The 434,965-nt window shown below is 45.6% G+C and overlaps 8 protein-coding genes and 1 non-coding gene across 17 annotated transcripts; 3 read left to right on the forward strand and 6 right to left on the reverse strand.

Annotated features, from left to right (window-relative positions):
* Positions 1 to 83,844: 83,844 nt before the first annotated feature.
* Positions 83,845 to 109,408, reverse strand: MVK (mevalonate kinase). Its single transcript, XM_037817199.1, has 11 exons — positions 109,294 to 109,408; positions 108,227 to 108,318; positions 107,130 to 107,301; positions 104,768 to 104,912; positions 102,821 to 102,976; positions 99,281 to 99,384; positions 98,660 to 98,705; positions 94,604 to 94,694; positions 94,130 to 94,246; positions 88,772 to 88,925; positions 83,845 to 87,559 (listed from the first exon to the last, which is right to left on the reverse strand). The coding sequence occupies exons 2-11, from the start codon at positions 108,302 to 108,304 to the stop codon at positions 87,408 to 87,410; spliced, it is 1,215 nt and encodes a 404-aa protein (XP_037673127.1). The 5' UTR covers positions 108,305 to 108,318; positions 109,294 to 109,408; the 3' UTR covers positions 83,845 to 87,407.
* A 148-nt stretch (positions 109,409 to 109,556) lies between these two features.
* Positions 109,557 to 127,207, forward strand: MMAB (metabolism of cobalamin associated B). 4 transcript variants are annotated; one of them, XR_005214049.1, is made up of 10 exons: positions 109,557 to 109,789; positions 111,339 to 111,400; positions 114,885 to 114,978; positions 116,620 to 116,677; positions 119,473 to 119,545; positions 119,777 to 119,874; positions 120,195 to 120,259; positions 122,625 to 122,684; positions 124,149 to 124,491; positions 124,916 to 127,207. XR_005214049.1 is itself a non-coding variant. In XM_037817313.1 (10 exons), the coding sequence occupies exons 1-9, from the start codon at positions 109,674 to 109,676 to the stop codon at positions 124,228 to 124,230; spliced, it is 708 nt and encodes a 235-aa protein (XP_037673241.1). In that variant the 5' UTR covers positions 109,557 to 109,673; the 3' UTR covers positions 124,231 to 124,259; positions 124,916 to 127,207. The 4 variants fall into 4 exon arrangements, 3 of the variants coding, with proteins under 3 accessions (XP_037673241.1, XP_037673240.1, XP_037673242.1); XM_037817313.1 differs by having other exon boundaries at positions 124,149 to 124,259; XM_037817312.1 differs by lacking the exon at positions 124,916 to 127,207 and having other exon boundaries at positions 124,149 to 124,553.
* An 11,803-nt stretch (positions 127,208 to 139,010) lies between these two features.
* On the reverse strand, positions 139,011 to 241,009 carry UBE3B (ubiquitin protein ligase E3B). Of its 4 annotated transcripts, XR_005214051.1 has the most exons (29): positions 240,632 to 241,009; positions 237,329 to 237,431; positions 235,309 to 235,491; positions 235,025 to 235,145; positions 233,409 to 233,468; positions 232,938 to 233,042; positions 228,189 to 228,285; positions 226,878 to 226,963; positions 225,885 to 225,967; positions 215,794 to 215,899; positions 215,364 to 215,484; positions 204,881 to 205,058; positions 202,025 to 202,188; positions 200,705 to 200,872; positions 166,771 to 166,942; positions 165,053 to 165,171; positions 164,324 to 164,438; positions 163,441 to 163,540; positions 158,655 to 158,774; positions 154,408 to 154,584; positions 154,170 to 154,280; positions 151,354 to 151,491; positions 150,951 to 151,016; positions 149,175 to 149,233; positions 146,320 to 146,502; positions 145,742 to 145,853; positions 142,247 to 142,339; positions 140,883 to 141,268; positions 139,011 to 140,718 (listed from the first exon to the last, which is right to left on the reverse strand). XR_005214051.1 is itself a non-coding variant. In XM_037817321.1 (28 exons), exons 3-28 carry the CDS (start codon positions 235,476 to 235,478, stop codon positions 141,077 to 141,079), a joined length of 3,216 nt encoding a protein of 1,071 aa, XP_037673249.1. In that variant the 5' UTR covers positions 235,479 to 235,491; positions 237,329 to 237,431; positions 240,632 to 241,009; the 3' UTR covers positions 139,011 to 141,076. The 4 variants fall into 4 exon arrangements, 3 of the variants coding, with proteins under 3 accessions (XP_037673249.1, XP_037673251.1, XP_037673250.1); XM_037817321.1 differs by having other exon boundaries at positions 139,011 to 141,268; XM_037817323.1 differs by having other exon boundaries at positions 139,011 to 141,268; positions 237,329 to 237,506.
* Positions 202,791 to 204,842, reverse strand: LOC119519596 (DNA-directed RNA polymerase I subunit RPA12-like). The gene has a single exon (XM_037817330.1). It carries the CDS (start codon positions 204,006 to 204,008, stop codon positions 203,637 to 203,639), a length of 372 nt encoding a protein of 123 aa, XP_037673258.1. The 5' UTR covers positions 204,009 to 204,842; the 3' UTR covers positions 202,791 to 203,636.
* Positions 241,010 to 241,048: 39 nt separating the features above from the next.
* KCTD10 (potassium channel tetramerization domain containing 10) lies at positions 241,049 to 277,865 on the forward strand. Of its 2 annotated transcripts, none has more exons than XM_037817327.1 (7): positions 241,049 to 241,158; positions 253,546 to 253,759; positions 265,679 to 265,848; positions 268,466 to 268,555; positions 268,877 to 268,929; positions 270,324 to 270,519; positions 275,244 to 277,865. In XM_037817327.1, the coding sequence occupies exons 1-7, from the start codon at positions 241,156 to 241,158 to the stop codon at positions 275,460 to 275,462; spliced, it is 945 nt and encodes a 314-aa protein (XP_037673255.1). In that variant the 5' UTR covers positions 241,049 to 241,155; the 3' UTR covers positions 275,463 to 277,865. The 2 variants fall into 2 exon arrangements, with proteins under 2 accessions (XP_037673255.1, XP_037673256.1); XM_037817328.1 differs by having other exon boundaries at positions 268,469 to 268,555.
* Positions 260,562 to 260,694, reverse strand: LOC119519673. The gene has a single exon (XR_005214074.1). It is a non-coding gene; the product is annotated as a small nucleolar RNA SNORA44 (small nucleolar RNA).
* A 560-nt stretch (positions 277,866 to 278,425) lies between the features above and the next one.
* On the reverse strand, positions 278,426 to 403,080 carry MYO1H (myosin IH). The gene is made up of 28 exons (XM_037817331.1): positions 402,914 to 403,080; positions 324,483 to 324,644; positions 321,969 to 322,084; positions 320,561 to 320,759; positions 319,565 to 319,645; positions 317,120 to 317,299; positions 304,579 to 304,646; positions 303,283 to 303,388; positions 302,916 to 302,996; positions 301,561 to 301,652; positions 300,031 to 300,125; positions 297,776 to 297,822; positions 296,582 to 296,662; positions 295,894 to 295,999; positions 295,031 to 295,148; positions 291,891 to 292,004; positions 290,683 to 290,759; positions 289,270 to 289,338; positions 287,462 to 287,546; positions 286,625 to 286,784; positions 285,782 to 285,865; positions 284,904 to 284,997; positions 282,446 to 282,501; positions 281,414 to 281,549; positions 280,986 to 281,053; positions 280,760 to 280,857; positions 279,669 to 279,768; positions 278,426 to 278,587 (listed from the first exon to the last, which is right to left on the reverse strand). Exons 1-28 carry the CDS (start codon positions 402,956 to 402,958, stop codon positions 278,561 to 278,563), a joined length of 2,745 nt encoding a protein of 914 aa, XP_037673259.1. The 5' UTR covers positions 402,959 to 403,080; the 3' UTR covers positions 278,426 to 278,560.
* On the reverse strand, positions 392,805 to 407,533 carry LOC119519594 (protein IMPACT). Of its 2 annotated transcripts, none has more exons than XM_037817325.1 (2): positions 407,528 to 407,533; positions 392,805 to 394,879 (listed from the first exon to the last, which is right to left on the reverse strand). In XM_037817325.1, exon 2 carries the CDS (start codon positions 394,827 to 394,829, stop codon positions 393,873 to 393,875), a length of 957 nt encoding a protein of 318 aa, XP_037673253.1. In that variant the 5' UTR covers positions 394,830 to 394,879; positions 407,528 to 407,533; the 3' UTR covers positions 392,805 to 393,872. The 2 variants fall into 2 exon arrangements, with proteins under 2 accessions (XP_037673253.1, XP_037673254.1); XM_037817326.1 differs by lacking the exon at positions 407,528 to 407,533 and having other exon boundaries at positions 392,805 to 394,664; positions 394,750 to 394,848.
* On the forward strand, positions 405,546 to 428,675 carry FOXN4 (forkhead box N4). Its single transcript, XM_037817324.1, has 10 exons — positions 405,546 to 405,573; positions 406,371 to 406,459; positions 420,793 to 420,938; positions 422,562 to 422,686; positions 422,794 to 422,904; positions 423,230 to 423,357; positions 423,997 to 424,093; positions 425,115 to 425,322; positions 426,899 to 427,291; positions 428,372 to 428,675. The coding sequence occupies exons 2-10, from the start codon at positions 406,374 to 406,376 to the stop codon at positions 428,629 to 428,631; spliced, it is 1,554 nt and encodes a 517-aa protein (XP_037673252.1). The 5' UTR covers positions 405,546 to 405,573; positions 406,371 to 406,373; the 3' UTR covers positions 428,632 to 428,675.
* Positions 428,676 to 434,965: the final 6,290 nt, after the last annotated feature.

The raw sequence follows: 434,965 nt of genomic DNA on the forward strand, positions 1-434,965 counted from the left end.
GCATTAACTGCATTGTGTCATTTAATCTTGAAAACAAGATTTAAAAATAATAACAAAAATCATAATGGTAGCTAACACTTGCAGCATTTAGATGTTTTAGGCACTGTAATTTACCTAAACTTCTTAAACATAAACCTGTGAGGTAGATATTATTATCACCTCCGTTTTACAGATGAGAAAGAACTGATATGGTAGGTACTATTATACTATTATTACAGTGCAAACCAAGGTTGATGTGTGCAAGGACATTCTGTTCTGAGTGTTTGTTCCAAGGCATATTTTTGGCAGGTATGGGTTTTTTGATATCACAACTGAGATCTGTGGAGCACTGACTAGATACACAGCACCATGCTAAGCACTTTGCAAGGGTCACTTCATGGAACCTTCCAAGTCCTGGGAGGCACAAGCATTCTCCCCCATTTAACAGATGGGAAAACTGAGGCACAGAATCACATAGAACTGGGGTCCAGATTTGAACTGGGGTCCAAATTTGAATGCATCAAACTATACTGCATCTTGCCTTTTACTTCCTAAACAGCTTCATAGGTTCTCATTTAGTCTGCCTGATAGCCACGGGTGGGCCATTTAGCAGCCCCATCTTATACAGCTGGGAAAACTGAGTCCTGGGAGGGGCCGTTCCCTCAGTTGCCATGTTTCTGACACACACAAAGTCTAGAGCCAGATTTCTGGGGAAGGACCTCAGGATCTCCACAGAAAAGCAAAGCAGCAGCCAAACCCCTACCCACCTTCCAAGCTGTGTTCACATGACCCCTGGAGTCCAGCGATTCCAGCCCTGTCCTTGCTAGCCATAGGCCTTGGCCATTTACTTCTGGGCTCTGTGTGCGTTAATTCCTGCAAAGGGCTCAGAACACACTGAGTGTTCAATAAATGCCAGCTATGGTCTTCAAGAGGTAGGGGGCTTTAGAGACCCTGATGATTCTCCAAGAGTATCCAGTGGAATGGGCTGATTATAGCTAGCCATAGCCTACTTCCAAGGCCAGCCCAAATAGGCCACCTGCTGCCTTATCTAGGGCAGGAGCTGGCCCTGTTTCAGGCTGCCAAGCGGCCTCTATGCGTGTGGCTCCCAGCAGCTCTGGGCCTCCGCCGTCCTGCTCTATTTCTCTCTGGCCACCACCAGGGAGTTGGGGGGGGGAATGGAGATTTATCTGGAAACTCGATCAGACCGCCAGCTGCTTTCACTCCCAGGCCAGTCGCCAGAACTGACTGTGACATTAGAGCTGGTTGCAGGTGAAGGGGTGGGGTGGGGGAGAACATTCTAGGTGGACCTGCCCAAGAAACAGCCACAACCAAAACCCTGGTAAGAAAGAGAGAGAGGGAAGCGGGGAGAAAGGGACATCAGGTCACACCACAGCCTTTCCAAAGTTTGGGGTTTTTTCCATTTGTGGGTTACTGTAACTTAAACGGCTTCTATGTCGCTACTCAGTGCTATTTATAGCTGTATTTCTATCTTGTTTTACCCTCCCGGCAACCTTTTGAGCTATGTATGATTATTACCCCTATTTTACAGGAGAGAAAGCTGAGGCTCTGAAAGGTCACTTGAATTTCTCAAGGTCACATCAGGACGGAGCCATTATTGCATTATTGCATCATCGCACTGGCCACTAATTCACTGCGTGTGGTCTTGAGGGAAGTTTCTTCTCCTCTCTGGACCTCAGTGTCCTGAGCTATAAAATGAAGGGTGAGGCCAGGCACACCGCAGCCCTACTACTCTGTGGAGGCAGGGCCCCAGGGTCAGTATTTCCAAAGGTCCCCTCCCCACCCCCTGACTCCCAACCTCCATGCAGCCGCCCCTCGCTCTCAGCCGGGTCCAACAGCTCTACATTACGTGAGTGGAGACAGTGTCAGTATGGATTCGCCATCATCTACAGAGTCACCCGACAGGCCAGCCCCTGAACCTCCTCCAGCTGAGGGGACAGAGGAGGACAGAGGGCACCTCATTTTTCACCGTTCCCATATGCCCCTACACTCCAGCCTTCCTGAAATACCTGCACATCCTCCCAAGTGCCACTCTCACCTCCAGGATTTGTCCACCTGGAATGCCCTCACTCCAGGTAGACGACTCTTGCTCCTCCTTCAGATTTCAGTTAGGGTGCCACCTCCTCCGGGAAGCCTTCTCTGAGTACAACCACCACCACCACCACCCCCACTCCAAGAGGGAGCCTTCTGCCTTCACAGCCGTAACCACTCTGTATTATAATGGTCCATTTGTTTGTCAGTCTTTCCCACCAGCCTGAGGGCTCTGTGAGGGCAGGGGCTGTGTGCCCACCACTTTATCCAAAACACAAGGCCTGGTACACAGTCAGTGCTCAATAAAGGTTTGCTGAATTAATCACTGAATCAGTGGAGAAACATGACCCAGATTATGGTTTTGTTTTGTTTATAGGGGGAGCAGGTGGGGGTGGAGGTGGACTAATTGTTTGAATCCTTATTCTACAGGTTGCTAGCCATGTGACTCAGCCTCCCCATGCCTCAATTTCCCCCATCTGTGAATTAGGATTAATCGCCACATAGGCATTCCTTGGGGGGCCTGGAGCAGGGAACTTTTGCCCCCACTCTCCCAGATTCATCACACCTTCACTCACTGAAGGCTCACCATCTCCCCTTTACCTCTGCTAATTAATTTGTTCATTCAACGTTTCCTGGGCTTTCAGAGGTGACCCAGACACTGTCCCTGGCCTCGTGGAACTCATGTTTCATGGGCAGCACAGACCAGGCAATTAAGTTATCATTTAGGGTAATGGAGAGGCCCAGGCTGGGCTGGTGATGGTGGGAAGTCTGATCGGTTGTCCCGTGAGACATGAGTTGGAGGTGGCCCAGGGGAAGGGCGAGAGCACCGTGCTCCTGACAGAGAACACTACCGGTGCAAAGGTCTAGTGTCCAAAGGGCAGGAGCTGTGGAGGTGGGTCAGAGGCTGAGCCAGGCCCTGGCAGAGAGGAGGGGGCAGGGACTCAGCCTTTATCCCGGTGGGGGGAGCAGGCCTGCCCAGCCCCCTCCCAACCCTCCGTTGCCTCACCTGCCCTCATTGCCATAATCTAGGCCAGAGCCTGGAGGGAGCTGAGCCCCCATTGGTGCACACCACGCAGGTTTTTCAGAGATAATTTAATCAGAGCTATTAATAAGCAGAAAAGAAAGAGCTCTCTATGCTCCTCCCGGAGAGAACGGGAGAGAAGGAGCACGTGTAACCTTGTTATCCACCCGGGTTCCCCCTCCCAAAGTACCCAAAGCCCCTCTCTGGGGCAGGCCCAGGGGGAGGGGACAAGGAGGTGGTGCGGGGCTAAGGAGGCCCAAGTGACCTCAGGACCAGGCCTCGGGCCTCGGCCAAGCTCCCAGACCATGCCCCACCCTCATTGCTCCAGCCACCTTGACCTCCTCTGGCTTGCTGGAAAGTGCCCAACTATTTGCCACCTCATTGCACAGCCAGCTCATTCTCATGCTTCAGGTGTCAGCTCACATGTTGGCACCTCTGGGAAGCCCTCCCTGACCGCCTTGTCTGAAGTCATCCTCCCCAGAGCACCTCCCTTTGCTTTCCCCTCCCCAGCACTCATTACTGCAACAACTCTCCAAGCACCTGTAGGGGTTGGGACAGGAAAAAGGAGGTGGTGGGGGTCCCTTCCACCTGGGAGACCCCTCAGAGAATCCGGGAACCATTAACTGGCTCACCAGAGATCAAGAGGCCCAGAGAGGGGAGGACATTTTCCCAAGGTCACACAGTAAGTCTGGGCCAAAGGTAGGACTTGAACCCAGGGCACTTTCAGGGCACAAATTTCCACCTGAGTCTCATCTCAAGCACCAGCTCTGTGTTACGAAGGATTCTGAGGCCTCACCCAGCCTCGGAAGGGAAAGAGTGCTGTGCTGCTGTCAATCAGTGACATCTACCGCTGATCTGGGGCTGGATGTCGGGGAACCAGCATTCTGGGAGCTACTCTCTGAGTGGAGTTTGAGAGATCCCTGGGATGGAAGTTTAGTTCCTTCAATCAGCAGATCCCTGGACAAGCCAGCTGCCCTCCCTGGGCCTCAGTTTCCTTCTCTGAGAATCAGGGCTATCTGCCCCAGTCCTGCCGATCTCAAGGACTATAACGAGAAAATGGGCATGAACATTTCCCCAAACATAATGGCCTTGACAAATTGAATCAAGGGATATTATTATAAAATATATCAACAACATTAACACTAACATCTATCTCTGAGGACACCCAGTGGGGCAGATACCCCGTGCTTCACATACGTGACCTACGATCCCGGCAACAAGCCAAGGAAGAGGACTCCAGAGCCTCATGCTGCAGATGTGGACACCGAGCCTGGGGTCAGCGACCTTGCTCAAGGTCACACCAAGTGAGTGGGGCCAGGATCTGAGCCCTGGCTGGTCTTTCCACGATAGAGGGTTTCCAACTTTGCTGGAGGGAAATGGCCTCTGCAAAGCACCCCAAAGTTGTCTCTGCTCCCGAGGCCAACTGAGTCTCATCTCAAGCACCAGCTCTGTGTTAAGAAGGACTCTGAGGCCTCACCCAGGCTCAGAAGGGAAAGAGTGCTGTGATTTCCAGGGGGTTAACCCCAGCCCACCCCGCCACCCCTCTGACCTAGAAAGGCCAGCAGGCCCTCCCAGGCCCACCTGGCAGCTCTCCTTTGGTACAAAAACTTATTGATTTGTCAAGGTTAAAATACATTCAGCACAGGCCAATAAAACAGGGATACCGCCACATCCTGGCTATCATGTGCAGCCTGGTTTTCATGGCAACAGGCCCTCTTCTGCACATTAAACGGTTCAGTTGTGCAAAGTTCAGGCGTTACATAAACAGGGAGTTAACAACAGTGGCAGAAATCAATGTCTGGCCAGGCATGGCCCGGGGAGATAGCATTGATTGGGCCCTTTGTCGTGTCTGTGCCCTGTCCCTGCTTCCTGCCGCTCTGGGCTCCCTGTGGTGGCCCCAACCCCCTGCTCGGACCCCGAGAGCTCCAGGAAGGTGCCCCCACCCTTGTCCCAGAGCTGCTTTCTGGCTGGGATCCAGCAGGCAGGGGATCTGCTCAGCTGTCCTAAAGCTGTTTTGTAAACCATTACTGCTCAGAGACGACATCCATCCTGTTGCCTTAAAGTATGTACGTGCCATTGTTAATGAAGAAGGCATCTCAGTGCCTTTTAAACCATCCTTGCGACAAGGAACCGTCACTGCCTTTATGTTCAGCTGTAAAAAAGCATGGTGACATCAGGATGTGTCCCAGTGCTGTCAAATGGACCAGGATATGAAACCAAACTGGCTGTGCACTTTGGGTAAGTTACATCACCTCTCTGAGCCTCCGTTTCCTGTTCTCTAAAATGGCAGCACCAAACTGGCTGTAGGGAAGAGGAAATGAGGAGACGCATGTGAAGCCCAAAGCTCGGGGCCTCACAAAGCGTAGCTTGCGTTGGGAAGCTCACCCTCTCTTCTATTGCAGATTCTGGCAGATATCCCAATGGAGCAGAAAAGAGTGAGAAACTAGAAAGTGCTATGTAGGTTCAAATCCCAACTCTGCCACTAGCTGTGTGACCTTAGGCAAGTCACTTCACCACTCTGAGCCTTGATATCACATTATATAAAATGGAGAAAATGCCTGTTGCAAGAACAAGGGAAAGATTAAATGAACTCAACCAGGGAAGATAACAAACAAAGACTGATCAAATCAGGGTCTTTCTCTGATGTCCCAATATCAGATTCACCCACCCTTGCAAAGTGGAAAATCTCATGAGTTTTCTCTCAAGAAAGAGAGGGCTCAAGAGGAAAGACCTGTCTGTTCTATTTATTGGAAGTCCCTTGAAGACAGGAAACTCATCTCATTCAAGCCCAGTACATGTAAGGAGAGCTGGCTAGGCCCCCTCTGATCTGGCATGGGGTCACATGGAGACAGAGGGATGGCTGGGATGATTTGAGATGGTTGGGAGTACTTCCAGCCATACTGGGTATGGTGGAAAGAGCCAAATCACCACTGAAATCTGTGTCCCCTTCCATGGGGTGGAACAGACACTGGAAAGCTGGGGACGAAATTTCCAGCCATGGTTATATGAGTAGCTCTTGCCATCAAAACGTGAGCAAGTGTGATGCTGGAAGGGGGTGTGCCTACTCCCCTGATTTTTTCTTCTGCCCCAGGACAGAGGATTGACCCTTCTAAGGCAGGGCAGGGCTGGGCAGGGCAAAAAGATGGACTGAGCCTAAATCATTTGTGGAGGAAAAGCTGCCCACTTGTCAACCAGCAGCCCACACTTTGAACTGTTACATGAGAAATGAGCAGCCACTGAGTTAAGCCACTAAATGCCGGGGTCTATTTGTTACAGCAGCCGACGTTGCCATCACCAATTAACAGGACTTGCTGGAAAGGATAGCCCTCTCTACTGTGGAATTTTAAGATTGTAAATTTATTTGAGACAGCAAGTACAATAAAATATTAGTGGTCAAATGCATGGGGTGGGTATAAAAGCTCTGTAAATGTCTTTCAACTTTGCTGTTGGTTTGACAATTTTCGTAATAAAATGCTTGAAAAAATATCAAGTCCTGTAGTTTCAAAATCTTTCTAGGAAACTTAGGGTTCTAGGAAGATGCCTCAGGGACCACTAGCTGGTGGTGAGGGTGGACAGAAGGAGCTGGACAAGTCAGGGCTCTGGTGTCCACACTCCAAACCAGAACACATTCAATTTCACCTCTTTTTCATATTGAGGTTCAGCACGAGACTTCATTCGAAAAACAAAAAAAAGTTTGAAAACCATTTGAGTTCAACCCTCTCCTATTGCAAATGAGGAAACTGAGGCCCAGAGAGGGGAAGAGACTTACACAAAGTCACACAGCGAGTCCATGTCTGGGTGGGAATTTATACCTAGGTATCCTGGCTCCCAGGGAAATTTCCCTCAGTGGCTTTCTGCAGGCTTTCTGGGGTCTCTACTGTGGAAGATGCTGGAAGGGAAGGTGTGTGGATGGGACACCAGGCCAAACTCCCCCACTCCAAGCCCCACCTACCAGATCTCTCTGCTTCTGACTGTCTTATATGTTGGGTTCCAAGGTATTTGACCAAAAGGTTCTGTGGGTGGGGGGTAGGGGTTTGGGGGGGGGGAGTGCAGTGATAAAGGCCTACTGAAGAGGGGCCAAGAATTCCCTGGAGAACCCACATCACCCCATCTCTATAACTCTGGTTGGGAAGATGGATGGGGGAAGGCAGGGCTGGGACAGACCACTCAGGAGTGATGGATTTGGGCCTCAACCAGAATCCCCCAGGGTTGTCTGGGGCCATGAAAAGAGGTGAGAGGTTACCCAGCCAGGGCAGGGGTCCGGAGACACAGGGAGCCAGCTGAGGGGTCTGAGGGCTGGCGATGGAGAATGTATGTGCCCTAAGCCTGGAGTCCCTCTAATAATAATTCATTCATTCATTCATTCATTCCACAATTCCAGTGCACCTGGGCTGAGCGCTGGAGCGTCCAGGATAAACGGACTCCGTTCCTGTCCTCAAGGGGCTCACAGGGCAGGCAGGAAGACGGGCAGGTAGGAAAGGAAGAACAGTAGGAGCAATTCGGAGGCAAGGGACCCTAGCAACCAACCAGCCATGTGACCTTCAGCAGGTCTCATCACCCCCCTGTGCCTCAGTTTCCCCATCTGGAAAACGAAGATAATTACAGTTCCAAACTGATAACGTGTGTGACACATTTGGCACAGAGCCTGACATGGAGAAATGGAGGCTCTCTTTCCTCGACTTCTAATTAAAAGGACTGTTTCGGGTAAGAACAGGGGCACAGGTTCAAGTTATTAGTTGTATGACCTGGGGCAAAATTGCTTCCCCTCTCTGGGCCTCTGTGTCCTCCTCTGCAAAAGGAAGATAATAATAGTAACTGCCTTATCCGGTGGTTATGAGTTTTCAGTGAGTCAATATACGAAAGCATTTAGAGCAGTGCCTGGCCCTCAGCTGACACTCATTGAATGTTAGCCTTGGCTATTCCTGCAGTGATGGACTCTGAGTCTACAACATCAGTAAAGAATGTTCCTGGTGAGTATCGGCCTAATGCTGGAGGAGGACTTGGCGATCATCTAAACCCAGTCTGATGCCTGTGTGCCAACTCCGACCCCTTGGCAGGGGAGACCTGGAGCACTGGCTTTGATTGGCTTTGTTATCCCATCAGGGCTGGGTGAGAACAGTGCTGCGATCAATTAGTGATGCCTGCCACAGGCAAGGGAGGGGAAGTATAGGAGGCCTACCATCGATTAACCTTCCTATGTCCCGTCCAAACCCTCTTGCTCTACAGATGGGGAAACTAAGGCTCAGAGAAAGACTGAGACTTGCCCAAGGTCACACAAGCAGTCAGAGACAGGACTCCTGTGCCCGCCTCTCTGACTCCTCACTGGGGGCCCTGGTCTATGTCATTTAATCCTGTAGAGAAAAGTCATGATTTCCCCCATTACATTTCCCAGCCTGTTTTCTGGAAGGGAGTTAATTGATTTAAACTTTTCCAGGATGAGTCTCTCTCCTCCTCCCTTCCCCTGGGCCCCCAATTCTATTATCTGTCTGCCTCACAGAAGCGAGTAGGTGGCATCTGTGAGGGTGAGTGCAGCGGCCTAGAAGGGCCTCGAAGAGGATGTGGACAGTATGGACCTTGCCTGGGGCTGGGTCTTCTGGGGAGTTCATGTTTAATGACATGACTGATTACCACGGAAGCAACTACCACCAGCTGTACTCCATGCTCTAGGCTGGGTGTGGCTAAGAGCGTTCATTGGCTCTTCACATCCACCCAACTTACTGAAGGGGAAACTGAGGCACAGAGAAGGTCCCAGGGCTGGGATTCAAACCCCAGACCACCCAGCCCCAAATTCCTTGTTCTTGACCATTCACGATCACTGTCTCTTCAGCTCTGTCAAAACCTGGTCACCCCAAATGCCCATTCAGATTCTCACACCTGTGAGCTTGGCTGAGGGGTGATTACTTACACCCTGATTGACAGATGAGAGGCCCAGAGCAGGGCAGTGACAGATCCTGAGCCACCCAGCAAGTCAGGCCGGGGCTCTGTCCTTTGTCTGCCCCTTGGGGAAAGAAGCAAGACAAGGGACGCTCAGAGCAGGGCAAGCTGCCACAGCCTTCCTGGCCGATACATCTTCTGAGATGAGATATTTATTTATGCACCCCATTTAATCAGGATATGCCGTAATTAGCAGCAGATTTGTGCCTCCTGCCCGTGGTATTATTTATTTCGGGTTCCAAGCGGCCACTTCCCGTGCTGCGTGTGTGCTGGGTCTGGATTTCAGTCAGATGGGGCCACTGTGGAGCCTTCCCTGGGGACCTCACAGCAGTAGTGCCCCCCCTTGGAATGATTAATGAGCCCACAGACAGCAGACATGCTGCCCAGCTGCTCTGGGGGCTGGTGGGCATGGGGAACAGGGCAGAGGCTGTTCTCACAAATCCCAGGATCCCATAATGCCATAACTCCCCCATCCCCAGTGCCAGGCAATAACCTGGCATTCCCCACCCCCAGGAGGAGACATAGAAGACAGATGACATCTGCAGGCTACACAGCCGTCCCACCTTCTAGAATCCTAAAGCCAGAAAGAACTTGAAAGAGTCACCTGTCCCTCTTTCTGTCTTGGGACAGGTTTATAGCTCAGCATCTCCTGATCTTGAGTGTGTGGGACACCTCCTCTGCTCACAGCTCCTGTGGTTGGGAAGTTCTTTTTGCTGTCTAACTTTAGTCAAGGCAAAAGCATTTGCAACTCTGTCCCCAGGTGGATCCTACTATGTCACTGTCTAGAAGGAGGCAGGGGATACGGGATGGGCAGGGGTTGGCTTTAGGTATTGGATAAAGTGGAACAGAAATGAAAGTCAACCTTTATCGAGGCTGCCTCTGTGCTAAGCCCTTTATAGGTGTTTGGATGTGTTTCTTAACCTCTCAGTGCCTCCGTTTGTTCATCTCTATAATGGGGACATAGCAGGACCTACTTCTGAGATTGCTGTGAGCATTAAAAGAGTCATTACACAGAATCCCGAAAAAGCACCCGACATATATTAAATGCTTAACAGTCGTGCACTATTATCATTATTTGGTGGCTAATTCTTATGCTAACCTGGCAAGTCAGATCCATGCCATTTTACAGATGAGGAAGGAAACCGAGGCTCAGGAAGGGCCAGTGCCTTGCTCGCAGGGTAAGCCCCCGCATCCTCATTTTCCAGACAAGGGAATCAAGGCCTGGGACATCAGGGACCCCTCAAGGGCTGTCTCTAGCATGGGCATGTTCTTGCCCCTCCCTGGGACCCCTCCTCTGGGAAGCAGAGGTGATGGTACTGACCTCACACGTTACTTTGGGAATGAAGTGAAAGCATCTACAAAAGGGACCAGGCTGGGCCTGGCATGCAAAGGGGCTCAGTCCTCTGGCTACCGAGGGACCAGGTCCTGGGGTTGGCTCATAGGAGCCCCTGGTGAGCGATTCACGCATCGTGACATGATCACAGCGAAGCTAGCCCAGCTCCCGGGGCTCCAGCGTCAATTAGGCCAGATGCCCACATGGGAACCCCATTATCCCTGCCCTAGTTGGGATGGGGGTTGTGGCTGTGCCTCCTCCAGGGACCACTGCTTCCAGGACACCTGCCTTAACGAGGTTAGTGGGCTAGAACATGTGGGGAAGGGGTTTAGGGGCCCTTATCCAGGGCTGAGTCAGCCCTCTGGCTCTCATTTTGCAAATGAAGAAACTGAGGTTCAGCAAAGGAGGTGATTTGACTGAGGCACAGGCTGCAAACCCTGGGGGTTCTGGGAGCGCCCCCTGGCTAGCCCAACCTGATGTCCACATCCACCAGGCTGGTCTGGATTCAACTTGCCTTTGCTGTGTGGCTTTGGGTAAGTTACTCAACATCTCTGACCCTCCCTTGCCTCAGGTGCCAAAATGCGAATAAGATCTACCTGGGGCTGGGGGTTGGTGGGCATGTGGATGTGAGGATCACTGAATGCTAGACACACCAGCAACTCAGAAGACTTGAAACAGGACAAAGGAGTGTTGGGGGGTGTGGGGTGTGGGGAGGGCTCCTTCTGTGTCTCTACTGTGTGCCTTCTTACCTTCGCCATGCTGTTCCCTCTGCTGAAATGCCCTTCCCTGCTCCCTTTCACAGGCTTACTTCTACAGGCTCAATTGTTACCTCTGCAAGGAAGCTCTCCCTGGCCCTCCCCCCCAAAATGCGTTGAGTCCTGCCCCTGCCCTGTCCCAGCCTCACCCCGATCTCACTGGATTGTCGTGTGTTGACTCTGTCTACTTGCTGTGAGCTCCACGTGGGCAAGGGCTGCGCTTGTCTGGTTCGCGCTGTGGCCCTGGTGTTCTGCCAAGGGTGTGGCACATGTAGGTGCTAATTCACATCTGTTCAATGACTGACTCACTCACTCAATCACTGAGTGAGCGAATGAACAAATAAACGGATGGAATGCACTGGCCCCTTCTTCCGGCTCCCCCACCCCACCCCGTCCCTTCCCCAGAGAACCAGGAAGCCAGCTGCGTGGGTGGCAGCAGCCACATTTGAATTCCCCTGTCACAGTCGCTGCCCAGATGTCAAGCTGGGTCCTCAGCCCCTGGGAGCTAATTTGCTTTCTCTGGAAAGCTGTGGCTCTGGGCTGCCCACCTCCGGTGTCTACAGGAGCAGCAGAAAAGCTGGGGATCTGGAATCCCCTGGGTTCCAAATCCAGTCCTGTCATTCTCTAGTTGGGTGATCAACCATGGTTAAATGGCTTCACCCTGCTGGGCCATAGTTTTTGTCATCTATGCAATGGACTTGCCACCATCCCCAAGCTGCCACCTGCTCTTAGGGAAGGCTATCTGAAGGGGCAGGGGGTGACATGCAGCTGTAGTCTGTTCGTGTCCTGGTCTCCCCACCCATAGGAGGGCCCACTGTCTGCCAATCCTGTCACTCCTTCCCATTCTGCACCAATGCTCCCTGGAATTTTCCACCACGAGAGGGGCCAAAAGTGTCCGCGGTCATTTACACAGCATCTGTCATGTGCACTGGACATTCCTGCCCTCACTGAATCCCCCTCTACTCCCCCCATTTTACAGACAAAAAGAGTGAGGCTCAGAGAGGGGAAGACAGGGACCCAAGGGCACACAGCTGGGAAAGATTGGCCATGGGACTTGAACTCATGTCTCCTTGACTCTGGAAACAACCTTCCCCTGGGTGATGGCACACAGCCCCTGTGTCGTCACAGAAAACATAAACCCCAAACCCACCTCCCAACCTGGGTCCTGCAGAAGTGAGAGTGGAAGGGGAGGCTACTTTGGGGGTAGTAGGAGCCAGACCCCTCCCCCCCCCAAAAAAAATGAAGCCTCCTTTAGAGAACACCATTATACACTAGTACTGCAATTTAAACCCAGGGTTTGAGCCTTTGCCACATGCTATGCTCCCTGAGGGCTCCTAAGGACCCTGTGAAGACAGGTACGAATTGTATCCCCATTTTACAGATGAGAGACTGAGGCTCAGAGAGTGAGGCAACGTGCTGGAAGTCACCCAGCTGGGAAGCGGCAGAGCTGGGATTCCAACCCGGGCAATGCCCCAAGCTCATGCTCCTTGTCTGAGGGCCTTGAGCCGGGAAGGCATTGGGAAATGTTTGATTGAATGACCGATGGAAAGAATGAATGAGTGAAGCAATGATTTGATGAATGAATGGCCGGCTCTAGGATGCCTGTCGTGGGTGGTGGGGCTGGAGAGGAGCCTCCGACCTCCCACAGGGCCTGCGGCTAGATTTCAACTGGTGGGGTGGTGAGAGGTGGGGGATCAGGGTCACCGGCCAGGCCATCTGGTGGGGCAGAGCCAAGCAAGGGGGCCCGACTGCCCCAGCCTCTCTCCTGGCCCTGAATGCTCACAACTTTGTGACTTATTGTTTAACTTTACAAGCCCCTCGGCTGTTATGAGAGTTATTTATAAAGCTCTGGGCTTTGATCTGCAGCATAAAAAAGCAGACTCCTGTGTCTGGAAATGTCACCGGGGATTAGGGGAGCCTTTGAAGTCCCCTCCTGGCAGGCAGTGCCTGCCCAGCTGCCTCTCCACAGGGCCTCCGTGCCTGGGAGCCTTGATCAGGGCCTGGGGCTGGCAGTGACCCCTGTCCAGGTGAGTGGCAGGCCCCGCCCCCTGTCCTACTGAGCTGGGGGGTGGGGCCTTCCCCCTGCAGGAACGGGGCTCCCCTGGCCTCCAGAAGTGTACAACATCTGTCTCCCCATGTTTACGGACAGCCAGAGGCTGCTATCCTGAGTCCCTGAAGCCAGCAGTGGGGACAATGAGGGTTTAAAAAAACATGGATTATTACTGGTTTATTGAGGGGCAGGGACTGTAAATAGGAAGGTAGAAATCACGGCTCTTTGCAAGCCAGGTGACTGGTTTTTGGAGCTGGTCTACCCTCTTCCTCCCAGCAGGGTGGGGCGGGGTGCAGTGGGGGAGTCTACCCTTCCACCCAGCCCAGGAGGGGGTGCCCCTCATTGTTTTCTTCCCCTACAGGCAGTCAGATCCCAGCTGGAGGGGTTCAGGCTGGCTCAGAGGGGCAGCGGAGCCCCAGTGTTCTCTGCCCCTGCCCAATACCCAGGTGGCCTGAGGCCAGGGGGATGGACAGGATGACCTCATCTGACCCCACTCATCCATTCTCAGTGGCCTCAGAGCTTCCAGGACTTTTTCTCTCTGCTGTCTCTGGACCTCACAGGACCTTCAAGCATCTCATAGTAGACAGCAGGTGAGAAGGTCAAGTGTCAGTTTGCCCACCTCTGAGCTGTGTGACCTTGGGTAAGCCTTCACCCTCTCTGAGCTGCAATTTCTCCACTTCTACAATGGGGAACCTCAGTCCACGGAAGTTGTATGGGGATTAAATGGGGTCAGTTTTGGGAGCATGTAGGACACTTGGTAGCTCTCAAAGGAGCTAGCTGTCTGTCCTGCCCACCCCCCACCCCCAGGCCCAGCTTCCTTCTGGGAGCCCTGGCCAAGGACAAGGATGCAAAGCTGGTGCCCAGGGGGAGCGAGGGCTCAGCCGAAGCTGCCCCTCCACCCAGCTTTCTCCCAGACCCAAGCTCTGGCCTTGAACTAACAGAAGAGGTAGCCACGGTGCCCACCCATAGCACTGGCCTCACTGCCAGCAACCATCACCGAGACCTTTCCACAGCCACCGAGGAGGGCGGAGATTCTTCCCTGTTAGTAGGGCTTTATGGGGGAGAAGAAAATAAGGTGCGAGCTAAGCAAGCAAAGTAGGAGTGTGCAGGGCAGGGGGCTGTGTGTGTGAGGGTGAGGGGGGTGGGGAGGTGTGGTGGGGTGGGGGCACCAGGACTGTGGGAGGCTTTTGGGGGGAGTGAGCATGCAAGCAGGCGTGAGGGGGGGTGAACTGGTGACTGAATAATCAAAGCGTGTCCCATTCATCCCCTGGAGTACTACTCAGCAGTGAAAAGGAACAAACTGCAGACACATACAACAACACGGATGCATCTCGAAAGCATTTTGCTGAAAGAAGTCAGACTCAGAAGATGATATACCGTATGATTTCATTTATATGAAATTCTAGAAAAGGCAAAACTAGAGTGACAGAAAGCAGAGCAGTGGTGGCCGGGGGCCAGGAGGTGGGGGTTGGGAAGTGACAGCAAAGGGGCACAAGGGAGATCTCAAGGGTGATGAAAAATGTTCTAAGTCTCAGTCGTGATGCTGTTTACATGACCGTATGCACTGTCAAAACTCATCACACTGCATACTGAAAATCAGTGAATTTTGTTGAATGTAAATTATACCCTAAAATAAATAAATACAAGTACTAAAACACATGCAACTAGAAAACAATCAAACATGGAAGCAAAGTAAAAAAGTAAAACGCTCCTACCTTTGTTTCCACTCCCCAGAAGCAAGAATGCATTCATTCATTGAATATTGAATATCTACAATGTGCCATGCGTTGCCGAGGCTCCTTTAAAAAAGTGCATACGTACGTGACTTTCCAGAAATATTTTCTGCATGCACTTGTTTTCAGGCAAATGTGGACATACTGTGGTCTCTTCTGACCTTGTGTTTTTTCCACCCAACAGCCCCAGCCTGGAGAGAGTTCCACGTGAGTGTGTTCACATCTCCCTCGTGCTTTATAAAGGCCTTACGGGAGAGAATCCACTGAATGGATGAGCCAAATTTATTAAAGCCACAGGCATTTCGATGTGTTCTGTGTTTCTTTTCTGGTCACATGCAGCGCTGTGGTGAGCATCCTCGTCCATTCAGCTTTGTTTATTGGGTAGGCTTGTTCACATTGCAAATCCCTATGGGTCAACATCTTTGTATTTCACATTTTAATAAAATTTGACATTCCAATATAAGTCAGCCCTCTGCTCCACATTTAGGTGTGCTCCCACTCTTCTCAGAAAATGGACCCAAATCCCCAACAGCCAGACAAACTGTACATCCTGCCCCTTCCTCTTGCTGCTCCAGGCACCCTGAACTCTCCCTCCCCCACAGGGTCCTAGCGCTCCTGGGCCATCTGCCCGCAAAGCTTCCTGCCTCCCTCTACCCTCTTCCCCCAGCTAAACTTCCCATGATCTTTCAGAGTTCAGCCTGCAGCGAGTGCCACCTCCTCCAGGAAGCCTTATGGGATTGCTCCGGCTGGGCATGTCTGTTACAACTTTCAGAGACCCGGTTCCTGAGCCTGCTGCTTTTCTTCAGAGCACTGATCCCCATTTCTAAAGAAACACTTCCCCTGCCCCTGGGATCCTGTGAGCAATGCTTATCTCCCTACTAGACTGTGAGCTCCACGGGGCAGGGATGGGGTGTTGGGTGGAACCCTGAGCTGAGGATTAGTGTGCAAGTAATTATTTAAGGAAGCACTCCCACAGGAGATCAGGGAGTTGGGGAAGCAGAACAAAGAAGGGAGGGAGCAGACAAAGGGGGCAATTTCCGGCAGGGAGGGCAGCTTCCGCCTGACCCCACAGGGGAGCTCTGGAGCCTGTTTCACCTCAGTTATCCCAACCTGAGGCCAGGGAGCTGGGCTTCCACCCTCACTGTCAGTCATTGACTGAGAACTGCGCCAGCCTGGGAGGGACAAAGTGATGTAAACCTCTGGCTCTCTGCATCCAAGGATAGTTCTTTGAAGCAGAATCACAAGTGCAGGACAACTTAGTAAAAGTACACAGAAGCTGGGGTCCGGGTGGAGAGCAATGGTGAAAGGGACCCAGGGGATTTGGGCAGGGGGGCATTGACTCCGCCCACCATTCCTGACAGCTCCCGGCTTCACCACCCCAAGGTCCTAGCGCAGGCTTGGCACAGAGCACGCACAATTAAAGATCTGGTGAACAGGCCAACAAATAAGGCAATGAATGTCAGCGTAGGGAGGGCGTTCCCTCAGAAGGCATGGCAGAAACAAAGGCTCAGAAGTGGGATTAGGCAGGGTGCGTGGGAGCCAGCTCGAATTAGCCCACAAGAGCTAGTTCTTTAACTTTCAGCAATCTTCTGATCCAGTTTTTAAGCACGGTCATTATTAAAATTTAATTTATGGAAAGTTACAGCTAAATAAGTCATATTGTAAACAAAGTTAATAAATCCTCAAAACTCCTCATTCCTTAATTGTTTTACTACCCGTTGCTATTATCTGTGCTTTCGAGGTTACCTCCATCTACCTGGGTCCACAGGGTGGAAATATTAGATAATGGGATCTGGACTTCTCTCCTCAATGCGCATTCAGTGGCATCATATTGGTAGCTTGAAATCGGATTATTTACACCATGGAAATTGGCAAGTGCTACGAATCAGGGCTTAATTTACTGTTTTGTTGATTGTCTAAACTTAGAAAGTAATGGAGAAAATGTTAACATGGATTGAATTTAAAAGTGTGCTGCATCTAGCCATCACATATGAATTGTATGAAAAACTGGGGAAATATTCTTTCAGTATTCAAAGACTTATCATGCAGTTTGGCAAAAAGGTTACATCATTGACGAATGAAGTTCTGACACACATCTTCATTGTTTCACTTTCAGTTTATCCATTAACTCTTAAATGAAAATATCAAGCAATATTCATGCCTGATTTATACTTGTTCATCAGTTGCAACCATAGGTTGCCTCCTGACACAAGAGTTTGGCAAAAATCAGTGAAAGTATTTTATGAGAATCAATCAGCTCTATGGAATTTGTAAGAAAGACTATTGTCTATTTTACTATTATCTGTAAATTATGTGCTACACATCCTTTGTATCAGTAAAGTTTATAATAAACGTATGTCTACATACCACATATAATACACACTTTATTTTTCCAGAGAGCTGGGACTTGGCCACAGCGATTGGGCAGTTTAAATGGAGCAGAAGGAGAGACAGTGTGACTGGGGGGCTAAAGCTGGAGACAAGGCCCAGTTCAGAGAGGGAGACAGCTTGCCCAAGGCCACAGAGCCAGGCAGTGGCAGCGCTGAGTTATCAGAGGGTTGCAGTGGGGCCTTCCCTTCTGTCCTGGTCCCCTGCTCCTCCCAACCCCGGGGGCCCCAGGCTACTTTTCTTAGAGGCAAACTTGGGGTTGGCTGGTGTCAGAAGTTAACCTAAAGCTCAGCCCCAGAATCCCACAAGCAGATCCATTTGTCAGGCGTCTGGGTGCCAATTAGCAGGGCATGAGCCTGATTATTCACTCTGGCACGGCAGATTTGGGGGAATTAATCAGGCTGGAGGGGTGGGGGTGACAGGGAGCTGGGGGACAGGGGAGCATCAGTGCTGAGTGGCTGGTGGACCAGGGCAGTTGGGCCTCCCATGTGGTCGTCAGGCCTGCCGAGGTGGAGCCGTCTTTGCTCCTGGGAGATGCCAGTGGTGATGATGGTGGTGGGAGAATTCCAGGGGGGTTTGCAAGCAACCAGGCGGGGCTTCCCACCCTTCCTTAGAAAGAAAGTTCTGCTCTGTGGCCTGGGAAGTGACCAGAGGCCCTGATGTGTCCACAAATGTGTCCCACCTCCCACACCTGGATTTCAGAGATTAGAGAGGGTGGGAGACTGGGATCAGGTGGGATACAGGAGGGGGCACTCCAGGGGCAGCTGGGCAATGGACAGTATCACAACCGCCACCCCTTCTTGGCCCTGTCTTGCCTGGAAGAATGACGGGAGCTGCTTCCCAGCAGGCTCTTTCCAGCACATGGGCTCCACGGGCCCCACCTCAAAGGTGTTGCCACATCTTAGAATGCTCGGGCAGAGTTTCTCAGCTCATGCCAATGTACTTGCCCTTTAAAATGTGTTGCCACCAGGACTGCAGGGAGCCCATCTGGGGGCTTTGTTGAAATTAGAAAAAGGCCCTCCCAGTGGGTGAAATAATTACTAAAAGGCTACCCTTTCTCTAGGCTGTTGAAACTCCTTGTTGCAAGCCTCGGCTAACAGACCTTGAGCTGAATTTCAGTTGCACTTCACCTCCCAATTCCACTCTCTCAAACAGGTGCTCTGGAGCAGTGCACAACCTGAACAACTGTGCCCTGCAGCCCTGTTCTCACTCTCTGACCTCTAAGGACTTCCCAGGGTCCCTGTGACACCATAGATAGAGCATGGGCCCTGGAGTCAACTAGCACTGGGTCCAAATCCCAGCACTGCCTATAGCTCTGAATGTGCCCTCCTGCTTCCCTCTCTGGGCCTCAGTTTCCTTGTCTCTAGAATGGGATAACAACTCTTCCACCCCAGAGCTCAGGGAAGATTAAAGAAGATGATAGGTGCAGCCTGTGTGGCCCATCATTAAGTACTCTATACACTTTTGGGCCTTTGTTTCTTGCTGCACCCTCCTAAGAGCCAAGTCTGTTCATTTTCCTCCTCATCCTACCTCCTATCCCACTCCCCCGTGGCAAAGGAGGAACTCAGGATGGGGCCTGATGGCCAGGAAAGACAACCTCAGCCAGCAGACAACCTGAGGATGGGGCCAGGAGTCCGCGACTGGGGCAGCCCATGGTCCTGGGCATTTGGCATTTTAGGGTTGAGATGCCTTTGGGCACTTGGTACAAGTTTTAGATTCTCTCCCCAGGAAAGTGCATCTGCCCACACAATTTTTGCATGTTATCTCAGGGGTCATGGACACAGTAAAACCTACTCATGGACCTCAAAGAATTCCCACCCTAGAAGCATCAGGCTCTGTTCCTCCTCAGGGAGGCTATCACAGCACTGGATTCTCCCCAGGGCAGTGAAAGAAGGAAGAAGAGGGGTATCCATGAGCTGAGTTTACATGGATTACCTCATCCAAGGTGCTCAGTAGGGTATCCCTACTACCCGTGGGGTAGTGACTATTCCCACAATGTAGATGAGGAAACTGAGGCTCAGAGAGGCTAAGGAACTTATCTAGAGTCACACAGCTAGCTAGTGACAGAGCCAGGATTTGAGCCTTAGTGGTCTGATTTCAAAGCTTATTTTACTAGACTTGGCCAAGGCCCTTTCCTGGTGGGCAAATGCCCCAATTATGCCTTTCCTGTGAAAAGGAAAGAAGCAAAGGGTCTGGATTATCTGGTCTGAGCCTGAAAGCTAGGGAAGAAGCTTCTTTCACTTAGTCCTATTGCCTGTCCCATATGCTGCCCTGTGTCCAGCTCCTCCTTCACCCTCCTTTAGCTCCCAGGACAGCTGGATGCCACTCCATCCTCCAGATTATCCAAGCTTTGTCCCTGGGCCAAGTCAGGTCAAATTATCCTTTCCCCAGAACTGCCCACCCAGTTCCACAAACTGATCGAACGTTTAGTTGTTGCTGAGGGTTAATATGAAAAAGAATTATACATGGACTGTTTCTATGTGCAAAACTGCTACCAATAACCTGAGCCTTGATGTTGTCCAGTGTCATTCTACATCTTGTAGAGTCTAGAATGGCCTAGAGGGCACATCCTTCCCAGGACTCAGCACCTGGGAAAGGTCTCTTTCTGGAACACCCACTGTTTCAGTGCTCTTAACCTTTGCTTTTGGTAGACAATGGGAATTAGGAAGACTAACTTGTTTGCCTCTTTGCCATGGCTGCTAGGAAGCTCACAGCCAGGTTTGGAAATCATTTGCTGTCATTTACCTTAGTTTATGTTTTCTGATATAATTTGTCTCCTCACATACTAGAGGCAAAAAGCACATTCTCAAAAAAAAAAAAAAGTGCCTTTAAAACAATTTCTAAGGGAATATGCTGTAAGACTGAGAGGCAGAGAAATGGTAGTCAGAGAATGGCGCATTTGTGTGTGTGTATCTACCCCCTTCCTTAGCTTTCAATGACAAAGATCTGCCCCTGGCTCATTCCTTCTATTGTATTCCTAGTTTTAATGGTACCATACTAGCTAGGCAGAATTTTTTTTTTTTCTTTTAATGTCAGTTACTTCAAATTGTTTTTTGGAAGCAACACTGTTATCTATATAAAACACATCTTCAAATGTGCTCACACATCCACCTGTCCTCACGTGCGCATGCACACATGAAATGTCTGGTCTGAAGATCCCCCCTATTCCTTGCTCACCTGGGAGTGTCCTGTAACCCTGCTGCTGGATTAAAGCTCTGACAGATGCTGCAGTGTCACTTCTTTTTCCCACTTCCCTGAAGATCTCTATCATCCCCCCATGGTCTGGTGGGGCCCAGCAAAGGAGATACTGAGCTGATTGGGAGAAAAGAGACTCCATCACTTTCCTGCTCAGAGACCTTGCCCAAGTTTCTTGATACATCTGATCCTCCATTTCTTTCTTTGAAAAATGGGGAGGAATAATAATGCCTACCTCACAGGTTGTTGTGAGGACTCAAGAGGATGTAAAGTGCCTGAAACACAGTTGGGGCATAATAAGTGGTCGTTACTTCCACTGCCTCTGTTGGCAGTGAATAATTATCTCTAGTTCTAGCTCCTGGAGATTGTGAGTGATTGACAGATGAGAGATATTGTCGGTACTAACAAAGGGAACCACCAAAACCAGAAGGCAAAATTTAACAACTTGTCCACCTACCAACCAACCTGTCTATCCATCCATCAGTCCATCTATCACCCCATCCACCCACCCACCCTTTCATCTACCAACCCACCCATCAACCACTGATCCATCCATCCATCCACCCATCCATCCATCCACCCATCCATCCAGCCACCCATCCTTTCATTCACCCATCCACCTTTCCATCCATCCATCCATTCATCCATCCATACATCCATCCATACATCCATCCATCTATCCATCCTTCCAGCCATGCAACTACTTTTCCTTAGCACCTATTCTGGTCCTTGCTTTGTGCTAACTGCTGGATATGAAGAGGACAATAAAACATAATCTTCGCTCTTAAGAACGCCTGGTCTCCAGGGGAAGACGAGACTCACTGATGATTAAATACAGCATTTTCTTGTGTGTGTTCCCTCTGCCCTAGCCCGGGGCACGAGGTAAAATATGGGACATATCTACTAGATTGTCCTCTGGGTGATTCACTACTCATATTATTAGCACATTAAAAGACCTGACAAGTCCTGCAGTCAAGAACTCTTTTCAACCATTTTCAACCACTATTATCCAAAATGACTTGACCCCAGAACCTATTTTAAGGGGATCACCTATTAAAACCCCATGGAATAGGACAGCCTCAGAACAGACTTTGGGAAGAGCTGCTAAACCGAGGAAGGAAGGACCAAGTGTCATTTTAAAAGCATAGAGTAGTACTGGATTATAACTCAAAGTATAAAGTAAATATCCATAGGTCCATACCGATATAAATAAGTGGCTGAATAAATAAATAAAGGGGGAGAATAGACAAATCTCCCATGCAGAGGAATTCCAAATAATTTATGTAGCCTGCCTTCAAGGAGGTGGAATGTAACTCCCCACTTCTTATTTGGGGTGCACATAGTGACTTCCTTCTAAAGAGTATAGCACAGAAAGGGGGGAAAAGAGTAACTTTACAGTGGAGGAAGCGGACAGACACCCCCTCAGCCAGGTGTTGGAGGTTCCGATCAACAGTGATAAGTCATGTTGATAGGATGTCCCCTTGATGGGATATGTTGAGAAGGGTGCTTTTTCTCTGTGGTCTCCTGCCCCCAAACACATAATCCCAGTCTAATCATGAGGGAAAAAAGTGGAAACAAATCCCAATTGAGGGGCATTCCACAAAACATCTGACCAGGAACGTCTGAAAAGCTGTCACAGTCAAGAGAAGCCACAGGAAGACTAAATGTAATGTGATGTCCTGGAGGGGATCCTGGGACAGAAAAAAGACATTAAGGGGCAAACTGAGGAAATCAGAACAAAGTATGGACGTTAGTTAATAATAATGTATTGATATTGGGTCATTAATAGTGACAAATGTAGCAGGCTAACTTGACATGCTAATACTAGGGAAAACTTTGTGTTGGGTACATGGGATCTCTACTATCTTCACAATTTTTCTGTCAATCTAAAACTGTTTTAAGATAAAAATTTTATTTAGAAAAATAAGTAAATAGATAAATAAGCAATTTTTTTTTTTTTAAAGCATAGATGAAGTGATAGCAAAGTACTAGCTTTGGAGAACAGCCTGGGGGAGGCTGTACATCCTGGTTAGGAGGGAGATCTAAACCCAGAGGGGCCTGGGTTCTATACTATACTAACTGTATGACCTTGGACAGGGCCTTAATCTCTCTGAGCCTCAGTTTCCTCATCTGTAAAATGGGGGTTTTAATATGCCTACTATTAGTTGGTCTGGATGAAATGAGGCAATGTATATAAAATACTAGGCACCCCTAAACCCTTCAAGACTGTCAGTTTGCTCTATTATTATTTTGGGCAGTGTAAGTGGATGATCTCGGAAAGCTGCAGGGGACAGCCTTGACGAACTGGTAGAATTTGAATGGGGCTGGACCTGGGGTCTCAGTTTCCCCCAAAGCAGGGCGGTATCCCTCCATCCACCCCAGACTCCCACCTTCTGGTCCCAGAGCAGGGCTAGAGGGGCTGGGAGGAGCTAGAGACCCTCCAGCTAGACTCCTGGTGTCCCACCCCAGCTACAGTCCTGGCTTGCACTCCGATGTGCCAAGGTCTCTGGGCTAAGTAATCGCTAATTCCTCTCCGATAAAGCACTTGTATCTGTAAGCAAAGGAGCTGGCAGGTGGCGGCCCGGATAAAATATGACCTTCTCAGAGGGGGATTTGCTTCCCAATAGAAAGGCAGCCTATCCTGCTTCCTGCAGCCTGGAGGACTGTCCGATAAGGCATAAATCATTCCTGCAGGAGGCACCTGGAAGAGGAAATAACCCCCTGCTCATTCCCCAGGCCTCCAGCCTATGGACACCTTGTGGAAAAGAACCAGGCTGGGAAGCAGAAGGAGGAGGAGTTAATCCCTGCTCTGCCACGACTTGCTGTGGAGCTTTGGGCAAGCCACTTCCCCCCTCTGGGCCTTAGCTCTCAATTCTCTCTAACCACACTGATTGTATCTTTTTCCCTCATGGCTTTGTTACAGAGACTACAGGAGGCAATGCACTGGAACACACAAGATTTGCTATAATCTCAATTGTTACTATGTTGCCCCCTCTGGAAGCCCTACTGAGCACAGCTCAGGGGCTGGTAACTTTCTGGTGTGCTAGTAGCTTTAGGGAATTCCCTTCAAGGCTATAGTATCAATTGGCAGAAAAATGATCAAAGACTTTCTAAGGAGGCACTATTATATATGGCATCAGACCATGGTTCAGATTCTATAGCTACCACTCATTAGCCGAAGGGACTTAGGAGGTCACTCTACCCATCTGAGCCTCAGTTAACTCATCTGTAAAGTAGAGTGAAGAATATCTTTTAGGTCATGGTTATGCAGTTTAAAGGAGATTAAATTCAAGAGTACCTGGTACGCCAGTAGCTACCTGACAAAAGTTAATTTGTTCCCCAACAGAAAATTTGAGGCTGAACCAGGTTTATAAATTACATTTCCTAAGTCTCTACTCAGCTCTTTGCTGAGACCTCAGAAAGCCTTGGGGAATCTCCAGGCTTCTGTGTGCCGAATCGCTGCCCCCACTCCTGACCCCCACTTCTGCAACCTGGACCTGGAAGTAGACCCCAGGGGTAGCGCTCCAGCCCTGGGGGCTGCAGGGACTGCATGATGAAGACAGAGACGTTTGCTAATACCATGTGGCTGCTGTGACAGTCTGTTAATGCCATTTACAACGTGCTGTAATTATGTCTCACACATGCTGGCGGCCCAGCCAGCAGGAACATTCCCTGGGAGGGGTCCGGGAAAGATTCCTTTAGGAGGGAGGGGGCTGGGCTTCCCCAGGAGGGTAGGGGCTGAGGGGCTGGCAGCCATTGTGAAGGAGGAAGAATTCCTACTCTTCATCTAGCAGGATCCAGAGAAGGGGGTGCCATGCACATTGCTGTCCTTATGGATGGTCCCCCGGAGTTGTGCACTGCACAACCTGCCCAACCCTCCATGGCTGCTCTGGGTGCTTGAGAGAGAGAGTTCACACCTGCTGGGACCAGAGGTTCCCACCCTGTATTGCTATGGAACTTTGGGTAAGTCATGACTCCTCTGTGGGCCTCAGTATCCCATTCTGTAAAATGGGGATGTGGGGAATGAGAAGAGAAATGTACTGCAGCAGTAGTTTTTAACATTTGCTGTAGTATCTCCCTAGAAAAGTGTACATATTCACATACAATCAAAATGTATCATTTTCAAGGGGCTCGTAGACCACCAAAGTTCTTTGTAAAGCCCCAAGAACCACAGGTCAGGAGTCTTGGTCTTGATAATTTCATGGACCTACCACCAATGTGTTCCAACCTGTTTCTCCGAGTTCTGAGGTTGCTTCCCTGGGATGTGGCGCCATGTTGTTTGGGGCATAGGTGTTCGTGACTGCTAATTGCTCACTCTGGCTTGGTACTCTGGAGTGGGTTCCTCATCATAAGGCACCCAGGTTGGTCCACTTTAATGCTTTTTGCCCTGAATTTAACGGACCAGGTAATTTCTACAACGCTGCCCAAACTTTGACATCCCGGAACATTTGTTATTTGGTGATGCTCAGCATTCTTGAGGACTAAATTAAAAGAGACCAGCTTTGGAATTGATGAGTTCTGAGTTAGAATCCCTCCACACCTCCTTGTTGGAGTCAACGGCTCAGCTTCCCTGAGCCTCAGTTTTCCCTTCCAGGAAGTGGGTTGTCAAGAAGTTTAAATACGTCAATGTCCCTCAAGGGCCTAGCACAGAGTAAGTGCTCAATACACACGAGGTTTTCTGCCATCATCTCACCCCCTGTCCCCACAACTGCACTGAGCTTAGGTCCTCTTCTTCCTTGCCTGGAAGGAGCTGAAGTAGGGTGGTCTTGGAGAAAAGCTCTTGGGAATGGGGATGCCTATTTCCAAGTCATTAGTCCCCTAGTGTCGAGCTGCAGGATGGATTCTGATCAAGAGCAGGGTGACATTTGGCAAAAGTTGCTGATGAGGGATTGAATGATTAATCGTCATGACAACCAGGCTGGAGTGATGACAAGGATGCGATGGCTCCCGAGTTAAACACAAAGCAGCCCCGCGAGCCGGGGTGGTAAATTACTAGGCATGTCACTGCTACGCTTTTGGAGAAAGCGGCCGTGCATTCCTAATGAGAGGTTAACTGTGTCCCCAAAGTAATTACAGCCGATTGAAGAGGTGGCTGGTAATTAGAGGATTAGCGGTGATGAGGCTCACCTGCATGGTTGCCATGGTGATGGACAGTGGGTGGGGTGGGGAGGCGAGGAGGGTCTAGACCCCTCCCCAAAGGCAGGCTGGCCTTGGTGTCCACCCCTGGAGAATGGGAGGGAAAGCCCCAAGGTTCTGCCACAGGTGGTTGGACCTCAGTCTTCCCATCTGTAAAATAGGGACTTGAACCCACTCGAGAACATGGAATGTTGGAGCTAGAATTCTAGAACGCCCATTTCTTGTGGAATCCAGTCGTTAATCTGCCACTCCACCCTCCTCCTCCAGGCTTGGCATTGAGGGGTCCCTGGAAATCAAGCACTCTGAGTTTAAATTCCACTTCCTGGCTCAGTGACACAAGGCAAGGGTCTGAGCCTGAGCCTCAGTTTCCTCATCTCTAAAATGGGGATAATAATAATGGTTCCTGCTTTTTGAGGATTGTTTGGAGAATAACATGAAACTATAACTGCAGAGCACCAAGGGCAGTGCTTGGCACTGTGAGCACTGGGGAAATGTTAGCGGTTCCCATCATTTTACAGTGACCTCCTCTCCTCTGATGTGGGGCAGTTGGCAATAGGGAGAGGGACAGGAGCTCAGCCTTTTGCTGCAGAATGGGCTGAGCCCTCTCATGAGTGATGGACCCCAGGGGACCCCAGGGGAAGGAGGTGGACGCCTACTTTGTGCTCACTCACTGGGCATCCTTAGACAAGTCCCGTCACCTCTTTGAGCCTCTGATTCTTCCAGACCCTGCCTGATGGCTGTGTTGGAGAAAAGGTCTGAAATGCTGGATTTGTGGATCCAGATTCGCACTCGGTATTGGCTCCTATTATTTAATGTGTTCTTCTACATAACCCATAAGACAGGCAATAGTGTGCCTGTTTTCCTGAGGAGAAAACCAAGGCTCAGAGAGGTGAAGTGACTAGCCCAGAGACACACAGCTGGAATGTGAATCAAGATTTGAACCCAAGTCAGTCCAAATTTCTCACAGACTTTCTACAGTATCAGGAGGCCTCTTAGGGGAAGCCAAAACCACCCTCTCCATCTAAGGGGGTTGGGTCCCCTCCCATGGGCGGAGCTTCGAGTGGAGGCTCCCTGGGATTGGCCAGGCTTTTATGACATCATCAGGGCGGGGCTTGGTAGTCTGCACTGATGCGCGGGAAGGCGGCTGTCCTGACAGTGCCGGGGGAGGGGGAGGGGGAGGGGGAGGGGGGGAGGGCCCCGGGGGGGGCCCCCCGCCCCGGAGTCTGGTTTGCGGAAGAAGACCCCAAAGCGGTCCCCGGCTCAGCTCCTGGCGATGCCCGGCGTCCGGGCGCGGGCCTCTGCGAATCCGCCTAGCGCAGAGGCTTAATTATTCCATCCATAAATGACAAGCCCCGTTCATTTCCAGGGCTTCATGACAAATTTATGGCCCTATTAATGTGCTCGCTGCCCGATCTTCCTCAGCATCGCGGGGAAACGCGGGGCCTTTCTGCTCCCGCAGCCGCTGGGCCGCGCGCCCCCATTCCCAGCGCCCCCCAGAGCCATCAGCCCTCCCTCCTCACCACGGCCTGGGGTGTTGCAGTTTGCAGTCCCGTTTTTCTCTGCTTTACTTCACTGAGGAGGCATCAAAACCTAAGCTAAGTGCTTTCTGGAGTCAAGAAAGCTGAGTCCCAACTCTGCCGCTTCTGAGCTCTATCACCTTGAGCATGTGTCCTGCCTCTGTTTCCTGTTTAGGAGGATGAAATGGGATACAACGGATGGAAAATGTTTAGTTTGTAGTAAGTATTCAATATGTGGTAGTTTTGGGATTTCACATGAAATTGTATTTGGCTTAGTAATTTTTTTTTTTTTAAAGTGGACTTTCATGGTTGTTTGGGGCCTGGTGACCCTGGGCTGGGCTGGGCCACGTCATGAAGTAGAAGGACACACAGGCTGGGCCTCCAGACACTCTTCCACTCTGGGCAGAGAAGGCTGCAGAAAGGGCTGGCTGCAGGGAACTCTGCCGAAGGAACTGGGGACTCTGGGTTCCAGCATGTGTCCCACCTCCAGCTCTGGGCTGCCTTGGGGCTTGTGGCCCCTCCCTGGACCTCCGTCTCTTCATCTGTCACAGGACCTGCCAATACCGCACTCACAGTTGCCACAGGTCAGGGGGTCCAGTGCAAGCAAAGAATGGCAGAATTGCCTTTTCTGGCCAGTTTCTGGAACCTGCCAAGTGTCCTCTGGCCCAGATGTCCGAAGGGCTCTGAGGTGGGTATGGATGCCAATCATAGTCCCACCGGATCCTGGAGCTGGCAAGGAGCTCAGAGGCTGCTTCAGGCTCACACTTCAGAGATGAGGAATCCCATAACAGGGCTGCCATGTATTAAGTGCTTGCTGTATACCAGGCACCACAGTCATACCTTTCCATCTGTTTGTTGTCTTATGCAGTCCTGATCATACCCAGGTATCTGGACCAGGTATGGGCCAGGTATGATCACCCCATTTTACAGAGTTGGAAAGCAGAGGCCTGCAGAGCTACAGAGACTCAGGCAAGGCCACACAGCACGTGTGTGGCAGGCCACCCGCCTCCAAGCCCACGTGGCCGCACCACACTCATCTCGACCCATGGCCAGACTCTGGCCTCTTTCGCCCCCACCCAGTGCCTTTCAGCCCAGAGCTGGTTAGCTAGGGGCCTTCCAGCTTGGAGAGGCTCTGGCTTCCCTTTAATTTGCATGTTCATTTGCATGACAGCGTGGCCACACGCCTTCCTACAGCCAGCCTCCAGCCGGGCCCAGGCTCGCCAGGGGATACCCGTGTGGACCCCCTATCCTGCCTCCAAGTCCGTTGGGGACCCACTGGAAGTGGGTTCTGTGATGTCTATCAGTAGATAATAGACAAATGTCTATCATTTGTTTCTATCATTACCGGACTGGATGGATTGTGAAATGAATGTTCAGAATTACTGGGCCCGGGTCATGCAACCAGTAAGTGGCAGAGTTGAGGTCTGATTCCTCGCCTGGGGACTATGAATCTGCATTCTTTTCACAGCCCTGGCTTGCTGGAGGTGGGCATGGGGGAGTGGGCAGGCAGGAGGGGCTTCAGGGAGAAGAGACCAGGGAGCAGGAATGGGGAGGGAAGGGCCTGTGTGTGTGTGTGTTTGTGTGTGTGTGTGTGTGTGTGTGTGTGATGAGTACATGAGTGCAGGGGGGTGTGTTTAATCCTCCTTTCAATAACTCGTCATTCAGTGCTGTGATGGGTCGAGTTGTACACCCCCAAAAAATACGTTCGAATCCTTACCTGGTCACATGTATGTAACCCTATTTGGAAATAGGATCTTTGAAGAGGTCACTAGTTAAGAAGAGTTCAAAGTGGATTAGGATGAGCCCTAATCCAAGATGAATGGTGTCCTTATAAGAGGAGGAAAACGGACACAAAGATGGCCTTGTTTTGGAGGCAGAGAGCATCATGGATTGCTGGCAAGCCACGGCCGGAGCCCTACAGACCCCAGAGGGAGCAGAGCCCTGCTACACCTTGATTTCTGACTTCTCTCCCCTAGAACTGTTAGACAGTAGATTTCTGTTTTAAACTACCCAGTTTGTGGTATGTGGTTATGACAGCCTTAGCAAACCAAGACAAGCACCTATCATGTAACAACCATGTAAACAATAATAATGACATAGAAAATATGTATCTAGTGCTTAGTGTGCACAAGGCACTGTTCTAAGGGCTTTCCATTAACACCTTTGAGCCTCACAAAACTCCATGAGGTGGGGAAGGTTACAATGTCCATTTTACATATGGGGAAACAGAAGCACAGAGAGGTGAAGCAACCTGCTCAAGCTCACACAGTGGTAAGTGGCAGAGCTGGGATCCAAACCCAGGCCATCTGGGCCCATGGTCCGTGAACCCAAGCATACCACTTTCAAGTTGGGAGACCTTGTTGAGCTGCCAGCATGATAGGCACACGTGACGGTGTGTATGTGTGTTGTATGTGAGTGTGTGCTTTTAGACACATACATCTGTATAAGCACATGCTTGTGTGATGGGTGCCTATGGGTGTATAAGGTACTGCATAGGTACTATGCAGTACCTATGCATACAGACACTTGAATTTGCGTGCACAAGTTTAGAAGGGGAAATTTCATTCATTCCAGATCAGCCCCTCTGCCAACTGGCCCACACTCTTGAAGGCTGGGATCACACAGGGAGGGAATGCAGCCATGATGTGAGTGGATGTGGGGGCTCTGGATACCTGGGGCCTAAGAGTTAGTGCTCCCTGAATGGGGAAGGGGGCTCCCCAGCTGCATGTGCCCATCACCCCGGCCTCCAGGAAACATTAATAATAGATCAGCAAATTCCAAATGTAAATAGGGCAATCAGGCCCGAAAACACAGACATTCATCACCCAGATACAAATTACACTGCCGGCCCTGATGTAATTACCAGAGTTCAGCTCGATGCAATGAGCCGCCCCCACCCTGCACTTCAGCACGTTGCTTTGTCTGGTGTCCTCCCATGAGAAGGCCCCTCAACTGACCCCACAGGGTTTGTCTGGCTATAGACAAAGGTCTCCAATCCAGCTGTCTTGAGCAGCTATGAAGACAGAAGACCCCTGAGATCCAGGAATTTTGATGGATCTCATGGCAATCACCAGACCACAATTATAGATGCCTGGGTTCTGGCTCTGAAATGCCTTATGGTGTGACCTTGGGCAAGTCGCTCACCCTTTCTGAGCCTGTTTCCTCTTTTATCCAAAGAAGGCAACGACACTGTACAGAACTAGAGTCTTTGGGCTTTGAAATCAGAGGGACCTGGGTTTGAATCCCAAAACTACCACTCTTGAGTTGGGAGACCTTGTGCAAGTTTTTCCCCCTACTCTGAGCCTCAACTTCTTTGTCTATGAAGTGGATATAGTAATACCTATCTCATAGGGCTATTGTGAAGAAAGAATGAAATAATATTTAAATATTCTTTTAATTGGCAAATTTAATCCATTCATATTTATTGTATTTACATTATTATATTATCATATGTAGAAATGTAATTGTATCATATTATGCTTATAGTAATTTTATGATTATGCGAGTATATGGCTGGATTCTTTCCCGCCGCATCTGTTTGTATTTCCTATTGATCAGGCTTCCTTATGTTTCCTTCTTTCTCATTGCTGTTGTATTGGTCATCTATTACTCTAAAATTTAGTGGCTTAAAACAACAAACATTTACTGTCTCATAATTTCTGTGGGTCTGTCCTCAGCTAGTTGGTTCTGGCTCACGGTGTCTCATGAGGTTGCAGTCAAAATGTTGGATGGGGCTGCCTCTGAAGGCAGGACTGGAGGATCCACTCCCCAAGCTGATGCCCCAGTTCCTCCCCATGTGGATCTCCCCTAAGGGCTGACTGCGTGTCCTCATGACACAGCACTGGCTTCCCCCAGAGGAACTGATCTAAGAGCAAGGCAGAGGCTGCAGTGTCTTTTATGACTTAGCATTGGAAGTCACAAGCTGCCACTTGGTAGGAGAGCGCTACGGATTAGGCAAATAACCAGGAAGCAGGATCAACTGTGGGCCAACTTGGAGCCTGGCTAAAACCCCGGTCTTGTGTTGGACTGAAGGATAATGTACATAAAGCAATTTGCCCAGGCACCAAGAGGAGATCTTCAATCCTTGTGACCCTGGTGCCCAGCACAGAAGAGGTATCACTGATAGTGGATCAGCTAAGAGGAGGACATGTCCTAGCAGAATCTGGTCTCCTCTTCCCAGCGTCATTTCTTACAGGCCAGCAGGCCAGTAGCTAGTTGCAAGCCCACTTCCTCCATCCTTGCTCAGAATGGGCTGAGCCATGGGGGACCAGGAGCTCCTGCCTTCTCTGAGGCCCAGAGGAGAGTTAGACTAAAGGCAGTTTCCAAGTCTGTCTCGTCCTAACTTTACGTTGATCAGTAATTAAACGCAGCCTCCAATTACTATAACGTTTGGCGAGGCACCAAGCTCGTGTGCAACCTTGCAGTAAACATCTGCTTTATAAATTGCCTCTCGGTTCAGCGTACCAGCAGGGTTCTTGGGGAGCTGGGGAGAGAGAAAGAAGCTGAGAGCTGGGGAAGGGAGGAGAGGTTAGGGAAGGAGAGAGACAAAAGAAGAGGTGAGACGGAGGGGAGAGGAGAGGAGATGGAGAAAGGGCGAGGGGAGAGGCTGTCTTTCCAAAACCAGGAGGGCCCATTCATTTCTCCACCCTCCACAGCGGAGGATCAGAATTTAACCCAGAGCTGGGGAATCATTGTCTCTTTTGAGAATTTGTCAAGATCCGTGCACCTACCTAATGCAAATTACCTTTGAGTTGTTTTGTATTTTCCCAAATCCTGAAACAACATTCACCTGCCCTTTACATAGAGATGGAGAAACAACAATTTCTTTGCTAAGTTTGCAGCCCTCTTGGGCTTCTGAGGAAGACGCCTTCAGTGGTTTCCCACTGCGGGCCTGGGTTCAGCAGGAAGCTTTGGTTCCTGGCCGCTGCACCCACCATCCCCTGAGCTGAAAATGCCCCTGTGGACCCCACACCACCTCCTGTCAGCGTCTTGCTCTGGGAGGCCTCCAGGAAAGGGGAATCCCTAGGGATTGGGGGTCAGAGTGAACAGGGTCGAGGCCTGGCTCAGTTAACACGAGACTCCGAGCGAGTGATCTTGCATTTCTGGGCCTCTGAGTTGGAACCTGTGAAATGGGCATCATAAAACCACCCTTGGGGTTGAGAGAAGGTTTAGGGGAGGGTGGGAGCAGGATGGCAGTGTGGCCAGGGCAGGGGTGCAGCGAGCTGGGGGCAGGCCTGCTCTCTGGGAAGACGATCTGCTTCTCTGAGCTTCATGTTTCCCATCTGAACATGGGAAAGGAGGAGTATATGTAAGAGTGTAACCTCACAGCCATTGTGGTTGTGGCTATTGCTATTATTATAGGGTACACAGAAAGTAGTCAATAGATAGAGCCTCCCTTACCCTGCCTTTGCTGCACCACCTCTCTATGGGACCCCCCCTTTGGAGGCCCATGCTCTGCCCCCCGTGCTTTCTCCAGGGCACACGACACTGGCTCCTCCATCAGAGACCCCCAGGGAAGAGTTTGACTGATCTGTGGCATGTCAGCTCTCCAGCCTGCCCGCTGGCTCACCCCGCAGTGGAGGAGGTAGGTGGGTAAAGGGAAGGACTATCTGGGGCCAAACCTCCTGTCTGGGGGACCCCCCCCCCACCCATCGCCCTGAGCCAGGCACCCCATTGACCCCCACCCAGGGCGACGGGGGTTACATGAGACCTCATGTGTCATAGGCTCAACCCTGGGCCTGAGCCGTGGGGAGAGCCAGGGTACCGGTAACTTTAATCCCATTATTATTATCTTAAACCATCTTTCATCCCGTTATTATTATTTTAAACCACCCCTGGGAAGTGTGTGTGTCGGGGGTGATTTCCCCAGCCACTGTGCACACACTGAGCTGCCAGGTGCCTGTAGTTCACTGTTAAAAACCAGCTCCTTTGCACTAAGCACCCACACTTGATCCTCTTTAAAAAGGCAAACAGCCCTCAGAAGGCAGGCGGATGGGGTCGCTCAAATGAAGTCTTAGCAAGAAATCATCTGCAAAATGACCTAATCTGGGAGTTCAGCCTAGTGCCTGGATAACCCCAAGAGTTCAGTTTCTATCTGATGAATGAATGAATGAAGGCTTCCTTCCATCTGCCACTAGAATCCCTATTCCAGAGTTCACTGCAGGAGTCTGGCCTCACCTTGAACTCTTCCTGACACAGGGAGGATCAATACCCTGGAGGAGAGCCTAGTTCATCTCTACCCAACTCCACGCACTGGAACGTGGGCCATAGTTTCAGCCCGAACGCACCTCCCCGGAACCTTCTCTAGGAACCCCCTTACCTCTAGCAGCACGGCTCTGAGCTCACTGTCCAGGAAATCCCAAAGGCAAGTTGCAAATGATAAGTTTTGTAAAAGCTTGCCCTGCCCTCTCAGGAGGTTTAGCAACAGCCCTAACATAGCAGGTGAGTTTCATTCCCGTGAAGCCATCAGCCCAAGCAGGACACAGGTGCTCCAGTGTGTTAGAACGTGGCAGAATTACAAGAGCCCAAGTTCACCTGTACTTGGGCTAGTCTAAGAGCTTTCATGTGTATTGACTCATCATTCCCAATCGTCCCTGGAAACTGAGTCTCAGACAGGTCAAGTGACTTGCTCCAGGTCCCAAGGTAGGGATTTGAACCCAGAACTATCTTGCTCCAGAGTGTGTGCAACTAAGCCCTACACTAACTGCCAACAAGCCACCATTTGCAACTTCTTACCTGTGAATCGGGATTTTCTTTGTACTGGGCAATTGAAACCATACACAAAAATAAATCAGATACTGAGCTGATGTAAGACAATAGCCGTCATCCCCATTCCTGATTTCAAATGTTTGTGTCTGTCAAAGCAGCTTTATTATTCTTCCTAACTGATTTTATGAATAAATACATTACAGCATTTAGCTCTCTTTTGGTTGCAAGTGACAGAAAACTCAAACCAACTGGCTAGAGCATAAAGAGAATATAATGGCTCCGGGGGTGGTTCTGGCTTCAGGTGCAGTGACTCAGGGATTCTCGTCATGTCACCAAAGCTCAGTCTGTTGCCATCTCTCTGCTCTGCTTTTTACAATACTGGCTCCCTTCTTAGGCTCCAAGAACAGGCTTTGGGGGCTCCAGGCTTCCCCCACCCCATCCCAGAGCAAAGAGACTTTCCCTCCGTGGTTGGCACGGAAGTCCCAAGCCCGACTGGACCACGCTAGTGACAGTCCAGTCCCTGAAACCATCCCCATGGCCCAGGGATGGCTTGGACATCGGGTCCATGACCACCTCTGGTGTGGGGGAAGGGGCTGAGAGTTGGGGGATAGTCGGGGTTTTGTCACCAAAAGAAGGGGAAAGGATGAAGTGTGACCAGAAGGCTGCAAACATCACACTTTGAATGCTAATAAAATTTTCCCTTTCCTGTTTGATACCGACTGGGTTTCTGCCTGCGATTTCATTTGTAAATGAATTATATTCCTAAAAACTGTTTGAGGACCACTGTCTACAACATTGTAAATAGTTTCATAGTCAGTCATAGGGATGGAGTTAACTTGCCAGCTGGGATAGAACATAAAGTTTGCCATCTCCCTCAAGGGGATAAAAAGAATTTCAACAATAAAGCTACTATTTGCTGCACACTTGCTCTGTACCCACTATCAAAAACCAATTTTGCTGCAGAGGAAATTGATACTCAGAGAGGGTAAGTAACTTGCCTAACATCGACCAGTTAGTAAGGGAAAGACTGAAGATGAGTATCAGGTTTGCCTGACACCAAAGCTAATATTGTTCTGTTGAAAAAACGGTGTATTATATTTTTATATTTACAGATATAAGTGTTTTCGTAAAAAATTCAAACACTACCGAAAGACGTAAAGGAAAAAAATTCTACGTACTCCTCCAACCTTCACATTTTCAAAAGATTAAAACTTTTAAAGTTATAAAATTAATACTTCACACGGTAAAAAGGAAATTGAAATAGCACCACCTCTAGTTCTGCAGTCTCACTCCCCAAAGAGAAGTACTGGGAGATTTTTAATGTTCATCCAAGCATAAACATGCTTTGTTTTATATTCAAGCTGGCCCACTCTATATTGTACTCAAATTTGCTTTATTCTGCTCAGTAATATCTCATGAGCATTCTTCTCTAATGGTCCATGCAGAACCACCACATTCTTTTTCCCAGTTGCGTTGTACTCCATTTAAAGGGCTGTATTATAATTTACATTTAATCAGTCCCCAATTGGTGGGCATTTAGGTTGTTTCCAGTTTTATACCCTTTTTTTAAGGTTGCCACGAGCTTGCCTGTACTTCTCTTTGCTCTTTTGGATGCACAGTCCGCCTCCATATACAGTCTACCCCTCACTGTCCTGTGCTGCCCTGGGCACATGCCCCCTGCTAGGTTTGGCTTTCCCACAAACCTCTGCTTTGCAAAGACCCCTGGGTCAGCCCTGCCCACTGGGGGGCAGGAAGAGGCCCCCCCTCCTCATGCTCCAACCAGCCTCTGCTCTGAGCCTGGCTCAGGGCTCTCTGTATCTCTCTGTGATGAGATCATTTACATCTTCTGTTATTTGCCTTTTATCTTTTTCAGCAAAAAGGCAGCACTTAAAGTGAAATATCTCATGCCACACCGTTAACAAGGATTCATAAAAGTGAACTGTTCACCCTGCCTGTCTGCGGTTGCTTATGGGAAATCAATAGCACACAGAGGAACCCACGTCTGACGTGGTCTGTTTAGTGATGTGGACAGGGCCATCTGGTCTCCTCAAATGTGCCACTGGAAGCCGGTCAGGTCAGCAAACAGGGGGGCCCAGCAGTCCAGGGGACAGCACAGGTCAAAGGTCAATGCAGAAGACCCATCATTTGGAGCAGAAAAAGCTGCCCTGCCCTACACCCTGACTGCTTTCTTCTCCGACACCTCTCTTGAAAGCATGGCTTGAATGCCGTATCTTTTAGGAAACACTTCCAGACGGATGCGCTCACTCATTCATTCAACAAACCCACATGGAGGCCCCTATTATCTGGTGGGACTGTGCTGGGCACTCAAAGTTGGCTCAACCATGGTCCCTGCTTTCTATGACCTCACAATTTTAGTGGAGAAGCCAGACAGGTGACAGGAACTTACCAAATAGTGTGAAGTATGCTTCGGCAGGGGACACTTGGGGGGCTGTGGGGCCTGGAGGGAGCCTATAACCCAGCCTAATGGGTGGGGGTGCTCCGAGAAGTCCCCCTAAAGGGCCTGACATCTATGCTCAGAGCCCAAGGAACACAGGGTTCAGCCAGGCCAAGTACAGGAGGATGGCCACACCAGGCAGAAGGAACAGCGCCTGCAAAGGCCCAGAGGCAAGGAGAGGGAGGGCAGGTGGGTCTGGGGGCATCAGAGGTTTTTCTAACCAGAGCTCATGGTCAGAGAGGGGAGGCAGTGGGGGCAGGGGATGGGGAGGTGGGCAGTGGCCAGCTGTGGAGGGCCCTGCAGATCCCACTGAGGGATGGGGACCTAATCGGGGCTGACCCCGTGGGATGGTGGTATTTGGGGGTGACTTTACTTTTCTTTGAACATCTCTCTAATTTTTAATGTTTCTTTAAGGAACATATGTTACTATTGTAATAACTTCAAAATAACAACAAAAATTATTGTAGAAGAAAAAAGAGAGAGAGGGGAAGCTGTAGCAGTAATAGTAATAGTAGTGATCGTGGCAGTAATAGTGGCAGTAGTAATAGTAATAGTAGTAATCGTGGTGGTAGTAATAGTAATAGTAGTAACTGTGGTGGTAATTGTGGTGGTAGTAATAGTAATAGTAGTAATCGTGGCAGTAATCGTGGTGGTAGTAATGCCAATAGTAGTAATCATGGCAGTAATAGTGCTGATAGTAATAGCAACAGTAGTAATTGTGGCAGTAATAGTGCTGGTGGTAATGGCAATAGTAGTAATCATGGCAGTAATTGTGGTGGTAGTAATGGTAGTAATTGTAGCAGTAATCATGGTAGTAATAGTAATAGTAATAGTGGCAGTAATGGTGGTAGTAATAGTAATAGTAGTAATCATGGCAGTAATAGTGGTGGTAGTAATAGTAGCCTTGGTAATGGTAGTAATGGTGGTAGCAATAGCGGTGGTAATAGTAGTATTGCTAATGATAGTAATAGTGGTGGTAGTAATAGTAATAGTAGTAATAGTTGTAATAGTTTCAACACCACCTTTTAGACTGATGGATTCATTGAAGGGAAGGGAAGGATGGGAGTTTGGGGTCTAAGAAAACTCTGCACTTTTCCATATTTGAATTTTTACATGGCACCTCTATCATTTGTGTTTGCATAAAAAATGTTTGTTTGAAAACAAACACCAAAATAAAAAAACACACCCCAGGTTTTGGAATGCTTGCTCCGGGGGAGGTCAGCTGCCATGTAAGACGTCCATCCGACAACTCTGAGCACAGCATGCTGTGGAGAAGCCCCAGCTAGCTACGTGCAGAGGCTGCGTGGATGGGAGAGAGTGACCCAGCCAGGTCCAGCCGTCCCAGCTAGCCCAGCCCAGTCATCAGATGTCCCAGTCATCACATATGTCAATGAAAAAGTCATCTTGGACATTTTCGCCTCTGCATATGCAACATGGAGAAGAACCAGGGAACCCATTTGACAGCCAGAATTGAGACCCCAGACACATTTCCAGTCATTCAAGCCACCCCAAATTAGGACTCAGTCATCAGGGAGCAAATAGAAGCTATCCTTGCTCTGCCCTGCCTAACTTCCTGACCCACAAAATGGTGAACATAATAAAAGAGCTGTTTAAACACACACACACACACACACACACACACAATTAAGATCTGGATTTGAACGAATTTCACGTCTGCCATGGTTCTATGTATGACCGTGGGCAAGTCCCTTTGCTTTCTGAGCCTCAGTTTCCCTTTCAGTGGGGCAGGAGCTGGAGGGCAGCAGGTGATCAAACTGATGACTCCGCTGACTCCACCTTACAAGGAAGGCAGCATGATGAGGTGGTGCTAACTTGGGCTGGAGTCCCTGAGTCCCAAGTTCAAATCTCAGCTCTGCCATTCATGAGAATCTGACCTTGATTCCCCATGTACTGCTTGGCTTTTTTTTTTTTTTTTTTTTTTTTAATTTTTAGTTTCAGTTTTGCTTTTCTTGATGAAAAATGTGTTATGCTAGATGTCACTGCCAACAGAACCGTGGCTAACGCTGCACACTTCATACTGCTGATTTCAAGTATTTTGATGGTTCGAACATGTTTTGGCAGTATTAATTTTTATGTGTGTGTGCCTCTGCAAAGTTGTTGGGGGAGCAAACACCCCCTCCTATACCTTGGGTCTGGATTCCCAAACTATTTCTTGAGAAGCCCATGGGGTGGAGCCTCTTGGGTGGTCTACACTGCACGCCATCAGCCAGGGTGAGATGGAGACCTTGGCAGGGGCACACAGATACACACACACACACATACGCAACCACAGCCGTGTACACACCTGACCTGATTACAGTTAAAGGGGCGAGGAAGAGCCAGATTAGATACGTGTTGATTATGCGAGCTTACACTCCTGTTTATTTCTCATAAATAAGACATGAGCCCACTACTCAGCCTCTCCCCTCTCCACCCCCAACATTCTTCCTGGGGGTGATATTTATTGTATGCAAATCAGAAACCGAACTGGGAGAAGTAATCACCTGTTTATCAGATGGCATGTGGATCAGGTGGAAAATAATAAAGTGGGGTAATGGTGCCATATTAATTTGGAGGGAGATGACACAGGGCTGCCTTGGGATTTACCGTTCCCTGGATAAGTCAAGGGCCTGGGCAGGTGTGCCGAGGACCCCTGGAACGGGGATCCATTGACCTGCTGCCTGTTCAGTCACATGGGAGGGACCCCTCTGTGCCGGGGGTTACAGCTCAGGGCTGTGGGAAGCAGAAGAGTAAGGGTGAGCAGCACCCGGCCACCTGCCCGGACCTGGGTGGCTGTTTGCAGAAAGGACAGTGGCAGGTAGACCTGGTTCAAATGCAGGGCTCGCTGATCCCGGCTGTGTGACCTTGAGCATGTGAATTCTCTTCTCTGGTCCCCCCTTTCTTTATCTATAAAACATAGACAATACATAATTCCATCTTGCAGGCATATCTGCAAGGAGGAACTTGGAGCCATCCTAGACATTTCTCTCTTCCTCCCCCTTACCCACCACATCTGATGGGGAACCAGGACCTGCCATTTCTGCTTCCTAAACATTTCCTGAATGTGAACACTGCCTGGCGCCCTGAAAGTGCCCACTAAATGTCAAAGCATTATTAAGTCGTTGCTGGGGTCTCACCCTGTCTCACAGACAGGCCTGATCTTCTCCTTGTCCTCTCCAATCCATTCTTCACCCTCCAAAGAGGTTCCCTCTTGGTAATGTGGAAATTCGATCACTGCACCACTAACCCTGCTCAGACGCCCGTCATGGCTCCCCAGTGCCTTCAAGACCAGAAATCTGCACTCCCTCCCCACACCCCACGAGGCTCCCTGAGACTGGGCCCTGCTGGCCTCACCAGCCCCAGGTCTGCCTGGCTCTCCACGCTCCAACCTCATGGATGTCTTCTCAGTTCCTCTGATGGGCAGGCATGTTCCTGCCTCAGGAGCCTTTAGCTCCTGCTGTCCCCCAGTGCACTTTTTCACAATGTCACTGAAATGCCACCCACCTCCCCCAGAGAAGTCGCTCTGTCCATAGAGATCTCCCTCTCAAACCTGTCAGTTTCCTCATGGCACAGCTCACAGTTTGTCACAATGCCACTCACTTGGGTTTCCTTCCCCTAGATCATGAACTTCAGAGAGCAAGAAGGGTCAACTTTGCTCACCAAGGCAGCCCTGGGGCCTTGGCACGTGGTCTAGTCGTGAGCTACTGATTGACCACTTCTTGAATATTCTTTGAAGGACCAAAGCAGCCAATGGAGTAACCTGCTAGCGAGGCCCAGGGTGGAGGGCAGGGTGCTCTGTGTCCCAGGGGGAGGGTGCTGGGCACCTGGCTTCTTGCCCCCCCCCCACACAGCTCCCTACAAACTCCAGGGTCCCCAAGGGATGTTTTCCTGCCTCTCCCTAAAGGTCTGACAGACAAGGTCCCGGTGACAAACCTCCCTCTGACAAAAGATGCAAAACTAACATCTGGCGGTTAATTAATAAAGAGCAGCCGTGTCTGGCTGGGGCATGAATGTGCTGATGCTGGCATTTTCTCCACCCGCCCCGAGAGATGCTGACGCCATCGATGAAAACGGGTGAAAGAACGATTTGGAGCGGGCCCTGCTGACAAGGCTCCCGTGGGGCAGGACACCCCCTTGTCCCCTCTTTCGGGGGCTGACACTCAGTTGGGGTCAGCTGCAGAAGCTCAGCACCCCTGGCAGGGGCCCTGGTGGCAGGAAGGGTAATCCCATATATTAAGTACCTATTAGGTACCAATTTATTGAGTACCTATTAGGTGCCAAGCCCTGGAGCTCATTCACTCCTCCTGGAAGCCCCAGAGGTGAATATCACTGTTTGCATTCACAAACAGGGAAACTGAGGCTCAGCTGCCTGCCCCAAAGCCTGGGTTCCTCTGACTTTGCCAGGAAGAGTGGCAGGAAGTGCCAACCGGGGATGGGCAAAACCTGCTCTAGGAGTCCGCTGGGGTGCAAATCAGAAACTGACAAATAATCACTTGCAAACCCAGAATCCAGGGTCCCGGCACCATGGGCCTGGCCATCCTGGATGAGACTCCCAGTCTGTATTTCTAACTAGAACCCCAGGTGATTCTGGAGCAGTCAGACTAGGGATTTTGCATGGGAAAAAGCTCATCTTATGCAACACCATCAAACATTTATTGAACACCTACTGTGTGCCAGGCCCCAGGTTAATCCCACCAACACTATAGGAGGCAAGAAGGATTGATGTCTCCATTTTACAGATGTGGCCCAGAGAGGGGAAGGAACTTGCCCAAGGTCAAATAGCAATATGGAGAGGTGCCACCTGGCTCCTTGACTGCTTGGCTCCAGTGCTTCCCGGCTGTCTCCACCAGGCCCCATGGGAAGGGAGGGGCCCCACTTTGCAGAGGCAGGACTGGGGCTGCTAAAATATTAATAGCACAAGTGTTTCAATTACTACTCCAGGGCACACCTCCGCAGGCTGGGTGTGCATGCCAGGCTAACCTCCAGCAAGCGGGGGTGGGGGGAGTGGCACCCAGGCAGTTCTCTGCAGAGACCAGGCAGTCACGGGGGTGGGGGGTAAGGGAGGGACAGGCAGGTGGGCTGGAGCACGGGAGGGTGTGTGAGGGTCCCAGGCTCCAGAGAGATCAGGCTGAGGGCTGGGTGAGATTGATCCCAGCCACCCCCACCCCATCACCTTGCTATGGAGCTGAGCAGGTGGGGAGTAAGGAGGCCGTGGCTGCAGATGGGGGGTTGGTGGGTGGGTGGGGCTGGTGCAGCTCAAAGAGTTATTCCGAGGGGCTTGGATTTCTGGCAGACTTGGATTCAGAGCTCAGCTTCACAGCTTCTGCGTTGCATGAACTAGCTGCTTCACCTCTCTGGCCCTTGGTTTCCCCATCTCCCCTGCTCATAGTGTGGTTATGACAATTAAATGATATAAAACGCTAAGCCCAGGGCTCTGGTACAGAATAAAATTCAATAATATATACCCCAAAGAATTGAAGGCAGGAATTTGAATAGATACCCGTACACCAGTGTCCATCGCAGTTTTATCCCTAATAACAAAAGGTGGAAGCAACCCAAGGGGCCATCCTGCAGGTGAACGGATGAACAACGTGTGGTATATCCATACCCTGGAATATTATTCAGCCATAAAAAGGAATGAAGTTTTGAGACATGAGACAATGTGGATGAACCTTGAAGACATCATGTTGAGTGAATAAGCCAGACACAAAAGGACAGATATTTGTATGCTTCATTGACATGAAATTATTAGAATATACAAATTCATAAAAGACAGAAAATAGATTACAAGTTACCAGGGGCTGGGGTGGCAGTGGACAATGGGGAGTTATTGCTTAAAGGGGACAGAGTTTCTGTTTCATGTGATGAAAAAGTTTGGGTAATGCTTGATGACGATGCTACCACAACATTGAGCATGTAATTAACACTACAAATTGTGTAGTTGAAAGTGATTAAAATGGGAAAGTTTTGAGTATATATGTTATCAAGATAATTAGAAAAAAAAAAATTGGTTGCATTGATAAGACTAAGGCTGGGAACAGGTAGGCTGGGAACAACCACTCTGCGTCTAAGCCCTTCTGCATGATTTGAAGATGATTTCCCTTCTGCATGATTTGATGATTTCACCTTAAACATATATTAGCAGCACTGTGATTAAAAAAATTTTTTTTCAAAGGGGGAAAAAGAGAATAAAAGCCAATAAACAGTATTGCACTAACACATCCTACTACTACCACTACCGTTGTTGCATGGAGGGTTTGCAAGCCCTCCATGTGTTTGCCTATTTCGGAGTTACTTACCTCCCTCGTGGATCCCCACCGCTTGCATCTACAGCGGCTTGCCCATCCGCCTGGGGAGGGGGCGCCAGCCAGGCCAGACGCCCTCCGCGTAATTAAATTGTTACCGACTTGCCCTGGTGACTCTCATCCACAGACATGATAAGGTTCCCACGGACTGAGCAGTTCCTACCTGGGAAGCCAGATCCGGCGCGGGCAAGTTGGGGATTATGGGATACGTGGATTTGGGGTCCTGCCTTACCATCTTGGCCAAGTCCCTCTCCCTGTTGTCTGAGACTCAGCTGCCCTTGGCTGTGACTGCAGACAGAGTGGGGGAGGAGGGTGGAGGCCCCAACTTGGGGTTCACTTGGGACTCCTCCCTCCCCCCACCCCCAGCCCCCCTGCTCCCCCGACCCCTCTCCATCCTGCCACCTGCAGTCTCAGATCCTGGGCTGGGACCCGGGGCTGTCAGACTTCAGAGCCTGTGTTCCCACCCTCCCCACTCTCCTGCCTTTCCTTCCAGCTCATCTTCCCGTTGGCCTGGACTAAAAGTTGGGGAGACCCTCCCCTGATTTCCTGCTCCGCCCCTCAGCTCTCCCTCCCACCTCCCGCCCCCTCCTCAAGCCTGTCCTGGGCATTTTCCTCGGCTCTGCTCTGGGAGTCTAATGAACCGAGTGATTTGGCATTTAAATAATCATCCACTCTCTCACCATCAGCGCTGCTGAGTCGGGAGAAATTTCCAAGCATCTTATTTATGAATATGGTTTTTCCCCCCTCGACGGGTGGAGAGTCCCCGGCCCAGCCCCTCCCCGCGCCTCCTCCCCTAAATGCCGGCCCCGCGCGCGCTTCCAGGGCCCCCCCACCTCCGAGCCCCTACGCGTCTGTTAACAACTTCTCCTTCCGCTATCAGCACCCGTTCACGCCCCTTTTTATCTTTACATTTCAATATCATTACAAATCCTAGTGTTATTCAAATTGCATCAATTATTCAATTTCTCCTCCCTGCGCGCAGGCAGCGGTTTCCCTGAGCCTGGGAGAGCGCGGGCCTTTCAGGGAAGGTTGGAAATTCACGGGGGGTTCGGCCGTGCTCCATGAACCCGGGCTTTTTGGCTCCCACAAACCGTGGAATTGATTAAAACACAGGCAGTTTCAGTTTGGGTCGGGGTTGAAAGCCTGCTGCCCAGAAGCACTGAAGGGACGTTTGGGGAGATAAAATGTTTTTTGCTGCCCCGTGATATTCATTCACTGAACATTTATCGAGCTTCTGCTTGTAAAAGCAACAGCCACCGTTTATTGAGCACTAACTATGTGGGGGACAGGATGCTGAGCTCTTTACAGGGGTTACCTCCTCTAATCTTAGACTACCTTCAAGGGTGGTGTCATTAACCCCTACCTCCGGCTTCATTTTACAGATGGTGAAGCTGAGGTTCAGAGAGGGGAGGTGTCTAGGCCGAGGCTACTCAGTGGTGGGGCCCAGTTTTGTCTCCAGAGTCGGGTCTCCTCACCATTAGGCCATCAGCTGTGGCGATCGGCTTTGGATGATTCTAAAGAGTCATCCTTAGAATCCTAGAGAAAGGGCTGAGGGAGTAGACAGGACAGAGAATTAACACTTAACTTCCCACAGGGCTCACTTTTTAAGAACTCACGAGAAATTGCTCACTTCTCAGTACCAAGAAAAGACATTTTTTTTTTTCCCTAAGCAACTGGTAGTTTTTCAGCTTATGGATGCCGTGAGTCATGGAGGGGTCACTTTTCCCTCTTTGCTTTGGCTGCCAGGAGACTCTGAGCCAAAGGAGCAGCTCAGGGCTCATAATCATGCAAGGGTTACCTTATCCGCTGCATCTTGTGATTGAACTTGTATTTTCCCCTCATCCTGTGCTGTCATCTAGACATAACCCACTTTGGTATTGTGGTGTATCTCTGTAAGTCACCCTTTTTGAAATGAAGTCAGATGTAAGTACATTTAAAAAAAGACTTTCTAGCATCCATTATGAACTAAGCATCTTACACAAGTTCTCATTTAACCTTGGCAAAAAATTTATTCCTACTTTACAGGTGATGGAACTGAGGCCCAGAGAGGCTAAGTGACCTGCCCACGGTCACACAGTAAGTGGCAAAACCAGGACGAGAATCCAGTCTGTAGGCCTCCAGGGCCACCCTCTTTCCATGACTCAGGGGACACAGAAGGCCAGGGTAGTGACCCTGCCTCAGGCCCAGATGTCCCTGCTATAGCATATAGGGACATATAGGTCTGGGTCTGGCAGGAAGATGTCACGGAAAGTGCAGTCAATTGTGAGTCAGCAGGCTGGATCCCACCACCTTGCTGTGTGACCCTCCTCTCTCTGCACCCCGGTTTCCCCACTGCTTCCCCCACTGAACGCTGTCAGGCTGATGCCCCAGGCTCCCTCCAGCTCTGACCTTAAGTGACTCCTTCTCTGCCTGTTTTAGCTGCACACCCACCACCATCTGAACCTGGCCCCACCTCTGAGTCTCAGCCGCAACTCCTTAGGCAGGTGCAGGCTCTGGGGAGATGTGTCACCTGGTTCCCAAGGTTTCCCAAGGGAGCAGCCAGCAGTGATGGCAGGGCTGTGACGCGTCTCCTGCACCAGCCACTTGCGTGCACTGTGATCGTGATCATAGGTCCCCAAGCAGGCAGCGCCTTCCTGGCAGGATAGGACCTCCCAGGAGGGGGTCAGAGGAGGGACGGGGATGGGGAGAGATTAGATTTGGAGAGATCTGGGTCTCAGATCCTGGGTCCCAGCCTAGGAAGGCTGAACTCCAAGCAGGCAGGCAGGGGCCAAGAGATGGAAGAGGGAGAGAGGTTGAAAGAGCCCCTGGAGATTGGGGGTAGAGTGGGGAGCAGAGTGGGGAGTGGTAGGGACAGATTCCCTAGGGGAAAGGGGACCCTATTTACTAAGCACCCACTAAGCACAATACCTTTATCAGATGCTGCAAACTGGCAGTCTGCACGTCAAAATTAGGCCACAAACGTGGTATCTTTGACCCACCCTATGTTTTTAAAAAGTTTGAATTAGTTTCTAATACTTAAAATGAGGAAACCCTATATAAAATCAGGATTCGGTTTCTCTTGAGATGTTGGACTATCAGGCAATGCTGAGCCCGCTTTCCCCAGGGTGGATGAGTCTGGCTGTCCTCTTAGGTGGGGCTCCTGTTCTCCAGTCCCCGCACTCCTCACCCAGCCCTCCTGTCTCCTTAATGTGTTTCCTGTCTGGTCTCTGTGGGCATCTGAGGGCCTGACCCTCTCTTATAACCAGGAATGCCTTTTTCCTGATGCCTTTTTTTTTCCCTTTCAGTTGTCCCAATAATATCCTTTTTTTTTTTTTTTTTTTCTGGATTGGAAGATTGTTTTTTTTTTTATTTTTATTTTAGCAACATAAATGCAACCTAACCGCCCCAGCCCCATTCAGATATATAATTCAACGATATTAATTACATTCACAATGTTGTGCTACCATCACCATCACTCATTCCAAAACTTTTTCATCACCTCTGACATTATTAACTGTACCAATTATGCTTTAACTTCCCATTCCCTACCCACTCCCCAGCCCCTGGTAACCTGTTTTCTAATTTCTATCTCTACAAATTTCCTTATTCTGATTATTTTATATCAGTGAGTACTGTTCGTTTTGTATCTGGTTTATTTCACTCAACACAATGTCTTCAAGGTTCAACCATGTTGTCACATATATTAGAACATCCTTCCTTTTCAGAGCTGACTAATATTCCATTGCAAGTATAAGCCACATTTTGCTTATCTAGTCATCTATTGATGGACACGTGGGTTGCTTCGTCTTTTAGCAATTGTGAATAATGCCACTGTGAACATCCATGTGCAAATATGGTAATTCTTAACTTTGTGTGGAACTAATTTCCACGGTGGCCCATGAATGCCTTTGGAGTAGGTCATATTACCCCCATTTGATAGATAATGAAACTGAGTGCCTGGAGGTTGCATCCCTCATGCCAAATCCCTCAACAAGCAAGCATTGGAGTCAGCCCCCAAACCCCCACTGCTTCCACTGTCCCATACCCTCTCCCACCCAAACAGCAGCACCAGCAGCCTCCCTTTCCAGTGGGTCTCTCTATAGCCCTCCTCAGTGCTCCTATCTGTAAAATGAATGGCCTCTGGGATCCTTTCCAGCTGTAATGCGAGGTGTCATGAATTGAATTGGGCCTCCCTAGGGCCCTGGCTGGAATCAGGAACCTAAGCAATCACCCTAGAAGCCAGAACTATGGAGTACTCAGGCTCTGTGCTGAGAACTTTAAACTCACCATCTCCTTTAACCCTCACAGCTTCTCAGAGGTTGGGTCTGTAATTACGTCCATTTAACAGGTGAAGAAACTGAGGTTCCGGGACTTGCTCAAAGACACATGCCTGCTAATGGCCCTTCCATCACTCTCCATTGTCCAGTCCCTCTGGCTGCTGTTTAGTTCTTTGATGGTGTCCTGCTCATTCCTACATCCAGGTTGTCCCCTCTGCCGGGAATGCTTTGCACCCTCCCCCATGCAAGCTTTAATCATTCTTCAGCTCTTCCCTGGTTCTCTGCACCAAGTCCACTCCATCCCCCTCCGCTGTATTCCCTCTTAGAGCTCCTTGTACACTTCATAGCATCAATAACGACAATAATACTAGCTAAGAGTTATCGAGCTGTTTCCACAAGCCAGGCACTGTTCTAAGCACTTTAATTACATTAGCTCATTTATTCCTCCCACAACCCTATGAAGTGGCTACAATCATTACCTTCAATTTACAGATGAGGACAATGAGGCACAGAGAGGTTAAGCCACTTGCTCAAGGTCACAGAGCTAGCATTGAAATTTTTACTTTAGGTCATGTGATTATGTGATTAACGTCTGCAGGGGCAGGGACTCTGTCTCGAGGCACCCATTCTCGATAAATAAATACCCTGTAAATGAACGAATGCACCCGCATTATAGCTATAAATTCCATACCCATAACCACCAGGGTATATAATTTTCACCTCCCTCCACTGCCAAACTGTGCAGCCACTGGAGCCGCCCCCAACTCCCACCCCAGTTTCCCCAATGAGAAAGAGGAACGGGCTGGCGGAGTATTCAGCACCACGGACAATGCTCTCCAACTGGTGCCTGGTGATGGGGCCCCCTCCCCCAAGACTGGGGCTGTGGACTGACCTCAGTGAAATTCCCAAGGAGCCCCCTACTCCCTTGGCCCCCCTCTCCCCTCGCCGCCCTCACCCGTGCCAGTTTACTGCCAATGACATTCAGATAAATGGCTGCTGTCAGCCAGGCCGGTCCCACGGAAAGGTGTGTTGGGTGATGTATGACACCATCTTCTAGAACCACAGGACTCGCTACTCAGGAGCTCAGAGGGGATGCTCCTCCAGCCCCCGCTGGCCTCTGACCCTGGACCACATCTGGGCTTTCGGATCCCCCTCCCGACTGACTCTGGGGATAAGTCCCCCACCCCACCCCCGTCAGACACAATTATTGGGGTCTTTAATCACATGCTGTTAAGAGTCCAGCCCCACTGTACTCTCCAACCCCAGAGCCAACCTCCATCCCTGTCTGCTTTTTGTTGTTGTTGTTAGCAATACAAAAGATAAATATGTATGTGGAACAAAAATTTAACAATTGATTTTACATTCTAAGCCACAGGGAAATAGCAAAACATAAATCAAAGCATAGACAGAAACTATAAGAAGAGCAGTGAATTGTCTTTTCTATGATAACTTGATAACACTTAGTTGACCCACGCCCTCTTGCATGGCCTATTTCGTAGCTACATTTTAGAGTTAACACCTCACTTACAATTCCACCTTTCTTTGAGAGGCAGGAGGTTGCAGATGAGCTGCAGCTAGCTGGTACTCTGGGGTTTCTGGCTACAGAGGCTAAGGTGCACACGTAAACCTTTGGTAGGTTTCCTTACTCAGGAGCAACTGTTTCTCCCTGGTGGCAATGAATGAGGAAGGGGAAGGTCCCCAAACGACCTAATGCATGTTAATCCAGATGTAGGGCCCCAGGGAGCTACGAGTGCACCCTGGGGTATGTGCCTTGATCCTTTATCTCCCAAGGATTCAGAAGTCCCTGCTAAGTCTTTTTCTGCTCCCCTCACCCAGATGATTTCTTGGCGTTCCTCTGAGCTCACCATTCCAGAGAAATCAGACTTTCTGGACCCTCAAGTAGCGAGGAAAATGTGAAGTGTGAGAGGTAGTGGGATGAGCACCGGCCTTGGGGTCAGGGAACTTTAGGCTCCACTAGACAGCGATGTGATTTGACCCAGTCACTTAACCTCTCTGGGCCTGTTTCATCTGATGGAAAACCAGGGGATTGGTCTAACACAACTCTCAAATCCCTTAAAGCAGGAAACTTCTAGATTCCATGGTTCTATGAAAAATGGCTTCTGAGCCAGTGAAAGAGATCTCATAAAGTCCATACATTTTTATGCTCTAAGAGACCCATTCAGAGCTTACTGACTTCTAACAACAATGATTTCACAAATGCTGGGACCATATAGGTTAGAAGCTGCAAATTAAAAGGGGAGGGGAAGAGCTGCAAAAGGGAGACACCCTGACAAAAGCCACAGCTGACACTGTTTTCAATTCAATGAACACTGGTGGAATGTGTGTGTGTTAAATAAAAGGTAGGTCCGTCACAGCCTGGCCACTGGGAGAGGAGCTGACAAAGCCCTGGTTTACAATTGTTACTCGACTTAGCTGATGTGGGGTGATCGGGGCATGTCATGAGCCCACTCCCCTTCTGGACCCACCAATAGCCCTCAGGGAAGGCTGACCATCCTGGACAGCACACCTCCAACAAGATATTCAAAGTGGGTCCAAAGAATTCAATTGCATTCAGTACAACGTGACCCAGGTGAGCTGACAAGGAGTTCTGGGAAACCAGTTCCATCATATTCAAATTCACATTATCATGTTTCACGTTTGGTCCTTGCAACAACTTCCTGAAGTAGTTACTGTTGCCCCATTTCACAGACAAGGTAAACCGAGGCCCAGAGAATTTCACAAATTTGCCCAAAGACACAAAGCTGGTAAACTGCAGGGATGGGATGTGAACCCAGGAGATAGGGCTGCAGAGTCTTTGCTTCAACCACCACCCCAGGCTGCCTCACAGAGTGGGCGAAGATTCCGAGAGTCAATGCTACCAAATGCTTAGTGGAGCCTGGCACGAGCAGGCACAGAGGGCTCTCCCATCCTCTCCCTGGACACCAATGTCACCAACACCCACTGGTGGCAGCAGAGCTGGATCTCCCTGGGGGTCACCGTGGTTTGCCTTCACGAACCTGCATTTCAGCGAAGGGAGATGACAATTAAAAAATAAATAAGAAAGTGCTAGTGCTGTGCACAGAAGAAAATAAAATTGGGTAACGCGAAAGAGAATGCTGGAGGGGGGCAGGAAGGAGCTGTCCAACAACGGGACACATGGGCTGAGATGACGGATGAGAAGGAGCTGGTGCTGGGAAGATCTGGGGCCACCGCATTCCAGGGGGAGGGAACCACAAATGCAAAGGTCTTGCAGGAGAAAGGAAACAGGGAAGCGTGGGGACTCCAGAGGGCTGGGGTGGCTGGATCAGGAGCAGGAGTGCAGGGGTGAGTACTCTTTACCAGTAAAGAGGGCAAGCAGCCAGGAATGAGGGTGAGAGGAGGGGGTGCCCTGTAAGGCAGACTGCTGGTGTCTCCCCCACATCCCCTCACCCTTGCCACTCAGGTGCACACTGTCCAGCCCCGAGCTGCCAACACCTGCGTTTCCCTCCCGAGGGCTCTCTCTGCAGTCTGTTTTGCCACCTATACATCAGGCTGGAAGCAGCCCCGATGGCAATGGCATTGGGAGTTGATCTATAAACTCCCAAGCCCAGCCCTTTGAGGAGTGTGCTCCACCCTGCTTCCTGGAGCTCCCCAGTGGGATTATGCTCCAGTCGCCCACAGTGAAGTGCCCTTCCCTGCCTCATTTCCCTGCTCTCCCACTGGTGTATCCTTCATCTCCAAAATGATCTCCGTGTACTCAAATCCTTATCTTGGGGTCTGTTTCTGGAGAATCAGCAGTCAGGAGGGGGTGGGACTTGGCCCATCCGTGTCCACAGGAGCCTGGAGATGACAAAGCCAGTTGGAGACTGTCCCTGGAGGTGGGCAGCCTAGACCAAACAGGGCCCTGGTACAAACACAACCACTATACTCAGCGCTACCTACCATTTATAGGCTGTTTCCACTCCCCACCCCCCCAGGCCCCATGCCCAGCTTTCCCAGCCTCCTCTTCTTAAACCCTCCCAACAAACATGAAGCAAGTACTATTCTTAACCCCCTTTGACAGATGTGGAAAACAAGGCTCAGAGAGGTTGAGTCAGTTTTCTGAGGATGCAGAGCCAGGCTCTCAGCCAACACCCTCTCTACCTCCTTGTAAGGTTGGAACCTCAGATGCCCTGCGTTCCGACTGCCCGGGGGGTGGCCCCCTCAGAGCTCGCCGGGGCCTGTGACAGCCTCCCTGCCCTGCGTCGCCCCCTGCACAGCCAGGACCTTTTATCTGTTATGTGCACAGCCTGCGCCCGTCAGGGTAATGGACTGTGCTTGTCCTAGTGGAGGTGGCCTCTGGCAGGGATGATGTATGAGGCGCTATTGTTTGATATGAATGCATTAGGCGACATTCCCGATAAAGACTTTACCAGCAGAGCTGTGCTCGCTGGCAGCAGCCGCCGTGGATGGAGGGGGGCAGGGGCAGAAGCCTGGGTCCCCATCAAGCAGGGCTCTGGGGGACCCGGAGGCGGGAACCAGCCCTCTTCAGAGAGGCAGGGCCCGGGTCACTCTTTGGTTCATTTTTTTTTTTTAATAATAATTGGTATGTTTAGAGCAGTTTTAGGCTTACAGAAAAATTGCATAGAAAGTACAGAGTTTCCATTCCCCCATCCCCCGACATATATATTTTCCCCTAGTAGGGATTGGGTCACTCTTCCTTTAAAACCCCTTAGGTCCCAGCCACACCCTTCAAACAGCAGGAGATGACCAGAGGGCATCAGAATCAGCTTGGGAGTTGGCTGAAAGGGCAGGTGCCAGCCCCAATAGAGACCCACTGAGGCAGAATCTCCAGGGTGGGGGTGGTGGGTGGGGCTGGGATTCTGCCTTTTAAAACAGTCCTCACGATGAATCTAATACAGCTGGGCTGGGGTTCACACTTGGTCCCCTGAAAAACGGTATGGGAGAGGAGAATGGGGTTTGGAGTCAGAAAACCCTGGTTTTGGGTCTGGGTACCTCTAAAAAAGTGGCTGGGCAAGCATGGGCAAATCGCCCAGATTCTCAGAGGTTGCCTCCTCTACGAATGAGCCTCAGTTTCCCAATCTGTAATATGGATGTAAGGGCAACACCTGCTGTGGGTGCCTCCCGGGGATCAAGGGGCAGGGGCCCACCCGTGCTTCCCCTGCGTGCTCCCCCCTCATGCCCACAGGTCCCAGGGTTGGGGGCAATGCCGCCCTTCCCCGAGACCTTCTGGGGGTGCCACCCTCACCCACAGATTGGTGCTGCAAGGGGTCCAGGCACCAGCTGAGGAAGGAGAACCCTTTATGGCTGGAAGTTCCTTCAAAGCATCCACTCCATGAATCTTTTTTTGGGGGGGAAGAGGGGTGCATCTACTGTTTGCAAGGTCCTATTCAGGAGGCAGAGGAGAGGCAGGACATGGTACAGAACGGAATCCAGATGCTGCCCTGAGAAGTCTAACAGAAGAGTGGTCTCTCGTGGGATGGCGCTGCTGGGGACAGCATGGAGGGGCTTATAAGAGAAAATGACCTGGTCCTCTCTCTGGGGGTTCTGGGGAGAGAGAGATTGCATCCAATCAGGAGTCTGAGACACAGGGAGGACCCTTAGCAAGGGAAGTAGGTTTTCTGTGGGTTTGAAAAAAGAAGTGGCTTCAGCCATACAGAGGGTGCTGGGATCTATTAAGAGGAGTTCCCTGAAAAAGGCAAGACTCTCTGACTGCATCATTCATTCATTCATTCATTCATTCAATGAATATGGATTGAGCCCCTACTCTGGGTCAGGTGTTGTCTTTGGTGCTTAACTGAGCTCAAGAAGCTGACATTCTAGAAGGAAGAGGCAGACACAGAGCAGGTAAATAGATACAAAGTCACAGGCTACCGTGGATGAACCGTGAGAATATTACGCTGGGTGAAAGCAGCCAGTCACAAAAGGCCACATATTACATGATTGCATTTAGATGAAATGTCCAGAATAGATGAATCCAGACAGACAGAAAGCAGATCAGGGGTTGCCAGAGGCTGGGGCTTTGGGGGATGGAAAGTGACTACCAACGGGTATGGGGATTCCTTTTGGGGTGATGAAAATGTTCTGGAATGAGATACTGGTGATGGTTAAAAAACCTGGGGAATATATTAAAACCCAATGAATTATATGCTTTAACAGAGTGAATTTTAGGTTATGTGAATCATACTAATTTTTATGAGAACTTGATTTAAAAGTCACAGGTGGTAAGGGAGAAAGAAGCTGAAGGGAGAGTGAGCAAGGGGCAGAGGGGTGGATGCGGTCAGGGAGGGCCTGGAACCAGGGCAGGTGGGCCTTGAGGGACACTGCACGGACTCTGGCTGTCCATGGAGGGAGATGGGAGCCATGAAGGGCTTTTGAGCAAAGGGGCAACAAGCTCCACCACCTCTTTGAAAAGGCTCCCTCTGGCGGTTGTATTGAGAATGGACTGTGGGTGGGGACAGGGTAGCGGCAGGAAGGCCAGTGACCAGGTGGCAGAGGATGGTGGCTTTGGATCAGTGGGTGGCAGCGACAGGTGGTGAGAGATGGCTGGATTTCAGAGGTGGTGAGAAGGTGACACCGACAGTATTTGCCGATGGATTGGCCATGGGGTGTGAGAGCAAGTGAGGGGTCAAGAACAACGGGGAGGTTTTGGCCTCAGAGGATGGATGCTGCTTGAAAGGATGAAGTGGCCACTGGCTGGGAGGGGAAGGGTTTGTGATGCCTCCAAGAGAGGCCGAATGAGCAGCTGATCACAAGAGCCTGGAACTAGGAGACACGTTTGGGCTGGGCATGGAAACTGGACCTCATCAGTGCATGGTTGGTGGTTAAAGCAGGAGATGGAATGAGGTCCTGGGGGGCTGACAAAGCTAGAGAGAGGGGTGGGCAGGGTGAGGCCGAGCCCTGGGGACTTCCATTCCTAGCAGGTGCCTAGTGATCCTTGTCATCTTTCTGTCTCTAGAAAGAGAGAACCCTGGCTCATTAACGACTGAAAATCTGAGCTTGCTATTAGTGTTGATTAGTTTCCTACAGCTCCTCTAACAGATCGCCACAAACTTAGTGGCTCAAAACAGCACAAATGTATTATGTTACAGCTCTGGAGGTCAGATCCCCAAAATGGGTCTTAAGGGGCTAAAATCAAGGCATGGGCAGGGGGCCTCCTTCTGGGGGCTCTCCGGGACAGTCTGCTCCTTTGCCTCTCCCAGCTTCCAGAAGTTGCTCACATTCCTTGGTCCGTGGCAGTGCATCCTCTGACCTTTGCATCTGTCTTCACATCTCCTCTGATTTCCTCCCTCCTGCCTCCTTCTTCTAAGGACCGTTGTGATTACATGGGTTCCAACCAGATAATCCAGGACCGTCTCCCCGTCTCAAGGTCTTAACTCTATCCCATCTGCAGAGTCCCTTCTGCCGTGTCAGGTGTCACAGCCACAGGTTTGGGCATTAGGACATGGACCTCTTTGGGGGGGCATAATTCTACCTATCACCCCATTCTTCTGCTTAAAACCCTCCAGCAGCCTCCTCTGTTCTCAGGATGATGAGCCCCTGCCATCGTGGCTTCATTTCCTGCTTTTTCCTGCCACCCCCGTCACCGTCTGGGCACACCTCGCTGATCTTCCCCCAGCTCCCTAACACCGGAAGGTCTGCTCTTGCCACTCCCTCTGCATGGAATGTTCTCTGGGTGTCGTTAGGATTCACTTCATCTCCCTGCAGAGCCTGCCCACCTCCCCACACCTTGATCAGCACATTGGATCTTAATGACTCTGCAAATTAGGTCCCTGGAAGCTTCGTTTTGATGAAGCTCAGAGAGGTTCAGAAACCTGTCGGATTCACCCAGCAAGCAAGCAAGTGCTGGAGCCAGGACTTCTTCTCCTGGTCAACCTGCCAGGTGGTCCCCGGAAAGGCACCTGGGCTTCCCTGTCCCTGCCTCTGGGCGCTTGGCCAGGGTGGCCTTCCCCACCCCCAACTCTGCCTGCTGAGAACCTGCCAGTCTTTCAATCAACACTCAATTGACAAACATGGATGGGGCACTGTTGTGTGCCTGCCACTGTCCTGGGGGGCTGGGGTTCAGCATGAACCAGGCAGACACTGTCCTGTGCTCAGGGAGCGAATCCCCAAATGCCACCTCCTCCAGGAAGCCTGCCTCCCAGCACTGTGACTGTAATCTCTTAGCTTGCCTACCATAGTCTGCTGCCCAGTCTAGGTGTTCCACATCTGCCTCCTCCACTGCACCTCGGGGTCAGGGTCCTCATCTCACTCATCTCATAGTAGGTGCTCAAGAAATGGCCTGTTGAATTGAATCAAGGAGTGAGTTGGTTTGAGGGTTTGAGAGTGAAAGTGCTGGTCCTATAAACAGTAGGCGTTCAATAGGGGGTGACTCCAATTGATGATGGCCCTACTGATTGGGGCAGGAAAGGAAGAGGAGGCCCCGGTGAGTAAGGACCCCAGGGTGGGGGAGAAATGACTGCTATTATCCCTGTCCCCTGCCCTCTTAGCAGCCACCTGGTCACGTGGCCTGTCCTCACTTTTATTCCTCCCCAGGAGGTGCCACACTTCTACTCCCCTGCCTTTCAAAGTTTGCCCCTTCCAGGTGCTCATCTTTTAGCCCCCCAGTTCCACAATCTAGGAAAAGCATCTTTGGGTCAGTGCCCCAGGGGTCATGCCACTGAGGGAGCCCAAACACATTTTAGCAGAAGCTTCTAGAGACCAAGTGATGCTGATGCCAGGATTTTCAGGCATGTGGTGGGCTGGGCAAGCTTCTGCGCTCCCACCCACCCCGAGACCATCCAGAGTTCAGCAGGAAACAGAAGGCAGAGGGGTGGCTCCAGATGTGATTGTTGGAGCTAATTTATGCTCCCTGTACACAGCCTCCAGATGTCAGGGCTGCCAGAGAAGGAGGGGAAGGGCTGGGGGCAGACACTGCACCCCACTAGCCTTCTCTCTTTCTCTAGTCCAGCTCCAAGGACCTCATTGTAAGGGGTGACCCCCAGGAGTTCGTCTGTCCTTCTGTTCTGTGTTTTGGTCACAGACTGTATGTTCCAGGAGAGCAGACACCCCAATGCCTGAGCCAGCTCCAGGGGCAGGTAGGTGCTTCTTCAAAGCCTCCAGCAATGGGGTGACAATGAGGGTGAGTGGTCTGGCTGGCCCTGCCAAGCTCCCATCTCCTTGGCCTCTGCCCTTGTTAGGGCTGCCCTCATCCCCCACCAAGAGGAGGGCATCAGCCCCTCTCTGGGTTCCCGGGCTCCAGCCAGCTGTGAGAGGAATCTCTCCAAACCACCAACCCGATGCCTTCACTTTGCTCCCACCACCCAGTCTTCTCAACCCCTTGCGATCTGCTTCTGGCCTTCCATGCCCTGAGTGTGCTCTCCCCGACCGCTGCACGTGTGGCAGCCTCCTCACAGGGCCTCTCTGGGGCATCAGACATGATTCTAACATTCTCTTTGCAGCTTTCTCCTCCCACCGAGTCTAAGATGCCTTCTCTCCAGGTCACCTCCCACTTCCTCCAATGTGCCAGCTGGGTTTCCTGTGGGTCAGGCCTCCTCCTTTCCTGCCTGCCCCTCGAATGCAGGTGTTCCCCCAGGGCTCTGCCCTTCAACCCCTTTGCTTCTCCACCCACACATGACTTCAGGTGGTTTCATCTACCTGATCACCTGGGTGCAGATGTTTCCCAGATAAATATCTCCAGATCAGACCTTGCTACTGAATTTTACATCTGGATATTCAACTGAATGTGGTCATCTCCACTTGGGAGTCCCACAGGTGATTCAAACCCAGTGTGACCCTGAAGGAACGCATTATCTGGTGGCAATGATGGAGGAGGAGGTAGTGGCAGTGGTGATGGTGAGGTTGTGATGGTCATGGTGGTGCTAGTGATGATGGCCATGATGGTTGTGATGACAGAGCTGAAGGTAGTGGTGATGGTGATAGTGGTGGAGGTGGTACCGATGGCAGAGGTGATGACGGCAGTGGTGGTGGTGGTGGTGATGGTGTAGGGGGTGGTTGTGGTGGAGGTGGTGATGCTGGAGGTGATAACGGTGGTGGAGGTGGTGATAGTGGTATTGATGGAGGTGGTGGAGGTGGAGGTGGTGATGGTGGTGTGGTGATGATGGTTATGGTGGTGGAGGTGGTGGTGATGGTGGGGGTGGTGGTTGTGGTGGAGGTGGTGATTGTGGTAGAGGTGATGGTGGTACTGATGGATGTGGTGGAGGTGGAGGTGGTGATGGTAGAGGTGATGGAGGTGATGGTGATGGTGGTGCTGATGGAGATGGTGGTGATGGCGGTGGTGATGGCGGTGGTGATGGTGGTGGAGGTGATGGTGGTAATGGTGTTGATGGAGATGGTGGTAGTGGAGGTGGTGATGGTGAGGGTGGTGGTTGTAGTTGAGGTGGTGATAGTGGTGCTGATGGAGGTGGTGGTGGAGGTGATGGTGGTAGCGGTGATGATGGTTGTGGTGGTGGTGGTGGTTAGGACGTTGGTGCTGTTGGTCTTGGTTATGGGAATGTGGTGCAGCTTTTAAGTGATCCTCTCAACACAGAAGGTGCTCTAGGCCCCGCTGAGTTACAGCCTCCCATGTCCCCGGGCACCACACCCACTTTATTTTTGCATCTCCTATCTCCATCTCCATCTGCACCTCTCTTCTCTCTTCTCTTTTTCCTCTCCCTCTCTCTCTCATACACACACAGAGACTTATTTTCCTCTGCATCTTTCTCTCAGGCTTATATCATTTCCATACCCCATTCCTCATACTAGCAAACATTTGTTTCTGGTTACTTCTTTCCTAGTCTGTTTCTCTCTCCCCACCTCCCTCCCTCCCTTCCTCCTTCCCTCCTTCCTTCCCTCCCTCTCTCCTTTCCTTCCTTCCTTTTTTCTTTCTTGCACCCTTTAAGCATTTATTGAGCTTCACTGTCTGCCAAGCTCTGTGACACAGACACGGCGGTTACATGCCTGGACTCATCTTCTAGGAGCTTACAGTCGAGAAGAGACAGTGAGGACTCACAAGGGCTTTGGTGGGGGACCCCAGGGGCTGCCAGCCCACGTGATGCACCCGAGCCAGCCTGTCCTTTGGTCCTCTCTTCCCCTTTCCACCCCCCAGTCCACCTCCCCCCCTGCCCTCCTCCAGGGCAATGCCTCCTGAAGCGGCTCAGATAGCCACGGGTCCACTGGATGCATCACCCCCTTGGGCCAGCGAAAGCTTCTGGGAGGAACGGGCACCCCCAGGGGCTGTGCCCCCGCCTCTCGAGCACACACCTCGCCGTCTCCCACCCTCCACACCCTCTCTGCACCCCTCACCCCTCATTAAAGAGGCTGCAGATCGCCCCGCCTGTCTTCTGGGCTTTCCACCCAGAACAAAGTCAGGGGCTAAATGATGTGCTGACACCTTAATTACAGCCCACTGTCACCGAGGCTGAGGGGGTCGTCTGCCTGGTCCCGGGAGAACGGGCGCTAACAAGCCCGTCAGAGCCTTCCATTCCCCTGGCGGATTGGAAAATGACACTAACGGTGGTGGTGGCTTGCTCCAGCCCCAGCCCTAGGTGACATCTGCGGACCACCCCTCTCCTGTCTTCCTGGGTGGCTGCTTGGGGCCGGGGTCTGACTGAGGCCTCGGTCCTGGTTTATCCCGGGAAGACGTGAGGACACCAGGCCCCATGAGGGGTGGGATGCCCAAGGTCACTCCGCACAGCTGCAGCAGGCCGGGGCCAGGGCCAGACCCCTCACCCCCACTCCAGGACCTTTCCCACCCAGGCGGCATTTTGCAGTGTCGTCTGTGGAGCCAGAGTATATGGGGGGTGGGGGTGGTTGATAATAATAAAAACACGATAACGATGACAACCGGTCATTGAGGTTGGCAGAGAGCCTTGGGGTCCCCCGCCCCACCAGCCCACAGCCCGGCAGAGGACGGGGTTCCCTTCCCCCCTCCATCCCGGCTGTACCAGTGCACTGGGGATGGGGCAGGAGAAGCCAGGCCCCTCTCCAAGCCAGACCCCCAGGCTCCCCAGGTCTCTAACCACCCCCCACCCTGGGGACACCCCTCCCTCGGCTACCACTTCTGGACAAGCAGAGGGGACAGTGCTGGGTGCCGGATGACCTGGACTTGCTTCAATGATCTCCTCTGAGTGACATCGTCCCCTCTGGCCGTCGTAGTGGAATCACAGGCGGAAGGACCTCCTGACACTGCTAATTGGTCCCGTCAGCTGGAAAATGAGCATGGACACTTTTGCGTGGGAGGGACACTCGCTTGGCACCCGCAGGACGGGTGGAGCTGTGGGACTGTGGACCAAGATGGGCAGGCGGGAGCCGCTTTGCAGCACCCAGCCTGGGAGGAGCAGTGGGCTGGCGGGGGATGCCAGGGTGCCCTCACCAGTTCTCCTGGGGTAGGACCCACTGTGGACCCGTGACTCCAGGGGGCCGGGCACAGACATGCCCCTCCACAATGGGGGATCAAGGAGAGGAGGGACTCCGCTGGAAAGCTCAGGCTAGTGCCCTGTGCATTCACCATCCCAAGAGGCCAGGTGCTGGCCCCGTTTGACAGACGAGGAAACTGATCTCCAAGTCGTGCACCCTTTCAGCAAACATTACCCAGGACCTGCTTTGTGCCAGGGACTGCTCTGGGCTCCAGGGCCACAGCAAGGGCAAGACAGATGCAAATGAAAATACATGTCCACCCAAAACATGTACACCGATGTTCCCAGCAGCCTTATTCCTAACGGCCCCCAAGTGGAAACAACACAAATGTCCACCCATGGGTGAATGGATGAATGGAGAGTAAGATGTGGTCTACCCATACAATGGAATATTATTCAGCCGTAAAAAAGAATGACGTTCTGACACGTGCTACATGACATGGATACATCTTGAAAACATCATACTAAGTGAAAGGGGCTGGTCACAAAAGGCCACGTTTTGCATGATCACATGTCTACAAAATATCCAGAAAAGGCAAAGCCATAGACAGACAGTTGATTAGTGGCTGCCAGAGCTGGAGGCAGGGGGCGGGGGAGGAAGCGGGGAGTGACTGCTAATGGGTGCAGGGCTTCTTTCCTGGGTAATGAATGTGCTCTGGTATCGCAGGGACGACTGCACAACTCCGTGAATATTCTAAAAGCCACTGAATTGTACACTTTGAATGGGCGAATTGCCGGGTATGTGAACCGTATCTCGACAAAGCTGTTACCAAAAATAAAGCATTAAAACCAGCAGCACACGCAGCCGGGGAGCCTCTGCCCAGAGCTTCTGTGATTCACGCCCTGAGCCTGTGATAAGGGGGAGCACAGCTGGGGTGACCCCATGGCTCCAAGCTCCCCACCAAAGCTGGGGACCCCGCCACCAGAGACCCTCTGGCCGACAGCAGGCAGTCAATGTCTTCTCACTGATCTGGGCCAGCGCTCCTACCCCACTGTGATGCCTACACATGGGGGTGGGGCAGGGCGACAAGGACAAGCAGACAGAAAATGACAGCCCAGGTGGCACTGCACCACACTAAGAAGAAACCCAGAGGGGACAGGCCCCGAATCCCGCTTGGGGGCCCAGGATCATCTCCCAGAAAGGGACGTTTAGGCTGAGCCTGAAGGAGCTAAGGGGAAGAAATAAAGCAAAGCAGGGGCACGAAAGTATTCCAGGCAGAGGGAACTGCAAGTGGGAAGGCCCAGAGGCTGGAGAGAGTGTTGCATGTTCAGGGGGAGGGAAGGAAGAATTTAGGAAGGCCCCCCTGGCTTTGCAAGGAGCAGCCCACAGCCCTGCCCAGCTGACTGGGACCCTGGGCATCACCTTCCGGGGGGCAAAGCCAGCTCCCTGCCACCTCCCGGGTCCTGTCGGCACTCCCCCCTGGGCTGGAGAACCCCAGATCCCACGAGGGGAGGGGCAGTTTCCAGGCCTGCACAGCTAGGATTGCCCCAAGTGGCCCCACCACCTCCCTGTCCCCCTCTTAGCCGTCTCTTCCACGCTCTCCGAGTGTTAATCACCACAGAGGGAAAGACGAGATTAAATTTTAATGATAAATCTCTGGGATGCCTTAAGCTGCGTTTAAAAGCCCCTAAGCTTCCCACGCCGGGGGGACTGGCGTTAGGAAGGGTAAATATTTATGGCTCCACCTGCAAAGCTGGGCCCATTTTTCTTGCAGGATTTTAACAATATAGATCACACCGAGAGTGAGACATAAATAGAGGAAGATGAAACCATGGGCGGCTGCAGCGCCGCGGCCCTGAATTATGGATATGAACCTGTCCCCAACTTCTTGTTTTTAATTAAAAAGCCCTTTTCAGTAATTCCTATAAGAGGCGGCTGTGGTTCGAGAGGCTCTTGCTTGTTCTCTTTAAATTATGAAATGTCCCATCGGCCCCTTCAAATTTCAGGGGCTGGAGGACCACAGTTAGGGGAATATTAGGGTTCAGGAGGCTGTAAAGCAAGGCCTGGGGGATGGTCTCTGGGCCCTGCAGCCCCCTCACTGCCACCCTGCTTCTCTGTGTGCCCCGACTCGTGTACTGTGCACCTACTGCGTGTCAGATCCATTGCCTCTCTCAGTGCCCACAATTCCAGTGAGAGAACTAGGGGTGCACCTCGTTTAGGTGGTAGAGAAAGCTGAGTCTCAGAGAGGGGAAGGGACTGGCTCAAAGTCACACAGCAAACACGTGCTAGAGCTGGAACTCGGACCCAGGGCCACCTGACTCGCAGTCTCCTGCCTTTGCCCTCTCTGCCAAGGATGGAGAGAGGCCGGAGTCCTCATCCCATACACCAGAAGGGCCTGGAGAGGGATGGAAAATCCCAGCATCTGGATCAGCACAGACCCAGGACCCAGAGGAGGGTGCCCTGCCTTGACTTGCCAGCAGCACAGCACGCATTCACTCAATAAATGATCTCTGAGCATCTGTTCTGTGTGGAAACCCAGGCTAGGAACTGGGCATTTGGAGCTGAGAGATGTAGGCTGCCTGCCCTTCAGGGGCACGTAGGATTCTCCTCTCTGCTTATCTGCAGCCTGCCTCCTCCTGGAAGCCTTCTCTGATCACCCCAGCCAGCATTTCTTCTTTGTTTTACCACCCAGCCCCCTACTTCATATCCATCCACCCACTCGCCCATCCATCCATCCACCCACCCATCCATCCATCTATCCATTCACCCATCCATCCATCCACCCACCCACCCATCCATCCATCATCCGTCCATTCATCCATCCATCCATCCATCCATTTACCCATCCACCCATCCATCCACCCACCCACCCATCCATCCATCATCCATCCATCCATTCACCCACCCATCCATCCATCCGTCCATCCATCCATCCACGCACCCACTCATCCATCCATCATCCATCCATCCATTCATCCATCCATCCATCCATTGCTATGTGTCACTCAATGTGCAAACCTCATCAAATTCTTACAGAAAATCTGCCAAGTAATGTCTATTGTCCCCATTTTACTGATAAATAAACTGGGGCTCTGAGATGTTTAAGTCGCCTGCCCAAAGGCAAGGGAATGGAGAGCTAATCGTGCACTTCCGGGCTTGGTGACAGGCAGCTGATGGTGGGGTGTTCGGGCTGGAAAAGGAGAGACTTTGCAAGTCATGCCATAAGGGTTGGCTGCCCAATGTCCCCCTCTCCCAGCACCACCGTGGGTGGGCTCTCCCAGCCCCTGACCTCCTGCTTCTAGGCCAGGCACTGGCTGCCACGGCCACCTCCTGCCCCTAGAGTGATGCAGGGAGGGGCAACCCCCCAAACACAGGGCGCCTATTGTGTCCCTCCCGGGAGAACAGGCTCCTCGTTGTCTGGAGGAAGCTGCAGGTGGGCTCCAAGCTGCTCCTGAAGCCCAGTGCTTGTCACCCGGCCAGGAGTGTCAGCACTGTGGAGGACGACAGTGGCCCTCTGTCCTCTGACAGGCTCTGTCTTTTTGCCAGTCCCCCCCCCCCCCACAGCCAGGGAGATTTGCCCTCAGGATGGCAGGGAGATCAGGGAGGGATGGGGGTGAGCACTGGATTGAGAATCCAGTGACCCAGAAGCACCATGCCCCCTTCCTGAGACTCAGTTTCTCCATCTGTTAAAGGGGATGATGATTCCTGCCATGCCTCACCCAGACTGGTGACAATGGTGGGGGCTTAGGGGGTGTTTTCAGTATGGGTTTCACACCTAGCTCTGTTATCTCCTGCTGTGTGACCCTGAGCAAGTCATTTGCCCTCTCTGAACCTGCTTTCTCATCTGCAAAGTGGAAATAAAAGAGGGCCTGCCTCAGATGAGGCATGCAAAGTGCTCAACCCAGGACCTGTGTTGCGAAACAGCAGTTGTCATTGTCATCGTCACCATCATCGTATGAGCAGCAGCAGCCCTCTGAATGCTGCAAAGCTCTGCACCAAGCTTGGCCATTCGATGTTTCTACCACACCCCCAGATTTCCAAAGCCCTTTATCCGGTCATCTCACGTCTCAGCCCAGAGAAGTTAAGCAGTGAGTGTAAGGTCACACAGCGAAGGGGCCATCAGCCTGGCACACAGACTCCTGGCTCCAGTTTTCTCTCCTCCAGAATAGGAGGCCTTGCTGGGCTGTGGGCACCCTGACGGTGGGGCTGGGTAGGGAGGGGGCTCTGGATCCAAGGGTGGTTTAATGTGGGTGCTCCTGGTGTGAGCATACCCACTCTACAGGGTGCTCATGAGGGCAGGGACTCGACTTACCCCCTGTACCTGGAACAGGGCTTGGCCCATCAGACAAGCTTGGTAGGTGGATGGATGCGGGAGCCCTGGGGGCCCCGCAGAGGCACCAGGTTAGGAAATGGCTGAGCAGGTGTTGGGTGTTGAGGACCCCGGCACAGAGGCAGGAGCACGGACAGGATGGCTGGGGCCAGCCCTTCATGTAGGCGGCGCCCTGGTCTGCGGTCTCCTGGCTGCTGTCTCTGTGGGGAGCCCCCTTCCTCCACCGAGGCCTGTGAGCCCGGCCGGGCGGGGCGGGGTCTGGAGGACAGGCAGAGGGGCCTGGGACAGACAAGGTCCAGCAGGCACCACCTCTGTGGAGGCCAGTGCTGAGCAGGACCTCGGTGGTGCTGCCAGGATCCCTCCACCTAGAGGAACATGGTTATGATCCCACACACAGGACAGTGCCCCTGAACAGGTCCGAGACACACACAGGCCACCTGGGCAGTGTCACCTGGGCAGCGTCACCCGGACACACATGGGCCACCTGGGTAGTGTCACCCAGACATGTGGGCCACCCAGGCAGTGTCACCCGGACACATGCAGTGTCACCCGGACACACGTGGGCCACAGACAGTGTCACCTGGACACATGCAGGACATGTCACCTGGACACACACAGGCCACCTGGGCAAGTGTCACCCGGACACACGCAGGTCAAGCAGGCAGTGCCACCCGGACACACGCAGGTCACAGGGACAGTGCCACCAGACTCCAATAAACAGTGTTCTGGGACAGCGATCCCCATGTGCTCATGGGTCACCTGACAGTTCCTGCAGACACAGGTCGTGGCATCACAGAGCACACAGGTACAGATAAACGGTGTCTGGAGGACACAAGCACCCAGACTATGTCACACGGACACAACATCCCGTCAACCCTCAGATGACAGGGTCACACAGATACCGGTCAACAAAGTCAGAGAGATACACAGTCAGTAGACAGTGTCCTGGAGAGACAGGGATAAACACAATGTAACCGGGAGCACGTCCCCCCGGTTGACAGCATCACACACGGCCTTGGACACACCCCATCACACGGGGACAGGTGTGGCACAACCACACACACACTCTCTCTCCCTCTCACCCCTGGTCCGTACACCCAAGTGGGGGTCCGTGTGGCTGCGCTTCCGTCCCGCTCCCCACAGACTCTCGGGAGCTGGAGGGCAGACAGGCCTGGCCCTGCCCCTATGGACACAACTCTTCAATCGGGTCCCGTCCCTCCCTTCCCTGTGTCCCTGTCCTGCTCTGGGTCTCAGTTTCCCCCTCTGTCAAAGGGGAAAGGGAATGGCTGCCCGCCAGATTCACGCAGGGCTTAAGCGATGTGACGTGCAGGACGGGCTTGGCAGAGTGCTGGCCGCTGCGAGTGCTCAATAAAGGCTCGGTATTTCCAGGACGATCAGAGCTGTGCCAGCCCAGCCCCGGGTGAGTCACAGCGAGTCCCCGGCCCTCCACGCCAGGCCTTGGCCTGCGGCGCCGGCACAGACACCGTGGGCTGGAAGCTTCTGTTCCCTGCTATGCGATTTCAGGGGCTGGCCTCGGGTGGGTGAGTGGCGTGGAGAGGAGGGTGCCCAGGCCCCCATTCCCCACCCTGTGAGCACCCACCTGCACCCATCCCATGGGCTGAGGGCTTTGTGGGGTGGAGGGGATGTGTGCCCACCAACAGCCCGGGACTCAAACAGACCACCCTCTGGAAGCTGGGACCCCAGGACCTCCCTTCTCTAACATCCTGAGCCCACTTCCAAGACCCAGAAGGCTCTTCCTGAGGTCCAGCCACCCAGGAGGAGCCCACCACAGACATGAGTACCCCAAGGTCCAAGGGGTGGCCCATGGGTGGCCAGGGCAGTGTGCACAAGGCCCTTCCAGTGCTGGACACAGCCTGTGTTAGCAAAAGAGAAGGCAGGGCGGGCTGGGGGCTGGGAACTCCATTTGTTTGCCCTGATCCAGATCCTGCAAGTGTCACTGCAGGCCTGGTAGGGGGCAGAAGCTGGAACCAGGGCTGGGCAACCCTCAATCCCTCAGCCCCACCAGAGACGTCAGGAAGCCGACTTGTTGGGGGCAACCTCCCCAGCCTGGTGAGGAATCCCAGGCCTGGGGCTCTGTCCAGACTCAAATCCCATCATGCACATGGTGTCCCAGCCTTGTCATGGGACCTCCATATGGAGTCCTGGAGCCTGCTGGTCGACCCAAACTTGGGGCATCTCGGGGAGCCCTGGGGCTGTGGCTGGACCAGGCAGACAACCCAACCCAAGGCCCAAGCTTGTATAACCACCAGGAACAATCTGAGACTCAAAAACCCCATCAGGCTTGTGTTCAAACCCAGGTTCCGCCTGGCACCAGCTGTGTGACTGGCAAAAGCTGCTGAACCTCTCTGAGCCTCCGTTTCCATTCTTTCGGAAAACTGGGGATAAAAACCTGCCTCCCAGGATGTTGTTCGGATCAAATGTAATCATGGCTTTCAATTTTCCCTGTACCCCACAGCTCCGCAGACGTCCTCGGCCACTACCAGGGAAGTGTTTGTTGAATGAACGATTTTAACGACACAGTCTCGAAAGTGGGGCTGAAGGAAGCCATGGTTCAGCCCAGCCCCCAGCTCCTGAATCCTTCCCTTGCAGCCTGGGTCTCGGCAGCAGCAGCTGCAGCCCCTTCCTGGGGTGGGGACCCCTGCCCCCCTGCTCCCCTGCCCCTCCCCAGGCCGCGGGAGGCCCAGACACATGTTTGCAGGGGGCATTATCTGTGCTCAGTTGACTGTAAACGTTTAAGCGGAATTGACTGTGTACTCAGCCACTTTCAAACACAACTAATCTTCATTGGGCCGACGGGAAGTGAAATATGTTATTGTCGGCAGCAGTAAATTACCCGTGCCAGACCTGGCGCGTGAAGCATTACGGGATGTGGCCGGCGCGCTCCTTCACCCGGCTGGCACCCACTCGCCGTGCGTTACCAGGCAAGCAGCCCCGGCCACCTCCTCGCTGGGCACCGCTGCCAGCGCCCGGGCCTGGCCCGTCTACACCCTGGGCAACAGGGTGAGGAGGGGACTGCGGGCAGGACATGGCTTTCTGCCCGCCCTGCCTTCTGGATCCCTGGGCGGGAGTGTGGGAAAATTCTTCTTAAAAGTCAGCAACCAGATCTCAGACGAGAAGGGATGTGGTCCAAGGTCTAGTTCTGTCTCCTTCTGAGCCTCAGTTTCCTCACTTATAAACCGGGATTCATTCATTGTCTACTATTTTTACACATCTCTTTAATACTTGGTTTTTAAAAAAGGCAGGTGGAAAGGAGAGGCTAAACCTGCTTATAATTGTGCCTAAGAGTCTCCCCCTGAGTGCCTCTTTATTACTCAGATGTGGCCCTCTCTCTCTTTCTAGCTAAGCCACCTTGGCAGGTGAACTCACTGCCCTCCCCCCTACGTGGGACCCGACTCCCAGGGGTGTAAATCTCCCTGGCAATGCAGCATATGACTCCCAGGGATGAATCTGGACCCAGCATCGTGGGATTGAGAACATCTTCTTGACCAAAAGGAGGATGCAAAATGGAACAAAATAAAGCTTCAGTGGTTGAGATTCCAAATGGAGTCGCGAGATCACTCTGGTGGACATTCTTACACACTATATAGTTAACAACTTTTAGGTTTTAATGTACTGGAATAGCTAGAAGTAAATACATGAAACTATGAAACTCCAACCCAGTAGTCTGGACTCCTGAAGACGATTGTATAACAATGTAGATTACAAGGGGTAACAGTGTGATTGTGAAAACCTTGTGGATCACATTCCCTTTAGCCAGTGTATGGATGGATGAGTAGAAAAATAGGGACAAAACTAAATGAAAAATAGGGTTGGGATGGGGGGGATGACTTGGGTGTTTTTATTTTTAATTCTTATTCTGATTCTTTCTGGTCTAAGGAAAATGTTCAAAAATAGATTGGGGTGATGAATGAACAACTATATGATGGTACTGTGAACAGGTGATTGTACACCATGGATGACTGTATGGTATGTGAATATATCTCAATAAAACTGAATTAAAAAAAAAAGGCAGGTGGATTCTCGTTATCTGCTTCTGAACTCAATCTGTTGCGACACGTTTAAGTAAAAGTCTATGAACAGTATCTGATCTCACATACATACAAAGTTGGAAAAGGGAGGAGTGTGTTATTAGCCTTCTCAGGCAGTTGTGGATATTCTTCTTTGATAATAACCCAAAACTTGACAAGTGGTAGCCTCTAGATTTTTAAAGGTTAGCTGCCACATGGTATCTGAAATCACTTCAACCAACTTTTCACGCTTAAACCCATTGGTCTATTTGGCGCTTTGTATGGATTCTTTACCCATTTTGTAGCATCACGTATTGGTCATTTGGAAAATGTTGACTCACTGAGTTATGCAGCTTTTCTAAATGTTGACGCATTTTATATTACAATATCAACACCATCTCTTCAGGAATGTCTTTAAGCAGGAAGCTGTCAGACTCCTGTGGGAGAAACAAGTTTCTCAAAATTCTAATTTTCACTTGAAAGTCAAATTTTATCATTGGCCACAAATATTGCCATGTGACCGACAACTTTGTTGGTTTTTAAGTAAATACCTGCCAAATACAAATACCCAACTCTGAAATGCTATAGTTAGTCAATTGTTCTTTCATATAAAAACAGCATTTCCATGAAAAAAGTGACTGGGGTGCAGGTCACCACTCAAACAATGGCACGTGCACTTTTCCTGAGTCAACCAGTGGTACGGTGGAGATGCTTTTACATGCATGCTTCTCATCACACAGAATACGAAAGAGATGCATGGTCAAAGCCGAGACTTAGAAATTGATCATTTTTACTTTTCATCCAGGAGATTAAGTGAAACTGGATTTTTGTTTGTTTTTTAACTGAGAGTGTGTTCGAGTGACAACTACCATGATTTCTGTTACAGTTTGGTACACTGCCTTGATTTGTGCTGAGAAGCCAGCCGTTTTAGCTTACCCATTACTGTTTGCATCATCAGTGCAAATGTCAATACAGTGAAAAAGGCAAATAACGTCTTAGCAGTATTATGAAAATGGTTTTGACCTTGCAGACACCCAGAAAGTGTCCGGGAGACCTCTAGAGAGCTGGGAACCACAATCTGAGAACTGCTTGAACTGGGGTGATCGGCCTGGAGCTTCTAGTGCTGTCGGAAGGTGCACATGAAATCTGACAGGTGAAGGGACTTGTACACCATCAGGTACCACCACCCCTACCCCTATCATTTGGGGTCTCCTTCCCATTTGATGGGCAAACAGCCCCCATCACCACCCCCAGCCCCCACCCAATTTTGTTCCTTCAAAATACTGCTCAAAACCAACTTTCTCCTGAAGCCTTCCAGAACATAAACCCTCAGTGGGAGTCACTCTGAACCCCCAGATCACTTTGTATCTCCCTAGGGCTTCGCCTCATTCCCAGCAACTGCTTTTGCCATGATAAGCCTTCCAGAGACCCAGATTGATTGAAAGGAATGAGGATATGGAAAAGTGAGGCTCAGTCAACGGCTGGGGCCTGTTAGTGACCCTCACTAACCAGGTTAGCAGAGGCAGTGCTGGGGCAGCCCCGGGGATTCTGGGAGACTCTGCTATGAATCTCAGAACATGAGCTGAGCACCAGGGACTGGCACCCTGGGGGGTCGGGGACGGGTGGGGCCCGGAACAGAGGAAGGGGTTCAAGTTCTCCCAGAGCTGGAAAAAAGGGTGACCTTGAAGAAGCCTGCATTTAGGGTCCCTCCTGTTGTGTGACCTTGGGCAAATCACTTCACTCTCTGGGTCTCAGTTTCCTCATCTGTCAAATGACTCTTCTGGATCCATCCCTCGAGACTCCTTACAGCTCCTAAATTCTATGAGTCAGTGATATGCACACACTGACAGTTCAGATGTAGACACTCCAACTGACTGTGACAGGAACAGTCACATTTTCTGGGCTATTGACATTTGAACACAGCAGGATGTTGACATTCAAATGTTCTGTGACATCATCTCATGATACATTCTATAATGACAACCTGTGACAAGGCCCGTTACGCTGACATTGAAACGTGCTGTTGCTGACACTGAACATTCTATGACATCACTCACTCAGTCGGTGATCGCCGAATGCCAGCTGTGTGCCAGTCGTGCCAACAGCCTGCGATACCTGGGGGTCCATAAATGGTCCCTTCTCAGAACTTTCCTCTCCAGGAATCTAGACCCCTTGTGGCAGCACCAGAAGGTGGCTCAGGGAGGCTTTAGCTGCCCAACTGTCCCAGTCCATTCTTATATAAAGAACTGATGTTGTCTCAATCTAATGCAATTGCAACTTTAAGACAAGTCCTATGTCCTTTCTTCCAACCAGATTCTGTCCTGAACATCTCCAGAGTATTTACTGCCGTAGCCCCAGCTCCCCACGATTTTCCCTGCTCTCTTCTTTCCACCCAGGGCTTTGTCAGCAGGAACTTGCTGAGTTGCATCTTAGGACCAACCAGGGGTTGGGGGGTGACCCACAAAAGGGCCCTGGGAGGAACGTCCTTGGGACTGTAGCTCAGCCCCCAAACTCCCTCCCCCTTGACCCTCTGGCTGAGGCTGGTGGGGTGCCTGGGACCTCTGGGGCCAGAGAGCTGGGCAGCCTGCTGGTGTTTTCTCCCCCAGCTCCCCGCCACTGCCCTGACAAAGGTTCCAAGCCTCGGATTGGCCTTGCCTCTCCTGCCTCTTACAAAAAGAACAGAAAAAAGAAATTCCTGCAACTTGAACAATCATTGTGTTGGATTTGGGAGATGTTATTCCTTGTGACAGACAAGGGCAATTATCTGCAATCCGCCAGCAGTTTTAGCCTAATTTCATTACTGCTATGCAATTCTCCCTGAGCTGCTAGTCTATCAATGTCTTGCAGAACGGATTAGCAGGCACTTTCTTCATCTTCAAATGAATTTTAGCTGTCATGCCTTTGATGAATAGAGCAGGGACGCCGGCTGACCTGGGCTGGGGAGTGGCCAGGGACGGCGGGCAGGTGACCCTGGCCCTGAAGGGAGGTGAAGTGGTGGTGGTGGTGGTCGGTGAGTGGGCACAAAAGGTGGGTCGAGGGGAGAAACCTGAGTCGTCCGGCCTTCCCAGGAGGCCCCTCTGCAGCCAGGACTGAGGGCAGCTTGCACGGCTTGCTGGCTTGCACACTGAGCTGCCCCATCTGGGGACAGTTTCCCAGGACCTGATGTGGGAATGTGCTGCTGACAACCAGGCCGCCATCCTGCAGCCCCCATGGCCCCCCTGCCACCAGCACCCAAAACTTGTTGGGTGGGGGCCTGGCACGGCCTGGCACATGGTATGAGCCCGATCTCTATTTGATAAGCAGGTGATGCTACAAGGGAGGAAGCCAATGCTTTGTGGAGCACATCAGGGACTTTGCTGACTTGGCTTCATTGAAACTTAGAGAGGCAAAGCCACTAATCCCAGGGCACAAGCAAATACACTGGGAGCTGGGGAACCCAGGCCCATCTGGCTATCCTCTGCAACCCCCAAGAAGCACTGTTTTGGGACCCCTGGATCCAAGGGAAGACTCTTCTTACTGGGGAAGGATGAGGCCCCGTGAAGAGAGGGCAGGGGCCATGGGAGATCACGTGGGACCCGTAATGGCAGCACAGGAAGGAGATCTGCAGGCTTAGAAACCCCTCATTCCTATTTCACCCAGACTCTCCCTGCCATCTAAAATACTTATCTGAATTCCTGGGAAACAGGACAGTGCTGGTTTTTCCGTTTGCCCCCACCCATTCCCCACTTTCTTTGCCCTGCTCTGTGCCCCCAAAACTGACCCTGCAGGCTGCATCCACAGGCTCCCTGCCCTCTGGCTCCTGGGAGAGATCAGCCATCAGGAGGCAGGAGATGAGGCTGGAGGGCAGGAGGAGGGAGAGGCTGGGGTCTTCCTGTCCCACCCTCAGCCTGCCACAGTGCTGGGCTCCTGGCAGCAGCTGTGTCCCTTAGCCGTCTGCTGGTGCCTCCGGCACGGCTCTGGTTCCTCCTGGGCTCTGGCCCTTCAGGTCTAAGGGTCTGGGCCGTTCCCAGGCCCTGGGGATCTCAATGCCCCTTGGTGTGCACCTCTGTGTATCCAGAACTTCCTCCACTAACCTCTCCTCATTTGCACCATCTATGTGTAACTGCATGTCCCCCTGGGAGGGTGGGGCGGGGTGGGCTGGGAATCAGGCGGTGCATGGTGACAGCAGTTTCCGTGCACCCTGCAGCGGCTCTGTGCCGGGCACCGGGTGAGCCACGGGCATCCAGTGATCCCTTGACCACTCCCAACAGCTGGACAGGGGGTGCCATCTACAGCTGAGGACGCTGGGGCCCAGAGAGGCAAGGAGACTGGCTTGGGGACCCCGCGGGGAGGTGGTGGAGCTGGGATCTGAACCCCTGTTGGCCTGACCCCCGGGCCTGGCATCTAAACACCACACTGCACACACCCAACTCTTCCCGCCAACCAAAGAGCCAGCGAGAGCTCTTTGGGGTTGTTAGGTTGATGGCTCTTTGTAAAGACTGGATGTTCTCCTCCGCCATTAAATGGCCGCCCCTGTGAATCTGTTCTGATTCCTTGGCCCCCAGTGGGCTGCCTCGTCAGCAAAGGACAGGCAAGATGGAGAGAAGAGAGCTCTCAACCCAGCCCAAGAACTTGCAGGAGCAGAAGGAAGACACCACGGCTGGATGACAGGAAGGCAGAGACCCTTCCTGATCATCGAGCCCAGTCACCCATTTTACAGGTGGGGAAACTGAGGTTCAGAGAGGCACAGGGACTTACACAAAGCCAACAGGGGGTCACACAGAACTCCAGAGCCTGCTCCCACGCTGTAAAACGAGGCTTGGACAGGCCAGAGCCGAACGCCTGCCCTCACTTCCAAGTTCTGCTCCTTTCTTCAGGCCCCCGAGACTTCTCCCAAGTTTATTGATCACCAGGGTCGCCTTGAAATCAATACGGTGCACTTTGCTAATTAATCTTTTCCAGATAATTGCAGGAAATTATTGGCTGGTGTAAAGCAGGGCAGCCCCTGTTTCCCCCACCCCTTACCTGGCCCCAGCAACTCCGGCAGAGCCCCTTGCCTGCCCTCCGGCCCCTCCCTCACCTCCTTCTGCCTTGAATCTGGGGCGGGTGAACCTGTCTCCCTCCTGCCCTTCCCACCCCACCGAGCCCCCTCCCAGAATCCTCAGCCCAGGACCCCCAGCAAGCCAGCTCTCCCGGCCCCAACGTGAAGCACTGGGAGCAGATGGTCCTGGGTTCAAATCCTGCTCTGGCAATGACTTGCTGTGCAACCACAGACCAGTAGTTTAACTTCCCTGAGCCTTACTCAGCTGAAAAGAAAAACAAGAGTTTGTAATCTCTACATTGCAGATATTTCAAGACTAATTTAATATGCTCGCTACCATGAATAATAAGAACTCCAACAACCACAGCCAACACCAAACAGGGGCTCTGCCACACTCCAGAAAGTTCAGAGAGAGAGTCTTTTAGGTGCTATTATTACCGCTTTTTACAGGAAGGGAAACTGAGGCCCGGCCCAAGTGAGAGGCAGAGCCGGAACCCACGTTCGGCACTGGGATGACAATCGCCGCCCCATGCTGTTCACTGAGCCCGGCAGAGTACCCACCATAAAGGGGGTGTCACCAAGGATGAGCCCTCTGCTTGCCCATCTCAGAAGTTGGGGTCCCATTCTGGGTGGGGAGGAGGTGGGGTGGGATGCTCAGAGGCACTTGGGGACCCCCTACTCCAAGCCCCTGGGCCCCAGAACTCCCGGACCTGGAGTTCTGAGAGTCTGGTGAAGTCATCAGGTTGGGGCAGACTCTAGGCCCCCAGTGGCCTCTCCAAGGCCCCCCAGTAACTCGTTGTAACTGGCCACTCCTGGACAAAGTTTCCCATGCTTTTGGAGTTCCTCTCTTTTTCCCAGATATGATTTTAACATATATATATAACCTTGCCAGGCTGTATATACCTGCTCCTAATAAACCTCTAAGACTTTAATGAACTAAATAGCAAATTACTTTTTTATTCAAGAATGAAATTTCATCATATTCATAATTCATATTTTATTTCAGACATCTGCTGCTGATTACATTATATTTAACTAAAATTAGATGATGCTCAGAATGCAATTAAGCCTCTGCCAAATTCTTCGGCCCACCAATGCTGGCAGAGCTCAGCGGGGGCCGCTAGGAAACTAATATGTAATTAGGAGCTATTTTCTAGCTGTTTTTAAAGTCTGAAAATTAGCTGCCTTTATTAATCACACAGACAAATATAAAGTGGAACCAACGCTCGCTGAAATTTCTAAAAGGGATTTTTTGTTTAATTATACACCACCGAGTGCTGCGACTCGTTTTGCATGTTGATTTGTTGTGCACTGACATTTTGACAACTGGTTCTCAATTTGTCTGTCGTAGTTAGGCAACAACAAAGCCGACGGTAATACTTTAACTTTCAAAACCTTCAGTGTGCCGGGGAGAGGGAGAATGGCATTTCTTACTGTGGGCCTGTGGCTCGGGTTCTAGAAGCCCCAGGGGCCGGGGAAACAGGGAGAAGGAGAGGGTGACGGGTGTGCGTGTGTGTGGCGTTGTGTGGAGCTCGGCTGATGTCACTGAGTCGGGAGGTGGCGGGAGCACTGCACTAGGAGTCAGGAGGTCCTGGCATAAGCCCCAGCTGTGGGAAACCCTTCCCCTCTCTGAGCCTCAGTTTCCTCCTCTGCATGATGTTTGAGCATAAGAAGTTTTGAGCCTGATGTTTGAGCTTGAGGTTTGGAGCATAAGATCTTTAAGGAGCTTTTAGGTGCTGAAATTCTGCCTTCTTTTCTCTGTGTGCCAGAGCTTTGTGCTAAGTGCTTTCCATGCAGTATCATTAGTCCTCTTAACTCTACAAGGTTGGGGGGATACGGAAGTGGGGTCTATTTATTCCCATTTTACAGAGGACAAAACTGAGGCTCAGTGAGATCCAGTGACTTGTCACCGGCTAGCAGGTGACGGCACCAGGACTCGAACCTGGGCCTCGTGGGCTCCAGAGCCCATCGTCTTACCTCCTGTACCTGCCTGCCTAGCTTTGTGATCCTGAGCAGGTGGCTGCTCTCTGGGCCTCGATTTCCCATCTGCGCGGCTTGGACACGGTGAGGCAGCTTTCCCAGTCACTGATCCGACACCCTAGATGACTTAACTTGTCCCCTTGGTAACTGACCACCCTCGCCACGGCCCGGCTGGGGCAGGGAAGGGGTGGGCAGGGGGACCTTGGCATGGTGTGAGACTGGACCCATCTGCCCCATGTGAGCCCCCCAGGCTCACTACCTGCCCCGGGAGGTTCCTTCGGCACCACCCAGGGATGTCCAGAGAGCCATCAGGACAGCGGATGGCTGCTGAGGGGCCGGATTCCACCTCGTGCTGCCAACCACCGAGGCCTCGTCCCCAGGCGCCCAGCTCTGTGCTGACACTGGTTACCTTACGTGTCTCCCACCAACCCCATGAGGTGGGTTCACGGCCAGGCTTGGAGCGTCACTGCCTGGGTTCGAACTCAGCCTCCATCATTTCCCCACCGTGGAGTCCTCGCGCAGGCTGCCCCACGTCTCTGCACCTCAGTTTCACATCATTAAATGGGGACTGAGCCCTCAGTGAGCGGAGGTAACCTGTTACTACCCCATATGACAGATGGGCATGTTGAGGCTCCACATGGCAAAGTGTTTGCCCTGAGGGGGCATATCCTGTGATCCACAGAGACCTGCACCCAGGTGGGTCTCGCTCCCATGCCCATGCTCTCCCCCTGGCACCCTGATGCCTCCCTAGTACCCAGTGAGAAGGGCCTGAGGATGCTCTGTGGGGTCTGGGCTGCCCCACCTGGCCACCATGACTATTTCCATGGCACCCTTGGGGACCCTCCTCTCCTGTCTCTCATTGCCCATCCCCCCCGCCGGTGGGGATGCCGGGGGACCTCCAGCTGGAGCCCTGAGATGGTGGGGCTGACAAGAGGGGTCCTCTGCCCCTAGGAACCCCACGCCAGAGGAGCCAGCACCCACCACCTGCTGAGTCCCACTCCCCAGGAGCCGGCCCCACGTCCTGCCCCTGCCCCAGACTCTCCCGATGAAAACGCCAACGGAGAAAAGGAGGTGTTTTGGGTGACAATGAAACTGCCAATAAAATCTCAAACGCCGTGATAGGCAACGACTATTTCATTTGCTCTGACAGTTGAGACTTTGCTGGGGAAGGAAAATGACAGGCATCTGCTGACATCGACGCCACTCCTTTTGGAGAACCGCCCACAGAAGAGGTGGCCCCAGGGAACCCGGCTTGCCCGGATGCCATCAGAGGGGGCCCGACACCCACTCTGGCTCCCAGGCCCTCGGGATAAAGCCGGGCCCTGCCTCATATTATAGGTTCCATCCAAATACCAAACTGTGTCTTCCCCGCACATTTCACAGCATTGCTCGCCCCAGTGCCTTTTCTGACCCATCCATTCTGCCTGGAACGCCCTCCCTCGGCCTCCAAGCCCAGCCAAAATTCTGCCTAGGTACCTCCTCCTCCAGAAAGCCCTCCTTGATGCCTTCCCACCCTCCAGGCTGGGCTCCCATGATGACTCGGAACCACAACTCTTCGTTGTCATTCTCAGTTTGCTTGGCAGGCTCTCTCCCCTGTGAATCCTGGAGGGCAGATCTGAGTCTTATTCAGCCCCAAGACCCCACAGCCCACTCGGTGCAGAGTAGAAGCTCAGGCAGTAGAGCTATCTGCAGCCTCGGCCTTGGCCCCAGCCAAACTCAGGCCTGGCCAAGAAGCTGGCCCTGGGAACAAACACTGACTCATCCATCGAGACTGGAGCCAGACAGCCTCCTGCTTACGAGACTGCGAGATGGTCCAGGGCTGGAGAGGAGAAACTGCCTTTGGGGTCAAGGGACTTGGGCTTAAATCCCACTTATCAGCTGGCTGGCCTGGGACACATTGCTTCATCTCTCTGAGCCTCAGCATCCTCATCTGTGAAAGGGGAAAAGCCAATACCTACAATGTGGGGCTGAACTGTAGTGATTATTGATTACTGTAATTTTTAATGGTCACCAGTTCATTGTAATTGTCATGATTATGCAGATGTGCCCTTCCAAAATCCACATGCCCTTCAAGACCAGCTTCCCTAACAAACTGCTCAGAACCACAACCCATATGTGCACTATGAGACTGCCCAAAGCTTTCTGTCATTTAATTCTCATAACTCTTTACATATTTACATGTCATCCTCTCAAGCAGACAACATCTTCCCTACCATGAGGGACTGTGTCATACTTCAGGACCTCCTGAGGGACTCAACAACTAGTAGTTGGTTGATTGCACCTCTTACCCCCTGCCCAGGACCTAACACACACCTGAAATAATCTGGGGACTTGGATGAGGGAGAAACTGCAGGTAGAGACTGCAAATTGCATTTGGAGTCAGGCAGACCTGTGTTTGCAAGTAGCTCTGCCTCTTTTAGGCGGTGAGTCTGTGAGTTGGTCACTTTCCCCTCTCCAAGCCTTGGTTTTCCCTTCTGCAAAGTGGGGAGCAGAATACCCACTCCCCAGGAGGTCAAGTGGCAACGAACATCAAGGTGCCTGGCACGCTGCAGATGGTAGAAGAACGAGCAGCTACTTAACCTCAACGTCCTGGGTTCAGATTCCAGCCCCACGCCCCCTTCCGCCCGCCTGCCGCCACCTCGGGCCTCAGTTTTCTCCTCTGGAGAATGGACACACCACCAGCCACCTCGAAGTGCTGTTGTGAGAATTAAACAAGGTCATACATGTCTAGTCCCACACGAGGGTCTGCTCTGTAAGTGGTGGCTGTTGTTTTATTGCACTGAGTTGTCCAGACCTGGATGCCCCATCCTGCCCCCCACACTGCCAGGGTCTGAAAAATGGGAGTAGGGAGGGGGTGCCGATGGGCACTGGATGGCATCCTGCGCCCCACCCTAAAGATCCTCAACAATGGGGATATTTCCTAGGCCTGGGGGCCTCCCAGCCCAGCACTTCAAAGAGTTTTAGAAATCCTATTGGTCTCGCCAGCCCCCTGGCTGAGGGGAGAGGGAGGCTCGGTGGAGGCCCCTTTGAGGGAAGAAAGGAGAGGAAGGGAAGTGCCCACCCCCCTCTGACCAAGACCCCACCCCGTCCTCATCTCTAGGCCCAGCTGGGCTCCTTGGTGGCTGGGAGGTGGGCTCAGGCTCAGGTTTGCTGAGCTGAGCAGAGTAGCCACGTTGCAGGCGAGGGGTGGGGGGGGCACTGTCTACCTTTCTACTCATTCATTCATTCATTCATTCGGAAAACTTCAAGCTCTTATCCTATGATCTAGTCACTGTGCTAGACTCGGGGGAGACAGCAGTGAGCAAGACAGACAAACCCGTTCTCGGGGAGCTGGCAATGTACTGGGGAGAGAGACAGTAAAACAAGTGAACAAATGATTGAGGAGGGAGAGATCTCGAGGAGCGGAGGAGAAATACTTTAGAGGGAAGGCTGGTCAGGGAAGGCCCCTCTGAGCAGGTGATTTGCACGAGACCCAGGGCCAGCCAGGTGCAGAGTGTGTGTGTGTGTGTGTTGGGAGGTAAGGGGTTAAAATGTTCCAGGCAGAGGGATGAGCAGGGAAAAGGTCCTGAGGTGGGATTTGTTGCTATGGTCACCACCACCATCATCATCATCGATCTCATCTGTCTAGAACTCCCCATGTGTGTGTACTCATGTAGCAATGTGAGTGATGATGTGTGTCCTTCCTGCCCCCTGCCCCAGAATGTAAGCTTCCCAAAGGCAGGCACAGTGTCTGTGTGTCCACCGTTCCCTGCTTGTGAAGAATCACTTGTTGAGTGACTGAGCAAAGTGGATATGTCGCCTCGTGCTGAATGCACTACACCATTACTTCATCCAAGCCCGCAACCACCTTACGAGCTGATTAACTATCTCGATTTCCAGAAAAAGAAACAGAGGCTCAGAGAGGTGCAGCCACTGGCTCAAGGTCACACAGCCAGCGAGTGGCAGAGCAGGGATTTGAACTCAGTTCTATCCAGTCTTTTAACGCTTCTCTGCCCAGACCCTGAGGCCCATCAGTTGTGAGGGAGGAAAGCAGACAGAGGGGCTCCCAGCCCCACCCCTGCAAAGGCAGCATGTCTGAGAGGGGCAGTAAGACAGGCCCCATAAATAACCCCAGACCCTGGGCCCTGCTTGTGATTTAGCAGCTCAGGGGTTTGTGCGTAATACAAATAGCACTAATCCCCTGTCAGTTAAACTGGATATCAGAGGAGACAAGCTTTGGCGAGGGGAGGCCTAATTGAACCGAACTGAAAAGACGGAATGGGCAGCCCGGCCTGGAGGCTGGATGTCAGGGGAGTGGGCGGCTGGGCACAGCTTTCTGGGCTGCCCCTGCCCCTTGGCTGGGCAGCATTTCAGCTCCTGCTGCAGGCAGCCAGACTTGGGGGTGGGGGGCACCCCACTCAGGGTGCCCCGCCCCCTCCAGCCTCCCCTTTATCTGCTGGCTCTGCCATTTTCTCTCCATCGCTAACCCTTCTTCTGTTCCCTCTGTTATCGCGAATAATGTCACTGCCTCTTTAGAATCTATTCATCAGAGCAGAAAGAAGGCAATGCTGACACTGATAAAAAAAAAATACCATCTGTGCCTCTCCGGGGAAAGAGCTCTCAACCCGCCCGCTGGTGCCCCCGCCCGCCCCCTCCTGCCTGCCAAGTCAAGGGGAGCACCAGGGGGTGAGCAGATTCCACCAGGGTGGGGGGTGCGGCGTGCCTCCCACAGGTGGGTGCCCCCAGCTCCCATGCTCACTCTCTGGAGAGTGGGAGAGGGTCTCCGAAAGAGGTCTCAAACTGGAGTCCCCTGGCGCTTTCCGTCTGTAGATGGATTTACTTGGCCATTGGGTATTTTTAAAATTTGGTTTTCTTTCTTGGTTGGGTGTAATTAAAAACCAGAGGATTTTACTCCCCAAATCCAGGTTTTTGAGTTCTCCTTAAGAACTAGATCGAAGGGTTTGTTGACAGTGGGTGCCCACCCTGCAGTGCAACAAGTGGCTGGAGCTGGAGGGGCTGTGTCCTTCCCATTGGCTCATTTGTGTCCCCTGCCTGGTCCATGGGGGCCAGTGGGATTGAGACCCCTGTGTGGGAAGAGGGCCTGGAGGGTCCTGAGAGGTAGGAAATGAGAGCAGACCCCAGTTGCAGGGCACTTTTGATGTCTGCTCCTCACCCGGTGCTGGGGGCTGTAAATAACATTGTCAGAAACAATGAGACAGAGGCCCAGAGAGGGCAAGTGACTTGCCTAAGACACACAGAATTTCAGAAATCTCCCGACTCCCTGGACAGAGGTTTCCTCAACCACGTGAGGCAACTGGGGAGATGGGGTCCTGACTTTTGGCTCCTCCATGGCCCCCAAGGCCCATCTCCTGCCTCCATGGACCCTCAGCCCTCTCAGGAGCAGGGTCTGGTTGTCAGAGACCTCGGCCACCTCTCAGGCCAGCGGGGCCGTGTCAGCAGCCCTCTCTGCCTCCTTTCCTGGCCTTGGAATGTCCTGTTTTGACACAGCACTCTCAGTCCCTTGCAAGGCCTGGGTTCGAGTCCCAGCTCTGCCACACACATGCCATGTGGCCACTTCTCTCCTGGGCCTCAGTTTCCCCATCCACAGAGCGTGGGTCCTTGTGGCTCTATTGGGAATGCTCTTGGCGGACTGAATTCCCCTCCCAAACAGCGGACGTGCCTCTCGGCGGCAGATGGCAGAAGGGGTAAGCTGGGGGTGAGTGAGAGCTGCTCTGGATGCCCGCCAAGGACAAGGCCAGTGAGCGCACCTGGGCGGGGGTGGGGAGGTGACCGCGTGCAGCTGATGAGGCCGAGGAGATGGCCGTTACGTGGCGCTCCCCACCCCCGGCCTGGCTGCCGGGCTGTGGTACGGGAACATTCCTCTCCACTCCCCACCGTCCCCTGCCCTGTGAAAGTCAAATGGGGCACGCAGCAGATGCGGCCCTCTCGCTGCAGAAGGCAGGTGCTTGGATCGTGGGGAGCCTCATCCTCCAAGGTCATGTCCTCCCGCTCCCAGACCCACGGGCATTCGAGGGATTCCTGCTAATCACTGGCCGGCACCATGGTTGGCCAAACCTGCCCTGTCTAGAGTCTTGAGTCCTCTCAAGTCCCATGGGGCTGACAGGGTAGGTCTTTACCACTCAAACTTCTCCAGCTTGTAGCAGGACAGGGCAGCAAAACCCGGCCTTGCCTAGTAACCAAACTGGAGCCTTGGGCTTTGGAGTCAGACGTGGCTGGTTCGAAGCCTGCCTTGGCCACCTCCAAGTTGTCACGTCACCTCTCTGAGCCTCAGTTTCCCCATCTCTGATAACAATAGCTCCTGCTGACTGGATGCTCACTTGATACATTGGCTCCAGGCTAAGTGTTCAATGTGACTTATGCCCTACCACCCTCGTAACACCATGTGGGATAGTTGCTGTGACGGTTTCTATTTTACAGATGAGGAAACTGAGGCCCAGAGAGGTGAGCTGAGCTGCCCAAGTTTCCGCAGTCCCAGAGAACAAGGCTATATCTGACCCCAGAACCCACAAAATAGCAGTTGCTGGAGGACTAAGTGAAGCCCAAGGGCCAAGCTCCTAGCACAATGAATGGGCACTGTTATTTCTATGGATGGGAAACTGAGGCTCAGAGAGGGCAAGAGACCTGCCTAAAGTCACACAGTGAACCACTGCATCCTCTTTCCTACCTTTAGGTTTCCTCCTGGCCTCCCCTTCTTCACTTCCTGCTCACCTCCCTCCTCCCACAAACGCTCATACGCCTTCCCGGAGCAAAGACCGCTAGGGCAGTGCAGAGAGAGCACTGTACTTGGAGTCCAGGTCCCAGCTTCTTCACCTGCCGACCACATGGCTTGGACCAGGGCCAACCCCTCTGGGCCTCAGTGTCCTCCAGTATAAAGTGCTTTCCTCACGGGCTTGCTGTGGGTGCCAGTGGAGAGAACCGACTTGAAAGCGTCCACAGCCATGGGGCCGGAGCACCCAAGAGGGCTCTGTTGGGTGACCTGGCGCTCCTGGTGGTAGGTGTGCCCTTAAGAGCTGTCGAATGAGCAGTGACTGTGACCGAGGGGCCGGGATCTCCTGCTGCCCGCGGCAGCCATGGGGGACAGGCAGCTCCCTCCCCTCCCGCGGGGCCGGAGGACGCCCACAAAGAAGGCTTGGGCACCCTGTCACTTCAGGCAGGAGCCTGGGCCTCAGCCTCAGCCAACACATTATGCAAATGCCTCAAAATGCAGGTTTTCCTTATGAGATTTAAAACACTGTATCGAGAACAGGCCTAGTTTATCTCCCACGGGTTTGGCAGAGCAGCCTGTTAGAGGCCCAATTCCTTTAGCCTCCCGCCCGCCTTGTGTGTGTAATTAGACAGTTCCCCCTCAGTTAGCCCATGGAGGGGGGAGAAGGGATGCATTGGGGCCTCCCCCATCCCTTCCTGCTGCTAGGAGGGAGGTGGGGTGGCTCAGGAGGAGATGAGCCTCTCTCCCTCAGGTCCCCATTCCTGTCCTGGGTTTTGCAGAAGGAAGCAGAACCCCAAGGGCACCAGCAGCTAAAAGTGTGGGCCCATCACTGGGCCATTTTTGTGCAGCTTCATTTGTCATATTACAAGCTTTATGGTGGGAAAAAAAATAAGATGAACGACTCTGGTTTGACTTAATAGCTTGAGCCAGTGTAGCTGGGGCCTGGTGGAAGTTTCTGGACCGGGCAGGATGGCTTCGGCTCCACTGGCCGGCACAGGGCCCTTGCCCCCCAGTGGGCACAGGTGGCCCCGTCAGACCCTGAGGCCTGGTTCCCGGTCTTCCCCAGCCCCCCTGCTTAGTGCAGGGGCCTTGGGTAGGTCCCGGAACCTCTGGAGGAGCATCTCCGCTTCTCTGCAAAACCGGAGAGTAATTCAGGTCCACATTAAAACACTCTGAAACCCGGAAGCCTGACACTGAAACTCATTTTGCAGCAAACGGGCCATGAACCGACACGCCGTTATTTATGATCTTCCGACTTTTCTCTGCAGAAACATTAACAGGTTGGGTATCAGGGTGCTATCCAGACACTACTGGACATGAAATACATAGGGCTGGTTCCTAAAACCTGAAAAATTCTGAATTCCGAGTCACATCTGGTCCAGGGGTTCAAAGGGCTGGGACCTGTCTACCTGCCCCGCCGGGTTGTGTGGCGATGAAATGGGACAATATCATGGGGTTAGTACACTGCCTGGCAGGCGGCAAGTCCCCACTTTACACTTGAGGAGACTGAGGCCTGGAGGGCTCGTCACTGCTCCAAGCCATGCCGTTGGCAGGTGAAGAAGCTGGGACCCGGACTCCGAGTACAGTGCTCTCCCTGCGCTGCCCCAGCCGTCTTTGCTCTGGGAAGGTGCATGAGCCTTTGTGGGAGAAGGGAGGTGAGCAGGAAGCTGAAGAGAGGCCAGGAGAAAACAAAAAGGCAGGAAAGAGCTTAAGGCAGCTCGCTGTGTGACTTCAGACAGGTCTCTTGCCCTCTCTGGGCCTCAGTTTCCCATCAGCAGCAAAGGAGATCAGATTTCCATGTGATCTCCGGGGGACCCCAGACCTGCACACTTTGGGGATCTAATGACAAGTGACTGAAACATCTGCTTGGTTGATCTTGGAGACATTGCTCTTGTCTGTTTCAGTTTTGAGAAGATACATGGTGTTTGATCCCGAGCCTCCCATGTGGAAAGATGGTGACTCCAGGCACAGTTCTGTTTCCGGAGAACACAACCTTTTGCAGATCGGCAAGTTTGTCCCTTTTGTTCTGAGATGCAGGGGGTGTGAGGGGTGCACTGGGCCAGTGCTGCTGGGGAAGGTGGGACAATTCAATTACATCAATTAGGCAGTGAGCAGAGGGGGACTTTGGGAGGTCATTGGTCATTTCCCTGAGAACAGGGGCTGAGACCAGGGCTCTGGGGTCGCACAGACCTGGGATCAGATCCTAGCTCTGCCACTTGCTCCCAGTGGTCCTGGGCAAACCACTTCCCCTCCCTGGGGATAAGACGCTGTCTCACTGGCCTGGGTGAGGGGGCGGGGGTCAAGGCAGGGCACACTCAGCACCATGCTGGGCACGAAGGTGCTCAGTGAAGGGAATTTGACGCTGAAGAGACAAGGAGACGAGAACGGGACAAAGCGCCGAACACGGGGTCAGCCTCTTGAGCAAGACACGTGGTAGAGAAGAAAATGAGGTGTGTGCGTGTGCTAGAAGGGGCAGTGTTTAATCCAGCTGGGCTGGATTAAAAGAGAATTCAGGGTCATGACGGCAAGGTCCGTGTGTGGTCACGGCTGGGATTCGGGACACTTCGGGGATGGGTGGGGGAAATGTGACTATGGCCTGGGCACTGGAGATGAAAACTTAGCAGAAAAAAAGCAGCTGACACGACTGCATATACAGGACGATCTCGTTTTATTTCCAAAGCAAGTAGACACACCGACACCGGGAAAGGTGGAAGGGCACAGACTAGACTGTTACCAGAAGTAATCTCTGAGTAGTGAAAAAGTGTTTTTTAATTTTTTGCACATCTGTATTTTTCTTCGTATGGTGCATATATATATACCTTTTCTGTAACAGTAAAAGTCTAAAATAACTTTTAAACTAAAGAAAAAGAGCCCAGACTCTGGAACTCAAATCCAGTTCTCGGCTGCTCCTTGGCTGGGGGATGGGAGGCAAGTCGCTTAACCTCTCTGAGCCTCGGTTTCCTCATTTAAGACAACCACGACTGGGCCTGGCAACCAGAAGGTGCTAAGTGACAGTCAAGGGGCTGCTCCCAGGCCAGCTGGAAGCCAGGAAGGGGTGGGGAAGAGCACCTGCTAGGGCCCGACACCATGCCTGGCGCCTCCCCAAATCTGCTGAGGAACGAGAATGAAAGTGGGGACCCCGGGGTGGGGGGGGCAAGGCCACCGAGCGCCCTTGGAGGGCAGGGCCAGGCCCTCAGGCCACCTGCCAACCTGGGGCCGGCGCCCAGTGTCACAGGCTGCCAGTGTCTGTAGAGAAACATTCTAGGGGAGAAAAATTTCTCACTGCAGAAAGAACATCCGCACAAACGCCACAGCTCCTCTCTGGTGTGAATCACAATATTTGCTGTCTGTCTCCCAATGTGAGACCTCTGCCAGAACTGGGGAAATTTTCCCCGAACTGCAGGCTCTGAGGGCGGGTGTTAAATCCACAGCAGGCTGGCGAGGCTGGGCGTGGCTCCAAATGCCGACTGGAGAAGTGGCTGTCCTCGGCTGGCAGGGAGGGCACGGGAGTGGCGGGAGAGAAAGAACAGCGACCCCGGGGGTCCCACCCTGCAGAGTTTGCACAAACCAGGCTGGGACCAGCTCGGGGCGCCGTTCTGAAGTTTCCGGGCTTTGAGAGAGACACCCTATCTTTCAGCACCAGTTGGTGATAATAACGAGCAATTATCAAACACTTACGTGCCAGGCTCTGTGCCAAGGGCTTTTGCGTGCACTTTCTCATTCAGTCTTCATGAGACCTCTGTAAAGCGGGTGCTATTACCCAGGCAGAGTTGAGCTCTCAACCGTGATGGCGGGCGGGGACGGGGGCCCGTGGGCCTCCATTCACAAACAGCCTTAGGGGATCATCGGTTCAGCGTCCTCGGCCCTGGTAGCACACCACAATCCCCCGGGGGCTTTTTAGAAACACCAGTGACTGGCCCTCTGAGACACATTAAATCAGGATCTCTGAGGGTGAGGCCAGGCAGGGATGGAGTTTTTTTAAAGCTCCCCAGAGGATTCTGCAGCCGAGAGTGAGACCCCCTGCAGGAGGCAATGAGAAGGGGCACTGCTGGAAATACAAATTGTCCACACACAGAATATCAGAGGCAGGAGGTCTTAAGGTGGCAGGCGGCTGCGGCTGGGGTGAGAGGCTGCCCTGGCCAAGGGCATCCTGTCCCCAGGGAGACAGAGGGAGGGTAGGCCCTAAGGAGCCAGTAGGTTCTGGGGGCTTCAGCTCACCCCCACCTGATTCTGCAGCTGCCACGGGCATTTAGGGGAGCCCCAGGGAGGCCCCCAGGACCACCTCCTGCAGGCTGAGCCGTCAACGAGCATCTTCCCTGAGAAGAGCCTGCCCGGCTGCTCTTAAAGCAGTCTGGGGGCTTTAGAAAACCACCCAGGCTCAGGACCCACCCCTGGCCAAGTATAACAGTTCAGAGGAGATAACGAGTCGGAGCCACGGCATGGCAGGACGAGTGGCAACAAACCTGTGCAGAGCTGTGCCGCGGAGCAGCATGGAGAACAGGCTCTGGAGTCCGAATCCTGTCTCTGACGCTGATTAGCTGGGTGGCATCAGACAAGTTACTCAACCTCTCTGAGCCTGTTTCCTGATCTATAAAACGGGTAAAATGAGCAATAACCTTTGAAGGTTGGGGTACAGAATAAAAAAAGATGTGCACGTAGTGCTTGGAACAGTACCTGGCACACAGTAAGTGCTCAGTATTACCGTTGCTGTGTTATGCATCATTTATGTTTTGAGGGGTGGGGGACCCCATCCGTGATGCTGGGCCTATTTTCACTAGTTGAGCCACTGCAGTCATCCTATCGCCCTTATACTCCAGGGGTCTGCAGAGACTCCAGGAAGAGCCCTGAGAGTGGCGGGGAGTGGTGGGGAGCGGCGGGGAGCGCTCAGTCCCTGCTTTCCAGGCGGGCAACCGGCCAGCTCCAAGTCACCCTCCTGGGGAAGATGCTGGGAAAGGCGACCGCTGCCCCCTAGTGGCCGAGGGCAGAAGCGCAGGGACAAATCCTTAAATCTAAATCCCAGTCGTCGCACCGACTTTCTCTCCTGCCCCTTGCAGTCTGTTGTGATGTGCCAGCTACAAGGGTCTTTGGATGGAGCCTGCCATTTCAGAAAGAGCCAGTGGCATGGTAATATAAAGTTCAAATATGGGCAGGTGGGTGCCAGGCACAGGGATTGGAGCACTTTCTTTAAGAGTCTGTTTTCTCCGCTAACTGTGAATTTCGGAAGGAAAGGACTGTTCCAGGAGCTACCGCAGGTTTTTGTTTCCATGGCTCATAAAAGCTTGCGGTTCCAGGAAAAGCAGCCTGGAGTCATGCTGAGAGGACAGAGCATCCGATGTCATCCCTGTCCCTGTTCAGCTGACCCCATCCCTGAGACACTAAGCCGAGGGACCTGAGACCATGGCTGCAGAAGGGATGGGGACGCCAGGGGCAGGGTGTGGGGTGCCTGGAGTCGGAATCTTCGCATCCTTCTGCACATGGGGTGCAGCCTTGTTCACTGGAGATCTTTTTATTCCCCTTCTTATACAGACTAGAAGAAACCGCCACTGGGCCCTGCCTTCAGGCAACCTGCGGGCTTGCCAGGGATGGAGCTCCCTGTCCCCCATCCTCAGTTGTTTCTGGAGGAGCCCGCAGTCTAGCTGGGGAGAAGGGCTGGCCCACAGTGAGGGGCACAGGAGGGTGCCAGGCAGGCCATGTGCTGAGCGAGTCGACAGCCTGAAGGTACGACGGGAGGAGGCAGGTCGAGTGTTGGGGAAGGCTTCCTGGTGGAGGGGGCTTGGCCCCAAGAGACAGGTGGGAATGTCGAGGCAGAGAGGATGGAGAAGGCACGCTGCTGCCAAAACCACACCCCCTGCATCCAAGCGTCAACCAGGGCAGCCAGAAAGCTTGTACATGAAGGCAGCAGCCCACAGCAGGGGGTCTGTGGGAGCTGCAAGGGTAGATGGGAAAGAAATCCCTCCCATCTCAGGATGACGTCTTAGAGGGCCCCTCACGGCCCCGCTGCCTGGTCAGCTCGGAGAGAATGCAGAACGCAGACCACGTCCCCCTGGTGGCTCAGGGGCTCTGGGGTCCCACTGCTGGGACTGGAGAGGCACAGGAAGCGCATAGCAGAGGGACTGGGGCCTCTCTGGTAATATCGGGAGTGGGGTGCCTGCCGGCCAGTGCCCAGAATCCAGGAAGAGGCTTCTTAGAGGGGCTGCAGTGGTTTGGGCGCATCTCAGAGGCCGTCCAGGGCTTGCTGGATGCGGGTGTCCAGGGAGGCGGCCGAGTGGACAGAGACGCCAGGGGCCCCGATGCTGGTTTCCCAGCAGTCAAACCCACAGCTGGTCAGGGCCTGCTTGGTGGCCTCCACCTCTGGCTGCTCCAGATCTGGAGGGGAGGGAAAGCAGCAGGTCACCACTGACAACTGTCAGCTCCCTCGGGGACCATTCATCCGGGTGACGGCAAGGGCCTTGGGACTCGGTCAGCCTCCTGCTGCAGACCCCACCCCCAGGACAGGGCAGTGAGGCTCGAGGATGCCATCTGCAGCCCCACACAGGCCGCAACCTGGGCCTTGCACCCTCCCTACGGAGCAATGGTTAAAAGCACGGCTCTAGGTACAGATCCAGCCTCACACTTACTGGCTGTGGCCTCAGACAAGTGACTTCTCTCTGAGCCTCAATCTTAGCTCAGAATGGAGCCAGTAATAATACCCACTCCTGAGGAATACTGGGGGCTTACATGGAATAATGCACGGTGCCCGCAAACGCTCATCGTCACTGTTGTCAACCCTGAATTAGGAACCAACGGGGAAAGTCTGTTCAAGGTAGACACGGCAACCTCCTGGGGCCTGGGAGCCACCACTGAGGGTTAGGGGATATCTTTGTGGGTCACTGGTGGGCTCAATGTAAAGTAAAGGGGAAAAGAAGGTGAAAAAAAGGAAGGAGAAGACAATAAAGAGGGGGAGACAGAGAAGAGAAGGGGACCACAGAGGTGTGGACAAGGAGAAAGGAGCGAACGGGCAGATGGCAGCGTTCCGTGCTCCCTGGATGCCCGCAACAGTTTTGAGGGCAGATGTGGGGTGTCGGGAAGTTAGACATCCCCAGGAGCCCCTTCCTGGTCCCCTAAATCCAGCACGGGAAGCTTCTATAAGCCCCTAACTCAATCTTGTGCTTTCCCCAAAGACCAACGGGAAAGAACCCCCTTATTTTGTAGGGAGACCAACCCCCATCTGGACCATGTCAAGAGGTGAGAGCAGGTGATGCGAGGCTGACACAGAAGTCTCCAACGCCTGCTTCTTTTTCAAGATTGTGGGAGGCGTGGCAGGCAAAGAAGTGGCAGGAACGGCCACCAGGAAATGAGCCCCAACCATGACCCACCCCACACCAAGCCCTCTAACAGTATCTGTCTTCTTGAATCTGGGCATTGATCTTGCACCAGTGAGGAATTTGACCAGGTTTCCCCATTTTTCCTTATTTTACTGATGAGGAAACAAAGGCCCAGAGAGGTTGATTAACTTGCCCAAGGCCACACAGCAGAACTGAGACTGGTTCCCAAGCCTCTTCCTCCTCCCAGGACTGGCACCCGTGTGTCCCTGGGTACCTGGCTTGAGGAGTGTGATGCCACAGCCACCGCCGCCCGCACCAGTAAGCTTGCTGTGCAGTCCGTGGGCCATGGTCACCTGGCACATCTGATCCAGTGAGGTGTGGCCCACGCCGAGGGCGTTCAGATGGTGCTGGTTCATGTCGATGAGCTCCTGGGGGAAAAGGTCCAGTCAGCTCTGAGGCAAAGGTCCTGGGCCCACCCATGTACCCCCTGTGACCGTCTGGACAGCTGCTGGTTTGGAATAGCTAATGGCTTTGACCACCAGCACGCTGTCCTCCTGCATGGTGGAAGGACCCCCCCTTCCTGCAGGACTCCCTGTGGCTTAGATGGAGCCGAGCCCACCCTACCCCATGGTGGTGAGCACATGTCTCAGGCCTGGCCATGGTGACTGGTCAGGGGTGGGCATGTGACCCACCCTGGGCCAATCAAAGTCCTCCCAGAGTATTCTCTGTTCTTTTCATCAGAGCAGTTAACATTGGTCAGACGTCACACAAAGACTGTCAGAGTCATCCTCCCTGCCACATGGTCAGAAATTAGTTGGAGGATGGAGAGATTCTAAAGCACATCACTTCAGCCCCTGGATCCAGCTATGCCTGAAGCCACTAATCCTGCTCTCCTCAGTTTGAAGCCAACAAATTCCCTTGCTGCTAAAAGCTTGATTGAATTGGATTTCCATCATTTGCGAGAGAAAAACTCTCAAATAATATGCCATCCTACAGCTGCCTCAGAGATTGATTTTCAGAATAAGAACTGTGTTGTGTGGTACCAAGCAAGATCAGAAGTGGGAGAAAGAGCTAAATGTTTGTTTAGGTTTCTTTAACTCTGCATAACACAATTCCTGCTCTTTTGAGGATCAAATGAGACACAGGGGGATGAAATAATAAAACTAACAGATACTGCTGCCCAAGCATCCTCTACTTACATGTCATTCGTTCCACCAGGGTTTGCCAAATGCCCACCATGGGGCAGGAATCGTGCAAGGCATTGGGGCTAAAAGAACAAACACCCAGCGTGGTCCCTGTCGTGGGAACTCACGGCTGGCCAGCACTCGGCTGGTGAGAAAGGTGCTACTTACCCCAAACCTGCTCTGAGGGGGGCCCAGGAGGCTTCGCAAGTGCACGCCGTGGGCATTCTGTCATCTACCATTATCATTAGATTATGGGTGCAGATGTGATGTCCACCCCATTTTACAGATGAGGAAAAACAGGCTCAAGGAAACCAAGACTCTCGTCACTTGGCAGGACTCTGATCGGAACAAGGCCTCTGTCTGCTAAACCACCCTCTTGAAGGATAAAGCATCTCACAGACATAGAATTTTCTGTCTGGTGATAAAACTGTCAAAACCTGGCTCTAGAGACCTGATCCACCAACCATAGAAAAGAGTGTCCAGAAGCCTTTCATCTCAGTTTCCCCATCTGCAAATCAGTGCGTTAATCAGCAACAAGGCTCAGCAGTTGGACCAGGGTAAACTCTCGAGGGGTTCTAATCGGTTGAGCAAAATGGCCCCAAATGAAGAAGAGGGTGCATCAGCTCAGGCAGGGGAAGGGGACTGGTGAGGGGCTAATGGCCAGCTGGCAGTGGGTGGCTCTGCAGAGTCAGTCACTCAGCAAATGCTGAGTGCCAGGCACTGAGGACCTGGGCCACCAAGACCAGCCTCCAGGTCACACTCTAATGGCAGCACTGGGGCTCGAAGGAGGGGACTCTGCCACAGAGAAAAACAGGACAGGGCATTCCAGCAAGGCGCCAGGATGTGCCGAGACCCCGAGCACATGTGTGAGGCGTGTGCCGACACCTCTGCCACCTGGCTTGCCGGGCACTGCATGGCGGGCCCAGAAGGGGTGCAGATGGCGGCTGGCTGAAGAGCAGTCAGCCGTGAAGGGGCGCAGGGGTGGCACGTGTCCAGATGCATCTAGGGAGTCGGGGCTGCATCCTGGAGAGAATGCCCTGGGGGTGGGGGACAGGAAGGTGCTCAGGTCGGGGAGTGACAGGATCGGGTCTGTTTTAAAATGCAGGAATGGCTGACTGGTTGCAGGGGGCTGCTTCAGCAAGCCTGGGGGAGAAGGGCCGGCTGAGAGGGGGCGGTCAAGGTGGGGACGCCATCACAGACCTTCCGGGGGAGTGGCTGAGAGCACGGGCTCTGGGCCCCACCCTGTCCCCGACGGCTGTGCACCTGGGCCTGCTTTCTCCGTCACCCGCCTCCCAGCACTGAGAGGAGGAAGAGATGAGATACCGCGTGACGGGCCCGAGAGAGTGTCTGGTGGGCACTGACAAGGCCAGGGAACGTGCAGGCCAAGGGCTCCCCACCCTGTCTCTACCCTGGGCACCAGGGAAAGAGGTGACCTGGTTCTCATCCAGTGACACAGCAACCCGACGGCTGGCCCAGTCCTCTCTTCTCTCTGGGACTCAGTTTCCCGCTGCAACTCAGCGGGTTAAACTAAAGGTCATGCCCCAGGGTCAGACTGGCTTGAGCATCCTAGGAGTCTCGGACTCCAAACCTGCCCCGAGATTCTTTCATATACACGTGTGGAAATGCAGTGAAGAGAAAAAGATCTACAAGGACACGGACAAGCCCTTATGACAGAGGGGGCCTGCAGAGGGCTGGGAGTGGGTCGGGAGAAAGGGACCGCACCTTGACTAACTCTAGTCTCCATCTGGCAAGCACAGTACCCAGGCAGAGACAGAGCTTCCCTCTCAACTATCCGGCCAGAAGTTCCGGAACATCCCTTAGGGGCTGGCTCAGTGAGCAAGGCGGCTCCGGAGGGCAGAAGGCCATGGGCAGGAGACGGGCATCTGGCTCAAAGTGGGCAGGAGTTTCTCTCCTAAGGCTCAGCGTCGTCTCCCACCCTGCTCGCACTCCCAGTGGCTGGCGAGCTCATCTCTGGAGGATGCCCCACTGTGCTTTCCTGGGGTATCCCCATGAGCAAGATCTCTGGACTTGAGCTGCCTGCTGCTATGGCTGGGGACCAAAGGGAGGACATGGGCCACCTGGAGGACAGCAGGTCTCCGCCTGCCAGCCCCTGGCTCCACTGCCGCTTCATCAGCTAGGATGGCCGCCTCACCCCGGAACTCCTGCGGCACTGGGTGCTGAGTTCAGCACTAATCGCCACTGCCACATGGGATGCCCGGATGACTCTGCACCTCGTCCACCCAGCCCCTGGCTAGGGACAAGGGATCTGGAGTCAGGTGGCCTGGCTGCCACTCCTTGGCTGTGTCCTGGGGCAAGGTCTCCTCTCAGAGCCTCAGTTTCTCCCCTCATACAGCAGGGATCATATGAGCAGCTGCCTCATTGCCATGAAGACAAAACCAGGATTCTGTGTGATACCTGCCACACTAAAGTACTCCGCGAACACAGGCTGCTCTTGGTATTTTTATGGTTATGCTGCCATTGCCCCCATTTTACAAAGGGGGAAACTGAGGCACAAACAGGACAGTGACTTGCCCAAGGTCCTCGAGCTGGCCCTGGAAGCCAGGTCTGCCTGACCTCAAGAGGGCTCTGGGCTTCCACCCACCCCTGCGGAGAGCAGGCGGGGGTGCAGTGTGCAGCTCAGCGGTGCAGCTCAGCTCGCGGCTGCTGGCAGCCCCTGGGCACCGCGAGGGCTGCCAATCACCTAGACGCAGCTGTGGAGGCCCACCTGTTCCTCCTGCCCCAGGGACGGTCCACTGGGCAGAGTCCCACCCCCCCCGCCAGCCCCACCGACCCTGCCCTGGCACTTCTGACATACACGCAAGCAGGCATGATGACCTGGTAGCAGCCCCAGGTGCCTTTCACCCGCCCCGTGGGCTGGACTTTAGAGGAAACCTCTGGGGCCTTGCTCTGGGCCCAAGCGCCAGGTGTCATGCTGCCGAGGCAGGTTCCAGACACCTGTCACATTCTGATCCAAAATGTGTCAAGAATCAGATGACAGGCTGTGACACAGGAGAACAGCTCGCTGGGTTTCAGTGCAAAGCTGCCCAGGAGCTGGGCGGCACATTTCAGCGGCTGCCACAGCCAAAAATATACACAATGTATAATCAACGCGCTGCTCTGTGGCATTCTCTGGGGGCTCAACAGGGTGTATTTTAGGCAGTGCTCTATCATTATTAATTTCCTGCTCAGGAGGGGGAGGGCTGTGTTGCCGCCTTTCTACGTGAAAGGAATTGAGAGCCAGGAAGGCAGAGGCTGGGGGAGGAGAGGCAGCGGCGGGGGGAGGAGAGGAAAGGAAGGCAAAAGCCCAGCGATTAGATGGAGACCCCGCGCTTGGCCTGTGGCAGGTTCTCAGGAAAGAATCATTGAATAAAGGAACAAACAAATAGGTCAGTTTGACTCCTGGCTCAGCCTCTCACAACTAGCTGGATAACCTGGGAGGAAGTCACCTGCTTTAGGACTCAGTCTTGCCATCTGCAAACTGGGGACAACACACCTGCTTCGTGAGAGTCAAACGCAGAATCATTTGTGGAAAGGCTCAGTAGAGCAGCACTTCATCCCTTACAGGGATGCAAACTCGGATGCCTCCCAGGGGGGACGGGGTGCACCAGGCAATGGCTGCAGCTCAGGCTCTGGGTAAGAAACAGGCAGCGGTGGGGACTGCGGCAGGTGGGAGGCTGCAGGGTCCCTCTGGGGAGCAGCCCTTCAGCAGCTCCAGCTGACCGCAGCCACATGGCCACACAGCCATGGTGGCCTGTCTCACCCTTTAAGGGAGGCGAGATGGCCTTCTGAAGTCAGTCCACATTCACCAGGACAAATGGACCATGTCTGAGGATGACATGCTTGGCCTTTGGCTTCCTGAGCGGGTGGCAGGCCCGGTGCAGGGCTCGCTGTGTCACCTGTGGGAGCTCGCTGATCCTTGAGACATTCCCGAGGGGCTGCCCAGCCAGCAGGGGTGTATGGAGCCGGGAGAAGCATTACAAATGGCTGGGGGCGGGTCATGGCCACAAAAGAGCCATTTTAGAATGCATCTGACCAAAGCGGGCAGTTGACAAATATTTGTTGAACGGATAAATAAATGCACGCAGCCAAAAATAGCAGAAGAGAGGAAGCCAGGTCGGCAATCACTTCTGGGAGGATGGGAGGACTCTGGCAGCAGTGACCCCCAACCCCCCCCACTGCATGGCCTGGGGCTCCCCAATCCTGGCCCAATGGCAATTACTGCAGGCGGCATTGCCCTGTGCACACCCCCACAGTCCCTCATTTAATTACCCAGAATCACCCGGGAAGACACTTAAAAATAAGACGTGCTGACTTGGTGTGCCATACTTGTGGCGCCTGGAGCCTGGGGAGCCTGACCCCACAGGGCAGAGGCAGGGCCGTGACCTGTTCACACTCCTGGGGACTCGGAGCATAGGTAGATTCAGGGGCCACCACACACAGGCTCTTACTTCCAGCATGAGGTACTGCTCTGGGGCCGGGGCGGCCGCCATCTCACCCAGCACGCGCTCGCACTCCAGGGAAATCGCGTCTATCGAGGTCAGGAGGGGGGCCACAATCTCTGGGTACTGGGGGGAAAAAGAAGGGTTCATGAGCCTGGGGCAGGCAGACACCGGACAGCTGCTTCAGCAGTGGGGTTGGGGGCCACTGTCCCCACACCCTCTGCCCACCCTCTGGGGAAACCTCCTCTCCTCCCGGCCTGGTCTTTGCCTTGCCCTGGAACCCTGATCACAGGACGTGCAATCTTGGCTGCAAAATCAGCAGTTAAGGAGCCAGTTTACTGTTGTTTGCGGAACCTGTCCTGCCTCCCGGGCCCCAGTGTGGACACGGACAGCACCTTCTTCCGGCCTAGACTGCCTCTCCAAGTCTGCTGCCCACCCACCCCCAACCCCCACGGAGCCACCCGGGAGCCAAACAAGAAGCACCTTCACCAGCCTGCTCCTGACGTTGGCCACGAGGGCCTTGGTGCTGCGGGGGACCTTGGTGTTGGTCAGCAGAATCTTCAAAGCCGGGGGCCTGTGGGGTGAAGAAGAGACACGGTCCACACAGAACCTCGAGGCAGAGGCGCTGGAATGGGGCGTGGGGCAATCCTGGACCCCGCCTCCCACCCACCCACCCAGTTACAGGGGAGGAAGCACAGAGAGTGGGACATGGGGCCACAGGAACAGGGGGCACCTGACACCCAGCCGCCTCTCTCCTGCAGCCCCTGGGTGAAAGGGCCCTTCCCTGGGCTCTGTACTCATTCACTCGTGCATTCATTCATTCAGCTCTGACTGAGCATCAATATGTGCTGGGCACATGTGAGGGGGCCTGGCTCAGCCTGGGGACCAGGGAGAAGGTCCAGAAGGCTTTCCCTGGTGTGATGTAGAAGCTGAGAACTGATGAAAGGGTAAGCACTAACCAGGGCAAACACAGGAAAGGCAAGTATTTCTGGCAGGGGGAACAGCCAGTGAAAAGCCTGAAAGTAGGAATGGTTGTGGAATAAGAAGATGCCAAAGTGGCTTCAGCAAAGCGTGCAAGGAGGAGCTGCAGCAAGAGGGGACACTGGAGGGGGCCTGGGTCAAGATGTGGGGGAGGTAGCGTTCAGTCCTGTGGGCCACCTCCAGGAGCTGGGAGTGGAAAGGTGCCAGAGATTTAGAGAGAAAAATCAACAGGACAGGATGGATCCACAAGGAGGGGAGCAGGGAGAGAGGATGCCCAGGTTTGCTGTGCAGGTGGCACCGTTCCCCAAGACGAGTGCTGAGGAGCCCGGCTGCCAGTGCGCTCAGCCCATTCTCCCCCTGCCTCTGGGTGCCTGGATTGGCAGCCCCACGTGGAACCAGATATGGTCACAGGGCGTCCATCGCCCCACTTGAACTGTCTGTCCCAGGCAGGGCCCGGCTGAGCCCAGGGCAGCCACAGAAGCCAGCTCTCCAGCAGGACACCGCTGTCCCCACCTGCCCTCTCAGGAGCTCGATAATCTCTCCTTAACCACAATCCCAGACGTCCTTGTGGCTAGCTGCCTTTGGGGATGGAAGCCACCGTTTCTTGTCACTCCAACCTGCTTTTCTGAGTGCTGCAGGCCAGACACGGGGGATGGAGAATCTGGATGAGGTCTGGCCAGAAAGCGGAGATGGCAGACCCCCACTCCTTTACGTGCTTTCCTTTTCAGAGTTCAAGACTGAAATCCAATGGGACTGGCAAAGGCTGTCAGAAACCTGCTTTATCTCACTGGCCATAAACCCATGATATTAATATCGACTCTCAGCCTGGGAGGCTGCCTCTTTTTGTCTGCTTTTTTTGTTTTTTCCACTTTATGAAAGATGGACATTCTATTTGGGCTTTTTTCTTCCTTTAAAAACAAGTCATTCCTCAAAAGGGCCACGTTCTGGGAGACCACATCTTGGTCTACTTCACAAACATTTGGCTAAGGAGAAGCAGCACATGGGGTTTGGGGCGAAGGGCACTCCTGAAGCCACCTGAAGGACCCATGAGGAGTGTGGCCTCCCTGCTTCTCAGAGAAGCCGCCCTCTGCCCACGGCAGCGACCCAGAGCAAGAGACTGAGGTTGCTCTGCTCTCCGCTCCTGTCTACTACAGAAGGAGGAACTTGTGCACTGTGTCATCATCTTCCTTAGACAAGTGCCCTGCAAATGGGCCCACTGCCAGCCCTGCCACCCCCACCAAGCCCAGGGCAACCAGCACCCAGGGCCCGGACTCCCCAGCCTCATCTCCTCCCTGTCTGTGCTGATGCGCTCCACTCGGCCACCCGGTCTCCCAGCTGCTGCTCAACACACCAGGTGTCCTCCTGCCTCGGGGCCTTTGCACTCGCTGTTCCTCTGCAGGGACACCCCCTGCTCCCGACAGCTGCACGACTCCCTCTTGTATTTCACTCAGGTCTCTGCTCAAATGTCACATCAGAGTCCTCTCCCGATCACCCCATCCAACTAGCTCTCTCCTTCGCTTTCTACCCCTCACCCTGCATTATGTTTCTTAAAGGACTTATGACTGCCTGACATGCGCTCCCACAGCCGTCTACTTGTAGGCTGCCTCCTCCCACGAGTGTGAACCCCACACTTCTTATTCCACAACCATTCCTACTTTCAGAGGGTGGGCCTCTGCTGTGTTCCCTGCGGAGACCCCTGTGCTGAGCACACAGTAGGTGCTCAATATTTGTGGAATGGATGAATTCGCTTGGTCAGTACAGGGCTAAACACTTTGTAGCTATCATTTCTGACTTCACTCTCAGGATCCCCATTAGGTAAGTGAAAAGATGGAGGCCTCAGGAGAAGCGATTCACCCAAGGGCACAAGGCTGGAAAACAAGAGTCAGGCTCAAACGCAGGCCTGCTGACCCCGCTGACCCCTGCTCAGGAGCCCACCACACCTCTGACAACTTCCAGCCTAATGCTTTCCACCCCCCACTGGAAACACCCCCGTCAACCATCTCCTCACGCCCAGGAGACTGTACCCTCAGAGGCCCGTCTTAATCAGCTTTCTACCCCCAAGGCTTACTTCCGTGCTCAGGGTACAACCGGCTCTCAGGAAGCCCCGAATGACTCCCCAAATCTGCAGCCAGATTTATCACACCCTTTGCTGCCATCTGCCACAGCTTCAGAACCTTTCTGATAGCACAGTGCCCCCTGGCCTTTCTCTTTGATGATTACAGCCATGACTGCCTCCTCCAGTGGATGGTGGGCTCCTGAGGGCAGGCCCAGGCCTCGCAGGACCGGCACTCGCTCCTGCTCTGGCTATGCACGGGTTCAGCGCAGCTGGCAGAGCCGACGCCCACCTGGGCCCCTAGGCTCCCCTGGCACTGATTCCATGGGTGGCCACAGAAAGCCGCTCCAATGCCCTTAAATAGCTGTGCCTCCTCGTCTGGGTAAATAGTGGTTGTCGCCAAGGGTGACTGTGCCCTCCAGGGCACATTTGTGAATGTCTGCTGTGACTCGGCGGGGGGGGGGGTGTTCCTACTGGCATCTAGTGGGTAGATACCAGGGAGGCTGCTGACATCCTCTGATGTACAGGACGGCCTCTAACCAAAGAATTATTCTGCCTAATGTCAGTAGTGCCGAGGTTAGGACACCCTGGTGCAGAGCATCAGAAAAGGCAGGCTTGGCTCCAGGAAGCCAACAGAGCTGGGAAAGGGAGATCCCAAAGGTGCAGACAAGAGCAGGAGGTCAGCAGCTGATGCTCATCTGTGAGGAAAACTCCTCTGGGTAAAGGTAAGTGAGAGAGGCCCCGGGCTCTCACAGGCATGGAAAGATCCAACAAGGCAGCAACATGCCCTGCAACAAACAGCACCACCCCACCTGATCACAGGCTCAGGGCTAAGCCCAAAAGGCACTTGGCTTCTGCTTGCCATGAATTTAATTCCCTGCACCTGATATTTCCACTGTGGCTACAAACAGAGGAAGGTGAGATTTACTATGCATGTCTGTATTTACAGTTACTGCAGAGAGAAGGGGTGAAGACCGGAAATTGCCATGTGCCACCTCCACTCCAAGCCTTTCCTAAGCCTCTCCACTGACTTTAGTCCTGCATCTCCCTGTGGGCCTCCATCATGGCAACTCTTGTAAAGGCTCTGTGTGCGTGTCCCTCCCACTGTACAATCCCCGACTGAGAGCTCTTGGAAGAACTAAGTCTGAGAGTCATCTTTATATTCTTAGGTCTAGTATCACATTGTCAGGATCCCAGGAAGATATCAATTCTTGTTTACTAAATGGACAGATGAATGAATGAATGGGGAACAGCTCCTTTCTGGAAGATGAATGGGAAAGCCATGTATGACATCCCCCCTCTAATGTCTCGGCAATTTAAGAGCTGAACTGGAGAAGAGAGCAATGGCCATGTCTTCCTCCAGCCCCTACTTCCTCCCAGCCCTCGGACTGTGAGGGCTGCACTGGGGCAGGGGGAGCCCGGGGGCACCTGCCGCACATCAGAGTCTTCTCATTAGCCAAGGTGAAGCAGCCAGGCTGGGCAGCACGGTTCCACCCCCGATTTACCTGTCTAAAGATGAAATCTTCCCTTGCTGGTATCGGAGGGCTCCCCCTAAAGAAAAACAAAGCAGGTCAGAGCAGTAGGGAAAACTGTGTATCTTTGTTTCTCTGGAGCCAGGCTGGATTCTGGGTTGGGGTTAGAGTTTTGCCCCATCCAGGGAGAAGGCTAAACAGGCCTGGAAATCTCAGCTTCGGTTACGAAAGGCACAGAAGGACAGGACGCGCTCATCGAGGCTCCCCAGCTTCCCTCTTGCAGGCCACGTGGGGTCCAGGCCCAACAAGCAAGCCTCCCCACTGAAGGGGGGCCGCCACTGTGTGATCTGCAAACTCCACACAGCAAAGGTGCTGCAGCTTCTACACAGGGAGCCCCTGGGGAGCTCACTGAAACGGTAGCTTCCCAGACCCCACCACCACCCTTCTAGAGAGTCTGACTCAGCAGCTGTGAGTCAGGGCCCAGAGTTCTCCCATTCCCCTCCCCCAAAAGGAAAATGCTGTTTTTCTCAGAATCCATCAATCTTATTCATCCCAAACCAACAGAGCCTGAGCACCTACAATTATAATAAGGATTTAAAAAATGATGATATAATTAAAACAAAGAAAACTAAGCCAAGGCGGCACGGCACGTACCCCAGGTGCTGACAGCATTGTCCACTCCGGAAGGGTTCCCATGAATCACCCTCTCTCCTTGGAAGGCCCACCTGTTAATTAATTCCAAATCCTCCCCAGTCCACCTGAAGAAGACATGGAGATGCATTGTTACTGTGGTGGCGAGACCCCTGGGCCTCTCCAGCTCGGACTGTGCTGGGCCGTCCCTTCCCCCTGAAACCCTCCCACCTGGCTCAGGGGAAAGAGAACAGGACCTGGAGTCACATGGTCCTATCCTGCTTTGCCTCTTACTAGCTGAGTGATTTCGGGCATGTTACCTAACCTCTCTGAGCCTCATGCTCCTCGTCTGTAAAATGCTGACTCCACCCTCCTCAAAGGCCAGCTAGCGCTGAGAACACCTTGCAAGGGCTCCACAAACAGTAGGGGCTGGTTATTTTAACAAACCCTTACATATACACCTGCTCCTGAACCAAGCCTGCCTTTAGGAAGAGCCAGCAGAGCCCTGCAGGTAGATCAAAAGCACAATCATTAAGATAATGAGAGCTCCAGGTGCCCAAGCCTCCGAGGGGGCCAGGTTTGTGCCAGCCATCTCTGATCTCTCTCCAACTCATGGCCACAGTGCCTTCCGGGGTAGGTGTCAGCTCATTAATGGCTTAAGTGGAAAGACCCAAAACACATGAGTATCAAACAAGGAAAAATGACCAGCCCCATTCCCCCATCCTTTCCCCTCAGCTTGTGCTGCTGTCGATACACAGACAAAGAACATATGGTGCTTTGTCAAGTGCCCTGGAGATAATATGTGCTCCAAAAAAACCTAGGACATCTGAGATCACAGCTGCTGGCTTCACCCAAAGCCTGAACCAACCACTCATTTGCTGTGGCACCTTGGCCAAATCAATCACCCTCTCTGAGTCTCTTTCCTCATCTGCCAAACAAGGATTTTATTGACCTGCAACTCACATGATGGCTGTGAGGCTGTGACTGATGAGTTAACATCACATTTCACTATCAATTGCCATGTGCCAGGCCCTGTGCTAAATGCTTTCTCAAAGGGACCAGCTCCCTATCGCGCAGCTCCAATAATTATCACTATTCTTACAGAAGAGGAAACTGTGGTTCAGAGGGGTGCAGTAACAGCCCCGAGAGCACAGGGCTTCTCACTGCTACATCAGAACCACGTTGCCGCCTCGGAGCTCGAGCTCTTACCCACTAAATCTTTCTGTTCTGGAGAGATTCACTTCTTCAGTGGTTCATTCATTTGACAAATACGTATTTGAGCACCTATTATGTGCATGGGACTAAGCCCACAGAAGGGAGCAAAACAGATACGGCCCCCAACTTCCCAGGGCTTGGAGTCTAGTGGCAACAGCAGTGTGGACAAATGATCAATAGCTAACTACAGCCCCCCTACCCCCCACCAGTGCAATGCAGGGCTGGATGGCATGTATGGTGGGAGAGTCTGCTCTGAATGGCCGGGCCTGAGGGACAGGGTGTGATGTGGGGGACAGGCACTCCAGCCAGAGGGGACCAGCTTGTGCATGACCTGGAGCTGGTCAGGAGCTCAGCCCTTTCCAGAAACTGTGAGGCCTGGAAAGACGTGAATGAGCAAGAGGTAGAAGTATAACCCGGGCTGCTGAACCTAGCCCAGGACCCAGCCCTTGCAACAGATAAAGTCTTCTTTCTACTCTGCACACAGTTCATTCTTCAGGGGGCTCAGATTCCCAAAGGCCTTCACAAAATACCAGGCCCCAGTTCTTTTCAAATTAGAAATGCTGAGGAGGTGGGAGTGGGTGGGGCCTGCACTCCCCAAAGGCTCTGAGAAGGAATGACTGGCTCTTCAGGGGAAGTGTGAGAACTGGTGAGACGCAGCATGGGAAAAAGATCACACTCACACACACACACGCTCACCCGCGCCCTTTCAAAAGGTAGAGCCTGTCTGTTGACCCATGGGCGAGTGTCTGTTTAATGGACCCAGGCCAACCTGGCCTTCGTTAATCTGGTATAAGCAGCAATTAGCAGCAGTAATGAGCACCTGTATCACAGCCTCTCTCCCGAGTCACTGTCTCATCACAGGATTGGTTGTCAAGGGTGGAAGGGCCCCCCAAGGGATTATGGGTCCAGCCCCCTCATTTTCAGATGAGGAAATGGAGCCCCAGAGAGAAGGGGCTGCCCAAGACCCCGCAGCAAGTTAGCAGGCAAACCTTAGTGGAATTCTTGAGAACCACCGTCTTGTGCTACCTACAGGCACAGTCTTTCCCTGTCTGCTGGGTTCAACCGCCTCCACCCCCACCCCTGCCCAATTTCTCTCCACACACAGGAACCCTTCAAAGAAACTCTGGGGACTGTATAACCTCAACAGCCTCCAGATCCACAGTGACTGATGAGGATCAAAGCGACCTTTTGGCGCAATATGAATTCAACTGTATTTTAACCTATGTGTCTCAGAGCAGAGAATTATTGGATGTGACAGAAATCCAAAGAAGGCACCCAACAGGGCCTGGGGAAACAGAAAGCCACAGCACTTTCAGGCCAGAGAAAGGAAAGCTCGATATTCAACACTGCACTCAGGAAGAGAAGAGACTTCTTTACTGCAGCTCCAGTGCACTGCTTGGGCCCTGCCCAGCTGTAGCCCCGCAGAGGGCTGTGTGGGGATGTGGGGACACTGCTCGGGATGGTGATATGTAGCTCTGTTCATCCCAGCATCCAGCATGTCAGAGAAATCTTCTCTTTCGCTAGCCAGAGACCAGCAGTCAGCCTTAATCGGCACAGCTGGGCTCCACGTGGCTGGTTCCAGAAGCCCCCCCTAGTTGTAGGGTTCCCCCAAGGTGAGCGGGCTCAGGGAGAAGCCTCAGGACAAAGCTGCTGGGCTGGATTCTGGGCTCCTCCACTTCTCCCAAGGGCCCAGGGCAAACTGCATAAACCCTGCACTTGGGGTTTCTCAACGGGCATTTCCCAAGCAACTGAAATGGTCTGACGTCACCACTGTCCTGATGAGCTTCACTGGCTACCTGAGAAAACAGCATAGGTGACACTCCCTCCATGGGGAAGAGGTCAGAGGGCCCCACAAGAGGGAGATGCCCTAATAAAACAGACATACTGCCTTAGGTTTGGTTCTCGGGCACATGGCACTTTTGTTTTCCTAACAGGCTGGTACCACCTTGCAGTCATCCCATTTGACAGAGCAGAAAACTGAACTCGGAGGGGTGCAGCGACTGGGCTGAGGCCCTCCAGTGAGGCAATGGCAGAGCTGGATCCACCAGGTGGTCTAACCTGTTGCCCTCCACATCCGGCCTCAGGGCCTTCTCCCACTCTGAACCTGAAAGAGCCAAGATGGGGACTGAGGGCTGGGGGAAAGAAGTGGTTTAGTGCCTGGGTTCAAATCCAGCTCTGCCACTCACAGCTGCGTGGCCCTGGGCAGCTGCAGGGCTCAACCCCTTCAACTCTAAAACGGCCCCCATGACACCACTCGCCTCAAAGGGGTGAGGCAAGTTCTCAGCGAGAGGCTCCCGCTCAGTTCCTGGCGCACAGGTAGGACGGTGACCAGGTGAGGATGGAGATTACCTGTTGGTGAGATCCCCATCCTTCAGCGGGTTTGGGATCTCTTCACACACAGTTAGGAGGGCAGCTGCCAAACACACTGAGTAGGCGGCACTGGAGCCCAAGCCTGCCCCGGTGGGCAGCTCCGACCACAGCACGATGTCCAGGCTGGGCAGGGTTCTGGAACACACCAGGGCGCAACGCGTGACTCTCCTGAAGGGCAGTGAGCGGCCAACCTCACCTGGGGTCAAGGTCCAGGACTGGACATTGACAGGACCCAACTCTGAAGTTTTGGCCCCATTTTCTGAACTCTCAGAGACTTCCCCCTCCAAAAGGCATCTCAATTGGATGGCAGGAACTTGCAGTGAATCAGGCAACTAGAAAATGGCACCAGATTCATTTAAATCATGACGCTGCCCAAGGAGAATGCTTTTGGGAAGCATCTTCCCAGCTGTCAACCTTTCTCTAAACTCCTTCCTGGTCCCCAAACATGCAAGGCTCTTTCACGTCTCTGCTCTTGGTACAGGCTGGTCCCTATTTATGCCTGGGATAACCTTGTACTTCTTAGGATTCCTACCAATCCTTCCAGACCCTTCTCAACTGTTGCTTCCTCTGTGATGCTTTCCCTGACCACTCAAAAAGGCAATTCCTAGCTCTTCTGCTAGGATCCCCAGCCTGCAACCCTGCCCTGCTGTTGCCTCACTGTGATACATTGGACTGTGTGTTCCCATGGGTGCTTCTCCAGCCGGTGGGGTTTCCCAACCATGCGTGTGTAACACAGGTCCACATATGATAACTGGCAAGTTCAGAATCACTGAATCTCATATGTATTCTCACTGAGAACTGTCAAACTTCATGTTCTGTAATTTCTTGTATTTCTCCCACTTTCGAAATGTAAAATTGTAATGCTGACTGTGCCTTCGTGAACTAAACATGCCCACCGCATCCCAGACCAGGAGATTCTGAAATGCTTCCTATTCCCTAAAGAGGATACGTCTCTCTCAAGCTGGAAATCCCTGCATCAGCCACAGCAAGTGTCAGGACTGCCAACATGTCCTCAGCACAGCGCCTGGCCCACGGTGCCACTTAATCAGGCTCTGCTGCTCGGGTGAAGGGATGCCTTTGAGGTTTTCCCTTTCAGTTGTGGGTCAAAGAATAATAGTGAACCCTAGCTCTGTGCTGATTACTATGCTGGGCCTGTTACATACAATATTTCTAATGCTCCCAAAGAGTTTTCTGAGGAAATTAATAATGTTAGCTCACACTTATCGAGCTAAGTGCCAGGCAGTGTGCTAAGCACTTTACATAGATTAACTCAATTAACCTCACAACCATCCGATGAGGTAGGTGTGGTTACTGTTCCCATTTTACAGATGAGGAAGCTGAGGCTCAGAAAGGGAAAGGACCTCAAGCAAGCCAGTCAGAGGCCAAGCTGGGGTTTGAGCCCATGCTATTTCCACGTGACACCATATCAACATTACTGTCACCCCTCTACTAGCCAGCTCCACAAAAGGCAGGCAGCTCAGATCTTATTGTAAAGGGTGGAAGTGGACATGCTTCCTTCTGCTAATCGGGGAGTTTTCCTGGAGCCAGAGGGAGGTGGAGCAGAGATGCCTCTGCAGGTATGACACTGGAGGAGCCACACAGTAGACCCAACTATGGCAAGTGTCTGTGATTCTATTAAATCAAAGAGACCAGAGGAGGCTGTAAAGGGGTTAAGTGTCCTTAGTTTCTCCACATGGAAAACAAGGACAGTGCCTCTTCTCATCAGGTTGTCATGAATGTTCAAAGATGAACATACACAAAGCATCTAGCAAGGTGCCCGGCCAAGCTGAGGGCAGCTCATGGCTGCTACTGTTCCCAACCTACGAAGGAGCAGGCTTTGTGCCTCTTCCAGCAACAACTACAGAAACCCTTCCCAGTCATCCATGGGATGCTGGACGGGACTCCTTCCCCAGACCATGCACACACCTCTGCTTCCGGCAGATGGCCAGGTACAAGTACAGGAAGGCCAGCACGGCCAGGTGCTCGTTGATGGCACAGTCCACGGGGAAGCCTGCCGCCTCCTTCAGCGTCTCCATTTGCTCTGCGGTGGGCGCTGGGATGTCACCTTGCTCTGTCACATGGGCAAACAAGCAAATACAGATGGGTGAGGGGGTGTCAGGTGCTTCTATGAACCAGAGAATACAGACCAGTGAACAGTTATTGGAGTCACAGCCTGGATTGGCGTGAATTTATGGTCCAAGAAGCACAGCTAAGTGAATCCTGACTGTGCCACTTACTGGCTTTGTGGCCTGGAGCAGGTGATTTAAACCTCTCTGAACCTCAGTTTCCCTGCTCAGAAAATAGGGATAACAACAGTACCTTTTCCCAGGGATGTCGTGAAGAAAAAATTAAATTAGGTAAGTAAAATCCTTAGCACAGCTCCCAGCATGCTCTTCTTTAATAGTTTTTAAAAATATCACACAAAGTGAACACTAGCTCAGTTCCCCAAAAGGCCTGGGTTTGACCTTCTATCTTACAAAACCAAAAACAAGGGTGGTGGGAAATTAGTCCCAAAATATTTTGCTCTTCCAAAACATTAATTAGCAAGTCTAGGACACTCAAATTAAACTAACAAATGTGAAACATTGAGGTTTGCTTGGGCAGAAGGGAAAGGTGAGGTGGCAATTTCTCTTGTAGTGACATGTAAGAAGCTGGGCCACTTTCCCAAGAGGCTGAGGTGGTGGAGCAAGTTGGACCAGCTAACGTTTACAAAGCACTCCCAGAATCCAGGTGGAGTTCTAAAGGGAACATAATGGTGAATTGGGCTTGCCTAGGTTAGGAAACTTCAGGGCCCATATTAAAGGATCAATAAGTAGGTGCTGAGTGGATTAATGATATGTTACAGGTAGCCAAGCCTGGGAAAGCCCAGAAATTTCAGAGCTCTGTGATGGAGATGGAATGGTTGGGAATCTGGCATTTAGAAAGACCTGGATCCGAATCTTTTCTGTATCACGGACAAGCTGGAGCACTTGGCCTCTCTGAACCTCGATCTCCTCATCCATAATACGGAGCTGAATAACACCACCTACTTTCGGGGAAGGCTGAAGGATTCTAAGCATGCTAACATAATTCAGGGCCTGGTACACATAAATGTCCAATAAATGTTCACTGTGTTTATTCCTCTAGGAGAAAGCATAAGAAGACACTACGAGAAAAAGATGTCAGATCCCGGCCATACTCCAAAGCAGTGGCCTTTAATTGAGGATGTTCCTGGAATCACCCAGGAAGTCCCTTTCAAAGTACATATGCCCAGGCCCTTCCCATCACCACCAATTGTGATTTAACAGGAGAAGGCCAGGGCTAGGAATTCATCTGTATTGTTTAAAACAAAATAAAATGAAACTCCCCTGGTGATTCCAAGGCAGGATTGAAGTTGAAAATGGTTGCTGTAAAACAGGGTTTTCAACTCTTACTCCATCTCATATAAGGGAGGGGCAGGGTGGCTTGCCATGGGAATTAGTAGTGTGGAAAAAGACCTTTAGATGATCTTACTTGCTTTACCCTGGTTGAGTAACATTAATCCAAACAATGAGACCCGAGTCTCTCAAAATAAGGACAGAGAACACACCCCAGCTTTGGGGTAGGTGGTGACTCTGCTGACTGAAAAAAAACCTGTCTGCTGATGAACTGCTCATGCTATTAAAAAGGCCTTTATTTACTGACATGGAAAGACATTCCTTATATATTGAACACACACATACACATTTCTGAACAGTTTATGTGGCCAGACCCAATTTTGGTGGAAAAATCAAGATCTCTCCCCATCTTAATTAATCTAACTATCCATCCACAGAAAATAAATGCTTAGAGTCATTGAGGGAGAGCGGGGAGGATAATTGATTTTTCACTTGCATTGTCCCAGTAGTGTCTGTATTTTCCAATAATATACATGAGTTATTTTCATTTTTAATAATTTTCAATTACACAAAATGCCAATGCATGTCTCCTTGTTAAAAACGATGACAATATTATAGAAGGTAAGGTCTCGTTTGTCTTCTCCTTTGACCTTAGGACCATCTTCAGAGGTAATGAATCATCACTGTCAGTTTCATGTCTATCCTTCCAGACCCTTTTCTATGAATTTACATACCTACTTATACATAATTTGTTGTTCTTCATCATACTACACATAGTGTTTTGCAACACGTTTTTTTTTCACTCACCAGTATGTAATAATCTGTCCGCAATAGTTCAGATAGCTCTAGTTCATCATTTTACACTTTGTAAATTTTAAAAATTAATAAATAAGTAGAACTAACGTTACAGGGGTGGGAGGGAAATACCATACCTTGTTTCTCTTCCTTGCACTTATCCAGAAAGCTCATGCCCAGCAGCTGAAGCCTGGCCACATCCCAGACCTGCTTGATGCCAATATTTGGTAAACTGAGGCTCACTTTCCCACTGCTGTGGGGTTGAAGCCGGAGGAATGTTCTCAAGTTCAAGGCCACAGCCAGTGCTACCTGTAGAGTAAAGAGCAAACATTGTAAGTCCGCGGGTGGGTGGCAAGAAGCATGGCTCCTGTCTTAGGAGAAAGGGGGCCGGTGTTAATGTACCCTGAAGAGAGAGCAAACAGCTAGCACACAGGTGACCACCCAAACTCTTGACAGACACGGCTAATCAACCTCGACACACTCTCCCACATAGCCTAAGCACAGCTACTGCAAATCAATTCTGAGTTAATACCTACTCATATCTGCCTTCCCCATGCAAAACTTCATCTGGTTCAGAGGCTCTGAACACCTAGGAAGCAATCATAATTCCTTCCCCATAATCACCATGTTTTCAAAAGGAAATAGAGCTAAATAAATATGTTAGCTACATAAAGGATGGCAGTGACAGTGGATAAGTAGAAAAACATGGGCCTTGGTTTTGGACAGATCTGGGTTCATTCTCAGCTCTACCAAGGTCTATGTATAGGACCTTAGTCAAGTTACCAAATCTCTCCTAAGCTTCAGTTTCATATCTGTAAAATTAAACAATAAAAGCACGTAGCTCAGGAGGTGGTTGTAAGAGTTAAATGAAAGAATGCACATTTTAGTCTCCTTTGCTGGATCATTTCATTTTCCCAACTTCTAAATGTGGGAGTGGCCCAGAGCTCGGTCCTCAAACCTCCCTTCTTTTTCTATCAATGCTCACTTCCTTGGTGATCTTTTCCACTCTCAGGGCTTTATAAATGATCTTTTTGCTACCTCAGCGACAGAGACCAGAGAAGCCTTGCAGGGTACTTCAGACCTGTCTTTTCCTTGCCTGGTTGGTGGGTTAGCCGGTCTCCTCTCAAACTTACTCCCAGGCTATACCTCTTGGCTTCCTTTCAGGTTTATTTATTTCAAGATTAGTACCAGGGAGAAGTGGTGTCCAATCCTCAAAGGATCTGGGAGTCTTTACCTTGCCGTGGACCACAGCATGCTCTCCATGAAGGATGACTTTCCCTGGAGCGGATATCAGCAGGACATCTGACAACATGGCTCCTAGGAATCCTGAAAGGCAAAGTCAAAGAGAGGAACAATGGTCCCAAGATGTTAGAACATGCAGGAAGGAAGGGATCTTAGAGAGATCTAGCTGATGTCAAGGAAGGAAGGGAGTGAAGGAAGGAAAAGAAAGAAAAGAAAAGAAAAGAAAAGAAAAGAAAGAGAGAGAGAGAAAGAAAGAAAGAGAAAGAAAGAAAAGAAAGTGAGAAAGAAAGAAAAGAAAGAAAGAGAAAAAAGGCAGCTACTGTTGAGCACATGTTATGTGCCCAAAAGGCAGTGCAGTACAGCAGTCCACTGGATACATTAGAAAGATCTTAGTTTAAATCCCAGCTCATCCACTCCCCAGTGATATGACCTTAGGTAACTCAATGGCTACAAACCTCAGTTTCTTTATATGTAATACAGAGACAACTGTACCTACCTCAATGGGTTGTCCGGAAGATTAAGTTAAATAATGCAAGGGGAAAACAGTGCCCGCCACTTCATAATCACTCGCTTACTGATACCTACTTCGTACTGGCTCTGTCCTTGATTCCAGTTTTTATTACTTTTACTACTGAAGATAGAAATTTAAATGAAATCATGGACCAGAGAGAACTCTTTCCTGGATATTTACGCTCTTCCCAATGTGTTACAATCACAAACAAGGCTGTAGAAAACACCCGATACACCGTATTTTGCACCCTTAGCAAAGATTTCTACAAGTCAGAACCTTGAATAGGGACTGCTGGGTCAACCACACGCAGTGGACAATTTTATAAATGATGCAAAATTATCCTCCATTTAAGGCTTTACGTGGATTGCTTTATTATTCACTTTAATCTCAATATAAGGCAAGTGGCTTTGTGAGGGAAACTGAGCTTGAAATCACGTCTGTCAGATTCGAGGTCCCGATTTCCCCAGAACAGATTCTCATAGTTGGGGTCGTCCTAAGTCTCGGACTCAGACCTCACGCTACGCGGTCCCGCCAGCCTCGCCTCTCACCTGCCGTGACCACCGCCGCCGCTCTGCACCGAAGCCCGCGCGGACCCCGTACTCCTCCATACCGGAGCCTCAGTGCCCCAGGAGGAGAGGACGTCGTCCTTCCGTCCAGCCAATCAGAGAGCGCGAACTGGGAGTCTGTCTACCAATTGGCTTGAGCATCAGCCAATAGGTGTTGCAACCAAGGGCCACCGGTTTCCCCGCCCAGTTTCTTTCTGTGAACCAATAGGAAGCAAGTCCCTGGGAGTGCCCCGCCCTGGGGCGAGAGTCACGGGCCAATGGAAAATGGCGGCTGAGCGGTGGCGTGTCCGGCAGTAGGTGGAGTGACCCTGGGACCTGGACGGGAGCCTGGCGGGGTCAGCCTTCCACCAGCTGCCCTGCGGATGGCTGTGTGGGTTTGGGGAGGCCGCCTTGGCCTGCGCGGGTGCTTCTGTCCGGGCAGGCTACTGTATCCCCGTTTCCAGAGCCGCGGTCCCCAGGGCGTGGAAGACGGGGACAGGTGAGTGCCTGGCTGGGAGGGTAACTCGCATACCTGTCGTGAATCATCGTGGCGCGTCTCCAGGAGTTGATCACACTGCAGTGAGGTCACGGCTGCAACCGCTAGGTGACGTCCCGTCTCAGTCCTGACGTCATCATGACACCGTGGAAGCCAGACACCAGGATTTCTTTGCAAAAGTCCAGCTACCATCAGTCAGGGCAGGCCATACCCCACTTGGGCCAGGAGGGCCTGGACTCACTGTCAGGAGAGGCATCAATTCCGATTTTGACTTATCTCCAGCAGAAAAATACAGTAACACGATCTAATGATGGCTTTCCTCAAACAACTTGAAACTTGCACCCCATTCCCAGAACTCAGAAACTGTAGAGCACCATGAATTAATGTGTTTCATAGATATAGTTATGTCGCCTTTGAATGGCATTATGATATCACATTTTTATTCCGAGGTGTGTATCCGAGTTATGTTTTGTTGCTACCTAAAAATACCAGCTTTCAGACCTCTTTGATGGCAGTTATTAATTTCTGAATATACATGAACCCTCAAAGAGTGGAAGTGGCCCAGGTTTCTTCCCTATTCAGAGGCCCTGCCCCTGGGTGGAGTAGAAATAAGAATTTGGGCCATGGAGTAAGACAGTCGAGGCATGATTCTCAGCCTCACCTCTTCCTACCTGGGTCACTAAGAAGGTGAGTCTCAAACCTTGTGAGCTATAGTTCCCTCTGTGGTAAAATGAAGGTTCCTACCTCTGGGGCTGTTGAGAAGGGTTCCGGGAGATAATGTTCATAATCCACTTAGGATAGTACACGGATGATAGGAAGTGATCAGTAACTTCTTTCAGCAAGTTTTTATCGAGCATCTGCTTTGAGCAATGTACTGCATCAGCAACTATGAAGATACAGACATGGGCAAGACATAGAGCTTGCCCACAAAGGGCTTGCAATCTAGGAGGGAAGAGATTTCAACAGTAAATGACCATCAAGGCACAAGGAGGTGAGTGCTGCCTCCAGGGTTACAAGCAGCACAATGTAGTTTAGTTTCCTAGGGCTGTTGTTAACAAAGAACCACAGACAGACTGGATTAAAACAGAGATTTATTGTTGCACAGTTCTGGAGGTTGGAAATCTGAAATCAAGGTGTGGGCAGGGCCATGTTCGAAGTCCATAGGGCAGAAGCTGTTCCATGCCTTGTTTAGCTTCTGGTGGTTACTGGCGATCCTTGGCATTCCGTGGCTTGCGGCACCCTAACTCCACCTCTGCCTCCATCCATGGCAGTCTTCTTTCTCTTGGTCTGTGTCCATGTTTCGTTTTCTTACAAAGACACCAGTCATATTGGATTAGGGCCCACTCTAATGTAGTTCAGCCTCATCTTACATAATAATGTCTTCAAAGATCTATTTCCAGATAGGGTCATATTCATGACTGGTGTTATCTTTTTGGGGGAACATGATTTTTGGGGGCGGGGCACAATTCAATCCATTAGCACCCACTGAGGGAGGTGCCCTACTGTGTAAGCCGTGCCCACTTACCACCTCTTGATGTTTGTTTCTTGTTAGGTGGCAGCCTTCCTCGGAGACAACCAGGATCCCCAAGATTTACACCAAAACAGGAGACAAAGGTAGGCTGGGTTAGGAGAAAAATGCAAAGACAGATGTATGTCAGGCACCCCATTTAAAAATTCTTCCAAATTCATTGCAACCATTAAAAAGTATGTGACAGCTTATTATACTGAAATGGAAAATGCTCAGATATATTAAGTGTTAAAAGCTTGGCAGATATGAATGTCAGTATTAACGCATACAGCAACTGTTTTTTTTTTTTTAAAAAAAGCTGACTTTAATTAGAGATATGAATGAAGCAGATCTGGTTAAGACTAGGGCAAATCAGGCCAAAGGGTAAAGTTTGAAACTGACTATGTGTTAAAACTTCAACTTCCATGTGAGCCCAAGGGAAGAAATGTTTATTTGGTGTAGGATCTATATTTTCTAAACAATATAACTTCTACAGTCAGTTCATTCAAACACCACAATTACATGGCACTTGGAATAAGAAGTGAGATATGGTAGGTCTGTATAGGTTAGAGTGAAATAGCAACACATCCCAAAGTAATTTGGGTGGAGAATAAAAATATATATTCGGAGCCCCTCTGAAGAGCTGGGGGAGAACATAGAGGTGTTGGACTTCCTCACTTGGATTGTTGCTGATGTTCTCACAAACATTGGGGACTGACAGCTTGACATGCTGAACCCCCTGTCTTGGGACTTGCCCCTATGAAGCTTGTTGCTGCAAAGGAGATGCTAAACTGGCTTTTGATTGTGCCTAAGAGTCTCCCCCTGAGTGCCTCTTTGTTGCACAGATGTGGCCCTCTCTCTCCAGCTAAGCCACCTTGGCAGGTGATCTCACTTGCCCTCCCCACTATGTGGGACTTGACTCCAGGTGTAAATCTCCCTGGCAATGCAGGATATGACTCCCGGGGATAAATCTGGACCCAGCATCATGGGATTGAGAACATCTTCTTGACCAAAAGAGGGATGCGAAATGAAACAAAATAAAGCTTCAGTGGCTGAGAGATTTCAAATGGAGTTGAGAGGTCACTCTGGTGGACATTCTTACGCACTATATAGATAACACTTTTTAGGTTTTGATGTATTGGAATAGTTAGAAGTAAATACCTGAAACTACCAAACTCCAACCTGGTAGCCTTTGACTCTTGAAGACGACTGTATAACAATGTAGATCACAAGGGGTGACTGTGATTGTGAAAACTTTGTGGATCGCACTCCCTTTATCCGGTGTATGGATGGATGAGTAGAAAAATGGGAACAAAAACTAAATGAAAAATAGGGTGGGAGGGGGGGTGATTTGGGTGTTCTTTTTTTATTTTTATTTTTTATTCTTATTCTGGTTCTTTCTGGTATAAGGAAAATGTTCAAAAATAGATTGGGGTGATGAATGCACAACTATAAGATGGTACTGTGAACAGTTGATTGTACATCATGGATGATTGCATGGTATGTGAATATATCTCAATAAAACTGAATTAAAAAAAGTAAATTGCATAACAATACAATCAAAATCAACTTGAATTACATTCAGACTGTTATCTAGGGAGAGGGATTGGGTTGTGGGGGAGGGGAACAGATGAAGGTCTTTGTGTATTGTACATGCTTTTGTTCTGATACCTTTTTATAATGAGCATGTTTCACTTTGGTAAATTAAAAAAAAGCATACTGGGACATAATGCTGTACAGAAAAAAGGTAAGAAGAATATATCAGTTTGACGCCATTTCCCGAGGTTTAAAACCACGCAGATCACTAGTGTTTTCTGATATGCACATATGTAGTGAAGTGAAAACATGCATAGGAATAATACATGTCAGGATAATAGCATTGATACCTCTAGCCAGAGACCTCCAGGGATGCATCTCTAGTCAAAGTTGAGTTTCTTGGCCTGTTGCAACAAGGAGACAGCACACCGTGGGGAAACGTGAGGCGACTCAACTTGAGGATGTTGGAAAGGACTTATTAGACGATTGGGCTTTTCAAGAAAATGAGGCTTTGCTCTGGATTAAATGCTGGCAAGAAGCAGATGTTATTCTATAACTGGGTATCTTAATATTTTTATCCAGAAAGTAGGAGACACAAAGAGAAGCTAAAGCTGTGATTGACCAAGAAGGAGCAGTCACTCACATTACTAAGGAAAGGGAGATGTTTGGCCACGATTGCAATCCGGACATTGTTTGGCCATTGTTCTGTGTTTAGAGGCGATTATGGAATGGTCTTGTGGTCTCGAGCCATCACAGTCACAGTGTCCTTGTCCGATGTTGGTGTTCCGCAGAATCGTTTATGTTCAACATGATGCCACATCACACCTGCTGTGCCAGGCCAGTCAGTGCCTAGTGACACCAAAGCCTGGCTACTGGTGCCAGGCCCGGCCTCACTGTCGGGCAGCTTTTCTCCTTCCTAGTGCTCGGAGTGAGAAAGGCAGGAAATGCAACCCAGGGGGAGGAACAGAGGGCTTTGATTACATGTGAAATACAATTATAATATACACATACTATGTGTTCTAGTTTGCTAATGCTGCCGGAATGCAAAACACCAGAAATGGATTGGCTTTTATAAAAGGGGGGTTATTTGGTTACACAGTTACAGTCTTAAGGCCATAAAGTATCCAAGGTAACACATCAGCAATCAGGTCCCTTCACTGGAGGATGGCCAATGGTGTCTGGAAAACCTCTGTTAGCTGGGAAGGCACGCGGCTGGCATCTGCTCCAAAGTTCTGGTTTCAAAATGGCTTTCTCCCAGGATGTTCCTCTCTAGGCTGCAGTTCCTCAAAAATGTCACTCTTAGTTGCACTTGGGATATTTGTCCTCTCTCAGCTTTTCTGGAGCAAGAGTCTGCTTTCATTGGCCATCTTCAAACTGTCTCTCATCTGCAGCTACTCTCTCAGCTTCTGTGCATTCTTCAAAGTGTCCTTCTTGGATGTAGCTTCTCTTCGAAATGTCACTCTCAACTGCACTGAGTTCCTTCTGTTTGTCAGCTCATTTATATGGCTCCATTGACCAAGACCCACCCTGAATGGGTGGGGCCATGCCTCCATGGAAATATCTCATCAGAGTTATCACCTACAGTTGGGTGGGGCACATTTCCATGCAAACAACCTAATCCAATCATTCTAACTTAGTACCCACTAATATGTCTGCCCCACAAGATTGCATCAAAGAACATGGCCTTTTCTGGGGGACATAATACATTCAAACCAGCACACTATGTTACACATTGCCTGTTTTATTTCTTTATCATGATGGTTAGTATATGATTGTTAAGCTTAAAATAAAAGCATACCTAGAATGAAGTTAGGATAGTAGTTACCCTTTGGGGGGTAGCAACTGGGAAGGGGGCACATGATGCTTCTAGGGTGCTGATCAGGTTCTGCCTCTCAGTGTGGGTGCTGATCGCAGAGGTGTGATCAGTTGGTAGCAATTCATCAACTTGTCCACTCTTCTGTGCGTATGTTATACTGCAAATTAAATGTTGTTTTTTTAAGAACATAAAAGGGAAAAATATCTTAATTTGGGGGGGCGTTCCACATTTTTTCACAGGGTTTTCTAGCACCTTCACCGGAGAAAGGAGACCCAAAGATGACCAAGTGTTTGAAGCCGTGGGAACTACAGATGAATTAAGCTCAGCCATTGGGTAAGGAGAACAGGCTTGGCCTTGAGGTTGACTTTGGCTTGGGCATTGGTAGATATAATTAATGTCAGCCCCCTATGAGGTCACAGCCCTTGACAGACAGGCCTTATCCTGGATACACAGGTCTGTACCACAATGTTGCCTGGCTGCAGGCACCTTTTCCTGCTGGCCCTGCCTGTCCCTGTGATGGTATCTGTCCCACAACATGTGAAACTGCCTTTCCCCTCCGTGTGTGCCTTTGAAATACATACATTAAGTGAAAGAGGGGGATCAAGCACAGTATAGCATGCACCAGATGTGAGCACTTTTGTATTTTTTTGTGTTGTGTTTGAATAAGCAAATGCACAGCCAGAGTTTAGAAGGTTGACTCAGGGAATTAATTAGTCAGGATCGGCTGGGTCATGCTGTGTAACAAACAGTCCCCCAAAGATGTATTTCATGCCCTCACTTCAAGCCCGTTGCAGTTGGCTGTGTCTCTGCTCCATGTGGCCTTGACTCTGGGACTTGGGCTGGCAAGACAGCCTCTGTCTGGGGCAATACCAGTGGGTGGGAGTGGCAACAAATATTTGGGAACAGTAGTCCAGTCCCTCACACATAGCAAGCTGTTATCAGTGTAAGCTTTGATGTTGGCTGGCTCACAAGCTCTGATGTGGCCTAGTGGTTAAAGGTATGTAGGAATCAGTTAGACCTGGGTTCACATTCCGTACCACTGCTAACTGACTTGCGATTTTGGGCAAATGGCCTGGCCTCTCTAAGCCTCCAATTACTGCTCTATCAGATAGTCACAGTAGTTGTGATCATTGCATTGTTGTGAGGATTAAATGAGAAATCCACGTTCCATCTCTAGGATGGTGCCTAGCACAAATAATAATATTATGTATTGTTGTTCTCCATGATGGGCCTGACTGGGTGAGATTTTCAGAACAGATAATGGCAGGTGTAGACAGTCTACTGGCAGGGTAGAGAAAGCTAAATTCTGCAGTGTGGTGGGGAGGGAAGAAGGCAAACACAAGATCAACTGGGAAGAGGTGGGAGAAGGCAGGTTCCAGCACCAACGATTCCGAATTAGCATGGCAGTGAGCCTTGATTTCTTAGTTTGTGGGGGCAGGGGCTCGGGGAACCTCAATTCTGGATTCTTCCTTTGTCAGATACAGATTGGTTAGCGGTGCTTTGTGTACCAGGCACCACTAATCACCAGGGTGACCCAGACATTCCCAGCCCTGCCTTCCTGGAGGCTGCCAACATCGCCTCCTCCAGGAAGCCCTCCCTGAATGCCTTTCACAGGACTCTCACCCCATCCTTCAGTTTGTAACTTCACATTCTGAACTGTGATAGCTGAGAGTGTCTCTCCTGCTCCTGCTGGACAGAGCCAGTGTTGGCTTCTGTTCGCCACTGAAACGCCGAGGCCTGGCCAGAGTAATTGTTGAGTGGGTGAAAGAGTAGAAGAAAAGGCATTTTGAGAAGCAAAATTTCCCTATCCAAATGACAGTTGGCGATGTTCTCATTGTCACAAGAAAAATAACACTGTGGCTATTACAGCTAAGTTAGCCGAATGGCCTACCACCTAGAATCTATTGCCGTACAGCAAAACAAGCCCTGGGAATGATATGTTAGAGGTGAATTCTTTCCCCCTTTTCCTCATAGGTTTGCTATGGAATTAATTGCAGAGAAAGGCCACGCATTTGCTGAAGAGCTTGAGAAAGTGAGTAACGTCGTTTACCCCAAGGCCTGGTGGCCGTAACTGGACTTACCATCTGACTGTCACTTTCTCTCTGTGTGACCCGGGGCAGCCAGTCCTTCTCCCTCTGTAAAATGGGGTCCCTTCCTCTGTAAAATGGGGACGTGCAGGGATACTCACCTCTCACATGTGGGTGGTGAGGACGGCATTAAGTGGCATTAAATGTAAAGAGCAGTGGTTCTCAACTGGGGTGATTCTGCCTCCAGGGTAAGGCCCAGAGACATTTTTGGTTGTCATCATGCATGTGTGGGAGGGTGCTGGTGGCACCCAGTGGGTGGAGGCTGGGGATGCTGCTCAGCACCCTTCAGTGCTCAGTCTTCCCTCCTCCCCCGCAAAGAATGGCCTGGCCCTACACGTCAGTGGCACCAAGGCCAAGAGAGCCTGTGTGTGGCACCTTGGCCAGTGGCACTAGGGTTCCCAGCACTTATGCTCACTTCTGAAGAATCAGCAGAAGCATGATCCATGGGGGAGCTTCTGAGACAGAGGCAGGGATGGCCCCAGAAGGCCATGGGGTGTGGGTCAGTTCTAGGTCCATGTGCTGTGCAGGTCACCCCGAGTCCTTAGAAACGGTTGCTTCTGTCCTCCGGCCCCACCTGGCCCAGGTTTTTTGCCCCTGTTGATGCTCCCAGCTTCCTGGGAGCAGATGGAGGGGAGTGGGCTGCTGTAGGCTGTGGCTGCAGAAGGATGGGGGGGCCTCAGCTACCAGAACCCTCCATGAATGACCCACGGCCTATATAATGGAGAACAGTTCTCCACCTTGTAACAAGGAACCATCTCCATCCACAGTGGTTGTTCCTGGGTGCTGCGGTCATCCGAGTCGGGGTTTGCAGGGGACGAGGGAAGGGCAGTGACGTGCCCCTCACCCTGTGCTTTGGGTCACAGCTTCACTTCACCTCCAGGGCCTTCCCTGGCCACCCCGCCCCCAGTCTGCGTCGGCACCTCTTCTGGGTTTCCACAGCTCCTGTGCTTCCCCTGCTGACAAGTCATTGAAGGGAGTGCTAACCTGCTTGCTCACTTTTCTGTCTCCCTGTGAGTAGTTCAATGGGTGCCAGTGAACTGTGAACAGGAGCCAGGCAGCGAGCCCGTGCTCTCTTCGCCTCCCCTCATTTGGTCCTCACAGAGGCCTGTGAGGGGAGGTTGGTGTGCGCATTTTACAAGGGGCAAAACCAAGGCCTAGAAAGCGGGACTTGCCCAGGGTCCCCTAGCTTGATGCCCAAATAGGTGCCAACTCTTCTGCCCTTGGGGGGATTAGCCCTGTGGTTGGCCCACCAAGTGGTTATTATTACCCCACTTCCACCTGAAGACTCAGGGACACCAAGAGCTCAAGTAACAGGCCCATGGTCTCTTCTGGTCCAGTGGGTCGGCCACCCATGCCCGTCCCACTGTGCCCTGCTCTTTCACGGTGGCGTTTGCTCAGTGCTCACAGACCAGCCCAAGGGGACCCCGGTTGGGCACAGAGCCAGAGGCAGGCATGTGTGGGCGTCATCGGCCTGGAGCTTGTTGGTCACTGGTCATGCAGGGGCCCGAGTACTCCCAGCAAAGAGCTGTTCCGGTTTGCTAATGCTGCCATTCTGCAAAATACCAGAAATGGATTGGCTTTTATAAAAGGGGGGTTATTTGGTTACACAGTTACAGTCTTAAGGCCATAAAGTGTCCAAGGTAACACATCAGCAATCGGGTTCCTTCACTGGAGGACGGCCAATGGTGTCCGGAAAACCTCTGTTAGCTGGGAAGGCATGCAGCTGGTGTCCCAGGTTGCATTTCAAAATGGCATTCTCCAGAATGTCTCTGTGTCAGCTTCTTGGGGTGAGCTCTGGGCTAGTACCTCCAAAGCATCAGCAAAACTCTGCTTTCAATGGCCATCTTCAAAATTTCTCTGTGAGTTGCAGCAGCGAGCTCCTTCTGGCTGAGGTTCTTATATAGGACTCTAATAAACTAATCAAGGCCCACGCTAAATGGGCAGGGTCACACCTCCATGGAAATTATCCAGTCAGACTTATCACCTACAATTGGGTGGGTCACATCTCCATGGAAACAACCTAATCCAAAGGTTCCAACTTAATCAACACTAACATGTCTGCCCCCACAAGATTGCATCAAAGAACATGGCTTTTTCTGGGGGGCATAATATATACAAACTGGTACAACAGGCCACCTCTGTTCCAAGCAAGCCCGTCGCCCCCCTTGGGGCACAGGCATCGCCCCAGCTGTGCTCCCTGCTCCTGGGGCAGTCCCCTCCCTCACAGCACCAGCCTCAGCTGGCCACGTTCTCCCAGTCTACATCCTCACAATTCCTCGTCTTCTACGGTGTGGGAGGCACTTGGGTTTGGTCTCTTGGCCCAGCTTTACAGGGCTAGAGAATCAAAGCTGTCAGTGTAGGAAAAAGAAAACACCTGACAGGGCCCAGGCACGTGGAAGACATTGATGAGGGCTGAAAGGTTCCTCTTGTCAGTCACGGGATGCTTAATACTCTTCTGTCTGTCTGACTCTCTCTCTCCGGGAGCCTTTTCCTCCCACCAGCTCAGAACAAGCCGCAGCACCAGGCCCCTCCCAGCAGGCTGGGGTCCGAGGAGGAGGAAGGTACCTTGTGCTGAAGGTTCAGGCAGAGTTTGCTAATTAGCCTTTCAAAGGCAGCTAATTAAAGGCTCTGACAGCCCCCAGCAAACCAGCACTTGTGTCCCTGACACCTCACACACGTAATTCTATTCTGTGCCGCTCACCAGGAAGAGACCTCACTCTCGCCTTCTGTTCCCCCTCAGATCCAGTGCACGCTGCAGGACGTGGGTGCTGCCCTCGCCACGCCAAGCTCCTCGGCCAGGGAGGCCCACTTAAGTAATTCTGTGAAGCCGCCATGTGTATTCAGAGGCCCTGCGGGGGCCTGGGGGATGGGGTCACCCGTGGGTGTCACCACCCGGGAGCCTAGTCCCCCATGGACCTGCAGATGGGATTGGGTGGTGGTACCTTCTGCATCAGTGGAAGCGGTTTGTGCGGCACCAGGTAGAAGGGCTGTGGGGCAGTTTCCTTGCTGATTTGGCCCTGGGCCTCATGGCGGTTTCCCCTCAGAGCTCACTGCCTTCGAGGAGGGGCCCATCGTGGAGCTGGAGCACTGGATTGACAAGTACTCGAGCCAGCTCCCTCCTCTCACAGCTTTTATCCTGCCTGTAGGTACCGGGTGGCCTGAACCTAGGGGTGGGGTGGGGCGGGAAGAGGCTGCAGGCCAAGGGAATTGACGAAAACGTGTGGGCTTTGGAATTAAGACCTTTTCTGTGTCTCCTAAGAGTGACAGAAGTTGCCCCCCAAGTCCCCTCTGGGTCCCTGCTGACCCCTCTCCAGCCCCACTCCTTTGGAGGGAGCCGCCCAGCGGGTGCCCAGTGACAGGGCCCACTGGGGACAGATGGCCCTGGGTGGTGGGCAGAGTCTGCGTGTCTGCAGGGGGCACATTGCCCACTCCTCTTCCAGCCAGGCTGCTTTTTTGTTTCAGTCGGGAGGCAAGAGCAGCGCCGCGCTGCATTTCTGTCGGGCCGTGTGCCGCCGAGCTGAGAGACGGTAAGGGGCCTTCAGGAGCGGGAGCCTCGTGCGAGTGGGAGGCAGGTGCCACTTCACCGTGCCAGGCCAAGTCCCTGTCCTCAGAGCCCTGACATTCTGGGTCAGGGGAAGGTGATGATAGATAAACCAATACATGATGTAATTTCACATCATGACAAGAGCTACGCAGAGAAACGAGGCGGATGAGGTGAACGGGGCAGGGCTGGGGCCTAGATTGTTTACACCTGTTCCAGTTTGCTAATGCTGCTGGAATGCAAAAGCCAGAGATACATTGGCTTTTATAAAAGGGAGTTTGTGTGGTTACACAGTTACAGTCCTAAGGCCATAAAGTGTCCAAGGTAACTCATCAACAATTGGATACCTTCACTGGAGGATGGCCAATGGCGTCCGGAAACCTCTGTTAGCTGGGAAGGCACGTGGCTGGTGTCTGCTCTGGAGTTCTGGTTTCAAAATGGCTTTCTCCCAGGACGTTCCTCTCTAGGCTTCAGCTTCTCTTCAAACTGTCACTCTCAGTTGCTCTTGGGGCGTTTGTCCTCTCTTAGCTTCTCCGGAGCAAAAGTCTGCTTTCAAAGGCCATCTCCAAAATGTCTCTGTAAGCTGCAGCTCCTCTCTCAGCTCCTGTGTGTTCTTCAAAGTGTCCCTCTTGGCTGTAGCAAGCTCAGTTCTTCTGTCTGAGCTTATGTAGTGCTCTAGTAAAGTAATCAAGGCCCACACCTCCATGGAAATTATCCAATCAGAGTTATCGCCTACAGTTGGGTGGGGCACATCTCCATGGAAACACTCAAAGAATTACAATCTAATCAACACTAATTCATCTGCCCACACAAGATTGCATCAAAGATAATGGCATTTTGGGGGACATAATACATTCAAACTGGGACAACAACCAAACACATACATACTGGAACTCGGTACAAAATTCAAAAAGGTATTTGGTGAGAACTGCCCCTCACCTGTGCCCCAGCTCCCTGTCCTGGGCTGTGCATGGGGGTCGTCTAGATGGGGTGCTCAGTGAGGGCCACCGGGAGAGGAGGTGCTGTTTGAGCTGAGCAGAAGTGAGCACTCAGCACCATCCACCAGGATTGGGGCCCTGTGGGAAGGGTGCTCGGTGCCGGGACGGCCCTGCAGGGAGGGCAGGGGTGGTCTCGGCACTGGCCGTCTCGGCCTGGGGTGAATTGAAGGATGGGGGTTGCGGTGGGGCGGAGTGTCCAGGCCAGGGGAGCAGCACACTCGGAGAGAGGGTGACGACCTCCATTTACAGGAGTGAGGAACCGGGGCTCAGACAGGTGATGTGGTCAGGGCCGCCCGGGCTGTCCATGGTGGTGGAGGCAGGGTCTGAGCCCAGGCCCTCCCCACAGCCCCACACCCCCCAGAGTTAGCCCTTCCCCGAAAGGTGCTTGGTCCCAGGAGTTTTCTTAAAGGCTTCCTGGTTAACAAAAAGAGCTTTGGCCTCAAAAGGAAAAAATTGTCGGTGCCATGCCACCCACATCAGCAGTGCTCAAACTTGCAAAGCAATGGAAATGACCCAAAGGCCCAACAGTGGGGTCTGGCCAAGCAGATACTCTGGACGGTTACACGGCCGGCGCAGGGACAGGTGTGCAGAGAGTGGTCTCAGGAGCGTGCGTGTGGAGAAAGCCCCACGCTGAGCGTCTGTGCCCAGGGCAGCCTGGGGGTGCAGAGAGCGTGTGGGCTCTGGGGGGGCGGGCCTGGGGCACGTGCTGCCCGGGCCACTTTGCAGCTGTGTGGCCTTGGGCAGGGAGCAGAAGACCCAAGCCTTGTTTCCCTCTAGAAAGCAGGGAGGCTGCCTGCCAGCAAGGATTACGCAAATGGGGACGTGCGCGGAGGGCCTAGCGAGGGCCTGCCACGTGGCAGGTGTTCAGGGGGCGCAAGTCACTCCCTACAGCGTCTGCACGCAGGCTGGCAGGGACCCCAGGCAACCCAGGGTCATGCAGGGCACTGGGAGTGTGGTTTGCTTGCGTTGTTTTCTCCCCTAAGACTTAGGGGAGTCATAACCTAGAAGGGGCTTGGAGTGGGAACTCCTGGCGAGTCGGGGTCAGAGCCCACCGTCCTCAGCCCCCCGACAGGGAGGACCCCCAGTGAGAAGAAGGCAGGCAGGCTCAGACGTTCCCGCCACCCCACTGTCCTCTAGCCTCCTCAGGCCCACGTGTGATGCGCCCACAGGAAGGAGGTAGGACACCCGGGTTCAGCTTTTAGACTTCAGATTTTCCATCTGGAGTGCGGGGTGGGCTTTGCGCAGGCTCAGACCAAGTGGTGGCAGGTTGTGAGCTGCTGGCCCAGGGCCCCGGGAAGTGGGCGTGTTGGGTGCTGGGACACGGCCTGACAGTTGTGCTTCCTCCCTGTCCAGCGTGGTGCCTCTCGTCCAGACGGGAGAGACAGACGCAAATGTGGCCAAGTTCTTAAACAGGTATGTAGATGGAGAGTCTGAAAACCAAGCCCTCTTTGTGGAAATAGCCCTGGAATGGGCCTGGGGAGCAGTGCCGGGTGGTGCTCATTCATTCATTCAGTGAATAATCACTGAGCATCTGCTGGGGCTGGGTGCCTCCTGGGCCTGGGGCCTGAGGCTCTGCGCAAGGCGGACACTTGTTCCTGTCCCCAGAGAGGTTAACATCTTATTGGAAGCGGCTGCACTAAAAAAACCAGCAAAATACATATATGTAAGCACAAAGGGATCGTGCAGTGGAAGGGACCTCTTTTGAGTAGGGCAATCAGGGAAGGCCCTGCAAGGTGTCTTGATGGTGACTGACCTGGCAGCCCAGGAAAGCAGACCCTCTCTCGGTGGTCTCCCCTCCCCACGAGGCCCTGAACAGAGAGACCCGGTGCACTGGGCTGGCCCAGGGGGGCTTCTGTAGCCCAGTGGCCCAGCCTCAGCCTGTAGCCATGGCCGGCCCGGGGCCTGCCCTGCTGGCTTCCACTCGTCATGGCTCGTGCAGCCCCTGTGTGGGCAAGGGCAGGACCCAGGGGGGCTGCCCTGGGGGTCAGACAGTGACCTCACTGTGGTTTATAGGTTACCAGGGGCAGAAAGAGGGAGTTGTAGCTTAATGGGAAAGTAGTTTCCGGTTGAGGTGATAAAAAAGGAGGAGAAATGGATGTCAGTGGTGGTAGCACAATATTGTGACTATAATTAATCCTACTGAATTTGGCCATGTAAATGTGGTTAAAAAGAGAAAATTTGTGCTTTACGTCAGCTACTACAATAGAAAGTTAAAAAAAAAGTGACCTCACAGCGGGTGCTCTCCTCGGGATGTAGCCTGGGCCCTGGTGGGTCCTGGCCGGCCCTCCTGCTCCTGCAAGGGGAGTGGGGCTGGGTGTCTCCCTGGGCCTGCCCGGGGCCCACTCCCTGTGAGGAGCCGTTCCATCTTATCTCCACAGCCAGTCATCCCCCTAGCAGGGCTTCACCAGGCAGATGGGAAACCAGCGTATCAGGCCCTCAAGGTGCACGCAGCCCATGATGGGGAAGGATGCCCAGAGTAGCAGGTCCTCCACGGTGCCTGAGAGACGGCCTTGGGGCTGCCAGGGGCCAGGGGAGGGGCCCTGACTGCTGTGGGCATGGGCCGGGGTGGGTTCCAGAGGGACGTGGCTTGGCACTGGCCTGGGAGGGCAGGATTGGGCCAGGAGGGTGGAGGAGGAGGGCGGCGTGAGTGAGCTGGACCTTCAGGAACAGCCCCAGCCCTGGCGCCCTCGTTGGGCCCTCAAATCCCATGGAAGCCTGTCTTGAGTGCCGTCCATAAAAGCCCAAGTTCACTGAGCACAGCCATCCCCACCTAATTCTCCTGGTGGCACATAATTTATATTTCCTCCTTGGAGATTAATAAAGGAGCGTTGATCTCCCATTTTGAATCATTTTGTTTGGTTCTCTCTCGCCCTCCAGACTCAGCGACTATCTCTTCACACTAGCCAGATACACAGCCATGAGGGAGGGGAATCAAGAAAAAATATACAAGAAAAAATGACTGATTGGACTGAGCCAAGGCATTGGGAAGTAACGGGACGGAGAAGCTTTTTTGGCCCCCTCCATGGTGATGGTGATGAGGAGAAGAGTTTGCTCATCCAGGGTCCTGATTCCCGAAGGTCTCACCCAGGGGCTGGAAGCTGGTGTTTTGTCCAGACTCAGCTTTGTCCCAGGAACTGTGGCTGTCGGAGAATTGCCACCTCCCCCAAGTGCTCCTTGGCCTTAGTGGGGCAGTGGGCATTCAGAATTGCGGAAAAGAAAGGTAAGGCGACTGCTGGAATGGGAAGGAGCCATGCCGACAAAAGAATAAAAGTTGGAAAGGTGCGTGTGTGTGTACATGTGTGTGTGAGAAACAACCCTTTTACTGTCAGAGCTTAGGATGGAACCAGAGGCCCTTGGAAATGTAATTGTGATTTACCTGTGCCAAAGGGGCTTTAAATGTCACATTTGTAGAGGGGGAGGCAGGCAGGATTTGGAAGTTTAGTCACCTCTGAGCCACCCTCACCTCCCAAGTGCAGGGAGAAGGACAGCTGCAGATTCACAGGCAGGGCCTCTGACATACTCGGGTTGGATTGAAATGTTGCAGGGATGGGGTGGGCGGCTTCATCTTGGAGAATCCTCTAAAAAGGGACGGAGACCCTGGGGAGAGATGCCTCTGCCTCTGAGAGGTGCTTCCTCCTGCCCAGGCAAGATGGAGAGGAGCTCTGAGGCGGAATGTGCTCAGCTTGAGAAAATAAGGTCATCTGTTTCTGACAAGGCCGACACTGACGAGACCCTCCTGATGCTGCACTTGGCTGCCTCCCGCCTCCGAAATCCACGCCACGGCGGTATTTTATTTCACTTGTCACCATCGCTCCCTCCCGCTATGTAACGGACTGCCGGCGCCAGCTGTGTCCTTGGCAAGGGGGATATTTATGAAGGGCTAAGATGTAGTCCTGAGGACGTAAAGATTCCACCGTGCTAATTGCAGGAAATGACTTCTCAGAAGGGCAGACTCGGGCTGGCTGCAGGACCGAGAGTGCCTGGTGAGCGCCCACCTCCCACGGGGCACTGTGCCAGGCCCTGGAAGGCCGGCCTTTCTGCTATCCTTGCCGCAAGGCAGCAAACCTTCAAGCACCAGTCGCGTGCATATTTTTGCCATCATTGTTACCGCCTCGCCTGCTGATTTTGTGGGAGGAATGGGTACATCTTGTCTCCTAAGGGTCCTTTAGTTCCTGGGCAGCTGCTGCAGAGGAACAGGCAGGTTTCGTCCTCGGTGGGTCCTTTGGTTCCTGGCCGGCTGCTGTGGCCCTTGGACACCTGGGGCAGGGCAGCTGAGGTGCTGATGACCCAGGAGTGAAGTGGCTCCTGGAAGTGGCCGTGTCCAACTTGTCCCACCCCACCTGTCCGTCTGTCTCTCCCACCAAGCCTGGCACGTAGTAGGTGCTTATTGTTTGTAAACGGAACTGGGAACACAGCAAGCAGAGACTTGAGTTGATTCCCGAGAGGCTAATGCCTGTGGACTCTTCCTCCTAAGAGCTCGAAGGCTCACCCAAGGAGGGCTGGGTTGCAGGAGCTTGCAGCGGATCACTCGGCTCTGCCCTCACCTCAGAACCTCCCTGGAAGTGCAGGATGTGTGTAATAAAACCACAGCCCCACACTCCTCGCGGTGGTAACATGTAGCTTCCAAAGATGAGGGAGGCTCTCGGAGTAAAGACAACACCCTTTTCAGGGACAGGCTGTCAATGGATGGATGTTAACCCTCAGCTTCCTACACTCAGCCTCCACGTCCCCCCTCTTCCCTTTCACTGGGGAACATTTCCGTTAGAAATGCCCAGTTGCAGGGCCGACTCGGCACCTCTGGAAGCGTTTCTCTCCAGTGCCTTCACCCTTGGAGAAAACAAGAAAGCCTTATCAGAGGATGAGTTGGTTTGAAACATTTGCTCTGTGGCAGTGCCATCCCAAGCCATGTTGGAGCCCGAGGCAAAAAATATCAAATCTCGCTTTCCAGAATATCTTCCCATATTCTGAACCACGTGGGAAAACTTAATAAAAAAGCTCTACAATCAAAAAACATGACGTTACATAAAGCCTCTACATTGCTCAATTTGTTCTCACAAGTGATTATTCCCATCGCATAGTAACACATGGTTGCAAAACAAACAGCCTCTCTTTAAATTGTGATATCTTGTTCATCGTGGATTTTTTTTTGCGTCATTTTGAGTTTTTAAAGATACTGTATTGAAATATGATTTATCTTGACTACCGAGTTTTTTGGCACTCCCTTAAAGACAGGTGCCTCAGTCACCTCCCCCTAGTTTGGGTCCCGCTCTCCGGATCAATACTTAGCACCATTACCAGGCTGATGTCAAACGCTCCATTTAGATGATCCCACAATAATAATACCACCAGCCAGCATTTGTTAAGTGTTTGCTCTGTACCAGGACCGAGCAAGTGCTCCACGTACATTTATCTCATTTCAACCTCACAGCAACTTTAGGAGGAGGCACCCTTGACAGGCCCAGCTTTGCAGGTGAGGAAACTGAGGCTCGGAGACAAGAACCACCTTGTCCCAGCGAGTCAGCGGTAAGACTTGGGCCCCGGGCGCGGCTCCTGACCCCTGGCCCGTCACTCCTGGCCTCATACTCCACTGCTCTTTGACAGTCACTTTCATCACGACCTGGGCCGCAGTGAGCAGCAGCAGGCACTAATAGATTCTGCTGTCTCATTTCTCAACCTCATTTCCTTTAACTGATACTTCAGGGCTATTGTTAATGTACATTTTTCACTGAGTAATTTTCACAACCTGAACTTGCGATGCATCCCAATGACAAACGTCCCTGGTTCCGCATCCTCCCGTCAACGGCAATGTCACCCTCTCCACCTCCCTGATACCTTTTTCTGACAGCCCATCCGGTTTTATGATCTCTGTGTCCCAGTTATCATTACTGAACCTTTAAGAATCCAGGCACCTTTCAAGTTTAATTGAATAAAATTCTTTGTATAATAAATTCTGTGTGACTGCTACATAAATCAGCACCGGAAGGATTTGTGGCTTGTCCATCCCCTCAGAACGGGGCCTGGGCATCTCGCTGGCAACGCTGGACCCAAGCGGGTCCTTTCTGATTATCTAGAGGAATAAATTCACCTTTGCAGCTCAGCTGGGGGTACAATGGAAGATGGTGCTTAAGCCCCAGCAGAGGCAGGGGACGGGCAGGTTGGGGAGACCCAAGGAACTTCTGGGACATCCCTCATTTTTTCCCACTCCATGGAATCAGAAGCTTCTAAAGTTGGGGTTCATCACCAGAATTCTGAGGAAAGCTGTGTACACACACTCCCTAGAAATATGCAAACAAATAGGTGTTCAGAAGCTTGCACCCATTTAGGAAGTCTGTGGAACCCGCAGGTAAGAATCTCTGTTCTTACCCTCTCTGGGAGCTGAATCGGCACTCACAAGGCACCTTCTCCAGCAGCGTCTCTGGGGCCAGGGGTTGGGGGAAGTCGTATAGCCCTAGCCTTGAATTGTGAGAAGGATCACGATGGGCTGGCTGGGAGCAGCTGTCGGAATGACCTTGGATGCTGGCAAGACTGTGTAGGGCGGAGAATGACAGGCAGGCAAGGCTCGGGCTTCGGCACCAGGTAGACTCAGGTTCGAGAGCAGCTCTGGCTTTTCCTAGCTTCCTGACTCTGGGCATGCCGTGCCATTCTCATCTGTAAAATTGGAATAGTAGTAATCTCTACCCCGTAGGGTCTTTGGGAGGGTTTAATGAGGGCATTTTGAAAGGGCATAGCATACCCCCTGGCAAATGCTAGCTGCTATTATTACAGTGGTTTATTATTATTATCAGTTCCACCTCTGCCCAGTTGCTAGCTGCGTCACCTTGAGGAAATCGTTTAGCCACTCTGAGCCTCAGTCCTCATCTTTTATAATGCAATACTACTACCAACTTGTTAGGATTCAGGGAATAAGGCCATGGGCCTGGCACATAGTAGCTGCTTAAAAAAATGTAGCTATTATTGCATTTAAAACAAGTGTTATCCTCTTCAAAGTCCTTTCATATAGCTCAGGCCCTGATCGAACCACCAGCAACCGCTTGGCAGGCCCCCTGATTTGTTCAGACTTGCTGAGCAAGTACTGCTCACCTTTCCTGTGGGGTGGGGGGAGGCAGGTGCCTCCAGATGGGGCTGGTCACAGCCCGGGGACGTGGCTCCTGCAACACCATGCCAAAATGAGAGTGGGAGTGATCAGCCACAGAACAGTGAGAGCCAAAAGGGATTCCATTTTACAGAGTAGGAAACTGAGGTCCAGAGAGAACTTAGTAAATACTAACAACGACCCCTAATTGAGCACTGATTATGTCCAGGCGTCTTGCTAAGCACCTTACGTGCAACATTTCTTTTAATTCTGTCCACAGTCAGTGAAGGTGGTGCTATTAATATTATCAGCCCTTGCCGAGGCCCAGAGAGGAGGAAAGGCTTTCTCAAGGTCACACGGCTCTGAGAGGTGGAGGTAGGCTTTAACTCAGGGCTCTTTGCCTCCAAACGCCATGGCTAACACTCAACACCTATCTAATGCCAGGTCTTTTATGTGTCTTTATTTCTTAGAACCCAACAAAGCACATGCTGTTTTTCTCCCCATTTCACAGTTGAGAAAACTGAGGCTCAGAGGGGTGAAGTCACTTGCTCAAAGTCACACCGTGGCCTCTGGGGTGATGAAGGTTATAGTGATATAACCAACAGCTGCCATTTTTGAGCCCACGTTGAGCTCTTCTTAACACAGTAGTCACAACAGGCCATTGGGTAGATCTTAGTATCGTTGATTGACAGATGTGAAAACTGAGGCACAAGGGGAGGCAATTTGGCCAAACTAGGATTGAACTGAGATCTGGCCACCTCCAGCACGTTCTTGCCTCTGCACGGTGGCCCTGGCTGCCCGAGGGTTCCCTGTGGGTCTCCCAAAAAGGGTGATCATCTTGCGACAGTTGGCCATGATCTAACTGAAAATTAAGTGAGGCAAGGCTCCTCCTGTGAGCATCCTGGTTGCTTCGGTGACAACCAGTCTCCCAGGAAGGGTGAGAAACAGGCACAGGACCAAAAGGCACCCCAAGAACTGGATGCGCTCTCCCCACACCCAGCCCCATGGATACAGCCCCCAGCAGCAGCTGCTGCTCCCTTCAGGACCCCGCAGCCCTCGCCCCTGGCCATCTGCAGCACCCACGTCCCTTCCCAGTGAGCAGTGTCTTTTATTTACTATCACCTTGGAAGGGTCGAGCAGGCATATGTTGCTAGGGGTTGTTTATTCTTGTTTATAAAATTCATGGCTTCCCCTCGCTTACACACTGTCGGGAAGGGAAGGAGGGAAGGGAAGGATTGGCCCCAAGGCCTCTTGCCGCATGGCTGCCTCAGACGTGCGTACATCTGTTAACTCCGTAGGAGCTGTAGGGGGAAATAAGTTTCACTATAACTCAAGAGCACGCCAGCCGCCACAAGGTGTGAGCGGCAGGCCTCGGACGGGGAGAAAACCCAGCCCCGGCTCTGCGTGGCTGCAGGGCCAGCGGAGCAGGGGGTGGGAACCCTGCCCGCCAGCCACTTTGATCTGGGGAGCAGGAGAGAAGGAACTTGATCTCCAAGCATCCCAGCAGCCACAGAGCGTTATGAAGCCTGTATATATTTCTCCACCTGTAGACCTAGTTGGGAGACAGAGAAAATTGATTCCACGCTGCTGGGGGGAATGTGGAAATCAGCACCACCCTCAGGTGGGCGATTGGCAATGTGTGCTCAAATCCTGGAATGTGCTTCCATAACTCCTACGATTCCATGTCTCAGAATTTCTCAAGAAAACAGACACACAGATGGAGCTGTGAGTTTTTTTCAGTGCTCATTACCAGGAAAAATCGGAAACAAATGTTCAACAATAGGAAGCTAGGTGATGAAATAAATGAAATGTTTAACCATAAGGGACTGTAAAAAAAATGTCATGGAGCCACTGAAAACGATGGTGTTTGTATATTTGTTACTATGGGAGACTGTACGCCATCTATTAAGTGGAAAAAAAAAGGTTATAAGATGGTATGTCTAGAATGATCCAAATTCTGCAAAAGAAATATATGTGTGTGTGTGTATAGCCCATAGGAAGAAATGCAAAGATCCATTCCATATGTTCATAATACTTATCTGTACAGTGGGAGATTACAGGTGGTTTTAATTTCATTTCTGTTTATCTGGATTTTATAATTTTTCTCCAATGATTTTTGGGTTGGATTTAACAACGGCTTACTTGTATAATCAACAGTAGTGAGAAGAGAAGAGAAACCAACGATTGGTTTCCCTCCCTGTAATAAATTGTCCACCTTCCTTGGGCTGGTCGGAGCCAAGATGGGGAGGCTGATACCCCTTCACCTTTCCCAGCCCATGGGGAGGGAGCCCCTACCCACCCCCCAGAGTCTGGCAGCCTGGAGAGGATGCACTGTGTTCATTCCGTCGGGGACAGCTGGCTGCCCGGAGCCCAGTCCCTGTGCAGCCTGAATGTCCATACTTGGCTTCATTGATCCTGGGCCACCAAAGGAGGGAAGGAATACGCTCCCCGACCCACAGAGAGGTCCCCGGGGGATAATTGCTCCAGCTTTTCACCAAACTGTTGAGGATGTTGGCATCCCTCTCTATCCTCTGTCGGTTGCTGTGTCTTTAACTTGTGCAGGGTTTGACATTAGACTTTCATTTGTTATCTAGATTTTCATCCTGGATTATCACCCTAATTTTACCTGGAAAAAGTGGTGCTCCAATGATGAGCCCAAGTCTGAGGCTGTGTCCAGATTCAGCAGGAAGGAGTTTGGTTATCTATTAGTCATCTAGTAGTCACGTCTCCCACAGCCTCCAAGGGAAGTAGTGGGACAGGTGGCCCGTATTTGACATTTCTGGATCCCTAGGACAAAGCGCTCACAGATCTCAAAGGGGTGGGGACTTTGGAATCAGCTGTGGCTTCTGGGCCATCCTTCCAAGCCAGCCTGAAAGCAGCCCTCCCAACCCCGTAGCTCCTCAAGGAAATACACTGGCAGGAGAGGGATTTCTCAGCAGTCTCGAGGTGACATATCAGGGTCATAGATCTTGAGGACCAAATGCTTATAAATCTGACTAATTAATTAGTCAGCCCCGACGAGCTTATACTATAATTCAGAATCTGTAATTATGTTGCACATTAAAACACGCAAAGTTAAGATGAAAGCCAGTGAGGAATGTGACATGTCCCACCCCCACCCCACCTCCAACCTCTCCCTCAAATGTCCATCCCGCCCCCTGCCAGCAAGCCGGTTCTCCTAAGGGCTGTAGTTCCAGAAGCCAACTCCCTGGGGCTGTGGTTTCTCTCCATTCACTAAACCAGGAATGGGTTTGGGCTCCCTGCCCAGAGGTGGCTGCGTTTCATCCAGGCAAACGCTTTGTTTAGAGGCACATTTTTGGGTTTACAGTTTGCAACGCCCTCAGCCAGAGGCCACGCAAAACATGTCTGTAGTTGAACCAAGTTGCATTTATTGTCTTGTTGCAAGGAGGGAGAAGCACTCTATGGGCTTGTGCTGGGTGATTTTGGGGAGGGTTCAAGGAAGCACAGCTTTGCTCTGGGTTGGATGCCATCAGGAAACGAGTAATTCCAAATCCTGTCTAAAAGGAGGGAATAGTGAAGTGAGGCCAAAGCTGTCATTGAATATACTGAAGGGTCAGGCAGGCGTGGCTTCCTGGCCCCCCGTGAGCTTGGGCCACCCACCTTGCCCCCCCACACAGGGTGTGATCAGGCCCCCGGTTTGGGGAGTAACTGAGAGTGCCCATTTTCCATGCCAGGCACTGACTGCGTGACTGCATTTGGTCTCACAGACCCCCTACATGGGAAGAATTGCTTTCCCCATTTTTCAGATTTGGAGATGTTACGTGACTTGTAAGGAGGAAGAGGCCAAGGCTAGATTTGAATTCTAACCTTTCTAAATTGGAACCCAAATCCTTACCACTGCCCTGGGGACCAGAATGGGCTTTGGAAACCCTGGAACCTTCTTGTGGACATTTGCTACGTTTTGGGGACTATCAAATGTAGTCTTGATAGTGATGCCTCTGTTTCCTTTTGGGGATTTACTTTTCTCCATGGGATACAATCTCCAAGGGGGCTTTTTATGTGTTTTACTTAACGCACCAGAAATTATCTTACTGGTTTCCTATTTGGTGTCTGTCTCTCTCAAAATAGGCTGTATCCCAGTGCCAAGAACAGTGATTGGTACACAGCAGGTGTCCAAGGATATTCACTGAATGAATAAATGAAAGGCAGGCATCAGTTCCTTGCCCATCTACCTACTTTCCCTGAATTTTGGGTCTGGTGTGCACTGAGCGAGAACAGGGAGCTGGTGGGAGCTGGTTGTCCTGAAGAGGGCTGCTTTAGTTTCTGCCATCCAAGCCTCCTGAACTGCCTTGGCTTCCATCTGCCCTTCTGCCCTCAGTATCTGCCAGTCAACTCCTTTCCTGCCTTACTGAGGCAGAGCTGGTTTCTGCTGCTTGCCGCTCAAGAACTCTGGCCGAGACCACCCCTGGAGACGGACACTTCCCAACCTTCCAGCTTCAAAGTTTGTGCACCTGCTGGGACCAAGGCACCAGTTATACAGCAAAGAGAGAAGACCGAGGAACTCAGACCACTGCTGTGGATGCAGGGGCAAGGTCACCGTCATTATTAAGATGTTTGGGGGCTTGAAGGAGACACCCACGGTCCTGAATGTAACGTTTCCAGATGCAGTGAAGGAGCTGCACTTGGAGTGGGCACAGATCTTGTTCCGCCTGGGTCTCTGCCTCATCTGGCGAGGAGAGGGGCTCCGGCCCACTGGGACCTGAGCAATGAGCTCAGGAAGTGATGGGAGACCCTACAATTCCTCCAGCCTCCCCCCACGTGGGGACTTCTGGTGGCGGTGGTGTTAAATCCAGCATAGCAATTCTGCTCTTTGCCCAGGCACAACCTCAATCCAACCCTGCATTTGAGCTCAAGGAGGGGTCTCTTGAAGGCTGGTGCAGCTGCTGCTCTGCAGCAGCCCAAGTCACCTCTTCTGGTCTGCCAGGACTTGGGGGAGTCCAGGGCTGTGGGGTCCTCGGCATGTCCTTTCAAATGATGCGGGGCATCATTTGCAAAATGGATGTGACTTTGCCAATTTCTGGTAGAACCCGAGAGGGTTAACGGGACAAGAATAAGAGGCAAATGCAGCAGGCTCTGGAGAAGGGACAGACCAGCCCCTGGGGCTTTGCTCGAGCAGAGCCCTTTGCCGGAAGGCTCTTCCATCCTTTTTCTGCCCGCTCACACCCGGTGAGGGCTCCAGACTGTGGTAGACTCGAATCCCAGCTCTGCCACTTGCCACCTCTGCGACACAGGGTCTTACTATCTCTGAGCCCATTTCCCCAGCCATAAAGTGGCACAAGGCACTGGAGCTACATGACCCCAGTGTGTCCTGACATATTTACTCCTGGGGTGAGTTAACCACTCTGTCTCCCACCAGGTTGTGAGCTCTGTGGGGGTCAGGGATGGCGTCCATCTTGTTCCTGACTGTACCCCGCACCCGGGTCAGCTTGGAGCGTGAATGTCCATTTGTTGGGTGAATGAATGTGAGTCTGATGTCCCAGGTGGTCTGGCTTCCCATGCCACCTCCACCTCCACCTACCAGCTGCCAGCCCCATCTGCGACAACGACAGTAAGCCACCCGGGCCACACAGCCGCCTCCCCAGAGCCCCTGCGAGCTGCTCGCCAACACCCATCTCTGCACAGGGTGACGCTCTCTCCCCTGCACAGGAAGAGGCAGCAGCGCCAGCCTGGGGGGAAAGAAGATGGGGCCCGTGCCTGGTGTGGGGCCCAGAACAGACAAAATGGTCAAGAGGGCAAAGGCACTGTCTTCCCCTGTCTCTTTTTGCCTCCAACTTCAGGCTCCTTCTCCTCCAATGACCTTCTAAAGCCCAGTGTGGGTGAAGGCTCTTCCCAGTCCCCACCTCCAGGGCTCCCCAACATGCAGAGTGCCCAGCACAGACCTCTCCCCAGGGGCAGCAAAGATGGCGGAGGGTAAAGGGGACTTTGGGAGTCACACAGACCCAGGGCTGAAGCCCAGCTTGGCAGCCCTCTAGCTGTGGAATCTCCCGCAAGCGAATTCCCCTCTCTGAACCTCGGTCTCCTCATCTGAAGAATGGGGCCAGTTACACTCCCCCCAGTAATTGTGGCTACTGCCATTGCCATTTGTCGCATGACGCCCCCTTTCCTGTCCTTCCCACTGCTCCCCACCTCCACCCCTTTGGTCTTGTTGCTGCTTCCTCTGCCTTGAATGCATTCCTTACTCACCTCCAAAGGGAAAATCCCCTTCTCCAGGTGAAAATAAAAGAACACATCCCTTTTGACCCCCTTCTCCCTAAACAGATGTGACCCTTCCCTCAACCTCATGGCACTATTTGTCCCATTACTACGATGACGCTTTTTAATGGTCGGCTAATTATGCCCATTTCTCAGATAAGGAGGGTGAGGCCCAGAGAGGTGGCCTAAGCCCCTGCAGCCAGTGAGTGGCTGTGCTGGGCTTTGCACCCACGCATCTGACACTAGAACCCATGTTCTACTACCCTGAGCTGCTTGTGAGATAATCAGGACAGGTATTAATTATTGGGGCTCTTTTACTGATGAGGAAAGACAGGCAGGGAGTCGATGACAGTGGCCCAGAGTCACCTGGCTGCCCTGAGCCACTTCGGGGTGCCAGTTCATGCTCCTGGTGCAAGGTTTGGAGTGTGGCAGCCTCGGCAGCACCTGCGAGCCCAGCAGGACCATGGGATCCAGACCCCCCCAGGACCTGCTGAATCAGGGTCGGCTCTTCAGCAGTTTCCCTGGTGATTCGTGTGTATGTGAGTATTTGGGAAGGGCTGCTCTCAGCTGCATGAGAGAGGATGCTGAGGGGCTTGAGGAGACAGCCAGATAGTTCTGGGGTCGGCCCTGTCAAGGAGTGGGCAGCACTCGTCCACTCGGGCCATCGGCAGGCCTGGTTCTCATTCCAGAGCGGATTGCCAGGGAATGTGGCTGCTGGTTCCTGGGAGGACACAGCACCAGAATGCCATGGTGGAAGGCTGGGGTACAGCCAGGTCTGAGGCAAAGAAGAAAACCCCAAACCTGGGAGGGAGTGAAGCCCAGCAGAACCTCCTAACTAGCAGAGGATTAGAAAAACCAGATAATTCCGGAGAAGATGTTGGTTAAGTCGCTGGAACAAAATAATGATGAGAGTTAAAACAGCCATGAGTTACTGGCGATCCATAGAGGGCCAGGCTCCAAGCTGGGCCTTTTTCAGCCGTTTTTCCAACGTCCATAGCCACCCTGTGTGATGGGTGCTGCCACTTCTACTTTATTGAAGAGAAAACCACAGCTCAGAAAAGCAAGGGGTGAGAGGCAGCTAGTGAGAAGCAGGGTTGGGATTCAAACCCGGTTCTGGGGGCTCCAAGGCCCTTGCTCTCTCTAGCGCCCTCCAGTAAGATCTGTAAGTAGAGCTCAGGCTCCCGAGTCAGACTCACCTTATTAAGCATATGCTCTCAACCAACACTGGCGATTGTGGGTTATTATAACGAGGAAGTGATTTCATTCTGACTCCATGCTCCAAAGGCTGTAGAGAAGTGGGGATCCCGTCTGGGCTGTAATGCAGCCTTTTCTGCACCGCAGTCTAACCTGGAGCATGTGTGGGGGTGGTGGTGGCGGGAATGGGGGGACGCACAGCCAGGAGGCGTGGGGCCGTACCAGCCTGGAAACAGAAGTACTTTGCTGATATGCCTTTCCCCATCAGATGCTTCCCTGTAGGAAGTGCAGAGCCTTCCTTCCACCCTCCTGGATAAATTCCACAGAGACTGCAGATGCTGGAGCTCCGCAGGCTTTCTGTTTACCCTGCTGTGATTACTGGTGGCATCAGAAGGTCCTCTGGAAGCTTGGTCAGAAACTGATGAACCGGATCGTGGGCAACTGTTTTTGAAAACATGCAAGGTGAGTAATAGTAGGAAGACAACTCTCCGGGAGCCTATTCGGTGCCAGGACCTGAGCTGGGTGCATTTTATACATTACCTCATTTGATTCTTAGCACTCTCTGAAGTAGGTATTGTGACTCCCTATTTACACATGAGGAACAGATGCCCAGAGGTGGACTGAGGTTTGCACACACCTCTCCGTGGCTCAAGCCCACATTCTGCTTCTTGGAAAGTTGCCCTGAACTGCTTCCCACAGGTCTCCAGGTGCTCTTTTTAAGAAGTTTCTAGGAGATAAGTCTGAGGCCCAAGGGAGCCCTGGATTTGCACATTAACGAGACTTGGGGAGAGCCCATATCTCTGTACCCTCTCACACACTTTTAGCAGCGTGATATCTGCTAAATTAGAAAAATAAAAAGGACAAAGGCCGGTGGCTTTGCAGCTGTCAGAAACACAGTGGAGACCAGTGTTTCCCAAACTGTGCCCCATTTAAGTGTTCTCAGGCATTTGCAAGTCCTGTCAGCCATTTAAAATTGGGTTTTCATTTAGTGACCATAAAAAAAGCTACATATATTTCCCAGCTATTAAGACAGATTTTGTCTTTGCAGTGATAACTTGTAATTAAAAGCTGAAATTTCACAGAATAAGGCTGTAGTTTTTTGGGTGAGTGCGTCTCATACTTGGAGTCTATCGATGTATTCTGGGAGGTTTGCAGCATTTTTTTCCTTTAGTGGTTGTGATGGTTAGGTTCATGTGTCAACTTGGCCAAATGATGGTGTCCAGGTGTCTGGTCAAGCAAGCACTGGCCTAACCATTACTGCAAGGACATTTGTGGCTGGTTAATGAACCAGAAGGCTGGTTTATTGGATCATCAGTCAGTTGGCTGCAGCTGTGACTAATTACATCAACGAAGGGCATGTCTTCAGCAATGAGAGAATTCAATCACTGGATTTAATCCAAGTAGTTGCAGACTTTTAGGGGAGAGAGGGAGAGGACCTTCAATTCTTCTTTGGCTAGCCAGCATAGCGTTTCCCGAGGAGTTCATCGAACACCTTCATCGGAGTTGCCAGTTTGCTGCCTGCCTTACAGAATTTGGACTCGTGCATCCTGCCCTATGGAATTTGGACTTGTGCATCCCCACAGTTGCGTGAGATACTTTTATAAAATCTACAGATATCTCTTGTTGGTTTTGTTTCCCTAGAGAACCCTACTATGGTGGTATTAAGTGCTTCATTTGTGAAACCCTGGTGCTAAGTTCTCTTTGGTCCTCATGTATTCCAATCGCTGGCAAAGGGCCCCTTGGGCTTTCAAGACTTATTCTGATTGGATTTCAGAGGCCAAGATTCACACTCAGCAACTCAGGTGTTCCCAGGCCAGGGGAGACAGTGGAAACTCACAGGTGGAGGGGAAAGCCCACCAAAGGTAGAGAAAGAGGACCTGGCAGGCCTATGCCAAGTGTAAAACTGGGCCTTGTTCACAAGAATGAGATAGAGGTGCTGGTCCTACAGGGGGAGGACACCAAGTACAATCCTCAGTAAGTGAAAAAAGCCAAATATACTCAAAGATAGCTGCAGAATCTTATTTCATACATTTATGAGTTATCTGGACTTTATTTTCAATAAATATCTACTACTTTTGTCAGTTAATGCTGTGAAAGAGGGACTGCAAAGGTTCACACAAAATTCAGGACAATGGGCGATTCTGGGGAGTGGGTGGGAGGATGGAACCATGATGGTGATTTTTTCCCCCCAACATTCTTATTTTTGTGATAAAACATACATAACGATTTACCATTTTAACCATTTTAAAGTGCTCAATTAGTGGCATTACGTTCATTCACAATGTTGTGTAGCCATCAATATCTAGTTTCAGGACTTTTTCATCGCCTGCAAATAGTCACTACTCATTTTCCCTCTTCCAAACTTGGCAACCATTAATCTGCCGGTTATCTCTATGGATTTGTCTATTCTAGATATTTCATATAAATAGAATCATACAATATGTAATTGTGTCTGGTTTCTCTCACTCATCATAATGTTTCTAATGTTCATCCATGTTGCAGCATGCATCAGTACTTCTTTCCTTTTCATGGCTGAGCAATATTCCACTGCATAGATATACCACACCTTGTCCATCATTCATCAGCTGATGGATATTTCAGTTGTTTCTACTTTTTGACTATTGTAAATACAGTTGCTCTGAACATTTATGTACAAATTTTTGCGTGAACACCTGTTTTTTTAATTATTTTGTATATTACGAGTGGGATTGGCTGGGTCATATAGTAATTCTGTGTTTAAGTTACTGATGAACTGCCAGACTTTTTCACAGTGGCGGAACCATTTTACATTCCCACCAGCTATGTAGAAGAGTTCTATTTCTCCACATTGTTGCCAAACTTACTTTCTATTGTTTTTTAAATTGTGGACATCCTGGTGGGTATGAAACAGTAACTTGTGGTTTTATATGCATTTCTCTAATGACTAATATGTTGAGCTTCTTTTCATTTTGTTGGCTGTTTGGATATCTTCATTAGAGAAATGTCTATTCAAGTCCCATGATGGTGGTTTAAGGTGACTTTAGCTTTATCTGAAATGTGTTACTTCTTAAAGCAAAATTGGAAGCAAATATGACAAATTGTGAATAGCTGCTACTTCTGGCTAGTGAGACAATGGATGTCTCTTATTTGAACGTCTGCATCTTTTCCCACTGTGGAAAACCTATGTGCTTTTTAATCCGCACAGGCCAATCTTGAGCTGTCTCGACATGTGGCCAGAAAGCACTCCTCCTTGGGACAAAAAGCAGAACGCAGACATCATGTGCTGAGGTACAAATTTAATAAAGCCTTTGATCTTATCTTAATCCATAAGTTATGTACGGAAACAAAAAAAACACAACTTTTTAGAGCCATCAAGAGCCATCAAGATGTCAAATACATGGTAATCATGATTTGAACACCAGCTATAAAAGTACAGATTCAGTGTTTTAGATAGTGCAATATTTCCAGATGTTGAGAAGTTAAATGAAATTACAAACTACATTTCCTTGTCAAAAAACAAAAAACAAAAAAACAAATAATAATAATAATAATACATAAAGTTGATATTGGTGCTTATAAACCACCCTCCCCAAACTCCCGGTACAGGGATCGACTTTTTTTGCAGGCTGACAATTATTTAGGCCCCAGCAGGTATGTACAAACTTGCTCAGTGCACTCCCGTGTTAAGAAATCTTCAAAGGAATCAGGCGTTTAAGGACGTCCATGGAATCAGAGGTCGCCAACAAATTTTACATGATAATAATAAAAAGATGCTGTCTATTTAAAGTCCTGGCCATCTTTCCATCACAGTAAAATATAAACATTGTTCTCCAGAAGCTCAGGGGCTCTGCCACATCCAGGCTCAGACCCCGGCTGGACTCTAGGACCCAGCGGACACTCATGAAGCCGGCCATGGGGGCGGGTCCTGCAGCTTTGGTGCCAACATGAGGGTTCCTTGCTCAAGGGGTTTTGCTGCACTGAAGAAAGCTGCAAGCCCTAAGCCGGCTCCACAGAGCAATAGTGGAGGCGGCCACTGGGCCAGGCACACCTGGCTTCTAATCTGTCTTCAATCTTGGGAGTGGGGGTGGTGTACAAAAGGAAGAGGAGGAGGTGGGAGAGGGTGGGTGGCTGTCGACACAGACCACCTAACAAGGCCTTCCGCCTCAATTCCCTGGATTTAGAATAAAGTTTTCATGACATAAGTGAAGAATGAGGGCAGAGCAGCACAATGGATCGGGGAGAGAAAAAGTAAAATAAGAAAACCAGCCCAGAGGATGTGTTTCCTCTGCCTTGCAAGCCTCTGCCCGTGCCAAGGACTCGCCGGCCTGTGCGGAGGACCTGGCTGGTGGCAAGACCCATGTTTCTTGGGATTTTACCATCTGTGGAGTAAAGCCAGTGCCCACCTGGGATATGGTAACTTAGGTGAGTGTTTGTTTCCTCATTAGATAACAAGTGGGGCAAACAAGCAGGGAAAAAGGCAGCTTCCCTTGGGAAGCTGGGTCGTAGCACATTCTGGAAATGGAGCTGCTCCTAAGGGCCAATGGTTTTTCTTCTCCCAAACCGAGGATGCCAATGTGCTTGCACGAGAAGGGGGAGACAGAGCCAGGGAGACTCACTGGAAGCTTAGTTGTAGAGGACTGAAGATCTGAGGAGAGACTGGGGCGAGGGGATGGCAGCTGGGGGCTGCGTGGCTTCCAGGTGGGCACCACATCCTGAGCTCCTGTGCCCGTGGCCTCCCGGCAGGAGCCTGTGCTTCCCTGGGAGCGGAAGGACCAGGCTGGCGGGAAGGAGGCTGCTGTGGACGGGACACAGACAGAGACTGTCGGGTGCATAAAGGCTTGGCCAGGCCTTACCTGAGTGAGGAGTTTTCAGAAACGGAAGGAGAGTACCGTACGCGCAGCAGGCTCTGTGGACTCAAGCCCACGTCATGAAGGCCACTCTGGACCCTTGGGACTCCTGGGGCTGTTTATGCATAGCTCACTCACAAGGCTAAGGAAAGAGAAAGATTCACAAAAAGACCAAACTGTCAGAAAGAGAAGCCCCTCTACAATCACGAGGCCCAGGCTTTAGGCCACTGGAAAGTAAGGAAGAAAGGACCGATGTTGGCAGAATCCGGGGGTTTATTTTCAACAACCCTTTCCCTGCAATTTCACCTGGAGAACTCCGCGTGGAGTCGTTACGTACGTCCGAAGTTCTTGAGGCCACAGGAGAGTCTCACGACTATAGAGAGGGCTGGAGACTGATGTCGCCTGGCATGATGGTTGTGCTCCCAGAGGAAAGCTGCCTCCAGGAGCTGAAGGTCCTTGGCAGCCCAGAAGTGTGTGAGGGCAGGTGGTGGGGCCGGGAGCTAGGAGAGCTCGAAGCCTGTGTTCATGCTGATGGCGTAGCGCAGCTTCTCCCGCAGGACTCTTTTCTTGCTGTAGTTGGGCAGCTTGAGCAGGTTGAAGCAGGTGGAGGAGGTGGGGAGGCGGCCGCCTGGCTCTCGCTTGCGGATGGTGAAGAAGCCTCGGAGGACGCTGCCTAGGGTGTCCCCGGTGTCCTGTGGGCACACCACAGACTCGGGTTGGCAGTGCCAAGGCAGGCACTGGCAGGGTGCGGGGCACCACCCTGGTGTGGCCGAGGCCTGTGTGAGCCCTGTGGCCCGGGGCCCACCCCTGCCCTGAGCCTCCCCCTGCCTGGGCCCTCCTGATGCCCCTGCTCTTCGGGCCCTACACAGGGGAATCTGTATTAAGTAAACTCTTGGAAATGGGGTCTTCTGGTTAGCAGCTAAGGACTGGGTAACTCGTTTCCAAAGATCCAGAATACTGTAAAAATGTCTTAGGTACCAAAACACTTTGGAGCATAACCAGATGTTTTCTCCCTGACCTCACCAGTGCCGTGGCCTGTGGCCGTCTGGTACTTGGGGCAACTTGCCCTCAAGTCAGGAGGCTGAGTATTGTCTAGAGTCACACATAAAGAGGGATCGTGAAAGGCAGCTACGCTCATAGGTCACTGTGTTTTTATGGGGAGAGGGTACACTGACGATGATGGCGATAGTTATTGAGCATGCACTGTGCCTCAGGTATCCACCCTCCTTTATGGATGAGGAAATGGATGTTCAAAGAGGTGGGGCAGCTTACCCAGATGCACACAGCCAGCAGGTAGAGGAACTGGCATTCAAGCCTGCATCTATGCAATTCCTAAGCCCCCGTTCTTTCCCCTCTCCTACGCTGCCTCTTAGATCTGGGGTGCTGGCCAGACTAGCAACCACTAAGAATGCCCCCAGGTACTCTTCCCTGAGGAGGTAAAGAGAAAGGGACCTCTAGTTCAGGCTCCTGAGCAAACCCCCAACCCGCAGGCACCCTCTGCCGGCCGGCCTGCTCTCCTGGCATGTGAACTGTGGAGCCCTCCCACCTGGCTGCTCCTTGCTGTGAGACAGATGGGGCAAAGGCCCTCCACCACTGTGGGCACCACAGGCAACCCCCAAAGGGGAGTCACCGAAAACTGCTGAGGCCAACTCTTTCCCCAGCAGTGGTACCTGGTCATCTGACACTTCGACACAGCGGATGGAGAAAGGAGGCTTGAGGTAGGCGAATCCCAGGAGCGGGGGCCTGGAGCAGCTGGTCACAAACTGCAACACAACACAGGGTCAGAGGGGGGACAGAGGGGGACAGAGCAGGGCTCTCACTCTGGCAGAAACAGGCACCTTACAGTCAGGCTGTGCTCTTTTGCTGTCTCTATTCACTGTATCATTAACAGCTGCTTAACTGGTAGTATGGGGAGACGGGTGCTAGCCCAAGACCTGGGGCTACATCTCACATCTCTCTGAAGGGTGCTGCTCTCTGCAACTGAAACACGTGAAATCCACACCCAGTGGGCACAACTAGTTGTTTGTGGGGCCAAATCAAAGGCTTGTTACTGACAAGTTTAGGAGTTACACAAACTCCTAGAGGGACTGGAGGGAAATCCCCAGCCACCAACACCTTTCCTTAGACAGTGACTATGCTACGGGAGCACAGGAGAGGGGGAAGCTGTGGAGTCCACCTAAGTGTGGCCTGGGAGAAAGGCCTGTGCCCATGAGCTGAGGGCACCCAGAGCTGGGGCACGGGCAGCCCTGGTGTGGTTCACACCACTGACCGCCCTCACTTGCCTTCCAGGCGGTGAAGATCAGCACTTGGCCTCCTGCTCAGCTTTTAAGCCACCAGGGAAGAACACGTGGGCATGTTCCCCTGCGCATCCTCGCCTGCTGGTTTACAGAGTGGACCCTGTGACTGGCTTCTGGGGACCCTCTGAGAGACCAATCTGCTCTCAGTGTGCTGACAAAAGTCAGGCCTCACTGGGTATCCAGTGTGGGCCTGTGGGCAGCCAGCCACACTTGCATTACCTCCCCAGATGAGCTGGCTTGCACCTGGACAGACCTCTGAACAACCTGGAAATCCAAGTGGCAAATGACTAGGAAGGCCTAAGAAACCATTCACTTTCTTTAATTCAACATTAACTGAAAATGCTTTCCCTTTTCTAAGGGATACAGGGACCTGCTACTTATACCAAATTGTGCTCCAAAATTCAATAGCAAGTTGAACGTTTGGGTCTTAAAATAAATATTACCATTTAAACAATGTTATAAGTGGCTGTGAGTCTCCATAGGCCATCAAAGACAGTTTATGTGTGTCAGAATCCAAAAGGGGTTTTTTTTAGAAAGTATTGACGAGATATTTCACGGTTCTAATATAGGTTTTTTTCCCAGAAAATCATAGTAGCAGCAGTAGCTAATATCGGGAGCGCATCACCTGTTTTCCGTGCTGTGCCGAGGGGTCTATGCCCCAATCTCATCTGATTGCTCTGTGTATGTGTAACGCTAGGGCTGCGATTAGTCCTATTTTAAGGAGGAGGAGGAGGCAGACACAGAAGTGATGTAACATGCCCAAAGTTACAGAGCCAGTAAGTGTCAGAGCCAGTATTTGAACCCAGGTCCCCCATCTGACCACTGCTCTACACTGCCCCTCCTGGTCATTAAGCAAAATAGAAAAATGATGAGTAAGGAACCTTGGTTGGCATTGAATACTTGGTACCTGTAGAAAGTTCTCTGTAAAAAAAATTTATACATATATATGAAAGCTTAAGTAAACAGGCTTTTTGCTTTTTGGTTCTAAGATGGGTTCAGGGATTTTTTTTTAAAAGTAGGAGGGGAACAATTGGGGGAAGAAACAGAGAAGACCAAAGAATAAAGAAAGGCAGGGAGAGGGGAAAGGCGGAGAGGGGAAAGCGGGATCCTTGGGTGCCAGAGGCCTGGCACTTGGGCAAAGTGGACAGGGGCTGGGGAGGGTGAGGCCAGGGGATGGGCACTTGGTGTGCAAGACCTGAGGAGACAGAGGAGGTGGGATCTGGCCCACTCCCTGGTTGCTGGCTGGCCCCCACTTCCTGTGGTGCCTGACAGGCCCTCCAGGGCAGAGCCGAGCTGCTGCAGGGCCCACATCTGGGAGGGAGACAGCGTGCATGGCCTTTCAGCAAGCACAGGGCTGCCGTAAGTGGAACGGCCAGCGCCTGGGAGTGTCTGTGCACATCCTGATCAGGCCTCCGATCCGCGGCCCCACAGCGAAGTGGGGCTAGTCAAAGCAGGGAGAGAAGGTTTTGGGACAGAAGGAGGGACGGTGGGTCTGGGAAGCCTCCGATGCTCTGCTATCACTAAATGTTTAAAAAGTACAGTCATATCCACTTCTGTACAATAGTTTAATTTCTTCCACCTGGTCCTGGGTCCTGTTTGCAGCCACAGAAAAGGGCAGGCATATGACGAACTGTGGGTTTAGGGACAGGCTACTTAAAGACCTCCTTGGGCCTGCTGAGTGATGAATGCAGTTATGAGACACTGGCTTTTCTCTCTTTCTAGAAAAGGTGGGGTACAAAGTTTTATAGATTGGCAGAGACTGTTTTGCCTATGAGAGACACTGCTGAAAAAAACAGAAACGACTGTCAAGAAAATCAACTTCTGGAATTATTTTATTTCCGCCTGCTCATCCAGAATCTCTTAAAAACTGTGGAGATGATTAGCGTATTTCTGTATCTGATGAACTGGAGTGAGGAATAAATTTCCTCTGAATGACAAACACAGAAGAAAGAAAATCAGCTGCCATTTCAATTGGTGGTAATATTCCATGAGGGCTCAATAATTGAGGTCAAATTAGATTGTTCAAGAAACCCAGATGCTCAAAGGAAGATATTTCAAGGCATTTAAAATTAGCCCCAGAATATGGCAAAATGCTCACAATATACTGTTAAATAAAAAAGCAGAGGGCAAAATGCTATGATTCCACTTTTAGAAACAGGTACACACATCTAGCACATACACAGACAAGTGTCTGCGTTATCCAGAGTCTTTATAAAATGCACTTTGCTAATGTCAGTAACAAAAAAACAAGGCAGTGGTATTGATGGAACGTTTTGAACATTACAACTTTACGGGCCCTTGAACAGAGGAACTGGTTAATGCCAGCCACTCTACTTGCAGAAATATACATTGACATCAGCCTAATCAATACTGTGTTTTATTGGGATATTCTGCATGTGTGTGTTGTATATGCATGTTTTCACACTCAGGAGAAAATTCAGAAGAATACACAGAGGAATATGGCTTGTTTAAAATTCTACGTTGTGGGAATATTTAAAATGTTGCTTTTCTGTATTTTCTTAAGATAATAATTATCTTTTACTTCTAAAATGAAAGGAAAGAAAGAAAAAGAGAGATGCTAGCAAGGCCGGCACTGGCGCAGGGGGTGGGGGAGTGCTGAGCCCAACAAATGCACACACCTCACCTTGAGGGCCCGCAGCAGGCTCATCTGACTCAGCACCCCCCAGTTCCCCTCTAGTTACTGCTTGGTCTCCTGGGGAGGCCTGCCTATGGGGAGAGGATATGCTGATGATACAAGATCCTATTGACAATTTTATTTTTCTTTCCAGTGTAAAGTATAACATAACTGGCCTTTTGGCCTTATATCTATGTACACTTAAACAAATGCACAGCTGATAAATAAGATACCTTCAGAAACATGGCTCTCTCTTCGGGCGTGAAGTCGGAGGCTAGAATATCCCAGAGCCAGATGATGACCCTGTGACTTCCATGAAAGCCGCCATAGTATACCGTGTGCTTCCTGAAAACAATCCAGACAATGGCTCAGCAACATTCTCTGACCGGCACTCACAGACACAGGCGGGCACTGTAATTGAGCACAACGAACCCTGGCAGGGCTGGGTAACACCACTAACTTTTCTTTCAAGCCAGAAGTTCCCACTTTAATGACTCCATCTCTCTGGAAGCTAAATGGTCGGCGGTCCGAGAGCTGGCCCTGCTGTTCCCAAACAGAAGCCAACAAGAGATCCCGCAACACATGCCCTAGATCTTTGGAGAGCCCAGTGTCCTCAAGGACTACTTCCACTTCTATCTCTAGACAGGTGAGTGGCTAAGCTTTTATTCAAAAGCAACTCACCTGGTGGTCAGGGGAGTATATTTGGAGATGGGCTTCTCAAACCACTGTCCAAAAGGAACCCAGTAAGGGGAGCAGCTTGCTTTCTAGGAGGCCCAGAAATTTCACCCATCCACCCTCAGCTGCCCCTTACTTTAAATCTTCCAGATCAATCTCTGCATTGTCACCGGAGATGAGGCGCTGCAGCTCAGGGGTTGAGAACATTCGGATCCACTCGGGTTTGATAATGGAACGGAATCCACTAATGAGGGCAGCTGTCTGTTTTTTTATTTGAGTGTGCATTCGAAAATGCGCCATCAGATGGATGTAGCTAATTCTGTCACCAACAAGAAAGAGAGAACAATGAAAATTAACAGGACAGAGCAGGCTGCTAGCAATGAATGGGCTGAAAGGTGATTCTAGTCATTTTACAAAAAACATAAATAGTACCATCATTTCACAAAAACAAAGACGCCAACCACGATGATGCTATGTTCCCCTGAGCTGCACACTGGGTGCCAGTCATGCATCAGACATATTCAAGGCCCTGACCTTATTCACTCCTCCCCAAAACCTCATGAGCCAGGCTCCAGGATAACCCCCAACTGTGTCAAGACTCAGAGTGACACATTCTCCAGATAAGAGAGGGCCCTTCCGCAGCAAATTTGCAGAGACAGAAAGTAAATTAAAGGGTACCTGGGGATGGGAGGAGGGGGGAAGGGAGAGTGGATGTTTGAGGGAAGAAAACCCCATAAACATATTAAAGTTTGATAATGTGTTTTAAGAAAAAGAGAGAGTGAGAGAGCCCTTAATATCAAGGATGCTTTTTGGACTTTTACGTTTATTTACTCTCATCCTTCAGGACATAAGACAATTAAGATATAATTCAGTCTTCCAGTCAGCTTTTAAGTAGAGAAAAATCATTTCATGCTGGAACTTCAACCAAAACTTTGCTAATGTGGACCAACAGCCTACAGCCATGAAAGGCAAGACCTGCAGAATGGTTTAAACAAATGCAGTAGGGTTACGTTTAGGCTCAACTGGGAAGTCAGAGCAACTGACAGCAATGGTTGCGAGCAGAGGGTCTTCTGGGCCTGCTTGTATGAACAGGATGACTCATTTACAACTGGATAAGATAATACAATTCTTTTGACCAGGTTAAATACATTCTAAAAGTTTTGCCAGCATCGCTGATTTCTTAGCAAGCCATTTATTCAGAGACTAAAGAACTTGAGCCTGGCCCAGGTACAATTCTCACAAATTCCAAATTAGTACAATCCAAATAAATCTGTTATATTACATAACGCTAAGATTTAAATTACTCATCTTGAAAGTACCTCTGTTTACTTTTATTATCCAGCAGCAAACCTGTAGTACATGAACACATATACATGTTAATTCTTCCTATTATTGCCATTCCTTTCTTCCTTGTACTCTTTGAAGCAGGTTACAAGCACTGTTCCATTTTAGCAAAGGAGGGAGAGAGTGAGTCCAGGAGACTTTCCCCATCAACACCCACTAAGTACAAGATCAAATATCCCCCCAAGGAAGGGAAAACTGGCTTTTCCAGGCTGGTAGTCTGCAGAACTGAATACCCTCGTCCATAAAAAGTTTTATGTTAAGAACATACAAGAGTTGAAGGCAGTGTGCGAAACGAGTTTCCACAGAGGAGGTTTCAGTACAGGGCAGCAATTACTCCATTAACAGAACCTGCACCGGCAGCACCTGCCGTCACCCCCATGCCATAACATCTGGCAGATGTAACCTGTCGGGGGTACCAGACTCTATGTGACATGTCACATGTCTGATGATGGTGACGCTCCCCATTCTCGTTTAGATTCCTCCTCTGAGTCAGACATCAAGGAAGGTGTTTTACACATGCTACCTCACATACGGGAACACATGGTGGTCCCCAGTTCACAGCTGGGAAACACACTTAGAAAGGTTACAGGTCACATGTCAGGCAGGACCAGGAGTCATTCTGTGCTGACACCAGAGCCTGGGGCCAATCTCCTCCCCCAGGCAGCTCCTCTCAACCTGAGGTCTTTGCCCCTTCTAAGTTTTCAAACTAGTGCCCTGCGGCCAAGGGGCAAAGCTGGCATCTTTCAATCATGATTAGAACTGGGTCTGTCGTCCTGATGATTTTCACAGTCTAACAAAAAAAACTCCCCAAGAATGCAGAGTGACCAGTTCTGAGAGGAACATGAGGCTCAGGAATACCAGACTGTTAACAGCCATATCTGATCCAGACGACTTACCAGGTGGGACTGAGTTCTCACTTGCCATTAAAGAGAGTGATGCTCGGACTAATAGTTCAAGTGCTCAGCGGAGCCTGGTGGCAAGACATGATGGATAGATTGATAAAAGACTACTACTATCGGTTCCCCATGCCAGGTTCTACTGTTTTAATTAGGCAAGAACCGGGGTAGCTGGAGACAGTTGCGCTGAGGGGTTTTACTTCTAGAGACTGAAAAAGTTGACAGTTATGATAGATTCCTAAAAGCCTGTTATCTGTGACAATAGCTGCCAGCCTCAGAATCTCCTCCAATCCCCATGTCTAAGGACCTCTGTCTGATGCATTTGAATTCATCAGTGTTCCTTTCCAAGAACAGTGTTTTATACAACTGCCACATGCTATCATTCCAAAATGATCTGCCCCTCCAAGGTGTCTTTCCGCCTCTGTGCCTTTTGCGTTCAGGGTGGCGTGCTTGAATGGCTCAGCATCCATCTGTCTGCATTTAAAGCTGTCATTAAATTCCTAAGAACACTGCGGCTGGGGTGCCTCTGACCTTAGAAGTGCTGTGGCAAAAAATAAATTGTCAATTCTTATTTTGCAAATTGAATTTAATACAATTTCTGCCTATGAACTATAGCCAGTAAATTCTATTATGATATTTATGGCCTCTTTCTACTTCAATCTATCTTAATAAATTCTCAACATAAGACCAAAGAGTCACGATGAAGTCTTTTCAAGTGGTGACCTTAAAAAAATTGAATTGCTGTACTCACTTATTTTCATTTGTAACGGGAATGGTCTTCCCTCCAGGAATCAGTTCATGGCAAACAAGCTGGGGGGAGAAGATGGGGAGTAATTACTGGAGAGAATTCTAAAGGGGAAATAAACCTTCCTGAAGATGAAAGAGCTGACACAAACATCCAAGATAATGATAAAATTAAAATAGTACGTTTGGGAATAATAATCATTTCTTACAAAAATCTAGGGCTTAAATATCAGCAAACAGACCCTGTATGCTCAATATTAAAGGTTTCTTCTCCTTGTTCAAATATTTGTATTAAGGCTTCAGGATGTCATGAAGGGGAATGTGTTGATGTTTAAGAGCACATTAGGATGGTTAAATAAATTTTAGTACATTCATGTACTGTAACAATGTGTACCTATTAAAAAAGGAATACAATGTATATTTATTGGAAAGGTTAAAAAAGTAGTCTATATAACAACATGCATTGTGTGGTATTATTTTTGCAAAAAAAAAACAAAAACAAAAAAAAATATGTCTTGGGGGAAAATCTGGAAAGACACAGACAATATGTTCACAGTGGTATCCTCCAGAAACTGGAATTACAGGTGGTTCTCATATTCCTCTTTATTCTCCTCTAGATGAATTTTTTGTTAGAGTTTGTATTATTCTATCACTAGTCAGGGAAAAAACAATTAAAATTTCCTTTTAAAAAGTATGTTAGGAGGAGAGCTCAAACTCTGATTAAAAAATTTAAAAGATTTATTTGAAAATTCTGTAAAATCAACTGTTTCCCTTACCTTCAAGAATACTTCTGTGGTCAAACAGCACATGAACAGGTTTGTGTGAAAAATCAGAGAAGACATAACTTTTAAGCTAATTATAAATTCTACTAATGTAAAGTAATATAACTCTCGAGACATAGGAAGTGAGAACTGTGAATGCAGCCCCACTAGAGTCAATATTGCGGGCACCCCAGAGGGTTTTAAAGCTGGAAGGGCCCTCAGGGGTCATCCAGTCCAGTATTTCCCAAAGGGGTTCCAGGGAACACCTCATGTGCGACATTATTCAGAGAATGATTCTGTGAGATATTCTTCCTTTCTTTAAAGGATGGGTTCTGGGGCCTAAAAGTTGGGGAAACTTTAGGTTAAAAACAGCTTAGGAAGGTTTTCTTCTCATGGGATGCTCAGAGCCCTTATGGTGCTAGCGAGCTCGGTGGCTCTTCAGGAGGACAGTGGGGCCCGCAGGGTTCCAACTGCACACACAGAGCATCTGGTTACACAAGTCCCATCAAGGATTCCTGTTTGGCAAATGGTATTTTATCAGATGAGGAAAATGTGGCATTTCTGCTGCCATGATTTCAAAGGTCCTTTCTTCCTGCTCTGCTATCCATGACGAATATGAACAAGGACACGATTCTATCAGAGGTACTTCTCGGGTGGCTTCTTCCCCCTCTGAGTGATAATCCTCTGCTTGCCAACAGCCTAATCCTCACCATGGTAATGGGAAGCAATGTTACAAATGGGGAATTCCAGCTTCCATCAGGAATCAGCCTAAAATGCAATACAAGAAAAGCAGGGGCTCTATGGGGATGCTCCCCAAGGAGTGAGCAGGCAAAGGCCAGGTCAGCCGGGAAGGAAAGGGGGGCAAAGTAGAAAAAATGCATGGATAAGGGGAGGCAGGGAAAGGGAGACTAGACAGACACAGATCCTTGTTTTAGGATATTCTGGGGAAACACTGAGAGTAGGGCTGGTTCAGGAAGCCGGTGGAGGGAGGGGAAGGAGCACTCAGTCAGAGGCCAACTTACCTGACCCATCACATCTTCATCATACGACAGCGTCAGGCCCAGGTCAGTGATGTCCCCATCATAGCGCTAATGCAACAAAGAAGGGGGAAATGTTGGGGCTGAAGGGTGCTACCTCCCTGAAGAATTTCTCTTCCCTAGTAAGAGGTATGCCTTTGGCTCCTTGCCATATAGCTTGAAGCAAAGGAAAAGGCCACCGTCACCTTGAGGAAGGGGCCTATAAATACTGAGTCCCGAGGGGGAATGCACAGAAAGGGACTTGGGCCTCAGCAGTTACAGAGATGGCCCCTTATACAGCAAGATAGGAGGAGCAGGGCACCTCGTTTCACCATGTGATGACAGGGTGAAGCTGACCCTGTGTGCTTCATGTAGCTTCCACCTAGCCAGCCCACCACTCCACACTGACCTTAATGGAAGTGAGGTTTTTGTAGAACTCGGAATCCAGGGAAGGAAGTTCATCCACAGAGCTATAGAAGACACTGTGGTGGTGCCCAAGCAGTTGGCTCAGGAAGAAGGATGCGAAGGGCACGTCCACCACAATTCCCTATGAGAGGAGAGAGAAGCTTGCGACTCTGCTGTCCAGGTCCACCTTGGTGGAATTCTCTGCTCAGGGGCAGCTCAGGCTGCAGAGGTGGCCACTGGCACCTCTAGGCCTTTCTAAATTTTTAATCTTGAGATCAGTACTGCCCATCACTTAATAACATCACTGAGTGCCTCCTGGGACATCAGAGCAGAGTGGCTAAGGGCGCACGCTTGGGAGCAACCCGGCTCAGGGGTCAAATCCCAGCTGCCCTGCTCCTGCCTGGCTGTGTGACGCCATGTAGGTCCTTACAAGGACTATGTGAAGCCATGAAAGCAAAGCCCAAGTACAGCCCTTACCCCTGCTAGGCACCAGTGGGTAATGTGTGCTATGCCAAGAGCAAGAGCAGGGTGTTGGAGGAGCACCCAATGCATGGTGGGAAAGCTTCCCGGAGGAAGAGATACCTGAGCTAGACTTAACAGAACATTATGCTTTGAAGGCCAGAGGCATGCTTCAGGGATGGACTGTAGATCTGTCTGACCACAGCACAGTGTGAGGGAGAGGAAGTGAATGATGAGGCCAGAGAGGCAGGCAGGGCCAGATCAGGGAGGGCCACTACAGCCTGGGTTCTGTCTGAGGGCTCTACGCAAGGAAAGTTACAGATTTGTACTTTTTGTGGGGAACAAACTGGAGGGAGGAAGACAAGAGGCAGGGATACAACCTGGAAGCTATTGCACAGCAAGAAATGCCAACAGCCTGTACTTGGGCAGGGGCCACAGGTTTCGAGAGGAGTAGGTGGATTTAGAAGACAGACTCCATCAGACTTGATGATGGTCACTGAGGGCTCAGTGAGATGATGCACGCTACTTCTCACAGGGCCAGTATGTAGGACCCTCTCTCCTAAGTACTACTATTATTGGAAGCAGGAAAGGGGGGCAGACAGAGACGAGGCCTGGTAAATGGGGGAGGACATTCACAACAGACCAGAAGCCATGCTTTTCATCTGGTGCAGCCTCTTCTGGGTCTTGTGGCAGCTATCCATTTAAAGGAAAAACATGGCCCAGGCCGAGGGGGGTCGTAACCAAACTTTCTTTTTTTTAAATGGGGGTAGTGGAGGGAAAAAGAACAGATATTCACTGAGTGCCTATTATCTGAAAGATGCTCCTTTGCATAGGCTACTCATTTAATTTCCTGTGAGGTAGGAATTGTCTTCCTTTTGCAGGGAGCTGTGGAAGCAGAGGCACTGAAGGTGAGCCCAGGCCACTCAACTAGAACTAGGAGGGTATTTGGGCAGGCACTCAACAGGGCATCTACTTTCCTCATGACCAGGGAGGGAGGCCTGTGGGGAGAGGTTGTTTCCAAAATGAGAGCAGGATGAGCTTAGTCAGTAGTCAAAGTATGTTTGCCCCCAACATGGCTTCCCTCTCTCAACTCAGAAATGACAACCACTGCACCAGCTGCTGGCTCCTTCTGTCTGAGAAACATCACGGATTCTTGAGGGTTTGTGCTGGGTATGAGATGAGTGCTGCCCAGGTGGTTTACTTCTCAGTGCCAGGGCAAGGTATCGGCAGAGTCCAGGCCCAAGGAAGGTCCCCTGCTGGGTTCTGGAGCCAAGTGAGCCCAATGGGAAGGCCACAAAGGTCAGAGTCCTGAAGAGCCCTGTGCTGGTTTGTATATATTACAGGTTTTCCGGATACCAATAGCCTTTCTCCAGTGAAGGTACCCGATTGCTGACGCCTTACCTCGGAAGCTTTATGGCCTTCAGACTATAACTGTGTAACCAAATAAACCCCCTTTATGAAAGCCAATCCATTTCTGGTATTTTGCAAAATGGCAGCATTAGCAAACCGGAACAAGCTCTGCGGCAGCTTCACCTCCTCCCTGGGAAGCGGGACTTCAACTGTGGGAGGCTGAGGGCCACCTGAAGGTAGTTCTGCCCCTCTTGGCTAAGCTCCTAATGGGGAGGGAACATGGGCTGTGTGGGCCTCCCCCTAGACCAGGAAGCTGAAGCTCAGATACCCTTCCTGCCCATCACAACAGTGAGGACGACAGCAGGCATCGTAGGACACGGCTGACATGTGTCACCTCATTTGCCATCTACAACAACTTGATAAATTCTATCAGCCCCACTTTCCTGATGATGGGACAGAGGCTCAAAGATGTCAAGTGGCTTGTACACACATGGCTGCATGGCTGGCAGGGGAAGAGCTAGTCTTGACCAGCTCTATGGGTGACATCCAACAGGCTTATTCTAGTCTGTAGGCAACTCCCTGGCACCTCAAGACTCACATTGAGGTACTCACTCAAATAAATAATACAACTCCAAGACCCCATAAATGCTGCCTTCTACAACAAGGACCAAATTTCGAGGTAGAGCTCTGGCTCTCGCCCACCATTCCTCATGCCTTGGCCGGGGGAACTGGCTGAGGACTTAGGCCGGCCTGGGTCCCAATGTTGGTTCGACCACTGACCGAACCAGAGACCCCAGGCAAGCAACCTCTGCACTTCAGGTCTGTCACAGTCACAGGACTGTTGAGAGGATGAAATGAGGTAACATGTGCAGCACCCAGCATTCGTGACCAACAAATCTTACTTCCTGTCCCTCTTTCCTTTATCCTAATGATCAGACTGGGCCTGATCATGTAAATGTACTTTCAACATTTAATTTTCCATTTCAGTTCAGTGCTCCTTAATGTGCCTACCTCATACACAGCTTTCCCCAGCATCTTCCCCACAAACTCGAAGAGCTGCAGGTAATTCTCATGAATGTAGGACGTGGGTGAAGGGTAGAGTCTTTCATCCCCACTGGTTGTCTGCAAGGCAAAAGGAGGAGAGATGAGAGGTTCACTGCCTTGTCACGAACAAGCCCAGCTCCTTCACTTCTCATTTGTCAGCTCAAATTTGGTTGCTGTCAACCCCTCTCTTGCTCCCCTTAAACACCTTGAACAGGTTGAGTGCCGGGTCGAACACCCTCTTGATGATCTCTTCCAAGAATTCCTTGAAAACACCATCTTGATCAATCCCTGCCTCGTCCACTCCGAGGTCATTGACAAACTTCACACGGATCACACCCTTCATGGCATGCTGGGAGAGCTGCCGGAGCTGCTCGTAGCCATCCTGCCAAGAGCAGAATTACAACCCATTAGGAACACAAGGCCTTCTGCATAATTCACAACTTCTCTTCTCAAGGCTCCTTCTTCCTGGCATGAACCTTTCCCAGTATAATTACCCAATGTGCAAGTCAGGGCATGTGGGCACGGGAGGAAGAGCAGTTCTCTCCTTTGAATTAGAGCCTATCGAAAGGAAAGGTTCATTTGCAGATGGGACACTACAGCTCTAGAGCAAGGTGATACTTGCCCGCAAGAGGATGCAAGGCAGTGAGAAGGAGAAATCAGACAAGATGAGTGAATTCAGTCAAGCTCTCGGCCATGAGACAAAGGATGGAAGAAACTGAGAAAAGATCTCTTGCTCTCTCTTTCAAAAGAGTATCTTTCAGCTCATGGTAAAAACAAAGCAAAACAAATTGTAAAATGAAAAATAAAAGTAACCCCCAACCCTCAACCTCTGGTGCCTTCCCCAATTCATGAAGCACCATGTGAGTCAAGCTGAGGAATTTGGATTTTATCCTGAGGGCAATGGGGAGCCACAGAGGGGATAAGCAGGGGAGTGACATGGCTGGCTTTGTCTTAGAAAGACCTTCCTGTCTGCAGCAGGACAGATGAATGGCAGGGGGCAAGGCAGGAGGCAGGAAGGCCAGGGCACAGGAGGAAAAGCTTCTACTGCCCTGGCTCGTTTTGGCTCTCTCAAAACACGCTGCCATTCAGCACATTCTCCTTATCCAGAACTCAACATGTGTGGCTCCCTGGACAGAACTTGTTAGTTCTCCTATCAAACCATCTTGCTTATTTCTCTGATTCTAATCTGCTGAGGTCTTCCTGGCCCCCGATTCTGTCACCACATGTATTATTGGCATCTGGGGTGCTGATATGCAAGCTGCTTAGGTTTTCATTTCAGAGCAGTGATAAGGAAAACCAGAGTTGAACAGGATGAGGCCTAAGGAAGAGCCTTTGGCCCAACAGGGGGGCCCCATCTCCAGGGTGAAATGGCTTTCTTCAATTACTGTCACATAACCAGTTATAAACCAACCTCGACATCCCATTGCCACCCCACATTTCTCCATCTCAGTCACGCCTGCTGCACCGTCAGATGTTTTGCTGACACTAGACAGATTATGTCCAGAGCAGCCACCTGTCTGCCAGTCTGGTCACCTTGTCACAAAGCCAATGAGGTCGGTTCTGCAGCACCTATTTTGGGGAACCCATGCTGCCTTCCTGCTGCTCACATTTCCCTCGTGCTCACCTAGTGATCCCAAGACCATCCTACGGTGGCTCAGAATCTTATCCAGGGGTTACGCTCCAAAGGTAAGCTAAACCAAAAGAAGGAACTAAAGGGAAGTGGTCATGCAGCAGTTGCAGCATTTACACTACTCTGCCTAAATTTAAGATCACTATCACCACACTGAGTGGAGGACGGGTAGAGAATTCTAACATGTCCAGGCTTGCCTGCAGGTTTTATTCCATTCTGCTTTGAGACGATACCTCCCTAAGCCTCACACACGTTCATGCTTGTGGTTACCCAGATTAAATGTAGCACACAGCCTAGCATGTGGGGTGCTCAAGGACTGTTTGTTGGATTTGGACCTCAATCTTGACTGAGGAGTCCCACATATCCTCTTTAAAAAGGCGTGGAGAGCCATTTGGCCATCTGCTGCCTCTGATACAGTTCCTGCTGCACCCACTGTCCTCCGGGAACTGTTGTTATGTGAGGATTACATGCCTCTAAGGAAGGTAAGAGTGAGTATGGCATTCCTCTTCTGTGTTGCATTTCAAAGTGCAGGCTTTAAGAACACTGGCCTGGGAACTAGAAGACCTGGTTCCCAGGCCCAGCCTTGTCACAGACATCAGAGTGACTATGACTGAGAATCTAAACTTCTCTGGCCTCTATTTGCCTCTGACAGACAGAAAACAGGGTTGGACTAGAGCATCTCTAAGGTCCTTCCAGGTCTGAAATGCTAGAATTTCAGTCCGAATTCACCCTCTGCCTGCGAGGGAGGCCTTCCTGCAGGACCTGGAAGTCGCAGGTCTGGCCTTCAAAACAAAGCTTAAAAAGGGAAACAGAGGATAAATGCCCAGGATGTCAAATGGGTCTAACATCAGTTTTTTGATGCCCCCTTGTGTCCAAATCAAGCAAAAGCCATTGGGCCTTCAGTGATCAATATGACAAGAATGCTATACAGAAAGTAAACAGGAAAGGGAACTGCCTAAAACCTAAGACAGGCACCCGTCCTCTGACAGCCCTGAAGAGGTTCCCAGCTTAACCAGCCTGTCAAGCGAAGCAGTGAAACTTGAGGAGGGAGTCAGGAGATTCCACCACTCTCAGCAGACACCAGCCTCCCATACCCAGCCTCTTCCAGTGGGTGCTGGCCACATCTGAGCGTGTCGTGTCTGATGGGTGATGGGACTGGGAGGGTGGGGGGAGCAAGGACTCTGAGAGACAGGGAGGGACATGTGGGTCCGATGAGGAAAGTGCTGGAGAAGGGACATCCTACAATTTAACTGGGCTTTTCCTTCTTTGAGTCAAAGCTGAGGTTGTAAACTGGTGGCCCACAGGTTGCATTTGGTGGGAAGACAGGTATTATCTGATCTTCCAGGTATTTTCCAAAATTTACTTAGTTCACAGCATAAAAGATCTGGGGATTTCACACAAACCCCTGAATGTTGGCCTTCTCTTAAAAAATTGGAGCATTATGGAGCCCAAATCTCCACATGGCAATAACTGGGTGGAGCTGAGTGAGGCAGCCTCTTAGGGGAGGCACATGCTTTCCAGCTGCCCACCTCTTCAGCTCCCTGCTGTCAAGGCTGGGCATCAGTGCCAATTTATCAACTCACTTGTGGGGTTGTTTTTCTTAAACAGAGTTAACGCAGACCAAGAGGCAAACAAAATGTGCCTGTGCTGAAGCACACTCAGCCAGCTTCATTCATTCACATGACCCGCAGGGCCTCTGTGGGCATTTACATTTCTTAGCCCTACTTTTAAGAATGCTGAAAACATCAAATGCATAACACAAGAGCTTGGTGCCAATCACAAGTGGTCAGGGTAACCCAAACAAGCTCTTGCAAGGATCAGCACAAACATGGTGTGATACACCGAAGGAGGAAAGGAAGACTGTGAGGGGGAGGCAGGGATGCTGTCTGATGCTATGTGTCGGGGAACTCGGTGGCTGTCCAGTGCTGCACAACATGCTAATGAGGAACTGTGGTCGGAGTGTGATAGAAGGCCTACAGAGAAAGCACAGGCAAATAAATCAAGCCGTGCCTCTCCTGGGAATGGGGACTTAGGGCTGTCACCGGCCCCACCACTGGCAGGACCAGCACATCTGGGCACTGTACAGCCCTGGAAGAGGGTGGGGCACGCACCCCAGAGACACTGTAGGTTGGCAAGTTTAATACAACAATGTTCCAGCAGACTACAGTCAGATGTGCTAACAAAATCAATATAGTATGGTAATTTTCTGACACATGGAGGTAAAGTTTTTCGAGAACAAGGACTGATTTCTAATTTACATTTAAGTTGCCATGTAATGGTAACCCTGGCCATTGGGTTTGGCTAAGGTGGGCCACTTCATTTGTATCACATAAGTTTATGTCTACAAGGAACTTCTAGTTCTGCAAATGACACATCCTGTGATGTTTCCTTGTATGGCTCAGTAAACTGAATACACTCCAGCCTACCCATTCACAGTTGGGAACCTGAGCAAAGTGCCTGCCCAGGACAAATGGAATTTGCACCGACAGGAGAACGTCAGTGCATATGTTGTACTTGGTAGTTCCTTCTTCATTCCAGAGAGGCACAAAAAGTTTGATGCTCTAGCCGAGGGCCTCATGAATTAAAGGAACAGAAATACTACACCGTCGACCTCTGAGGTCCACTGAGGACATGCTTAATCAAGCTATTCAGTACAGTCAACAGGACAAAGGACCCCTATCCTGCTCCCACAGTCTTGATTTCACTGTCATTAGATAAAGAAATGTCAAGAACAGTTAAGAGGCAATAGATCATCCACTAAAAATCCTACATTTTACAGAATGTATTTCTTTGTAATAAGCCTCATAAGCTGCTCCACTCACCTCCAACATCCGGGACCGTCGGATGGTAATGTGAGTGACGTGAGGGGAGGCGGAGCTGGTTTCCACAAGCCCCAATTTCTCCTTCTCCTTGGTAACCATGTTTCGGAACAGGAGAACTCTCTGAAATGAGCAAAGGCAGGACCAGACACAGGGTCAATAACAGATGAGTCTCTAAAAAACACTCTACAAAATTATCAAAATTAAAAGCATGTGAGATTGAACCAGAATGGGATGCTTCAATATGTGTTTCTGGTTAGAAGTGTCTTGTAAGAATGGTAAACACACCCAGAAATATTTCTGGGAATGAGAAATACAGTTGAATATATGTCAAGGAAAAAACCTTCTAGAAAGAGTGGGTCTGGCTGCAGCTTGAGTCCAGCTAGGAACAGTCCAGCAGAAAAGTCATTTTCCTCATTCAGTCAATAATCTGCTGTAAAAATCTGGCAGCAGAACAAGTTACAGAGGCTGCTTTAGATAGATGTGCCTGCTTTTAAAGGAAATCAATATTATGAATTTAAAAAACAGAAACATTTCAAAGACCTTTTTTTCCACTGTCATAAATTTTTTTAAATGAATCTAGAGTATAAAGTTTCTTAACCTTTTGTCTGTTTCCCCTGTGCCCTCAATCACACCGTGGTGCCACCAGCAATATTTCTCAACTGTAGTGTGAAAAGAGCCCTCTCTCCTCATTCTCAAGATGCTGATATGCTTCTTTGGGAGGGCATGCCCTGTGGCCCCATGCTGGATTTGAGAATCACTGTCGTAACAGCATTCAAATAATATTAGCTGAATAAATAAATGAATCCAACTACTGTTTTTTTTTTTTTTTATGGGAACCTCCTGAAAAGTCAACAACTTTATTAAATACAAATAATAACAGCATTAACATTAATAACAGTAACTGAGGGTTAATAATAAATGTGGGAAGAGGTATAACGCATTTGCATCTAATCCTTCCATCAATTCTATGAAGTAAATACCGTTGTAACAGAAAGCTGCCTCCTGAGAAGGTGGTGGATGCTCTCCAAGGCGGTGGAGGGGTACTGTTCAGCACAGGGCCAAAGTGCTCGATTTAACTGTGTCAAAGACCTCGGGGTTCCCAGGCCTCGTGGCAGGGCGAGAGTGGACTGAGGACACAGTGAGGGAGGCAGGTGAGGAGGCTGGGCAGCACACCTCTCCCTCCACGCCGGGGAGCTGGAGGACTTTCAGGAGCAGGGGTGTCTACTAGTGGGTTTAGGTTGTGTGGGGCCATGGGGCCTACGTCAGGACTGCTTCCTGTGACCCCTAAATCTCTGGCATGATTATGTGAACAAGGGTAAAATTTTGTATCAAATGAGGCAGACGACCAGTTTTATGTTTAGGTCACTCTTTTATGGGGCAGAGACAGGGCACAGACACGGAACTGCAGAGGCAGTGGCGAGCCTGAGAACACTGGCTTCCTGGGGGGTGCAGAAAGCCTTCTCCCACGGGGTACGGGAGAAGGTTGGAGGTGACCTAATCCAGCTCTCAGTGATGGCAGCAGACACCTGGGTAATGATCAGTATTGCCAGCTGGCAGATGAGGAAACTGGCTTGCCCAAGGTCACACAGCTGGTGGGCAGGGAACCGGATTCAAGCCCTGAGTCTCTGAACGCTACACATTACACGATTCCTGCCTGCCTCACACCACTCCAGGCCTTCCAGACAGAAACAAAAGCAGAAGCCTCAAGTCACAGCCAGGAGGTTACACACAGAGATGGGTAAAGTGTTGTAAAAGAGGGTGGAGAGCAAAGTGCTGGATTTATGAACCAGGCAGCACTGAGGCTTTAAAAAATATTAAAGGAAACAATACAGGCTTTATGAGTTACCCACCAGAGAGCGATTAAGAACAAGGGAGAGGGTCAGTGCTCAGGGCAGATGGCCTAAGGTTCCCAGGAGAGAGTGACAGGGCTACGGAGACCCTATCACGCTCTTTTGCTCTGCAGCAAGGACATTTCAGTGGGAGAGGGTGGCACACACGGCCTGAGGAGGGAAGGGGGACCTCAAATGGGAGGAGGCAACAGGAGATTCTGAACCACCTGAACATCCTAAGCCTCCCCAGGGTGCAGGATGGGGCCAGGAGATGAGGAAGGGCTCTATTTTCCCAAGGAAGGAAATGGGAGCTTTTATGAGTCCAGGACAAACAGCATTATGGCAATCTTCAGCAAAATTCCCCAAAGGAAAAAAATGGTAAAGATTAGAGTCTAACCTGGACTCAAGTCATTCCAACTAGTCTCAAAGGTTCCCATACTTTCTTGGTTCACAGCAGCCCTGGTAGCTCAGTAATTTTTTTCATGGCATCCCAGGTCAAAGGAAATACCTAATCATTTCACTTACTACATAGTTAGATCTTACCAACTGACTAAGTATTTATGTAGCTTCATTTAAAAAATAATACACATAAGTTGAAATAAAAAAAGGCATTTTAATTTTATTCCTAAATAATCATGAGTGTGTACTAATGGATGCTTGCGTGTGGGTTTCATACAACTTCTCAAACCCTGGGATCAGAGTGGACACCACCATCATTTCCTGATTTTCAAACAGTAATTGATTTTTATCACAGCAATCTCCAAAATTTGGCTTTGCAAATATACAACACTGAAAAGAGTCTGATGTTGAAACTGCACACTACCTCGAGCTAGAAGATCACATGGTGTGGATAGATTTCACTGTGCTCCCCTGAGGCACCCTTGGGGCCACAGAACACCGTCTGTGAATGGCACATATACAGGAGAGAGAGTCTAGAGTCTACATTACACAAATGTGATGGTTACAGCTCCTAGAAAGGCTGATGTCACAGACACACAGGTATAGCTGAGGGGAGTTCCAGGCCACACAGAGAGTCACTCAAGGTGCTGGGTTTCACATGAAACACCAGCATGCCAGTATGGGCTCAGGAGATGAAGGGCTGGAGGCAACTCTCAACAAGGATGCTAGATCCTGCAACTGGAAAACGGAGACTCAGAAGGTCAAAGAGAACTGTCTGCAAATCTCAGAAGGTTTATTCCATAGATTACAGATTCCACCTTTGGGGGTTGTTGAAGGAGCAAAGGGTAGAAGTTATAAGAAAGTAGATCAGCTTCAGATGAGGAAGAATGTTCCGTCATTTAGAAGGGTAAGGAAATAGAACAGCCTGCCTTGCAAAGCTGTGAGTTTTCTCTGAGGCAAGGTCAGGGGTACTGCTGAAGGAGAGCCCTCAATGAAAGCCTGTTTTGACTAAGTAATCACCATAAGACCCCTTCAATTCCATGAGGCTCTGCTGTCAAGAGCAGTAAGAATCCAAGCAGCCACATCCACTTGCACATTGCTGCTTGAAGGTAGAGAATAGCGACCATAAGTATCACAGTCAAGGTCAAGCAATATCAGGATTAAGTATCTCAGAAAAGTGAGACTGAATACAAACAGGTGATTTATGCTCTTTTATAAAAATATGTCCATTCTGTAAAGAAAAACAAGGGGGGTGGGGTAGGGAGAGGGCACATCTAGATTCTTCAGAGTCTTAGGAGCCTTTACTAACCTGTGTGCGGGGCTGTCGCACCAGCCAGCAGACACCTATGGAGTGCCCGCCACTTGCCAGGGCTGTGAAGAGTGTTGTCAGTTTCAGGATGCTCTTTTCACAGTATCTGCTCCCAAGTCTTTCCCATCGTTTGGGCCTGTGACCCCACACTCTCCTGGATTTCCCCCTTCCTCTGATTTCTCCTTTTCTCCCTGTGTTGGCCCTTTAAGGGGTGGCTCCCAAGGGGCTCTGGCCTTAACCCCCTTGTCTTCTCACTGCATCTGGCTCCCTGACCGCCTCATCCAAGCCCACAGCTGCAGTCAGGCGATTTGGGCATTGTCCGTGTGTGGATTCTACCTCCAGCCTGGTCCACTCTCCTGACACAGACCCACGTGTCCAAGGGCCTCTGGGAACCACTTACACCTCACATCCTACCTGCTCAACACTGAACTCAACACCATTTCTCAAAACTGCTCCAGCCTTTGGTCCTACCGCAGGGAAACACCTGCTGACCATGCAGGTACCCGAGCCAGAAACCTGGGTATCATCTAAATTTCTCCTTTTCTTCCCCCTCTGAATGTAATCATTCTTCAAGGCATGTAAGTGCTACCTCCTTATGAATCTCTTGACTTTATTATTTTCTTTCTACTCCTACGGCCCCACCCTAATCTAGGTGAGAGTACTATAATCTCTGCCTCCAGTCAATCCTTTCCACTAAGACTAGAAGGATCTTTCCAAAGTATAGCTCTGACCCTGCCTCCCAAGTTTAAAACCTTTCAATGGCTTCAGATGAAATCCAAGCTCCTACCCTTAGTTTATAAGGCCCTTCTTGCTCTGGCTCCTACTAACCTCCTTGGCTTCATTTCTTGACTTTCTCTTCTATATTCTCTTCAGCCAGACTGCACTTTTTTGGCTCCCTATTGCACACCACCCCCAGCCTCACTCCCAGGATCTTTAAACATGGTCTGCATTTGCCTATGGAGCCTCTTTCTGCATCCTCCCTACCCTCCGGCAAGGTCGGGTCCCCTTGCCTGGGCTCCACAGCATCTGTCCATCCTGCCCTCCCAGGACTGCCAGTCCACACTACCTTCTCTATCCCCACATCCCCAGCACTCAGCATAATACCCAGACAGAGCGTAAAATCCAAGCACCATTGCTGAACGAATGATCTTCTTTATTCACTTCAATTGCTTTAACAAAAAGGGAAAGCCAGGAAACATATAGTGGATTAGGAAGAAACACAAGGAAATAAGCTCTGAGTGCAACTCACGTTTTTGTGTGGAATGACATGAGGTATATACTGCAGGATCAACTGTGCCCGTTTTCTGTCTTTGTCAAGTTCTTGGAATAGCACACTGGGTTTGAGATCCCTGAAGAAAAACATAGGTTTGGGACAATTAAACAAGAAAATCATTCTCTGGTGCAGAGTTGGCAAACCATGGCCTGGAGGCCAAATGTGGCCTGCTGTCTGTTTTTGTAAATAAAGCTTTACTGAACATAGCCACACTCATTCATTTACCTATTGTATATGGCTGCTTTCACGTCACAATGGCAGAGTTGAGTAGTTGCCACAGGGACTAACTGCAAAGCCTAAAATATTTACTGTTTGGCCCTTTACAGAAAAAGTTTGCTGATCCCTGCTCCAGTGCTGCAGCTTCGAGTTACACGAGCATTGACATTGTCACAGATAAAAATGCTGGCGTGATCTTACGTTCAATTGTTGCAGGAGGATCCTCATCTTCTCCCCCCAAAAAGTCTAGCACAGTTTTTATCTGGGTAATTCTGATAAAAACTTGAGATTTAACTATCATACCCTGTTATTCAGCTCAGCTGAAAGAATTCTTCCTACCAGTTTGGATAAGAAACTTTTGCTAAATGTGAATAGGCTTTGTCAAATTAAATTCAAACTAATTACTCTGAATCATATTCAGTGTAGGCATCTCTTAACAGAAGCAACTGCTAAGTGATCTGTCTTGACAGGTGTTCATAAGACTAAGAGCTCTTTATCTAGATAAAGGACAGGATGGAGGAGAGGCAAATGATCCTCTCTGCCCTAGAACACAAGTGCTGAGTGCTTGGCCAGCTCTGCTGCTGGCAGTGTGATGGAGTGGATTCTGGTTTCCATAAAGCCCTTCCCCGACCCTGGTGCTCACTTGCGCAGCCAGTGGTCCTCGGGGGCGAAGCGCCGCCGGCAGTCCCGTTCATAGAGAACCATCAGCCACCCGTGGACAGAATGAAACAGCTCCAAGGTCTCACCATTGGCGTTCTCTGTAGGGAAACAAATGGGAGGGTCACACTCATGGCAGAGGAGACCAGAACTAGAGAGGAGTGGGAGAAAAGCCTTTCATCTCTGGACATTGAGTCCATGATCTCCCTCATCCTGAATTTTACATGGGGCCAAAGGAATTAAAAGACAACCTGAGAATGTTCTAAGTGTCTGAAGAACATGAGTATCTCCTAAGCGTCTCACAATCACTTGTGCCACCTCCCACCAGAATGTCATCCAAAGGATCTTTCTAATCTAAGGAGCTTTCAATTGAATGACTGGAAACACTTACGGAGGGGGACTCTAATTTGAAGTGTGAACTTGTATATGTTTTATCTTCGTGGAGGTTCAGAGCAAAATCAATTCTCAGTAATGATCCTTGACACATGCATGCAAATCCTGAAGCAAACCTGGGAGAGTAAGACTTCTCTGACTACACTACTATCTTAAGAGGTCACAGATAGAGAGTAAAAAAATACAGTTTCTAAGTATGTGAATAAATACACATTTCTAATTAGCTCTGAAAGACATCAAAGCTAAGAATCAGTTGACATTACACTCTGGAGTCTCCCTGCTAGTAGTATCGAACAAATGATGGCCAACTCCTTTACCTTACCTACGATTCCGTCCCAGATCATCTTAAACACAAAGGAGTTCAGAAAAGAGGAGATGGTGACCAGCTCTTCCAGTTTGAATGAAATTTGTTCTTCATAAACTTCAATGTCATCTAGAATCCTACATCAGACAGATAATGACTCAATTTTACAATGAGAAAAGCAAAGCAAAATGAGATCTGTACCAGCTACTAGACATAATAAACAAGGTTAAGAACTAGGCTCTACTTCTTATCTTTCAGAGATACTCTGAAATATACAGAAAAAATGATATGTCTATGATTTGCTTCAAAATAATCTGCAAGAGGGGAGTGGGAGGGGGTATATGGATGAAACCAAACTGGCCATGACTTAATCTTTGAAGCTGGGTAATGGGTATATGAAGGTTCATTATACTATTCTCTTTACTTTCTATTAATTTGAAATTGTCCACAGTAACGGGCAAAAAGTATAACTGAGAAAAAATTAAGCTCTACTCTGTATTTTTCTTATTCATAAGGATTTCATTATGATACTTTCTTAATTCAAGCCTAAATGCATGCCTTATTCAGGCCTGAAAAGCAAAGAATCTTGGACAACTCTCGATTGACAGTCTGTTGACTGAGGATAACTGTGGAATCTTATTCCACATTGAGGACAAACACTGCTGGCACCTAGAAGGCACTTGGTAAGTATCTGTGAGGGAATGAATAAATGTTTGAACAAATATATGAATAAACAAACCATTTAAGGCACAGCTCTAGACTGCTCCATCCACTTGAGAGCACGACTCACTCTCAGGTTGCCCTTTACCCAACGATTAAGGGGGTCTTCCCGTATCTACCAACGCCTGCTCTCCCCTCCACTGCTCACTGTGCCCCTTCCCCCAAGACTTGTATCTAATTTGCCACCTACATGTCCCTGATTCCCTCCTGCCAGTGTCTTCTAGCCTGAACATAACTGTCTAAGGTCCATTCTATCTTACAATTCTTTAGCAACCTTTTGGAAACATTTGCTTAAAAAATAAAAGGCACTGGACAGGACCAACATTTGTGAATTTCTCACTGTACTAAGTGCCTGGCATTCCTTCTCTCAAGGACTCCCCCATGAATCCACTAATGAGGCAACTGAGGCTCAGAGAAGTTAAGCAACGTGCCCAAGGTCAGCTTAAATCATAACAATAATAATACTAGCCAACACAGAGCTATTCTTCCTATGTGCTGGGGATGGTGCTAAGCACTTCATATGCAGTATCTCTTTTAATCCTTACCACATGTCTAAGGAGGTGCTATTGTTATTCCCATTTACACATGAGGCAACTGAAACTCACAGAGGTTGAGCCAGCTTAGTTAAGTAACTGAGCCAGGTTTTGTACCTTGGCTGTTTGACTCAAAAAATCTTCCAGTAACTTCCTAGCATTGTGAGTAACGGCAGAGCATGATTTGAACCCAGCTCCAGCCAACCGCAAAGTCCATATTCAGTGGTACTCATCCAGCTCTCCTGAAAGGGTGGCAACTAACAATGGCCGAACACCTACCATATGCCACCACTTAACGAATCTTTTCTCATCTAATTCTTATAATGACGCTGTCACACATGTCCAAATGTAAATAGTAATCACATCAGCAATTACTTATAGACTGACATTGTAATCACATCAGCAATTACTTATATACTGACATTGTAATTTGGCCTCTCTGAATTCTAGGGAAGGAATTCAGCCCCACGGCAGACAACTTACGTGATGAGGTGCCGGGAACAGTCACAGAACAGCATCAGCATGGCCAAGAGCTGCTTGGACTCTTCAGTGTCATTGTTCAGGCATTCCAAGAAGAGCTTTAGCCCTCCGTGGGGTCCCAGCTCACAGATAAATGCCCACAGTTTGGGCAGCAGGTCATCAAGGTAAGTGAGACCTGGAAAAGGAGAGAGGAACCCAAGCTTCAGGTGGGGCTCCAGCTGTCCGATATTTCTCCTGTCCACTGGGAAAGCAAAACACTTAAACTCATTTGTGAACACTGAATGTGCCTGAGAGGGAAAAGGTGCAGTTATTAAGAAAATCATTATCACCACGAGAATAACAACAATAATAACAGCTAACATTTGATGGGCGCTTACTCTGAGCCAGATACCATTCTAAATACTTTGCATGCATTGTCTCCTTTAGGCCTGTGAAGCCCAATGTTATCTCTATTTGATATGTGACGAAATGGAAGCACAGAGAAGTTAAGTAACTAGGCTAAACTTACACAGCCATTAAGTGTCAAATCCAGGAATAGAGCCTTGGTCTGTTTCACTCAGCATTTATGCTTTAAAGCAGAGGCCAGAAAACTTTTTCTGAAAAGGGTTGGTCAGAGAGCAAATATTTTTAGGCTTTATGGGTCAGATGGTCTCTGTCACCACTAGTTAATGCTACTGTTGTAGTTCACAGGTAGCCACAGACCACACATAAATCAGTGGATGTGGCTGAGTTCCAATAAAAGTTTATTTACAAAGACAAGTGGTGGGCTGGATTCAGTCCAGGGGCCATAGTTTGCAATCCCCTGCTTTAAACCATCTGCAGATGCTCACTCACATTTGGTAAAGCACTCGCCTCTCATCTATTTCTATTATTCCATGTTAAAAATGGGAAAGTGATGAATGGACACAGCAGAGATACTCTGAATGTTAGGTAAAAATTTAACCCTAGAGAAGCAAAAAGGCAAAGACGACAACTTATCAGTCTGCTTCCTGATGGCTGCCTCCAGCACACAGGCCACATCAGTTATATTTTAAGTACCCAAATACAGCTTTTGGCTAAGAAAGTCTGGCTCTGAAGTTCCACGCATCACGGAATATACAGTAAGAGATGTTCCCCAAATTATTTCTCATAAACGGGGGTCACCTTATATTTGAGTCCTTATACTATTTCTCATTTTATAGAGCGCTCTCTGAAATACTGAATTTTGCATCAAGAACTGTGTGGGAAGATATATTATTAGCCTGGGGAAAAAAAAACTCACTCAGTGCCACTTATGGATGCTTATGGGGTGAACTGAAGGAACTATTAAGGAGTCAGAGAATTGTAACACCCAGTTAGTTATTATTTCTAAAGGTCTGACCTTACATTTTCAAGGGTAGGAGGATGTGGTTATAAAGAAGCCTTTAAAAGGCCAGAGTTTCTTGACATGGTTGGTGGTTATACAAGTGCTCAGCTCATAACTAGTTTGTTTTTTTTTAAATTCAGTTTTATTGAGATATATTCACATACTATACAATCATCCACTGTGTATAATTGCTCACAATATCATCATATAGTTGTGCATTCATCACCATAATTTTTGAATATTTCCTTACCCCTCCCCCAAAAAAGGATAAAAATAAAAGTAAAAAAGAACACCCAAAGCATTCCATCCTCCCAATCCCACCGTATTTTTCATTTAATTTTTCTTTCCATTTTTCTACTCATCTGTCCATACAGATGGAGTGAGTGTGAGCCACAAGGTTTTCACAATCACACAGTCACATCGTGTAAGCTACATAGTTATACAATCATCTTCAAGAATCAAGGCTACTGGGTTGCAGTTTGACAGTTTCAGGTATTTCCTTCTAGTTATTCGAATACACTAAAAACTAAAAAGTGATATCTATAAAGCACATAAGAATGTCCTCCAGAGTGATCTTCCAAATTCATTTGAAATCTCTCAGCCACTGAAATTTTATTTCATTTTGCTTCCCCCTTTTGATCAAGATTTTCTCAATCCCATGATGCTGAGCCTAGGCTCATCCATGGGAGTCACGTTCTGCCAGGGAGATTTACACCCCTGGGAATCATGTACCATGTAAGGGGGAGAGCAGTGAGTTCACCTGCTGAGTGGGCTTAGAGTGAGAGAGACCACATCTGAGAACAAAGAGGTTCTCTGGCAGACTCTTAGGCACAATTATTAATTAATTATTAATTATTAATTAGGTAGGCTTAGCCTCTCCTTTGCAATAACAAGCCTTATAAGGGAAGGCCCCCGGATTGAGGGTTCAGCCTACTGAATTGGTAGTCCACAGTGTTTGTGAGGATATTAGTAATAACCCAGGTGGGGAAGTCCAATATTTCCTCATTTTCCCCCAGTTCCTCAGGGGAGCCCTGCAAACATATTTTTATTCTCTGCCCAAATTACTTTGGGATGTATCGGGATTTCACACTAACCTGTACAAACTCACCAGATATCACTTCCTATTGAAAGCTCCATGTACTTATGGTGTTCAAAGAAACTGACCATACAAGTTAAATTATTTAGTGTGTTACAGAAAATATAGATCCCGCACCAAATAAACATCTCTTCCCTTGGTCTCGCAAAAAAATTGAAGTTTTAAAACACAGTCAATATCGTCTTTTACCCTTGGCCTGACTTGCCTTAGTCCCAATCAAACCCACTTCATTCATATCTCTAATTGAAGTCTGAACTCTTTTACGGCTTTTTAAATAGTTGCCGCGTGAGATAATACTGACATTCAGAGCTGCTGAGTTCTTGTTCTGAGTCTCAGGTGTCACACAGGTACCCAAAGTTCCAGAGACCGACCAGGTTATAAACAAAGAGCTCAGCATTTCAGAATTTAAGGACAACATTACAACTCAGGAATAGAAGTGACTGTTTTAAGAGCTTCTAATTTAGGAATCTTTACATTGTGTCTTCCCTGATAACCTGTGCTCTAAAATTCAAAATTCTCAGAGTTTACACATTATAGTTAGTCCATATTAGATGAGGCATTATAACATTTGTCTTTTAGTTTCTGGCCTACTTCACCCAAAACACTGTTCTCAACATCCATTCATCTAGTTGCATGACTTACAACTTCATTCCTTCTTGCATTTGCTCCATTATCTATTGTATGCACACACCACAGTTCACCACTCTGTTTATCAGTCAATGTACCCTTAGGCCACCTCTATCCATTGCAAATCTGAATACTGCTATTATAAACACCAGTGTGTAAATGTCCATTCATTTCCCTGCTCTCAAATCTTCCAAGTATATACCCAATAAGGAGGTTGCAGGACTTTATGTCACCCACATTCTTAGCTTCTTATGGAACCATCACACTATCCTCCAGAGGCTACACCATTCTACTTCCCCACCAACACTGAATAGGTACATCCCTCTCTCTACATTTTCTCCAGCACTTGTATCCCTCTGTTTACATTTTTCCCTGCAATGTTATAGAGATATATTCACATACCATACAGTTATCCACAGTGTACAATCAACTGTTTACAGTATCATATAGTTGTGCATTCATCACCATAATCAGCATTTGAAAATATTCATTACTTCAAGAAAAAAATTTAAAAGAATAACAAAAAAGAGAAAAAATTACAATACAATAATAAGGTCAGATAACACCACCACTACCAAGAATCCCATATCCCTCCCTTATATCCTCCTCTCACAGACATTTAGCTTTGGTATGTTGCCTTTGTTACATTTAATGGAAACATATTACAATGCTACTGTTAACCACAGATTCCAGTTGCACTGATTATATTTTTTTCCCAATACCATCCCTTTTTCATCACTTTGCAAGGTTGACATTCATTTATTCTCCCACACGTAAAAACATTTTTCTATTTGTACATTTAGTCACCATCATTGACCACTCTAAGTTTCACTGTCATACAGTCTCAGTCTTTATCATCCCTCTTTACCTCTGGTGTCATACACGCCCCTAGTCCTCCTCTTTCAACTTTATTCACAGACATTTTTGGTCAGCGTTCTTACAATATTGGGCTACCATCACAGAGTATTGTACTATCCATTTCTGGAGCTATACAATCAATCCTGTTGAACATTCTATACTTCAACATCAAATGCTCGATGTCTACCCTCTTTCTATCTCCTGATAATCTGTGTTCTCAGCTTTAACTCTCCAAGTTTGCTCATTAATGTTAGCTCATATTAATGAGACCATGCAAGTTGTCCTTTTGTTTCTGGCTAACTTCGCTCAACATAACATCCTCAAGGTTCATCCATTTTGTTATATGTTCTGTGACTTTATTCTGTCTTACAGCTACATAATATTCCATTTTATGTATATACCACAGTTTGTTTATCCACTTGTCTGCTGATGGACATTTGGGCTGTTTCCATGTCTTGACAACCGTGAATAATGCCACTATAAATATCAGTTTACAAATGTCTGTTTGTGTCTGAGCTTTCAGTTCCTCTCGTTATACACCTAGTAATGGAATTGATGGATCATATGATAATTCCATATTTAGTTTCCTGAGGAACCACCACACTGTCTTCCAGAGTGGCTGCACCATTCTACATTCCCACCAATAGTGAATAAGTGTGCCTCTTTCTCCACATCCTCACCAGCACTTGTAATTTTCTGTTTTTTTTTTTTTTTTTTTTGATAATGGCCATTTTACTAGGTATGAGATGATATCTCATCGTCGTTTTGATTTGCATTTCCCTAATAGCCAGTGGTGTTGAGCATCTTTTCATGTTTTTTCACCATTTGTATTTCCTCTTCAGAAAAGTGTCCATGTCTTTTCCCCATTTTAAAAATTGGGTTGTTTGAGTTGTAGGATCTCTTTATATATTCTTGGTATCAAACCCCTATCTGATATGTGGTTTCCAAACATTGTCTCCTATTGCATAAGCTGCCTTTTTACTTTTCTGACAAAGTCCTTGGATGTACAAAAGCGTTCAATTTTGAGGCAATCCCATTTATCTATTATTTCATTGCTCACACTTTGAGTGCAAGGTCTAGGAAACCACATCCTATCACAAGATCTTTAAGATATTTCCTTACATTTTCAACTACAAGTCTTATAGTCTTGGCATTAATGTTTAGATCTTTGATCCATTTCAAGTTAATTTTTGTATACGTGTGAGATAGGACTTCTCTTTCATTCGTTTGGATATGGATATCTAGTACTCCAAAGACCATTTATTGAAGGGCTTGCTCTGGCCCAGTTGTGTTGGTTTGACTGCTTTATCAAAGATCAAGTGTCCATAGATGAGAGGGTCTATTTCCGAACACTCAATTCTATTCCATTGGTCGGTATAACTATTTTTATGCCAGTACCATGCTGTTTTGACCACTGTAACTTTGTTGTATGCTTTCAAGTCAGGTAGTGTGAGAACTCCCACTTCATTCCTCTTTCTCAAGATATTTTTGGCTATTCAGGGCACCCTGCCCTTTCAAATAAATTTGTTGTTGGTTTTTCTATTTCTGCAAAATAAGATGCTGGGATTTTAATCAGTATTGCGTTGAATCTATAATTCAGTTTAAATAGAATTGATATCTTAACTATATTTAATCTTCCAATCCATGAACACGGTATGTTCTTCCATTTTTTTAAGGTCCTGTTTGATTTCTTTTAGCAGTTTCTTGTAGTTTTCTGTGTATAGGTCTTTTGCGGTCTTGGTTAAGTTTATGCCAATGCCAGTTTAAATGTATTATGGCCCCCAAAACACCATGTTCTTTGATGCAATCTTGTGGGGGCAGATGTATTAGTGTTGATTAGGTTGGAATCCTTGAGTGTTTCCATGGAGATGTGACTCAATCAACTGTGGGAGAGACCTCTGATTGGATCATTTCCATGGAAGTGTTACCCCACCCATTCAGGGTAGGTCTCAACTGAATCACTGGAGTCCTATAAAAGTGTTCCCAGGCTACAGCCAAGAGGGACACTTTGAAGAACACACAGGAGCTGAGAGATAAGCTGCAGCGGAGAGAGTCATTTTCGGAGATGACCATTGAAAGTAGACTTTTGCTTGTCTGGAGTTTGCCTGGAAGAAACTAAGAGAATACCTCCAGACACCATTTTGAAATGCAACTTGGAAGCAAGTAGACACCAGCCACATGCCTTCCAAGCTAACAGAGGTTTTCCAGACTCCAATGGCCTTTCTCCAGTGAAGGTACCCTGATGTTGATGCCTTACCTTGGACACTTTATGGCCTTAAGACTGTAACTTTGTAACCAAATAACCCCCCTTTATAAAAGCCAATCCATTTCTGGTATTTTTTAAAACAGCAGCATTAGCAAACCAGAACAATGCCTCAATACTTGATTCTTTTGGTTGCTATTGTAAACGGAATTTTTTTCTTGATTTCTTCCTCCTGTTGCTCATTACTTGTGAATAGGAAAACTATTGACTTTTGTTTGTTGATCTTGTACCCTGCCACTGCTGTAGTCATTGATTAGCTCTAGTAGCTTTGCTGTAGATTCTTCTAGACTTTCTATATACAGGATCATGTCCTCTGCAAACAGGGAAAGTTTTCCTTCCTCTCCAATTTGGACACCTTTTATTTCTTTTTCTTGTATAATTGCTCTAGCTGGAACTTCTTAGCACGTTGAATAACAATGATGACAGTGGGCACCCATGTCCTGTTCCTGATCTTAGAGGGAAAGCTTTCAGTCCTTCCCCATTGAATATGATGTTAACTGTGGGTTTTTCATAAATTGCCTCTATCATTTTGAGAAAGTTCCCTTCTATTCTGATCCTTTTGAGTGTTTTCATCAGGAAAGGATGTTAGATTTTGTCAAATGGTTTTTCTGGATCAATCGAGTTGATCATGTGGTTCTTTCACTTTTCACTGATTTGGTGTATCAGTAATAAATTCTTGCATACCTGGAATAAATTCCACTAGGTCATGGTGTATAATACTTTAATGTGCTTCTGGATTCAATTTGTTAGTATTTTGTTGAGGACTTTTGTATCTATATTCATTAAAGAGGTTGGTCTATAATTTTCTTTTTTCTGTAGTATCTTTGTCTGACTTTGGTATTAGGGTGATGTTGGCTTCATAGAATGAGTTAGGTAGTGTGCCAGTTTGGCTGTATTATGTCTCCCAAAATGCCATGTTCTTTGATGCAATCTTGTGGGAGCAGAATTATTAGTGTTGATTAGGTTGGAATCCTTTGATTGTTTCCATGGAGATGTGACTCAATTAACTGTGGGCAAGACCTTTGATTGGATAATTTCCATGGAGGTATCACCCCACCCATTCAGGGTGGGTCTTAATTGAATCACTGGAGTCCTATAAAAGTGTTCACAGACAGAAGGAGGTGCTGCAGCCAAGCGAGAGACTTTGAAGAATGCACAGGAGCTGAGGGTGGAGCTGGAACACAACCTGGGATCAGCAGATGCCAGCCACAGGCCTTCCCAGCTAACAGAGGTTTTCTGGATGCCATTGGCCTTCCTTTGGTGAAGATATGCTTGTGTTGATGCTTTCATTGGACATTTTCATGACCTTCAGACTGTAACTTTGTAACTAAATAAACCCCCTTTATAAAAGCCAATCCATTTCTGGTATTTTGCTTAACAGCAGCATTAGCAAACCGGAACAGATAATTATCCCTCCTCTTCAATTTTTTTTGAAGGGTTTGAGCAGGACTGGTACTAATTCTTTCTTGAATGCTTGGTAGAATTCACATGTGAGGCCATCTCGTCCTGGGCTTTTCATTTTTTGGGAGCTTTTTGATGACTGACTCAATTTACTCCTGATTGGTTTGTTGAGTTGGTCTATCTCTTCTCGAGTCAAAGTTGGTTGTTCATGCTTTTCTAGGAAGTTGTCCATTTCATCTAAATTTTCTAGTTTATTAGTATATAGTTGCTTGTAGTATCCTCTCATTATCTTCCTTATTTCTACAGGATCAGTAATTATGTCTTCTTTCCCATTTCTGATTGTATTTATTTGCACTCTCTCTATCCCCCCTCCTCTTTTTTGTAACCTAGCCAAGGGTCCATTGATTTTACTGATTTTCTCAAAGAAACAACTTCTGGTTTTGTTGATTCTCTCTATTGTTTTCCTGTTTTCAATTTCATTTATTTCTGCTCTAATCTTTGTTACTTCTTTCCTTCTGTTTGCTTTGGGATTAGTTTGCTGTTCGTTCTCTAGTTCCTCCAGGTGAACAGTTAATTTCTCAATTTTTCTCTTTCAATATAGGTGTTTAGGGCAATAAATTTCCCTTTCAGCACTACCTTTACTGCATCCCATAAGTTTTGATATGTTGTGTTTACGTTTTCATTTGCCTCAAGGTATTTACTAATTTCTCCTATAATTTCTTCCTTTACCCACTGGTTGTTTAAGAGAGGGTTATTTAGACTGCGACAGATGCGTCCCGCTGTCAGATGGCAGCCCACGGGCCCCTAAGTTGAGGACAGTCTCTGAAGGGACCGACACTATGGGACAGCGCACAAAGCTGGCGACCAGCAGTCTGCGGAGTCCCTGGAGCACATGCGCACCGCTGTCCTTGACACTACTACTGCTGCTAGGGCTGGTGCCCCAGTGCCCTGCAGAGAGTCCTTGGGGGCTGCCCATTGTGGCTGACGGCCCAGCATCCATGGAGTTGATTGCACAGCTGGCCAGCCTGAAGTGAGAATTCAAGCCATGGCTGTGGTTTCTTGTCCAGCAGTAACCACGGTGATGCAACGAATTACTCAAGACAAAAGTCAAGAGAGGTGAGAGTGAGAACAACTCAAAGGAGAGTGTCCTCCTCAGCAATTCTCATCTCGGTTTTTATTGAGATTTTCGGGGTAGGGAGACGTGCTGGCACTTAAGGCTGTTTAGGGAGGCAGGAGGGGAGGCAGGATGTTTTGATCTTTATGACACAAAGATCGACAGGCAAGTAGACAACAGATAAGCCTGGCCTTGGGAGTGGAATGGACTATACACAAGAATACAGCGTAGCAAAGCAAGACATTCCCATCGTCTTCGATAGGAGTTTAGACAAAGGCAGTCTTCTGCCTATATGCATGCTGAAGCAGAAGCAGAGTTTACAAGTTTTTTATCCACAGAATTCCCGCATCTCCCCCTTTTTTATTCAAAAATTTTATATTGGAATTAGAAGGGTTTGTAGCGGATGCTGCAGCAACAAAGGCGATGAGTCTTTCTTCAGTTTCTCGTATTTGGGACACGGTGTTGATTATAGACAGTTCTGTTTTTAAGGAACTTTGAAGGCAGAATTCAGATCATTTTTTGACTACAATTGCTGATAAAGCATGGCAGAGTTATCTTGCTTCTTTTTAAAAAGTCTTTGTTGTTGTTGAAGATGAAGCTCTGACTTGTAGCTAACTGCAAGCACTTTTAGGAAAGCATTAGAGTAAAACAATGAAATTTACAAGGGAATTTGGCTGTTTTTGTAACAGATAATACTTTAAAAATAACTAAAATTATAACTAGCAGTACTATATTGTTGTTTGATGTTATGCACATAAATAACCAAAAGAAGGTTAGAAGTTTTTAATTTTTATAACACTGTTTAAACATCTTTTTTTTGCAACTTATAACATATTACATGGCTTTATTCATTTTTAGCACTTCATTTCTTTTCAAGGTGAACAAACAAATTCTTTGTAACTGTTGGGAATAAAAAGATATTTTTTAGGGCTTGACCTTGAGAAAGCAAAATGTTAAAACCTGTTAGGTTTGAAACAGCATTTTTTTTTTTAAACTAAAGTTAAGGACATGACTTAGCTCTTTTAAAAGTGGGAAGACAATATTTTTAAACTACTAAGGACATGATAAAGTTAACATGAAGTGCAAGAAGTTATTTTGACAAAACAGAGTTTTTGCTTTTTACATTGATTATTCAGGAAAACATTTTTATAACCTGTTACCGAGAACTAAAACCTTAATAATCTAAGGAAACTTTTAATAAAAGCACATTTTTAAAAATATTTCATATTAAAAGTTACCAAAATGATTTTGGAAATTGTTTTTAAGCAAACATTTTACAACATACAATTACTATGATGAGAAGCAGGATAGGAGAAGCAGGAAGAGAGTGGCCAGGTTGATAGTAAAACAGCAGGAGTATATTTTGTGAATTATTAGGTGCATACATACAACATTGAATATTAATTACTGCCTTAGGTGGTGGTTAGAATATTTAATGCTATTTTGTTTTATAAAACCACTCTTTTTTTTTTTCAAGTTGTGAGGTTCCATTGTTAAGCAGCATTATTACTAGTTTTTACCATTTTTTAACTTTGACCACAGAAATAATTGTTTCCACAAACCTTTTACAGCTTTCTGTATCTATTTTTTAACTTTGACTAGAAATAAATTTTCCCCTTCACAAACCTTCTGCAACTTTCTGTATTCACTCAGGCTCCATCCCACATTTTTAAACAATCAGTTATTTAAGACAAAGCTATTTTTTTCTCCTTTTAATTAGAAAAACATTCTTTATACTTTTTATACAACATGCTATTACCATTTAAATTAAACTTGTTAGAATAATGCTAAATATTTAAAACACTTTAGTTAATGCATCTTGAAACAGTAATAAACAATCTTTTAGCAGGGATTAATGGAATGTATAGGAGTTACATTGTTCCATTACAGGACAAGGAGAATTGCCAGGAATAGGAATTTGTTTTTTGTGTTGCTCGTCCTGCAAAGGCGGAGGAAGTGGAGGTGGCCAATTTTCCTCCTCCCTAATTACATCCTTTTTTTTTTAGACTCGTCAGGGAGAGCCCTGGGCTGAAAGGACGATTGAAGGGAACATAGGGCAGTACGAACTAGCCCCCAGGTCATTAAGGTTGAGATCGATATTTTGCTCCCTAATTCATGTTTCTTCTTAAGGACTGTGCTGGTTTGAATGTATTATGTCCCCCAGAAAAAGCGATATTCTTTGATGCAGTCTTGTGGGGCAGACGTTTTGGTGCTGATCAGATTTGCATGGAAATGCACCCCATCCAACTGTACGTGATAAGTGATGGGATATTTCCATGGAGGCATGGCCCCACCCATTCAGGGTGGGCCTTGTTCAGTGGAGCCATATAAATGAGCTGACGGGCAGAGGGAACTCAGTGCAGCTGTGAGCGACATTTTCAAGAGGAGCTACAGCCAAGAGGGATGCTTTGAAGAAAGCACAGGAGCTGCAGATGAGAGACATTTGAAGATGGCCATTAGAAGCAGACCCTTGCTCCGGAGAAGCTGAGAGAGGACAAATACCCGAAGTGCAACTAAGAGTGACATTTTTGAGGAACTGCAGCCTAGAGAGGAACGTCCTGGGAGAAAGCCATTTTGAAACCAGAACTTTGGAGCAGACGCCAGCCATGTGCCTTCCCAGCTAACAGACATTTTCAGGACACCATTGGCCATCCTCCAGTGAGGGTACCCAATTGCTGATGTGTTATCTTGGGCACTTTACGACCTTAAGACTGCAATTGTATAACCAAATAAACCCCTTTTATAAAAGTCAATCCATTTCTGGTGTTTTGCATTCTGGCAGCATTAGCAAACTAGAACAAGGACATAGCTGACCTGTTCCCCAAAATCCAAATTTAAAGTGCCTTGGTTGGGAAACCAAGTAAAATAAGCTTGAATAGTTTGAAGAAGATTAAGTAATTGAGTTTCCTTTACAGGGCAGTTAGCCGCCTTTAAAAGCTGTTGTAAGGTTTTAACATATAGAGATGGTTCCTTTGTAAGTCTTGAGCCTATGATGAAAGAAAAACTCTCGCTGAAACTAAGCATGTTGGCAGCTATCCCAAGCGGGCACTGCTGTTACTTATTTTAGGGATGGAAAACTGTAGTTCGGACAAAATTCTCTCGTCCTAAATGTGCGGATTACTTCACCTGGAAATCCTGATGCCACGCCTCACACGGGGCACCAATTGTGGTTTCTTGTCCAGCAGTAACTACAGTGATGCAATGAATTACTCGAGACAAGAGTCAAGAGAGGCGAGAGTGAGAACAATTCAAGAGAGAGTGTCCTCCTCAGCAATTCTCATCTCGGTTTTTATTGAGATTTTCGGGGTAGGGAGACGTGCTGGCACTCAAGGCTGTTTAGGGAGGCAGGAGGGGAGGCAGGACATTTTGACCTTTAAAACACAAAGATCGACAGGCAAGTAGACAACAGATAAGCCTGGCCTTGGGAGTGGAATGGACTATGTGCAAGAACACAGCGTAGCAAAGCAAGACATTCCCATCGTCTTCGATGGGAGTTTAGACAAAGGCAGTCTTCTGCCTATATGCATGCTGAAGCAGAAGCAGAGTTTACAAGTTTTTTATCCACAGAATTCCCACACATGGTCTGGAACCTAACTCTGCAAATTGATTCATCACCCTCCCCCTGACATTTGACAGGACCACAAGATGAATGAGCCTTCCTGGCAATATGGGACATGGATTCCAGGAATAAGCCTGACCCCGGCATTGAGGGATTCAGAATGTCTTTTGATCAAAAGGGGGAAAATAAAGGCAACAAAATAAGATTTCTGTGGCTAAGAGAATTCAAATAGAGTCAAGAGGCTGTCCTGGAGGTTACTCCTATGCAAGCGTCACCTAGATATGCCAAATGACCACAATGTGATAAGCCCAAGTAAACAGTAGTCCTGAAAACCTTAAAGAATACCCAGATCCCTATCTGAGAGTCTATAAAAGTTTCACTCATCAAGTTTATTCCTCAGAAACAAATCCTTTAGAGTGTTCCAATTCCAGCTAAGACCCCAAATCCAGAGGCAATAGCCTCTTCAAGAACAACTAGATGTGTCCCCTTTGCTTATAAAGTTGACACCCCTTTTCAACATGAACAGGTTAGGGTGGTCACTGCCTAGACATCCCTGAAGATTAGGAAAGTGATTAAACTAGAGGAAGGGGTAGCAATAGACGAGACGGAATTTAACAAAGGATGATGAATACTGAAATCTTTAATTTTCTTTTTGTTAGTCGCTGGGGTATTAGAGTAGCTAGAAGGAAAGAATTAAAATGGTGGAACTGTAACACATAGCATTCTTTAAAATTTGTTTTATAGCTACTTGTTAAATTGTAATTAGGAAGATATACCTTTTTGTATATATGTTATATTTCACAATAAGGAAATTACTGAAACTATGGTACTATAACTCAAAACAACTATTGGAATTTTCTATGTAACAACTTGTTAAAGCATACTTTGAAAGATATTACCTTTTTGTATATGTTATATCTCATAATAAGGAAATAACTGAAACTGTGGATCTGTAACCTCTAATATTCTTTGAAACTTGCACTCTAACTACTTGTTAAAGTCACTTGGAATGTTATCACTTCTCTGTAAATATATTTGACAATAAAATGATCAAAAAAAGAAAAAAGTGTGTTATTTAGCCTCCATGTATTTGTGAAGTTTCTGACCTTCTGCCTGTTATTGATTTCCAACTTCATTCCATTATGATCTGAGAAAGTGTTTTGCATAATATCAATATTTTAAAATTTGCTGAGACTTCCTTTGTGACCGAACATGTGGTCTATCCTCAAGAATGATCCATGAGTATTTGAGAAAAATGTGTATCCTGCTGTTGTGGGGTGCAATGTTCTATAAATATCTGTCAAGTCTAGTTCATTTATTGTACCATTCAACATCTCTGTTTCCTTATTGATCTTCTGTCTAGATGTTTTATCCATTGATGAGAGCAGTGTATTGAAGTCTCCAACTATTGCTGTAGAGATATCTACTTCTCCCTTCAATGTTGTCAGTGTTTGCCTTATGTATTGTGGGGCACTCTGGCTCAGCGTATAAATATTTATGATATTTATGTCTTCTTGATGAATTGTCCCTTTTATTAATATATAGTGTCCGTCTCTTTTGCTTTACATTTTAAGTCTAATTTGTCTGATATTAATATAGCTACTCCTTTTTTCCAGTTGTTATTTGCATGAAATATCTTCTTCCAATCTTTCACTTTCAGCCCATTTCTGTCCATGTGTCTAAAGTGAGTTTCTCTAGACTGCATATAGATGGATCCTGTTTTTCAATCCATTCTGCCAGTCTATCTCTTTTTTATTGGGGAGTTTAATCTATTAACATTTACTGTTATTACTGTAAGGGTAGTACTTCTACCATTTTGTCTTTTGGATTTTATATGTCTTATTTTTTTTTCTCTCTCCTTTTACCCTTTCTGATAGTCTTCATTCCTACACTCTTCTCCAATCTGTCTCTCCTGTCTTTGCCTATCAGCCTGCAGCACTCCCTTTAGTATTTCTTGTAGCACAGGTCTCTTATTCACGAACTCTCTCAGTGTCTGTTGGTCTGAAAATATTTTAATCTCTTCCTCATTTTTTTTTTAAATTTTATTTTGAAATAAATTCAAAGTTATAGGAACAGTTGCAGAAACAATACTAACCCCATACAAAGAATTCCATCATACCCTGACCCCCTCCCCCGATAGCTCAATCCACCAACCTTAACATGCTGTCACATTGCTATTTCTTTCCCTCTCTATCATCCATCATCTATTGCTCTGTCTTCTGAACATATGAGAGCTAGCTGCACACATCCTTGAACATACACTATAATTCATGTATACACTTCCCATGAACAAGAACATTCTTTTATGCAATCCCATTAAGCGCAGATAAGAAGTACAAGAGGTTCAACAATGATACAAAGCTTACATTCTATATTTCCTTTACCTTATGTCTCAACTGTGTCCTTTGAGCCACCTGTCCTCTATCCTCCAATGCCATCCAAGTTCATCCTTGGCATTCAATCATCATCTATTTAGACTGTCTTTTTTTTTTTTTTTTTCAGTTGTGGAAACATATATACAGCCTAAATCTTCCCATTCCAACCCCTCCCTAGCCTTCCATTACTGGAATTAATCACCTTTAGAATGTTGTAATGCTCTTTCCCACCATCCATTACTAGAAATTTCCCTTCACCTCAAACAGCAACTCCACCCTCATTTCTTAACTCCCCATTGCTCCTTTCCCCATTTCTCTTAACTCAAACTCTACATTTCATCTCTATGGTTATACTCTCTGATAATTTCTTTGTGTTTGCTGTGGAGGTTAAAATTAACCTCTTAAATCCGTATCAATCTTGTTTTTCTTTGAAACCACCTTCACTTCAATAGGACACATAAACTATGTTCCTATACTCCGCCATTTCCCTACCTTTATATAGTTGTCTAAAATTACATATTTTACACTGAGTTCAAAACCACTGATTTGTCATTAGGGTTTATGTAATTTATATCATGTAGGAAGTAAATTGTGGAGTTATAGTTAAAAAATTATTGACTTCTATTTGTATTCCATTGTGGTTGGAGAATGTGCTTTGAGTATAGTCAATTTTTTTTTAAATTTCTTGAGGCTTGTTTTTTGTCCCAGCTTATGGTCCCTTCTGGAGAAAGATCCGTGATCACTAGAGAAAAATGAGTGTCCTGGTGCTTTGGGATATAAGGTACTATATATTTCTGTTAAAATTCTCTATATCTCTTTCTTCTTTCTGTTGTTTCTCTGTTAGTAGGGTTCCCTTTAGAATCTGAAGTAGGGCAGGTCTTTTATTGGCAAAGTCTCTCAGGATTTGTTTGTGAAAAATTTAAGCTCTCCCTTGAATTTGAAGGAGAGTTTTGCTGGATAAAGTATTCTTGGTTGGAAATTTTTCTCTCTCAGAATTTTAAATATGTCATGCCACTGCCTTTCGCCACCATGGTGGCTGCTGAGTAGTCACAACCTAGTCTTATGTTGTTCCCTTTGTATGTGGTGAATTGCTTTTCTCTTGCTGCTTTCAGAACTTGCTCCTTCTCTTCAGTATTTGAGAGTCTGATCAGAATATGTCTCGGACTGGGTTTATTTGGATTTATTCTATTTGGAGTTCGCTGGGCATTTATGCAATTGTGTATTTATATTGTGTAGAAGGTTGGGGAAGTCTTCCCCAACAATTTCTTTGAATACTCTTTCTAGACCTTTACCCTTCTCTTCCCCTTCTGGGACACCAGTGAGTCTTAAGTTTGGACGTTTTATTTTTTATTATTATTTTTTTTTAATCATCATTTTATTGAGATATATTCACATACCATGCCGTCATACAAAACAAATCATACTTTTGATTGTTTACAGTACCATTACATAGTTGTACATTCATCACCTAAATCAATCCCTGACACCTTCATTAGCACACACACAAAAATAACAAGAATAATAATTAGAGTGAAAAAGAGCAACTGAAGTAAAAAAGAACACTGGGTACCTTTGTCTGTTTGTTTCCTTCCCCTATTTTTCTACTCATCCATCCATAAACTAGACAAAGTGGAGTGTGGTCCTTATGGCTTTCCCAATCCCCTTGTCACCCCTCATAAGCTACATTTTTATACAACTGTCTTCGAGATTCATGGGTTCTGGGTTGTAGTTTGATAGTTTCAGGTATCCACCACCAGCTACCCCAATTCTTTAGAACCTAAAATGGGTTGTCTAAAGTGTGCGTAAGAGTGCCCACCAGAGTGACCTCTCGGCTCCTTTTGGAATCTCTCTGCCACTGAAGCTTATTTCATTTCCTTTCACATCCCCCTTTTGGTCAAGAAGATGTTCTCCGTCCCACGATGCCGGGTCTACATTCCTCCCCGGGAGTCATATTCCACGTTGCCAGGGAGATTCACTCCCCTGGGTGTCTGATCCCACGTAGGGGGGAGGGCAGTGATTTCACCTTTCAAGTTGGCTTAGCTAGAGAGAGAGGGCCACATCTGAGCAACAAAGAGGCATTCGGGAGGAGGCTCTTAGGCACAACCATAGGGAGGCCTAGCCTCTCCTTTGCAGCAACCGTCTTCCCAAGGGTAAAACCTGTGGTAGAGGGCTCAACCCATCAAACCACCAGTCCCCTATGTCTGTGGTCATGTTAGCAACCATGGAGGTGGGGTAGGCAAATACCCCTGCATTCTCCACAGGCTCCTCAAGGGGGCACTACATCTTTTTTTTTTTTTTCCCTTGTTTGTCTTTTTTTTTTTTTTTTTTTAACTTTCCCTTCTTTTTTAAATCAACTGTATGAAAAAAAAAGTTAAAAGAAAACAAACATACAATAAAAGAACATTTCAAAGAGACCATAACAAGGGAGTAAGAAAAAGACAACTAACCTAAGATAACTGCTTAACTTCCAACATGTTCCTACTTTACCCCAAGAAAGTTACATAATATAGCAACATTTCTGTGAACTTGTTCCTACTATATCCATCAGAAATTAACAGACCATAGTCATTTCTGGGCATCCCCAGAACATTAAATAGCTTATCTGTTCTTCTTGGATTATTGTTCCCCCTTCCTTAATTGCTCTCTACTGCTAGTTCCCCTACATTCTACATTATAAACCATCTGTTTTACATTTTTCAAAGTTCACATTAGTGGTAGCATATAATATTTCTCTTTTTGTGCCTGGCTTATTTTGCTCAGCATTATGTCTTCAAGGTTCATCCATGTTGTCATATGTTTCACGAGATCGTTCCTTCTTACTGCCGCGTAGTATTCCATCGTGTGTATATACCACATTTTATTTATCCACTCATCTGTTGAAGGACATTTGGGTTGTTTCCATCTCTTGGCAATTGTGAATAATGCTGCTATGAACATTGGCATGCAGATATCTGTTCGTGTCACTGCTTTCCGATCTTCCGGGTATATACCGAGAAGTGCAATCGTTGGATCGAATGGTAGCTCTATATCTAGTTTTCTAAGGAACTGCCAGACTGACTTCCAGAGTGGCTGAACCATTATACAGTCCCACCAACAATGAATAAGAGTTCCAATTTCTCCACATCCCCTCCAGCATTTGTAGTTTCCTGTTTGATTAATGGCAGCCATTCTAACCGGTGTTAGATGGTATCTCATTGTGGTCTTAATTTGCATCTCTCTAATAGCTAGTGAAGCTGAACATTTTTTCATGTGTTTCTTGGCCATTTGTATTTCCTCTTCAGAGAACTGTCTTTTCATATCTTTTGCCCATTTTATAATTGGGCCGACTGTACTATTGTCATTGAGTTGTAGGATTTCTTTGTATATGCAAGATATCAGTCTTTTGTCAGATACATGGTTTCCAAAAATTTTTTTCCCATTGAGTTGGCTGCCTCTTTACCTTTTTGAGAAATTCCTTTGAGGTGCAGAAACTTCTAAGCTTGAGGAGTTCCCATTTATCTATTTTCTCTTTTGTTGCTTGTGCTTTGGGTGTAAAGTCTAGGAAGTGGCCGCCTAATACAAGGTCTTGAAGATGTTTTCCTACATTATCTTCTAGGAGTTTTATGGTACTTTCTTTTATATTGAGATCTTTGGTCCATTTGGAGTTAATTTTTGTGTAGGGGGTGAGGTAGGGGTCCTCTTTCATTCTTTTGGATATGGATATCCAACTCTCCCAGCCCCATTTGTTGAAAAGACCATTATGGCTCAGTTCAGTGACTTTGGGGGCCTTATCAAAGATCACTCAGCCATAGATCTGAGGGTCTATCTCTGAATTCTCAATTCGATTCCATTGATCTATATGTCTATCTTTGTGCCAGTACCATGCTGTTTTGGCAACTGTGGCTTTATAATAAGCTTCAGAGTCAGGGAGTGTAAGTCCTCCCACTTCGTTTTTCTTTTTTAGAGTGTCTTTAGCAATTCGAGGCATCTTCCCTTTCCAAATAAATTTGATAACTAGCTTTTCCAAGTCTGCAAAGTAGGTTGTTGGAATTTTGATTGGGATTGCATTGAATCTGTAAATGAGTTTGGGTAGAATTGACATCTTAATGACATTTAGCCTTCCTATCCATGAACATGGAATATTTTTCCATCTTTTAAGGTCCCCTTCTATTTCTTTTAGTAGAGTTACGTAGTTTTCTTTGTATAGGTCTTTTACATCTTTGGTTAAGTTTATTCCTAGGTACTTGATTTTTTTAGTTGCTATTGAAAATGGTTATCTTTTTCTTGAGTGTCTCTTCAGTTTGTTCATTTCTAGCATATAGAAACATTACTGACTTATGTGCATTAACCTTGTATCCCGCTACTTTGCTAAATTTGTTTATTAGCTCTAGTAGCTGTATCGTCGATTTCTCAGGGTTTTCTAGATATAAGATCATATCATCTGCAAACAATGACAGTTTTACTTCTTCTTTTCCAATTTGGATGCCTTTTATTTCTTTGTCTTGCCGGATTGCCCTGGCTAGCACTTCCAGCACAATGTTGAATAACAGTGGTGACAGCGGGCATCCTTGTCTTGTTCCTGATCTTAGAGGGAAGGCTTTCAGTCTCTCACCGTTGAGTACTATGCTGGTTGTGGGTTTTTCATATATGCTCTTTATCATATTGAGGAAGTTTCCTTCAATTCCTACCTTTTGAAGTGTTTTTATCAAAAAGGGATGTTGGATTTTGTCAAATGCTTTTTCAGCATCTATTGAGATGATCAATTGATTTTTCCCTTTCGAGTTTTTAATGTGTTGTAGTACACTGATTGTTTTTCTTATGTTGAACCATCCTTGCATGCCTGGAATGAACCCCACTTGGTCATGGTGTATGATTTTTTTAATGTGTCTTTGGATTCGATTTGCAAGTATTTTGTTGAGGATTTTTGCATCTATATTCATTAGGGAGATTGGCTGGTAGTTTTCCTTTTTTGTAGCATCTTTGCCTGGTTTTGGTATTAGATTGATGTTAGCTTCATAAAATGAGTTAAGTAGTGTTCCATTTTCTTCAGTGTTTTGAAAGAGTTTGAGTAAGATTGGTGTCCGTTCTTTCTGGAAAGTGTGGTAGAATTCCCCTGTGAAGCCATCTGGCCCTGGGCATTTATTTGTGGGAAGATTTTTGATGACTGATTGGATCTCTTTGCTTGTGATGGGTTGGTTGAGGTCTTCTATTTCTTCTCTGGTCAGTCTAGGTTGTTCATATGTTTCCAGGAAATTGTCCATTTCTTCTACATTATCCAGTTTGTTGCCATACAGTTGTTCATAATATCCTCTTATAATTTTTTTAATTTCTTCAGGATCTGCAGTTATGGCACCTTTTTCATTCATTATTTTGTTTATATGGGTCTTCTCTCTTTTTGATTTTGTCAGTCTAGCTAGGGGCCTGTCAATCTTGTTGATCTTCTCAAAGAACCAACTTTTGGTGATACTTATCCTCTCTATTGTTTTTTTGTTCTCTATGTCATTTATTTCTGCTTTAATCCTTGTTATTTCTTTTCTTCTACTTGGTTTGGGATTGGTTTGCTGTTCATTTTCTAGCTTCTTCAGTTGATCCATTAGTTCTTTGATTTTGGCTCTTTCTTCCTTTTTAATATATGCGTTTAGTGCTATAAATTTCCCCCTCAGTACTGCTTTTGCTGCATCCCATAGGTTTTGGTATGTTGTGTTCTCATTTTCATTCGTCTCTATATATTTAGCAATTTCTCTTGCTATTTCTTCTTTAACCCATTGATTGTTTAGGAGTGTGTTGTTTAACCTCCAGGTATTTGTGAATTTTCTAAGTCTCTGATGGTTATTGACTTCTAATTGTATTCCATTGTGGTCAGAGAATGTGCTTTGAATAATTTCAATCTTTTTAAATTTATTGAGGCTTGTTTTATGTCCCAGCATATGATCTATTCTGGAGAAAGTTCCGTGAGCACTAGAAAAGTATGTGTATCCTGGTGATTTGGGATGTAATGTCCTGTAGATGTCTGTTAAATCTAATTCATTTATCAGATTGTTTAGGTTTTCAATTTCCTTATTGGTCTTCTGTCTGGTTGATCTATCTATAGGAGAGAGTGATGTGTTGAAGTCTCCCACAATTATTGTGGAAACATCAATTGCTTCCTTTAGTTTTGCCAGTGTTTCTCTCATGTATTTTGTGGCACCTTGATTGGGTGCATAGACATTTACGATTGTTATTTCTTCTTGCTGAATTCCCCTGTTATTAGTATGTAGTGGCCTTCTTTGTCTCTCAAAACATCCCTGCATTTGAAGTCTATTTTATCTGAGATTAATATTGCTACACCTGCTTTCTTTTGGCTGTAGCTTGCATGAAATATTTTTTTCCATCCTTTCACTTTCAGTTTTTTTGTGTCCCTGTGTCTAAGATGAGTCTCTTGTATGCAACATATTGATGGTTCATTTTTTTTGATCCATTCTGCGAATCTATATCTTTTAATTGGGGAGTTTAATCCATTTACATTCAACGTTATAACCATGAAGGCATTTCTTGAATCGGCCATCTTATCCTTTGGTTTATGTTTGCCATATTTTTCCCTCTCTCTATTAATATCCTTTATTGTACCCATACCGAATCTCTTTAGTACTGAACCTTTCTCCAAGTCTCTCTGTCCTGTCTTTGTTTCTCTGTCTGTAGGGCTCCCTTTAGTATCTCCAGTAGGGCAGGTCTCTTGTTAGCAAATTCTCTCAGCATTTCTTTGTCTGTGAAAAATTTAAGCTCTCCCTCAAATTTGAAGGAGAGCTTTGCTGGATAAAGTATTCTTGGCTGGAAATTTTTCTCACTCAGAATTTTAAATATATCGTGCCACTGCCTTCTCGCCTCCATGGTGGCTGCTGAGTAGTCACTACTTAGTCTTATGCTGTTTCCTTTGTATGTGGTGAATTGCTTTTCTCTTGCTGCTTTCAGAACTTGCTCCTTCTCTTCTGTGTTTGACAGTGTGATCAGTATATGTCTCGGAGTGGGTTTATTTGGATTTATTCTATTTGGAGTTCGCTGAGCATTTATGATTTGTGTATTTATGTTGTTTAGAAGATTTGGGAAGTTTTCCCCAACAATTTCTTTGAATACTCTTCCTAGACCTTTACCTTTTTCTTCCCCTTCTGGGACACCAATGAGTCTTATATTTGGACGTTTCATATTATCTATCATATCCCTGAGGTCCATTTCGATTTTTTCAATTTTTTTCCCCATTCTTTCTTTTATGCTTTCATTTTCCATTCTGTCATCTTCCAGGTCACTGATTCGTTGTTCAACTTCCTCTAGTCTTGTACTATGAGTGTCCAGAATCTTTTTAATTTGGTCAACAGTTTCTTTAATTTCCATAAGATCATCCATTTTTTTATTTAGTCTTGCAATGTCTTCTTTATGCTCTTCTAGAGTCTTCTTGATTTCCTTTATATCCCGTACTATGGTCTCATTGTTCATCTTTAGTTCTTTGAGTAGCTGCTCTAGGTGCTGTGTCTCTTCTGGTATTTTGATTTGGGTGCTTGGGCTTGGGTTATCCATATCGTCTGGTTTTTTCATATGCTTTATAATTTTCTGTTGTTTTTGGCCTCATGGCATTTGCTGAACTTGATAGGATTCTTTTAGGGTTTGTAGGCCTATTGAAGTCCTTATCTCTAATTTATCAGATCTACAGCTTCGTGGAGTACACTTTCTCTAACTAACCACCAGGTGGCATCCATGAGCCACCTGTTCTCCACAAGCCAGTTCTCCCCTGCTTAGCCTTTTTGGTGAGTGGGAGAGTGAGTCTTGTGGGGCCCAATTGGTGTACCAAGCTTGCGTGTGTAGTTGGTGTTGCCTGCCCTGTATGTGGGGCGTGTTTCTGGGCAGTCGGGGAGGGGGGGTGGCCCTAACAATCAAATCTCCCTGGTGATCCTAGAGTTTTAAAGCTGCTGCACTAGTCTAATCCTTCAGTTCAGTCCTGCCACAGTTTGTCTCTGCCACTGACCCACTAGTCCTTGGTATTGGCGTATGGCTCCTGAGACTTGCAAGTGGGCCCCTCTTCCAGGCTGTGCACCCCGGGTCCTCTGTTGCGGGATGACTGTGCTACGTCACAGGTGAGTGCCGTCCCCCCAGGGCAGTTCTGGGCTGCTGGGCTGTGTAGGGAGGTTCCCAGTCTGCTCACATGATGGCTGAATGGGGCTTTGTTAATTCACACTGCTCCACCTTCCCAACTCTGGGACAATCAGCTGAGGTTGCAGGGAAGGCTAATGTCCACGCCCAGTTTTGTGGTGTGTGCCTGTTATTTGAAGCACTTCCGTCACACTGGGTTGTCTGGGGCAGCTCTGGGCTATGGGGCTGGCGATGGCCAGGAGTGTTTCCTGTCCACCAGGATGGTGGCTGTGAGCGGATACCCACCTTTTCTTGGGAAGTTGTGGTGTTTAGTGAATTTTCTTAGCCACTGGATTACTGCCTTTTGTCTCAGAGCTCTCTTACTTCTGCTCTTGACTTGACGTGCCCAAATTGCAATTCTTTGAAGCTTTCTGTATTGGGCTTCTTAGAGTAATTGTTTTAGAAAAAGAAAAAAGGATTAAAAAAAAAAAAAAAAAAAAAGGGTCCTCCTCAGCGATCTAATGGGTTATTGAAATGCTAATAGACAAAGCAGCCAGGGCCATTAAGGAAAGGTCCACAGGGCAGAGAGATCAGCTTTTCTTCGGGATTTGCATATGCGCCTCAAGGCCTGAGCTCCGCCCTTCCCCTTTCTCTGTTCACCAGAACTCCAAAAATCCTCCGCTTTTATTTTGGAGTTTTTCATGTTGTTTTTTTTTCTCTGTGCCTGTCTCCTCTCTTCTGGGCTGGCTGCTCTCAGATTCTCTGGTGTCTGGTCTCAGTCTATCTATGGTTGGAGTTTGGATCAGTAGAATGAGTTTCTGATAAGGGCTGCCACTCCAGTTCTCCCTTCTTCTTCCCGGAGCTGACAGCCCCTCCTCCCACGGGACTGAGCCTGGCAGGGAGGGGCGCGGGTCCCCTGGCCGCAAAAACTTACAGATTTCGCTGATCTCAGCAGTTCGACATTTTCATGAGTGTTGTATGAAGTATGCCCAAAGACAGATTGCTCTGTGGTGTCCAGTCCACGCAGTTCCTGGCTTTCTACCTACTTTCCTGGAGGAGTAACTAAAACATACAGCTCACCAGTCTGCCATCTTGCCCCGCCTCTGGACGTTTTATTTTATCTATTGTTTCCCTGAGATCCATTTCGATTTTTTCGATTTTTTTCTCCATTCTTTCTTTTGTTCTTTCATTTTCTGTTCTGTGGACTTCTAGAACACTGAGATGTTGTTCAGCTTCCTCTAGTCTTGTATGAATATCCAGAGTCTTTTGAATTTGGCCAACAGTTTCTTATATTTCCATAAGATCTTCTATTTTTTTATTTACTCTTGCAATGTCTTCTTTATGCTCTTCTAGGGTCTTCTTTATGTCGCTTATATCCTGGGCCATAGTCTTCTTGATGTCCTTTAAATCCTTTGCCATGTTTTTTTTCCTCAATTGTATTTCTTTGATTAATTCTGTGAGGAACTTTGTTTCTTCTGATAACTTGATTTGTGTGTTTGGAGTTGGATTCTCCATATCGTCTGATTTTATCATATGCATTGAGATTTTCTGTTGTTTTTGGCCTCTTGGCATTTGCTCTTCTTGACAGGGTTCTTTTACTTTGTAAAAAAAAAAAACCTATCTAATTTTTCAGAAACACTGTTTGGTGACGTACACTTTCTGTAACTAACCAGCAGATGGCGTCTGTGAGTCACCTATACCTCTCAAGTCAGTTGTCCACCTTGTCCCCGCGGTGTGTGGGGAAATGATTGTTGTGGGGTCCAGCCGGAGAACTCAGCCTGGGTGTGTTGCTGGAGGTGTCCGCTCTGAATGCGGGGCACTTGTATGGGTGGTCAGGGAGGAAGGACAGCCTCAATATTCAAATCCCCCCGGTTCCCGGAGATTCAAGGCCGCTGCAAGAGTCTAAACCTTCATTTCATTTCAGCCCGAGCCCCTCTCTCTCACTGTCCCACAAACCACCGGACTTGGCGTATTGTCCCTGGGATCTCCGAATGGGTCGCCCCGCCCAGCCGCGATCCTCCAGGACCTCTGCTGAGGGAATGCCGTGCGACGTCACCAGTGCGCGCCACCCCTCAAGGAAAGCCCCGGGCCGCTGGGCCGAGCCGGCTCGCTTTCAGCCTTATGCAAAAATGGCTGAATGGGGCGTCTCCACACCCCCCTCCTTGCACAGTTCCTCCTTCCCAGCTCCGGGAAAACTGGCGGGGCTCTGGGCTGTGGGCACGGCCCCAGGCAGGAGTTTATCCAGCCCTCCAGGGAGCGAGCTGCTAGCCACGGGGTTTAATTTGGCTTCTGGCTCTTTCCTCCGTTCCCCCGGCCCCAGGGATATCTGCAGCGGGCCATCTTCCAGGCCAGACACTGAGAGGCCAGCCCAGCCCCCTCTTGCTGTGTTTTACTGCGTGGTTCCCACGATTGCACCTGCAGCCGCTCCTGGGTCCCCCCCCCTTTTTTTTTATTAAAAGAGCCCATCAGTCTCCAGATGCCAAACCCTGGCTTCCCCAGACTGCCACGCAGCTGCGGGACTTCCAGCCAGCTTACTCACTCGTTTCAGAATGCAGACTCCCAGTTTCACCAAGTATACAGCCCCTGGGAACTAGCAGATCTCGTCCAGCTGGCACATCGTTGTAACTGGTATTCTGGGTCACTCTCTGGTCCTTATCTAGTGTTTTCCATGGAGGTGTTCCTTAGCCCTGTCTCACCAGCTGCCATCTTGGTTTCTCCCTCTCCCTCATTTTTGAAGACAGTTTTGCTGGATATAGAATTTTTGGTTGGCAGTTTTTCTCTTTCAGTATCTTTAATATACATATTACTGCCTTCTCGTCTCCATGGTTTCTGCAGAGAAATCCGTACATAGTCTTATAGAGCTTCCCTTGTATGTGATGGATTGTTTTTCTCTTCCTGCTTTCAGAATTCTGCATCTTTGAAATTGGACAATCTCATCAGTTAGTGTCTTGGAGTAAGTCTACTGGGATCTACTCTGTTTGGGGTACACTGTGCTTCTTCAATCTGTAATTTTATGTCTTTCATAAGAGTTGGGAATTTTCAGTGATTATTTCTCCTATTATTCTTTCTGCCCCCTTTTCCTCCTCTTTTCCTTCAAGGACACCCATTACATGTACTTCATGTTATCATTCAGTTCCCTAAGACCCTGCTCATATTTTTCCATTCTTTTCCCTATCTGTTACTTTGTGTGTAGGATTTCGGATGTCCTGTTTTCCAGTTCACTGATCCTTTCTTCTGCCTCTTCAGATCTACTGTTGTATGTCTCCATTGTGTTTTTCATCTCTTCTGTTGTGCCTTTCATTCCCATAAGTTCTGCATTTGTTTTTTCAAGCTTATGAATTCTTCTTTATGGTCATCCAGTATCTTGTTTATATTCTTCATCTCTTTTGCCACATTTTCCTTCAGCTCCTTGATTTGATTTAAGATATTTGTTAGAACATTTTCAATTAGTTGTTTTCAGTTCCTGTATCTCAGTTGCAGTGGTAGTTTGTTCCTTTGACTGGTCCATGTTTTTGTGTTTCCTAGTACGGCTCGTTATTTTTAGCTGTCTAGACATCTAATTTTCTTGATTAGTTTATTCTGGAGCTCATTTTCAGTCTTTTATCTATGGTTTTCTTGCCGGTTGGCTTTGTTCTCTAACTGCTTTTTGGCGTTCAGTTCAACTTATTCCAGACTTCTAACATAGTTTCTGCTTAGTTGATTAGAATTTTTCAGCTCTTGTTTTTCTGGCTCTTGCCCTGCCTCTATGTAACCTTTTGGTGAGAGTGTCTCCCCAGATATGATCGACCCCAATCAGATTTTCCCAGTCCAGAAAGGCTCAGGTCTCAGGAGAAGGCTGTACTCCATATCAGGTTTCCCTGAGAATGAGACCCCGCTGGTTGTTAGACTCTCCTGTAAAGCCTCTGGTCTCTGTGTCTTTCCTATTCTGTCCAGCAGGTGCTGACTGTCAGCCTGCAGCTCCCCACCTGTGTAAAAAAGTGTGGTGCCTTTCATTTTCCACAGACCCTGTCCTTGCCAGGGGCATAGCTGACTCAAGCTTTTTCTATTATCCAGCCCCTGGTGTCTGAGTTCTCTGAATAAGGGCCAGCACGTTAGCTGGGCCATGCTCCCCTTGTCTTGGGGAAGTTATGTTCTATAGGGAATTATCTCCCCCACTAGACTTATTGCTTTGTCCCTCAGACCTATCTTAGCTCCGCCTTTGCCTAGGTCTAGTTGCCAATTGCAAATAGCTGTAATGAGCTACTTAGAATAGTTATAAAAAAAAAAAAAGGAAATCCCTTTTCAAGACCTTTCCCCATCCCCCAAGTTTCATCAGTCCCAGTATAGACTATTTAAAGATACACTCTTTAGGCTATTATCTTTTTCACCTGAACAGTTACTCTCAGGCAACTTTCATTCTGCTGTTGCCTGGGGCAGTACTGAAGTCTAAGTCTTCAGGCAGCTCTGATGGATTACTGAAAAGTAAAAAAATATAAAGAGTTGAATAGAAAGAAAAGAAGAAGAAAAAAACCCTTTTCAGAGCTGGACCCCAGCTCCCCAGGTTCGCAAGCAAGAGCTGGAATTGGCACCCATTTCTATGTGCCCCTTTTTCTTGGAGCCCAGCCCTTTTCCAGTATTTTGAACACCTCCAATTCCAAAAGTCTCTTCTGTTGTTGTTGTTGTTATTGTTAGTCCCACCTCCTCTCCGCCTGTCCGAATCCGCCCCAGTTCCTTTTGTGCCCCCTCTTGGTTTATCTGTGCTTGCAGATTTATTCAGCAGTCCGAATTTGTTAATTAAGTCTGGAACTGGGGCCTGGTTGAGTTACCATCCTTGCTCCCAGCACAGATTGTTTCTTTTTTCCCTTGGGGAACCAGCTCCAAGACAGTCTGCTGTGCCTGTGGGAGAGGGAGCCAGCAATCTGGCCAGGAAAACTTACAGCTGTAATCTCAGCTGTTCCACCCATTCCAGACTGGTGTATGATGCGTGCCGGTCACAGAAGTCCCTGAAACTGCCATTCCATACAGTTCCTGGCTATTTACCAGCTGCTCTAGAGGAGTTACTACATTCCACATCTCACCACTCCGCCATCTTGCCCTGCCCTCTCATAACTAGTTTTTATATGGTTCATATTGTATCACCTACATCAAAGAATACAGAAATCTCACCAGTGACAACCAGTTAAAAAAAGAAACAGAGGAGACAGTTATATTGTGGGGACCACAAACATAATTCTACAGGACAAAAGAAGAGAAACGACTGTCCTCAGGTTACAAGAATGAGTGCTGAGTGTGTGGACTAAAATATTTACTCAAAGCATCATATGCTGATTCCACATGGGCTGTCTCCCAAGCGATTTAGACCACAGTGCAGATGCCACGCTCTGGAGAGCTGTGTCAGAGGGTGTGCCAATTGCACGTGGGGAGCACTGACAAAGATGCTGGGTACATTGTGATTGTGAGAGGAGAAAAAGAGAAGTAACTTTAACACAGACATGCTATTTTCTATAATCTAAGTTAAGATGTATAGAACTAAACCAATAAATTGAACATTGTACATAAACTTTAGACAAGCTTATTTCCATCCTTCAAGCAGATGTTTTTAAATAAGCCAAAAACTTCTTTTGGATTCTCTCATTGGGAAGATAGGGGATATTTAAATTTGTGTTCTTCTCAAAAAGTTGGACAAAGTCAGTAATTGCAGACAGGCAAGGTGCTGCTAGTATCTCGTGGATAGAGGCTAGGATGCTGCTCAATAGCCTGCAATGCACAGGACAGTCCCCACCACCAAGAATGACTCAGACCAAACTGCTGACAGTGCCAAGGCTGAGAAACCGTACTCAAGTCAAGTGAACATCATCTCTGGCAAGGGATCCCCCATCTCATTTTCATTTTCATAGCTCCCATCACTACATTAAATATAGTTTTTAATTTCTTCATTCTTTGTTGGTATCATCACTATTAGAATACAGTTTCCTGGGAAATTGGATTCCTTGTTCACCTCTGAATCTTCAGTGCCTGGAACATATAGGTACTCTATAAATATGTGAAGAATGTATAAAAAAATGTGAAATAGGGAAGAAGCAGCAACTTTTGATTTTTAAAAAATGTAAAATGTAGTAGCGTAGTTCTTAATCCTTTATGGCTTACAAAGACCTCTTGTATTCATAATACCAGTTCGTACCAACATTCCCTGCACTGTAACTTACAAGCCCTCGAAGCCCAGTTTTGTGCTCACAGCAGGGGACATTCTTCTTTGCTCAGCCAAAAAGAACAATGGGCATAGTTTTGCAGTGAATATTATACAGACAAAAAAAATGAAATTGAATGAATTTCTGACATGATAAAATGCTTATAAAGTGGCTAATGGAAAAGGAAGGATAAAACTATGCATTTCAATTTCAATACATGTTATCTACTATATACACCCAAACACAGGAGGTTATCATTGCAATGCAAGATTAAGAATGGTGTTAAGTTTTCTTTTTTCCGCTTCCCTTTGTTCTCTAGCTTTCTACAGTGAACATGTACTATCTTTATAGTCAGAAAACTTGATAACTTTTAAAATGCAATTTGTGAGGGAGGGGCATCTGGTTGACCAAGATGGTGGCATAAGACACTCCAGGGTGCTATTTCTCCATAGAAGCTTTGAACAATTCGGAGCAACTAGCAGAACCATCTTCCTCAAAACCCTGGGAAACAGTTAAAGGGCTGCAGTAACTGAGTGAGCGCCGAACCAAGAACATACAGCTTTAAAAATGGTAAGAGAAGCTTGAGGTGCCTTTACTGGTGCCTCCCTAACCCTTCCCCGGAGTGGTGTAAGCCAGTCTGTACTCCCACCATGGGTCCCTGGCACTGTTCTGGGGGTCACTCCTATAGGAATACTGTGGTGCTTGTAGGTCAGTGCCAATCTATATAGAGTGGCAGCCTGAAAAACTGAACCAGGAAACTCTTCTCTGGCTTGCCCTCCCAAAACTTGACCTTGCCCTGTGGGCAGAAGCAGCTTGTTGACAGCTAAAGCAATATAAGAAACAATTAAGTCAAAGCAGGCTGGGGCAAAGCGTTATCTGCTTTAAGTCACATAACGAGAACCCAGAATGGGGAGAAAGTCTCTTTCACAGGGAATAGAAGGGCCATTCAAATGCACACAGGCTCAGAAAAGACAGAGAGAACCCTGCACTTCACATTTGCTTCAGGCTGATCCTCATTACAGGAGGGCTAAACTATGAAGGAGAGCACCCACCAACTCAGTGCCAACTTGCAAAGACTGTGAAAGTTGTTTTTGCTACCTTCTGGCATTCAAGCAAATCTCTGTCATTCATTAACTGGATAAAAACTTCAAGAAAAGATATCTCAGAGACAAAATCCCAGGGATAACACTTGAAAAGACTAAAACGTATAGTATGCAACTGTTCCAGTTTGCTAACGCTGCCAGAATGCAAAATACCAGAAATGGATTGGCTTTTATAAAGGGGGTTTATTTGGTTACACAGTTACAGTCTTAAGGCCATAAAGTGTTCAGGGTAATGTATCAACAATCAGGTACCTTCACTGGAGGATGGCCAGTGGTGTCCAGAAAGCCTTTGTTTGCTGGGAAGGCACGTGGCTGGCATCTGCTCCAAGTTCTAGTTTCAAAACGGCTTTCTCCCCAGACATTCCTCTCTAAGCTTGTAGGTGCTCTTCAAAATGTCATTCTCAGTTGCTCTGAGTCCATCTGTCTGTGAATTCTTTTATACGATTCCAGCGATCCAATTAACACCCATCCTGAATGGGGGGGTAACACCTCCATGGAAATTATCCAATCAAATGTTTCACTCACATTTGATTGAGTCGCATCTCTGTGGAAACACTCAATCAAAGGATTCCAGTCTAATCAACACCCTACGTCTGCTCCCACAAGATTGCATCAAAGATAATGGTATTCTGGGGGACATAATACACCCAAACCGGCATATTCCACCCCTTGGACCCCAAAATGACAGGATCTTTCCATAAACAAAATTACATTCATCCCATCACAATATCACAGAAACTTAAATCATTTCAGTAACAATAGGTATGTACAAGATCCCATCAAAATCAGTTACATGTGTGGTCTGTCCTAAGGCAAAATTCCCCCCTAGCTGTAGACCTGTGAAACCTAGAACAAGTTATCTGCTTCCAATATACAAAGGAGGGATAAACATTCCCATTGCCATAAAGAGAAACTGAAAGGAAAATGGGGTTCACAGGACCAAAACAGTTCCTAAAACCCGCAGGGCAAACTCCATTAAATTTCAAAGTCTGAGAGTCATTTGCAGGATGATGTTTTATCCTTGGGGCTTAAGAGAGCAGGAGTCTAACCCTTCTTAAGGGCCTTTGCGGCAGCCTTTTTTGTCTCCAAACGCTGGGGTGAGTGCTCCAACATATCCACATATTTTGGAGACCACTTTCTTGGCCCCACCCTCCTCAAACATCGGGGCAGCACCAGGATTTTCTTCCATCTCCAGGGCACATGCTCAACCCCTTCAGAACACTGGGGTGGCAGCCAGGCTCTCCCCAATCCCTGGGGAATGTGCTCCACCCTCTCTGAGGCCTGTGGTGACAGCACTCTTGCCGAACATCGAGGCGGAAGGTCCGTGCTCCGCCTCCGGGGCAAACTCACCCTCTCTACATGCATGGGTGCTCCACTCTCCTAGTCTGAGACCTCTTGACTTCAGACGTCAATCTCCATGGCTCTGTCTTTGAAGAAATTTTTCCTTCAATTTCTTCCTTCTCCAGTCCAGACCAGCAGTTTCTCTGTCTACATAGATCTTGCAAAACTCCTGCTGGCTTCACATGAAGCACACAGGGGTCAAAACTGTCAGACAACAGGAGTTTTCACAAACCCTTTCTGGATAACTCCATCTCCAATCCTGGCTTATACTGAAATGGTGGTAGGGTTCCATGTTTGGTTAAATCCTCACGTTGGGCTGTAGCTTCTGGGGTCTCACATTTTGGAAGACGAGAATATTCCAAACTATCAGTTTCTGGTTTCTTTGTACCCAAGAGTTCATTTCTCAGCTTATCTCTGTCCTGTCGCATTTTACTAAAAGCTGCAAGGAGAAGCCACGCTATATCTCCAAATTTTAGTTTCGAAATCTCATCAGCCAAGTATCCTAGCTCGTCGCTCTCAAATTCTTCCTTCCATCCAACACCAGGACTCAATTTGCCAAATTCTCTGCCACTTTAAAACAAGGATTGCCTTCCTTCCAGTTTGCAATGACAATTTCAATATTTCTGTTTAAGGACTCATCAGAAGTATCTTTAGAGTTCATATTTCTACCAACAGTCTCTTCAAAGCAGTTTAGGCCTTTTCTATCAAGCTCCTCACAACTTTTCCAGAATCTTCCCCTTATCCATTTAAAAAGCCGTTCCAACATGTTTGGTATTTGCAATCTCAGCAGCACTCCACTTCTCTGGTACCAAAATCTGTTCTGGTTTGCTAATGCTGCCAGAATGCAAAATACCAGAAATGGATTGGCTTTTATAAAGGGGGTTTATTTGGTTACACAGTTACAGTCTCAAGGCCATAAAGTGTCCAGGGTAACAAATCAATAATCAGGTACCTTCACTGGAGGATGGTCAGTGGCATCTGGAAAACCTCTGGTAGCTGGGAAGGCAAGTGGCTGGTGTCTGCTCCAAGTTCTAGTTTCAAAATGGCTTTCTCCCAGGACGTTCCTCTCTAGGCTGCAGCTCCTCTTCAAAATGTCACTCTCATCTGTCTGTGAATTCCTTTATACACTCCAGTGATCCAATTAACATCTACCCTGAATGGGCGGGGTAACACCTCCATGAAAATTATCCAATCAAGCGTTTCACTCACATTTTATTAAGTTGCATCTCCATGGAAACACTCAATCAAAGGATTCCAATCTAATCAACACGAATATGTCTGCTCCTACAAGACTGCATCAAAGATAACGGCATTTTGGGGGACATGATACATCCAAATGGGCACAGCAACTAAAGATCACAAGAGAAACAAAGAAACAGGGAAGGACGGCCCATCCAAAGGAACAAGATAAAAAGAAGAAACCATGGATGAAGAAGACCAGGCTTTGAACATAGCAGACAAAAGCCTTTAAAAAAAAATGATCCTTGATATGCTCAAGGAGATAAAGGAAAACACAGAGAGAACTGAAGGACGCTAGGAAAACAATGAATGAATACTATGAGAACCTCAATAAAGAGAGAGAAACTTTAAAAAGGAACCAAATGGAAACACTAGAATTGAAGATCACAATAATTGAAATGAAAAATTCCTTAGAGGATTACAACAGCAAATTGGAGCTGTTTTAATAGATATTTGTACATCGATGTTCATAGCAGCATTATTCACAACTGTCAAAAGATGGACGCAACCTAAGTGTCCATCAACCAGTGAATGGATAAACAAAATTTGGTATATACACAGAATGAATATTATTCAGATGTAAAAAAGAATTCATATTCAGTGAAATAAGCTAGACACAAAGGGACAAATACTATATGATATCACTAATGTGAAATAATTAGAATAAGCAAATTCATAGAGTCAGAAAGTAGAATACAGGTTACCTGGGATTGGAGGGGGGTGTTGGTAAGGAATGGGGAGTTACTGTTTAATTGATAAAGAGTTTCTTTTTGGGATGATGGAAAAGTGTTGGTAATGAATGGTGGTGATGGCAGTACAACATTTTGAATATAACACCACAGAATTATAAATTTGAATGTTGTTACAAGGGGAAGTTTTAGGTCGTATATATCCACATATGTGTTAATAGAATAAAAGCTGAAAAAAAAAAAAAACCCTGTACAACATAAGCAGTGACCCTAATGTAAACTATGGAGTATAATTAATAGTACAATTATAACAAATTTTCCATTGATTTTAACAAGGGTACCAACCTAATGCAGAGTGTTAACAACAGGGAAAAAGTTCAGTGTGAGGGAGGTTATTTGGGAACTCTGTGTTTTCTGAATGATTTTTCTGTTAACCTACAACTTTTCTAACTAAAAAAAAAGCACAATGAAAAAAACAGGTAAGGAACAAAATGGAAGTGCTACGATTGAGGTTAGCTTGAGCTATTTAACTGAGATGAATCAATTTCTAAGAAGAATAGCTCAAAAGTATCCGCTTTCAAAACCTATTTTCTGAGTCTAGGAAGTTAGAAGAAAATCTCTTTTTTTCCTAAGAACTATTAGCCAAATTTTAGAGATCAAGAAAGATGCCTCAGGACTCCAAACCTGTGAGAATCTGTAGCCGAATCTGGGTCAGAGTTGTCAGCGAGGTCTGGTAGAGAACACAGATGTCGCAAACCTTCTGTACTTCTGTCGAGTCGACACGTTTACCCCCGACAGGCCTGAGAATATTCCGAACTGATGCGGACTTCTGAAATGCACGCTTTAGGAGATCTGGCATAGAGAGAGGAAACGTGTGAGCACAAATCCAGCCATCTGCCAAATGCCAGCCTGTCGAGGGAAGAGTATCACAATAAAGCTCCTAATTTACAACTAGAGCCAGACAGTGGAGTTGCTGTTCTGATTCAAGTTGCCTCTTTGGCATCAACTAGAAAAACATTAACAACAGGTTTTTAGGTGAACTCTAAAGACCTCTTCACAATCAGAAAATTTCTCAGAACAAACAAGGCATATTCAGTTCTTAAATTAGATTCTTTTACTATTATTACTTAACCTAAGAACCCACAGAGTTATAAAAATCCAGGGGACTATTTCAGGGGAAGAGGGGCAAAGGTTGGGGGCGGGGACCTGGTTGATTCTCAATTTTCTGAGAATTAAGGGCATACAGTCTAAGTGCTGAAAAAGTTATCTAAAAGCACTATTTGGCTTTGAAACGTATTCTTTTGTTTTAAATCTTCCCATTAACATCCTGCTGAAGTTAAATTCACTGAGCTTACACTCACAGCTGTAAGACAGTCTGTGCCACTCTGAAACTGAAAACATGGCACAGCAAGGAATTCCACTGAATTATATGTTAGTGACATTTCCCTAATTTTTATCAGAGCAGGCAACAAGAAATCATTCCATGGAACCCATTCTTGATCCTGCAGGCAACACCATGATTGATGCTGCTGAAGCAGTGGCTTGTTCTGTGACTCAGTGCCCCCTTTATACAGAGATCCATGTGGGACATTTATTTTATGATTAAGAACTCAGAAAAGCTTTATTTCTGAGAAACTGGTCCTCTTTCTCCTTTCTATTAATAAGAAGGAAGAAAAGGGCACATAAATCCTTTTTAATTTTGGCTTCTAGAAAGTTCAGAGCCAAACCTGAAGTTCAGAGATAGATGCACGGGCCTTTATGGAACCTGTATCTATGGGTATTCCACATTTATGATGTTGGTTTCATTGCACAGTTGCCTGATCCTTGTTTTCTATTCCTATTAATTTTCCGTGATTGTTTTGCTAAATGTAAACTTGATTTAAGCAGTCTAAAATCTTTGTGGAAGAAGTTGAGTTCACATAAACACAGTGGAGCATCCACACAGAACATTCATGTACGTCAGTCTAGCAAAGCCTCAGACCCAGGCCTCCTCCAGCCACTCACTCTTCACTGGAAGCACGTTCTGTGGGGATGCTGGCTGCGCATGGGCCGTCTCCTGGTTCTCCAGCAGCTTCTTGCTCAGGATGTCACTGAAGAAGATCCGGATGAGCGGCACACCCCACAGAAACTGCAGCTGTTTGGTGATCAAGGGCATTGACTCATTAAGGCTAGGAGAGAGCAGGAAAAGATCAGGCAAGTCAGTTCCACTGTGACTGATGGTCAGGAATAGCCCACTCAGCTCCCTAGCAGGCCATCTACTTGGAGGTCAAGCTAGCTAGGTCCTGGCATGCAACATGACAAATAAAACAATAAAAATGAAAATATATAAAATTAAAAATAGGATCAATAAATTATCACTGGGGGTCTGTTATGTTCAAGAGAGTGGCCTCTTTATCTTCTCTGCACCAACTTCCTCTGCTGCTGAGAGCATTACTGCTTTCCCCAGGTCTCTTGCTGCACAGCGCAGTCATCTCCGAGATGTCCTCTGTATCTGTTCTTTGTTCTAATTTCATCCTTGTTGTCACCAAATTGACAGACGCTATCTCATGCCAGCTGCTTGTCTTCCTCCTCACAGCCAGCCCTCAAGTCTGGAACACAAATCTAAGCCTCCTAAGTATTTCCTTGCCCTCATGTTCTCCTCTCTCCCTCTGCTCTGCACTCCCAGCGTCAGATTCATCTTCCTGAAATTCCACTTTCATCACCTCCCTAGCTCAAGATCCTATAATGGCTCTCATGGTACCAACTTTTTTTTTTTTTTTTTTTTTCAGACTAAAATTTGAAAATGTTTATTGTTTCTGGACTCTTATTTCCTTTGTAAATTTTTGGTTCAAACTGAAAAAGCAAAATATGGTTCAGCATGTGTAGTAAGACCCATTAAATATATATATGTTCACACACATATATATCATTTGGTTATCTCTGAATAGTGGGATTCCCCATGCTTTGTACTTTCTTTCTTTCTTCCTTTCTATATGTGAATCTATTACAAAGAATATATATATTACATTTACTTCAAGAGCAATTAAAAGACCACAATTACCGTTTAAGTAATTTCCTGTTCACCTGTAGTAAAGATGTGCTGGTATCCCTTGGTATCAGAATTTTTTGTTGTTGAAACTTATATACCAAATAGATTTGGTTAAATTTTCAGTTGAATTCTCACTATCCAAACTTCCACTTTTTGTTTTCCTAAACTCAGTAATCAAATAGATTTGGAAGGTGAGGATTTTTATAATTGCTTTTTTATATTACTATCATTTCTGGCTCTTAATTTTTTCTCCTCCTTTTTCTTTCTCACATACTACTAATTTATATTATTTTTTGCAGTTGATATATTTGCTGAAAGGACAAATATATCTCTGTTAGCTCATTTAAATTCCTGTGGCAGCAAAGCAGATTGTAAATGACATATTCTTACAGAGAAATGTAACTTTAAGGAAACTCTACTAGGAGTAGGAGTGCTCCGAGGACAATGGCAATCTCCACACAAGGATCTGATACTCCTTCTGGGAACAAGACATTACAACCAGAGGGATGGACAGGAGACCTAAAGACCTAGTATCCACCTTCCAAGGAAGAGGAGAGGGAGGCATTGCTGAGTAGCTAAGAAAAAAGATCACGAGTCTTCCTTCTCCTGGAACTTGCAGTTGGTACAGGTGTAGAAGACAGTCTGCCCTTCGTCAGCTGAGCGCATTTGTCTGGTGTGGTATGCCATTCCTTCATGACCACATCGAGAGTAGCGTCTGTCAACCACGGGCCCCTGGAACTCTGGTCCTTCTTCCACCGACATAGGCACGGCTGTTCCCAGTTTGTGGAACACAAATGAGGTCTTCACAACCTTCCCTTCGAAGTCCCGCATGTTAATGGAGAAGCCACAGCGAGTACAAATGACCGTATCCTGAGTCCCGGGCAGAGGTAGAATCGAGCCGCAGTCTGGGCAGAAATCTAGGTCCGACTGGAAGCTGGAGCAGGTCTTGGCGAGGTCCATGACAGATAGATGGTCGAGGGTTGGGGAGAGGAAGAGAAACTTATTAACAAAAGAGAAGTTTTTAAAAAACCAACCTCACCACTCAGGGGTCCTTCCTATCCTGTCCCAGGACCTAGGCATAAATAACTCAAGCCCTCCTTCTACGCACGCCTCCTATTTCGGTGACGAGTGAGCCTAAGCATCCGACATTCACAGCCCGCACCGGGCGCCAACCAGCCTGACACCCTCCCCGGGAGAAGAGCTGGCCAACCCCGCAACCTAGAGCGCAGGTGTCTCGGTACCAACTTTTGTAGGTCTTCCATCATTATAGTGATAAAAGCCACCACCCACTGAGAGGCCAGGCTTTTCTCACTCAGTCCTTCAAGACAGCTCTGTAAGAGGGACCAGGAAAATATTCTCCTGTTTTCAGATGAGAAAACCGAGGTTCAAGGAAGTGCAACGACTTGTCCAAGGTTCCTTGGAGAAGAGATGGTGACACTGAGCCCGTGTCTTTCATTGTTGTGCTCTTCTGGCCCACCCTGCCTCCCAGAACATTTTTCCAGACTCCTCAACACACATGCTCCATTCTCTTCAGACTGGGTGGGCCTTCTGCTGGCAGTGAGTCTTTTTACAAGGATACCCAAGGAATGTCCACTCAGGTACAAGGAAAAGGGAACAAATTCAGGGATTCCATCCCCTGGCACAAAGTTTTCAGCCTACAGATATCTGGACAGGAAAACGGCTGGGCGTTTACAGCTGCCTTAGCTCTACAGACCCTCCACATCTCAGCCCAGAGTACATGTCCAAATTCATGAAGCTGCCTTAACTTACTCTCTAGCTTTTTAGCAGAGAAGCAGAAGGCAGAGAGACATGGACTTGCCTCCAAGACTCACCCATAGTCCACGGATTGGGAGAACCAGCCGAGGACAGGGTGCCAGTGGGTCAGGTTGGATTTCTTCTGTGACACATACTTCTGACAGTAGCATAGCATCTGGGTGAGCAAACTCACAAATCCATCCGTCTCCTCCTCTAGCACACTGGGGCTGAGAGAGCCGAGGTGTAGGAGGTTGCCTAAAAGGAGAGAAGGCAGTGTGTGAGAGGCCTGATCAACCAAGCAACATGCCTTGGCACCTCCAGCCCTGCTCTCTGCCTCAGGCTCAGGTTGCTGCGTCTTATGTGCAAGAAGACATTCCACGGGGAGAGGTATCTGTCAGCCAGGGGGCTGCAGTGCAGTACAGGGATAAGAGCCCAGACTTCAGAAACAGGTAGACTTGGCTTTGAATCCTGGCTCTGCCACAGATGAGCTGTGTGACCTTCACCTCACCTCGCAACTGTTTCTGCATTTAGCAGTCTGGAATTATGATCCCTGCCCTCTCAATGTGAGGGTTATATGAAGTACCATGTGGAATGTCAGCCACATACAGGTGTGGGATGCAGTTATTGTTACACTTTAATGTTACACTAACACTGTAAAGTCAAGAGTCAATGTAAAGACCTTTCAAAGAGCACCTGAAAGTCCTGGGAAATCACCATTATCAGTGTCTAGCAAAGTTAATTTTAAGATCCCTTGAGTGAGAACTTCCACAATAACCTCCCCCACCTCCCTTAAAATTTAGGCCCAGGGAAATTTTTCTATCCAAAACAAATTTCTTTTTTTGAGGCAATGAGAATGACATATCTCTGATGTTTTCAAATGCTTTTATCCCCAAACCTTTTCTTCATATAAAAGGCTATTTGTAAAACATGTAGAGCAGGCGCAGCTCTGACTAAGCTTCACCTGACTGGTCCCTCTCTTACTTCTTTTCTTTTTTTTTTTAAATACAGTTTTACTGAGATATATTCACATACCCTACAATCATCCACAGTGTACAATCAATTATCCATAGTACCATGATATAGTTGTGCATTCATCACCATAATTAATTTTTGAACATTTTCGTTCCTCAAAAAAAAAAAAATGTAAAAAAGAACATCTAAAACATCCCACCCACCCCCATCCGACCCTGTTTTTCATTTAATTTATGTCCCCATTTTTCTACTCATCTGTCTATACACTGGATAAAGGGAGTGTGAGCCACAAGGTTGTCACAATCACATGGTCACAACACGTAAGCTACATAGTTATACAATTGTCTTCAAGAATCAAGACCACTGGGTTGCAGTTCAACAGCTTCAGGTATTTCCCTCTGGTCATTCCAACACACTAAAAACTAAAAAGGGGTATCTATATAATGCATAAGAATACCCTCAAGAGTGACCTCTCGACTCCATTTGAAATCTCTCAGCCACTGAAACTTTGTTTCATCTCTCTTCCCCCTTTTGGTCAAGAAGATTTTCTCAATCCCACAATGCTGGGTCCAGGCTCATGCCCCAGAGTCATCTCCTGCATTGCCAGGGGGATTTACACCCCTAGCAGTCAGGTCCCATGTAGGGGGGAGGGCAACAAGTTTACCTGCCGAGTGGGCTTAGAAAGAGAGAGGCCAACAAAGAGGTTCTGAGAAACAAAAAGGTTCTCTGGGGGAGACTCTTAGGCACAATTGTAAGTTGGCTTAGCTTCTCCCTTGCAGTAACAAGCCTCATAAGGGAAAGCCCCCATATCGAGGGCTTGTCCTACTAAATTGGTAGTCCACAGTGTCTGTGAGAATATCAGTAATAACCCAGGTGGGGAAGTCCAACATTTCCACATTTTTCCCCAGTTCCTCAGGGAGGCCACACAAATATTTTTATTCTCTGCCCAAATCACTTTGAGATGTATTGGGATATCACCCCAATCTGTACAAACCCACCAGATTTCACTTCCAATTCAAAGCTCCATGTATTTATGGTGTTCAAACAAACTGCCCTTATAAGTTAAATTATTTAGTGTGTTACAGAAAATATAGATCCTGCATTAAACAAACATCTCTTTTCTTGGTCTCACAAAAAAGTTGAAGTTTTAAAACACCGTCAATATAGTTCTTTACTCTTTGGCCTGATTTGTCTTAGTCCTATCCAGATCTACTTCATTCATATCTCTAAATGAAGTCTGAATTCTTTTTCAGCTTTTTAAACAGTAGCCGTATGAGGAAATACTGACATTCAGAGCTGCCGAGCTCTAGCTCTGAGTTTCAAGTGTCACACAAACATCCAAAGTTCCAGAAACCAACCAGGTTATACATAAAGAGCTCAGCATCTCAGAATTTAAGGATAACGATTACAACTCAGGAATAGATGTGACCGCTGTAAGAGCTTACAATCTAGGGACCTTTACATTATGTCTTCCCTGATAACCTGTGCTCTAAGATTCAAAATTCTCCGAGTTTGCACATTATAGTTAGTTCATATTAGATAAGGTGTTAGGTTTGCCTTTTCATTTCTGGCCTACTCCACAAAAAATCACATCCTCAAAATCCATTCACCTAGTTGCATGACTTACAACTTCATTCCTTCTTACAGTTGCTCAATTATCTATTGTATCCACACACCACAGCTCACCATTCGGTCCATCGGTTCATCAGTCAATGAAATCTCATGCCACCTCCATCCATTGCAAATCTCGAATACTGCCACCATAAACACCAGTGTATGAATGTCCATTCGAGTCCCTGCTCTCAGATCTTCCATGTATATACCCCCATAATGAGGTTGCAGGACCTTATGGCACCCACATGCTTAGCATCTTGTGGAACCACCACACTGTCCTCCAGATAGGCTACTCCATTCTACTTCCCCACCAACAGGAAATAGGTACATTCCCTCTCTTCACATTTTCTACAGCACTTACATTCCTCTATTTTTCCCCCTGTAATTTCAAAGATATATATTCACATACCATATAATCATACATGGTATGCAATCAATTGTTCACAGTATCATCCCTTAGTTGTGCATTCATCCCCACAATTGCACCTGAACATATACTCCAAAAAATTTTTTTTTAAAAGAGAATAAAAAAGATAAAATAAAAAATTAAATAAAATAAAGTAAAACAATAAGGTCAGACAATAACACCACTATCAAGAATCCCATATCCCTCCCTTATAATGCCCTCTCATAGACATTTAGCTTTGGTATATTCCCCGTTACATTTAATGGGAGCATTTAACAATGCTACTGTTAACCATAGACTCCAGTTGTACTGATTATATTTTTACCCAATACCATCCCCTTTTCAATACTTTGCAAGGTTGACATTCATTTGTTCTCCAACATGTAAAAACATTTTTATATTTATCCATTTAGTCACCATCATTGACAACTCTAGGTTTCACTAAGTTACACAGTCCCAGTCTTTATCACCTATCTTTCCTTCTGGTGTCACACATGCCCCTAGTCCTCCTCTTTCAACTTTACTCACATACATGTTTGCTCAATGTAGTTACAATATTGTGCTACCATCACAGATATTGTGCTCTCCATTTCCGGATCTATACAACAATCAATCCTGTTGAACATTCTATACTCCTTCAGCATCAAATGCCTGATCTCTACCCTCTTTTTTTCTCCTGATAACCTGTGTTCTCAGCTTTAACTCTCAAAGTTTGCTCATTAATCTTAGTTCATATTAGTGAGACCATATAGCATTTGTCCTTTTGTTTCTAGTGAACTTCACTCAACATAACATCCTCAAGGTTCATCCATGTTGTTATATGTTCTGTGACTTTATTCTGTCTTACAGCTGCGTAATATTCCATTGTGTATATATACCAGTATGTTTATCCACTTGTCTGTTTATGGACATTTGGGCAGTTTCCATCTCCTGGGAATTGTGAATAATGCTACCATAAACATCTGTTTAAAAATGTCCGTTTGTGTCTTAGTTTTCAGTTCCTCTGAGTATATACCTAGTAATGGAATTGCTGGATCATATGGCATTTCTATACTTAGCTTCCTGAGGAACATCCATACTGCCTTCCAGAGTGGCTGCAGCATTCTAAACTCCCACCAACAGTGAATAAGTGTGCCTCTTTCTCCACATCCTCTCCAGCACTTGTGATTCTGTTTTGTTTGTTTTGTTTTTTATAATGGCCATTCTAGTATGTATGAGATGATATCTCATCATGGTTTTGATTTGCATTTCCCTAATAGCCAGTGAAGTTGAGCATCTTTTCATATGTTTTTGAGCCATGTGTATTTCCTCTTCAAAAAAGTGTCTGTCCATGTCTTTTGCCCATTTTTAAATTGGGTTGTTTGTCTTTCTGTTGTTGAGTTGTAGGATATCTTTATATATTCTGAATGTCAAACCTCTATCTGATATGTGGTTTCCAAATATTGTCTCCCATTGTGTAGGCTGTCTTTTTATTTTTCTGAAAAAGTCCTTTGATGTACTAAAGTGTTTAATTTTAAGGAGATCCCATTTATCTATTTCTTCTTTCATTGCTAATGCTTTGGGTGTAAGGTTTGGAAACCACCTCCTACTCACAAGATCTTTAAGATATTTCCCTACATTTTCTTCTATGTCTTATGGTCTTAGTGTTAATGTTTAGATCTTTGACCCACGTCGAGTCAATTTCTGTGGTTCTTCTGCTTTGATTTATTGACACGGTATATTACATTGATTTTTTTGTGTTGAATCAATCTAGCATACCTGGAATAAATCCCACTTGGTCATGGTCTGTAATTCTTTTAATGTGCTGCTATGTAATTCTTTTAACATGCTGCTGGATTCGATTTGTGAGTATTTTGTTGAGGATTTTTGCATCCATATTCATTAAAGACAGTGGCCTATAATTTTCTTTTTTTTGTAGTCTCTTTCTCTAATTCTTTCTTGGATTCTTGGTAGAACTCACATGTGAAGCCATCTGGTCCTAGGCTTTTTCTTTTCGGGGAGCTTTTTGATGACTGACTTGTGATTGGTCTGCTGAGGTCATCTATTTCTTCTTGAGTCAATGTTGGTTGTTCATGCTTCTCTAGGAAGTTGCCAATTTCATCTAAGTTTTCTAGTTTATTAGCATATGGCTAGTTGTAGTATCCTCTCATTATCTCCTTTATTTCTGCAGGGTCAGCAGTTATGTCCCCTTTCCCATTTCTGATTGTGTTTATTTTCATCTGTTCTCTCTCCCCCTACCCCACCTCCTTTTGTTAGCGTAGCTAAGGGTCCATCGATTTTATTGATTTTCTCAAAGAACAAACTTCTGGTTTTGTTGATTCTCTCTAATGTTTTCCAGTTCTCAATTTCATTTATTTCTGCTCTAACCTGTTATTTCTTTCCTTCTGTTTGCTTTGGGGTTAGTTTGCTGTTCTCTCTTGATTTTTTTCAATCTTTTTGCCCATTCTTTTTTTTATTCTTTCACTTTCCGTTCTGTCTTCTCCAAGATCACTGATTCGCTGTTCAACTTCCTCTAGTCTTGTACTGTGAGTATCCAGAATCTTTTTAATTTGGTCAACAGTTTCTTTTATTTCCGTAAGATTGTCTATTTTTTTAATTTACTCTTGCAATTTCTTCTTTATGCTCTTCTAGGGTCTTCTTCATGTGCTTTATATCCTGTGCCATGCTCTCGTTGTTTGTCTTCAGTTCTTTGATTAATTGCTCCAAGTACTGTGTCTCCTCTGATCTTTTGATTTGGTTGTTTGGGTTATTCATACTGTTTGGTTTCTTCATATGCTTTAAAATTTTCTGTTGTTTTTGGCCTCTCGGCATTTGCTTATCTTGATAGGGTCCTTTTAGGATATGTAGGCTTATTCAAACACTTACCTCTAACTTATCAGATCTACAGCTTGGTGGCGTACCTTTTCTCTAACTAACCAGCATGTGGTGTCCGTGAGCCACCTAGTCCCCTCAAGCCAGTTCCCCCCAACTTTGTCTTTGTGGTGAGTGGGGGTCTGAATCTTGTGGGGATCCAATTGGTTTACCAAGTTATTAAGAGGGCGGCTTTAATAATCAAACTTCCCAGGTGTTCTCGTTGCAAAGTCTAAACCTTTAGTTCAGATTGTCTCTGCCACTGACCCACAAGTCCTTCGTATTGGTGTGGTCCCTGGGACTTCCAAGTGGGTCCCTCTTCCAAGCCGTGCCCTCCTAGGGCCTCTGAGGGAAGACTATGCTACGACACAAGTGAGTGCCATCCCCCAAGGGAAGTTTTGGGCCGCAGGGCTGTGTAGGGGCATTCCAAGCCTGCTAAAAGGATGGCTGTATGGGGCATGTTAATTTCCCCCTTTTGCACACCTCTGCCTTCCTAGCTCCGGGACAATTAGTTGCGGGTGTGCAAAAGGCTACTGTCCATACCAGATATTGTGGCATGTGCGCGTGTTGCTGGAAACACTTCCTGTCATGCTGGGTTGTTTGGTGCAGCTCTGGGCTGCGGCGCTGGGAAGATGGCTGTATGGGGCATGGTTATTTTCCCCTTTTCACCAACCTCTGCCTTTCCAGCTCCGAGACAATCAGCAGCGGGTGCGCAAAAGGCTATTGTCCACTCCAGCTATTGAGGCGAGCCCACAGTTTGTGGGGACGCAGTACCCACTGTGCTTCACTGTGAATTCTTACTGCTGAATCCGCAGCCGCTTTTGGGTTTTTAAAAGTAGTACAACTCCAAACACCAAACCCCGGTTTCCCAGACTGCAGCGTGGCTGCCGGTTATCCAGCAGGCTCACTCACATGTTTCAGAATGCAGACTCCCGGTTTCACCAAGTGCACAGTCCCTGTGGATTTAGCAGACCTTGTCCAGCTGGTGATTCACTGGAACTGGTGTTCTGGGTCACTTACTTTCTTTTATCTAGTACTTTTCATGGAGATGTTTTTTTGCCCTGTCTTTTCTAACCGCCCTGCTGTTCTTACTCTAATTCCTCCAGGTGAACAGTTAATTCCTCAATTTTTACTCTTTCTTCTCTTTTAATATAGGTGTTTAGGGCAATAAATATCCCTCTCAGCACTGCCATTGCTGCATCTCATAAGTTTTGCTATGCTGCATTTTCATTTTCACTTGACTCAAGGAATTTACTAATTTCTCTTGAAAATTTCTTCCTTTACCCATTGGTTGTTTAAGAGTGTGCTGTTTAGCCTCCATATATTTGTGAATGTTCCGACCTTCTGCCTGTTATTGATTTCCAACCTCATTCCATTATGATCAAGAAGGAGTTCCGTATAATATCAACATTTCTATATTTGATGAGACTTGCTTTGTGACCCAACATTTCGTCTATCTCAAAGAATGATCCATAAGCACTTGAGAAAAATATGTATCCTGCTGTTGTGGGGTGTAGTGTTCTATGAATGTCTGTCAAGTCAAGTTCATTCACCATACAATTCAACATCTCTGTTTCCTTATTGATCCTCTGTCTTAGATGTTCTAGCCATTGATCAGAGAAGTGTATTAAAATCTCCAAATATTGTAGAGGTATCTACTTTTCCCTTCAGTATTGTCAGTGTTTGCCTCAGTGTTGTTAATGTATTTTAATCCATTCTGCCATTCTTTGTCTTTTTATGGGGAGTTTAATCCATTAACATTTAATGTTATTACTCTAAGGCAGTCCTTTCTTTTACCATTTTGTCTTTTGGATTTTATATGTAATATCTTTTTCTCTCTTTCCCTTTATCATTCCTGATAGTCTTCATTTCTATACTCTTCTCCAAACTTCTCTCTCCTCTCTTTTCTACAAGAAATACTAAAGAAAGAAGTGAGACAAATTCTCTCGTCTGTTTGTCTGAAAATATATTAATCTCTCCCCCATTTTTTGAAAGACAGTTTTGCTGGGTATTGGTTAGCAGTTTTTCTCTTTCAGTATCTTAAATGTATCATAGCACTGCCTTTTCACTTCCATAGTTTCTGCAGAGAAATCTGTACATAGTTTTATTGCACTTCCCTTGTATGTGATGGATCACTTTTCTCTTGCTGCTTTCATAATTCTTTGTCTTTGACATTGGACGGTCTGGTCATTAATGTCTTGGAGTAGATCTATCGGGATCTCTTCTGTTTGGAGTACACTGCCCTTCTCGAATCTGTAATTTTATGTCTTTCATAAGAGTTGGGAAACTTTCACAGATTATTTCTTCTATTATTCTTTCTGCCCTCTGCCCTTCTCTTCTCCTTCTGGGACACCCATAACACATATATTCGTGCACTTCATGGTGTCATTCAGTTCCCTAACACACTGCTCATATTTTTCCTTTATTTCTCTATTTGTCCCTTTGTGTGTAGGATTTCAGATGTCCTGTCCTCTAGTTCACTATTCCTTTCTTGTGCCTCTTCAAATCTGGTGTCCTAAGTCTCCACTGTGTTTTTCTTCTCTTCTATGAAAGACAGCATATAGATGGGTCTTGTTTTTTAATCTATTCAGACATTTGTTTTTTCAAACTTTCGCATTCCTCCTTATGTTCGTCCAATGTCTTCTTTATATCCTTCATCTCTTTGCCATATGCTCCCTCAGCTCACTGATTTGATTTCTGAATTGATTTAGGAGATTTGTTTAAATATCTTTAATTAGTTGTTTCAATTCCTGTATCTCAGTTGAAGTATTAGCTTGTTCCTTTGCCTAGTCCATATTTTCGTGTTTCCTAATACGGCTCGTTATTTTTAGCTGCCTAGGCACTGATTTTGTTTAGTTTATTCTGGAGCTTTTTTTCACTCTTTTACCAAGGGTTTCCTTGTGGGTTGGCTTTGTTCTCTATCCTTTGGTGTTCAGTTCAACTTATTCTAGACCTCTAACATAGTTTCTGTTTAGTTGATCACAATTTTTCAGCTCTTGTTTTTCTGGTTCTTGCCTTGCCTCCATGTCTTTTGTGAAGGTCTCCCCAGATATGACTGACCCCAATCAGATTTTCCCAGTCCAGACAGGCCCAGATCTCAGGAGGAGGGTATGGAGTTTCCCTGAAAATGAGTCCCCACAGGTTATCAGACCCTCCTGTGAAGCATCTAGACTGTGCTTTTCCCATCCTGTCCAGCAGGTGGCACTTATCAGCACACAGCTCTCCACCAGTACAAAGAGGTGCCACAGGTGCCTTTAATTCTCTACAGATCCTGTCCCTGCCAGGGGTGTGGCTGACTCAGGCTGTTTTTTGTTTTCCAGACCCTGGGTTCTAGGTTCTCAGAGCTAGGCCCTGACTCCCCTTATCTTGGAGAAATTATGTCCTTTAGGGAACTCTCTCCCCCACTAGACTCATTGCTTTGTCTGTCAGATCTTTCTTAGCTCTGCCCTTGCCTGGGTCCAGTGACAAAATGCAAATATCTGAGACTCTCTGTAATGAGCTACTTAGAAGAGTTATTCAAAAGAAAAAAGAGATAACTCTTTTCAAAGCCTTTCCCCAGCCCCCAAGTTTTGTAGCATGGATTATTTAAAGATAAGAGATAATAGCCTTTAGGTGGCTTCATGTTGTCATTCAGTTCCCTACGACCCTGCTCATATTTTTCCATTATTTCCCTATGTGTTCCTTTGTGTGTAGGATTAGGCTATTATCTCTTTCACCTGAATAGTTACTCTCAGACAACTTTAATTCTTAATTCAGCCCTTGCCCAGGGTAGTGCTGTAGCAGGAGCTCTGATGGGCTATTGAAAAGTAAAAAGATAAAGAGTTGGAGCATAAAGAAAAAAACAAAACCCTTTTCAGAGCTGTACCCCATTGCCCCGGGTTTGGAAGCTAGATGACTAGTTGGTACCCATCTTTATGTGCCTCTTTTTCTTGGAGCCCAGTCCTTTTCCAGTATTCCGGACACCTCCACCTCCAAAAGTCTCTGTGTTTTGTTGTTGTCATCCCTGCCTTCTCTCTGCCTCCTGGATCCTTTTGTGCATGATCCTGGTTTATCTGTGCATGGAGCTTTTATTCAGCAGTCTGACTTTGTTAATTAATTCTGCAGTTGGGGCCCCCTCCTTTCTCCTAGCACAGATTGTTCCTTTTCCCCACAGGGCACCAGCTCCAAGACTGTCTAATGTGTCTGGTGGGGAGGGGCACCAACTCCCTGGCTGGGGAATCTTAGTTTTTGCTGTGATCTCAGCCATTCCACCCATTCCATATTGGTGTGCAATGCATGACCAGTCACAGAAGTCCCTGAAATGGCTGTTCCATACAGTTCCTGGCCCTAGAGGAGTAACTAGATTCCACACTTCACCACTCCGCCATCTTGCCCACCTCAGGTTTGCCTTTTAAACCTCCCTTCTTTCTTGACATGAGAACTTCCAGGCAAGTCAGTGTATTTTCATTTTTTTTTTTCCCTTGGCAGCCAGGAAGCTAACAGCTGAAATTTAATATTCACTTACATTCACTTAGCTAGCTTGCTAGGTTGGCCTATTTTCCACAAGATTTATATTTTACATGTCTATTTAACTATCAAACTGAATACTTGTTTTTTATAGTAAGCTCTTCCAACTGTTACTAAAAACTACTCATGATCTCTAATATGGGTTAAGAGCAAAACACTTGGGCTTTTTCTGTTGCCCAGAACACATTCAAATTTCACTCAAAGAAACTCACCCATTAGACAAAGTGTATGGCACCCTTCTAAACTTTCACAGACATCGCGACATCGATCTTCGTCTCTTAAAAATATGATGAATTTACGAAGCATGTCATGAGATTCCAAAACAGTGAGGCGCTGCAAATAATTGCAGACAGTTAAAAGACTTTCCCACTAAAGCATGAAATTAATCTCCTGAAGATCATTCACTAATTCTGTTTAACATGCTACTGATACAAAGAAGAGAAAAGAGAAAGATGACAACCTCTTTCTTTGGGTTACTAACACAAGTGCGTCTACAGTGGTTTGGAAGTAAAATAAGGGGAGGGGTGGAAAGTAGCTGAGAAGACATTTTATTTTGTAATGTCTGAGAAGAAAAGCAGAACTAGAATAAGCAGAGCTCATTTTAAAAATCGGTTTTTGAGGAAATTCACCAAGTCCACTTACCTCGGGAGTCAGTGTGCTGAGATGAGTCACAAGGGCAGGCACGGACACAATGTGGGTGAGGAATGGCCGGATCAGATTGTCTGAAAATTGTGCAGCGATCACAGGGCTAGACACAGACAGATCAGCCCAGTCAGCGTGTGTGCCAGAATAAGAGAACAACCCCACTGATGCTCTTCAAACCCCGTGCAAGTATGCTTCACAGGACCTCTAGGCAGAGTAAAGGCTGAAAGTGGGGATGTACAATACGGTGATGGGGATGCCAATACCATGTTATACTGTGCAGTTATTAAAAATCAGGATTTTGAAGCAGTTTTCCCAGCATGAGAAAGCACACAGGCTATAACAGGTTATTAAACAGCAGGATAAAAACAAAACAAAACAAAATAAAACAACTATACATAGGGGAGAAGAAGGATAGAGTAATGAGTGGGCAGGAACAAAAGAGCTTTCTGGAGTGCTGGAACTGTTCTATTTCTCAGTCTGGTGGTGTTTCCACAGTTTTCACTGTATATCTCACCAAATTCACACTTATACTTCAATTAAGCAGTTTATTTTAAAAATATTCCAGAATTTCTACCATAAACATGTATTAGTGCCATAACCAGGAAAAGAAAGAAACATTATGAAAATAAGATAACGACCCAAAGCTTATACCATATACAAAAATGAACTCAAAATAGATCACAGGAAGGCAGGGCAAGATGGAGGCATAGGGAGGTGTGGAATTTAGTTAGTCCACTAGAACAACTAGCAAATAGCCAGGAACAACTAGTAAATAATCTGGGACAAATGTTAGGGGGACTTCTGTGACTGGACAACATCATACACCAGTCTGGAATGGGTGGAAGGGCTGAGATCGCAGCACAGAACTGTTAATAAAGCTCCCCAAACTGCAGAGATGGCGGCCCTCCCCCAATGGCATGGCAGGCTGATTTGGAACATGTGGGAAAAAGCAGCAGCCCCTGCTGGGAGCACGGAAATATAGCTCAACCAAGCTCCAATTGCAGTTTTAATTAACAAACTTGGATTACTGAACACAAGCTATGAGCACAGATAAATGCAGGGCAAGCAGCAAAGTAACCCAGAAGTTTCTCCTGGCAGAGAGAAGGCAGAGCTGATAGAAAAAAATACATAAATAAATAAAAACAGAGGCTTTTGGAGTCTGGTGAGCTCAGGATACTGGAAAAGGGCTGTGTCCCAAGAAAAGGGGCACAGAGAACTGGGTACCAATTCCAGTTCTTGCCTGGTGAACTGGAGGGCTGGGGACTGACTCTGAAAAGGGGACTTCTTTCTTTTTACTTTCTTTTTCTCTCATTCAAAGTAGCTCAAAAGAGAAAGCCTCAGGCACTTTCAATTGTCAGCACTGACTCAGGCAAGGGTGGAGTTAAGATAGTCAGAGAGTCAAAGGAAAAACTCAAGTGCAGGAGATAATTTCCTAAAGGGATTATCTTCCCTAAGAAAAGGGGGGGTGGTGGTGGTGGGGCCCGCTCAAATGGCTGCCCTCCCTCAGAGAACTCAGATCACAGGGCATGGGGGAAAAGAAAAACAGAAAAAACTTAAGCTTGGCTTCTGAAACCACCCGCTCTTGGTGAGACAGGGTCCACTGAGAATAAAAGGCACCGCACTTCTTTACGCAGGTGGGGAGCTGTGGGCTGACAAGCACCACCTGCTGGGCAGGGTAGGAAAAACAGAATCTAGAGGCCTCACAGTGAACTCTGACAATCTGCTGGGTCTCATCCTCAGGGAAACCTGATCTAGATTACATCCTTCTGAGATCAGGGTCTGTTTGGTCTGGGAAAATCTGATTGGGGTAATCAAGGAAACCAGATGCTCAGGCAACAAAAATTATGACTCACACTAGGAAAAACAAAGATATGGCCCAGGCAAGGGAACAAACTTATACTTCAAATGAGATACAGGAGTTTAAACACCTAATTAAAGATCTTCAAACAAATATGCTAAATCAACTGAAAAATCAAATCAATGAGTTGAGAGAAGACATGGAAAAACAGATGAAGGATATAAAGAAGACATTGGGCAAACATAAGGAAGAACTCAAAAGTTTGAAAAAAACAATCGGCAGAATTTACAAGAAGGAAAGGCACAACAGAAGAGATGAAAAACACAATGAAGACATATGACAGCAGATTCGAAGAGGCAAAAGAAAGGATTCCTGAGCTAGAGGACAGAACATCTGAAATCCTACACACAAAAGAACAGATAGGGAAAAGAATGGAAGAATATGAGCAGGGTCTCAGGGAACTGAATGACAACATGAAGTGCATGAATATATGTGTCATGGGTGTCCCAGAAGGAGAAGAGAAGGGAAAAGGGGCAGAAAGAATAATGGAGGAAATAATCACTGAAAATTTCCCATCTCATACGAAAGACATAAAATTACAGATCCAAGAAGTGCAGCATACCCCAAACAGAATAGATCCGAGTAGACTGACTCCAAGACACTTAATAATCAGATTATCAAACATCAAAAACAAAGAGAGAATTCTGAAAGCAGCAAGAGAAAAGTGATCCATCACATACAAAGGAAGCTCAAAAAGACCATGTGCAGATTTCTCCACAGACATGATGGAGGAGAGAAGGCAGTGTTGTGAAATACTTAAGATACTGAAAGAGAAAAACTGTGAATCAAGAATTCTATATCCAGCAAAGCCATCTTTCAAAAATGAGAGAGAGTTTAAAATATTTTCAGACAAACAGACACTGACAGAGTTTGTGAATAAGATAACCTGCTCTATAAGAAATACTAAAGGGAGCACTACAGGCAGATAGGAAAAGACAGGAGAGGTTTGGAGAAGAGTGTAGAAATGAAGTCTATCAGTAAGGGTAAAAAGAGAGAGAGAAAAAAAATAAGATATGACATATAAAATCCAAAAGACAAAATTGTAGACAGTAAACATCATGTTAAGTGAAATTAGCCAGAAACAAAAGGATGGATACTGTATGGTCTCCCTAATATGCACTAATATTGATGAGTGAAATTTGAGGGTTGAGATCACTAGTTTTTGGGAGATAGAAAGAGGTTAGAGATTGGGCATTTGATGCTGAATGAGTACAGAAGATTCAACAGGATTGACTGTATAGATCCAGAAATAGAATGGATAGCATAATAGTGTGTGATGGTAGCACAATATTCCAAGTACTCTGAACAAAGATGAGTGTGAGTACAACTTAAAGAGGAAGGCTAGGGGCATGTATGACACCAGAAGGAAAGATAGGAGATAAAGTCTGGGATTGCATAACTTAGCAAAACGTAGAGTGGTCAGTGATGGTGATTAAATGAACAAACATAAGAATGTTTTTAAATGAAGGAGAAGACATGAATGTCAACATTGCAAGGTGTTGAAAACTGGGTGGTATAGGGAAAAAATACAATCAATACAAACTAGAGTCTATAGTTAATGGTAACATTGTAAAATGATTCCATTAATTATACAAAGGCAATATACCAAAGCTAAAAGTCTATAAGAGGAGGATATAAGCGAGTATTATGAGATTCTTGGTGGTGATGCTGTTGCCTGACCTTTTCATTGTATTGTATTTTATTTAAATTTTTCTTCTATCTTTTATATTTTTATTCTTCATTTTGTTTTCTCCTTCTCACCTTTCTTTGCAGAAGAAATGGAAAATGACCTTCTACAGATTGTGGTCATGAATGTATAATCATGTGATTATAGTGAGAATCACTGATTATTTACTTAGGATGGATTGAATGGTGTGTAAATAAAACCATTAAAAAAATAAACAGAGATACAAGTGCTGGAGAAATGATGGAGAGAGGGATGTACCTATTCCCTGTTGGTAGGGAAGTAGAATGGTGCAGCCCAGCTGGAGAGCAATGTGATGGTTCTACAGGAAGCTAACTATGGGGTTGCCATATGGTTCTGCAATCCCTTTATTGAGTATATACTTGGAAAAACTGACAGCAGGGACATGAATGGACATTGCACACTGGTGTTTATGGCAGCCTTTTTCACGATTCAGAATGGATGGAGGTGTCCTAAGGGTACATCAATTGATAAACGGAATGGTGAACTGTGGTCTATACATACAATGGAATATCGAGTGGCGGCAAGAAGAAATGAAGTTGTGAGTTATGCACCTAGGTGAATGGACCTCAAGGACAGTATGTTGAGTAAAATAAGCCAGAATTAAAAAAGACAAACATTATAATGCCTCAACTAATACGGACTAACTGTATTGTGCAAACTCTGAGAATTGAATCTGAGAGCACAGGCTATCAAGGGAAGGCTTATGGTAAAGTTTCCTAGATTGTAAGTTCTTACAGCAGGCCCATCTATTCATGAGTTGTAACGGTTATCTCTAAATTCTGAGATGCTGAGCTGTTTGTATATAACCTTGTTGGACTCTGGAACTTTGGGTATCTGTGTGATACCTGAGACTCAGAGCCAGAGTTCAGCAGCTATTAGTGTCAGTATTACCCCATACAGCAAATATTAAAGAAGCTGAAAAAGAGATCACACTTCAACTAAAGATATGAACGAAATGGACTTGATTTGAACTAAGGTAAACCAGACTAAAGGGAAAAGGATGATATTGATTGGTGTTCTAAAACCTCAACTTCTGTGTGAAAACAAAGGAAGAGATGTTTATTTGGTGTGAAATCTATATTTTCTGTAGCATGCTACATAATTTAAGTTGTATGGTCAGTCTATTCAAACACCATAATTATGTGGAACCCTGAATAGGGGATGAGATCTGGTTGGTTTGTACAAGTTAGTGTGAAACCCCAGTACATCCCAGGAGTAATCTAGGCAGAGAATACAAAGTATTTGCAAAGCCCCCTTGAGGGACTGCGGAAAAATGTGGAAATATTAAACTTCCTCATCTGGGGAATTCCTGATATTCTTGCAAGCATTGGGGACTACCACTGTAGTAGGCCAAGTCCTCGATCCTGGGGCTTATCCCTATGAAGCTTGTTACTACAAAGGAGAGACTACTTACAATTGTGCCTAAGAGTCACCCCCAGAGAACTTCTTTTGTTGCTCAGATGTGGCCTCTCTCTCTAAGCCAACTCGGCAGGTAGAGTCGCTGTCCTCCTATGTGAGTCATGACTCCCAAGGATGTAAATCTCCCTGGCAACATGGGACATGACCCTGGGGATGAGCATGGACCGAGCATTGTAGGATTGAGAAAACCTTGACCAAAAAGGGGAAGAGAAATGAAATAAAATAAAGTTTCAGTGGCTGAGAGATTTCAAATGGAGTCAAGAGGTCATTCTGGAGGGTATTCTTATGTTTTATATAGATATCTCTTTGTTATTTTTAGGGTATTAGAATAGCTAGAAGGAAATCCCTGAAACTGTTGAACTGCAGTCCAGTATCCTTGATTCTTGAAGACTACTGTATAACTGTATAGCTTCTACGGTATGACTGTGTGATTGTGAAAACCTTGTGGCCCACACTCCCTTTATCCAGTATATGGGCAGATGAGTAGAAAAAGGGGAACAAAAAAAAAATGAATAATGGGGGGGGCGAAGGAGTATGAGACACTTGGGTATTCCTTTTCACTTTTGTTTTTATTCTTATTTTTATTTTTTGGAGTAATGAAAATGTTCCAAAAATTGATTGCGGTATTGAATGCACAACTACATGATGATACTGTGAACTGATTGTACATTTTGGATGATTGTATGGTATATGAATATATCTCAATAAAATTGTATTAAAAAATGGATCCCAGACCTACATGTAAGAGCTAAAACTAAAAAAGTCTTAGAAGAAAAAATGGGAGTAAATCTTCAGGACTTTGAGATAGGCAAAGTCTTCTTAGATATAATACGAAAAGCACAAGCAACAGAAGAAAACATAGATGAATGGATTCCATCAAAATTAAAAATTTTTGTATTTCAAAGGACACTCCCAAGAAAGTAAAGAGACAACCTATAGAGTGGGAGGAAATATTTGCAAATCACCTATCTGATAAGGGACTTACATCTAGAGTATATACATAAACCGTACAGTTCAGCAATTAAAAAAACAAATATCCTAATTTAAAAATGGGCAAAAGATTTGAACAATCATTTCTCCAAAAAAAGATACACAAATGGCCAATGAATTCATGAAAAGATGTTTAACATCATTAGTCTTCAGGGAAATGCAAATCAAAACCGCAATGAGTTACCACTTCACACCCATGAGGATGGCTGTGCCAAAAAGACAGGCAATAAGTGCTGGAGAGGAGATGGAGAGACTGGAACCCTTATATACTGCTGGTGGGAATGTAAAATGGTGCAGCCATTTTGGAAAACAGTTTGTTGATTCTGCAGAAAATCCAGTTACAATATGACTCAGCAATTCCACTCCTAGGTATATACCCAAGAGAAAAAGTGTTCATGCAAAAATTTGTAGGGTATGTTCACACCAGCATTATTCAGAATAGCTAAAAAAAGTGGATACCCAAATGTCCACCAACTGATGAATGGATAAACAAAATGTGATATATACACACAATGGAATATTATTTTGCAATAAAAAGCAATGAAGTACTGATATATGCTACAACATGGAAGAAACATGAAAACATGTTAAGTGAAAGAAGCCAAACATAAAAGGTCACATGTTGTTGATTCCATTTATATAAAACACAAAGAACAGGCAAAGCTATTACCTAGCACAGGAGATGGCAATTTTGGGAGTAAACAGGGAGTGACTGCTAATTGGAATAGGGTTTCTTCCTATGGTGATGAAAATGGTCGAAAATTGATTTTGGTGATGATTTCACAACTCTGTTTATATACTAAAAATCAGTGAATGTATACTTTAATGGATTGAACTTTATGGTATGTTAATTACACCTTGATCAAGTTTAATACTAAATATAAATATGTAAAATATTTATATATTTTATGGAAATATAAAAAATATTAAACAGTTTTTTAAACACACCCAAGAGCATAGAGAAGGGGAAAAAAAAAAGACAAGAATAACAACTTCTGGGACAAAACTATTTTTTCTACCTTATGTGCTCTAAAACCGATGAGCAGATGTTACTGGTATTTAGACTGCCAGAATTCCTGTTTTAAATTTTTACTTTCAAGCATACCCTTTTGGGGACAAGAAAATTTTTCAGGCTGAAAGGCTCAGAACATCAGTGTCCACATTAATTATGTGTCTACATGAGGCTGCGCAATCAAGCTAATCTCAGTGATTTTGGTTGGTCAAACTAAGAGATTCAAATTATTTCCTTCATATTAAAAAAGGATTTAAAACAGGACCAAACAATTCGTTAGAGAATCATGTGACTGAGGCCATATGGCCCACAAAGTCAAAAATACTTACTTTATCTGACCCTTTACAGAAAAGTTTGCCAACCCATGCTCTAGACGATCCATGGAAAATAATCCCATGGGATATATTTTTTTATTCAGTTTTATTGAGATACATTCACATACCATATAATCATCCACAGTGTACAAGCAATTGTTCACAGTACCACCATATAGTTGTGCATTCATCACCACAATCAAATTCTGAACATTTTCATTACTCCAAAAAATAAAAAGTAAAAAAGAACACCCAAAACATCCAATCCCCTCAACCCCCTCTCCATTATTCATTTAATTATTGTCCCCATTTTTCTACTCATCTGTCCATACACTGGATAGACGGAGTGTGAGCCACAAGATTTTCACAATCACAGTCATACCTTGTAAGCTACATAATTACACAATAGTCAAGAATCAAGGCTACTGGGTTACAGTTTTTCAACAGTTTCAGGTATTTCCTTCTAGCTATTCCAATACACTAAAAACTAAAAAGGGATATCTATACAACACATAAGAATAACCTCCAGAATGACCTCTCGACTCCATTTGAAATTTCTCAGCCACGGAAACTTTATTTTGTTTCATTTCTCTTCCCCTTTTTAGTCAAGGTTTTCTTAATCCTACAATGCTGGGTCCAGGCTCATCCCAGAGTCATGTCCCATGTTGCCAGGGAGATTTACACTCTTGGGAGTCATGTCTCACATAGGAGGGCAGTGAGTCTACCTGCCAAGTTGGCTTAGAGAGAGAGACCACATCTGAGCAACAAAAGAGGTTCTCTGGGGGTGACTCTTAGGGCACAATTATAAGTAGGCTTAGCCTCTCCTTTGCAGTATCAAGCTTCATAAGGGCAAGCCCCAAGATCAAGGGCTTGGCCTTCTAAATTGGTAGTCCCCAATGCTTGTGAGTATATAAGGAATTCCCCAGGAGGGGAAATTTGATATTTCCCCTTTTTCCCCAGTCTCTCAAGGGGGGCTTTGCAAATACATTCTTATTCTGTGCCCAAATTACTTTGGGATGTATCAGGGCTCCGCACTAACCTGTACAAACCAACTAGATCTCACTCCCTATCCAAAGTTCCATGTAATTATGGTGTTTGAATAAACTGACCATACAAGTTAGATTATACAGCGTGCTACAGAAAATTTAAAGATTTTGCACCAAATAATCATCTCTTCCTATGTCTCACACAGAAGTTGAAGGTGTTCTTTTTTTCCCATATATATTTTTTAAATTGTAGAATATAATATATATACATTAAAGTGAAAATTTTCCAAGTGCAATTTAACAAGTAGTTAGAGAACAAATTCCAAAGAACATTATAGGCTACAATTCCACAGTTTCAGTTGTTTCCTTATTAAGAAATATAACATATATACAAAAAGGTAATATCTTTGAAAGTATGATTTAACAAGTAGATATATAGGAAATCGCCAAAGTTATTATGACTTATTTCCTTATTGTGAAATATAACAATATACAAAAAGCTATGGCTTTCAAATTACAATTTAATAAGTAGCTATAGAACAAATTTCAAAGGATGTTATGGGCTACAGTTCTACCATTTCAATTCCTTCCTTCTATCTATTCCAATGCCCTAGCAACTAAGAAAAAGGAAATTACATAAAGATTTAGTATTCACATTCTTTGTTAAATTCCATCTTGTCTGTTGCTACCCCTACCTTTAGTTTAATCACTTTCCTGATCTTCAGCGTTGTCTAGGCAGTGACCACCTTAACCTATTCATGTTGAAAAGGGATGTTGACTTTATGAGCAAAGGGAACGTATCTGGTTGATGTTCTTGAAGAGGCTATTGCCTCTGGGTTTTGGGAGAAGTTGAAGTTTTAAAACACTGTCAATACTGTCCTTTACTCATTAGTCTCATTTGCCTTAGTCCTAACCAGATGTATTACTGTTGATTAGATTAAATCCTGTGATTGAGTATTTCCATGGAGAAGCGGCCCACCCAACTATCACCCAAAAATCAATGGGTAATACCTTTGATTATATTATTTCCATAGAGGTGTGGCCCCAGCCATTTAGCATGCATCTTGATTAGTTTACTGGAGCCCTATAAAAGCTCACAAACAGAAGGACCTCAGAGCAGCTGCAACTTAGGGAGACATTTTGAAGACAGCTGTTGAAAGCTGACACTGACATTTTGGAGAACGCCATTTTGAAATGCAACCCGGGAGCAAGCAGATGCCAGCCACGTGCCTTCCCAGCTAACAGAGGTTTCCTGGATGCCAATGGCCTTTCTCTAGCTTTCTCTAGTGAAGGTCCCTATTGTTGATGCCTTACCTTGGACACTTCATGACCTGAAAAATATAACTTTGTAACCAAATAAACCCCCTTTATAAAAGCCGATCCATTTTGGTGTTTTGTAAAATTGCAGCATTAGCAAACCAGAACACCTGCCACCCCTTTAATCCTTTTACCCTACCCTTTGCTGGGCCTCCTTCAGCACTTGGGTCTCCCTTTATTTTGTCAATTAAAAACTCAAAAGGAAAAATGATTGCATCTTGGTCACTGGCACAATCAAAGTAATTCATTTTGAATAGCTTCTCTCCAATCACGTTGCAAAAACATTCAGGGTAGAGATTGAAGACTGAAAAAAAGAGCTGTCACAGATGTTTACTTTCACCAAGAACAACACTTCCTGTAAATTGTGAGTGAATTCTGACTGAGGGGGCAAGCCCCCAACTAATATTAGTCACAAAGAAAGGAAAACCAAGAGGAAGAAGCACTCAGAAACATGCTGACAGCCCAGCTGTGGTTTCTTACTCACCGCAATGCTAGAGAAAAGGCTGCAGTTAAAGTGCCTGTGGACAGAGAAGGCCGGGGTCTTGCCAGGCCACGTGTTAACAGGATCTGAAAAGGACATTTTAACTGGTCAGGGAACAACACCAACTTTAAATTCACTTGTACACCCGAAAAAAGCAGCATTAAAGTAAAATGAGTGCTTCAGATAAAACTCTATATTTGGAATATTTTCTAAAAAGGAAGTGGGAGAAAAGTAATTGGTATATGGAGGTTCATTATATCACTCTTTCATTACTTTAAACATTAAAGTTTAAAATTTTTATAATAAAGTTAGAAAAACTTAACAGCTGATAAAAGGAAGACCAAACTTAAAATTTCAAGACACCACATGAATTTAGAAGCAGTTCAGATATGGTGTGGAGTATTTGGCTCCTCTACTGAGATACGCTGTGGATAATCCCACCTTTTGCCATGACATCACCTCACATGGTTGTTGTGAGGATGAAATGACACCAAATAAAGGAACCAACCCAGCACGGCGCCTGGTAGAAGGAAGGGCTGCATCAATGTTCCTTCTAAACCCCCAGAATCCTGAAGTACTTCTAAAGCAGCAATTAGACTTCTGACAATTCCCTGGAGTTACAAATTGACAAAATAAGGGGCAGAATACACAAAAGGCTGTTTGAGAACACAGAGGTAGACATAGAATTCCAGACACCAACTGAGGAGAAACCAAGCCCTGGGGCATCCTTCAAGAATCTAAACTGCAAGCAGCTGGATACCCCTAGTAGTGCTCACTGTAGAGCATTAAAGGCTTTTCAGTACTACTGCCCTCCCTCTACAGGGACCACAGGGACCCAAGGCCAAGGGAAAGGAGAAGGGAATGCTGGGCTTTAAAGTCTCAGCAAAAAAGTGCTCCTGTGAGGAAGGCACCAGATACGCTGAAACCAAATCTAAAAATCCAAGTGTAGGTGGTGAAGAATGTGGAGGTCACCTATGAGGGGAGGAGGTAACAGACCTGCAGCACAAAATAAAATCCATGCTGGTTGAGATGTCCCATTATATTTGCACAAATGTGGTTCATGGCTGGTCGAAGATTCTCACCTAAATGAAGAAACTAGTCTGAGCAAAATCTCCAACCATAATGTGAACAGTTGATATCAGATGAGAAACTCATGTTCCAGGTGCAAGGCGGTAAGGAAAGGAGCCCGTCTCTGGCTTGCCTTTCTACTCCCCTGAGGCTGCTACAGGAGCTCAGGGAGATGCTACATATCAGGAATTTTCTCTCTCCTGGCAGGCCTGGCTCAAGTGTCACCTATTAGGGGACGGGTCCTTTCATGCCCCTGGTCAGAAGGAACATCTCTGGCCTCTGAGCTTCCCCGCCACCTTTTCAGCTTCCCTCTTGGGAATTAGTATTTTTGCTGTCTGGGGCTGCATCCTCTCCCCATGGGAAACAAGCTCCCTGGCAGTGCCCGGAACTTGGCAGTTTTTAAATCTCCCCAGAGTCCAGGATAATGCCAAAAACAAACTCCTCTTCCCTTTGCAGGGTCTTTGCACATGTGGTTCCCCCGGTTTCAAAAATCTCCTCCCACCCCCTCAGGCTGTGAACTGCAACTCTCCCTCCAGCTCCCAGGTCAGATATCAATTCTCAGGAAAGCCTCCCTCACCCCATAAAACATCTCATTTCTTTGTGCCCTTCCTTCCAAAGCAGAGTGACTTCTATTTAATGTCTGTCTCCCTCACCAGACTCTAAGTTCTGTGTGTAAGGGTGGAGTACAGAGCAGGAATTCAGAACCTAAAGCCCCTCAAGGGCAGTGGCCTTTTCTATTTTACTCCTGTGTCCCCAATGCCTAGCACCATCTCTGGCACATAGCAGGCTATTTGTGGAATGGATGCATGAAATGAATATATGAAATACATATGGCTAAGAGCATCTTCCAGGGGAGAAGGCCACTTTGTAATGCAAATTCAATGGAAAGTGGAATCATGTGCTGCCTAATGATTTCTCCAAATCAAGGACAATGCTTAGGTGAATATTATCACCTAGAGACCAAAGTGCTATGGGAGTTATAAAAACATGAAATCAGAGGAGCCATGACTTAATCATAAATTCAAAGAGGGGAGAGGCTACCGTGCACAATACTGAACATATCCTGGAGGCTAAAATGCAATCTGATGGGACATGCTGAGGGTACCTTCCTTTTGTATGGTCTTAGGGCCTTCCCTGAGGCTTATGGCAATGAAAGTGATTCTTAAAAAGGAGAAAAGGTCCCCCAAGCTCTGTATGGTAAGGTCAGTTAGGAAAGATTTTGAAACAAGTCCCACAGACCTTTTCCCCGGAGAATCTTCCACGTTGAAGTGTCTGTGAAGGTGACAAGCATCGTGAGGTACAGTGTGATAAGTCTGGAGTCTTGTAAGATTTCAGGCTGGAAACAATAAAAACAGTAAGATGAAGACACACGTCTTTCAGTCCCACACAGTGGAACATCACTTTCCAGCCTCTCTACATGTACTCAGGCTCAACTATTCAAGTCAGGACATACGTAAGTCCTTATTCTTTTTCTCTTGGGCAATGACCACTTTAGGAGGTAACAGGGATTTCAGCACACTAGTCCAAATTGAGGAATGTTAAATACTCCTGGAGATGGAAATCTGAGAATTCCTGGAGAATCAGATGACCAGGGTTGGCATGCTTTTTTTTAAAAACATATTTTTAAAATTGTGAACGTTAACATATATACATAACAGTGATACCTTTCAAAGTATGAAAGGTTAGAGAGAAAATTTCAAAGAGTGTCATGGGTTACAGTTCCACAACTTCAGCTATTCCCATTATTGAAAAATATAACATACATATAGAAAGGTGTTAACTTTTGATGTACAGCTCAACAGCAGTTATACAGGTAATTTCAAAAATTGTTATGGGTTATAGTTCCACAGTTTCAGTTCCTTCCATATTATGCAATATAGGGCATATACAGAAAGGTAAAGACTTTCAAAGCACAATTCAATGAGTAGCTATAGAGCAAATTTCAAAGGATGTTAAAGGTTACAGTTCCACCATGTCATTTACCTCCTTCCAGCTATTCCAACACTCCAGCATCTAAAATATATATATATTTAGTAAAGTTTTAGTATTCGTAGACCTTTGCTAAATCTTATGTTGTTTGTTGCTATGCCTCCCACGCACCTAATCTCTTTCTCCATCTTCAGGTGTATCTAGGCAGTGACCACTCTAACTTGTTCATATTGAAAGGGGGTGTCAAAAGTATGGGGAAGGGGGCTGCATCTGATTGTTCTTAAAGAGGCTGTTGCCTCTGGGTTTTAGGACTTGTCTGGCATAGGAACATTCTGGTGGATTTAAGTTTCTGAGAGAGAAAACTTAGTGAGTTAATCTTTTATAGAATCTGAGGTAGGGACCTCAGTATTTGGGGACTACTTCTGGTATGGGCATGGCATACTGTGGCCATTTGGGATGTCCAGCTGGAGCTTGCGTAAGAGAAACCTCCAGGATAGACTCTTGATTCTATTTGGGTTCTCCTGGCCATTGCAACCTCAACTTGTTAACCTTCTTTTTTGCCCTTTTGGTCAAGTAGGCATTTTCAATCCCTCACTGCCAGCGCCAGGCTCATTCCTGGGAATTGTGTCCCATGTCACCAGGGAGATTCATTCTCCTGGGAGTCATGTCCCTTGTGTGTGTGTGTGGGGGGGGGAGGTTAATGAATTTATCTTGGGCTTAAAGAGAGACAGTCCACTTCTGAGCAACAAAAGAGGTTTCCTGGAGGTGACTCTTACACATAATTATAGGAAGGCTCAGCCTCCCATTTACAGCCCTACATTTCACAAGAGCAAGCCTCAAGTCAAGGGCCTGATTTATTAAGTAGTAGGTTCCTAACTTCACTTAATAAATATTCTATCTCAAGATAGTCAGTTTCTTACATTATCTTCACTTAGTTGTACAATCATTCTCACTCTCAACTTTAAACAATTACCATAACATAAAACATCCTAGGGCTCTTATCAGCTACCAATTATTCATCCCTAGAATTAGTGTAGTGTTGGTAAGATACTCCTATTAAATATAGTCTATAGTATTTGTGCTGGTTTGAAAGTATTATGTCCTCCAGAGAAAGCCATATTCTTTGATACAGTCTTGCGGGGCAGACATATTAGTGAGGATTAAGTTGGAATGTTTGGATTAGGTTGTTTGCATGGAAATGTGCCCCACCCAACTGTAGCTGATGACTCTGATGAGATATGGAGGCATGGCCCCACCCATTCAGGGTGGGCCTTGAACAGTGGAGCTGTATAAATGAACTGACAAACAGAAAGAACTCAGTGCAGCTGTGAGCGACATTCTGAAGAGGTGCTACAGCCATGAGGGACACTTTGAAGAAAGCACAGGAGCTGCAGATGAGAGACAGTTTGAAGATGGCCATTGAAAGCAGACTCTTGCTCCGGAGAAGCTAAGAGAGGACAAATACCCCAAGTCCAACTAAGAGTGACATTTTTGAGGAACTGCAGCCTAGAGAGGAACATCCTGGAAGAAAGCCATTTTGAAACCAGAACTTTGGAGCAGACACCAGCCATGTGCCTTCCCAGCTAACAGAGGTTTTCCGGACACCATTGGCCATCCTCCAGTGAAGGTACCCAATTTGGACACTTCATGGCCTTGAGACTGTAACTGTGTAACTGAATAAACCCCCTTTTATAAAAGCCAATCCATTCCTGGTGTTTTGGATTCTGGCAGCATTAGCAAACTAGAACAGTATGTAATGGGTAGTTTTTCCATATACCACACTTTGCTGTTAATTTCCTGCACCAGTGTCATACCTTATAAGTATTTCATGCTAAAACTTATTTAGGTTTGTGATGCTATTCTGTGGGTTACATGCCTTTAAACAACCATTTACGAGCATGTTCCTGGCATGCTTTTTAAATTTATTTACATATAATCTCTGGAGTAACAGAGTAGAAATGCAATAGAGCACAGCAGGGACTCCGGGCTCAGACTTCAGCTCTACCACTTACTAACTGTGTGATCCTGGGCAAGTTTTTCTTTTTTCTTAAATACAGTTTTACTGAGATATATTCACATACCCTACAATCATCCACAGTGTAAAATATTCACAATACCATCATATAGTTGTGCATTCATCACCACAATCAATTTTTGAACATTTTCCTTACTCCAAAAATATAAAAATAAAAGTAAAAAAGAACAGCTAAAACACTCTACCCCCACCACCCCCATGCCACCCAATTTTTAATTTGATTTTTGTCCCCATTTTTGTACTCATCCATCCATACACTGGATAAAGGGAGTGTGAGCCACAAGGTTTTCACAATCACACAGACACACCATGTAAGCTGCATAGTTATACAATCATCTTCAAGAATCAAGGCTACTGGGTTGCAGTTCCACAGCTTCAGGTATTTCCTTCTAGCCATTCTGGGCCAGTTTCTTAACCTCTCTGTGCATCTGTCAATGAGGGATAGTAACAATGCTTCCTCATGGGGTTGTTGTGAGGAATAACTGGATTAATGTGCACAAAGCACTAAGAATAGGGCCTGGCACATAGAAAACTCCATGTAAATGTTGATTTTTATTATAATCATGATTGTAGTTCATATGGTTTCTCAAGAGCAGGTCAGGCAGAAGGATTAGAAAATAGGCTCTGAGACCCTGTAGTGTATACACCTGGAAGGGACCCAGATGGCATACAGATTATAGAAAACAAGAGGGGAAGTAACTTATTCAAGGCCACATGGGAAATCAGCAGCAGATAAATTTCAGGTCTCCCTGGCTCTAAATCCAGTGTTCTTTTCTCCTAAAACCTGTGTCTTCACATCAACTTATCTTTTTTCAAAGTAGGAGAGCCTCTCTTTAAACAAAAATGTGTTGTGGAACGCAGATACAGTAAGCAGATAAGAGGACCTGTCTGGCTGAAGTGAAGACAGGGCAAGAACCCACCCACTTGGCCCTGAGGCATTGTGATGGAATCCCAGGGCTCCAAGGCACAGGGTGTGAACACCACTGCTCTGGGTTGTGATGCCTCATCTGATGAACCCATGTGGCTCCCTGCTGGCTCACTGCCTTGACTGTGTCATAGCCAAGAGAGCCTTCCATGAGTGCCTGAGAGACGGCTGGGAATGGACTGCTGGTGCCTCCGGAGTTATTTACTTCAGCTCTCAGCTGCTACCTGGGTCCTGGTCAAGCCTCTGCTCCTGAAACCTCTCCCTCCCTACATGCAAAGTGGAAGTGGCAGCTGTTTGTGTCTGCTCACACCTCTACCAATCTTCTCATGGCACAAGGGTGGGCAGGGGACCAGGCTGGGCCAGTCAACAGTATCCATCCCTCTCACCACTGTCTCTGTCACCAGTTCAGGGTTAAGCCCAGGATTCAATAGTGCCTTTAAGAGTCCTCCTGATTTTCAACTGGTACTGGTAGGGGAAGTTTCCCTTTTCTCTTTGGTCAAGGCAGAGTAAGGTTCTGTAAACCTGTAACTTCTTTATAAAAAAAAAAAGACAAGACAGGGCAAGGATGTGAGACCAGAACTACCAGCTTCCAGGATTATGGCAGAAGAGGATGAAGGTGATCCCAGAAGGGAGCAGAGATGAGAAAAGAGGGAGAATTCTATCCTGGCAGCTCCAGGCTTTAGTCATCCCCAGCTGCTGTCTTACAAAACCAAAATATTCTCTTTCTTGTTTAGCTTGTATGTATCACTAGCTATCTCATGTGAGGTTTACACACTTGGAACAAGAGGCCTAACCAGTATAATAATAGATTAGAAAGGATCCATTACATTAAAAGAACAGAAAGAAAGATAAGATTGCTCTGGCATTGAAACTGGGAAAAGTGGGGGTCAATGTTCAATATGTTGTACATTAAAGAAGGGCTCATACTGCTAACAGTATCTAACTCACCTGCTCCTAAGGTATGGGCTCAACTTCTAATTCTACACTCGACTCTGACTGATAGATCTCCAAAGGCATAACCTATGAGTGGATCATGGGGACTCTGAAAACAGATACACAAGACTCCAAATGGGAACAATATTTTTACACTTTTTTTTACCTTGAGTTGCTCAAGAAACTCACAGCAATACCACAGAATGTCTTTGATCTGTTTAATCCATAGGAGGGTGAGATCCTTGGAAAGAGCCAGGGACACATACCACACCTAAAAGTAGGAGAAAGAAACGTTATGGGCAGTGACAGGGAACATGTTACATTTTAGCAAGGCACAGTGTCAGATAAGGCACTGGGGATGGATAAATAGCAAATGGGACTTATTTTAACAATAAACCCAAAGATAAACTAGCCCAGCAAAAGAAGTTTCCATCTTGAGTTAAGTGACAGAAACAAAATGTAGCTTCTCAGCTAGTGAAGAGACTAAGGAATTGTCTGTACTAACGTTTTCACTCCACTGCTTATCTGGATATGTGTGTGAATTAACAAAGTTACAACATTCAATAGGAACTTTCAGAGCCAAATGGGCTGCCTCTTGAGTGCCTTGGGAAATTTTCCAACTCCCATCCCCACCTACCTTGGGTTCATTCTCGGCCTCCATGCTGTTCAGGATGGAGCGGCACAGCTTCTCGAATCTCTGCAAAGAGGCACAATGGGGGTTATAAATGCCACGAACTAATCAAGATGTGAGAAAGAGAAGGGAGCAAATGCTCAGTGGGCACCTGGCCTGTGCTAGGCATTCTGCCAGATCAGCCACATACGTGATTACATTTACTTTCTTCTTACAGATGTGGAAACTGAGGACCAGAAACGCCATAGAAGTGTTCTCAAACTGGTAGCCCACAGGCTGGATGAGCCCTATTTTGCTTGACTTGCACTGTATTTTAGAAATTGGTATATTTCACATAAACATCCAGATGGGGGTTCCTTTTGAAAAACAAAAGCAATCTGGCAAATTGGACTTTTATTCCTGCAGATCAGCAGCTGTCTCTTAAATGGGGTTGTGTTCTCCAATTTGCCATTTTATAAGCATGATAGATATTGACTTTTGCCTCACAGATATCAGCCAAAGATGTGGTATCATCACTTTTTTCTGAAATGCAAACGGAAAACAAGGGGAAACTGGAAACTGTGTTACACTTTGGCTACACCAGTTCTGGATCCACCAGGAAAAGTGGTGTGACCGTAGGTGGGCTACCTTACCACACGGAGCTGTGGTTTCCTCCTCTAACATGGGGGTCACCTCTCCTTGCCTCTCCTCCCCAAGTGATTGTGTGTTCCTTGCCTTTGTACTCCTCCCTGTCTAGCTGGGCTATGAGCTTCATGAGAGCAGAGATCTTGCCTGCCTTGCTTCCTGCTTGGGCCCTGGGGCCTAGAAGAGAGGCCAGCACAAGGTAGATGCCCAAAAAATATTTACTGAATAAACAAATGTGAGGACTAGCAATAATGAATGTCTAACACTATTCAGTTGCCTGACATAGAAGGTACTTCTTAGTGGTAACTAATCTTCTTCTTATTACCATTATTACTGTTACAGATAATTAGCTGCTTTCCTGGAATTGTATTTTCCAACATGATGATTCTAAACCCAAAGGTACAAACTGGCATTTTTCAGTTGGTTTGCAGGATTCAAGTTAGCTGCCAACTCTTGCAAATTAGGACATTAAACACAGAGATCCAGATTTCCAGCATCACTTTAACAAATCAGTGTATCAGTACCCTACTAACTGGAGCTGAGTAATGGCTGCCCCCTTTAAGATCCTGAAAACTGTGGCCTGTCAGTTACCATTTATTACCAGACTCATATTGTTTTTTTCCTTATAAATGGCTTCTTTCGGCTATTTACATATTCTGCCTGGCTCCTGTATGCATTTGTGTTCTCAACTCCTGCTTGAAATAGTCAATATGAAAAGAATCTTGACAATTCCCAGAAGCACCGGGCATAACCCCTATGGAATGAGTCCCAAGAAAACAAAAGGGTCCACATGATTTTTCTGTAAACTTACAACCTCTCTAATAATAATAAAAAATTATTAAAAAAAAAAAAAGAGGGGTAGGGCATGGGGCAATAGTTAGTTATGTACCTCATAACTATTGTTGCTGTAAGGACTAAGTGAGTTAATGTTTATAAAATACTTACAAAAAGACCTGGCATAGGGTAAGCACTACGTACATTTGCTATTATTATTTTACCTCATTATCCTCTTTAATTCTGAATAAGAACAGCAGTTTCCTGGCAATCTTAAAGATACAAAGTGCGCTTCTTTTACTGGACCCAGTGTCATCTGCTTTAAAGAACTCATCAATCTCTCTCCTAAGGAGGGATGGGTAAAAAAAAAAAAAAAAATAAAAAAGACATTTTTAATTAGGAGCTTGCAGCAGATGGAAGGCTTTTCAAGTCCTCTAAGCGAAAACTCATATATTTGCTGTTAATAGGGAGCAAGAGAAAAATGGATTGAGGAGTTCCTGGCACCCACCTGATTTCTCTCTGCAATTGACGTCGACAGAGAAAACTCCGGACATGGGCCTGAATCTCGACAGCTGCCCGCTCCCGCTCCTTCTGCACGAGCCTTTCTTCTCTGGCCTGGCGGGCTCTATCGATGAACCATGCTCTCGAGGTCTGAGATACAGTGAACATGTCTGCCATCCTTGCACAAACCCTGGAAGGCAATTGACAAGTGGCTGTTGTTGATCATAATATGGAGAACATTAACAGAATGGGACTCAAGAACAGAGGGCGGGCAGACCCGGGCAGTAGCAGCAAGGCTCTCAGGACCCTCAGCAGCCTCCAAGTATAACAGATCTCCTGGCACAAGTCCCAACTTCCCATCAGATCCTTTCATGCAACTCACCAAGACTAGGGATGCTTTCTCCTGGGTTAAATAACTGCATTTTCTTAAGAGAGAAGGAGTTTATCACACCAACTTAATCAGTCCAAGACTATGCCTGTTGCACTGCCTTGACTTGTCCTCACTGCCTAGCCAGCACCTGATACAGGGTACGTGTTCTGTGCAGGTTTAATGGATGAATCAATTCTACTGCTTCAAACCAGGTATTCTCTAAGTCAAAGGTTTCTAGATATTTGAATTTCCCCAACAATACTTGGGAAGCGAACACTGGGCAGTCAACTTTTATTTTGCCAAGTAAAGACTTGGGGAAAAAAAAAATCAAACATAATTATTTTGTCACCATTATTTTATTTATTCAGTCATTAAACACATATTTATCGGTGCCTACCTTGTACCCAATACAAGAGTCTTTCATTTAAAAAGGCGGGAGGCAGAGAGACTTCAAATGGAGTTGAGAGGTCACTCTGGAGGGTATTCTTATGCACTTATATAGATATCGTTTTTTAGATATTAGCGTATTGGAATAGCTAGAAGTAAGTACCTGAAACTGTCGAACTGCAACCCAGTAGCCTTGATTCTTGAAGATGATTGCATAGCTTACATGGTGTGAAAACCCTGTGGCTCACATTCCCTTTATCCAGTGTATGGACAGATAAGTAGAAAAATGGAGACAAAAACTAAACGAAAATTAGGGTGGGATGGGGGAGATGGGATGTTTTAGGTGTTCTTTTTTACTTTTATTTTTATTTTTTTTGGAGTAAGAAAATGTTCAAAAATGGATCCTGGTGATGAATGCACAACTAAATGATGGTACTGTGAATAACTGACTGTACACTGTGGATGATTGTAGGGTATGTGAATATACCTCAATAAAATGTATTAAAAAATAAATAAATAAATAAAAAACCCTATTTACTAATCAGCAAAAAAAGAAGGGGGGGGTGGGGAGAGCAGTAGCTCTTTTAACATTAGAAAAGCAAAAGTTGTATGATTTCAGAATACAAGACAGCCCATTAAATTGAATACATTTGATTTTATGTTTACCTTATTCCTCTGTTCTTATTTTTCCCATTCTGCCAAGGACTGATAAAGACTTTAAAGTAGAACTGCCTCTGTCCATTGACAGGCACTTCTTTGAACAGAGGCTCTAAATCACCCGTAACAGACTTCCTCCAAAGGGATGACTTGGGTCAGCAGCTTAGAGCACACAGCACTGGTCCATGGAGCCCCCCCCAGTGAGATGACTTCTTTAGGTGCTGGGTAATTTTGTCATTCAACTTTAAGTACACACTCAGCTCTGCTCACTAAAACACTGGAATGAATTATTCAGAAAGTCACACTTCCAGAAAACAATCTCTTTACCAGGTTATTTCACTCAAAGCAGCACCCACACGAAAACATCAAGAATAAAAAGCTCATGCTAGGCTACTCCCACATCAACTTATCGAGGAACCTCTGTGGTGCCTTCTCAACACTGATTCACAGCTGTTGAACAACAAGGCTTTTCCAAGATGTGGGTCTTTCATCAGTAATTCTCAAAGTAAGTAAACCGAGCCCTGACCACAGGAAGTGGGTAAGAAGACTGGGGAGGAAAAGGTGGTGGTCTTCTGAATCATTTACTCTTTCCGCCCCAGCAATGGAAGCTCACCTGAGGGTCTGCCTGTTTTGCAGAAATGCCAGGTAATCATTAGTGATCTGGCACAGGACTCACAGCTGAGGGCAGCTTCTCACTTCAGAACGGCTTGTCTTCTCTGGCAGAAGAAGCATAGGTAAAATTCTGCGTTCAGGACTGAGTTTTACAGGTGAGGGATTATACATCTTCCTCACTGTATAAAAGTAATAAATGCAGTGAGTGCTGTTTACAAAATAACCCTTGTGTCTTTTTCTCTTAACCTCTCATTTAAATGTTAGGACTACATGCCCACAGTCCTCACAGGTTAAAGGGAATAGGTTGAAAATAATCCCAAATAAAGTGGCTTCCTTTTCCATAATCTAAATTAAAGCTTTATATTCTTTGTGATCGCAAGCAACAGTAACTCTTAGGGGTGATGGAATGCTTAAAACAGCCATTAAAAATTATGTTTGACACATAACAACATGGGAAAATGTTTATGCCTTAGAAGTGAAAAAAAAAAAGAGGACTGGATCAATGATCCCAATTATGTATTGAAAAGAAAATCCATGTGCATACATAGATACAAGGCTGGGATGAAATACATCAACATGTTAAGAGTGGCTGTTTGGGGGTAGTAGAATTGTGGGAAATTTTATCTGCCCCTTTAACGGGTCCCTATTTTCTAAATTTTCCACAGAAAGGACAAGGTGAGGCAGCATGGCAGAGGGAGGCATGTAGACTTTGGAGTCAAACAGCTGGAGCCAGTCCCTAGCTCTGCCAAGTACTGTGGAGAGATGTCGCAGAGCCTTCCGGTCTTCTGTTAATTGTAGGTAATAGAACTTAGCTCAGAGGCCAATTATGAGGACTAATGAGTCGATGTACATCAAGTGTCTATCGAGGTGGCTGACAGAACAGGCAGTAAATAAGTCTGATGTGTTATTCTTACAGCCACACGTTTTGGGTTTTTCTTAAAACTCTTCAGCAGAGGCTCCCATCTACACAAACACTCAGGTTCTTTGGGTAGGAACTAATGCTGGACCCCTCACCATTCCTTGCCCATCAAATATTTTTCTATTTCTGGGTACACTAGGATTCACTAGCCCCATTGCTTGGGCTCAAGAACCCCTAGCCCTGGTATTTAGACTAGGTAAAAGCATCAAGCTCCTGAGAGCTGCAGAGTAACAGGGCCAAGTCACAGGCACAATGGTATGCTCTTTCCAAATACACACACAGTCCCTCATGGTGGGGGGAGCAAAGCAGAAGAGGAAGAGGGAGCCTCCTCCCAATAGGAAAACAGGTTGCATGCAAATTGCAATTAAATACCTCTAAGACTATCTCAAAACCTTCACTTCTTCCAGGGGGCCTTCCAGAATAAGATTCTTTCCTCGAGATTATTAAACCCTCAGCAATACTATATGTTGGTTTCTGTTTACACCATACGATAGTCTATACTTTGCAGTTTTTCTAATTCTTTTTTATTCCCCTCTTCTAGCCCCACAGCATCTACTACAGTTCACCAATCAAAACAGAAATATCTATTAAGAATTTACTCTGCTAAATACCGTGGGGAATGACAGAAAAGGCTGTGTGTGCTGGAAAAAGCCTTGGATCAGAAAAAGTAGCCCTGGGTTCTCTTTAGTCCTGATCCTGTTTTACCAAGTTTCTTACCCTTTCTAGGCCTCAGTTTCGTTATTTGTAAATGGAGATTAATAATATTACCTTCTTCCTAGGATTGCTGAAAGAATTAAATATTTACCCTTCTTGTACTTCAATTTAGTTACCACAGCACTGTGGATAGGATTAAGTGGAAATATTAATAAGCGGAATCTGAAAGTATCAAATATATAGTATGTATGTGAATTTTACTGTATTATCCTTAAGAAGCTCAAGGAAATCCAGTGGGGAACAAGAATTATATAGGTGGAGAGATTAGAAAACAAAAGGTTGGTGACACCCAAGATCATTTGGAAAGCAACAAGAAACTAAGTTGGACACCCACTATATGTCAAGACCTTTTTGAGTATTTCCTCTAATGAGAACGGTGACCCTGAGAGATTATTTATCTCCCACAGTCCAAGTTAAACCACTAGCAGTGCCAGAGGCAAGAATTGTATACCAATCGTTGAGGACAAAACTCAGATTCCTCTCTACCTTTATATTCCCATGAGAACTGCCCCAAACCAGGCTTTTCTGGGTACAAATGGTTGTGGATACACAGAAACAAGGCCAACCTCATGGAGAACTACAAAAGGGCACACCTGTCCAGAAACTCTTGTCCAAAGGTGAAGTGCCATAAATACCAACTGCTGACTGAGCCCAAGAAGAGTCTCCGTGTATGGTGGGAAAAGCTGGGCAGGCAAATTTAACCACCACCATTTGTTAAGGGTCAACCACATACCAGACAGCATACAGATATTAAACCAAACCTGTCTTTTCAACAGCTATAAGATCCCTACAGTCTTTTTTTTTTTTTTTTTAAATAAGAAACAGGGCTTAGACAGACTATTAATAATAGCTACCATTTAATGTAGACTACAGCCTTTCTAGGTGGGTACAATTATTATTTATATCTTCTCATAAAAAAACAAGAAATGCAGAGAGAGGACATGACTTGCTTGAGGTCGCTGGGCCCTTGAATTTGAACCCACTTCTGACTCCAAAACAATTATTTATTTGTAAGTGAGACAAGACCAAGAGACTCCCCCACTCAGAAGAGAAAAACAGCAAGGTTGTCCGTGTGATAAAACTGGAGCCAAATTATGAACAAGTCCAGAATTTTCTTTATTGATATCATTAACAACAGCTGTCTTTATTGAGTGCTGTGTGCCTGGAACAATACTAAAGCGTATAATATAAGAACCCTTTGTGAAAAGGCTATAACCCCATTTTACAGAGGCGGAAACTGAGGCTCAGAGAGGTGAGGGAACTTGCCCAAGGTCACACAGCGAGTAAATAAGGCTCGAATGACGGTCTGGGTGGCTACCGACGCCCTGAAGTCTTTCCTTGGCATCGAGAACCACAACAGCAAGTCACACAGCGAGTTAATAAGGTTCGAATGCCGGTTTGGGTGGCTACTGAGGCCCCGAAGTCTTCCCTTGGCATCAAGAACCACAATAGCAAGTCCTTCTCGCTCGGCATTATTTCGTTTATAAAGGCCTATCGCCTCGAAGATGACACGAAGTGGAAAGAGCCGCGGAGAGACTCCTGGAGCCCAAAAAGCCACCCCCAGCATCTGCCCCTCCGACCTGGCAGGCAGGGACCGGGCCTCGGAGCCACCTCCCTTTAAGTTTCCGGCCCCACAGCCCAAGGCACACCGAATCTGTTCCCATTCGCTACCTGCCAGCAGTAGACTTTTACCGGCTTGGGGCCAGACCGCTCCCGTCGCCTCAGCCCGATCCCCCCGAGTTCTGCCAAGCCCGGGGCAGTGGCCGATGCTCGGTCGCCATCTTGCCCCGGGGTATTCACGCTCTAAGCTCCGCCTAGACGCAAGTATCCAGTTTCGGGTGACTCCAGTTCCGGGTGACTCCAGTTCCGCGTAACCTCTGGGCCCGGGAAAGAAAATCCCCCCAGGACCTCATCCTATTTTCTGGAAACTGAAAGAGAGGCGCATTTAAGAGCCATAAAATGCCTGACATAACGGAAGGAGTGGACTCCATTTCGGTAGGAGAAGCGGGAATAAAAGCGGCCCATGTCTAAGAGCACAACGGAGGATTTAAGATGGTGCCCTCAGAGGGGCGGAAGTGGGGTGCGGCCAGCGGAAGGTCCCGCCCCAGCCCCGCCTCCGCCCCGGCTCGCGCGAGCTGGGTGTTTCCTGCCTGCGTTAGTCCGGGTGTGGAGACTCCGGCGTCCTCCGACTTTTCATGGTGAGCAGGCGGGGCCCACGACTGGGGGTCCTAGCCGGACGGGGGAGCCGAGCAGTAGCAGAACAGAGCAGAGGGAAAGGGAGCGGGAGGAGGAAGCGCAATGAGGGGCGGTCGTGGTCACGGTAGGAGAGAGGCAGTTGGGGAGTTGGATGGGGGCGAGGCCGGGGTTGGGGGAAGGGCTTTTGGTGGCGAATTGGAGAGTCCCTACCTGTTGGGGATCCGAAAAAGGGCGTTTGGATTTGGGGAGTACATATTTGGGTGGTGAGGGTGGGGTCTCTGAGTTGCGAGTGCTTATTAGAGGTGGAAATTTGTGGTTGTGAGGAGAACAAAGAGATGTCATTGAAGACAGACGTTTGGGGAAGTAAAATGAGGATTTGGGGGGTTATGGAGGAGAATGGACGGGTTATGAGAGGGTGAAGTGGGATTCCTTGTGGCGGAGCTTTTGGAGTTTTTAGGGATTGTAGCGGGAGTCTCTGGGTTTCAGGGAAGTGAGTATTGGAGGGCCCAGGTGAGGCTGAACACACAGGTGAATGGATCGAGGGAAGAACTAGAGGTAGTCGGCGGGTGGGTGGCATTCAGTGCTTGGACTCCCAAGGGAGGGATGCCAGGAGCCTGAGGTCAGGGTTCTTTGGCCCCGGAGTCCAGCACCTTAGCTGTGTCCCGGGTGTCATCTAGTCACTTCCGGTGAGACCCGAGGTGGCCACACCTAAGGAGCTGAGAATGTTTTACATGGTGTCTCTCAGCTGTGCGAAGGTTTGCTTGGGACCTCTCAAGAGTCTGTTCTTTGAATAGCTTGTTGTCTCTAGATGGGAACAAGCAAAGGCCAGTCCAGATCTTCTTTTTACTCGTTTTCTCAGTGTTTCTTCCCTGGGAAAGTGCAGTCTTTAGGGAAGATGAGTCCCCCAAAAAGAATGAGTCAACCTGTATCTGACTTTGGTCATCTCCATTTTGTACAAAGTAAGGACCATTAGAGGTGAAGGAGAAAGCATAAACCAGTGGTTCTCAAAGTGTGGTCCCTAGACCAGCAGTATCAGCATCACCTGGCAACTTGTTAGAAATGCAGATTTTCACATCCTACCCCAGTCAGTCTAGTAAGGCCCAGCAATTTAACAAGCCTTCCAGGGGATTAATGATTTCTTGATTTGGGCTATGTAATGAAAGGAGCATGAGATTTGGAGTCAGAGGGCCCTTATTCTGATTCTCACCTGGAAAGTTGGATTGATGGTAACATCTTCCTCAGAAATAGGCCAATAGTTCGTGTGCTGCACACAGGAAGAGAATGTCATTCAGCAGAACACTTGGAAATAGAAATAGCTGTCTTATAAGCAGGTTTGGGATGCAAAATAAAGCAACAGTTACATAGCTGATACTAGTTTGGTTAAAATAGAACAGGGTTTTCTGAGTTGTAGAAATGCTGTCACTTTGAGAAAGTTTTATAATTAGCCTCAAGACAGTGTTTCTTAAACTTCCCTGCTGTAAGAATCAGCCAAGCTGACTTTTTAAAATCACAAATCTCCGGTGATTCTTAGATCAAGCTGGTTAAAAAAACACCTTTAGCTTAGTGGTGTTCAGCCCTGGCTGCCTGATAGAATCACCTGAAGAGCCTTTTAAACGTTAATTACTGGCCTCCCCTTCTCCCTACTTTGATTCAATTGGTTCTAGGTGAAACTGAGGCGTCAGGATTTTTTAAGCACCCAGGTGATTCTAATGTATAGCAGGGCTATACATAAGAAAAGCTCGGGGACCAGAAAGGAAACTGCGCCAAGGACTGTGTGCCAAGTACTGAGGGTTATGAAGATCATGAAGATTATGGCTTTAATACTCCCATTTCACAAGTTAAGAAATTGAGACTCAGAGTCTGACAGTCACATAGGAAGTGGTGGAATTGGGATTGCAGTCCAGGTTTGCCAGACTTTGGCAAACAGGGAGACAGTTTAACAGGACTTTGTATGGAAAAAATCTAAGGGCCGGGGTGTCGGAGCCTTTATTTCTTTTGCACTTGACTGGTCTCCTTTGAAGTCACCTATTTTCTTCCCTTTAGTGGGTTTTGATTTTTTAAACATGCATGCAGTTGCTCCCTACCTGTGGCTCTGAAGCTGTGAAGTAGGGGCTTACTTTATTTTATGGTGCTTTGGTTTGTTTTTTTTTGTGTGGGTCAGGAATTCACTGGACCAGTATAGCAGGAGTTTGGGGACTGTGGAGTTATTTGTAGCCTAATTAAGGGGTACAGAACCCTTTAGAACAGTGATTTGCAATCTTGGCTGCTCATTAGAATCACCTGGAGAGTTTAAAAAAATTCAATTGCCCCATCATAGCCACAGACCAGTTACACCAGAACTTCCAGGACCTAGGTATCAGTCGTTTTTTAAGCTTCACAGGTGATTCTGATGTGCTGCCAAGTTGAGAGCTACTGTTTAGAATCAGTAACATTGTATTCAGAGAAGATGGGAGAAAGAAGTCAAGCCTTATCCATCTAACTGGATTAAACTTCTTTTCTGGTTGGATAGAATTGGTAACAACACCTCACATATCAATTACCTCTCTTACCTACAACCAAAACTCTTCTGCCCACGCAACCCCATCTAGGTAGTAATGAAATCAAACCTTCGAACCAAGTGAAGAAGCAGGATCTCAGCAGGAATTGCTGGGGGAGTTCCCAGTAGAGGGTTTGCTGTGAGAGGTTTACAGTCTAATGTTTTGTGTCCCCAGTTCACTGTAACTTGGGCTCAGGGACTTGAACACAGCCATAACCTTTTCTTCAAGGGCCTTTCCTAGTATTGAGACTGATTAACTTTTAGAAGGGTGGGCTCCAGAAAGATTCAGAGCTTTCTTTGCCTAATCTGGAATCTCAGGCTAGATTAGGATGGTTTCTGCCTTTATCTCTTAGTAAGTCAGTCTGAGATCAGTAGAAACTATTGTCTCCAAAGAGAAGATAATTTGAGACTTTGAGAGCATTTTCAAATAACCATGGTAGCAGTTCATGGTGGGTGTTTACCCTTAGCCAGCGGCTGTGCTGAGTACCTTTTGTGGCGTCCCTCACAGCAGCCTGGTGAGGGAGGTGTGGCTGTGCTCTCCCTGTCATAGATGAGACTAGACTCAGAGAGTTGACCCACCCAGGCTCCACAGCTAGGAAATGGCAGGGTTGGGGGAATAAACTCACATCTGACTCCAGAACCCAAGTACTTAGCCATGCACTGCCTCCCATCTTTTTTTTTCAGAGATTTTTTGTGCATCTAAAGAGGGGGAGGGAAGTTTCCTTTCTCAGCTTATGTCAGCTCTACATATGATGATTGATAAAACCGTAGGCTCCAGGCCAACCAGGACTTGGCCATGACCTTCATGGCCACTGACTTACCTCATGACTTTGAGCAAGTGACTGAACCTCTCTGGGCTACGGTATCCTGACACACTAAATGGAAGTAATGCTAGCTGTCTTCTAGCATCGTTTGGATTAAAAAAAAAAACGAAAAACGAACAAATAGATGCATATGGTGGTATGGTGGTAGAAATGAAAGCAGTGGAATCTTATAAGGGGGGTGGGTGGGTGATGGGAAAGGGGAACAGAGGGACTTTCTGGAGCAATGGAAATGTTTTCTATCTCAGCTGGAGCGGGGACTACACAGATGCAAATATTGACCAAAACTCATCAAACTATACTTAAAATCTGTGTGTTCTATTGTATGTAAACGCCATCTTTAAAAAGGTATTGCAAAGCAAAAGAAAGTACATAAAGTATACTTGATAGCTTTTTTTGTCTGTGTCATAGTAGGTGTTTTACAAAATACTAGACCATTTCCCATATCAACTTAATTTTTCCTGTGTAAATTGAGATCTGATAGAGGTGCTAAAAAAGTGTTTCCATTTTGGAGCAAATTTCCTTTATTACTGTTTCCCTCCCACCAAAAAAAAAAAAAAAAAAACCAAACCTACAACTATAAGCTTTTTTTTTCTCCTTTTCAAATCTTTGGTTTTTGTAAACTCTTTATTCTTGTAGCTACTTCTGTCATTCAGTGGACAAAGGAGTGGTTGCAGGTAACTGTTAATGTAGGGTCTCTGAAGACTAATTTCAACAGAAAGATAGAGGGAGGGGTAACCTCTTCGTCTTGGCCTCTGAAGACTAATTTCAACAGAAAGATAGAGGGAGGGGTAACCTCTTCGTCTTGGCCTCTTTTCTTTTGTTTGGCATCAGGCAACAGAGACTCCAGGTGAGGTAAGCAGGGGCTTTTGAAAACTAGCCTTGTGACATTTTCACTTGATGAAGCAGGAACCATTTCTTGGGAAAACAGGTTTCTTTCCAGGAAGCTGCTCTTTCTCTGTTTCCTTCTACAGGGCTCTGACACAAGCTCCCCAGAGGTCAATTTCCCTAGGTGGAGAAGCTTGCCCAGAAGAGGTGGAGAGCTTTGCATTGAAAGTTGCCAGCGACTTTCACTAAGTCATTGTATCTGGTATTAACCATGGATGGTGCTTTGCTGCCCATTAGTCCTCTGTCCTGATTAAAAAATAACATTTGTATTTAGCCAATTATAAATGTAATACATGTTCATTGTGGAAGATCTGGAAAAGATAGGAAAGCATAAAGAATTTTAAAAACACAGGCTTTTATTTTTAGTATCAGGGAATAAAGTTTCATACTGCCAGTGCCTTCCAGGCAAAATCTACCAGGAGCACAAGTGTAGTCTGAGTTGGGCTCATTTACTGGTTGCATGAAGGGAGAATGCATGTCATGGGCTGTGGGGTGTATAAGAAAGAGGGTGTTAGGAGGGATTTATTGGGCTTGTGTTAGGTAGTTTGGGGGGAGGGTTCAGGGAAGTGGGACTTTGCTCTGCATTGGATCCTGGCAGCAAGCAGAGGTAATTCTGTAATTGAGTATCTTAATAATTCTGTCTTGAAGGTGGGAAGAATGCAAGGAGACTTCAGCTATAATTGGTAAACAGCAGTTACTCATATTAGCTGGGATAGGGAAATGTTTGGTCATTTTTGTGTTTTGGATAATGTTCGTGTTTTTTTTCTGTTCACCATGATTACAGAGTAGTTCTTGCTTTTGTCTTGACTCATCAGAGTCATAGAGTGACCTTATCTGATGATGATATTCTGTGAAATTGTTCATGTTCAATGGAAATACCAAGGTCTAGCTGTGAGAGCAGGCTAGCTCCTGGCTGTCAGGATCTGCTTTTTCTCTCTTAATATGGTGTTGCAGACTCAGTAAAGATGTAGCCCACTCTTAGACATTTTGTAAGGCTATAGAATTTTACCTGTTCATTCAAGAAATGTTTTCTATAAGTACATATGTGCCCAATAATAACCCCCTTTTCCAGGGCCTGCTTACATCAGATGCTACTTCCATTTCTTTGGCTGACATGTACATGAAAGCTGGCAGTGCGATTAGGGAGGCTGTCATAGGCTCTTGCTTTTGGGGGCAATGCTAGTACAGGAAGTCTCTGATTTTGCAATTACTTCCAAGAGTTTCTAAGTCTGTTGTTTAGTCCTCAGAACCACCTTTTCCCCATGGAAAGTTTTAGGAATGATAGTCAGGATCCTGTATAATGTCATAACAGCTACTTCGTCTATAATTGAGCTGAAAGGTGGCACTTTTAGCTGTTCAGTGCTACAAGGCAATAAGGGAACATGGCGAGAACTGGGCAGGTCTGCTCTAGGATGCAGCCAGGGAGTTCTTTTATATGCATATTGGGTAGAAAGGAATTCCTTGTAACTCGAGTTAGTGACAAATTCATGCCCACAGGGTCAGCTGGCAAGGTCAGTGTATGAAGCTATCTGGGTAGGGGTTGGGGCAAATTGGAGAGCACATTCCCCTCCCCAGAGGACAGCCAGTACCCCAGCTCAGCCATCTCTTCCCTGCTGGCCCAGTTGTGCCTCCGATTTTTTTTTTTTTTTTTTAATTAAGATTTATTCACACACCATACAGTCATCCAAAGTATACAATCAGTTGTTCACATTACCATCATATAGTTGTTCATTCATCACCCCAATCTATTTTTTGAACATTATCCATGTACCAGGCAAAATAAGAATAAAAAAATAAGAATTAAAAAAAACAAACTCAAATTGTACCCCCCCCATTTTTCCTTTAGTTTTTTGCCCCCATTTTTCTGCTCATCCATCCATACACTGGATAAAGGGGGGTGTGATCCACAAGGCTTTCAGAATCACATTGTCACCCCTTGTACACTACATTGTTATATAATCATCTTCAAGCTTCAAGGCTACTGGGTTGTAGTTTGATAGTTTCAGGTATTTACTACTACCTATTCTAATTAATTAAAGCCTAAAAAGAGTTATCTGTATTGTGCTTAAGAATGCCCACCAGAGTGACCTCTCAACTCCATTTGGAATCGCTCAGCCACTGAAACTTCATTTCACTTCATTTCACATCCCCCTTTTGGGGAAGAAGATGTTCTCCATCCCACAATGCTGGGTCTAATTCCTCCCTGGGAATCATAGTCCACATTACCAGGGAGATTTACGCCCCTGGGTATCAGATCCCAGAACTCAACCAAGTTGGCTTGTCTCTGATTTTTTTTTTTTAATTCAGTTTTATTGAAATATATTCACATACCATACTGTCATCCATGGTCTACAATCAGCTGTTCACAGTACCATCATAGAGTTATGCATTTATCACCCCAATCTATTTTTTAACATTTTCCTTATACCAGAAAGAATCAGAATCAGAATAAAATATAAAAATAAAAACACCCAATCATCCTCCCCATCCCACCCTATTTTTCATTCAGTTTTTGTCCCCATTTTTCTACTCATCCATCCGTACACTGGATAAAGGGAGTGTGATCCACAGGGTTTTCACAATCATACTGTCAGCCCTTGTAATCTACATTGTTACACAATTGTCTTCAAGAGTCACAGGCTACTGGGTTGGAGTTTGGTAGTTTCAGGTACTTACTTCTAGCTATTCCAATACATTAAAACCTAAAAAGTCTTATCTATATAGTGCTTTAGAATGTCTACCAGAGTGATCTCTCAACTCCATTTGAAATCTCTTAGCCACTGAAGCTTTATTTCATTTCATTTCACATCCCCCTTTTGGTCAAGAAGATGTTCTCAATCCCACGATGCCTGGTTCAGATTCATCCCCCGGAGTCATATCCTGTGTTGCCAGGGAGATTTACACCCTTGGGGGTCAGGTCCCATGTAGGGGGGAGGACAGTGAGATCACCTGCCAAGGTGGCTTAGTTAGAGAGGGTCACATCTGAGCAACAAAGGGCATGCAGGGGGAGACGTTTAGGCACAATTATAAGCAGGTTGAGCCTCTCCTTTGCAGTAACAAGCTTCATAGGGGCAAGCCCCAAGACAGGGGGCTCAACATGTCAAGCTGTCAGTCTCCCATGTTTGTGAGAACATCAGCAACAATCCAGGTGAGGAAGTCCAGCACCACTGCATCCTCCCCCAGCTCCTGGAGGGGGAGGGGTGTGAATATACATTTTAATTCTCTGCCCAAATTACTTTGGGATGTGTTGCTATTTCACTGTAACCTATACAGACCTGCCATATCTCACTTCCTGTTCAAAGTTCCAGGTTATAATGGTGTTTGAACAAACTGTAGAAGTTATATTGCTTAGAAAATATAGATCCTACACCAAATAAACATTTCTTCCCTTGGTCTCACATGGAAGTTGAAGTTTTAACACACAGTCAGTTTCAACCTTTACCCTTTGGCCCGATTTGCCCGAGTCTTAACCAGATCTGCTTCATTCATATCTCTAATTGAAGTCTGGGCTCTTGTTCAGCTTTTTTTTTTTTTTTTTTTTTCTCTTTTTTTTAAACAGTTGCTGTATGTGTTAATACTGACATTTGGATCTACCAGGCTTTAGCTCTGAGTTTCACGTGTCACACAGATACCCAGTGTTCCAGAGACCAATCAGGTTATACACCAAGGGATCAAAATCTCAGAGTTTGGAGATAGCCATTACAATTCAGGAGTCGATTTGACTGCTGTAAAAGTTTACAATCTAGAGACCATTACAATAATCATTTCCCTGTTAGGCTGTGCTCTTAATTCAGTTCTTTGGGATAGCTAGCAGTAAATACCTGAAACTATCAAACTACAATCCAGAACCCTTGAATCTTGAAGGCAATTGTATAAAAATGTAGCTTATGAGGGGTGACAATGGTGATTGGGAAAGCCATGTGGATCACACTGCCCTTTGTCAAATGTATGGATGGATGAGTAGAAAAATGGGGGCAAAAAAAAAGCACCCATTGTTCTTTTTTACTTTAATTGTTCTTTTTTCACTTTAATTTTTATTCTCATTACTTTTGTGTGTGTGGTAATGAAAATGTTCAGAAATTAATTTTGGTGATGGATGCACAACTATATGGTGGTATTGTGAACAATTGATTGTATGCTTTGTATGACTGCATGGTATATGAATATATCTCAATAAAATTCAGTTATTAAAAAAAGATTCAATTCTGAGTTAATACATTGTAGTTAGTCCATATCGGTGAGGCATTATAGTGTTTGCCTTTGTTTCTGGCGTACTTCACTCAAAATGCTGTCTACAGGATCCATTCACCTCCTTGAGTATCTCAACTTCACTCCTCTTAGTTGCTCAATATTCCATTGCATGCATACACCACTGTTCACCATTCTGTTCTTCTATCAATGTACCCTTAGGTCACCTCCACCCACTGCAAATCATGAATACTGCCTCCATAAACACCAGTGTGCAAATGTCCATTCATGTCTGTGCTCTCAGATCTTCCAAGTACATACCCCATAATGAGGTTGCAGGACCTTATGGCCCCTACATACTTAGCTTCTTGTGGAACCACCATAGTGTCCTCCAGAAAGGCTACACCATTCTGCCTCCTCATCAACGGTAAATAGGTACATCCCCCTCCATGTTTTCTCTAGCACTTTTACCCCTATTTATATTATTTCCTACAATTTTATAGAGATATATTCACATAACATACAATTATCCACAGTGTACCATCAGTTGTTCATGGTATCATCATATAGTTGTACATTTATCACCACAGTTAGCACTTGCACATACTGATTACTATGAAAAAGTGTGTGTGTGTGAATAATAAAAAAGATGATAATAAAAAGAAAAATAAAGTGTCATACAATACAATATATTAGTAAGGACAGAAAACAACTTCACTACCAAGAATCCCATATCCCTCTCTTATATCCCCTTCTCATACACATTTAACTTTGGTGTATTGCCTTTGTTACATTTAATGGAAGCATATTACAATGTTACTGTTGACCATAGACTCCAGTTTGCTTTGATTATGTTTTTTCTCAGATACCATCCCTTTTTCAACACTCTGCATGGTTGACATTCATTTGTTCTCCCACATGTAAGAATATTTTTATACTTGTACATTTAGTAACAGTCATTGGCCACTCCAGTTTTTGCCAGGTTATACAGTCCCAGTCTTCATCATCTATCTTTACCTCCGGTGTCATACATTCCCCTGTCCCACCTCTTTCACCTTTACTCACAGACATCTTTGTTCAGTGTACTTACAATATTGTGCTACCTTCACACAGTATTATTCTATCTATTTCTGGATCTATACAATCAATCCCGCTGAACATTCTGTAGTCCTTCAGCATCAAATGCCTGATCTCTACCCTCTTTGTGTCTCCTGGTAGCCTGTGTTATCAGCTTTTAACTCTCAAAGTTTGCTCACTAATGTTACTTCATAATAGTGAGACCATACAGTATTGGTCCTTTTGTTTCTGGCTAACTTCACTCAACATAATGTCCTCAAGGTTAATCCACCTTATTATATGTTCCACATCTTTGTTCTTTCTTACGCTGCATAATATTCCATCATGTGTCTGTACCACAGTTTGTTTATCCAGTCATCCGTTGACAGACATTTGGGCTGCTTCCATCTCTTGGCAATCGTGAATAATGCCACAATAAACAGTGGTTTACAAATGTCTGTTTGTGTCTTAACTTTCAGTTCCTTTGAGTATATACCTAGGAATGGAATAGCTGGGTCATATGGCAGATCTATACTTAGCGTCCTGAGGAACTTCCGCACTGTCTTCCAGAGTGGTTGCACCATTCTCCATTCCCACCAGCAATGAATAAGTGTACCTCTTTCTCCACATCCTTTCCAGCACTTGTAATTTTCTGTTTTTTTTTTTTTTTTTAATGCCACTCTGGTAGGTGTGAGATGATATCTCATTGTGGTTTTGATTTGTATTTCCCTAATAGCCAGTGAAGTTGAGCATTTCTTCATCTATTTTCAAGTCATTTGTATTTCCTCTTCAGAAAAGTGTCTGTCCCTGTCTTTTGCCCATTTTTTAATTTGGTTGTTTGTCTTTCTGTTATTGAGTTGTAAGATTGCTTTATATATTCAGGATATTAAACCCTTATCTGATATGTGGTTTCCCAATATTGTCTCCCATTGTGTAGGCTGCCTTTTTACTTTTTTAACAAAGTCTTTTGATGTACAAAAGTGTTTGATTTTACGGAGATCCCATTTGTCTATTTGTTCTTTGGTTGCTCGCGCTTTGGGTGTAAGGTCTAGGAAACCACCCCCTATCACAAGGTCTTTAAGATATTGCTCTACGTTTTCTTCTAAGAGTCTTATGGTCTTAGCGCTTATGTTTAGGTCTTTGATCCACTTGGAGTTAATTTTTGTAAAGGTGTGAGGTAGGAGTCCTCTTGCATTCTTTTGGAAATGGATATCCAGTTCTCCAAGCCATTTATTGAAGAGGCTGCTGTGTCCCAGTTGCTTTGGTTTGACTGCCTTATCAAAGATCAATTGTCTGCAGATGCGACAGTCTATTTCTGAACACTCAATTCGATTCCATTGGTCAGTATTTCTGTCCTTATGCCAGCACCATGCTGTTTTGAGAACTGTGGCTTTGTAATATGCTTCAAAGTCAGGTAGTATAAGACCTCCCACTTCGTTCCTCTTTCTCAAGATATTTTTGGCTATTCGGGGCACCTTGCCCTTCCATATAAATTTGGTTATTGTTTTCTATTTATGCAAAGTAAGTTGTTGGGATTTTAATTGGTATTGCATTGAGTCTATAAATCAGTTTAGGTTGAGTTGACATCTTAATTATATTTGGTCTTCCAATCCATGAATGTGGTATGTTCTTCCATTTTTTTAGGTCCTGTTCGATTTCTTTTAGCCGTTTCTTGTAGTTTTCTTTGGATAGGTCTTCTGTGGCCTTTGTTAAGTTTATTCCTAAATACTTGATTCTTTTGGTTGCTATTGTAAATGGAATTTTTTTTTAATTTCTTCCTATTGTTGCATATTAGTTGTGTATAAGAACACTACAGACTTTTGCGTGTTGATCTTGTAGCCTGCCACTTTGCTGTATTAATTGATTAGCTTTAATAGCTTTGCTGTAAATTTTTCTGGATTTTCTACATATAGAATCATGTCATCTGCAAACAGTGAAAAGTTTTACTTCTTCCTTTCCAATTTATTTCTTTTTCTTGTCTAATTGCTCTAGCTAGAACTTCCAGCACAATGTTGAATAACATGGTGACAGTGGGCATCCCTGTCTTTTTCATCTTACAGGGAAAGCTTTCAATCTCTCCCCATTGAGTACAATGTTAGCTGTGGGTTTTTCATATATTGCCGTTATCATACTGAGAAAATTCCCTTCTATTCCTATCCTTTAAAGTGTTTTCATCAAGAAGGATGCTGAATTTTGTCAAATGCCTTTTCTGCATTGATCAAGATGACCATGTGGTTTCTTTGCTTTGATTGATTAATGTGGTATTACATTGATTTTCTTGTGTTGAACCAGCCTTGCATACTTAGAATAAACCCTACTTGGTTGTGGTGTATAATTCTTTTAATATGCTGCTGGATTCGATTTGCAAGTATTTTGTTGAGGATTTTTGCATCTATATTCATTAAAGAGATTGGTCTATAATTTTCTTTTTTTGTAGTATCTTTGTCTGATTTTGCTATTAGGGTGATGTTGGCTTGATAGAATGAGTTGGGTAGCTTTCCCTGCTCTTCAATTTTTTTGAAGAGTTTGAGCAGGATTGCTATTAATTCTTTCTTGAATGCTTGGTAGAATTCACATGTGAAGCCATCTGGTCCTGGGCTTTTCTTTTTTCTTTTTGATGACTGACTTCAATCTCTTCATTTGTGATTGGTTTGTTGAGGTCGTCTATTTCTTTTCGGGTCAATGTTGGTTGTTTATGCCTTTCTTGACTCCGATTTTAAGAGAAGATGGGAATACATATTTTTCTGTGAAATCTCCAGTGTTGTCAATGTCAGGAACAAACTTTAAATGTAATGTATATGTGGGCTAAGTAAAGCACATCTGTAGGCCAGATTCGGCCCACGGGCTGAAAGGGGTAAACCAGGCCTGGTGTTGTGACCCTGTGTCTTTTCCACTGGCAGGAAGAGATGTCAGGAGAAAGTGTGGTGAGCTCAGCGGTGCCAGCAGCTGCTACCCGCACCACTTCCTTCAAGGGCACAAGCCCCAGCTCCAAGTACGTGAAGCTGAATGTGGGCGGAGCCCTCTACTACACTACCATGCAGACGCTGACCAAGCAGGACACCATGCTGAAAGCTATGTTCAGTGGGCGCATGGAAGTGCTCACCGACAGTGAAGGTAAGCCACCCTCACAGGCGCCTACCTCACATGAGGTTTTAAATGGTCATACATTTCAGCACTGTGCTGAATGCTGGGGACATGCTAGTGGTGAAGAGCTGGGTCCAGTTCAGAAGACAACATAGGAGCAATTACTTAGTCAGGTATGGAAATCTAATTGTGCTCAGGTGTGCAGAGAGCCTTGAGAGTAACAGGGTGACCGGATCTAGTTTGGAGGGTGGATAGCCTAGAAGGACTTCCTTGAAGAAGTGGCATTTAGGCTGAGACCAGAAGATGAGGAGGAGTCAACCGGACAGGTACTCTTCCAGACTTGACTTTGTTGTCGAATGGCTGTGTGACTTTATGAGTAAAATTCAGGCAGGGGAGAGAGGAATAAGAGTCATTCCATTCTTAGGATGGAGTCCTGTTGACTCACAGACATGAATTTGAGTCCCAGTTCCCCATTTAGTATCTGGTATCCTGACCAAGTTGTTTAGATTTTGATGTTTCATTTTGTTATCTGGTAAAATGGGGATAGTGATACCCACCTTAAGGGGTTGTTGACACATAGTAAGTATTCAACACTTGCCTATCAATGCTTTTATGTTTTTAAATTGTGGAAAGTCATGTTAGTAGTAAAAGGCAAAGAATTGTTTAAAATGGTCTTGCTATAACTACTTCCTACACACCTGGAGCAATAAAAGAGCGCCTGGCAAGGGCATAAGTCCTTGCTTGACTGGATATATGGGCAGGTCACGTGAGGTTTAAAATGTTCTTGTTCTTCAGTTCTTGGCCTGGAAATCCTTAAGACCTGATCAGACCATGGCCTGGCTTGAACTTACCTTATCTGTTTCTGAAATTTGGCCTACTGTGCTGATGCAGCCGCCTTTTAAGGGACACTGACTTGAGAAGGTAGGTTAGTTTTGACATAAGTAGGTAGTATCAGGGTCTCTAACCTGGTGTGCCACAGTTCATTCTCTGATCCTCAAGGGCTGGAAGTTTGGGCTGTCCACTAGTTAGGCTGTTCCCCTCCATGCATCTGGAGAGGCAGCCAGGCTGTGGGGCTTGAGACTGTGGCTTTCTTAGGCTTCCTGTGAACTCAGGCTTCTGGCCCAGCCGCAGTACAATGAGGTTGGTGCCCCAGAGGTGCTATCTGTGTCTTACTCAGAAAACACTGAGCTTTTTATGAGTGGGAGGATCCCATTTGCTGTGCCGTCACACCCAGTATTGCCTGGGAGTGTTTGTGGAAATCAAGACAATAGCACCCCAGCTGCAGAAGGAAACAGACCTTATCTGAGAATCCAGGATTGTTGTGGTTTTTCTTCCGCCCTACCCAGTCTCTGGTGGGGCTCAGGAAAAGCAGCTAAGTAGCTTCAAAAGGTAATGGAAATGATGATTAAATGCACTGTGTGATGGGATCTAAGAATGGAGGAGAAAAGACTCAAAGGGACATTTTTAGGACATAAGAAAAAATTGGAATATAGAATGTAAGCTTTATATCAGTGTTAAATTTCTTGAACTTGATAACTGAACTTAAAGGTGATTACATAAACTAAATATCCTTATTTGTAGAAAATGTACCTGGAAGTATTATGTGTTCATGGAGTATGATATGTGCAACCTGCTCGCAAGTGTTCAGAAGATAGATAGAATGATATGGCAAAAGTGACCAAATGTTAAAATTGGTGAATCTGGGTATCTAGGGGTGGGGGGAGTATGTTGGAGCTCTCTGTATGGGGTATATATTATTTTTGCAACTGTTCTGTAAGTCTGACATTATTTCAAAATCAAAAGTTTAAAAAAAGCTAATAGAAGCCTATTCTCCTTTGAAACCCCTCACCTCAGTAGTCTAAGGTCTCATGTCACAAAAGGGACAGAGTCCTTAAGCACCCCTCCCACCCCACCCCACCCCCTATTCCACCTGCCAGGAGAAGGGTGCGACTGCTCACACTTCTTAAAGCAGTGCAGTCTTTGACACCCCAAACTGTTGCTTGTTTTCATGTCATTAGAGCTCCAGCTTCCTTAATATCATTATTACTAATGAAAAGCTCATGATGTGGTGTTTTTTGGGTATTTCATTTAATCCTCACCATAACCTTTTGAGGGGTGGGTACTATTGTTACCATTTAATAACTGAGAATACTGCATCTCAGAAAGGTGAAATGAGTTTTCAAAAGCAATGGGCTGGAAAAGGTGAAGCTGTTGAACCGAGGACTTGCCTGGCTCTTACCATCTGTCTGTGGTTTTGATGTGGCACCAGCTCCCAGGCCACATTGCCTGAGTGTGGCAGCCTTACAGTTCAACTGCTAGCTTTGTTCTGAAGCCCTTTTGAGGCCACAGGGCCTGGGCCATCAGGCCAGGATGTCTTTGGTTGTTCAGCCAGTATCTCTTTTAGGCAGAGCTATCCTGCCGGCTCTTGGAGAGTACACTGTGCAGCCTGGCCTGTGGCCTAATTGTTGCCTCAAGCACACCCTTGGGTCTACGAATGGGATAGACTTCCTGAATTTTACAGCTTCACTCTGGCCTCTTGGAGAAAGCCTGTCGGCTGCAATGAAGTTTGTTACAAACAGGCAGAAATGCCAGGTACAGGTCAACCTGGCAAGTGAAGCCATCAGTACAGCCTGATGGTTAAAGAGCAAGAGCTTTGAAGGTACAGAACAGTTTGCATATGGTGTTGCTAGAAATCTCTGAAAAGGATGCCCAAGAAAGTGGTTGCTTCTGGGGAGGGGGCTGGAGCCCAGGGTTGGGTGGAAGACTCGCCCTTGTCACTCCACACCCTCTGTCTTCTGAGTCTTTACGGTGTGCGCGCGATTTCTAAACAGGAGCCGAGGATGCTGGAGTCAGTCAGACCTGAGTCTGAGCTCTGGCTCTGCATATGGTAAACAGTCACAGCTAACATTTATGGAGCTATTTCTGTCACACATTGTGCTAATCTTGGCTCATTTGCCATTTACGAGGAGTGTGACGCTGTGCAAGTGACTTTCTCTGAGCCTGTTTCCTCGTGTCTAAATTGCGAATGGTAATGTTTTGCAGGGTGGTTATGAGAATTAAATGGGGGCATAAGAAAGCATCTGACCCAGTGCCTAGCACTTGGAGAGAACTCAATAACTATTAATTATTGCTGTAGTCCTGCTTAGGGTAGGGGTGTAGAGATGGAGGGAGAAGTAATCCTGAGGTTTTCTGGAGAAGCAGGTCTCAGCAGTTTGTTGGGGAGAACTTGTCCGTCTTTCAGGGATGATAGTGCTGCAGTTCCATGTTTCCTGCTACAGGGATGGTTTTCTGAGAAGATACAGACACTGTGGCAGTAAGCAAACCTTTCCCAGGCTTTCCCCCCAAAAAGTTTCATTCGCACGGTGCTTGAATCTTCACTGAGTCCTTGTCAGCATCCCCATTAGTCTGTGGATTTATGCAGCACTTTCGTAATAAGCTCTAGTGAGCACTTGCCTGTAGTCACCCATCTCATTCCTATTGCGTGGTTTAGTACATTTCCTCTTACGTGGTCTCTGGTCTTTTGCTAATTTTTTTGGAATTAGGGAGTAGATGAAGTTTAGATTAAAGAAGAGAGTCATCAGTCTTATCAGCACACTCTGTAGGAAGCCAGTTCAACACCTGAGAAAACTGCAGCACCTGGAGGGTTTCCCTATGATTTCTAGGCCTCTTGCATTAAATTATAATGCCCTCCTTTTAAAAATTCTGAGAAATCTTGAGAGCTTTTAAATTGTGAATAATGTCACAAGCTCCCCTGTGCTCAGATAAGGAATTTGACATCACCTGTACAGATGGAGCCTCACTGAACCTTTCTCGGTTTGCATCTTTCCCTTCCAGAGGTAACCACCAACCTGAGTTTGGGCTAGCCTGACAAGGTTCTCAAACTTGACTGCACATTGGGATCCCCTGGAGAGCTTAAATACTGGGTCCCACTCCAGGGGGTGAGATGTAATTGGCCTAGACTTGGCCTGGACATTAGGATTTTGAAGAGCTCTAGTGTACTGCCAAGATGGGGAACCACTGGTGTCAGTCATTTCCATGTTTTAATTTTACAGCTCTTCATGGCCCTAAACAATGTGGTGTTAGTGTGTTTTTAAATCCATAAATGGTGTTAAAGTGTTTTATCCATCCTTTTTTGCTTTTGCTTTGTTTATTATTATGTTTGTGAGATCAATCCTTAGATAAACATCTCTAGTTGAAAGGTTTCCCTGCTATAGAGTGTTCCGTTTTAGGACAATACTGTGGTTTATTATCCATTATTCTGTTGATGGTGTTTTTAGGTCATTGCCAGTTTTCACTGTTAGGAATATTAACTTCATGTTCTTGAACACTCTTCTTGTGCACATGTGACTTTCTCTAGGGCATTGCTTCCAACCTTTGCCACCTTATGATGCACATAGAAAATCATGTTTTCACTGTGGCAAATGGGGAGACTCCGCACTGCCCAGCCTGTCCAGCTACATCAGGGGCTGCGGCATCACACCTCACTCACCTTTGGGAGCTGTGCCCTTGATTTATTCCCAGGAGGGGAATTGGGCATAGTGTCTCTGGTTTCAATAGATAGTGCCAGAGTTCTCTCTCGAGTGGTGTGTCAGTTTACTCTCTCCACTGTGGTCCGAATGTTTGCCGGCACTCGGTACTGTCAGGCCTTTTAATTATTGCCACAGAGATGGTTATGACACAGTACCTTGTTTTATGTAGGATTTCCCCAATTTCTGGTGGGATTGAGTATCTTTTTATGTTTATTGGTCATTTGAGTTTCATCTTTTAGCAGCCTGTTGGTATATTTTTTTTACACATTTTTTCTTTTTTTTTTTTTCTTATTGTTTAGTAGAAATATATATCCTAGCTCTTGTTTATTTGTGGCTCTGTGTTTCAAATATCTTCTCTTAGTCTGACTTGTCTTAGCTTTTTAAAGATGTCTTTTGATATTTCAGATTTTATATTTTTATTTAGCTCTTTAATCTACCTCTGTGGTGCTCAACCAGGGGCGATTCTGACCAACCTCAGGGGACGTTTGGCAATTTCTGGAGACATTTGGCAACATTTTCGGTTATCACAACTTGGGGGGAGGGTGCTACTGGCTTCTCAAGGGTGGAGGCCAGGGATGCTGTTCAGCATCCTACATTGCACAGGACAGCTCTAGGTTGAAACCTGGCTCTAAAGATTCTGATTCAGGAATGAGGCAGGTTCCTAATACCTGAATTTGCAAAAAGTATCCCAGGTTATTTTTATGAATAGGTAAGTCTGGTTACTAGAGAAATATAGACTACAAATACTTAAGGTGATGAGGAAGTGGGGGCAGAGAAAGGAGAGAGGCCTGATGTTCCTAGAGAGAGGAACCAGGAAATGGTATGCTATGCTCTTGGGGGTGGGCCGAGGTGAGTCTAGCACCCCAATCCTCCTTACCCCTAGAGTGGCCTCCTGCAGTCCCTGAAAGCCAGGCAGGCTGCTTCCTTGGGGCCAGAACATACCTCCTCCAGACGCTGCTGCTGCTGCTCTGATCTCCAGTGATGTTGGTGTAATGTGTAAACTGCTCATAAGAAGACCTAGAGCTAGTTTTGAAAGCTGCTAGTAGAGAGCAGACATTGTGTGAATAAGTGTTTTCTGTACATTTTCATCTTTCTGCCAACCCTGTGAGGCCCTTTTTTTGAGTGTGTGTGGGTAGAAAAGATGAGCTTTATTTTTTTTTATTCATTTTATTGAGATATATTCACATACCATGCAGTCATACAAAACAAAGCATACATTCAGTTGTTCACAGTACCATTACATAGTTGTGCATTCATCACCAAAATCACACACACAAAATCGTTACCACACACACAAAAATAACAAGAATAATAATTAAAGTGAAAAAGAGCAATTAAAGTAAAAAAGAACACTGGGTGCCACTGTCTGTTTGTTTGTTTGTTTCCCCCATTTTTTTACTCATCCATCCATAAACTAGACAAAGGGGAGTGTGGTCCATATGGCTTTCCCAATCACATTGTCACCCCTCATAAGCTACATTTTTATACAATCGTCTTCAAGATTCATGGGTTCTGGGTTGTAGTTTGATAGTTTCAGGTATGTACTGCTAGCTACTTCAATTCACTATAACCTAAAAGGGGTTGTCTATATTGTGCGTAAGAGTGCCCACCAGAGTGACCTCTCGGCTCCTTTTGGAATCTCTCTGCCACTGTAGCTTATTTCATTTCCTTTCACATCCCCCTTTTGGTCAAGATGTTCTCCATCCCACAATGCCAGGTCTACATTCCTCCCTAGGAGTTATATTCCATGTTGCCAGGGAGATTCATTCCCCTGGGTGTCTGATCCCACTTAGGGGGGAGGGCAGTGATTTCACCTGTGAGGCCCTTTTTTTTAGTGGAGGAAACGGCCAGACAGAGAGATTCCATAAAGAACCCAGTGTCATCCAGCATGTAGGTGGCAGAGCTGGGTTTTAAACACAGGCTGGCTGACCCTAGAGCTGCACTCTTCCCCACCTCACCCCCCATACAGTAGTTTTTTATTGGTCACAATATGCCAGACTCCAGGGGTATTGCACTAAGCAAAATGCAAAGGACTTTGCTTGCCATAGACACCATTTCCTGATAATTAGCTAGGTGTCTCTTAGCCTGCCTCTTCCCATAGTGCTTCTCCCAACTCTAGATCCATAATCACAGACAAGGGTATTTTTCTTGGTATCACAGATCTGCTCCAGCAACAAGCTGGTATCTTCAGACTTGCTACCACGGTGAGGAAACTCAGGGCTAACCTGCAGAAAAACTGTAAAAGCTGTAAACCAGTTGAAACTGATGGAAGCACCTAGGCTCGAGTCCAAGCCCAGGTGAGACATTGTAGGAAAAATCAAATGGCAACTGCAGGTATTATGCTGACCTGGGCTGTCAGAGTCTCTCCAGGTTGCTTTCACTTGCGATTGGAGATCCCTTGGCCACAGCCAGCCAGAGCTGCACTCCTAACTGCTGTTATGCTACGTCTCTCAAAAAAGTCCTAGAGCCCAGGCCAGAGCCTCCAATCTGTGCCTTGCCTTACGAGCCAGCACAGTACCATAAAGCCTTCTAAAATAGCCCTGTGTGTTCTGTGGCAGCACGCTGCCACAAGCAGGGAGCTGCTTGACTTCCATTTGCTTTTCTACAGGCCAGCCATTTGAGTTGCTTAAAAGGGATAGATTCCTGCTTTGAAAGCAACTAAAATATTTTGAAGTCAAAATGCTAATTGAAACCTCATGAGTGAGTGAGCCTAGCTCCTTTGCCCTTATTTGTCCAAAGTATGATTCCTTTGCCACAAGCATTTCCTGACAGCATTCTTGAGCTGCAGCCCAGTGTTACGGTCTGCCTATTCGTTTGTGGAAACTCTGGGCTGTCATTGGATAATTGATTTCAGGGGCCATGCTTCTTTCTGAGCAGCTGAATTGTCCATGCATCCAAGGCAGAGTGTGGAAGCAGCTGAGTGGAGTTGGTTGCCATTTCTCTTAAAAAAAAAAAAAATGGGTTCACATTGCTTTGTCGATTCTGGTAAAGGGAATTTTCCTACAGATTCTTTACTTGCTCTTTATGGTCTTGTCCTGCTTCCCCCACTTGGAAATGTCACTTAACCTCTCTGAGAGTCTGTTTTCATCTGTGGAAAATTTAGGGTGCTGAGCCTCCCTACAAAAGAATTGTTGGGAAGATAATTCAGGCTGTCTTCAGCTCTTTGAAAGAAAAGTATTTGATCCAGATTAATACAGAGATTGCAGGCTGGTAGCCTACAGGCCCAATGCAGCCTACAGATGTGTTTAATTTGTCCTTTGGTAGTTGAAGACAGTTTTTCAGATTAGTTTATAACCTTTAAAAATCAGGAGATTGGATCAAAGATCTCAATATAAAAGACAGTACCATAAAACTCCTAGAAGATAATGTAGGGAACATCTTCAAAATCTTGTATTAGGCGACCGCTTCCTAGACTTTATACCCAAAACACAAGCAACAAAAGAAAACATAGGTAAATGGGAACTCCTCAAGCTTAGAAGTTTCTGTACCTCAAAGGAATTTGTCAAAAAGGTTAAGAGGCAACCAACTCAACGGGAAAAAATTTTTGGAAACCATATATCTGACAAAAGACTGATATCTTGCATATATGAAGAAATCCTACAACTCAATGACAGTAGTACAGACAGCCCAATTATAAAATGGGCAAAAGATATGAAAAGACAGTTCTCTGAAGAGGAAATACAAATGGCCAAGAAACACAAGGAAAAATGTTCGGCTTCACTAGCTATTGGAGAGATGCAAATTAAGACCACAATGAGATATCATCTCACACCAATTAGAATGGCTGCCATTAAACAAACAGGAAACTACAAATGCTGGAGGGGATGTGGAGAAATTGGAACCCTTATTCATTGTTGGTGGGACTGTATAATGGTTCAGCCACTCTGGAAGTCAGTCTGGCAGTTCCTTAGAAATCTAGATTATAGAGTTACCCTTCGATCCAGCGATTGCACTTCTCAGTATATACCTGGAAGATCAGAAAGCAGTGACATGAACAGATATCTGCACGCCAGTGTTCATAGCAACATTATTCACAATTGCCAAGAGATAGAAACAACCCAAATGTCCTTCAGCAGTTGAGTGGATAAATAAAATGTGGTATATACACATGATGGAACACTACGCGGCAGTAAGAAGGAACGATGTGAAACATATAAGAACATGGATGAACCTTGAAGACATAATGCTGAGCAAAATAAGCCAGGCACAAAAAGAGAAATATTATATGTTACCACTAATGTGAACATTGAAAAATGTAAAACAAATGTTTTATAATGTAGAATGTAGGGGAACTAGTGATAGAGAGCAATTAAGGAAGGTGGAACAATAATCCGATAAGAACAGATAAGCTATTGTGGGTAAATTTAACATTCTGGGAATGCCCAGGAATGACCATGGTCTGTTAATTTCTGATGGGTATAGTAGGAACAAGTTCACAGATATGTGGCTATATTAGGTTACTTTCTTGGGGTAGAGTAGGAACATGTTGGAAGTAAAGTAGTTATCTTAGGTTAGTTGTCTTTTTCTTACTCCCTTGTTATGGTCTGTTTGAAATGTTTTTTTATTGTATGTTTTTTTTAATTTTTTTAATTTTTTTAAAAAATTTTTTATATAGCTGATTTTAAAAAAAAGTTAATTAAAAAAAAAAATGAAAAAAATATGCATAGCCCCCTTGAGGAGCTGGTGGAGAATGCAGGGGTATTGGACTTCCCCACCTGATGGTTGCTAATGTGCTCACAGACATGGAGACTGGTGGTTTGATGGGCTGAGCCCTCTACCACAGGACTTGCCCTTGGGAAGACTGTTGCTGCAAAGGAGAGGCCAGGCCTCCTTATAATTGTGCCTAAGAGCCTCCTCCCGAATACCTCTTTGTTGCTCAGATGTGGCCCTCTCTCTCTCTATCTAAGCCATCTTGGCAGGTGAAATCACTGCCCTCCCCCCATGTGGGATCAGGCACCCAGGGGAGTGAATCTCCCTGGCAACATGGAATATGACTCCCAGGGAGGAATGTAGACCCAGCATTGTGGGATGGAGAATATCTTGACCAAAAGGCAGATGTGAAAGGAAATGAAATAAGTTACAGTGGCGGAGAGATTCCAAAAGGAGCCAAGAGGTCACTCTGGTGGGCATTCTTACGCACCATATAGACAACTCTTTTTAGGTTCTAGTGAATTGGAGTAGCTAGCAGTACATACCTGAAACTATCAAACTACAACCCAGAACCCATGAATCTTGAAGATGGTTGTATAAAAATGTAGCTTATGAGGAGTGACAGTGTGACTGGGAAAGTCATATGGACCACACTCCCCTTTGTTTAGTTTATGGATGGATGAGTAGAAATATGGGGGAAGGAAAACAAACAAACAGACAGTGGCACCCAGTGTTCTTTTTTACTTTAATTGCTCTTTTTCACTTTAATTATTATTCTTGTTATTTTTGTGTGTGTGGTAAGGAAGGTGTCAGGGATTGATTTTGGTGATGAATGCACAACTATGTAATGGCACTGTGAACAATCGAATTTATGCTTTGTTTTGTATGACTGCATGGTATGTGAATATATCTCAATAAAATGAATTAAAAAAAATCAGATTTCACATAACATCTGAATTTCCGACTTTGCTTGAAAAATCAAAAGTTCAAACAGCACTGCGCCCACATTCCTGCCTGGACACTCTTGGCTGGAGCTGGAAGATCCTGCTCCCTCTAAGGAGCAGCTCCCTGCAGGGGGCCGGCTGGTGCTCTCAGTCTGCTACCATCCTTAGCCCAGCCCACTGGCGCTCGTTTATACTGCTTACTGGCCCCTGAAAGCATCTGAGGTAGCTGGAAGCAGCATAATGGATATTAGGCCCATATTTTGTTGTCTCAAATGTAGAAAGAAAGGGTGGGATGAGTCCAGGAGGTCGCTGTCGGAAGTGTTGTGACTTACTACTCCTATGGAGACCTCTTCCTTGAAACCAGGGTTTGATTCTGGGCCACACACTTGCATCGCTATTACCTCTGCTTGGGGATTATTCCTACTGTACTCAGGGAGCCATGGCAGGGTGGAAATATGAAGTGGAATGCTCTGGAGGATGGACCAGGCCTTTAATGTAAGCCCAGGAACTGTCACAGAGGAGTAGCTTCAGGGGAGAAGAACATGTCCTTGTTATATCAAACTCCTGTGGTGATTGTGGCAAGAAAACCAATGGTGTGCTAATGCCACAGGACAGCCCTTGGAAGAGGGTGGGACTTGTGATGTGTGTGAACAAGATGCGTTTCTGCTCTTGGCTTTCACTGGCCTCTGCCACTGTTCCAGGGTCTCTGGGGCTCTAGGAGGACTCGGGACAGAATGGTGGTGTTAGGAGTGGGAATGTGGGCCCTTCTCTCCAACTGTGAGCAAAGGGGGAAGGAAAGGGGGGACGTAAAACTGTGGCAAACTGTTGATACCTCTTAACCATCTTGTGTGTTGGTATTATCTCACCTACACTGTGGGACAGGGGATTCCCTGTAGCTCCTTGACTGAGGTCTCCCAGCTGGTCGAGAAGGCCAGGGCTAAACCATCTCTCTGGCTCTAGGGCCTCCGAGTTTCTGTCAAGAGATGGTTGGTCTTTTTCTATTCCCCACTCCCTTCCCCATGCCTCTTCTTCCAAGGCTCCAGTTCTGTTTCCCATCTCCAAGTGCTACTCCCAGGGGCATTTGCATTTCAGTAGAAGAATTTTGAAAACTCATATGACTAGATCTCTAATGGTGACCCAGTGACAAGATCAGAGAGGACATTGAGAAGCTGAGGGTGTAGCATTCCTGGCATCCATCCCCAAGAATTGTCCACGGTGCCTTGTCCTGGTTAGCAGTTGCTGAATTTTTCCATAACTAATAAAAACAAGACTGAACTGCTTGAGGCTGGCTCGTTCACCATTTTATCTCCAGATGACATCACTAGCCATTAAGTGCTTCTTGCAAGAGTTATAGAGGGGGATTTCTGTGACGGTTCTGGTGGATATCTGGGGATCACTCTCAGGAGCCAGAGTTTGCCGTCTGTTGGGGTGAGGGTTCTGCTTCCTTATAAATGGCTCTGCTATGTGAGAATCTGAATAGTGTTGTATTTATCCGTCTGTGGGTTCATTAGGCCTCTTTTGGGTTGTTGTTGTCTAAGAGAATTTTAAGGGTACTTCAGAAACATGCTTGTAGGCCTCAGGGACCCTAGCATCCAAAAGAGCCTCAGGTCAGAGGGGTCCAGGGTTGTGGTTGTCTCCAGTCAGCAGACACAGGAGGCTGGGGCAGGAGCTAGTCAACCCTGTGCTGGTAGGAAGCATGGGGGCCTGCTGCTGTCCTGTGGTCCTGCTCTCACCTGGTAGGTGGAGGGAGCAGGAGACACACCCCAGCTCTGCTAAGTGCCCATATCACTTAATCCACCCCCCCCTTCTTCCTCCTTCCCCCATAGGCTGGATCCTCATTGACCGGTGTGGGAAGCACTTTGGTACGATACTCAACTACCTTCGTGATGGGGCGGTCCCCTTGCCTGAGAGCCGCCGGGAGATTGAGGAGCTGCTAGCAGAAGCCAAGTATTACCTGGTCCAGGGCCTGGTGGAAGAGTGCCAGGCAGCCCTACAAGTAGGCATCTCCCTTTCTTCTTGTTGGACGTTGATGGGAAACAAACCCACCTGCCTTCCTCATTGTCCCCATCTGCAAAATGGGGGCAGCTCGTACCTCACTGATCTGTTGTGAGAGTTAACGAGTTAACCCTGGTGTATCTACCCTTTGGTCAGAGTGAACCCTGAGAGACTTTTCTGTAATGCTCAAGCCTCCTAACCTCCCTCTGACTCATTTCCATCCCCATGGTGTAGGGTCATGCCGTGTACGTTGCAGCCCTTCAGTGGTCAACTTTGGGGTATAAGACTTGATCCCTTTTCTTGCCCCAGCTTGGGGAAGTTCACATACTTTCCATGATCATTGTGGGGTGCCCTGCATAACCTCTGAAGGCAGATACACCTCCCTCAGCTGGACCTGAGCAGTCTGGAGCCTGGGGCAGAATGTTGGGATCAAGTATAGTGATAGTAAAATCCCTTCAAAACCATAATGCTTCTAGATACAGCCAGCACACACTTATTTCAAGCAAATTTCCACTTATGGCAGAGAATCAGGTGTTCCTTCAGGGTGTCGTAGGAATCTGATCTGTATACTTGAGGCTCCTGTTTGTACCTTCCATAAGCCCCATCTCTGTGTTTGGCCCTCTTCTGGAACAGCACCCATAATGCCATGCTCCCTCTGCAAACCCCTCTCCGAGAGTCTGTGAATTCATGGTAAATCTGAGTGCTATAACATTTTATTTTTTTTATAAGAAGTCAAATAAAACACCATTATAGTTCCTCCTATTCCCCATCCCCATGGCAGTCTTTGAATTCTTCCAGAAGTTTCTTTTATTTCACATTTCTACGTAACTTGCTTATGTTGCTACTTACTGATGTCTCAGTTTTTCACATTATTTATTGGAATTACTGTGGAAAATTAGAATTTAGCTCATGTCCTACCACCACTCCCAACCCCCTACCCCCCAACTTACATACACACATTTCCTCTCCCATTCTTCAATATAGTTTATCACACTTTTAGTTAAATCAGTATTCAGGATATATGCTATGATGTGTAAATCGCTGGCAGTTGGGCCACATAGTATATAATGATTGTTTTCTTTCTTGTAAACCTTTTTAGTATTTCCAAAGTTTTGTTTGCTTGATTCTCTAAGTACATAGCACTAATTCAGCCCCAAATTCCCTCAGTCAGAAAGGCAAATCTTCTGTTGGTATGTTCAGACACATCAGGAATGTCTCAACATCACCTTTATTTTGGAGACATGCCCTCTGGGTTCTCTTTTTGCCGTTTTGGTTTGTTTGCGTTAAACTTTGAGGACTGACCTTCTAATTTTCTTTCCTCCCAGTCTCTGTTTCTTTATCTTTCTGTTTTACTTTCTCGATGGTTCTTTTCAACCCTTTATTGAATTTTTCATTTCTGCTATCTTATTTCTAATTTCCTAAAGCTTTTTTTTTTGTTCTCTAAATACTTTTTTATAAAGCTTGCTGATCTTCATGCATTATCTTCTCTTCTCTTGCTGATACTATTTCAAGTTTCCCTCTGCTCTCTTCATTGTCAGATTCCTTCCCTTATTTTTTCTCTTTGTTTTGGATTTGGTCTATGTTTTAGAGGCTTTCGGCACATACTCTGATGCTCCTTGGCTGTCTGTTAAAATTCAAGAGTAAGGCTTTGAAGAGCTTTGTGTGCATGGGCAGTCCTCATCTAGGGGGCTTCACTGTTGGAGGAGAAGGCTTACTTTTACTGCACGAATTCCCAAAGTCAGAATCTGAAGCCTTTTTTGGGGTAGGTCAGTTCCCCATAGACAAATCCTCTCCTCTCTTGCCTGGTGGGTATAAGCCTGGCTGCTGCATTCTGAGATCTGAGTAGGGGAAGGGGGTGGGTTGGGTGGGTGGAAGGGAGCTCACCATTTTGTGGGTGGTCATTCCCTTAATCCCCGTTTGCAGAATAGCTGCTGAGCCCTGCCCTCTACTTTGCAGATCTCGCAAGGAAAGTGTGTTTTTCTCCTGCCAGGGGGAGAAGCAGATCTATATATGGGGGTCTCATTGGTGATTCTGCCAACTTAAAAGCGATTCTTCTGTTCTTGCCCCATCCCCACTGACTCTCAGAGGTACTCCGTGTCTCTCCAGTTTCGGAGCCTCTCCATCTGCCAGTATAGGTTTCTTCCAGCTTTCTCCATCTCCTTGGTTAGCACTCAGCATCTACGATCTTCTTTCCAGCCTTGAATTTTCAACATCTTGTCTGTTGACAACATGCCTTCCTCCTGTTTTTCCCTCCTTATGGGCTTATACCTTTTTTATTTCTTTGCTATCACTGTAATGCGGTTTTTGGAGCTTTTGATAAGTCATGTTTCATCTGCCATGTTTAAGAAATATTTTTGCATGGTTCCCTGGGCTGTGGGAAATAAGTCGTCGTTAGTATTTACTGAGCATCTGGCATACAACAGCTAAAGAGCAGACTTAATGGAAGGGTCACCTTCTGGTCTTCCCCCATCCTAATTCATTGGTGGTAAGAATCCTTCTCTCTACCCAGCCATGACTTCCCCATCTCCCCTTGCCAGAGCCTGTCTTTCCCCTCCAGGCCAGCTTAAAAAAACCTGATGCTGGGTGACCTCCTAGGCTGAAAGCATGTTTTGTTCCAGCAGAACAAAGATACTTACGAGCCTTTCTGCAAAGTTCCTGTCATCACCTCATCCAAGGAAGAGCAAAAACTTATAGCAACTTCAAATAAGGTATGTTGGAGGTACCTTTGTGGGATTTATTTTGCTGTAAGAAATGATGGAGATTCTTCTAAATAAGTTTTGGAATAAAAACTTGTGTAATTGCTTGAACAAGGCCTGAGAAGGGATTAAGAAAGGGAACCTACAGCTCATCTTTTGCTCACCCTAATATTGGGTCATGCAGTCTCCCTTTCCAACCCTGTCTCCAGTGAACAAGGTATGCTTGTCTTCCTCTTATGCCATGTGTCAGGGTCCTAGCTCTTTAGGAAGCCAGTGGTTCATTGCAACTGTACACCAAGTAACTTTCTTCTTCCTTTTTTAAACAACCCTCAGCCAGCCGTGAAGTTGCTCTACAACAGAAGTAACAACAAATACTCATATACCAGGTAAGGTGTCAATAAGAAAAGATACCTGCACTCCCTAGAAAAACCTCCACCCCACACAGCCAGGCCAAGCTCTTGCTCCCTTCAGATGAGAGTGGCCTCTTTGTACTTCTAGAATGCCTTCATATGTGTGTGTGTGTGTATGTATACACACATACATAAAGCTTTGGGATATAATTCACATACCATAAAGTTTACCCTTTTAAAGTGTATAATTCCATGGTTTTTAGTATATTAAGAGTTGGGCAACTATCACCTCTAATTTAAAAAAAAATTTTAATGCAACTTTATTGAGATATATTCACACAGCATAGAAGTCATCCGAAGTATGCAGTCACTGGTTCACAGTATCATCACATGGTTCATCACCTCTAATTTTAGAATATTTTCATCACTCCAAAAAGAATCCCTATACTGATTAGCAGTCACTCCCATTTCCTCTCCCCCAGCCCCTGGCAACCACTATTCCACGTTCCATCTATGTGGATTTTCCTAGGCTATATAATTCATATAAATGGAATCATACAGTATATGGTCTTGTTATGTCTGGCTTCTGTCACTGAGCCTAGTATTTCAGGGTTCAGGTTGTAGCATGAATCAGTACTTCATTTCTTTTTATGCTGAGTAATATTCCCATGTATGGATATACCATACTTTATTTATCCATTCATCAGTTGATGTGCATTTGGTTCAATGCCCACTTTTCAGCTATTATGAATAATGCTGTGAACATTCATGTATATGTTTTTACTTGACATATGTTTTCATCTCTCTTGGGTACATACTTAGGAGTAGAATTTCTGGGTCATATGGTCACTCGATGTTTAACTTTTTGATGACCTACCAAAAACTGTTTTCCAAAGTGGCTGCACCATTTTAAGATCCTGCAAGCAATGTATATAGGTTTCTAGGATGCCATTTGGTTTTTGGGAGCACATGACTCTAAATCAGGAAGTCAGCAACTCGGGGTGTGGAGTGATTTAGTAGTGAGGTTACACAAGACCCATAAGCTGACCCAGGATAAGGCCTCCCTCCTTCACATTCCCCCACCTCGTGCCCTGTGACAGGAGGCCGTTTTTAGCACTCCATCTCAGCTATTGCAGAGTTGACAATCTAGTATGCTAGTTAGGAGTAAAGGCTTAGAGGCCAGAGCTGTCATTTTTTTAAGGCCCAGCCCTGGCATTTATTAGTATTTGGCCTTGAGCAATTAACTTATTTCCCTGACCCTCATTCTCCTTCTTTGAGTCATAGGGACTGCAGTGCCTTTCTCGTAGTATTGTAAGACTGAAATGGGATAGTGAGATAAAGTGTCTAGCAGGGGACCCACACAGAGAAGCACTCAGCACATGGCAGCAGTTACTGCCAGCTTGTTCACCTTATCAAATGCTCTTTTGCAGTAATTCTGACGACAATATGTTGAAAAACATTGAACTGTTTGATAAGCTGTCTCTGCGCTTTAATGGAAGGGTCCTATTCATAAAGGATGTCATTGGGGATGAAATCTGCTGCTGGTCCTTTTATGGTCAGGGACGCAAGATCGCTGAAGTCTGTTGTACTTCCATCGTTTATGCCACTGAGAAGAAACAGACCAAGGTAAGGGCTTCAAGCAGATGGTTCTGACTCATACGATTTCTCTTTCCATGTCAGCAAAATAAATTTCAAGAGGGAAAGGCTTTAACAATGCTTTCCTTGCCACTTGATTGCTTCACTGTTAAAATATTCATTATCTTTTGGGCCCTGGAAAGATCCCAGTGTAGGTGTTAGAGAAATAGATGGTACTTTCCCTTCAGTACTCAGCAAGTGAGACAGTCATATTATACCAAAGGTCCTTTGTCATAAGTATTTATTCACAGTTATCCTTACACCCATATGTACCCCGTTGCCAGCATTTTCTCCATTGTCTGTCATCCTCCCGACACTGGCTGTGCTGGTTTTCGCCCTTCTCCCACACAGTATCTATTTCCCACCAGCATACCCCCATCTGGTCTCATTCATCACAGGAACAACGGCACCTTCAAGATCTTGAGCTTGGCTCTCTAGTCATGACCTACCTACTTGCCGCCTCCATTCCTCTGCTTGCCCACTGACCTAGGGCGGCCCTCCTCCCTCACTCGGCCCTTTTGGCATTCCTTAGTTCCCAGTCTTGTTGGCTTCCCTCTGAGCACACTTGACTCCTTGAGTGAAATGGACTTCATGGATCCCTTGTTATATCATCTGTTCCAAACCCAGTAGACCTGAGCTCTCCCTTGACCTCTGCCAGCGTGTTGCTCCGCAATGCTAGCTCACAGCCCAGACTTCTGCTTTTCTCCCTGCTGTGAAGGGCTGCTGGAGACTGGTCTGCTCCTAATTGAGCTTCACTCCCTTTGGGTCTTCCCCTGCTTGCCCACCCTCCGTGGGCTGAGCAAGTGGGTTTTCTTTCTTTTAACTCTCACCATATATGCTGTCATTTCCTTCTCAGCCTACCTGAGGGAAATCTGATCACCAGGGACATGCAGGAAGACTGCCGTGGGCAGGTGTTCATGCTGTGGTCATCCTCTCATCCTCTGATCATTGCTCAGGTCAGCTCCATCACTGCTGCTCCAGGAGGCTCCAAATGATAGAAACCAGCAGTCCACAAAGTAGGAACCAGAGTCTTTTTGTGGAAATTTAAATCGTACACACGAGCAGAGGGAATGATACAGTGATCTCCCATGTGCACATCACTGTCTTCAAGGGCCGTCAACTCCTGGCCACTCTTGCTTAATCTGTTCGCAGCCCCATCCCCAAATACACACAGGTTTAATGTGACAGTATATTGTATTCATACGTATTTAGAATATATCTTAAACAGTACATATGTATTGTTTTAAGGTAGTCAAGAAGGGAAAAACACTGAGGTTCTTTTTTTCTTTCAGATAGGGGGACAAGAATCATCTGCTCTTCTTGCCACATTAGCGAGAGGTATCATGCCTCTTTTCTTCTGTGAACTTTTTTTTTAGAGCTGTGAATTCCTCCTCTAATTAAACCCCCTTTTATCATGATGTGTTTTTTTTATATACACAGGTTGCCTCATCCCTCAGATATTAAGGGAATAATTATCCTACTGCTAACACTTTAAAATAGTAAGACTTCTCATTTTTAGAGCAGTTTAACAGGGAGCAAAGGGATTTAGAGACCACGTGGACTGATCCTAAATGTTTATAGATTGGTAAACAGGTTCCCAAGTGAGCCTATACTTGTATTTGTGAAGCTGGATAGTGGCAGCGGCAGGATGGGGAGGTTAGGTCCCCTGTCCAAGGCTCCTTTTGTTCTGCCATCCTACCCCTAAGGGCTGCTTCCTTTCTCCTAGGGAAGCAGGCGACCTTGGCTCTTCAAGGAGTTGTGTTGGGGATGGCTGCCCCACAAGAGCAGGTTCCTTCCTTCATTCAGCCCAGACCTCTGGAGCTGTGCTTTGTGGTTGACATTCACTTTTATTGTCTAATAAGTTACTACAGATGGTCTGTTCGTTATTTTTACATAGTTGGTATTTTGTCTTCCTTGGTACAGCATTCCAAGTGCTTTACTAATTCTTTTAACCATCATTTAACTGTCTTCTATTGATAAATTAGAAAGGGAATGGCTTACCGAAGTTAAAGTTGAAGTAGATATTTAATATCTATATACACATTGCGCATTTGGTTCTTGATTCTGACTCACTAAGGACTAGATGATAATTAAAGCACAAAATCCTTCCCTTTATTGGTTTTGTTTTGTTTTTTATTCCTGTTATTTCAGATTACCTACTCTCCATGGATCTATCATCACGGTCACTGACTCTTTCCTCTGTTGTCTCCATTCTGGAAGGACCACTGGGTCCGTCTAGCAAGGTGTTTTTGTTATTGTTATTATAATTTTTTAGTTCCAAAGTTTTCAGTTGGTCCTTCTTTGTATCTCCTGGCTCTTAGACTTTTTATCTTTCCATTTGTTTTAAGAATGTTCACCATTACTTGTTGGAACATTTTTTTATAATTACTGCCCAGATATGTGTCAGATATTACAGTTTCTTGTGTCATCTTGGCATTGGTACCTGTTGATTGTCTTTTCCTGTGCAAGTTGAGATTTTCTTGATTCTTATGATGAGAAATTTTTAATTGTATCCTCAACATTGTGACTATTCTGTTATAGGATTCTAGGTTTTGTTTAAACCGTATAGAGAACATTGATATTTTTATTTTAGCTGGCAATCAAACCAGTTGGATTCAGGCTGCAAGTTCCAGTCATCCTTCTGTGGGTTGTGTTTCCAGTTCAGTTTTCAAAGCCTTCAGATCTTTCCCACATGTGTGCCACCCAGTGGCCATTCTGGGTTATAAGCAGTGGTGGGGCCCGATGTTTCATTTCTGAAAGTCAGTGTTAGCTGTTTAGGGTCAGTTCATGCATATGGGGACGAGCCCAGGAATAGAGGTCACTTTCCCGAGCTCCTTCTTCACAATCTCTTCAGTGCTTTCATCTTTCTTGGGGCTCCCCTTTTTTGTTTTTGGTCATGTGTCTGGCCAGGAAGCTGGGGCTTTGGTTACCCTACTCTGCCACACACTTCCTTTGACCATGCCTTCACCTGAGGCCAACCAGCACAAAAATAGAGAAATAAAAGCATCCCGTTGACACCACAGCTCTTCTTGTAGGAAAGGATGTCTTTTAGTTTCCCAGGCAGCTCAAGCGAATACCATGAAATGGGTTGACTTAAACTATGGGAATTGATTCACTCAGTTTTGAGGTCTGGAAAATGTCTAAATCAAGGCATCATCAAGGTGATGCTTTCTCCAAAAGACTGTGGCATTCTGGGGCTGGCCACTGGTGGTCCTTGGTTCTTCTGTCACGTGGCCAGGCCCATGGCAACGTCTCATTGTCTCTTCCAGGTCCTGTTTCAGCTTCTTGCTTCCTGTGGCTTCTCTCTGTATCTGAATTGCATTCTGCTTATAAAGGACTCCGGTAATAGGAGTAAGACCTATCCTGATTGAGGTGGGACCTAACTTAATTGAAGTAACCTCATCAAAAGGTCCTACTTACAATGGGTTCACACCCCCAGGAATGGATTACATTTCTGGCTACCTACAGCTTCAAACCACCACAGGATAGTTCCCCTCCCTTAGTTTTGACTCCTGAAGACTCGTGTTGCCACTGCCATCACAAGATTGCCTGGAGACTGGGTATAAGCAAGTAAGAGAAAAGGAAAAATAAGAAAAACAGGAATTTCCTCCACTTTCGACATATTAGGAGACTGTAATAGACTCTAAGGGCTACTGGAGAGCTTCTCCTGGAGTTTTCTCTGTTCTGGTGCCCATTTTGGGGTTTCAGGCTACATTGTGTTTAGGCTGTGGCCATACCAGTTGGAGACAAACGGTGAACTCACCTCTGGTTTGGAGTTGTTTCAAAGTCTGATCTTTTCCCCAACTCTGCCTGCCACTGTTACTTTTCAGAGTTGTCAGGTGGCTGTTGTGTGCATTCCTTGTTGACTTTGTAACTTCAGGGGCAGACAAGGTGGCATGTGCTTACACATTTCTCCTGGAACTCCAACCTCAGAGTCTTGCCTTTTAAAGCAAAGTTTCTAGCCTGTGAGTCAAGTATGTGGGACCTACTTGTGGTGCAGCCCTCCTCCTGTTCGTGATCCCATAACCCTGAAGGACAACAAGCAAAAGCAGCGCTGTCACCAAGCCAGAGGGATTGTGTCCATTTCATGAGAGTCCCCAGCCAGAGCTTGTTTAAAAAAGAATGCTACTTTAAAGTGTATGATGACTCATGTGCAAGCTTGCAGCTCTATTAGCAACAAAATATTGGAAATGACCTGAATGTCCATCAAAAGGAACTGATTAGATACATTGTTGCACTCTTTATAATGTAGCAATATACACAAACCCACACTTCCTGATACAGGATGATCTCCAACTTAAGTTAGGGAAAAGAGGAAGGCACACAAGAGTCTGTGTGGTGGGCTTTTTTTGTGTTTTTAAATATGCCTGATTATATGTGTACATGTTGATATGCACAATCTCTCAGGGTAAAATGATAAGAGCAGTGACCTTCAGGAAGGGAAATGGGGGCAGGGAAGACTGGGAAACCTGTCCTTACTATGTCCCTCAGTCCCTTGTGAATTTAGGGCCATGTCTTTAAGTTTGGCCATTCAAAATAACAAATTATGATTTGAAAATAATAGTGGCATTCTTAAATGGAACTCGAGGGACTGTATTTAGTCTGATTGCTCTGCTTGAAAGTAGGAAGTGTTGGCAGAAGTGGGAGTGTGTGTGTGCGTGTGTGCACGCATGTGTGGTGCTAACTTGGCTGCTCTGTGTTCTGTGGGGATACAGGTGGAGTTCCCCGAAGCCCGGATTTATGAGGAGACCTTAAATATCTTGCTGTATGAGGCCCAGGATGGCCGGGGACCTGACAACGCGCTCCTGGAGGCCACAGGCGGGGCAGCTGGGCGCTCGCACCACCTGGACGAGGACGACGAGCGGGAGCGGATCGAGCGCGTGCGTCGGATCCACATCAAGCGCCCGGATGACCGGGCTCATCTCCACCAGTGAGCAGGCAGGTGGGACCCGAGCCACCCACCCGCCCGCCCTCCCTGCTGTGCTGCACCCAGATCCTACGCAGGCTCCTGGGTAACTCCTCTTTCCCCTGGAGTCTGGAGATTCTTTTGTAACAAGCCAGATTATTTTGGTAATTCTTGACAAGGTGACATGATTCTGTCTTTACCCAGGTGAATGCACCCGTCGTTGAACAAGGTGTATCTAAGGTGTCTGCTTTTTGTGAGAACCTGAGAATCCTTGGAGCCAGGATTTCTTGGTTCTCAGAGGAAAAGTATGAGTGGGTGTGAAGCGTACATGAGAACTTTGGTTTGCAGTATTTATTTTTGTGGGTGTTAACTACCTATTTGGGCTTCTTAGGGGACGCTCCCATAGGAGTTCAGTTTGACAGTTCTGAGAGGGTTTTGCAGTTGGTGGCCTCAGGGGGGATCTGTGAGCTGCTGATTTCATAACCATCCAGCCCCAGTGAACTGGCTCCTGCCCTGTGTGCTGTGACCAGGCACAATCTTCATTGCTTTGCTGAAAGTGCATTCTGCAACACGGTTTTGAGCCTAGAGCTTGTTGATAAACAGTTACAATTTGTAGCACTGGAGATGTGACCAGACCAGCTCGAGCTTCGTGCCTCCGAATAGCTGTTACTGGTGCAGCTTTGGAAGCGTAGCTCCGTTTAGGGGGAAGGCCTTGTGCCAGCATGGCTGATCCTTGGTCTAGTGCTTGCTGAGACCCCACACGTCCAGTTAGGAATGGAGCTTTCCCTGGCAGTGACTGCTCAGCTCTGTTAATGGCTTCTTAACCTTCTTCTTGCTCTCCTTGTTGAGCAACTACATTCCAGGAAGGGCATCTAACCTGGCCATAGGGCTTCATGGGATCATTTCTTCCTTTTGGCCTTCCTCCCCCTTAAGCTGGGCTTATGCAGCAAGTGGATGCCCTGCCCTTTGTTTAGAAATTAGATGGGACCCTGGACTCTTGCTCTCCCACCTGGCATCCAGGCAAGGACATGGACACCAGCCCCAGGGGAACTTGCCTGTCACAGGAAGCCACCCTACTATCAACTCAGCCCTCACCGGGAGAGCACACTTCTTGCCTTTGCCTCTTATATTTATACATTGTAGCCATCGGTTAACAGGTTGACAAGGATGCGCAGATATCTTTGGGTCGAGTTAGTGTCCATGTTGTATTTGTTGAAGGAACATGAAAGGGATGTGAGAGACTGTTGCTGGAAGATGTGTATTTTGGGGGCCCGAGTGGCCTGTGCAGGATGGATGTTCACAGTTACCTACCTCCCCATCTCCTGTGCACCTGGGAAGGGACAGAAGTGAGTTGTGACTAGAGTAGGTACAGTAGTTAGGAAGAGATGCGAATGTGTGTAAGGGATGTGTTGGGATGCGTTTTGTCTGCCTATCAAGGGAAATGTTACTGTTTTATACCAAAGGTATTCATACAGACAGCCTTTGACACCATGTATTTTAAAAAACGAGTTTATATTTTGAAATGGTTTTTACGGCTTGGACTTTGTATACTCTGCCCTACCTAGACTGAAATTCAGTTGTTTGCCTTTATTTTGTATCCAGCAGCAAAGCCTATAATAAAACTTTAAAACAATCATGACAATCTAAAAATCACATATTGGGTTGTATGGGAAACTTTTATATTACGCCGTTTGGATTTTATTGAGTGCTAAGGAAAGGGAAATTACAAAATGTTTCATAAATATTTTATACTGTTTTAAGTTTTAAACACCAGCCCTGCTACTTGGGTTGAACTTTTGTAGAAAGTGAATGTTAATTCTGATGTTTTCTCTAGGAATGGAAAAGCCATCATACAAATTGTTTCTTTAAATGTTTGTTTGAAGAGTAAGTTTGTTTTGGCTTGCACCCCTTATAAGCTAATGCTTATCTTTGCACCTGTAGTTATTGTCTCTTTTGCCTCCCTGAGATATGGATCAGTTTCACAGAACATTCCATGGTGAATGATGCTGACAGACAGCCTTGGCTGGTCCAAGCTGTTATTGAATATACTCTACAAGGAACAGTGTTTTCTTATATTACTAAGAGTGAAAGTCAATATTTATACTTAAGAACCATCCAAGTAAGTAAAACTCTAGTCTAAGATTTGGTAAAAAGTAGGATTTTATTACATTGTAATAGCTTACAATTTTTTAAAAAATGGAACAGCATTTAAGCTTGGATGTAATTGAGTTTTGGCTCTCCTAGGACCTGCGGCGTGAACACCACTGGGCTCTCCTTCCCCTCGGTGTGTGCTGTCTCTCAGAAGTCACTGTAACCTGTCTCTTTGCGCTTAGAAAAAAAAATGCATGTTTTAGTAGTAGTCACTGAATGTTGTATAAGCACTTATGGAAATAATATGTAAAATAAAAGTCATATAAAGCTTCTATTTAAATCTGTTTTCTGGATCTTTTCAGAAATGCCCAGCACAACCAAGCCGCTGAAGTGCATCTACTTTACCACCTTAAAGTTGCTGAGGGTGGAAGAGATGAGTCATCTTTCTGTTGTGTTTGAATTTAAATAGTTGCCTGAAAGGAAGTCGGGGGTGGTACGGTGGCCTGGCGGCCTGGCTTTTGACGAGCAGATGAGTCAGCTGATGTCATCATTGAGTTAAAGGGGTGGGGGGGGGGTACAGCTCACCACCTGGGATCCCAAGTCCATCAGAAACTGACATTTCTAAACTCATTTAAAGCAAAATTCAAATTTTGCAGCTTTATGAAATTTCATGTACTTACTCTGACCATATCTTGTGCTTTGGGACAGCTTGACAAAGGTGGAGACATTGTATGGTGACTTGTTGAAATGTCCCATTGGTGAGGTGTAAACCCACCCCCTTGGGGGACCTGAGGTCCACTTTCTAAAGAAGACATTTTAGTACCATGCCACGGGCAGCTGAGAAGCTGGACTAGGCTTTGCCGACTCCTGGAAGGAAGTGTAAAACACCCCATAGTTGCTTCAGAGGTGATCATTTTCCTAGAGCTGCTGGAATCTTGCCTTGAAGGTGTAGCTAACCGGATCAGATCCCTGTTTCCCGGATACTTCTCACTTGGAGCAAAAATGGTGATGGGAGAGGTTAGATGCCATCCTTGATCAGGAGGACCTCGTCCGGGCTGACACCTGGGAGAGAGTCCACACTTAGGTTTAGAACTGGTGTCTCACCTCACTTGAAAGGAAGCAGTTGTTGTCCCAACTGTCAGTATCCTCAAGGTGGGTTGGATAAGCTCTGAGACGCCACCCCCACTACCCACACCCTCCTGCCCACCTTCCATGAGACAAATGAAATTGAGAAATGGGCGCCCTTGGGCTGGTCAGGCAGAAAGAGAGATGATGTGACTCCACAAGAGATACTGAATCTTAGGGGTGTAAGTTTTAACACAGCATGTAAACTGCAAAGTCATCTTATATTGTACATTCAAAATGATCCTTAAATACCTTAACTCATCCCTGAAGTTAACTATATTTAAGGGCAATTATTTTAGAAAAGACACTTTCTGCACTATTTATGTCCACAAAAAGATCTTTTAGTTGAGTGTACATTAAATGTACATGAGACACTATATTGTTAGACCTTTTTTAAATGTTTGTATCAAATAACGAATAATACTTGATATATATAGAACATACATCTTAAAGATTCAGCCCCCTCTGCTTTTAACATGTTCTTTTTGGATCAAAACAAGCTGTCTACTCCTTGCCAGTGGGGCCCATTGAGAACCCACACCCAGCTCCCAGGACTGGCAGGGGAGGGCAAAACATCTAAGCAATGGTTTCCAAACCTGTCTGTTCATTAGACCTGGGGATCTTTTAAATTCCAAAGCCCAGGCCACACCCAGACCAATTAAAATACCAGTGCTTGGGTGGGACACAAGCACTGGTATTTTTTGTGAAGCTCCCAGGGGATTTCTTTTGTGTAGACAAATTTGAGAACAGCTGTAGTAACACATAAGGCCTTCGCCACCTTATAAGGCTTTGACATTTAACACTGAAGTATTTCAACTTCTGGTTCACTAATAACTTTACCTTCCATCTTTATTTTTCCCTTTTCATTCAGCATTAAAATCTTCACCTCTAGTATCAAGTCTTTCCTGTTTTTCATGTGTAGAATCAGGAATAGAGGGAGAAATGAACTAGCTTATGCTTCTAGTCAGTTATTCTCCCCTAAAAGTGTTTACCTTCCTCCCCGAACACAGCCACTCACCACTGTCAACTGTCCATTTTTATCTTTATAGATTTGTTCTTCTGGTCCAGTATTGAAAACTATTGTGCCTTCTTTTCCAGGACTAATATAAAACTGTAAGCTTAAAATACACAAAGTTACATGTTACTTACATATTCTGTTTTTTCCCCTCAGCCTTTGGTCTGTAAAAGAAATTCACTTATGAAGCTTGGCTAGTTTCAAGATTAAATTCCTGTTTTATTACATAGTTTTACTGCATATTTGGGCAATCAAAAGAAAACCACTTCCACAACTAGGAAACTTACCACCCACTTCTGTAGTTATTTTCTAATTAGCTTACCACATTCAGTTCTTCAGGGGCCAGTTTGATGTCTGAAGAACCACCTACATATATATCTTTATGCTGAAACTCATGGAGTGGGCTAAGTATTCTCTTAGCAGTACAACAACAGAGAAACAGCACTTTACAAAGTACTCAGCTATGGAGAGAGAGAATCAGTACAGCACTGCATTGCTGTACATAATTGTGAGGATCAAGCAGGGTCCTTAGGAACCCATGTGCCGTCACTGAGCAGCTGTGTGGTGCTGGCCATGCTGATTAGCCTCCTTGCCCGTGGAAGAATTGTATGCTAGATATTTTTCCTTCATGTCCTAAAGACATTTTAGCACGTTTCTCATCAATCTGAAAGCAGCCTGCACAGCTGAGGCTCAGTGTGCTCAAGCACCTGTGCCAGCAGGCACTGACAGCAAAGGTGTGGCCACAGCCTGCCACCTTTCATTGGGTGACAGCTTCCCTCGGGGACATATGTGGCTCCTTTGGAAACTGTAGGGTTAGACTCCTGTTTCCTCAAGTCATTGAGCAATCAGTGACAGTCTTCCTTTCTCCTTCTCTGGAGCCCAAGATCAAGGGCAAGAGGAAGAAGAAAAGTTCTTTATCAGAAGGTAAGGGAACCTAGCAGGGGCTTCTTCCCTGCGCCTTGCTGTAGGTAGTACTTGCTTTGTTTTGGGGAGGGAGGCAGGCCCGGGTGAGAGGATTAACATCTGCATCTTCCTTGATCTTTTGAACATTTCATCACTGAATTATTTCCTGTGCTGAAAGTGAAACCACCTACCTTCCTTGAACAACACGTACAATGTTCTCCTTCTTAACCAGCATCACGAGTTTAGTAACCACTTCAAATATGTGTTCACACTGTAAAATGGCATCCCCCTGATAGGAAGGGGAAGAACATTGCGGTTTCAGTGCCGGTTGTTTAAAAGAAAAATACAAATATTGAGGTTTCATGGCGGTTAACTTCATATTTTGCCAGCATGTTTCCCTCTGAGGCGGTCAGTTACCTTTTGCTTGTCCTCTGGCAACACGTGAATGACTAAGATTCCATCACTAAGATTGCTAGTAGAAACACCTGAAGACAGATCCAAAGTTAGGGATCTTGAAATTGATACAGAAAAGAAAGACATCCCCAACTCTACACTATTCCCCCCTCCTCGGTAGCTCAGTACGATGAACAAAATATTCCCAAAAGCAGCAAGCTGTTGGACTGTGAAGGTCTGATTTGTGGGAAGACTAGGTCGCCGTAGAAGGTGACATTTATTGTCCCACCTGGACACCTGAGGGAAAGGGGGAGCTATTGATACCTAATTCCAGGCCGCCCAGGGCTCCATGACCACCACACCCCGTCTCCATTTGAGGGCCTCTTCGTTCCTAGTCGGTCCAGTAGCTAAGTCAGCCAAATGACTTGTTTTAACAGTTGCCCACCTCTTACCTTTGAGTGCCGAGTGCTCTATTTTCTGCTTGATTTTGGCAAGTTCCACCACGTAAGCTGCTGTCTGAGTAAGAAGGAGTTGCCGCTGCCGGGCCTTGAAGCCCCTCCTGTCATATTTGATGACCGGGATACCATACTGCAAGGAGTCCCCCGTCACCACGAGGAGAAGGTTATTTCATTGGGGGTGAGGGGTGGGGCAGAGGGCCCAAGTTGCCTCACAGTTTACTCAGACTTCAGTAGACAGACGCCCGGCATTCACAGACGCTCAGATTTTGCATAAACGGGTTTTCTTCCTGCACTCTGGCTCTTTACATAGTAGACTCTGATTTCCAGCTCTACCTTAGATTCTTGCTTTCAAAGGTGTCAACGCTATGGTCACCTGCCTCACAGGTCTGCTCTGAGAGCACTGTGGATGTTAAAACCCTATAAGAACCACGAGCCCTGAGGCCAGAAGGGAATGCAGCCTCAGTCAGGTAGGGCTTCTAGTCTCCAGGGAACCAAAAAGAGCAGAATGGCCACGGGAGGAGCCAGCAATGGCGAATGTGTGCCTGCTACTACAGGCTGGGCAGCAGCCTAAGCACTGCACACCCACCCACTCGTTCATCCTCTCAAAAACCCCACTGTCCCCACTCAGAAGGACGTAGGCACTCAGTGCTTCAGTAAACAGCCTGGGTTCTCACAGCCACTAACTTATGAAGCAAAGTCTGCACTCAGGCTGCCATACTGCCTCTCACCAACATGGGGATGTGCAAGTTCACGATTACATTGCACTCAAGTTTCACAGGAAACTAAACTGGGACAGTTTCTGGGGTGACAGATAAGGACCATAAGGACAGCAGCAGCCACTAGTAGTCACACTGTCCCCTAATATCAGTCAATACTTAGAGCATCACAGTTGAGAGACGTGGCCCCCCCAGCTGCCCTCCTGCGTTTAAATAGTGCTTCCAGACAGTCTGGACGTAGACAGCAGACCCTGTTCTCAGACCTTAGTAAGGGAGTCCTGGTTGAAGCTGACAACAAACACATCCTTACCTGGATTTTCTCATTGCTAATTAGTTGAAGCACTTTGGGATTAATGTCATCTTCATCTAAGAGGGAATCAGAACACAGTGAATCATGACTAAATAGCCAGGCTGTGCAAGAGTCACCCCGGTATCTGCTGTCTTCGGCTGGTTTTGTTACGTCCCTCTGTTTAGTAAGACCTCAGCCGGGGAAACAGCTGGCAGGAAATGCCACGGAGGGCAGCACCTTCCCTTGACTTTTTTTCCCCCATTTTTTTTTCCTTTTTTTTTTTTAATTGTAGAACATACATACCTAAAAGTGATAGCTTTCCAAGTGCAGTTAAACAAATCGCAAATTTCAAAGACTATTATAGGTTATAATTCCACAGTTGTTATTTCATTACAAAATATATATAGAAAAAGGTAATATCTTTCAAAGTATGATTTAACAAGTAGATCTGTAGGAAATTTCCAAAGTTACGAGTTATAGTACCTTAATTTCAGTTATTTCCTTATTGTGAAATCTAACATATATACAAAAAGGTATAGCTTTCAAATTACAATTTAATAAGTAGCTATAGAACAGTTCATTTCAATTCTTTTCTTCTAACCAAATACCCTAGAACTAAGAAAATGAAAATTATTTAAAGATTCAGTATTCATAATCCTTTATAAAATTCCATCTTGTCTGTTGCTGTCCCTTCCTCTAGTTTAATCACTTTCCCGATCTTCAGGGATGTCTAGGCAGTGACCACCCTCACCTATTCATGTTGAAAAAGGGTGTCAACTTTATGAGCAAAAGGGACTCATCCAGTTGATGTTCTTAAAGAGGCTATTGCCTCAAACTTTTTTTTTTTTTAATTCAGTTTTATTGAAATATATTCACATACCATACAATCATCCATGGTATACAATCAACTGTTCACACTATGATCATATAGTTATGCGTTTATCACAATCTGTTTCTGAACATTTTCCTTACAGCAGAAAGAATCAGAATCAGAATAAAAAATAAAAGTGAAAAAAGAACACCCAGCCCATCCCCCCATCTCACCCTATTTGTCATTTAGTTTTTATCCCCATTTTTCTACTCATCCATCCATACACTACAGGGGGTGTGATCCACAAGATTTTCACAATCACACTGTCACCCCTTGTAATCTACATTATTATATAATCGTCTTCAGGAGTGCAGACTGCTGGGTTGGAGTTTGGTAGTTTTGAGGTATTTACTTCTAGCTATTCCAATACATTAAAACCTAAGAGGTGTTATCTATATAGTACATAAGAATGTCCACCAGACATTCCATTTGAAATCTCTTAACTCCATTTGAAATCTCTCAGCCACTGAAACTATTTTGTCTCATTTTGCATCCCCCTTTTGGTCAAGAAGATACTCTCAGTCCCACGATGCTGGGTCCAGATTCATCGCCTGGAGTCATCCTGCATTGCCAGGGAGATTTACACCCCTGGAAGTCGGGTCCCATGTAGTGGGGAGGGCAGTGAGTTCACCTGTCAAGGTGGCTCAGTTAAGAGAGAGGGCCACATCTGAGCAACAAAGAGGTACTCAGGGGGAGACTCTTAGGTATAATTATATGCAAGTTTAGCCTCTCCTTTGCAGTAACGAGCTTCATAAGGGCAAGTCCCATGATCAAGGGCTCAGCACATCAAACCGCCAGTTCAATGTTTGTGACATGAACACCAGTCCAGGTGAGGAAGTCCAACACTTCTGCACCTTCTGGGGGGTGAGGGAGGCTGTAAATATACTTTTTATTATCTGCCCAAATTACTTTGGGATGTGTCACTATTTCACTCTAGCCTATACTAACCTCCCATATCTCACTTCCTATTCAAAGTTCCATGTAATTGTGGTGTTTGAACAAACCAACTGTAGAGTTGTACTGTTTAGAAAATATAGATCCTGTACCAAATAGACATCTCTTCCCTTGGTTTCATATGGAAGTTGAAGTTTTAAAACACAGTCAGTTTCGCCCTTCACCCTTTGGCTCGGTTTGCCCTGGTCTTAACCAGACCTGCTTCATCCATATCACTAATTGAAGTCTGGGCTTTTTTTCAGCTTTTTTTTTTTTTTTTTTTTTTTTTTTTGACAGTGGCTGTATGCGCTAATACTGACATTCATATCTGCCGAGCTCTAGCTCTGAGTTTCAGGTGTCTCAGAGATACGCATTGTTCCAGAGACCAATCAGGTTATACACTAAGGGATCAGCATCTCAAAGTTTAGAGATAGGCCTTACAATTCAGGGATAGAGTTAACTGCTGTAAGAGCTTACAATCGAGGGACTATTACAATAATCATGTCCACGTTAGGCTAAGTTCTAAGATTCAATTCTGAGTTGACACATTGTAGTTAGTCCATATTGGTGAGGCATTGCCTCAACCTTTTAAGAACCACTGTTGTCTTGGGCTTATCATATTGTGGCCCTTGACCTTTTTTAGAATAGGGAAAGTGGACAGGCAAATGTACCTACCTATCTGGCTGTTGGCAAAAGGTTGACTTAAACTTTCTGCATAACCTTCTTTCTTTCCCCAGAATACTTCACTCGTAACCACCTTCTGCTGCATCTGGTAATAAATAGTCGAGAGCATGAAAACGGTAGCCATAAGGTTTTAGATAAACAATATCACTTCCTTTCCTGGATGAGCTACAGGAGCCTTGTTACACTTCTGCATAGTAGGAATCAGAACACATCCCTGGCTTTGGCCAAAATGCCCTAAAAATTGTACTGCCAGAGGGTTGACCCTTCTACATGTCCCCTTATTTTCACTGGTTTCCTGAAGGTGGGTTTTTCCTAGTTTCAGAGAACAGATTTTACTTGAAGAACAGAACTCGGCATACTACAGCCCATGGGCCAAATCCAGCCCAATGTCTGGTTTTATAACTTTTAGTGGGACACAGCCAAGCCCATTCATTTACACGCTGTCCATGGCTCCTCTCGTGCTACAGCAGCAGAGCAAGTAACTGCAACAGAGACTGGGTTGCCCACAGAGCTTAAAATATGTATTCTGGCCCTTAGACAAAAAGTGTGCTGACCTGTGGATAATCAGAAACAAAACCAGGCCTGCAGCAGAGAAGGGGTCTTGTGTTTCTTGCAGGGTAGGAACCATCTGGATTGTGTTCACAGTGGTAACAAGAATGATGCTGATGGTAATAACAGCTGACATGTACCAAGGGCTCTGCTAAGAGGTCCTCGTGCATCATCCTCAGCACGACCATGAGCTATGAGACTAACAGGATCCTCATCTTACAGGTGAAATGGCAAGAGAGGGCTGCTGAGGCTTATAGTCCATAGAAAGGGTACTCACCCCTCCACTATCCTGCCACCCCACAGCCGTGCCAAGTCCCCACCTGGGCTTTTCTCTCAGCTGTGATGCCACTGCAGTACTTCCAGACCAGCGTCCTTGTGCACATTTTCCTGAGCAGATCTGATGCCTGTGTGGAGAACACACTTCATTTCCACCTTCCTCGATCACCCACACCCTGGATCACCCACACCCTGTCTCGAGTTGTGGCCAACCAAAACAGGATTTTAAGGCACAGGTGAACTCAGTTTGATTTAAAGTGCTGCATTAATACTTTCGAATCAGAGAAAGCAAGCCTCTAACCTTCCAATCTTGCTCTCAAGTTTTTGCTATTGCTATATCAGTGATTCTCAAACTTGGACGTGTTTATGAAGCATCGGGGGAACTGGTTAAAGCAACAGACTCCTAGAGATTTTGACTCTGTGGGTCTGAGGTGGAACCCATGAAATCTGCATTTATGGGACCCCACCCCCACCCCGGGTTTCAGACACAGAAGGTCCTTTCGTCATCGTTCGAGAAACACGTCTAGGTGATCGTCACCGAACCCATCTGGAAGGCTACATCCAAGGTGGGTGGATTTTTCCTAGTTTGAGAGAGCAGTTTTTTCTTGAAGAACAGAGATCGGCATACTACAGCCCACGGGCCAAATCCAGCCCAATGTCTGGTTTTATAACCATTTTATAGTTCCTCTTAAATGGACTATATTAACTTTATAATCCTGTTAAGGATGTTACAGACTCTGAGGAGTTAAACTTTTTGTGTGTACAACACCCTTGCAAAGAAGTGCTTTGCCAAGTCAGCCCTCGCAAACTGAAAGGGAGGCAACAGAAAGGAATACGAGAGTTAAGTGCCATGCGTGCAACATCAGCGGTCCCAGTTTAGTCCTTACGTTTTCCAAGACGGCAGGTGGTCTCAGCCAGCTCTTGTCCAAGACATTCTTTGGAACGTGATGCCGCAGATTCAAGATGTAATTCTTCCGTACAAACACTATAAACTCCTTGTTGTCAGGAGAAAGGGGTTTGTTGCGATTGATGAAGCTGCTTACAAACCTAAGCAGGAAAGTGTTTTGTTACTTTGGGGCCCCGTTTCTGCACTAGGACTTGTATTCTCTCCCCATGTGTTTGTTTCAGAGGCGGCCAAAATAGTAGAAACCATTTAGATGGCTGCATAGGGCAGAAGCTGGTGATATAGGCCATATCTCCCCAAAAGATATTTTATTTATCACCCACACCATTGTTTGCTTGATTTTTAATAACTTGAATTATTTGCCAGTGTAAAAACAAAAACTGGGAGAGATCACATGAAAGCCAGATTTCCAGTTTTCCTTGAAAAAAATCAAATCTGTCAACCCAGGCCAGTCATTTCTCCGGTGTCTGCCCCTACTGAGGTGGGCTGATTTTTCTAGGTTGCCACAACCCCCATCATACCCTCTTGCCTTATTCCAGCTTGTGGGTCTTACTTTACCTGGCTGGCACCAGAAGGCATTTGACTTGATGACTTTTGAGCTAGGCTAAGAGAATCAGTAAACGTCAAGAGTTGTGATCACCCTCAAATCAGGGAGCTCAGAGCAAGGAGAAGGAACTAAACTTCTAAGGGCGATAATCTGAAGGAAAATTGTATTTTCTGCACAGACCCCAAATGCACAAAACCTCAACCAAACCCATGATTCCCCACCCCTGCAGTGCTCCAAAGTTAAGTGACCTCCCCACTGTGCCCTAGAACTTACTTCCTTACAATCTGCACAGCCCACTTCCTCCTTTTGGCCTCCTTGCGAGCCAAGGCTCCACGCCAGTGGGCTTCAAGTGTGATGGCTGAAAGAGGTCACTGCTGGCATTAGAAGGTCAGCACAATCACATTTAAATACAACAGGCTTTTTCAGAATTATTCACCCACTCAGCAAAACATTTGGGTGCCCACCGCAGCACTCTGCTAGCCCCAGAGATGATCATCATCGGTTCTTCCCTGGACACCCAGACCCACAGAGTAACCTTGGAGTAAGAAAAACACAGGCACCCTGAGATAAACACCACCAGGGGGATCCCCCAGATATTTTCAAGGATGGAAGTGGCACTTGGGGTAGTACAGCCTCACCACTGTGTTTGCTTTGTCTCACCCAGTGTTCACTTTCATTTAGTTGTCTACATTGAAAAATCGGGACACACAAAATTGAGACACACAAAAATCAGATTTCTGGCTTATCTCCCAAGTTTTAAATGTTAGCACTTACTCAGATTTTTAAAATTTTTTCTTCCTCTTAACAGTATTTATATTACCAAAATATGTCCATCAGCCAAACAGCTAAGTTGTGGTGACTTCATATAGTGCTGAGGTCAGCAAACTACAGCCCATGGGCCAGCTGCCTGTTTATGTATATCAAGTCTTACTGGGAAGTGAATGGAGCCAAGCCAGGCCCATTCATTTAACTATTGTCTAAGGCTACTTTCATGCTACTACAGCAGAGTTGAAAAGCTGTGACAGAGACCACATAACCCACAAGCCTGAAATATTTACTGTCTGGCCCTCTAAGAATACATTTGCTGACCTCCGATATAGTGAAGTACCATGCAGCTATGAAAATAAATAACTAAATCTACACACAGGTACTGCTTGCATTTCAGAATCTATTTAGAGTCAAAAAATGTCACAAAATACAAGCAGTATAATTTTAAGTTCAAAATATGCTGAACTATAAAGATACTGTTTAGTGACACATCCATAGATGGTAAAACCATGAAAAGCAGCAAGGGAATGATCAATTCAAAATTCAAGGCAGTGGTTACTTCCCAGAGTCAAGGTGGGGTGGCAGTGGTGACTGGGGAGTCTGCTGGTTTGAATCTTTTATGTACCCCAGAAAAGCCTTTGTTCTTGTAATCCAATCTTGTGGGTGGAACCTTTTGATTAGGCTGTCTCCATGGAGGTGTGACCCCGCCTATTCAAGGTGAGTCTTAATCCCCTTGCTGGAGTCCTTTATGAGAGGATAAAAGACAGATGAAACTCAGAGAGCTCAGAGAAGCTGAGAGAGACATTTTGGAGAAAGCCATTTTGAAACCAGAACCCAGGAAAAGAACCAGCAGACGTTGCCATGTGCCTTTCCTCAGAGTATCTACCTCGTGATACCTTAATTTGGACATTTTTATGACCTTAGAACTGTAAATTCCCATTGAAAAAGCCAGCTGATTTCTGGGATATTGCATTCCAGCAGCTTTAGCAAACCAGAATGAGGAGGGACCTGTAGGAGGGCATTCAAGGACATCTGCAATGTTTGTAAACTTAAAAAATATTCTTCAAAATGCATATGGTGTGACTCAAAACATATCCACAGGACAAGTATAGGCCACTATGTTACAATTTCTGATCAGTAAAGATAACAGGAGGTCCCTGAACTGAACACTGGGTTTCAAGGACAGGCAGGAGGAGAAAATGAACAAAGGAGCCTGTGCTTTCAGGTGCTGGGTGCTGGGTGCCAGGTGGACAAGAGGGAAACAGGTTAATTCTGGTCCACTGCAAACCGGCAGCTTTCTGCTTCATTCTTACCTGCTCGTCTCTTTTTCAAATACGCTCTCCTTCCCAAGCAGCTTTTGTACGTGGCTTGGATTCTGGCGACTTAAAATAAAACAAACTGGGGAAAAGGCTTTCTTTTGGGCTTCTTTGCAGTTGTGACCTTGAGGGGTGGGGGTTGTCAGCAGCAGGCCTCAAGGGCATGCAGTGTAATGACAATACAGGAGGCTGATAAATTGAGCCTGGCTCCAAGAAGCCATCCAGCAACTGGAGTTTCCTTTCTTCCTTTCCCTGTCCTTCCCCCAGGGGAAAGATGGACTCAGTGATGAGAGCCAAGCCCCCAGCCCTGAGGGCCTCCTGGCTTCCAGGCTCAGCCTTATATTTCGTCCTCACAGGCGGCCCGCAAGGCAGGTGTCAGCAGGTCATCTTACGGGTGGGCATGCAGGCTCAGACCGTGAAGACGTGCTCTGCTCGAGGCAGTGTAGCCACTAAGGAGGCATCTGAACTCAGGTCTGTGACCACAGAACACGCTTGCCCAGAAGATTCTCTATCCTCGCCCACTCACCTCCACTTCTTGACTGAGGTCCCACCAGAGGCCAGGATCTTCCAGGACCGTGCAGACCAGCAGCACCCACCCTATGCGAGTCAGTTAGAAATGCTGACCCAGGCCCCAGCGCAGACCGGCTGAGTCAGCACCTGCATGTTAACCACGTTCCCCGTGGCTGGGAGTCAAAAAATGAGACAACCAAGCACAGTGGTTACAAGTCCAGACCTTGAAGCCAGTCGGACACACGTTCACATCCCAGCCCTGCTGCTTGCTAGCTGTGTGGCCTTCAGCAAGGTACCTAATGACTCAGTGCCTCAGTTTCCCTGGATGTAAAATGGAGATAACAGTGCCCCCTCCATAAGTGTGATCTGGAGATAAAATGAGATCATGAATGTAGAGGGCCTAGGACGCACCTGGCACACAGCAACCACTCAGATTACTCTAGATTTCAAAGGAGAAGTTCCCTGAGAAGGCTTGTTTATTTTTTGCACCCCCCGCCACCACCACCTAACTTTTCTCATTTACTATTCACAGCAGACACCCAGACTACAGGCTTTGAAACCAGGCCTTCCAGCATCAGACACTTCTATAAAGTTTTTACGACCTTAATTTAAGGGCATTGGACTCTTGTGGTTTTAGCCCCAAGTGCAGCACAAAAAAAATCTAATCCAAAATAGGACTGAGGTGGCACTACGATGTTTCAGATTCCATTTGCAGCTATGATTGCCCTCCAACCACTCTCTAAGATATCAACTCACATGTATGTTAACAGAATCCCAGATATTGTTCCTGGTTTCCAAAGCGAACACTTCTAACATATCAGGTACCCGCATTTAAGATGTATCCCCAGACTCAGCTTGTTTGTGTCACATTCTGCTGAAATCAAGGCAGAAAACTCATACCTAATTGATGTTTACTAAATTCGAGGGCATCTTCAGTAGCAAAAAGAGTTCTGGGGAAACGAATGAATATTTTGGTTCTAGGAAAGAAAAGAGAATGTTTTACTTATTAGCTGGCCAGTTATCGTAAGTGGGTTGAATAGTATCCCCCCCATCCCCATCCCATCCATGTCCATCCAGAACCTTGGAATGTGACCTTATTTGGAAATACGGTCATTGCAGAGGCAATTAAGATAAGGGTTGAGGTGAGATCACACTGGATTAGGGTGGGCCCTGAATGCAATGAGGGTGGCCTTAGAAGAGATAGACAAGGACACACACACAGGGAAGACAGCAACGGAGGCAGGTATATCGTGCCACGTGACTCCACTTCCCCAGCCAGAGGTTATTGGATCAGAGACAGGTACCACCTCTGATCTCCATGGCCTGCTTCCCACAGGATGTGTTTAGCCTGATTCCCCTCAGGGATTTGGGTTGGAAAAGTAACTGAACCTTGGGGCAGGGACAGAACAGGAGCTTCAGGCTGGAGAAGGGCCAGAGTGGCCACCAACAGCCATGTGTCAAGTGGGAGTTAGGAGGTAAGTGAAGTCCTCAAGGAAACCAACTGATAGATTTGAAAGCTGAGATCATCGAAGCCATGACTCTCTGCAGCCTGGGGACAGATCCTATTCTTGCTCGGCACTGTTCCTTGCAATCAAATTTACCCCGACTGAAATAACAGATGGAAATTGTCCCAATTCACCCCACAGAGCTCTGCCTCAAAGCTTTCAATGCAGACGGAAGTTTTCCTGTTCACAGACAACACTATCTTAAGGATATGCAGAGTTTTAGAACACTATTTTCTGGGATACAAAAGATGCTTTCACAACTTACAGGTCCCATGTCACCTTTGGGAGGGCGTGTAAACATGTTAACAATGAAAGACCCCAGGCACACAAAGATTACGTGATCCACCCCAGGCCTTTTCATTTTGCAAGAGAAAGTCAGGCTGGGAACACATGGCTCCTTTATAACTTAATCTCTTCCCCTAGTAGCACTAAAACCCCTGCAGCCATTAAAGCTGCACTTAAATCCAGTGAATGGAAATATCAGCTTGTAAATCTATATAAAACTCTAAATGATTAACTCCCCAGGCTCTAAATGGATGTAGAGCAACACACAAAACATTCTGCTGAAAGAAGAGATCACTTGACAATTTCCTGGCCACTTACTTCCCTAACTTGTACTCCTCGGGTCTGTAACCGATGTACTTGATCAGCCGTTCTACACCCCACGCTGGAGGCCCATGCCAGTGCGGCCAGGTATCTGGGCACAAAGATTTGTACCTAGAGGGAGAGAAGAGGATACCTAGCAGGACACCATGACTCACAGAGTTCCCCAGAGGTCCACTGGGGCACCCCAGGCACTTGGTGGATCATCACGCTTACTTTTAACTTCCTTGAATTCAACCATATACACTTGGCAACAAAGAAAAACGACATTATTTCAGTCGAGTGGGAGAAGTGGCCATTCTTCAAACAACCATGACTTCATCAGTGTACGATCAACCCAAGCAACAGAATCAAGTGCAACACCAGAAAAGAAGCAACTATGCTTGCTAAGTGACGGGATTTTTCAAGGGTAATGTTGGCTCCATGCTGACTTAAGAACCTAATTCCAGCATAAAACGCACCTCTCTTCTAATATGCAGTCATCATGAAGGTAATTACGATGTCTACAATGTAATACATATTACATACTATATATATATATATAATACAGTATATGAATGCAGGATTCACAAGTGCCATGAATCAAAGCCAGAAGCAATATGACTAGAGCAGGTATTCGGGACTCAGGCTGCTCAGCGTCTGGGCAAATTGCTTTACCCCCTTCACCTGCATATCATCAACAATAATAGAACCTTCCTCTTGTGATTGTCATGAGCTCTAAATGGGCTCATCCACACGAAGCATCCCTTACAATCTTAGTCTTCAATAAACATAAGCTACAGTACCCCTAGTTTGCTCCCCGCCCCAGGCCTTTAATGGTCATATACTGTTTTTATTTTTTTTTAATCAAAATTTGAACCCTTTATTTTCCCGGAACTCTATGAGGAACTCCATTAAGGGAATAAATGTCACTTGCTCTTCCTTGATTACCTCCCTCCACCCAGCCACCTACAGAGGCACGGGATGCATGCAAAGACTCAGCTCTGGAACTCCAGGGGAAGCTGGGGGGCTCGGGCAGCTGGAGGCCCTGCTCCCAACCGGACTGTGCCCCTCAGTAGCACATCCTGAGGAGGTTGTTCAAACACCCAATATATGGAGGTGGAGGGAATGGAGGGGTGACACCCTTTAAAATGCCTGCAGGGTGGAGACGGTCTAGGAACTTCTGTCCTGTTAGACCCTTGCAATGTGGTCGCTTCCAGATCTAGGGAAGCAGGGCCAGCCCGGGGATCTCCGGCCCCATCCCAGGACCCCTCCTTCCTCTCTCCCCAGCCACAGACTGCGGCCACACCGGCCTGTTAGCTGTCCCCCGAGCCTGCCCAGTCCCCACCTCCAGACTTCCCCACCCCTTGCTGTTCCAGGGTGATCCTCACACTCTCTCCCTCCCCAAACACCTTCCCTGGAGAGGGAGCCCTGCTACTCCTTTACCTGGATTGCTTCTGTAAGAAAGGGATAAGTTTAGTTTTCACATAGAGACAGCATGGAATAAGGGAAATGGAGGCAAAACCAGTTTAAACAAGCCCCAGACAAAGAGAAGAGAGAATCTGCCTGCTCCTTATATGGAAAAGTAACCATAGTTACTGGAATGTAAAGAGATATGAGGTAATATCAGAGGCGGGAACTCACAGCAAAAAAAATAAAAATTTGAGGGGGATAGGCTGATCAGTTCAAAATCTCAGTAATGAGCTAGTTGGCTCTCTGGGATTGGCTGTACAAATTAAAATCTCAAAAGATGAATTAGTTAGTGTTCTCGGATAGGCTGTAACCTCTTTAGTACCCAGTCAATGGGGAAACGGGAGGGACTTGCGAATTAGGAGTAGGAGATTTAAAGATCGCCATTCTCTTCCTCTGGCGCGCCAGTCTTCGATGTGTTTGGCTGGACGCCCTATCTTGCAAGATTGTAAATAAATTCTTTTCTCCTCCAAAACCGAGTGAGCGTTTATTCCCTTACAGGAACCGCTTTATTTCCGACACTTCTCTTCAAATAACCATCCGCAGGGGCCTTCAAAGGGAATATTTAGGGCGGGGTTGCTTAATTAACTCTTTTCAGTGTTTCTCAAACCTGAAGACAATTCCTTTCCTCAAGATAGGACTAACAATAAAATTTGAAGTATGTTAGGCTGAAATTACCCCAACTCAAAAGATTAACACTGATTATGTTAATCACAGGTTCCAATCAGCAGGTATGTAAGTCATTAAAATAAAAGTGGGGAAATGGATTATTTATTAATTAATGCATACAATTGAGATCTTAATGATCAAGATATAAGATTCATGGGAGGAAAACAAGCATGATCCCTGCTAGAGAAACGTTTGAAATCACTGAACTAGGGGCTAAAATGAAATGAAAATGCTGAGGTTTCAAAGTGCAGGGTCTGGGCATAATTTGCAAAACTCAGAGTCAGAGCAAGACTGTAAGCTCATGCACCTGGTTTTTATAATTAAAAAGTCGTACTCTGAACTCAAAAGTCACCTAGTATTAGCTCAAACCATATGAAATTGCTGACATTCAACCATTTTGACTTATAAAAATGGGCATTTTATTCTGCTTATCTTGAGAGTTTGAAGGTGTATTTTGGAAGCACAAACTCAGAGGCAGCTCATCACTCCTGAAGCGTTAGGGTCTGAGCAATTTTAGGGATGCTAGTGGTGGTGGTGGTGGGGGGGTGTATATCATTAAATCCTTACATAAGCTCCTTAGCAGCAGACAATTCCATCCTCATTTTACAGGTAAGGAAACAGGTCACAGGTGTAAGAGACAGAAGGAAGATTCCGATCTAAGTTTGTGAGGCCCCAAAGCCTGTGCCCCATCACTATATCCGCTGCTCTCGACAGCCCACGAGGACAGGGGATCGTCCCCAAACCGACTACACTAAACCAGCAGTGTGGGTCACAGACGGAAGGGTCTGCCCCCTGGTGGCAGATCTACGCACCTCGCCTTGAGCTTCCGGGATTCCAAGAAGTAAGGCAGGGGCTTACAAAATGAGGGAAGATGGTAAACCCAACTGGGTTGTCTCACGGCTACAGCAGTTAGCAAAGGAACCAGATTCCTTGAGGGATGGCTTGTTAGCCATCACCATATCCGCAGAGCCTCACCAGGCACTCATGTTTTATTGACTTCAAATCAGCAAAGACAACTTTACCTCTGCAAGAAATGTTTGTATTTCCGCCGGTAGGCAAAGCCGGCCCGCCTCACCCGCAGGTGCTCCATCAGCCCCAGGTACTTGACCTGATGCCTTATGAGGAAGTCGTCAAACTTGCCTTTGGAAACACAGAAGGGAGAATGACTGTAAAGGAATGATGGTCCCCAAGCTGAGTCCACAACAGAAAAATTTTGATATATGCTGTTTGTTTCTTAAATGGGAGAATTTTACAGGAAAACCTGGATTTCTGGTTTCTTTTGAAAAACTCATGAGATCTGGCCATCCTGGCCCCAGAACCCTCCATGGCAACAACTGTCTGGTAGGAAGTAGTGCTGACCCTTTAGGCAGGATGCGCCCTTTCCAGTTTGCCCCAGTCCACTCCCCTCCCTATAGCCTTACACCTAGCCAGCTTCACTCATTGGCTCTGCTTGCCTGGCCTCTGGAAAAAAATTTTTTTTAATTCAATTTTATTGAGATATATTTGTAAACCTTTAACTGTGCAACTTTGTTACAGATCCTGGTAAGAGCTTAGAAAACACCCAAATCATAGACTGTTTTGGAAGTTTGCTCACTGGCTGGAGAGAAGCTATGTTGTTCCTCCTTACCTGAGACACCTGTCTGGCCCAGATGTATTGCTCCTGAAACAGACCAACATCTGGGCCATCCTCACTCAGGACCACCAAATGAAGCTCCTTTGCCTCCAATTCATCTACCTCATGTTATTTTAAAAAGGGAGATAATTTATACACTGAAGACAATGAATGAACCTGTGGTGGTTTTAAGAATTTTAACCCACTGCCATCTCGGGTCTTTTCCCAGCCTTATTTCCCTGAGCTCGGTGTTCAGAACGATTCTCAACTCACAAGGTTCTTTCCCTTCATTGGGCTTGATGCAGCGGATGTACGAGGGTTCCTTGGAGATGAGGATTTCTAGGAGACTGCTCAGACTGTTTTTAAACTGAGTCCCCACCTATGGAGAGAGCATGAGCTGAGAAGACATTGGTGCTTGCAATTAATACAGAGAAGACTGATTAGGGCACGAGGCTCCAGCCCTTTGGACCCTAACTCCACAGAATGTCCTACCCATTCTCAGGCATTTGCCCATTAAGGGGAGGCTTCGGATGTCTGGATCTGCGAAGACTGAGTTCAATCTATTCAAGCAGGAAGCTTCATTCACTCAGCAAATATGTGGGGTGATGACTGAGTAGAACCATCACCGGGTCCCAGTCCCCCGCCAGCACATTCCCTTGTTTCCGCCTGACCGTGCTTCCTTTATCATACATTCTTTATCTATTGGATGGTGTTTTCCCAATACCCTCTCCGCTAGAGGATCCTTGTCTGTCTTGTTACTGCTAAATTCCCTGTGCTGCTCAAGGAATGTCTGCAAATGATTCAACTGATCACTCAATTTGGAAAGTGCATATTTAGGAGAACCTGTTGGGGAGCAGTTCTTCCAGAAAAGGGGGAAGGAGGCTTAAAAAAATGTAGGCAACTGAAGGTGACTGCACCATTGGAGCAATTTTTGTTACCATTCCAGTTTTGCAAAACTCACTGTTGGCGGCCTCCTCCGGTTTTCTAACTCGGCCACTAGGAAGCATTCCCTCAGGATGCTGTTTTGGGATTGACACAGAACCTGCAAGAGAAGGGAGATGAGCACTGCTCAGGACCTTCAGGAAAGCTCACAACAGTGTGTGGGAGGCCACAGAGCCATTTGCTTTCTAAGCATGGAAGGCATCAAACTCACTCCCCAGATGGGGAAATCAGCACCCAGTTGGTAAGGGGCCAGGCTGGGACTCAGACCCAGGACAGTAACTGCGTGGTGCAGGCATCAGAAGTTTGCAATCCCTTCTGTACCCCAAGTCCAAGAGGTGGGGACAGGCAGCCCCACAAATGGTAGAGGAAGATCCCTCAGAGCAGAAAAGCGAATTAAAATAAAATCCGATTTTGTACAAATAGTTGACTATTTCAATACAAAATTAAGGATTTAAAAACCCGAAGTCGATCTGAATGATGAGATGTATGGGAGAGGACTGGGAATTTTCTCCTGGCTCCTGACCTACCCTCACCTGTGACCTTGAGCACGGTAACCTTTTTGGGTCTCTGTTTCCTCATCACCAAGTCAAAGTCTCTTCTCCCTGTGGATCTCAACCTGCTGAGCTCTCTCAGCCCCTTCCCCTAACATTACCCCCTCACTGAATATATCTGGGCTCACGGGGGCCTCAGGACCTTTGCATATGCTAGTTTCTACCTGGAATAACCCCAGGTCTTAGCATGGCCATAGCTGACTGCTTCTCATCATTCAGGTTTCAGTTCAAAGTCACCTCCACAGAGGTGTTTTCTCTGATCCTCTAAATTAAATTAATCCCCACCCCCAATCAAAACAGCTCGTTTATTTTCTTAGGGCACCTCTCACTGATGGATAAGTTATTTGGAATATATTTACTTACTCACTCCACCCTCACCCCTGACTCTAAACCCCACGAGAGCAAGGTCTTGTTCAGTGTGAGACTCCCGAATTAGCACAGGACCTGCCACAGAGAAGGAGCCCCATGCATAGCTGAATTATATTGTTGAGCAAAGGGTTCATATGGATGATCTTAAAAGTTCCTTCTGGCCAGGACATGTTGGGGTTCTAGCATACTGCACTGAAGAGAAGAATCCAGAAGGCAAAATCTATCCCAAAATCATTGTCAAGAGATGCTACTTCATAACCATCAAACCACTTATAGTTAAGTTTCAGACTTACTTCTTTCAGATGTCTATAAAGTAGATCATTGTTTTTTTCCAAGAATCCTGTAATAAAATATTGAATAAAAATTGTTTTTGAATCAATGGCTTTGCCTAAAAGTGAAAATCTATACCAACTGAAATCAAAGGGAAATCCTAAAATAATTTCTCAGGATTAGATCAGAGTTTCTCAACCTTGGCACTATAGACATTTGGGCCAGATAATTCTTTGTTGAGGGGCTGTCCTGCACATTATAGGATATTCAACAGCCTCCCTCTTCTCCTACCCACCAGAGGCCATTAGCAGCCCACCAACCCCTACCCCCAGTTGTGACAACCAAAAATGTCTCCAGAAATTTCCAAATATCCCTGCAGGGAACAACATCACCATCAGTTGAGAACCACTGGCTTAGATAGAAATGGTCCTCAGAACTGAATTTATGACACGTGTGCTAAACTCTAAACCCTGATGTGCCTGTTTGAGACTGTTATGGACCCCAGAAGAGCCATGCTCTTTTAATCCAATCATGTTGGGTGGAACCTTTTGATTCAGTGTTTCCGTGGGGATGTGATCCACTCAACTGTGGGTGAGACCTTTTGATTAGATCATTTCCAAAGAGGTGTGACCCAGCCCATCCAGTGATTACTTCACTGGAGTCCTTTAAGAGAGCTCATGGATAGAAGGAGCTCAGAAGAAGCTGAGAGAGACATTTTGGAGAGAAGCTAAGATATATAATCAAGAGTTTGCCTGCGGGAGAAGCTAAGACAGGACCCCCAAGTGCTTAGAGAGAAACGCCCTGGGAGAACAAGAAAGGAGGCACAGAGGCTGAGAGAGAGAAGATAAAAGGAAGCCCTGAGACATTTTGGAGAAAGCCATTTTGAAACCAGAACCCAGGAACAAAGGACCAGCAGACGCCAGCCACGTGCCTTCCCAGCTGACAGAGGTGTTCCAGATGCCATCGGCCTTTCTTCAGTGAAGGTATCCTCTTGTTGATGCCTTAGTTTGGACACTTTTATGGCCTTAGAACTGTAAACTTTTGACCTAATAAATCCCCTTTATTAAAGCCAATCCATTTGTGGTATTTTGCATAATGGCATTTCTAGCAAACTGGAACACCTGATGAGCTAGCACATAAATGTATGGCTGGAAAAGAAACAGCTCTTATCTAAGTAGCGTAATGTGCCCCAGTCCAGTAGAAAAGAACCACACAGACAATGAATGACATGGAAACAATGGAGACGGTGCTGAGCCTGAAGGCCAGCCTACGTACATGGAAGAGAAAAATCATACCTACCCCTGAGGAAAAAGCAAACTCAAGCACTGGGGCTAGTGGTACTCAACAGCATCTTTATACAAAAGGAAGACATGGCATTTCCAATTTTAAAACTCAGCTTATAAGCACTCACATAAAACCTAAGCATTTAATAATTAAATTAGTAACTCAATGGCATTATAAAGTAAAAACTAGCTAAAAAAAGACTAGATTTTAGACATCAAAAATGTCTAAGAGACAGCCTTTCTAGATGCAATTTGGAGTTATCAAAATGAACTTTTGATAGAAGCTTTAACTGAGTAATGCCACTTTGGGAGTTTATCCTATGGATAGAATGTGCAAAAATTGGCCAAATGATATATTCAAAGATGTCAAATGCAGTAGTGTTTGTAAGAGAAAATGCTGGAAACAACCAGATGAGGATACAGCTATACACAGGTGTGTTCATACCAGCATTATTCATAACAGTTAAAAAATGGAAACAACCCAAATATCCTTCAACTGATGAACAGCTAAATGGAATGTGGTATGTCCCTACAGTGGAATATTATTCAGCAATAAAAAGGAATGAAGTACTGATACATGCTACAATGTGAATGAAGTTTGAAAACCTTAAACGAAAGAAGCCAGACATGAAAGACCATGTATTATATGATTCCATTTATATGAAATGTCCAGAATAGGCACATCTACAGAGTCAGAAAGCAGATTAGTGGCAGCCCAGGACTGAGTGGGGGTGTTTTGGGGTTTGGGGGTAAATGAGGAGTGACTGCTAATGGGTATGGGATCACTTTTGGGGGCCATGAAAAGTTCTAAAATTGATTGTGGTGATAGTTGCACAACTTTGTGAATATACTAAAAACCACCGCATCGTACACCTAAATGGGTGCAGACTCGCTGCTTTCTTCAGGATGCCAGGCTGGGCATGCACACAAACATGCACAAGCGTGCACACACACAGCCTCTGCACACCTGTGATCTGTGCCCCACAAGCACTCACCCTCTGTGCAGTATGTGACCTCTCCCACATAGTGGAGGAGTTGGAACTCCATCCAGCCGATCCTCTTTCGGCCCTTTGGACCCACCAGCTTACGGCTGCAGCAAGACAGGAAGAGACGTGCGCTGAAACTTTCTACTGCACGGCAACCAAGGAACACAACAATCAGCTAAAAGCCAGCAGTGAAAGCTAACCACAAACGGAAGCTTCTGGGAAACCTTGCTAACCTATTTCCTCTGGTTATAAGTCAAGATCTTTCTAAAACGAGACCCTTCCTTCTCATCAGCACCGAGGAATAAAAATATATAAGCGAGCCAAAGAAATGTGCTTACTTGTACTTTGAAATAATTTCTGTTTTTCTAGATGGTAACTAAGAAGCACATTCACTCCCTTACATTTTTACGATGTTGAGAGACTAAAATGCTCGTGAAACATCATATTTCAGATTCTGGTAATTCATGATTTTTTTAAATGAATTTTTATTGAAATATAATATATACATATTTACAGCACACATATCCTACATATACAGCTCAGTGAATTTTTGCAAACTGAGCACATCCATGAAACCAGTACCCAGATCAAGAAACAGAACAAAACCAATCCCTTTGCCCCTCAAACCTTCTCTAGCTGTTACTCTGGCTTCTAAGAGGATAGGTTAGTTTCACCTGGTTTTATACTTTATAGGAATAAAATCATGTAAAATGTACTCTTTTGTTCACGTGATGCTTCTACAAAACTGAATGCAATTGTAGATTGTTCATTCTCGTGACTCTATAGCAGCCCGACTGTGTGCATATACCACAATTTATTAGTCCATTCTTGATTTATATTGTTTTAATTCATTGAGTTATCTTTTCGATATTCTAAACAGGTTTGACAATGCTGCTACCATTTACTGAATCTTTACCATGGCCAGTCTGCTAGGTTATCTATGTAGTTATTTCCAATGTTGTATGGTAGGTATATTCATATCCCCATCTTGTAGAAGGAGAAACTCAATGCAGAAGAGTTCCGTTGCTTGCCTAAAGTCAGAAATCTACTAAGTGGCCCAGCTGGAATTCAGCCAGGTCTTTGTGATGGCCTAGCATACCCTCTTAAACACTCTCCCACTTGTCTAATTAAGCTTCTAATTGATCTTCTGTGATGCTATATATTGAATTGCATAGTGGTTGCATGGGTACACATGAATATAAAAACTTACCATGGTGTACACTTCAGATTTATACACATTACTATATGTATTTTGTCTGAATTAAAAAAAAACAACTTTTATGCCATGTGAAGATGTCCAAAATGTAATGATCACTGAATAAAGCAGAAAACAAATCTTAAATAAAAAAAAAATTATAGTTGAAACTCACTTGAGTTTGTGTTCCACTAACGAAAGCTGTGCATACAGCTGAGTTAATGTATTATTATCTCTGTATGCAGACGTAGCTGTTTCTCCTGGGCAGCACTGCCTCCATATCAAAGAAAATGTATATACAAGGACCTTCTCCCACACAACAGCCTGTCAGAGGAAGTACGCACGTTTGGAAGTGTGCGTGCCTGCCCACTTTCTCTTCCAATTTCTCCAGGAAGCTCAAGTCTGTAGCAGGACCGGGACAAATACATTCCTCATCCTTCAAAAGAAAGAGAGAAGCTGCAATCCACAGCGTCAGTCCATTGATTCCAAGTCAAAAATGCTTTCACCAGCGGTGGGAGAACATAGCAGACTAATATACTGTCATCTAGTACAAGTTCAGTTTCCCTTGTGGAAAGAGAACTATAAAACTGGGAACGTCTAATCTTTCATATTTCTCAAGCTCTGTCTTCCCATTTCCTATTTTTGGTCCTTAAAAGTGATTAAGTTTTATTGACCATCTTAAAAATTAAGGATGAATCGTCGCTGTAGCTCTTATTATTAAAAACAGCAAGGGGGGGTAAGCTTGGCAAGAGAACTTTTATGAAGTTGCCTTTCATGCTTTCAGATTCCACCTCTGGGATGCCAAAGAGAAACAAGTGTTTGATTACTAAGATATTTTTAAATACTAATCCAGCAATTTATATGAACAGTGGGCTACGCTTTATAATGCTGGGTTCACAGAGCAACTGACAGGGCAGGAAAATTCCAGTGATTTTCATTAAAAGGAAGACAAACAGCGGTGCAAATGGTCCCAAATGAAAAGAAAGCCAGGCCCCCAAATAATTTCATCTTTGCCTTTAAAACAATGTATTTAAAAATTAATGTTTCATTATAAATGGAATTGATTTCATAATTTCATTTTTTAATTTTTTGCTATTTGGAAATAAAAATAATTGATTTTTGAATATTGACCCTGTCTCCTCAACTTCTTTAAATTAACCATCAGTTACAGTTTTGTAGAGTCCTTGAGATTTTCTAAGTACATATGTTATTTGCAATTAAAGACATCTTTACTTCAAAAAAATTGTTTACATTTGAATGAAGGGAGATTTGAGGATGCCGATGTCCTCAGAAGGTAGAAGAGTTCAAAACAAGATCAGAAGCCCACCCCCGAGACCCTCAACTCAGGATCAATTGACTTTCTCCTCTGGCTTCCTGCTCCATGAAAGGCAGGAAAGCAGCTCCTCTCCAAGCTGCCAAACCCCTGCCTGAACTGTGGGTACCCGGTACTCTGGCTCATCCTTCTTTGGGTTGACGAGCCATGCAAAGAATTGGATCCATCCAACGCACACTTCCCTATCAAAGATCTTTCCTTGCCATCTCCCCACGGCGTGTAATTAAGGCCTCGGAGTCTAAATGGGCGGGGAAGAGCTCAGCCTGAAGCACCAAAGCAAGAGTTCAGCAAAAAAAACCTCAACTTGCACCCTTCCGTAATCTAGGGGCTCCATTCTCAACTAGTTTGAAACATTAATTTTCTCACCAGAATGGAAATGATTCCCTTGTGTCTCTCTTCTACCAAATCACAGATGATCTTGTTGTTGAAATATTGAATTGGCTCCCACTAAAATGACAGAAAAGAAAAGAATTCTCCAAGAAGTATTTGGAGGAACATAAATATATTTTGTTTTAAATTTACTTAACAAAATTTGCCTTCAAAATTGATTTTTATAACCATTAAAATAATACTTTCTGAATATCAAGATAATTTTCCAGGATATTAGCAGACAAGGAGTGAAATACACTCCTTAGTACTGATCAGAAAAATCTCCAAAGAATTGATACTTGTCAAGTTAATGTCTTGAGCCAGATAAAGAAATCAAATGAGGGAAAAACATCAAATTGTTTACCTCTATTCCTTCCGTTTCATACTCTGCCTGTTCTGCTTTTAGGGTCTTCTCTATTAACAGCTGCTGGAGTTTTTCATTGCAGTAATTTATACAGAACTGTTCAAAACTAGAGAGGCAAAAGATTTAAATAACTAAAGCTATGCCAATATACCAATTTTAAAAAAATCATTTTTACTTATTTTAAAGGATGCTTTTAGACAAAGAAAAAGCAAAGTCCGTAATAACCAAATAATTTAATAAATAGATTATGAGTTCAGCTGAGACATTTACAGTTTTTGGGTTTTCCACTTCTAGAATGGCCTGTGAATTAGGGACTATATAAATTTGGAGGATTTGGAGGAGCAGGAAAATCAATTCTGATAACATCAGAGATGCCTTAAAGCTCGACTAAAGCCTTATGGAGGGACAAAGGACAGGTAGACAATGACATAACTCACCCATTGTGCCAGTTTGAATGGATTATGTCCCCCAAAACGCCGTAATCTTTGATGCAGTCTTGTGTGGGCAGACGTATTAGTGCTGATTAGATTGTAATTCTTTGAGTGTTTCCTTGGAGATGTGACCCACCCAACTGTAGCTGATAACTCTGACTGGATAATTTCCATGGAGGCGTGGCCCCACCCATTGAGCATGGTGGGCCTTGATTAGTTTACTAGAGCACTACATAAGCTCAGACAGAAGGAGCGAGCTTGCTACAGCCAAGAGGGACACTTGGAAGAACGCACAGGAGCTGAGAGAGGAGCTACAGCTTACAGAGACATTTTGGAGTCAGCCGTTGAAAGCAAACTTTCACTCCGGAGAAGCTAAGAGGAGAAACGCCCCGAGAGCAACTAAGAGTGACATTTTTTTGAGGAGCTGCAGCCTAGAGAGGAACGTCCTGGGAGAAAGCCATTTTGAAACCAGAACTCCGGAGCAGACACCAGCCACGTGCCTTCCCAGCTAACAGACGTTTTCCGGACACCATTGGCCATCCTCCAGTGAATGTACCGGATTGCTGATGCCTTATCTCAGACAATTATGGCCTTAAGACTGTAACTTTGTAACCAAATAAACCCCTTTTATAAAAGCCAATCCATTTCTGGTGTTTTGCATTCCGGCAGCATTGGCAAACTAGAACAGAGCAGTTGCAGGTTTACAGAAGAATCATGCAGGAAGCACACACAGTTTCCCCTATTAACATTTTGCATTAGTGTGGTACCTTTGCTACAACTGATAAAAAATATATATAATAATGATTTTACTAACTAGAGTCCACGGTTTACATCAGCATTCACTCTCTGTGGTATAAAAACTCACCCATTCTTGTCAAAGACTTCAAACCCATAGATATCCAGCAACCCAATTACGGTTTTTCTGGTGAAATCCTAGTCAAAAGAGCACACATCATTCATCGTTAGAACTTTCACTTTGTGATGCTCAGAACTCTTTTCCAAGAAAGTAGCTGCCCCCACAGCTGAGGCTTGGCTATAAAGGTCACGCCTTCTGTCTCTCTGACAGTGGCGCACTGGAGAACCCCTTGCAGAAGTTACTTTCCTGGCTCACCCTTGCTCTGTGGCCTGCCTGGATCCCATCTCTGCTCCCACACCCATCACCCAAATCCTGAGGCCTTCACTTTGGATTTACTTCCTTTCTCCAGCCCTCCTCCTCCTCCCCCCAAGCCTACATTCAACCTGGAAAAAGAAAGAGACCTACGGACAGCCAAGGAAGTATTTATCCAGGAGAGAGGACAGGTGGTGTAGGTAGCATTTAAAATAGAGGACCAAGTGCTGCTGGGCAAGGATGACTGTGAGAAGATAACACACCCTTTTGTGAAAAAGAGGTATAATGGGTTGAATTGTTATCGCCCCAAAATATATGTTCAAGTCTTCACCCCTGGAATCTGAATTGACCTTATTTGGAAATAGCATCTTTGCAGATGTAATTAGTTACATTAGATGAGACCATATGGGAATAGGCTGGCCCTAAAGCCAATGACTGGTCTCCTTCGAAGGAGGGGGAGATTTGGAGACAGACAGACAGACACAGAGGGAAGATGGACATATGAAGTCAGAGGTAGAGATTACAGTGATGCAGCTACAAGCCAAGGATCACCTGGACCATCTGAAGGTGGAAGAGGCAAGGAAGGGTTCTCCCTAGAGCCTGCAGAAAGAGCATGACCCTGCCTGCACCTTGATTTCACATTCTTAGCTCCCGGAACTGTGAGAGAATAAATTCCAGTTGTTCTAAGCTATCCAGTTTGTGGCCATTTGTTTTGGTGGCCCCAGGAAACTAATACAAGGGGACACAATTTAATATCCTAAATGAGTGCACCAATTTATGCCTCCTAAACCTGGCTTTTGCATCCTATCTCCATGACTTCCAGCACATCTGCGTACCCCATGCCCTATTACCATTTCCTTACTGTCTAGCTTTGAAAAAACTCCCTTTTAATTTAAACAATTCTACTTAAAAGGAAATGTGGTAGGTTTGCACAATTAAGAGGGAAAAAAAGAAAGACTAAAGAGACATAATTAAATGCAATACGTGATCCTGGACTGGTTCTAATAACGGAGGAGAAAAGGCTCAAAAGGACATTACTGGGGTGACAGTGTGATTGTGAAAACCTTGTGGATCATACTCCCCTTATCCAGTGTATGGATGGATGGGTAGAAGAATGGGGACAAAAACTGAATGAAAAATTGGGTGGGATGGGGGGATGATTTGTGTATTCTTTTTTTACTTTTATTTTTTGTTCTTATTCTGATTCTTTCTGGTGTAAGAAAAATGTTCAAAAATAGACTGGGGTGATGAATGCACAACTATATGATGGTACTGGCAACAGTTTATTGTACACCATGGATGACTGTATGGTATGTGAATATGTCTTAATAAAACTGAGTTTTAAAAAAAGGACATTAATGGGACATACAAAAAATCAGAATATAGACTGTAAGCTTTATAGCAATGTTAAAGTTCTTGAACTTGATAAGTGTAGTTAAGGTGGTTACATAAGTGAATATCTTTGTTCTTAGTACAAGTATGTTGAAGTATGACGTGTTCAAGGAGCATGATATATACAACCCACTCTCAAATGTTTAGAAAATAGACAAATAGAGAGAAGATAGGTGGAAAGATAGATACAATGATAGAAGAATAGATAAAATGTTAGGTTAATTAGAATGATAGATAGATAAAATGATAGATAAATAGAAAAAGAGAGAAAGGGAGAGAGAAAGAGAAGAAAGGAAAGAAAAAAAGAGAAAGGAAGAAATAGCAAATGTGGGAAAATATTAAAAGTTGGTGGAGAGGTGGGGCAAGATGGCAGACTGGTGAGCTGTATGTTTTAGTTACTCCTCCAGGAAAGTAGGTAGAAAGCCAGGAACTGCGTGGACTGGACACCACAGAGCAATCTGACTTTGGGCATACTTCATACAACACTCATGAAAACGTGGAACTGCTGAGATCAGCGAAATCTGTAAGTTTTTGCAGCCAGGGGACCCGCGCCCCTCCCTGCCAGGTTCAGTCCCGTGGGAGGAGGGGCTGTCAGCTCTGGGAAGGAGAAGGGAGAACTGCAGTGGCAGCCCTTATCGGAAACTCATTCTGCTGATCCAAACTCCAACCACAGATAGACTGAGACCAGACACCAGAGAATCTGAGAGCAGCCAGCCCAGCAGAGAAGAGACAGGCATAGAAAAAAAACAACACGAAAAACTCCAAAATAAAAGCGGAGGATTTTTGGACTTCTGGTGAACATAGAAAGGGGAAGGGCAGAGCCCAGGCCCAAGCTCAGGCCCTGAGGTGCATATGCAAATCCCGAAGAAAAGCTGATCTCTCTGCCCTGTGGACCTTTCCTTAATGGCCCTGGTTGCTTTGTCTCTTAGCATTTCAATAACCCATTAGATCTCTGAGGAGGGCCCTTTTTTTTTTTTTTTTAAACCTTTTTTCTTTTTCTAAAACAATTACTCTAAGAAGCCCAATACAGAAAGCTTCAAAGACTTGCTATTTGGGCAGGTCAAGTCAAGAGCAGAACTAGGAGAGCTCTGAGACAAAATGCAATAATCCAGTGGCTGAGAAAATTCACTAAACACCACAACTTTCCAAGAAAAGGGGGGTGTCCGCTCACAGCCATCATCCTGGTGGACAGGAAACACTCCTGCCCAACGACATCCCCATAGCCCAGAACTGCCCCAGACAACCCAGCGTGACGGAAGTGCTTCAAATAACAGGCACACACCACAAAACTGGGCGTGGACATTAGCCTTCCCTGCAACCTCAGCTGATTGTCCCAGAGTTGGGAAGGTAGAGCAGTGTGAATTAACAAAGCCCCATTCAGCCATCATTTCAGCAGACTGGGAGCCTCCCTACACAGCCCAGCAGCCCAGAACTGCCCTGGGGGGACGGCACTCACCTGTGACATAGCACAGTCATCCCTCAACAGAGGACCCGGGGTGCACGGCCTGGAAGAGGGGCCCACTTGCAAGTCTCAGGAGCCATACGCCAATACCAGGGACTTGTGGGTCAGTGGCAGAGACAAACTGTGGCAGGACTGAACTGAAGGATTAGACTATTGCAGCAGCTTTAAAACTCCAGGATCACCAGGGAGATTTGATTGTTAGAGCCACCCCCCACCTCCCTGACTGTCCAGAAACACACCCCATATACAGGGCAGGCAACACCAACTACACACGCAAGCTTGGTACACCAATTGGACCCCACAAGACTCACTCCCCCACTCACCAAAAAGGCTAAGCAGGGGAGAACTGGCTTGTGGAGAACAGGTGGCTCATGGACACCACCTGCTGGTTAGTTAGAGAAAGTGTACTCCACGAAGCTGTAGATCTGATAAATTAGAGATAAGAACTTCAATTGGTCTACAAATCCTAAAAGAACCCTATCAAGTTCAACAAATGCCACGAGGCCAAAAACAACAGAATATTATAAAGCATATGGAAAAACCAGACGATATGGATAACCCAAGCCCAAGCACCCAAATCAAAAGACCAGAAGAGACACAGCACCTAGAGCAGCTACTCAAAGAACTAAAGATGAACAATGAGACCATAGTACAGGAGACAAAGGAAATCAAGAAGACCCTAGAAGAGCATAAAGAAGACATTGCAAGACTAAATAAAAAAATGGATGATCTTATGGAAATTAAAGAAACTGTTGACCAAATTAAAAAGATTCTGGACACTCATAGTACAAGACTAGAGGAAGTTGAACAACGAATCAGTGACCTCGAAGATGACAGAATGGAAAATGAAAGCATAAAAGAAAGAATGGGGAAAAAAATTGAAAAAATCGAAATGGACCTCATGGATATGATAGATAATATGAAACGTCCAAATATAAGACTCATTGGTGTCCCAGAAGGGGAAGAAAAGGGTAAAGGTCTAGGAAGAGTATTCAAAGAAATTGTTGGGGAAAACTTCCCAAATCTTCTAAACAACATAAATACACAAAGCATAAATGCTCAGCGAACCCCAAATAGAATAAATCCAAATAAACCCACTCCGAGACATATACTGATCACACTGTCAAACACAGAAGAGAAGGAGCAAGTTCTGAAAGCAGCAAGAGAAAAGCAATTCACCACATACAAAGGAAACAGCATAAGACTAAGTAGTGACTACTCAGCAGCCACCATGGAGGCAAGAAGGCAGTGGCACGATATATTTAAAATTCTGAGTGAGAAAAATTTCCAGCCAAGAATACTTTATCCAGCAAAGCTCTCCTTCAAATTTGAGGGAGAGCTTAAATTTTTCACAGACAAACAAATGCTGAGAGAATTTGCTAACAAGAGACCTGCCCTACTGGAGATACTCAAGGGAGCCCTACAGACAGAGAAACAAAGAAAGGACAGAGAGACTTGGAGAAAGGTTCAATACTAAAGAGATTCAGTATGGGTACAATAAAGGATATTAATAGACAGAGGGGAAAAATAGGACAAACATAAACCAAAGGATAAGATGGCTGATTCAAGAAATGCCTTCACGGTTATAACGTTGAATGTAAATGGATTAAACTCCCCAATTAAAAGATATAGATTCGCAGAATGGATCAAAAAAAATGAACCATCAATATGTTGCATACAAGAGACTCATCTTAGACACAGGGACACAAAGAAACTGAAAGTGAAAAGATGGAAAAAAATATTTCATGCAAGCTACAGCCAAAAGAAAGCAGGTATAGCAATATTAATCTCAGATAAAATAGACTTCAAATGCAGGGATGTTTTGAGAGACAAAGAAGGCCACTACATACTAATAAAAGGGGCAATTCAGCAAGAAGAAATAACAATCGTAAATGTCTATGCACCCAACCAAGGTGCCACAAAATACATGAGAGAAACACTGGCAAAACTAAAGGAAGCAATTGATGTTTCCACAATAATTGTGGGAGACTTCAACACATCACTCTCTCCTATAGATAGATCAACCAGACAGAAGACCAATAAGGAAATTGAAAACCTAAACAATCTGATAAATGAATTAGATTTAACAGACATATACAGGACATTACATCCCAAATCACCAGGATACACATACTTTTCTAGTGCTCATGGAACTTTCTCCAGAATAGATCATATGCTGGGACATAAAACAAGCCTCAATAAATTTAAAAAGATTGAAAGTATTCAAAGCACATTCTCTGACCACAATGGAATACAATTAGAAGTCAATAACCATCAGAGACTTAGAAAATTCACAAATACCTGGAGGTTAAACAACACACTCCTAAACAATCAGTGGGTTAAAGAAGAAATAGCAAGAGAAATTGCTAAATATATAGAGACGAATGAAAATGAGAACACAACATACCAAAACCTATGGGATGCAGCAAAAGCAGTGCTAAGGGGGAAATTTATAGCACTAAACGCATATATTAAAAAGGAAGAAAGAGCCAAAATCAAAGAACTAATGGATCAACTGAAGAAGCTAGAAAATGAACAGCAAACCAATCCTAAACCAAGTACAAGAAAAGAAATAACAAGGATTAAAGCAGAAATAAATGACATAGAGAACAAAAAAACAATAGAGAGGATAAATATCACCAAAAGTTGGTTCTTTGAGAAGATCAACAAGATTGACAAGCCCCTAGCTAGACTGACAAAATCAAAAAGAGAGAAGACCCATATAAACAAAATAATGAATGAAAAAGGTGACATAACTGCAGATCCTGAAGAAATTAAAAAAATTATAAGAGGATATTATGAACAACTGTATGGCAACAAACTGGATAATGTAGAGGAAATGGACAATTTCCTGGAAACATATGAACAACCTAGACTGACCAGAGAAGAAATAGAAGACCTCAACCAACCCATTACAAGCAAAGAGATCCAATCAGTCATCAAAAATCTTCCCACAAATAAATGCCCAGGGCCAGATGGCTTCACAGGGGAATGCTACCAAACTTTCCAGAAAGAACTGACACCAATCTTACTCAAACTCTTTCAAAACATTGAAGAAAATGGAACACTACCTAACTCATTTTATGAAGCTAACATCAATCTAATACCAAAACCAGGCAAAGATGCTACAAAAAAGGAAAACTACCGGCCAATCTCCCTAATGAATATAGATGCAAAAATCCTCAACAAAATACTTGCAAATCGAATCCAAAGACACATTAAAAAAAATCATACACCATGACCAAGTGGGGTTTATTCCAGGCATGCAAGGATGGTTCAACATAAGAAAATCAATGTATTACAACACATTAAAAACTCGAAAGGGAAAAATCAATTGATCATCTCAATAGATGCTGAAAAAGCATTTGACAAAATCCAACATCCCTTTTTGATAAAAACACTTCAAAAGGTAGGAATTGAAGGAAACTTCCTCAACATGATAAAGAGCATATATGAAAAACCCACAGCCAGCATAGTACTCAACGGTGAGAGACTGAAAGCCTTCCCTCTAAGATCAGGAACAAGACAAGGATGCCTGCTATCACCACTGTTATTCAACATTGTGCTGGAAGTGCTAGCCAGGGCAATCCGGCAAGACAAAGAAATAAAAGGCATCCAAATTGGAAAAGAAGAAGTAAAACTGTCATTGTTTGCAGATGATATGATCTTATATCTAGAAAACCCTGAGAAATCGACGATACAGCTACTAGAGCTAATAAACAAATTTAGCAAAGTAGCGGGATACAAGGTTAATGCACATAAGTCAGTAATGTTTCTATATGCTAGAAATGAACAAACTGAAGAGACACTCAAGAAAAAGATACCATTTTCAATAGCAACTAAAAAAATCAAGTACCTAGGAATAAACTTAACCAAAGATGTAAAAGACCTATACAAAGAAAACTACGTAACTCTACTAAAAGAAATAGAAGGGGACCTTAAAAGATGGAAAAATATTCCATGTTCATGGATAGGAAGGCTAAATGTCATTAAGATGTCAATTCTACCCAAACTCATCTACAGATTCAATGCAATCCCAATCAAAATTCCAACAACCTACTTTGCAGACTTGGAAAAGCTAGTTATCAAATTTATTTGGAAAGGGAAGATGCCTCGAATTGCTAAAGACACTCTAAAAAAGAAAAACGAAGTGGGAGGACTTACACTGACTCTGAAGCTTATTATAAAGCCACAGTTGCCAAAACAGCATGGTACTGGCACAAAGATAGACATATAGATGAATGGAATCGAATTGAGAATTCGGAGATAGACCCTCAGATCTATGGCCGACTGATCTTTGATAAGGCCCCCAAAGTCACTGAACTGAGTCATAATGGTCTTTTCAACAAATGGGGCTGGGAGAGTTGGATATCCATATCCGAAAGAATGAAAGAGGACCCCTACCTCACCCCCTACACAAAAATTAACTCAAAATGGACCAAAGATCTCAATATAAAAGAAAGTACCATAAAACTCCTAGAAGATAATGTAGGAAAACATCTTCAAGACCTTGTATTAGGCGGCCACTTCCTAGACTTTACACCCAAAGCACAAGCAACAAAAGAGAAAATAGATAAATGGGAACTCCTCAAGCTTAGAAGTTTCTGCACCTCAAAGGAATTTCTCAAAAAGGTAAAGAGGCAGCCAACTCAATGGGAAAAAATTTTTGGAAACCATGTATCTGACAAAAGACTGATATCTTGCATATACAAAGAAATCCTACAACTCAATGACAATAGTACAGCCGGCCCAATTATAAAATGGGCAAAAGATATGAAAAGACAGTTCTCTGAAGAGGAAATACAAATGGCCAAGAAACACATGAAAAAATGTTCAGCTTCACTAGCTATTAGAGAGATGCAAATTAAGACCACAATGAGATACCATCTAACACCGGTTAGAATGGCTGCCATTAAACAAACAGGAAACTACAAATGCTGGAGGGGATGTGGAGAAATTGGAACTCTTATTCACTGTTGGTGGGACTGTATAATGGTTCAGCCACTCTGGAAGTCAGTCTGGCAGTTCCTTAGAAAACTAGATATAGAGTTACCATTCAATCCAGCGATTGCACTTCTCGGTATATACCCGGAAGATCGGAAAGCAGTGACACGAACAGATATCTGCACGCCAATGTTCATAGCAGCATTATTCACAATTGCCAAGAGATGGAAACAACCCAAATGTCCTTCAACAGATGAGTGGATAAATAAAATGTGGTATATACACACGATGGAATACTACGCGGCAGTAAGAAGGAACGATCTCGTGAAACATATGACAACATGGATGAACCTTGAAGACATAATGCTAAGCGAAATAAGCCAGGCACAAAAAGAGAAATATTATATGCTACCACTGATGTGAACTTTGAAAAATATAAAACAAATGGCTTATAATGTAGAATGTAGGGGAACTAGCAATAGAGAGCAATTAAGGAAGGGGGAACAATAATCCAAGAAGAACAGATAAGCTATTTAACGTTCTGGGGATGCCCAGGAATGACTATGGTCTGTTAATTTCTGATGGATATAGTAGGAGCAAGTTCACAGAAATGTTGCTATATTAGGTAACTTTCTTGGGGTAAAGTAGGAACATGTTGGAAGTTAAGCAGTTATCTTAGGTTAGTTGTCTTTTTCTTACTCCCTTGTTATGGTCTCTTTGAAATGTTCTTTTATTGTATGTTTGTTTTCTTTTTAACTTTAACTTTTTTTTCATACAGTTGATTTAAAAAAGAAGTTTAAAAAAAAAAAAAAAAACAAGGAAAAAAAAAAGATGCAGTGCCCCCTTGAGGAGCCTGTGGAGAATGCAGGGGTATTTGCCTACCCCACCTCCATGGTTGCTAACATGACCACAGGCATAGGGGACTGGTGGTTTGATGGGTTGAGCCCTCTACCACAGGTTTTACCCTTGGGAAGATGGTTGCCGCAAAGGAGAGGCTAGGCCTCCCTATGGTTGTGCCTAAGAGCCTCCTCCCGAATGCCTCTTTGTTGCTCAGATGTGGCCCTGTCTCTCTAGCTAAGCCAACTTGAAAGGTGAAATCACTGCCCTCCCCCCTATGTGGGATCAGACACCCAGGGGAGTGAATCTCCCTGGCAACGTGGAATATGACTCCCGGGGAGGAATGTAGACCTGGCATCGTGGGACGGAGAACATCTTCTTGACCAAAAGCGGGATGTGAAAGGAAATGAAATAAGCTTCAGTGGCAGAGAGAATCCAAAAGGAGCTGAGAGGTCACTCTGGTGGGCACTCTTACGCACACTTTAGACAACCCTTTTTAGGTTCTAAAGAATTGGGGTGGCTGGTGGTGGATACCTGAAACTATCAAACTACAACCCAGAACCCATGAATCTTGAAGACGGTTGTATGAGGATGTAGCTTATGAGGGGTGACAAGGGGATTGGGAAAGCCATAGGGACCACACTCCACTTTGTCTAGTTTATGGATGGATGAGTAGAAAAATAGGGGAAGGAAACAAACAGACAAAGGTACCCAGTGTTCTTTTTTACTTCAATTGCTCTTTTTCACTCTAATTATTAATCTTGTTATTCTTGTGTGTGTGCTAATGAAGGTGTCAGGGATTGATTTGGGTGATGAATGTACAACTATGTAATGGTACTGTGAACAATCCAAAGTACGATTTGTTTTGTATGACTGCATGATATGTGAATATATCTCAATAAAATGAAGATTAAAAAAAAAAAAAAAAAGACATAATGCTGAGCAAAATAAGCCAGGCACAAAAAGAGAGATATTGTATGTTACCACTAATGTGAATTCTGTGAAAAATGTACAATGTTTTATACTGTAGAATGTAGGGGACCTAGAGATACCAATTAGGGGAGGGGGAATGATAATCTAATAAGAACAGATAAACTATGGAGGGTAATCTCAATGTTATGGGAATGCTCAGGAATGATTATGGTTTGTAAACTTTCTTGGATATAGTAAGATCATGTTGGAAGCAATAGAGTTATTTTAGGTTTTTTTTTTCTCTTATTCCTTTGTTTTCTTAGGGGTTGTTAATTTTCTTGGGGTATGGTAGGAACATGTTGGAAGCAATGTAGCTATTTTAGATTATTTGTTTTTCTTACTCCTCTGTTTGGACATGGTTTATTAATTTTCTTGGGGTATGGTAGGAACATAGTGGAAGCAAAGTAGTTATTTTAGGTTATTTGTTTTCCTTAATCCATTGCTTTGTTTGAAATGTTGTGGGGTTTTTTTGGTTGTTGCCTGTTTGTTTTTAATTTTTTGATAAACAAAGTTAAAAAATTGAAAAAAAATCAGTAGAAAAATGGGAGTAAAAACTAAATGACAAATAGGGTGGGATGGGGGGATGGTTTGGGTATTCTGTTCTCACTTTTATTTTTTATTCTTATTCTGATTCTTTCTGATGTAAGGAAAATGTTCAGAAATAGATTGTGGTGATGAACGCATAACTATATGATCATACTGTGAACAGTTGATTGTATACCATGGATGACTGTATGGTTTGTGAATATATTTCAATAAAACTGAATTAAAAAAAAATAAATAAAGTTGGTAAGCTAAAACCACAAAAAAAAAAAAAGGTGGTTTTTTCCTTAAATAAATTGAGGGCTTTGTCTAATAAATATCTGCTGAAGCATGTGAAGAAATTAGAGTGCTTAAATTCAGAAAACAATCTTGATTCACTTAGTAACCACTGGCAAAATCTTCCCAGAAGGGCTAAGATAGAAGGTGACCCTTTCTCAAGAAATAAAAGCTTGGCATTCAGAGAAACACAGATTATGTAAAAATGATTGCCAGTAGAGGCTGGATGAGACTTCACACACTAACTCTAAAGTTGCCTTTTAAATAAGTAGCAAACCAACCAATGTCCCAGTTTCAAGGGGGAACATTCTAGATGAGTTTTTAACATTTTACTTTGCAGTGTGGGGTAGGCTTAGTTCCCTGGTTATCTGAGATTTCATTATCTTAAAAGATTTCCTGTTGCATAAGGAAACCAAAGGTGTCATACCACGAAAATATTCATCAGTGAACTGAGCAGTATAAAATATGCAACCTCACAGATATTCCATCTAGCACAACCAGCAGCATCTGCTCCTACCCTCCTAGGTGTAGAGTCTGTGCAACTTACTCCCTTGTGGATGGCCAGAGGTTTAGAAACAGAAAAAATACATGGCAGAGTAAAAGCACAGTTTGCCAAAGCTATGGGAAATCAGGAAATTGATGAAAGTAATACTGTTGCATCACTTGAACCATTTCTAAAGCCACTGGCACATGGGGATCTAGCTAAAAAAAATCTGCAACGATGAAGACATGATGCATCTCAAAAGAGAATGACTTGATCATTCAATTGTTAGACGTCCTCGGGAAAATGGATGAAGCCCCCAAGTATTTTTACAAAATAATCCACTCTCATCACTCTCTGAAAGTCAAATATGATGCTACCATTCAGCTTGCTGGAAAACTTAAACCCTAATAAAAAAAATCATATTTTATTTATTCTTTAGTCTAAGTACAAAGTTTGTTAAATAGATAATCAGATTATGAGATTCTTTTATCTTCATTATTTAGCTTCATTTCTTGAGATAAACTTCAATCCAGTCTTCTTTCCCTCTGCAATTGGCTATGAAATTGTGGTCCTCATTTTATGAGGTTCACTTACTGAGACCTTATTGTTCTCTCAAGTGATGCTCCTGCCTGTAAACTGACCCCAGTTCAAAACCAGGCCCAGTGAGAAGAGAAAATCCAAATATCCTGGGTCAAAAAGGCACTAGCCATGTCAAACACTGATAGGTTCTATACAATTGGAATTTCTAGAACCCTAGGGCAGGCTGTAGAAAAATTAGTGCTGTGAAGTTAAATACTGAAAGTCAACTTTACATCGCTAGATCCTAGTATTACTTACAGGAATGTCCTGAATTATCTCTGTAAGGGAGTGCATTCACTTTGCAGCTAATAGTTCTCAGAATGGAAGGCAAAGGCAGGTGGGAAACAAGTCTTTACAAAACTAGTAGTGACAGCAGAATAGAGTAGTACAGGTGGTGAATGCAGATTGACAGTGAATGTCTGTCATACCAAGTAGTTCTCACCCTGGCTGTGGATGAGGATCACAGGGGAGCATTTAAAACAATCCTGGTGTCCCAGTTCCATGCCAGACTGACTGAATCTCTGCAGGGTAGGGCCCAAGAATTTGTTTAAAAAACTCCTCAGTTGATTCTAATTTCAGCCAGGGCTTGAGAACCACTCACCAAGACACTGACTACTCTACCAAGATGAAATACCTGCCCAGCATAAAATGAGGGGGATTAGCTAGCTTGTGTAAGTGGCAAGAAATCAGTTGGTGGGCTCCATTCAGAATGAGGAGGAGCTTCTTGAACATCCTAAAGCAACCCCACAAATGGCACCCCCCTCCCTCCCTCCAAAGGGCAGCCAAGCCAGGTGCCGGTTCATTCCAACCTGTGAGAGGTATTTATACAGCTGGCGATCTCGCTCAAGTCCCAGGCAAGCCAGGAGCTCCTCCTCCCCACCCTCCAGCAGCTGGTAGAAGATGTGGAAACTCCGCTCGCCCTGGTTTTGATAGATGACTTGAGACTTTTCAATCAAGTAACTGATGATGTGTCCCCCTACGGGAATGCCCTTCAAGACAGAACAAAAAGATGCAGCAATGACATACAATCAAGCTACTCTTTTACTGCGATCTTTTGATGAACAGAAGTTCTTAATTTTAATGAAGTCCAATCTATCAACATTTTATGATTTGTGTTTTCTGGATTCTGTTTTAATAGACCTTCGCCTACCCCAAGGTCATGAAGATATTTTCTGTGTGTTTTTGTCTCGAAGCTTGATTGACCTTTCACATCTATGACTAGGATCCATCATAAATTAATTTTTTGGGTATGGAGCGAGGTAGGGGTCAAAGGTCTTTTTATCCATATGGATAAAAATCGATCAGCATCATGTATTAGAATGACAAACTTAACTCTACTAGACCGCAGTGGTGCTTTTGTCATAAATCAGGTGGCCACAGATGTGGGGTTCTCTGTGGACCAACTCGGGTCCACTGACCTGTTCATCTATCTTTGTGACAACATTGCAGGGTCTTAATTATTATTTTTAAACACAAATTTCCAAAACAAGGATATTTGGATATTTGTGTTCCAGAATATATGTGGAACTCTTACAAATCAATAATAAAGTAAAGACAGGCAACCCAATTAAAAATGGGCGAAAGACTTCTTTTAAGTTAAAGAAGATCTTTAAATGGCCAATAAGCAAAACTTTCATTATCAGGGACATAAAAATTCAAATCACAATGAGGAACAATTATATCCCCATCAGAATTTCTAAAATTTAAAGAGACAACAATGCCAAACGTTGGCAAGGGTATGGAGCAACTGAAACTCTCATTAATTATCATAACATTGGTGGTAAGAACCCAGCAACTGCATTTCTGGGGTTATGTCCAACATAAATGAGAACTTATAGCCACTAAAAGACACATACAAGGATGGGTCACAGGACTATTTGTAATAGTCCCAAATTGGACACAAGCCAAAGTTCATCAGTGGAGAATGGATAAATTGTGACATAGTCATATCATTAAAAAAATATGAACTGCTACATACAACATAGACGAAACACAGAGACATACAGTTGATTGAAAGAAGCCAGACACAAAAGAGAACATGCCAAATAATTACATTTATATGAAGTTCAAGAACTAGCAAACAGAAGAGTGGTAACCTTTGGGAAGGGAAATATCGTCAGAGAAGGGCAGGAGAGCCTTCTGGGTGCTAGCCATTTCTGCATCTTGATCTGGGTGGTGGTTATACAGATAGATACATTATGTAAAAATTCATTGTGCCGTACACTTATGATTTTTGCACTTTTCAGCATGTGTGCTAAATGTCAAAAAAAGTTTAAAAATATACATAGTAATTAAATTGTTTTCAGTCTTTACATTCCTCTTGAAAACCCTGAGCCAGTCCATCCTCTCTGCGGCCCTTGAAGCCCATCTAGCTGCTGTTTTCTAGTCTCCAGTGTCACTCTGCCACTTGGAGTTACCAGTCCTTGAGAAATCAGTATATCCTTGCCACTTGTATCAGCCCCCATTTAAATTCTGTGTATTGACGACACGGCTCCACCCATTCGTTGACACATGGCCTGTTAAGTAGCTGCAGCAGGGGTCACGTCTCAACTATTTACTATTTGGCCCTTTACAGAAAAAGTCTGCTGACCCCAGCCACATAAATATGTATGCCTAAACAATATATTGTTTGGTTTGACTTGTTTCCAAGCTTTATTAAAAAATAACATCACAGGGACAGACAGTATATTCTATCCGTGTCATGTGTAACTGTAGCTCATTTGCTCTCACTGCTGTATAATAGGCACCCCATTAGTGACCATACTACAATTCAGCCATTCTCCTGTCGATGGACATTTGGCCATTTCTAGATATTTTGATCGTTTCCAGTCTTTTTACCATCATGCACAGAGCTGATGTGGGCATGCTCATCCCTGTGTGCGTCTGTACACATATTTCTGGGAGTGGAATGACTGAGTCCTAGAATACATGATTTCAACGTCACAAGACACCATATTGTTTTCCAAAGGGGTCGTACCAATTTAACCCCTGCCAGCATTGTGTAGAAGTTCCTAATGATCCATATCTTTGCCAACACCTGGTTTATCAGATTTCCTAAATTTTGCCCACCTAGAGGGTATAAAATGGTATCTCATTGTGGTCTTAATTTGGATTTCCGAAAACTAGCACTAACCCTAGATTTTTCAATTGTTTGAGCCAGCAAGTTCCCCTTCTCCCTTTCTGCCTTGAGTTGGGTTGCTGTCACCGGCAAAGTAAGGGGTCACCATGCACCAGGATCAGGAACTTCAGTGTACCTGGAGGTCAAACTGTATGTCCATGTATTTTCCAAATCTGCTGGAGTTGTCATTCCGGAGCGTTTTGGCATTTCCAAAAGCCTTGGAATAGAAAGTGAGGGAGGAAAACTAAACCAAATTGTCATTCATTGTCATTTAAGCTCACCATGCTGGTCAAATTCCTTACCCTGAATCACATGCTTATTATGGGAATGAAGGAGGTGGAAGGCGTAGGGATGAAAATCACACTGAACACCATTAATAAAGGAATTGCTAAGTGCAGATAATTTGGGGCCAAATATGGGGTCTGACTCAGGGAAAAGTAGAAGGGGAAAATATCTTCTAAGAATCCAATCTAGTACCATATTTAAAATGGTCTAAGGAGAGGTTTGCAGGCTCGTAGGCCCTTGCTGTTCCAGAAGGCACAACTAACAACTCCCATTCATCAGACCCCTTCTACATCAGAGAGAGAAGTTGTTTGGCCCAAAGGGTCTACTGGGGAAATTCCTTCTACCATAAACATCTCCTTTTAAAGCAATGGCAAGACAAAAACACAAGAGAAAGTGACTTGTTCCAGATCAGACAGCAAGTCAGTGCATTATAATAGCAGAAATTTTAATTAAATAGCAATAAAAATTAATAAATAAAAAGTATAATTTTAGAGCCTGCTGGTTCTGCTGTTTGCCTTTTGTGCAGTTATCCTGCTCAAACCTCAGAAGCTCCTTAAAAGGGAGGTGCCACGAGCAGACCCATTCCACAGATGGGGAAATAGGCTCCGAGAGGTGCAGAGACTTGCGGAAGTTTGCTGGGGTGTGGCTGTGCTGGCATTAGAATCCCTGCCTGCCAGACTTCAAGGTCATGCCCTTAACTCCACACTATGCATAAGACTCTTCTTAAGTTCCAGGCACTGACCTGCTCGTTTTGACTGACAGGCCCAGGCAGAGGGTCTCTCTTTCCCAGTGACCGCCCTGGCGCTCCCTTCCACAAGTTCTGGCATTTTGCCCAGGAAACCCTTACCTCCAGCACCGGATTGGAGAGTAGCAGCCGGTCGCGGGCTATCTGCAGTGACTCAGTCATTGGGCAGGTCACCGCGAAGTATTGGAGAATCTTCTTGGAGGCCTCTGTCTTCCCTGCGCCACTCTCCCCGGAGATGAGGATGAAGTGGTTATTTAGCTCCGAGCGCATCGTGCGGTAAGCGTTGTCAGCTATGGCGTAGCTGGAGAAGGAGTGGGACACAAATGAGTAGGCCTCAATGCTACTTTCCCTGGTTCTGATACTCAGGAGAGCAAGAGGACAAAGTACCCTGCTTCCAGGAAGCTGCACCCAGACTGTGGTGCAAGACACTGAGCTCAGACCAAAAATAAATCCTCACCGTGACTGATCAAACACAAAGTGCACTAGGGACCAAAATCCAAATGGTAGAAGAGTTCAGGTGGAGACTTGGAGAGTTTGCAGAAATATTTTTCAAAATTTTTCAATTTTTAAGAATTGTCAATATTTCTTATAAAAATAAGTTGGATACTAAATGACATCCCCAGGAGATACTTTATTAATTGTCAGTGGAAAGGACATCTTGTCTAAATAATAACTTAATTGACATAAGATCTTATTATATTTCTCTTTCCCTTAAAACCTAGAGTATTAAGAACGTAGAGGCAAGAAGCCAAAAGGATTTCAAAACCTTCTGATATCTTTAGGACAAGAGATCAACCTTTTTAAAGGTTTTATCTCCAAGATTAAAAACCAAAGCATGAAGACCTCTGAAAAATATAATCTTAGCTCACAGCAGAGTTGGAATTTGGCTGTTTCAGAAATCACTGGTGGTCATAATTACAGAAAGGTCTGTAAATGCCTTGGGAAATAGGATAGCTCAGTCACCAAAGGCAAATGAGGGAGAACCTAAATATTAGCCCAGAAGTCAAACAGGAAGGAAAACTGGGAAGTTTGGCAAAGCCCGAGTCACTTTTAGACCAGGCAGGAAATGTCTCATCTTGAGGACGTCCATCCCCAGGACACTTCCTACCAACGGGTATTCTCTTTAGTGGCCATGACACCCAGGCACCAGTAGGTGGCACTATAACAAGTGGCTCCCCAGAGAAGACACCTCTCTAGCCACTCTTAGATTTCCCAGCAGTTCTACAAAAATGCCACCTCATCAATATTTAAGCTGAGTTTTGATAAAGACTTGCTCAACTTTTCTAGCACTTCAAAGACTTATTTTGCAAGAAAGCAGCAGTTTAAGTGAGGCATAGAAGCTAATGAACATGCAACAGAAAAAGGGAGGGAAGGAGGGTGGATGTGTGGGTCTATGGCAGAAGGAGGAAGTAATACAGGGAAGGGAAGAGGAGGGAGGGGAAAAATAAATGAAAAGGAATGAAAGAAATAGAAAAATACTCCTATCAAAGACCCTGTGGATGCCACTTACACATGGGGTGGCAGTTCAAAGAAATTCACCCCTTGATAAAGTTCCATCTGCTTCGTGGTGTAGATTCCGAGCTCCTGGTATGGATTCACGGACACAAGGAGGGTGCCAATATATGTCTAGAAGAATGGACAAAAGCACTAGTGAGGATTCCACCATGCAAATGGCATAGCAAAAGACCAGCACGCACTATGATCCCCATGCATTCATCTAGCGTTGAGGATATAAGACGATAATTAAGACAGGTAGGTTTCTGCTAGCATGGAGGGATAGGGGGCGGGGGATGGCAGGCAGACAACCAAAGGATCAAGAGAGCTTCAAATAGAGATGAGTGCTAAGAAAGATGTAAATAGAGTAAGGAGACAGTGTATGGCTGAGGAAAGGCACCATAGCTTGTGGGCTTAGGAAGGCTTCTTTAAGGAGGTGACATCTGAGCTGAGATTTGAAGGATGTGGAGGCAGCTGGGAAAGAAAGACGGCAGAAAGGGGGATTCAGGCTGAAGGGACGAGTTTGACAGGCTGGTGGCATTGGAGGCCAGTGTGGCCGAAGCCCAGGGAGTCAGGTGCGATTGGGAAAGATGACGTCGCAGAGGGAATGGGGTTCAGATCAAGCAGAATCTGTGGGCTGTCCTGATGAACTGAGGTTGAAATGCAGTGGATGGGGGAGAAGGGACTCCCCCAGCCCCTACACTGAAATGAAATACCTGACCTGAACTGTGGCATGTCAGAGAAATACATTTCTGTAGTGTTGATGCAAAAGAAAAAGACGCAATGGATGGTTTTAAGGAAGGATGCCACGATCTGTGTTTTATAAAGAGCTCTCTGGCCACTGGGTGAAAGCGGGGAGAGTATATATAACAGCCATCTAAAATTGGGCAAACACTCGAAACCACCGGCATTTATTTCCCTAGATATCAATGTTACATTCTACTAAAATTCAAAAGTTTTTCAAGTCCTTATGTTTGTAAGTAATAAAGCACTAATCTAAGTCTTCTTGGAATATGATTATGAATATATGAAGCTCTAAGCTTTCATATAGAAAACATAACGACTTAGGTTCCTTTAGGTCTAAATACATCTGGTGTTTTCAGATACTGGGTTCCTTGTTAGTTTTCATTTCAGAGTCTCAGATACTGGAAATATGAAAGTCTACATTAAGATTATGCTAAAAACATTCTAACTAATATTTCCATTCTCCAAGACAAAGTCAGAGAATCGGAACAGAGAACAGTATCTTGAGAAGAAGTTTGCTTTGCTCTAATCAGCAGAAATCTGGTTTTCCAGGGTAGAATTTAGTTTCTGAAATTTATCTGTTTAAACCTGAAACATTTAGCTTAGTCATGATGATCCCATCCTACTGTTTATCCTTCTCCATACCATGCTACTTCTCCTTTTGCTTACACATAAAATCAGTATCAATTAAGGGGAATAACTCTGAAAGTCAGGCTTTTGGAGTATATATTCTAGGAAACACCTTGGTCATTTCTTCTGGTAAATTCAGTTTCAACATATAGGTTGTCACGGGCATCATTACAAACAATATAACTACAAGACAGATACTTTAAATTGCTTCTGATTGTCTAATTCACTCTTAGCTAATACTAATAAATTCTCAATAAAATTAAATAATTTCACTAACACTCCTCTTCCCCTCTCCCCCACCATGGAATTTACTCTAAAGGAATTTATCTGAAAATCAACCAGTGAAATCAGGGTGTGGTGATAAGTAGGGAACTTAATAAAAACTGGCCACCTCTAAAGTGACAAGACGGACCTGAGAAGACTTCTGGTGAAGTGCCACAGTCTTGACCCTTAAAGATTCACAAGATGTGGTGACCATCTCTTAGGTTTGCCTGCCTGGGAGCTATTATTCATCCTTCTACCTAATTCCTTTGAGAAACCCTCTTCCCCAGCTCTCCGTTTATTGGTCAGCCGGGCACTGTCCCCACCCCTCAGCTGCAGGGGTGGACCTGGGTAACCCAAACTGGCCAATCAGAATATTCCTCATCCCCAGCCACGGGGATTGGGTCAAACACAGGCACGTGACCTAAGATGGGCCAATCAGAGCCAACAAACATCAGTTCTAGGCCATTTACTAGAATTTCTCCAGGAAGACTTGCTGTCTTCCCAATAGCAACACCAAGGTGGTAAAGCCTCAGCCTGGATCTGCTGTCAGCCATCTTGCCACCGTACAAACAGAGGCTGCCTGAGAAAGAAGCTGATGCAAAGGAAGGCAGAGCAGACAGATGGAGAGAAAGAGTCCTCGGGACATGGTCTGGGACCCTAGATCTACCCATGGACCTTAAAGTTACATACGTCAATAGATCCCCTGTTTAAGTCAGGCCTCTCTCACCGAAAGCCGTAACAGCCTTAACACAAGGAACCAAGAATCCAAGAGGTTACATACTTCCCTTTAATGGCTAACCTCATAGAGTGAGATTGTTCAAGGTCATCAAAGCCGAGAACAGAGGGAGGGAACAACCACTCTCGGTAAACAGTGGGAAATGGGTTTAGTTACATATATGAGGTTCTCGCTGAAACGTTTGCGAAGATTGTCCAAAAAGGCAGTTTCGCTGGTGTGCACGTCCAACAGCACAAAATCCTGCACCCCGACCTTGTCCGGGGCGGTCAGTGCTCCTTCCATGTGCAGACGGATGTGCTTCCTCCTCACCTCTTCTCTCTGCGGGAAACAGAACATTCCTCAGCAGATCGTTCATTAGGGAATTTTGACTGGATGTCTAATATGGAAATAGCTAAGGTGCTAAGCCCTGGGGATGGTAGAGAACCAAGATTCAATTACGCTGCCTTGGTTAAGAGTTTACAGTCGATATGAGATGATGACGGTGTAGATGATGATGATGATGTTGATGATGATGATGATGATGATGATGATGATGGCGGCGGGGGCGGCAGCAACAGCAGCAGACAGGAAACAAGTGTTCACTATGTCAGATGCTGTTCTAAATGCCTGGCTCGTCATGTATTATTTAATCCTCAGTACAACCCTGTGAAGCAAGTACTATTATCATGCCCATTGTGCAGATGAGGAAACTGAGGCACAGGACGGTTATAAACATGTGCGAGATCTGCCAAACGGCAGAGCCAGGTATGAATCTAGGCAGCCTGGCCCCAGAGTCTGCCTTCCTGACCACCATGTAGTCATTACATGTTAATTGCTTAAACTCATTATGTAATTCCCAGATGAGGGGGATACACACTGGTGAGGAGTTTGGGTGAGAAAAGGAATTTCTTGTTACAGAGGAGAATGCAAGGGAGGACAAGCATGGAAGGAAGCCCCCTTCCTAAGCTCAGCTTCAGACTCTACTGGAGAGGGTGTAGGAGCAGCCCACTGGGGCCAGAGCTGCTCCATGGTCACCAGGCAAGCAGGAAGCAGCCCTCCTGGGTGCAGGTGGGCAGAGAGTGTCAGGGCATTGCTAGGTGTGGGAGGCCTGGCACTGCAGTGGTTGAGCTGAGAGCTCTGTGGAAACAACCCTCCAGGGCATGGGCAAGCATGCAGGAGTTGGGGTGCTGCTCCCTGTTGAGGTTATGAGGTCACCTGGGTGCTCTGGGTACATTGAGAGCATGCTCCCACCCATGCAGCACTGTATGCAGCAGAAGCAAGAAAAAGCAAAACTTAGAGAAAGGAACCAGGAAGGGAAGTCCTTCTCTGATTACAGTGTTCTTCAGGGCCTTCTAGAGACGAAGATCAACATCACACTCGCCTTGAGGAGAAACACTTAGAGTCTAGTTCATTGCAGTGCAAGTGAAGAGTGAACTTGGAGCTGGGAGGCAATAACTGATAACTGACACATATGGATATATGCAAAGAACTACAAAAGCCAAAGCAATTTCAAAAAAAGTAAAGCACAGAGAGAAGACTCACGCTTCTTATAACTCAAGTTATCAAGACTGTGCATCAGTCAACTGATTTTTGACAAAGGTGCCAAAACAATTCAGTGGGGAAAAGGAAAACAATTTCAAGTAGTTGTTCTGGAGCAATTAGGTATCCATAAGGAAAAAAACTGCACCTCGACCCCTACCTCACACACACTATGTATACATTAACCTGAGATGGATATTAGACCTAAGCATGAATACAAAATCTATAAAGCTACTAGAAGAAAACAGAGGGGAATATCTTTGCTTTCTAGAGGGAGGCAAAGTTGTCTTACACAGGACACAAAGATATAACTATAAAAAAAAAACTGAGAAGTTTGACTTCACCAAATATAAGTCTTCCCATCTGAGACACTGTTGAGAAAATGAATAGGCAAATCATAGACTGGAAGAAAACACTCACAAACTACATACCTGACAAAGGATTCGTATCCAGAATAAAATAACCCCTATAGCTCAATATAAAAAAGACAAACCCAATAAAAATTGTGCAAAGGATCTGAATGGATACTCCAGAAAGGAAGATATACAAATAGCCAATAAGCACATAGAAAAGTAATGTCATTAGTTGTCAGGGAAACACAAATTATACCCATAACAAGAGATCACCAGAAGTGTTAAAACTTGAAAAGATAGACAATACCAAATACTGGCGAGGACGTGGAGCAGTCTGAACTGTCTTATGTTGCTGGTGGGGATGTCAAGTGCAAAAAGGTCTGGCAGTTTCTTCTAGAGTTAACTATACTTCTATTCTTTCACCCAGAAATTCCACACCTAAGTATTTACACAAGAAAAACGAAAACACGTGTCTACAGAAAGACCTGGGCACAAGCATTTATATCTACTTTATTCATAATGGTTAAAAATTGGAAACAGCCCAAATATCTCTCAACTGGAGGGTGGACGAACGCAATGTGGTCCATCTGTACAGTGGAATGAGCACAGCAATGAAAGAAGGAGCTGCTGATATGCACAACTGGATGACTCATATATACATTAGGTTGAGTAAAAGAGCCCAGACATAAAAGAGAACATACTGTGTGATTCTATTTATGTGAAATTCTAGGATAGGCAAAATTAATCTACAATGAAAAATCAGAAGAGTTGTTGCGTGGTTGGGGCAGGGGGATTGTCTAGCAAAGGACATTTTTGGAGTGTGCTGGTTTGGAGCTGTTCTGTACCCCAGAAAAGGCCATGTTCTTTTGATCCATTCCTGTGGGTGTGGATCTATTGTGGGTGAAAACTTTGTTTAGGTTGTTTCAATTGAGATGTGATCTACCTAATTCAAGGTGGGTCTTCATCCTTTACTTGGAGTCCTTTATGAGAGGGTAAAGGACAGAAAAAAGCCAGAGAGCTCAGAGAGAGAAACACCCAGAGAGCTTGGAGAGAAAAGCCCCATGAGAAGCAAGGACCCACAGAAATGGAAAGAGCCAGAACCTGAAAGCAACAAAACCTGGGAGAGAAGGATCAGCAGACGCTGGCCATGTGCCTTCCCATGGAACCCCAGATGCCACTGGCCTTTCTTCAGAGAAGGTATCATCCTACTGATGCTTTAATTGGGACATTTTGACGGACTTAGAACTGTAAGTTTGTAAATGAATAAATCCCCATTGCAAAAGCCAACCCATTTCTGGTATATTGCACTCCAGCAGCTTTAGCAAACTAAAACACGGAGTGATGGAAACATTCTCTATCTTGATATGACTATGAGTTACATGAGTATATTTATTTACCAAGATTTGGTAAGATTTTGTGCATTTCAATATATGTAAATTTCAACATAAGACATAAGTAGAGTAGGGAGGGGTAGGGAGTCGATGGAGGTATAAATGGAAACAAAATGGCAAAATATTAATGAATGTTGAAGCTGGTATGGGGAATTTATTATACCATTCTGTTTACTTGGTATACACTAAAAGTTAAAAAAAAAAAAAAGAATGGCCACCAGATGTCTCCCTGCACTAGGCAATAGAGCTAGAAAAGCTAAATCACCAGCTTCCTAAGGCTGCTGTAAACATGAATTTAGGTTAAACAATAGTCTCACTTTAAAGGTTTCTTTGCTTATTTTAGACTTATTGTTTACCATACACATTTTGGTTGACCTACCTAGCATTTATTTAAACTTTTTATTAGCATTAACACACATACAACCCAAAATCTCACATTTTAACTGCTTTCAAATATACAACTCAGTGGTGTTAAGTACATTCACAGTATCTTGCTCCCATTACTACCATCCATTACCTAAACTACTTCGTGCCCACCCCACCCTCCACCCCCGTTCCTCTCACCCCTTAGCACCTGGTAACCTGCAATCTACTATCTGTCTCTATGAATGTACTTATTCTAGGTATTTCATATAAGCTAGATCATACAACATTTGTCTTTTATGTCTGGGTAAATTCACTCAACATGATGTCTTGAAGGTTCATCCATGTTGTTGCATGTACCAGAACTCTTTTTTACAATCAAACAATAGTGATTTCAAATAGTCTCCCTTTAAAGGTTCCTTTGTTTATTTTAGATTTATTGTTTACCATTCAAACCAGTTCAGTGTGGTACTTAAGGGCATGGACTTTGGAGAATGAGCCTGTCCAAGTTCAAATCCCATTTTTGCTGTTTTCTAATGGTGCAACCTTGGGAAAGACTCTGTCTCATCTCTATAAAATGGGAGAATAATTTACACAGAGTTGCTGCTTTGAACAGAACAAGACATGTGGACCATTTGGAAAGGTGCCGGGCACAACATAAGCTCTGTGAGAGCTTGCCTCCTTCATCGTTAGTATTAACAATGTGATTATCAGAAAGGGGAACACAAAAAGAAAAGGTGCTGGTTAGTCATCAATGAACCCCTATTAACTTGGGAGTGGGCTGGGGTCTGACATAATGTCTGGAGCTACACCAATAAATATTACTGCAGTCAGGTTGCTGGGGTGGAGGGTAGGGAGATGAGCCAAGCTGCTTTCTTATCCAGACCCCAGAGACAGAAGAGCACTGAGCCCTGCAGTCAGCCCCAGGGGCTTATGCAACCTGCAGCTCCAAAGGATTTGTAAACAAAACAAAGTAAAACAACTCATAGATAAAAGAATGTGACAATTTTAACTTGCAAGGGCGGAAACACCATCTATTTCAGAATGGAGTTTTATTGATAGCAATATTTCATTTCTATTAGATGGAATATTTTTCTAGTTCATTTCAAAATATCCTTAAAAGGGTATGGGAAAACTAGAGTGTCCCATTAAGACTGACGACAATGGTCAAAGGGATGAAGATTGTGGCATCAGAGGAGAAAGAAATAAAGAAATCGGAGTGGTTCCTTCTTGACCAAGAAGATGATTAAGGGGCGAATCAAGAAGAGAACACCATATCCAGAAATAATCAGTAAGAGGAGGAAATCAATGAGAGAGATGTTCTTGTTACATCTAAAAGGGAATTCCATCTTTGGGATGGTAGATACTTCCTACAGGATACTGTTGTGCAAACAGCAGAAATCAGGGTCCTGGCAGGTCTGGTGAATTAGTGAAACCAGCAGGCTGGAGCAGGGTTGAACAGCCGGCTAAGGTGTGTGGCCACAGCTCAGCTCCAACAGCTTGACACCGTGTGTGAACAAAGGGCCCGTGTTGCCAGATCTTCCCTTATGTGAACTCCAGTTTTTGCCTTGCAGGATGCTAGACTGCAACTTCTGCAGCAAACACTCAAAAATAAAACAAGCCATTCTTTGTCTCATATGGTTTAGACATTTCACTCATCTGAAGGCAAAAGATTCAATGAGGTCCCACTGGGACCATTGGTTTAGAAGTATCAGCTACGCAGTGACGATCTGGTCATTTTACCTTCTACATAATCTAGGCCTTTACCCAGTGTGTGTGCAGGGAGGGAAGGGGGAGGGTACAACGTATATAAAGATGCAAGAAGCTATGACAGAGACAGGTGTGCCTGCCAAATACTCCATGGGCTCCCCCACATTTTCAACCCCTACTTATTGTGGGTGGAATCTTGTGATTTCTTCTGACCAACAGGTCATTAGTAGATAAGTTGATAGTGTCCTTGCTTATCAGGATGCCCGTATCACCTTCTACATAGACTCAGAGACCAGGGATGTCTCAGGTTATCAGATACACATTCACACAATATATCATATGCATAGAAAATATGTCATATGTAACATATTATATCATATATGGTATTAATCTCATATATAAAATAAATTTAATAAAATATCTCATGTGATATTGTATATGATATACTGCATATAAAGTATATCTTATATATCATATATAATATACATAAATAAATCTCATATATATAAATTCAGCCATTCCTCCAATAGGACGAAATTGGACACTAGGGGAGCTCATTGCTATTGTTTCTTGTTATTGCCTTTTCAGTAGGCAGTGGTGCTAGGAAGTTTTGTGTATATATATATTTTAATGAAATACATGATGACTTTAATCTAATTCACCGATTCAAGTATCTAATAAGTTTGTACTTAACCTCATTTTTCTCATATCTTTTCTTCTTTCTCTCCCCTCCAATTCCAGTTCAATGACAAAATCAATTTTTCATTTGCCTTACCCTACAATAATCTCAGAATAACAGTACCGATACCACCACCAACTTGATTGCTGAAAATAGTTTGGAATTTTATGAATTGCTTGTCCTTAAGGTATACCTCACTGGGGTTGCACAAACCCATTACTGTGTTTTTAAGTTCCCTTAAAATAGTTGCTCTCTGTGTGGCTAGACCAACAACTAGATGCACGTTTAGGTTCATTTATTTTGCTTTACTTATTTTTATAAATTGCTTTTTAAATGTAATTTATTTTGTATTTATGTGAAATACTTACGTGGTACCAAAGACCAAAACAATGCACATTCAAAGAACTGGCTCACAACCCTGTCCCTCCCACCCTATTCCCTTCCTCCTGAAAATAACTGCTTACCAATGTTTAAATTGTTTTTTATTTAATGTAAGCAAGAACACATACAGATTTGCTTCCCTCCTTAGGCATCTTTTTGCAAACTCTGCATGCTTTTCCCACCATGTCTTTTTCACTGGGAAATCTATCCTGAAGAGCCCTTCCAAGCTGTTTAAAGAGCCTTTCCTTATTCCTTTTTAGAGTTGCACATGTACATACTGCAGTTTATTCAAACAATCCATAGTGGGAGATCTTAACTAACCTCTCCCAAAAACTGACAGGAAATAAGTGCAAAAAAAAATCAGTGAGGACATAGAAAACCTAAATGACACAAGTAGCTCATGTAGGGAGAACTGCTCCCAGCAACTGGAGGGTATACATTTTTTTTTCCAAAAACAGAACATTTATAAAAATTGACCATAGCATGGGCCATAAAGCAAGCCTTGCATTCCAAAGGATTTAAGTCATATGAAGTTGAACTGGATCAATCCTCTAGGCCAGCACTGTCCAACAGAACCTTCTGAGTTGATGAAAATGTTCCAAGTCTCCAAAAGAGCTGCCACTAGGCACTGGAAATATGGCGAGTGAGACTCAGGAACTGAATTTTTAATTTTATTTAATTTTCATTAATTTAAACATAAATAACCACAGATAACTAGTGACTAGTATTTAGGCAGCATCTAGATCTAACTCCCAATTTAAAGGAAAACAGGGAATAAAAAGCTTTCAACAACTCTGCCATATACAATAACCTAAATCCAGACTGGAAAATTCTACAGGACAAATTACTCCATTCTGCAACATTTGTTGAGCAAAATTGCAAGGAAACTTATAGATTAAAAGACATTTTTGAGAGAGGAACATGTAAATAAAAACCATGATCAGATACAATGTAGGATTGCTAAAATAAAAAAGTCAGATAATGAGTTTTAGCGAGAATGTGGAGAAGTCAGAACCTTGTACATTCCTGGTAGGAATGTAAAATGGTTTAGAAAACAGTCTGCCAGTTGTTCAAAAGGTTAAGCAGAAAGTTACCATATGACCCAGCAATTCCACTCCTAAGTATACATGCTAGAGAAGCGAAAGCATACGCTCACACAAAAATTTGTACGTGAATGTCCATAGCAGCACGATTCATGATGGCCAATAGGAGGAAACAACCTACATTTCCATCAATAGGACACATAAGATGTGGTATATGCACGCAATAGAATATTATTCAGCTGTAAAAAAGAAAGTTCTGTTGTATGCAATGACATGGATGAACCTTGAAGACATCATGTTGCGTGAAATAAGCAGACACAAAAGGACAAATATTGTATGAGCTAGCTGATATGAAACAGAATAAGCAAATTTATGGAGTCAGAAACTAGAATCCAGGTTACCAGGGGCTGAGGTAGGGGCAGGGAAGGGGGAGTTAATAATGCTTAATTGGTACAGAATTTCTATTTGGGAGATGGAAAAGTTTTAGTAACAGATGGTGGTGATGGTAGCACAACACTGTGAATGTAATTAACACCACAAAATTATATATTTGAATGTGGTTAAAAGGAAAATTTTAGGTTGTATATATGTTACAATAAATTTTTTTTTTAAAATAGGACTATACAACACAGTAAACTCTAATGTAAACTATGGAATTTAATTAATAGTACAATTAATATAATGTTCTTTCATCAATTGTAACAAAAGTACCACTCTAATGCAAAATGTTAATAGGGAAAACTGTGTGTATGTGTGTGTATGAGAACCTGTATGTTGTGCATGAATTTTTCTGTAAACCTACAAAAACAAACAAACAGAAAGGGAATGAAGTACTTTTACATAGTACAACATGGATGAGTCTTGAAAACATTGTGCTAAGTAACAGCAGCCAGTCATGAACGAGCACGTGTTATAGAATTCCATTTATATGAAATGTCCACAGTAGGCAAATCTATAGAGACGGAAAGTAGATTAATGGTTGTCTAGTACTGGGGGATTGAGGGGAAATGGAATGACTGCTAATGGGTACAGGGTTTCTTTATGGAGTGAAAAATGTTCTAAAATTGATTGTGATGATGATTGCACAATTCTGTACATACACTAAAACCCACTGAATTGTACACTTTCAATAGGTTAATTGTGTGGCATGTGAATACGATCTCAACAAAACTGTTGTCTAGTTAGATATGAAAGAGAGTTATCAATAATCACAATATATAGATCTTACATGGATCCTGACACAAGAAAATAATCTATTTTTAATATTTTGAGGTGATCTGGGGAATTTTTAAAAGTTCGGTTTTATTGAGATTTATTTACATACCATACAATCATCCATGGTGTACAACCAACTGTTCCCAGTACCATCATATAGTTGTGCATTTATCACCCCAATCTATTTTTGAACACTTTTCTTACACCAGAAAGAATCATAATAAGAATAAAAAATAAAAGTAAAAAAGAACACCCAAATCACACCCCCATCCCATCCTATTTTTCATTTAGTTTTTTGTCCCCATTTTTCTACTCATCCGTCCATACACTGGATAAAGGGAGTGTGATCCACAAGGTTTTCACAATCACACTGTCACCCCTTGTAAGCTACATTGCTATACAATTGTCATCAAGAGTCCAGGCTACTGGGTTGGAGTTTGATAGTTCTAGGTATTTACTTCTAGCTATTCCAGTACACTAAAACCTTAAAGTGTTATCTATATAGTGCATAAGAATGTCCACCAGAGTGACCTCTCAACTCATCTGGAATCTCTCAGCCACTGAAACTTTATTTCGTTTCATTTTGCATCCCCCTTTTGGTCAAGATGTTCTCAATCCCACAATGCTGGGTCCAGATTCATCCCCGGGAGTCATATCCTGTGTTGCCAGGGAGATTTACACCCCTGGGAGTCAGGTACCACGTAGGGGGGAGGGCAGTGAGTTCACCTGCAGAGTTGGCTTAGCTAGACAGAGAGAGGGCCACATCTGAGCAACAAAGAGGCACTCAGGGGGAGACTCTTAGGCATAATTATAAGCAGGTTTAGCCTCTCCTTTGCAGTAACAAGCTTCATAAAGGCAAGCCCCAAGATAGAGAGCTCGGTATACCAAACCACCAGTCCTCAGTGTTGGTGAGAAGATCAGTAACAACCCAGGTGAGGAAGCCCAGCACCTCCACATTTTCCCCCAGCTCCTCAGGGGGGCCTTGCATATATATTTTTATTCTCTGCCTAAATTACTTTGAGATATGTCAGTATTTCACACTAACCTACACAAACCTACCAGATCTCACTTTCTAGTCAAAGTTCCAGGTATTTATGGTGTTTGAACAAACTGACTGTACAAGTTAAATTGTTTAGAAAATATAGATCTTGCACCAAATAAACATCTCTTCCCTTGGTCTCGCACAGAAGTTGACGTTTTAAAACAGTCGGTGCTGTCCTTTACCCTTTGGCCTGAATTGCCTTAGTCCTAACCAGATCTGCTTCATACATATCTCTAACTGAAGCCTGGACTCTTTTTCAGCTTTTTAAACAGTTGCTGTATGCGCTAATACTGACATTCATATCTGCTGAGCTCTAGCTCTGGGTTTCAGGTGTCACACAGATACCCGAAGTTCCAGAGACCAACCAGATTATACACAAAGGGATCAGCATCTTGGAATCTGGAGATAGCCATTACAATTCTGGAATACATGTGACTGCTGTAAGAGCTTACAATCTAGGGACCATTACAATAAGCATTCCCCTGATAAGCTGTGCTCTAAGATTCAATTCTGAGTTTACACATTGTAGTTAGTCCATATTGGTGAGGCATTGTAATGTTTGTCTTTGTTTCAGGTGTACTTCACTCAAAATGTTCTCTACAGGATCCACTCACCTCGTTGCGTGTCTCACAGCTTCACTCCTTCCCGTGATCTGGGGAACTTTAACAGTGACTAAATACAGAATTATATTAATGAATTATTGTTAATTTGTGTGATGATGCTATCACAGTTATGCTAAAAAAAAGTTTCTCCTCTTTTAGAGATACATACTGAAATATTTCCATAGAAAATTATATCGTTTGTCTGCAATTTGCATCAAAATAATCCAGGTTAGGGGAAGTAAGTGGGGATGTAGATAAAACAACATCGGCCATGAGCTCATAATTACTGAAGCTGGGTGGTGCTTACAAGGAGGTTCGTTATACAAGTCTTCCTTGTTTACAAAGTCTATATATGTTTCATAATACAGATTTAAAATGTTTCATAATGTAAAGTTAGATTTATTCTTAAATAATCTTTAAAATTAACAAAAGATGTATAAGACCCCTACAGGGGAAATTATAAAACATTATTGAAAGAAATTAAAGAAGTCCTAAATAAATAAAAGGATATACCATATTCATGAATTGAAAGATTCAGTAGTGTCAAGATGTCATTTCTCCCCACATTGACACTTAGATTCAAAACAATCACAATAAAAATCCCAAGAGGTTTGCCTAAAACTTGACAAGCTATTTCTAAAACTTTTTATGGAATTGCAAAGAACTAAGAATAGCCACAATACTCTCGATGTAGAACAACTTGCTGTTGTATAATGACTTGCTCTACCAGTTACCAAGCCATACAAAAAAGCTACAGTAATCCAAATAGTGTGGTACTGGCACAGGACTTGAATACACTAAAGTAACAGAATGGAGAACCCAGACTGATGAATAAATGGGCACTATTTACAACAAAGGCAGCAGTATAGAGCAGTCATCAGAGGACAACGTGTTCAAGAAATCATGTTGGGTCATTGGAAGGTGGAAAAATTTGGGATGCCTACCTCACTCCATAGAGAAAAGTAATTTCCAATGGATTAAAGACTTAAATGTGGCAATAAAATGTAATGTTGTTCTAATACATACAACATGGACAAACCTTGAAAACATCATGCTAAGTCAAAGAAGCCAGTCATGAAAAACCACATTTTATATGATTCTATTTACATGAAATGTCCAGAGCAGGCAAATCTAGAGAGATAGAAAGTGGCTTAGTGGTCTCCAGATGCTAGGGGACTTCTTTTTAAGGATGAAAATGTTCTAAAATTGATTGTGGTAATGATTGCAAAACTTTGTGAATATACTAAAAACTTTGAATTGTATACTTTAAATGGATGAACTGTATGGTATTTGAATTATATCTCAATAAAGTTATTACCAAAAGAATAAATAAATGTGAAAGGCAAAACTATAGAGATTTTAGAAGAGAATACAAGAATATCTTCATGACTTTGAGATAGGGAAGGGTTTCTTAAATAATTCACAAGAAAAAGCATCACCCCTAATGTGAGTGATGTGCAATTTTAACTATATTAAAGAACTTTTGTTTATCAAAAGATATAAGAAGAATGAAAAGCTACAGCATAGGGAAAAGATATTTCTAATACACAATGAGAGTTTGGAATTAAGGAATTTCAAACAGCTCAATATAAAAATAGATGTTTCATAGAAGAATCAAATGGCCATTGAAAGTATGACATATACCAGTTAATGCCCCAGTAGAATACAGCTTCATATGTATCAAATTGGCAAAAAGTTAAAAGCCTGACTATACAGGCTGGTAAGAATGTGGAGCAATAGAAACTCATTCTCTGTAGATGAGAGTGTAAATTGGTTGGTCCTATTTCCAAAATCAGAAAACAAACATAGTTGAATACATTTGAGGATGCATACTCTGACCAAGCAAGTTCACTCCTCTTCCTTATGTGCAGAGGGAGATAAGAAAAAGACAGCACACAGCAGGATTTTTGTCAACAACCCTAGGCTTAATAGGTGCTGTAACTCCCATTTTACAGACAAGGAAACTGAGGCACAGAAAGATAAAATAGCTTGTCACATAGCTAGTAGGTGTCAACTGAGGTTCAAACCCAGAGAGTCTAGCTCCACAATTCCATGCTCTTTTTAATATATTCTGGAAGAACATAAAAGAGGACTTCAAAAAAGGGACAGCTCTATCCAAATATTGAATAGAAGATTCAGTAAAGATGTTTAATTCAACCTCTATGCTATGCACAGCAGTGAAAGTAAATGAATCACCATTATGCTCATCAACATGGTTCAATCTCAAAACCAGTGTTGTTCAAAGAAAGCAAGTCACAGAAGCATATATACAGCTTGATTCTATTTTAATAAAGGGCCCAATTAAGTAATATTTTGTCTGACAATATATTCTTAGGTGTTAAAACTACAAAGACCATCAAAGATGATGTATCATATCTTACACTGGGTTGAGGCACATAAGTGTTTATTTTATTCTTCTTTAAGTTTTCCATAGACTGATCTCTATGTATGATACTTTTCAATAAAAATATGAAACTAGCCTAACTTCACATAGGAGCATGACTATATGCTTAGTAGGAAGCATAGAAATAGGTCCATTAAAGTCAGGAAAAACATGAATGTCCTTTATCATACTATTTAACATTGTTCTGAAGATATCAGCCAATGCAATTAGACAAGAGGATGAAATAAGAAACAAACACTGGAGAAGAGACAAAAATATTTGCAGATTGTCTGAAGCGTTTACCTGGAAAATCCAAATAAATGACCAAAAAAATTATAAATGATGTATAAATTCAGGCCAAATTCAAGTTTAATAAACAGAAATCAATAGACTTAATTTAATCAAACAAATACTAGTTAGAAGATATATTAGAAGACTCAATTTAAAATAAAGCCACAAAAGAGATAAAATACAGAAATGAATGCAACAAATATGCCAGGTGTATACAAAAGGATTATTAACATACTACTGGGGAACACAAAAGAAGAGCTGAACAAATGGAAAGACACACCATGTTGTTGGATAAGAAGATTCAATATCATAAAGATGATAATTCAATCAAGTTCATCTTACAATTTAAATAAAATCCCATTAAAAACATTACCATGATTTTTGGGTACAAAATAAACTGACTCCAAAGTTCATATGGAAGGATAAAAATATCAAAGAAATTTCTCAAAAAAATAAAGAGACTGATGAGAAGATACCAGTTTTAGCTAATATTAAAATATATTATAAAGTTACATTAATTCAATAGTGTGATGTTGGTACATTAATAAACAAGCAAATCAATGGAACTAAATGGAAAGGTTAGAACTTGTCTCAAAAATGAATAAGGTAATACTTGAAATTTGTGGTAAGAAAATGAAATAGTCAATAAATGGTGTTTCACACATTTGTGAAAGCTCACAGAATTGCACATCTAAAAAGGATGAATTTTACTTCATGTAAATCATACCCTGATGATCCTAACTCTAAAAAACACTGCTGGCTTCTAGTTAACCAAACTGTGGTATAACATGCCCCAGGAGGCTGTTGCCCCACAGAATCTTTGAACAACTAGCAAAAAACTGGCAGAGCCATCTTCCTCAGAACTCCAGAAGACAGAGGGTTGCAGTTAACAGGTTGAGTGTTGAATCAAGAAAGCACAGCTTTAAAAAATGGTAGAAGCTCGCATGCCCAGCTGGCCATCCCTGTCTCTTCCCCACTGCAATATGGAGACATCCTGTGCTACTGTTGTAAGTCCCCGGCCCTGTTGCATAGGGAGCGGAGTCACCCCCATGCTAATCCTGGGGTGCCTGAATGTTGGTGCCAATCTGTTCAGTGGCAGCCAAAAAACTGAACCAGGGAACTCCTCTCTGGTTCACCTTCCAGAACTTGCCTTGCAGGAAGAAGTAGCTTTCTGACAGCTGAAGTGTATAAGAAACAAGTCAAAGCAGCCTGGGCCAAAGGATTACCTGCTTTAAGTCACACAATAGAGCACCCAGGAGGGGAAGAAAGCCCGATAGGGAATAGATGGGGCCATTCTAATTCCCATGACCACAAATAAGCACAAGCCCGTGACAAGGCACGAGCTCAGAAAAGTGAGAGAGAACCCTGCACTTCACCTTCACCTCTGGCTGATCTTCTTGACAGGAGGGCTAACTACTAAAGGAGAGGACCAGCCAATGCAGAGCCAATTTGCAGACTGGGAAAGGATTTTTTTTTTTTTTTTTTGCACTACTTTGTTTTTGTTAGCTGATGGCACTCGAGGGAATCTCTGTGATATCACCAGCTGAATACAAACTTAAGGAACAGAAAGCTCAGGGAAAAACCCTAGAGTTAATACTTCGAAACATTAAAATGTATAGTGTGTAAAAAAAAGATAAGAAGACAAACAAAGAAATAGGAAATGATGGCCCAGCCAAAGGAACATAAAAATCCATAAGCATCAACAAACACGACCAGACTTTGAACATACTGGACAAAGATGGAAAAATGATGTTTGATAGGTTCAAGGAGTAAAGGAAAACACAGAAGATTACCAGGAAAACAATGAATAATATGAGAACTGCAATAAAGAGATATAAATTTTAAAAAGGAATCAAACAGAATTACCTGAGTTGAAGACCATAATAACTGAAATAAAAAATTTCCTAGAGGGTTTCAACAGTAGATTGGAGCTGGCAGAGGAAAGAATCAGTGAACTCAAAGACAAGACAATTGAAATAATTCAGGGTGAGAAGCAGAAAGAAAAGAGAATGAAAGAAAGCAAACAGAGCCTAAGAGATCTATGGGACACCATCAAAAGTACCAATATATGCATTAATGGGAATCCCAGAAAGAGAGAAAAAAAGGGGCAGAAGGAATAGTCAAAGAAATAGTGGCAGAGAACTCCCCAAACTTATTGAAAGACATGAATATGCTCATTCAGAAGTCAAACGAACCCCAAACAAGGTAAACTTGAAGAGAACCATGCCAGGTACATAGTGAAAGTGTCAAATGACAAGGACAAAGAGAGAATTCTGAAAGCCACAAGGGAAAAGCAACATGTTATGTACTGGGGAGTCCCAATCAGATTAAGTGCTGATTCTTCATCAGAAACCATGGAGGCAAGAAGGCAGTGGGAGAAAATACTTAGAGTGTCAAGAGAAAACAATGGCCAACCAAGAGTTTTATATCTGGCAAGAATTGTTTTCAAAAATAAGGGAGAGATTAAGACATTCTGAGATAAACAAAAGCTGAGGGAGTTCAGCACTAGACTTACCCTATAAGCAATGCTAAAGGAATTTCTTCAGACTAAAAGGAAAAAGCACTAGACAGTGGATCAAAGCAGCATAAAGAAATAAAAACTTTCATTAAAGGTAATCTTATGGGTGATTATAAGTGCCAATAGTATTGGATTGCATTTTTTGGTATGTAACTTCACTTTTTACTTCTTTTAGGTTCTAAAATACAAATGCATAAAATGTAATAATAAATCTATAGTTTTGGACATACAATGTGTAAAGATATAATTTGCAGCAAGTACAACAAAGAGGTGGAGGAACAGAAGGGTACAGGAATGGCTTATTTGTATGCTATTGAAGATAAGTTGGTAGCAAATCAAATGTGATTGTTATAGATTTATTATGTTAAATTTAAGCTCCATAGTCACCACAAAGGAAATATCTGAAAATATCTAAAAAATATGTACAGAAAGAAATGAGAAGGGACTCAAAATGGTACAATATAAAAAAAATCAAATAAATAGGAAAGTAGGGATTAATGGAAGAATTTGGGGACAGCACAGGAAGAAGACTTAAAAGATCAGATAGCAAAACGGCAGAAGAAGGTCTTGCATTATCAGTTGCTTTAAATGTAAATAGTTTAAACTCTCTAATCAAAAGCATTGATTTGTAGAATGAATAAAAATTCATGACCTAACTATATGTTTTTTTACAAGAGACTCCTCTTAAAATCAAAGACAAAAGTAGGTCGAAAGTGAAAGGATGGAAAAATGTATCATGCAAATAGTAACCAAAATAGAGCTGGAGTAGTTATACTAACATCAGATAAAACAGACTTTGAGTTAAAAACTGTTACAAGGGACAAAGACAGTCAGTATATACTGATAAAGAGATCAATATAACAAGAACACATAATTACAAATATATGTCACCTAACAGTAGAGTCCCAAAACGTATGAAGCAAATACTGACAGATTTGAAGGGAGAAACAGATGGTTCTATGTTAATAGTAGGAGACTTCAATACACCACTTTAAATAATGGATGAACCATCTAGACAGAAGATCAATAAGGAAATAGAAGACTTGAATAATACTGTAAACCAACTAGACCTAACAGACATATAGAACACTTCACCAGACAGCAGTGGAATACACATTCTTCTCTAGCGCACATGGATCACTCTCCAGGAGAAACCATATGGTAGGTCACAAAATAAGTCTTAATACATTGAAAAATATTGAAATCAAACAATGTATATTCTCCAGCCACAATGGAACAAAGCTAGAAAGCAGTAACAGAGGGAGAACTGGAAAATTCATAAATATGTGGAAATGAAGACAGTGCTGAGAGGAAAAATTATAGCCCTAAAAGCTTATATTAAAAAAAAAAAAAAGAAATATCACAAATCTGAGCTCTAACCTCACAACTGGAGGAGCTAGAAAAGAATAAACTAAACCCAAAGTGGGCAGAAAGAAGAAATAAAGATTAGAGCAGAAATAAATGAAATCAGGAATAAAAAAAATAGAATCAATGAAACCAAAAGTTGGCTCTTTGAAAAGACTGATAAAACTGAAAAACCTTTAGCTAGACTGACAAAAAAAGAGAGAGAAGATGCAAATAACTAAAATCAGAAATGAAACTAGTAATTCCACAGAAATAAAAAGGACTGTAAAAGGATACTATGAACTGTACACCAACAAATTAGATAACCTGGATAAAATGGAAGAATTCCTAGAAGCACTCAAACCACCTACACTGACTCAAGAAGAAATTCAAGACCTCCACAGACCAATAACAAGTAAAGAGATTGAATCAATAATCAAACACCTCCCAACTAAGAAAACTCCAGGACCAGAAGGCTTTTCTGGTGAATTTTACCAAAAATTCCAACAAGAATTACCAATTCTGCTCAAACTCTTCCAAAAATGAAGAAGAGGGAATGCTCCCTAACTCATTCTATGAGGTTATCACCTAATATCAAAGTCAGATAAAGATACCACAAGAAAAGAAAATTACAGACCAACATCCCTTATAAATATAGAGTGAAAAAATCAACACACTAGCCAACCAAATACAAAAGTATATTAAAAGAAATATACACCACAATCAAGTGGGATTTAAATCCCACTTGCATAAATCCCAGTTATGCAAGGGTAGTTCAACATAAGACAATCAATTAAATATGAAAGAAAAACCCATACGATTATCTCAACTGATGCAGAAAATATATTTGACAAAATCCAGAGCCACTTCTTGATAAAAACACTTAGAAAATTAGGACTAGAAGGAACCTTCCTCAACATGCTAATGGGCAAATATGAAAAACCCACAACTAACATCATATTTCACACTTTCCCCTTAAGATCATGACAAGACAAGGCTGCCCATTGTCACCACAGTTATTCAACATTGTACTGGAAGTTCTTGCCAGAGCAATTAGGCAAGAGGAAGAAAGAAAGGACATCTAAATTGGAATGAAGAAGTAAAATTTTCTCTATTTGCAGAAGACACGATCCTATATACAGAAAATCCTGAAAAATCCACAATAAAAATACTAGAGCTAATAAATCAGTTCAGCAAAGTGGCAGGGTACCATATCAACACACAAAAATCAGTAGCGTTTCTATACATTAGTAATAAAAAATCTGAAGAGGAAATCAAGAAAAAAATTCCATTTACAATAGCAACTAAAAGAATCAAATATCTGGGAATAAACTTAACCAAGGACAAAAAGGACTTATATATGGAAAATAGAAAACATTACTAAAAGAAATCAAAGAAGACCTAAATAATATTTATGTTCATAGATTAGAAGACTAAATATTGTTAAGATGTCAATTCTACCCAAAGCGACTTTCAAATTCAATGTAATCCCAATCAAAATTCCAACAGCCTTCTTCGGAGAAATGGAACAGTCAATCATAAAATTTATATGGAAGGGACAAGGTGCCCCAAATTAGGCAAAAACATCTTGAAAAAGAAGAATGAAGTTGGAGGACTCATACTTCCTGATTTTGAACTTATTACAAAGCTACAGTAATCAAAACAGCTTGGTACTGGCACAAGAACAGACATAAGAACCAATGGAATCAAACTGAGAGTTCAGAAATAAACCCTTGCCTCTGTGGCCAATTGATTTCTGACAAGGGTGCCAAGTATACTCAATGGGGAAAGAATAGTCTCTTCAATGTTTGATGTTGAGAGAACTGGATATCCATATGTGCAAGAATGAAGAATGAAGGTGGACCCGACTCACATCATATACAAAAATCAACTCAAAATGGATGAAAAACCTAAATACAAAAATCAGGACTATTAAAATCCTAGAAGAAAACATAGGGAAGTATCTTCAGGACCTCATGTTAAGCAACGGTTTCTTAGACTTTACACCAAAAGCATGAGAAACAACAGAAAATTAGGCAAATGGAACTTAAAGTTAAAATTTTGTGAATAGGACTTCATCATTAAAGTAACAAGATACCCTAAAGAATGGGAGAAAATATTTGGAAACCACATACCCGATAAAGGTTTAATATCCAGAAATTATAAAGAAATCCTACAATTCAAAAGACAAACAACCCAACTAGAAAGTGGGCAAAATACTTGAATAGTCATTTCTCCAAAGAAGAAAAACAAATGGCCACAAAGCACATGAGAAGATACTCAACACCATTAGCCATTAGGGAAATGCAAATCAAAACCACAAAGAGATAGTTGAGGTGAAATTGCAACCCAAATGTACTGCAAGTAGCATTGCAAATTTTGATTATCCCTTTGAAAGGCAACATTGCCCCATGTAAAGGATCAATAAAAAAGCTATACCATTTGACTCAGTAATGCTATTCTACCTTTTAAGTGAGAGCAGAATACAAATGTGTATATACACATACACATATACACATACATAGGCACACAAGCATATATATATTAGGATTACAAAATACGTCTGCATATGTCTGCTTATGAACTTGGGCTGGACTGGGCATGGACCAGACACAGCTATGTCAGGTGGCAGGACCATGCACTGGATGTCCACCCTGTTCCCACTTCTAATATCCATCTCCTTTCTCCACTGATTTGTCAGCCACTGGGTCCAATTCTTTTTCCTACCGGGGTGCTAGCTGTCTGTTCTTTTGCCCTCCCAGAATCCATGCCTCCTTCTCACTGCCCCTGGAGGTGCACCCTCTCTCCCTCTGGAGGGTTTCAGGTGGAAGAGTCCAATAAGACTTTCCACCTCTTCTAGTCAAGAGGAGGATACAAGACTTAGGCTCAGCCCTCCAGATTCCCTTTCTCCAGGATGTTAAATCCTGACTGCAGGGGCGTATATGGCCAAGGAAGGACAATGGCCAGGGCTGACACCTCGGCTTGGAGGCAACTTTGGTGTCTATAATTGGGGACTGGGTACGTATGAGAGATGTACCCCAGACAATACACTGCCACAATTGGGACCAACAAACAGAATGTATCTGCCGCATTGTGGGAAAATATTAAACGCAGTATGAAGGAAAAACAAGCAAATTTCCCATTTAGGTCGATTAACTAACATGCAGAACAAAACTATACGTTTCACTTGGATGAGGCATATTTATGAACATATATCAAATACATTGATGGAGACTCCCTAGTTGCAGATATGAATGGGAGTGAGATGAAAGGAGCAAAACAAATCAGCAGAGAGGCTGTGCAAAGGCCAAAATGGTTGTGTACTGTGAATGTGCACACCCCATCTTGACTCTGCATCTAAGTTCAAAAAGGAAAGAAACAAGTCCTTTTGGCATAAGTTAGGGTTGTTTTTGTTGCTTGCAACCAACCAAAAAATCTACAGTGGATAGAATTTTCCATCAAAAATTTCAGAAAAGAAGGATTATATTTTGGCTCAAACTAGGGTTTAAATTGTAAAACCATAATCAGTAAGTCTTACAGTCAACAGAGCCCAGCCCACCCCCAACAAAATAACTGAGGACACACACCTCACCTTGATGCCCCACCAACAGTTATTAGGCGACAAAAGCTTAACTTTTGTGCACAGAATTATAAAACCCTTGGTGAGTGAGCAATAAACACCACAGGATGTCTGATTTCTCTTTCCAAACCTAAACAGAAAGCAATCCACCCAATCTAAAAGACAGTAATTAATAAATTCCATGGCTCCAGGATTCTGTTGTGATTTTTGCTGTGTCCATGTTTCATCTTTTCTATTATTGACTCAATTGCTTTCTTTGCACTGATGTGGGATTCACAACAGACTCTAAACTTCCGTCTTGTTCTATCTGAGCAGCGATGCATTTGGTTTGCTAGTTATTTTTCCTGATACACATTAAGACATTAGTGTGCTCATCTAGGTACAGTTAAAGTCATCTAGATGCTTCTACTATGTGAAGCTAGTCTGATTTTTAAAAGTTGTAATTTTTTTTTTTTTTGCTAAATGCTCAGCACATGATTCAAAAATCAGTCATGAAAATCCAAATACTGGTTATCTTTAGCAGGTATGAAGGGAGTTGAATCTGACCCGGATGGTGGTTACAAAGCATGTGCTTTATAATCATCCGTCAAGTTGCATGTTTATTGAAAACCAATAACGATTTCAACCACAGCTTTTCAGGCAAGACCTACTCCTGGCATCTCTAATCCACAGAAAAGAAGTGCTCATATGGTTTTCCCTTAGTATGCTGCTTCAATATGATCATTCCCATGGAGAAAAACAGGACTGCAGATGCTTTTGGCTCCAGCTCACACATACTCCTTGAGCACCAAAGAGACTTTTTTCCAGGGACCCCTTCTGCTCCATGAAGGCCAGTGACCAAGGAGTTGGAAAAATGATAAATCTCACAAGATTTTCATCTACAAAGATGAGAAACCACAGCTAATCTTTTCTCCATCTCCTCAGAGAGGGGGATGGTAAACCCTTGCTATGGTGATTGTCCAATTGGCAACAAAACAGTATTCAGACTCTGAAGCTGACATCTCCACATGGATTCAAGAAGCACAGAAACCCTCGTTTAGTTTTGTCATGGACTGATCAGAGCTGGTACACAAACCCAAAGGTCTCAATATTTAGAGGGATGGGGAACGGCCACTTGAATCCCAACAGATTCCCTAGTAAAACCCACTGATGAAGTTTTCATAAGTTCACAACAAGAGGATGTACAAAATTCCCTGTAGTCTCATATTTATCCATACATAGCGAAGGGGAGACAAATGAAGTTTAGCCAAGAGAAAGTGCCAACCACCCATTCCTGGGTCCTCTTGCTTGTTTCTAAGAAACAGACTTCAAGAACCTTGTAAAGGCTGACCGTCCAGCCTTTGGAACAGGACAGGGGTCAGGGTGAGCCATTTTACTTTCCCAAATCAAAAGGGGGCAAAGTAAGTGAGAAAATCTCCCGAGTTCAAACATTCCTTTAAAACCCGCAACTTTAAATACTAAATGTGTTTCATGGCTGCCATCTTGAAAAACATTAGTTTGCCAAAGGCACCCTTTGATTCCCATTTGGGATGGAAACGCTTGCAGATAATCCATTGAAACGGGTCCAGCACAACGGCTTCTTTGCAACAATCCTGGTGCTTGTGAAGGACAACATTTTTGTGTGCAAAATAAAACATTTTAATGCGCTACAATCCATTACACACATAGTCCTCCATTTCCTTTCAATAATTATTCATTAGAAAACATTTAACGTCACTGTGGATTTCACACTGGGCAGTCTGGACACAAAGAACAAGACATGGCCCATTTATAAGGGGCTGGGGACTTCTTTTCTAATCTGAGAAACTCCAAGGAGGTGGAGCCCGCAGGACACAACAATCTGGCTAAATTGTGCGGTTAACGGTCAAAGCCCCCCTGCCTACTTTGACACTCATTTAAAGATGACAGGGAACAATAGAGATTTGTTCTGTGCAACCCCTTCTTGTTATGCGGCCTACATCGGCTCTGCACATGAAACCGGCCTGATATTTTATTCCACCTGCCACCTCCCTCCCGCCTTCATCAACTCACTCCTCTGCTCCTTTGCTTGTCCCCACTTTAACACAAAGAGACAGGTAAAGAATATCGTTCAAAGGGGGCCATTCAGCATGTCAGCTTTCATAACACAATTGCCTGCCAGGTTCCCTGTGAGCGATGAGGCGCTCAGACGTCTGGGTTCAGGCCGGGAACAGGCCTGCAGTTAAGGTTAGTTAGCAGGACAGCCCCCCAGCCACCTCCCACCCTCCCAGAGCGAAAGGCCAGGTCCCGGGCTCAGATACCAAAAACCAGCTTTAATAACAACAGTTTGAAATATTTGCTACATCAGCAAGGGACCACATACTAATGGGATATATACACGTTCAGTCTTAATGCCTACTTTGAAATTTTAAATGTAAAAGCCTATGAGTAGGAAAGGTTGGGAAATATTTATCTTATGGTCATCTTTAAAAAGATTCTCTCAACAAGGGCAAAATAGTTTAACGCCATAGGATCCTTCTCTACAGGGGTGAGAGAGAGTAACCTCAAAAGCATCACCAGATTAATTGATGTAGCTAACAGGGATACGTACAGATCTAAAACACTTCTAGTGTCATTTCTGCTCTGCATACTGCAGGGTACACTTCACCAAGTGATGATTCCAGAACACACTGTTAAGAAATAAGTGAGCAATAGGAGATACTGGCTTTTGTAAATTCTCAAAAATGACTCGTCTCTCTGTCGTTATTTTTCCAATTACAGCAATCCTGATGTTTGCGCATTACACACTTTCTTCTGATTATTATCATGGTGTGTTAAAGAAAACTGGCTCTGATCACAGAGTCAAACAGCAGAAACAACGCTCAAGATGACTAACGTATACTTAAATGGGAAGCAAAGTTCATAGCGAGGCCAGTTCTAGAAGTCTGGCCAAAGTAGTCAATTGAATGTGGTGCATGGGCCAAATGCAGCTCGCTGCCCATTTTTGTATGGCCCGCAAGCCCAGAATGACTTTTACATTTTTAAGTGGTTGGAAAAAAAAAAAAAATCAAGAGATTAATATTTTATGACATAAGAAAATTATGTGAAATTCAGATTTCAGCACCTATAGACGAAGTTTTACCCAAACTCAGCCAAGCTCATTTGTGTCTTATTCATCACTGTTTCCCAGCCAAGACAACAGAGTTGAACAGTTGGGTAAAGAGTATATGATTTGCAAAGCCTGAAATATTTACTCTCTGGCCATTATAGAAAAAGTTTGCTGATCCCTGCTCTATGTCTTAGCATATTTCTCTTTTCCTTAGGAACCAGATTTCTGAATCAATGGTATCTAAACACCACACACACCAAGAGAAGCAATAAGGAATTTTAAAATATAACTCTTTACAAATAAATTTTTAATGGTTTATAATACATCCCTCCAAATTGAACTGGAGTTGTGATACTTCTAAATTAAGATCTTCTTAATTTCTAGTTCTACTTTCACAGTACCTAACAAGGTTCAAAAATAAGGTCAATTAGAACTTGAGTTGAGACTTGACCTTTTCAGGCCAGACTGCCCGACTCCCCAAACACAAACCAAAAATTAACTCCACCAACAGCAGGTAGCAGTTTCTCACAGAATGTAATGAATATTTGCTCAGTCAACAGACGGAAACCTCTAGCATTCAAGGAGGCCCTTCTGAAAGTATGTTCCTTGATTCCAAAAATATTGTTCAGTGGCAGCTAAAATTTAAACCAAACATACGTTAAGGAAAGAAGCGCAGTCCTGTATTTTGATTCTAAAGGTTTTAGCTGTGGAACTTACAAGCATCAAACTTGAGTGATAAAAGAATTACAATACTGCAAGTTTTTAAAGTGTCTGATTTGTTCAATAGTGACAGCTCAACAGTGGAAATGAAGGATTATCTTTCCATCTAACGAAAAGAAATCTGTTGGGTGTTTTATTATCCAACTGCAGCTTCCTAATCATGACTGAATGAGGATAATTATGAATATCAGCAAACAGTAAGGCTTTTACATTATGATAGGGATTAGACAGTCTCCCGGTAAAAATTAGAGCACTTCACTGAGTCTTAATTGCCTTATGGGAATTGAAGGTATAGAGGAGAAAAAAATTTGCCGTTACATGGCCATATTTTTCAGCATAACTAGATGGCTAAAAAAAGTTGACTGGAAAACCTAGACATCTCTTGCAACTTCAACAGTGTTGGAAAAAAAAGATCATCAGAAGTTTACAGCAGTCTTAAATGGGGGACATCTATTCTAATTACTTTAGCCTTCCCTGAAGTTTGCAGACTTACTGTGCTCCCTTAACTAGAAGTTTATACATGAGCTTGTAAAAGAAGAATTTTCTGGCCTTAAGGGGAAGGAAACCTCTCTCCCCCAATCCTTTGCTGTTCTGGGAATCCTTGACTATCTTTCCTTGGAATGATAGATATTTCATGGTCTGGGAGCCTTGCAGACACTCAGCAGAAATTGGATTTTGACAACGGATTGTACCGAAACCTATTCCAACCAACAAGGGTAAAAGTGTGGCTTGGAATTTTCTCAGGGTTCTTTTTCTACTTCTGACAGCATCCTTTTGGGTTAATAAGGAAAGGAATTGACTTCAAACCATTGCCAACTTTCAACGTGGCTTTTTAACCACGTTGGGTTAAAAAGGGATGTTTAAAGAATACGCGAGTAAAAATGGCTATGACTTCCAACACACTTAGAAGTCACTTAAGCCTGTGGCCATGGTTCTCAAACTTTAGCATGGAGAATACCTGGTGAAGCTCGGGGCAGGGGGTGGGAATGGGGAGAGTGGTAGGCCCATGAATCTGCATGCTTAACAGGCACCCCAGGTCATTCCAATAAGGGTAGCCCAGCACTCTCCTCAAACCATTTTTGCTGATAAAGCTTTGGACCTGCCTGGGAGCTCGGTGGACTTGCACAAAGTCAGGTCTGGCCCCAGAATGACTCAGAATCTGCATCTTAACAAGATTGCCAGGTCATTTGTGTGCACATGACTATATGAGAAGCACCAATTTAGGATGCAGGGACTTTGGGTCTCTAACTAGAGTTGAAGGCAATGGGAGACAGAAAAAGCCATCAACACTGCAGAGCTGAGAAAGGGGTTTGCAGGGCAGAGAGAAAGAACCCCAGGTCACCAGGTGGGGCTCCTGCCAGCAGCTAAGGGCTCGTTTGTTGTGCACACTGGAAGATCAACTTGTTGTTCTTTTCCTACAACTAGTATTTATCAGAGATTTTCCTCCATCTCAAAAGCAAGCCAGGCTACCTCTCTATTGTGATACTGAACTTGACAGGCAGGACAGATCCCTTTTTCTTTTCTCTTTCTTCTGGAGAGGTGAACCAAAAAAGACCCAATGTTAAGTCTATAAAAGTAAAGATTAGCTAGACACAGAACCCTAAAAGATACAGCCAGTCTTTAAGAATTCCTCCTCCTAAAGAAACATACCTTCTCTGTCCCAAATGCTTATACAGAACAAAAAGTGTAAGTTACTAGATAAACTGGATATACTTACTAGAAACATATATTCTACAAAAGGTGTCAGCCCTGGCTAGTGTCCCCCTGGGCCTTGCGGGCTGGGATTTTAATGGCTTGTCATGGGAAAGGAGATGACGGAGAGGGGGAGTACGAGCCCTTGAGGGCAAATATGCAAGAAATAAAGAAAAATGTGTACAATTTTTAAAAATTAATTTTTCTGGATTTTGCTATTACACTGAATGATTTATGAGGAGATGAAGTAGGTAAGTGAGGGTGAAGGGTATACTTATTAAGTTTAAACAACCATTATAAAAGGCCCCCACCCTGCCACAATGGATAGAGCGCTTTAAATGGTTTCTTGCTTTCTTTTTTGTCATAAAAGAATTATACATTCATTTTAGATAGTCTGGAAAAATGCAATAAAGAGGAAAAAATCATCCTAATTTCACCACTCGCAATTACTGTCATTTTCATTTTGGAATATTTCCTTCTAGTGTATGTGTGTATGTGGAAATAATATAAGGATAATGTTTTATATCATTTTTAAAATAACATGATTAATCCTCATAAATTAAGAATGACACTTTATTATATCACAGTGAGAAACTATCTGGATTTGAGGCATCTAGAATTACAAAGTTAGCAATCAAAGTTCAGGCAACAGTTTATTTCCCAATAAGTTCCACTGCCCACAATGGTATTGTTTACGACTCTTTTGGCCAACTACCCCCGACTATAGTATTAACACTAAGGGGTAGAATTACTTTCACCAATAAGTGTCACCCTTGAATGGCCTATTAAAAGTGGAATTACAAGCAGAGATGGGCTTATCTGAGAGCAAAGGATCTTCCCCTGCAAAGGAAAAAAAAATCTTCATCTTTGTAACCATATTGAGAGTAAGTTTTTGTTCCACTCCTTAATAAAACTTAAATTCTGAAGCAAAGAAAGAGCAAAGCTCATCTGAGAGAATCCTGAATATCTAGAAAGCTGTAGAAATGGGAAAATAGAGTTTTGTTTTCTTCAATTCACAATGATGGCAAAAAAGCATAATCTGATCCAGTTCCTCTGACCATCAACTTTTCCATATTAGATGGTGTCTGAGTCAAACAGAGAATAAATGAAATAATTTTACAGCATCATGTAAAATTTATTGAAAGTTTACTCAGTGACTGTAGCCTCACCTTAGGAAGCAAATGTTCACATTGGAAATTTAAGTGATTCTAATACATAGGAATATGAGCATGATCACAATCATAATTATTGGCGTTTTCTTATCTTTCCAAGTGAACACAGCACCTGGTTGACCAATCCACAGATATTTTCTGAGCATCTACTGTGTGCAAGGTATTATGGGAGATATTTGGTCCCTAGGAACTTACAATCTCTTTAGAAATAAAGGACAATTACAGGAACAGTTAACAAGACAGAAGTCCTGGACTCAGTGCCTAACATTTTAATGGCTTTTAAATAGATGCCAATAAAAACTATGAAGTTACTTTAAATATTTTCATAAATTCCTGTGAAAAAGTGTTTGCTTTTCTTTAAGATTTCAATATAAAATACTTATTAATCAAAAGATTAGGTAAGATAGTGGGTGACTAAAGGAAAGTGTTATCTTCACCTGGCATGAGAATTTTCATAATGGTAATACAAAAACACGTTGGCCTGGCTTAGAATCAGATTCGCATTGAGAGTAAGCCATACCCAAATCACTTGGAAAATTGAAAGCAGCTAAAGTAAGATTCAAGCTGCAACTTATCTAAACCCAGCTATGTGTTGGATTCAACATATTACTTGAATGTCCCTTCACTTATCTTCCAGTGAACCGGTCTAAAAACCCAACGTGAGAATGAGTCTTTCACAGGCTTTACAAGCTTAATTAATTAGCACTTAAGACACTCAGGGTAAAAAATTATTATCCCCAGTTGTAGTGGTTGTTACATGAAAATATGAATGTAATAAAAGCACACAGAACTGTATACACACATTGTACCAGCATCAATTTTCTGGTTTTGGTATTGTATTATGTTGCGTAAGATGTAACAATTGGGGGGAAATGGTGATGGGTACTCAGGACCTCTCTGTACTATAATTACTTCAAAATAAAAAGTTTTTAAAAATTGCCTATCACATTTTGAGTCTTTGAAGTGTTATAAGGTCAAAATTATATATTTAAACCATGACCAAGGGCTTATTATTTGAATTACGTTGGAAACCATGCTCTGTGAACATTGAAGATGGATGCAAGCCATGAGTATATGCCTCACTTCCCAATGTGAGAAACAAGCACTATTCCTAAAAAGGAATAAACACCCGATTGTGGAGAAGAAAAGAATTTATTCACGATCTTGCAAGAACCTGCACGCAACCAAAGTGTGGTAGTTGGCTCGAAAACAATACACCCAGTACTATTTATTCCCTACGTCTAACTCGTAAGTCCCTCCCCTGTTTCTCCAGTGGCTGGATACTTCAGAGGTTACATTCTATTGGACAGGCCTAATTAGCCCTGGCAAATTTGAAACATGCAGCCTGCAAAAATTTGAAACATTCAAAATAAATCTCACTGGGGAACTTGAAACATTTGAAACAAGAAACATTTGAAACAAATCTCCACCCCTCTTTTCCTTTGTTCTTTAACTGCAGAGTCAGTCTGAGCTAGTTTGGTAACAACCTATGAAGCTATTTTAGGAACCTCTACCCTCCCCTCCCAGTCTCAACCTTGTAAGGACAGTGGGTGGATAAACAGAAGGACCGGCCACCGATTACAGCTTGGCTTCTTAACCCTCTGCCAACCCCTGAACTGTCCCCACCCTGTGTGAAAGCTAAACTTAATCTAGTTCTCACACCAACAAGGGGCTTCCTGACTTCTGACCAAGTCCCTACAACCCAACTAACTTGGAGAAAAGTGGCAACTGTCCAGATGTTTTGTATAAAAAGTGAGCTTCTGAACGAATCACCCCTGAACTGTATATGCCAATGTGCTGATGGCTCCCAGTCCAGAGTCTGGCACAAAGCAAGTGCTCAGCTAACATCAGCATCGTTCCCCAGTCTCCTGGGTTCTTCATTTTGCTTTGCTCATCAGACCCAGCTCCCCGTGAGGTCATTTCTGAATGGTACTCTCTCCAAAATTTCAAAATAAAGTTGTTGTTTTTTTAAAACCTTTTATTTTGAAATAATTTGACTTATAAGACATTGCAAAAGTACTACAGAGAAGTCCCATGTACCGTTCTCGCAGTGGTAACGTAACTATAGAACCTGGAAGTTGACATTGGTACAATCTTCAGACCTTATTCAGATTTACCTGTTTGGTTTTTTTTTTTAAGTTCTTTTTTATTTCCTTATTATGATTATCTCCATGGGAATTTTTTTTTTGCTTTTGTAAAAACTTTATCAAAAAATTAAAAAAACCCACAATATTTCAAACAAAACAAAGGATTAAGAAAAACAAATAACCTAAAATAACTATTTTGCTTCTAACATGTTCCTACTATACGCCCCAAAAATTAACAAACCATTACCAAACAACTGAATAAGAGAAACAAGTAATCTAAAATAACTACATTGCTTCCATCATGTTCCTACCATACCCCAGGAAAATTAACAAACCATAATAAAAGGCATAAGAAAAACCAAATAACCTAAAATAACTACATTTATTTTTTTACCCATTTTTATATGCACTTATGTAATGGGTAATAATTTTTTACCCATTTTTATATGCACTCATATGCATGTGTGCATATTGAATTCTACAAAATTTTATAACATGTCAATTCATATAACCACCATCACAATCAAGACGCAGAGCAGTTCATCACCACAAATGAACTCTCTTGTGCTACCTCTTTCTAATCATATCCACCACTCTCTCAGTAACCCCTGGCAACCAGCCATCTGCTCTCTTTCTTCATGGTTTTGTCATTTTGAGAATCTTATACAAACAAAATCATCCAATATGTAACCTTTTGAGGTTGGCTTTTTCCACTCAGCATAATGCCCTGGAGAGTTGGTGTTTGTAGCAATAGTTTTTTACACTTACTTGCTGAGTAGTATTCCACCCAAATAAGATTTTACCAAGCGCATTCAAAAGTTAAGGAAGGATAACACCCTTCCGAGGTTTGTTGTTGTTGTTCTTGTTTTAAAGTAAAGCTACAGACAGATATGTCCGTGTGTATATTTCTACAGGATTTCTGTACAGCCGCGACAATAGACGACACATGTGACCCTGTTGAGGACAGGTCTACCTGTTTCATCTATTCTGTGAGACCTGTTGCAAAGTCATTACTTCTCTCTACCAATTAATCAACCGAATCATTTTTTCCTCAGTGAATTACGCTTCCTAGAGTTACCGTTTTGAGATATAATACAGGAATGGCAAGTGACACCAGGACCTTGCTCTGGCCATTCAAATACATTTCAGTCCAAGAGTGCTATTTTGAGTTGCCAGTTGCCAGGGAAACAGCATGAGGTTCTATAGAAATAAATAATCACCTGAATGGATCCATGACAGGCTGTAGCTAGGGTTTTTTTGTTGGGAATGAGGCTTCTGTGGCTGACTACTAAATTATTCTAGGTGTGTGTGTCTGTGTGTGTGTCTGTGTGTGTGGCTTTTTGGCTGTCTAGAGAAGGAGAAATAATCCTTCAACAAGTAATGTTTTCTAAGTAGACAACAAAGGAGATGCTTATGTAAAAAAAAAAAAAAAAAAAAAAAACACCAGAAAATTGTCCTCAAAAGTCCGTCTGTCTTTAACTGACTCCTGGAAAAAGGCAACAGATTTGACACCCAAGGTCTGTCTTCCACCTTCCCAGGAGAGCTTTTTGGTTACTTACATGCCAGCGAAAACCGCTTACTTTTTGCTTCTTTAAAAGAGAACTTTACATGGGACCATTTGGGGCTACCAGATTTAAAAGTGAACACAGTATCTCTGGGATGAAACAGAAAACTACAGTCTTATATATGAGGGCAATGATCACCTAAGATTTTCTTCAACATTAGGCAGCCATCAATTATTGAAGCTTCTCCCTGTACTGTCTTATCTGGTAGCCACTCGCCACATGTGGGCTGTTTAAAGTCATCAAAATTAAAATTTAAAAGTCAGTTCCTCGGTCACACTAGCGGTGTCTCTAGGGATCCGTAGAGACACGTGTGTAGCAGCTACTGCATTGCAAAATGCAGAGAGAGAACAGTTCCATCATCACAGAAAGTTCCATTGGACAGTGCTGCTCTAGACCAATTTGCAATGAGCTGGTAACACTGGCTCTATATTACCCAAACTCCCCAACCACAAAACGGAAGGCATCTATTGATCACCTTAAACAAAAATTTTCACCCAACAGATTCAGAATCTGATAGGAGCCGATTGTCTCTCGGTGCCTAACAGAGGCCCAGTCTGCTGTCATTTAGATGGTTCCCGGGAGAAGAGAGGCCACCAGCATGGGGACAACTGCGAGTTACCTACCTTGGATGCCATCCCGTACAGCAGGTGAGCTGGTCGCTCACGATTATTCCACTAGAGCCATTCAAAACTCGCTTCCCACTGGCTTATGATCTTGTGTCACAGGACACGTGCTCAGCAAGAAGGTATGAGGCAATTCTAGCTTTCAGGGCCAAGTAATGTCAATAATTCATCCCGGGAGTGAGCAGCGGAGTCCCGCGGCCACAGGGTGACTTTGCAGCTTAACTGGAAACCAGAGCTTCCTCGAGATTACATTATAGCCACCGCTGATCTTTGATTAGTCGCTTATGTTCCTGACTGCTCGCAACTGAACTAAATGCAGGACCTTAGTGAGCTTTGTTTAGAAAAAATAAATGTAAAAAGGAAGCAGCTCCCAACCGGCCTGTGTATGATCCCCTGATGTTTGCATATGGTGTCAAGCCTGCAAACTCCCTCCCCAGCTCACTCCTGCAATATCAGACGCAGAAGAAGCGGGACTCAGCACCGGCTGCACAGTGGAATCAAATGGGGGCTTTAAAGATGAGCTGATGCCTGGGCCCCACCCCCAGGGAGGCTGATGTAGTTGGTCAAAGATGGGGCTTGGGCACGAGGATTTTTAAAAGCTCCCCAGTTGATCTAATGTGCAGCCACGGCCGAGAGTTGCTGCTTATGGGGAGTTCTAGATCGAAGAAGCACAAGAAAAGATGTTATGAGAAACGAGCCTGTCCCTGATTGCCCCAAGGGCACGGTCAATATTCAGTCATTAACAATAAATAACTACAGTTCACACCCAGTGTTAGAGAAGTAACATGGCCACATCTGACCCCATAGTCTGTCACCAGATCGGCTTCCAGGAGACCTGGCTTCTGAACCAGCCCTGTCATCCCCGGATGATTCAGCTTGGAGACCGTCCTTCCTGCTTACTGAGCCTCAGTTACCCTTTTGTCAAACCAGTGTGTTTCCTAAACATCAGCCATTTCTTTCCACTGTCACCATTCTTGCCTTACACAAGTAGCCCCAGAATCACCAGTCATTGCCATAAGCACACTGACTGCTATAGAGAGAAGCTCATCATAAAAATAAATGTGACAATAGTAAAATAACTCCGTGACAGGGGCAGGGGAGATAAAATGATTATCCCATCTTAACAGAAAACCGAGATGCAGGTACCCAGGGCAGGGAGCCAGCACTGCTCTCTCCTGTGCTTTCCTGTATTTATGTAGCTTTTGTTCAAAGTGACTCATTAAAATTGCTGATTGTCACTGATCGCTCTGTCCTGGTGTGTTCCACCATCGGCTGAGGCATCCAGTCCTGGACGGCCTCTTACGCCAAGGTATGTCCGTCTCTAACAAGGGCAGAAAGATGCTCATAGTTTTTTGAACACTAATTTTTTAAATTTATTTTGAAATGATCTAGTTTTTAAAAATTAAATAGGTGATTTCATATATTACCGATTTAAATAGTTACCAAGCAAAACAAACAAAAATCAACTATACTGGAAATGTTTTATTCCTTTAGATAGTGGTGGGTTCTCTGGCAATTCATTCACTTGGCAAAAAATTACTGAGTGCCTACAAAGTGGCTGAGCTGTGCTAAGTGCTGAAGAAACGGCATTGACTAGAAAGAAAGTGATTATTGTGATTCTTTATATTTTTTGTATGTCTGATATAGTTCATTATGTATATATAACTCAGATAGAATTCACACATACCATAAAACTCACCCATTTAAAATGTACAATTCAGTGGCTTTTAGTATTTCCTTAAGGTGGTGCACACAGCACCACCATCTAATTCCAGAATGTTTTCATCACCCCAAAAAGAAATTCTATATACATTGGCAATCACTCCCTATTCCTCTATCCCAAAGCCCCTGGCAACCACTAATATACTTTCCATCTCCACAGATTTGCCTATTCTGGAAATTTTACATATAAAGAATCATAATGCAGTCTTTGGGTCTGGCTCACACATCAGGACTTCATTCCTCTTTATGACTGAATAATATTCCATTGCGTGGCTACAACACATTTTGTTTAGTCATTCTTTTGTGGAAGGACGCTTGGGTTGTTTCCGTTTTTTGGCTACTTTGAATAATACAGATGGACATTTGTGGATAAGTTTTTGTGTGTCATACCTTTTCATTTCTTTTGGGTCTGTACCTAGGGGTGGAACTGCTGGGTTACATGGTAACGCTAGATTTAAACTTTTAAGGAAGTGCCAGACTGTTTTTCCAAAACTGGCTGAACTATTTTCCAGTCCTACCAGCAATGTACAAGGGTTTCAATTTCTCCACATACTCCAATATCTGAAATTGTTCATCTATTTAATAATAGCCATCCTAGTGGGTGTGAAGTGGCATCTCATTGTGGTTTTTATTTGCATTTCCCTAATGACTATTGTTTATTGTTGAGCATCTTTGCACATGTCTATTGGCCATTTGTATTTCTTCCTTGGAGAAACATCTATTCAGATCCTTTGCCTGTCTTTAAATAGGATATTTTGTCTTTTTGTTTTTTAGTTATATATTCTGAATACTGGATTCTTACCAAAAATATGATTTTCAACTACTTTCCCCATTCTGTTGGTTGTTTTTAAATTTTTTTGATGGTGCCCTTTTGTGCCGGTTTGAATGTATTGTGACCCCCCAAATGCCATTATCTTTGATGTAATCTTGTGTGGGCAGACCTATTGGTGTTAATTAAACTGTAATTCTTTGAGTGTTTCCATGGAGATGCACCCCACCCAACTGTGGGTGATGACTCTGATTGGATAATTTCCATGGAGGTGTTGGCCCGCCCATTGAGTGGGTCTGAATTAAAATTACTGGAGCACTATATAAGATCAGACAGAAGGAGTAAGCTGCTACAGCCAAATGGGACACTTTCAAGAAAGCACAGGAGCTGCAGATGAGAGACAGTTTGAAGACGGCCATTGAAAGCGGACTCTTGCTCCAAAGAAGCTGAGAGAGGACATATATCCCAAATGCAACTAAGAGTGACATTTTTGAGGAACTGCAGCCTAGAGAGGAATGTCCTGGGAGAAAGCCATTTTGAAACCAGAACTTTGGAGCAGATGCCAGCTACGTGCCTTCTCAGCTAACAGAGGCTTTCCTGGACACCATTGGCTATCCTCTAGTGAAGGTACCCGATTGCTGATGTGTTACCTTAGACACTTTGTGGCCTTAAGAGTGTAACCGTGTAACCAAATAAACCCCCTTTTATAAAAGCCAATCCATCTCTGGTGTTTTGCATTCTGGCAGCATTAGCAAACTAGAACACCTTTGAAGTACAAGAGTTTTACATTTTTACAAAGTCCCATTTTTTCTTTTGGTCGATTGTGCGATAGTTGTCATATCTAAGAAACCATCGCCTAATCCAAAGTCATGAAGATTTATATTATATTTGTTTCTAAGAGTTTTACAGTTGATCCATTTTGAGGTAATTTTTGTACATAGTGTGAGGTAGGAGTCTAACTTCATCCTTTTGCATGTGAAAATTCAGTTGTCCCAAAAAACATTTGTTGAAAAGACTATTATTTCCCCCATTGGACTGTCTTGGAATGCTTGTTGAAAAATCTGTTGACCCTAAATGAATGGTTTTATTTTGGGACTCTCAGTTCTATACATTTATTCTATACATCTATCCTCATGCCAGCATCAGAGTCTTGATTGTCATAGTTCTGTAGTAATTTTGAAATCAGGAAGTATGAGACATCCCACTATTTCTTTGTCATGATTATTTTAGCTTTTTGGGGTTCCTATAATTCCATATGTACTTCAAGATCAGCTTGTCAATTTCGAGAGAGAGAGAAAGAGAGACGGGAGATTTTGATGGGGATTGTGTTGAATATGTAGACCTATTTGGGGAGTAATGTCATCTTAATATTTAGTCTTCCAATCCATGAACATAGGATATCTTTCCATTTATTTAGGTGGTCTTTGATTTCTTTCAACATTGTTTCATAATTTTCAATGCACAAGCCTTTCACTGCTTTCGATAGTTTTTTCCTATTTTATTCTTTTTGAAGCTTTTATAAATGGAATTGCTTTTTTAATTTCAGTTTTGGATTGGTAATTGCCAGTATATAGAAATATAATTGATTTTTGTATACTGATCTTATATCCTGTAACCTTGCCAAACTGTTTATTAGCAGTAAGTTTTTTGTGTGTCATTTTTTTTTATTGTGGTAACAGATATACAACATAAAATTTTCCATTATAACTACTTTCAAGAATATAACTCAGTGCTGTTAATTACCTTTGCAATGTTGTCCTACCATCACCACCACCCATTACTCACAATGTATATATATATTTTTTTAACTTTCACAGTACGATTTAACAAGTAGTTAGAGAGCAAATTTCAAAGAATGTTATGGGTTACCATTCTACAATTTCAGTTATTTACTTATTATGAAATATAACATATATACAGAAAGGTGATAACTTTCAAAGTACAATTTAACAAGTAGCTACAGAGCAAAATTCAAAGAATATTAGGGGTTACATTTTTACCCTTTGAGTTATTTCATTCTAGCTATTCCAATACCCTAGTATCTAAAAAAAAAAAAAAATTATATAAAGATTCAGTGTTTGTAATCCTTTGTTAAATTCTATCTTGTCTGTTACTACCCCTTCCTCTCATCTAATCGCTTTCTCAATCTTCAGGGGTGTTTAGGCAGTGACCATCCTAACTTGTTCATATTGAAAGGGGGTGCCGACATAAGTAATTTTAAGTTTAAACAAAGGTCAGGTGAAGGTCCACATCGGTCATAAACCACGTTGATAGTATGTGCCCTTGATGCGATGTGATGAAAATGACACTTTACATCTCTGGTCTTCCTCCCAATAATCCATAGCCCCTTCTAATCATCAGGAAAACATCAGACAAATTTCAATAGTGGGGGATCCTACAAAATACTTGACCATATCCTCAAAACTGTTAAGGTCATCAAAAACAAGGAGAATCTGAGAACTGCCACAGCCAAGAGGGGCCTAAGGAGACATAAGAACTAAATGCAATATTATGTATCCTGGAACAGAAAAAAGGACAGTAGGTAAAAATCAAGGAAAATAACATATACTACAGCTAGCACCATGTCTGCACACAGTTGGCGCTCAATAATCAGAAATTGCCACCAGAGAGAATCATATAGATAGGGGTCAGCTCCCATTCCCCTCTTGGCTTCCCAGACTTCCTCTCCAAAGGCGACCATTTTGACTAATTTTTCTATGCTCTTTCAAGGTTATTTCATGTATATAAATAGATACACACATATATGCACACATCCTGCTTAAAACATGCACATAGGAGCATTTTGTATATGCACACTCTACACCGTGCTTTTGTTTTTTCCCTCATTCTCTCCTGGTGGTCATTCCATCCTGTTCGTGTATCTCCAGCAGCACACGGGTGGTAGGTGGGTGGGTAGAGGACAGATAATGAGGAGGGGTGTAGGTGGGGGTGGGTGCCCCCAGGCGTCTGTAGCATTCACAAATAATAAGCCAACTAAACATCAGTCTCCTTTCTTTTCTCACAATACATCAGCAACTCTCAACAATGTCAATGATAAAATATTCTTCCCCTGAAAGGATCTTCTGTTGGTCTAAGTTTTTAAGTGATTGCTGTAGATTCTGTTGAGGTATAACAATGTATACATAAGCTTAAAATTAGTATTTTTAAACTGATTAACCTTTAAAAAACCATGGTATTCTACATAGAAATTAATTTGGAAAATTCCTAGTTATGCAGTTGTCTCCTGACACATACAGACCCTGCTACAGGGTTTATTTCAAGAGCAAGATCATAGCAAATTGGAACAGTCTCTGCTACTTTCGGCACAGTCTCTCTCTCCACTCCCTATGGTATGTCATATTCCTGACTTTAAACAGTAGATTAGATATAATGATAGCTGTATGTGATTTCTCTTTTCTGAGTTATCTTTTTTTCTTATAGGAAGTTTAAAAGGAGATTAATCTTTCCTAAAAATATTAGCAAAGAGCCAGAATCAGGCTTGAACACCAAGCTTTAAATTGTCTCTTAATCCTCACACAGAAATTGTGGAGGCCATTAGATATGCAACAGCAAAATGTAATGAAATGGATATGTGCATAGAAAAAAGAATCAAATTTCAAAGAAGAGGGGCAGAAGAAATGGCAAAAGATACTCATCTTACATTGCAAGAAATAAAAACAGCAATGTTTAAATGCCTCGATCATTTCCACCGAGAAACGGAGGCTCTCTCTAAAGCAAAAGGATGAAATAACACTGTTAGTATTTTCAGCCATTTTCTCTCATCTTTGCAGGAGAAAAACTTGGGAAATTTTTACCAAATACGATAAAAATTTATGATGAATTTCTCTAATGAACGCATTTTAGTGAAAATTTGACCATAGAAATGTTTGATAGCTGCAAAAATTGATCCTAAAAAAGAGACACGGCGAGCATCAAAATATTTGGAATGTATTGTGAAATAGAATTTGAGTCTCTACCAAACTTATTTCTATGTTTGAAGGATTCCTACCCATTTGTTTATCTGTTGCTTCTTGTCTATAGAACACACATATGTAAGAAAGATCTATTACGGTGAAGTTGTTGACAAATATGCAGAAATTAAACCACAGAAATAGTGTGATGTTATCACTCATTACTGTGACAGACCAATAAGTAGGTATAAGTTTTTTCCCCTTTATCAAAAAATACATTAATATAGAAAAGATATTCAAGGCCCCAATCAAGATTGCGGAATGAGAAGCTTCAGGGCTCAATCCACCCCTCCACCCCCCACCCCCACACAGAAACTTTCAACAACCAGAAAAAATTGGCAGAAACATCCTTCTCAAGTTAAAGGACTGAAGTAACAGGGTGGAACCAAATCAAGAAAAAGGCCACTTAAAAGTGGTAGGATCTCCTATTGCCCTGACCACCCCCTCCCCCACCCCTCACCTGCTTGGCATGGAACCCACCTGTACTCCCAGTGCAGATCTCTGGTCCCGGTTTGGAGGGAGCAGAGTAACCCTCATGCACATACTTGGGGCACATATGTCTGGCCCAGTCTCTCTGGTGGGGGCCTGAGAGATTTGCTGTCCCAGAACTTGCCCTGAGTGTAGAAAACAGTTCACCAAGCTCTCCTACAGAACAGTGGGAGAGCAGTCAAATGGCTGCCTGGGGCAAGGGATTACTGGCTGTGGGGCATAGAGTATAGTATATGTTTCATACCGTGATGAAACTGTCTCCTAGGGAAGAGGAGACATTCTTATCCTCATAAACAGGGGAATTCTTAGGGTCAAATGCCCCTGCCCAAGAGAAGGTGCATACTAAGAAAGGACCAGGGAAGTCTGTATGCTTTGGCCTGGAGCTATTCTCTAAACTCATAGTATGTATAAGCTTTGAAGGAGAGCATTCACACATGTCAATCTACAAAGAATGGGAAAGGTGGGTTTTTTTTTTTTTTTTTTGGTGGTGGTGGTGTTGTCGTTGTTAGCTCCTGACATTCAAGGCAAGCTCTGTCATTACACTAGCTACATACAAGCTTAAGGAACAGATTCTCAGGGTCTAAATTCCAGCAATAACAAATAAAATATGAAAATGCCCAGGTTTCAACAAAATAATACAAAAAACACAAAGAAATGGGGAGCAATGGCCCAAGCAAAGGAGAAGATTAAAGCATTAGAAACCATCACCTAGGAGGCTCAGACATGGGACATTCCAGATAAAGACATTTAAAACTGGTCCTAAATAGGCTGAAGTAGCTAAAGAAAAATATGGACAAAGATCTAAAGGAAGCCAGGAAAACACAAACAGAATGTCACTAGAGAGATGGAAATTATGAAAAGGAACCAAACAGAGCTGAAGCAAACAGTAGCAGAAATTTAATATTCCCCTTGAGAGACTCAACAGCAGATTAGAGCTGTAGAAGAAAGAATCAGTGAACTTGAAGATAAGTCTATTGAAATCAGACATCCAGTCTGAGAAACAGAAAGAAGAATGAATGAAGAAAAGTGAACAGGCCCAAGGAAACTGGGACATCATCAGGAGTACCAAGATACACCTTGTGCAATTCTCTGAAGGAGAAGAAAGAGAGAAAGGAGCAGAGAGAATATTCAAAGAAATAATGACCAAAAGCATCCCAAATTCAATGAAAGACATCCAAGATGCTCAACAAATTCCTAAGAGAATAAACCCAAATTAGACCCACATCATGCCATGTTATAATCAAACTGTCAAATGACAAAGATAAAGAGAGAATTCTGAAAGCTTCAAGAGAGGAGCAACATGCCACATATGATTAAATGCCAATTTCTCATCAGAAGTCATAGAGGCAAGAAGGCAGTGGGGTGACATATTTAAAGGGCTAAAAGCAAAAATTGCCAACTAAGAATTCTGTAACCAGCAAAACTGTCTTTCAAAAATGAAGGAGGGATCAAGACATTTCCCAGGTAGACAAAAGCTGAGGGACTGACCCTACAAGAAATGTAGCTTGACAGGAAAGGACCCTGGACAATTGACTGAAGCCTCATAAAGAAAGAAAGATCTCTGGTAAAGATAATGACATGGGTAAAACAAATACTAGTATTATTGTCTTTTTAGTTTGCAATTCTGCTCTTTACTTCCTACAGGATCTAAATACATAAAAATGTAATGATACAATACATAAAATGTAATGATAAATCAGTGGTTTTGGACTCAATGGATAAACATATAATTTGTGACAAGAACTACATAAAGGGAAGGGAGAGAGGTATAGGAATGTAGTGCGTGCATTCTATTGATGCTAAGTTGGTATCAGAGCTGACAAGATTGTTACAGATTTATGATGTTAAATTTAAGACCCATGGTTGACCACAAAGAAAATAGAGAATATGCAAACTTAGAGAGAAAAATAGAGTACAGATTAGCAGGGGTGGTGGGCAGGGGCAAAAGAGGGTTAACACAAAATAAATGTAGGGTTTCTGTTTGGGGTAAAGGGAAAGTTCTAGTAATGGATGGTTGTGAGGGTACTGCAATATTGTCAATGTGATTAATCCCACTGAATGGTATGCTTGGAAGGGGTTGGGATGGGAAGATTTGTTGTATACGTTTCTACAATTAACAAAAAGGAAACTAAAGAGATAATGGCAATAAAATGCAATACATGATACTCATTGGGATCTAAGAATGAAGGAAAAAAGGCTCAAAAGGATATTATCGGGATATAAGAAACAATTAGAATATAGAATGAAAGCTTTATATCAATGTTAAATTCCTTGCACTTGATTAAGTGTGCTTAAGGTGATTACATAAGTGCATATCCTTGTTCACTGGAAATGTACATGGAAGTATTATATGTTCAAGGAGTATTATATGTGACACCTGTTCTCAAATGTTCAGAAGATAGATGGATGATAGATAAAGAATGATATGGCAAAAGGGGCAAAATTTAAAAATAGGTAGCTTGGGGCATCTGGGAGGGTGGAGGGTATATTGGAGTTTTCTGTATGGATTTGTGTTATTTTTTCAACTGTCCTGTATATTAGAAATTATTTCCAACTAAAAAGTTTTTTTTTAAAAAAGAACTTACTAGATAAATGCAAAAAAATACATTATTTAAAGAGTACTGAGCCATTGTTTTTCCCATTTTGTGCTGCAATCTTTACTTTAATTTTTGTTACTGGCATGACTTTATCATTTGTTATTGTGCAATATAACACATACACATAGAAGTGATACCTTTCCAAGTGCAATCCAACATGTAGTCAGAGAGCAAATTTCAAAGAATGTTACAGTTCCACAGTTTGTTATTTCCCCATTATGAAATAAAGCATATGCAAAAAGGTACCAATGTTCAAAGTATGACTCAGCAAGCAGTTATATAGGAAATTTCCAAAAATGTTATGAGTTACAGTACCGTAGTTTCAGCTGTGTCCTCATTGCAAAACACAGCATACACACAAAAAGGTGGTACCTCTCAGACAACAATTCCACAAGTAGCTATAGAGCAAATTTCAAAGAACGCTGTGGGTTACAGTTCCACCATTTCTGCTCCCTCTCTCTCTAGCTATCACAATACCCAGGCAACCAAGGAAAAGAAAATTATATAGAGATTCAGTATTCATAATCCCCCATTAAAGTCCTTCTTGTCTGTTGCTATCCTTTCCTTTAGTTCAATCACTCTCCCGATCTTCAGGGATGTCTAGGCAGTGACCACCCTAATCTGTTCATGTTGAAAAGGGATGTTGACATTATGGGAAAAGGGGACACATCTGGTTGATGTTCTTGAAAAGGCTATCGCCTCTGGGTTTGGGGACCCAGCTGGTACAGAAGCTCTCCAGAGGATCCAAGCCCCCAAAGAACAAACCCAGTGAGTCAAACTCCCACAGAGACTCAGATAGGGACCCAGGCACTTTTCAGGGTTCTGGGAACCACTGCCAACCCAGGCCTATCTTACTGCAGCCACTTGGCATATCTAGCCGATGCTTGTATAGGAGGAACCCCCAGGACAGCCTCCCAACTCCATTTGAAATCTCCTAGCCACTGAACCCCAATCATGTTGCCTCTCCCTTCCCTCTTCTGGTCAAAAAAGGCACTCTCAACCCCTCGATGCCAGGGCCAGGCTCATTCCTGGAATCTGTGTCCCACATTGTCTGGGAGACTCATTCACCTGGACGGTCCTGTTCCACGTCAGGGGGAGGGTGATGAATCTATTTGTAGAGTTGGGCCCATAGAGAGAAAGTCCATATTCAAGCAACAAAAGAAGTTTTCTGGAGGTGACTCCGAGGCACAGCCTCCCCTTTACAACCATAAGTCTCACAAGAGTGAGCCTCAAGCTCCAGGGCTTGACCCAAAGAGTTGCGGGGTTCCTAAGGTCACATAGCATATGTTCTGTCCACAACAATCCAACAACATCCCACAAGATAACCACTCAACTGTACAATCCTCATCACTCTCCACTCCAAACAATTCTCATGACCCAAAACACCCCATAGATCCCCCCAGCCCCCAGTCACCTATCCCCAGTATTTGCATGACATCAGTAAGGCATCCCTATTAATTATAGTCCCTAGTATGCAATGGATAGATTTTTCCCATATACCATTCTGTTGTAAACTCACTGTACCAGTGTCACACCTTAGTATATCAGGAGGCAGAACCTAAGATGGCGGCTGGGAGAGACAGGGCAAAAAAACACCTCCGTGAAAAATACTAGATAAAAGCCAGAAAGCGACCCAGAACACCAGTTTCAGCGATGCACCAGCTGGACAAGGAAGGCCTGTTAAACCCACAGGGACTGTGCACTTGGTGAAACTGGGAGTCTGCATTCTGAAATGAGTGAGTAAGCCGGCTGAATGTCCGGCAGCCATGCTGTGGTGTGGGGAAACTGTGGGTTGGCATTTGGAGGCAGAGTAGTTCTTTTTTTAAAAAAAACCCAAAGCGGCTGCAGATACGGCAGTGAGAACCACACAGTGAAGTGTAGCAGGAACGGGCTGTGCGAACACCTCAATATCTGGCATGGAAGACAGCCTTTTGTGCACCAGCTGCTAATTGTCTCAGAGCAAGGCAGACAGAGGTGAGCCAAAAGGGGAAAATAACGATGCCCCTTGCAGCCATCTTCCCAGCAGGCTGGGAATGCTCCTGCCCGGTGCCAGAGCCACAGCCCAGAGCCGCACCAAAAACACCAGTGCAGCAGGAAGTGTTTCCAGCAACACACACACACACCACAATATCAGGCGTGGACAATAGCCTTTTGTGCACCCACAGCTATTTGTCCCAGAGCTGGGAAGGCGGAGCTGTGCGAAAAGGGCAAAATTAACGCACCCCATACAGCCATCCTTACAGCAGGCTGGGAACGCACCTACACGGCCTGGCGGCCCAGAAATTCCCTTGAGGGCCGGTGCACATTTGTGACGTAGCACAACCTTCCCTCAGCAGAGGCCCTAGAAGGGCATGGCTTAGAAGAGGGACCCACTCGGAAATCCTGGGGACCATACACCAATACCAAGGACTTGTGGGTCAGTAGCAAAGACAATCTGTGGTGAGACTGAAATGAAGGTTTAGACTCTTGCAACAGCCTTAAATCTCTAGGAACACCTGGGAGGTTTGATTATTAAAGCTGGCCTCCCTCCCTATCTGCTCAGACACATGCCCCACATTCAGGGTGGACAGCACTAACAACACACCCAAACTTGGTGCACCAATTGGACCCTACAAGAATCAGACCCCCAAACACAACAAAGACAAAGTTGGGGAGAACTGACTTGAGGGGAATAGGTGACTCGCGGATGCCATCGGCTGGTTATTTAGAGAAGGTGTACTCCACCAAGCTGTAGATCTGACAAATTAGAGATTAGGCTTTGAGTAATCCTACATATCCTAAAAGAACCCATCAAGTCAAGCAAATGCCAAGAGGCCAAAAACAACAGAAAATTTTAAAGCATATGAATAACCTAAACCCAAACACCCAAATCAAAAGATCAGAGGTGACACAGTACTTTGAGCAATTAATCAAAGAACTAAAGAGAAACAACAAGAGCATGGCACAGGATATAAAGGACATGAAGAAGACCCTAGAAGAGCATAAAGAAGAAACTGCAAGAGTAAATAAATTAATAGATGATCTTATGGAAATAAAAGAAACTGCTGACCAAATTAAAAAGATTCTGGATACTCATAATATAAAACTAGAGGAAGCTGAACAATAGATCAGTGACATTGAGGACCACAGAACAGAAAATGAAAGAAGAAAGAACGGGGAAAAAAATTGAAAAAATCAAAATGGACCTCAGGGATATGATAGATAAAATAAAACGTCCAAATTTAAGACTCATTGGTGTCCCAGAAGGGGAAGAGAAGGGTAAAGGTCTAGAAAGAGTATTCAAAGAAATTGTTGGGGAAAACTTCCCAAATCTTCTACACAATATAAATACACAAAGCATAAATGCCCAGCGAACTCCAAATAGAATAAATCCAAATAAACCCACTCCAAGACATATTCTGATCAGACTGTCAAATACTGAGGAGAAGGAGCAAGTTCTGAAAGCAGCAAGAGAAAAGCAATTCCCCACATACAAAGGAAACAACATAAGACCAAGTAGTGACTACTCAGCGGCCACCATGGAGGCGAGAAGGCAGTGGCATGACATATTTAAAATTCTGAGAGAGAAAAATTTCCAACCAAGAATACTTTATCCAGCAAAACTCTCCTTCAAATTTGAGGAAGAGCTTAAATTTTTCACAGACAAACAAATGCTGAGAGATTTTGCTAATAAAAGACCTGCCCTACTTCAGATACTAAAGGGAGCTCTACCGACAGAGAAACAAAGAAAGGAGAGAGAGAGATGGAGAAAGGTTCAGTACTAAAGAGATTCAATATTGGTTCATTAAAGGACAATAAGAAGAGAGGGAAAAATATATATCTGACAAACAGAAACCAAAGGATAGGACAGCTGATTCAAGAAATGCCTTCACAGTAATAACGCTGAATGTAAATGGATTAAACTCCCCAATTAAAAGATATAGATTGGCAGAATGGATCAAAAAATATGATCAATATGTTGCATACAAGAGACTCATCTTAAGACACAGGGACACAAAGAAATTAAAAGTGAAAGGATGGAAAAAAATATTTCATGCAAGCTACAGCCAAAAGAAAGCAGGTGTAGCAATATTAATCTCAGATAAAATAGACTTTAAATGCAGGGATGTTTTGAGAGACAAAGAAGGCCACTACATACTAATAAAAGGGGCAATTCAACAAGAAGAAATAACAATCGTAAATGTCTATGCACCCAATCAAGGTGCCACAAAATACATGAGAGAAACACTGGCAAAACTAAAGGAAGCAATTGATGTTTCCACAATAATTGTGGGAGACTTCAACACATCACTCTCTCCTACAGATAGATCAACCAGACAGAAGACCAATAAGGAAATTGAAAACCTAAACAATCGGATAAATGAATTTGATTTAACAGACATATATAGAACATTATATCCCATATCACCAGGATACACATTCTTCTCTAGTGCTCACGGAACTTTCTCCAGAATAGACCATATGCTGGGACATAAAACAAGCCTCAATAAATTTAAAAAAATTGAAATTATTCAAAGCACATTTTCTGACCACAAGGGAATGCAATTAGAAGTCAATAACCATAAGAGACTTGGAAAATTCACAAACACCTGGAGGTTAAACAACACACTCCTAAAATAAATGGTTTATAATGTAGAATGTAGGGGAACTAGTGATAGAGAACAATTGGTGAAGGGGGAACGATAACCCAATAAGAACAGATAAGCTATCGTGGGTGAGTTGAATGTTCTGGGAGTGGCCAGGAATGACTACGGTTTGTTAATTTCTGGTGGATGTGGTGGGAACAAGTTCACAGAAATGTTGCTACATTGGGTTATTTTCTTGGGGTACAGTAGGAACATGTTGGACTCCCCTGTTACTTTTTTTTTTTTAATTGTATGTTTATTTATTTATTTGATGTAGTTGATCTAAAAAAAAAAAAGTTAATTGGGAAAAAAAAAAAAGGCAATGAAAAAAATATGCAGAGCCCCCCCTGAGGAGCTGGTGGAGAATGCAGGGGTGTTGGGCTGCCCCACCTCAATGGTTGCAAATGTGCTCACAGACATAGGGGACTGGTGGTTTGATGGGCTGAGCCCTCTACCACAGGACTTGCCCTTGGGAAGACTGTTGCTGCAAAGAAAAGGCTAGGCCTGCCTATGATTGTGCCTAAGAGTCTCCCCTGAGTGCCTCTTTGTTGCTCAGATATGGCCCGTTCTCTCCAGCTAAGCCAACGTGGCAGGTGAACTTGCTGCCCTCCCCTCTACATGGGACCTGACTCCCAGGGGTGTAAATCTCCCTGGCAACTCAGTATATGACTCTCAGGGATGAGCCTGGACCCAGTTTCGTGAGATTGAGAAAATCTTCTTGACCAAAAGGGGGAAGCGAAATCAAACAAAGTTTCAGTGACTGAGAGATTTCAAAAGGAGTTGAGAGGTCACTCTGGTGGGCATTCTTATGCGCTATATAGATAACCCTTTTTAGGTTTTAGTGCATTGGAATAGCTAGAAGGAAATAACTGAAACCATCAAACTGCAATCCAGTAGCCATGATTCTTGAAGACGACTGTATAACTATGTAGCTTTCATGGGGTGACGATGTGATTGTGAAAACCTTGTGGCTCACACTCCCTTTATTCAGTGTATGGATGGATGAGTAGAAAAACGGGGACAAAAACTAAATGAAAAATAGGGTGGGATGGGAGGTGATTCGGGTGTTAATTTTTATTTTTTATTCTTATTTTTATTCTTTCTGGTGTAAGGAAAATGTTCAAAAATCTATTGGGGTGTTGGATGCACAACTATATGATGGTACTATGAACAGGTGGTTGTACACCATGGATGACTGTATGGTATGTGAATACCTCTCAATAAAACTGAATTTAAAAAAAAACAAAAAAGTGTATTCTAAAGAGATTTCTCAGTGATCATTGTTTTTAAAGTCACATTATTTACTGAAACTGAAATACGATTTGTTTTAATGATTGCTATGTGGTGATGTCATTTGCTACCAAACATGAGACAGACAGTTGGGGAAGTCACTGTAGCTCAATCCCCACGACACAGACAAGGGGATGGGGATCTTTAGCCTACAGTGAACTCATGGCTGCCCATCAGCCACACAAGTTGTGCCGGTCTAGTTGTTAATAAGCCTTGGTGGGTCACAGTGATAGCACTGAGTTGTATTAGTGCAGATGAGTATATTAGGATATGTCTGTGCATACTGTACTCCACTCAGATTAAATCTGCAATCACAAATGAGTACACAACAGTAACCACTCTTCCAAAACACAGGGAGCCAGAATAGGTGAAACTGCTATCAACATGGGACTCACTTATGTCATCGAGAATTCTCAACAAACAGTACCCCAGAAGTGTGCATCCTATTACCGCAGTCAGTCTTCACCTTTGAATTTCAAGATGATCTGAGACTGCTATCCTTCAATTCACCCATTTTTTTTGGAAACAGGGCAAAAACAAACAAACAAAAAACCAGCTTTCCAGAATTCACGTATGAGATCACTTTCAGGATTCTTAACCCCTGGGAGCAAAAATGTACACAAAGAATTAAAACATATCTTGGCCATCATTTATCTCAGTTCCATTTGTGTGTGCTTCCTTAACTTCACATGGTTGCATTCCAGATGGATGGAGAGAGGTGGTACTAGAAGTTTCGTAGCATTGGATTGGTATCGAGGACTCCCGCTGTTTTTGCCTATCATCAGCCTCCCTCCTTCCGGTAATTGCATTTTGCTTTTCCTTTGCCCCTCTACAGAGCACCCCCACCTGGATTGGTCCATGTGAGGCACGCCTCCATGTCCTCTAACCACAGTGATTGGTTCAGGAATGGACATGTGACCCAAGTTTGACCAATGAAAGTTCTGCATCTCCTCTGACTACAGCGGTTGGTTCAGAGATGAGCAAGTGACCCAGGCTTGGCCAATGAAAACACTGCATACCTTCAGACCCCCGTGATGGTTCAGGAATGGGCATGTTTGTAGACAATAAAAGGGAATGAAATACCAATACATGCTATGACATGGATGAACCTCATCTGCTAAGCAAAACATGATCTGCTAAGCAAAAGAATCCAGACACAGAAGATCACACATTGTATGAGTTTACTTATATGAAACGCCTGCAATAGACAAAGCCATCGAGACAGAAAGATTAGGATTGCCTCGGCCGAGGACTTGGCAGGTTTGGGGAGTGATGGCTAAGGGGTGTGGGTTTTCATTTTGGGGTTATCAAATGTCCTAAAATGGATTGTAGTGATGGCTGCCCAACACTATGAGTATACAAAAACCAGTGAATTGTAAATTTTAAATTGCAAAGTTGTATGGTGTGTGAATAAGATCTAAATAAAGCTGCTATATAAAATAAAACCCATGATGAACAAAATATCAATATTTTAAGTAAAGATGGACTCAAACGTGTACTTGCCTGACTCCCTTCACTCATCTCAGAATCCCAGCTCTGTTAAAACCGATGAGGAAGACTGACCAAAACAAAATCAAGTATTAATAGGGAAATTGGGGGGTATAATAAAAGTTGGGAAGAAAACACTAAGAACAATGTGACGGAGAGAGTTCAATGGTTAGGAGGGAGATGAGAAGGCATGGCTGGGATGGAAAAAGAAGTTGCCAAACTGTGAGATGCCAATCAAGGAAGGCATTTTCCCTGGCTTCACTGATGGTTCTAGTGGGAACAGGGGTTGAGGTAGGACTTTCTGGAAAAATGCTCTTGGGGTAGTGAGTCTTTGAGGTTCTGGCTCCTTCTGTAGGGCATATACCTAAACACTTGTGAGACAGGTTCCGTCTCTCTGCTAACACCTGGATACCTTGCTGAAATAGCATGTGTTGCTACTCATCCAGCCCACTTTCCCCCCTTCTTAACAGCACCCCAAATGTTACATGGTTGTGTGAAGTTCACTCCTCCTTCCCCCTGCACAGCTGGACTCTGGCAATAGCCCTGGCTGTGGGCAAATGGCTAAACTGGGGCCAATGACAAACATCTCTTCCACAGAAATAACCAAACCCAGCAGAGGCTCTTTCCTTCCTTTGATTGGTGGGATACAAACAGATAAGACCTGACACCCTACAGCCTGTGCTGCCACCATGAGGGGAATGAGCCTGGTGACAATGAGCCTACACACAGAGCTGAGAGATCCATCTAGAAATGGAGCTGGGACCTTGATGCCATTGTGAAATAAATGCTGGATCAAACTGTGCCTGAAGCCCCCACCCCCACAGTATCTCTGAAATTTTTCAATTATATAAACCTGATTGCAATGGAAAGATCTCTAACTGATACCATGGGCAACATCCTAGTTACTTAAAGTAACATTTCATCTCAGTTGAAATTTTACTGCAATATATTTATGTTAAGAGTAAATATCCATCTTCCCCCCCATAAGGGCATATCTCGCACAGCTGTGTCTGTGCCATGTCCAATCACATCTATGCCTCCCACACAGTGGATGCCCAATAATTAATTAGCTGTTGAAGACTGTATCCACGTCTAAGGGATAGCTTAGCTGTAACTGCTTATTGTTCGCAAAGTTTAATCCTCATGAACCACATTCTGGGACAATATGCAGGATTCCTATAGGCATACGGTTTTCCTTTGTAATAAATAATATTCTAGCTACATGGATAGATATTTATCCGAAGAAAAATTAAAAGCCATCTGTGATGGTTGGGTTCATGTGTCAACTTGGCTAGGTGGCCTAGCTGTCTGGTCAAGCGGGCACTAGCCTGACGATTGCTGTGAGGATATTTGAGGCTGGTTAATAAACCAACGGGCTGGTTTGTCGGATCATCAGTCAATTGACTGCGGCTGACTCATGACTCATCAAGGGGCGTGCCTTCCACAATGAGAGAATGCAATTGGCTGGATTTGGTCCGGGTGATCAGTTGGAGGCTTATAAGCCAGACGGTTAGAGAACCTTCACTTCTTCTTCGGCTGCTCAGTGAAGCATTTCCTGGGGAGCTCGTCGAAGTTGCCGGTTTGTTTCCTGAGGAGTTCATCGGACTTCGTCGGACGTCTTCCTTGGAGTTGACAGCTTGTTGATGGCTCTGCAGAATTTGGACTCGTGCGCTCCCACAGTTGCGTGAGTCACTTTTACAATTTGATAATCAGAGACATCTCTCATTGATTCTGTTTCCAAGGAGAACCCTAACTAATACACCATCCAATTCGCCTGGTGCCTAAAACCACTTTAAATTAATAACGTGGACCAGCTTTGCAGTTTTCCATTTATTCCATTAAATGTACATTCAATAAAAACATTTAAGCATGAATGTCATTCTGTGTTGTTACTTTTCTTGGCTTAAAAAAAAAGTCTGAAAGAATGCCAAGTAGTAAAAACAAACAAACAAACAAACAACAAAGGCCTTATTCAGATGTCTGGTTCCAGGATATGTGTACATTACTCATCAGGGCTGTTTCTACAACAAAGGCATTTCAAAGGTTACATTTTTAAAAATGCTAATTTCTAAGCTTTTTAACACAGATGCATATTATCTCTCCTCCTTCCAACACTCAATTATTCAAATTTAAGATAGTATATTCAAGACAAAAAGCGGGGTTTAATTCATGTTTGGTCTTATCTGATGTATTTATAATTGACCAAAATTATGTTCAGATGGGGAAAATAAAATTCTCCACCTTTTTGTATTGAGATGTGTGCCAAAAATGTTACCATTTTACAAAGTGCTCAAAACGTGTCAAACAATTTATATACTTTTCTGCACTTAATTCTTACAAGAATCTACTGAGTCAAATATTAATAACCTCATCTTGCATGGGGGCAATCTGAGGATCTGGGAAACCTAATAACTGGCCAAGGTTATGCTGCTAGCAGCCTTAGCAGGTAGGTCTGTAAGCTACTACCTTACCCACACAGCACAGGGTGCAGGGACGTTATCGCCAGCTCTTGTTTAGAAGGGCCCTATACCATTAAAACAAAAACATACTGCAAAGTTTTCTGTCCTGTTATCCTGTCTTAAAAAATGTGAAACCAGCATTTTCCAACCATCTTAGGAAAGACTGGAATAAGCTAGACTCATCAATGAATGTTAGACACAGGGAGAAATGTTGATGAGGTGCAGGACAACTTTCTACTTGTTGCATATTAATTGAAAAGGGAGAGATAGTGGTTATGTGGCAGAGAAAAGAGAACACCTCAACCAGCTGTCAAAAATCAGCATCACCCTTGAGGGACAGATGGACATCACAGGGCCCCCAAAGTGATCCCCGAGAAGGATGCAACATCACTCTGCAGTATTACAGCCAAGAATGTGTAACCAGAATCGAATCACGAAGAAAGATCAAACACACGCAAAATAAGGAATGTTCTACTAATAAAACAGGAGAGGGAGTAAGTATGCTGTTCCTTCCAAATATCCATGTCATAAAAGACAGGCATGATAAAGTTCCAGGCTAAAGGAGGCTAAGGAGACATGACAACTAAATGTGGCAGCTGGCCCTGAATCCTGGACTAGAAGAGAACATGCCAGAAAGAGAATGACTTAACAAAGGGAACACGAATGATAAAGAAAAAGAGAAAAAATGTTAATAGGCAAATCTGGGTAAAGCATAAATGGGTCTTTTTTTGTATTATTCTCATTCTTACAGTTTTCCATTGTTGTTCTTGCAAATAAGTTTTTAAATTTTAAACACACTCCCCCATACATGTGTCTGGTGTGTGCATGTGTGTGTGTGTACACATGCACACACACAACCATTCTTTCTTCTGACTCAAGGCGTGGTGTTGGTATGTTTCGGATAACTACAAGGCTAATTATATTGGTCCTATTCCTAAAGAAATTAGGCTCAACTATTTTTCTTTGATTTTCTTTCATTTTTATTTAGTGACCCCAAAAAAGATTTTTCTTCCTCCTTCCCACTCATCCCAACATGCAAAACTGCATCTGAGATTTACTTCTTTTCCAAATGTTCTTGCCTTACCCAGTGTAGCACCAGGCAACAGAATAAATTCTCAAGATGCTGCATTAGAGACTCTGAGTTCTCAAAATCTAAGGCATTATTAATATTTGTGGCATGATTAACAGTATTTTACCAATAAAGAGCTTCATCAGTTTGATACACTGAGATACTGATCCTGTCTTTTTAGAATTTGATATTTTATTGGTTGTGGATTTTCTGCATTAATTTTGATTTTTAAGAATAATACATTAATGTTTATTTACCTCGATCTCTGAGCTTTTAGGTGTCTCCTTAAATTGTGCCCTGGAGGCAAATGCCTCACTTCCCTCACCCCACTCCTGGGCCTGCTGAGAATCAGAGCTTATTGTTGTTTTTTTTTAAAAAAAAAAAAAAAAAAAAAAATCAGTAGTAGACAGAAAAAAAAACAAGTACTGCAAAATACTGGTCTGGTGGCATAGCTAGGTAGGCTTCTCCTTTGTGGTTGATTCCTTTTATACTCTGTAAAAAGAAATTCTGCACACCATTGTTAAAAAAAAAAAATAGGAAAGGAACATGTTCACATTGCTATAAGAAACGTTTTCATTTGCGATCGAGTTTCCTAATCCAGCCAACATGTACAAGACCAGGTAGAAACTGTGGACCAAGTATATGGCATGAAATAAAAATAATAGCAAAGAAAAATCAACCACAGAACAGGGACACTAAATGTAAGAAAAGGAGGGCACGTTTGTACTTGAGACAGAAGCTACGAGTAGCAAGAGAAAGCGTGGGCGGGGGGGCGGATGTTACAAAACATAGGAGCTTTGATGTAGCTTTCAGTGGATCTGGTCCTGGCTTTGCCACTTGCTTAACCTTCCCGAGCCTCATTTTCTCTTCTGCAAAAGTGTGGGTAATGATATCTACTTCCCAGGGTTGGTAGGAGGGTTCATAAGGTTGCACGGACCCAGGAACTGGCATGCAATAGGACGTCAACTCGTGTTAGCCTCAGTCACACGTATCTGCCTGGGTCGTATCAGCGCATCTCTAGGAAAAGGATAAAGCGATAGTGGCCGGATTGGACAGGCAAAGGTTGAAAGAGAGAGAACATTAGGGGAGAGTGTGCCTACTGAGATGGGGAGAAAACTAGCATGGGCATAAGGAAGACAGGGTAATGGATAAGCATAACAACAATAGAGTCATCAAGGTAAGAAGGATGCCACATAGGGTTGCTAAAACCACTGTGTAGCCTCTCAGCTTCGGAGCCAGCTTTAAATGGACCGAGGTTCACGAAAGTCCTGCTGCCCTTTGGTAATGATAGCATATCCTAACCCAACACTCATTCTGGAGCAGGCACTTGGTTCTAAGCGCTTTATACATTTTAAACCATTTGCTCCTTGCAACAACCCCATCAGGCAGATACTCTCCTTTTTCCCATTTTCAAGTTGTGGAAATGAAGGCACAGAGGGGTTAAGTAACTTGGCCAAAGTCACACAGCCAGCATAGTCAGCTACAGAACCTGGTTCTTCTCTATTGACACACTTTCTTCAATTACACCTTCAAAATGTTTTGTTTTTTTAATTTATTTAAAGTGTGATAACGCCAAAATGTCATACCAACTTATGTTCGTAACAGGCTGAAACACTTTTTCCCCCTCAAGCTGGGAGGCCAGCCTGGTATCCCTTCCACCCTATCTTTTTGGGGGAATGGTGATCAGAACCCCCTCTTAAGGGGAACCACTGCCAAACACCTCATGTTTAGACCTGATCTGAAACAAAACAAAACAAAAACAAATCTGAGAGGTGTTGGAGACTGGAACCAGCAGGTCTAAGGTCTAGAGAATGTTCTCTGAGCAGTTGTGTCATAATTTGACCAAACTGTTTTCCCATACTTTAGAAACCCCAGGGGCTTACATTTTTCCTCTCTGCAAGGAAGCAGTTTCCCAGGTCAAGAGGCAAATTGGGCTTGTATTTAGTGCCCTAAACCTGCCCTACGTAATGAGAGGAAAACAGTGCTGGGGCTTGTAGAAGTTAATGACTGCCACCCCACGTTCCTTCACTTTCCTCATCCGTAAACAGTCATCGGCCATCCGTGGAACACACAATCGGGTCCCTCTAATTCATTAAGAGGTGAGCGAGAAACCTACAGCTGTTCGGGAGAGACCTAGGACAATCAGTGACACATCTCTGTACCTTACGTGGCGAAACTGTCATTGAAAGACACCACCAAAGCTACAGGGGACAAAGAAGTGATGTCGGAAGGAAGCTCAAACGTGAGAGGGTGGCAGAAAACTCCTCCTGTCAACTTAAGCCGTCTCTGTACTACAGAACCACACGAAATATCAAAGTAGTAAGAGCAAATTAAACAAAGGCAACTCCTCTCCAGCTTGCACCCAGGAGCTCTGTTACAACACAGAGTGAGGAAGGGAAAAATAATTGCACGACCGACCCCCGCCATCTCCATCCTTTCACATGCCACGCAGGGTCCCGCGGCCTTTTTTTTTTTTTTTTCCTCTTTTCTGAAAGGTCTAAAAAGTAGCCCCGAGGAGGCAAGGCAAGTTAAAAGCCGCTCCTCATGGCCTTCTTCCAGGGATGTCGTCTTTTCCCACGAGGAGTTCTTGGTTCTCACGGGGGCGCGGACTTCTCGTCGGAATGTTTGGTAAAGCATCGCGAGATTTCAGACACCTGCTCGTGCTCGGTGCCGAGTCCCAAAATTTCTACATGGAGTGGGAACTCAAAAGTCTTCGGAAGGAGCTCACGCTTTTGGAAACAGAGCCTGTGTTTATATTGGGCTGAGGTACAGGTGTTAAAAATAAAAGAATTCTCTGCATTCTTGGATTGTTTAACTATAATGAGTGCTGGGACAATTGAAAACTCTAAAAATCAATAGTGGGAAAGGACATGGCTATGATTTTCTGAAATTCATTTCCTACTTCTGGTGCTGAGAAATTTATCACCTTCAGGATAACAATAAAGAAACACAAAAGCATGTAATATGGGAAGATCATCTATTCTATAGGAAAAGAATAATTAGCAAAAGTGAGTCACTTTGAACAAGGAAAATTTATCCATTGCGTGATGCCATGCCCAAGGTAGGCTTTAAGTGATGATTACGTGAGCAATCAAATTATGTCCAGTATTATAATATTCATTCATTTTGAAAGAAAAACTTACCACACTACTACTCAGATGCTAAAACCCCCTCTGACATCAACACAGACAGTCCCAATTCAATTATTTTTAAACAACCCAAGACTACAACTATGAATTTCGGTGAAACGAAGGGGTAGAAAATAGTATGATCTCCTGGAAATCCCACAATGCAAATTCACTTTGAACTTGCAAACAAATATCCAGGCATAATCTGCATTAAAGGGGGTGGCGTTTCGTTCTAGAACTATAGACCCCAATTAAAAATAATGAGGCCTGTCTCCAGCAGCCAGACCCAATTAGAGATAATGAGGACTGATAGCTCCTGAAATAGATTCATTTTTCTCTGATAGATGAATTGGGACAGGGGTCTTGGAAGGGGTCATCGGGATAGGCCTGGCAACAAAGCAGGGGTCAGTCAAGCTTAAGAAGCTCTTACAGATCCAGTTATTAAATAAGGAAGTAGGAAGTCCCTTGGCTCCCAAAGCACAAAAGTAGCTGCAAGACGTTCATCCATCAGCCACTTATTCTCTGCTATATTTGGATATATACTGTTAGCCAAATGGAGTATCTATTGTATTAAAAACTTTTTAATAATGCACATAGCATTTAAGTGACTAAAGAATACTGGAAAAAAGTATAGCCAGCTTCCTTCATCGTATGTATGTACATACATACATACTTTAATTGGATTAATTTTAGATTCACAGAAAAGTTGCCAAGGTAGTACAGAGGGTTCCTGGAAACCCTTTGCGCAGCTTACCCCACTGTCATAACCGTGATACAGTTGTCACAACTAAGAAATGAAATTCGCATTACTCTCTACTAGGACTCCCGACTTGATTTGGATTTCTCCAGTTTTTCCAGAAATAACCGTTTTCTGTTTCAGGATCCCGTCTTTATCCTGGATCCAATCCAGGATACCACAGCACTGTCTGAAATTACATTATTCATTTATCTGTTTACTTTCTTAGCATTGGTCTCCTCCTTCATAAGTTCCACTAGAACAGAGACCACATCTGTCCTGTCCATTGCTGTATTTTTGCCAGCACTTAACTTTAATCAAAATGTGGACTCCTAGGAACCAGAGCTTACTATAGTACAGGTGCATGGAATTTTCACTGTCAAGTCCTTTTCAATCACTGGTTACGTAATTAGCACATGATGTGTGTACTTGGATTGTTTTTAAGGAGGGGGAGTTCAAAATTACGATAAGAACAGGTACTGGCAGGTACTTAATGAATATTTCTTGAATGAAAGGAAAAGAACTGGACTGAGATGAGTTTCTTTACTTCATTCAGTGAAGGAAGAAACTAAAATATCTAAATGAGAGCCCCCCATTTAAGAGCTATTTCAATTGCCCACATTTAAGCCTGCTTTGAATCCTTTTATAGCATAAGGAACAAAGGCCCAGCTCACAATCCCTAAGGAATCCGAAATTCACCTGAACAACCACTGAGGTGACTGATTAATCTGTTCTATCTCTAGCTTTCTTTGGAAAGGCTCTCTTGCTTTCTTTTCTCCCTCCTAAGTCCAAGAAAAGGAGGCAACCCTACCCAAGCCAGGGGCCAGCAAACTTTTCTATAAATGGGTAGATAGTAAATACTTTAGGTTTCGCCAGCCTTACTGCTTCTGTGGCAACCACTCAATTCTGCTGTTGTAGCTTGAAAGCAGAACAGATAATAGGTAAACAAATGACCATGGCTGTGTTTCAATAAAACTTTATCTATAAAGACAGGTGGCAGACTCAGTTGGGCCCATGGGTTGTAGTTTTCTGACCCCTGAAACCACATCATAAGGCACGTATACACACATCATAAGGCAACATGTAGAACAGAACAGGTGCAAAGCTGAACATACCAGCCAATGAAACAGAGTTTGTACACATAAAGGTTTCTAACTACACACTGATTTGAAAAAAAAAAAATTCATTGTGATGAGAACTGGTATAGAATAACTTACGAACAAAAGCTCCAGATCCAGTTCTGCCACATCCTAGCCCTATCACTTGCTCTGTAACCCCTAGGCTCCTTGTAAAGATTACAAGTTAATGCGTATAAAGCATTTAGGACAGGAAATATCATAGAGCAAACACTCAATAAGTGCTAGTTATGATTTGGCTATCAGACAGAAATTTTAAACCGAATTGAATTTTAGAAGAAAGCACTTCATTGGTGCATAATGGGAACCTTTTTTCTTTTAAACAATTGCAGAGTTGGGGCCATTCTTATGCTTTAGCATAAAGAGTTCCCTTAACATGCTTTCCAAAGATCCTCTAGCCTGAGAACGGAAAAAGAGAAACCAAGATGATGAGACAGGGTGGAAGTGGAGGAAGGAGGATGCAGCAGGAAATAATCCAGAAATATACAAACTGCTGGGGCCCTGGGCAACAGGGACAACAACAGACCCACTCACCTGGCAAAAGAGAATACCTGGACAGGTACAGACCAAGGAGCAGGTTGCCTAATTAGGCTAAGGAGCCTAATTAGCCTCCTCAGGTAGGGGCCACTGCATGCTGATGGGGCCCCAGGCAGCAGCCCCCCCAAAATGCTTCCTAGACAAGGCCTTTACCCAGGAATAAAGAATAATTCAAGGATGAAACTGTCTCAGGCAAGCCTTAAAGACACAAGAACTGAGGCTCTCTCAGATAAGGCCATAGATTTAGAAAGCGACAAAAAATGGCATTAACTCACCACCCACCCCTGGTTCTTTGAGCAAGATTTTGAACTCTAATATAATCACAGCTTTGGCAGCTGCATCAGGCATGTATTGAAGAGGTTTTGCATTTTGCCAAAAATATCTGAACCACAAAGAGAAAAAGTTTTTAAATAAGTCACAAGAGGACCTCCTATCTCACTGGTTCTTCTAGACCTTGCCATTCCCCATCAACAGGTGGAGTCCAGTTCCCCGCGCTGGATCTGGGATGTGCAGTGTGACTTCTGCAGCTAGGTCAAAGATGTAGTCTCCATTGCAGCAGTCCGCCATGATGTGAGGAAGCTCAGCTACGCAGAGAGGCCATGGGGAGGTGTTCTGGCTGGCAGGCCTAATCTTTCAGTTCCCCCCAGCCTGGGCATCAGTCATGAGAGTGAGTCAGTCTCGGATGACTTAAACCCAGCTGTTGATTCACCCCCTATGGCTGAGGCCCCAGACATCAAGAAGCAAAGACAACCCATCTCTGCAGTGCTCTTTCTGAATTCCTTACCCATAGAATCTGTGAGCATCATGTTCTAGCTTGCTAATGCTGCCGGAATGCAAAACACCAGAAGTGGACTGGCTTTTATAAAGGGGGCTTATTTGCTTACAAGGTTACAGTCTTAAGGCCATAAAGTGTCCATCAACAAAGGGTACCTTCACTGGAGAAAGGCCAGTGGCGTCTGGAAAACCTCTGTTAGCGGGGAAGGCACGTGGCTGGCGTCTGCTTGCTCCTAGGTTGTGTTTCAAAATGGCATTCTCCAAAATGTCTGCATCAGCTTCCAACAAAATGTCTCTCGGCTCCAGCTAGCTATGAGCTCCTTTCATCTCAGTTTGTATAGGGCTCCAGTAAACCAAACAAGGCCCACGCTGAATGGGTGGGGACACAGCTCCATGGAAATTATCCAATCAGAGTTATCACCTATAGTTGGGTGGGTCACATCTCCATGGACACTGAACCAATAGGTTCCAACCCAATCCACACTAATACATCTGCCTCCACAAGAATGCGTTAAAAAATACAGCTTTTTCCGGGGGACATAAATATACAAACCAGCACACATAATAAAAGGTGTGTTTTGTTTTGTTTTGTTTTTATTTTAAATGCAGTTTAGGGCAATTTGCTCCTCAGCAGTAGTAGCTAGAGCAATGAGGAACAGACTCTTCACTGATCTCCATGTACTACTTCCCACACCCTGTACAGACTATGTGACTCTCAGGCATGCTGTCGTCTCAAAACCGGCAGGTGACCCTCTGTCACCTTGCTACTTGAGGTCTGGGATCAACAGCATCACATCATCTAGGAAGACTTAGAAATGTGCACTCAAGCACCATCCTGGACTTACTGAATCTGCAGCTGCCTTTTAATCAGATCCCCAGGTAATCTACAGGCACTGCAAAGTTTGAGAAACAGGGCTGTCTAGAACATCCCTGGGTTTCTGACCCCAAAGCTGAGTTGACTGCTTAATAATAATCACCTGTATTTGTTCCCCAAACTAATTGTCCCTATTGCACTTGCTATTGTAACTAATTCATTTCCACATTAGGTAACCTGATGAAACTCAGGACGTGGTCATCTGTCAGTAAAGCTTTCAAAGAGAATGCAGCCCATGGGTTAATTTTCATTAAATTAGGTAAGGGGGGAAAGCCTTTAAAAGAACGAGGATAATAATCTACAAGGATTCTGCACCCAGATTGCTGGGCAACTAGGGTCTTACTCCACTCACTGTAAAGGAATTGACCCTGGGATCTATAGACAATTCTTCACAGGCATGGTGAAAGCAAGGACCCCACCTGCCTTGGTCCTTCAGGCGTGCTTACACACACCAAAACAAATCAAAAACAAAACAAAACAAAAATCAAAGCAAAAATAACAACATACAAAGGCTTTGGCCCTACTTCAAAAGACTTGTAAATGGGTGTGCATCTGTTTTAAGTCAAAATAAAATACTCAGGATTGGAATGTGTGGCAGACACTGTGGACCGGGAACCCCAAAGCCAGGCAGAGTCTTCCTCCCTACCCGTCCCATTTAAATGGCTGAAAATATAAAATATTTGATTTTCCAGGCTAGGCAAGGCATTCGTGGCACGATTCCAGCCAATGAGCTGCAGGTAGAAGTTCCTGGGAGGGGCTTCCAGGGAAACTTTAAAGACGGCAGATCTAATTTATGTATAGATCTTTCACTTGGCACTGAACATTTTTAAGACATCACATCTGGTTCTCTGCTGATAACGACCGCCTAGTATTCTGGGTACAGGGCCACCCCTTCAGCCCTTCCAGCTTCCTACCGGTAGATATTTATGTTGTCTCTGGCTAAACGCTGCCTCAAACAATGCCATGAAGACCATCTTCATACACCGTTTCTTCTGGACCATATAGGGTTTCTCCAGAGTGTGCGCCTAGGAGGGATACTGCTGGGGCATGGGGCATGTGCGTGCATAAGTTTTGTGTTCTGCAAAATTCTTTTCTAGCACGGTTGCAGCCAGTTTGCCCCCCCTTCAACAGTGCATCGCAGTTCCCGCTTTCCTGTACCGTTGCCACTACGTGGTATCTCCAGGCTTTGCAATCTTTGCCAAACTAGTGGGTGTAAAGTGGTATTTCATTGTTATTTTGTATTACTGTGATTATTCGTGAGGTTGTAAAGCATGATAAATCACAGATGTTTATTAGCCAGCAGATTTCTTATTCTGGAAATTGCCCAGTTATATAAGTACTTGACCTTTTTTTTTTCCTACTGGATTTCCTGTCTTTTTTTTTTTTTAATTAAATTCAGTTTTATTGAAATACATTCACACACCATACAATCATCCATGATATACAATTCACTGTCCACAGTATGATAACATAGTTATGCGTTCATCACCACAATCTATCTCTGATCCTGTCTTTTCTATTGAGATACAGCATTTCCTTCTATCTATGTCGATATCTATCTGTGGACATATAGCTACAGATGGATAAATATAAAGGGTGAGCTAGGGAGAGAGAGCTAGGGAGGGGGTGGGGGCAGAGACAAACCAAGACTGAGTTTCTACATATATCCTAGACTTGAATATCTGGCTGGTTTTACACGTTGTAAAGACCTTCTTCGAGTCTGTCACCTGTCTGTTGTTCGTGGTGTACTTGGTTGAACATAAATCCTTAATTTTTATGTAGATGAATTCATCCTTTTTACCCTAAATTTGTGCTTTTTGGATTTTATTTAAGAAATCCTTCCCACTATTCTCCAATGTTACATATTTATATTTTCTATTAATTTTATAGCTTTGCCTTTTACATTTAGGTCTCAATGCTCCTAGAGTTTACCTTTGTGTATGGTAAGAGGTAAGCATCTATGCAAAGGGGAGGCTAGGCCTCCCTATAATTGTGCCTAAGAGCCTCCTCCCGAATGCCTCTTTGTTGCTCAGATGTGGCCCTGTCTCTCTAGCTAAGCCAACTTGAAAGGTGAAATCACTGCCCTCCCCCCTACGTGGGATCAGACACCCAGGGGAGTGAATCTCCCTGGCAATGTGGAATATGACTCCCGGGGAGGAATGTAGACCCGGCATCGTGGGACGGAGAACATCTTCTTGACCAAAAGGGGGATGTGAAAGGAAATGAAATAAGCTTCAGTGGCAGAGAGATTCCAAAAGGAGCCGAGAGGTCACTCTGGTGGGCACTCTTACGCACACTTTAGACAACCCTTTTTAGGTTCTAAAGAATTGGGGTAGCTGGTGGTGGATACCTGAAACTATCAAACTACAACCCAGAACCCATGAATCTCGAAGACGGTTGTATAAAAATGTAGCTTATGAGGGGTGACAAGGGGATTGGGAAAGCCATAAGGACCACACTCCACTTTGTCTAGTTTAAGGATGGATGAGTAGAAAAATAGGGGAAGGAAACAAACAGACAAAGGTACCCAGTGTTCTTTTTTACTTCAATTGCTCTTTTTCACTCTAATTATTAATCTTGTTATTCTTGTGTGTGTGCTAATGAAGGTGTCAGGGATTGATTTGGGTGATGAATGTACAACTATGTAATGGTACTGTGAACAATCGAAAGTACGATTTGTTTTGTATGACTGCGTGGTATATGAATATATCTCAATAAAATGAAGATTAAAAAAAAAAAAAAAAAAAAAAAAGACATAATGCTGAGCAAAATAAGCCAGGCACAAAAAGAGAGATATTGTATGTTACCACTAATGTGAATTCTGTGAAAAATGTACAATGTTTTATACTGTAGAATGTAGGGGACCTAGAGATACCAATTAGTGGAGGGGGAATGATAATCTAATAAGAACAGATAAACTATGGAGGGTAATCTCAATGTTATGGGAATGCTCAGGAATGATTATGGTTTGTAAACTTTCTTGGATATAGTAAGATCATGTTGGAAGCAATAGAGTTATTTTAGGTTTTTTTTTTTCTCTTATTCCTTTGTTTTCTTAGGGGTTGTTAATTTTCTTGGGGTATGGTAGGAACATGTTGGAAGCAATGTAGCTATTTTAGATTATTTGTTTTTCTTACTCCTCTGTTTGGTTTATTAATTTTCTTGGGGTATGGTAGGAACATATTGGAAGCAAAGTAGTTATTTTAGGTTATTTGTTTTCCTTAATCCATTGCTTTGTTTGAAATCTTGTGGGGTTTTTTTGGTTGTTTGCCTGTTTTTAATTTTTTGATAAACAAAGTTAAAAAATTGAAAAAAAAATCAGTAGAAAAATGGGAGTAAAAACTAAATGACAAATAGGGTGGGATGGGGGGATGGTTTGGGTATTCTCTTTTCACTTTTATTTTTTATTCTTATTCTGATTCTTTCTGATGTAAGGAAAATGTTCAGAAATAGATTGTGGTGATGAACGCATAACTATATGATCATACTGTGAACAGTTGATTGTATACCATGGATGACTGTATGGTTTGTGAATATATTTCAATAAAACTGAATTAAAAAAAAAAAAAAAGAATTGGGGTAGCTGGTGGTAGATACCTGAAACTATCAAACTACAACCCAGAACCCATGAATCTCGAAGACAATTGTATAAAAATGTAGCTTATGAGGGGTGACAATGGGATTGGGAAAGCCATATGGACCACACTCCCCTTTGTCTAGTTTATGGATGGATGAGTAGAAAAATGGGGGAAGGAAAGAAAAAAAAAAACAAAAACAAAGGCACCCAGTGTTCTTTTTTACTTTAATTGCTCTTTTCCACTTTAATTATTATTCTTGTTATTTTTGTGTGTGTGGTAACGAAGGTGTCAGGGATTGACTTTGGTGATGAAGGCACAACTATGTAATGGTACTGTGAACCATCAAAAGTATGCTTTGTTTTGTATGACTGCGTGGTATGTGAATATACCTCAATAAAATGAATTTAAAAAAAAAAAAAGAGGTAAGGATCTAATTTGTTTTTCTACATGGAAAAGCAGCCTGCCCACCACCACTTTCTATATAATGCCTTCTTTTCTCACAAATAGCTTCTGTCATATGCATGAGTCTGTTTCCGAGACTCTAACCTGCTCTACTGAACCATTTGTTCAGGGGGCAGTACCACTCTTATGTCTTCAGAGTATAAATTAATATCTGATAGGATAAGTCACCTCTCTTTGCTTTCCTTTTTCGAAATTTACTTAGTTATTCACGAACCTTCCATTATTCCATATAGGTTTTAGAATGTTTTCAAGTTCCTTGAAATTCCTGCTGCACTTTTGATTAAAATTCCATCAAATGTATAATTTAATAAGAACTGACATATTTACAACATTAAGTTAACCCATCCACAAATATGATCGCTCCATTTATTCCTGTCTTCTTTTCAGACTTTTCAAAGTTTTAAACTTTTTGTCAAAATCTTTTGAGTTCTTTGTTTTGCTGATTTCCATGTACCTTGTAACTGGTGCTATTGGGATGCTATGCGACTAAAATAATTTTTCAACCCTGATTTGTGGTTGTCTTTTTATCAGCCAAAGGTATACAAACACCTTATCCCCTTTTTCTCTACCTCTCCACCCTTCTGGAGCCCTTCTCTATCAGGGATCCAATCTCTCCTTACTATTCTAGTGTTCAGACCACAGGGAATTTGGTAAATGCATCACTGGTGATTTAACATTTGAATTCTTGAAAGCAACAAAGAATGACTTCACACAACCCTATATGACCAGGAGAGATTTTTTGGAAAGAAACACAGGCCATGGGTCCTCGCTCCTACCCAGAGCAGACAAGGCTCTCCTTGCGAGTGAGCTCCCAGGGAGCTGTACCTCTCCCAATTTGACTCTGCCACATGCCAGCTTGGCTACTTTAGTGACTTGTGTCTTAAGAGTTGGGAAAAAGAAGGGAGAAGTCTTTGTATTTCCCAATGCTGAGGCCTTAAAGGTATGTTCCAGTATTTACAGTCAGTCTTGACTTGTTTCCCTGAAAGAGGAACAGCAGACAGAGTGGACAATCCAGAAACCCTTTCAACGTGTTCATGGAACAACATCAGCAGACCACCATGAACGTGTTTGTTCTAACCTTCTGCACTTGGCCCTGACAGTCCTTGGCTTCGACCTGCTTGTCAGCTGCCTCAGCTCCAGCTGGGTGGGGACGAGACGAAGGTGACGCAGAGCTGGGAGGTTATAAATAGGGTTATTTTCAGCGAAAGGGTGTGGGGTGGGGGAGGGCTCTGCTATGGTTTAAGAGGGATAATAAACATTTTCTAAGACTGATGTTTACTATAATCATTTGCAGGAGGTTAAGCTCAGCCTACTAGTTATTTTGCTTTTTGCCCCCCTTAGATAATTTTCTTGCAATTGGGGCAGTTATGACTAAGTAATTCCCAGAGGTAGCCTGGTTAACACTTACTTGGATAGCAGAGAGTGGATATGCTCTGGTGTTTACCATTATGGTATACCTCTATAGCCTAGAAAGGCCTTTAAGATTAATACATACACTAGATAGATGAGTTGAGAAATAGTATACTGAATAAGCTGAGCATCTAGACCAGCGCTTTCTAATGGAGTCTACTACAATGATGGAAATGCCATCCAATATGGTAGCCTCAGGAGGCCAACTGAACACGTGAAATGTGGCTAATGACTGAGGAACTGAAATTTAAACTTTATTTTAATTAATCTAATTGTAAGTTTAAATGACTCCACATGGCTATATTAGACTTGCAGGTCTAGACAAACTAAGTTTTATATAAACATATAAACAAACATACATATAAACATAAACATATATAAACATATAAACATATATACATAAACATATATACATATATAAAACATACACATATAAACATATACATATATAAAACATATACACATATATAAACATATATAGATACATATATACATATATATAAACATACATATATACATATATAAACATAAACATACATAAACACATATAAAAACACATATAAAACATACAAACATATATATATATAAACATCTATATATTATATATATATGTGTGTATATATATATAAAAATGTTTCCTTTCCTCCCCAGTCTCACAATAAGCTCTCAACTGGGGATGCTTTTGTCTTCCCAGGCCCCAGTGGGCCTTTAGCAATATCTGGAGATATTTTTGGTCAACATGACTTTGGAGGGGGTGGTGCTACCGGCATCCAGTGGGTAGAGGCCAGGGGTGCTGCTAAACATCTTAGAATGCACGGGACAGCCCCTCACAATAAAGGATTACCTGGCCCCAAATGTCAGTAGTTGAGAACCCTGCCACAGGCCTTTTTCATGGAAAGTAAAGGTTTTCCTAGTTTTTGCATTTGTTGTAGTCATTTCCCCAATTTTTAAAAGCAGCTTCCTTGAGATATAGTCACATACCATACAATCCATCCAAAGTGTACAGTTCACAGCTCGCAGTATATTCACAGAGTTGTGCATTCATCACCACAATCAATTTTAGAACATTTTCATTACTCCAAAAAACAAAAAAAACACACCTATACTCCTTATACCCTCGTATTATTGACACTTTGCATTGGTGTGGCACCTCTGTTACAACTGATGAAAGAATATTAAACTGTTACTGTTAACTATAGTCCATAGTTTGCATTAGATGAATTTTTCCCATATACCACCCTGTCGTTTACAGCTTGTAATACTGATGCACATTTGTTGTAGTTCTTGAAAGAATATTCTTATGTTTGTACTATTAGCCACATCCATAACAATGTTATACAGTCCTGTGTTTTACCCTCTAGCTTTCCTTCTAGTGACATGCACAACCCTGAACTTCCCCTTTCAAACACATAATTCAGTGCTGCTAATTACCCTCCCAATAATGTGCTGACATCACTTCATCTCCAGGTATTTACTATCAACCCAATTAAAAATTCTGCACAAATTAAGCATCAGCTCCCCATTCTCTACCCTCATTCTATCTCCTGGTAACCTATATTCTATATCTGAACTCTATGCATTTGCTTATTATAATTAGATCAGATTAGTGAGATCATATATTTCTCCTTTTGTATCTGACTTATTTCACTCAACCTAACGTCCTCCAGGTTCATCCATGTTGTTGCATGTGTCAGGACTTCACTCCCTCTTACAGCCAAAGAGTCCCTCGTACATATATACTACATCTTATTCATCCATTCATCGATTGATGGACTCTTGGGTTGCTTCCATCTTTTGGTGATTGTGAATAATGCTGCTATGAACGTGGGTGTGCAAATGTCTGTAGTGTCCACGATTTCAGTTCTTCTGGATATATACCTACTAGCAGGATTGTCGGGTCACATGGCAATTCTATACTTAGTTTCCTGAAGCAGCCAAACTTCCACAGAGGCTGCACCATTTTTTTTTTTTTTTTTTTTTTTTTGCAGTTGTTCAGTTGTTTATAATAGTGTAGGGTTAAAAACAAAAATTGGAAACACAGAGAATTAGTCAAACAAATTATGGTATACCCAGAAGATGGAATACTATGCAGCCACCAAAAATTATACCATAGAAGAATATTTATTGACACGGGAAAAATGTTAATATAATTCTATATGAAATATGCACGTTATAAAATAGTATGTACAGTTTAATACCATTTTTGTGGAAAGAAAAATATCCATATTTATAAAGTCATGCACAGGAAAAAAATATAAGGAAGCACATATCAAATGTTAATTGCTATCTCTGGATAGTGGGATTGGTGGTGATTACATAATTTTTCCAATAAATTTCACTTCTTGTCTTAGTTTCCTAGGGCTGCTATAACAAAGTACTACAAACTGGGTGGCTTAAAACAACAGAAATTTATTGTCTCTAGTTGTGGAGGCTGGAAGTCTGAAATCAAGGTGTGAGCAGGACCACACTCCCTCTGAAACATGAAAGGGAGAATCCTCCCTTGCCCCTTCCTGGGTTCTAGTGGTTTTCTGGCAATCCTTGGTGTTCTTGGTTTGTAGCTGCAGCACTTTACTCTCTGCCTCCATCATCACATGGCCTCCTCCTTTATGTCTGAGTGCCTTCTCCCCTTCTTTTAAGGACACTGGTCATATTGGATTAGGAGCCTGCCCTACTCCTGTATGACCACATCTTAATTTAACAAATTTTATCTATAACAACCCTATTTCCCATTAAGGTCACATGCTGAGGTAATGGGAGTTAGAACTTCAAAATATCTTTTTGGAGGACACAATTCAATCCTTAACACTTGCTCTTCAAATAGTACCTGCTTCATGCTACTCTTTCTTGGTTGTGGTTTGATGTAATTTCCTTCAAATAGGCTTTGTTTCATCACATACACCTCCAAAGCATATTTTTGATGCAGCTACTGCTACTCTCATTTTAAAAAGTAGATGCTACTTGCTCTTACACAGGCCTGTGGAGTATATTTTTAAGTAATAAATATATACTGTGAATATACTATAAAATATGCCATAGCATAAATTTGGCTATTAGAAAATTATTATTTAGAGAATTTGAAAATCCTCTCACCAAGAAAAGTTTTAAATAGAGAGAAACATACTATCATTAGTTAGAATCTCCATAATGGTAAAGTGTGAAATAACTCAGGATTCAGAATTAAAGAACTTTGGATCTCTCTGTATTACTAGCTCACTGACTTTGGACCAAGGAGATGAGGTTTTTTTAGTCAATAAAAAGTGGGTAATATTTTTTGTAGAAAGCAAAAATAACGTTTCTTAAAAAGAAGGGAAAATGAGATCAAAGATGTGAAGGGCACTTTGTTTTCTGTAAAACCCTAAATAAATGTTAAAGCAGCGAGAAATAAATTTAAATTTGGTGCTGCAGAAAAATTAACTCATTTCTTTTTCTGTAGCGCCAAAGTCTTATTGTTTTATATCTCTGTCCACAGGTTTCACATGCCAAAATTGTGAAATTATGTTTTTGTTTAAAAATGGTCTCTCACCTCTTTAATTATCTTAACAGTTAATACATAGGACATACTTAACTTTTCACGGAACCTCAAGTGAGTGATCTCTCTATATATACAGGCCATCCTCTGATGGCTCTTGATAATGGACAACATTAAATACAGTCGCAGGAAATATAATTTAGCTTTGTTTCTCAAAATCCACCCTAATATAAGACTATTCATTAAGTTCTTATTAAAAATATCAAGTTAAGGATATTGGGTTTCTCAAAGGTAAAATATCAGAGCACAGAGAAAATATCTGCCTCTCCATTTGTTCTGATGCTTTCTATGCTCTAGCACCACCCCATAGTTGACTCTTAATTTCTTTTCCTTCTATTGGGAAGGTAATCTCATGTAAATCTGTAATCAAGTTATAATATTTAATAGTTGTTTGTAATCATATCTCAAAGTGAACAGCTAATTACTTATTATTAAATCCAAAGATAAACTTATTGTCTAAATGCCTGTAAACATTTGTAAGTGAACTTACAAATGAAAGAACAAACATAAAACACTGATGAAAACATTGATAAGATCAGGAAAAAGAGGGGTTTTCTTTTGTTTCTCCAATCAAATGGTTTGTTCTTACCCTCCACAAAATCAAGGAATTGAGAAAGATGGCTGGAGTGCAGTGGGAAACGTGCATCAAATTCATATAACTGTGCAACATACTCCTACCCTATATCAGTGTCATTCTGCCATCCTCTATTCAAGCTATAAATGTTCTATTAACCAGCAGAGATTCTAGCAGAGTTTTAATTCCACAATGAAGATCACAAAAACAGTACCTCCTGGTTGTTGAAAGAAACCAGAATGTTAAACCAATATATTTCAGGGGTGGGAGGAGACTACCAATACCACATATTTATGGCTTTATGTTACAAGAATTAAATAAAAAAAGGCAGAGACAAGAAAATCACTTTTTTAAAATTTCACAATCACCAATTTGCTACAGAAAATGAGGCAAAACATTTATGCTAACAAATACATTAGGTGAATTACCACCTCAGCACATATCTGCTGATGGATATTCCTGGATTTTCACTCAATGAAGAGATTTATAACATACGTACGTATGAACTAAAATCACAAGAAGCAGCTCTCCAAGATCAATCTTCAATGTGCTCCTATTCCAATAAGCTATAAAGAGCAGTAAAAGGCAATATTCATTTAACACACCAAGAATCCAAATGACAAGATATCAGGTATTTATATTCCTCTAGAGATGCTCCTTCCCCGCCTAACAAAGGCACTTGACATGTAACTGAAATGGACAGTTAACTCAGGTACTGCCCTGGGCAACTGTTACCTTCCTAAAATCAGATGAAGAGGTGATTAAGTCCAATTACTCCTTCTCAATAAGCCTGAAACACAATGAATATATCATTAAGTTCTCTACTTTTGGCAGATGATATAACCAAAGAAGAAAAGATAATGTTGGTGTCCACAATGAATTGGCAGACTTGAGCAGTCAAGCATCTTCTCTCTGCACAATATATTCCTTGATGACTGTGTAATTTGTATTTAATTATAGGCAAATTAACCTTTCATAGAGTTTCAGGCACTAAGGTTCACTCCTCTTCTTCTCTTTTCTTACTTTTTTGTTCTTTCCCAAAGCCTTAGATGATTTCTCCGGTGAATTTGTATAATTCTTCTCTACTAGTATGTTTCTGGCACAGTTGTTGATATGTTTAAAGCGATCTGGTCCTAGCAGAATACCTCCATACCAGCGTGATACTACCACCATGACATTCCTCACATTCAAAATCTCCATGAGATGGAGAAGACGCCCACCAGCTGCTGTTTCCCCATCATCTTCACAGTCCTGTAAGAAGGTCTGTTTATCCTCACAATATATTCTGTAGGCGTAGATGTTGTGGGTAGCACTAGCTATTTTCTTATTCTCATACAATTTGGCAAGAACCATTTTCACCTGTTTAGGACAAACTACAGGAGCTAAGTGTGCCTGAAAAGTACTTCTTCGGTCTGTAATAGGAATGCCATGATCAATTGGAGGTAATTCTTCTATTTCTGTTTCATTTTCACTGATCTCAAAATCCAGTGCTTTAACTGAATATTCTGGCTGGCAAGCTAAAATGAAATCATCTTCACACTCAACATCTTCCTCTTCAGTTTTCTTCTTTACCTCAGGGCCTGTTTCTGCCTTATGAGATTTTTGTATTAAAACATCTCTTATTTTCTCCACCCATAGGTAGAGAATACTTTCACCAATATTCTGTATATATATTTCCTCAAGGCTATTCGATAAATCCACACGTTCTTGCCCATTAAGCCAAGGAGCTTTCAGTTCATAAATAGGTGGGGCTGTCTCTGGATATTCATTAGGTAGCATCACCTGCAAGCCAAGTGTCCATTTGGGGTCATCTTTATTGTCATTAATTTTAATATAGAATATTTTGGCACAGTTATCCATGACACACCATTCCTCGCCATATATAGCTGCCATTGCTTCAATTTCCTCATTCTGCCTCTGGTTGCTGCCTGGGTCTCTCCCAGCCATGCGGCCCGGAAAGCGGCAGACCAACAGCCGCCGGCCCAAGTCCAGAGCGGCTGCACCATTTTACATTCCCACCAGGAGTGAGTGAGTGTTCCTATTTCTCTACATCCTCTCCAACACTTCTAATTTTGTTTTCTAAATAGTGGCCATTCTGGTAGGTGTGAAGTGGCATCTCATTGTGGTTTGGAATTGCATTTCCCTAATAGTTAATGATGCTGAAGCATTTCATGTGCTGTTTAACCATTTGTATTTCCCCTTTGGAAAAAATATCTACTCAAGTCGTTGCCAGTTTTTAATTGGGTTGTTTGGCTTTTTATTGTTCAGTTGTAGGATCTCTTTATCTAGTCCAGATGTTAAACCCTTATCAGAAACATGGTTTTGAAATGTTTTCTTCTATTGAGTAGGCTGCTTGTTCATGACAAAGTCTTTTGATGCACAAAAGTATTTAATTTCAAAGAGGTCCCATTTATCTATTTTTTTCTTTCGTTGCTGTGCTTCAGATATAAAGTCTAAGAACCCATTGCCTACCACATTGTCTGGAAGATTCTTCCTACATTTTTAAAGTAAGCTTTTTATTTTGGAACAATTTTTGATTTACAGAAAAGTTGCAGAGGTGGTGCAGAGGAGTCCCTGTGTACTCTGCACCCAGTTCTCCCATTGCCATCATCTCACGTTACCACGGGACCCTTCTCAGAACTAAGAAACCAACATTGGGACCTTTCTACCAACTAAACTCCAGCCTTGATTTGGATTTCTCCAGTTTTCCTAATAGTTTCCTCTTTCTGTTCCAGGAGCCAATTTAAGTCACCACACTGCATTTAATTGTCACGCCTGCTTTGCCTCCTCTGGTTTGTGACAGTTTCTCATTCGTTCCTTGTTTTTCCTGACCTTGACACTTTTGACCGGGTTCTTTTGTAGGATGTGCATCAGCTGGGTTTGTCTGGGGTCTTTCTTATGAACAAACTGGAGTTCTGGGTTTGGGGCAACATCCCCCAGTGGCGATGTGCCTCTGTGCCCTCTCGGCACATCCTACCAGGGAGTGCACAAGATCTACATGGCATCACCAGTGATCTTAACATCACCACCTGGTGAAGGGAGCCTGTGCCAGGCTTCTCCACTATAAAGTTCTATTTTTCCCTTTCTACCTGCTGTTCTTTGGAGGCGAGTCACTAAGTCCAGCCCAATAGGGGAGGAGGGTAGGGGAGAGGGGAATATCTAATATTTGGGATTCTTCTGTAAGGAAAAATTTGTCTCCTCTCCTCCATTTATAAATAAATGATTAAAGGAATAGATATTAGTGCATAGTCATGAATATGTATCATATCCATTGGGTTATAATCCAATACTATATTACTTATTTTGTTGCATACGCTTTTCTAGTTTTGACTATTGCGAGCTTTTACAACAGCGCATCAACAACTATAGATTTGGCATTTGATGCTTTAATGTACGTTTTGAACCAGGATAGAAACAGGCTTTTTCTAAGGGATGAGACTTGCCTCAGTGTTACTTATGCCACTGATAACTGTGGCAATAAAGGCTACACTAACAATTCTGAACGTGACGGGCCCCACCCAGAGCCTGAGAGAGGGCTGAAATAACCACCCGTGTCAAAGCGCAGCAAGAATAATCCTGGGATGCTCACAAGCGCCCCCTCCCGATGTGGTTGCTGCAAAACTGCTCTGGAAGGGTAATGAGCTGGTCCTATAGAGAGGACACTGGCCTTAGCACTCTGCTGGCCCATCACCATCACAAACCTCCGGGTTCATAGAAAAGCCAGAAAACCAAATGGGTGACTATGGCTGAAAACAAAGCAGTCTTGAGATTTAGACAGACATTCAGGCAAAACCCCCATCCGTACTTTTAATTTGCTCTGAGCTTGATAGAGACACGTGGACAAAGAATATTTGTGATTTTTAAAAAAAGGCCAAGAAAACACTGTTAAGTTCTTGGGCTCCCACCCCCACTCCACCAGCAGACAATTTATTCTCCTGATGGGAAAGTTATTTCTCACCTTTGCATCTGAAATCAAACCAGTGATAAGGAAGAAAACTTATTGGATGTATGGAGAGTTGCCCATGAATCTAAATTACCATTGAAAAGGCCATTCTTGTATTTTAAGGATTCATGAATGATTATTAATAAATCAAATACAAATAGAGAAGAAAACGGGCTTTCGTGATGATTTCAGGGTTCCTGCTGGCTGGCTCCTACTGTAAAGTGATCTGTATTCAAGACTGCGTGTTTGGGGGTGTGGTTTTCCTTCTCAAGGTCAAGTGTGTCATCGAGTTTTCAGTCATGGGTTTGGACAAATGACAGTTTAAAAGCCAGGGGCATTGTCCCTAGGAGTCCTTTTCGTTTCAGGTGCAGATTAATTCCCGAGGCAGTGAATCCTGCCCCGCCTCCAGTCCCAGCGGCGTGTGACAACTTTCTTCCTAACGACTAGTGAACGGCAGATATTAGTTTTGGTAATGAGTTCTCAGCTGGGCACATCTGCCAAATTCCCACAGCGCTCCCCATGGTGGAGCTGCCTTTTAAACAACTTCTAACGGAATTTAGAAGCATTCAAGTACATGCACCAAAACCACACTTTTGCACACGCGCTTGATGGCTTCCAAAGAACACATTGCAGTTTCACATACGCTAGGTGGTGCAAACGCAGGCATTCTTAGGGACCTGCGTGTCCCAAATAAGTCAGGCGCTAGGACCGCCACTGTATTCTCCCAGCCTGAGTTACGGAGGTCTTTTTGTCCGTTACACCCATGCATGTAATCAGTGATTGTTCCTATTGTAAATCCCAGATTCGCCATCTGTATGCACCAAAGGGCTGGGCAGTTGTTAATACCCAGACCCTGTGGGATTAATCTGCAATTTCACACTAAATGATTTTTAAGTATAATTTGTTACAATGATACAACCTTTAGAAACGTCTAAAAACAAACAGCCTGGATTGTGACATTGCCATAAAAAGCAGAAAGTGTCCAAGGAGTGCTGTATTTGAACAAGTTTGTGTTACTGATTTATATTCACTTCACTTTAGACACAAGTAGGAAAGAATATGAAAAATATTTAAAAAAAACAACAACAACACACACACACACAACAAACCAAACTGTCTGGGTCCAGAACCTCAGGAAGAGGATTTTCATAAGTAAAAATGCTTTTTACAAGATCTGAGCACACAATTGTGATAAGACTGAAGGCAGATTTTCTGAGCAGTTCTTCAAAACCACTTGAGTTGTCTGGTGTTTGCAGGATAAAGTCGCTGGCAATGAAAAATTTGAGGTTCGATTCTCTGTTGAGCAACGAACTGTTAAAGGTCTTTCTGCAGACAAAGGAGAAACCCTTGAGGCAGTCTGATATTAAAAAGAGCTGTGTGTTAAAGGAAATCATTCCTTTCTGTGAGGCATTCTTTTTAAATGTTTTAGTTGATTACACAAAAGGCATTACTCCTATCACAAGTTAAAGTGCTAGGAATTTCAAACTCTATTCAAAAGAGTATAGTTATTTGAAATGAACTCAAACCAAAGCAAGAAAACCAGAGATATTTTCACCTACCCTATAAAGAATGAAGCCTTGCTCATTACATTGGGACACTTATTTTCCTGAACTTTTTACAGTGGGTACAAATGTTCCTTTTTATGAATTACGTGGTTGAGATGTTAGATCCAGTCATTAACAGTTGTAAAATGTCTTCAAGTCCAGTTTGCTCGGTTTGTTTTTTTTTTAATCATAATCTACACCATGAATTAAATGTGCAACTCCTATGATGGGGCCAAAGACTATAGAGTAAAAGAAACTGCCCGGGTTGTAGCTGCAGTCTTATCAGCTGGACCTGCCTTACTCTAGACCATGGCTTATAAAAGATGCCTAAACTGTCCTGCCCATGGGAAACCTCTCGGTACAGCAAAATAGAGGCAAGCAAAAAAAAGTCCCCTAACACTTTCTAGTAGAACAGATAAGATGTGCCAAATCAGAGGTATTTCCTCTTCTCTATTGGTGGGTGCAATAATGCCCACCTCACATCATCATAAGGAAGACCGAGCAAGATGTACAAGCACGTAGCACATTGTCAGGTAAAATATATATATATATTTGTATTAGTTACCGACAACCTTTCTGACGGCCAGCATAGGGCAATGACTGCACTTGAATCTTGGAGGAGGCCATAGGACATCATAAAAGTTCAAAGCTATGACAGTATCCCCTTCCTGGAAGTTTTCCATGGGATTAGCATCCCTTTATTAGATAAGATGTATGACAACTATAAGCAGCAGTACATCTACAAGCTCACTCCCTAAAATGCCAATACACAACCCTCTTGATGGATGTACTAACGCAAGGAAAAGCCGATCGAATTGTGAATTCACCAACACAAAGGATGCCAAGTGCCCCCCCACACAGATGGCACAGAAACAGATCAGTTATGAGTCGTCAGGAGTGAAACGAAAATTCACATCTAGAAAAAGTGGGTAGAAAGAGCAAAGGATCAAGACTTGCTTCTTCTATATAACCCAGTTGCCACAAACTAGAATGAGAAAACAGGCCAGGGTGGATGACATGCATTTCCTAAAAAGTATGTTCTCTCAACTTCTCAAAACATACATCCTTCCTGTTCCCCCTTTGGATAGCAATAAGGGCACACACACTCACAAAAAACAAACAACACCCAAAAAACATTTTACTTCCCCCCTCACTCTGTTTTAAGAAAAGCAAGGGCCCACGGTCAAAGACAAGTAGGAAATGACCCTAGGCTTTGGGGTTGGGTCTATGGCAAAATGGGCCAGGAGTGATCATCCTATAATAAGGACCAGTTGCACTGGGTCCCAGCTGATGGCCACCTGGTGGGATTGTGGGCCCAGCATAGTCAGCTTTTCAGATTTTTCAAGAAAAGCTGGAAATGCCAACCTGAAAAGATTTAAAAAGGCTGGCATAGAACATAAAAGTTTTAAAAGAAAGCCCGTGAGCCAAACAAAGCCTGTCCAAAGCTCACTGTGGTTTGCAGGACCACCTGGTTCAGGATCTCTGGTAAAAAACCAAAAGAAAAAGATATACAACGAAAATGGAATGCAGGAATTGTGGGATAGTCAGTCACAGTTCTGTCAAATAACATGGACTCGGATTAGATGTGGAGTTGTGTGTAAACTGGAGCAATGTGCTATGCACAATATGAGAGATATACAAAATGGCCAGATTAAATCAATTATAGAACTCAGAGGTAAGGTAACTTTGCTGTAACCAGTGATGGCTGATTTTTCCTCATGGAAAAAATGAGGATAAGGACTTAGAATAGGAGAGATTATGGATTCTAGTCAGAAGACAAGGACCCTGAATATTTTAAATATATAAAACTTGAGAGAGCATCAGCTAAATTCTCCCAGGATGCCAGGGAGAGACTGTGTCAAACCTTTCAGCTCACTCGAGAACTGATGAGTAAATACAAATCCGGTTGGTTTGAGAGCATCTCAAAATGACTCAATTGATTCCTTACTTTCTCCAGGTGAATCTAGTTATAAAACAATGAGAACCTTCAGAAATACAAAATCACCTGGAAGCACAGCCCTTGTGTGTTGAACACCAACTATGTGTTAGGTGCTGTCTCTAAGCCTCGTGCAGGCCTGAAAGGTGGGTGTTGTTACTCCCATTTTAGAGATGGGTAAACAGAGGTGTCGGAAATAACTCGCCCAAAGCCACAAAGCAAGGGACAAGCAGCACCGAAACTTAACCCTGTTCTGCCTCACTGAGTAGTAGTCCCAAAGCCCTCCTCCCAGAGAGTGTAAACTGTACCTGTAATATTAATTTAGAGGTACATTTAAGAAGTCTGCCATGGCGGGTAAAAAATGGGCGGTTCTGAATAAATACTGATTAATATGGAGTTACTATGTTAAGATGCCATGGATTATTCACATTCCAAAAATAAAACGTGTTCAAGGTTAAAATTATGCCAAGCAATTTGATATGTCTCTGATGATTCAGAAGGTACTTCAGAATTTCAGGACCCAATCAATATCAGTTAGTAGAATAACAATATAAGTAACAGTAACACCAATCAAGAGAAGTCCAGGTAGACCAACTTATTAAAATATTGTAGGCACCTGTTTTAGTCGATCTGCATTGTGTTTTTAGACTGAAGCCAAATAGGAAAGATAACAGTTGATAAGAAGTTCAGGTGCTGTCATTACAAAGATGCACCACTGATATTGATACAGCATTCCTTTATGTTTTTCTCAAAGCACTTATTTTATCTTTGCATTCATCCACATATCACAATTGGATATAAATATGTTTGTTAAGGCATCAGAAAGTTGATTGTCCATATTAAATGTAATGTTTGTTAAAGTAGCAGAAACTTACTTGTCCACATTCAACAGAAATTTTGCTGTTTACGTACATGGACTTTGCATTCGAATTCAAGGATGAGTCACAGAATATCACAGAATTTCAGCACTGAGTGGGTCTAAGAGGATTAATTTAACTTGTTTCTGATTTGTGAGTCCCTTTTATTTCTGCTCAGCCTCTACATCAACAACTCAGTCAAGGGACATTTTCTACCATTAGAGTACCTGTGCCAGCCTGGGATGGCTCTAATTGTTAGAAAAGCTTTCCTTATACTGAGTTAAAATAAGCCCCAGAACCTTCAACCCAGTGATCCCGACTCTGTTTTGTGGAATCCCGGAGCAAAATCCTCTAGTTTAGTCTGTTAAAAAAAAAAAAACAAACTCAAAAGAAACCATAACAAAACCTTTTCATAAAGAAATGCATGGCTATATTTAAAAAAACAAACAAAAAAAACACAACAAAACCAAAACCAAAAAAAAAAAAAAAAAAAAAAAAGCCTAAAAGAGGTTATAAAGAGAAGGAAAGAAAAGATTCTGAAATTTGCTCTTGTATATTTGTGGGTCATATGCTGTGAACAGATTTAATTTTATTAGCTACTGACAGACTTTCTGAGAAGTAGAATTGGACAAGACTGAACTGGATCTGGAAGGAGACTGTAGGATATCAGAAGGGTACAAAGACGCTATGGCATTCCCTGCCTGGAAACATCCAAGAGTTTAGCATCCCTTTATTAAAAAAGATGTATGACAACAATTATAAGCAGCAGTTCCTCTACAAATGCACTCCCAAGAAGAATGATAATACACGTATCAGTCATGCCTAACGGGAGCAAAGAAGATCAATCTGTGTACTTTCATGGTCTCCCACAAGAAAAAAAAATTCTGTTTTCAGAAGCTGATTTTAGACATTTAAAAATGGCTTTACAGTGTTAAAGAAGTGTACATTTTATGAAATCTAAATGAGAAGTTACATTTAAAGGCAGCATAAACTATGGAGAGCAAGTAGTGGGTAAGCTTTCCATTGAGAACTTTCTTCTAAGAAAATGCCACTGAATTAGTTTCTAGCTATTAACCAAAACAAGGAAAAAAAAATGGCTGTAAATTCCCGGACAGCTTACTGTGTGCCAGCCCCAGGCCAGGGTGCCGCAGTTACAGAAAGGTTGTTTTAGAAATTGATGCTCCGCAGTTCACTGGACCAGCCAGTGGTCAGACTAGAAGAAAAAGAACTGAGTATTTATTGCTACAAATCCTGCATTCCTGACCCAGACCCTCTTTCCTCCTCACCACCGGAAAATCAGAACAATAAGTAAAACAAAAGTCAAGAACTGAGGAACGAGGACAAGAAATAGTTGGGACCCATAATGATAACCAAGCCTTTTCTTCATCACGTTAAATTTTAAACAAATTAAATCTTTGAACTTGCCAAGTGAGTTAACAAATCTCAATCCTTCAGTACCAACACTGCATCTACACAAGGCATGTGAGGAACCAGTCTTCCCACGTTATGGCTGTTGATTTTAAGCTCATCATCAACATCACAAAAATTATTTCATGTGCACCTTAGGCCCAAACGAACAAGCCACATAATTGTACTGCCAAACTATCAAAATCTAAGACACACACGATCAGATGAGAGTATTTTCGACTACAAAGAACTGGAAAATAAAGTAGAGAAGCCACACACTTGTTGCTTTTGTCCCCTTCTGCAAGGTTTCCTGGACAATCAGAACTCTGGCAAATCGGTTTTACCTTAAGTCTTGCGGAAGGCTTGCTGGGAGAGAATCTTAGGCGCATTTGCAAAATCAGAATCAATTTAAAGCTCAGGAGCCTCTCCCTCCACCCAAGCGTAAAGTGCCGTAAAGCTATGGAAACAGGTGAACTTCATAGCCTTTCATTTAAAAAAGAAAAAAAAAGTTATTGGCAATCTTTATGACACTAAGAGTAATACAGGTGTCCCTGACTTGCTTGATCACCTGAGACACTTGCTGTGTCCCAAGCCTTCTCTTTTATAACGCTAATTCCCTCCCCACCAGGTGATTCTTATAAGTCAGCAGGCTTGAGAAATACCTTACATTCATAAAAGGGTAAATAAACATTAATATAACAAACCAAAGAAGGGTTTCTGCTAAGCTACCTGGGTAGGTGTTTGAGTGGTAACATTTTCACCAACCAATCCTGAAGCAAAAAACTCAGAACAATTCTTTGGTCACATGACCACCACAGAGCCTGGCCAAAAATCCACACAGAACAGAAAAGTACTCAAAGGGGAGTTTCAAGAACATTTGGAATCTCTAAAAAATTTTTTTTCACCTTTTAATAAAGGGTCCTTGCTTTTCTTTTCCATAGTGCTCTAGTCCACAGAATTTACGGACTTGATGCCTTTTATTTAAAAAGCTTTACTGAATCCATCAGCTTTCTGAAGATTTTTTTTCCCAAATCACTCTAAAGATACAAAATTATACCTTAATGAAAAGGACTTATCTCAAATTAGGTTGTCAAGTTACCCCCCATTTCCTTACAACTCCACTCAGGATTAACAAAAATAAACACAAATACTTTGAATGCTTTTTTGTTGTTGTTGATGGCTTAGGTGCATTTTATTGGTTTTCTTGAATGCTTATGATTTAACCCTTGAATTAATTATAGGTCATACAGGGATATTCAAAACAACATAAACTATGTAAACTGCCTTTATAACCAGCCAAGACATGAATTTATTAAATATATGCAAGTCAGAGAAAGATGAAAACTGAGAAAACATCATGAGGGTGACTTAATATCTGTAAACTAAAACCTTTCTCCTAGAGAATGCAAACTGATCTATTTACTCCTGGCGGAGGAGAAAGAAGTAAGGGCACCCAGGGGCTACAAGAAAAACCATTCCGGAGGCCATCTGAAAGAAAAATGAAATCCTGGCACACCCAGCCCGGGGAGCCCCGCGCCCTTCCTGGCTGCAACACCCGGGTAAGAAAGCCTTCCAAACCACAGGTGCGGAGTCACGGTGCCCCTGCCCGCCGCGGGATAAACAACGCGAAGGCAGCTTCAAGAAGCATCCGAGGCCCGAGGCTGACTTGGCCAAGGCGCCGCAGAAACTTGAGTTGCAGGTGGGCGCCATCTGCGGAGCCGGCTTGGCTACGACTGGAATCCCGGCTCTGCTACTTCCTGGCCGTGCGCCCTCGGCCGGATCACCACCGCTCTCAGAACCTCAGTTTCCCCACATACAAAAAGGGAACCATCCTGTCTCCTAGGGGGGCTGGTGTGATGCATACACGAGAATGAGGCCAAGATCAAGAAATAAAAGTGGCGGTGACTATTGTAGTGATCACGGTCAATTAATTATTCCAACGTGAGCGAAGGCGCTGGAAATGCAAACTTTGCCAGGGGACCAAACTAATTCACGTCCCCTAAGGTGGCCGAGGCTGGCCGAGGAGACCTTTGTCCGCGCCGGGCCCCTCCCGCCGTGCCCGCCGCCCGCGGTCCGCGCCACCTTTCCCGCGGCGGCGCGGCGCGGGCCGGGCGGCGGGGAAGGCGGGAGGGCGGGCGCACGGGCGGGCCACAGCCCCCAACGGCTCGGTTCGGCTCGCCGCGCCGGATCCTCCGCCGCCCGGCGGTGCCACGCTCGCCCCGGGCCGGCTCACCCTCCGCGCGGGGCAGGGGGCGCAGCGCGCGTCCTCACCCCCGCGCTTCGGCCCCGATCTCCTTGCCCCCCGCGGCTCCAGCGGGTGGAGGCGCCCGGGGCGAGGGCTCCCCAGCCCGCAACCCCTTCCCGCCGCGCGCCGGTCCGCGCGGGCGTAACTTTCTTAAAGAGACAGGTGGTCGGCATCTGAGTCTACCTGGGGCCCCGATTTGCCTCCTGGCCGGTCCCCGCATTGGAGGAAGGGAAGGGGTTACAACAGATCTCTCCGCTCACCCACCGCCTTCTCCCCTAGGCCAGTGCCGGATTGCAAGTTTTAATGCACCCAGCATCCTTTTGCAACTTAATTTCTTTTGGCCTAAATCACCCTCCCACTGCTCCTCAACGCATGCTCGCGGACATGCAGTTGCTGCAATCGTTGGCAAAGTTTGCAGAGGGAGTCCCTGTCCCTGCCCCCTTTGCCATTCTCCGCCCCCCCCTCCCGCTCCGACCCCAACCCGGAGCCACGGGGCGTGCAAGGCTCGCTGCTGCTGGGAAACGCCCGCTGCAATCCCCTTGACCCTGCCCTGTAACTGACCCTTGGGGAAAAAGCCCCCCGCACGGCTACTGCGCATGCTCTGTGCTGGACAGCTCCAGAGAGGGAAATTTAAAAACGGTTCGAGCTGCGACGGCGGCCAAATTGCGGAACGCGAGGGGTGAGCGCGAGGGAGCCCCCCTCCGGACCCCGCCCGCCCCAGGAGCCTCGCAGCGGCGGCCCGGCGAGGATCGGCTCCAGGTACCGCCTTGCAGGGTCTGCTTTGCTCCCTGCTCCCGGGCAGGGTCCTGCTTTGCATTTCCAGGGCCGAGACCCGGGGCGCGGGGGCTGCGGGGTGGGCCCTCTGCTCACCTTTTCTCCATTCTGGGAACCCATGAATGAATGACTTTTGGGGCGGTCTCTATGTTCGTTTCAGTCCAGGAATTTGAGAATCTTAGGGAAGCTTGATTTTTTTTAAAGGATGTGTGTGTGTTGCAGGGTGGGGGTGAGTGTTGAATTGGTTTTCCAGCAAGGGTATGTGGCATTTCTGAAGGCATTTCCGGGATAGTAGACACGCGAGTATTTTTCCCTTTGCAGGTGGGAAAATTAGCAACCCCAGAGAAACCTACATTACACACCAAGCTGCCCCTTTCTTTCATTTTTTTATTTTCATAGTGGTCATAACTGAACTGCAGTTGAAAATATGAAGTTTGGAAGGGAATAAATTTTTTCCAAGTCCTATTTTGCAAGTCCACATTTTCCAATGCTTGACCTTTGGATTCTAGAGTTTTCTCCTTGCCCTTCCCCCATTAAAGAACATGGAATTCTGATCCCTTCTCTTCATTTGCAACCTGCTAAAACCCTGTAGAATTGCCCTGGGAAAGTTACCTATGACGGTCAGAAATCCTCTAATACGTGTCTTTCTTTTCTTTTCTTTTTTAAAATGTTATTTTAGATTTTTGAACCCCATCCTTCTGAATTGTGGGAAAACTGTGGGTTTCTGCCCTGCCCGTGTTGTCGCTGATGGTCGTTTTGTTTTCTGCTTGTCTTTCCCCAAGGAGATGATAGAAAGTGACATCTCGTCCATGATGTCAGGAATTATTCGAAATGTAGGGCAAAATCACCATTCCTCTCCACAGGAATACAGGTGAGGGCTTCAACAATAACATTTATTTTAAAAATTGTTTAACGTGTTTATGAGCTGTTTCTGGTTTCTGCAACTGCCCAAGAGCTATTGTAACATTAAATTCTGTGATTTTGCAGGAGAGCCTGAAGGTCTCCGTTTCAAAGTAGGCCTCTCTGAGGGGGCCTGAGCTCCTGGCCTGGAGCAGGGGGTCTGCTCAGGGCCTGCAGCCCCTCATCCCCTCCAGGAGAGGTCCCCTTCTGGGTTAGAGCCTGGTGAATGTTAAGATGACAACAGGAGCCATTGCTTTCCCTCCAGTGCTCCAGGAAATGCCCCCCAAAAGTTTCATGGGGACAGTTGGCTTAAGTCCTTGGATATTTGGGAAAGTTGTGAATCAGAACTCCTAGGTTCTTAGCCCGGCTGTGTGACTTTTAGCAAGTCCCTTGCCCTCTCTGAGCCTCATTTTTTCATCAGTTACATGATGCTGTTGAATTAGATGGCTTAAGTTCTCTTCTAGGCTTCATGTGTTTGAAGAATAAATCTGATAGAGACTGACAGCAAAATGAAATTATTTTCTGCGACAAGGTGAGGCAAGGTACAAGTGACATTGTGGGGGTGGTCCTCAGTGCCCCTCTCTTTTTGTCTTCACACCTCAGAACTGGAGGGGGTCAACTAGTCAAGCCCCATTTTACGGATGGGGATACTGAGGCCAAGAGAGGAGAAGAGGCTTGTCTTAGGTCACAGGGTGACCAGGAAGGAGGAGGAGGAAAAGGGAGGACGTGGGGTCCCCTACAAACCTCTCTCTCTTGGGTCCCCTGGAGGCCTGACCTGGTTCCCAGATCCCCACCCCCCCAGGCAAGCACCATGCCACTGGGTAGAAGGGGACACTGCCCAGATTATGGAGTGGGGACGGGACTCTGGCTGGCCCAGGAAGAATGGGCTGTCACCTCGGATCAGCTCTGTTTGCCCGGGGGGCTTTCTGTCCACCCCTCCTCCTCTGGACACCGAAACTCACCAGCAGTGCCTTGGGGGACAGAGGGGGGCTGCTTCCCGGGGCCGAGGGGCCTAGGGGCTGCCTTCTCAGATCTGAACAAGAGCACACGTTCAAACAGACTTGCTGAGAGCCTGCTGTGTGCTGTGTTCCTGAGCACCTACCAAGTGTCAGCCGCCCTCACTCCCCAAGGTCATGCAGCCAGTGCTAAAAGCGTGTAAATAATGGCAGGTGGGGTGGGGGAGGCATTGGGGTTAAGCGCTCAGGCTCTGGAGTGTCTGACAATCCCAGCTCCTCTGGCCCCGTGGTGCGCTCAGAGCCTCAGTTTCTTCATCTGTGAAATGGGAGAAGATCTAGTACCCACTGCATGGAGTTGCTATGACGATTAAATAACAACTTCTGATTCTGCCACTTGCCAGTTGAGTGACTTTGGGCAGTTTCACCTCTGAGCTTCCGTTTCTTTGCCTGTACAAAGGGGATAATAAAAGCTAACTCTGAGGGTTAAATAAGATATTATCTCTGAAAGTGCCTGGCCCTCTGCAAGCACTTGATGTATCTAGGGTGAACCTGCCCACTGGAAGCCAGTGAGAGACCTGACTTTCTGCCAGGCTGGCTGCAAGAGTTCATGGATTCTCACTGTTGCCCTCTTAGCATCCCATACAATCACGGGAGGCAGGAGAGTTTGAGATCTGAGCAGCTCCGAGTGAGACGCAAATTCAAAATCCAACTTTGGACAGGTCACTTGTCCTCAACTTTAAAATGGGCAGACTTAGGGCATGTCCCTCATGTGACTGCTGAGAGAATTAAGTAAATTAAGGTCACAAAGCACAAGACACGTAACTAGTAGTTGCTGTTGTCACTAATTACATTAAGGAGTCAAGCTTTCTGCAAGGGAAGGGGTCTATGGAGGGTCTTTTGTGTGTATGTGCGTGCATGTGTGTGTGTGTAAGTCCAGGGGAGAAGGGGTAGCCCCAAATCCAGATACTGGAGGCATCTGCACAATAGAGGCTTTCATCAGGATAGGACTCAGAAGCCATGAGTTCTTAGCCCTGCATTGTCTTCGCCAGCCCAGCTCACAAACTGGAGCACTGGGTAACTGCCCCTTTGCAGAAACAGGGCAGGGCAGGCAGAGAGCTTGCTGGGGGCCGGGCAATGCTAGCCGGTTCACTCATCAGCTGAGGGGGGAGGGGGCGGTGGCTGGAGCAGCAGGCTTCACCCCAGCAGCATTGAACCCCTGCCTCTCAGTGGGTCCAGGGTGCCCAGCCTGGCACAAACATTTCCTAAATCACATGGACTTCAGGGCCGTTTTCTTGTGTTGAATAGCCAAGGTATCCAGAAGGCAGAATTAAATAATAATAGTAATAGTAATAGCAGCATCTGGTGGTTTCTTAGTCCTTCCCTACCTGCCATGCTCCATGCCAGGCTCCCAGCACGAATCAAATCCCACAACCACCCCATCTAGGTAACACTCCTATGGTGCCCATTTGACAGATGAGGAAACTGAGGCTCGGCCAGGTTAAATGGCTTAACAAGATGACGCAGGTAGTAAGGCACAGAGTGGGTACTCAGCCTGTGACAAGCTTATTCTGCTGGCACAGAATAAGTCCCTCCACCATCTCATGGCTGTGTGACCCCAGGCAAGTCACCGCCCCTCTCTGAGCCTTGGTTTCTTTGTCAATGAAATGTAGCCAGGAGAGAACCTAACTCGCAGGTCTTTGCAGGTCGTTGGGAAGATTCTGCACTTTGCCAGAGGGATCACTTTGTCAGCTTTCTCACGGAAGGGGAGGTTTTATGATTATGCAGTAACTCCCCTGGCTTCCAACCACCCCCATTTTTCTCTGCATAATAGCTCAGGAGAAGTATATGGGCTTCTTACTCCCTTTCCCCAGACTCCAGAGAACAGCTCCAAGGACCACTCAGGCTGCTGATCCAGCCTCCGTCTGGCCCCCCTGCCCCTCCACCCCCTGGGGCTGCTTTTGGCCGTTAACTTTCAATGGCTGGGCTGGGAGGGCGGCGGCAGCTGGAGGCGGCTGCCCTGTCCCCGGGGAGCTGATGGGAGTCAGCGGTGGGGCCCTGACAAATTGGCAGCATCTTCCCTGCCGCCGCCACCAGGGCTGGGGTTGGGGGTGGGGGGACACGGCTCTGATCTCCTGGGTGGATGACAAACACAGCTCATACTCATCAGGAGCCAGCGGGCTTCCCCTTAGCTCAAAGGCCCGGGAGGGCCGTCTACCCTTAGGAACACCGACAAATAATTACAATTATTAAGCACCGACTGTGTGTGCCAGGCATCTGCTAAGCTCCTTAGCAAATGCATCGTCATACTTCATCTTTCCTACAGCATCCCCCAAGGCAGGTGCTACTATTATCCCAATTTATAGACAAGACGAGACACAGAGATGCCACTTGTCAGAACCAGATTTTAACCAACGGCTCAAACTTTTGGACCTTCTAGATTTTACAGATTGGGAAACTGAGGCCCAGGGGGATGAGAAAAGGCAGGCTGCCGGCCCCTTGGAAATTCTTCCTTTCCCTGGGCCGTGAGCTCAGTGGTTCTTGCTGATCCTTGTCCAACTTTTCACTTCCCAAACCCTCAGTCCCTCCCCAAGAAGTGAGATGATCTTGGGCAAAATGCTTTACCCCCTCTGGACCATGGTTTTCTCATCTCTGAACCACAGAGCTGGGCACCCAGTGGTAGACAGTAAATGTTTTTTGGACAGCTGGTTATTTGGATAAATATCACATGAAAAATAGCACGTCCGTGAGGATGCAGAGAGGCTTTTTGCTCAATAATGGGGAGGGGGCGACACACCTGTTCTTTTCACCCTGAGCCCCATGCTGAGCCTTGCATGGGCTGGTTTCTCCCCCACATCAGAGAGGCTCCACCCATCATTGTCACCTCCTCCTGGGGTGGCATCTGTCAGGGGCACTGGCCATCCCACCTCCCAGGGTGCACAGTTCTTTAGGCTACTGGTGGGCAAGGAGGGGAGAGGCAGGCCCCTGGGTCCCCTTTGAGACCTTGCACTTCCACCTCCAGAAACACACACACACACACACACACACACACACACACACCAAGTCCTGAGCCAGCTGTTGTTCTAGAAAGGAAAGATTCCCTTTTGCAAGTTCCTAATCAAATCATTTCATGTTCCACTCACTCTCAGCCCAGTTGGGGATTTCTGAGCTTGCTAAGTCGCATTTCTTTTCTTTTTCCTGTCAACGGTTACAAAAGGTATTACAAAAGCTATGTTGGCTAAATAAACACTTCCTTGAGAGGCTTAATCCCTTTTCTGGTAAAGGTTAAATTAGAAACAAGCTCAGCTTGGGGGGATGTAACAGTGCCTTACTAGCCACATCCTGAAGGTGAAACCACCTCCTTGTACAAATCAGGGTGAAGGTGACAACCCAGGTAGGAGAGGATTTGCCTCTGCTTGGCTAGGAAGGAGATCCAACTCCATGGATGCTTGTGTGCCGGCAAACCCTCCTAGTGCTGACGCAGGGCAAGAGGAGGGAGCGCAGATAGAAGGAAGCAAGAAATGTGATTTGAGCACCTGCTGTGTGCCAGACCCTGTCTCCTCACCGCTGCCCCCTGTGGTAGGAATTAGTCCATTTTACAGATGGGGAAACAGGTGCAGAGAGGCCAGGTCTTGCTCAAATACAGCTAATAAAGGGTTGAGATGGGATTTGGACCCAAAACAGTTTCCACTGCACAGTTGCAGTGTCACCTCTAAAGAACCCAAAGATAGGAAATGAAGAGTTAAAAGTGGGCTCCAAACTTCAGATACATAGGCAGATATCGCCAAAGAAATGAATCCATCAGAAATATGGATGACCCTGTGTTGGTCCTGTAAATACCACAAGGGCAGTGGCCATGGGGTGCAGTTCTCTTTGGGTGGACAAATATTTGTTGAGTGAAAGAACAAAAGCCCGAGCTGGTCACTCTGGGTCTCTAATGAGATCTAAGATACGGTCATCTCTGTTCTTCAGGAGCTTAGATTCTAGAAGGGTAGGAGGAGGGTGGGGAAGGACAGACCCACTAATTTTACTGGAGTAAAATTAGTGGGTGATTAAAGCAGTCTATGCTATGTGCAGACACTAAGGGCGTGAACCATTCCGAGGAGGGAAAGACTGGAAGGCAGTGGGCTGGTCCAGGAGGGCTTCCTGGTGGAGGTGGCATCTAAGCTGAGCAGGAAGTGGATGAAGATTGGCAACGCAAGATATGTTGGGGATGGGCTGGGCTTGGGGGGTCCTTCCTCCCTTTCCTACTCCTGCAGGTATGTAGTAAATGCCCATGGGGTACCAAGCCCTGTAGTGGCTGCCAAACAAAAGAGAGGGCCTCCGGGTCCTTGCCCCTCTAGAGCGAAAAGACTGGATACATATATAAATGAATACCTCATTTGCAAACTGCTAACTGTTCTGCAGGCACACACACTGGATACTAGATAGAGAAGGACTCCCAGGAGAGGGGGTGGCCAGGGAGGGCCTCTCACAGGAGGGGACATTTAGGCTGAGACCAGAAGCATGAGTAAGAGCCAGCTGTGCACTGAGCGCATGGAAGAGCAATCCAGGCTGAGGGAACAGTGTATGCAAAGGCCTTAAGATAGGTGAGAACTTAGAATGTTTGAGGAACTTAAAGATGGACAGGTTTGCTAGTACAGAGAGCACAGGAAGCAGGGGGCATGAGCAGAAGGGAAAGAGGTGGATAGGGGCCAGATCATGGGGAGTTTGAATCTTATTCCCCTGGTGGATTTAAAGACAGGATCTGACGTCCTCGCTAAAAAGTCACTGTGGCTGCTGGGTATTAAATCCATCCATTCCACAAACACTTCTCATGTCCTCCCTGCACCTGTGGTTTAACCATCCTGAACCAAGAGCCAGGCCCTGTTACCACCCCTCTGTGGTACAAGACAGAACTGAGGCTCAAAGATGAGAGTCATCTGCCTGACATGCCCCCGTTGGGAAAGAAGCCAGGATGGGATTTGGGTCTCCCCAGGCTTTCCCCTCCTGTGCCTTGCTACTGGCTCACCTTCCATTTCTCGAGCAACATGGAGGATTAAATAAAGACATTGTTAATTAAAGTTGGTTGGGTTTGTCCCCCTGTCAGCATAGGATGGCAGCCGTGGACCCCAGTGGGATCTCGCCTTGCCCAGGGCCACCACTGGGTCCCCTGACCAGAGACCCTGTCATCAGAGGGGCACCCAGCAGCCTGATCCTTTTAAAAACAATATAATAATGTTTTACCCTTCCTATCCACTTAATTTATTTCACCTAAACTGGCCAAGCCAAACTGGGGGTGGGGAGGTAGGGATGGAGTTAGGGTGTGTCCCTGATTTATCTCACCCCTCTGGCCTCAACCACCCCTTCTGTGAAATGGGTGTGGTAAACAGCCACCCCACAGGCTGTCAGGAGGAGCCCGCAGACCTATAAGGGCTGATGGGAAGCTGGGCCTGGGTGGGGTAGGCCTCTCCGCCTTTAAGGACAATCAGTCCAACCCATGTTCTCAGGTCAATTAGAAAGTCATCTCCCTGGGCACAGGGGGGTCCATCTGCCTCCACAGGGCCTGGCACATAGTAGGAGGCCAGGAAATATTTGCAGAAGGTAGCAAATGCTGACCGAATGCAGAGCCCACTTTATACCAACTCTGTGCCCTTCAGAGGATGTTTGCCATGATGTGAGCCACCGCCACGGGTTGCGCACTGATGGGCTGAGTGTTCTTCGTGCATTACCTCCTTCAGCCCTCACGGCAACCCTGTGGGTTGGGAACGGGCATTGGCATCCCCATTTTACAGATGAGCAAACTGAGACTCAGAGAGGCACATGACTTTAGACAAGTCTCACAGCTACTAAGTGGCTGGAGGAGGATTCGAACCCAGGCCTCGCTGACCCCAGAGCCTATGCTGGTAATGCCATGCAGACAGCCAGGGCTCCCCAGCCGGGCTGGGCTTGGGATATGGTGTTGCAGAGGAGCTGGACTCTGATGGCCCCAGAGCCTTTTGAGCAAAACTCAGAAGGATGCACAGGTAAAACATGTAAGTCACAAGCACATAGTAGGACTGTCCGCCTCCACAGTCCACACCCCCCCCCAGCCAGGCGACCCCACGGGCACATGTCCCAGTTGCAGCCCCACAGAGATGGAAGGGGCTCACCCCCTGCGTGATCCAGATGTGGAAACTGAGGCCCAGGGAGGAGCAGGCAAGGAGCCTGGAGGAGCTGCCAGGGGGGTGATGATACCTCGTGTGTGTGCGTGTGTGTGTGTGTGTGTGTGTTAATAGTGAAGAGGTGGATGTGGCTGAGCTTTGAGCTTTGAGCTTTGGGGGGTGCTGCTGGTAAATGATTGTTTTCAGAAAGGGATTCTGGAGTATCAGATACACATGGTTGATTAATTGATAGATAATTTTTTTGTCCAAAAAATTCACCATTCACTAACGAGGACTCCCTGTTGGTGACGAACTCCCCACTTGGTATGGGAAGGAGGTGTTGTTAGGGGTCACCCTGGGGACTCCTTAACCCTTTAATAGTTTAAACTGCTTTTTCAGCAGAAGGCATTTCATCTGATCTGATGCTTAAATGAACTGTTAATGTTAATTACTATATTCTCAACAATCATGTTGAGATACGTGCTATTATTATCCCCATTTTATAATGGGGAAACTGAGGCCCGGGCAATGTCAAGTCACCTGTCTCAGGCCACACAGCCAGAAAGAGTTCAGACCCAGGCCTGCCAGCCTTGGGGTCACGCCTGCTCCTAAGTATTGCGTGGTTCTGCCTCCCTAGTGTCCCAGCTCTGGTGGTGCCCCGAGGGGCCTCTGCTCTGTCGCTGCTGCTTTACAGGCAGGGAAACTGAGGCCTGGAGAGGCAAAGGGCTTGTCAGGATTACAGAACTTCAGAAATGCAACCAGAGGTTTACCTGCAAACTTCTCCCACAAATTATGGGATCTTTACATCAAAAGAGAGACTGGAGTTTGCTTGTGCTCATCTTTCCTCTAACAGTAGCCTGACAGTTCATCTACTTGACTCCTTCTTGAATGCTCCCGGCATGGGGAGCTCACTACCTTGCCCCCATTGCTTCAGAGCCCTTCCCTGCAACTTCCTCCTGGGTAGGGGATGGGGGAGGGATCTCTTATAAAGAGATGTGTTAAAACTCAAAAATTACATGAAATTAGCTGCATACATTTTCAAACCTAAATCAAGATTCCAGTTATTTTAAGGCAAAGTGAAAACACTGCAGATTTTTCCATCCATATCGAAAGGGATTTTCCAGACCAGTGTCATCCCATAGAACTTTCTGTGATGAAAGATGCATTCCACAGCTGCACGGTCCAATGGGGCAGCCACGAGCCATGAGTGGCCACTGAGCACTTGAAATGTGGCTCGTGTGATCTCGGAACTGAACCTGTGATTTTATTTAATTTTAATGAATTTAAATTTAAATAGTCCCACGTGGCTTGTGGCTACCATACTGGATAGCACAGTCCTTGGATTTTCTAGAATTCATGTCTTCAACCATTCCTCGTAGGGCGGGGAGGCAGGACAGTGGGGCGTTTGCCAGCCTGGCATCTGGAGGTGGGGGCCTGGCAGTGCCGGTCCCTGGCTGGGTGGCCCTCCATAGGCTTGCTCCTCCTTGGCCTCAGTGTCCTCATCTGACAAATGGGACCGCGGTAATGATGAGGCTCTCAGGGGGACGAGGTGAGACCCTGCTGGCTTTAGCTCAGGGCTGAGTGCACACTAGTGGCTTGGCCATCCAACTCTGTCTGACGGGGACAACTGTACCTTTTGCTCCAGGCTGGCCCTGGGGAATTGGGCATGTGCAGTCTGAGAAGCTAGGTCTGTTTGCTCATTTGTTCAATCCGTGAGTACATATTGAGCACCTGATGTGTGCCCAGCCCTGTGCTGAGCACTGGGGGTGTGACTCCTCCAGAAGTGTGAGGTCCCCTGGAATCAGCTGCACCCAATGAGAAATTCAGCTCCAGCCTTGGGCCTCATCCTATTAGACCCTCAGGACTCCCAAGATGTAGGGGTACAGTCTGCCCTCCTGGGGGACACAAGCTGGGCTTATGGCTTATCAGGGTGCTTCCTGGGGCTCAGAGAAATGGAGGCTAAGGTTAGAAGACACTGGAAGGTCCAGAGAGGGAGAAGAAAGAACAGCATTCTTTGTGAGGGAACAGAAGGAACGGAGGCTCAGAGGAAGGCAGAATCAAGGGGACAGTGTTTGGTCCCATCCGAGGCCTGCAGTGCCTGTGTCAGAGCTCGGGGTCTCCTGAGCCAGTGATGGAGAGGGAGCGGGCTCCCCAGCACCTGGTGTGTCAAAATCGCCTGGGGGGAGGATGTTAACTGCAAGTGTCCGAGCCTCATTCCTAGAAAGCCTGACTCTGTGTTTCTGGGCAGCCCAGAAGGGGACTGATGGTGTGTGGGCTGGAGAGGGTCTGTGGGAGATTGGGGGGCCCTGGATGCCACATCAGGGAGAGAAGGGGAAGAGGAGAGGATGGACGTATACTAACATCTCTGCCATCTATTACCCCATTCTGAGTCTCAGGAAGGTTTGGGAGCACATGTGATGGGACCGAGTGGGGAGGGGTGGGGTCGGGACTTCACTCTGGAGGTGATCCCAGCAGGCATCAGTGACACCCAGTGACACAGGGGTCGGGGTTGGGCGGGGGGTGTTCTCCCCACCCAGAGAATAAAGAGACCCAGAGAGAGCAGGGCAGGCCGTGGGAGAACCCGGGGCGGGATACCCCAGCCCTGCCATGTCCCCCACAGCACTGGGGGTGGGTTTGCCATTTCCTGTGAACTGCAAACGTCCAGTCCTGTTCCAGCAGAGGAGAAGCCCCCCCAGGAGACTGATATAGGGCCACACGTGCCCCTGCAGGCGATGGATGATTCCCAAAGATGCTCAACCTCCACCTCGGCATGCCAGTCCTAGGGGGGGTGCATGGTTTTTGTGGCTATTATTATCATTCATGCCTGTTTTACAGGTGGGGAAACTGAGGCAGGGGGATTAAGTTTCCTTCTGAGGGGCTATGGCTGGGATGCCAGAGGGGTTACTGAACCAAGAAGCCTTTCCTGTGTCACAGCTGCCCAGAGCCCTGAGAGTGAAGCTGGGGTACCCCAGGGCATCCCTAATGAGGAACTTTGGGGGTAGACTTCGCCGGACTCCATGGAGAAGGGGGTGTGCTGAGGTGGAGGAGAAGGGGGTGAAGGTCTTCAAGGCCCCAGGCTGAGTGGATGAGACCCTTCTACTTAGCCCCTGACACATCCCCTCTTGAAAAGGTACATGAATACCAGAGAGGGGCCCCAGGAGGCGGCAGGGAGCACATGGGACTCGCAGTGCAGTGCTCCTCGGCTTCTGCATTCACTGGTGGTGCTCAGCAGGGCTGGCTGGGGCCCCCTGTGTGACACCCTGGCACAGGGGATGGGGAGCAGAAGGGACGGCCAAGCCACCTCTAGAAAACTCAAGGCAGCAAGGGGAGCAGAGACCCAGCTCCACCCCCAGAATGAACCACAAACCCCTCAGATGGGAGAACTGGGGGCAAGGCCTGTGCCACAAGTTCAAAACACAGTGGCTCATTTGATACTTTCCTCTACCCGGGGAACGGAGGCTCAGGGTCTTGAACTGACTTGCCCAGGGTCGGGCAGCCGGGGGTTACAAGAATTTGAACCCAGCGCAGTTCAGTCAAAGCCTGAGCTTTGCCCAAGCCCCGGCCACACCCGCTCTGGGTGGCCCTTCCCCAGAGCTATCCGGGAGGTGTTAAACTACAGTTTCTAGGGCCCCACAACCCAGGGCTGGGATCCAGGGTCTGGGCTGGCCCTGAACTCTGCATTTTAACCTGCTCCCTGGGAAATGCTGGTTCGCACAGCCCCAGCTGAGAGCCCAGACGCAGGGTGGGGTGGCAGGAACTCTACGAGACCAGAGCAGACAGATCCGGGTTTGAAGCCTGTCATCTCACTTAAACGCAAGTGGCTTTTGCTTTTACCAGTCTGGCCTCAGTTTCCCCATCTGTGAAGTGGGGCTGGATACTCCCTGTCCCCCTCCTGGGGCTGTTGCAAAGACCAGAGGAGGCAGGGATAGTTCTGCAAATTCTAAACTTGTGGGACAGAGCAATCACTGTCATGCCCCCCTCTTTCCCCGGGGTTTGTGGCCTGGGTCCAGCCTGTTTCAACCAACTAAGCAGGCCTTAGGCAACCCCTGTGTGTGAGGACACAGGTGATGAGGGGCTCAGGGCCAGCCCTCTGTGAGCCCAAAGGTGGGTGAAGGTGGAGGGGGGCGGGCAGGAGCTCTGGCCCTGGCCAGGCGCAGGAAGCAGCACGATGCAGACGGGGGGTCGCGATGTGGGGTCTGGGCAGCACAGGCTCCCTGGAGGAGGAGCTGCTCCCTGGGTGGAAGGAGCCCCCACGGGGAGCCAGGAACCCCTGGCCCAGCCCCCACTCTTTCCAGACCGAGATTGAAAGCAAACAGCTTCCCCTCCGTCAATCTCAGTTTCCCTAAGAGTAAAATGAGAAGTCAAGTGAAGGGATGTCCCAGAGGACTTCCAGTCTTACGGGCCCAAAGCCGATTTGAAGTCAGCCTCCCATCCGGGCAACAGGGAGGACAAATGCAAGGCACGAAAGTGGAATGAGCGACAGGCATGTGTTCCTGGGCAGGATGGCCCCGGACTGGCTGTGGGAGGGTGACACTCTCACATGGATAAAGAATGGGAGCTAAGGTAATGGGGCTCACAAATAACAGCAAGGAAAATAAAAGGACAAGGATAGCACTCAGCCTCTAACTCGTGCTTAGCTGTGTGCTCAGCACTTTACACACATTACCTCGGGTAACCCTCACTCTGTGGGGAAACCGAGGCTCAGAGCATTTAAGCGACTGACTGGGGTCTCAGTTTCTCCATCTCTAAAATGGGTGTGGTAATAGCCCAGGATCAGGCATACAGAAAGTGCTCAATAATGGAAGCAACTAGTGATAACTAGAGTCAGGCTGACTCCAAAGCCTCCGTGTCCTGGGGACCTGGCAGACAGTAACATTAAGAGTTAGAACAGCTAAGTTCAATACCCAGTTTACTCTGAGCCAGGCACTGTTCTAGTAACACATTTCATTCTCTTGCTACCTTCTGAGATAGGATCTATTACTATCCCCATTTTACAAATGAGAAACTGAGGCTCAGAAAGGGAAGCCACTTGTCTAAGGACATACAAATAAGTGGAGACCAAGATGACAAGCCAGAGCTCAAGCTCTTAGCCATCGTGTCTAGGACCCACTGGTGATTCGGTTCCACAGGTGCAGGTGGAACCCCAGTTTGTTTACAAGCTCCCTCCCCGCCTAGGGGCTCTGGTGGGGCCCCCACCTCGAGAAACCTGCCAGCAGGGGCTCCCCTCTTCTCCTCCCTGCAGCCCCAGCTCCAGGCAGAGTGGTGGGGGAAAGGTGGAGCTACAGCAGGTTAATGAGCAGGAGTGGGACTCCCACCACCAGATGCTGGGAGGTCAGCTGTCTGGCCATCAGGGGCTGTGACTGGCCGGGCCCCAGACATGAGCTTGGCGGGGGGGGGAATGGCTGAGCACCCCCAACAGCGGGTGGCGTTTCGCCCTGCCCCTCAGCCTCAGCCCTGGTCTCGTGGGCCTGAGGGGACAGATGGCATCCCCCAGGCCGGGGCGCGGCTGTCACTCGGCCAGATGAGTTATGAGGGGACCGAAGGGGGGCAGCCAGGGGTCAGCAGGAACAATTGTGCGGAGACCCCGGGACAATGGGGGCCACGTGCCACTGGGCAACAGTCGTTTGTCGCACAATGGGCCGCAGGGGACCGCAGCCGGCCAACCGCCGGCGTTGACAGGGGCCAGCTGAGTTTTCAAATCGTTTCCAGGCCCTGTTTCCCTCTGAGGCAGCCAATCACGGGGGCAGCCGGGCAGTCACCTGATGCCAGCTTCAGGGGGCTGAGCAACGACCGAGCAGCGGTGGCCATGGCAACGCTAACTGTGGCCCTAAAACACAAGGAATGAGCGAGTGAGCGAGATGGAGGGCGGTGGAGGGGGGCAGGGGGAAGAGAGAGAGAGAGAAAGAGACAGCGTGAGCTCCAGAAGCCAAATAGATGGAAGGAGAGGATGGGGGTCACCGTCCGCTCTGGATCCCCTGGCACATGCAAAAGGAAAACCCTGCTGGAGTGTTGCACACGCATACCACACACACACCACACTCATGCACACTCCTTCCCTCTCCATGAGGCCCTGACACGCCTATTTTCGAAACTTGGAACTTAGAATTTGGACCTTGGGTCTCTTGACTGCAGAATAGAAAGTCCCTGGCTGGCGAGAAGATGAATGTGGCAGGGTCCAGAGTGGGCCCCTCAGCCTCTCCTCACCTATTTTACCACGTGGCCAAGATGCTGAGTCGATGCCCAGGGCTTTCAGAGCCACGTGAGCAAACATGGCTTGGAGGAGGATGGTTGCCCCAAGTCACAATGTCTATCCGGTATCCTCATTGGGCGTTCCTTTTCCTTCCATGGAAAGTGGCTTTTTTTTGGCTTATGAAACTGTTGAGGGGGGCAGGAAGTGTAGGTCCTAACTGGAACCTCCAAGGGGCTGCCTGGGGCCAAGGAGAACTCAGGCTTCGGGCTGTGCTGCCTGGCTCCCAGCTGCACCATCTCCTGCTCCATGTGACCTGGGGCAAGGGACTCGGTGCCTCGGTTTTGGCATCTGTAAAAGGGGGGTACAGACAGGATCCCAGCTCGCAGGGCTGTTGTGGGGGTTAAATGGGGCCGTGCCCACTGAGCATGAACCCAAGGCCTGGCGGGGAGCAGCTACCCACCTGGGCTGCCCCTTGAGCCCCGTGCCGTTCATGCAGGCCCCAGCACAGTAGAAATTGGCCCTGGACCTGGAGTTGGGCAGCCAGGGTCCTGTGGTGGCCTGATTCTGCCACGTCTAAGAGACACTGGCCACTAGCCTGCTCACTTGTCCCCAAGCCGAATTCTCCTCTCATGGCCTCTCAGGACCCACACAGCTCCGGCTAAGCCTGCCGTGCCTCAGTTTCCCCATCTGTAAATGGGAATGACAATAACACCTGCCCCACAGGGTGGCTGGGGGCATGAGGGATTTGACAGGCTACTTGGCACAGACTAATGCTCAATAAACCCAAGTATTTATTATTTTTGTGGAAGGTACTGAGACATGTTGAATGAATGGATGAATGAATGAATGAATGAATGATCTGACGATGTGTGATCTGGCTGCCAGAGGATGGTCCTGGGACCAGGTTCCCAAGCCCAGCCTGAGAAGGGCTGGGTGGAGCGCTGGGGTGGCTTGGGGAGGTGTGGGGCTAAGGGGGCAGTTCCAAAGGAAGGGGGAACCCCCCCTAGGACCCGGCCGAGCTCCCCGCCCCTCCCAGCAGGCTCCTGGCCACCACCGGGGATGAAGACCTTCCCGGGGACCTGCAGTCGCTGTCGTGGCTCACGGCCGTGGACGTGCCACGGCTACAGCAGATGGCAAGTGGCCGCGTGGACCTGAGTGGCCCCAGTGGGCCACACCCGCACCCAGGTAGGCTCCGAGAAAGTTCAGGCAGGGTGGGGGTGGCCCAGGGGTGGGTCGACTCCTAGTGCTGCAAAATGTGACTAACCTGCCTTCCTCTGAGGAGGTGGTTTGTGCATTTACGGTGTGCCGGGCCCTGGGAGGGCAGAGGCTTCAATGAAGGGGTAAAGACAAACCTGCTCCCTACCACGGTGCATTCTGAATATCTAGAACAGTAGCAAACCACAGCCCGTGAGCCAAATCCTGCAAAACAACAAGAAGCAATCACTGCAGCACGTTATAAGTACCAGTAATTGAAAAATTAGCACCTAGCAGTATTTCTTTCTTCAGATAAATTGTTCTTAGCCAAATATCTATAGCAGGGATTGACAGACGTTCTCTGTAGAGAGCCAGGAAGTAAATATTTTAGACTATGTGGACCCTACAGTCTTTGCAAAAGTACGTGGCTCTGTTATTGTAGCACAAAAGCGATATGCAAATAAAAGGGTGTGGCTGTTTGCCAATAAAACTTTATTTATAAAGATTTGGCTTGCTGGCTGTAGTTTGCTGACCCCTGCTCTAGAGCCCCAAGGGGACAAGCTGTGGGATCTTGAGCATGTGCCTTCCTTTGTGGCCTGTTTCCTCGTTGGTAGCGAAAGCATAGCAGAAGAATCTCCATGGAGGACTCTCAGGAGTCAATACAGAAAACATCTCATATACAGTAGGTGCTCAGTAAATGGAAACCATGAAATAAAGGTGGGTCGTGGCTGAGGGTCCCTTCCTCCTCCGCTGTGTTTACCAGCTGCCTCCTGTGTGCCTGTCACTGTGCCAGGCATTTGGAGCACATGGTCCCGGTTCTCAGGGAGCTGACACTCTGGTCAGAGAGACAAGGACAGGGCAGACAGGCCAAGGCAGAAAGGACAAGCCCAGGGGGCAGCCAGGACTCAGGGGATAGCGGAGGGATCTGAAAGGCTTCCCTGAAAAGATGGCCCGAAGCCATGATCATTTTGCAGGTCATCTTTGCTTGATTAGAGGTGGCTGCCTAAAATCAGGTAGGTGCAATGAGAATCTGTGATGGATTAGCAATGTCTGTCACTGGCCTGGCACAGAAGGGGTGGTACACCTGCAATTACTGAGCTAATCCTTGGCAGAGGAGCACAGCTTGGCAAAAGGGAAAGGAGGCACAAAGGCATTTGGATCTAAACCTAGAGGCACCAGGGATGTTTTTGTGGAGGAGAGATGAACAATGAATTCATGTTTTAGCTCCAGAGAGGACAGGAACCGAGACACTAGATCATCTTTGTCATCATCATCATCACTATTATTATTTTTTATGGCCTCCTGTTTACTGATGCATTATCCTGTGTCTGGCCATGTGCTAAGCACTTTATAGACATTATCTCATTTAACCCTCACAGCTTTAAAAGTAGATGATATCATTAGCCCCATGGTACAGATGGGAAAACTGAGTCTAGCCCCAGGTTACACACTCTGCCCCACTACACCTCAGGTATTTTCCAAGCACCTACTATGCTCCTGGTCCTGAGGGTTCAGGAGGCTTGCATTCTCTGGGGATGTCCAGGGACTGGGCCATCTTTGTCCCCAACCACCATTCCTCCAGCCGGGTAGCATCTCTGTGCTTCCCTCCTGCAGGTGCCTTGGCCAGGGTGGCCGACCTGCACGTAGGAGCTGCCCCAGGTGTTCTGCTCCACGGACCAGCTGGCATGGCCCCCCCAGGGCTGCTGGGCCTGGGCCCCATGGCCAGCCATGGAGCCAGTGTAAGTGTCACCACATGAGTCAGGGAGTGAGGGGGACTGTCCTCGAGGGCTGGGTTGCACCCATTGCCACCCTGACCCTCTGTCTCCTCTTCTCCCAGCCTCAGCAGATGAGCCAGTTCCCCATGGGGGCCCAGCACTCCTCAGGCCTGCAGGAGCCACCACAGCTGTATTCACCTGCCACCCAACTACAGTTCTCGCTCCCCCCAGGCGCCCAGCAGGTACCAGAGACCCAGGGGAGTCCTGGACTCAGAGGCAGACACCCCTGGCTTGGGTGGGCCAGTGACTTCTCTGAGCCTCAGTTTACTCCCCCTGGAATATGGGGATAACATTCCCCACCATGTCCATATCACTGGGGTCATTCATTCAGTCCCCCACCTGCCCACCCAAACTCCTGCCATAGCAGGGGAGAAGATTTTCTCCAGGGTTAAAGCTGCCTTGTGTGTTTTGGGGTTGGGGCCATTACTATGAGTAGCTTATGCTCTCTCTCACTCACTCTCTCTCTCTCTGCTGTCCTGCCCCTGCTCCTGCCTCTGCCTGGGGCAGTGCCCCTCTGTGGGCCTGTATGGTTCCCCATTTGGGGCGCGGCCTCCCTACCCCCAGTCCCGCATGGCTGTGCATTCATCTCAGGAGCTGCACCCCAAACACTACCCCAAGCCCATCTACTCCTACAGGTGAGGTGCAGGGTGGGCGGGGCTGGAGCTGCGGGGAACCCCGCCAGGTGAGGGGTGAGGGCTGCCTTTAGGGCATCTCAGAGAACTAGGGGTGGTACCCAGACTTTCCAAGGGGTGGGGGGTTTGGGAAGTGGGTATCCCCCAGGTAGGACCTGCTCTCAGGAAGGACCATCATGTGGTCAGTCAACACCTGGGGTCAGAAACCCACTCCAGACACTGAGCACAGTGCTCAACTCTGTCACTCATGAGCTGTGTGGCCTAGGGGAAGTGGCTTGGCCTCTCTGAGCCTGTTTCCTCAGATGTAAAAAGTCATCATTACGGTGTCATGTACCTCACAGGAGGCTGAGGGGGCGGAAAGCAGCCTAGGTAAAATCTAAAGCCCTATAGATATGAATTAAATATGAATTATGGGGAGGATCTAAAGAGAGGAAAAGACAAGATTTCTCGAATTTGTACCAAGGAGTGAGCCCAGGGCCAAGGAGGTTGTTAGGGAACGGGAAAAACATTGGGACATGAAAAGGCATCGAGAGCTAACACCATGTGAGTGGATCCCTTGGGGCAGGCTTCCTGGCAGAGGGGACCTTGGGCCGTCCGCCTGAGACCCCTTCATGCGCAGCCTGCCCTGCCCCTTGCCCCCAGCTGTCTGATCGCCATGGCCCTGAAGAACAGCAAGACGGGCAGCCTGCCCGTGAGCGAGATCTACAGCTTCATGAAGGAGCACTTCCCCTACTTCAAGGTGAGGGGCCCTGCCTGGGATTGGGGATGCCACAGCTGCCCCGGCCACTCCTAGAACCCAGCGCTGACCCTGGGTCCAACTGGGTCACCTACTTATCCCCCAGTTACATCCACAGACCCGGTAGTAAGAATACGTGTAAGTGTGCACTCATAGACCAATATGGGAACAGACACCCAGAAGGAGAAAGGGACATTTGAGCTGGGCTCTGATGGATGAAGAGGAGTTCACCAGACATCCCAGGGGGCAAAAGGCAAAAAGACTAGAGAAGTTATTCAGCACAGACTCAATAGAACAAAATAATGAAAAACGATGACCTGGCAAGAGCCTTCACCTCTCTGGGCCTCAATACCCTCCTCTGTAAAATGGGAAGAATAATACATCTGGCGAGGTTAGTAAGGATTTCCCATGCTAAGTGCCTGGCAGCTCCTGGCACGTGGTTGGCCATTAGTAAAGCTGTCCTTATTAGCATCAAAATAAAAAGAGGAGAAGGTGCGTGCCCCAGAAGGTCAGTGGGTCCTAAGTTGTGGGCACCTGGCCTGGACAGTGTCCTTCACAGAAAGATTGCAGCACAATGGTGTATAAGTATGTGAGAATAGGGCATGGATTGCATTACAGTATCTGGTTTCCCAACATTAAAGTATGAGCATTTAAAAATGATTTGCATTTTTAATACACTTGACCAGTTCATGCATTAAGCTTCATTCTCACTTGCTTGTTTTCTGGGTGGGAGAGAAAAAGTGGGTCAGATCTGACAGCCCTGGGCCCTGGCCCCTGCAACAACTGGCTGGCACTGAATGCAGCTGCCCCTTTAACAGGACAGGTGCCCTCCAGCTTGCCACAGACCTCACCACTCTCTCTTGTGTCCCCAACTCAAGGCTGAAGGTCGGACACTGTGGTTTTATCCCTGCCACTTTTTCGTCCTGCCCCTCCAGGCCTCCGGGTTTCAGATCCCCCGGGAGAGCTACAGCGCTACAGGGCGCTCTCTGAATGGGGCCTCCTGCGTTTCCTTTCTTCCCCGTAGACGGCCCCCGACGGCTGGAAGAACTCGGTGCGGCACAACCTGTCTCTCAACAAGTGCTTCGAGAAGGTGGAGAACAAGACGAGCGGCTCCTCGCGCAAGGGCTGCCTGTGGGCCCTGAACCTGGCTCGCATCGACAAGATGGAGGAGGAGATGCATAAATGGAAGCGGAAAGACCTGGCGGCCATCCACCGGAGTATGGCCAACCCCGGTGAGGCCCCGCCCCTCGCGCCGCGGCCCCGCCCCCTCACGCCGCAGCCCCGCCCCTCACGCCGAGGCCCCCGCCCCCTCACGCCGAGGCCCCGCCCCGGCCCGGCCACAATGAAGGGAGACGGGCGCCCGGCAAAATTCCCTGCGGTGGAATATGCCAACCCCTGCCCACCCCTATAAAGAAATGCAAATTAAACAACCATGGGATAACATTGCTTTCCTACCACGTTGGCAGAGATTTCAGAGTAATAAAATAATAACACCTGGTGTGGGCTGGGACATGGGGAAATAGGCAGCTTCATACACACGTGGTGGGAATGTAAGTTGTCAAACTTTGGAGGCAGATTAATCTATCAAAAGCCTGCACACTATACCCAGTTACTCGTCCGATTATTTAACTTTTGGCAATTCTTGCTGAGGAAATAACCACAGATCGAGCAAAAAAGGTTTGTGAGCAAAGTTATTCATTACAAAATTATTCTAATATGAAAAACTGAAAGCAATATAGATTTCCCACAACAGACTGACTAAATAAATGTAATGGCAGGCTATGCAAGTATTAGAGATTAAAAAAATTGGAAAATATTTTTGGAATATAAACAAATGCCCCCAGTATAATAAGTGAAAAAAGGCATTTCTGGGTCAATATGCACAACATAATCACTTTTTAAAAATGTATGTGCATGTATTGTATAGACATGTAGGTATCTATAAATATAAATACACAAGTATGTACATATATCACCACACTTTCTTTTTACAGATACATATAGAGATAGTAAATTCTGGCAGGAAATACACCAAAATCTTTACTGTGAGGGGAGAGACCACTGGTACTTTTTATCTTCTTCCATGTTTCTGTATTTTCCAAATCTTCTACCTTGTTCATGAATTACTTTCATAATTTGAAAAAAATTGCATCTTTTTTTTTTCTTTGTAATTAAATGATGGGAGGAGGAAAGGCCATATAAGGGCAGATTATTTTGCCTTCTAGATTCAGAGAGTGGCCTCGTTTATAAAAAGGGCATAACCCATTTAGATCCTGGGACCCTAACGATCCAGTTGTAAAACTGTTACATTCAGTGATCTAAGCCAACAACCCAGAGCAATCGAAGAGTAATTTCAGTCTTTACTTGTTTATATCCAAGAGCTTTAAGAGGGATACAAGTTTTCACTCGCAGCAATACTTCTTAATGTCTCTTTAATAACAGGGAGTGGCTAGAACCCTTGTATGTTAATAAATTTTGTTCCTGTCTTGTGGGATTTGTAATCCCTGCCTTACCTCCCTCTTGCAGGCCGTTGTCCAAATGAGAGGTGAGAGAGGCTAATATAATTGTTATCTGATGGCCCCTCCCATTCCTCAAAGATCTTCCAAAATCTGTGATGTCATTACATCTCCACAACAACCCTGGGCAGAGTATATGATGCCATCTCATAGAAGAAGAGACTGAGGGTCAGGCACTCCAACAGGCCTGCTATGGTCACAGAGCTGGTGATGCTGGGATTGGCACCCAGGCCAGGGTAGGGCTCAATAACTGTGGGGTGGGTTCTGAGTGATTTCTCCTACCTGCCCACAGAGGAGCTGGACAAGCTGATCTCTGACCGGCCGGAGAGCTGCCGGCGCCCTGGCAAACTGGGGGAGCCCGAGGCCCCTGTGCTGACCCACGCCACCCCAGTGGCCATGGCCCACAGCTGCCTGGCCGTCTCCCAGCTCCCAGCCCAGTCACTGATGACCCTGTCCCTGCAGTCAGTCCCCCTGCACCACCAGGTCCAGTCCCAGGCACATCTTGCCCCAGACTCTCCCGCCCCAGCCCAGACCCCTCCCCTACATGCCCTGCCGGACCTGAGCCCCAGCCCACTCCCCCAGCCCGCCATGGGAAGGGCTCCCGTGGACTTCATCAACATCACCACCGACATGAACCCTGAGGTGGATGCCCTGGACCCCAGCATCATGGACTTTGCTCTGCACGGTGAGGCTGGAGGAAGGGGGTGTTGGGAAAGGAAGGGGGAGGGGAAAGGCTGGGGGTGGTACCCCAAGGAGACAGGGGAGGGCAAAGGACGGGAGGGTGGTCTGCATTTTGTCCCCGTGGCCTCATCTCTACAACTCACTCCTTCAACAAACACGTCCTGATGCCCTAATAATAGCGGAGAGCATTTAATGAGCACTGACTGTATACCAGGCACCAGACCAAGCACTTTCTAGGTATCATCTCATTTCACCCCTTTGCAAGAGTCCTGTGAGGTGACTGGATTTCATATCCCCAATTCTTCCAATGAGCAAACAGAGGCAGGGAAGGGGCGTCACTGGCCCAGGGTTGCTAGTAAGTGTCAGAGCTGGGTTTTAAACCCAGGACGGTCCAACCCCAAACTTTTAACGTTAACGGCTTCAGCTTGCATGGGCCAACCTCATGCCAGTTCCCTGCTCCGACCCATTGCCTGCTGCAGGGTCACGCTCAATAAAGGGGAAGTGAATGAATGAATGAATGAATGAACAATGGAGTTCAGGTTTCAGGGAGGGCTCAGGATACCATTCAGTAGTATTTGCACACCTACTGTGTGCCCGCCAATGGAAGAGACACCCCCTGCCCTCAAAGAGCTCTCCATCCAGTGGGGGAAAGGACGAGTTAGCAGGTGGGACAGGTGACATGTGCATGTTGCAATCTCCCTGCCTCTTTCCCTGGATTATCAGGTATTCAAAATGTGCTGAAGAAAGAGAAGGCACTGTTTTGTCCCCCTGGCTTTATCAGGGCCACATGCTTTCTGCACATCATCTTGTTTAATGCTTGCCATGGCCCCAGGAGACAAGTTCTCTGGTCATCTCCATTTTATTCCAAGGAACCAGGGACTCGGAGGTGGAAGTGGCCTTTCCCAGGTGCATCTGATGCAAAGGGGAGGGCTGGGGCTGGACCTCTTGCCTGGCTCCTCCGTCCTCCTTCTCTGCAACTTGTGACCTTAAATTCGCCCATGGCGAATTGCACCCAAGTCCGGGGTGCAGGCGCAGGTCTGCTTGTCATGACGCCAGCTCACCTGGGTGCTTTTGTCTCTGAAAGGGAACCTGTGGGAAGAGATGAAGGATGAGGGCTTCAGCCTGGATGCGCTGGCTGCCTTCGGAGACGCCCCACTCGATGGTGACCTGGGGGCCTCGGGCCTGACCCCCGTGTCTGGCGGCGGGGATCCGTCCTTCTCAGACTTGCAGGTGACAGGTCTCTACGCCACATACTCAGCTCCGGACAGTGTGGCGGCCTCGGCTGCCAGCTCCTCCTCCCAGTACCTGGGTGCCCCAGGGAACACGCCCATAGCCCTGCTTTGAGCTCAGTGCAACCCCCCTCCCACCCTGGAACCCCAGTGCCAGGCCTGGGCAGACAGCGGACAGGAATGGGGTGTTTCCAGAAGAAAGGCCACCTCACACTCCGGAAGGCTTCTCCCGGCTGGTCAGTGAAGCCGTCGCTCTGGACGCCCGTCCCTCTTCCTCACCTCCCCCCAGGAGGCCGCTGCACCCTCCCCAGGTCAGAATGACAGTGGAGAGTGGACACACACCTCCGAGCTGCACAGCCCGGCCACGCTCAGGAGCGAGCTTTCTCCACCCTGGTTTCTGGAACTGCAGCCCACTTTGGGACACACTTGGCAAGACCTTTGGAAAACACCCTGCCCAGGAAGGTCCTTTAATTTATTCTGGGAGAAGGGGTGAGCGGATGAAGTATCAGCCTCTCTGGTCACCAGCGGACAGGCCCTGAGGTTGGAGGGGGACAGGTGAGCGGGTGAACTTCTCTCTTAGGTGGGACAGGCTGAATTCTTAAATGCAAGGCTGCCCCATGGACCTCCTGCCCCATTACTTCCCAGCTGATAGCTTGCTGGAATTTTAGAGAGTAGGACTCTGCATCATATGGGGCTGTGTTATGGTTTGTACATTTATTTATATTTATTTTGGCCCATCCACGCCACCTCTGCAAATCCAGCCCAAGTCTCGCTCTCCCCCATCCTGGCTCGTAGCTCCAAAATTATCCGTGACTCACGCCTCTAACTGGCTCTTAATTCCCTGGCAGCCTTGGACTTCTTCTTAGAACCAACAAGCACTTTTGATACTGTGAAACATCCTATTTTTAAAATTTAGAGACCAGCTATTTTTCTAACTGTTCAGTCACGATTCAAAACTCTTTCCATGTGCCCCTAAGAGGGGAAGTGCCATGGTTTGGGATTTGGGGGACTTTTAAGAGCCAAATGGGACAGGAATGAGAGGGATGAGAGGGGCCTTTTTGTACTAGAATTTAAGACACTCCCCAATGGAAAGAAAACAATCTGTGAACCATGTAAAACTTGATTTTCCTTCCACACGACCAAGCAGGATGCACAGTATTTATTGGCGCTTGTTTGCCCGTTTCTTCGCCCTACTGACGGTTTTTATGTTGCGTTGCCAATGACTGATTTTTGAAGTGGCAGACTCTGCAGACAGCTGGGTTGGAGGGAAGCCGAGCAAGTGGGTTGGGAAAGAGAGAAGGTGGGAAAGGAACCAGCTAAGCTGAGTCCGAGAAGTAGGAAAGGATCCAGCTAAGATGGTGGTGCAGCAGCTGCCTGCACCGCCATCTTGTTTTGACCAGCTGGATGTCCAGCTCCTGTGTCCGGGAGTTCCTGAACCCCAGAGCCAGAATTTTCCAGTTAATCAACAGGTCAGCCACCGTCTTGGAAGGTTTGGCATTAGCCCATCTTGAAGGGCCTTCTTGAAGTCTTTCCTAGTTCTGGAACTTTCTGCTGTGCATCCACCAGCTTTGCAAACAACCCGGTGCTGCCTGTCTGACCAGCGCTGCTGTATTTGTATGAAGTGACCCCCAAGAAGTTGAAATTGTTGCTTGGGAAGCCCCTGAGTTTGGGTGAGACTCAGTAAGCACAGTGTTGAATGCCCGTCTTCTCTCAGTAAGAGTTGAACTCCAGCTCTGTGGCGTGGGGACGGGGATGGTGTAAAGCTCTTAAAGGATAATGTTACCACTCTCTCAGCTCTCGAGCACATGAGATCCCCATTTGCAGATGGGGAAACTGAGGCCCAGAGAGGCAATACCACAGCAAGACGAGCCCAGGTGTTCTGCCCCTGAGCTCCCACCACACCAGAAGCTAGGGGGAGTTCGTCATGACCAATAAAATGTGTCTGTCCGCCATTTCCTGTTCTTTGGTGCCAGGTAGTCTACGGGCATTGTCTCAGGTGGGGAGTATTTGCTGTTTCACCGCTGAGATCGCTGAGGCTCTGAGAGGCTGGGGAGGATTCGGGGTCATCTGACGAGGCAGTACCCTGTGCTGCCTCTGAGGATGACGAAATGGAAGACGACACACCTTTCCAGCACCTGCCAGGTGCTGGGCCCTGGGCTGGTCACTGCCGTAAATTAGCTCATTCGATCCTCACAGCCCTATGGCGTGTGTCTTATGAATCATTGCACCCATCTTGCAGATGAAGAAACTGAGGCTTGGGGGGAAGTAAAGCAAGTGACTTGATACCCAAGGTAACAGCAAAAGGGTGTACTGATTAAGAGTTTACCTCTAAAGCCCGCCATGAGATGGCTTGTAATCTTGCTTGTAATTATCGCACACATGTGATGATAAGCGAGCGAGTCAGGGGGTGGGACATCCGGGCCCAGGGTGGCATCGGGAAATGCCGCACTGGGCCCTGCCTCAGTGGAGACCAGGCAGGCTGGTGGCAGAGAGAAGCTGCCTGGCGTCCGTCACCCCCTGAGGCCCAGGCCTGTCCAGTGAGGCCATCACAGACCCCAGCCACCCCCGGCAGTAGTCTGGGGAGAGACGGGAGTCAAGTGCCCTTGGCCATGTTGGTCACAGCCAGTGAGCACCCACCTGGGGATTTCACAGGACAAAGGGATACAGAACCCTCCTTCTCCTGGGATGCCCAGTGGGAGGATGAAGCCTGAGCTACTGGGGCCACCCCGTGGAGTTGGGTGACTAAAGGGAGAAAAATAGAAACCACCACCACTTGTGCCCCTGCCGTGGGCCTCCTTGAGTTAAAACACGTGCCATGCATCATTTCAACCTGCACAGTCAGTGGGATGGTCCCATTTCACAGATGAGGAAACTGAGGCCCAAATAACCTGATTGTGCTTCTGCAGTTTGTCTCCCTCCTCCATAAGAAACCCCCTACCTTCTAAAAATGACAGCAATGTCTATGCCACGTGCACAAGGACATCACGACTAATCTCAGTGCCCCCGCCCCCCACCGTGGGGTCAACCATTATTATCCCCCGTGGTAGGCACATTAATAGCCCCCCAAAGAGGCCCATGTCCCCATCCCCAGAACCTGCAGGCCCCACGTAAGGGTCCCTGTAAGGAACAGAGGGAGGCAGAAGAGTCTGAATCAGAGGGACATGTGAAGACACGCCTGCTGGCTTTGAAGACAGAAGACAAGCCGTGGCATGTGGTGACTTCTAGAAGCTGCAGAAGGCAAGAAAATGGATTCTCCCCTAAGAGCCTCCAGAAAGAAATGCAGCCCTGCCAACACCTTGACAGTGAAACTCAATTTGCACTCCTGACCATCAGAAGCGTGAGGTAATACATTTGTGTTGTTTGAAGCCGCTAAGTTTGCAGTAACCGTTACAGCCGCGATAAGAAACAAACATCCCCGATTGACGGAGGAGGAGACAGAGGCTCAGAGAGGTCAAGTAGCTTGCATGTGAATAGAAAAGAGTAGAGAAGGGACTTAAATGGCACTCTACTTCCTCACAGTCTCATCACATCTTGTAGGGCTGGGCTGATGCTCTCTGCTACTGGTTTAAAGAGGAGCAAAAACTCTCCAGGGCTATGCAGTTGGGATTGAACTCCAGGTATGCAGGCCCCCAGCCCATCCACTGTACGGCCCTCTCTGGCTCAGTGTCTGTTTTCCTGGAGGGATTTGGGGAGATAGATAAACAGGTGTGGTCACAGGTAGGAGAGGAGGTGGTGGAACCAGGTGCCACCACCTTTGGATGATGTGGGTTCTGTGGACACAGGTCTTCCTATCAGAGTGATAAGATCTCTGGAGGCCTGGCCCCTTGCGTCCGGAGTTAGCAAGACAAAGATGAGACTGGCAGCTGCAGCCAAGGAAACTGGGGGAGGCAGGTGAGACCCCAAACCCATCTCCAAGGGGTGCCATGTCCACAGAGGCTTGCATGGTTCATGAGAGCCTGTCCCCAAAGCACAGCCCTCCCGGCCATCCCCACAACCGCCCACAAGGTGCTCTGGGGCTGGAGCACATGCCATGAGGAGAGGGAGGACAACCCAGTCCAGCTCAGGGACCCTCGACCTGCAAGGGTGCGTCAACTTCCTCATCAGCTTCCAGCATCCAGGGACGTTCAGCCCAGACAGAGAGAAGCACCCAGAATTGACTAGATGTCTCGGTGCTTACCTGCCCCACACGACTGCATACAGTTCTCAGATTAACCATGGAAACGTACTGATTAGCAGAATATCTTGGGACATTTTATTTTTTTTAAATCTGGCTGTCCAAAGTAAAAATGGCAAATTTTATATTGTGTGTATTTTACCATGATTTAAAAAAAAAAAAGGTAGGGGGTTTTCTAAAAAAAATGCATGGACATGCCCAATTTCAATGGGTTCCCATGGATGGATTCATGGACCAAATTAAGTCACAAATCCTAGTGCTCTATTATTTCCATCAAAGAACCAATCGGTTAAGATGCATCTAAATTAAAAGCTCCCTTTGGCTCTCTTGGATAAGACACATTCATGCTCAAGTACTTCAGCCAGGTACAGGTTTGGATCTATTTGGCAGCAGCTTTCAGAATTATGCTAGCTGGAATGTCAGAGCCGAAATTGCAAAGGAGGAAAGAATCCTCAGAGAAGGTTTGTGGAAGCACTGCACATCCAGAGAGCGGGGAGACATGAAAGCCACGCTTTGCCTTATTTGGCCGATCTTTGCAAACCCATCCTAATCCTTTGATTCCACTTTTCCAGACCTCAGATGCCTTAGCATGCTATACTGGCATAGGAACAGACCAGTAGACAAGGAAATAAAATTGATGAGTCTGGAGACAAATTCATGCAATTGGGAATTTAACATGTGATCAAAGTTTGGAGAAATGATTCAGGATCTAGACTCGGGGCCTTTGGGCAGCCATACGGGTGCCCAGGCAGATCACAGATGGGTTACAGGTCCAAGTGTAAATACCAAAACAACAGAAGAACCAGAAGGCAAGTAAGACAAAAGCCAGATACCAAAAGACTCAAACATTAACATTTAAAACACCTGCACTACTAAAGACACTATTAAGTTAAAAAACAAGCAAAAAGCAAAAGACTTGAACAGACATCTCTCCAAAGAAGATATGCAAATGCTCAGAAAGCACATGAAAAGATGCTCATCATCATTAGCCATCGGGGAAATGCAAATCAAAACCACAATGACATACCATTTCTCACCCACTAGAATGGCTGCTATTAAAAAAAAGGAAAACTACAAGTGTTGGAGAGGATGTGGAGAAATAGGAACACTCATTCACTGCTGGTGGGAATGTAAAATGGTGCAGCCTGTGTGGAAGACAGTTTGGCAGATCCTCAGGAATCTAACTATAGAACTACCATATAGCCTGGCAATCCTGCTACTAGGTATATGCCCAAAAGAACTGAAAGCAGGGATTTGGACAGATATTTACACACCGATGTTCATAGTGACATTGTTCACAATTGCCAAAATATGGAAGCAACCCAAGTGTCCATGAACTGATGAATGGATACATAAAATGTGGTATAAACACATGATGGAACATAATTCGCTGTAAAAAGGAACAAAGTCCTGAAATATGCGACAACAGGGATGAACCCGGTAGACATCATGTTGAGTGAAATAAGCCAGACACAAAAGGACAAACATTGTATGACCTCACTGATTAGAAACAATTAGAATAAGCAAACTCATAGAGTCAGAGTCTAGAATAAAGGTGACCAGGGGCTGGGGTGGGGACAGGGAATGGGAAGTTAATGCTTAGAATGTACAGGATTCCTGTTCAGAATGATGGAAATGCTTTGGCATTGGATGGTGGTGATTGTGGAGCTGCACTGCAACCATAATTAACAGCACTGAAATATATATATCTGAATGTGATTAGAAGGGGAGGTGTTAGATTGTATATATGGTAACAGAATAAAATTTTTTTAAAAATCCATGGATGTACACTTGGTTAAGACACATTCACAGTGAAACCTAAGTTAAACCATGAACTATAGTTAATAGTACAATTATAAAATGTGTTTTCATCAATTGTAACACGTGTTCCATATCAATGCAAGGTGTTAACAATAGGGTGATATATAGGAATCCCATATATGGGAATCTTATATTTTATGCATGATTGCATAAATTCTTTATTAGAGAACCCACAAGTTCTCTAACAAAGAAAAAAAGAAAAGCAACAAGACTTGGGGCGGGGGTGGAGGTTTGCTGGCCCGACCCCTGCCTGGTGATTCTGCACCTGGAGGCTGTGGTCTGTCTAGGATCAATCTGAATTTTTAACAAGGCTCCCCCTGGTTAGTTTGGGAACCACTGGCCTAAGGAAAGGGGGAGAAGATTCTAAGGCAAAGGGTGTGGAGGGGTTTCCAGGTGGGCTGGCTGAGCTAAGGTAGACCCAGACGGGGGCTGGCTCAACACCTGTCAGCTGGGG

The sequence above is a fragment of the Choloepus didactylus genome, chromosome 23 (genome assembly GCF_015220235.1).
Source record: "Choloepus didactylus isolate mChoDid1 chromosome 23, mChoDid1.pri, whole genome shotgun sequence".
Lineage (NCBI taxonomy): Eukaryota > Metazoa > Chordata > Mammalia > Pilosa > Megalonychidae > Choloepus > Choloepus didactylus.

Coding starts and splice junctions, on each gene's coding strand:
- KCTD10 (XM_037817327.1), top strand. Junction 268,930..270,323: donor AACAAATACTCATATACCAG/GTAAGGTGTCAA, acceptor GCTCTTTTGCAG/TAATTCTGACGACAATATGT. Junction 270,520..275,243: donor CTGAGAAGAAACAGACCAAG/GTAAGGGCTTCA, acceptor GTGGGGATACAG/GTGGAGTTCCCCGAAGCCCG.
- LOC119519596 (XM_037817330.1), bottom strand. CDS start 204,008: ATGGACCTCGCCAAGACCTGCTCCAGCTTCCAGTCGGACCTAGATTTC.
- UBE3B (XM_037817322.1), bottom strand. CDS start 235,478: ATGGCAGACATGTTCACTGTATCTCAGACCTCGAGAGCATGGTTCATC. Junction 225,968..226,877: donor GATTTTATTTTGTGCTGCAG/GTCTGTTACCTC, acceptor TGTCCTTTTCAG/ATCCTGTTAACACGTGGCCT. Junction 166,943..200,704: donor TCGGCTACAGATTCTCACAG/GTTTGGAGTCCT, acceptor CTCCTTTTCCAG/GTCTCACTTACCTTGATGAC.
- MVK (XM_037817199.1), bottom strand. CDS start 108,304: ATGTTGTCAGATGTCCTGCTGATATCCGCTCCAGGGAAAGTCATCCTT. Junction 102,977..104,767: donor GCCATCTGCCGGAAGCAGAG/GTGTGTGCATGG, acceptor GGTGTGTTCCAG/AACCCTGCCCAGCCTGGACA. Junction 94,247..94,603: donor TCAGGAGCAGGCTGGTGAAG/GTGCTTCTTGTT, acceptor TTTTCCCCCCAG/TACCCAGAGATTGTGGCCCC.
- LOC119519594 (XM_037817325.1), bottom strand. CDS start 394,829: ATGGCTGGGAGAGACCCAGGCAGCAACCAGAGGCAGAATGAGGAAATT.
- MMAB (XM_037817313.1), top strand. CDS start 109,674: ATGGCTGTGTGGGTTTGGGGAGGCCGCCTTGGCCTGCGCGGGTGCTTC. Junction 120,260..122,624: donor TGCCGCCGAGCTGAGAGACG/GTAAGGGGCCTT, acceptor CTCCCTGTCCAG/CGTGGTGCCTCTCGTCCAGA. Junction 122,685..124,148: donor GTGGCCAAGTTCTTAAACAG/GTATGTAGATGG, acceptor CTCGCCCTCCAG/ACTCAGCGACTATCTCTTCA.
- FOXN4 (XM_037817324.1), top strand. CDS start 406,374: ATGATAGAAAGTGACATCTCGTCCATGATGTCAGGAATTATTCGAAAT. Junction 406,460..420,792: donor TCCTCTCCACAGGAATACAG/GTGAGGGCTTCA, acceptor CCCTCCCAGCAG/GCTCCTGGCCACCACCGGGG. Junction 420,939..422,561: donor TGGGCCACACCCGCACCCAG/GTAGGCTCCGAG, acceptor TCCCTCCTGCAG/GTGCCTTGGCCAGGGTGGCC.
- MYO1H (XM_037817331.1), bottom strand. CDS start 402,958: ATGCGCCTAAGATTCTCTCCCAGCAAGCCTTCCGCAAGACTTAAG. Junction 317,300..319,564: donor ACATACAGTTTGACCTCCAG/GTACACTGAAGT, acceptor TCTGTCTTGAAG/GGCATTCCCGTAGGGGGACA. Junction 279,769..280,759: donor GTACGTGTTGTTCAAGGAAG/GTAGGTGGTTTC, acceptor GTGTATTTTAAG/CTTACAGTTTTATATTAGTC.